Source organism: Melospiza georgiana, chromosome 2, assembly GCF_028018845.1.
Source record: "Melospiza georgiana isolate bMelGeo1 chromosome 2, bMelGeo1.pri, whole genome shotgun sequence".
Lineage (NCBI taxonomy): Eukaryota > Metazoa > Chordata > Aves > Passeriformes > Passerellidae > Melospiza > Melospiza georgiana.
Window position 1 is genome coordinate 82,486,512 of NC_080431.1, and position 548,664 is coordinate 83,035,175.

General features: G+C 45.1%; 11 protein-coding genes and 1 long non-coding RNA gene across 18 annotated transcripts; 8 read left to right on the top strand and 4 right to left on the bottom strand.

Moving 5' to 3' along the window:
* Positions 1 to 11,097: 11,097 nt before the first annotated feature.
* Positions 11,098 to 64,274, top strand: FSTL1 (follistatin like 1). Its single transcript, XM_058045175.1, has 11 exons — positions 11,098 to 11,177; positions 11,273 to 11,332; positions 49,327 to 49,431; positions 50,661 to 50,790; positions 52,459 to 52,491; positions 54,084 to 54,214; positions 57,150 to 57,268; positions 58,016 to 58,128; positions 58,913 to 59,023; positions 60,723 to 60,820; positions 61,096 to 64,274. Exons 1-11 carry the CDS (start codon positions 11,175 to 11,177, stop codon positions 61,138 to 61,140), a joined length of 948 nt encoding a protein of 315 aa, XP_057901158.1. The 5' UTR covers positions 11,098 to 11,174; the 3' UTR covers positions 61,141 to 64,274.
* Positions 64,275 to 66,891: 2,617 nt separating this feature from the next.
* Positions 66,892 to 83,999, top strand: LRRC58 (leucine rich repeat containing 58). Its single transcript, XM_058045155.1, has 4 exons — positions 66,892 to 67,403; positions 76,573 to 76,701; positions 78,004 to 78,281; positions 79,721 to 83,999. The coding sequence occupies exons 1-4, from the start codon at positions 66,892 to 66,894 to the stop codon at positions 79,927 to 79,929; spliced, it is 1,128 nt and encodes a 375-aa protein (XP_057901138.1). The 3' UTR covers positions 79,930 to 83,999.
* A 13,540-nt stretch (positions 84,000 to 97,539) lies between these two features.
* GPR156 (G protein-coupled receptor 156) lies at positions 97,540 to 121,295 on the top strand. 4 transcript variants are annotated; one of them, XM_058045723.1, is made up of 11 exons: positions 97,540 to 97,631; positions 105,340 to 105,497; positions 105,606 to 105,750; positions 108,331 to 108,467; positions 110,631 to 110,766; positions 111,595 to 111,705; positions 112,728 to 112,853; positions 113,281 to 113,376; positions 116,094 to 116,330; positions 118,439 to 118,597; positions 119,153 to 121,295. In XM_058045723.1, the coding sequence occupies exons 3-11, from the start codon at positions 105,646 to 105,648 to the stop codon at positions 120,350 to 120,352; spliced, it is 2,307 nt and encodes a 768-aa protein (XP_057901706.1). In that variant the 5' UTR covers positions 97,540 to 97,631; positions 105,340 to 105,497; positions 105,606 to 105,645; the 3' UTR covers positions 120,353 to 121,295. The 4 variants fall into 4 exon arrangements, with proteins under 4 accessions (XP_057901706.1, XP_057901705.1, XP_057901707.1 ...); XM_058045722.1 differs by having other exon boundaries at positions 105,354 to 105,497; XM_058045724.1 differs by having other exon boundaries at positions 105,354 to 105,497; positions 105,609 to 105,750.
* An 18,092-nt stretch (positions 121,296 to 139,387) lies between these two features.
* On the top strand, positions 139,388 to 288,230 carry GSK3B (glycogen synthase kinase 3 beta). Of its 2 annotated transcripts, XM_058045038.1 has the most exons (12): positions 139,388 to 139,576; positions 194,094 to 194,287; positions 219,098 to 219,181; positions 231,673 to 231,783; positions 234,685 to 234,815; positions 236,637 to 236,743; positions 245,944 to 246,041; positions 256,929 to 257,024; positions 267,230 to 267,268; positions 269,589 to 269,775; positions 275,397 to 275,495; positions 282,432 to 288,230. In XM_058045038.1, exons 1-12 carry the CDS (start codon positions 139,489 to 139,491, stop codon positions 282,497 to 282,499), a joined length of 1,302 nt encoding a protein of 433 aa, XP_057901021.1. In that variant the 5' UTR covers positions 139,388 to 139,488; the 3' UTR covers positions 282,500 to 288,230. The 2 variants fall into 2 exon arrangements, with proteins under 2 accessions (XP_057901021.1, XP_057901023.1); XM_058045040.1 differs by lacking the exon at positions 267,230 to 267,268.
* A 7,253-nt stretch (positions 288,231 to 295,483) lies between these two features.
* On the bottom strand, positions 295,484 to 325,334 carry CFAP91 (cilia and flagella associated protein 91). Its single transcript, XM_058019029.1, has 17 exons — positions 325,090 to 325,334; positions 322,877 to 323,028; positions 319,973 to 320,056; positions 318,612 to 318,677; positions 317,524 to 317,723; positions 316,643 to 316,820; positions 316,149 to 316,306; positions 315,724 to 315,906; positions 315,451 to 315,593; positions 309,139 to 309,252; positions 306,065 to 306,136; positions 304,636 to 304,782; positions 301,896 to 302,117; positions 300,493 to 300,641; positions 299,232 to 299,323; positions 295,801 to 296,047; positions 295,484 to 295,721 (listed from the first exon to the last, which is right to left on the bottom strand). Exons 2-16 carry the CDS (start codon positions 323,002 to 323,004, stop codon positions 295,818 to 295,820), a joined length of 2,166 nt encoding a protein of 721 aa, XP_057875012.1. The 5' UTR covers positions 323,005 to 323,028; positions 325,090 to 325,334; the 3' UTR covers positions 295,484 to 295,721; positions 295,801 to 295,817.
* LOC131080628 (uncharacterized) lies at positions 307,147 to 317,801 on the top strand. Its single transcript, XR_009114176.1, has 4 exons — positions 307,147 to 307,329; positions 316,194 to 316,323; positions 317,063 to 317,150; positions 317,642 to 317,801. It is a non-coding gene; the product is annotated as an uncharacterized LOC131080628 (long non-coding RNA).
* Positions 325,335 to 338,475: 13,141 nt separating the features above from the next.
* LOC131096984 (cytochrome c oxidase copper chaperone) lies at positions 338,476 to 340,848 on the top strand. Its single transcript, XM_058045627.1, has 3 exons — positions 338,476 to 338,679; positions 340,138 to 340,246; positions 340,642 to 340,848. Exons 1-2 carry the CDS (start codon positions 338,561 to 338,563, stop codon positions 340,220 to 340,222), a joined length of 204 nt encoding a protein of 67 aa, XP_057901610.1. The 5' UTR covers positions 338,476 to 338,560; the 3' UTR covers positions 340,223 to 340,246; positions 340,642 to 340,848.
* Positions 340,849 to 346,264: 5,416 nt separating this feature from the next.
* Positions 346,265 to 356,781, top strand: POPDC2 (popeye domain containing 2). 3 transcript variants are annotated; one of them, XM_058018384.1, is made up of 4 exons: positions 346,280 to 346,770; positions 349,080 to 349,188; positions 352,427 to 352,790; positions 356,386 to 356,781. In XM_058018384.1, the coding sequence occupies exons 1-4, from the start codon at positions 346,280 to 346,282 to the stop codon at positions 356,466 to 356,468; spliced, it is 1,047 nt and encodes a 348-aa protein (XP_057874367.1). In that variant the 3' UTR covers positions 356,469 to 356,781. The 3 variants fall into 3 exon arrangements, with proteins under 3 accessions (XP_057874365.1, XP_057874367.1, XP_057874366.1); XM_058018383.1 differs by having other exon boundaries at positions 352,427 to 352,878; positions 356,408 to 356,468; XM_058018382.1 differs by lacking the exon at positions 356,386 to 356,781 and having other exon boundaries at positions 346,265 to 346,770; positions 352,427 to 352,882.
* Positions 356,782 to 359,372: 2,591 nt separating this feature from the next.
* PLA1A (phospholipase A1 member A) lies at positions 359,373 to 374,565 on the bottom strand. Its single transcript, XM_058018455.1, has 11 exons — positions 374,493 to 374,565; positions 373,199 to 373,400; positions 371,465 to 371,642; positions 370,640 to 370,748; positions 367,759 to 367,860; positions 366,863 to 366,952; positions 365,985 to 366,152; positions 364,833 to 364,922; positions 364,284 to 364,392; positions 360,806 to 360,970; positions 359,373 to 359,457 (listed from the first exon to the last, which is right to left on the bottom strand). Exons 1-11 carry the CDS (start codon positions 374,563 to 374,565, stop codon positions 359,373 to 359,375), a joined length of 1,371 nt encoding a protein of 456 aa, XP_057874438.1.
* Positions 374,566 to 379,494: 4,929 nt separating this feature from the next.
* LOC131080186 (uncharacterized) lies at positions 379,495 to 404,629 on the top strand. Its single transcript, XM_058018320.1, has 10 exons — positions 379,495 to 379,569; positions 389,094 to 389,378; positions 390,083 to 390,337; positions 392,510 to 392,596; positions 394,869 to 394,925; positions 395,106 to 395,162; positions 397,889 to 397,960; positions 400,032 to 400,103; positions 401,046 to 401,114; positions 403,269 to 404,629. The coding sequence occupies exons 1-10, from the start codon at positions 379,527 to 379,529 to the stop codon at positions 403,280 to 403,282; spliced, it is 1,011 nt and encodes a 336-aa protein (XP_057874303.1). The 5' UTR covers positions 379,495 to 379,526; the 3' UTR covers positions 403,283 to 404,629.
* Positions 404,630 to 444,055: 39,426 nt separating this feature from the next.
* ATP1A1 (ATPase Na+/K+ transporting subunit alpha 1) lies at positions 444,056 to 470,951 on the bottom strand. The gene is made up of 23 exons (XM_058044333.1): positions 470,686 to 470,951; positions 463,114 to 463,215; positions 461,860 to 461,919; positions 460,659 to 460,862; positions 460,192 to 460,305; positions 459,560 to 459,694; positions 459,277 to 459,394; positions 458,576 to 458,844; positions 457,374 to 457,572; positions 455,876 to 455,985; positions 454,358 to 454,492; positions 453,639 to 453,831; positions 452,985 to 453,160; positions 452,317 to 452,453; positions 450,873 to 451,023; positions 450,164 to 450,332; positions 449,420 to 449,574; positions 448,953 to 449,076; positions 448,022 to 448,167; positions 447,765 to 447,895; positions 447,090 to 447,191; positions 445,919 to 446,010; positions 444,056 to 445,474 (listed from the first exon to the last, which is right to left on the bottom strand). The coding sequence occupies exons 1-23, from the start codon at positions 470,695 to 470,697 to the stop codon at positions 445,446 to 445,448; spliced, it is 3,063 nt and encodes a 1,020-aa protein (XP_057900316.1). The 5' UTR covers positions 470,698 to 470,951; the 3' UTR covers positions 444,056 to 445,445.
* A 53,322-nt stretch (positions 470,952 to 524,273) lies between these two features.
* Positions 524,274 to 541,012, bottom strand: MAB21L3 (mab-21 like 3). The gene is made up of 6 exons (XM_058018427.1): positions 540,952 to 541,012; positions 536,565 to 536,705; positions 531,734 to 532,025; positions 529,213 to 529,394; positions 528,243 to 528,437; positions 524,274 to 525,472 (listed from the first exon to the last, which is right to left on the bottom strand). The coding sequence occupies exons 1-6, from the start codon at positions 540,997 to 540,999 to the stop codon at positions 525,239 to 525,241; spliced, it is 1,092 nt and encodes a 363-aa protein (XP_057874410.1). The 5' UTR covers positions 541,000 to 541,012; the 3' UTR covers positions 524,274 to 525,238.
* Between the last annotated feature and the right edge of the window lie 7,652 nt (positions 541,013 to 548,664).

The following is a 548,664-nucleotide window of genomic DNA, read 5'->3' on the forward strand; positions in this document are numbered from 1 at the left end:
CTTGGCAGACAAGGAAAAGTCAGCATTGCTTTGGGGGAAATGTCTGATCTTTGCTCTGACCAAGCAATGTAACCAAGTTGGTTTTAAATTTGTTTACCTTACTGTTGCCATATAATGTATGCAAGAAAAAAAATTAATGAGGCATGACCCCCAAAGTGGAGAGAGAATCAGCTAGGTGAAACAGTATACCATTATTCTCAGCTAAATTGACCAGGTTTTCCTGCTGTTGCTGTATCTGTGCTCAAAAAACCAAAGGCCTTTTACCAGTCTTGTGACTGAGCAGAGTAGAACAGGATCAGAAGGTGGCTATGTGCAGTTGAATGCCTATTTACCCTCTACTAACAAAGAAAATGCAAGTGGAAGTGTTTGTAGAAAAGGATTCATGTAGATATGCATTTTCAGTCTGCATTTTACATTATTTTTAGGTTTGTAGTGAGTTTCCACTATTAATGTGTAGTAATAATTTTAATTACCATAATTCCTAATTTTTAGCCAGCCATAGCCTAAATTCAAACTAATTTCTGATGTCAAGTAGAGTGTAATGCCAGAGTGACTTCATCAGTGACTCAGGTTGTCTGTGGCCAAGATCTGTCCAGGTCCAGGAGATTTCTCAGAGCAGTCAACAGCTCCATTTCAGACCACTGATCTCCTACGTGTGGTGACCCCTACAGATGTTGAGGAACCCCATGTCTGGGGACATGAGAAGAGGTAAGAGTAAGTTTAGGGAGGATAAACACTTACAGGTTCCCAGTAGAGTGGTGTGTCACTGTAACAAATGCCCAGGGAGGTGATGGAGCCCCCATCTGCAGAGATCTTCAAGATTTGGTGAGACAGAGGCACAGCCAACCAAATGAGTGTTGGCCATAGCCCTGTTTCAGGCAGGAGGCTGAGCCACACAGCCACCAGGATCCCCTCCAGGCTGGCATTTCCACGATTCTGCAGGACTGCTCAACCTACATATAGTCCCAGCCTGGCAGAACTACTCACCTCATATCCCTTTCCCTTTGATAGTCAGTTCAACTCTGCAAACAGCTGCCAAGGAAACAGTTTCTCTCCATCTTTCACCATCTAACTAGGTGCTTTGAGCTTATATGGTGTTGGTGAGACATGCATCTAGGCTTAGAACGGCAAAAAGGGAGACACCAGAAGTATGCAACTCTGTTGAAGTCTTGGGGTTTCCAGGTGAGAAAAAGTCAAACTCATCAAGCCAGTTGAAATGAGATCTGGTCCAGAAGGTAGGGGTCATGAGCTCTGATCATGGTAGCCAGGCCTGCCTAATGTGTTTTTCTTCCCAGAACATCCTGATAAAAAGCAGAATATAGCCATTGGGAATACAATACTGCCACTCAGACCTCCCTTGTCCTAGGGCAGTCCCTGCTCATGAAGAGGCAGAATTCTTTCACATTGGGATGCTGACAGAGGAGTCCTGGAAAATCTTTCTGCAGCAATGTAAGCTGTGGTTGTGAGTACCTGTTTGACATTACTGCTGTAGGTTTATTTCACTGTCTAGAGTTGAGTTAGAGGGAAGGGGACATGTAGGGAGTCTAATTTCATTTCTGGATGGCTCTCATCAAGTGCCACTTTAACTTTCTTGCAAACATGAAATAAGGAATTAGAGATTTTCCTTCTCAAGGCAGATGAGATCATGATGGTTGGAGGAAAGAAAGGCCAGAATGGCAAAGTTATGTGAGGATGCAGAAAGGGGCTTTGTGGGTTCTTCAGACAGGTCCTTCCAGCTTGGTGACCTCCTCTGCAGCTGACCTCAATGGAAAAAGGAATCTGCAGAGCAGAGACGGATGCCATTCCAGTAGCTGGTTTCTGTTTGCAGGAAGGAAGCTGCTTGACTGTGTGCAGTAAGTAGGTGGCCCAGCTCCATACATGTGGGACCCTCAGCACAGGATGATGTTTTGGGAGGGGTGGGGGGGAGAAGAATCCAAACAGAAAACCTCCCTGAAGTTTCCCCTCCCTTCCTCTATCCTTATTTGGTAGTTTTCTGTAGCAGGGGCAATTTGACTCCCAAACAGAGGCAGCTCACAAAATATGAGTAAGTCTTGGGGAGGGGGGCAACACAAAGGCCCTTTGTACTGTATGCTGTGGAGTTAATCATCAGTCACTGTTGTCTACCACCAGTCTCTATAGTCAGTTCCACACAATGTGATTATACCTCATCAAAGTTAATTTGCCAAGTTGTTTAAATGCCTGTACAGTACATTGAGCCTCCTCCCACCATTAGCATCTTTTTCAGCTGCTCCCCTGCTGAGGATGCTTCAGTCTGGGTGGTCCCAGCAACACCCTAAAGCATTTTTCAGTCTTGTCAGCAGCCTGGAATAGGGTCCTTTCTTCTGAGCTTCTGGCTTCGTTTCCCAGCCCCAGTTACAGGAGTCCTGTGGAAAATGATTTGAAGGACAAGAGGCAGCTCTGATAATGGAAAACGTCTGTGAGGGATTGGAACATTGGCTTGTAATCCTTGGACAAAACTGCCTCATTCAGAAAAAGGGAAGGGGGGAGGGAAAGCATGCAGAACAAAGATCTTATTTCACTTCACGTGATGTTTTCTCTGGAATGCCTCACTGACAGACAGGCCCAAATTTTCCAGGGACCATGGCTTTTATTTAAGCTCAGACAAGGCCATAAATGGCTGTGAGAAGTATGTAAACTCACAGTTTATGTTAATTTGTCATTTCCAGGCTCCATGCTAACTCAGAGCCATGCCATTCCCAGGTTTACATTTCCTGGGGAGTGGGATGGTGGAGAAGGCCTCTAAAAACTCTGCCCCAGAGCATCTGGACAGATGTTGTGTGCATCACATACAGATTTGCATGGGCACAGAGTTACAAAACATGGCTCCATCCAGACCTGCCTGTGTTACCTGGCCATTAAGTTTCTCCCACCAAACTGGCATAGATACACACAAGAGCCAAAACTGCCAATTTTTTTTGCCAAAAAAGTTGTTTTTTTTGGAGCAGATGACCTCATACTTTGCTAAAGGAAGAAAGAGGCAAGCTTGTAAAAGATACTGGAGATCTGGGTTCAGTGGACAGATTTTATTCAGCATTTTGGTCTCTACCAATGCTATGTTAAACAGCTGTACCTCTTGCTGTGGGAAGTCATGGATATAGACATTTTTAAAAGTCTGAAGTTCAGATCCAGTGAACACATTCCTTTTCTAAAGGTAAGATTGTGCTACTGTAAAGTCAATGAACCTGGGAGTGTTGGATATGCAGATGAGATCTGGGAAGGTGTCACACTTCCACCATGAGTTTATCCCCTCCCTCAGCCTTTCAAAGCCAGGCAGGCCCCTCCAAATCTGTGCCATTCAGCTGGAACCTGTTCCTCTTTCCAAGCCCTCTAATGGTGCTTTCATCCTCTCTTTTTTGCCTATGGTTTGCTTTGTTCATCTCCTGTACTCTGTTGTTCTGCCAGAAAGGTGTCTCTCACCTCCCTTGCCTTGCTTCCCAATTGAGTTCAGTGCTCACTGCAGTGCTGCACTGGCCCAGAGGAGCATGTCATTTGAGCTTGCCCATCCAGCTCTCCCAGTTTTCATTCTCCTGGGACAACTCACTCAGTTTGTAATCACAACTTTTTATCCACTTTCCCTCCTATCACTAACATTTCCAATTCAAAAGCTTTCTCTCACACAGGTTGAAAGCAGTGACCTTTTCCTTTGGATTGGCTTTGTTTACAGCTATTTATCCTCTTCTTACACGTTAAAGGTCTCGCATAATCCTGACCCACTGGGTCATCTTGGCTGCCGCAATTAAAGGCAAACGTTGAAATATGGATGTCTAAGGTCAGACATTTTCTCTATGCTTACCACCTAAATGCGACAACCATATTTTCAGGTGCTCAGCAACTGCACTTGCCAGCCCCTGTAGTGGGGCTGAGAGTGCTTAGCATCTCCTAGGGAATGATAGCTCTGGTTAAAGACGGGCATTGCTCCTCTGTATGAAGGAAAACTAAAACCCCTTGGTTTCCACTGTCTAGCCCAGGGCTGGGAGGGGAATATATGATTTCATAGCATTGCTAAGCAATGACAAGAGCTAATCTCTAGGGTGAGCTGTGTTTACTAACACATTGCACATTTTCTTGCTTAGCAGCATAATTTCTCATTTTATAAGAGTCCCTGAACTCATGTTTATGTTTTAGGTCAGCTGTCCAAACTTACATGGCCAACTCCCAAGTTTTCTCATGTACACCGTTGGAACAGACATCCTGGATCTGTGTACAGAACATTGCAGCAGTCTGTACTTTTAAAAAGGCTGTGTTGACCTTTCCTTCAGGTCTCAGAGACCCCTGGTGACTCACAGAGCTGCTGCTCCACACCCAGTCCCCACTGACCCAGCCTCGACTCACATAGCTCAAATGCATTTTAGGCAAATTCCTGAATGCCTTCTAGCAAGTATCCCAGGCTCTGCCACGGGCTGGGACAGATAGCTGTGTGTGTGTGATCATGTTCTATGCTATCTCATCCTCAGAGGATGAGAATAGCAAAATTATTCAGAGTGGCTGGAAGGACCTGAGAACCCCTGTCCTCTGGACTATGGAAGTGACTGGCACCATCTGTGAGGTTTTTGTATATGTATAATGTAAGGAGAAGGTAGCTGCAAGACCTGAGTTTGAGATGTACTCTGACAGTCCTGTAGCATTGCTGAGAGACAGGATCTGCTGCTGTGGCAGTTGTTTGAATGGATTGGTGGCGTCTTGGTGTGCACTGAGTTTCTACTATTACACAGCCGTGGACAGATTATGCAGGTTAGGAGACAATCTTAGACAGAGCTGCTCAGTGGAGGGTCACCTTAGCGGTCTCTGTGGTCCCATACCATGTAGATGGATTATGTGGTGTTGAGGCACAGAAAAGCCTCTACACAAAATCTTCCCACACCTCAGTAGGCTCATTAGCTCTGTGTCCTTGCTCTTCCCCAGAAGGGGCTGGCTGCACACACCCCAGCACCTCCTGTGACTTTCATATTAACCCTTGAAATGCCCACTGGCTCTTCTTGCACTTGGCGCTCTGATTTGGCAGCCAGGATCTGTAGGTCCCACAGCTGAGCCACAAGTGATGAGCTTTGGCTGCTGAAGAGAGGGAGCCTGCTTCTTTTCAGCAGGATGGCAGGGGCTAGCTCACCTCCTGGAAGTTTTTCTGGATATTTCATTCAAATGTTAAGCTTCCCCCTGCATGACAGCAGCAACTGAGAGGTGAGACAAGTGAGCAGCATGTGGAAAACTTGTGTTTTGTTGGGATAAAATTAATAGATTATAACGGGCCTGTGCCTGAGCTCAAGACATCCTGGGTTGATTTCCTGCTACATTCATGAGCACAAACCCCCTACTGTTTCAGCTAATGGAGGAAGTGCTCTTAATTGTGTGAATCAGGATTTGCCGGTGCAGATAACTGCTCGCTCCACAGCAGCAGTATGTTGGGAATAGTGTGCCTGGGTTATTGTATGGAATATGGCAGGGCCGAGTACATCTTTGTAGCTCAATGATGCAGAAAGACAAAGTAGCTGAAATTTCATTCAGCCACAGAAGAGTCCTCGATGTGGCTCTGTGGTCTGACAGAAATGACCTTGGCAATTCCTCAGTGAAAGTGTCTGCAAAATGAGGGAAATAGTGGGGAAGGAAGTGGAAGGCAGTGATGTTCATTTCCTCACTTTCAAAGAATAGCATCGTATGTAATAGTTTGTGCTGTGAAGTGCATGTGACATTGGCAGGTGTGGAGTCAAGCTGGGACTCTGCCCTGCAGTGTTTCTTCCTGGCAGTGCGTACCTGCATCCTGCTTTGTGATGTGATTACACATGAGGCGATCCATATTATGAATTGGATGGGCCCATTCAGCTGCCTATACAACGGACAATTCACCTTACCTTGATACCAGAATTAATTAACTTACCCAAGACTTAATTTGCTAGGCTTCTAGCAACAAATTGCCTGTTGCATTATCAAACTGTCTCTGAGGGACTTTTGGGGTCAGACTCAAATCCAACAAACTGAGGCAGTAGCACGTTGGCTAGGACCTAATAATAATAACCTAATAATAATTGTGGGTACAGATATCTTGCTAGTGACTGCCTCATTTGGATGAAATAAGGGTTTTGCTCATCTAAGTGATAAGCCACGTCTCCTCTGCACCAGGTTAGATGTGGCAGACATTGACTATGAGCCAATCTCTGTTACCAGTCATCATCTACACAATGGTGGAAGCACACATCTGGCAGCTGGGATAGCTCTTACTCCCCATCAGGCTGGGGGGCAGCCTTGTAGATGATATTGGACTGCCTGGGAACACTGTTTCCTTCATGCCAGCTGCTGCTCTGAATGCATGAAACATGTTCTTTGTACATAAAGAATCACAGTAATTCTCACAGGCCCATATCTCCAGATCACAGCCAGTGAACTTACCCTTTCTGAGCTGTTTGGCCATGGACAAGCACCATCCTAGGGAGCACTTCCAGGGAATTGTATCAAACTGCTTTTGGATCAGTAGGACTTCTTTTGTGAGAGTGCTTTTACTTTAAAGGTTTTGCCAAACTTAAAGGACCAAACAAGTTCATTGAATAATTCAGGTTGGAAGAGACCTCAGTCTACCCTCCTGCTCCAAACCGGGTCACTTTTCCAGGCTGAGCAAGCCTTGTGCCCTCACCCTCTTTACAAAGGGCACGTGCAGGAGCAGAATCAAAACCAAGAGTATTTAATTTATCTGTGCTGCATCCTGGCCTGAGAGCAGGGGAGTGGACTGGCACGAGGAACATGCTGAGACAGAAGCATGACACACTACTGAGGACAGATGGACTGTTTCCACACTGAGGCTTTGAGACTGATTTTTCTTTCTTCTTTTCTTTTTCTGACTTGGATCCAAGTGTAGTTCAAGCCCATGAAGTACTGTGAACATCAAGTTAGCCTTGGCCAGGCTGTGGCAAATGCAGAGTGGATACGGTGACACTGTCTGGACATGGGTGCAGCTCTGTGCTCACTCCTGATGGGCATGGCCTACCTGGGTTATCACACCTGGCTGCAGGGGCTGGATGAATTCTGTGAGGAAATGCTGCCTTTGGGAGCTCGTCTGAAATTAGAAAAGCTTACCTTGAATAAGGGATACCAAGGATAAAGTTTAAGGGCTGAGTTGTCAAAGGATTTAGGCATTTTACTGCTCTAGCTGATGGAATATCCAAAAGTCTATCAAATGCATTAACCATTAGAGAAGGCATTTTAAACAAACCACATAGCCTGCTAGTGCCAGACTTGTGTGCCCTTTGGTCAGCAATGTCCCTAGCACTACCTGCAAAATAAAGACACCTACTAGGGGAGAAAAAGAGGGGAAGGTATAGCACTTTATTACATCAGGTCTGAAACAGAGCTTTAAAGAATAATTATTAGTACAAATACTGCAGCTGGAGCAGGAGCAAGAAACGAGGAAACCACAATGAGAAAGAAAATTACAAGAGCAAGGGAATAAAAAAAAAACCAAAGCCAGAAGAATAGAAAAAAAAATCTATATTTAACAAAGTGCAGTCTGCACAGTAACCAAACTCCTGAAAAGTAGTTACAGACTCAAGGCAGCACTGCCAGGTCAGGGGGACACCTGGAGAAGGCTGCTGAGTTCTCAAAGAAGGTGGTGAGGTGTCCATGTTATCCATGTGTTACAGCTCTGGGGACCCTCACGCCGGCCTTGCGGTCATCCTAGAGTTCATTTGTGTCTGATGCCCTCATCTTTGAGGGTATAACCCTGCTTCAGGCTTTCCCCTCATGTCTGGCAGTCTTGGCCTATGTCTGCTGGGGAAACCCAGGCATCCCTTGGCCCTTCCTCGGGTGCTGGCAGTCTGGTCCCTGAGGAGACGCTGCTCACATAGCTCCAGACAACACAGATGTCTCTGGTGCCACATGGGCTGAGCCTTCTCGGCAACAACTTAGGAGGTTTGCTACTCAAAAATAATTCCCTGCTTCTTAATTCCACCAAATAATGTTGCTGCAACTTTCCTACTCTTCAATGGGACAGACTGTTGTTCTGTCATGCAGGCAGCTATTGTCCTGTCACAAAGGCCACTTGCCAAACAGCTTGGTTGCTTGAATTGTAACTTAAAACACAGTGCAGGCTGAGCAATCACTGACTTCATCACAGCAGTGTGAGCACAACCCCATCCCTTAGGGCAGATGTTTCATATGGCAGGGGAAATGGGGAAACATGAAGGATGTGGGTGGTGGATAGGAGTGAGGTAATGTGGAGAGGGTGATATAATGGTACAGCCACAAGGGTTGGGTGAGGGCTTAAGAAATAATTTTTGGCTTGTTTAGCCTCATTTCCCTGGGAGACGAGGCTTACAGTATCATTTTGGGTGTATATGTGTGCACATGCTGTAATAAGGGAGAGGCTGAGCCTTCAGAGCAACCCTCATGAGGCACCAGAGATCCAGGGGAGTGATCTTGACAGTGCCCCAAGAATGGAGAAAGCCTTTGTTGAAGGCTGCATTTTATTAAACACAGGGGAATGTATCCACCCATGAGATGTACACTTGCATGTGTCCAGGCTTCCCTTGATCTGCTTCTCAGGCAACAACTTGTTACTGAATTTCAGTTGTGCAGCCACTTGGGGATAAGTATGTATCTCAAAATTTGCAATCCCATATGTGTAACAAAATGTTTGTTTTAGAAATACCAATGACTGGAAAGCAAGCATCAGCAGAAATGAAATACTGGTATATGTATTAGAACAACATCTTCTCTGTAGAGCAATGATTCCCAATTTCTTTAGCCCACCAGAGCATTGCAGCCTTCAAAATTTCAGGCAAACATCGTTCACCCTTATAATGAAGCTTTTAGCTGAAAGCATTTTTATGATACTTTGGTTGTGTAGCCAGAAATGATGAATTACCTCATCCATTATGGCCACAGCTTGAAAACACAACTATAAATGCATTTGCTTCCCCCTTATTCTAGTGCTTCTGATTCAAGCTGCGTGTTTTGGGTCCATCATGAAAGAGCAAAGAGTCCCATCAGATTTATTTGTCACACACTCAGGTTGTATAAACTGTTCCTTTGCAGTTTATGGTTTTAAATGGTGAAAGTTTGGGGGGAAAAAGTGAAAAGTTTGTTGGATATCATGTATTTGGTTATAAAATGTGTGCCTTTGTACACAGCAATAAGGCTCTAGTGTCTGCACTGAGATTGTTTTGTCTTGTGCTCACCCTTTCTGATGGTTGTATGAGAGATGATTTTTGGTTTTTACTTCTACCCATTTCCACATGATAGAAACTAACTTGAAGAAATATATTTTCGTGTACCTGAATGTCAACACAGAATGGGAGATTTAATCCTTTACTTTCTGTTCCATATTTAGTCCTTTGAGTACACAGAAGAAAAACCCATGCTCATGGTGACCTACATAATCCAGCAGAGTGCCCAATCACACCTACATGAGGAGGCTGCCTGTGGTGTCAGGGAGGGAATGTGGGCACTGGGAGACCCCTGCTAGTGCTCTGTTCTGAAGGCTGATATGAGTCACTTTTACTCTCTAGAAACAGAGAGCCTCCTCGTGTAACACAGCTCCCACAGAACTGAGTATCAAGGGCACAAAAATTGATTAATCTTTTAAAATGTGTTTATCATGGGCTATTTGTTTTTTTCTTATCGTGGCACTCACTTCAGGGTGACTCAGGGTGAGCTTCTGCAAACTAGAGGCCAGCTGATTTCAGCCATAACTATGTCTGTGCTGTATCATGAGGCAATCAATGACTCCAGAACAAAGAGCTACATCATGAAAGGTGAGTTTCAAAAAACCAAAACCAAGCAATGAAAATCACATTGCTCAGCATCAGCAGTGAAATAATTAGACATCTCCTGAGGATGGATTTATAGACTAGAACCATTCACAGGCAGAAGCAGAACTTGCTGGGGAGGATGATTTATAAATGCAAAATTAGTAACAGTAGTCCTAAAAACAAAACTGAGTAAGGAGGCAGAGACTGAGGAAGCACAGAAAAATGCACAGCTGCCATGAACAGACCAGATGTGGGCTGATCTAGGGTAACTCTTCCTAGAGTTTTCTCCTTGCAGCAGGATGCTGGAATACTCTTTGGTCTTTGTGAATGAGGGTATGCATGCCAGCATCTCCCTTGGTGCCTGCCTGCATTGAGGGCACAGAATAAAGCAGGAAAAGAAGACAGCTTATGGGCATGCTTGGTCAGAGTGAGATGGTATTTTAAAGCCAGGGGTGTCATTTTGGGTTACAACAAACCTCAAAACTCGAGAAAATGCCTTTGACAACCGGTGTCATAGTGTTGCTTGCTGTGAGAGAGGTTTCTGAATGTGCCCAAGGCAATGGGTCTCTTTGCATTGTCACCTCCTCTCTTCTGCCTACTGGAGGCTACTGAAATTCGGAGATAAAGAGCTAAAACAAGAGGATCACAAGTATTTATAGACAAATGAGCACCACCAGGCATTTCAGGTGGGATTTTGAGCCCCTGTGCCTGGCATGAAGCCCTGGCTGCCTGTTTTGCTCAGAGAACATTTGGCTTCTAACATATATGGTCTAAACCCTTATTTTTAAATCTGCCCACATCTCGACACGAGTGACACCCGTAGCTGTGGCCAGCACTTCAGCGGCCTCAGGGCTGGAGCGTGGGGGGACAGGGGGTTGAGTCGGTGAGTGAATCCCGCCCGTGGAAAAGCCACCTCGTGCCTCGGTTTCCCCATTTTTGTGACAGTGTGAGGGGGGGCTGCGGCCCCTCGGTGGGATGCTCTCGTCCCGGCGGGCGGGCATGTGTCCCGGCACGGCTGTCGCCGCTCCTCGGGACCCGCAGTGGGGCAGGGCTGCGGGAGCCTCCCCGGAGCCGCGTTCTGCCCGGCGGGATGTGTGAAGCCGGGCGTTGTGGGGCGGCAGCCGAGTCCCCTGGACGCCCCTCAGCCTCCTGCTGCCTTCAAAGGCCGCCGAGGTCGCCGTGGGGCGCCGAGGGGCCGGCGGCGGGAGGGACGGGGGCACCGCCGAGGGGCGGCGGGGAGCGGGCGGGGGCCGGGGAGGAGTCGGCCCCGGGGCGGGGGTCGGGCCGGGCCGGGGGTGGAGCCGCGGGCTGGCGGGTCGGGGCGAGGGGGAGCCCTCCCCTTCCCTTCAGCAGCGAGCCGGAGCCGGGGAAGGCGCCTCCGCAACTCGTCCTGCCCCGCCGGTGCCGCCCGCCGCCCGCAGCATGGTGAGAGGGGTCCAGGGCGGGAAGTTCGGCGGCGGCGGCCGCCCCGCCGGCCCCGGCCCGGCCCGCGCTCACCGCCTCCCTCTCCTTTCTTGCAGATGTGGAAAACTCTGCCGCTGCTCTGCGCCCTGCTGGCCGCCGCCCGCCTGCGAGCCGAGGTAGGCGCGGGGCCCCGGCGGCGGGACGGGACGGGACGGGACGGGACGGGGTGGGGACAGCGGGGGCGCCGCGGGGGAGCGGCCGGGAGCGGGCAAAGTGGCAGCCGGGGCGGAGAGGGAAGTTGCGGGGCCGGCGGGCGCCTCGGTGGGGCCAGGGGCTGTGTCCGCGCCGGGGCCGGATCCCTGCATCCCGCCAGCGGGACGGGCTCCCCGGGCAGCTCCCTCCCTCCTTTTCTCCATCCCTCCCTCCCTCTCTTCCGCGCGCTCTTTCCCTCGCTCTTCTTTTCTTCCTTTCTTTCATTGCAATGACATTGAAAACCTTTGAAAGCCCCCAGCTGCAACCCCCCCAGCTCTGTTGACAGAAAACAAACGGTGCCTGCATTCCCGGTTGCGGCGGCCTCCCTAAAAAGTGAAGTCAGAAACAAAATATTTGATAATTACGGCGGGGGAAATGTGGAAGTGATTTGAGGAAAATGAACTCAAGCTGGGCTGGGAAGGGAGGCCGAGCCTGCCTTCGGAGGAAAGCGGTCCCACTCGGGGGGCAGCTCGTCCTCCCTCCCTGCATTTTTCTCCCTACATGTTTCTCCCAGATGGCGAGACCCACGCTAGAGCATAGCAGTTTGGCTCCACGAAAAGAAAAAAAAAAGACATTAACACGTCTGGTTCCCTCTTTTTCTGCCTCCCACCCGTGGACTGTGCTGCCCGGGTTATGGTAAAGAATGGGATTTAGGATGGAGCCCATCTCTGTTGCTCTCTGTCCCTGAGCAAAGCTCTTTGTGAACTCCCTGCACCGGCCAGGTGAGGAGCAGAGATGATACAGGGGGGTTGTAGCCAGCACTGCTGGGCTCTGGTCGCTGCTGTCATGAAAACCAAGGGGAGTGGGAATGAGCTGTAGTATGGACCAGCATTTCACATCTGCCTGTACACGATAATATTGTAATACACATTGTTCCCAAAGCGTGACATACTTATGTAGTGAGTGTTTCCATGCATCCTCTCCAACACTGTCCTGAATAAGCTAAATCGTGTTTATTCATTTTCTTAGGAACCCTAAATAAATCTTAATCAGCTTGGGTCATTATACACCAACACCTCTGTAGGGAAAGAGGTGCATAGCATAAGAAAAATTGTAATAACAGTTAAATAATGATGACACTGGTCTGAGTAAAACCTTCTGGGACCAGTAACCCAGAGAAACAGCCAAAATATGTTTGGCCCTGCACTTGTGATTTCATTGGTGTCGCTAACATTGTCGAAGTGCTAAATCCTGCTTTTTGCCTGATGTTCTCTAATTTGTAGTACCTGGATAGCTTCCCAGATGTAAGTACTGTCATGTCTCTGTCTCACCTGCAAACTGAAAGTAAGAAAAAATGTACAGCCATCATGTTCAAAACTTGGTTTAAAAAGCCAGTTAATGCTTGAGTGAATAAATGAATTATTATGACTGGCTTCAGGGATAATGGTCCAAGTGGCAAACCATTGAATGTTTTGGTTTGATTCCAGCCTAAGTTCAAGAAAACTTGAGACTGATGACTGAGGTCTGGATCTGGTTTCAGGGAAAATGGACACTTGAGGCAACTTTTATTTTGGGGTTCAGTTTGATTCCTCTGTGCTAGTAGCTGCCAAGCAGTGAATATCAGTTCAGTCACAGGTAGCATCCCACCCTCTGGGATATTTAGGCCTTCTCATTTTCTAGGGAGTGGGCTGTGCTTGAAGGTGGGCTGCTTGTAATTCAGAGACAGCTTTGATGGTTACCCACTTCTAAATGTTTCTTGTTACTACTCTACTGCATCACTGGCATTCAGTAAGATTAGTGTGGCATTTTCCTGTGTGGTTTTCCCTTTCCAGATTTTGGAAGCGATAACCCTCTCTATGCCTTCTGTTTCTGCTGCAGCTTGCACTTTGTCCCTTTCAGTACATTCAGAATATTAACACTGAGCCTTAAGCTTCTAATCCTTTTGTTAGCAAAACTCTGAGTTGTACTGGGGTTCTTGTACAACATTCATCTCTACAACATTGTTAGGTGCATAATTAGAGTCTTTAAGGAAAGAAAGAAATTGCTTCAGTAAATGTTCCTGGCATAACTTCATGCAGACTGGAAAATCTGAGGCGTGCCAGAACTTTGGAGCTTTTCTTGGCCTGGTTCAGTAATAGTCACAAGAGCAATAGACGGTGAACTGTGCTCCTCGGATGGAGGCCAGCCACCAGCTTCAGACAGCCCCTTTTATCTCTCTCTTCCTGGGTCAGACTCAATGAGCTGGCTGTTCACTCATATTAACAGGGATACTGCAGATGTGAAGTTACTCATATTCTCAGCTGGGGCTCCCAAAGCATATGGAGTGATTTTTGGGAAGAATCCATCACAATAGAGGAAAAGGGAGAGGCTTGAAATGTCTGTTGAATGTATTTAAAGTCAATCAGTTGTTCACTTCCTGCTGGAGTAAGTTACCTAGTTAGCACTGGAGAGCAGTCCAGGTGCTATTTGGCTCTGCCCATTGAGGTCTGAAGGGTGGTGTGTGGGACCACTTCCACACCAGCATCATTCTGTGTCCCACCAGGTTACTTGTTTCACAATAAGAGTGAGGGGTTTTCTTGTTTTCATTTTCACTTAAACCTCATTCAGAATCTTTAAGAAAGTTATTTTCACCATGAATTTTAGATGTTAGCACAGTGGTTTATGCCAGCATGAGTATGTTGGTGTGAGCTGTGGATACAAGTCCTTTCTTGAATCCAGCCTTGCCAAGAGGAGAGGTCACTGACCTCGCCTGCCTTCTGCTCCTTGCAAGTTTTCTGGCCATTCAAAATAATCTCTGGGGCCTGTAGCTGTTCTTCTGAACTATCCTTAACCCATTTCTGGCCAAATGAGCCAGACTTTGGAAAGAGTTATGTGTAAATGGTTTGATCTGACTTGTCAAATTTTGGCTAAAAAGGGCAAGCAGAGGAAAACAAGTGACTCCCCTCTTGTGAGGAGATGTACAAACAGATCTGAGGCACTATAACCCCTGAGCAACACAGTGGTGACAAATATCTGGAGGCAAATTCACAACCTTTTCTAAAAGCATGGTGTTTGCAGTGTCTACATCTGTTGTAACCTTGTGATGATTTTTTTTCACCTGACCTCTGTTTCCCTAAATGTAATTTTTCGATATGAAAAGCTGAAAAGGGATGTTAAGGGGGAAAGAGAAGGCAGAGGTTTCTGTTTGCTTAACTCACCTAAGTGCTTCCTCTTGATCTGACTTGGCTGCTTTTTCATGTAAGGAGAGCAACTCTTCACCCTTTCCAAGACTTGTGCCCTTTGGCAGCAGAGTACTTGAGTGCACCAGGGGATTTGGAGCTGGGAATTCAGACAGTCTTCACAGGACTTGGTGTACTTCCTCTCACTGGGTTGTTCACACAGTGTAGCCAGCATCAGGAGCTTGCCTTGGTCAAACTTTTCCCACGTTTTTGAAATGGACAAAACCTAAAAACTGATATCTTAATAAATGAAACAGATTAAATTTAAATTGAAATTCCTATGTAATAACATAGTTGTATTTGGCTCTGAAGCCACAGTTTTAAGAAGTTTGCCTTTTGAAATTAAATGATAGAGACTTTATGAATAGTTCAGTCCTGCTTTCACTGATAATTTAGCCAGGACAGTGGACAGAAAAGGCAGCATGGTACCAATGATGTGGGTAACTCAGGCTGTTTTTAATAGGCACTGGCTTTGTGCAATACAACCCAGCAGTAACACATTCATAAAATAATTTAATAAAAGTGACTTCCCAGGTCTAGTCTAGCAATCGCATCTTCAGTGGAAGGAAAGATTGCATCCATTCTTTCTCCTTGAGCTGGTTTTGGAGTAATAGGTGTCTTCCTTCTTGAAATCCTTCCCTTGAGTGCCAGACCAGGCATTGCTGGAATTGCATCTCAAGACAATAAGAACCTTTGAAATGGGAAGGCAGGGAAGAAGTGATTCTTTCCTGGGAGCACAGCAAAGGCTCATGAGTGCAAAGCCTATTTTTTAAGGTGCGTGCTGTGCCACCAGGCAGCTGCTGTGCTGCAGATGTCCCAGGAGTTGGAGTGTGGGAGATGTCCAAGCTGTTCTGTCCGAGGCACCTCATTGTGCTGAAGCCACTGGCCAAGTGCCCGTGTCGGAGTGTTTGAACAACCTCCCCGGCCGTTCTGTAGGAGCTGTAACCTCTGAGCAGCAGCATGTGAGGCATGAGCTCTGCAGCAATGTCGTGTAGCACTCCCGTGTGCGTGGCACCCAAATGCTGCTTCTCAGCCGGAGCCGCTGTCAGAGCCGAGCTGCTTTGTGCGAGTGAATGCCTTTATCTGCCCGAGTGCAAATTCCTTGCCGGCAATTAACAGGGGGCTGCTGCTGGGGGCTGCCGAGGAGGCAGCTCTGCTCCCAGCACAGGAGGAAGGGACTGGCCGAGTCTCCTGTTGCATTTTCCAGCTGCTGTTATTGGTACAGCTGCTCACCCATCGGGAGGCTTCGGGACACCTTTGATCTTTCTTGTGTGGTGTTACATGAGCTGGGGAGTGTTTCTCTTTGTACAGAAGAGAGTTTGTCACGAATCTCAGCCAGATGTCTCTTCCCAGACTGATGAGACTCCCATTAACCAGGCTGTGTTTCCGCCACATATCCTGTGAGCTAGATGAGATTGGTTCTCAGAAATGCCTTGTTTACCTGGGTTGCATCAGTATTTGCAGGGAGATTGGCTTCTGCTCTACTGTGATAGCTATGCTAATCTGTGAATAACCAGCATTTCCTTGGAGATTTATCTCTCACAGCGTGGTCTCTGAGTTTAGCAAGCAAAAAGAGCAGCCTGCTGTTGTGCTGAGGAGTGTACTTCCTTCTACAGCTGCATCTGGGTGGTAGACAAGGGGTTATACACATCTGGGCTTTACCAGGAGTTGTAGGTTTTGCCACAGCTGTGTACTGTTAGGTGTGAGCTGGTTAGAGCAGGGGTGTATTTGCTCTCAGCTGTGGGGTTCTGATTGCAAATCCTTGGTAGTAAATAAACAAACAGCTGATAAGTCTGGAGGCTCCGATGCTCCGTTAAAGCACAGATAACTGTAGCACAAGCAGCAAGTCTGTGGCATTTTCTTGCTACTTTTTCTCAAATGTGTTTCAATATAGATCTGGGCAGAAGATGCCAGGCAGCAGTAATGAGTGGCTGTCCCTTCTCTGCCTTGCAAACTAGCTACCCCAAAGTGAAGCTCATATAAGCTGCTGTGAAATTTTGCCACTGTGCTGTAGTTTTGTCACTTATTACAGTGTACCTCTTGGGTTTGGTGTGGGCCCTGTGGTTGCTCGGGCAGTGGTTTAGATGAAGGTTACCTGTAAGAGTTGAAGAAAAGCAGATTCATGCTCCAGTCTGCAAATGAGGAATTTCTTGCAGACGTCTGCACCTTGTTTGGAGTGCATCAGGAGGCCTGTAAGCTAGAAACAAATTGGAGGCTTCTCTTGGACAAATACCTTGGAAAGAGCAAAGGATTTGGGGTGGATGACTGGAGAGGAGTTTAGTATCTTGTTAACTTAAGTTGGAAGTGAATCCCATATTTCCACTGTTTGACAGCTAAGCAGTGTTTTCCTTGGCTGTACTCTCTCAACTGCTGGCCCAGAGATGGACCTCTAACCACTTTCTCAAAATACCTTAAGGCAGTGTAATGGACCCCATAGAACCCAGCTTTTCTTGTTCCTTCTCCCTAGTCCTTCCCTTTTGCACTGCAAAGATCAGCAAACCAGCTTGAAGGAACAATGGAGAGAAACAAATAAAAACACCGAGACAGAGCCACTGTGTTTCATTTGCAGGAAGAGAGGATTTGCACACTTATGCTCCAAGCATAGAAGGGCTGTTTGGACAGCTATTTGTTATCCACTGCTGGTTGTCCCTAGCCAGTACATGTTCCTTCTGATCCCATTTCTGCTTCTTGCTTAGAGTCCTGAGACAGGATCAAGATACCTTGGGAATATGAATGCTGGTAGAGCTTCCAGCAGCTTCTTCCAGCAATGGAAATCTTCAAGAAACAGTGATCTGAAGATTGCTTCATAGCCAGAAACAAATTCTTTAGTTTTGTATCTGTGAGGAGACCTAGAGGAGTCATGGAAAGACTTGCTATGGAGGTACCCATGGCAGTAGTATGACTCAAACCTAAATGAGTCCTAAGTCTTACAAATCATGGGAGGGGAGCAGAGGATGTTCAAGTCTTTGATAAGAGGGAAGCAAGAGTGGAGCGACAGGAGTAGGTTGGCAAAGGTACCTGCTTCTGATGGAGAGATATACTGGTGAACCTTGTCCTAATGAAGGAGCCCAGAGCCTGGGTGTACTTCCTGCCATCAGAAATGCTATCCTTGCCTGCCTTTTCCTTGTCACCCTGCTGCAATGGTGAGATATTTTGGGGCTTGAGTGTCAGAGAGGCAGAACAAGGAATTTGTGCCCATCACCAGGATGGGCTTTGGCAGGCACTGGCCAGCTGATAAGTTGGCCTCCAGTGCTGTGTTGTCCAGGGATGGTTTTGACAGCAGAGCCTGCTGTTTTCCCAACAATGGATCAATCTGCAGGACTGTTCCTGGGAAGGTGCCCCTCCATGCTAGAGCAGCCCCTGCCATTTAAGCACTGGTAATTTTAGCCCGAAGCCAAGAGCTTTCGTTCTGCATGATGTAACTCCTTGCATATGTACTTCTTGCTGCTCTGGGACTTTCTTTCCCCTCCCGGTTTTGGCTGCATTTTCATGTTTATGTTCAAGGAAGCGTAAGTATGAGGGATTGGAATTGTTGTCTCATTTCCTATATGTAGGAGGAAGCGATTTCATTGGGGAATTTTTGCAATGTCTGGATCATTTAGTTGTCTGGGTGAGTAAAATTCCTCAGGGATAACTGTAAAGGTTGTGACCGAGCTCTGGTCTGCAGTTTGTGCATTCATACCCAGAGCTCTGGAAGATTAGGGTGGCAAGGGACCAAGCATTCATGTGGGAGGCATCGCCTTCAGCTTGGCAGCAAAGCTGCGGTGTTCCTGTGTGAGGACAGCGTGTTTGCTCCACCATGCAAGCTCTGGGGTATTCCAGTCCTAAGACAATGAATGCCACATGAGTGGTGTCAGCCTAATCTTCTGGCAATTCTCTCCCTCTCCAATTGCCCTCTGGATGGATCATGGAGAAGTCAGGTTGCAGCAGAGGCTCAGCTTCTCACAAGGCTCTTTTTCTGTCATCCCCAGGACTGGGGCTTGGACCCCTTTGTAGAGGATGATGTGTAAGGGTAAGGAGGAGCAGGTTAAGCAGGGAGTATTTCTATATTCTTTCCTTGTCCAGAAAAACAGACTGTTTTTTCTACAAGGTATCACTGCATGCCCTGGGATTAGAAGCTGCTTGTACAAACCATAGCCATAAGTGTCTTGTTAAATCCAGTTTCACACATCCCTGATAAGAGATGCCCCCCTCCTGTTCTTTGAAAAATGATACTACGCTCTGGAATATCTCAGAGTTAGTAAGTTTATCTTCACGGTCCTCTTCTGTGAGCAAGTAGACCATTAATTATTTAATTCTGTCCCAGTGTTCCTAATTACACCCCCCTGTTCAATGATAATCAGTGCCTCCCCTGTGCCATTATCTCCACCTTGTACACACAGCCGGTTTATGGGACCCCTCGGCTCAGTGCTCAGCATACATCTTTTCATCTCCTTGTAGCTCCCCTCCTCCTGTCAATGCAGGAAAGGAAACAGATGTATGTGATCTGATTCTCTGTTTGGTGTCCCCTTTGAACCTTCTCAAGCAATTTTTAAACTGAACGGCCAGTTTCAGTCATGTTTAGTGAAGCATGGTCATTTCCTACAGGATACAGTGTTGCTCTAAGCTTTGTAAAAGTAGGTGCGGTGCTACAGTGCTTACTGCCTTACCGGAGGGAAAAGCTTGAGTGTGAGATCAGCTTCTGCTGCAGGCCAGAGAAGAAATTTATGAGCATTCCCCAGTGACTGTAGTTCATACCTTCATAGGCACTAAATGCCATCAGCCTCAAGAAGGAATCTGTGGGAAGCAGTTTGTGGAACAACTTATTCTTGCTCAACTTTGAACTCGGTGCTTTGTCTTCTCCTCTTTGGCGCTCAGAGCTGTGTGCAGTCACCCAGGAGGGTGTCATGGAGGAAACTGAGCCTAAGCAGAGCTAATCAGGGGGCACAAAATGTGGTTTGTTGCACCTCGTGTGCACCCACACCCATGTGCACAGAGCCACTGTGCCCGGTCCTGTTACTTGCTGGTAACTCCTGCAAACCAGACCTGGGATGGGAGAATGGAGGATGTAGCAAAATTTGCAGTGGATATGGATTATTTGTGGATTTCCTGTCTTGCTGGGTGAGTATTAAATCTCACTGTGGTCTGTGAAAATCTTGAACTCGCACCGTGCCTAGGCTGCTCCTGGCTTTGTGCATGTGAAAACCAAAAGAGATGGGGGAACAGCTGGATGTTAACACCTCCTCATAAATCACTGCCAAGCTCTTCTGCAGTGCAGCAGCACACATCCAGATGCTGGGGTGAGTTAGGCCATCCTGGCTGCAGATGCAAGGTCAACAGTAAACCAGCATTAAACAGAGACAACTATTTGAGGTTTGGGTGTTTTGGTTTTGTTTCAGGCTAATATTTATTTGCTGTGGGGTTTTGGCAGGGTGGAGGGACTACAGCAGACTCTGAGCATCTGTGGTTCAAACACTGTCAGAGCCTGTGGGCATCAAGAAAATGCAAACAGACTCTTTGCAGACCAATTTGTCCTCACTCTTAGCATGATGCCATGATTTGTATTTAGGCTTGGGGCAAGGCATCCTATTCCTCTAAGATGTGGTGCTCACATCTGTAATACAAGAATAATGATGGTGCTGTGCCTCATAGCAGGGTTTATAAAGCTGAATGCATTCTTGTTAAGAAAAGTTTAAAAGCTCTCATGTAGAAGGTGCAGCAGGCATTGCTGAGCATAATTTTCCCTGCCAGCAACGATAACAACAGTAAGAAATAGGGAGAAAAAATGTAGACCAGAGTTACTGGTTGATACAGCAATTTCTTGCCAGCCAGGAAAGATGTGCAAAAAGGGCTTAATATGGGCCACCTTCAAGGTGTGAGCCAACCACAGAAGTGGTTGAATGTTTTGATGAAGCCAGAGAGAGAATGAAGTAGGTCATAAAGTGTGAGAGCTGGGGTCTCTCAGAGGGGATTGCACTTCTGGGGTACATTTGCTCTCACAGGAAAGCAGTAAGCACCTCTCCATCCCCTAATACCTCAGAGGAGAAACCCTAGAGCTGTGCTATAAGGGGAGCACTTGACATTATGACAATGTAGATTTCCTAGTGTTCTGGTTCACCAGAGAACCTTACACAGGGCATAGTCCCTTGCTTTCCCTGACAGGTCTGCCAGAGGTTGACAAGGGAGAGAAGATGGGTTAGTGATTTCCATTGGTTGTCATGGAAACTAATGGAAATTACTCCTTTCTTCTTTTTTTTTTTTTTTTTGGTCTGTCTGTCGTATATGAAAATTTTGTTAAAACAACTAGGAAGCATTCTTTCTTTTTCTCTCTCTCTTGTTTTTAACACTTTAATTGCTGTCTACTGCTCTTCAAAAGTATTTTGTTGGCAGAATTTTCCTAGGGAAGTTTATATATTGTTTTTGAATGTTCTAAAGTTTGTATTGGGGATGACCATCTGAAGTAAGGCAGCTGCTGGTCAGTTCTGTGTGCTGAGCTGCTTTCCACTCTGACAGCTTCCTCAATGTGACCATTTTCTCCCCAAAAGGCTTAAAAGTAAGATGGCAGGTAGCCTGAGTGTTCTGTTTCCCATGTTTATGGTAAGCAGATGATTAGCTACTCTGAAAAAGCACAAGCTGGATGAAAGGGGGATGATAATGCCAATTTATCAGCCAGTGAGTTGTCAGGCTTGCTGACATAGTGATGGTAAAGAGCTTAGAGAATTTCAGATTAGAGGTGTGGGTGTAACACAATGTATTATTATTGCTATTTCATGTAAACATCAGAATGTCTTGTTGCTAAAAATATGACTGTCTTCCAACTCCACTGACACTAAAAGGGGCAATTTTCCCCATAGATTAGTAGATGGTGAGACCAAAAGGAGCTATTGTGCTTTAGTTCTGCCCTCTTGCACAATGCAGCCCATATATCTAGGTTTTTTTAATTCATTCCATTTGCTCTGGACTCTACAATGTGTCTTAAAAACATCTAGTCTTGATGAAGTAATTACTACAAATGGAAAATACCACTGTGTTTGGTATGTTGCTGCAGTGGTTAATTACCCACATGCTGTTACACCTCATTTCTGGCTTGCATTTGTCTAGTCTTGATCTACAGATGCTGAATCTTCTGTTTAATCCACTAAACAGCAGAAGCCTTTAGTCCAGTGTGTCTCTTCCCTGCTGCTGTAACTGTGGCCTGTACAAGGACTGCTCCCAGTCTTGTCTTTGGCAAACTGAACAGTCTGAGCTCCTCAAGCCATCCCCTGGCAAGGTGAGTTTGCTGATCTCTTGCTCAGCACCAGGTCTCCATGCAGTGCACCCCTTTGCCAGCGTGTGCTCCCTCACTCTGTGATGACAGGGCACATTCCCGCTTGTTACTGGGAATCCATAAATACTGGGCAATGTAAATTGTGAAAAGAAGAAAGGCAAAAACACTACAAGCCCTGATTTACTACTAGGGAGTTTATACACATTAGCACACACACCATCAGGAGGCACAGCTGGTGAAGATTTCACAATGGGGGTGCTCCCTTAGCACACAAATGTGCTGTTGTTGTTTCCAGCTAAAGCCTTGGGTTTGAGTTTCCTAAAATACATGCTTAAGTTAAAGGTCAATATTTGGAGGCTTTCTGACCCTCTTAACTTCACAGGTGAGATTTGACTGGTCTGGGGGCCAGGAGGTGTGCCCAGCACAGCTTGTGTCCTGTAGGAGGCAAGCAGCCAGACTGCAGCACCTCAGCCAGCTGGAGCCTGTCCTCAGGCAGCCTCAGCTGAAGCTTGCTGGGGCTCCTGTGCTCCCCAGCCAGTGCCCTGAGCACGGTCTCTCTTTGTCTTTAACTTTTGTCCTTAAGTAGGGATGTTGGACTTTTTTCTTCTCTGAGAGAAAGTGGAAAGCTGGCTGTGTTTCTTGGCCTCAGGTCCCTTCTGGTTCACATCTTGGAAAGACTAAATGGGTGAGGCTGAAGGTTTGTGCTTTCATAGCTTTAAGGCATCTTCCTGCATGGCAGCCTTTACTGGGCAGCAGAGGCAGTCAGATAAAGAAAGTTCATGCACTTTTTCTGTGGGCAAGCTAGTTGGAAGTTGTTTTTGTCAGTGATGATAGTTCCCTTTCCTGAGGTGATGCTTTCACCCTGTGCTCTGCTGCAAGCTTGAAACTAATTTTTAATAAAAGTCTGGCAAGATGCAACAAAGCCCTGTTTCTCAGGGCTGTGATTTTTAGACTTGTAGCCACACTTCCTTCAGACATGCATCTAAAGATTTGGTTACAGAGTGTGTGAGTTGCTCTGCCTGTGAGCTGCCCTGAAGAAAGGTGAGCATCTCCTGTGCTGCTTTGTCTTTGTGCTCCCTTTTCTTTTTTCACTGCCCTTAGGCAGCTGAAAACTGAACTCTGCCCCCAGAATAACTCTGGATGTTGGGGAAAAGGGTGAGTATAGTTTTTAATTTTTTATCTTTACAGACATGAGAGAAAACATTGGACAATGGAGCACAGGGAGTGCAAAAGAGGTGCCCTCCCTCTCTGCCCCAACACATTCCCTACAGCCCCTGTGACAGAAGCCCTTTGCTGGCTGCTTTGTCTTTTGGATGGAGGAGAGCCTTAATGCTTTTTCAGACAAGCTGTGGTCTGTCCCCATGGTTCCTCTCACATAAAACCTCTCCTTCAGTGCCTCCAGCAGCATACAGGTGAGGGGGGATTTCCACCTCCCCACAGGACATTTGCCCATGGTCCCCTTCTGGAATGGGGAGCTTGTTAAGTGTTCATTTATTGCAGAGGCAAATTCCAGAGGACACTAGGTGATGTACTCAAGGACAAAGGTACCATGACTGAAGGGTGGATGCAGAAGCATTTATCAGCTTAATTCTGTGTGAGAAGGACTTTGTGTCCTTGCTCATGCAGTGCATGGCAGGATAGTGTCATGGAATACCTGCAGTCATGGAACAACTGCAGTTGGTGGAAGGTGAGGATGGGCTTACCTGGCAGGGCTTTCAAGGCTTCCCACAGACTTCCCATGTGGCATTGGATTAGTGCTGAAGACAGATAATGTATCTAACATTCGTGGGGAACAGGGGAGTTAGTTTCCTAAATGATGGTAGTGGCCTGAGCCTACTCAAGGTGGATGTTTTGGTAGAATTTTCCTCATCCTGTGTCAGCACGTAAAATTCTTAAGGAAGAGCTTGCTACCCCATGACCACATTTAGGTGATAATGCAGTGCAGTTCATGCCTGCTTTCAGGAAGCAGCTCTCTGATACAGTAGTGGAAAGTGCGCATACAGCTTTCTCAGCTTTCATACCTAGGCCTGTTTGTTTAGCCAGCAGGTGTTCACACAGTAAGTACCAGGAGTCCCAAATTAGTTCCTTTCAGTCTCTGTCCCTTCCAGCAGCATTATGTGTTCCTAAGAGGTTGTTGAGAGCATTAGGATGTCTTGGGGAGGAGTGCTCATATTTGCATCATTATTTTTTATAGGATTTAGCTGTTAAAAGCCAGGCACACTGCATACTGCTGGCTGGGGTCCCAGTGTTATTATAGTCTGATCTCTCTGCAGTTGAATGGTTTCCGACAGGGAACTGGGGAGGGAAGGAAGTAAAATGTCTTGGCTCAGATGAAGATTCAAAACTCAGGTAAGGTGAGGAAACATGGTGAAGTCCATGTATGGATTATGCAGAGGTATAAAGCATGTGTTTCACAAACTGTTGCTTGGTGTGTTTGATGACATATGAGAAGGTGAAGGAACAAGATTTAATGGAACATTGATGTGACTGGAAGAACAGCATCCCTTATAGCAGGGCTGTGTTGGCATCCTGGCATTTTGGAGATATGAGGCTCATGAAAATCAATTGTGTTTTGCTGTATCAAAGGACTTGGAGGCTTAGGCTTGGACAGCTGAAGTGCAGTGTGGCCATGGCGGCCTGCAGCAGCCTTTGGCTGAGATTGCCATCACACAGCAGAGATAACTGGACAGGTGGTGGAGTGTGTCCTGCAGTGCTTATGGCACAGTGTGCACTGTAACTGAACACGGGGCAGCTTTCCCATGGGACACGAAGCAGGGAGCTGCAGCACCTTGACAGGAACTGCTCCACAACCAGCTGGGATACCTTTGCTGTAGAGGTAAAGGGGAGAAGGAGGCAGCTGCAAACAGTGCCCCTTTGGAGACTTGATTTTCATCCACACCCTGGACTTTATGGTGCTGACTGAAACATTAAAGGCCTCTTGTATAAAGGTTCATTGCTGGGACTAGATTGTGTTTGGGTATGTGTTTCACAGTGTCAGGGCTGCCGAGGGCAAAAGCAAGTAAGACATGCGTGGGTAAGGGTTGTAGTTCACCCAATAAGTGAGAATTGGTGTCAAGGCCTCATGAGGGACAGGCTTTTAAAGACCAGCACCAATGTGGAAGACATTCATGTTCACAGTAAGATACTTGGCTTCTCTTTGGTGAGTTAATGCATTGAAGTGGCTCAGGAATTAGAAGTGCTGGAGTACTTAAAAACACAAGGAGGAACATAGAGCAGCAGCTGGACTTGCCAAGGCTGTGATAAAGTTATTGGGTGTTGTGATTGCAGTAAATCTTTCATTACAGGCTAAGGTTATTTACCATATCTTGCTTTTGCCATAGGCTAAAGGAGCACACACACACATCCCTTCAGCTTGGTGAGATGACTTTCCATGGCTAGTATCTTACCTGTGTCTGACCTGATGTGCCTACACCCTCACAGGGTCTGGGTGTTTGGCAGGGAAGGACAGGGGCAAGACTTTGGACTTGGCGAGTTTTATTCTAGGAGCGCTGTTAGACCTTCAGTAAGGAACTTTTGGGGCTTCTTTTGGTAGTGGGGTTTTGTCAGTGGGTATTTTTGGCTTTGTTTGTTTGGTTTTTGGTTATCTCAAACTGAGCTAACCCAACTTACTGGGGAGCTGAAAAGCAAGATTGGCTTTCTTTACAAAACAAACCAAGACCTCAAAATGTTCCTTGTTGAGTTCCTGAACCTTTCATTGCACAGTATTAGACTTTCAGTAATTGCAAAACTTCCAGATGGCCTGCAGCACCTTACATTGGTTAATTGTGGCTCAATACATTGCTACAGTATCACATGCTATTTCTAACATAATTTTGGGTGAAACTGATCATGTTATCTTATTAGATTTCCTACAGCCTGCACATTAGTACAGACGGTGTCTAGTGTAGCTTTGTTTAACAAAGCAAGTGGGACAATCCAGTACATGAGATTTACATCTACAATATACAATATGTACTTTTAAGGTTTTTTTCTTAGTATTCAAAGGTTACCAGTGATTTCCTGGCATGCTTAGTCAAAGCTGGCTCCAGGGATATATTTTAATAAATGCTTTGGGTGTGTGAATTTCCTGGGTTTTCTTAAATCTTTGTCAAAAAAGAAAACCTATTGTCCCTTCTAAATTTCCTATCTTAATTTCTTTCAACACATTGCATTTTACCTCTGAAATCTGCTCTGCATAGGAATAGAGGGTCTGGTTGCCCTGGGAATTGTAAAAATAGACTGCTTATACATTCAGGTGATGTCATTCCTGGAGGGGAGCCCTGGAAGGGGAGGGTGGTGTCAGTAGGGCAAGTATTAGGGTCAGGAGGGCTTCCTTGTACCCAGTTAGGTGGTGGAGGATGCTCCTGCTTTGACAGTGGGCTCTGAGCTGGTGGGGAGCATGAGCAGTGCTGACAACTCTGGCAGACCTGGCTTTATCTTTTGCACCTACAGCTCCCTGCCCCCATGGGGAGCAGTAGATAGCCCAACCAACCTTTTCAACAGCAAAGAATGCTGCATCAATTCTGTAGAATAAACATCTTTACTTCTTTAGCCCCTTTATTTGCCTCTTTTCTTTCAAGTCTCTTCTAAGCCCTTCATGACAAGGAAGACATTTTGTTCTGTTCTTATCTGTTCTTTCCCTCCTTCCATGTGCAGTCTGGGATCTCACCAATCATCAGCAAGGCAGTCTAATACACTGGGCTGCAAACTGTAGTGGCTGAGGCACAAGCATGTATTTCTTTCTGCTGACTTTATTAGAGGAGCAGTAAATTCTGGCTAGCCAACAAGGTGGACAGCCAAGGCTGGCAGACAGCTGTGCAAGCTAATGTCTTAAACTGCTGCAGTTGGATTTGCCAGAGGCTGCTTTCTCAAACCTTTAGTCTGCCTCTGGTTTGTGTCTATCTGAGTTTATTTTTTCCCCTCAGAAAGTAATGGCAAAAATTGGCTTGCCTTCACTTGGGTTCTGCAGGAGAACCTACCATCCTACAGGGATGTTTCCTCTCACTTCCCAGTGCAGTCCCAGTTGCAAATGAGCCACTTAATGTCATACATGGACTTTGCTGAAGTTGTGGCAGAAGCTGGGTCTGTCCCATGCTTAATGAAGACTGCAAGAATAGTGTGACCTTCTCTTTAGTTACTCACTGCATTCATTAAATGGGAAATTTTCTGTGGAATACCAAAATTGTTTATACTGCATTAAGCAAGGGAAGTTTGCCAAATATTTTATGCTTGTTTAACTTAAAATATGTCCAAACTAAGTGTGCTCCCCTGCCTTTGATTTGGTTTTGACATAAAGTATGAAAAACACCAAGTTTCAGCCTGCCGCATATGTTTCTCTGGTGTCTAGATGGCTCCACAAACAAGGAGGTTTGTGGAGAAAGATTAACTTGGCCATTTCTGCAGTGTTGCAAAGGGAGAGCGTGGACACTGCCCTCACTTTGTGGAGCTTAGCTTTTCAGATCAGAGAGGATATTTTCAGGCAGTGTTAGGCTGGTGCTGTGGGCTGGGTTTCCAGCGAGGCTGAAGGCTTTTGTTTCCTTTCTGTATCACTAAGCATTTCCAACATCTATGAATGTCAGACTGTTTGGAGGAATCTTCTCCCCTGGCAGAAGAACTGAAGCAGATTAGATGATTTTTCTCTTTGAGGGAGGAGGTTAAAGGGAGGCATGCAAGGCTGGATACAAAAGGTTAAAAGTGGAATGTCAATCTTCATATGGTTCCCAGGAGGATGAAAAGCCAAGCTCAGATCATCGGCGGTGTCATCTCTGATTCAAGGAGTAGCAGTTGGGAGCCTCAGTGGTCTAAAGCATGGTTAGGGTTGTGTTTCCAAGTTGCATCACAGACACTCCCTCTGGTTAGGGAGGCTACCAGAAATTCACTCTGTCTGGCTTCTTGCTGTTCTATGGGAAAACAGAGAAACATAAAAAATGTTACCACTAAATGAGCAAGCAAAAAACCCCCACAGAAATAACCTGTTGCAAAGCCAACTGACCTGGCTTTGGTAATTGGAGATCTGCTGTCTGTGCAGAGATTTTGGCTTCTGCTGCCACTATAGACTTCTAGGTTTCTGGGACATTTCCCAAAGTGTGGGCACAATCACCTTTGTTGCTCAGGGAGGAATTGCTGCTGTGCAGGTACCCGTCACATTTGTGGAGACCATTGCCTTGTCATGTATCTTTTTTACCACCTTTATTTTGCCTTTGATACCCCCCTATCCCATGTTCCTGAGCTCTAAGGTGTAAATCTGCTGAGCTGCAGCTCCAGCTGCTGTAAAAAATTATATTTTGAGGGGGAAGATATGTGCTGCTTGTGTGGCTGCTGTTTGTGTGATCAGGGCAAATGGCGCTTGAAGTTGGTGCCTTGTGTTGGCGAGACCTGGCTGCCCAGAAGGACTTTGGCCCTTCTTGGAGTGAATTCCTGTAGGTGAGTGCTATTCTGGTATTGGGGAAGAAGACACCTGGGACCTGTAGTGCTGAGCTCTGGCTGCAGTTGGTTTGTTATTCCTCATTCTTTTTTTCTTCTGTGGTACAGAGCATCTATAATTTTATTTTGCTGTCTGCTGCATCATCTATCTCAGCCCATTCGAACATTTAAAATCATAGAGTACCTTGAGCTGGAAGCGACCCACTAGGATCATGGAGTCCCACTCCTGGCCCTGGACAGGACACCCCAAGAGTCACACCATGTGCCCTAGTGTTGTCCCAACACTTTTTGAACTCTGTCAGGCTGGGTGCTGTGTCCACTTCCCTGGGGAGCCTGTTCCAGTGCCCAAACACCCTCTGGGTGAAGAACCTTTTCCAAATATCTAACCTTAACCTCCCTTGACAGGTTTTCATTCCATCCACTCACGTGCTATCACTAGTAACCAGACTTTTTGCTGCCTAATTTGCTGCTTAATTACTTGAGGAGCTGTCAAACCTCTGTAAGGTAGGCTGTTACTCCATCTCTCCTGCTTTAACCAAAGACAAGCAAATAAAGTCATCTCATTCTCTGTCTTAGAGATGTGGTGACAACTACTGACTGTACGGTGAGAGCACAGGGCTATGCTTCTCTTTTGAGAAACTAAAATAAGAAAAGATGAAATGTCAGACATGATCTGCGTGCTTGGCTCCACAGTACTTGCTTACCCAGTAACTGAGCAGGAATTTTCATGAGTGGAGCAGCAGTAGCTCAGCCATCTTCACAGACAAAGGGTTTGTGGTACCTGTGAATTCAGACTGCTGCTGTACTCATTCAGGCCCTGGGCTTCATCCCACTATGTGGTTGCCTGATGAGGGAGCATAAAGCACCCACTGGGATCAGCTGCCACACAATTCAGGTCCCAAGGGGACTCTAGCTCCAGGGGATGCTCATGCCCTACCTGCCAACCTCCTCTCTGTGCTCTCAGTCATGTCCTGAGCCTGCCTTTTCTATGAAAACCATCTGCTGATTCAGTTCTTCACCCTTGTACTATTTGTCCTGTTTGCTTCTGGCCTCAGCCTTGCTGGCTGTAATGATGGATGACCTGGAAGGGAGATGTAGCCCCCCTGCCTTTCATTTCATTGCTCCTTGCTGTACCCCAAGCAGCAGATGCCTGTGAAATCCTGCAATCCCAGAAGAGAGCTCATTTGGCATTCCTGTTTAGCTCATGTTTGAGCAATGTAATTTGGATCAGTGAGCTGTAAGGGGAAAGATTGCTCTCAGCAGTGACTGAAGTTTTAGAAGTAAAAAGGTGCTAGAATGGTCACTGTGTGTAAATTGGTGATTTCCACAAACACATACTAAATTGCTATGGTCCTTGAGAGATGTGGCTGTCTCCTCACAAGCAAGAGGCACCAGGCTGACTCTTCCACCAAATCCAGCCTCTTGCAGAGGTGCTGAGGTCTGCTCTGTGTTCTGAGCACAACTTTAACAATTCCTCAGATATGGACAAAACAACTTAATCTTGTTCTTAGAAACCATTGACCTTTTTCTGTTGACACTTTAAAAGGAAAAGTCACCCTAAGGCAAAATTCTGACATGGAAACATTTCAACCTGAGCAGTTCAGTGCTGGCAAAGTTCTCAGCAGTGGAAAAGATATTTTCATAAGAAAAAGTGTCAGGCTGCTTTTAAGCATTGGGTGCTACCTGTTACACCCATAACAGTGTGTGTTCATTCAACAACACCTTGAGTTCTGTGAATCTGCTGGCTCAGCTGCTCTCCATTCCCCAGAGGACCTTTAGAGGAGGTCAGGCTGTGAAGCACAAACCCAAGTAAAGTTGGAGGGGGATGAGAGCTGCTGTTTCATATACACAGCTTGGCATGTCTTTGTATTTTCCAGTCACGAGGATGTCTTGCAAATTCCAGATGTGTGGAAAATTGTGCCTTTACCTTGGCCTTTACTACATTTCCCATCATGGTCCTTGACTCCTTACAGGCTGTGGCTGAGATTCTGCCATGGCTTTGGCAATGTCTGCATGATTAAATTAAACATGCATGGGTTTGCCAACTTTGGGGCCAAGGGAGACCAAATGGCCAACATCTATGCTGCTGTTAGACTGTCTTAGCTCTTACTTAGAGGTGCTGCATGTGAATTACTTATTGGTTACTGGGAGTCTGTGCTAACCCCTGAAACATGTCTGAGAACTTGCAGACACCACTGTTCTCTGATTTTGGATGCCTGGGGTTTTGCTGTTAGTGCCTGGCTCTCTTGAATTTCCCAAGGTAAGCACAACCTCTGTGCCCATCCCAAAACCATGCAGCTCCTCAGTTTTTCCCTTTGTGGTGCTCAGGAGTGTATTGTGCTCTGTCAGCCCCTGGTGGCTTCTCCGGCTGCCTCGGGGTATTCCTGTCCACAGCTGAACTTCAAGGAGCTTTGCTGGGGTTAGCCTAGACATGGAAGGTTACTGAAATATCTGTGCTATCTGTTATGAATTCACCCCATTTGGTGCTCTGAACTCTTTCTCCTGGGTTATCAGCCATAGCTATTGCTAAGGAGTGTGTTAGGAACACCAGCAGGGAGATGAGCTGACACTGATGAGCTGACATCATTTATTGTGTGCTGTGGAGGAGTCTTCAGCTGGTTCCAATCTCTAATTCTGGTGACACAACTGCAAGTAGCATAGAGGCAAAATCTTGTGTACCACAGTTATCTGGCATATGGGCTGTGTCCCTGCTATGAAATCTAGTCTGTACTTCTCAGCCATGGAGAGCTATGCAGTAAAATGAATCTCCCATGAAGGATGGTCATTCTGCTATTTCTTCATGTAAAATTCCTTCACCAACAGCTTCAAGGACAATGCTGTATTGCTCAGGCACTTAATGCTGTAGAATTTGTCTTGGGAAATAATATAATTGCATTTTTTTCATAACAAAGCCATTACACTGTCAAAAGCCTAATTTTCTGTTGCATTAGCCGACAGCCAGCAGAGATTGCTGGGAAAAGAAAGTGCTTAGCTTAACCTAAATTTCTTGCTAGCAAGAAAAATGGAATGAAAACAAAATGAATTTATAATGAAATGGATTTGTTTCTGGGCTTTCCTATTGTGCTGTTGTTTGCTTTCTTTGAGGGCATTTAGAGCTGATTAGCAGCCCTGGAGACAGAAGTCCATTATTTACCCAAAGAGCAGCCAAAAATGGAGAGAGAACAATGCAGCTTTCCTCCCTCCCTTTTTCTCTATCCTCTGCATCCCAAAACAAGCCTCAAATTTGCCCAGAAGGGAGCATTCCTCATCGAAGAGAGGACAGCTAAGTCTGTGTGGTCTGCTGCTTTCTGTTGGAGATGCCAGCAGAGGATTTGCTGGAGGTCTCCAGTTCCTCGGGGTCAGGTCCCTGTGCTGGGGAGAAGCATGGAATGCCTGCCTGGACTGTGGGAGGCAAAGGGCTGGCAAGGGTGTCTGAATCCATCTGTGCTTAACCAGCCTTCTGGGAAGCAGGATCACAGGGGCTGTTCAAGGAACAAGGAGGACAAACATGTGGTCTTGCTGAAGAGATTTTGCAAAAGCCTGCACAAAAAATCTGTTTCTTTCCATGGGAATTAAAGCTAGAGGGGAAAAGTGGGAGAGTCAGATATGAGCTGGTCTGTGGCAGCATCTCTACCCTCTTCCTCCTCCCTGGGTCCTAGGAATTGTTCCTGGAATCTCTGCATGCTCTATCTGTGGTGCATGGGCACTTAGGTACGTGCAGAGATCCCAAGCACCCATGGCAATTGTTGCCTGTAGCATGGAATTTTTAATTGCAGGTTTAGAGGCAATTACAAATCATTTGAAACATAGCCCTGGTTTATTGGAGAAGGTTTACAATGTGGGGAAAATGCTGTCTTTTGTCTCTCAGCTGCCCACTGAGGTAACAGCATGGCCAATAATGGATATCAGCTCCAAAACAGTAGGGGATTCAGTTCTGGAGGTGGCTGTTCCCTCTCTGAAACAAAACTACAGCTGCCTCATGTTGTTCTGTTTGTTCCCAGACTATTGAAACCATGAGTAAATCCATTCTAATTTTTCTCCATCCCTAATCTCACATGTCACATCTTATACAGAGGATTCTTTTCCTCTGGAAGGAATGGGAATTTGATGATCATGGCTTACTGTCCTGATTAGAACCTTAGCTAAACTCGCACTGTAGTGAAAATATTAAATTCGGGTTTGTAACCTTTCTTTGCCCTCTTCTGACCATAAAATGGTGTTAAACTGCATATTTTCACCTCTGATTTGGCCTGTCCCCCAGATTTCCATGTAACAGGAGATTTTTGGATCTCATGTTTCTTTAAAAGTATTGTTGATAACAATCTAAACAGAAATTACTTTTATAAAAGAGCATTATTTATTAAGTCAGACATCTGGTTTTGCTTTCTCTTTTCCTCCCTTATGCTGAGCAAGACAACAGAACGAAATGCCAGAGAGGGAAATATGTTGTTTGAGTTAAAGTATAGAAGTCATATGCTTAGAGTAGCAAAAGCATAGAATTTATTCATTCCTATGCCAGTGTGAATAAATATGGATGAATCAGCCATGAACACAGTCAGCCTTGACGTTAGGGGAAGGTTTATAACTGCAAGACAGTTTTAAGACCAGGCTTTCTGTGGATGTGAGACAGGCAGAAATAGCAGCCTTAATCAGTGTCATGTAAATGGAGTTGCACAAAGAGGGAGCACAGGTAACATGGAGATGGACTTGGTGACTCACAAGGACTTGGTGACTCCCAGCCCCGTGTACATCCCAGCTGTGTGATCCCATTGAAGGCAAGAATTGGTGCTAGGGACTGGTGCTGGAGGGCAGGAGGAGCAGTGTGCTGGCAAAGTGGGCAAGGAAAGTCATTGGGCAGGCAGGGAGTGGGGAGCTGAAGTTCATCTTACTCCAAAGCATTAGAAAGATGGCAAAGACTGTGACTGCCCAAGCACCTTGAGGAAATGAAGTTTCCACAAGGACAAAGTTACAGGAGTAAAAATCAATCGTGAGAGGGAACGACACAGGACAGGAAGCAGACTACAGTTTGACAACACAGAGCAATGAGAGCTGCTGGCAACTGGAGGAAGTTCAGTGCTAATGAACAGAAAGTCTGGCACTTGAGAGAGAAATTAAACAGCCTGTGGACAGCAGAAAGGGTTGTGTAGCAGAGAGACACTCCAGGTGACTGAGTTTATTACCAGGAGCATCCTTGCTGAAAACCCCACACTGCACTGGTGGTGTGAAGCAAACAACACATTTCTGCTCTGGAATGGTACTTTTGCTCTTCCTGCCTGGGGTTCCCTTGTCCAGGGCTAGGCTGAGGGTGGAAAGGACAGTGCCAGGGGGCCAGAGGTTCAGCAGCACTGGGATGCAGGGACAGAGCTGTGCCAGATACAGCTCCTACAGCAGCCATGAATTAGTGATGAGTTGGATGGCACAAAGACACCTTTTCTTGCCTTGTGATTTCAGTAAGATGGTGTGGGAATGGGGCCATTTGACTGCCTGTGTGGCATGAAAAAAATAATCGTCTTGGGGAAGTATTAGGATCTCTGTGAAGAGGACACACAAAAAGCCACTTCTGGCTATAATCTGTCTTGTGTGCATATGGCAGTGGTGCAGTTTATACACTCACAGAAAAAGCACATGCAATTAATTCAGCTCACATCTGAGATATGACAGGGGAGGGAAATAGGGGAGCACTTGCCTCAAACAATATGATAAACTATATAGTACACAGCAACTGCAAGGACCTTGCTTTTCAGAGCATTCACAACAGGGACAGGCCAGCCCCTGACAGGGACTCCCTTGCACAAAGGAATGTGGCCAGCTAAGGGAATACCATGGATTTTTCTAAGAGATCTCTGCCCCTTGTCTGTTGGTGTGCCTCTGGTTTGCATGCACAGAGCTTGAGAGCATCAAGATCTCCCCAAGACATTGGATCCAGCTGATTTGATGGTTACTCTTCCACAGATTCTGGTGGGTTTGTGTTGGTTTGGTTGTTGGTTTTGTTGTTGGTTTTTTGGTTTTTTTTTGGACAGGGTTGTGTTTATAATTCCCTATCTTAGCTATATGAGAGAGAGAGGGCTACAGCTTCCACCCAGGCTCCGAGCTTATCTCTGCCAGCAGCTGGTGCCACAGGGTGGTGTGATCCTTGAGAGCTCCCATCTGATCTCCTGAGCTGTGCCAGCTTCATCCTGTCAGAACAAAGGGCTGGATTTGGAGTGGTTCAGAGGAGGCCATCATTCAGGGAGACACTTTTTCTTGCTGGCTGTGGAGGGTCAGGGCTGAGCTCCTGCACCAATGCTGAATTTAAGTGGGAACCACTGAGAGGGCAGTATGTTGGACTGAAATTCTGCCAGGCCACTGGCAGAGTCTCCCTGTAACATTGTGATGGGGCTGAGCTGCACACAGACACTATGAAAAAGCTTCCCTTCAGCATCTGGGGTTGGGAATTTGGTTTGGCTTGTGCTAGAGCTGGGCAGGGCAGATGGATGTATGCAGATGTCTGTATTGCAGCCCTCCAAGTGCCTGCCCTACTGACTGCTTTGGTGCTGCACAAACCCTGGATTTGCTGCCCAAGACCTCGAGTGCTCTTTGGGTTCCCTCCCTATAGCACACATTTCCCAGCTGTGGGCAGTGGTGCTTCACATGCTTGATCTGTGACGAGCTCTGGGAGCCATGAGGACAAAACAGATGAGAAACACATGTTTTATTGAGCAAGTTTGCGTGCTGATAGCATCATGGCCTCAACATTTTGCACCACGTCTCCTTAAGGCAGCTGTAACTCTCAGGGAAAGCAAGAAAGCTGCATTGGTCTCTGCTGGGCTAGCTGGGGGCCCGAGGGGGTCACAGCTGGTCCCAAAGCCAGAGGGGTCTGTGCTGGGCTCTCGCAGCATACCTGGCAAGCTGGGGTTTGCAGCTCTCTCTCTAGGCTGGGAGGCAGCTGCTCCTCCCTGGCAGTGCAGCTGCAGCTGCTTCGAGGAAAACTTTTGAGCCAGGAATGCGTAAGGATGCCGGCATCTGTGTGTGCTCCCAGCCTTTCATCTCTGAAATGCAGCCCAGCCAGGCCACAGGGCAGAAAGCAAAACGTCCTGGGAAGGGCTCAGGAAGTATTAGAGAATAGTTCATGCTGTTGGAGGTGATTCAAGCAGTGATCCCTCTTCTAGGAACGCAGGCTGCAGGAGGCATGGAGAGCCTTGGGGTCACTAGCAGGTCTTGGAGCCCTCTCCTTCTAGCCCAGGGCATGACTGAAGCTCATAGCAAGTCCCTGATGCCTCATCATTGTCTCTGGGGCAGGGAGAAAGGTGAGATGGGCAAGTGCTCAGATTCTTGTCATCACATGTGGCTGGCACTGATTGCTTACCTTTACTGGTTTGGGGCCAGACAGGCTGGTGGAGTTCAAAAACCCTGTGTTTAAGTGACTGCAGTGAGGTACTCAGGTCCTTTACGTCTCTGCAAGTTGAGCCACCTCTGGGTGTGTGTAGAGGTCATGGCAGTGTCTCTTGAAATTACCCATCAGGGGAGGAGAGCTGGGAAGACCCAGGCACCTGCCCTGCAGCTGGAGGCAGTGCTGTGTTGTCCCTGCACGAGTCCTGGGTGCACTCTGCTTCCCCAGGCACGTGTAATGCACATATCAGCCTCCCATTTAAGTTTCTGCATGCAAACCTCCTGATGGCCATCAGCTTGCCCAGCTGGGTTTGGATGGTGCCAGCAGGGCAATGATATCCTCCTCTGCTGACAGCTGCAGCACTCACTGTGTGTCTCAGGAGGCAGGCACGGGGCTCTGAAGGATGAGAAGCAGTGCAGCAGGACCGAGTGTTTGAGAGGGGAGCAGAGCAGAGCAGGGTTTGCAGCCCTGGTACAGTTTAGCTGGGAGCTGCCTCATTAAATCACTGCTTTGCTGGAGTGGCTCAGAGGAGGGGATGCCTTCCCTGAAGCAGCATCTCTCTGGGTTCTCATAACCACCAAATGGAGATGTGGCTTTATTTTTCTGTTTGTTTGTTTTTGAAAGTCGAGCCATGGGAGTCAGCATCCAAAGTCTTCCCAGCTAGACAGGAAAAAATTCCATGGTTGCAGAGAGAGGGAGAGCGATGTCTGCAACAGTTCTTCGCTATTTCCAGACACAGTTACAAAGAGCCAGATGGAAGGAGATGAAAGAATTAGAAGAATAGGTTGCTTTAGACACCAAATAACAATGTTAGAGGAATAAAGCCATTGGAATAACTTATTGGTTTTGTTTTTTTAATTTCCTAGCTGAATCACAGAGTCAACTCAAAAACTGCATTTTAGGTCAGTTGAAATTCATGTTTTATTTTCAGCAGTTGAAATTTTAGGTCAGTTTGAAATTCATGTTTTATTTCCAGCAGAAAAAAATTGCTGGGCAAACAAAGTTGCTAAGCTTACCAAAACATGTTTTTATTTTGCTTTCTTTGACCTTTAAGCTTACATACATAACCTCATGAAATATATTTAAAAATAAGAGAGGGAAAAGAGTTCACTTCATCTTAGAAATCATTTTGGAATCAAAGCTGTTCCCTGAACTAGGCACAAATTTCCAAATAGTTTTGGTCTACCTCAAATTGCATTTCCTAGTGAATTAGGTCTCTGTCTGAAAAATGTTACCCAGCCTTATTTAGGAGTTATAGGAAATCAATGGTCACTTCTCCTGTTTCTTAATCACAGAATTGCCTTTGGGCTGCAAATGCTGCCAAGTCTGTGCTGTCAGCCATGGGGACATAAGGGAAGCTCTGCTCTGGCAGAAGTGGTGGTGACTGAGCCTGGTTCCCCAAGACTATGCATGTAGGAATGGGGTGTGCCATTGCTAATGAGCACAGCAGAGGTTGTTTGCTTCATTTTCCCCTTCATTTTATATACTGCTCCTCTGCTGGCAGGGGGATTGTGGTTCTGACAGGTGTATCTTCCAAGCAACACTTCATAAGCTAACAGGTCAGGAGGGATGTTGGGGGAAATAGCACCCAGCTTCCTCACTGATTGTCCACACAACATAATTATCTCTTGTTCCCCTTCTGTTTAGGCTGTGTTAAATCAGAAATGAGGCAGGGGACCCACAAGGACACACCAGTGTAAGCACAAGCAGCTTGCCTAAGAAAAAGCCTCCGTGTTTGACCAATCTTCTTGGGTGATGTTGGGTCCAGCAAAAGCTGCAGGGAGCAGTGCAGGGGCTAAGGGGCCACTGTTGGCTGTGGTGCTGACAGCCTGGACAGACACCCATCCTTGGGGCATCCATGGGAAGGCTGGAAACCCTTGGACTTTAGAAAGTTTTTTTCTGTCCTTCCAACTGTGGCAGTTTCCATATTGACTCTATTTTGTAGTCTATTTCACAGTGATGCTGCCAGTTTTCTCATGGCCTTGTTGCTTATCAGAGTTTCCTCTTGGCTGTCTCAGTGAAGAGGTCAGTCATTAAGTCTAAGTCAGAGACTTACAGAGCTTTCCCTACCTCAGAGGGAAGTCTCTTGAGGATGGGCATGAAATGGTGTTAGCACTTCACAGGGATGGTTTCAGGTGCTGGTGACTTGACTGGAGGCTTTCTGAAGAATAATAGGGACAGCAGGAGTTGAAAAGAACGTGCTGCTCATAACTTGGGTCACAGTTCCCCTTGTGCTGGATCCCACATGGCCCAACATTGCTACTCCTTAATCTCAGTCTGGGGCTGTGGGGTGACTGCCCTTGCAGTTTAATAGGATTTGCTTGTTGCTGATGTGATGTTTCTGAGAGCAGTGAACACATGCACATGTGTCTCTCCCTGTGTACCTCTGCAGCCTTCCCAATGTCCCAGTTTCAGCAAGGATTTTCACTTAGTTTTTACAGCAGAGTTTTTTCTCTCCTCTTTCCAATACTAATCAGTAAATGCACACACCTGCCAGTTGTCAGGTAATCTCCTGAAATCCTAGTTTGCATTTTGCAGGCTGCAGTATGGTAGACCTTTGGCAGACTTGCCTTCAGCTCCCTCTGGCTACAGGGACACAGTTTAACCTTGGATGGAGCCATGCCTTTTTGGCAGATGCACCACTGATGAGCAGACTCCAGGTTCCTTCCACAGCCTACTCAAACTTTTCCTCTCTTCCATGTTCACTTCACTTCTAATTTCAGGCGTTCCTGTTAGTCTGATAACCATTCCTAGCTATATGATTTCAGGAAGGGGATGGATGGATGGATGCTCCCTCAATACCACAGACCAATAATAGTTGTCTACACAAAATAATGCCTAATAATGAGGAATTTTCTGAGCCTTCCTCACTGTTTTCATTGGGTAAAGGGGATTTCATGACTGCATGAAGTAGAGAAGCTTCAAAGAGAAATTACTGTGACAGAGCACTGTCCCCTGGGGATTTGCTCTTCCACAGCTGCCTCCAGCAGAGCCACTGGGTAGAGCAGACCCAAAGCTGCTCTGCATTAACAAGGAGCTGATCAAATCCTTGGGCCAGGCTAGAAAATGGGAAATACAGAACTGGCTTATTTCCAGCTCTGTTCTCACTCTCCCACACTGAGGCTGACTCAGTGTTTCCCCCCAGTCACACAGCAATTTCCATTGCTTTTTTGCAATGGGCTGTGGTGGAAGGAGAGTAAAGAAGGACTAAGGCACAGAGCTGGGAAGAGAGATCATCAAATCCATTGCAGTTGGATTCCCATCCCAGTGAGGGGAACAAAACCACTGAGGACTCTTGCACAAGAAGCTGGAGGCTGCTGGTAAACCTCAGCATTTCCTGCAATCTACATTCCCCCTGTGTATCCAGTTACTGGAAGTGGTGTGGATATGCCATAGGGTTGTAAATTCTAACTTGCCTCCCACTGCTTAGCTCACTCTTTCCTCCTCTCTGTTGGAGCCAGGTGATGGCTGAGAAATGTGCCAGATTTGGATTCCATTCAGAAATAAATCATCCCGGGTCAAAAAAAAGAGGCAACAAAACTTACTGGCAGGACCAGTAAAATTTGCAGGACTTCAGAGTGTGGGAAATTAGGGGAATGAAGGATGAAAAAAGAGGGCTGCCATGATACAGAATGAGCTGTGGATCAACACAGATTTAGGGCTGAAAAGGGAACATTTGAGGTTGTATATGGCACAAACTGCCCCAGATTGGGTAATGGGTGTGGGGGCAGGCAGCTGTGTCAGTGTACCTCAGAATGGGGCAGATGAAGGAAGAAACATACACCTTTGGGGAAATGCCATCTGTCAGAGAAACCTCCCTTTTACAGCTGAGCCTGGGTGTGCTTAGAGAGAGAGAGGTGATGACACCTATGTTTAGTTGCTAGCAATAGTTTGTGGTATGCAGATCTTCTCTGGTGTGGAGGCCCTGGGGCTGAAGTCTTCATCTTCCTCCTTCATCTTCCTGCTGCCAAAAGCTTCCTCTGACAACTCATAAGTGTTGTTGTGACATACAGAACATCACCCTCCTGTTGGAATTCAGAGGTCAGTGCTGGTCTTGTTCTTATTTTTGCTTTAAACAAAATAGGATGGAGAATTGTGATTCCTAGGAGCTCAGCCATGGCAAAATAGAGCCTGGCCCTGGGCACTCAGGATATGGGAAGAAGAATCATGCCTCAATGAGGAGTACAACTGGTGCATTCTCGGGACTCTAGCTGGTCAGAGTGACTCCGAGATGTGTTAGAAATTCTCTTTTCCCAGCCCGGGGGTTGAAGAAGGAGTCAGAGCTCTTCAGTTCTCGGTCTCAAGGTTGTTTATTGTATCCTGTCTATACATTTTTTTCTCCTATCCAGCTGAGGTCCCTTCAGCAAGACAGTCAGAGGCACTCTGCCTGCCCCCAGGGTGGTGTTATCTTTTTATACTAAAAACTACGCATACATTATTTACAGTAACTTTCCAATACCTATCACCTATGTTAGACAGTGAGCTTCTACTCTAAACAAATCTAAAAGTACCAACATCACAATAGAAGATGGAGGCCAAGAAGAAGAAGGAGAAAGGCTGAACACACTCAGATTCCTCCATCTTGCTCCGTGAACCCCGATTCTAAAAACCCAAAAAAAAAATCTATTTTTCACCCCGTGACAAACTAATTATTTTTCTACTTATACTTTTGTGGCTTGCAGATCCTCATCTAAGGTTGGTAACTTTTTCCATGGGTCATAATCAAAGTTACAGGTGTCTTGGGCTCTGTGCCAGGGTCTCTGAGCCCCCTGGCAGGGGTCCTGGCAATCCAGGACAGCCAGAGGGATGTCCTGAATTCCGACAGTGCGTCACTCAGTGAAGTGGTCCTGGCTTCCCAGAGAGCAGAGGGAGCTGAGCTGCTGTCTTCTGGTCATTCTTGAGCAAGTCTTGCACCTTGGGCCTTTCCTTTCCAGTCTTGTCACATGAGAGGGTGACACTGATCTCATCCCTAAGGCCCGGTAGGACTAACTTCAGTTAGGACCTTTCACATGCACTGAGATGCTTCCCTGTGCGTGAGGGCGACTTTTCTATCCAAATACAAAGTGATTAACTTGATTCCTCCCTCTGAGAACCATGGTGCAGCAGAGCATCACATCCTGTCCTCCTGTGGGACTGATTCTGCCCTGCTTACAGCTGAAGCCTCTTCAGCTGCTTTGGTATGCACAAATCAGTCACACTCTGAACTCCTGCCTCCATGCCTTGCTGGGAACAACACTAGTAAGAAAGATCCTGGTGGTTGTGGAAAAGCTGGCAATTTCACCACATGATGCAGCAGAAGGGAATCAAACTCCTCCTTCCTGAGGTGCTGTAGGGATAGGTGGAGGGAATAGTGCTGAGAGAAGTGCAGCTTTGGGACATGATACTTTGGAATCTGTGATTATAAGGAGTGTTTTTGCCTGAGCAGCAGAGAGGCTGCAGGAGTGAGAGTGCTGCCAGATGCAAGCTCCCTTCCTTCTAGCAGCCATTTTCCAGACTTGTTTGCAGGAGCGATTTCCTCTTCTCCAGACTCTCATGTCATTGTTCCCCTAATGGGGCCTCACTGGTCATTGCCTTGTGGTGGAAAATATGAGGCTGTGGGGGCCAGAGCACAGACATTCCTTCCAGCTTAAAAGGGAAAACAGAGTCCTTGAGCAGCGGAGTCCCCGAGAGGTGTGCCTGGCTCCGGAACTGTTTCACGCTGTAAGAGACATCAGCTGTTTGGCAGATACCTTTTTGCTCTTGATTAGGTTGTAGGGAGAAAACCTTCCTTCTTCTCAGTTCTTGCTTCCCTTTCTGTGCAGGCACCAACTTCTGCCTGCTCTCTGTGGGACATGAGAAAGCCATGGCTGGTGTGTGAGGGCTGCTGTCCCTGCCAGCAGTCCAGGCCATGTCTCCACAGGGCTCAGTGGGGAGGTAGAGCTCTGTATCTATCCTGCTAATGTCTGCAAGGCAATGCTGCCCAGGCAGGCTTTTTTAGTAACAGTACAAGCATCAGACACCTTCATCTCCATTTCCCTGACAGAGTCATGGATGAATTCCTACAAGCAGGTTTTCACAAGCTGTGTTGTTTTTCCACGGCTTCATGTAGAGGTCACTGACCTGATGGGCCCCCTTTATCACAGAGGTCACTCAGAGCCTCAGCCACTCTCCTGCTCAATGCTCATATAATGGTCACATCTGATTCATGGATCTTGGTCTGAGCAGCCAGCAAGTCAGGGAGGGTCTCACACAAATGGTTGAGGTACGGGTTTGCAGAGAGGGAACCTCCTATGAGCTCTGGGAGTTGCAGTTCCTTCCCTCTATTGCTTTCTTTTCTCTGCATCCAGATTTCTGGGAACACACCCTGATTTCCAGTATGTGCAGAGATGTATGGTCTGGCTTGTTTCCCATGAGCAAAGTCAGCTGCCATTAAATATTCATCTCACAAGCATTCAAAAGCCTTTAAGGGGTTGCACTTGACATTTTAAGAGAGCGAGTCCTAGATGTCAGTTGAAAATAGAAAAAGATAGGGGCAAAGTATTGGAAAGAGGGGTTGGCTGTTGTCTAGGTGTGTGGATTGTTGGATTGGGGCACATGCTGTCCTCCATGGCAGGCATCCCACAGGAAGGGCAGTAGCTCCTGGCACTGTGTCCAGATCTCTGTTCACAGCCCTCGGTTGAAGCTGGCTGAAATACCCTAGTGATGGAAGCTCTGAGGGGGCAGCAGTGAGATGGGGTCTGTCCTCCAACACAAAGGAAATGCTGTAAGGGAAGCACAAGGGTCAGTGGCAGGGAGACAGCAGGGGGCCTGGATTCAGGGCAGGGGGCTGGAGTGAGGATCTGTCCTCAGGACTGCAAGCAGCAGTGACGTTGAGTCTGTCAAGAGGAGAGGCTGAGCCAGAGAAATGTTGTGCGGGGCTCTGCAAAGGAATTCCTGCCTGGTTCCCTGTGGAAGCAAAGCAATGTCAGCAGGCTGTCTGTGCCTGCCTGCCTGCCTGTCTCTGGCCTCCAGCAAGCCTTGAATCCATGGGCCTGTTTCCGGCACAGCTGATAAAGCAGTGGAGGCCTCCGAGATAATGGGATCCAGCTGGTTTTGTGACTCTAGGTGACTGCCTTAATGAGAGGGGCCTGTGAAGACCTCCCCTGAGGAAGGAGTCCATGAGCTGCCCTGGAACTGGCTGACAGACAGGCCGTGCAGAGAGAGCTGTTGGAAACTGGCCTTCGTTAGTTCTGCCGCTGGCAGGATGGCTTTAGGAGCTGGGGGAGGGGGAGTCCTGCAGTTTAAATGGCATTGGACCCCTCTGCATCCAGCACGGACCCCATATTGACACCCTTCAAATAGGATATTGTTAGCACTGGGAATGTTGAGGGAACATTGTCAAATGCAGCTGGTCACACTCCCTTGGGGAACCCAGCCCTGGTCCAGACTTTGCCTGGCAAACATCTCTTCTTTTTTGACTCCCTAGCTCAGGGATAGCCTGGTTTTGAGCCTTTCCAGCTGCCTAGCAACACCTTCACTGGCGTGAGCAGCAGGACATGCACCATGTGTCTTCCAGAGGCAGGTGAGATCCCTGCAGCAGGGGAGGGAGGAGTTCCAGAGGGTGCCACTTTGAGTCCAGATAACACCAGACCAACAGAAGTGTTCAAGAGATGACCCTGCACCCGCGTGTACAGCAACCTCTGGCAGGAGGTTTCATTCCAAAGTAGAGTATGTTTTATTCCACAGCCTACTGTACCATTCCAATAGTGATGATGTCCTGGGATTGTCCTGATGATGTCTGTTTTTTTTGGAGAGCTGAATAGCATGATTCAATCCTCACTTGCTGGGCTTATCACAGTCTTATTTTTGCTAAATGAAACTCAAGCCTTCCAAGTAAGAATTTAAGATAATTTGTGTGGATTTTCTTCCAACCTGGGGCAGTAGCCCAAAGGAAGGAAAACTGTAATGGTCACCTTACCTATCTATTTATGGCAAGCCCAGTGTTAGGGATGCCTGCTTGTTTCACGCTAATCTGCTCAGTTTATGCTGCTGCCAAGTTTCCGCCCCATCACACCAGAGTGTTAGTGGATCCAGGGAGCTGCCACAGGAATTGGGTCAGGTTTGCAGGGAGGAACAAGTGCTTTGCTTGTTAGGTGCAAACCAAAACAACAGGACAAACATGCTGGCAGAGCAGGCTGCACAAATGACCAGAGGTGACAAGCTGGCTGCCCCTTGGTGCCCTCAGTGAACGTGGGATCTGGTCTCCCTGGACCTCTGCTGGAGGACACTGCTGCTGAAAGAACTGGAGAATCACTTGGGTAATGGGTTGAAACACATAAGCCAAATGCTTTCTCAGGGCCATCACTGTACAGGAGTTGCTAAATTTTCCTGGCTCCCCCCTGAGCTGCTCTGCTGCCCAGCTCTCTCTTTTTGAATGTTGCAGCACAATGCTTCTCCCTCCCAGTTCCACAACAGGAGAGGAGGGAAGTTTGGAAGTCAGGAGACATAGCTTAACTCAGCTTTCTGCATCATTAACATCTACTGCCTTGTGTTTCCAAATCTTTCTGCTTTCAGAAGCAAACATTGCCAAGACAACAGCTAGACAAGGTGCTAGATTTCATGGCTGGATGTTGAGTTGGTTTAGAAATTATACAGGCTATGCAGTTTATGGGTGCACCTTGGCATGTTCAGAGATCCCTTACATCCCTACTTCCCTGTTAGTTGTGGCAGGGAACAGGCAAAAGGGATGTGGATGTGAAGATGTAGGGATGACTGGCAGAAATAGGTAGCTGCACAGCTTATTTCTCTCTGCTGCATGGAGGGGAGTCTGTTGTGAATTGTACTGATTATATCTGAAAACTTGCAGCCAGCTTTTGCTGCTGCCTTCCCTGAGGCATGAGAATCTGTGTATGTCTTGCAACCCCAGACATCATTTTGGTGCCCTTTAGTTTTGCCTTCTCTGTGTAATACTCAAGTTTGTATAATACATGGGATTGCCTCCCATAGGAGTTTTCAGTGCTCCAGCTTTAGAGCACTTTGATTTCCGTGCTCATCACGCAAGGCAAAACCACAAAACCTTGATTTTACAGCAAAGAGCACAGAGCATTTTGTGAGGGTCAAGTAATTTTATGTATTTCCAGAAAGTGATGCCAAAAGAAGAAAGGACCTGCCCTCACTGCTGATACCAGAAAAGGTTGTTACTTGTATCAATAGGAGCAGGACAGTAGGTCCAATGCAGTATGGGCTGCTGAGAAAAAGATTTTTGAGGTCTCAAAGAGGAGATTTTATGTGGAAAGATATGCAGAAAACAAGCCAATATGAGGGGTTGTTGTGAAGCATATAAACTCCCCATCTTGTCTTTCTGCTTGTTTCCCAGAATGTGTGTAATGGCAGTAATTCCTGCTACTCTCTTCGGGCTGTAGGGCACTGTGGACATGGAGCTGCGTGCACAGCTCTTCTCTGCAGGTGGAATTTGTTCTTCCTTACAGAGGTGTTTTGTCATTGAATTGTTCATGGTTTCAACTTTCACAAGCTGGGAAAGTCCCAATTCCCATCAAGGGACACCAGACAGTCATGGTTCAGTAGGGGCCAGGGGAGGAGGCAGCCAAGGGAGAGCTGCAGTGGGCAGTACCCTTGCAAAGGCAAGGAGCCATGACACCTCTTTTCTGCCATTTCTACAATCACTGCAGACACTGCACTGTTTCCACGCAGTCCCACCAGTGCAGAGCAGGCACAGCACCTGGCAGGACCTTGGGATCCTGTGCAGACCTGGCACTGCCTTGGTGCATCAAGTCACACTCAGTCCTGGACAGCCGGGCGCAGGCAGGGACTCGGAAATGCTCCGGATGTCTGTGCTTACTCTGTGTTGGGGGTCCAACTTCTCAGCACCAGATGCTGCCAGAGATGAGAAACAGCCCTTTCCACTGCCTAATTTCCTAATTTTAGCTCTCCACCTTGAGGCCCTGCATTGCTGGTTGCCATGGCGATCCTTCACCACTGGCATTGCCTCTGGCTTTTGCCTGCGGGTGCCTTGGAAATGTCTTTTTCCTTCTTGCTGCTCAGGAGACAACAGCTGAGGCAGAGGCATTGCATGTGACTCTCTGCACTGTCAGCTCAGGTCTTCTGCTTAGTGTTTACCTGTTAACATGCACCTTCATCCACAGGGTTACACTTCCCAGCCCTCCAAAAGCATTGTGCATTCCCATCCCCATTCTGTGGACAAGCTGGGCTGTGCATACATGACGCTACCCAGCTGCCCTGAACTTCTGGCCCTTGAGCTGTTGAGAACAGCCTTCTCCATGGTCCTTGCCAGAGAAGATGGCTGGGAAGGTCGTGCCCCTGCAGGTGAAGGGTCAGAGTGCCCCTGTGCTGTGGCAGACATTCCAAAGGCACAGGCACTCCTGCCCTGGCTTCATCCTGGCAGCTTTTACACCTTCCCACTTGTTCTCTGGGCAGCAGAGGAGTACCTAAAAGAAAGAGAGAGAGCTTGGGCACCTCACTCGAGGCAGAAGAGAGGAAGTGCCTTGCCAAGGCTTGCAGTGGAAATGCCACTGTGCAGCAATTAATAACAACTCTCTGCCCTTTCCCTTCCGCCTGCCCGAGCGTGCTGTGGACTGGAACGGGTGACACTTGCCAAGCACAGGATGACAGAAAAGGCACGGGCAGCTCTCAGAGACAAAGCAGTGTAAAAGCTGTGATTCCAGTAAATCCTGATATTAATTAATTTAAGGGCAATGATGTTGAAACACTGTGGAGTCTTTTTTTTACATTTAAAATTTTTAAAATTTGTGGTTTATATTTTCAAGCTTTTACAAGGCAGGTGCAAGGATGGACTATTCAATAATTAAGTGGCAGCTGCCATCCTCACTCACACGACTCCAGCAGGTAAAGCTTTATAAAAACATATATTACAAGGTCCAAGGTAAGTATCTGTCACTATCAGAGTATCTGTCACAAGAAACCAGCTTGGCTGGTAGATTCTGGGAGATCACCAGAGAATCAGGAGATTATAAAGCCCCATTTGCACACCCCCACTGGGCTCATCCAGTCATGCACCTCTGTCCCTGTTACACTGTCATTTGTGCACAGGAGACTCCCACATTTGCTGGCAAGGCAGCCAGGAGCTGCTAGAAGAGCTCCCACCCTGTGGTATGCCACAGCTGGGTTTGAGAAACCCTGTGCCAGAGTGAGAGGGCAGGCAGGCAGAGCAGCTTGCTTCATTTCTTCCTCTGGCTGAATCCTGAGGTGGAGAAAGCCATGCTGGAATGTGGCAATGAGCCCCAAACCCCTGCCAGCCTAGGGCAACTTAAGGCAATAAGAAGAAGCAACCAGAAAATTGTATTGCTTTGATTAATAAGAAAAATCAGAGTAATGTGGCCTTCTAGCCTGGCAGGTGGCAGAGTGTCTTCAGAAGCTGTTCTGGTGATGTCACCCTGCCAGCATCCCCTGCCCAGGTTCCAATGGAAGAGCTGTGGGATGGTTCCTGGGCTTTAGCACTAGCAGGGAGGGAGCTGTGGATGGCCACATTGGAGACTGGGTTTCCAAGTGAGCTCCCTTGGGGAGAGGAGTCCAGCAATCTGAGCTCCAGCACTGCAGATGCTTGTTGAGGCCAGCTGCATTGTAGCAGTGCCCTAAGTCCCAGGCAGGAATCAAAAGCCAGGCTTGGCATTGGTGAGCATGGATGGGAGGTGGCTGCTGGCAGTCCTGCCTGTCCATGGGAGAGGCAGAATGCTGCCATCTATTGCAGGCACCTGGATTACAGACCTCACTGGGTGGCCATTCAAAGCTGTGCCCAGCTGGTTTTTCTGTCTTTGACGGCTTGAAAGGATTGACAAGTTGTTCAAAACCCCTTAAATGGATCAGCACTTTGGTAGCTACATGCATTTTAGGTGTGTGAGTGCCCAAAGTCAGACTCCAGCCTTGGACAATTAGAGTTTTTCTTTGTGCATTTTGCAAAATGAGCTGTTCTTCCTTCCCTGCGCTGAGCTGCACGAGGTTGCTTTGTGCAGTGAAGCACTCCTGTTGTTCCATCCCACCCCAGAAGTGCCTGGTTCATTTACCCCAGCCCTCCCCTGGAAGATGACTGAAAAGAGCTGGATGCAGGAGAAGAGGTAATGTGTCACTTGTAGCTCAGAAACAAAATGTGAAAGGAGATGAAGAGGCGGGAGGGTGATGCTGTCTTCATGGGGAGAACAGGTCTGGGACATGGAATACATTTCTCAGCTAAGACTGGCATGTCCAAACACTGTATTTGACAGAATAAGCAGCAAAATAGGAACTCCTGCAGAGAATCCAAGAGATGTTTGTCACTATGTGAACCTGGAGGGATTCCTGCAGTGATTTGAAAAGACCTTCTCAGGTTTGATGAATTGTGCAGTAGGCCAGCAAACAAACTATTCTGAAGACCAGGGCAAGGTTATTCAGAAAATGATCTGGCTGTCTCTGTGAGCTGTTCAGTAAAGACAGCACCTCTCTGAAACTGTGGTTTAAAATCAAAACAAACAAAAAACTAGAATAAAGAAGAAATAGGAGGAAAAAATGTGTTCATCATTTGTCAATAATGCTTGCTCTTCTGACAAATTCTGTTCCTTTTTCATCACCTATTTTCAAAAGTAAGTGATGGAGGTACAAAAATGCCACAAATGAGCAGAGTATAAGAATAATACTCTGATGAGAAGGTGAAAAAACATTTTTGTATTAGAGGGAAGAAACATAGCAGATGTGATTGACTTATCTCACTGATTAATTTTCATTCCTTAATCTTCTTTCTGATGCAAAACTGTTGCAGAAGCGAGTTGGCTGGCTTAAACCAGATACTCAACATACAATGGAAAATGTTAAGTGAAATGAGAGTCACAAAGGAAATTAATGACAAAGCAGGGAATTAAGCCAGGCTCTTCAAAGTCTGAACCCTGAAACTGCCTTCTCTTTTAAAAGTCTATTTTAAAAAAGCATTAAATGGATAAAAATAAGTGGTAGTTGTATCAAAACCATGATTCCACACTAGGTGTCACCAGTTTAGGAATGCTGTGGGACACCAAGAAAAAAAAAACAAAAATATTTGATGGTTATGTGAGCAACAATACTTGTGATGACTTTGGCTAGGAGAAAATTGTAAAGCATATCAATTGTGCTGCAGGACATAAGTCAACTGCAGGCTGTCAGGAACCAGGAAGGAATTTTCATTATGGGAGGATTACTGGATAATTATCTTATCCATGACAGTGTTCTTCCTTTAAAGTGTTTGATCTTGACTAGTGAAAGCAAGATAATGGGTCAGTTTTTTGTGACAGGGACATTATCTGGTGCCTGATGGCAATCTCTTCTGCCTGTTTGTGTTGTACCTTTCTCTAGGGATATGTTCACCTTCTTCCTAAGTGTCTCGAGCAAAGACATTTCTGCTCCCTACCCTCTGTGAAAAGAAATTTTAAAGACAGCAGTCATTGGCATGAGCAAATTATTCTTGCCATTCATGCTAGACTTCCTCTTGCTCATGTTTGCTCCACTTCTCCCAGGTGATTTTCCAGGAATGACCTGAAGAAAACCCTGTATTCCTGGGACTGCAGCCCTTGTTCTTGTGTCTGCTGCTTCTCATTGTCTGAGCTGTCCATCTATTGAAGTCATGTCTCTCTTGTTCTGTCACCCCCACCTTAACACCATGGTACCTTTTGGTCCTGATACCAGTTAAATGTGCTATTTTTTTAACTGTGTTGTTAGTCTTGTGGAGAATGATGTATTTTGTGTCTCTGACTTTGTGTCTTGCAGGAAGAGCCAAGGAGCAAATCTAAGATCTGTGCCAATGTTTTCTGTGGAGCTGGGCGTGAGTGTGCAGTGACAGAGAAGGGAGAGCCAACCTGCCTGTGCATTGAGGTATGGGAGCAGCACAGGTTCTGTATCTGGGACAGGTGGCACCACCATCACCCGTCAGATGGGTTTCTGTCACTGGAAGGATCCCCTGATGGAATAAGGCTATGGCTGTTTTGAAGCAGCTGCAAAGTCACAGTGGCTCTTCAAACAGCAGGACTGTTTCCAGTGTTGTGTGGGGGAAGAGCCCTGCAGGATTGATACAGTCTGGGACTCACAGCTGTGCTGCTTGCAGGACTGCCTAGGGTCTTTACACGCACAGGAGACTTTTGTTGGGAAAGCCCAGGGGGGTATGGATGTGCAGCTGGCTTTGAAAGGCACTCTAGGGAGTGGTCTGTGAGCTCCAAGACAGTCTGCCCTCACTGGCGCCTTGTTTGAGTAGGTTACAAGCACCCTACTAAAAATCAGCTTTTGTAAAATGGAAATAATTGTGGTAGAGTGCTGTAAGGATGAATAGCTGTATCCAGCAGGGAGTCAGAAATGATTAGAAGAGCCTTTCCCAGCTGTAGGGACACAATGTCTCCCTACTGTGCTCTGCTCTGTGCCTTCAAAACATTTCTGCCTGGCTCCTGGGAATGGCCATGTGGCTCTTTGTTCCCCCTTCCCTCAGAGCTTGCAGCTCTGGCATGACCAGCCTGGGCACTGGAGAGTGAAATGCTCTGTTAGTAGGAAGAGAGTCGGTCACTCTGGGTAGGCTTGGCCAGACCAAAAGGGACAGAAGAGAGAAGTTCATAGCCTGAACAGTGGCACTGGTGAACTCTCTTTGCTGTGGGCTGTGCTGTTTGTTCATGGCTGATGGCTTATTCTGCCATTTGGTAGCAGAAGGGTGGAGCAGAGTCTGCAGAGAGATGCAATGGAGCCAACCAAGCGCAGGCATAGAGACCAGAGGCACAGAAGCACCTCTGGGCAGGCATGGCCACAGCACATGGAGCAGCAGTTGCAGGATTATGCTCCATATTTCTGCTGAGCACTGATTTCTCTGCAGATGTGTGCTCTCAGAAAGACTCCTGTCATGCTGGTGGTGATGGAAACTGGATGAAGTGAGGCCTTTGAACTCACACCCACAGACTTCTCTGTGTGGGTTTTCCTGGGGTAATGATGGGTGAGTTAGCCTGTTCCAAACACAGGGCCAAGGGGACTATGCCAAGGACTTCTCCTGAGCTAGGCTATGGTTGGCCTCACCGAGCTGTCCCAAGGAGGCACGTGAAAGGCTGTGTTCTCTGGCTCTCCCACAGAAATGCAAACCTCACAAGAGGCCTGTGTGTGGGAGCAATGGCAAGACATACCTGAACCACTGTGAGCTGCACCGTGACGCCTGCCTCACTGGCTCCAAGATCCAGGTGGACTATGATGGCCACTGCAAAGGTAACCCTGGCAAGGAGGGCTGGATACACTCAGGGGCAAAGAGCTGGAAGGGAAGCATGGTATGATAACAAGGCAAGGCAGAGGCCTCACCAGCAAGACCTTGTCCCACAGTTGCTGAGTGGGGTAAACAAGGCAAGCCTCTGAACAGGAGCCAGATTCAAGCAAGAGTCCAGACGACCAGGCAAGCTGGCAGTGATGAAGTAGGCCTGAAATCAAGTTGTGAAGTCAGGGCTGGTGACTCTGGTAACCAGAATCAAGATAAGAGGCACACAAGCTCACAGTGATGCAGCCTGTGGCGTTAATTCAGCCTCCTGCTGGGTTCAGGGTGTCCCCAGCAGGCTGCATGGGTCCGGATAGCACAGTCCTATTGGGGACAGACTGTCTGATTCCCAGGCAGCTCTCAGCTGCAGGCAACCTTAGCAAGCTTAAGGGATATCAGCTCTTTAGTGATTATCAGCTCACTGTGATTTCAGCTCTCAGCTTGCTAGGTGCCTAGGCAGGCAGACACAGGGAGAGAGAGGAGAAGGCAGTTTAGAATTCCACAGTGATGTCTTAATTGAATCTTCTGTGAAGGGTTCCAGCAACAGCTCTTCTACCAGAACCAGCCTAAAACAGGGTACAGGGGGATCAGAAATGGTCCAATGGCAAGGGTTAGAGGAAAGTGACCTATGGGCTTCCAGAGAGATAAGCAGGGGTCCAAAGGCAGAACTGGGGCTTCTAGCCATTCACCATGACTTGGCATTTCCTATCTCTGGGCTTCTGCTCGCCACAGGGCCCTTGCAGGCCCTGTGCCTGCTACATAGCAGGGCTGAGATCAAGGTGGGAACACAGCCACCAGGACAGAGCCTGGATCAACAGTCTATGGAAGAGAGTGGTTGTAACAGAGCTGGAGACAGGCATGGCTACAACATGATAATTACAGGCAAGGACTAGGAGTTGAGGAATCAGATATGAAATGGAGCCTCATGGTTCACAGTTAGAGAGTTTGGATGGAGGCTCTAGGTGAGGCCAGCAGGGTCATTAAGGCCCTCATTAGTGCACTCAAAATCCTCACACCTTGACTGTGGGGGGACCTTGGAGCTATTGTCTCCCCAAGCTTCTGGGAGTGTGGGACTCAGGAGAGCAGGGCAACCTTTTGCTCCTGCTGCCTCACTCTAAGCTTTTGGATTCAGCCAGGTAAGTGTCCCAGTTTAACTGCTGAGGAAAAGTCATGCTCTGAGGATAAACTCCTAAAACCAATACTATCATCCATGTTCCTAAGGAACCTCAATAACTTTAGGAGCAAGGATTTTGCCTCATCAGTGGGCCTGTTTAACTCACACACACAGTAGCTGCATGATTTTCTTGTGTTCAGACAGAGTTTCATGTGTTTAAATGTGTGCCCACTGTCTCTTACCCTGTTACTGAATACCATGGATAAAAGTCTGGTGCAGTCTTCCTCATCTCCTTCCATCAGATTTATAAACATTGATGAGATTGTCCCTGAGCCTTCAATTCTTTGATCTAAACTGTCTTCAGTATTCCTCATGGTCCAGGGATTCCAGCCCCTCAATCATGTACGTGGCCCTCATATACCCAAAGACTCGTCTGCTTTTACCCATGGTGGGAAGAGATTTGTATTGCTTCACACTGCATCAGAAATGTCCTTTTCTGTCTTTCCATTAACAGAGAAGAAGTCTGAGAATCCAGCTGCGAGTCCAGGTAAGAAGCTGTATCCTGTTTGGCTGAGGCCTCTGTATGAATCTGTGTGCTCTGGGAGTTGGGCAGGGGGTGTGCTGGGGGGGTACAGAGCTCTGTGTAAAAAGCATACCCTGAATGGGCTGTACAAGAGTCTGAGTTGATAAATCAGCTGAAAGGTGATTGCCCGGCTCTTTACTCTTGGGTAACCTTTCAGAGCTCATACATCTCCTGGGCTTTTCACTGTGCTGGGATGTCTCAGGGACTCAGCATAGACTAGGTGCAATGAAACCCAGTTTGCCCCCAGGGACTCAAACTGTGTTCATCACCCAGACTGAGGGATGGAGCACTCTTTTAAAAGGAAACTTTGCTTTAGGAGTGATGAACCAATGGGTGCAGAGGCAGAGAGTCAGGTACAGCTGAACTGCCTGTACCATCAGCCAGCAAGATGATCTTGAGTCTCTTCTAACCTAAATGATTCTATGATCACCTAAATTTTAAGTCTCTTCGATTCCCTGTGCTTGGTTTCTCCCCTTATGTATTGATTGCCATGTGTACTTAACACTGGATTTTAGGGCCATGGCTTGTCATCAGGAGAGCCTTTTCCTATTCATGACCTCTAAATACTGGAGCTGTATAATCATCAACTTTAACAGATGAGAGCAAAGTCTCACACAAACTAAAGAGGAAGGACCATGTCAGAGCATGGCCACCACCCTAAAGCAGTTTTAAAGAAGTACAAAATGAAACATGCAGAATCCCTACAGAGCTGATTTTTTTAATCTCTCCATCTGCTTATGATAGTAGTCACTGGATTCAGAAGATCGTTAGTGTGTGCAAGTGACATGAATGCACACTGATTCCTTTTCTGGCTTTGCTGACCACTGGGCAGCAAAGGTGTGACAATTCCCAGCTAGGCTTTCAGTTTTGTTTCTAAATCACAGTTTGTATTAGCACACAAAGTGATAACTGCTCTGGAGAAACCTGTGACACTGGCAAGCACTGTGAATGAATAAACCCAGCCTGACCCCCTCTCATTTCCAGTCAGAGTGGACAAACCAGGGCTTTGAAGAAACTGTATTTCCTGAGATAATAGGCCCTAAAATTCAAGTCTTGGAGACAGAGTGGTAGAAAAGCTTGCTCAGTCTACTCTTCCCCCTTGCAGAGGATAGAGGTTTTGGTATTTTAGGGTTGACAGCTGAATGACAATTCTACGCAGTGTCGGGAAGCCTGGGGACATTGTCAGTCACCTTCCTCCCTCAGTCTGGGACTCTTCACACCAAGATGAGTCAGCTCCGGGTTGTTCTTCCACAAGCTTCAGGAATGGGAAGGAAGAGCTTTGGCAGGAGTGTTGTTTTCCAGCCGTGCCACATGGCAGGAGTGTTGTTTTCCAGCCGTGCCACATGGTGTCACCAACAGCCCATCCACTATTCAGCACATGTCAAATCTGCTTGGATCTGGCAGTGATGTAACCCCAAGGACTGGACTGAGGGGCTGCAAGCTGCCATCAGGGCGAGCTGGCTGCCTTTTATTTCCAGCCCTCTCTTTGTGATCCCCCTGCACCCTGATTTCTCTCACTCTTGTTTTTCCTTCTGCTGCACTGTCTCCCATCACAGTTGTCTGCTACCAGTCGGACAGGGACGAGCTTCGGCGCCGGGTGATCCAGTGGCTGGAAGCTGAGATTATCCCAGATGGGTGGTTCTCCAAGGGCAGTAACTACAGTGAAGTCCTGGACAAATATTTCAAGGCAAGTAGAGCAGCACCTGCCTCAAAGCCCAGAAAACATTTCTTGCCTTGCCACTGCATGACAGCTGCTGTGCCCCCAGCTGAGAGGCTCCAGTGTGTGATGTGCCTGTTGAGCTGGGGACCAGAGGGATCTGATAAGTCCTACAGCCTGATGTGTTATGGCCTGCCTGCAGCAGCCACTGACTGAGACATTGACACAGTTTGTGACAACCAGATGTGGAGCATCTCTGATTCCTGGTGTCTGATCTGCCCTGGGGAAAAGGAAGAGGACAAGCCTCGTGTGCCTGTAGCAGAGTAGAGAACTAATCTTGGATAAAATGCCAGAGGAAAAGAGGTGAAAGTGCTGGAAATGCAGGAAGCTGTGGCAGGGGCTGCTGATTTTTTGGTCTAGATAGTGCCAAGGCCATGCTGAGATGGGTATAAGGGACATTTGGGGGCTTCAAGGAATATGTCCCAGTTGTGGCTGAGAGCTGGCAGTTCCCTAGTACTCTGTAGAGTGAAAGCCACTTGAGTCTTGGGCCTTGCAATAATCCTGTTCCTCCCTCCTCCCTGTCAGTCTATCCCTCAGCCCATCTGCACCTCCTTCTGTAACCAGCAGATCCCAAGCTTCTCCCATGCTCCTGCCACATGCACTGCTGTGTCCCTCCCCCTCATGCCTGGCTCCTGACAGAGACTTCAAAGCATTCAGGATGGAGCTGGAGGAGCAGGTGGGGAAGAGGGGAGAGCATTTAAATCATGAGCTGTTGACAGCCTGAGATTAATGGTGCCTGACAGGAGTTAGCACTGCAAGCAAATTTGCCATGGCAATGGCACCCCCTGGTGAGACAGAGGAGCTGGTCCCCTCGCTCCACAGAACATCCTCACATTTGCAGTGGAAATCCACTGCCCTGGGCGCTCCTGTCAGTGCCTGCCAGCACCAAAAAGCAGCAGTGTCCTGTGTTAGTCCCACTGCCTGCAAATATGCTGTGCCCAGCCACTTTTGCAGGGTCTCCCCAGGTCATGGGCTTTGCTGAAATGCATGAGCCAGCCACGGGCTTGTTCCACTGTCACCACACACCCACTGTCCCCATGCCTGTCAGCATGCTGGTGACATCCTGAGGCTGAGCTCAGAGGCAGGCAGCCTCACGTTCTCTTTACTGTCCCACTTTTTCTGGAGCACTGATCCCAGCCACTGGGTGGGAGATGTTATGGCAATGAAATACCTCTGCTCGTTCCAAAGGGAGAATTTCCATGGGCAAGGTCAACAGTATGAGGTTCAGTAAGGGGAAGTGTCAGGTCCTGCATTTGGGTCACAACAACGCCAGGCAGAATTACAGGCTGGGGAAACAGTGGCTGCAAAGGGGGGTGGTGGAGTCACCATCCCTGGAAGGGTTCCAGAAACAACTGGATGTGGCACTTGCTGCTGTGGTTTAGTTGATAAGGTGATGTTCAATCAAAGGCTGATGATCTTGGAGGTCTTCTCCAACCTTAATGATTCCGTGATTCTCTATCAGGTGGTAATCCACCTTTTCAACTGCCTTATTCTTTAAGCTTTGAAACATTTTTAAAGCAGAATTCAGAGTTTGGAACAACTTGGGACAAATCAAGGCAAAGCAAACTAAATGGCTGCAAACACACAGAAATTTGTGTCAGCAACATATGTCTGCTGTTACTGGAGGAATTTTGTCCTGCCAAGCTGTGGGGCTCTTCATGCCCTGCATTCCTGCAAATGGCCTGATTCCTGTGCTGCATGTAGGAAACACTGGTGGCATAGTTGAAATTAAGCTTTTCCCTTTTCTCCTTGATGGGGAGGTTTGTAGATGTGGCATTAAGCTTTTCCCTCCTGGAAGCCTGACTTTGGGGCTCACTGGGATGTGCTTTGCTTGTCAGGCAGGTCATGACCTTGAAGGACATTATTTCAAGAGGAGCAAGACTGGTAGTAGGAAGCTGCTCCATTTTGGAGAATCTCTGTGGGAATGCCCTAATGTAGACCACAACTTTGAAAGGCAAGAAAACTCACTTAACAGTCTGGGTCATTAAGAGAACTGCAGTCATTTTCATAATAAAAAGCAGCTTCAAAGTCTAGTGGAAGTTACCATGTGGAGCAGTCACACAGGATTATTTCCCTAGTCCTAGATGTTTCTCCTGAAACACACAGAGGTAACAACAGGCAGTGTGTATTCCAGCATTCCTGAGAGCACTGCACAAGGAGCCACAGTGACCTGCCCCAGTCACACAGCAAAAATTAGGTGGCAGCAGTCTGTGTGCAGGATTAATTTTCCCTTCACAGCAATGCAGCTGTCTCTGAGGGGGCACAGACAGATCCTGCTGAGTGCCCAGCGCTGTGGTGTCACATCTCCAAACAGGAAAGCAAAATGCAATTACTTATTTGGGAGTACAGCCAGGATTTTGGGGCTAAAGCTGCTGCTCTTCAGTGCCAGGAGTCTTGTCAGGACCTTAAGAAGTTGATGGTGAGGTGTTGTGCTATTGCATTAAATTTTTTCCCTGGTATCAGCAGAAAATTGCTTCCTGTGATTTTTCCCTTTTGTCACTGTCAGAGTCCAGGCACAGCTTTGGATTTACCCATATTGGAAAGCTGACACCTCCTTGAATGCAGCTGGTCTGCTCTAAGGCAGGAGGTATATAAGAAAGCTAAGAGCTGGCTGAAACAAAGAGAAGAAATAGGGTTAGAGCCATAAATCAAGCAGCAGGAGGTGAATGAGAGGCAGTGTAGCTTATCTATGAGAACAAGGCTAGGATCATTTCTCTCTTATTCTGAGGCTAATGTGGATATGTTGCTGCTTTCCTCTGAGCCTCTTTCTTTGTGAAAAACAGGGATAATGGAACTTGTCTCACTAAAGCTTCAAAATGCTATGTAGGTATGGAAGTGGAAGAAGGAAGGGGTGCTTTGAACTGATAAATGAGAGCTTTTCACATCTTCCCATCTTCCCCTACAGAGCTTTGATGATGGTGATTCTCGCTTGGACTCCACTGAATTCTTGAAGTTTGTGGAGCAGAATGAGACTGCCATCAACATCACCACCTACATGGACCAGGAGACCAACAAGTTGCTCAGGTGGGCAGTGGACAGGATGCCAGAGGGAGGACCGGGGGGCAGATGTGGTAGAATGGAAGATGGAAATTCACTCATGGTAAATATCAGCTAGGGCTTGCACTGGCAGAGTTAACTGTGTAGGAAGTGGCTTCCACCTTAAATAGGTGTGAACACACAAGAGGAGCAGTCCTGTCTCTACCCTTCATGTTAGGCACGTATTCCAATCCTCTTTTGCCCTAAATGTAGCACTTGTGCAGCCAGAAGGGAGTTGGGTAACAGAAGATTTGTCATCTTCTTTCTATTTCCTAATAAATTAGCTTTCCTGGGGACTGCCCTCTCCTTTTGCCTAATAGCTACATCCAGTGCAAGGAAGATGGTGGGAAAACACCATTCATAGGCAGCTATGGTTTGAGAGGTTTCCCTCTTTCTTTGTCTGCCACTGTGTGAAAAAAAACGCTGCTTGTGGTTATGCTGTGCTTGCATCTCTACTTGTGTGACAGCATGCAGATGTCAACAAATGTGGATGTCCCATTCCTGCTGTTCTCAATATCCCCCCACTGCCCAGCCTGCTGCCAGACAGAGTATTTTGTGACTGTTCTTCTTTTCTCTGTATCCCATGAGGTTTCCTGAGAGAGAAGCCACTTGTGCCAGACATCCTGGAGTCTCCCTAGTTATTACTGGTTTTAGTCACCTGCACTCTGAAGACAGTGGAGCAGGCACTGGCCTAGCACAGCCCTGTGCAGAACAAGCCTCTGTGTTTCCTTTCAGGGGACTCTGCGTAGATGCCCTCATCGAGCTGTCAGATGAAAATGCTGACTGGAAGCTCAGCTTCAATGAATTTCTCAAGTGCCTCAGCCCATCCTTCAACCCACCAGAGAAAAGTAGGAACTCCTCACTTATCTTGGGGAACAAGAGGGGTCCTGGGAAGGGAGGAAAGAAAAGAGATCAGCTTCAGGCCAGACATCGGGTGCTGTAACTCCACAGCCAGAGATAATTTTAATATATGCCTGCCTCTTTTCCAACAGCACCCTTTGTCCCTGCATTGTTGAGAGTACTGCTTTTACTGTCCCAGAGCTCCTGCAGCTCTTGTAATAAGAAAGGTTTGGATTTTAGAAGCAAGGACATAGGTTGAATGGGTATGGTATGCTTGTAAGATCAAGGCATGTATTTAACAGTGCAGAGGTCAATCATGTGAGGAGTTCATGGCCAGATAACTTAGGAAAGTCAGACCAGACCAAAGTCCTGCTATGCTCTGCCTTTCACACAGAGAGCCTCCCTGATGACCATCTCAAAGTTCACTATCCTTCCAAATAATTTCCCCAACTTATCCTCACCTAGATCAGAATAACCCAAGCTTTCATTTCAGGAGTTCTTTTCTTTGTGTAACAAATAAGGAAATTCAAACAAATCCAACACTGAGATTTCATTTGGAATTGAGAAATTGAAACGTGTTCTTCTGATGAAGAAAAACAAAGGGTTTGACCTTCCCAAATTATATTTTGGCTGATTTTACTCACCAAATTCAGCATGAATATTTTAGTCATGAGGAAACTTCTGATGGTTGGGGGAAGAAGGCTTCCCCTTCAACCAAGGCATCTCCAAAGTATGTTTCCTTTAGCCTGCTCACTCTCTCACAAGCACTGCCTTTGTGTTGTGCCTCTTCAGAGTGTGCCCTGGAAGATGAGACCTATGAGGACGGAGCAGAGACCCAGGTGGAGTGCAACCGCTGCGTCTGCGCCTGTGGGAACTGGGTGTGCACCGCGATGACGTGCGAGGGTCCGTATCTCCCCAGAAAGTTACTGTGTGTGGGTCTGGACAGAAGAATTCTCACTCTGTGTCCTTCCAAAGGCACCAGCTATCCAGGGTTCTTCTCTCCAGCTTTTCCTCAGCTTCTCCATGGCTGGTTTCTGCATAACCCTCACTTGTTCCATGTTAGTCAAACCCAAGCTGGTACTGTTCCAGAGGTCAGAAATTATGTAACTGGGCTCAGGGCAATGCTGATGGGGTTTGTAGTTTGGATTTGGTGTCATGAAAATTCAGCACAAGTCTTCCAGACTAGAGCTACTCTGCATCCTGCTGGTGCAAACCAAATAGGTCACTGGCTGCTACTGTATGTGTAGGCGTGAGCAAGTCAGGATATGTGCCCATATCCTCACTGTATCTGTGTTTATGGAATTTGTAAAAGAGGATCTAGGATCCTGTCTTGATTAAGAGGGGATATAGGAACCTTCATCCAATGCCAAGAAAGCACTTTAGCTTCTTGCCGCAAAAACTGTAGAATAATGCTGATGAAGGGAGATGGTGCTATAGTAAGGGAGGGTTGTTTGTTCCTCTTTTGGAAGGCCCTTAAACTTGCACAGCCAGGTACAATTGTGAGAGGTCACGGTGCAGTTGTGAACAACAGCTCTCTGTTTCACCTTCTCACACATAGTTCAGGGCCAGTGGAATGCCACCTTTTCCCTGTGTTGGCAAATGTATGGGTCCTTCCCAAGGAGCCACAATTCATCCCAGCATCGTGCTGCATTTCTCTGACCTTCTCCCCTAGAAACTCAGTCCTTGCTGCATTTTTATATCCTTCTTCCCTAGAAACCAGGCCCTTGCAGGAGCTTTATTTCAGTGCTGTGTGGGACCTGCCAGGAGTATACTGGTTCAGATCTATAGCTTGGGCAGAGTAGGAGAGAGGGAAACAGCAGCAGTGTGTACAGAGCTTTTCATGTTTATCTGATCTTCTGCAGCAGAGGCTTCAGGATCACCTCAGCTCAGACTTAGCTGTAGCAGCAGGAACTCACCTGAGAAAAAACAACTGTAGTATTAATAGAGCTGCCAGAGGAGCTTCATGTAGGTGTCATAGATTAAGCAACAGAATGAGAGACTCTTTTTGTTGCCTCCCCAGAAACAACCTTCAAAGTTGCTATGCAACACCTGTTCTTGCTGCCTACTTTGTTCCCAGCATCCATGACAGAAGCATGCAATGGCATAACGATTCCTTGACTTTCTGCCCATGTCAGAGCAACAGAGGAGTTAGAGGCTATTGTTAGAGGAATAATGAAACTGAAGAATCAGATCAAACACATCAGCAAGTTACATCTTCATTGAGTAAAATTACCTCTTCATTAGATATCAGTTATTGTACTTAGGTTGCACTGAGCTTCCATTTATTCTCTTCAAGAGGCCAAGATGTTTGAGCTAATTATAGGTGTTTCTTTTCAATAATATGCAGCCTCTTCTACGTGGCTTTATTATCAGTCACATGGGAGGGAGAGACAGGGACAGATTGTACACTCAAATTGTGAAGTCCCAGGCAGCCACAAGGCCTGTTCTCTTTCTAAGTAGCCAACCCATACCACCCTCCAGCAAAGGCTTCCTAAGCTTGAGGGATGCTGTGCCTGACCTGCCTCTCTTTGTTCTTCATGGTTCAGCATCTGAAATTTGCATCCCCTATTTGTGAAACACTAAACTCCATTTCTGCTTCTAGGGAGGAATGAGAAGGTGCCTGCTCAGAGACACCGACCTGATCAAGATTTGACTGAGGAGGAGATGGCCAGATACGTTCAGGAACTGCAGAAGCATCAGGTCAGCATGAAGCTGGGAAGGTCTGCTTGCACTGAGCCTCCCCTTGCCAGATGGGTTCCTTCTGTTTCTGTCACTTGGAGACTTCTAGAAGTAGAAGGGAGTAAGAGGTAGAAGGAGGAGGAGAGTAAATCTCTTGCCTGTGGGGACAAGATCAGGTGTGGGGCTTTCAGCTGCAAGCCAGTGTTGGCACTGTCTGTGGAAGGATCAAAGACTTCAGAGCGCTACCAATTCCTGTGTCAATGCAGAGCTTCACTTCTGTGCTCTCTTTTCTCTAGGAGACGGCTGAGAAGACCAAGAGAATGAGCACCAAGGAGATGTAAGGGGCCTCCACAGCGGAGGAGCCCAGGAGGATGGGCCCAACCTGCCATCCTGTCCTCCAGTGCTGATCTCAGTATGCACAAGTGTCTGCTACAGTTGCCCAGTCACAGATATTTACATGTATAGCGATGGGTTATTTGTTTTGTAATACACAAAGAATGGGGCCAGGAAAGGAGAGCAGAGCCCACCTGTTCAGGGAGCTTCATTGCTGGGACCTTGGAAGGCTGGGAGGGACTTAGAGCAGCCTCTGGGGCCCATCCCCAGAGCAGAGAGCTGCTCCCTCCAAAAGCTAACAGGGATTTCTTGTTCCTCTGGATCTGGGGAAAGGATGGAGGTCAATGCTGGATAGAAAAGCTTTCAGTCAATACAATTGTCAGCACCACCCTTGGCTGCAGAGATACAGGCCTGGCAGTTTTGTGGCTGAACACGTGTGCTGCAGGGCACCACTATCCAAGGACCTTACCCTTTGCTTCAAGCTCCTCAAAGCTAGTCAGCCTGGTGTGACACCTGGGACTCGTGGTGCCATGCTGGCATAAGTCCAGCACATTCCTCCTTGCTTTCCACCAGACTGTCCCCAGCAGCTCCTCCAGTACACTGTGGGCTCCAACACGACATGGTTCCTTTTGACCTCATCTCACTCTTTCTCTCCCTGCCCCCTCCTTAGAGGTGCTATCATATTTTTTTCTTATCACATTCACATGCTGACTCCCCTTTTTTTTTTGTTTCGGGTTTTTTATTATTTTATTTCCTATGGTAGTGATTCAGCTTTTGTATGTTTTGTAGCTCTAGATCTTTCAAGAAAACCCAGCGTGTGGGTTTTTGTTGTTGACAGTGCTGTAATGCCCATGCACAGTTTGTATTGCACTGTGCGCAGCTGCCACAAACACCACAGGCAAATTGTGAGCCTTGCACTACAGGGTATTTCCCAGCTGGGGGACAGCAGTGTCCCTCGTGGGAAGGAGAGACAGGGTTGGATGTAATTAGTTTCACCAGACACAGATTGCCACTGCAGCTCTCTAGCTCTCACTCTTGTAGCTAGCATTGATCGTGTGCTCAAAGTCTGTGCTCGTGCCTCTCTAAATTGCTCAAAGCAGTCTAGAGACAGAGGGACCAGGCAATCCCATTAGTACAGTATCTTAAAGCTTAACTATGCAGAAAACTGTTTAGTTGTGCTGTTGGCATCATCTTGGGCTTTTCATCTTCCTCTGGAGTGAGGCAGCAGCGTTATTCTTTGATTCCAGGTATGAGTTTGGAGTCAGTGCTGGAAGCCTCATTACTGACACATTTCTCAATGTCATTATCAGACCACCTTTGAGCACTCTCACATTCCTTCATGGGTCAATTTCATCCCACATGTTTCTCAGAGCATTGATCCTACATGTAAATGAAATGCTCTTTTTTTGATAGTCACCTCTGTAGCCTGAAGCTCAGCTGATTTTCTTATGCAGCTGTCAAATGTACTTCATGCACACCTGAACATCCATGTTCCCTTCATGCCTGTGCTGTGCTTCCCAAGCAGTTGCATGTGCCCTGATCCACTACTTGTGACTTCCATCTTTCTGTTTGTGAGCAACTTCAGCAGTTGTTGCTGTGTATCTTGCAGCCCCTATTGCTTGCTCAAGCAAAATTCCACTTGCATCTGCAAAAGCATGTCCAGTTTGAGTGAAGATCAGCAGGACTTGAGTCCCAACCTCCCCTTCTTGCACAGTGCTTTCCTTAAAGAGGAGGAATGAATTGGTACCCAGAAGTACAGGAAAAGAAGAAAGCTTGGTCCCTCCTGTGCTCTTTCCCATGAGCCAGATGTGTTAAAGGCTGTCTGGTCTTTGAGCTGTTTTCCTGATGTGAAGCCAGAGGACTTGCATTAACTTTGACATCGTGCCACTTTTCCAGTGAGAGCTATAATGTACCCTGGCATTGGGGTTTTGGTATCATAATTACAGGAGACTGTTTTTTGGTTTTTTTTCTCATGAGGGCCTGGACTTGAGTAGCTGTCACCTGTGAAGGTGAGAGGAATGAGTCCATGTGAGCTGAGGGTAATGTGCACAATGCTACACTGGGACAGAATAATTGTGTTCTGGTGGCACTGGAAGAAGTGGTTGGTGAAATAGGAGCACCCATTAGGCATAGGCTTGCTCCTTCCCAAGACTATGAGTGAAAGGGCTTCATGTGCTGGATCTGGAGTCACAGGAACATTGTTAGTAATGTTTTGCTTTATTCCAGCCCTGCTCTAAAAGGTAGTTAGTGCCTCCCAGATCACTTCCTTCCAGCTTGGGTTGTTAAAGTGCCTTAGAGAAAACACAACAGCTTGCCTTAAAGGCTTTCCCTGGACAGGGATAACATCTTGTTCAGTCAGGAATATCTCCAACTGTGAAAACCAGAGCACGTGCAGGAAGGGGAGGCAAATGCATGGCTTCAGGGCTTCTGCAGGCTGCACTGTGCCGTGTTCTCTGTCCCCTCCTGCCTGCTGTGGCTGTGCAGCCGTGTGGATGGGGGTGGCTGCTGGGGCAGCCAGAGATGTGTGCTGGCAGCTGAGGTTTACAGAGCTTGCTCTTGCACTGAGGGCGGAGGGACGGGCTGCGGTCTCCGGCAAGCGGAGCTCTCCGAGAAGCCATACAACAGATCCCAGGGTAGCCTAGGGCAGCAGCTGGGAGTGCAGCAACAGTGCCTCTGCAAGGGGCTGCTGCTGCCTCTGAAGCCTTTCCTCCTTGTGCCCCCACAAAGGGACGTGGTGGAAAGTGGGGCCCCTTCTAAGGGCAGCAGTTCTCAAAGGGGACCAAAACATCTCGGCAGCCCAGACTGAGCAATGCTCAGGCTTCTGCAGGCTGGTCACTCACTAACTCCTGCAGGCTGCTGGGGAAGGAAGTGCTGAATTTCAGCCATTGCCCTCTGGGACGATAGCTGTACAGACTACAAGGGGCAGGGAAGGTGTTTTGTTTTGTTTTTCCCAAAAAACCAAATTTAAGCAACAAACAAAAAAAGTCCCACTCCTCCCTTTATATTCCCTCCTGTATGTGTGTGAAATTTATCAGTATTCCGTAGGTTTCCTTAGTGCACTTATTTTACTTGATTTTGTAATTTTTTTGAAGCAGGGGGGTTTGGATATTACTGCCAAATAAATGAAACAAAATTTCAAAAATAACACTTGTTTGGTTTATTTTTCACAAGCCACACAACTTGTTTTAAAAAAAAAAAAATCTGTCTTTGCACACTCATACACAGATCTCAGTGTGTTAAACAAATATAAGACATGACTGTTTCTGTTTTATAGAATCAGGGGAATCAGGTGGAAAGAACCCATAAGCAAGCAAAAACAATAACTAAGGGCCTTGAGAATGTGACTGAATAGTGAAATAGCCTTCAGTGGTGGTGAATGACAGGAGGAAGGGCCCTACTATTTATTCATCTCCCCAGCAATGCCACCGTGGTCAGTGCTTCTGTGCAGATAATGGTCTGACAGAAGAGAAAGCTGCCTTGCTTTGTTCCACTTGGTGTGCTCCTTCCAAAGCTGTTTACAAAAGAAAACCAAACAACTCACAAACATTGGCTCCTCCTGTTGTTTTTCACACCAAATGGCCTCTTTAGCATGGACCAGCTGCTGCACATGCAATTCTTCTGTGGCATTCCCTGCCCGTTCACTGCTCAGCTGCAAAGTGAGGCTGCTTTATTACTGCAATTTCTACTGTGAGGATTCCCCGGGATTTTAAGAAGAAATGAATGGAAGCAGCAGCCACAAATTTAGCTAGGTGGCACTACAAATATTTTGCCTTGTGCTCCATGTATATTTACTGAAGCAAAGTGGTTTTGAGGTGGGAGAGAGGAAAAGCAAAAATTCTGTTGCCCGCTGCTTGTAGAGGCCTGGGAAAAACTCTGACCTGTTTATGGAGTTGTGCATATCTGAGTATTAAATTACTGCACTATACCCTTAATCACAATTCTCCAGTGCTGTTAAGCTTCAGGTTGAGAAATAGGCTATTTAAGTGATAGATCAAGAGACTGAACTGCATTTGTAAGGTATTTATTAACTTTAGCTCTGAAGACAGGAGCAGACAGATCTATAATAAGACTCAGTCCTGAACCATGTTACAGGACACACCTTGAGGAGAGCCAGGCTTAAAGCACTACAAAAGACAAAAGCAAAATCCAGATGACCTTACTCTTGTGCTTACGTAAACTGTCCTAGAACAGCACAGTATTTGTAAAGTGGGGAAAATGATGTTGATAAGAAGTTAATAATACTGGTGAGCTGTCTGTTCTGCAGCTATCTCTGAGTTCACATCAGGGCTTATACTTGTGAATCCACAGACTCTTGGAAAACAAATGAAAGGAGTCCAATGGAAATTGACCTGTTCATTCCTATCCACTGTGGCACACTTTCTTGAAGGCTGGGCATAGACAACTTCCTCGTCTCAGCAACAGGAGCTGTCATGTCAAAATATTGTGGTGATAAAATCCAGAGTTCATAAGAGCACCAAAGGAAGGACAAGTGGTCTATGGGTTTTGTCCATAGTATTCCAGACACCTTTGAAATCAGCATTGTTGCTACTTTAAACGTTTTAAACTCTTGGCTGGTACCCACAAACTGTGATTTTGTTTGTGTTTCTTTCAGTCTAAGATGATGAAGATTTTTGTGTACATTAGGTGTTTTGAGTAGGTGGGAGATTGCTATTCCCTTCTTTTTGGCTTCTCTATGCATCACAAGGAAGCACGAATGCTTCTCTTAAGGCTGAACTTAGTCGAGGCAAAAGTTCCCTTGGGTTGTGAATCTTCTCATTGTTATCACACATGGCTGCTGCTTCATCTTCGGATTACTGACTACAGCGATGTCACCCTGCGTTCAAAGAGCAATGAACTGAAATCGCTGATCCTGACCTGCCTGTTTGCGTATTTTGGTACAACAGAGGTCAGCCCCGTGTCGATCAGTGACCAGCGTCAGACAGCTTCTCCTGGCAGACTCGTGTGTGACGGATTAACTCCAGCCAATGCCCCCGCTCAAGGCCAAAGCTGTCTTCTCACATCCAGGCAAGGACACGCACTGGGAGCGCCTCCCTTTTGGTGCTCCACGGCAGTTGCTCACAGAACTACAGAATGGTTTGGGTTGGAAGGGGCCTCAAAGATGCTCAGTTCCAACCTCCCTGTTCTGCAGGGACCAAAGCAGATCAACCCTTGGACAAAATACCCGCTGACCAGGGATGCTGGGCCTGGCTCCCCCACCAGCTGCACAAAGGAGAGGCCATGGAGCACACGGGCTGAGGCAGCGCCTCTCCTTCGGGCTCCCAGGATGACCAAAAGGGCCACAGCAAAGGCTATGGTTTAATTTTACACTTAGCAGCTCTGGTGTCCCGAGCTCGGAGTAAAACATTTGGCAGGGAGGAGGTGGCATTTCCAGCCGGCGGCTCGGCATCAGCCCGGCAGGCCAGGCCGGCCGGGCGCAGACCGCGGCCGCAGGCGGAGCGAGCAGCGGCACCCGAGCAGCCACGACCCCACGGCTGCCCCGCCATGGGGCCGCCTCGCGCCCCGCCTGCGCACCGCCCTTTCGCGCAGCGTGCTCGTTCCGGGGCCGCCGAACGCTCCCTATCCCTCCGCAGCCCACCCGCAGGTGCCCCGCAACCTGCATAACAGTGCTGGCCTCGCTGTGGCCTCGGCCGGCGGCGCGCCCGGGATCGAGCATGACGCTGGGGGGCGGCGGGGCTATGCAGGTTCCGGGGCGGGCCGGGGCGGCGTGACGCGCGGGGCCGTCGGTCAGTGCGGGCGGGATGGCGGCGGCTGGCGGGGACAGCTCCGAGCTGGAGCCGGGACCGGAGCTGGCGATGGAGCCGGAGCCGGAGTCGGAGCCCGAGCCAGAGCCCGAGGCCGAGCCGGCGCTGGCGGCGGAGCTGTCGGCGCGGCGCAGCGCGGAGGCGCGGCGGCTGGTGCTGTCGCCGCGGCGGCTGTCGGGCCCGCTGCCCGCCGGGCTGTCGCAGTGGTTCCCGGCGCTGGAGGTGCTGGACGTGAGCGGAACGGGGCTGACGGAGATGGGCACGGAGCTGCTGTCCCTGCCGTGCCTCCACACGTTGCTGGCCAAGAACAACCGGCTTGGCGGGCCCGGCTCGCTGCCCAAGGGGCTGGAGCAGGCGCCGCTCGCCCGCTCCCTCCGCGTCCTCAACCTCAGCGGGAACCGCTTCTCCGAGGTGCCGCCCGCGCTGCTGCAGCTCCGCGGGCTGCGCAGCCTCAGCCTCGGCGGCAACCGGCTCCACGGCATCCCCCCCGACATCCAGGAGCTCCACAGGTGAGGGACGGGCCCCGCGGGAACAGGGACGGCCTCGGCAAGCCCGGCCGGGGTTTCTGCCACCCTCTCCCTCAGAGGGTCGGTTCTCTCCAGCCTGAGGTGTCTCCAAGCACTGCAGCCGCTAACGTGGCTCTTCCTCTGCGTCATGTTGAGTTACCAAAACTCCAGGACGTTCTTCATCCACCTACATATATATTAAAGTATCTAAAGGGTGGGCATTGAGGATGGAAGGCACTCTTTTTGGTGGTGCCAAGCAGTAGGACAAGAGGCAGCAGGCAGAACAGGATGATGCACAGGAAGTTCCTCCTGAACATGAGGGAGACCTTTAATGTGGGGGTGGCCAACCACTGGAGCCAGAGTGGTTGTGGAGTCTCCCTCACTGAAGGTGTTCCAGCGGACACAGTTCTGTGCCGTGTGCTCTGGGGTGACCCTGCTTGAGTAGGGAGGCTGGAACAGATGACCTGCTGTGATCTCTTCCAACCCAGCCGATCCCGTGTATTCCTCGGGTGACTTTGGGCCTTCTGTGCGCACAAACTGGGTGCCTCTTGGCACTGCCCAGTCCCTGGGCTGCCCTGGTTCAGGGCCACTCTCCTGGTGATGGTGTGGTTGGTGTGGGTGTTGGCATGAGGAAGGCTGTCCGTGGTTTTCCTCTCCTTCACATCTGGGTGACAGCAAGATAAACCCCATGTGTCCTGCAGCTCATGGCTGCACGATGGGTTGCTCAGGAGGATAGAGATGTGTTTGTGGCTCATCAAACAACAGGGCCTTTCTGCCCATACAGCTGCAGTCCCACTGGGGGCTTGCTGTCATGGGTGGGGTTTTGTGATATTTCTCTCAACCCATTGGCTCATGTAGATCTGACAGAGCCGAGGCGTGGAGCCCTGGGCTGTGCTCTGGCTCTGGGGCTGCGTCCAGCCGCTGCAGGTCATACAGAAGCCTGTGGCTGAATCACAGCAATTGGAGCAGTGCTGGGGTGGGAACAGGCCTTTGACAGCACAGGGTGTTGGCTGCCTGCGTGGGCCTGGGCTGGCTACTCCTGAAGCCTGGTGTCCTCCTGGCCAAGCGGGATGCTTGTTCTGGCTTAAGTGACACAGGCACCTCAGTGTGTTCTGCCACATTCCCAAGCCCCAGGCTGGCCTCTGTGTGGGTCTCTGCTAAGACTTTGGATCTGACCTTTGTTTGTTCCAGCTCTCCAAGGGACTTGCTAGAAGCAGCCTCTCTTATGCAAATCCCAGCACCCTTGACCCTAAATACCTGGATTCACTCTGATGGCTCAGCAGAGCTGCATCCAGTGGAAGCACAGAATGTTTTGTGTGGAGTGACGTCTCCCATGTCGTAGGTGGGATGTACCTCAGCTGCTTCAGTGCCGTTGGGGAAAGGTTTTGTTTGCTGCAGTATAATATAATTGTAGCTTTTGTCCAGGTATCACAGCATGTGCCTGTTAAGGATTTGAAGTGATTCTGGATTAAGCTCTCTGGGCTGAGAGATGCTATGAGACATTTTGAGTGATGGAGAAAGCCCATATCCTTGGCAGAGTTATGATGCATCCTGGGCTGGGGTTGTCATGAGGAAGAGGAAACTCAGCTTTTTTCTGTCTGGGAACAGATGCTTGAGGGATGAAAAAGGAAATGAGGGAAGGGAGGGGAGGCCAATGGAAGAGGGCAGCATGAGGAAGATGATCCACATTGTCTCCATAGCATGTCTGATAGCATCTAGGATGTGGTTGGGATCTGATAGTTGCTCCCACCTCTGAGTCAGAGGCTCCCTGCTGCTGTTTCTATGGTCTCTGTGGGTTGTGGGATTTTCTCTCTCTTTCCTTTTTTCCCAAGAAAGCAAACCTCAGCCCTGCTGTTTTTCTATCCCCAGGAAGGTACTGGGCTGTGTAGCACCGCACAGGGTGCCCCGGCAGGCCGTGACCTGTGCTCCACACTGCACCTCTGTCACTCTGCTGTGTTCCTCTGACCTGCCCTGGAGCAGGGCTCCCTGTTGTCCTGTCCTGCAGCTTTTCTTGGACCAGTCATGCTGGAACCCCCAGCAGGAGAATTTGGAGAGAGCAAATGCAAACAAAGCTGTTGAACTGTCTGTTCATCATTGCAAAGTGACGTGTGGGCTTGACAAGTTACACGTAGACACAGCTTCTCTCTGCTGCCCACGTCACCACTGCTACCTCATTGAACTTCTGCTAACATGGCAACACAATGTAATTGAACTTTAGCTCAAGATAGCAAATCTGTGCCCCACCAGGACTGTAAGCTTCTTTAGCACTCTGCCATCAGTGACTTCTGTATCTGGGACTGTTTAAGTCATGAAAGGGAGCTGCCCATGGCTTTGCCAGCACCGGGAGAAAACAGCACTTTGTAATGTGTTGTTCCTCCAGAGGGCCTGCTGAATCTATTCATTGGGACCCAGATAACCAGTGACCCTTCCCAAAAACATAGAAAGTGCATTCTGGAGAGAAAGTGCTGCCAGACTCTGCTCCTACCTGCTGAAAAGAGAGGTGTCCTCAGTGTGAGTGTGCTTGTGGTGGAAGTGGGTGAAATGAGTCTGAGCAAGGACAGAGCAGAGCCAGCTGCTACAGCACAGCAACACAGAGACCTCTGTTAGTTTCTGAGCTCTAGAACTTGGAGGTGGGACGTGGGGTTGTGGCTTCTATTAACCTCACAGCCCCATCTGCAAATGCCAGTCTTGCTGACAAGCCAAGACCTTGACCCTTTTTCCATGTGCAGTATCTCATAAAAAGAAATTTTTCTTTTCTCTTAGGGGCTCTGAGATCACAGGGGGATGCAGGCAGCACTCTTACTGATCAAGTTCCTCCTGCTGCTACTAGAGTTCCTGAGATGGGCAGTTCTCCTCTTCCTGCGACCCTGGCAGCTTCCCATTTGCTCCAGTCACTGATTATAGAGCAGACTGGAGTTGCAGAAATCTAGAAATGATTCTTGGATTTCCAGGGAATGTCTGAGCTGTGATGAATTTTTTTTTTTAAATACTCTTGGTAACTAAGCTTCATGTCTTTCCTCTGCACCCCATATTTTCCTGTTTTAGTTTTTGAAGGGACAGCATGTCAGTTTTAGTGAAGGCCGGGAATATAGCAGGTAAGGAGTTTGTGTATGTGGTGAAGTTGAAAGTATAGAAAGCTGATGGGTCTGAGCTGCCAAAGGAGAAGGAACACGCTGGTGACCACGAATGCCAACGTCCTGCAACGGGAGGTGTGTGCCACGTGTTGTTGCACACCAGGGAGATAATAAATCCACCGTTTCACACAAGCTGTGTTTGGGTCATTGTGCAGAAACTTGCCTGGCATGTTCCTGGTGTCTTGGCAAGCTAATGAACTTGGTGGTAAGAACCACAGCCAGTCCTGCTGCTGTTGTGTCCTGCTCCTTCTGACTTCAGCCATCTGCCCATCCTTGCCCACACAAATGTTTTGTGTGCAGTGCAAGATCCTGCATGGAAAGTGAGTGCTGTGTTCCTGATTACTGGTTATCTCCTAGGCTGTTGTGGAAGGACCACCAATATGCTTGGAAGCTTCCTTTGCATGGCTTCATAAGTGTATGATCATGATTGCTCTGGTGATGGCAGTAGGATGATGCTATGATGCTGTGACCAGGATGATGCTGGTTATAGCAAGCTGACACCAGGGATGAATAACTTCTGCTTCATGTTTTCCTTTAGGAAAATTCAGTGCTCTTTCATCATAGTTTCACTGTAAGCATCGAGTGTGACCAGCAATAGCTTCATGTGTTCCTGAGAAATGTAGGTGTTGACCCTGCTGAGGGCTTTTCCTTGATCATGGTAAGGCCATGCCAGGTCCTTCTGTGTGCCCAGCATCCCCAGTTCCTGTCAGCTGGTGTGTCAGTACAGTGCAACACCTGAGTATTGGCTCTTGCTGTGAGTTTAGGGTGAGGACTGCACCAGACGTGTGAGAGCAGCCTCTTTGCATTGCATTCCTATTTGTTGCCAGATAAAATACAAGCTTAGCATAGGCAGCCACAAGTGTTATCTTCTCTGTAGTTCTCCCTGCTGACCTTGCTGTGTTCCCAGTGGGAGATGTTATGGTCAGTCACTCTCTCTCAGACTCAGGTCACAGCCCTCAGCAGCTCCTGAGCTGTGATCTGCAGAGAGAGCCCATTGCACATTGGTTCTGCATATCCTCCCTCTGCTGATCCAACTGGGGATGCACTGTGGGGCAAGGTGTATTACAGCTGCTGAGTCACAAATGTGGCCATCTACCTGTGCCCATCCTGGCACAAAATTTGTAGGGTACATCTGGTCAGACATAGCTCTGATCTTCATGGTGCAGCTGTGAGTTTTGGCTTAAAGCGTGCAAGATTTACCCTGATCAGCGTGCAGGCCTGGGGAAATGTCCTGCAAGTGTCCTGTAAAATGAATAATTCTCAAAGGCTTAGCAAAATGCAGCTGATACTTCAAGTCTCCCATGGGAATTTTGAGTTTAGTCATACTCTTCTGGTGTGTACTCTCATGCTCTGTAGAGCACTGGGAGCAGGCAGGGCATGGAAAACATCACTGCACGTTCCTTTCCCTCTTGCTGGTATTCCTCTAATAAAGCTTGGCTGTGCCAGGGCTGGGATCAAAGCCCTCAGACGCCCAACTGGATCCATGCAAGGTTTGTGTAAAGGCTTAGATGCATTGAAAACCAGAGCGTTTGCTTTCATTCGTGGGTAGCATTAAGCATGTTAGACAAGCATACGCTTAAAGGAGGGCTGTTAGTGTGGGAAAAAGGGCAAGCAGAGCTTTGATAAAGATACAGCATTAGGAAATCTGCTTGCTGTCTCCCTTCTTCTTCCCCTCTTCAAACGTTTTGCAAATAGTGTTCAGACGACCGTTTGATCTTAAATTTGCGTGTCAGCAAAGGCTGTGCAGTTCTCTCAGGAATTAGCAAATCGTAGAACAGGGTTAACAGGAGTGTGTTGTGGGCTGCTTTGAAATTCCTCCCTTGCATGAGCCTCAAAACTGCCCTGGAAATTTCTTGCTAAAAAGTTTATCTTAAAAAGACCTGGAGCTATTTCAGGCATCATTGTTGGTTTGGGTTTTTTTATATTACCTATTTAGATGCATCTGTTTGATGTCAGATGTTAAATTTTATCCGAAGAAGCATCTGTGGGGAAACAGGGTGGATTGAAAATTTGAGTATCTCCTATGCCTGAAGATATTATCCCCTTGAAATATGACTATGGGAGTGCTGTGTTAATTGATAGGGTATAAAAAAATACCTCTAGTGCTCAGAGTGGCTCTTCTTATTTACTGAATGTTTGGGGGCTTTTGGATTTGATTTGTGCTGTATGATGACCTGAAAACATCAAGGACATACTCAAGTGAGAAGGTACAGTCTCTTTGCATGTTAAACTTTCCTGCCACCCCCTGAATTGAGCATAGTTGTTTAAGCATTTCTCCACTCATTTCCTAGTAGGTAAAAGTAATTTCATTGCCACCCTACAGCCCAGTGGTGTGAAATATGCTGCTAGAGAGGAGCAGCACGTGATGGGCTCAGCGTGCTGGCTGTTCTTGGCAGCAATTAGGGTGGGTTGTGCTGAGCAGGGGGCTGCTGGGTGCGAGGCTGAAAGGGACTGTGGCCTTTTATTAGTGTATTTGTCAACATTGCTAAAAGGCAGGAGAGAAAGTGTCAACCCTCATTAGGAACTCTGTCACATCGTTGTTGGGGTTTTTTTCAGATTCTGTTGAGATTGGTTTTGTTAGTATTTGTCCCCTCTTGAAACTCATTCAGCCAAGCCTGTGTGGCAGGTTGGAAATAAATCACTCATTCTAGCTTCAAAAATTGGAGCTGAGCTTATGTCTGTTTGATACTAGTCGATCTCTGGCTTTCTGAAGATTCTGGAATTTTGAAAGTACAGAAAAAAATCCAGTTCCACCTCTGTGTACACAGCAGTTCACAAGACCTTAGCTGATCGATCAAAATGACTGTACAGATTAATGATTGTCAGGAGGACTAGGTCTGAGTGTGAAAGGTTAGTTAGAAGTATTCACCTAGCTCAGTGCCATCCCTGCTGTGGTCTCCTTGCAAAAACCTGCGCTAAATGTTGTGGATTGCCTTACTGCAGGCTCTTGTGTGAAGAGGGCAGAGCTGAGCAGTGCTTTGGCTTGTCTAACCGAGCAGCAAAGTCCCTGCCCTGAGCAGGACAGCTCGAGAGCCAGCATCACCTTTGCCTGCAGATACAGGCTCGGTGTGAGTGCCACATGAATCTCAGGCCGGGAGCAGATGGGCTGGAACAAACTGCATCCCGGTGCTATGGTCAGTGCTCTCCATAAAAGGGTCATGCCTCTTGAAAATCCTTTCCTGTGTCGTGGTTAGCTCTGCTCAGACAATTCTTGACACTTCAGTTTGATGCAGAAATGGCTGTTGTTGGTTCCTTCACCTTCATCAGCCTAGATCCTTCTTCCTAGCAAATGGTACTTAGAGGCATGGGAGTTAAGATTTTGTTTTCCCACTGAGCAGTATTTCTGTGGAAGCTATAAGAGTATCTTTCCTGTATTTTAAGTAAGTTTCTTTGTAGTTTCAAAACTTCCTCCCTGTGTTTTTTTTTTTTAATAAATTATTCATCTAATTAATACCATACCTTGATGTGGAAGTTATGAATTTGCTGTACTACACTGGGCCCCATGAGTTTTCAGTCTACTGACCCCAAAAAGGTGATTCAGAAGATGAGTAAAAAGAAAACATTTTTTAAGAAGCATTTTGTTGCCAGTGAAGGAATTACCTTATTTAGTGGGTTTTTTTAGAGACAGTTTGTATTCTGGTGTTAGGTCTTTATATCCTTCCTGGTATCACTGAGTGTTCTCATTTCAGACTTTACAAAGAACAGATTTGAAGCTGTAAGAAGTTTGTAGGCAGTGTTTTTGCACACTTAGTTTGTACAGTGTGGCTGCTCTTGAAACATATGCATTTTATACCTTGAAATGAATTCCCAAAACATTTTTACTGGGTAACTTGTGCCCTCTTCTCCTTCCCTGGTAGGAGGTGCCTACCTTTTTTTATGCCGTGTCACTTTACTGGCATTAGTGTCCTCAAACACAAAGGATGAGGAGTTAATTATTCACTTTTCCTAGGAAGTGCAAACTCATACACATCTAAGCTTTGTTTAAATATTGAACACCACATTGCTAGAATTCCCTTGCCCAACAGCTTTTGGTGTGAGCTCCAGCACTGTTATGGAGTTAGGAATTGTATGGAATTGTATACTCAGCAGTTAAGTCCCTAATGAGAGCCAAGCAGCCTAAATCCACTTCAGGAAATAATGGAGGTTTGAAGGAGGAATTTTGGTTAAAACTCAGGGCTTTGTTAGGGGATCAAAAGTTAATTAAAAATAATCTCTCCTTGACATGGTCTCTGCACAGCAGCCTTCCTCCTACCCCCTCAGCATAGAAGTTGTTGGAGTAGAAGAGAGGTTAAGGTTACTTTGAAGCAATGGCAGTTGGTGGTGGTTTTTCACTGTGCACTTCCTTGCACCTTCAGAGTAACCTCCAAATGTGCTGTCCCACTCGGTCTGTAGGTACTGCCTTCCATGTACTCAAATTCAGTTTAAGGCTTAATTTTCTGCCCACTTTGTCCAATTTCTATTATATAGCTTGCCTTTGACATACTTGAAAAATATAAGGGAATATCCAGGGAAAGCTGAGCCCTGCAAGCATCTCTTGGTGTGTTGCAAAGGTCTGTCATTCTGTCCTTCCTGCTGGGCAAGTGCATTTGTGCTGCAGCAGTGGCCTCTGTAGCCCAAGCAGATGCTGTCATTGGATATCTGGGGTTCAAGTTTCATGCAAGAACTGAGTGAAATAGACTCACCCTGCTGTTCTGCCCCATCCCAGGGGAAGTCTCCAGGGAGCTCCTCTGCGCTCCACATATGCTGTGGCACAGAGTTTCAGGGCTCAGACGTTCCTGGGTGGCCACCAGGTCCTTTGGGTGCTCTGTTCCTGTGTTTCTGTGCCACTTGTATCCATAGCATTTCTCAGTTGCTGGGGTGAGATGAAGGTGGCTCCCACTCCAAGGAAGTTGTAACCTATACTTAAAGACAGGCTGATGGAGCCTGGATGAGTTCACTTTCCCTGGCCTGTGGGCAATGCTTGCTGGATCAGAGAAGGCCAAGGTGCTTTGTAGTTAGGCAGCCTGAGTGTGTACTGGAGATACTGAACCAGGACTGTGGGATCCACCTTTTCAAACATGAGAAAAAATCTTAGCTGGACTGTGGTTAGCAAGGTGTACCCAAACTGAGCCTGCCTTTGCTCCTCTTCCAGACAACATCTGAGAACATGTAAAGAAAGCTGCTTGAGTCTGTGGTATGGGGACTTGAAGCTATTATATGAGAGAGGAATGCTTGCCTGTTTTTCTTCCTAGAAGGGCAGAGATGCACAGCACATACTGGCTACTCCTGGCAAAAGGGATTTAGTGCCTCTCTCTGTTCCTGTGTCCCATCCACTGAATTTTCACAGGACATCCAGTGATTCTTTTATTTGGGCCCAAACTGCAGTGAAGCCCAGCTATGGTTTCTGGTTTGGTCTTCATGACTTCAGAGTAGTGAAATCAATCTCTCTGAGAAATTGCATGTGTGTACTTGCATGACTTAGGTGCACTCCTGTGCTGTTGTGTGCTGTTGCAGCTGTGGTGTTGGTGTGTGAGTTGTATCTAAGGGGGGCTGGCTGCCTCTGAGTAATGGTTCCAGTTAGTCACCAAGGAGTCAGATGATTCCACACAGAGCAGCTAGTGCTGGTGCAGGGCCAGGATTTCCAGAGAGAGACATTGCACTCATACTTCACTCCTGCTGGAACTGAGAGCTCCCACTGGCTGCCACAGGATCTGTGGAGGTGCTGCAGACCCTGTGTTTGCAGGCTGCACATCCTTGGAAATAAGAGCAGGAGCTTTGCAGAAGGGGTTGGTATAGGAATCCACAGTTGTCTGGTGCCTACCTGCAGCTGTAATGGTGACTGCAGGAGTTTGGAGGTAAAAATCTCAACATTATTGTGAAACAGCAGCTCTGTTGTAATTTTGATGTGCAACTCAGCTTTTTTTCCTGCTCTCAGCAAATTATCTCATAGGTAGTCATCTGTCAGTTACCTTTAAAAAATGCAGTAGCTGTGAAAACCCAGGTGTTAAAGGAAACTTGAAATTAATGAAATAATGCACTCTTTCTCTTCTGTTTTTCAGTTTAGAGTTTCTGTACCTTGGAGGGAATTTCATTACGGCAATTCCACCTGAATTAGCAAAACTGCCTTCTTTGAGGTATCTAGTTCTGTGTGACAACAAGATCCAGAGCATTCCACCTCAGCTGGCACAGTGAGTATTTACTGTCATCAGCCACCATCTGTAATTAACTCTTTGAACTACTTCTTCTGTATGTGTAGATAAAGTACCTGGGAGGACCTATTTGTCCTTCAGTGTGTAAACGTGACTGGATTTGAAAAAGAACATCCTTGGCATGGTGCACTGCAGGCAGACCATGAATATATGATCTGGAAAACTCAATGAAAGGGTTATGTTAAACCATCACCGAGATTGCACCTTACAGTGAATTAATAGATTTGTATAGAGGACCCTGAAAAGTACCTGGGCAACTTGGAAAAGATAAATTACTACCTTAACAAGTGAGAATGGTACTTTTGTATTAGTAATGAATGCCAGGTGGGTTTTGCCTTTCACCCAAAACCTTTTTGTGTGTATTTTTGTCTTGTCTTGTCTTTGTATTTTTTGTCTCTGTGTTCCCTTGACATTCCTTACCTTAGGATGTCAGTGTGTTTGTGTAATCCTATAGCACTGTTCTAGTGGCTAGGTTACTGCTTTATCTGTTCATAAGGGAGGAAGAGGACACTGCAGTTCTGTATGTGTAGCCTGGGATGGGAGATGAAGATGGGAGGTGTAGCTGTAACTCTAAAAACAATTGAATGGCAGCATGGAGTTCTCCAAGTTGGAATTTGGTGGTGTCGTGGGATTATCATTAAAGTACAATGTCTTGTAACTTTTACAAGTTTGGGAGCAGCCCTGGATCCTGTGCTCAAGCATTGCTTTGTGCTTCCTGAGAGGGGAAAACTTCATCCAAAAGCAAAATAATTGCTTGTCCCCTGTGCTGCTGCTGGCCTGGCCTGACCTTGTTCGGATCTGGTGGTATCAGCGTGAGGTGGTGCAGCCACAAGCAATGAAAACATGGGGCTTTCCAGGGCTGGCTCCCTCCCAGCAGTCATCTTTAATGCATGAGACAGAGCAGGTGACTTATTCAGAGCACTGCATGGACTGTTCTTGATGCATGTGCTGGGTACAAGGAAACGTTATGTCCCCTGAAAGCACTCGGTTTGTGCACTTTTGTTCTACCTTTTTTGGGGTGTGTGGGGAATACTGAGAGGGATAGCAGCATGTTTAAGACTGTGTTTCTTTAGCAGGTATTCTGGTGCTGAGCTGAGTTTTCTAGTGCATTGTGTGTACTGGAGTAAGAACAGTTCTTTTAGCATGAATTTATGTTTTAAAGGGGGAGAAAACAAAGAAGAAGAAATTTGTGGGAGCTGGGAGAGTAATTAGGTCTGCTTAATGCAGCTGTGGGGCAATTCTGCTTGCACATCTTGACAGGGTATCCATCTCCATCCTTAGGCTGCATTCCCTGCGTTCCCTTAGCCTGCACAATAACCTGCTGACTTACCTTCCCCGAGAGATCCTTAACCTGGTTCACCTGGACGAGCTGAGCTTGCGTGGGAACCCGCTGGTGGTGCGCTTTGTGCGCGACCTGACCTACAACCCGCCGAGCCTGCAGGAGCTGGCTGGGCGCACCATTAAAACCCGCAACGTCCCCTACGCTCCCAGCGACCTCCCAGAGAGCCTGGTCCGCTACCTGAGCTTGGCCAGCAACTGCCCCAATCCTAAATGTGGGGGTAAGTTCACTTTGCAGCTCTGCTTCCTGCTCTTGCCTTATGGTTTCCTTTCCCTCTGACTTGCTGTGACTGTATAAGCTCACTCAGGTTCAAAGTATTACTCACTGCAGCCACATTCTGGCTGTATTTCCCTGGCTCCAGGTCTCCTGGAAACTTGTCGTTAAGGAGCTTTGTTCACTTAAAAACAGTATTCAGAGTTGCAGTGCTGGTTTACTGTATTTGCATGGGAATGTAAGACAGCACTTCTGTCAGAGTCTTTGTAGCTCATCCCAGCACTCCACTGTGGTTTTATGATTGGAAGTTTCCGATCCACTTGCCCTGAAATAGCTCAGAGCAAGTGATGGACAGCAGAACTTTTGCACACACTCTTACTGAATGGTGAGCATCATTCTGGGTGGAAAGAAGGAGAGTGCTCTAGTGCTTAGCACTTACTTGTTTAGCTCTGTCTTGGGACCACTGGCCTGCAGTTCTTGGAAGGAGAGGACTTCATAAAACAGCCTGGAATGCTTGGGCTTAATTTCGCTCAATCTTAATCTTTAACCAGAGAAAATGATCTGCACATTTAGCATGTAGAAGATTAAGGGGAAAAAATCATTAATTAGTATCTTACCCTGCAGTCATGATGCAAGCTGTTATCTTCTTACAGGACAGTATCAAAGCATGCTCTATAAGCAAAGATGGAAGGGCTGGGACTTATATTAGGAGAGAAAGAAAAGTTTGGTTTTTTAAGAGTTTTGCCCAGCTTGGAAAACAGTGCTTTTGTGCTTTTTCACTATACTATATGAACTTGCACAGTACTGCAGCATTGCTCTAGCACTGCAGGAGAAAAGTTTTCTCCTGACCAGCTAGGACTTTAAACACTGCTGGAAACTTCTGAAAATGTCAGCGTCTAAAATCACTTGCTGTGACAGGAAGAGAACCTAATTGTGTGTTACAGCAAGACTGTTGCCATGGAAAGTAGCATCCAAGCTCAGCATGGTGGCTTCACTCAAGCAGAAGAAAAGTAGAGCTGTGAAGGTCCATTTGTGAATGCATTTTTACTAGCTGGTAGAAGAGGTTTTACAAGTTTGAAAGTAGAGTGCATTAATTCACTTGACGTTTAAGAAGTGCGCAAGTTCCCAGCCTGAGTTTTCTCCCTAATGGTTAGAAGAAATTGTTGCATTATTTGGACGTAACTACCCTCTGTCTTTATGTGAATAGTGTGCTGTTCTGAGTCTCCTACCAAATACAGTTTTACAGGAATTTTTTATTAAGAAAAGAAATTTCACATTTTCAGAGATATCCTGGTCTGTTCTCTTCCAGCAGTATCCCTTGTACTCCTACATATAACGCAGTGCAGTGCCAGTGAAATCCAAACTGAAGGCATATGCTCCAGGCAGAAGAGCCCTGTGCAGTCTGAGCGCAGGGTCTCATGTCGTTCTGTTCCCTCTCCCGCACAGGTGTGTACTTCGACAGCTGCGTCAGACAGATCAAGTTCGTTGACTTCTGTGGGAAGTATCGGCTCCCGCTGATGCACTACCTGTGCTCCCCAGAGTGCTCCTCTCCCTACAGCTCTGCCTCCCAGAGCTCCACCTCCCAGAGCGAGTCTGACTCTGAGGATGAGGCCAGCGTCGCCGCGCACAGGATGCAGAAAGTCCTGCTGGGATAACGGGCAGCCGCAGGGGAAGACGGGAAGGAAAATGGATTTGAACGGCAATAATGGAACGGTGAAGCATGAGCCACCGGCCTGAAGGGCTCATGGGAAATTGTCCTCAAGTCCATGCAGGGACAGAACATCTTAGCAAGCCTGGACTTGCTTGGTGCAGTGCTGCTTAGGAGATCTAACTCAGTAGCATGCTGCCTGTAGGTTGCCTGGGGTTGTTAGAAATGTCTCCTGGCTGGGAGGCCCCCCTTCCTCACATGGGCTGGGAGAGGGATTTGTTCTCACTGGCGGATTCAGAAGGATTTTAATATATGAAACTTGACTGGACTTCAGTCATCCTGCAGAGCAAAGGAGACTGTCCAGATCCTTTAACACTGTGGTAAATCAGAAACAGGCTAATGATGCCATGTGAGTATGTATGGATCCCAGTGTTTTATATAGCAGTTTGATTCCTTTCTGTCTCCTTTGATCTCAGTTACAGATTTTACACTCATCCACTGAAAATGAAAGTTGAATTTTTTTTATTCAGGACTAGATTTTTCCAAACTCTGGTTACTCTTCCTTTGCCTAGAGGTGTAGGGTTTCTGTACTGTTACAGATGTTATAGCCATCATAGAACTGAGCCACCTTTTTTCTCCCTTTTGATACTGAGCTGCTCTTAAGTGTCTCCTTTTAACAATATTTGTTATTTTTCCTCCTTCTCCCTCTTCCCATTACACCTGAAGTGTTGCTGTCTTTATGGTACCTTCAGAAAACAGACAACTTGTTCTGTTATAATTGGTATTACTCCAGACTTGAGGCCTGTGCAAGGGACCAGATGTGATGCTCTGTATCATACTTTTGAGTCTCAGCTTACGGGAACAAATCTGCTTTTATAGCTGTGAACTGTAGGGAAGATCTCAATTGACATTTTTTGTTTATAAACAGCCACATTTCCCCACAGTTTGCTCTGCTGTGCTTGGTAGAGTTACTTTCCATCTTTAAGGTCATGGGCCTAAGGTACATAGCAGCTCAGTGAATTGAAACACCCAGAAGAGGGCTGTGGAGGATGTCTTTTTTTCCTGATTCCTAACAGGAGAGGAAAAACTGGTAGAGAGGCTAAGGCATGTTATCTGAGCTTCTTGCACAAGGTGCTTTTGAAATGTCTTCCTTATTTGTTTGCATTTGCTCTCGTGGCAATAGCTTTGGCAGTCCCTTGATGGTTCAAATAATACACTCAGTTATCTTAAACTATGTTTAAGGGAAAGCTGCAGAAAGTAGCTTAGAATTTTTAAGCATCAAGAAATATCTGATAAAATTATTATTACAAATTGACAGCTATCTGTAAATCTACTTTATGAGGCTGTTGTGTGATTCACTCAGTGAGAGTTGCCCCTTCATTAATATTTCATGGTAGACAGTCCTTTTGATGCAGTTTCTGATAGAGCAAATCCAACTGTGCCTTTGAATGCATGAAGAGAGCAAAACCATCATGTTAAGAAGCTGAAATGAACAAGAAAAACTTTCTAAACCCACTTTGGCCCTAAAGGATAATTTAAAAACCTGTGCTTCTCTCCTGCATTCAGAAAACACATGTATCTTTTGAACATCTTATGGCAGCTCTGTGTTAATGGTCCTGTTTAATTATGTTTGACACTTTATGTATTAAAGCACTTTGATAATTCTGCTCTTTATAACTAGCTTTAGTGAATTTTTTTTTAATTAGACTACAATTTTTGCTTTCATGTGACCTGAAGAACATGGTCTGTGAAACTTTGTATATTCCATTCCGTCTTGGTGTGCAAGTTAAATTTCTTGCCTTGCATTTCCTTGACAGAACTCTTTATTTCCCCAGTTTCCCTTGGAAAGAACTGGAATTTGAAATTATCTGATAGTAAAATAGTACCCTGTCCATTGTTAATCATTGCAACTTAGTTCCCTCACACACATGTGATTCCCTGTGTGCATTGATCTACAGGGGATTAATTCCATGTTCTCTGTGCCTTTCCAAGTATTTTTTTAAGTATATTTTTGAGACACAATGAGGTGTATGTGCCAAGCAACTGGATGTCACTTTAGATTCTATGAGGTTTGCTTGGGAAGAAGAACCTACAGATTTTGAAACAAAACCAATTGCATGCTGTTAGTGAAATTACAACCAGTGAGTGGCCTGTTTTATTCCTCTCCTCTTTTAGATACTTCTTGCTGTCCCAAGTGAACACAGGCACAGCAATGCTGATGACAGTAAGATGATTCCAGGGCCACAATTTTAACTTGCCTGCTGGTGTAACCATAGCAATCAACTCAGTGATCTAGAGCTTGACACTCCTGCCAGCAAAAGTGAGCCACACAAGTTGAGATCTCAAGATCTTTTGAGCTCAGGGCCATGAGGTACCACCTTCATTTCTTGTCTTTAGCAGCAGCTGCCTTGAAGTCATGCATTTTTTCACTTCACAGAACTAGATTTCATCTGAGTTCCTGCTTGCACAGTAGCACCTCTGTGTGTGATGAGTTCGGACCAGTGGTGGCTGGTTCCAACTTAGCTCAATCCTTAACTGCAGTGTCTTTCCTAACTGAACAGCCATCCCACTTCTGCCCAAATATCATATGGTCTGTTAGGGTAGTCTGTTTTTTCACAGATTCTTCACTGTAGCCAGGTCAAAACTTGACAGCTTTTGCAGTTGATATCTATGCATTTTTAGACTTGATAAATGTGTCTTAAAAATTTTATATATATATTCCTGAATATAGCTACCAAGTTTTCTTTTTGCTGCTGGGCTTTAAAGTGCAATTCAAGTCAGAATTTAAAACAATCAAGAACTTGTATGAAAAACAAATTGTTGGTTGGTTGGGTTTGAGGTTTTTTCCCTCAGAGGTACTTTTGAGAGGACTAGGGATGCAGATATATACTGTAGTGCCTAACACATCGAGCCCCTGTGAGTTGTTTTTCAGCAATTGTTCACCCCCAAAGACTTGAAAATGTACTGGGTAATAAAATAGGTGAGACACAACTTGAAAATACGCAGCATGACAGGCACCAGTTTCTACCATCCCCTTCTCAGGGGCCCTGAGAAGTAGGCAGTGTTTTTACCACTGTTTGTTTTCTGTCAGTTTTTAGCAGATTTCAGCTCCTGAAGATGCATCTTCAAGTGAAGTCTTCAGTCAGTGTTTTGGTATCAGTCCCCTTGTTGCTGCAGCAGCCCAGCATGACCAGCTTTGAAGCTGTTCTTAAGCTGGGACACAAGTGTGTAAAGCAAAGTTGCTCATTCCTTCTTCCATGTGGGGCCTGGGGCCCTGCCTGCATTCATCTGCTGCCCCACCAGGCCTGTGCCAGGGAGAGCTGCTGGTGTGGTTCTGAATGCAGGAACTTGATGGGAACAGTGGGGTCATGTTAAAAAGAGGCAAAATATCAATTCAATGGGAAGCAACTCAGACAGTTGCCAATTCTTTTATGTTTTTCTTTAATAAGAGGTGAGACCTGAGGAAGTCAGTAATGAATATTTAAACATACTCTGAAGTGGCCAGATGCACTGTTTCATGGGCTTCTGTCCTGGTCATTTTAAGTCTTTGAAATCTTGTGTTGAATTATAATGGGAGTGGGGGGGAGGGAAGGGAGAACCAACTCCTTTTTGTTCCTTACTCTTGTTGGCAATAATGAATGGAAGGAATTTAATCCAATGAAAGTAATGAAACTTAATCCTTGCAATGCATCTTTGTTGCCCAGTTCAAAGAACTATTTTAATGCATCTTATTCACACTATGCCCTCCCTCCCCAACTGAAGACACTTCAAATAGACTGCTCCAGAGTGCACACTAATACAGCAGTAACTCTGTCTTGGAAACCTTTCTACTGATTATTTCACTTGCTTGCCTGACTAGAGAATTGATCATGTACTGACCAGAACACTAAGGGTAGAAAGGGTTCTCATCCAGCCCTCTTGTTGAATTTTTATCTAAGCATTTGTTTTAGGACATCTTAAAGTGCCTTATGATTTTAAAACTGTATTTTGCCTGAAACATACGAATGTAGACTCTCTAACAGTATTTCATTATAAGCTGTAAAACAAATTGCAAACACTAAACCTACAAAAATGTTATTTCTGCTGTTGTCTGTCCATTATTTCCCAACATCTCAGTTCTGGTGTTTCTGCAAGCAGAACTCTTGTAGGATTGGGAGCATTAAAGTGTATGTGGTTGGGGAGTGGGTGGGATTTGACCTGTGCTGTGTAAAACCAAGAGTAGGTGAGACTTCCAAAAGGACTGCTGAAACTCCTGGCTCTTGGGGCCCACTTGTGACAGAGCAGTGTGTGTTACAGAACCAGACCCTGTTTTACTTCTGCCAGGGTGTTGCAGAGGTTTGCTCCACAGTTCAAAGGCAGAAGTAACTCACAGAAAGGATAAATACCCAAACAAGAACGTGTGACATCATGGTGAAGTTTTCCAACGATATGAAACAGTTCTAAACTTTTGAATTGTTACCCTCTTAATATGCTAACCTTGAAACCTGTAAATGATTTTTTGAATGCCAATTTTCTGATCGTGTTAACTGGCTAATGTGTTCCCATTTCTTGAGTAATCCCATGTTTCCTCCTACATCCTGAAGAGTTTTGTGATCTATTGCCAAAATGTTTTGGATCCTTCCATGCAATTACCAGTTGTCAGAGTAGAAATGTGGTGTATTGGAAAATGGGACAGTGGGAAACAAGAATGACTTGAGCAGGAACTATTTCAGAGATGGTTCAACTTCATATGTAAGGAAAATCCTCTCAAATGATGCAGCAGCTCCATTTTGAGTAACATAAAGTACAGAAGAGTGCAGTGACCTTGCAGGTCATAGCCAGGCTGAGAATATTCTTATTTCTTTCTGTTAACTAATTTAAGGATACACTTTCCTTTGCCTTCTTAATGCCTACCTTTTATATGGAAACAAAATCCTTGATGTGATGATTTGTGACATGAGTTGCCCATTTTTTAGTCTTTAGGAGCAAATCTTGGCTCTTAGACCCCCTCCTCTGCCTTCAGCACTAAAACAGCAGGAAGAGCGCAGAGGAGATGAGAGTGACTAGATGGCTGAACCAGATGCTCAGAATGTCACACTGACATTTTAGGCTCATGCAGTGGTACAGATCTAAAGGGAGGTGTTATGTTGATGCATTGGAAGTTTGTCATCATAAAGTAGAGCTGTACTTCTCTTACTCAGACGTGCTGCCTTAGGTGATCAAGACAGAGCTGAATGTATGCACCTTCTTCTCTGCACTGAGGTTGTGAGTTGCAGTTGCCTGCCTTAAAAAAAAAAATTTGGGAGAAAGTCCCAAGTGCTGCATTGAAGGAGGGCAGGGCCATCTCTTTGTCCTGGCCTGGGACTTACTGGGAGCAGCTCCAAGCTACTCTCAGAGTGGTAAAGGATCAATGTACCTTCAGAGTGTTGTCCAAGTGCCCCGCCTGTAACCCCTTTGTGACTCCATGGAAAAGCAGGACCCAAAATCAGTACTGGTAAGTGAGTTGCATATTTATCCTTATATTACCCTTTCACCAGAGTGTCAAGAGGCTGGCTACCATTTTACACAGCTCTGAAGACCATTGTGTTGGCAAATAAATTATTTGATTGAGCTCTGTCACTCCTTGTGTAAGGGAATGAGACGGACTGGAGTGTTACAGGGTCCTTGCTGGAGCTTGACTCGGGCACTGCTGAACAGGTGAGTGGGAGGGCAAACCAACCCTTCATCTGGGTGATGTGATAGCTTAGCAGGGGGCAGGGGGTCACAGAGTGAGCCCAGCAGCTCAGCATGTCACCCTTTGCATCTGCAAGGACACAGTTACTGCTGGTGAAAGGACATGGTCAAAAGGCACAGCATTGTTTAGTTTGGGGGTTGTCCCTGGAAGGGTAAATTTCAGACTAATGCCTTTGAAAATGGATAGGAAAATGCCATTGTGGAAAAATGTTTTTCAGTAATTCCTGGTGTTCCTGACGTCCCTAGTAAAAGTTGGCACAACAAACACGCACAATATTGAGCAATGTCCTTTTTGCCAGCCAGTGTTACGTGGTTGCTCTAAAGCTTTGCAAATGCAGTTTGTTGACTCAGAAGGGCAGCCTGTGGTTCCTCAGGAACGGCCCTGTGATGGGTGTAGGTGACCTAAGGGATTCTCCGTGTGAGCAGGGGAACACTGAACAAATCCTGACCAAACTGGCATTTCATGGGAATGGGGCAGAATGTGGATGGAGACCTGGATGCTAGAAATCAGAGACCTTGCATTTCCCTTAACAATAAACCTCTGCTTCAAACATGCTGGGTATTTCTTGAAGGCTGGGTGAATCTGTCCTTTGTATCAGGTTGATGGGTCACTGCAAGTTGTGTACTTTCTTGGCAGCAGATCCCCCTGGGCCACTCAGGACAGGGCTTTGTTTCCCTGTGGATTGTCCTGCTCACCCTCAGAGGGCCCTGAACTCAACCCCTGCTCATAAAACCTCCCCACAGGCACAGGGGGCCTGGTGAAAGCAATGGCTGAACCCAGAACTTTGTTTCTGTTGTGAGTAGCACTGCTGAAAGGGCCTTGCTGGAAGACTTTAAAACATCCCTTGCATTTTTATAACCAAACACCCTTTATAATCTAAATCAGACCTGAGTGGTTTGCAGCAGTGGTTTTTATCTTCATATAAACACTGCACTGTGTTTTCCAAAGCTGGGTTCCCTACTTACTCTCTTCAGGCATTTGCAGTTAAATTGCATCTTTTTGTTTGTTTTTCTTTCTTTAAAGCAGTCCTGAGTCTTTGACTGAGAGATATAATCATAAAAGGCCTTGCAGAAAACCCCATGCAACTGGGCTCGTCAAAACACATTTTGAAATGGTCCAGGAATGTCTGAAACTTTATGTTGGTCTTTCACAACTTGCAGCCCCATCTGGCTGCCTAGCATTTTGAAAACCTGTTCAGAGATGACCCTTTGCCATGGTTTGTAGGGAAAGCCCACACTGTGGTGCCTGGCCACGGCTCGTCCCTAGTCCCACGCACAGCCCTCCAAGAATCCTGCCTAGAAACACTTCGTGGTGCTTCTAGGAAAACAGATTTTGTCTGGTGTGTATGTGGAGGGGAGAAGATGGCCTTGGGAGGCAAAACCTGCCCTTGACTGAATGCTGACTGTTGTGGCAGCAGGTATTTTCAACCCTGTCCTCAGAGATCCCTACAACTGTGGGCCAGCTGAGGAAGAAAACCATTGTGCAGCATGTCCAGGAGCATCTTGTGTGCTTCCACACCTTTCACTAGAGAGCTGTGGGCATGTTATACTTCAACTCTGAGTGAATAAGGGATCAGCTTTGGTTTATTGCTATAAAGATGGTCTGCATTAATAGTGGCTGGCAAAGCCCTGCTGGGGTATATTCCTGCTCCTGTGATCTTCAAGCAGGGCATTGTGGCTGGTGAATTCCCCACAGGAAAGAGGGCAAAGGCAGAGCATCTCCCAGGGCCAGCGTGTTCCTGCGGCAAGGAGGAGCCTGAGCTTGTGCTCGTTTGCCTGCACCAGTTGCACATAAATGCCATTTGCACAGGAGGGGATTAGCAGGGCTTGTCTCCCACCAGCAGCCTGGAAAAGGGCATGTGCAAGGGCAGGAGGTGTTACTGTAATTGCTGCTGGTGCTGCCCCAAAACAAGTTCTAAGAGTTGCCCTAGCTGCTGGTTAGGATGTCAAAAGGGCCCATCCCTGCATGCTCCAAGGGAGCCTCATGTCAGGTGTCTCCTTAGGATTGGGAAATGGCCTTTGCCATTATCCAGTTGAGTTTTTGCATCCAAAAGGTCATTTCTTGTGGAGAAAGAGGTTCACCAGTGGCTACCTGCTTCTGCTCTGGCTGTCACAGGAGCTTTGCTCCCACAGTCACAGATGTGCCCCTCCAAGGTGGCTCCCTTTGAGAAGTGTATTGAAAATGGGTGGATAAAGTGCCACTTCTGTGTCACGCTGCCAGTTACCTAAGGTTTTTGGGGATTCACGTTATGAAATAATATTGACCCCAGGGTAATTCCTCAAAACCAACACCAGCTTCTGAACCAAGGGTGTCCCGGCAGAGAACACCTTCCAACACCATTTGTGGTCTCCTGGCAAAAGAAAAACACCAGGGGTGATCTGTGCCATCCATCATGGGCTCTGAAGGTGGCTTCTCTAGCAGGTGAGCGAGAAGGAAACATCCTCTTTAATGGCATTTTCTAAATGCCACTCCCTCTTCAGACAGCTTTTCAACAAAGATGCCTACTACACCATTCCACACATCACAAGTGTCTAGTGAGGGTGTCTCACATGCTTTTTAAACCATCATGGTGTTGTCCCCAGATTTCTGTGGCCAAAGGTGAAGCCTGATGATAATTTGACATGACAAAATGAGGCCTTGGTCTGACATGACTAAATAGCAACAGTGGTGTGACAAAGGGCCTTTGGATAGAGCACATATTTCATCATGTGTAAAGGTAATTGATGTTGCTTTTTCCATGGAAAGGGATGTAGGAATATGGAAATATGCCCCACAAATAATTCTTTCACATTCATTAATGCACCAACAGATGAATCCTCCAGTGAAACCTGGGATGGTTGAGGAGGTTCATGGATATCATGACCCAGCAAATCTTTAAGGTGATGGCTGGTTCATCACCAGCAATAAAGGTTTTTGTCCTTCCACAGGCTCTGCAGACAACTTTATGTTGGTTATAGTCTCAGTCCAGGCAACCACGGGAGTTGTGCATGGGTCTGCAGTAACTTTGCTCACTCAGTGCATTCATTTCTGGCAACAGAAAGGCGGGAATGACATTTGAAAAGGCTGTTCCAGTCATCTTTTGCTGCTGCTCCAGGTGCCAGCATAATGGATTTTCCCAAGCCTGCTTCCCAGAAGCCTGGTACCTCCTTGGGTTTAACTAACCATTGCAGAAGCTGAGTTGCTGTTTAGTGAGAAGACATCAATGCTGGCACTCCTGGCTACAGTGATAAAAACATCCTCCCTTGCCTGTGTGTTCTCCTTGTTGTAAGGTGCCTGAACGTCCCAGATCTGAGAGCTATTCCCTGTGACTGCTGAGTTGTGCATGGCAGCCCAGCCATTTCCTCCCTTCTCCTCTCTTTTTACAGTAACAAACCTTTCCGTACTTGCAAGTCCTGTTGCTTTTGTCACAAACTTTTCTTCAGTATTCTCCAGGGTGAATAAAGCTGAGAAATGTCTTGTCTTCACAATCTTTTATTCAGCAACAAGTGTCTTCTTCATGCAAATTTCATTGGCAAGCATCTAGTCAAACTTTTTCAAAGACATCCATTTTTTCTATTTCTTTTTAAGAAAAGAAAGGTGTGTTTCTTTTATTTTTAAAGCAGCTCATGATGAATGGGCTTTCAGAACCTTCAGAGAGACTGAGGAGTTCACAACTTCAAGGCTGGTGTGTGTTGTCCTATGAAGCCTGTGATTATAATCCCTTTAAAGGACAGTAAGCAGGAACTCTTGTGAGTTGTACAATATTTTCCCATCTCATATTCTAAATGTTGGGGTAAAGCAATCAGCAGTTGCTGCTTAGAATTTCATAGTGGCAACAAAGCAGTGAACTTATTGATCAAAGTGCTTCACTGCATAGTTAAAAATTCTGTACTAAAGGTCTGTGATTTTTCAGGTATGTGTCCTTGACTCAAAATAGCTTTAAAGGCCATGGAAAATCTATCATGTGACTTGTAAAATGTGGGCATATTTAGATCAGCATCCGCCAAGGTGGATGTTTAGTGGTTGTTAAATTGGGTGTTGCACATCCACAGAAAGCTGTATTGGAAACAATAGCTTTGTTTCTAAAATTTGTTTGTGCCAGCTTTTACAGAGAATAAGAAACAACTGTTTCCTTGCATGCCAGGCTTGCATTTGCCTTCTTTCTCAGTTGTCACCCCTCCTCTTCCTGCTCTACTTTCCTTGTTCACTTCAGCTGACGAGCTCCTGGCCTTTAACTTCCTATTTACGAAGTTATTCTTGGCATTATGGATGCCCAAGCATAGATGGTGGTAGCTTCCATTTCCTGGCTCTGTTTCCCATAACCCCTTCTGCCTTTGTCTCTGAAGTCAGCAGCGCTGTCCTTGGGAAAGCCAAGGCTTTGCACTGATTTAGCAGATTGACTCAGCTTTTCAGCATTACTGGCTTATCTTTACTCCCATTTGCCTCCACACAGCACCCCCTTCCTGTCTTCTTGTTCTTCCTTCTGCACAAGGATTTTTCCATGACCCCATGGTAACCCTTTTCCATTGCTCACACAGCAGCCCCTTCTCTGGCAGCCAGCATAGACATCCACTATGCCAAGGAGCCCACTCTCATGGGCGTGCTTTTCCACAGGGCTTGTTGGTGCAAGTTGTTTGTGGCCTTTCCTTCTGTCCTCACAACTTAGTGCCTCCTCTTCCTCCTCCTAGTGAGCCCAGAAACACCTTTCACACTGGCCCCCAGCGCTCCATAGCTGTCCCCACGGGGACAGATAAGGACACAGCAGGTCTCTGCTCCAGGATGGCCCATTCAGGATGGACATGGGATCCTTCTCATTCAACACATTCCCACCAGCATCAGGAACTAAGTTTGAGTGATAAACATCTCCCACCAATGCCCTCTGTGCCACATGGTTCTGTCTCAGCCTGAAGTCTTTGTTTCTAAGGACTGCCATGAGCAAGAGGGCATTGTCTGTGAGGATTTGGAAACAGGGATGTGCAGTCCTTACCTGGCAGCAGAGTGCTTAGCAACCAGGGAGACAAGTGCCAGGCCCCTGCTGTGACAAGGGAACACCTTCGAGGAAGGCAGTGGCCTGTCTTTCCTGTTCTTAGATGGAAAAATACTCAGATATGGCAGCTAGAGCCAGAAACAAGAGATACTTCTGTTGTGCACTGCATGTGCATTAGATCTGCATTAATGGGGATTTGGGTTTGGTTTTACTCTCTTCTGTTAGAAAGAAAAACATCTTCACTGTGTCAGGTAGAAGAAAGAACATGGTGACTAACTGAGCTGAGATCATTATATGACTTCATGAGTAGTCATGGACTGCTACAATTGAAGGAAACTATCATTTACCACTTGTTATTTAGCAGATGGGCACAGCTGAAACTCGGCTCCACTGCAAACTTTATTGTTTCCCTGTCAAATCCTGAGAGGCTGAGATACCTCCCAGGAGACCACTAATCACTGCTGGCACCGGGTGTTGCTGGCAGCACGAAGGGAACCTGAAAAGCTTTGGTGGTTCAGATTAGCATCCAAAAGGCTGAATGTTTCCTCTGGGTTCCAGGTCATGCTAAATGTTTAATAAAAATCCTACATTAAGACTCAGTATGAAAGGAAAGAGTGGGCAAGCTTACTGACTGCATCTGGCATCACCAGTCCCTTACCTAAAATTAGCTGAACTCCTTTTCTCCTGTGTCAGCATGCACTAGAGCTTGGGCAGAGCCTGGCTGGTCCTTCAGGAGCTCAGAGCTCTGCTGGCTTTTCTGCAGGGTGGTACCAGGCATGGCCTTTCACTGAAGCACCATCTGACCTTGGAGGGCATTTGTCATTCCCTCACTAAAACCAGGCACTGATGAAAACCAAGTCTCCAATGGAAAAGACAAGTGGGGGAAAAAACAACAAGAAAACTGTGTGATTCTTCTTCTGCTCCCCCCCACCCCACCTGCCCACCCTCCTGCACTATTTTTTATATTTTGGTAAATACAACATGTCAAGCTGTGGACAGCTCAGTCAAGGATGCCCTGTCCTCCCACTGGCAGAACCTGTGCTTCACCATAAAGTATGATTCTGCCTGATCCCATTCATGTGAGAGGGATTTGCTGATGTTTAATAAAAGCTGTGCATGTGCTCCAACCTCATGTGGGAGAGGGAATGATCCACCAAGTTTCTCTCTCCCCTTTGTGCTGGTTTTGGCTGGGGTAGAGTTAAGTTTCTTCACAGTGACTGGTATGGGTCTGCATTTTGAATATGTGCTGTCCACAGGGCTGATAATATGGAGATGTTCTTGTTATTGCTGAGCAGATCTCACACAGAGCCAAGGCCTTTTCTGCTTTTCAGGCTGCCAGGCTGGGGAGTGCTTGGGGCCTGGTCACAGCCAGGACAGGTGACCTCAACTGACCAAAGGAATATTCAACACCCTGTGACAGCATGCTCAGTAGGTAAAGTGGAGGGAAGAAAGAGGAATGGGGGGACATTTGGAGCCATGGTCCTAACTGTTTGGAAAGGATCTCATCAAAGATGAGGCCATTTGTCTCCGAGTCCCAGGACCAAATCTGTATGAACATCCTTGTTTGTCAGAGCCAGAGAGCTGCTTGGTGCCTCCTCCACCAGAAAGCTTGGTCACAGTCTCACTTGATTCCCACACACTGGCTACACTCTGCGGCGTAGGATCATCCTGCTGCTTTCTCAGAAGCTCTACCCTGGCTCCCTTTTCCTTGCCACAGGACCTAATTCATAACCTCGTGTTTTCCCCTTGATGCTATCCCCCAAAAAGGCAATAATTAGAAAGCATGTGGGAAACCAGCTTACAAAAGGTTGTCAGCCTCTCTCCCACATCCGACAGACTGACTATCCAGCTGGTCCCTATCCAGCAATGCCACTGGCAGGATGCAAAAAGCCTTCACACAGAGAGTTTCTAAAACACCACAGATTGGCTTCATGGATGGAGCAGAAAGGAGTAGGGGGAGTTGAAGCAGACCGCCTTTCTTCCAGTAGTGAGCACCAGCTCCACTTCTACAGGGAGCTGCCAAGCAGCAGCTTTGAAGGAGATCATGTCTCAGACCCAAGCCCTCTGTGACTTTCTGACCTGGCCCCCTGTCAGGTGACTCTGGGATGAGCCTTACTTTGCATAAGAGCCAGGCAGGATGAGCAGGGTGTTGCTAACAAACCAGTTTTCAGGGGTGGGAGTGAGCTGCAGTTCTAAGCATGGTGGAAACCACGCTGGAGCTGATCTTCCTGCCCCAGACAAGTTCAAAGTGCTGTAGCTTCTTCTGCAAGGGGATGTGGGTCACATGTCACTTTTCTTCACATGGTGTTATTCTTCCACCATATTCTTGATCCCTCTGGTTTTCCCCACTCTTTCCTACTTCTTTTTCCACCTGGGTCACTGCTAAGATCTTGGCTTGTCCATCTAGCAACAGTGGGGTCCACATCAACCATAGGAAGATCATCTTTCTGAGAGACTGATTCAAACCTGGGAAGATGCCGAGCCTTGTACTACAGAGGAAGGTTTTTTAACTTGCCCTCGATGGACAGGCACCAACTGGGCTCAAAACTTTCTGTGGCATGAATGAATTACAAAGTTACCTTAAAGCAGTTCACAGAGCCATGGAAAATGGGCTTCAAAGGGAATGTGACCTGGTTCTTTACTCATGTCCTCAGCTGCACCTAACTACTCCTGGCAGAGATTTCACCATCTGAATGGACAGTCTTCCAGGATGTACTGGGAGGAACGGATTGAGCAGTGGGAACCTCCCTGAGGGCAGTTCTTTGTGTAAGAATAGTCCACACATGTTCCCAGTTGCCTTATCAAGGTAAGTGGTTATAATGGGGAACTTCTGTCAGGGGGAACAAAGAGGAGTTGGGGTTGTTTGGAAAGTGTCAGAAAGCCAACAGGATGATGTGAGAACAGCAAAAGATTGGTCAAGCCTTCAGAAATCTCAGAAAAGTAGAAAAAAAGTCCAAGGTCCTGCTCGTGAGAGTTGGAGAAGAGAATAGAAACTCCTGAAGGCTGAAGAAGTGGCTGGTGTTTGCTGAGAGGCTTCACTGTGTGGGGCACAAGCCCTGGTTCTTGAAGATGGGTTCTCTGGATGGCTGCCTGTCCAAAGTCCAGTGCCCAACCTCATGGCCTGGAAATGGGCTGGGAAAGGCAGGATGGCTCCAATGAACTTTCAAATGGGTAAAACTTAAACGATTTACACCCAAGGAACCAGGGACTAGGTGGGTATGTGAAAAGAAAATGTTCAGTTGTTTAAACTCCCAAATAGGAAACTTTTTAAGAGGAAAACGTGAAAAAATTTCCCTTTTAGGAATGAATGGGACCAAACCAGTATTGCCTAAGTGTGGCTACATGCTTTTTTAAGGGGGATGTTTCAACTTCTGGCTGCCAGTTGTTGAGAAAGGAGAGAGTCCCTGCAGGAGAGAAGGGTGGTGCTCCATGCTAATGGCAACATTACCCGTTCTACAGCGGGGACTCGAGCAGACTATGCAGATCAGGACAGCCAAGAGGGAGCACGGTGTGCAAGCCTGTGTGTACCTGAGCGCCTCATCAAACAAGGCCCAGCACGGGTCTCTCTCTACAGGCTCATTTGCAACGTGTGAAAAGAAAACTGTATTTGCATAGATAATTTAATTCTGGGACACATCTGTGGAGATTGCCTGCAGGCCACAGTCAAGTCTCATGAGAGTTTCCAAGTGTGCTGGATGATAATTTCCCAGCAGAGGATGTGTCCATCCAGCACACCCTGTCTCCCTTTTAGATTCATCATGATGGGTAGAGACAGTGCAGCTGAGCAGTTGCAAAGTTAGGACAATCATAGGTAGTCATACATGAATTTGGCTTTTCCAAGGCATTCATTTTCCCCAAGATGAAGCAAAAAACAAATGCAATTCATCCTAAAGAAAACTCAGGCAAATGTAGTGAAATTTGACTGCAACGTGAGTTGCTTAAGAAGAGTTTAGCAGATGACCAAAAGCTGCAGTTAACGTAGAGGGTATTTTTTATGGTTCTCTGTGACACCCTGGTTGGGTGTGAATCCTTGAGGATGGACAAAGCATAAGTGTCAAATGGGCTAAAACCCTGAGCCAGACCCCAGAAGAGAAGTGTTATTGCTAATGACTGACAAGCAGGGAGCGGGTCTCAGTCCACAAAAATCAGCTCCAAGCCCCCTTTTTTCAACAGTAAACCTGAAACAAGGATCCAACTGTTGTATACATCTTGGAGCAAATGATGTGGGCCAGACCTCCAAAATGAGGTGCTGGGTCCTAGGTGATCCCAGCTCCCACAAGGGATCCAGCAGCTGTAATGTGTAAGTAGCTCCATGCAGGATGAACAAGGTGCTAAGGATGAAGAGCCAGAGCAGCAGTGAAGGGGCATGAGCAGGTGGTTTATCCTTCTTACCAGGCAATGTTGTGATGGATACTGAATCCCTCCAGGGAGCTCTGAATTCAACTCCTCAACAGGATGTTTAAAAAGAGCAAGGGCTGAGAAAAGACATGGAAGACAGATGGAGAAAATTACATCCTGCCTCCCCTGGCAGTTTCAAATGAGTTCAGCTTTTGCTTTCCCCTCCTAGGACCCAGCCTTGGGCTGAGCCATGCTGCTGCTGGGCTCCAGCTATTCTCTGGCACGGGGTGATGTGTTCCCAACACGGGGTCACTCACTGTGCTTTAAGCACAGCAGGACCCTCGTCCCTGCAGAGTTTGTAACACAACTCACCTTAACTATGGGCTATCTGCTCTCATTTGTGCCTTTCCAGACCTTCATTCCTTCCTGCTCAGCAGCACAAATCCTTCTTTGGTGCACACCTGCAGTGCAGCAGCACTTTCCTGCCTCCAGACAAAACACCCAGGCATTTTTCCTGGACTCCCCAACATCCTGGCTGCAACTGCATGTTCTCTGACAATGCCAAGTGACACCCAGAAGGATGTCTCAGCTCTTGTAGGGCTGCAAAGCCAGCTGGGATGAGGCTGTGGTCCCACTTCTGCTGGGTGAGGAATAAGAGGTGATGCACATCCATGTGTCTGTAGTAGTTGCCAAGGAACTGTCCATACCCCCAGAGGTTTTTTTTTGGTGGTTTTTTTTTTGGTTTGTTTGTTTTTTGGGGTTTTTTTTGAGAACAAAACTGAAGCCCGCACAAAGCGGCCATTTCTCATTATCACAGTTTACAAAGGGTTTAGTAACAAGCATGAGTCAGTGGGGCACCAGGAGTGAGTGCTCCCTGCTAGCTTTGGGAGGAACCAGAAATAAGTCACTTCACTCCTGCTCCTGTGAGAACAATCGGGGTCTCACTCCTCTCCCCTCACTTCCTGCTGGGAGATGTTTCTCCTCATGGTCCTGGTTTCATGGAGGCAGAGAGCAGATTGTTAAATTCAGCCTAAGAGCCCGCATGTTTTAAAAGAGACCAGATTTCCAGAGATACTGAAACATGGGGACCTTCATTATAGCCACTGTGAGCTGCAGATAATCTGCACCTCTTCAAACTGGAGGGCTGCTTTCAGTGCCAAAATTCAGAATAAATCCATGGGTCTCCATATTTCAAATTGCTGCACCTTCGTCGCCCAAGGCTTTCCAAGGGGCTTTTTCATTATGTGGCTCCTGCCTCCTTCACCTGCTCTGGATGTGACCCTTGGCCCCACTGAGCCTTCATCACCCATCACTGCCCAGGCTGGAAAACACTTTCTGGAGGGTGGTGTTAGACTCCCTGGGCAAGGTTTGTGCCTCTGTTTAGCCTCAGAGGAGGATGGGAAAAGGGAGTGGAGAGGTCCTGTGGCAGCTTCTCCTCTGGGACATCAGTGAAATCCAGTAAAGGGCAGTGGGAGCTGCTAGCAGAGCCAGAGGCTGCAGACTTGATGCTTTTACCAGGCTTGGGGAGTAACAGGTCATTGTTTATTTCTGAGGGTGCTGTGGGGCACAGCGTGACCGACAGTGCTGTGCAAACCTCTCCGCTCCCACTGAGACCACAGCTGCCCCTTGTCCACGGCTCTGCAGGTCTAGGAATGGGTAGGAGTGAAAAATGAGCACTGCTCACACCAAGGCCTAGCAGAGCTGGGTAAATGAGGTAAACAGAACGGTGTAAAGAGAGAAAACCTGCACGGCCCTACAGCTGTCTGCAAACAGCCCTTTTCAGCAGCACCCGGCACTTGGCTGCAGGCTGGGAGAGAAACTACGGTGCTGGAGTGAAGCTTTTGGCTTTCAGAGCCGGGGAAAAAATTCCAGTAAAATGGAGTGGGTGTCTTGAGAAGAGAGAGCACAAAGTTGATGTGAGCGAGCTGCAGGACCGTGGGAGGCGAGACAGGGAATGGTGAGCGCGGGGATGCTGCCAGTGGCGGTGGGTCTGTCCGCAGGACACCGAGCGCTGCTCACACACACATACCTATCGCAGTAGTCACGCTGGCCGCCACTAGCCATGGGGCGGCACAAGCAGGTCACGGAGCACGAGGTTGGCCGCCCTCGCCTTTACTCACCTTCTCGGGCCGGTTTTGCCACAGGCGCGGGGCTTTGTGCTGCCTCAGCCGCCGGGAGCAGCCGAGCGAGCGAGGCGGCCCGTTCCCAGCCGGGCGCATCCCGGGACAGGGCCCGGAGAGGAGCGAACGGGCTGCGGCGGGAACAGGTCAGCCGGGGCTGTGCCGGGGGCCGCTCTCCCGGCTCCGGGGCGTTCTGGGCAGGGCTCGATGCCGCTCTCGGCTGGAGGAGCCGCCGGCGTGAAACGGGGTCCAGCCCTGCCGGGACAGCCCCGGCCCCCGGGCATTTTCCCCGCTGCCGAAAAGTTTTGTCCCGCGTCAGACGGCAGCGGGGCCGGTGCCGCCGCCCCGGCGGGAGGAGCGCGGCCGCCCGGGCCCCTCCCGCCGCCCGCCCCCGCCGAGTCGGGCCGGGCCGGGCCGGGCGGAGCCGGGCGCTGAGGGGCGCTGAGGGGCCGAGCTCCGCATCCCGCGGCCCGCCGCGGCTGAGGGGCTGCTCCGGGCCGGGCGCGCCGCTCCCGCAGGTTCCCGGAGGTACCCACAGGTTGGCACCCCGGGTACGGGCGCTGTCCCCACAGGTGGGTCGGGGCTCCGCCGGCGCGGTGTGGGGAGAGAGGGGCCGGCAGCCGTGGCTGGGGCTGTGAGCGGGATGGATGGGTCGGGGCGCCCAGGTTACCTCCCGAGTCGCTTTCCTGCTTTGGTGGTTTTGCTGCCCTTTGTGCCCCGCTGCCCACAGCCGGCCGGAGCCCAGCGCGGCGGGCCCGGGGATGGGCCGGCAGCCCCCGAGCGCTCCCGCCCTGCGCGGAACCGTGCTCGGGCGCGATTCTGGGGATGCAGAGCTCCTCGTTCGCCCTTCGCTGGCTTGGCTCTGCCCGGAGTGCATCCCTGAGCTCGAAAGGGCGCGGGCTGGGGCCGGGGTTTTGTAGCTCCCCAGAAAACACCGTCCCAAAGATTCCAAGCAGCCCCCGGGAGGCGCCTGTGGGAGCGGGAACCTGCCAGCACCTGGCGATGGGAAAGGGCTGCCTTGCAGGGTGCAAAGATGTGAATCTGCAGTGCTAAGTCAATTTGTGCTAACCAAACTGCTATCACCTGGGCGAGCCATGTGCCTTTCGGAGTTCAAAATAGGGGGGAGAAAAGTTGCAACCAACTTCACAGTGCAGCAACCTGCTGGGCGGAGAGGGGGAGAAGGGACCCTGTGCCCTGGATTCACAGTGCTGCTAAGGGGTGAGACCTCCCCCAGGAAACACTCAGGACCCAGCTTGTTTGCTTCTCCTTGGCTGCCAGAGTTGGGCATGACACAACTCCAGGGACTTGGTCATTTCTCGGGGAAGGGCGGCTCATGCACCCAGGGCTGGATTTTCCGCTGCCCCACAGGTGCTCTGCATCCTCGGAGGGGCAGGAGGAGGCCAAGGGAACCAGATCCCAGTAACCGGGAGCTGCCAGTGTTGAGTTGCAGCTGGCATTTCCAATGCAGCCTTGGCAGAGCTGCCACATCCCCTCACCCACCTGCTGCTCTCGCTGCCGACCCTGTGGTGACACAGTTTACATGCAGCCCTTTCCACCCGGGTTTGGTGCTGCCTCCAGTCTCGGAGCTGCCCCTCTGCACCCCTGAGCAAGCCTCACTGCTGTCTGCAGGGAGCCGGGCTGGCAGACCTCGTGGAAACCTTGATGTGGCCCTGGCCCTTGGTGGGGGGCTTGTTTTGCCCAGCAAGGAGAGCAGAAGCCTGAGCAGGGCAGCGCTGGGTGCAGTTTGGCAGCCTATGTGCCCGGGAGGGGAGCCAGAGGAGCCGTGGACATCTCTGCCTTTCAGAGCCTTAAGTCAAGTCTGTCTCCTAGGGGAAAATATTCCCTGCTGCTTGGTCATCAGGGGTAAGGTGAAAGAGCTGTAGTGCTCTGTTTTCCTGCCTCTTTAAGGACTAAATGTGTCACTTGATTTCCAAAATCCTGCCAGATTAAAAAGAAAAAAAAAGTAAAATAGAGAAAAAAACCTGCTGACCTTGTTAGGGCTAGAAGCTGTCCCCATGCTTGGGGCTGTGTGGCTTTGCAGCCTGGCCATCCTAGCCCTGTTTGTGAAAACACAGGTGTGCTAGGGCTGTGAGGGGATGGTGTCTGATTGCATGAAGGAGCAGCTGCAGCTTTCTGCCAGCTTTGGAAAGGGAGAGCTCTTGAAGGCATATGCTTAATGTGAAACATAACTTAATGGAAATATTCCTTCTGAGGTCTCTTCCTCCTCTGCATTTGATAGCTCGGCAGCAAACAGCTTCAGTGGGAGTGAGCTTCTGCTTTTAATTAAGTCACACACACCTCAACCACAAGGTAGATCTCCCTTGTAAATCACAATTCTAAATCATCAGGCTTTTTTGCCTCTTATTCATGCTGGCTCTCTAAAGGTGGTACAGTTAAGGAGAAAAAAATCGCAGGCTACACCTCCCTGTAAGGCTGTTTAGCATGTTCCTGTTTGTTAGGCTGGTGCTGACACCCCGAAGGAGCTGGTGGAAGGAAGGGAGGGATGTTGGAGCCTGCAGCAGCAGTGCTTGGGGCTGAGCTGTGCCTCAGAGCAGCATATTGGGGCACATGCCCAAAGGAGAAGGGAGCAGCAGTTGATGGGAATGGCCTGGGAAAAGGCAGGTTTCTGAGGCAGGTGGATGCATGGGAGCAGCTAGAAAGGCAACAGAGGCACCAGGAATGGGCACAGAGCCCTGAGACCTGGCTGCACCAGTCACAGCACCTTGAATCAGCGTCCTGGTGGAAAAGTGTGAGTGTCACACAGCCACAGTGAGTCCTGCAGCCTCCTTGTCCTGTGACAGGGTGCCAGCCTCTCTGGGGCAGGGATGTGGGTGTGATCCCTGGCAGGGATTCAGGATTGACCGGCCTGGCAGACAGGGGGGCTCATGGTTTGACTGCAGCAACTACCAGGGCAAATTGTGAAGCAGATGCTTGGGGATATTTGCACTCCTCCAACATTGCTTCTCTTTGGCTGTGCCTGGCAGTGTGGCAGGCAGGCAGGAGCTGTGTTTCTGGGGGCATGGGGTGTGGTGGCCACACAGTTTGGCCCTGTAGCCAGCCCTGGCCACCTCTGCCTCTTTGTGGTGAAGGTGCAGTGCAACATGAAACTGGCTGTGTGTTTCTGGAGAGGTAACCCCTGCTATCCCACTTCCAGATCATCTGCCACATGCCCAGTGCTTGGGATGGAGACCTTCCTGACTCAGGGCTTGGGAATGAGCAGGGGGGTTGTCCATGGAGACAGAACAACACCTACAGGCGTGGTCTCCCACTAATAAATGAAATGGAGTGAAGAAAACCCAGGATTTTTCCCAAAGTGGTGAAAAGCCTCTGTGTGTCCTTCCTGTCCATGCAGCACAGCTGCTGTGGGCAGAGGTTTGGGCATGGGAGCAGCACTGCTCCTTCCTTCCTTCTCAGAGGGGTGCTTGGGGTATGCCCCCTGCCCATCTCTGTGCCCTCCTGGGCCCCAGGTGGTGAGGCTGCTGTCTGGCAGCAGAGATCCCACTGCCTCCCTCCCTGGCTGCAGGAAGGTGAGTCCACCTGGGGGTACCGTGCTGTCACTAAGACTCGGCTGGAAGGACTCTGCCGGCGTTTCTGCTGTGGCCTGGCGCTGTGTGAGGAGGTGCCCGGCCACCTGGCTGAGCAGGGATGAGCTCAGCATGAGGGGCAGGGGGTCCCCACCCCTGGGCTCCCAGCCCCTCTGGGGAGGCAGAAACCTGCAGGTTTCTGCTCATTTCATCCACGTGCCGCTCAGCAGCTGCTGCAGCTGGACACAAGGGAGGGCTCAGATCTTTGAGTTGCTCCTTGGCACCTCCAAGGATTTGGTTTACCTCCCCATCAGCTCTGGTCTTATTGGCCTTATCTGTGGCATGCTCCCTGTGCTTCTTGGTATTCCCTCCTAATTTTCCTTCCTTTGAGCATCTCCAATCTATTCTGTCTCTGTTTCTCACATGCCTGTCATTGCATAGCAATTATGGTTAGAGAGTTAAAAGCCTTATCAGCTCCTTAGTGGGAGAAGTGTGAGTCAGCTCCTTGCAGGACTGTGTGGTGGTTCAGAAGTTATTGCCTTCATGATATTGGGACATGCTTTCCAAAATGATAGGAGGCTTGAAAATCTCACCTAGCTTCAGTCAACACAAAATGTCAGGTTTCAGTCACACAGCGAGCTCCCCATGCACGCAGAGTCAGAAGCACCTTGTCCTGCATCTCCCTTCTTTGTGTGCAGAGGGTCCTGCAGCTCCTGGTGGTTATCCTCACTGGGCTTGCTGTCTGTCTTGAGTATGAAGATATCTGAAGGGCCTGGAAGTGACTCTGGAAATCCCAGGGACAGGAGCAGAATGAAGCACAAGCACAGGGCAGACCCTGAGAAGAAGGGTGACAGCTTTGTAACTCCCCAGTGTTCCTGGGGATTGAGCCTTTGTAACCCAGGTTTTAGGGTGATGTGATGAGTTTCTTGGTTTTCTTTCTTTTTCCTTTTGTGTTTGCAGGGAAAAGCATGAAAGTGTAGGTGCCAAAGTTTTAAATATAAATTAAAAATAATCTTCATATATGCTGTGTGTTTTAACTCACAGTTTTTAAATAGCTTCGTTGCGGGGGGTGTTGCAGTAAGTCGGGCTTGTGACTTTTTTTGATCACCTTGGGGATGGCAATATTGCAGGTTTCTCAGGCCAGACTAGAAGCGATCTTGTTGGACAAGAAGAGCAGAAGGAAAAAGCAGGAGCCTGTCTTGGGAGCACCAGATTTTGAATTGCAAAACCCCATCCCGTGGTGTTCACGCTGCCGGAACAGTTATCCGGCTGATTTCCCACTGCGCAGCCCGGTGTCCTGTCAGTCCTGGCTGCTCCACACCAGCAGAGCTCCATGTCCCACCAGCACTGGCAGCAGCAGCACAGACCCATCGTGGGTGAGCCGAGCTCCCTGCTCCCTCCTGAGGCAGCAGGGGTGGCTCTGCCCTTTGCACGTTGCTCCTTCTCCCCTGTTGTTCTGCTCTGCCTCTAGCCACACCGCCGCCTTCCCAAAAGTTCTTCTCAGCAGATGTTTCTCCAGATGTGCTCCCTGCAGAGGTGTGCATGTACCATTTCTCTGTCAGGGCTGGTGTGACCGGACAGGGTTGCAGAGCCCATGAAGACTGGCACATTTCTGAATGTGATTGTTCTGTTGTCTGTGATTTGACATCTTTGGTTTTGCACCTTTTGATTCACCGAGCAGCGATGTCACCCTTGGGAAGAAGCCTCTCTTTCAACACTACATCAAAATGAACCTGTTGGGGTGAAAAGTTCATTCTGCCTGCTCTGGGTTTATACGTGCTGCACCAATTTTTCATCTTCTTTAAAGGGTTTTTTCCCCTCTGTTTTTTTCTCCAAAAGAAATGTTTTGAAAGGGAAGAAACTTTGAGAGAGTCAAGATGTGCATTTAGATGATATCAACTGCATCTATTTTGAGGGCTATTTATGTGTTGGTCTACAGTTACTAAGCGTTGTTAGATACTGGACTCAGTGGTTTTTGAGGTGTTTTCCAACCTTAGTGATTCTATGATTCTGTGTCTGTCCCTTGAAGTGTTCAACAAACATGTGCTTAAGGACATGGTTTAGTGGAGGGGTTGGCAGTGCTGGGTTAATTGTTGGACTTGATGATCTAAGAGCTCTTTTCCAACCTAAGTGATTTTATGCTAAGTATTCCTCGGTCTCGACAGATCTAAGGAAACAGGTTTTCCAGGCCTGGAGATCCAACCATTGAGGTGACCACAAATTGCTTTTATCCAAATACTGTTTCTAGCAGTCAGTGCTTCCCTTTTATCTGAGAAGATGACAGTGCTAATATTTTTCATGTGGTCGGGTCACTTGTTTCCTGTTGACTTTTGTCTTTTTGGATCATGTCTGTGTGCAAGCCAGTGCTCCTCTGTGGCCAAACGCTCTGCACCATGTCCCAGACAGCTAGCAGGTGCAGGGCACAGGGACCAAGGGCAGAGCAAGGCAAGCAGAGCTCTGGGGTCCTTCCAACCCGAGCCATTCTGTGATTCTGCTCTGGAAGTGATCTGTCAGAATTGGTTGGCATTTTAAGTCTTAAAAACACCCCCAAAAAGCCCAACCCCATAAGTCTCTGCTCTCAACAGACCCTTTCATTTTAAGGATGTGGTGTTTTACCTGTGGTGTTGTCTGTCCTGACAAACATTGCCCAGCCTCACCCTGAGGTCAGTGACCCCCTAAATTGCTGATCCCCCTTGGATCCTCTCCAGGCTACAGAGAAGCATTCCTGCCAGCTCTCACAAGAGGCAGGAGCTGGGCTGGAAATGCCCGTTGCCTTTCAGCGACAACTGCACTGGTGCTTGCTTTGTTGCATACTAATGAACGCTAATTAGCCTTGGCTTGTTATCAACTTAGTGTGGGAGCCGTTTGCAGAATGCAGAGGTGGGGGCTGGGGAGACCCCAAGGGGCTTCTGCCCTCCTCCAAGGGGTGCCCTCCTGGGTGGATGAGGGCTCCTTGCGGTAACACCTCCGTTTGTGAGGCACAGGAAGGCTGTGCCTGCTGGCCTCATGCCAGCCTTGGTAGGGGTCCACCTGCCAGGAGTGTTCCCCCTCTGACGTGGCAGAAGGTTACAAGGAGTTATAGAGGTTTTTGTCTGTAAACCCACCAGGGCATGGGGAGGAGCTGAGCCCCTTGGAGGCTGGGCAGTGCTCACCTTCAGGTTTTCTCAGCATCAAAGCTTCTGTCCCCCTCTCCTACCCCCATCCCCACCCAGTCCCTCCACACTGTTCCATTGGTCTCTGAATTGTTCAGCTGGAGCCTGTCTCCTCCTCTCCACTGCACTTCCAGCATTGTAGCAATCCTGGCATTCAGTGCAGCAGCTGGATATCTCCTGCACCCATGGCTCTTGTCCAGTCACTCAGCCTGAGCTATGGAGGGCATGAAAACTCCCAGACGATGAGCCTGCTGCAGAGGGGAAACACCATCACAGTTTGCCACAAGCTAGAGAGAAGGAGGCTTGATGGAGCTGGGTGGCTTCAGCACTCTTGAAAAACACATCTTTACACACCGTGTGTGTAAACCCTTCAGTCTGGCTGATGTGTGATACTGTGTTTGTAGGACACAGTGAGCTGATCTCACGCTGGGGGAAGTTCTGGCAGGGGCAGGACGGTGCCAGGACCTGCAGTACCTGAAGGCTTCTGCCAGCAGGAGAGCTGGGGTTATTGCTTCAGAGCTGGGCCTGCTAATTTTGGACAAGTAGCCCACTTAGCTTCATGTGCTTGGGCTGGGACTTGTAAGCAACTACTCTGAAGCTGAAAAATCAGTCTACACTCGAGCTGAGAACAACACCTGTAGCTTTTCTGGCATTCGAATCCCAGTTATGCTCCGTGACAAACATCAAGTTTCAGACCAGGTCCTGGTGACCATGCTTCTTTTTAATTTACTCTTTCTTTGCTCACATAATGACAGGAGTTTTTCCAAAGAAAGGGCTTGGAAGGAGAGGGCATCAAAGTGTCAGGAGCAGTGACAGGGAATGTTGGCCAGGTACAGGGGATGCTCAGCCAGGGAGCAGCACCGAGGAGCTTCATAGGAGTAATTTTTTCCTCCCACCTGTTGTTAGGAGCAAGTAGGGAGTGAGCTGTTGTGCCTCCTCCCCAGCTGCTAACGACGAGAGACTCACTTATGGTCGTGTGCTGGAAGCTAATTAAACCTGGTGACAATGGTAATTGAGTAAGGATGCTTGAGGATAAGTATGACCTCATGTCTAAAATGGTAATGAGGCCTATTAAAATCCACACCAAAAAGAGAAATGAAAGGGGGAACAGAGGCAAAGGTGGTGCAAAGGGAGCAGGAGCAGGCAGGGACAATACCTGGCAGCCAGAGCACCGGGAGGGAGGGAGGGCGGGCATGGAGGTGTCAGGCTTCTCCATCTCCTTAATAAACAGCCAGCTCTGCAGGTAGCCAGGCTGCATCTGGGGCCAAGTCAGCCAAAACACAGCGTTAAGCACCTTCCCCTCTGCTCTCCCAGGCCTGGGTGTAGGTCCTGGTAAGCAATGGCAGCGCTTGTTGCTGTTTGTTGTCTTCACTGGCTGGTTCTCTGCTGGAAGAAAGGGATATTCCATGAAACCAGGAGTCACTGCCAGCACAAGGAGGGTGCTTGCAAAATGACCCTGAAATTGCTCCAGTGCAGGGAAATGCACTGGCAAAGGAAAGATGCAGTGGGTTCGGGGTGCCATGCTCCTTCTTGGACCAGCACAGCACCTCATTTCAGCTCCCAGCTGGGATACAGGGGCTGGGGGCCACTGTGACCCTCCACAGGTGTTGTTTTGCAGGGTGGTGTGGCTGTGCTGGGGGTGCCACCGTGCTCCGTGGGAGCCCTGGTCCTGAGCTGACTCTCCTTGCTGCAGAGGAACCCAAAGGACACTGGCTGGGGGCACTCCCTGTCCTGGCTCCGGACGTGCATCACATCAGTTTGGGTAAGCTCAGCCCCAGGCTGTCCACAGACCCTCTCCTGCTGGCAGGGGGGATGTGGTGTGTGCCAAAGGTGTCTTCTCACTGGAGAAAGCCAATGCTCATCCTCCCAGCAGGGCAAAGGTGTGGCTGGATGACGGCTGAGGATGTGCTATGGAGCCGGGACTCAACTGCTCTGAGCTCTGCGATGGCAGCTCCAGCTTTGGCAGCCAGGAGCAGCAGCAGCGGGCCCTGCAGGAGCTCTGCACTGTGACAGTGGTATGTATGGATGCAGTGGGATGTACGGGTGCAGGGGAGTGCTCTGGGACAGGAGATTTGCTCTGCAGTAGATTTGGGGGAGAGATGAAGAGGGGATTGCAGCTGCCAAGCGATCCCAGTCCAGCTGAAGGCAGCACACTGTCGCCTGGTTGATAGAAAGACAAGACACACCAGTCTAGGTGACACCCAGCAGTTATCCAAAGGGGAGAAAGCGTCCATGACAGCCAAGTCATGTCAAGCAGTCCTCCCATGTGTCAGCCAGCTGCTCAGGATTGGCCTGTGATGGCCCCATCTCCCCTTGACCTTTCCTGTCCCCTATAACTTCAAAGTGCTTTTCAAATATGAGTAGAGCAGGATTTAATTAAAAGTCATCCTCTGTAATAAACAGCACCTTCCCCCCTCCACCAGTAAGGCAGGGGTAGAAATGACACTGGGATGCACTCAGTGGCAGCTGGCACCACGTGGGGCTGCTGGATGGGGCAGTGAGCTTGGCCCGCTCGGCTCTCCATCACGTCCTGCACGGCCATGGGCCTTTAATTAAAAGACTGTAAGCTGCTTGGCTCCTCTGGCTCTGGCAGCCGGCTTACAATTAATATTCCCCCTGCCAGGACCAGGATTTACTGCGCTCAGCAGCCAGCAAAGCGCTCCATCAACTTCAAGTAGCATCAACATCCAGGGAAACAGCAGTCAGGTGGGAGGGTGTGTGGGAGAGAAAAATGGAGATCATAGGGGTGTTTCTGGTCCCTATGGGTTGCTGGGAATAGGGTGCAGCAATACTTTTGACAGCAGACAGAGGTGAAAAGATTTTGTTGGTGGGTGCATCTGGGGGTGAAGTGCAGAAGCCCCAGGATGCTGAGTTTGCCCTGCTCACCTCAGTGGCAAAAGCCAGGTGTTACCCTTGGGCTCGAGCAGGCAGGACACTGAAATAGAATGGCTTTACAGCCTTGCACCAGCCCTGTCAGCTCCAGCCCTCATCTGTGCTGAGTGATGGGCTTTTCACACAGAGAGTCCTGGTGTGAGCAGGGCACTGACCTGGCTGACCATCTTCACCATTTGGTGTGGTCTACATTTCCCAGAGAGGCAAAAGACTCCCCAGGGAATGGGAAGAGGAGGGTGGAAGCAGTTTTGAGGAGGGAAATGAGGATCCCCCCAGGGATCCCTCCACACTGCTGCAAAGGGAGGCTGGGATGTGCATGCAGCTGTATCCCAGCAGCAGCAGCAGCTCTCAGCTGGATGTCTCTCCCAGGCAGGGGTTTGCCTTTCCCAGTTGCCCTGTGACCAGCGTGGCTCCAGCATGTGAGCTGCCAGGAGCCTGCAGATCAGCTGTGCTCGTGTGGCAGTGACACGTTTTTGTGTCAAGAATTATGTGGTGGCTTTAATTCTGCAAGCTGTGCGTTGTTCTTGCTCGCCCAGAGGAGATGAAGCCTGGCTGGGGAAGAGGGACATGAGGCATTGGCTCTGAACAAATGCCTTTCTTCTGCCTGAAGATTTATTTCTAGCAAGGTTGGAAGCAGAAACAGCTCAGACCTTGAAGTAAAAATTGGGAGTTTGGGGCAGTGTTAACTGTCATGAAAAGTAGTCTTCTGCAATAGAAATTGGATGCAGGAATACCTGAGAGAGGACTCAGCACCAGAGAAGTTAGTGAGGAGGTGTGTGATCCCAGCTCAAACCCCATTCTCCTCCCTCCCCCCTTAAAGGGGATGTGCCAGCACTTTTATTGAAGTGATGCTTTTTTTAAGGAAAAAGAAGTTGGTAACCCACACATGCACACCCTGTTGAAAATGCTGGAGCATTTTAGATCAGCAGCGGAAGTGGTTTCTTGTTTCACATGGGATCATTTTATCCGTTTTATGTTAATAAGGAGATAGCAGAGATTATTTTAAATGGAGATTTAAACCCATAGGGTGGTTTGTGTGTAAGGGGAGAGGTGCCTGCATCATACCCACTTTGGGAGTGTCCCTCCAAAGCCAGTTCTCAGCTAATGCCTGCCTGGGACCAAGTTCGTTTCCATCCAGCAGGGAGACGGGTGGATTCCAGCTCAGTGTGTCACCGCCTCTGAAAAATGCTGTCACACTCCTTGTGCTGTGCTCCTGCCCCGACTGGCAGCTCTGCTGCTGGCTCCCAGACACGTCCTCCAGCTGATCAGTTGTCTGCTGCAGGGAGGGGTAAGGGGGAGCCAAGAGACATCTAAAGAAGCATGATAGCAACTGGGGCACCACGGGGTCTTCCTCCAAAGATTTCCTTCTAGAGGACAGTGGGGAACCAGTGTCCATGTTCCTGCTTGGGATTTATGAATCACTTGTAGAGCTTCATTATGGATTTGGCTAGTTGGCCTAAGAGGAGGGCTCTTGGACTGCCGTGTCCTCCTGAACACTCAGCAAGTGACAGAGCACATGTTCTGTCCACACACATCTCAGTGGCCCTACCTGCAGGACTTGGTCAGGTGCCAGAGTGTCTTCTTACTGGGAGCTGTGGGTTCTGGCTGAGCAGGATAACTGTGGATCATGCTGGAGTAGGGACCTTCTTTGCTAAGAGCCCCAGCAATGTCCTCTTCTTCCTTATCCCTTTTGCTTCCTGCAGACATCATTTGACCACAGTATGAAGAGCTCCCCATCCTTCTCTGCTGGTCTCCTGGGAGTTGTGTGGACATTCCTGACTGGAGGAGTCCTGCTAGCACTCTTCTTTTTCATCTTCACTATTCGCTTCAGGAAAAACAGGTAAGGATATCCCTCTCCTCCTGGGAGGTTTCCCCTGAGCTGGAGTAGCAGAGTCAGGCTCTTTCAGGAGCAAGCTGTGTGCTGATGACCAGCTAAGGATCAGGAGGGTGTAAGCCTGAAGGAGCAGCACAGGGCAAGAAAGGGCAGTGCCAGGGATGGTGCAGCTTCTTCCATCACACAGAGTTTTGATCACTGGTGGAGACAGTCCTGTTTGGACTGCTCCTTTCCTTCCCAAGGCAGGGAGCTGTAGACAGGATGAAAGGAAATGGCCTCAGGAAATTCATCAGGGGAGGTTCAGGTTGGGCACCAGCAATAATTTTTTCTCCAAAAAGGTTGTCAAGCATTGGAACAGACTGCCCAGGGAAGTGGTGGAATAACCATATATGGAAGTGTTCAAGACTGGATGTGGCACTTAGTGCTGTGGTTTAGTTCTCACAGTGGTGTTTGGTCAAAGGCTGCACTTGATGGTCTTGGAGGTCTTTTCCAACCTTAATGGAAAGTTCTATGACTGTATGGGTGCCCCCTGGCACAGACAGTGCTGCATGGTCTCATTCAGGTGCTACTCAATAAAACCATCAACAGGAGTGGGTAAAAGGAGAGCTCTATTCTACTCCATGTGCTTGAGAGCATCGCTCTGAGCAGCACAGCCCCACAGCAAGGCCATCATACTCCCCACAGTGAGCCATGTCCTCCCTGCTGTTGGGCCACTCATACTTTGAAGATATTGATAACCCTTTTTGCTCTTGGTGGTTGCTCATATTGGTGGAGAACATGATCTCCATTACTCAGAGAAGCTGGTGGTGAAGTGTAGACTCTTTTTGGTGCTGTTCAATCTGCACAGAGGAGATAAAAAGTCCTGCTCCTCTGAAGGCAGCATAAATCCAGCAGAAGGCTTGGCACTTCCTCATAGCTCAACCTGTCTCAGCCAGTGCTGATCCTTCCTCAGCAATTCTGGATGTCTCTGCTGCCTCTTTGCCACCTTCTCCTCAGCCTCATTGGCCCCTTGGTATTTCAGCTGCTTCCTCCTCCAGGGATATATCCCTCTCCCAGGCTTCACCAGGCGAAGCCTTTGCTCTCCGTGTGCCACTGTTTCACACAGAGGTACATCTGAGTGCAGCCTGCACTGATGTTGTTGGACTTCTCTGGTGGCTTTAAGGAATTTAATGCTCCTGACAGCCACGGTTGGGAGGGTCCTGCCCATAAGGGTTTGTGTTGAGAGTCCTGTGCCTGCTGCATGACCTGCATCCCAACTGCATCCCAGTCTGAAGCACTTCATTTACCGAGTGGTGTTGAGTTCAGTGGCCGCTTGAATTTATGTTCTCAGAACGTGCTGTAATGAATGTGTGTTATTTATTTACCCTGCGGTAAATAAATACTGGTCTGCCTCCTGAACCTGGCAAGGCAGAGGAGACCTTTCTCAGCTGCAGCTGACAGCATGAGCTGGTGAATATCTTTCTCCAAGGGCTGAGACATGGTGAGGAAGGCAGGGAGGGAGAACCCCAGGCTTTGTGGCTGGAAGACAGCAGGAAGGAGCTCAAGGAGAGAGAAAAGTAATGACTTGGCAGCAGGTCGAAGGGCCAGAGCTGTTGGGAAGGGTGGCAGGAGGTGCAGCTTTCACTCAGTAGGCTGGCTGGAGAAGGGTGACAGGTCATAAGAGATCAGTGGGTTGATTCTCCCCTCCCTGAATACAGTTACCGGATTATGAGTGATGAGGTGAAATTACAGAGGGGAGACTGTAACCTGAACATTGCTGGCAGCTTCCTATGCTGAGTGTGGAGATACCTCCTCAGAGGAAGGAGCAGTGGGAAGGGCCTGTTCTGGAGGCACACGTAGCTCTTGCACCTAGAGCTTACTGCTGGGGACTGTCACCCTGGGCTGTGTTGGTGTGGCTTTCCACCTCTGTCCCTCTGCAGCAGAAGTGTTGGCATAGGCTAAATGAATACTTGAAGGATTGTGAAGCACTCCAGCAAGAAAAGGGAGAGGGTGGGACCATGGAGTGATGGCTGAGCTTTTGGGGCAGTGGTGAACAGCACAGGCTGGGGGTGGACAGTGTGTCAGCATTCCTTGTGACCGTCATCATCCCTGTAAGGGGACCTCACCCCAGTGCTGCCAGGTCATGGTGCTCAGTAACTGTCACCAAATCCCCTGCTTTGTTTCCTGGAGGATTGTGAAGATGTCCAGCCCCAATCTCAACATTGTGACCCTGCTGGGCAGTGGCTTGACTTACACAAGTGCTTACCTCTTTGGGATTCAGGAGCAGAGCCTGCCATCTGGAGACTCAATGGAAAAACTAATTCAGGTGAGCCGGGGCTTGGCTGGGATGGGCACCTTGACACATGTACAGGCCTGTTTGTATGTGCTCTCTCCCAGCCAGCTGTCACCTGTACATGCTCTGTCCCAGCCACAGCCAGTCACCACCACGTTGCTCAGCTGGGCTGTGGTGAGGCAGCCAGACACTTTCTGTCTGAATGGGGCCTTTGCTGTTTTGCAAACCACATCTGCACCAAGGTCCCTGGGGACAGGTCCTGCAGGCAGGCAGGCTGCTGGGCTTGTACAAGTGCAGCAGGCAAAGGGCAGCACAAAGGGAGATGGGACCCTCCACACAGCCACCACTGCCTGACACAGCACAGGTGCTCTGGGTGAGTTTTTTGGCTGCAGAGCAGATCTTCATCAAAACACTTGCCTGTGTGATGAGCCCCCATGTGCTGGCCTGAGGCAGCCACCCTGCCAGACTGAGGAGTGGGCATGCACCCATGTGGGAGAGTGGGATGGAGCACACCCTGCATCCTGCTCAGCCACTGGCCTGAGGATAATTAACAGAGGTGTCAGCAAGTGATTTATGGGTGCTGGGACTTTCTGTGCCCCTGCTGCTCACAAGCTGCTTGTCTCTCCCTGCCTGCCCTTCCAGTGAGAGTCTCTAGGTAGGCAGCAGGCATGCCTCCAGAGGAGTGTTTGCCTTTGAATTTATTTCACCTTGTAGACAGCTTTCTAGTATCTGGTATCAACCTCCAGAAGTCAGAAGATTTCTGTCTTCTGCTGTCTCCTTCAGCCATCCTCGCTGCAGCCCAGGCTGGGAGGGCTGTGTGGTGTCCCTGAGCCCCTTTAGCCCCTTGCTGTGCCCCTGCAGGTGAGGCTGTGCCTGCTGTGTGTGGGGACCTCGCTGGTGTTCGGGCCTGTGCTGGGGAAGAGCTGGAGGCTCTACAAGGTGTTCACCCAGCGGGTGCCCGACAAGCGCGTGGTGAGTACCCGGCGCTGAGGCGGGAAGGGGAGGACAGACTTGCCATGGAGGGCAAACACCAGCAAGTCCCAAACCAGAGTGGGATAGCAGATGGAACTGGCACATGACAGGGATGGATGCCACAATCACAGGTCTGGTTTCACACCTGGCTGGGCATGGGCCCTTCATTTATTCCTGCACAGCGAGACAGGAGCTTTCCCACTCCACAGGCAAGTGGGTGCCCTGCCAGGCTGCCTCTTCCCTAGTGGAGTCCCAGCCCCATCACCAAGCAATGTTCTCATTTTACATTGGCCACATGCCTTTGTTACACTACGCACCAATGTTTGTGTTCAGGTCTATTTTCATCCCACAAAAACGATCAGCTGGTTTTGTGGGATGAAAATAAACCAGGTGTCCTTAAAAGCATCTGATCTAGGGCCATCCCCAGGTGGATCCATTCTGCTCTTGGAGGCAAGAAGGGAGTGCTGGGAGCTCCTCTGCAGCACTTAAGGATGGGGATTCAGAAACTGGGAGGGAAATGGAAAATTTGTGCACAAAACAGTGCATTTACAGCTTTCAGTGGTCACTTTCCAGCAGTGAAAAAAGTAGGTCTCAGATGAAAGATGGGACAAGAGGCTTTGCAGGGGAGCTGGGTATCACAAGGATTCCTGTTTCACACTGGGATCTGTGTTAAACTTGCGAAATGATGCTCGTACCAGGTGTTTTTGTCTGCCCTTTTTGTCTCTGCTGGTGATATGGTCATAAGGGATGATAGTCTTGTTTTGGAAGAACTGTTTTCTGTCACTTACCTGCTATCCACACCATCAGGCAGAGTTTAAGCCTGATTAGGTCTCCAAGAATTTGGGAGTTGAAGACAGAGATCTTGTGGCCAACTCAAATGTCGGTGCTAGACACCTCTCTGGGCAAAGTAGTAGGATAGGTGTGCCACTTGAAAGAAACAACAGAAAGGGACCCAAGGGGGATGGAGGTCATTGGTGACCATTCCTTCCCCATAGTAACTCTGACTTCTTGCATGTTTGCAGATTATCAAAGACCTGCAGCTGCTGGCCATGGTGGCAGCGCTGGTGCTGGCAGACACTGTCTTGCTCTTGACCTGGGTGTTCTCTGACCCAGTCCAGTGCTTCCGAAGCCTCAGCGTCTCCCTGCGGGTAAAAGGATGGGGAGGGCAGGGTGGGGTTTTGCTGTGTCGTACCTGAGCTCTGTGAACAGAGTTAGTGGGTGGCCCGGCATTTGGAGGTGGTCTTTGAGAAACAACAGAAAGAAAAACAAAGCAGAAAACCTTCTGGTCACTCTGGATTTGGTTTATGTCTGGTCTATTACAGAGGTGAGAGTCCACTGCAAAATTTCCAGGTCTGTGCAGATCACCTGCATGGCACAGGAGGGCTCCAAGGCATCTGCTTTAGACAAATGTTTAACCAGCCCTGTAGGCAGCAGAAGGCCAAAATCATCTTGCTTTAAGACTCTGCCCCTGGTAGCACCAGCTTTGGCCTCTCCTTTCAGAAATGTACATAGGAGACCAGCTTCTTCCCATTGGTCTGTGCCAGCCTTCACTTGTGCCTCTGCCTTGCCTTGTAGGCCACAGAGAAAGGCATGACGTGCTCCGTGAGCCGGGTGCAGTCCTGTGCATCGCTCTATTCCGACCTTTGGCTCGTTCTCATTTTAGGCTTTAAGGTATGTAGCCTCTTGAGTGCTTCTTGCATTGTATCTCACCTCCTCCCTGTCTTTCAGCCTAAACTGTCCCGCAGCATTTGTCATTTCGCTGCCCTCCCAAGCTACGTGCCCATTGCAGATCCCGGCTGCTCCTGTTCATCTCATAAGCCTTCCTATTTCCAGCCCTTCCCATCTTGGGAAGGGTGAAAGCCCTGCTAGCTGCGTTCTCCTTGCTTCACCATCTCCTCTATGTACACTGTGCACTTACAGTCTCTCAGGATCTCTCCCGGCACCCCTCTGAGCTTCATCTCACTTCTTGAAACTCAACATCTTCCTGGTCTTTATGTCAACACTCCTTCCCTAAAGACTCCAGTGAATGGCCACTGCCGAGGTGGCTCAGTCCCTGTGTCCTGTGACTTCAAACCAAGGAGGTGCTGATGACAAGTGCTTGGTCCCCACCTCTGCAGGATGCTTATCGGGTTAATTATACTTCTGAGGTGCACTTTCACTGGTGAATCTCTGCACATGGCCAGTCTTCTTCCAGCAGTGTTAGTTATACTGATGTAACTATGTTGTATAATTATCACTGTAATTATCTGTGGTCTCATGTGTCTCTGGTATGGCAGAGGCTGGACACATTTCAGAAAGCTGATGTTGATGAAGCTTGTGAGATCACAGCCTTTTTTTGGGAATGGCTTAATCTCTGCTTGCAGCACAGGCACTTTCTTTGTGATTCACTGTAATGTAATACTCACTGACCATCTACCCAGAATCATAGGAAAAAGAGCAGAAAGGGACCTCACAACACAGCCAAGTCCTTCTACACTTAATTTCAAAGTCCTTAAAAGTCCTCTGCTGTTAGGGAATGTAGGCATTACCTGGGCTTTCAGTGCTGTGTCTCCACCTCTGATTTTGTCTGCAGTTTGTGTTAGGGTTTAGAGAGGTAATGCCTCTGCCTACAGCCCTTACAAAATCCTTTTGGAAATAAAGCATCCCTATAATCAGTTCCAGGTAATCTTTGTAATGTTGTGTTGAATCTGGCCCTGTTCCTTCCTGCTTACTGGGGGTCATGGAGTATTTCCTTGGTGATTTCTCTGGAGTTAGCCTGGATTTACACTAATGTGGGTGTAGACTTTATCTCTGCATACATTGCACTTCTTAGCATCCACAGCATTAATGTGCTCAGCCCTTTGGGAAGACACTCAGTGTATTATCCTGGTTTTACTGGCACAGAGCAATGAACAGAAATGACTTGCCAAGGACATGCCTGGAATTGGAAGCAAAGTCCTCTGCTCAAGTTTAAAACAAACAAACAAACAAACCACTGAGAGTCCTAGTTTAGGAGACGCAGTGCTGTTGTCTGTGTCCCAGATAGACTGTATGAATTTAAATGGGACTTTGGTGCTGGTTTTTTCCTGCTCAGGGATTAGGGGTTGCCTTGCCTTTGGGCTGTTTGGAGGTGCCCCATGGTGGACACAGTTATGATCCAGTGCAGATTCCACAAAGCAGGGTCAGGCACCGGCCCAGTTCCCAGCAGTGCAGGTTTCACTCCTACAACCCCACCCTGAGACTTCTGCTGCTTTGAAGTTGGGAGTCTCACCAGAGATCTGGACATGAATGTCCCTTGCTTGTGTCCCTCCAGGCCTTAGGCCTGGCAGTGGCCATCACAGTCACCAACCAGGCAGAGCACAGAGGGGTTCACAAGGGTCTAAAAACCATCTGCATCTCGTGTCACAAAGCACTTCTTGATGCCCAAATAACAATGACTCTTAGTAAAAGGCTGACACTTCCTGGGTAGCACAGGAATAATATATGTCACATTCCCTGTATTCCAGGTCCTTGCAGGAGCTGGGACTTTGTTAGATGGTATTTCCAAATGATCCTGAAGGCAAACCATGCTCAGTTCTATGGAGGCAGGCAAAAAATACTTGGTGTTTCCTGCTAATGTCACCTAGGGAAGGAGATGCTTATCCTGCTGGGTAGTTTTATCCTGAGCACACTGGCAAAATGCATGCATGAGACCCTTGAGGAGGAGGGTGGTGAGACAGCCTTCTCTGAAACAGCTGCTCTACTCGGGGGGAGGGAGAGCCTCTGTAGAGGCACTTCTGTAGTGCCCTTCCCTGCTGCTGGAGTCAGGAAACAGCCAAGGGAAGGGAAAAGAATTGCACCTGGTAGTTTCCTGGATTATTGCTATTTAAAGAGGCACCAAGTACATCCTCTTCCCTCCAGTCTAAACCTCCATATCTCTTTGCCTTCTTTTTTGAATTCCTTCTGGATATCTTTGCTGCTCCTTCAGAGGTCTGCTATTGGTCCTTGATGGCACCCACTGCTGCATCCCTGCAGGGACCCCTGCTTCCTCTCTGTCTGCCTTTGCTTCTCCTGCTCCAGGCTGCCCAAGGGGTGGTTTTCACAATTTCTCCCAGCCATGCCCTGCTCTGTGGCAGCACCTGCTGACCTGTGACTCTTGGCTCTTCACACCCTTTGGTTGGGACCCCCCCCCTGCCCACAGTGCCCTCACTGCTGCCCTGTGTCCCCAGCCCCTCCTGCCTGCAGCAGCGTGCCGGGCGTTTGCCGCAGCGTCACCGCCGCACGCTGCAGGTCTGCATTACAGATCAAAGAGCATTAATTAGGATTGCGCTGAGCGCGATCTGAGCTCACCGGGCTTGGTGCGACACGGGGCTTGACACCATCAGCCTGTAATTTTCCACACTCTGGAAACCTCTTTTTTCTGTTTCCAGAGTATCCTCCTGCTGTATGGGACCTACTTGGCCGGTCTGACCGACAACGTCAGCTCCTCTCCAGTGAACCAGTCCTTGACACTCATCGTCGGGGTCAACCTGGTTTTCCTGGCTGCTGGTACCATCTGCTTAGTTCACCGTTTCTTCCGTGCTTGGCACAATCTGCTGTTTGGTTTTACCTCTGGAGGCATCTTTGTGTGTACAACCACCATCAACTGCTTCATCTTTGTCCCACAGGTATGCTGCCACCTCTGTCCTGTCACTTGGCTGGAAATAGGAGTTTGAGGAGTTTAGCAACAACAGCCGTGGGCGTCAATGCATTCACTTCCCTGCTTTTTTTCCCCAAATGTTTGGACTCACCTGTACAGCTCGTTCTCCAAGCCCCACCCCACCCTGGTGGTTCTGCTTCCCCAAGCAAGTTCCCTGAGTCTCAAAGAATCACAGAATTGTTTGTATTGGAAGAGACCTAAAGATCATCTGGTTCCAACACCCCTGGCGTGGGCAGAGAAGCTTCCACCAGACCAGGCTGCTCATAGTGCCATTCAGCCTGACCTTAAATGTTTCCAGGGATTGGGCTATCCACAACTTCCCTGGGCAAGCCTGATCAAGGGTCTCATCACTATCATAGTGAAGAATTTCTTTCTTGTATCTAATCTAAACTACTCTCTTTTCAGTTTAAAGGCATTCTCCTTTGTCCTATCACTGTGCTCTTCTAAAATGTCTAGCTCCAGCTTTCTTGTTCCTTGTCCCCTTTACGTCCTGGGCACTGCTGAGCACTGCTGCTCAGAAACCCTCCTGCAGGAACGTGCCCCAGGTGACAGCCACGCAGACAGCACACATGAGGCGAGGCAGCCACTGGCCTCCTCCTCCCGCTCCATGCAGGTGGTGGGATGTGTCCTTTGTGCACTTGTCCTTCCCTCATACCTCACATGCCCACTTGCACCAGGAGCTCCTGCTCCTGGCAGCGATGGAGCCGGGCACAGACCATCCAGATGGCCCAGCCACTCTCAGAGACTTCCCCAGGGGAGGCTATCCTCCTCTGCACTTTTGGAGAAGGAAGCTGGGCTTTTCCACAAGCCAGGAGGAGGAGGAGGTGTTTAAAGGAAGCCTTTTGTGGTGAGTTGAGGCACTTCTGCTTCCTGTGTCCTCCAGGAGCAGCCTGGTGTGCCTGGCCGCCACGTTAGTGGGAATAATGCTCCCATTGTTACAGGGAAGGGAAACAGTTATTTACTTAGTTGAATGTTTGGAGGGATGTTTGGGCTCAAGGACATGAGGTGAGAAAGGGAGGAAGAGGTGAAGCTGAGGAAGGCACATCTGTGCAAGGGAGGGCTCAGGGGATCTCAGCAATGTATATAAATATCCATGGGGGTGGAATAGGGAAGGGAGAGAAAGGCTCTTCTCACTGGTATCCACTGACAGGACAGGGGACAATGGGCACAAACTGAAACACAGGAAATTCTATTTAAACATGAGGAAAAGGCTGGATTTTTTTCTGTGAAAGTTGTAAAGCACTGGAGCAGAATGCCCAGAGAGGCTGTGGAGTCTTCATCCTTGGAGATACTCAAGGCCCAGTTGGACACAGTCATGAGCAGGCTGCTCCCTCTGACATTGCTTGAGCAGGGCACTTGGGATGATTTCCAGAGGTCCCCTCCTGCCTCTTGGGGCAGAGCAGCCTTTGGGAGCAAGGATCCAAACCCCCTCTGGTGAGCTGCAGGCCTGCTGGAACACCAGGTCCCTTGGACTGAGGGTAGAGAAGCTGATGAGCTGTACTTTCACTCTGCCTGTACCATTTTTCTTTGGGAGCCTGGGGCCATTGAACATTTTATTTAACTTGGATCTTTTAATTCATTACCTTGTTTTTCCTAATGGGTTTGCTTTTCTATAGCTCATCTGAGATCAATAAACAGCTGGAGCTGGGCTGCACAAGGCTTCCAGGCAGACACTAGATGAGAAAATAGATACTAAACATTGCTGGTTTTCAGCTTGTCACCAGTGATTCAGGGATAAGGGGGCAGGCATGACACTGTCTTTGTCTGTCATGGAGTCAGGGAGTGGGGAGAGGAGGGAGGGAGCTTTTACAGTGTGCTCAGCAGTCTCGGTGCAGCCAGGCACTGACCCTCTCCTGCATTAAAAGCTGGAGCCAGGAACAGGGTAGGGCTCAGATGGGTGGGAGGCTCCAAGTGACACTGCAGCCCCTCGCCCAGCCATCTCTGGCTGGCTGTGTCTGCTCCACCCTGCCTTTGTCTCCCCCTCTCCATCCCTTTGTCTCCTTCGCGCTTGAGCTGCGCCTGCCTCCCGCTGTGTCGGCCGGGGCTCTGTGGATAACACCCTCTTCTACTCCCCAGCTCAAGCAGTGGAAAGCCTTTGAAGAGGAAAGCCAAACCATGAGCCACATGGCAAAATATTTCACCAGCCCGAGCAGGAGCTGCCGCTCAGTGTACAGCGAGGAGCAGCTCTACCAGCTCATAGGGGAGAAAAACTCTATGAAGCGGCTGCTCACTGAGGTATGGGGCTCTGCCAGCCCCCCCTCCTCCAGCTTCCCCCCTTCCCTTTTGTGGGCTGAAGGCTTTGCAGGGTGGGAAGCTCTTTTTTACACCCCTGTCCACACTGGTGATCCCTCACCACCCTCTTCCTTTCTGAGGGGAAGAGCTGCTTTGTTTTGTTACGCTCCAAAGCACCACAATTTTGGCATAATTTGGAGGGCTTAAAAAAATTCTGTAGGGAGGAGCACAAGAGAGCCTGGTTCCCGCAGCCTTGTCAAACATGGTTAATTTAGAGGGGAGATGCTCTGTCTCAGAAAAGCCCCCAGACTCCTGCTCTGTCACCTGCACTGCATGGGCAGGAGCACTCCAGCCTGAAGAGCTGCCTGCCCAGTGAGCCCCTTCCCACACACACGTCTGGGGGGCTGCAGGGGAGGCTGACATCACACATGCTGCTGGTGTGGCTCTTGCCATGCAGAGAGGGGTGATTTGTTTTCTGGCAGTGCCTGCTTCCAAACTGGCAGCGTTTTCCTCCTCCCTGCCCGCCCCACACTTGACAGGCTTATTTGTTTGACACAGAAAAACGCCGTGATCGAAAGCCTGCAGGAGCAAGTGAGCAGCGCCAAGGAGAAGCTGATGAGGCTGATGTCTGCGGAGAGCGGCTGTGACCCCCGTGTGCTGCCAGCAGCCGCCTGCACCTGGAGCTCAGGGCAGCCTGGGGATGCACCAGGGGACTGCTGCCCCCCGGATCCAGGGAGGGATGGGTGGCAGCCCCCCTGCTTGCTGGGTACGTCACCTCCTGGCAGCAATGCTCAGGCCCTCCAGAAAGATGCAACCCAGGAGCCTGTTTGTACTCAGGTGCTGCTTTTTAATGGAGGGGATAGCATTGAACGTGGCCTGAAAGATCTCCAGGAGTGTGGGACACCTGCAGTGCAGGAGCAGCCTCCGGTGCAGCTGCCAGGCCAGGACAATTCAGCTGGTGTAGCCTGGGAGTCGTCCCCTAAAATCAGCTATGTAAACAGTGAGAAGCTGTGGGAAATCTTGCAAGAGTTAAGCCTGGATGGCAAAAACCACAGCCCAGCCTTATCTGCAGGATCCCCACTCGGCAACCGGGGCACCTCAGGCGAGCAGGGAGAAACACGGGCGGGCCAGGAGGGCTACCCAGGCATCCACACAGCCCTCAGCCCCTACCTGGCAAGGCTTCAACGGAGGATCCCACTGCCCCCTGCCTCCACACGCTTCCCTGGACACGTATCCCCTCGTGCCAGCTGCAGGCTGAAGGAGGTGGGCAGCTGGGGCCGTGGGGAGTCAGCACAAAACTCCCTGGGAAAGGGAGGGGACACGGCTGGCAGAGAGCTGCTTCACGGCCCAGCACCATCCCCTGCAGCCATCCCGAGGGGGGCCAGCCTCCAGCCAGAGGGGTGGCAGGGATGGCCCAGGGTGCCTCAGGGGTGCCAGCGTGCCTCACCGAGCATCCCGCAGGAGCGGCGGCGGCGGCAGGGCACGCCCAGGGGCCCCGCGGAGCCCTCCCTGCGCTCGCTGTACTATTACCCAGACTCTGACTCCAGCAGCAGCAGCAGCAGCTCTGAGGACGTGTTTCATGGCTGCCACCGACCCTGCTGCGAGGTTTGCTTCCAGAGCCCTCGTGGCTCCCTGGACAGCAGCAGCACGGACACGGACACAGAGCCCAGTGACTGTGAGGATCACCAGACAGAGCACCACGGCGGGCCCCAGCCTGTGGTGAATTTCAAAGAGGATCTGAAACCCACTTTCGTGTGACTGGGAGCACCCCTGCTCCAAAGGCAAGTGCCCTCCCAACCCCAAAACACTGCGTGTTCTCTGCAATGCTAAAGCCACACATCCCTCTGGGGAATGTGCCTTGTTCTGGAATGTGGGGATTTGCCCCATTCTGATCTGCAGTGTCGGCCGTGCCTGCAGCCTGAGTTTGGCTGAGAGGGGCTTGGCAGCACTCGGGGAGGTGGCAGTGGCCTTGTCCTGGCTGCTCTGGGCAGCAGCCTGTGTCCCACGTGTAGCAGCAGTTCTGTCCATCCTGGTGCAGCAGTGCAGAAACCGGGTCTGGGGGTGTGTGAGAGCCCAAACTTCATCTCCTCAGAGAGCTTTCCCTGTGAGACCTGCGTGATTTGCTCTGGCAGGGAGCAGCATCCTGCCTCAGAAACAACCATGGCTTCTTGCACACCTCTCCATATGGACCGACAGGAGACTCCTTCCCCTGAGGCTGCCCAGGCAGAGCATTCCCCTGGCATCACCCCAGCTGGGGATGGGAGACGGATGCCAAAAGCAGCTGCAGGCGGCCCTGCACCTGGGGTGTGCTGCTTCCAGGCAAAACAAGGACTTTGGAAGGGGGGGTGCACAGCAAACTTTTGGGTTTTGGTGGGGTTTTTTTTTTGTAGCATCTGAACAGGAAAATGGAGTCCAAAGGTGATGTCTGTGGAGGTGTCTTTGCATTTTGTGTTCTTCAGGTGCATCGTTGTAGGTGAGACTCAGGTCAGAGCTGAAGGGAAAGACAAGCTAGCCATTGTTAAGGATGATCTGAAAAGGGGTTTCTTTTTTTACCTTGATTTCTGGATCTTGTGCCCTTCTGTCTATCTTTGTATGGATGATATAGTCTGGAATAAGGTTTGTTTAAGTTAATATGCTCTGTTTAATTTTTATCTTAGAAACACCAAGAACAGTAAATCCAGTGTGTGTGCCTTTTTGGGATATTTATCGTGGCATTTGAGCTTATCGTTGCTTCCACAGGAGTTCAGGATGCTGAGATCTGATGCCCAGTGCAATATAAACCTTCTGGAGAAGGGCTTGATTTAAAAAGCAGGTGTCAAGAGGAATCCCAGAGCTGCTTTTGAACAAAGCATGTTAGCACTGCCCTCTCCATTACCCAAATGATGGTGAAATCCCTCACTTCTCTCTCTTCACTGGTGTCACCTTTTTTTCCCCTGTTGCCTCTGCAGTTTTCCAAGCTTGCATGTAGGGCAAATCATCAAACTCAGTAATCTTATGAGGAACAATATTCCCACAGGCCCTGTTTGCTTTTAAAATGGAAACACCCCAGACAGAGTGTAATCCTTTTTTTTTTTTTTTTATGGTCACTTTTTTGCTAATAGAAACCGTTCTCTTTCAGTTTTGTCTGAGCACTTGTGGCTCTGGCGTGGGAGAAGTGCACTGACTGGAGAGTCCCCTGCGTGTGCAGGGCGAACCCGGGGCCGGCGGCTCCCCGCAGTGGGACTCGGGATCTGCTCGGGATCTCTGTGCCCGTGCCCTGCAGCCGCCTGCAGTTCTGCAGCGCTCGCAGCAGGTGCTGCTGCTGCCACGCCGGGCGTGCCGGCAAACACCAAGGACATCCACGGCATCGCCGCGCTGGGACAAGGGGGGGAGACAAGCACGCTCCAGGGACCCTGTTAAATGTGGGTCAAAACCTCTCCCCACCCCCAAACGTGTTTAGAATAACACTTTGCTCTGGGGCTGGGAAACACTGCAGCGCAGTTAAAGGAAAAGATCAACCATGAACCCACCGGGAAGCGGCTGATATAAAAATTAACTTTAAATCCACTGGTGAATGCAGAAAAACTCTCCAGAGGACTTTGAACCTAGGGTTTGTTTGGAAACTCACTGCTGGAATTTTGAGGTCGTTGCTTTTCTGTGCAGTGACCAGCAGCCACCACCTGAAAACTGCATAGCCCGTGAATGCACCTACTCAGAAGGCCAAGAGCCCTGTGGTTTGTGTCATAAATAGTGTGCCCAGCAGGACCAGGCAGTGATCATCCCCCTGTATTCAGCACTGCTGAGGTCACAGCTCTAATCTTGTGTTCCCTTTTGGGCCCTTTTCTTGCTGACTGCTGTTTAGGGGAAGAGCCAGGATGAGATCTCTCTCCATGCCTGCTTGGTGGGCCTTGGCAAGAGGCAGGAAGGTAAGGAAGCCCTGAGGCTCTTGTGCCACAACCACCTGACATGGCTCAGTCTGCCTCTGTTACCCCCTCAGCTTGCCACTGCTTAGGAAATAAAAAAATTGATTGTGATTCAGCTGCCAATTAAAAAAAAATAATAAAAGAGAGGAAAAAATATGAAAAGAGCTTTGTTAGCTATGGCAGAGAGGGATTATGACAGGCTCTCTGGCATGGGAGTGCTCACCATTGGTGTGGAGGTTTCCCCACTGCCTCCTGTTGGCATTAGCAGCTGGGATCTCTGGGAACTTCTTGCTCTGATCTTTGATACTTAGTACAGTTATGAGAAATAATGAGTATCCTTTCCCTAGAGTAACCAGACCGTGCAATCCCTGGACACAGTGGTGCCACATCTGTGTGGAGACACTCCTGTGGCACAGTGGGGAGCAGAAGTCAGGGGCCCTACAACTCCAAGTAGCCTGTAATGCAGGTTTTGAGGAGGTGAGGGAGCACCCACATCTGTACATGACCTCCACAGGTCTGGAAGAAGTTCCAGAAAAGTTTTCCTTGAGTCTGGCAGCCATGAGGGCTGTGGAGAAGTGCTCTCCTCCTGAGCAGTTTGTTCTCCTGAGCCAAGAAACCAGGCCTATCTCTTCCCTTGTCTGGTTTTTCAGGGCTGTCCTCTTGGCCTCTGCCTCCAGCTCTGCACTGCTGAATTGCCAGCTGCTGCTGTTACCCCAAGGTCTGCGCTTGCAGCCACTTGAGAGGCACCAAACCCATCAGTGTAAGCTGCATCCTGATTGCTGGCCTTGTGCTCAGGCAGAAGTGCTTGGGGAACTCCATGGAGATGGAAAAAATACCATTGAAAGAATTGTGGATCCTGGCATGACAGGAGAACTGTGGATGGCTCAGTGGTTGGTGTTGACTGCAGGGACTTTCTGCTGCATGACACGGTCATGCCCTATGGGCCTGATCGATCCCTGCACACACCTGGCTTGGCAAGTGCAGGGGACACTGCCACATGCTCCCAAGAGTTTCTTTCCGTCATGGACACTGTGTATTGAAGCTGCTGGAGCACATTCACCTCTCAGTGTTTACAGTGGGGTTCTTTGCTTTCACACCCACACCACCACCTTTCCCCTGTGTAGAGGTGCATGAAGCTGAGCTGGTTTTCTTCTAACTCAGGCATCTGTAGCTGCGTGCTTTGTGCTGCCAGAGCACAACTATTTACGTAAGGTTTGTTGGGTTTTTTTTGTCCTGGAAATTCTTGCAGACAGGATGGGTACGAGGGACTTTGTCCTGCCAGGCAGCTAGATAAAGCACTCAGTGATTCAGCATTTATTGCACCCTACACAGATTCCTCTGTTATCATACCAGCAGGAATGTGGGGCTAGAAGGGATCTCCTAGTCATCATCATATTTCCCAGCAATGACAAACAGTGAGTCATAAAGTCCCTCTTGTTAATTTATCACAGTCCATCTTAAGTCATTGGGAATTTTCTTGGCAGGTTATTCAAGAACTTCATTTTGACAGAAGGAAACTTGTTTCTGATCTGCAGCCCACATTTTCTCATAGCCTATTTTTGTCTACTTGTTCTCATGCCAGTGCTATCTTCTAGCTAGTAGCTGTGCTTCCTTCCCTTCTCCAACCTACTCTCTTACATGCTGATGAAGAATGTGGCCTCTTCTTCCCAGGATCCCTGGTCTACTCAGAGAAGAGACTGTCTATTTTTAGTTCCCTCTAGCAGCTCATACTTACCCCTCTTTCAGTCTGCAGGAAGGCTTTGAGGAAAAGCCCTGGTTTTATTGCTACCAGGTCATACCCTTCCCTTGGCAGCCATGTGAGCATGGCTGTGCACGCTGTTCCCTGCCTCCAGCAGCACAGGAGGCCCAGGGTTCTGGGACAGAATCCTGCTCACCTTTGAAAAGAGAGAGGAAACACTCATTGGGAGTTAGGACCTCAGAAAGGCAGGCCAGAAGCAGGCAAAATTCCAGAGGGCCATCAGGAAGCTGACATTTTCTCTGCAATGGCCCTGGGGTTCCCAGCACCCATCGGGTCCTAGATTTACCACCAGTCTGTTAAAAATCTCACAGAAGGGCTGTTCATCCCTGTTTCCTTTCAACACACCTCCTGCAATTGCTGAGAGATGCACCTCTGTCTGGGAGTCCAGAAACCATGAAGAGCTTTTATTTCTTGGAGTTTCCCATGGCTTAGAAAATCCATAAGGACCTGAGTTCCTTAGAAAGCCCCTGGTACCTCTAAAGGGGTTCACAGAAGGGGAAAATGAAAGCACACCCCTGTGCAGTGTCCTGATGACATGATCCAACATAGGAATAGCATGGATGTTTTATTGGAAAAGGTGAATATAATGAGCAAGGCACCCTTCTGGAGTGTGCACAGGGTTCCAGGCAATTGCATCTCGTATCTAACCCAAATGAGTCGGGTGATATTTCAAACCAAAGAGAACAGCAGGAATAATATTAGCTGATGCAATCGCACCTTGAATTTACAGCAGTGCTAGGCTGCAAATGCTAGTGCTGGATCCATGAACAGTAGGGTACTCTGCACATGATTGCAGCAAATTCAAACCCTGTTTGAAAGCAGCTGGCTTTTGGTTGGGTATTTTTTAACTGTCCCCCAAACAGAGGTGGTGGATAAAGACTTCTTTTCCTCTGACAGGTGAATCTTATATTGATGGTGAACTACACTTTGGCAAGAATCAGTTAATTTCCTTGCTATTACAGCCTTTTTCATGCCAGTAACAAAAACACATTTAGAGCTCTCCTGCTTCTGCAGCCCATTTTTCACAGCCCTCCAATGGTGAGGCCTTTTTCCTAGCTCTGCAAATAAGTGATAGGAGCGTGCTGCAGTCAGTGGGGGAGCCAGGCTCTCCCTTCCCTGGAAGCCCAGCATTACTGGGTACCTGCTGTGCCTCAGTACACCACCTTTGGGCTAAATACTCACTGCCTTCTCCTGGAAAAAAGCTCCCAGCCCCCACTGCCTTCAGCCACAGCTGCCTGAGGGTGTCTGAATTAAGCCTTTAAAGCAGACAAACCCAATAACAACAACAAAGTGTATCCAAGGATGACATGGGGTCTAATTTACTCAAGGAGTCAACAGCCTTGTCTCCTACTGACTGTTATGTCCATCTCAGAGAGAAAAACCATGGTCTCTTCTGTCACTCACTGGCATTCAAGTGTCACCTACCTGAGCTGCATCAAGATTACTTCACTATATGTTTATAGAACTGGATCTGAGTGTTTCACCAGCAAGGCCTGAGTGACCAGTAGGACCCATGAAATAACAGGAAAACAGGAGCTGATGCTCCCAGGTGGGTCTTCCTTAAACAGCAGGTTTTGGATGGCAGTGAAAATCCCAAATGTCCTCTTGAAAAAGTGAGAGGCTAGAGGAGATGGAGAAGGAGTTCAGACAACAGTCTGGAGTATTAACAGGGGACACCAATGTTTTTGCTGTTGAGTAGTTGCTATATGTGAGTGGTTTGTTCACAACAGCTGGTTCTAGTGAATTGAATAATATTTCTGTGCATGCTCATGCATATATTTGTGTCTTTACACAGAAGAAAAACATCCCACTTTCTCAGGATCATCCCACCGTCTGGAAAAATTGGAATTTGACAATCATCAATTAGAAATAGAAAAGAACCCTGCTCCCCATCAGCAAGTATGCAATTTCTACCATGAGGCAAAGATTTTTCTAGATAATGACAGCATTAGAAACAACCCCACAAGCATGTGAGGTATGTCTGGTAAAGCATTTAAATAAAAAAATCATCCTGCAGCTTTCCACTGGGAAAAATGAGTGTCCTGCAACACAATCAGACCCTGGGCTGCAGGGAGGCCACACTCCTACAAGGAGAGATGACACCTCTATGCTGGACACAGCAGGGGACTATTTATTTTACAGAATTGGGCTATCCTCCCCCTGATCCAGACAGCATCAATCTTGCAGCAGCAGCAGCAGCAGGAGGTAGGGTAGGTTTTGCACTGACCACCTACCTCCCAGTACAGCTGGAAATCGAGGAACAATATCGTTTCCAACGTTATTCAGCGGATTTCCAGATCGGTGCCAAGCCCTGTGAGGCCAGCAGCTGAGCTACAGAGATTCTGTCTCTCCTTTTACAGGATTATTGTAAAATAATTTCTCTCTGTGACCAGTTTAGGCCGTTCTAATGCACAGTCATAAATGAGACATTGGCTTCTAAAGATCTTCCTTCCCTGAGGGTGGCAGATGAAAGAATGGGTCACAGCTTTGTTCTGCCACAACATGCCTGGAAGCGTTGAGAGACACGCTTCCCTCACAGGGAAATTTCCACTGTCTCGTTGAATTTGCAAGTTTGCAACCTACCTGTGGAGTATAAAGGAAATGCTGGGCTGACCAAAACAGATGTAAGAAATCGATTTGCTCATGCCATTCAAGCAGCAAGAGCTGTTCTGCTGATGTCTTTGTCTGCGGGAAAGTGCACAATGACTTCCACTTTTGACATAAATCTTGTGGCTTTTTTTTTTTCAACAACTTAGCAAGCAAATGCTCAAGACCAGGATAAGAGAAATACCTTTAATAAACCTGAATATCATCTTTGTTAAAAAAACCTGATCAGTGTAAGGGAAGTTCATGACACTGTGCTGAAAAGGATATTGCTCAGACTAATTCAGCTGCTCAAGCAGATTGTTCCTTTAACACTGCCTATGACTTAAGCCCTCAGTATAATACCACTATTTTTATGACTCAGCAGTCACCAAGTGAATACATTAATTCAGGGGATGTTCCAGCTAATGAGGAGTTTGTCCTGCAGCAAAAAGGCCTCCAATGAAGAATAAAATATTAGAGGCCCACAGTATGCAGCAATTAGCAGATTTTGATAATTGGTGAGAATGGAAATGAAAAAAACACAGGTGAAAAAAGGTGAAATACTTTATGATTGCATTATCTAACAATTAACATTCCTTTGCATAGGGGTGCATAATATCCCCTGCATATTAAGGCTGCACAGCATTTCCTGTAAAAATATCTTGGATTCACTCGTTTATAATTTTCAGAGTGATGAAAGGTTAAAATGAAAGTGATTCAGGACATTAGCAAGAAGAATGCTAAAAAAAATGCATTGGTCCCATTTCAAGCATGTCTTAGTTTTTTGTCAGAGACACTTACACCATACAAACTGGAAATTTAGCTTTTATGGATCTTGACAAAAGCTATCCAAACTGGACCACACTTTACGACTTTGAAAAATCATAGACCACATAGGTCTGTGGAGGCTTATTAGCACTTATAGGACAAAAAGTCATCCCTGGGAAGTCCTGGCTGAGGATATTCTGTGTCCTTGCAGCTGCTGGAGCACCTAGGCTGTGCACAGGTGGTGGCTGAGCCCACCCCACCTGCCTGGCACTGCAGTGGGAGGCTGCACTGAGCTGAGAGCAAAGTGGGGTTTATCTCATGAAGTGATGACCACCACCACACTGGCTGTGGAGCAGCATGGCAGGAGAAGTGGTTGTGATAGCCAGATATGGGAGGAGAGAGAGAAATCTGTTTGAAGTATCTGCTGTGACTGGGGCTGGAGTAGCTGGGGGAGGAGGTGGTGTAAGAGGGAAAGATGCTGTGACTGGGGCAGAGGCAGGAATGGGGGGAGGCTGATTTTCTGAATTAACAATGAACAGCAATGAGAACAGAGAGAAGGATTAAGCCACCAAGGATTCAGGGTTTGGGAGCAGCTGTTGGGCAAAAAAGAAGGTGAGGAAGTAGGGGAAATAGCACAAGTCAAAAAAAAAGTATGATGACAGGACAAGCCAGGGGACTGGGAGGGAGACAGAGTTAGGGTGTGGGCATGACTTGAGGTGGGATTTAATTAGTGGAGGCAAGGGTGGGAAGAGAAAAGACCATAACTTGACAGTGGTGGGAGAGGGAGCAGAAGAGGTAGCAAAGGAGCTGTTTGCTTTCAAGGGTCTGAAAAAAGAATAGGATGGGAGAGAACATGGATGGCTAGAAGCAAAAAGCTCCTGGCACATATCCTTCTCCAGAGTTTGGGATGGAACCAAAGCAACCTTAGATTTTCATCTTATCTGCTCCCATCATGTGGATCTGAAAGGCAAGTTTCTGGTGCTTCCCCTCCCACTGCCACCCTAACCTTTGTTAGCTGGAGAGGTCACAGTCACCTTCGTTTTCTCTGCCAGTCCCTGCAAGAGGTCTTTGTCAGGAGGCTCTTTCAAGGGCTGAATGTGCATATCATGGCATCCTTGCTAAGCTGGGTTGGCTTTAAAACAAACTGACCAGGATCCTAAAAAGCAGGACACTGTAGTCTGTGCCAAAGTGGCTCCAAAATCAAGCATTCAGAAGTTACAGAAAACTAGAATTAAAACAATGTGCACAAACCTAATTTGGCTTAATTTTGGCATGTATGACTGTGGAAAAGAGGCCTGGAAGGGACCTCAAGGAGCCATCTGGGGACTACAGTCCATCTCTTTCTTCCAAGGCAGGAACAATTATTCCTAGATGATTCTTGACAAATGTTTCTCTAATCTTCTTTTGTGAGACAGACATTAATTACAGGGTCACAAAATTTTTTCTTAATGGCATCCTGCCTTAGTGCATAAAATATACTGGGACCATGCTGTGAAGGAGACTGGGAACACAGCTGGAGAAAGGACAGGCTCATGGTTCAGCTTGTGGACTGCTGCCCTGGAGAAATGTCTGTGCTTCAGAGTTCCTGGGTGGTCATGTAAATCTGACTTCTCCCAGGCAGTCATTAATTGTGTTTTCTCCATTTTCTGGGTGCACGGTTTGAAAACACTGACTCTGATTTATTTGTCCATGCTTGGTGCCCTGTTTCCATACAGTCTTAGGGCTTTAATTTCACCACCACCACCCAGACTGCCCAGACCTTTAGGCATTGGTTCTCATAGACTGGGAAATAAAACCAAAGTTCTTGTGTGCCATACTCAGCGCTGACTGTCATATGTCACTCTTCTCCCACTTCTCATCTGACCCTGCCCTGTGCACTTTGTCAGCTTCCATCTCCCTGGACCTTCCTTACTCTGCTGAAATCTCACAGTCATGAAAGTGATTCCCAGATCCTCTATTTTTTTTTTTTTATGGACAATTCTTCTGAGTATTTTTTAAGTTCAAGTTTCTCCACAACCACCTCATTCTCAGAGGTACATGCATTCAGGGCAATTAATTACACCAATAATTAATTACCTCAGGGAAAAATCAGCAAAACACACAAGAACCAAGAGCATTCAGGACACCAGGAGCTACTGTAGTGGCTCACAGAAGTATCACAGGAATGTGGAGGATGGAAGTGACCTCTGGAGATCATCTGGTTCAACCCCCTCAACCCAGGTGGGTCAGCTACACCTGGTCATCCAGGACTGGGTCCAGTCAGGTTTTGTACATTTCCACAGATGGAATCATAGAATGGTTTGAATTGGAAGGAACCTTAAAGATCACCTCGTTCCAACCCCCTTGTTGTGGCAGGGACACCTTCCTCTAGACCAACATGCTCAATGCCCCATCCAACCTGGCTTTGAACACTTCCTCCACAGCTTCTCTGGGCAGCCTCTTTCAGTGCCTCAACGCCCTCACTGTAAGGAATTGGATACATGGTAAAAATGAGACTCCATGACCTCTCCAGATCTCTGATGACTGGCAGAGGAGGATGTTTTCTGGTGTTCCAGTGGAGTTTCATGTTTCAAATAATGCCTATTGCTTCTTGTCCTGTCAGCAGGCACCTATCTCCCTCTTCTTTATTCTCTCCCACTAGATATTTATACACATTGATGAGATTCCTGCTAAGCCTTTTGTTCTCTGGGATGAATAGGACGAACATTCCCAGCTCTCTGTCTTCCCTCACATGAGATGTGCTTCATTCCCTCAAGCATCTTTGTGCCCTTTGCTGGAGTCATTGCAGCAATCCCTGTCTTGTACTGAGGAGGCCAGAACTGGGCTCCAGGTGAGGCTGACTAGATTCTCATTCCCCAGATGCTTCTTCTTGTCCTGTTGAAGGCAGGAGTGGCCTTTGGCTTTCTTCCAGGCCTCAGGAACCTCTCCTGATCAGTGTGATCTTTTAAAGAGTGGCCTTTAAATTACATTATCCAATTTCCTCAGCACTTTTAGGCCCCTTGCTCAGGGGCCTGGGATTGCTAAAGGACACTGTCACCAGTAAGGCTTCCTCCTGGGCTACCTACCCCTGCTTCCACCTTTTGTGCATTTCCTTTTTTATGTCAGAGTTTAGGCATGACCTCTTTGCTCATCCACACATGCCTCCTGCCACCATTGCTTGATTTTCTTCTTGTCTGGATGAACCACTCTTGAGCTTTAAGGAGATGATTAAAAAGCTCAGTCCTTGGTTTCTAGTTCAAGGTCTTGATCCTTATTGTGGCCAGAGCAAGATGTTTCAGAGCATTTTATTTATGTTCCCACACATCCACACTTAGAGAGTGATTTGAACTCAGACAGCACGTTTCCAAACAGCACTCTTTACCAAAAAAAGGGAGCAGTGTTATCCAGGTTCTTGCCCATCAGTGATACTGTGCATCACTGGCTTTCAGAGTCCAGGTAGAAATGTAACTGTCTTCCTGTCACCTCGTGGGAGGCTTCTTACTCCAGAGGCCACTCACCAGGCAGGTCTTTCTAGAGTCCTTCCATGGGTGTAGAGGAGAGACAGGCTCCTCTAGGGCAGTTTAAAAGCAGCCAAACTTGAGAATTAGAATAATCTCCTGGAGAAGTGTCTCACCTTCCAGTGACTAGCACAAACTTCTACTTTAAGTGCCTGAAATATACAATAATTGCTTAATTTAAAAATATTCCCTTCTACTGCTTTTGAAAGTGCCGCCTTTCCTGTTAATTGCATTGTGCCCTTGTTCCTCTGCTATGAGGCAAAGAGAATATCCTTTTGAACTCAGAATGGCATCATCAGCTTGATATGGCTTAAATCCAGTCCAATTAAAAATACAGAAATGTGGCACTTCCCTTAAGTCAGATGTCCTGAAATGACTCCTTTATAAAAAGGCGTTGTTAATTCTGCCAGGCCTTTTCTGCTTGCAGACTCTTTTCTTAGGGGTCATTTGCAGTGTCTCCTGCTCCAATCACGATAACCTGCTTTAAGCTCACCCATTTCCTTTCTGTGTCCTTACATGCCTGCTCATTGTTGCCTGTTGAGTTCAACCTTGCTCAGGCTGCTGGCTTGCAGCCTCTGCAGGGTCTGAGAGGAGTGCTCATCCAAGTCTTGCAGAACAGCATGTGAGCAATAGCGCTGGGCTAGATCAGGAGATAAGCTTTGCTGACCATTAGCAAAACAATGGACTGTACGCTCAGTGCTGCTAAATACACAAAATAAACAGGCAGAGGAAAAAAATAGGTTCCTCGTAACAATCACGGTCACAAAATGTTCAGGAGGAAAGGAGATTCTGGAAAAGATTGGTTGGGCTTATTTTTTTAAGGAATGCAATTGTTTCCATTGATTTCTAGGGCTTTTTGGTGCTTTCATGCTACTGGTTTCTTGTTTCCAGCTGGTCAGATCTTGCTGCCTGATCCTGAATCCTGCCTTTTAAAAAGGCTTTTGAATTATGTCTATTAGGCTGAAGCAAAAGCAACATGGGTTGTTAGCCTGATCAAATTAGGTGTGCAGAGTGTAAAAGATTTTATGATGTCAAGCAGTCTACAGGGAATTAGGGGAAAGAGTCATGTTTTATGGGAAACACCCAGGACCTGTGTTTTAAAGACACAGCAGAGAGTGTTCTCTGTTCTGATTCCTGTGTCTCCTTTTAAGTTTTGTGTTTGCAGACCCTCTGGCCTGTCCACATATTTGCTAACTTTTTATATTTGATAGCTCAGTTTCAGTGCCATCTTTTCCCAGATGTTTTAGAGATTTGAGAGAGAGCTTTCCATTTAAAAACAGCTGTCTCTCCATCTCAGGGCAAGGACAGCTGTCAACACCAGATGTACAATGCAAGATGCAGCAACAATTAGTAACCATTTGCTAGCCAAAGATGAAGGAAGTAGCGTGCAATGGTGATTAGTGAGCAGCCAGGGACAGGGATCATTAAATCAATTAGACTGCTTGGCAAAACCTCAATGAACTAAATGAAAATACTCTTACATTTTTGGCCACTTCATAATTAGCTGTGCATTTTCTCCCAGATTCTGAAGAGAATCACCACTTTTAATGCAAGACTGCAAACCAGAGACCCCAGTTCACAGGCGAGATGTACAACAGTACAAGGTCACTGCTGTAGCTGATGTATGAGCAAGGTTTGATGGCTCTATTCAACCATTTTGCTATGTGTTGTCTTCTGCAGAGCAATCATTTCTCTCTGCAAACATTCTATAGCACGTCTTGCCTTGCGGATATCAAGAATAGCTCTAACCCACCAAGCACTATTGTCCTCTTTCTCCCTCACAGAGCTGGCTGTCCTGGGGAGACCTGTACCCATGCAGTTATTCTCAGCCAGGGTAAAAACAGCTGCAACAGCAAGAGCTGGATGAGCATTTCACTGCAGTTAAGGATGGTAATTTTGTTCTGCAGAGAGTCCTTCCAGCAAGGACGGCATCCCAGACAGGCTTCACCAGGCCTATTGCTGCTTTCTTTGCTTCTTTGGTGGTGCAAACACCTATTCTCAACAGCCTCTTCTCCTCTTGGCACCTTGCACTTGCATGTGCAATGCTTTCTTTCCAAAAACTATTTCAATAGGAACCAGCGAATCCTCTTCCTGTGTTTGTGAGAAGGCACAATAAACCTCATCACCCTGGTGCAACATCCCCCAGCTGTCTGAAGGAGGAAGTGGAGAAAAATCTCCTTTGTTGGCTGTTGCGCCTGGTTCCTGGTACAACTTCTAGGTCACTGTGATGACTTGGAAAGCCAGCCTGGCTCTTTTTCCCTGCTCATGCCTCTTCCATATGTCTACCAAGATCTAGCTAAAAGAGTAGTCTTAATCCTGGGGCTGTAGTTAGGGCTGTCTATCCCTCCAGGGTTTTCTCAAAAGAACTGAAGGCCTCAGGATCAGGCTGGCTTTAACTCTCTTTACTTAAAAAGTCTCCTCAACAGCCAGTTTGGAAGTTGATTGGGGAAGCAGGGAAATTGTGAGAATGGGATATTCACAGGGCCTTCCACCAAAACTGTAGTACACAGAGAGCAAAGGGACATCAGTGTTGGGCTGCTTGACTGAATCTAATGTGAGTGAGATGATACACACAGGAGAGACCAACATTTTTTCTAGATTCGAACCCTTTCAGATTCCTGAGGAAATAGGCATAAATGATGCTTTCCAGAAAACAAGAATCTGGAAGACTTGTCAAAAGCTCATTAGACTGGTAGAGCTTCTCTGGCTCTGGACACTGTTGTTTTCCAGGGTTATCTATGAAAACAGCGTGGTCAGACAAATTCTGGGGCAAAGGCAACTGTCCAACTGAACAAGATGTTCTTCTGGCATGATGGGAAACCTGATGCCTTTGTCAAGAGCTAGTGAATAAAACCAGCCTGAAACGTGTGCAGAACATCAGCAGGGAGAACTTAATTCCACAGAAGGATGCATTTGCCTGAGTCACTGACGTTTTCCACGTGTTGCAAGATTGCCGTGAACCTGTATTTGATGTCCCTGCTCATTCACCTCCCCTACAAATTGGAATACAGAAGTTGTCTGTAGCTCCTGTTACACTGAACTGTTTGGATCATTTGGCTTTATTGGTTCTGGCAAAGTTACCTGGATCTTGCAAGGACTAGGAGCGCCCACGCACATCCAGATCAGCACAACATCAGCTGTGCTCTGAAGCAACTGTTGGTGATGACATATTTTGTGACAGGAAGTGATTACAACATAGTGGGTTCTCATGATTAAAAATTTGTGTCCTGCTCAGAAACATACATGCAACTGGTATGTTCTAAACATGGATTCCTTTGGGTTTTGTTCTGGGAGAAAAATCAAAACCACTTTTCAGGATTTATTGTTTAATCATTAACGCCTGGGCAATCGGTAAATTTGTTACTGTTACAATAGCTGATTTTCCACTGGAAAAAAAAAGCAAAGTTAAAGTTCAACCATAACTATTGAGTTTGCCCATGCCAATCAAACAAGAGACAAGCCATTATAATGTCTCACTAAATTGTTCTCTGGATAATTGCCTTGGCAATATCGAAAAGTTAGACACAAGACTGGTAGATCCATTACTATAATTTAGATTCTCTAGCATAGCAAGGCTCAAAACAGCCTTGAATCATTTCATCCTTATCAGACTAGCAAGAGGTAGGCCTGTCACCATGCCTTTGTGATGGAATGACCCAGCAAGAGCTGGTAAGCAAACAGAAAATCTTCCTGCTGATCACTTGAAAAGGAAGCAATGGAGAAAGAAAATAGCAGGAGTTCCTGTGCAGGAACCGTCTCCCAGTTCCTGTTGGAGCAGGCCTATTCAGTGTCTGATTAAAATGATTGAAGTTTATGGCTGATATATGAAATGCAAACAAATGAAAACCCCTATAAAAGCAAACAAAACCCCTCCCCTACTCTTGTCCCGAGCTCCTTAGAGCTTTGTTCTGCCCAGAAGTTGTACCAATTTCCCAATTCACTGCCACCTTATGGCATTTCAGAGAGATAACACCTCAGTGATTTGTCTTGGACACCTCACGTATTCAGGCAACCTTCCTGGGCACTTGCACATCACAGAGACACAGCAGGTGTAAAACTGCCCCATGCAGCCAGACTTGGAACAATATTGATGCTCGGGTTGCTGGGTTACAATAGCTTGTGAAAACTCATCATTAAAACGTCAATTCTGTTTATATTTGCAGATTCTAAAGGGAGGTCATTTCATCAGCCAAGGGGCCAAAAATAAATATAGACTTTGCAATGTTGTCAAAAGAGAATCTTTCAGTCTAAAAAAGCAACTAGCTCACTCATGACTCTCACAAATGGTTTTAATTGTCAGTCCATTTTTGAAATTGAGGATGAAAGCTTAATAGATGCCCTTATTGTGTGTTTAGGGTTTTTCTGAGAGTAGTCTTAGTTAAGGAAAGAATCTATGAACAGACTAACAGAAATCGGAGGTGCTTTATGCTTTTTCATCCCCTCAAAGACATCATAATTTTACTTTAAAAGACGGTTGTGGTTTGCTGGTGGATGAGGAGATACTACAACTTGAATGGACAGGCTTTGGAGACTTGGTTGCTTAATTATGAAATGGAAATATGTGCAGGACTGCCAAATATGAAATACTGCAGCTGGGGTTTTTGTAATATGCATTCCCCCTGTGGATGAGTAGGCTTGGTATTCAGAAAAGTGTCAATAGTAGGAACCAAGTTGTGGTTTTGATACAGATTACTTTGGTATTGAGGAGGAAACAGGGTGATTTTAGAGAAGGGCTATACCAGGTAAAGGAGAACAAGCACAAACTTATTTTCTTGAAGTAGCTTGTTCTCTGTAAGGAAATGAAGTTGATTTCCTATTTTTACTATCAAGTTGCAGACTCATTACCAAGCTTTAAGGGACATTTTTCAAATGGGCACCATCAGTATAAATTATGCATTGGTCTGATTTTTATTTACCACTATCATGAGTAACAGCAAATGCTGAAAAGCAAAGAGCTCACCCTCCCCCACCTGCTGTTTTTCAGACTGCCAACTTTTTCAAGAAACAAAGCTTGGCTGTCTTTCCTAAGTCAGTTCTCCTGTTCATGTAGTAATTTGAAAGAACTTTGTCAGAAAATAAGAAAATGTGATTTGTGTTAGCATTTTGATGCCCAAAGCCAGAAAAAATAATGACTGGAATGCCTGGTGGTACATTTCAGGTACAAGAGAGCTGGCCACAGCCTGGTGGCATATGTACTTTGTTGTTTTATGTAAGAATGTTCTTCAGAGAGTTAACCCAATCTGTAACCCTAATTTTTAACAACTGCTCTGCAAACAGTAGAGACAATGTCATTTTCACTGTTGGCAGCTCATTGAAGCTGTGTCTGAGTAACATTTGACGCAGTGGTGCTTCAGAGGGGGTTGGAACAATGAGTAGGGTAGGGTGCCTTGGGGTGGCTGCAGTACCACTCCTGTGCTGTGACTTCAGTGTCTCTTAGCCCTGGCTAGGGCACAGCACTCTCACCTGTCAGGCTCCCAGCTGTACAGAGGTAGATCCTGAAGCATCAAACCTTAAACAGTCCCATGGCCTTTGCAGTAGGTAAAACCACTCATCATTTATCAGGCAAGAAAAAAGGCTTCCAGCAAGCCAACCACCCCAGGGCGAGCAAAATGCTGAACAGGACCATTTTGAGAGACTGGGTTTGTTTTTGGCTCTGGAAAACACCTCTTGTAAAGGATAAATTTCAGTTGCCTTTGGCCAGGTCTTTGTTTGGTCACACAGCAGTGGTGTTCAGAACAGGGCTGCAAAAAAAGTAAACCTGGCAATATTTTGCTGCCTTAAAAGAAAACAGCAGTCTTAGTCTCTAACACTGGCAAAATATGTTCCTGCTAGTCCAAGTTATTTTGTTTGTGGTATAAACTATTCTGGCAGGAGCACTTCTTGTTTTTTTTTAATGGCATAAGCAAGCGGTGCTCCATTTTTGCTGATGTCTGCCGAGTAATTTCACTGAGTTCACAGCAGGCAGCAGGGCTCCAGTGCTGCCTGTGCCAGAGCTGGGAGCTGCTGCCCCCAGGGATGCTCCAGAGCCCTGAAGAAGGACAAGTTCTTCCAGAACAGTGCCTGAAACTCTGGCCAGGGCCAAGCTCAATCTATGGTGGCAGTGGGACCTAACGATGAGGGTGCTGAGTGCCTCAATACAAGCTGTGTTTCCTGTGAGGAAATTCTGCTGTTAACAGCTGAACCGGGAGGACTTTCTATGAGCCTTCATCTTCTTTCCCCTGCTTGGCCCACTTTGTGCAGAACGGGCTCCATGAAGCACATCCATCACTGTTCAACCCCCCGTCTCCTGCTGGGAAGCTGCAGAGGGACTCTTCACAAGAACTTGTTGTGACCGGGCAAAGGGAATGGCTTCAAACTGGAACAGGGTAGGGTTACATTAGATACTTGGAAGAAATTCTTCACATGAGACACTGGAACAGGCTACACGGAGGAGTTATGAATGGCCCATCCCTGGAAATGTTCAAGGCCAGGTTGGATAGGCTTGGAGCAACCTGGTGTAGTGGAAGGTGTCCCTGCCTGTGGCAGAGGGGTGGGAACTGAAAGGTCTTGAACGAGCCGTTCCAACCCAAATCGTTCTGTGATCCTGTGGCAGCACTGCGCGCGTCAGCGCCATTTCCTTCACGGCTCACTGAAGCAGACCCTCTGTGCCTGCCGGGTTTTGGGCACAAACCCCACACTTTCGGGTTTCCTCTCGCGCTGCCCCTTAACACGCTCCCGTCGGGACGGGCCGCGGGGGCGCGCCGGAGGGGCGGTGCCCCGCCGCACTGCGCATGCGCGCTGCCCTCCCCCGGCCCCCACAGAGGTGAGCGACCGTGCCCCGTCGGGAGCGGGCGCGCCCGTGGCCCCGCGCCTCGCGATTGGCTCCCTGCAGGCAGCCTCATCGCCGCCAGCCAATCGCAGCCCGCGGCCGCTCTCCGCCTCGGGCTGCGGCTTGAAGACGTCCCAGGGCTGGGTGACGGAGGCAGCGCGCCTCCTGATTGGCTCTCCCTCCTCGCCTCCACTCGGGTTGGCCCGGCGATGGCCGGAAGAGAGCCCTCCTTTCCATTGGCCGCCCGCCCGCGCTGCTAGGGCGGCGGCGGCGTGCTCCGATTGGGTCTCCGCTTTACTTCGGGGAGAATCGGTCGCGCCCGCGGTGCTTCCGTGATTGGTCCCGGCCAGTTACAGGCATTCTTGTAACAGCCTCAGGATTGGCCCCGAAAAGGCTCGGGCATTTCCGTAAAGGCCTCGGGCCGGGGGCTCGCGGGCGCGCCGGGCTCTTCGGCCGGGTATTCACAGACGGCGCTTACGGCTGCTCCGCAGCGTGGGGCGGCGGCGGGCACGGGCGGCTGCGCGGCTTTGGCGCACGCACAGAGCGCAGCGGCGGGAGCCCGGCACGCAGCGGAGGGAGCAGCGGGGACAAAGGGACTGATCGGCAGGAACAGGGAGGGGGGCCCGGCGGGAGACTTCAGCCGGGCGTACGAGTCCTATGTGCCTTGGGCGCCTGGGGAAGCAGCAGCAAAAGCGGCGACCGCCGCCAGCACTCTGAAGCCGGGCTGAGGAGGAGCAGGGAAACTGCCGCCGTCATGGCCCGTGCAGTCGCCGCCGGCCGCCGCCCGCAGTGCAGCTTGCCCTGCCTGAGCCGCCGCCAGCTGCCCGTGCGGGCGCAATGAGCGCCGGAGCCGCCGCCGCCTCAGCGCCGCACTGAGCAGCAGCGTCAGCGAGCAGCGAGGCCGCCCGGCCGCCTCACCCCCCTCCGCGCGCCGCGGATCCCGCCGCCACCACCGGATCCTATTGCGACTCGTTGCCGCATCGCCTCCGCTCGGCGGTGCCCTGAATCCCTCCGCCAGGGAAAAAAATAGTCCCGTTGCCTGCCGCCTCCCTCAGAGGCGAGGGGGAAGGAGAGGAACGGGGAGGGGGGAAGGAAGAGAAGAAAGAAAAAGAAGAAAAGGGAAAAAAAAGAGATAAAGCAAATAAAAGGAGAGAAACGCGGCGGCGGCGGGATCGGAGGAGCCGGGCCGCGAGCCTCCGCCCCATGTGACTGGCGCCCGGGGTGGGGGCAGCGAGGCCCAGCGAACCCCCCTCGCTCGGGAGCGGCGCCGGGGGGAGGCGGCTCTCGGACCCACCGGCGCGGCCGGGAAGGATGATCGTGTGAGGAGCGGGCGGCGTGAGGAGGAGCAGCAGGAAGCAGAAGAAGAAGCAGCCGCCGGGCGACAGAGACCGAGAGGGGAGGGGGCTTCCCCGGGGGGGGAAGGGGGGTCCCGGCGTTTCATGTGGCGCGTCCCACCCGTCTCCTGCAGCTGAGCGAGCGAGGGAGCGGCAGGCGGGCCCGCCGGGGCGAGGCGGAGGGCGAAGGCAGGAAGAGGAGAGAGGTGATCGCCGTTGGGGCAGAGCGGGAGAGAGACCATGTCCGGGCGGCCCAGGACCACCTCCTTCGCGGAGAGCTGCAAGCCGGTGCAGCAGCCCTCGGCCTTCGGCAGCATGAAAGTCAGCCGTGAGTATCCTGCTCCCCTCGGGTGGGGGGGTGAGGGCCGGGGAGGCTGCCCCCGCCCTTCGCCCGGGCGGGGAGCGGCGAAGGGAGCCTGGCCCCAGCCCCGGCCTCGGCAGCTCCTTTCTCTCCCCTTCCCCCCCCATTAACCTTGAATAGGCGCACGCCGCCGCTCCGTTCGGGGCCTGCTGGACGGAAAATCCCGGTGGGTTTGTCCTCGTCCTTAGCTCCCGGTCGCTGCCAGCGGCCTCTGGCTCATTAAAAAGCCATTTTCCCCCCTTTGTGAAACGGATTGGGAGCTCCGTAGTCTATATTTCCTTTTCGTTCCCCCCCTCCTCCTACCGAAAGGAGGAAGCGAATTGCGGGCACGCAGGTATGACCGTGACATTCACGTTCATTATGGGTTTTTTTGAGGGTTTTTTTTAAAGCACTCCTGGCTGTTAGGGAGAGAGAGCATGGAAGGTTTTTCCATGCACCCGTAGATCGGGTGTGAGCACCTTTTAGTCCAGCCCATTAAAAAAAAAAGGAGGGGGAGGGGAGCTTACAAAAGGTGTCTCTAATATCCTCCAGGCTCTGGTAAAATGCTCAGAAAGAGGCATAAGAAAATGCTGATTTTGAAATAACTACTCCCTGGGCTCACATGTCAAGCTTGGCATTCTTTTCCCGATTTTCTGATCAGAGGAATATTTTTTTAAGAATGAGGCCTGTGCTTTATTCTGCACAGACATGTCAGAAATGCTTAATGTGTGCCCATTCTTCGTATTCTATCCGTCGGGGTTAGCTGGTTTATGTGAATTAAAAATATGAATTAAACCCGAACAAATGTACATTGCTGATACAAAAAGGCCCAGTTCTGAGTTGCTATAGATCAGCTATGTGCTTATCATATGGAATTTCTTTACTCCTGATTTGAATATGTTCACATTAAGACCTGAATTGTTCTTCCATATTCATATGAACAGTGTAGTTTTTAGAGATATTTTCTTTTTTCTTACGGAAATGCAGGATGACATTTTATGGGACCAGGAATGCTCGATATGCGTTCCCATTCCATTGATCTATTTGATATTCGTGTAAAGCCACACCTGACATGGCTCTGTGGGTACATGCCTGCATCCATCGCAGGGGCTTGTATGTTTCATGCCAGAGCGCTGACAGAGTGTGAGCTTTTTGACAGATGAGAAATATTGGTAATTTTTTTTGCACCGAAATGTCTTCCACTGTGGTTGAAGCCTTGAAGAGAGCATTTGGCTCAGGGGCTGTAGTCCCCTGCATGGTCAGTGTGCCGGCAGCCCTCCAAAAGCCATGGGTGCAGGTAACCCGTATTAGCAGCACGACAGCATAGGTTTGATCAGGTCCAGCGTTAGTATTTATTAGGGATTATTGATCTGTACGGAGGAGAACTGTGGGTGACTCCATTTTAATTTAATGGCTCACTTTATGTGCCTGTGGAATGGAAAGCAGGTCTTGTTGATCAGTATTTCTGCAGGTGGCTGTCTAAACCGAGCGAGACCTCAACCTGTCATACTCAGCAACTGAATCTGCCTTATTCAGGCTCTGCAGCTTGATTCTTGAAAGGTCATTGATGCTCCTTTCCCGTTTATTTGAGGTCAAAGACTAGACAGATGCTTGCCTGTGAAGGGGGTGCTAACTGATGCAGACTAACAAGTTTGCAAATACGATTCAATCCCAAGTGTACAACACTGAGGGAGAAACAAAGGCCGTAACAGAAAGCGCATGCACTTGTGATAACCCCCCCAGTCGCTCTAGTCATGTGCTCCTGGTCCTTCTGCTGTCTGGAAAAAAATGTCAGAACAAAGCAAGAGAACCACGTTCAAGGATTCTGTGGGAAGTGTAGTTTCTATTTGCAGTTAATCCAGCCATGTAAGACAGCCTGGGAAGTTAACTTTTTTTCTTTGCTTTTTAAGTGAGAAAAATTCCAGGGTGTCAAAAAAGGTTTTATTTTTCTGGTTAGCCGAGTCTTGATAACATCTTATCACATGATGTAGCAAGCTGTGTATTGCCAGTGTGGAGTGCTTGTGTGGTGAACAGAGTTAGGTCGGCTCTTTCTCGTTTTGATATATATTTATAGGGATGATACTTAGTTACCTTATGAGCCAGTTTGAGTTAAAGCCGGGACAAAAGAGTCCTTGTGAGGAAGGTGAAAATTGATGGATTGGTATCTTCTGAGTGTGTCGGACATCTTCATTGCTTCTGTCTTGGTGTGGGTCTTTTGGAAGCAAAACCCGACTTGTTTGATGTCAGCCTTTTTGCTGTCATTTGTAAGGAGGGGTGAAATCAGATGATGAAGTCACCCTTGCTCTGCTGTCTGTTGCAGCTATTGCTTCTCCTGGCTGAGCGCTGCAACTGTTACCTAGGAAGGATAGATCCAAGGGATGAGAAAAGGATTCATAAAATACTGGAGGAGGGTTCATTGTTCCTTGTGCTTCCTGGGAGGAGCAGAACTAGAACCCTGCTGTCATTGCATTTCTTCCCAAGGTATATGGGCAGGAAAGAGTGAGCAAGGATTTTTCACCTCTTTGCTGTGCAATTTGTTAGATTGAATATGTTCTCAGAAGTTGGTAACTGGGTGAAGCCTTGAATGGAAGGATGGGGGGCTACCAGCAGCTGCTTCTCCTTTGGCTGTTGGGAAAAATGACTTCTCATGCATGCTGCTCTCCTTGCTCTGTCAGGGATGTTACAAGGGTTTTAACATCTCTGCAACAGTAGGAACCCCGTGGCCTTCATGTATCTCTTTCAAACTGTACCTCTGTCTACTGAAATCTGACTTTTTTTATTTCTCTATTTATATTTTTGTGGTCGTGAAATCACTCAACCATATGGATTTCTACCTTGAAATAGTTCTCAAATAGGGTATTCTTTGTGTGGGTTTGTATTGCTGGGTTTGCAGGCTTTCCCTGAACAAAAAAAACCCATGTGTACTCCTTGTGTTAAGCCTGTCCCTCAAAAGGAGGGAGCTAAGCTTCCAGTTTTCCACTTGCTGATACTATCAACCTGCTCATTATAGTAGGAGAAGAGATAGGAGCTTGAAGTTTTCTTTTGTTCTTCACCTAGTTGCTCTTACACTGCTTACAGATGTACCTTGTTTCTCAAATGGGACAAAAATAATCCTGAAATACAAAGGGTAGTCATGCAACACATGACTAAAAATATCAGTATAAAAATAGAAGTCTCAAAGTTTGCAGTTTGAGAATTTTCATCTAATGACTGTAGAATTGATTTTTTTTTTTCCTTCTCTGAGCTTCTGGGAAGTAGAAGTGTTTCAAGTAACACCAAGTCCTTGCAGACAGCAGTACTTATTGTAACTCTAGCCAAATGTCTTGATGGTCTGCAGTAAATAATGGCTTGGCTAACACTTGCCATGAAGAGTTTTTGCTCCATGTGTGACTGTCATGGGTCTGTAATTGGTTAGGCAGGGTTTGTCAACTTGGAGGGTGAGGAAGGCAGTTTTATTTGCTTTAGCTAATTCTGATGTTGACCACATACTCTTGGTTGCAAAATCTAAAGGACAGTCTTGTAATAATTAATTTTGGACTCTGCAGAAGAATGTTTCAGTGGTGCCAGACTTGGGATTTGTTGAAGTTTTTCTTTTCTTCTTAGATTCACTGGATTTTTTCTGTATTGTAAAATCTCTTGAAAGCACAATAGCTTGGTAAGCCTATATTGCTGTGTATTGTTTGGACAGAGTGTGATGGCTCTTTAGAAATGGTTCATGGAGGAATAAAGTCTGTGAGTTTGTTGCTCTTTGGTGGTTATTCCACCAGCCACTACATAAAAGCGACTGTGTTTGAGGTAGCAGTGGTGTCTAGGTGGCAGTTGAGTTTAATGCTGTGTGGTGTCCAGGTGGGTGTGTGGGAAGAGCCTTGGATAAAGGGCACCCTGGGCGCCTTCAGCGAGCAGGAATGAGTGGGGCTGTTGAAACTGGCAAAGCCATTGAGATAAAACCACCTGGTGTTTCTCAACCCAGCTAGGGTAGGGCCCTCTCTTGCTTTGATAGCAGTTTCTGCCTAATTGGTTTCTGAAACTGAAAGCTGCCCATCCTGCTTTCCTTGCTGGAGAGAGGAAAATCACTCCCTTCCAGAAGCCTGCTGAGCGTTATGTGTCTGCCTGTCGCTCATCCTAGCCCTGTCCAGCTTTCTGACTGCTGCTGGCTGAGCAGCTTTCCTCATTCCTAGATTGGAAAGAAATGCACTGAGGGGGGCAGCTAATGAACATGTGTGCCTGAGTGGAAAGTGTTTCATGTTACAGTGCCCCAAAGTTGTGCCTTGCAGTCTGAAAAGGAATAGAACTGTCTGCTGTACATAATTCTGATGCTGACAGACTCTTTCCTCTTCATTCATACCATTAGCTAGTTGAGCATTCCGTTTTTGTTCTGCACCTTGCTCTTCCCTACACTGCTTCTTGGAGGTGATCCCCTCTTGTATTACTCCTTGATTCACCTTGTGTGTTTCCTAGCAATGTTGGAACTGTCTTGTTCACCTGTTGCCACAGCTATGGCTTTTGAGTGTGCTCCTTGCTGTATGCATCCTGGCTCTGGAGGCTGTTGTGTCACCTCATCTGTCAGCTTGATAGGGCCCTGTAGGTATCACAAGCAGTGCCAGGGAGATGAGAAAAGCAGAAGACCACCCCACAGCCTGAAGAGTTTCCCTGTATTGCCCCAAAAGAGTTCTTTCATTTTCTTGTGTTCTATCTTTAAGAGCTTGTTTAGATAAAATATAAAGGAATTTTCCAATACTGGTGTTCAGTTTACTCATCAGAGATCTTCACAGTGATATGAATCTGTGGGATATTGGCTGTTGCTGTTCCCTCTGCCCATGCTCTGTCTTAAACTGGATGGGTGGCTGAAGAAGATTCTGAAGGTATACGGGGTATCTGTGTGCAAAAAGCCTGCAGTTCAAGCTCAGTGCTGTAATCACCTGTAGCATTTTCTGAAATGAATTAATGCTAAACCCCTTGGTTATTTGAACACAGTAGCTAAACTGTGCCAGGTGCTTGTAGAACACTTGAAGCCTCTTGGTTCAAGCTGTTGGAGTGTTTTTGTTTTAAATGACTGAGTCCCATTTTAAATTGAAGTCTGTTACCTCTGAAAAGTCTGTTACCTCTGTTATCTACATTTCTGTAGATAACTCAAAACTTGAATATTTTTCTGAAGTTCTCTCTCTTTGGATTTTGTTAAAAAAATTTAAAAATCAACTTTACTCTGAGGACTTTTAGTCACCCATAGCTAGTGTGGGAAGTGCTAAAGTGGCTGTCTCCTGCAGCAACGATATGGCTGGTGGAGTTACTTGGCTGCTTTCTGAATTTAATGAGCATCAGCCTGCAGCAGCCTTGAAAGACAAACAAACTTTTAAAGTCAAGCAACTAGGAAATGGAAAATATTGAGAGTTTGATTGCTTCACAGAATATCCAAGTCCACTCAAAATTCAAAAATTTGTCTCTTCAGAACTTGTTTTAGAAAGCTGCACACATAGGTACTGTTTTATTTATGTATGTTGAAAATAAATGCCAATTACAACATTTACAATGTGATGAATAAAGATACTCTTTTAGCCATAAAGGCTCAAAACCCACAGTGTACAGGTCAGACCTCCTTTCTTCAACACCAGACACCCTCTTGTCACTTCCCATCCCACAGAGATTGTTTCCAAAGTGCTGCGTGCTGCCGTTGGGGGAGGTGGAAATTTGGAGGCATAATGGTCTGTGCCAGTTTATATTTTTTGAATTTATTTAAAATGTAACTGCTTGAGTGCACTGTAGCAGTCTGATCTTGAGGTGAGAAAGGTGTGAGATGTGGTAGCAAGATGCAAATCTGTGAGAAGTGGCTACAACATCATAGTTGTGCTCAGACAATGTTCTGGTCAGTGCTGCTGGATCTCATTAAACAGAAGCCTGGAATGAATCTCTACCTGAGGCTTTTATAAGCTTTTGGGTAATAACGATTTGCTTTCAGCACCTCTTCAGAATCCTTCCAGCCCCCATAGGTGATAGCTTACCATGCCACAGAGACAGGGTCATTATTTAGGTGTTTGTCATGAAAACAGTGCATGTTGGACTCAATCCTGTATCCTATAGGTGTTGCTGTTCTGTCAGGGTACTAGGGGAGGTGACATGATGGTATTTCAATAGAAATCCGTGTTGGAGACCTTTCTGAAAGCAGTCCTGTATCACTGTGAGAGCTGTCAGAAATGTGGATGCCCAGAAGTCATACTGCTGTGCTTCTACAAGAAGTGGACAGTTATTTTTCTTGTATGTTCAGTGCTATCACAGAATCTTTTCATTAGGTGCTCTTGCCACAGATGACTTGTCTGTTGTTCAGAAAAGGAAATAAAGCAAAGCAGTTCACTCTGTACTTTTATCTCTTGCAGACGGGAAGTAGATCTAAGCATTTAAGGCAATTTGTGTTCTCACCTAGTCTGTCTTATAATGGAAGAAAGGAAAGTGGTAAGATAGCTTGTCAATGTCAAGAACTCAGGGCTATTTTTTTTTTTTAACAAAAGCCATACAGCAGCAGCTCCTTCTGAAGGGTTGGCTCCAGTCCTTGCCAGGAGCTTTGCTGTGTCTCTGTGGCAGGGACTGTGTGTTTTCTGGCTGAGGGAGGGGCTGTGTACTGTGTATCAGTGCCAGTGCTTCCTGCACAGGTGAAAGGGGGCTGCCAGTTATTTTCTACGTTGGTTAATTTCTAGATGATTTCCAGGGTTTCTGTGTGAGTGATACAGTCAGGTCTCCTGAAGGATCAGCGATACAGGGCTGCAGTGGGCCTTGGTGCCTGCCATAGGAAATTCACTTCAGCTTGTGAATTTATCTCAGAAGTGAGAACACACAGCTAAGAAAAATACACCTTTTTAGCTTTGTAATATGTCTGAATAGGGCTGAGTTTCTCTTTCTTTGAAGGGTATAATGATCAATGTAGCATTGGTGAAAGTATATTTGTGTCTGAAAATGTCTCTTAGACTTGATATGTCACAAAAATATGTAGTGATATAGTTACATTGCTTGACATGTCTTTTCAGGCATTTGGACTGAGATGGAGAAATGTTTTAGTAGCCCAAGTGCCTGACAGTAGATGATCATAATAAGAGACCTGCTGATGAAAAGGGAAAGGGAGGATGCTGCTCATTGTTGCCACTGGATAGGCAATGCTGTGGTGGGTATATAGGACTTAGACATTCTGGCCCTGCACTGTGCTGTTGTACCTTCATGAGGGTAAATGTTGGAGTGCAGCTGCAAAAATTGCCAGTCTTGGGTCAGAGCACTTAGAAGGAGAAAAGTTGGGTGTTGGCTCTGAAGTTGTAACCAGAAGGGAAGCAGCAGCTGAATTTTTCCAACCAAGGCAGACTTCTTACAGCCATATCATCTCTTTTGACTTTTTTAGTAGGAATATAATTCTTGTCAGATACAAGCCCTGTAGCTCATAGTAATGTCTTTTGCCAGGAATGCAGGCAATTGTTTAATTTTCAGACAGGCCAAGAATATGTTTTGCAGAAAGATAAACTGTGACTGTTGCTGCAGAGAAGAATTTGGTTTTTCTTGCTGTGTAGAAGGAGGAAAACTATTTAGTCACAGTTGATAGTGTCAGTCTGGTTTTTTGATTCACACCCTCCTGTAAACATTAAACATGCAGCATACAATGCTATTTGCACCCCATCTCATCTGCTTAGTTGTTTTAAGTGTCTGTTTAAGAAAAGCAGCACAATGAATTGACCTGTGTGAGCAGGTTTCCTAGAGGGAGGAAGGGGGTCACAAATTCATCAGCCTAAATAAACTGAATATTTGGATGTTGACCAAGTAAATGTGAATAATTTGGCACGGATCTGTATCCCCATGAATGAAGCCCATAACCATAAATGTATTTCCTCAATTTATGGGGTTCAGTATCAGCATCAGAAAAATGTTTTGTGCCTCACTTAGAGAACAAAGCTTTCAGGCAGAGCAACCTCTGTGCAGGTGGGTAGATAAAATGTTTTATTTATATCCACAATTGCTCAGTTGAAACCTAAAGAAGCAGAAAATGCTGTTGTCCTTGAGAAGAATTAATCTGTTGGCCATTTCACTTCTAATCTTGCCATCTTACTCATGATTGTGTGTGCTGCCTTGGGAGCCACTGGTATGTATAGTCATGCACCATAGCAATTGCAAGTTAATTGTTTTTTCTGTCTTCCTCAGAGAATAGAACCTTCCTAATCAAATTCCAGTTCTGGAGACTTTGGAATAGATTTACCAATATGTTTTAGTAACCACAGTGGATTGCAGAGCTGATCTGAGTCTTGGGGAAATGTTTTAGAGGCCCGTGGAAAGCTAGGTGATATTTTTTCTCTTTGTCTGGGTTTTCTAGTGAAACATCTATTAAATGTACTGGAGACAAAAGCATGAGGTTTGTGTGGAGTGGGAGAACTTTACTATTCTGGAAATTGTGGGCCCAAACTTCAGATGATACTGGTCAGTGAGAGGGCAGGGAAAGCTTTAATTGCAGCTCCCAGAATAAGGTGCTGTCAATTTTAGATTGAGCTCAACTTTAAACTTGCTCTTCCTTGCTCAGTGCAGCCGGCATGGGTTGGTTTGGGATTGTGTATAGGTTCTTATTCAGGTGTTGTGGGGATGGCAGTTGGGTTTGATGGACTCTTGAAGCTCACCAGCAGGAATGTCTGGATGTCATTCAAGCAATCAGAGCATGTTTCAGAAATGTATTGGGCTTAATGGAGCATCCTAGGGGAATCAATGCTGCCAAATCTGCAAGTCTCTTCTGTTTTGGGATAGATTCAACTTCAGTGGACTGAAGTTCCCTTCAGCTGGAGTAGCTGGCTTTCAGTGTCCATGAAAGCTGACAAGGTTCAGGCATGACAAGTGACATGGGATCTCTGGCAGCAGAACAGCAGCTGTTTTCCCAGGTGGCACATTTGAAATGCCTGTGGGGTTTTGGAGACAGGTACAGAGATTCATGAAGCAGCGAGCAGCATTCTCTATTTGGTGTCAGTGCCTTGGCTTTAAGCAATAGTTTGTGGATTTATTTTTTATCTCTAATAACCCAGACTATTTTTTCAGTGGTAATGTTTGAGCAGTTAATGATTGACTGTAAATATTTATTACAGTGGGCCAACCCTAAAAGGAAGTAGTGCAGAAATGTTTATGCTGTGACTATAACTTTTAATAATTATGGTACTTCAGAAATATTTACTGAAACAATGACACTGTCTGCATTTCAGAATATCTGGTGAAAGCTTAACTTTTATTCTTGCATTGTGGCATAACTGCAAAACATAAATTTTTTCTAGCGTTAATTTAAAACATATAGTATCTACATATGCTTTTTAGGTTTAATTTATTCTGACATTGTAGGGTGGAATTTTTTGTTTATTTTGTCCTTTTTTCTTTTAAGTGATTTTTTTCTTAAAAGTGGATTTATGAAGGAGTTCCTGGCAGACTATTTCAAAATCAATAGATTCTAACTGAGAAAAGTCATGTTAAGTTGTCCTCTAGCAGCTCCTGTTGCTCTATTACTTTTTACGTGTATTTGATTATAGAGAGACACACACATATGCATGGTCAGAAATATGACATGAAGAGGAGGAGATGATCTAGAGTTTTGAGATCTGGAATTTAAACCTAGGCCACGTGTGAAGGCTTCTGCTTTAAATCAGACTGCTCTACGTGTATGATTGCAAAAGTTTATCTTTACATGCAAAGGTGCTCATGGTATTCTTGTCTGAGTATCTGGGAAGACTGCTAAGGTGTATGTTTTAACTTGCTTGCTCTGGGTACTTACATTTCATGTACAATCTTCTGTGCTGCTTTCACCTCTGCCAGTGTTGTTGTGCACTGCTGTGCTTCACTACAGTGGAGTTCTGAAGTTGTGGTGCCCTGGGCCTTGCTGCAGAAGTGAGCAGCCCTCAGCTAGTACTTTACAGGTACACCTTACACCCTTCAGAGTTAAGATATGCCAGTAAGGGGGAAAATGCCAAGGCTGCTAGGGGTGGCATCTGTGTCTGGTCTGCAAAATATTTTTCTGGGAAATATGAGGAAGAAGTGTATGGAAAATGTATCAGTAGCCAGTTAAATTGTAGAACTGATGGCAGGGTGTTCATGAAGTAAGGAGAACAAAAAGTTGATGGGAAGGACTTTGAGCTCTAGCTTTCTCAAAGACTGCTGTACACAGGCTATTCCAGTTTTGCTTTGAGACTATAGATGCAAGTTTTTATGACTGTATTTGAAAGTGCTGTGATTTCTAAGAATGGTAGAGAATAAAGGCAAGTATTTCCAAAAGTTCAGGTAATGTCCAGGATTTTGTCAGGAAAAGTGGTTAAGGAAGGGATTGGGCATTTGTCTGTAGATGAAGAGGAGTAATTGGCTTTCATCTGGCACTGAAGAGAGCAGATGTTCCTGAACTCCTGGAGGTTTGTTCGTTGAAATCCATTGGATTTCTCTGGACATCTCTTGTGCTTTTTACCTTTGATTTCTTGTTTTGTCTGTGTTAATATGAAACCATCTCATACTTAGGAAACCTTCAGTGAGTCAAATAATGGTAAATTGACCATTTTTGTTTTCTACAACTTCTTCAACCCAACTTGGAGTTATTCTGTGCACGGAAACTGCTTTTCCATATATATTGCTAGTATTTGTGCATAGGTGGAAAGTAAGTCATTAAACATTAAATATACAACTACCTCAAAATACCTTTCCCCCAGTCTAAAATGAAGATATAAAGAACTAGTGCAATAATTCTGACAGTCTACCAGATTTGTAAATTATATCTGGAATGTTCTCCCTTATGAAATGTACCTCTTTGGATGTCTGGGGGTAGACTTTGTAGAGTGTAACTCTTCAAATGTGAAAAATTGAGTGAAACTGTAGTGACATTATTGGAAGCTGGGCGGTCTGACTTGAGAGTTGGTGTCCCTACTGAAGGTTCAAGAGTGAATTTCTTCTCTAGGACACAGAAGAGTAGGCTGGTGCAGTTATGAATCACTTTTGCTTCAACTTGGCACAGATTTAAGAAAAAAAATACTTCTTTGTGTTACTAGCATAAATAGCTGCAAACCTCCAGAAGCTGTTAAAAAATGCCCTTTTAAAAAATTTGGTGCTCCTCAGATTCTTACAAAGTGACCCATCCCATGGCTGTTCTTTGAAGAAAAGGATATGTAGACCACATAAATGAAACCTCTTAAAAGGAGATCAGCCGTGGATTGTGCTGGTAAATGGAGTCAGCTATGTGGCATGAAAGTTCTTGTTTAAAAATGCATCATCAGCTAAAACCTTCAGATGTCTACTGTACAGAATACTGTGATTTTTTTTTTCCTCCAGTAATTTTGTCACTGCATCATTTTCATTTCTTTGGCTTTATGCAGCTGAGAGCTCTTAGTTCCCTTTAAGTTAAACTGATGTTGGCTATGGGTAACAACATGCAGTGCTGGAGGACTATTGTTAGGTAAAATTACTGAATGTGCTTAAAATAGGTGGCATTATATATATGTATAATTCAAGGCAAATGTCTGTATTCACACCTCCTGTTAATAGCTTGGATGTTATTCTTTTGGGTGTTTCCTTATGTCAGCTGTCAAAGACAGGAAAGTGGATTAGGCAATGCCTTGATCTGACCCAATATGTCTGTTCTTACAAATGACCTATCTTTATATTGTGTATGCTCACTTTCACAGTGTTAACTACTTTATATATCATGGCAGAAAATGACTTTTGTCTAAGAACAGGTCTGCAGCCATTATAAAATAAATGTTCTTTGAAGTCAGGATTCATGTCAAACCGGAAGGATGTGCAGAATCAGACCTTCTGCACTTTTGTTTAGTGTAGTAATGTTTTGTGTGTGAGTGATCTAAGTAAAATTTCTAGACTTATGGATTGCACTATCAGAGGTGCTCCTAGGAGTAAGAAGCACGTGTTCAAAATTATCTTAACCAAGTGGTACCCTAAGTAGGATGAAATGTAGGATGTCATCTGTTCTTCAGTCAGGTTTGACTGTGCTGATAACAGGTTTGGGGGTAACTGGGACAGTAGGAGATCTGCAGAGAAGAATCTGGGTTCAGGTATTTCCACAGTGGCCATGAGTCAGCCAATGCTGAGAACCAGCAAATCTTTTACTGGATGTATTGATGGCAATGTCATGTAAAAGACATGGAGTTAGCCTTCCCACTTCTTGGCATGCCAATGAGCCAAAGTACAGCATCTGGTTTTGGTATTGTACTGGGAGAAGAGTAGTTGCAGGCAAAGTAAAATGGTCAGAAGTCTAAAAAAAGTGCTTTAGAGGAACTTTGTTTCCCCTAAAGAAACTGAAGTGCTTTAGTGCTATTAGGGGAAAACTGAAAACCCTTTGGATGATAGTTTTTTTTGTTTTTTTTTTAGAGGAGGTGGAAGGGAGATTTCTTTTGATAATGTCCTTTCAGTACATAAAAGATAGCTGGAAAGAAAAGGCAAAACTTCCCAACTGGAGATGAAACTATTTGTAGGCTTAAATTGTAGCAAACACTTCACTAAGCTAGTTAAGTCAACTCTTAAGAACAGGAGCACTGGAATAGATTAGGGAAGGCTGTCAGATTCCCTGTAGTGCCTGTTTGAAAAATGAAGATGCTTGCCAGGTAGTTTATATATAGAAGTTTGGAGAGGTTTTAATTAAGACAGCCTGTAGTCCCTTATGGTATTACTTTATGTCATTCCAGTTATTTCTGTGTGGTCTTGGGAAGAATTTCAGTTACAGCACACTGATCCTCTTGCTTCTCCCCTTGGGATGAGGTAGCCTTGTGTTACTGGCAGCTTGCTGGCAGTGAGTGGATGTGGAGATAAGGATTTGTGAAACTGGTCACAGCTTTAACACTTAAAAGCAAGGTAGATTCTTGGAGAGCTCATCTAGTCCAGTCCCCCTGCAATGAGCAGGGGCATCTTCAGCCACATCAGATTGCTCAGAGTGCTGTCCAATCTGACTTCAGAAGTTTCTGGAAATGGGGTGCCCACCACCTTTCTGTTCCAGTGTTTCACCACCCTCATTGTTAAAAAAAAAAAACTCTTCCTAATATCTTTCTAATATCTAGACTCATAGAGCTTCCTTAGTGTTGGAGTTTAGGTAAATGTACTGTATTTGGAAAAGCAGTTGGGGAGTATTTTTAGTTAGAGGTTTAAATCTGCTCTGAATTTCATTTTTTTGTGCAAGCATTGTTGAAAGGAAAGCTTGCTCTTTGGTAGTCCTGTACTGCATTTGACAACCACAGCCTTTCTGTGGGAGATTTCTAGATCTTGCTTCATGTGGGTCCTGAGAAAGCAAGGCTTTCCTTCAGTTTTTCATCCTGTGGTTCTTGCTTCAACACAAAAGAATTTCGCACAAGTCAAGAACTGCTCAGAGCTTCAGGCAGAGACCAGGACCACACTGCACCAGCTGCATAGGTACCAAGCTTATGTTAGGGGTGTCTGTCTGCTCCAGACAGCTTGGAGTGTATTGCTGTGTGTGTAATGCCAGTGCAAGAAGAATATTCATCCATTGATCCATAACTGCTGGCTGTTCACAGCAGTTGCTTTAGCTTTAATGTAATAAAGGGACAAGTGTTGGAAGATTGCGTGTAGAAACCAGATGTTGCATAGAACACAAACTAAGAAAGAATACACATTCTTGGTCTTGTACATTTGTGGAGTGTAGATAGTTGTTACATTATTTTCATTTTATTATCTCAAAATTCAAAGATTCAAAGAGGATCTTCAAGTGTTGCCTTTTGTCACTTTATTATCTAAATTTTTTAGGGATTTTAATTGACTTATATGTAGCTTTCTGGCAAGTAAGATGGATGTGTGAAACTGTTAAGTCTAGAATTGTCACATGAGAATCTATAAAGATACTTAAGAGCTGAAATGATCATCTGTATTTTGGTAGATGGTTTCCCTTTTGATACAGAAGCTTTGACTAGAACTAAGGAAATGCTTTTTCTGTGCCTTGCAAAGCTATAGTCTTATTTTGTACACATGTGAAGTTACTGTGGAAGGTTGGAATCCTGAACTGTAAATACAACTGAATTGTAAAATTCTGTGGAGTCCTTGCGTCCACATTCCATATGATTTTGAATGTGAAAAAGTTAGTAGATGTCAAATAATGTTTTTTTTCCTTTTATTCTGCTAAAAAAAAAAAAAAGAAGAAATGATGACTCACTAAAGTCCTCCTAAGGTACAGTAGTAGTCCTAAATGCCTTCTATTTGTTCCATTTGAAATCTTTGGCTGATGGAAGGATTAGAAGGTTGGCTGTAAGCGAGGCTCTTGCTGTGGAGGGTCATGCTTCATTTCTAGGCAGTGCTTGGCTCAAGGCTGTGCTTTAGTGTTTGATCTGACTTCAACAGGCACAAAATAGTCCCATCTCTTAGATGGCTTAGACTGCCAGGGCGTACAGTTCTTTTTTTGTCTGCAGCTGTCATTATCTGAATGATGGAAGAGTTTACAACTTGTGTATTGTGGGAAGCTTGTTCCCCTTCCCTGTTGGTAGCTGTGAGAGACTGGGATGCTTCTGCTGACATTCTTCAGTGCTGTGACAGCAACAAGAAGTCAACAAAGTAACCTGGCATCAGAAGAGAGAGCAAGGAAAGAAGTAAGGTAGAGCCTAACCAAGTGGTCTTTTTGGGTTATGGGAACCATTCAGATTGAGGTTTCTGAAAATGAGGCTTCAAATTAAGTAACAACAACAAAATTAAATGCTTAAATCCCCTCTCTTCCCTGAACTTGGCTGTGGGCATTAGATGAGTTTGAGGCTGTTGGTGAGCTAACTGAAATTTTAAGTTAATGCAGTTCTTATTATTAAAGTGCCTTTCTCATGAAGAGGAAATGGAGAAAAGTACTCACTCCTTCCCTTCCATATTTGTAAAATACTAGTAACTTGTCTTCATGTTTAAAGTCTCCTTTGGTTTAAATGGTCACATGTCACTTTCTTGGTCCTTTACATTTCTTGCACTCAGTATCTGTTGAAAGTGCAGGCAACCAGAACTCTTGAATGGAGTTCTCTGGAAAATGTTGATTTTAATGTTTGCAATACCAGAGTTCAGCTGATGTTACATTCACAAGAAGGGTATTTTCTTGTGAGTTTCAGTTCTGTGCAAATCTGTTTTACAAATACAGTGGTGTTTCTTCGAGGGAAAAGAGTAAGTGGAACAGCAAGCTTGATAATAGGTCTGGTTTAAAGAATGCAGCAACACACCTTTGGTTTAAATAAAGAAAGCAGTGAGAATTTAAAGTTTCATATCCTACCAATGTTTTAAATACATTTTTTGAACAGAACTTTGTGGATACTGTCTTGGTGCCTTTTTAGAGATGGTGGTAGAAGCATATGTAAGTGGGCTAAGTTTCTAGATTTGGACTAAAATTCATGTGCAGATCAGTGGATCCAGCTGGGAAGTTTTTAATTAAGCATGCTAATTAAGTCATGTGGTGTACTCAAAAGCAGCACTTTATTACAGGGGAGAAGAACAGTTTTCTTGGAGGCGAATGAAGGAGAAACACTTCATTGAGACACTCTTCTAACTCCTGCCAGTGGGAAGAAAATATGGTGTCTAAAGTCACTCAAAAAAATCTGAGTACAGAAGCAAAATTTATACTCTTATTTTGCTGCATCTTGCCTTTTTCTGTTTTTAAACAGCCTTTAGTATGGGACAAATTCTTTACTTTCGGCAGTCCAGGTGCCTTAGCAATAGCGTGCTGTGGGGAGCCCGTGTGCTGAAAGCCTGGATAAGGTTGTGCACAAGGATGCTGGTGTGAGTGGGACAGGTGAGCAGCACAGCTGTCAGGGGGATAAGGGATTGTGGTGGGTGTTCTGCAGAGGAGACAGGGAGTGAGCAGAGTTGAGCTGCAGCTCAGGATACATGTGGAGAGCTAAACACCCACCTGATTACTTGGGCTTCACAAAAAGAGCAGTTCAGTCTGAAGCACGAGCTGGGATATCAGGAAAAGGCAAATTGGGAAGTGAAACTGATGATCTTTGTCTTAACTTTAGTAAAACAGTCAGATGTAAATGGTATTTTCTTCTCTGTAAGTACTATGGGGGCAGAGTGAGCAAACATTAATTGCTGCTTTTACTTCTCTCAAGTACACTGCTGTGTAAAAATAACAGCACTGAAGTTACCAAAGGATATATTTTCTACTGAAATGTCTCTATTTTCTGTTCTCCCCACCCAGTGGAAAAGGTTTTTTAGAATGTTTTTCCTCAAGAAAAAGTATGCATCTTAGACTTGTCTTGACTGAGTGCATACCCAGGGCTATACAATATAGCATCCTCCAGTAAGAAGTTGCTGGACTTGAGAACCTAAAAGATATTTTTTACTTTTCCAGTTATTGTAAGATATATGAGAAGTTAAAGCTGCTAAGTTTTCATGATTATATAACACTAGCAACATAAACTCAAAAAACCAACCCCAGACCTGCTCAGGGGATGTTCTGGTGTATATGGAGACATCCTTTGTTGTGGCTTGAAGAGAAAGCCTTGGTTGCTCTTGTTAAAGAACAATTGTGTGCCTTCATCCAGACCACTAAAGTGACTGAAATAAAGCTAAAGTGAATAAATAGAAACATTCTAATCTAGTTATTCATGAACATGTATGAAATGTTTCTTTGTGGCTAGTAGTAACTAGAGCAGCCATGAAGCTTTATCAGATGTTGAATTGTCTTGACTTGCATTGAGTTCAGAATTTTCTATACCAGCAGACTTATTTTCCAGTTTCCTGTTTAGGATTTGAGACCTCTACAAAAGCATTTTGTCTGTGGGATAGCATAAAATTTTCTCCTGAATTTTTTCCATTAGGAGGAAATAAATAAAATAAATTCTATCCTCTGTTGAATTTGTCTGACTTGTTCAACTTTTCTGCCATTCTTGAAGAGACATTAATATTTTTTGCCATTGCCTCTAGCATATTGGAAATGCTCACAGATAATTTAGGGGAATCTCCTTCTCATTTTCAAGTCCATAACTACCAATGTTCTGCTTGTAATCCAGGTTAGGGATGAATGAGTATTATGCAAGGAACATGTATCACTTGAAGTTTAAGTTGCTTTTCACTGTCACTGTCCCTGTTTGTGCAGCCTGGTTGGAACTTGGATTATTTGACATTTAGAGGGGAGTTGGAAGTAGTGTCTGACACGAGAGACTGTACTGACTGGTACTGCATGTTAAAATGTGGTGGAAACCAGTTTGATTTGAAAGTATTACAGGCATGTCTTACCCTCTGAATTTTAAAGTATTACAGTTATTTTTCTGTGGAATTCCTGAGATGAATGGGGTTATCCTGTTAGAACAGCCTTCTGTAAGCCATCAGTGTGACACCTTAGACTTTTAAATTCAGTGTTTAGAGTATTTATGTATGAATTCACTGTATTGGAGGAAAATGGGGGGCAACACTTAAAAGTCATAATGAAGTACTGATTTTTCATTGGTTTTTGGAAAGTACATGTCAGGCTTTCTGCAGAATATCTTTATCAAAATTGTAAGCCTTATAAATGAAGGCTGTTAGATAAATTTACTTGAGTTCTGTTTTAAACAAAATTTTATGTCTTAGTCTGATTTTTCCTTTAGTCGTTTTTTGTATGGTTTGTTTTGATTTTTTTTCTTCTTGTAAGTAATAAATTAAGTGTGCCTCTTGCTTTTAGCGAAACAATATATTCTAGGTGTGGATAGAAGAGTTCTTTCTCTGATCTTCTTGACGTGTTTTCTAAAAGAATTTCGTGAAGGGGAAAAGAATTGAAACCAAAACTGGTTTTGGTCAGAATGCCTCACTTATTTCCACTTACTGTTCTCACATCCCTGACCTACTAACAGCAACACCTTTTCTAGAAAGCTGATTTTCTCTCAAGGCATTAGGCAAAAATCTTGGACAAGTTAAGATTGTTAGTGTTCAATGTGGTTGATTATGAAAATGATCAACTACATTGAACCTGTTTTCTAATGCTTCTGCAGGTGAGGAGGTTCAGCATGATAAATGCCGAGACAAGAGCAACAGAAATTAATTTTGGCAGGGTCTTAACTCTAATCAAGTAGTAAAACATCAGTACAGTTTGTGCTGTTCCCAAGCATAGGTAGCCTTGATGAGCTTTTGTTTGGATCATGACTCACTACACTTTTCTTTATTTCAAGTTCTGTTGGATTTGGATAAAAGTGCATGCAAGTGTCTGCTTATCATGTTGTATTTATTTTTAATGCAGTGTTGAGATATGCCAGTTTGTGTTTTTATTAAGTATTTTTTTTTCTCTCTGACTCTTCCTACCATGGTTCTTTTATATGCAACATTTTGGCTTAACTCATGGTTGTTGGTTTTATTGTGATTTTTCTTTCTCCAAGTGGCATTTCTTAAATGGATAAGCACAGCTTCAGAGTAATCATTCCAAGGAATTTCTGCTGCCGTTCAGTTCCTTTGGTAACGTGGACGTGTTGTCCTTGGATGGTTGAGCTCAGTGCCTCAGCCAGTGTGGTGACAGCGTTGTTGTTGTGGGACAGACCCTGCCTCTGATCCTACAGGATGCTACCAGATATGTAGCACTGAGCTCTTGTTGTAAATCTCCCTGTTCCATGAAAATAACATGCTTTTTTGCTCCTATAAAGTAGTCCAGAGTTGTGTGCACTTTGTTTGTAGCTGATAAAAAGAAACTGGGATACATAAAAATGAAGCACCTCTTTAATATGCTCTTTGAGGTTATTTCTGGTCTCCTGGTTATTGTGAAGCTTCAAGACTGCAGGCAGTGAAATTAATTGTATTTACAAGGTAATCACCTGGCCATTTGAAGTAGCTTGATCACTGCAGGGTTGAGAAGAAGCTTGCTCAGCTCTGGGCAGAGCCCTTCAAAAACTTCTATGAAACCTGGCAGGTCATGTCTTCTGGTTATGAGGTGTCAACCTCTTCCAGTGCTGTCACATATGGTTTATAACTGCATGTAAACAGTCTTGAACTTCTGAATTCTGGCTTAAAGGCTTCTTGTTTGTTGTGGTTTTTCTTTTTTTTCCTTTTTTTTTGGTGAAAACCAAAATGCTTAGCCTTTTTGATGTAGCACCATCTGGTTTAGTTGACCAAAGTACACCTGCAGGTGTAATCTGAGGTGCTGAGGCATTTAAGTTGCTGCATATATCTGGGGGTGATGTTCCACCTTGTAGTAAGGCTATAAAATAACCACATTTACTATGAAGGTGAGAAATTTTGCATCTGAATTTTGTGTGTGGCCAACTGTGGCTCTCCTTGGTTTCCTCTTGGCTGCAAGTACATTTCCTGCTGGTGGCTCCAGAAAGAGGAATTGAGATCATTTTGCCTGTGTCTGTCTTTAAAATGTGAATTCAACTTAAATGATCATCTACACTCTAGGAATGGAACTGTTTATTTTGGTGTAATTTTGTAAGTATGCTTTGCTTTTTATTTGCTGACAAATGGGGCTCTCAATCTAATTTTTGTGTAAGAAAATTGTTGCCAGAGAAATAAAAACTCTAATCTTACTGGTTGATATTTGAAAATATATTATTTTAGATAAGCATTTTATTTTTTGAATAATTTCCACTAAGAGTTAGCTAGCTGCTTGATCTTAGTCAGAAGCAGACAGAACATGCAGGCTGTGTGTCCCTCTGCTCCCAAATCTTGGCCTTCGTGTTTCTTTGTGTGTTCAAACTCATTGTTTTGCCTCCATACTTCTTCAGTATGCACCCAAATTAGAGTTGTTGTTTTTGGCTGTGATTCAGGACTCAGAATTTACTGTTTTACAGAAAAAAATAACATGTTTCTACTCAGAATTCCTTGAAATATAATCTGGCTGCAGTCCATTGTTCTGAATATGAGGCTAAAACTGTACTTAAATAAAAATGCCTGCATTCAAAATCTCCTATTTTTCTCTCTTCCCAAAGGAAGTATAGTTAGATTGCTATAGCAAGCATTCTTCATTGTGGTACAGTATTACTAGAAAAAAACAGTGATTCTAAAAGTCAGTAATTATCTATAGGATAATAGATTTTTGTTTGATACATTGGTGTCTGAAGTGATGGCCACAGTTACTGTTCCAAGGGTTGAAGGGTTTCACGTCTTTCAGTGTCAACTCAAAGAATGCAAATATGTTTGAATTTTGTAAACTTTCTTAAACAACCATGCTACTGGGATCTCTGACTGATGTGGAATATTAGGCTTTTTGAGTCATCTCAGAGGACTCGATTACTTTAATATTTAAAATTTATATCCATTTATATCCAATTACTTTAATATTTGCAATTTAAAAATCTCAGGACATGTAGTGTGCTTAGGGAAAGCCACTAATTTGTTGGGACAAGACTAGATTATTTACACAGCAGAGTGTTTGAATCCTTGTTTTAATGGTAAAAATTGCCGTACACTTAAATATCTGAAATAAGAAATGTATTTTTGTTCAAACTTCAAAAATATATTCAGTGTATTTGTCTTGTCTTTAGGAAGCTTTATTCCAGCAAGAAGCATGGTGAGTTTCCCTTACTTTGGACTATTGAAATGGTGGTGCACTGAATTTTCTGCTGTGGAAAGAGTTGTGAAGAATGCATTTATTGCTTTTTAGGAGTTGTTTCTTGTGTTGTGGTAATAGCTCTAAAGATGGCACCTTTGGAGTTACCAGAGTGTAAAACCATTTTCTTTGAGCTTCTGTATGGCAACTACTTACCAAATCTAGTTGTTGATAAAAATCTTGACTTCCATTCAAGTTCCTGCTTTGTCAGCTCTGTCTCGTGATTTAGTTCCTTGTATGTGGAAGTCTGAGATCCAAAAAAGGTAAAATGCACTTTTTCTTCAGAGAGTTGTGCTATGACCGGATGAGTCTTCAGTGTAAAATTGTATTTTCATTTCTAGGATTGCTGTACTGTAGCTGCAAGCCTTTGCAGGGCACTTGAGTCAAATTGTTGCTCATTGCCATGGAGCAGGTGCAAATGTGCTCCTTTTTGGCAGAAGTTAATGTTGCTTCACTGTGGTAGTACATACTTTGAAGCTGAAGGAGTTTATAAAAGTTGGAAGCTGTGTAGACACCAAACACCTTATTCATAAGTTGTTGAAATTCCTTTGTTCTGAAGAAGCTCTGGTCTCATGATTTTATTTTTTTCATACAACTGTGCTTTACTTTAGCAGTGACAATGTTATTTCTTTGCTACAGGCAGAGGAAAAGTTGTTGGACTTAGAGATCTTTTGTCTAAACCAGCTGTTCCTGAATTTGGATCACCAAATGGATTGATCTGGGGTTGGCAGGGTGCTGTGTGCTGGGGAGGCTCCAGCTCCAGTAAATATCTGTATGGTTACAAACTTTTTTCCTTTGTGGTAATGGTGGGAACTACTATCCAGAGTTTTGCCTGAGTTTGTGGTAAAATCAGTTTGTGGTGTTGTGGTAGCTTTTTATATCTTCTAGCCTGATTTGATGTTATAGATGGGCAGTGTTGAAGTTTTCAGCTTCCCTGGCTGAGCATGTGCATTTCTGATGAGCAAGACACCAAGGTTTTCTGGGAGGCTGTGTTTTGTATGGCATTTCATCCTTCCATTCCATGTGGTGTACATTTTTATATTGGCTTTACAGAAATGGTGTAACAAATATGTGGGATGTATATGGGGTCTTATCCTAAACTCAAGGTATACCAAAGTTGTTAAAATGATAGTTTTTAGAATTTAAAAGATTAGGTGATATTCTCTTTTTTACTGCTTTAGTTGACTTAAAACTGCAGTGTTTGGTATAATGGCATTTTTATTTTAAAACAGGTGTTGGTTCCTCTTTTGGTTCATAATTTTTTTTGCTCCATGTGTTCACATGTGCATCTGTAAAACAGAAGATGCAAATTTGCCGTCTTTTGGTATGTTGAGGTTCCAAGTCACTTGTTACTACAATTCATGTTCTGCAGCCAGCAGTCCTGTACATTGTCTTCAGCTTATGGAAGAACCATATTGGTGGAGAAACCTACATCTGTTCTTTTGCTCAGATCCTTAATGATGTGGTGTGCCATGTATAGCAAGTTCTTTTGGTAGAAGTCTTAGATATGATATAGGTTGATGTCTGAATCAACAAAGACTGTGATTTGAAGAAGCAGTGAGGAGTTCTTTAATGAGTAGTTGTTCTGATTTGTTTAGACAACGTTCTACTCAACTATTAGCTTGTATCTTTTAGCTGTGATTATAAAGCCAACCTTTTCCTTGTTGTGGAGATAAAGCAGTTGCATTGACCTTGGCTGATCAGGTCAAGGTATATTTAAAGGTGAGTTGTGTATACATAATTTGAAGTGAGAATATCTGTGTATAATGTATCTTACTTTAATCTTACTTAATTTTCCTCAGCCCTGTGTAGATAAGACCTTGGGATGTTTTTTATATTATAATTTACTAGTTCAATCAGCTGGTTATGTTGTTAATACACACCAGGAAGCAAATACTGCATAGGTACCTCACAAGGTATTGTGAGGCAGAATTCAGGCATTCAGAGTAAATTATGCAATGTATACAGAGCTCTTCAAGTCATCAGGTTGGACAAAATGAGTGGGGTAAATCAAATTATTAGGCCTAATGAGATAAGACATCAGTGTTCAGTGCATGCTTTTACTATAAATTGAAGACCAGCAAAGAATCGAAGGTATTACCATGTGTTCTCATAACCTAATTTTCCCCCATAAACATTGATATATTTTTTCTCTTTTTTTCCCTGTTCTTTCTTTTTTTCTTCTGTCTTCGAATTACCACTGGAGGTGAGGACAGGGCACTTTGACATTAGTGAACTGACATTCAGCTGTAACCAAGTAAAGCTGTAGCTGCCTTGAATTGACCCTAACTGGTGACGTTATCATGTGTGAGTGAGCTCATAGGCACCACCACGCACTTCTAAGAATGTGCCACTGTGGAGTCATTCATAGTTCAGAGTCCTCTCTGTTGAATTTCACATCCTCCTACAAAATGTTTACAGGCAGAAGCAGCAGGGTAAGCAGACAGAAATAGAAAACCAAATTGTCAGTTCTGTAGATCTTGAACACTTTACTTGGAAACATGTTGGCTAAGCTTTTGTATGCCTACAGCAGCAGTCTGTTCTAACAATGTAAAGGTTAAGAAATTATTTGTTCTGCTTGCTGTCCTCCTGAGTAGGAGAAATTGACCTTTTTTTTTTTTTTTGAGATTTTTTTTTTTTTTTGCTAAAGATTCCCTTGTCTCACTTAGAGCTATTTCTCATTCAGTGATGTGTTCATCTAGAGCATGTGTGAATGCTAATTTCCCAGGCTGTGTGTAGGTTGGTTCCTGCCTGTCTCTGAAGTATTTCTCCCAGAAAACCTTGAGCACTTGTGGGTTGGTGGCTTTGCTGTTGAAATCTGTTAGGTGGCAGTAGCATTAAGAAAATGAAAGTAGTCAGTCCTTAGCAGTTTGGAATTCTCCATAGGGTGTAGAATTGAGGTAGATTGGTCAAGTATCTCTTTAATGTAGATGGGTCTGCCTGAAGTCTGTTTTACTTTGTTGCAAAAAAAAAAAAAAATTAAAGCCAAAGATTTCTACACCACTTAAGAGATTATGGTTTGGAAATAAGGTCTCATGCTAGATTACATTTATTTATAACCTCAGATGTAATATTTTTCTGTCACTACTTTCATTATGGCCTGTCATACTCAGATGTAGGTAGCAATTGGTGGCAGAGGTGTCCTCTGGTATAGAAAACCACATCTGGCTTGCAGTTATAATTCAGTTTGCAGTCTGAATGTCTACTTCATACACAAACAGGTGCAAACACGGAGTGACTGTACTGCCCAAGACATGGCTCTCACTATTACCAATTTCTTAAGGGTGTGTTGTCAAGATATAAAAACTTGTGATGTGAGACGGGACAGGTAAAGAAATTTAAATCAAGTGTCAGTGGAAATAGCCCTGCAGTCCTTCAAAGCATAGGTTCAGAAGTTTGTGGGCAGAAGTTTTGTATGAAATAGAGTTCTGAGCAGTTGTAGTGAGTTTGTGTGGATATGTTTTGGTAGCAGGGAGGCTGCAGGGGTGGCTTTGGTGAGAAGCTGCCAGAAGCTTCTCCCATATCCAATAGAGCCAATGCCAGCTGGCTCCAAAACAGGCCAGCTGCTGGCCAAGGCCATCGCTGACGGTGACAGCAGTGATGACATTTTTAAGAAGGGGAAAAATGCCTATGCAATAGAAATGGTAGAGTGGAGTGAGAATCAGCCCTGCAGATCAAGATCAGTGCAGAAGGAGAGGCAGGAGGTGCTCCAGATGCCAGAGCAGAGATTGGCCTGAAGCTGGGGATGAAGACCGTGGTGAGGCAGATTATGCTGATTGAGGTCCATGGGAGAGCAGAGATCCACCTGCAGCCCATGGAGGAATTCATGCTGGAAAAGTGGATGCCCAAAGGAGGCTGTGGCCCTGTGGGAGTCCTGCATTGGAGTTCCTGGCAGGACCTGTGGAGAGAGGAGCCCATGCTGGAGCAGGTTTGCTGGCAGGACTTGTGACCCGAGGGGCACCCACAGTGCAGCAGTTTGTGCAGAGCTGCAGCCTGTGAGCAGTAGTGGCATTGAAGAAGTTCATGGAGGACTGTTTCCAGTGAGAGGGAGACCATGCTGGAGCAGGGGAAGAGTGTGAGGCCTTCTTCCCTGAGGAGGAAGGAGCAGGCAGAGGCTACAGGTGATGAACCAACTGCAGCCACCATTTCCTGTCTCCCTGCACTGCTGTAGGGAAGGAAGTAGAGAACATCAGGATGAAAGTTAAGCCTGTAAAGAAGGGAGGGTAGGGAGAAAGCGTTCATGAGATTCATTTTTATTTCTCATTATCTTACTCTGGTTTGATTGGTAATAAATTAAACTGATTTTTTACCAAAATGAGTTTATTATATCTGTGACAGTAATGGGGGAGTAATCTCTCCTTGTCCTTATCTCAACCTGTCAGCTTTTAGTTACATTTTTCTCTTCCATGTCTAGCTGAGAAAGGGGAGTGATGGAGCAGCTTTTGTAGGCACCTGGTATCCAGCTGGAGTCAACCCACCACAGCATTGGAAGTAGTGATGCCCCTTTTATAAGGATTTGCCTGGTCTTATTTATGTGCTGCAGCTTGGTGACCTTGGTTTCATCCTCTCCCAGGCAGAGAAGGCACGGACCTTGACTTGTCTGGAGCAGAGCATGTTTTTGCTGGTGCCTGGTGTGTGTATGCTGATCACTTGGCTCCCTGCTGTCAACCAGGATGAAAGAGCTGGGGAGTATTCCTGGTTTGCTGATTGACAGGGGATCCGAAATCTCAGATTCTGAGATCCAGAAATCTCAGAGATTTCTGCTCTATCAGACTAGGCTGACAATGACCAGTGAGGTCCAGGTGTTTGTGTGGTGGGGAGGAAAAACCAGATGGGCAAACTAGTGACTAAATGAGCTTAATTAGCTCAGGAAACCAGTTTTAAGAGCAGTGGGGTAACCAAGATTCTGAAACTACAGAAAAAAACCACAGTAGAATTCAAAACGCAGAAAAGTAGAGAGCAACTTTGCTTATAATTTGTCCCTTAAGGCAAAAGTTTAATTTTTATATCCAACATATCAATTTGCAAGTAGTATTTTAATCCCTATCATTACACTGAGTGCCTTGCAAGCATTTCCTAATGAATCTAATGAATCTGTCATGGAACGTTGCCTCCTAAAGAAATTGTCAGCCAGAAAGACCGGCTCACTGTGTGAGGCTTTCAGTTCAGTCCTGAGGTCCTTCCCAGTTTTTACTTTTGCTATCTTTATCCCAGGTTTTTGTCTTGCTTTAAGTCACTGGACAGTTTTTCATTAATGGTGGAGAGACAAAAGTTGATTCATAGTACTTCTGTATGGCAATGCCTGTTGTGAGGTGAACTCTAAACAAGTGCTTGGTTGCAGAGCTTCTGCAAACTGTGGATCTTGTCATCCTGACAGGGAAGAAAATAATGAGAACAGGGTGAAGAGCATCAGCAATATTTTACAGGTGAATAAAACATGGAAGCTGGGAGGTCTGGGTTGATTTGCCACCTCCTGCTACTGCTGTCCTGGGACCCTGAGCAAACTGTGTGTGCCTGGCTGCCATCCTGCTAGCTCTGAGTTTTTAGGAAGTGGTGCCTATGCTGTGGAAAGCTCTGGTGTGGTCACTGTGCCAGTATAGAGAAACTTTATCTCACAAGCAGTTTCTTCTTCCATGTGAAACTGGCTCCACCCATGTAAAAATGCCTTTATCACCTTTTGATTTTATCCATGGTAGGGTTCTTACTGTTCAGGCAATGCTGCTGTCTGATGCAGGCAAACAGTGTTTTGTCCAGTGCCTCAACTCAAACAAGTGATTAATGGCCTTTTCCTATATTATCAGATATTCTGAGGCCAGTTACAGTTTATGAAGCCCTTGTGTATTACAGTGATAGGGACCCGAGGGTGTGGACACATGGGCAAGCCTTGCAGGTCAGCTGAGTGAAATGCTAAATTTCAGTAGCTGTGTGTGTTCATTCAGAGCCACAGCAAAAGAAAGTCAATAGAGAGTGAAACTATCTCAGGGCGTGATGGAAAGCTGTAGCACACTATTGTATAGTAAGTTCAGTCACATAATTTCTACATGGTGGGTTGTTTGCATGTCTATTTTCTGAAGGAGAGAGTCACAGTCCACCTGGGACTGTTCCTTCATAAGACTGGGAAGGAGTTGTAGCATGGATTGTAAGTGTTTTATATTTAGGACCCACTATCTGTGGTAACGTGTGGGGGGAGTAAGAAGTAAGACAGGAGGATGGTGCCAGAATATAATCCATCCTGAGTTCACACTCCAGTTCTTCCCCTTGAGCTCAGAGGTACAGATTGCAGTGTACATAGGACTTCTCTGTACAGCCAGGGGAATGGTACCAAGGACTGCTTAAGATTTGTACAAATCTGCTTTTTCCAAAGGTCATAACGTAGCTGGAAAATAGTTCGTAAGTAGTATATGATAAGTTATTTTTCTTTTTAGTTAAGTACTGAGGCACTGTAGTCCAGTATGCATTGTTCTATACAAGTTTGAAGTAATTTAGGTAGGAAGAGGTAGGGCAGCTTCATCTCAGTAGTTCTCAAAAGTAGTGACTAAACATCCTCTTCCTTTCTTTGCTCCTGAATCCCTGCTGAGTACAGTTACTTCATACTGTATGTCTGTGGTCTCCTCCCCTCTTCTCTTCCACATTTGTTAGTTTTAATCTGTTTATAGGAGAGAAGAAATCTTTTGGGTGTACTTCTGAGAAGTCTGGGTGATTTCCTTTCAAGCTAGAGGTCTTCCCTACTCAGATTTGCCAGTATAACTCAATCTGAACTGAATCAACAATCTGAGCTTGAAGCCTGACTGCTTTAGTCCCTTTCATCTATTCTGTGTTTCCAGTCTTGCCAAGCATGGCAGTTTTCCCTTTGTCTTCCTTGTCTAAATAACCATTTCTTGCCAGTTGATTGAAAGTAATTTCATTACTCTATTTTAAAACTTTAATAAGGGATGTGGCATTTTATTTTTCTCCTTTTTCTTTTGTAAGCATATTCTCATTTTCCTTCTTGGCATATTTGCTCTCTTAGTTGTCCTTCATTGTTCTCATTCTGCCTTCCACAAAACATGTTCCTTTTTCTCTCCAGGTATCACTCCTTCTGTGGCTACTGAGCTTTCCTTTGTTGACTTGGCATCTTGCACATCAACTCCTGTTGTTACTAATGAAATTTCCTTTCTTGTTTCTCTTTGTGGAGTGTGTGGGATGCCATTCTTTCAGTGCAGTCTGTTGTGTGATACATTGGCTGTAACTCTTGTTTTTGTCACTACTTGTTTACCACTTGCAGTAAAGATTGTGAGAAATGGTGTCTATCCTGACTTAAGGATGAGTCATACTCACACATAATAGAAGGCCGAACAAATGAATTTTGGTCACAGTATCTGTAACAAAACACCTGATGTGAAACTTCTGATAAAGTCAGTTTTGATGAGCCAGCTGCCACTGGAATCAGTGAATTATAATGAAATAAGTTACAACAACAAAATAATTAACTACTTCTCTATCAGCACCTTGCTCATGAGACAGGAGGGAGCCAGCACACTGTTCAGACTGTTCTTCTAAGCCTTTCTATTTTTCTGAGAAGTGGTGACCAAATAAGTTGATGCCCTCAAGAGGGCATTGAAATGACAAGCCTCTGTTGTAATGGTTTTTCTACTCACAGTGCACACCTCTGGTGTATTTTAGGCCTAGAAATTACTTTTCTTAGAGAACTACTCAGGTCAGAGCCTATTTGAGTTTACCCCGAAAGTCTTCTAAATCAATGACATTATGTAACAGATTCTGAGCCACCTTCCCTGTTTTCTGTGCAGTGATTTTTCAGGAACAACAGAAAGTAGCAGTAACTGGTATGGCAGGTCAAAAAATTCCCTTATTTATTTTAAAACCCTTTGAAGTAAATCATACATATTTATGTTTGAAGATTTTTCTCATGCTATCAAAATGGACTTCCACTAGTGGTCATATTCCTATTCCTTCTTATATGGTCTTCCTGGAGCTTAAATGACCTCACAGTGAGCTGGTTGAATTTGCTCATTTATCAGAAAGTTAATTCTGAGAGTAAACAGTTTTCTGCCGGGGTAGTGAGTTCAGTTGGCTTATTTTTGTAGCTGTGATGACAAGGGATGGGACAGACTGTATGGCTGGGGGGAGAGGGGGGGCAGAAGGGTGTGTCCCTTCTGATGACAGCAAAGTAATAAGTATTAGGTCACCTTAGCAGCCTTGTGTAACCACGCCCGTGACAGCGTAGTTAGAGACTAAAGGCACTTGCATGTTTGTCCTGGAGGGCTGGCAGGCATCCTTCCTTGAGTAGCACTTTCCTTCCTTAGATGGAAACCTGCAGTCAGATTCTCAGACACAGCTCTGTGTGCAGATCACTTGCCTCATATGATGGTGACAGTAGGTTAAAACTGCTTAGAGCTGGGCTTTATCAGGGCAGGGGCTGGAAAACACTACTGAAACAGTTTCTCATGTTGCAGTCATACTGATAGTTGATAAAACCAGAGACAGCAGAGAGTGGGGATTTTTTGCAAGTCAATGTCTATAGTTATGACTTGAAACAGCAAGGCCTCAGCTTCGTTCATTTACATAACACTTTCTTCTTAGTGATTTTCGATGTGTTCTTACCACCCCTCTCCTCAACCAACAAACAAATGAGGGTGAAGTGCATGCTTCAGGTACCAGTGAAGATTACACTTGGATTACAAATTGTGTCAACTATAAGGAAAGGAGGGGGATGGAAGATGGGTGCACTTGCCAAAGAAATCCTGGCAGTACCTACAGATCTCTGTTGGCATTACCATTGCTTTTTAAGATAATGGAATAGGTAAACAGGCTTCAGACAAGCCCTAGTATGTGGTGAGCTGTACTTGGCAGCTGGTTACTTGTACCTGGAGCTTTTCATGGAAGAGTAGCTTCTGGCATACCAGTTGACTTGCTGAGTGTAGAAACTTGTAGTCAGGTTTTATATTTAGGGATTGTCTTAAATACAGACATGATGCCTAGTCAGATACTGCTGTCTGTATATGACCTAATTAAACTATGTGGTTTGTGTTTTGTGTGTACTAGTCATATTTTGTGACTAGTTTAAAGGTGGAATTAACAGCATTTCAAAGTCTGACAGATTTTTGGTGCAGCAATATTAAGTTAATTTTTTTTATAACTGCAGATAATTCTTAGGAGTGATTTTTATGAAGGAAATGATTTTTGTGTTTAAGGGCATTCAGATCTTCAGCTCTTTGCTTTGCAAGGTGGATATCAAGCCTAACAGAGACCAGCTGGCATTTAAAATAATTCTATGCACATGAGGCATTCACCTCATGTGCTGAAACTTGTACTTCAGGGGAAGAATTGGAAAGCTCTTGCATAAAGCTTACATTCTTCAGCCTGTGCTAGTGGTGGTGTAGCATTCCTTCTAACTACACTCAGCTTGGAAAAATCAGTTGAAAGAAGCTGATTTCTGAAATTAAGCAAGCAGTTCCAGAAATGATGCTCAATCAGTTCTGCTGTTTGCCATCATGGAAGTAATCAGCTTCTCTCTTCCAGACTGGCATTTGGAGATGTGGCAATCCAGTGAGAAGTGCGAAGCTGTCGTAGTTTAGATGCATTCACAGAAGTTAAGTGTTGTCTGTAAGCAGTAGCACTTGTTCCATGCAAGTAGCTGGAGAGGTAGTGCAGGGTGGTCCTCTTTCCTACTTCATGCTTCATTCTCCGGATATTAAGTGTGAATATTTCATGTTTGTGTGCTTTACATGTTGTTTGTATGGTGTTGAATGCTGTGATAAGTGGAAGGCATATCTGCAGTTGTCATATGACACTCTTCTTCTGAAAACTTGTCTGTATTATAAAGACATTTTTAGCAGCTGTGTGAATTACAGGATGAAATGAAAAATGTGTGTTAGTGAAGGGATACTTTAAGAAATAGTTTTAGAATTTGGTATCCCTCTTGGGAGAAGATAATGTGTTTTGCTGTACAAGAAATAGAAATGCTTTGAGTTGCTTTGTTTCCTAAGTACAGAAATACAGTTTACTCAGTGCTTTCTAGTCCATCCTTTAAAAAGCATCTATGCCAAAGGCATTAAAAATGACACTCAAAAGCTGCTATAGTTGCTCCCATAAACTTGGATTAGGAGCTTTTAACTTCCCTATGAGTTCGGGAAACTTTACAAGCACTTGCTCAACTTTTGAAAGAAGAATATGTTGCAAAAAAGAGGTGTTCTCTTGAGGCATATACACATGCAAGTACCAAAGAGGTGCAGCGGGTGATGTACCTGGAGATCTCACCAAATGGAGAGGACACCAATCTTACCAACCTGAATGGGTTGTTGGCTGCCAGGTAGTTTGACTTCAGGGGTTGGAAGCACCTTTTAAAAGGTAGCCAGAGGCTAAAATTGACTTGGATTTTAATGTAATGACAGTCTAATAATTGACTTTGTGGAAGCAGTTTCCAGGTTGCTAGCTGGTGGCCTTCTGTCTGGTCCTGGCATCAGACTGGTTACTGCAGGTATGGTCTGTTAGCTCTGGCTGGTGTGCTTCAGGAGTGCCAGAGCTGGTGAGGGGACAGCAACTTTGTGTGCCTCTTGGTCTGTATTTCTTTACAGTTTGGGAACTGATTTTTTGCATCCTGGCATTTAGGTGGGAGGAGTTTAAATTCTGGGAGATTTTAAAGCGCAGAATGAACAATTATTGTCCCCATGCCACAGGATGTTTGTGATTGTTCAATGAAGTTGCAGTAAAGCAGGGTAGATGTTGAGTAACTCTGCTGGGAAGAAGATCATGCTGTTTGCACAGAAGTTAGGGAGTGTGAGTTGTGATGAGTTCTTTCCCAGGTGCAGGGTAGACACTCTGTAGACCAGCATTTGATTGTGCTCTTATCTGAGCAGCGGTGATTCGTACAAAAATTAGGATTTGCCTTTAGTCACAGGGAGGCTGTATAGCTGCAAAGAAGGCTGAAAGAAGGTCAGTGACTGTCACTCACCTCTTGAGATGGACCTGGAGTATGTGGCTGGGTATGAGGAGACATACACTTTCCCATTTGAGGGCATTGAAAGGAGCAAACTAGAGGCTGGCTGTAACTCTGGGCCACAGATGGGGATGAAGCAGGACAGGAGAACAGCTGAAAGGAGCAAAATAGGTCTGAAGAGCAGCTGGAATAAACGGAGAAAGGATATGGGAATACAAATCAGGCAAGACATATAATGAAACTGGGTAGAATAAGGTTTAGGTGGACATAACTAGTCTTGAACATTATGCAAGTTGGAAACATTCATTTTGGTTTAAGTTCAGTAAGCCCACCAGATTTGTGAAGCAAATATAGTGCAGTTTTATAGGAGTTTGAACTTGTGCTTGCCCTCTGAGTAAACCAAAATGTGCTGAGCTCTAGTTGGGCATGTTTTGCAGTGAAACAATCAGAAGCTGCCTGTTGTGCCTACTGTTGTAATTGTCAACTGTTCAGAATTGCAACACTCCGCAGGCTTGAGGGACAAGGAAATTTTTGTCTTTAAGGCTAAGCCTCTTTGTATTCCCCAGGGTTCTTGCTTAATTATGAATGTGGGTTGCTTTTAAGGGGAGCTGAGTTTATGGTATGATCAAGTAACTTCAGACTCTGTAAAAAGGAGTGCTGCCTATTCCAGGTGGTAGTAATAAACACAGGGCTTTGTAGCCTTTTTAACTTCAAGGGATTTTATCACTCTTTTTCTTATCTCTGTTAGTTAATTGACAGAATCCTAGTGTTTGTGTTAATTCCTGGGCTCCTTTGCTGTTATGTGTTGTTTCTACCCATTACAATAAGTAATTCTTGGTGTTTTCCTTTCTATTTTTGTTACTCTGATTTGTGTTTGGAAAAGCCCCCAGATTATCACTTAGAATATTTCTCCAAACAGTATGGTAAACTTACCTGAATAGAGGATTCTATAGATAGACTGCCATACAACTTAAACAACCATGGAAAGCCTTCCCAGTTCCTCCGGCTGAGTATGTTATGATAAAAATAGTGCAGAAATTGATCATCTTGCTGATTTCTGTTCGCTGGAAGAAGGCTGTTGGTCTTGTCATACAACAAAACTATGATTTCATTTGGACTTGTATTTTTTATATGACAAAGTTTTACACGACAAATATTTTTTATATTTTTTTATACTTACGTCACTTTATTTGAAAAAAAACATGATTTAAGTGTTGGAGTTAATTACAAAAGTTACCCTGTTAAACTGTTAAAGGGTATGTGGTCAGGCATAAGTAACACCAGAAAAATAAAATGAGCTGAAGGCACACAAGCAGAAGATGTAGGTGGCCTCTGGTAACAGGTTCAGTGACTTTCATACTGTGATATCATAAACACTATGTTCAGGAAACTGCTTGCATTTGAAGAATAAAAATGTGCAGTGTGTGTAGTAAAGCATTAACAAGTCAGCATTTAGTGTTAGTATATGGAAAATCCTGAGTTACATACTTAGAATGGCTTGGATATATTGCAAAACTCCACAATCTTAGCATTGTTCTCAACACCCATCCATCAAAACACTGAGGCTTTTAATGTCCTCTGAATTGGAAGAACTGTATATCTTGTGGAGTAAACAAAAATTCATAATTTCTTCAAGGAACTTTTATTGTGATCAGTGATAAGGATTTAAATTGTGTGCATGTAGTGATTACAAATGGGCTTTTGAACAGTGTTTTCTCTCCATCATGCCTTTGCAACATGGCAGTTCCATCTGTACCTTTATGAAGGAGTTGGGAAGGTTGCATCCTGCTCCACAGGACTCTTAATATGGCTGAACTTCTCTTTATGCTTGGACTTGAAATACTCTTTGTATTGTAAAAGTAAATATATTGTAAATTTGTGTTGTAAAGTTGTAAATCTAATTTTTGCAGCAGTGTTGGGGCAAAACAAATGAAATTGATACCCATTAGTGAATAATTTGGTGAATTTTAGTGTATTGTCATTTAGGAGTTTTCTTTTAAAGGTCAGGTTGACTTTTTCTTACTTTGGTTTGGTGTTTATTTTCCAACCCAAGGTGAGCAAAAACGTTAGAATGCATGGTTATCATAGTTATATGAAGTGTAATGTTTGAGAATTGTAGACCTCCAAGGTACCCTAGTTTAAATACATGGACAGAAACAGACTTATTTAAAAAAACCCACTTTTCCTAATTTAATTCTTTAGTAAAACAGAACTTGTTGCTTTTTTACCTACTTGTTGTTAAATGTGTGGATGTGTTGTTAGAATGACAGTTGAAGCATTTAAGTGGGGATGAAACCCTTGGTCTTTAGAACCTTTGTAGTGTTTGGGGATTCACAAGTGCTGGTATTCCAAAGCAAGTGGTTGTTCTTTGTGGTTATAGAGCTTCAGGCTGAATTCTCTGTGCTGCCACTTAAATGGGCAATTTCTTTCACTAGAATCTAAAGACATTTGGGGAAAATCCCCAAATAATTTTTCCTACAGTTTCTCAGTTGTTGCCATGGGTGCTTATTCCTCACAGCCTGCAAAAGGAGTGAGAGAGAGCATGGTCTGGTAGAAGATTCTGCTGGTGGATGGTTTGGTCTCCACAGCTTCCTAAGGCCCTGGAAGGTGCCACTGAAATCCATTTCCAGCAGGGCTCAGGGTGCTGACCCAAGGCAAGAACTGCAGTGGATTGCTTGGTCCTACAAGTGCAGCTGTTTTTGCATCCAGCATGGCTGATCAGAGCAGGTACTCATTCAAGGTGGGTCTGTGTTGCCAGGTCTCAGCTCAGTCCAGTGACTGATTGCTAGGTAAGAGTTTTAGTCTATGCAAGCTCTTGTCTCAGGGGAAGGAGAGGTTGTCTGCTCCAGACCTGTCTTCTATGTTATCCATCCCAGCATGGTGTGGTATTGAAAGCTGTTTTCAGACCATCTTGTAAAAATCAAGGTAAAAGTAATTTAAAAGTGCACTGGCTGTGTACTGCCCTGAAGCTCAGTCCAGAGGAGGAGACAGCTCTGCCCAGCTGCAAAGGACCCAGTAAATAAGGTTTGGGTCAGAAGAGCAGGCTGTAGATCTGTTCAGAAGCAGAAATGAGGATGAGAGCCTCCCTGTCACCCTGCTCTGTGACACTCATTTCCAAGGCAGAGGGGAATACTAGTGAGGCTGCTTTGTTTGTTAGTACTTGAAACCAACCATGTGCAGGTGCTTGAAGTGGCCATGTCTCTTTTGAAGAAACTTCTGTAGCTGAGATACTGGCCTGTGACTCAGTGTTTTAAGCTTGTTATTTCTGTTCCTCCTAATTTAAGATTGAACTGGAGAGGATGGGCATTCATGAAGAATCAGACAGCCATTTAAAGGTATGTTTTACTCTGGGTAGAATTCCCTTGAGATGATATCAAGGAGCAGTAACTGTGGTTGGTCACACAGCTGGGAGCAGGCAGCCCACTTCTAACCTGGGCTGCCTTTGACGGTGAAACTCTGAGATGGAGCCTGTGGCACAGACGTGTGTAGCTGTTTTGGAACCAAGCTTTTCTTGACTCTTAAGTATCCAGAGTAATGTGTAATTGAAATACCTAAGCTTTGTATCTTCCTTCTCATTCTCTATCCTGAAAACCAGGCTTCTCACCACACCTACTTTGGAATCTCTGCTTTTCTGAAGTCTGTCTCCTTGTAAGAATACAATGAAAATTAGATAATGAAATTGTATTTTAATGAGCTTTCCTGGTATATTAAGCCCATTTGAAATATTTCATTTTAACATTTTCTTTTCCAGTTTTGATTTAGAAGGTAAAAAGTACCATATGAGTCAGGTATTTGGTGTTTGTATGGCCAAAAATGCAGTCTTCAACTGTGACAGTCGCGTTGCTGTTTAGGGAGTACTAGTGAGCATGGCCATTCTGTGACTCACTATCCTCCCACTTTTCTAGGATCCAGCCATCAGACTGGGAACATCAGAGGCTGCATCCTTGTCTGCTCCCTTTAGTGTCTGCTCATAATCCTGAGAGAACAGATTTCCAATGTTCTTTACTAGCTATGTTGAGCTTACCTACTTCTATCAAATATTTACTGCCATTCAAATAAGTTTTGAATGTTACACCCTCCCACCCCCATCATCTTGCACTCATATTGAAGAGCCCCAGCCTCTTCAGTCTTTTCTTCCAAGGCAGCTGCTCTGTCTTTAATCCTTTAGTTGACCATTTCTTTACCTTTTAAAATTTTGCTTTGCCCTGATCATATGCTATTCTTGTCTCCACATCTTGGTTCTTAGGACTGCAGTGCACTAAATTTTTGCATAGCAGCACAATTACTTTCTGCCTTGTTCTGAGCTCTTCCAGAAGTGGTTATGTCCAATATCTAGGTGGCCTTTTAGTGCATGTTGCACAGTGAGCCTGTAATTTCAGGGCTGTCAGTCATGACTTCAGGATCACTTCTTTGAATTGTAAACTCCAGCTATAAATTCAGTATGGAAGCCTAATGTGTTTTTCCCCCCTTCTATTTATTTTCATAGATTTGTTTGCATTCTGCATTGAAGCTCATCTACCACACTTTACTTACTCAATTTAGTGAAGGCCTTCCAGAGTTCACAGTTAGTGCCATTGCAGCTGGCTGACCTGAAAAAGCTTAGCTTTATCTGCAGACTTGGAGGATTTCACTGTGCACTTCTATCTAGGTCAGTGAAGATGTTGAATAGGATGATTGCTAGCAATGCTGCCAGGTCAGTTCCACTATTGACTCTTCTCTGTAGTGGAAAGTTGACTATTAAGTCTCACCATGGCTTCCTAGTCTTTAGCCAGCTTTTTTGCCTATAATTGGATCTTTCCTCTATAGCCTTGACTTTTTGCCATAGGCTGTCAAAGGAGTAGTCTGAACTTTTTGGAAGTCCAAGTATGTGTTTTCCTTGGATTTCTTTTACCTGTTTGCTTGGAGTGCTGGCTGGTTTCCTCTTAGCCAAAGGCATATTCAACTTGTTTCAGCAGGTTGTTTGCTGTGCTCTTAATATTTGCAGTCTTGCCATGGATGGAGATTGCATTTACCCATCTGTACCCCTAGAGACTCTCACTGGAGAATTGTTTTGGAGAACCAGTTGTTGAAGAACTTCAGAAAAACTTGCAAGTAATGAGAAGTTTCCTCTCCTGACTCAGTGTGCCCAGAAGCATAGGTTTGGATAATATGAAGTGAAAACTCAGTTATAATTAGAGCTATCCTGCAGATTTTTAACTACACTGTGTTACAGGGCAGATTAGACCCAAACTGGGCAGATGGCTTCATGTAAATATGTATGTGACTTACAGTTCTAGTACATTAATTCTGGTGAAATTAAAAAAAAAAAAAAATTGACACAATTGCTGAGCCATTCCTAGCACTTGTGTTACAGGTTTCTGATAGTGACAAGAATTATCTGTGTTAAGACTAACAAACTCCTTACCTCTTGCTGCCTATTTTTTTTTTTTTTTTGTTACATTACATTCGTTTTCCTAGTGGGGAAGGCTGTCTGACCCTGACCTGTTCAATCCCCAATGCCAGTTTTTTTTTTTTTTCCCACAGCTGTGCTGTGAAACCAGATAGTGAGATGATCCAGACTTGCAAATGTATTTTTTGATTAAAAAACATAGGTTGCTTTCCTTTTCTTCATTGGTATTTATAGCATAGTCACACAGACATTTTCATCAGCATGGTTTAGTGTGTGCTGGATTATGACAGAGGGGAGAGCTGTCAGTGTGTGGGAGACTTTTTAATCTGAATTTTTAGCTACCAGACAAAAGCAACATGCAACTGCAATATCAACCAGTAAGTTTGTATGTAAAACCCATCAAGTTAGGAGTGCTAATCCTGTTCTTTGTAAAAAGTTGCTTTGCAGTTGTGGCTGCTGTGACAACTGTGACATTATTTTCATGAAGTTCACTGCTACCCTTTTCTGGCAAAGTGTCATTGTTTAAGTGCAAATGTGTAATATGCAGTAAATGTTGACTTGTGGCCATAGGCTATGGTAATAGAATATTGAACTCCTGTAGCATTGCTTTGATCTAGAAAGACTTGTGTTGGTGACAGTGAGTCATTATTGAATCCTGATAGGAAATATGGAAGACAGAAAATTGCTCTTCTGCTTGAATTAACCTTTATGTTACATTCAGATTGCTCTCATTGATGCTGAAATAATCGAATGTGCAAACTGCAATATATTGTACCAGTGTGTGATTACCTACTTGCAAGGGATGTTCTAGTGCCAAAGCTCAGCCATCATTTTGGAGGTGGGAATCATGGCTGTGAAACCCTGGAACTCAGCCTGTCTGTTGGAAGTTTACAGGTGTCTGTATATTCACTAATTTTTGTCATAACGGAAAAATCCTGTTAAATATTTTGTTTCTCATAATTGGACTGACTTCAGGTGATTTTTTGGAAGATGAATTGTCTGTGTTGTGTTGATCGTGGCCGCAGATTGAATGTGTTTTGTAGACAATGTTGCATTGATCTGTCCTGTGTGGGTTCTGTGGAGACTTCTGTATCTGGTGGGGTAAGTGGTAGGGGGATGGATTGTGAAATTTAAAGGAGTAATTTAGAACTATTAAAAACCAGTGTGTATCTGATCTGCTATGCTGAAAACCACTGCAGTGGTACTCTCAGGATGTTTTTCTAATTTTGTGGAAATCTGTGAATGCTATCCTTGTTGGTTCTGGTGACTGATTTGTTTTTAGTGATGTTTCTTACATGAGCATGAAGACCAAAGATACTTTATGATTTTGTTCACAGTTTTCAAAGCCTGTGTTTGGAGAACGTGTTCCTATCTTAGCTGTAGATCTTTCTGTTTTAATATATCAAGGAAATAAAGAACTTCTTGGTTTTAAGAAATGGCTCTGTAGTTAATTTGATAGAGCTTTCTTGCATAAGACGCATTGTGCTTCCAAGCCTTAAAGGCCACAGGTCTTATAATTACCAAGGGCATTTTCTCCTCTGGATACAATTTCTAATTCTGTGATAGAGTGCCCTGGCTTTCTACTCTGAAGGCCTCATTTTGTGTCTATATTCTTTAGTGGTGTAGGGACCTTCTGAAGTACTTTGGAATTGTGGAGAAAGCCAATCTTTATTAATCCTATACAAATATGATACCTCACGTCCATTTATTCATCTGATCCCAGTTTTCCGAGGAGTAATTCTGCTGCCCTGGCAAATGAGCTAATGGTAAAGGTTTATTGCCATCTGTCAATGGGATAGATGGCAATAAACTAAGAACCCCATCTTTGAGTAGTGTCAATACTGCCATAATCTTTGGTGTTGGAAACGGCGAGAATTTGGGCTTGAATATTTCCCACCCATCTACTTCTGATGAATGCACACATTAACCACCTCTGATAAGAGCAATACATATAAATATTGAAAGGTTTTCCTTTGTTGCTTTGTTTGTGATGCAGGCAGCAGGCACTACATCCAGTAGTTTGTATCTGCCATGTTAGCTGTCAGACTCTTGGGATGTGACAAACTAGAAGGAGCAGTATTTGGATTAAAAAGTAAACTGTATTTTCAGGTCCTCTTACAGAGAAAATAATTATTTTGCAAACATTTTCACTAATTACAAAATTATGTACCAACTCAATTACATGCTTCAAGGAAGATACTGGGAGAAGAGCTGGCTCTTTTAATTGCACACTGAATTGTAGGGCTGTTTGATTTTTATCAAGGATCCAAAAAGTGAAGTATTAGATGCTTCCTTAAATGCAAGTGTAAAGAAAAACAGAATCCTGGGTTCATTTCTTGGCAGATAAAGGACAATTACTGATTTGATTGTTACAAAAACATGTTTTTTCAGAAGAACGTTTCTACTAGAAGAAAAAAAAGAGTGTACTTTGTCATAACTTTATCTAAGCTGAAACACAAGCAATTTTTTCTGCTTTTTGTTGGGTTTTGACATAGCTTTTTAAGATGATGAGTCTCATCTTGCCTTAGCCAAAATCCTGCTCCCATAAGTTTGATTTATGCATTCGTTATCTCTCCTACAGTGCCAGGCTGTAATGTCTTAATGAAATTTCATTGTGGGTTTGTGGTTCAGTGGCTGCTACTGTGGAAAATAATTTCTGTTTGAGACTTCCTGTCTCAGCCAAAATGCAAGCATTCAAGCATATTCTATATGCTCCTTTTCAAGAATTACTTTCTTCTCAACTCTTGCTCACTGCTACTTGATCTTTATTTTATGTTGCTGTGACCCTCTCCTATTCCCAAATTCATGCTAAGTTTATTTAGTCTATTTAAAGACACCCATTTAGATTATATTGTTTCTGTCCCAAGATGAATTTATGAGCAAGATGAAGACTAATCCCATGTAATAAAAAATGCCTGGATGTTGAGTAATATGCCTTAGCTGGCACATGCCTTAGCCATCCTGATCTTTGAACAGAATTGTCACTACGTGCTACTAGATTTTGAGATAAAATTTCAGCTTTCTACTGGATAGTCTTGACACTGATATTATTTGGAGATGTCTCTTCTCCTTATGTCTATGTAGAAATGGTTGGTTGGCTCACTGTGTGTATTATCTTCAGATCCTGGGCTGGGTTTGCAAACTCAGGAAGAAAAATCCAGAGATGCTGCCTCTGGCTTAGGAAGTTCCCAAGCCACCTATAGCTGAGCTCTGGGAGAGTGCTGGGGTAGGTATCCCTGCAAGTTTGTCCTGTTTTATACTCTTCCTGAAATACTGTTTGCTGCTGTAAGACAAGGGAAAATGGAGTAGATGAAGCCATGTGCTTTCTTTTTCTTGATCAATATCATACTTGAGTATCTTTTTTTCTTTTTTTTTTTTAATATGAGTCCTTATAATAAAGGAATTGTGTTCCTCAAAGTGCTTTGTTACTGTCTTCTGAGGCAGGTAATGAAACCTTTGTCTGCAAGAACATTAGATTGTTCCTCTATGTTTACTCTCCTCTGAGACAGATGTCTGTTATTGTGTTGCAAGTAGCCTCCTTACCTGGACGAAGATAAAGCATTGCCATTATTCTCCAGCTGTAACAGCAGCAGAGAAATATTGGGCTCCATTTTTTCCTTCTAGAAAATGGAAATCTTTTGCATGCAGTCAGTCCTGGCTTCATAATACCTGGTTTATCTTGCCTGAGATTCCTAGGACGGTGTATGCAAGAAGAGAAGGAAAAGCTAGCTGTGTTAAGACCTGTTTTGTCTTCCCTCCAAGACAGTCAAGCTTGTAATTAAGAAAACTTGCTGTACTGCTGGCAAAAAAAGCCTAGGTGCCTTCAAAACCTATGTAGGTTTGGAACAGCAGCCCTTGAGAAACTGCCCCTTCTGGATAGGTATGACTTTTGCAGATAAATACACACACATATATATATATATATGGATAGATAGATAACAGAAATGTTCATTGCCTTAAAAACTGTTCATGTTTTTTCAGGCTTTTTACTTAGTAGAATTTATTTTCTGCTTTGTGATGTCTTCAAGTGTGATACTGCCTTTGTCCAGTATGGAAAGCGACAGTATTTGGGAAAGGTCTGATTTTGTTACTTATTTTTCCTCTTACTGGCAAGATTGAAAGGAATCTTTCCTTAAAAAAGTGGTGCTCTCTTCCCCCTGTTTCCAGATACCTGTCTCTATTTTAGGATCTCAAGCCTCAGCAGTCTTCCTTAACAAACAATTACAGGAACAGTTCAAAAATTTCAGCTGTATGTGTATTTTTCCCTGAAAGCCTGTATGCTCATATGCTGGCAGAAGGGAATTAAGTCCCCAGATGCCTGAGCTTGTTCTTAAGAGAAGTATTACTTTTGTTCATGTTTTTCTTTCTGGAGAAAACTTACTCCCATTTTAGAGGATTTTATTTTCCTAAAATCTGTGTATTGCAATCAAATATTTGGAGATGTCTTCTGTAGTTTGAATTATATTATTGTCCTTTCACTGGGGAAAAAAATTGTATTGAGATAGGTGTATTGTTTCTGAGAGAAAAAGAATAAACTTCTTAGTAGGTTTAAGAAACCATAGGAGAAAATGATACTTTTTATTGTCTAAAACATGCATTTTAAGGCAATATAGTTACTCTCCAGAGTAAAAGTCTGTGCCGGTGTAATGTAACTTGGTTGTTGAGGTTTTTTTAACCATAATAGAAATGTCCGTAGTTTGACAGTATGAGCTTGTGTTTTGCTTTGAGAGCGCAGGGGATGTGGTGCTCAGGTGCTTCCCCTTTGGTTCACCCAAGCCCAGAGCTTGGCTGATCCAGCGTGCCCTTGGCACAGGCTGTCATGGCAGGGAATTACTCGGGCTGCTTCCATCTCCTGGCTCTGCCAGCCATAGTGCTCACATGGCTTTGGGCAGGCCCTTGTGTTCCTCTGGAGGAGCTGGGATGCAGCTCTCCTTCAGAGAGCAGCCATTTGATACCTGGTGCCAGGGCAGTGTCAGGGCACGGGGATTGCCCCTCCTCCACAGCCTGCAGCTCTGCCGCGCCGCTGCTGAGGGTTTGTGTTACACTCGGCGTGGCTTTCCTGGGAGTACAGGCAGTGAGGAACATGCTTGTTCCCAGTCCTTCCTTTCCCCACATCTAGCAACTGCCTGTCCTCAGGATGAGTCAGTTCAGCTTGCTGATTTGAGGTTTGCTTTATTTTGGAGATGGATTAGTTTGTCAGATCAGTAGGCTAAACTGACTCATCCTCAGGCTACAAGATTGCCAGATTTGCTATGGCAGGAACATAAAAGTGGGAAGTAAGACCATCTTTTTTTGGCAGTGGCCCCCACTTTGATCAGATTACGTACAATGTGAAAATAAGCTGTAGTTTCTCTTGTTACCTTAAATAGCTTTAGAGATGTCCAACACTTAGTTCTCTTGCTCTTCGTGCTCTACTATTTTTATTACTTTAAAAAATAAATAAATTTCAAAAGCAGGACTTGCCAGTGGTGAATAGCTTATGCATCTGCCTTCTACAATGCTGCCTCATCTGTAATAATAGCTCCTTCACCAAGATAGCTACTCCTGCCATGGAAGATATCTGCATTGCACTGATGGCATGCCTGCAGTTTCTTAATGTTAATTGAGATAACATTTCTCCTTGAATTCAAAACCATCTTTAACCTAAATGGACTTGTTCCATTCCTGTGCTGCTCTGTGGCACAATCTGAAGCAGTAATTCAAGATGGGTGCAGAGGCTGTTGGAGTCTCTTAAAGATGGTCTGTGCTCTGCAGCATGGTTTGAACAGGGTAGCACAACTTGATTTTGCTTTCTGGAGAAGCAGTTGGCAATGGCCTCTTTCTGTCTTAGAATGGTGTTTAACCTCAGCTCACCATCATCCTAGGGATTCAGATTGGCTCCTACTAATTTTTGACTTTTTATTTACTGTATTTCCTATCCAAAGTGGATGTTGGTTCTCAGCAGCTGGCAGTTCTCTTACTCCTCCTCCAATCTTAAAAGGTAGTCACCAAATGCATTTTCATAACTAGCTTCATCTGTCTTTCTCTTTGGGATTTGGTTGCTGTCTCAGATTCCAAATAATCTGTTCCTCACTGTGATTTTGATCTGTCTCATTCTCTGTCTTGGACTCTGGGTCCAAGATGCTGTTTCTTGGTCATAGAGAGAATAGCATGACAAGTATGTGCTGTATTTTTGTGATGTGTTCAGTGAAGCAGAAGAGCAAGAAAACATGTCAGGTCCTAATTGGATGACATAATTATGGAGTACTTGACTGAAAGGAGGAATTGCAAAGGAAAGGAGAGTCCTCTAATATTCCAGAGAGCAGAAAAATATGTTAGAATCCATGGCTCTCACAAAGCAAGAGCTTCATCTTTTGCTCTGCCAGGAAAGCTTTGCAGGTTAAGTTGGCTGTTGCTGTTCACTGCCCCTGGATTTCCAAACCCACCTATGATACCCATTAATACAGAAATTACTCTTCATTTTTTAGACAAAAATTTCAAGGTTTAAGAATGCACCTTTGTGATAAGGATTGTCTTCACAGCGTGGCAGAAGGCACCTGCCAGGGAGACTCCAGCAGATGAGGAGCTGCTTGCTTTGTGCCCTCCTTTCTCCACAGTCTGGCAAGGCTTGCAGAGGCCACAGAACTACCCCGAGGCTCTGCTGGCCCGGGCTGCCTGCAGAAGTGGTGACAGCAAGTGTTTCACACCCCTGGAGAACTCACTTGTGGGTTCTCTCAGCTCAGTGTTAATATGCTTACAGTCGTGCTCCAAATTCTCTCCTGGATTCTCTGCTCTTGCTTCTGCTTCTCTGCACTTTTCAGTGCTAACATTTTGGAGGGTTGGGACATTTTGCATTTTTTTACCTGTGTTTTTGCTGTTGTTACCTTTGCTTTATTTTCTTCTTTCTTTGGCCTATTTCCTTTTTGGCCATCCCTCCCAGCAGGGGCAGGAGCTGTCTCTTATTCCTGGTGCTGTGCCTAGCGCAGTGGGGTCCTAGTCACACTTCATACTTAAGCACTGCTGTAATTACAGCTGAAAGACATTTTATTTAAACCTCCACTAGGAGAATTGAGACTCCCTTTAAGATGTATTAAGATGTTCTTAATTTGTGTGTGTGGTAGAGAGGGTCTTGGCAACTTGCAGCTACTGCAGGTGGCTTTCTGTGGGTTTTGCTTAATGGTGCGTTCTTTCGAATTGAAGCCTCTTGGTGGATGCAAAGACAGAATGAAAAGGAAAAAACAGTGGTGATGTCTGTTCTCAGGGGTCAGAGATGTGCTTGTCTCGGTGACATGTACATTTAACTGGATTGAAAAACTCAAACAAGTGCAGTTAGGGAGGTGTGCAGCAAGTAGACAGCCTCTCTACTTAAGCAGTTTGCAAGAAACTGCTTCAGTGAGAAGTTTGCAGGTCATACCGGATATTTTGATGGGAGGCTTGTAGGGAATTCCCCAGATGAGGTGTTTATTCTTTGGGGGGTGGGAGTTCTGGAGTCTCTGACAGTGGTGTTAAAGTAGGTGTGTCAGTAGCCTAACAATGGATTCACCCCTCAGCCCTGCTGGAAGACACCGACAGGCTCGTTCAGGGTCAGCTGTTGAATGGCACTAACAAGTGGATAAACACGATATGTTTGTAACTCGGGGTTCTGCGTGTCAGGGCTCAGTTACAGGGGTTTATAAGGTACTCTGTGTCAGCTGAACTGCTATAGCTGTCTTTGGCAAATATTTGCTAAATCATGTTCCTGATGATGTAAGAGGAAAGAATAACTAAAGGGAACTTCAAATAAGAAATCCTAGTACTGTATGGGTTGAATTTCTCAGCTAGCAATTAACTCAGAGCTAAAAAGCAAAAGAGAATACTACTGAGGCTGCAGTCTTATGCTAAAATGATGTCATTCTGTTTCTGTTCATTCCCTATCTCTGTTCTTGTCTCTTGTGCTGCATTTAACCTATAAGCTTTTTGGGGCTGAAATGACCAGAATCATAAAAACAAAATCTATTATGAATGCTTAGGTACTTGCTTCCTAATCTGTGGAATCACCTTATCTAAGTTTAAATTTTATTTATATAGCTAAATAGCTTTTGTGGGGTGGGTTCTTGTGCATGTGGGTGGAGAGAGAGGAGAACACAAAGAGTGCCTACTAAAAATAACTTGTTAACAAGCATGAGACTGCTTATGAAACCCCACTGGCAGCCAGTGTTTAGATTACCTTAATTGTATGTTTCTGTGTTTTTTTTCCAAAGCAGAAATATAAGTGTAAGCATTCTTGTGGATATTTTGTTTAGTCACAGAAAAAAATTTCTTTTTATGGTACTCCCCAAGGTAATTGTGCAGAATTTTTTCCCTACCTGAGTGTTAGGTGCTGCTCTCTTTAGAAATGTATGGTTTTGGTCTATGTTTGCCATAACCGAAAGCTTGAAGCAAGCTCTGTGTTAGAGATGGGTAGCACAGACCTTAAATGTGCCTCAGAAAGGTGTGGGCACCACATTACACATTGGTCAGAGGGACAGCATATAGCAAAATGAAGTTGTTTTTTTTCATGCACTGTGAGTAAACATCCCTTCTGGATTCAGCTGTTTGGTTTATAAATCAGTGGGGTGTTAACTTGCTGGGATTTCATGGTGGCCGATGTAAGCAGCTGATTGTTGGAATCCCATCTGCCACAGTTGGATCCAGGGAGGTCATCTGATGGCCAGTGTGATAGGCATCTGGGCTAGATCAACAGGGCTCTTCCCATCCTTTTTCCTCTTGGGTTTTTTGTTTTGTTTTTTACACTGTTCACTGTCAAGTTTATGCTGGAGTGGGGAAGCACAACTGCGTGGCCAATACCGTGCTGTGCTCACTTTGACTTCCGTGGTCAAGATACAAAAACCTGTAGAAAGTCAGTGCCTGAGAACTTCATGTGACCTTTCAGTGGACCTTTCAACAAGCTTATCATGTGAATGTTCTGGAACCTGCTCGCTGCTCTGCTTGTTCTTTAAATATTTGTCTGCAATCTTTAGCGTTAAGCTTTCAGAGAGAGTGAATTGAACACGCTCTCCAAAGTCTGTGATTACCTCTAAAGAAAGACTTGAAGCCCCAATGGCATTTTGAATGTCTGAACTGGGATGCAGTAAATGCAGATGCTGTTCCAGCTACTCATCTTGATGTAATTTTATGTGTTTATTACATCAAATCTAAGCATATGAGTCATTCCATTACTTGTCACAGTCTGCTGGAAATAACATTTAGTTTCTTTTTTTGTTTTTAGTGACACAATGACCTCAAAAATAGGTCAGTTGAGCTACTCAGTTTCATTTTTATAATAATGTTATATCACCTTTCTAAACAGTTGACTTTTTTTTTGTAGTGATAGGATAGTTTATTTCACTAGACAGAAGTCAGTTGCTGGTATTCTGTTTACTTTTTGATCAGTTTTTCAGTTCTTTCTTGCATAAACTTCACCCTTAGTGCTTTGAATTTGCCATTTTAGAAACTGTTGAGCAAAATGTAGAGCTATGGTGTTTTGAAGTTAAGGTTTGGCCTTCTGCAAGGTAAATTTTTTATAAAAAACCAAAATGACTTTTTCAAATGATTGACATGTAAAAAGCATTGTTACTTGGTACGAGTGGAATGAACAATTTTGCTTTTACTTCCTTCCTATGTGTCCAGCTAGAGGTGATGGCAGCTTTGATTTCAGGCTGTTTTAGAAGTCTTTTCACTTTGTGATCTTCGACTTGGTGGTTGGTGATGAAATTTGTCCAGATAATTTGTCTTGGGATTGAGCTGAATTGAATTGACACACAATTAACTGTGCCTATAATTTGATCGTTAGCAATAAAGCCAAAGAATGACCTGCCAGTCTTCACATTTCATTATTTATCACGTTATTGTGTTTTTGTTTAAACTGAATGCAGATTTTGGATTTTGACTGTTGTGGAAAGTGGAAGATTTAATATTGAGTTGTGATACCATTGCATTTGTGCTAAGTTGAAAGAAATTATTTCTGTGAGTTTTGAGCTTTTGTGACCTTCTTAAGGCCCTAAGAGACATCACGTTAATTGTATATATGCTTTCTTATTTTTGTATATATGCTTTCTTATTTCAAGCCTAGCAGTTGCAGTTCAGCAGTATTTTTTGTTTTAAAAAAAATTGTAGTCTAAAATAAAAATCTGTCTTGCAAAAATAATCCTATCTTTCAGAGCTTTTAGTAAGGAAATGATTTTTTAAAAATTTTTTCCACCTACAGTTCTGTCCCAAACTCTTGCAATTTCTGTTTCTAGTCATTATTTGCAGTATGTCCTCCACCTGCATATCAGAGCTCTCTCTGAAGTGTCTGTTCCTTCTTCCTTTTAGAGATAATCCTCCAGCTTTCTCTTTGACTTAAATTGTTTGCACTCTTAAGTCTCACTCAAAGTAATGCATTTTTGCTGACCTTATGATGTCTGAGGCTTCTTTGTGAATCTCTAGTGTTTTGAATCATCACTGCTGAATTTCAGCTATCAGGACTGAGCATGCTATTCCAGTAGCTGTTCAGTGAGTGTGAAATAGCAAAGAGTTTTGAGGTTTTGTTGTCTGTCTGATGTACTTCTGCTTATACATCTAAGGATTACTTTAGGTCTCAGTAACAGTGTGTGATTCTGTCTGTGTTGGGATGTCCTGCAAGTCAGAGTTGATGACTCTGCTCTGTGGATGACTTTATTTGACTTGGCTGCATGGCCTATGGTCTTGGGTTCTGGATCCCTCTGCCTAATTTGCTCCTGGGTTACTAAGGAAGGTTGGCTGCTTTTTCATGGATCTCTACCCTGTGCATAACTCAAATCTTGTGTCTTAGTACTTCATGGCTTTTCTTTCAGGTTGTCAATAAAAACAGTAAGTGTGAGGGCAAAAAGTAATGCTGGTGGCACCTCTTATTATATTTTATTTTGCAATTATGGGCTAGTGTATTATCATTTGATTAATAATATTTTTTCTTTCTGTATATGTGTTTCTTCATTAATTTGTGATGTGATGGCAAGTTAGAAACCCTACAGAAGTCAAAGTACTTGTGCATCACTGTGTTTATCTTTTTTTTCATTCTAAATGAACCTGTAGTCTCTAACAATATGGAATCCAGCAGCTGGGTCTCTGAAGTACCTTACTGCTTCTTTATTCATTATTAATGTAACTGATGTGGTCCTTAAGCCAAAATTGTTGTCAAAAGAACAGGATTGTATGAATCATCCCATCCATCTTAGAAGTTCTCTGAGTGTTCTGATTCCTTTCAAAAATGACTCCTTAGTTAGCTCTTCCAAAATCCTTGGGTACAAATCATGAGATTCTTCTGATCTTAAGTAATGTCTAATGGCCACTCTTTTATTGCAGTATTCAGTTACAGTCAGGAAGTCAAGTGATGTTTTCGGTGCTAAAACAAGTGTGTGGGTATATAAATATTCAGTGAATGCATCTGCCTTATCTGGGTGATGATTGGCACACTTACAGGTTTTTATTCAATGCTTGACCTGAACTATTTTTGGAATTCCAAGGACTCCTTTTGTTCAGTGTAAATTGAAAAACCAAATGACACTGTGTTTTGTAAGACTCCTTTCTTTGATTCCCTGAGTTTTTCTGATTTGGTCTATGAATGTTCATTTCAAGAAAGCTGGAAAGGGACTTTTTACGAGGGCTTATAGTGATAGGGCAAGGGGTAATGGACTCAAACTGAAGACTTGAGATTATACATAGAAATTCTTTCCTCTGAGTGTGGTGAGACACTAGAACAGGTTGCCTGGAGAAGCTGTGGATGCCCTGTCTATGAAAGTGTTCAAGGCCAGCCTGGATGGGACTTGGAATAGCTTGCTCAAGTGCCGATTCTCTGCTGATGCTTGCAGGGGTTGCAACTGTGTGAGCTTTGATGTCCCTTCAAACCATTCTGTGGTTCTGAATGGTTCTAGGTTTATCTTGTCTCCCACTAGGTAACATTCTTGCAGCTCCCTGATGAGGAAAGGAAGTTGTCTAGTAAAACAGTTCATAAATACCATTTTAATACTTTCTCCCCTATAATGACTCATAATAATTAGCTCTTCATGAAACTAACTTTTTAAAAAATGTAGTAGGAAAAATTATTTAGAAAAAGAAAATTAGTAGCGATTTCTGCTGCTGACACTGTTTCCTCAAGCATACAATGGCCACGTTAAAGACTTTCAGAGCACCTGCTGACCTCCTTCTTCCTTCACATGCCATGAACAATTATCTGAGAAGTCAGGTGTTTTATTCCATAGCCTTATGTGATGATGAGCACCAGATTCTAGCAGATAGCTCAAGAAAAGTTTTCTCTTAAAACATTTTTTTCACAAAGTAGTCAGATCTTTTGACTGTCCAGTTACCCACAACTGAGAAGAGCTACTGCAGTTCTGATAAACTTCCATCCCCCTCTGGTTGCTCATTTCTTTCTAGGTAGTTGTGTCAGCTCCTGGTTGTAACCTAATCCCATCAGCAGGAGCTGGATCCAGCCGTGTCAGATTTCTGTGGAAGTGACTCCTGACTGTTGAGCATTGAGCAAATTAAGATGAAGCAGTGCAGCTAAGCCTTATGAAGGGGAGAAATAGTCAAGTGACTTAATATTGAGCCATGTCTTAGTAGGGAGGTGACACTGAGATTTGAAACAAAAGTGAAGCTATTTAAATGAGCACAGTTATGTGACCTCAGACCTTGTACAGAGTGTGTTGTATGTCTGTAAAGTTTTCTTTCAGGACTTTAAAACAACCTAGGTAACATCTAATGGAAAAGTCTGTGAGCATGCTGGTGAGGAGGAATGCAGCAGGAGGAGGAGGGAAGCAAGAGGAAACAAGTAAAGTCAAAAGAGAGGAAAAGGTGGAGTTTGTAGACAGTGCAAAGGATCAAGGTTGCATTTGAAGTAGAAGTAAAGCTGCTGTGATCATTGTACTAATACATTGTTTCTTCAACTGTAAAACACATTGAAAAGGAGGAAGGGGGCACCCACATATAGAGTTGAGAGCTAAAAAAGCACTTTAGATCTCTGCATTAAAGTGTGGTTTCACTGCTCAGTCAGGCACTAAACAGCTAAAGGGATGTAGGGCAGACATAATTTTGGACTTTCTCCAGGCCCATTCAGTAGAAGGTGTGTGTGGATGATCAATAGCAAAGGATGCCTTTCATGGTCCCTGAGGACTGAAGTGAATTTTACTGTGACACCTCATTTGGCACAGGCCAAAGGCATACACGCAATGCACTTACAGGTGGTCACCTGTGAGCTTAGCAGAAGGAATCTGCAGCTGGTGGGGTATATGTGACAAAATGCTTCCCAGTAGCAGGATCCCCAGTCTCACATGAGTAAAAACAAAAACATATGCCACCATAGGTTTTCTTTTTTTTTTTTTTTTTTTTTTTTTTTTGAGATGCAAAATTAGGGTTGTAGCTTGCACTGATGGTCTGTGGTCTTCTAAGTGGAGTATGCTCATTTCTTCCTACAAGCTGATGAGTATTCTCTGCTTTCAACAGTGCTTTTATGTAATGCTTGTGATTTGTCCATGTGGTCATCATGTACTAAAGGTAGAAAGTGAGCTAGATTAATCAGAGCACTGGAAGTTGAAATGTCTACATTTTGTTTTCAGTTTCACATCAGAATTGTGGAAAAAGCTCTTAATCAAAAAAACCCAAATACAACATCATGTATGCTAAACATCAGTATTGTGTGGGGAAATGCTTTAAGAGTTTCCATGAAATACCAAATGCAAGTGTATTATAATGTGATAACTATTTATTTATCCTTTTGCTTCTACCCTGGCTGTTATAAAGGTGGTTAGCATAGATGATGATTTTATAGTCCCATGAATTTGCTTTTTGGTTAGAGTAAAGCAAGGTCATATTGCTGTTGGCCCTAGAAAACAGCAGCCTCTGGACATGTGCTAGTGATGCATTTCATGTGAAACTGTGCTGTAGGAGCTGTTCAGTATTTTGCTATTTAGTCCTTTCTTCCTCCTTTAGTTTTTCCATTTCATGTCCTAGTTCTGTTGTAGACCTTACAGTCAAAGGTGTGGAGAGTATTCAGTGTTTGGTGGTGCCTGCCTGTCCACTGGGGTCACAGAGTGTGACAGTCCTAAACAAAATAAGAGGTGAAGGGAATGAGATAAGAACTGTCTAGGCTTCTCTTTAAGACTTGCTGTGGTGTAATGCTGTTAGGAATCTGTTTGGAGGTACTGAAGATTGCTGGGCAGGGCTGTTTCCTCTCTACCATTTTCCATCATGCTGAGGCTAAACCCAGCATTTCTGAAAGCTGTTTAGTGAACTCCTTCCTGTGCTGTTTGGCTGGCAAGTCAGTGCTTGCTGTCCAGACAATTAGAACCGGGCTAACCATTCTGAACTGTGTATGATCTTGGGAGCAGTACCTACATCTGTCTTGTGGCAAGGAGTGGCGAAACAGGCTTGGATGCTGCTGCCATACAAACACATTATCTGTATACTTTGAGCAGCAGTGAGATGTTTTATTCTTGGAGATCAAAGCTGTGAAGGGTGCAAGGTGAATTTTACCCTATAGTCCCTCAGGTTCAACAATACTGAAATAGAATATAACTGAAACCCTAACAGCCTTAACTTTTAAAAGATTGGAGCCCTTATGGTGTGTTTTGTGGATGGTTTGCAAAACCTGTTGTTTCCTGAAAGCAGGAAGCTGGGAGAAGGCTCTGTGAGGCTTAATGCTCTCTAAATTCTGGTAAAGCAACAAAGTAATTCTTGGTGTAGTGTTTAAAGTGTCAGTGAATACACTTCTAAGCACTGATGATTTCAGCAAGTTCAGGTAGGAGCTGTTTTCCTGTGGAGTTAAAGGAAAGTGTCTAAAGCTGACTGGTTTTTCATTTGAGCTCTGGAAGAGTTGGCTGGATGGCTGCAGCCTGTGTGCTGCACGTTGGGATAAAACACTTGGCCTGAAATTCAGGGTTTGCTTTTGTGGACAAGGAGGTCCCTGAGAGAATTGCAGCTCTGAAGAAAGTCCTTAGAGCAGAGCTCTTGATATCAAGTACTTCAAATCTCAGCCAAGGGTGACAGGGGCAATTATTTTTATCTCTAAGAGTTCATTAGTCCTGATTTTTGGAAAAAAGGAGAATAAAACTCATTAACAACAATCTCAATACTCTAATCTAGTGAGCCCTGCCAAAAAGAAAAAAAAGATGCACCTCAAAATTGAGCAGGTAGGGGATTACCTTTTATTTGATGAGGATTGCTGCAGTACAGCAGATATAACTCATTTGTATATTTGGTAGGTTAGAATGATAATCACAGAATTATTGGACAAATAAAATGCATTGCTGCTATGAGAGTTACACTTTCAGTTTGTTAACAAAAACCGAAAAAAGGATTTCTATGTATTTGTGACTTCCTTCTTTTATTTGTTACAGTTATCAAAGAGGAGAATGAATTTTCCATGCAGCTAGTATGCTTTTATTTATGCTTCTCTTCCTCTCCCTGTAAGAAGATATTAATCTGTCTAGTGTTCCTTTCTACCCCCTACTCCATTTTCTCTCCAAATCTATAAATCTGCATTTCAGCTTCTTGTGACCATTGTGGGGAAAGTGTAGATCAACTCTGTATTGCTTGGCAAGTAATTGGCACCTTTAGCACTAATGTACTTAATTTATATTTGATTTGTTAATTTATTTCATGGAGCAGTTGTACTCATAAAAGGAAACAAGTTGTAAGAACCTAAGAGGCAGCATAGGAGATGAGTAGTAGTTATTGTGGACTTCTCAGGAGGAAATCGTGTCAAGCCACCTGCTTTTCTTCTGAGTTTTGTAGGTGCAGAAGAAGTAGTAGTAGATGTGAGTATCTTGACTCTGAAGTTTGCAAACTGATTTTCTCATGAGAAAATCTAGGAGAACAATGGACTACGGGAAATCCCATGAAAGACATACAAAATGATTATTTTGTTAGAGCATAACAGGAGGTCCAAGAAAAAAAAAAGAAGGATGAGATATTTTGTGGTTTTTTTGCAGGGCTTTTAGGCAGTCTTACAGGATTCACCAGTTTTCACCAATTTCATGTATCATTGGGAAAAAATCTCTGGATAGTGACTGATTAAAGGATTTAACAATCTGGCAAGAGAGCTCAGTAACCTTGGATGCAGTTCAGTCAGGACAAAATGCAGAATATTAGGCTTTGATAAGAGCAATCAGGTGTGTAAGTGGAGAGTGGATGAGGATTGGACAGGCAGCAGCTCCACAGAGGAGAGTTTGGTACACAAGCTGATCATGAGATTGCAGCATTGCACAAGCTGCAAACATTGTGCTGGGCTGTGCAAACAAGTGTGTTGTAAGTCAGACCCAAGAAGTCACCAGCATGCTGGGCTGAGCTGAGCTAAGCTTCCCTTGCAGAGCCTGGTTTTAGGTGCTGTACCTGAGTAGTTTTTAGCAGTGAGGGGAGAAGTTTCCTAAAGAGAAATAACTTCTCCATCATAATAACTTTCTTTGCAACAGCACTCATATTTGAAGCAGGCAGTGGGGGGAAAGAGAGTGAGCTGTGCCATTTTTTTCCATGCCCTTTTTGGAGCAGAACAAAGAGCATTTTGCTTGAACTACACTAGTGCTATTGATCAAGCTGTCTCTTGGAAAGATTTTTCTAAATGCATGAGAAGTGAAGAGAATTCCTGGAGAAAGTCATGGAGAGAAGGTTTGTTAATAGGCAGGTGTGATGGGCCTTTCTTGAGAACAGTTTCTGTAGAATTGTGGTGACTGCTATGCAACAGCAAGTTCTGGTTTTTCTTGCAGCCCTGTTTGGTTCTGTAACCCAAGCCTGAAGGGCTCTTTATTGCAACTAAATGGCAAGAAATGCCCAGACTGTGCTTGTACAGTGCCTAAAGCTAAAGCTTTCCTCCTATTATGAACAAAATCAGACTTGGAACAGGGTGAAGCACTATTGGTAGTAACAGTGGCTTGCACAGGGTCTTTTGATGGAAAGTGGCTGGAGCCCCAAGCTGCTGCATGTGTGCCACAGCACATTCACCTGTGCAGCTTCCACTGTGCTCTTGCATCCTGAGCACTGTCCCTGGCTGTGCTCTGGTTCCTGTTGAGACACCAGCTAAGTGCCTGCTGTTGGCATCCTTCTCCCCCTTCTTCCCCTGCCCCAGCAGGTGCTCCCTTCTGTGCAAGGAAGTCCAGACATGGAAGAAGGGAGGAACAAGAGTGTGCCATCTGATGCAGCCTAGGTTTGGCCTCAGGGGCACGCAGCCAGGTTTGACAAAGGTTATGCTTCCTAGTGCTGCAAGCTGAAGCTTTACATGTGGGTGGATTTGTAACAAACCTAAAGTGCTCCTGGTTTTTGTTGTTGCCACATAAATGCCTGTAAAGATCAGAGTGCGGATCTGAGCTCATACGGGCAGTTTGGTTTCCTCAGTTATAGGAAAAATATGGAAAAATGCTTCATTTTGGTAATGCAAACAGTGTGTTTAATATCACTTACTTGATAATCAGATGTAGGGATAAATACTTGGCTTCTTTGTGCATTACATTTTATTGCTCAATTATTTGCTTCTGGAGAGCAAATTTTTCTTAGCAATAATCTAAATGAAAAATTGTCATCACTTAATATATATATATATTGGTAAAATAAACATGCCCAGTGTTTTCTTTGCATTTTGTCAGAGGTTTTCTGGTTTTCTCTATAATATTGAAGTACATATGCTGATCTAAATCTTTGTCTTACCCTCCTCTGTTTTAGTGTTGTTGGTCATCTTGTTTACGCTTGTATTTTGATTATTTGTGTATCTCTTGCTTTGCAGGAGACAAAGATGGCAGCAAGGTGACTACAGTAGTTGCAACTCCTGGACAAGGTCCAGACCGACCACAAGAAGTCAGCTACACAGACACCAAGGTGATTGGAAATGGATCTTTTGGTGTTGTGTATCAAGCCAAACTCTGTGATTCAGGAGAGCTTGTGGCCATTAAGAAAGTCCTGCAGGATAAAAGATTTAAGGTGAGCCTATGCATAAGTTCATAGTATTTTCATGAATGTTATCTCCTTTTTCATGTCTTTGATGGCAGTGTTTTTGATTTTATTAATATATTTTCATTGGAGAGCATAAATATGCCTAAAATTTTTTGGGACTGAAAATTAAACAGATGGATTATGATAAAGCAGTAGTTAAACTTGAAAATCGGTGAGTCACTATGATTATTTGTATTAGTGCAAGTCAGGAAGCTAAAAATGCTGATTTGATGTGCTGTTTCCAGGTTGCTGGCCAAATTTCTCAGACAGTGAACTGTGGAAACAAAGGAAAAGCTTGTCTTAAGGGTTACTTTTTTCTAGCATAAACTCTTCTCCAGTCATTAATAATTAAACTGCTGGAAGGAACAGGAGCCTTTAGGCTTTGTTTTTGTTGCTGCACCTATAAAGTTGAAAGCTATATTTGAGTAAATCAGAAATTATAAAGGCCAAGCAACAAGATAACAAATACTGAGCCCAGGGCAGTTTGGGCTGAAGATCACTTATTTTTTTTTGTTATCTGATTTATAAATGTGTTCTTACCCTGGTGGTTTTAGTAGACTAGTGGTCCTTTATTCTAAACTGGTAGCCTTCCAAAGAGATTGTGTGATTTTTAAACCAAATAAATTTAAGAACCATAAGCCACCTCAACACTTCTGTTAGTCCACAGCTTGGTACTTAATGTACTTGACCTCTTTCCCTTATAGTCAGGTGGCCTGCAGATCAGCTTGTGCAAGCAGTACATGATTGCAGAGGTCCTGGTTTTAATATATCTTGTTTTCACAGCAAGACCTCATACACAGCTAGTTTCACTGGTAATATTTGTAGTTTGTGTCCTTTTTTGGTAGCAAAAACATTGTTTTGAAGTATTTCGAAGGAAAATGGGAAAGATGCATTTAAATTAATGTAATGCAGAATTGTGTACTTCCAGTTAAGGAGGATTTATAGAGTTCTTACATACTTCTTGCATCTGAGTTATTTCTGGACTGTATTATGGGTTGAAGGTAATTAGTACTTGGGAAGCATGCAATATGATTTAAGAGTGCCTTATTTTAGGAGAGGAAAGAAGAGGTAAAACAGAAAAGGAAAAGCAAATTCTAAACCTAGTACTTAAAAGGAGCTTTTTGGTCTCTTCTCATTGCATAGGGGGAAGGTCAGGATATTTCCTATACCCTGTCATGCTTGGTTGATGTCAGCTAGTGGTTTTGACAAGAGCCTTTGATTTCTTTAGTCTTGTAACTGGGGTTTTGCAGTGTGTCAAAATGAAAACTTGGCCAAGCATTTTAGTTCCTGACCATCAGATATTAATAATTTGTGACATCTTACTTTTTTTTTTTTTAATTAATCTCTCTTGGGCATCTAGAGTAAAATGTTGGTCTTTGATTGCTTTTTGTTTTGGTAGTTGGTTTAGTGACATTTTCTTACCTGACTATATATCTTTTTAGAGTGTTTCTTTAAATTATAGAAAAAATTGTTTCTTGAATATTAACCCTTTGTTAAAGCAAAACAGCTGAACTGAAAAGCTAAGTAGGGTGTTTCCAGTTTGGACTCTGAATATATTGTCTACATTTGATAATATGAGCTGAGAACATCCAATACCTGGAGACTTTAATATCCCTAAACTAGGTGTAATTAATGCTTAAGTCCGTGTATAGATTTGCAGAGAGACAGCATTAATTTAAAAATAGTTTTTTAAACTGCATAATTTGTATGGGTCACAACTGCAGTAATACCCAATTATGCGTTTTTTCATATTCTTATCCCAAACTTTTATCCCAACTACACATCATCATCTACCTTTGGTCTAAGTTCCTTAATTTTTCCCATCATTTGTCACTTCAGTCCTCTCATTTTTTTTTCCACATTCTGATCTAGAAGTGTATGTTATGTTGGCAGGAGGTGTAAATTCTTGCAGGCTGGATGGCAGCCTCTACCTGGGCAGATTTGGAAGATAGACAGATGTACATTACATTAAGAGCAGCATACAATTTCTCCAGGGAGTGCTACTCTTTGGGAATGCCTGATCTAGGTAGTAAATACTGGACCACATAATCTACAAGTTGCAGAGGGAGCTTGGAAAGTGTGTTGGCTGAATGGTTTTGAGTGCACTGTAGGAGCAGACCATCCCATGTGTTCAGAGAGCTGGGCTGTGGGTGCAGCTCTGCTGGGCTCTTGCAATCCCTGCTTGGCTGCCCAAGTCCACATCCAAGGCCTGCTCAGTGGAGTTCCCTGAAATCTGCCACTCCCCTCTCATTAATGAAGTCAGTCACTCTGACTTCAGCAGTGACTGAGGGGAAAAAAGCAACCTTACTGCAGGCAGCCCAATGTGGTGGCAGCTTGTTTGATTTATTATTACTTTGATAATGAATCAAACAAGGGAGGGAAGAGAGGAGGGGGCACTTCAGAAATACCAGTCTGCACTGATCCCAGTGGTGAACAAGCAACAAGAGGAAAGGGATGTATGGAAGTTGCTTCCTGAAATTTGAATCATGAACAACATTTTCAACTGTATGCTTCTGCCTGGTGCCTGCTTATCCCTTATCTACCTGGTGCTTGTCTATTGTGATATATTTCTCTTGGTACATACAGTATAATTCCTTAGTCATGATTTCTTCAAAAAGTGCTTTGAGAAGAGCTAGCGGATAGTCTTGAAATTGAAAATTCAGAAACTAAAGAAAGTCCCAAGAGAGTGTAACCTCTAGGCTCTTGCTGCATTTTGTGAATGTAGAGGGCCATCAATGTGTAGGTCTGGAATATGTGCCTCAGTTGCCAATTTTAGATCTCTGTCAGGAAGCTGAGATGCATTTGTCCAGGTTTGAAGCTAGCTTGAAAGCTAGAGGGGGGTCACCTATTTTTCTTTTTTCCTTTTCCATTACTATGACAAGTTCAGCCTCCCAGCACTGGTCCAGACCAGAAAGAAGTTGAGTGTTAAATCAGTGCTGAAGAGTTGAATCTTACAGTTTCTGTGATGGTAAAGATAGTTTGCAACGCTCCTTCTTCTTTCTACTCCCTCGTTGCAGTTCAGTGGTTCTTCAGTTTGACATTGCAGTTCCTGCATGACCGTGTTTTAAACAGGGCCTCTGAATCGCTCTGGATTTTAGAGTGTGTGTGTCTAGAGTTCAGTGTAATGTACAGCAATAGTATTGGTAGGAGTAAGTGCTAAGTCCCTGAAGGGAATAAATAAAATACCACCTAGAGATTTATGCTTAATTTCAGTTTGCAGTTCTGCCTTCAGTAAAGTAGTTCTCCATCCTAAGTGTGAGGAATTAAGTAATGTAATTTTGGGCAATTACCTGATACTTGAGTCAGTAGTTCACAAACTATGTGCTGTTTGTCAATAATCTGTGAAACAATTTAATTTGTTTACTTTAATTAACCAACTCTTAAGGAAAGTTATATTTTTGGGGTGGTGGGTTTTGGATTTTTTTTTCAGTTAAAAGTTTAACAGGTGTGAGAGGGATGTTTCTCTTTGAAAAACAGTATAAGGCAGCTGCTCACAAACTTTGGGGCCAAAGTGCTTTCAAATGGCAAAATTTCCAAAAGACAATGACCTGGCTTTCACAGATCTATACTAAATTTCTGCTTCTATTCCAAAAATGTGTAATAATAGGTTCTTATGCAAAGCATCAATAGGTGCAGTTAAAAGGTTCATAGTATTTTCAATTATTTTCATTTATGTGTCTGTGCAGGCCCTCAAGTGACACAGCATAATTGTGATTCTTGAAAAGAAAATACAGGTAGCATAAAAATTCTTGCACTGCTGTTGTTAGTATTTTCATTGGAATATTCTTCAGATTAAGAGTCTGTCATGTTGCTGTCTCATTGCTTATTATTGGTTTTTGCACAGAGGCATGTTAGCATAAATAGTTATTTTTTGTTATTTCTGCCATTTCATTAAGGTTTCTAAGAAATCCTAATGAAATGAATGTGTGAATTGCTAGAAGTATTTCACAGCTGACTGAGAATAAGCAGTTAAATTTCTTGCATCTGAATTGCATACTTGATGTTTCTGCTTTTAGCACTGGACTGCTGAAATGTAAGTGATGAAGAGAGTTTGTACTCCTCCTGCACCTTTTCAGTCTAGATTGGGCATCACATTTTTTGTTAATGGCTCACAGAGACATAAAGTGTGCAGCAAGAGAAAGCCAAATTCTGTAATGGGAACCATTCATGCCATCCAGTCTGTCAGATCATTCAGAGACTGCCGTGGTTTAACCATCCAACCGTGTGTGCCCTTGGCTTAGTTGTGTGAATTATTTAAATAGGCAGATCTTCTGGAGTGTGAGAGGATGTCAGACTAGGGCCCTAATGGTCCATAAATGTGAAGCACTGCATTGCTGAAGCTGAGGCCACTCGATTGTAGGCAGTGGTCTTTCCTGTTTTTAGTTAGGGAAGGAATAGGTGTTGTGAGTATTTACATGTTTATTGTTTCTTTGTCTTGGTTTACTGGTTTGGGGGTATTTTTTGTTGGTTTTTTGGGGGGAGGAGGTTTGGTTTGTTTTTGGTTTTTTGCTTTATTTTGTTTTGGGGTTTTTTTGGCTTTTTAATATGTAAAGTCTTAGTGTTAATTTGAGCCTTAAAGCTCAATAAAGCAGCAGAATGGAAAAATAAGTTTGTGTTGAAGTTCTGGTTTCTTTCTTTCTTTCTTTCTCTGCTGGTGTGTGTACTTTTGTGAACTGTTTGAAATGCTTCTCAAAGCAACAGCTTTCCTTCAGGTCCTGCCTCAGATATATCAAGCTGCTAAGTATAAAAAGATTCTTTTCAAAGTAGCCCATATCCGCTGTTTGTGTTACGTTATTTACTGCAACTTTGATCATAGCAACTCCCATGAAAAATGTAAAACCACAAGGAAGACTTTCCATTGAAAAATGACTAGGTGTTTAGGTTTTTAAGTTCTGCTAACTTTTCAAGAGAATTTTCTGTTTAAAGCATTCAGAAATCTAGAGCTGACCCAGTTTGTTTCTTAACAGGTTTTGTGTCTCTGCTTATGGTTGAAGGTATAATTCTGTAAATATGCATGTGAAAAAATGAACCTGTTGATTAATGATTTGTCTCTTTTGCTCTCAGAATCTCAGTGGTTAACAGACCACTGTAAGAATGACTTCAAATTGGGTTGAATTAGTTCCATTTTTTCTGACTTCCCCCAGCTTGTTTCTTAGCACTTGGTTATTGATGGCCAGTAAAGGTACAACAGATAGTAGCATTATACTGGGAAAAAAAGGCTTCATTTCAGGGCGCTTCAGTCTATTAAGGCCACTTTTGGTGTATCTGAGCTGTTTTGAGGAGAGAGGTACTCAAGTTACTTGGGTAATGTGACTGAAAGAAGATATAAAACAAGTTTTGTTTCGCAGTCTGTAAGCTTGGGCTGTGGGTAGTCATGTCTATATACTGACAAGCAGACAGGAGTTTGACACCCATCTTCTTGATATGTGTTGGGCAGCCCAGTTGTAAAGCTTTAAGGGAAGTGGTATCACTGTCTCTTCTGTGCAGGTTTGTTTTCCCTTTGCTGGGCTCAGACAGGATGTGTGCATCCTCTTGCTTTTTAATGTTTTAGCAGGTCCATCTTCCAGACTCCTATTTCTGTGTACCACAGCTTTTTCATGAGAATGTTAAAGGTACGGTTGAAGAGAAGCCATTGTTACTGCTGGATATCTCAAAGAAGCCTTGACTTCCTTTGTATGTGCCTGAGTTGTGGACCCTTTCTTTCAAGCACACAGGTGGATATTGAAGTCACAGAACAGACCTCCAAGATTGATTCCAACCTTGTACTGATGACCACCTTGTCAACTAGACCATGGCACCAAGTGCCACATCCAATTGTTCCGTGAACATCTCCAGGGGTGGTGACCCACTGCCCTCGGTAGTCCATTCCAAACTTTAATAACCATTCTTTGAAGGAATTTCTCCTGATGTCCAGCCTAAACCTCCCCTAGTTCAGCTGGAGACTGTGTCCTCTCATTGGGTTTGCTGGTTGCCTGAGAGCAGAGACCAACCCCACTTTGGGACAAACTCCTTTTTGTAGTAGTTATAGAGAGCAATAAGGTCACTCCAGATCTTCCTCTTCCCTCCTACTTGACTCCTTTCTAGAAGGGAATTGAAAGTTATTACAGAGGTTCAGAATGAATGCTACCTTCATCTAAGTCAGTGTTTAAAGTTTTGAATACAGTGTAGAGGTTGGATTTACTCTGATGTATTCGTGGTTATCTTTCACTGTGACCTCTTGTTATCTGCACAGGCTTCCTCTGAACTAAGGACTGAACTTCCTTTTTTAATTTAATCTGTGTGTGAGTTAGATGCGTTCTCTCATCTCATATCTCCATCTAAGGATCACTGAATATTCAAACATTAATCTCTCAGGCCTTCTCTTAGAAGAATCCCTTTATTTACTGCATCTCAGTTGAGTTGGAAGCACCCATGGGATAAAAAGTCACAAAGGAAAAACATGGTGATGAGAATTGGTAGCATTTAAGCACATTTCTTTCAAGTCTTTGAGGGCTTGCACATCATAGCTACTTTGAAGATCTGAGGAATAGTGAATCACTGTTCATAAGACTATCATGGAGGTTTTACTCTCTTAAGGCTGCCTTAATTTTATTGTTAAATAGCTAGAAAGTGCACTCAAAACAATAGATCTGTCTTCTGACTAATGAGATGTTTTGTGTTTGGATCAGAAGTGGGGATGGAAGGCTGAAAATATTTTTCAGTGACTTCAGCAAATATTGTGAACATTTGTTAAACCAGTAGTAGAAAGATAATTGAGCCTGATGAAGACTGCCTTTTACTCCTAGCTGTCCTCAGCTAAGGGAATACAGTCCCTCTTTAAGACTGGGGCTATCAGATAAGATTTCCAGAATGGGAGATGCCTGGGCATGTGTTCAGGTTGTTTTTCCATCTTCTAAACAGCTGGAGGGCTATGGTTGCTTTCAGAGAGGTTTTTTCTAATCTATGCTTTAACTCTTGTATAGAGGCCAGATTTGTAGCTCTGGCCCAACTTACTTTATCCAGATTATCAGAGACACTTACCAAGATAATAGCTTTTCTTACAGCAGTACTTGATCTGGCTGTCTCCTGGAAGCTTACTGGAGGAGCCAATCCTATCATTTAACTGTAATTGCAGTTGCAGTGCCTGTCTGTTCACAGCAACCAAAAAGGCTCAGTAGAGATCTGAATTTTCACTCACAACAATTTCATTCAATTTTCCAATTTTCTCAAACTTTCCTAATGGATAAAAAAACTGTTTACTCTTGCTTTTCTTTGAAGAAAGCAGTGCACTGTTCAGTGTATCAGCTGTAACCTTCCTGGGCATACTTCAGTGGCCTAGAACATCTAAGAATTCTAAGAATCATATTTCTAACTTTATTTTAAAGTCTGTACAATAAAATTATTTGTAGTTATGGCTACTCCTGCAGATGTTTTCAAATCTGACAGCTGAACTGGATGCATAATAGCTGTTAGTACAAAATAGATCTTCAGTTTGGCACATGAGATGACATGGAGTTTGTACTATGAGCATTGATTTCAGTTTTCTGCTTTTTAGCAGAAGAGTCTGGACTGATAATGAATGTCCAGGGAATGCAATGTCGTCCAGCCACAGCTGGCCTAGGATAGAGGAGGAAAAGCTCTTCATCTGCAGACGTGCTTTGTGCGTGTTTAGACATGTGTTTCCACGTGTTGCCATGTGGAAACCAACATGTCAGTAGGGAAACCAAACCAACATGTTAGTAGGGAAATAGGCCCTAGGAGTGTGTTCTTTGAAAAGGGAGGAGTCAAAAGAGGGCTTTTCTGCTCCTACCCCGTGGGTGTTTGCATGAGGCCTTTTATAGATCCACACCACAGTTTAAGTGGTGCATTTATTTTGGATTCTGAGCTTTTCTATTTCCGTGAGTTTTTCTGTGGTACTCCTTAAACTAGGACCAAGATGGGACTTTAAAACAAGATACCTGTTTTGTCAGTTTTCTCTGCTCTTGCTCACTTCTAGTGTATAACTTGAGACTTAACTTAAAATTAAATCTGTCTGTCCTATGTGAATTTACTGACGAACAAAAAGAACTGGAAGATACATTTATGAAAAGTCTTTTGTCCCACTAGTCCAGATAACTCATAGAGCTGCTCCAATAATGCTTTGGTTTACTTCCTCTTGTCTCTCAGGTCTTCTAAAGGAAGTGAGTTCCTATGTCTGGTTCACATAAAATACATATATATAGTGTGTGAAATATATATTCTGTGTATATACATTCCCAAATTAGCTATACTGTTTTGAGAGACACAGGTTAAATGGATGCTGAAATGACCTTTAGAGTGGAGAGTACAGTCTAAAAGAATTCCAAACCCATCAAGGTATGGAAATGCATAGTTCAAAGCACATGAATAGATGTAACTCAGCCACATGCTGTCAGCACATTATAACTGTAAGAGTGTACTTGGACATTGCAGAATTCGTGATTGTGGTCAAATTAAGTTCCGTTTTGAAAGATAATTTCCTTTCCTTTGACTTTTTAACATTGCTGCCTCTAAGTGCCTGAGAAGGACTGGGATAGAAAAACAGTAACCCTGCATGCAGTAGAAATAACCTCTCCATTTTATATTTATAAATCAGTTTTACATCTGGGTCACACCTGCTAATTAGAGGGAGCCTTGATTATGGCATGGATTTGTAGGTCTGTGTAACAAAGGCAAAAATTGATTTTAATGTTCTTCATTTTGTACTGTTTTATGGAGAGATCTTTGGTAGCCTCTCAGGATCACTACTCTAGGAGAGTATATAGGAGACTCTATATCTTTGCATTTTGAGACTGGCAGATCACAGGCTGGTGGAGCAGATTTGAGTTTTCTCATCTAAAAAGAAAATATTTAATGCTGACAGTCTTAGTGTGGCAGTGGAGTAGAGCTTTCTAAGTGTGCAGCCAATTCAAGTAGAGAATCGAGGGCAGTCTTTGTTTTGTGAATGGAGCCTGAACTTTGTCAATTAAAAAGTCACAGTACAATTTCTGAAGTCATTCTGAAGCTCAGTGATTTAGTGGTTGACTGTGTATGAGGCTGTATATAAATTCTAAGCTAGTTTGATCTTTTTTCTTCTTAGAGTAGATGCTGAGATGGTCAGGCAGAGAGCAGGCTCATCTAATGCTCTTGAGAGCTTGGTAATGCTGCTGCTGTAGGGAGCTGGGGCATGAATGCAGGTGTTGGGTGGAAATGGTGTCCCAGAAGGAACCTTCCACACCTGTCTCCTCATTAGGGAAGAATATTGTGGAGAGTATAAATAGAAGATTAGTTTGATGGGATCAAAATGGGGCTTTTGAGACTACTTGGATGTTTGGTGTGTGCAGATATTTCAAGGCTCTTGGTTGTACCATTATGTATTCTCTTTTGGAAATCCCACAGCATGAGATTGCCTGGCTACGGAAGATTTAGCTTAAATAGTCTTTGTATCTAGCAACATTACCTACCTGTGGCTCTCACTTGCTTATTAAATTCTTACTTGGTTAAATTATTTTTGGTGCAACGTTCCAGTCTTGGAGCATGATTGGAATATATCATTAAATAATTTATCTTCAGTTTTTGCCAGGGAACACTGGGGGGTTTTTTGTCTTTAAAATGCATGGCTGATAATCAGGCAGTGGCAAACTCTGTGTCCTTTTTGAACTCATTATTTGTTATTCAGATATCCTGCTGTGGCAGCTATTAAGCTTGAGGGGAAAGAAGGGATAACCTATAAAATGCTAGTCATAGAAGGGACAGAAGAGATCCACCTGCTGCTCAGGGGGGTCTTCCTGAAGCAAAGAAGAGGGACAGATCTTCTCATTTTTGTGTCACCAATACAGCTGTGCCGTCCCCTCCAGCACTGTGCTGTAGTTCAACCCTTTTGGCTTTGTTTAAAACCTTTTAATTGAGCTGTAATTGAGGGGTTTTTTGTCTCTTCCTTGAAGAGGATCAACTCAAAGTCAGCAAACAAAATGAGGAAGGTTTAAGTAAATGTAAAAATGGGAATAATTTTTGTTTTCCATTTGTTTTGTTGAGTAGACCCGAGTCTTTATAACCAAATGGCATGTTCCTTCTGGGAAGTGTTTGGAACTTGGAGAGCCATGGAATGGGTAATTGTTTTCTTTGCTGCTAAAGGCAATATTTGCACTGCCCATTGCTTCTTGGAAAAGTAGTACCGAGACATGGGAAAACAATAAAAGGAAGCTCTTCTAAGTGTTTTGTCAAGCATCTAAAGTACAGAGACAGTTCAGACTGTTGAACATATTCTAAAATAAGCAATGCTGCCTTTTTTTCCTGTGATTTGGATACTTCCTGGTCCCTGATGACTGAGAAGGTGAGATGTTTGTGACCAACAGAATTATTTTCAGCATACACAATACAAATAATTACTTTTCTACTACTTTACTTTGCATGTTGTTGAGGAAAACTTGTTTGGGCTTTTTGTTCCACTTTGTTTTTTTCCATCACATTTTCTGTCTGCATTATGCAGTGAAATATGATCCATTTTGAACATTGGAAGATTAAATTTGAAGGATAATGTAGACTGAGGTTTTGTTGGGTCACCTAGACTCACCTGTATGATTTACCACAGGAAATAAAAATGAATCTGATTTTTATTGGAGTGGTTTTGTAAGAGTTGTATCATGTAATAACCCAAAATAAGAAATGTTTCTGGAAAGGCAATGAGAAACTTATTCTATTAATGAATATTCTAATTACAGTCCATGATGCATGGTGTTGATACTCCTTTTAAAATACAGTGAGTGATGTCAAGGACGTGGTCGTTGAGCATTTGTAATGTTTTTCTGGCCAGGAGCAAAGAAGGGACTCACTCTTCTTCAAGGTGAAATGTGAGGCGTGATGTTTATCATATTTTAAATACATGTTACAGACTTTTAACTAAGGAGAAGGCAGTCTGCTTTCTTCAGGGTGGGTTTTTGTTTGTGTAGTGCTTAGTACAGTGAACTGAGATGAGTAATGGACGCTCTTATATGTGTCATGATGCAAATAAGCAGACTACAGACATCTGTATTCCCTAGTTCTTCTAAGATTTGAAGCCAGGTCTAATTGTTACAGGCCCAACAAAGGTGCTCGTTTCACATCTTCATTTGTGCTGTTCCTTTGAAAGCCCCAGCCATGGTGATTAGACTACTTAGGTCCTGAGCTAACTAGTCAAAATACAAACATCCAGTCTGAATCACTGAAGCATAACAATGCATATGGAAAACAACAGCTGGATCCAATTTCAGAGGTTTTTTAATTTCAAAAATCACTCTGTCACAAAAAGCGCCTTGTTTTCCCTCCTAAGTTTTATCAGATGATGAAGACAGAATCTATAACTTGATGTCTTTTAAAGATTCATCTTCTTTTTTTTCTTCATTCAAAGATATGTCTAAGGATCTGCTTATCAGACTGAGTTGGCAGGCCCTTTTGCATTCATCTTCATCTCAGCAGGCACATTGAGTCATGAAGGTTGTACCAAGTTTTTTGGGCTTGAACACAGGCATCTCATTTATACCAGATGAGTTTAACAGGGTAGGCATGTTGATTGATTGTAAATGAAGTAATTAGTTGCAGGCTGCTTAGTCCCTGAAGGAGGACATTGGAGCTTATAGGCGTGTTGCAGTGAGACATGAATACTGCTTGCAGAGCTGTCCACTGGTTGCACTGCTCTTCCTGCAAGTGGACAGAAGAGGGTTTTTAACTTTCTTTTATTTTTTTCCTTTTTAGAGTAAAACTTCATAGTGGATGTTGACATTTTCTGTGGGCACTTTAGTGGAAAATTCAGTTTTGCTGTTAAATAATAGAGGAACCTTTGAGAAGATGTGTTGCTGACTACCATGGGAATTAGTAGTAAGTGTGCAGGTGTGGAAATGAGGACATAGCAGTTTGCTACTCCAAGATGTAGTGCACGGGCTAGAGAACATTAGGAAGATTCAGTTCAGTATCTTATGTGGATGGACTTGCTTTGTTTTCTGATGCTGAGCAACTTTGTAAGCGCATTTCAGATGAAGTCTGGCAGGCGTAACAGGATGTAGAGCAGGAGAACTAAAGTGAGCACAGCTTTCTGAAGAACTCCTAAAAATAAGGATAATACTTCTTTACTTTGTAGTGCCCTGCTGAACATACTTTATAAATAATGAGCAATTCTGAATTATAAAATTAGAAGGTGGTAACAGCTTACAACAACAGATAATAGTCTTTAGTTGAGGCAATGGTATTAGAAGCTCTGTAGTTTTTTAAAAAGTACTTCTATATTTTTTCTAGGTTAGATTCTTCTGGTAGTGTATCACAGTAACCTGTACTAGAATTGCCTGTCTGTGAGACCTGGGGTTCCTTGATTACACTTGATTTATTAACCCTATCTCCTTGTCACTTAGATATCTGCAAAAGCAGGAGTATGAGAACATATGGAATGGAAATGTTCTTTCCCAGCGTGCAGGAAACCACAACAGGTTGATTGGAGTCAGCATTTGAAGAGCCACAGCAAATACTCAAGAACTTGGTGCTATCTATCTTTTTTTTTTCCCTTTTTTAATTAAGTCAACATAAGGGCAAGAAAGGACATGGTTTGTAGATAGTATGCTGGATTTCCTGGTAGGCAATGACTCTCTTTCTGTAACTGCATAACAGGCATAAAGGTTATCTGCTTTCATGCAGGGCTAACAGATCTAGTAGGACAAGAAAGTAGTATGAGACATAGGAGAAACTAGGGCATGTTGAGGGTTGCCTGGAGTGTTGGAGGCATAACAAAGTCAGTATATTCATTGAACAATTTCTGTGGCAGCATGAAGGCCATCAATTAGCAGGAAGGATAAACAGTGCAAGGACTCTTGTTTGGATTTAAACCGATGACTATCTCTTGGAAAGAATCCTCCTTGCTAGTGGGAACAGCCCGTACACAGTCCAAAAGCACAACGCTGTGTGCAGGTGGTAGTAGAAAGTCCCTTCCCGGTGGAACACTGAGCTGTGGCATGCTGTCCTACTGGCTTGTCTGCATAGATCTGCTTGTGGGTGATAATGCTGTAGCTGACTTCTTGAGTAGATAATGAACTTTCCAAGAGAAATACATGTGTCTGAGACCTTTCTGAATTCAGCTGTCCACTTAAACAATGTAGGAAGTTTTAACTTATTCACCTTTAAAATTCATTTGAGTTTTCCTGAATGTAAGTAGACAGTGAGCACAAGATGCAGTGACTCTTGTTTTAACCTAACCTTATGTGCAGAATGTGTAGGGAGTGATACTGTCTTGCTTACATAAGCAAGGCAGGCAGTATCACATCCTCAGCAGACAGTAATCTTCATTATTTCATACCATTGGGATTTTGAATACAAAAGGTTCTCAGCACCCTTTGTAGAAAGCTTGATTTCAATAAAATGGGAAAAAGATATTTTCGCTGGTTAGGTGTGGGGTAAGGAAATTAATTCACAGAATCACAAAATGGGCAGTATTGTAAGGGACTACAGTGGGTCATCTCTTCTTGTATCCCTGCTCAAGCAGTGTCATTCCAGACCACATGGCATAGGATTGCTTCCAAATGATTCTTGAGTATCTCCAGTTAGGGAGATTCCACCTCTCTGAGCAGCCTGTTCCAGTGCGTGGTTAACAGCACAGTAAAGAAATTCTTCCCTCATATTCAGGTGCAACTTCCTATGCATCAGTTTGTACTCATTGTCTCTTGTCTCATGGTTTGTACCACCAAGAAAAGCTTGGCTCCCTCCTCTCTATACCCTCCCTTCAGGTACTTAGCCTGGTGAGGTCCCCTCTTAGTTGTCTCTTCTCGAGGCTGAGCAGGCCCAGACCCCTCAGCCATTCCTCATGAGCGAGATGCTTCCGTACCTTCATCACTTTTGTTGCCCTCTGCTAAACCCACCCCAGGAGCAGCTCCTCTCCAGGAGCTCCATGGTTCTCTTAGACTGAGGAGCCCAGAACTGGACACAGCACTCCAGTGTGGCCCTAGTGAAGCTGAGTAGAGGGGCAGGATCATTACTCTACTCCTGGTCATGTCCACAGCGTGTCTGTTTTTCATGATGTGTGTAATGGGAGATCTTCTTAAGCCATGAAAGTAAGATCTTGTAGTGGGAAATATTTGGCAAGGTCAGTGAAGGTTTTGCCACTTGCATTATTATTAACAGTAGATGTTTTAATGAATTAGCTTATGAGAATGCTCTTTAGCACTATGTGTTAAATACAGAAGAATGCATAGTCCATTGGAAAGGTGGTGTAGGAAACAACTTCTGACGTAATTTGTGGTTGACTTGCATTGAGCTTCTTATCTCCTTCTACAATTGCATTTTTGGAAACAACTTACAGGTTCAGTAAAGAGAAGTTAAATGTCCATGTCTTCAGGTTTAGGGTTCCAGATGACTAGGAACTTCCTTGGAAGCATCTGATGATGGCTGCTGACAGACCTTTGGATGAGGTCATGCCAAGATGATTGGTCTGACCAAGTCATCTTTGTTCCCTCAGTCTCTTGTTTTCAGTGGTTCTCTTCTATTTACTTGCTACAGGGTTATGTGCAAGTTCTCATTTTATTCTGGAAGCGAGGTGGAAGTCAGGATGCTCACAAAGCTACCTGGAGCAGCTCTCCTATGAAAACAGGCTGAGAGGGTTGGGGCTGTTCAGCCTGTAGAAGGCTCCAGGGAGATCCTAGGGCAGCTTACCAGCACCTGAAGGAGGTTGTAATAGATCTGGAGAGGGACTTTTTGTAAGGGCATGTATGATAGGACAAGGGGGAATGGATTTAAGCTGAAAGAGGTTAGGTTTAGATTAGATGTTAAAAAGAAATTCTTCATTGTGCAATGGTTAGATACTTGAACAGGCTGCCCAGAGAAACTGGATGCCTCGTTCCTGGAAATGTCCAAGGCTGGGTTGGATGGGGCTCTGAGCAACCTGGTAATGGGAGATGCCCCTGCCCATGGCAGAGAAGTTGGACCCTCAAATGTCCCTGCTGACCCAAACCATTCCGTGATTCTGTGATTTTTGCACCTACTGGGGGAAGAAGGACTGGGCTTCGTGGTAATTAGGTTGTCCCTGCCCTGAATTTGTCCAGCTGGATCTGGTGCTTGGGAACTCTGAAACTGGATGCCCTTGAGGTGGTAGTGTAGCCTTTTGAAATTTGCTGAAAGTGTGCCATTTTAAATTCATGGCGTTCACCTGGCATATGAAATAATTTCTTTCTGCACCTTTCTTTTTTTGGAAATTTCTATTCCTTTTCAGTGTGACTAAGTTGTGAATCTAATCTTAGTGCTGTGTCTCTGCTTTTAAATATGTCATTAAAAACACACCTTGTTATGCAAATAGTTACTAAAACTTGCTTTTTTCTGTACTTTTTATTTTGGGGCAGTTTAGACTAGAAATGAATGTGAAGTTTTCCTAATCTTTTCATTTTAGTGCTCTGACACCATTTTGCTGAAGGTAATGGTTTCTTGAAAAATGGGACAATGTTTGAAAAGCACCAGTGCTGACTAAGGAAAAAACCCTCAAGCACAAAGTCCGATAGCCTGTTTTATCAAACTTGGAACACTAATTCTTCAACAGCTTATAGTAAATTTGTACTTTGGCATAGCTTGCTTTCCCTTTCCAAGTGTATGATAGGTTGTTTGTATCTAGCAAAGGTCAGCTGGTGAAATTATGCTGCAGCTTGGGGAAGAATGTGCTGTTGCCTTTTAATATGAAGATATATATTTGGGGAAGCTTGAATTGCTTTTATATATAAAATTATGAAGGAGCGTTGAAGCATTCTTAAATGTCAGGCTATCATCTGAAATTTGGTAGGGTATTTATTATTTTAGTTTTATTCTAGACCTGGTATTCACGTGTGATGGTTTCTTAGCTATAGCAATAGCTAATAAATTTTGTTATCTGCTCATGACAAACTTAGCATACCAGGGGATGGGGAACCCAACGTGGATATGGGGAGAAAAGCTTATTGTGTGTGCACAAGGTAAGGTGTGTAAGTTCCAATTTGAACTTCACTACTGGAGTGAATTTCCTCTCCCATTCCCCCAGCCCCAGAGGAGGAGCTGCCCAACCTCTGAATTCAGCAGGGGATGCTTATGCTTTTGAAAGCTTAGTTATTTGGGAGCTCACTATTAAGAAATTGTACTTCTTGAAAATTTAATTCTGCTGGCTAAATAATCATCTGCAGGCTAATTCCACTTGCCAGTTCCACTCTGCCTTTACTCCCTGATCAGTCTCCACCCATTATTTCCCTTTTTTGTCTCTTCTAATTTGAACCTTGTCTCTCAGGTCTGAGGGAGTAATTTGGATTGAAATAAAAGCCCCACACGACTTATAACATCAGGCTTTTTCATGTCATGTAGCAATAGGCCTGAGACAAAGAAAAAATAAACGTTGGAAGCAGTACTTACCTGTTCCCTAAATAAATAAAATTTTTTTGATGGTGAGGAGAAATTTTTGTTTTGCAAGTCCTTTGGAATCTGTTTGCATGAAACATCTGCTTCATCGTATGTAAGAAGAGAAGGCCAAGAGTAATAAAACATTTCATTAATGTTTAATAACATAGTGATTAGCAACTCAGCTTATGCCTGTGGGAGATTGGAACTTATTTGATTAGTAGATTAATCGCAACCTGTTGTGGTTACAATTGAAGGTGTAAGGTTCTGTGGATGTTGCAGACTCCCTGAGGACTGATGTTAAAAGCATTTTTATGCTTACTTTCTTTGTAGTTAAAGAGTTAAAAATCAAAACATGAGGAAAAATCTCACTGCTATTTCTATGAAAGAAAAAGCATTTTTACTATAAGAGTGTTTTAACAGAGATCCTCTGTGCTTCCACTGAAAAAGAATGGCTATTATCTCTGAAAGCATAGGGCTGCCTTTTACAGAATACTTTTCCTTTCAGTTCTTCTTCTACTACACTTTATTTCAATCTTATAATGGACTTGAGCAATGTCTCCAAATTTCAGACTTAGTTCTGGTTTTCTAACTTTTATCTTGGGTACACTACAATTCCTCCTGCATCTGGCCCTGCTGCTGGCAGAGCACAGCAGATGCTATAGAACAGAAGTGTAGAACTGAGCTGTTTATCAGGTCACAGTATTTGAAACAACCACTTAAAAATGATTCCGTTAATTTCAGGTTGTGGTCTAGAAGTGACACGATGCTGGAAATCAGTTTGTCTTCCAAGTTTAGTCTCAAGCTTCCCAAGCTGGAAGGAATTTAGAGATGGTATTAAGTCCCTGAGAGGCTCTTAAACTCCACTTCCATTCAAAGAGGCAATAGTGAGCTAATGAATTCATCTTCACTGTTCAATTAACTGCTGAGATACAGGAAAAAAATGAAAGAAAAGTCAGATTTTTTTTCTTCTCTTCTCCCAGGAGAGATCAAGGCTTGTTTTATCTCTTAAGAACACAAATAAGCCATTTCTGTTTCCAGTTATAGGAAACTATGTGTAATAGCTGTATGAAGATGAACTTGTCTGCTTAAGGACTGTGTTCTGTGTTGGAAAGAGCAGCCTGGTAATGACATAATATGGCACTTGCCATTACTGACTATCTAGGGGAAGAGTTAGGAACTGGGGAGCATGTGGTCTCTTCCTGAGAGGGATGTATTGCCTGAGCTTACTGGGAGCAGTAATAGAGTAGAAGGAATCAATAGGGTGAAAAGAAGGTGTGTGTTAGTAGCTCAGATTTTCATCTAGTACACCTGTCAGCTCACTCATTACTGCATGGTTGTGGCTCAGATCTGTCTAGTTCTGAAGGGGCTAATGAAAACTAGCCCACCTCTGTGGTAGCTGTGTGATTTTTTTTTTTGCTTCATTCATTACTCTAGATCTTTAGTTGAAAGCATATTTTTGACTCCTGCAGCCCCTGCCCACACTTTAATTTCAGTGGAGCTGTTAATAACCAGGCTTTGCAGGTTGGGAGTGTGCTGTTGGCCCCACCTATGCTTGCCTGGAGCCTGTGCCTTCAGCTTGCCCTGGCCTGGCTCCAGCTCAGCCCAGCACACTCTGCCCACTGGCTTCTTCAGGCCGGTCCTGCCTGCTGCTGCCGCATTCAGAGCTGACACTTTTGGCCCTGCTCTGCAGGCCTGCCAAGGCTGAAGGTCGCTGTGCTCAGTAATAAATTCTGGACAGAATACAGCTGACGCGGGCGTTCTGTGCCTGTGCCTGCTGCTGGGTGTTTGCAGGCCGGCGGATCAGGAACGCTTTGCGGTGCGGCCGTGCTGAGCGCCTCTGTCGTCTGCTGCTTCAGGATTTCATTAGCAGAGTTTAGGGGATGAAAAACAGCAAAAAGTGCAGCAGCGTTGTGGATCTTGATAGCAAGATGTAGCTGGGCTTGGAGCCTTTGGTTCCTTCTGGTTATGCAGCAAAACACAGCATGATGCAACCACAATGTGCCGAGTTGCACAGAAGTGCACACACAAGCATTTTGTATCTTGGACCCCCTGGCAGCTTCCTCTGCTCATGCCCCTTGTGTGGCACGGTGCGCATGCACTTGTTGTTCTCATATTGTATAGGTACTTGGGTTCTTCCTTTGGGATTCCTGTGAATGGCAAGCAGGAAGAGATGTAAGGAAGGGGTGGAGGGTGAGGGTATTTAAAGCAGCAATTCTATATTTGAACTGTAAACTGCTGATGGCTATCACCAATTTTTTGTTTGTTTTTCTTAGTTTTGTGTCTTTGTTTTTTGTTTTCCTTAGGGAATCTCAGAACGTCAGCAGTATATAAATTAGTATTTGATCTACATTTCTAGGACTTCCTGGGTCATAAATTTGAAGTGTTTCTACAATTGCTAACCCTCAAAACTGCTTCTGTGCATGTGTTACGCATTGGTAGAGGTTGCAGCAGGACAGGGTATGTGGACTTTCTGACCTGCTGGGCTCCAAGTATTTACCAGTCATTGATGCGACAGCAGGAGCTGGGTGGTGGGTGCTGTGTCATTACAGCTCTTGGTATGTCATAGATGCAGATATTTAATAGATAGTATTTGTTTGTTGGCATTGTCCCCTGTTTTTGGATTAAAGGTCATGATTGCGTGAGTTTGAGACTAATAGGTGTGCTAAAAATGGAGACCACCCCAAATTAGATCTGCTGGTGCTGTAAATATGCCATGACTGACAGGAGGGGTAGACTGAGGCTTTGTCCTCATCCACACCTCAAATGTAAATGAGGAAAACTGTGATCCCTGTTGACATTTATCTCTGCGTTCAGTTGCTTGCCTAAAAAATGGACTTAACGTGGGTGGGTAGCTATTGATGACCAGCATGGACACGTTCCCAGCCCAGGCTTCTGTAGTTACACTTTTGCACTACTTTTGCCTCCAAGTACTGATGTGTTTGTGCTATACTGGGGCAAGATGGATGTAGGCCTTTATTCTGTAAAAAAGCCTGATTTATCATATATCTGGTAAAGTCAGTTCCGTGAGAGTAGTTTCTATAATACTTGTGCTGACAGCAGGACAGTGTTAAAAGCACTTTGGTGATTGATGGAGTTTGAAATCCATCTTTGGAGGAATGGGTCAGGCAACTTCAGGAGGTTTTAGAGAACATGCAGTACAGCTTGTATTTTGTGGACTGACTACTAAGCTTAGGACAAACCACATACACTAGGATTGGAGCTTCAGTAACAATATTAGTGAAAATGTGCTAAATATGCTGGAGTTTGTGATCCCAGGTTACCCCTTGGTAACCTGCAAGGTGGTATTTAAATGGCATTCTCTGTGATCTTGAGTCTCTTTGATTCAGTAAGTTTTGCAAAGCTTCGTTTAGGAGGGGTGGCTTCATTGTTGTGCAAGCAGCTGTTTCTGCAAGGCATCAAGCAAAGTTGGCTAGGGTCACACTGAAAATCCTCTCAGGATATGTCTGCTTCCCTGTGCTTGGAGTCCAGCCTTTTTCTTGTGGTGGGAGGGGGTCAGAATAAAGAGGTTTTTTGCTGCTGGATAAAAAATGCTTCGAATCTCTCAATGTTTCGGCCTGAGCTTGTTGTCAGGGCAGGCTCAGCAGTGCAGCAGGTGAAGGTGAGTGGATGTGATGAGTCATTTGGGCTGTAGAAGTGGGAAGAAGCAAGCCCTGCTGGCTCATCACTGTCTTCATGCCTCCTGCTGGAAGCTGGTTTCTTCCCCGGTTTGCCCATGGGTTTCTTTTCGTGCTCTTCATTGTGGAAAAACCTTTATGAAGGATAAGAAATGTGGTTAAATGGAGAAGATTATGTTGGAAGCAGGGAAAAGGAGGAAACAGTAATCATGACCTATACAAGAGCAGGAATAGTGTGTATACTGTGAAATTTGTATCTACCTGTACTACTTCCATCTATCTGTAATGCCACAGTTCTTGCAGTTATGCTCCATTTTCTGTTTTTTCAATCTGATAGAACACAAGGTATTAAGCTTCATCATCTGAAGGTATTACACCAAGAATAAAAACAATTACTTTAAAAAGTACAAAAATAAGCATTAACCTTAGTTGCTGTTCCTATTTGATTTAAGCTGGAAGTCTGATGCTGAAGGTACTTGTTGAATTAGACTGGTAGCTTATCCTGCCTTTCCATCTAAAAGATATCTTCTTTTCAAAAGTTCAAGACTTACATAATTGCATCTGTTTAAAATAACCAGATCATGTCCTTGGTGTGACAGAAAGCAAAAGTATAAATTCCTAATTTCTCCCATTTCATCTGCTCTGAACATAGTCCCCAAAGAACCTTGCTGAGACTTTAAAAAGGTGATTCAGAAGGAAAACAAGAATCAAAACCCCTCATGTCCTTCAGCTAAGGAAATGGAGGCACTCTGTTCCAAACTGGATCCAGGTTATATTTCTCCACTTCATTGGGTGCATATTGACAATGTCATGCTGACATGAGCTGTACAAAACCTTTCACCATCATTTGCTCTAGTGCAGTTCAGGAACTTGCAAGTCCATAAAGCCTCATCTCTGATGAGCCAGTCATTTTATCCCCTGCTGTAAGAAGGGGAGGGAGAAGGAGATGGGGAGGGTGTGAGGCAGGGAGAAGCAAAGAATCAGACCAAGAGTCATGAATGCAAACTGGTTTAGCTCTGGAAATCCCTGGATGGGGAGGAAAGGGAGTGTATGTGGCCGGGAGTGACAGTTATCCTCTTTTGTAATAGCAGATTACAGTAGTAATACAGGCTGGAATGACCTTGCTTTGGTGGTATCACATGCAGCATTAGTACAGCTCTGAGGGATTGGGAATGTAACCTAGGAGAGAAGGCACGAATCTTCCTGCGTGAACTTTATTGCCTGTGCTTTGAAGTTATAAATCTGATGTCTTGGCAATCTTTAACCAAATCTTTAACCTTGATGACCAACCAGTTTTCTTCAATTTAATGAACAGATAAGAGGCAGTCTGGTTTAGGAAAGTTGTCTTCCTAAGTGATGAACAGGGTTTTGTCACATGGCATCTGTTTCAGTAGTTAGTGAAGGGCTTAAATGCACTGATCATAGAGCAGTCTACATCAGCAGCCTTTGCCTTCTGGATAAAGAAATCTATTTTAGATAAAGAAATTGAGCTGCAGAAACTTTGCTGAGTAATCCGTTCATAGTCCCATTGGTTTGCGGCTCCTCAAAGAACATGTGCCACAGCAGCACGTTTTGGTGGCAGCAGGTGTCTGCTGGGCCCTCTGCTGTGGCCAGGCTGGTGCTGAAGGGTATTGCTTTCTGCAGTGCTTAGCAGGCCTGGTGCACTCGTTCAGTTAGAAAACTCAACCCTTTCCTTCATGTTGAATGGCTGGGAGAACAGGCAAGTATAACAACTTCCTCCTCTTTGAGTCTTTGACTTTGCATCCATGTTTCTTGGAAAACAAAAATGATGAGCTAAGGATAAGCATGAGCCTTAGGTTTTAATCTACCCTGTATTTTGAATGTGCACTGTCAGCCTTTCTCATCAGCATGTTTTGAAATTATTTTAGTTTGCGTTATCTTTAGACGTGCATTTTGTCTCCTGCACTTGGTGCATGACATCTGTCACTGTTCATTTCACTAAAGGTTCCCTGGTTATAATCTGATATTTCCTCTCCATGCAATTCTGCACTGGTATTTTATAGCCCGCATCTTAATGTGAAAAGGTTGTTACTTATTTAAGATGTATACCGGGAAGTATACAGTAAAGTGAGACTACTTGAAACATTCATCTGAGAAAAAAGTAATTCTTGAACATGAACATCAGTAGCTGTTCCCCTGCCATATCCAATTTGAGCTTTGCAATTGTTCAAGTATTTCCAGTTTTAACTCCACCAGGGAGTGGTGATTAGAAATCAGTTTGGTTTTAAGATAGCTGAGGTGACTGTTTGGCTAAGATTGCAGTTTAGATATGTTTCCTTCTGCCTAGTCACAGGGTGCAAGATATAGGTTACTGTGTAACTGGTTTATGACTTATCCCTGATATTAGCACCTCTTGAAACACTCTTTGTGCAGCTGCAGCAGATGGTCAGGATGAGAGCCGAAGGAGAGGGATCAAAGTGGAAGGCATCACAGTAGGCAGAAACTGCGCTTGTACTCGGATGAGATACCAGAGTATAAATATAACTTCAGCCTAGCATTAGAATAACTTCTGCTGATTTCTTTTTTCCAGTGTATCCAATCAGCACGTACACCCTCTCTAAAGAACACGAAGCAATAACCCGACTTGGAGTATGTACGGGTATTTTAAGAAGCTAGTAGAGATATTACCAAAATAATATTTGCACATTAATGCTTAATGTATTTATGTTTCTTCCAGTAAATCCATGAGATAAAAGCTATTACTCCCATCTCACAGTCAGTTGGAGAAAGGGAAAAATAAATGACTTGCCATATGTTGGGCTGTGAAATGCTGGTGGAATTAGGTTGAAGTGAACCTGCAGTGTTAGGTTTAGTCCTATAGTAAAATGCTGTAAAAGGCAACATGAGAAATTGATTTTCTGTCATAATAGGTGATTCTGTAATCAGTGGGATCTCAACTCATCCTTGCTTTCACTCATTGATTGAAATCTGCCCCATGTTGTAAGGTCCAGGGAGATGGCCAGCAGTGGTTTGGACCAGAAAGAGGAGGGAATTCTGTTGATCTGAAGTTCAAATTATGCTATGCAGCACAGGAATCCCAGCCATGACTGCCAAAATTAACTTTTTAAAGATGGATTTAATAAAGAATGAGTAAGTGGAGAATATGTGAGCTCCTGTTCCTACCAGGATAATGCTTTACTCTGTGAGATGTGAGGCATATTGACAAGGTGATGTGGTGAAGCCTATACTCCTTTTTCACAGATTCACACCATAAGATTTCAGGAGCTACATGAAAACCTCTCTCCTTGCTTTCTCTTACTTTCTCTCCTCACCTTGCAGTATAGAACAGGCCTGTGGTGGTATGTACTGATTGGTCTTAGGCTTTAATCAGCTCAGAGGCCAGGCAGGCTCAGGGAGGGACTTGCTTTCTCCTTAACCACTGGCTGGGTAATTGCCACCTGATAACTGTGTGAGATGTCACTCGTGTTTGTAAAGAGCTGCCTAATTCTGAAGTATTTTTTCAGTCAGCGGGTGGCAGGGCTGATAGGATTAATGATGCTGCATCTTATGTAGCACCTCTTTTTTTAAGGCTACATGGCTTAGAGGAATTAAAAGCAGAGTTTGTAGGCATGTTCACATTAGAAGTTCTGAGTGGTTCTTGTGGAGTTCCTTAATAATTAATTGTAGTGACAGACACCGTATGTGACCCTCTGATAACACAGCATCTGAAATCATTGTTTTGACAGCAGCACTGCACAAAGTGGGTGTTAGCTTTGTGCATTTAAGTGTGAAAATGTGTGGTGGCTAGAGTTCTCTTCCCAAATATTTCTGAACTTGGCCAGAGTTAATGATGCCAGTAAGTGAATTAGTCTAGTGTATTAGTTCTTGCTCTTTTAGGATATATGATTAGCAATCCCACGGTCAAAGTCAGAAATGGAATGCCTTCTATTTTTGTAGCTGCAGATTGCATATTAATTGAGAAGGGAAAACCAGCGATGTGTAAATGTGACTAGAGGAAAGAAGTATTGTAGCAACAGCTGTGGAATGAAGTGCGACAAACATAGCTGTGCTAATTTTACTTGCTTGTTTTTACTCCTACCTGCAATTCAAAACTTCATTTGTTTTTTTCTGCTGGGCTGCAAGATCATTTATTTGTTCAGGCATTATTTATGCAATGGATATGGCAGTAAGTTTCCCAGTTTATCTTACGTGTCATGAACTGATTTTACTTTAACAGCTTTTTCAGGTTGATATAAAATAGGAAAATAATGCTATTATTCTGTTTGTCTAAACTGGTTTAAGCTTGGTTGAACAAAAGTGGAAATTGAGTTACCTCATCAATTTCAGGTGCTTTATGTGGTATTGCAAAAAGAATGGCAGAGGAAAGGATCTTTTATTACAAACCTCTCTTGCACTGTAGAGGCATATAGGTGAAAATGTTGTTTGCTTTGACAATGTCTGCATTGTTTTTACAGTATTCAAATGGGAAAGGCTTCCTATCCTTCTGGTTGATATATTGTAGTATCATAAGATCGGAGGAAAAAAAAGAAAAGTTAATGTCTTCTTGCCTTTTACCACTGAACCTTTGATAATGCAAATAGGTAATTCTTAGGAAAGCAAATAGGAGTTACTTGATGGATTTTTGGATGTTTATTTTAGAGAGAAAATGTAGTCAAAGGTGGCAATATTCTCAATAATAAAGCAATTGCAATAAATACTAATAAACATGTGAAAGCTGTTGCATTTCCAACTTACTTGTTCTTTGGTTTGTCATCTTCTGTATCTGTATGTTAAAATGTTCACGATGGTACCTTACCTTTTCCACAGAAAGATTTTCTAATTGTTTGCTTTTCTCTTGTTTCAGAACAGAGAGCTCCAGATTATGAGAAAGTTGGATCATTGTAACATTGTCCGATTGCGTTATTTCTTCTACTCTAGTGGAGAGAAGGTAAGAACAAAAATCAAAGGGATGCATCCTGGTAACTGTCTGGGGGTATAACTGGACTGTGTGAATGTATGGAGGCAGAAATGTGAAGATATCAGACATTTACTACTGAGCAAACTCTGAAATGGTGCCCAGCAGGTCATACTGGAGCAGATGTTTTTCAGTAGAGAAATGTGTGGTCCGTAAGGAGTAGTGTTACACTAAAAATACAGCAAGGCTGCCATAGATTTGCATGTGCACTGCCTCTTTCTTAATCTAGTGGATCGCAGCTGGGCTTTGTGTTCTAGCACTACCTTTCTATCTGTGCAGATATATGTGTTTTCTAGGATTCAGTGTTAAGCACTTTAGATTTAAAGGATTTATTGACTTTTCCCAGAACCAGTCTTTGTATGCTTCTGCCTCCCTTCCTTGTGCATCTGTTCCGGGTGCAGGCTGAGTTTCAGAGCCTGAGGAAGGAGGAATGTATGATCATGTGATTGTATCAATTGTCAGAATGTTTGCTCCAGAAGAAAGAGCAAATAGCTGGATTTAATAACTCTGAAGAAGTAGATACGGACATTTGTTTTCGTTCAGTCTAGGTTTAAAAGTTCCTGGGTTTTTTTAAGAAGGGGTTACAGGGTTTAGTTTTAATGTGAAATTATAATGTATTCCTTATCTAAGTATGTATCAGCATTTTACAAATCACAGGAGAATTCAGGATGAAATGGACTTCAGGATGGCATCTGATCCAACCTTATCCTTAAAGCAGGATCATCCACAGAGTAAAAGCAAAGTCATTGTGGTCTATGTGGGAGTTAATGAAAGCTGTGAGGTTGGGAAATGTGCTAGATGACCTTCTGAATTTTCTCTGATCTTTCTATATATCAAATATTTATGTAATTTATAGAAATGCTGCCATTTTTTTCATTTTTAAGGCAGATTGCATCCTTAGCTGTCTTCAGATGGTGATACACTTGTCCACAGAGCTATAAAGGGCTGTGTATGAGAGCTGATAGCTACTGGCAGGTTGTTAGCTGCAGGTTCATGAAGTGGGTCAGCAGACTGGGAGAGACAGCCCACCTCTTTCATGGTCTTTGGAGCCAGAAATGGAGCTGATGTCTCCAGGATAAGTTGCTTTTGTCTTGTGCTGTGCACAGGGGGATAATTGGAGGAGATCTGCTGTTACCTGAGAGGTGTTTTGTGGGGGACCTGGCCCTGTATCTTGCCTGTGCCTATAGAGAGCCTGCAAAACTACAGCATTCAAGAAGAAGTATAATTTAGGGGTTTAATTTTTTTTATCAACCTTCCCTTTCCTTCCTCACTCTTGGATGGTGCTAGCAAGCATTTTCAGCTATATATGTTTTGTTGGTGGTGCAGTGTTGTTTTTTTAAGCTGTATTTTGCTTGTAAACATAAATGCTTCAAGCAGCATGAGTACAAAAAGGAAAATGCTGTGAAGGAGGGCTTGGGTTTGGGATTTTTTGTTGGTGGTTTGGTTGTGATTTTTAAAACAACTTGTAACTTGAGTGAAGTAGCATTTCCTGGACAGATGAGACAGCTGCCTTATCTAATGGCTTTCAAAAACCTCCTGCAAACAGTGGATTGTTAAAACTGCTCAGAACACTGTCCCAGGAGCTTTTGTGTAACAGTAACTTGAGAAAAACTCTTGGAAATCTTTAAATGAAATTGAGCTTGAGACTGGATTTTCCATTCTGCTGTTTCAACTCCTTGTGGCTGATTTTTGGCAGCACTAATGTAGCTTTTAAAAATGTCTCTATCCATGGCCAATGAATCTTGATGCTTCAGTGAGAAGTTCTCTTTCATGTTACTTTCTGCTCCTTGGTCTTCATGCCTCTGCTCTGTGCCTTTGAGATCCCCACTGCTTCCCTGTTGCAAAATAGGGCAAATGGGAAGCAGTCTCTGGAGCCAGCACACGCCCAGCAGAACATCAGCAGTGTAATGCTGCAGTTCAGGTTGCAAGGTCTCTTGCAGTTCAGTACAAAATGACACATAATTGGTTGCAAGTATTTCCATGTAGGTGGCAGCATGTGAAGGTAACTCTGGGATGGCGTGCGTGACTCCTGCCCATTCTTGCAGCTCTCAGGAAACACCTGCAGGAGAAGCTGTAGCAAACACAAGCTGAGTGTTAGCACAGCAGCTTGCCACAGCTTTTCCTGCTTGGACTCTGGGGTATGACAGGTTGCTGTTCTTGCCTTGTAGCAGACTGGCTCTCTGCTAGGAGGAAAGGGGCTGGAGTTTGTTTGGGAAAAGCTCTAGACAGAAGCAGGTTGGTGTTCTCAAGCTGATGTGGGAAGGAAGGAGAACGTTTCTTATCATGCTTTTGTCAGTTTTGGGAAGCAATAGCATCTTTTCCTTCATATTTCCCTGATAATCACACTGTCTGTGGGGTGGAAAAGGAGAAAAGTGTAATGTCCCATCTGGTAACCAGGAAACATGTTTAGGAAGCAGTTGCAGATACAGATGGTATGTCCCTACAGGTTTATATAAACTGATTATTGAAGGCAAGTCCAATGGGAAGAGTAATAGAATTGTATAGCAGAAAATGTGGTGGTGTAGTGATGAGTTGGGCTTGCAATTGTTGACAGTCTTTGTGAAGAACTTGATGATCCTCTGCCATTAATTTGTGTTTGTGATAATTAACTCACGTCTAGCAGCAATGGGAAAGTCTCAGAGGTAACTCCTATACTGCTGCTGTCATTAATTAAATTTTGATACGTATATATATCAAGCATTCTTTTGCATAAATTTTTTATGCCACTGTATACTCCATCTGTTCATGTTGCTTGGACTTCTCCCTTCTTCCCTGCTGCTTGACACCAGCATCCCTAAGCCCAGAGACTTCTTTTTCTGGATGGGTTTGGGGTTTTTTTGTTTGCTGGTTTGGTTTTTCTGTTTGTTTTGTGAGGACTTTTTTTTTTGTTTTTGTTGTTATTGTTTTTCTTTGGTTGGGTTGAGTTTTTTGTTGTTGTTGGGGTTTTTTTGTGGGGGTGTTTTCAAGAAGCTTAAATCTGACTGAATTTAGATATACTTCAAAGGATTTCTCCAGATCTAGTCAGACTGACCCTCTTTGAAAGCCATGAGCCTAACAATCACTTTAGTTCATTTCAATTGCTAGGTATTTTTAGACACTGAGGAACCTTAAAACTGGCTTCATTCTAGCAAAACAGGAGGTTTCCTTCTTGATTGGAAAACTGGAAAAGTATCAAATTGAAAAGCAAGTCTAAAAAACACTTGCTGGTACAACCATTCTTTAGCTGTGTCCAAGTCGTAGCACTAGTTTGTAGAGATTTGGAGCTCTCCATTAGCTGTTTCTGCAGGCTGTGTGGAACTGGTTGAAGGGTTTGCGCTTCCTATCTTTTCTTTTTTCTTGTGATGAGCTCTCATTTTTATGTCTCCCATTTGCTTAAACTTCTTTCCTTCTTTTGACAAAAGCCATCAAGCCTTAGCACCATGAAAAATCGTGCATCAGACATGGCTTTGACTGATTTATTCTCTTTTCTTTTCAGTGACAGGGTGACTCCCTCTTGCCTGAGCATCTTTGAATTTATATTGCCTTTATATAGCAAAGTGTACGTGTGTATATATATATACACATGCACACATATTTATACCTTTATGTATATATATAGATATAAAAAGTTCTGAGTACTAAGTATTAATTATGTTTGACTAATAATTTCTAGCCTAAAAGCTCAGGGAAGGTACATAATTTATATTAAGATGACAGTTGACAGGCTTGGCATTCAAGTTGCCTCTATAAGCTCTTTCCTCCTCCATTCATTCTTTTTGAAAGTTTACAGACATTTGTCAGACCTGTTGGATAACCAGTTTTTTCAGAAGCCGTTTCCTTAATGAATTTGTCAGAGTAGATTCTGACTTTTTCTTCTTTTGAGGCTATATGAGATATCTGATAGCAGGGCACTGACTTCCATAGCTGCAATGTGCTTTTCAGTAATCTAAAATGTGTAATTATATCGGGTGGAATGAGCCAGAGGGAAAGAAAACACAACCAAGTAATGGGTTGAATGGTGTATGAAAGCGTCTTCTTCTGAAAGTAGTCACAAGACTTCCATGCTGTATTTCTGTGATTTATAGTTTTCTAGGTAATTCTTAGAGAAAATGAGCAGGATTTTAGGACTAGCCAGCTCCACTATTTGATAGCTTTGGTATTATGCCTTAGGATAAGATCTTGAACAAGATGCCTGGTTTTTCTGTCAGCTTTCCACTGCACATCAGACAGTATTAGGAAGGCATATATTTCAGGGTTGATTTTTGCTAAATTTCCTTAATTTCAGGAACTACTTTACATTTAGCATGACACAAAAATGTAGGTCTTGATTTACTTTTGTGGAGGGGCAAGTCTTGCCACTTGTTCTTTCTAGCCTAATTCTGCTTAGAACCTTTCAAGCCATATTCCAAGGCAGGGCAAGCATGAATATAGGAAATTATTCCTCTGACTCCTTTGCTAGGAGTATTCCCTGATGTTTTATAGAATGACCTAACTTCTTAAATCAGTTGCTGTCAAGTAAAATTACTCAGCTGTGTAAAACCTGAAATGAGTTCCTAATTCTGCCTTTTTTATCCCTCTCTATTTCTGGTTAGGTCTTTGTGGCATATCATAACTGTCAGTTTTTCTTGTATGGATACTTTAGAGTGTTGAATAGACTGATTGATCCATACCTTTGTCCAAAAGAGGATGAAAAGTTACTGAAGTGATTTGTTTCTGCATCAAATCAAAGTAAATACAATTTTTGTTGAGTAATTGCACCTGTGGTTGTGTCCTTTAGTTTTTCCTTCTTAAGGTGGCTTAGTATTCAGAGGAGTCAAAGCAAAAATGTAAGCACAGAGAGATCACAAACAGGCAATATGCTGACACTTTTTTGGAGACTGAGCTGGCCCTTCTGCATGCTCTAATTGATGTCAGGTCTTATTTAGCCTTAGCTATAAGGGCATGTAGCCAAAAGTCCATGAAGACTCAGGATGGAAATTTACTCCCATAGACTTAGGCTGAAGTTTAAAATAAACATGCAGGAGATACATGTTGAGCTGCATCTATAAGCTTCTGTGCACCATCTCATGGGCTTTGGCACTGGATTAAATGGCAATGAAGTCTGGAAGAAGGGGGCAACTGTCTGATTTGCAAGTTAAATCCCTGTCATATCCTCCCCCTTCAGAGAGGCATGAACATCACCATTATTTCTTGCAGGAGTGTTCTGATGAGTCCTCATGTAAGAACCATGCATTCTGTTCCTGTTAAAATGGGAACTATTTGGTTTCTTAATTGAACTTCAAAAATAAAAAGAAGTTACTGCATAAAAAGGGCAATTACCAGAGCCTTGAGCCAAATTTTGCTCTGATAGTCTATGTGGATGTTTTGCACCAGCCTAGTAATGTGCTGAAGGGCCATCACTAGAGATGAATTTACTAACTACCATTCATCCAGTCCCTGGCAGATCTTGTGTGTTGTCAACAAAGAAGCAATTAATGCCAATTATGAGGAGTTTTGTGATGTTGGTATCTCTGTAGTCCTTGCCTGAGGCCTGCCAAGCTCATTTCAAAAAGGGCACCAGTCACCGTATAATGATTATCAGTTACTGCCGTTGGGATTCACAACAGGCTGGGAATTTCCTTTGTTGTAGTTATGAGCAGTTTCTGGTTTTGAGTGGGTTTTGTTATTAGAAATAGCAGTTTTGTCTGCCTGTGGTAGGGCTTCACAAGAGTGGAGTAGGCAGCAGTGGCTAGATCCTTAGTGTGGGAGGTGCATGCAGTGAAAATAGGAAGCTCAGAGATTTCTCTCTAGGCCAGTGAGCCATCCATTGCATCTGGTTGGTCACTCTTCTGTCCTGGAGTCATTCCTCTGCCAGCTCTACCTCCTGCTCTCATCTTTCCAGTGTTGGATGGCCATTAGGAAGGCAACTTGTGGTGTTTGTCCTGAGGCAGACGTGTAGTTTGAACCATTATTGTATATTGTCTTGTCTAGCTTTTTGTCATGGATGTATCCTGATTCAGAAATTCATACTCGCTCTGGAAGGTAGTGAACAGTCAAGAAAACAGGTGGATCTCCAAAGGCTCTGCTTTTTGTTTCATCATGAGGTGTGCAGGACAGTCCAGTGATTCAAACATCATCTGTTCATTTTCATCTTCCAGCAGACCTATGGCAACAGTTTATGGCACAGTGAGCCCCTGTTTGGGAGCTGGGGTTCAAGCATCCCCAGATCACTTATATCAAAGAGGATAGCTCAGTCCTGCCTTTTAGATGTTGGGCAGATGTTTCCAACTTCATAGAAATTCTCCTTGGAAGTACGTCTGTAAGCTTAAGGAATTCACAGGGCATAAAATAAACAACAATCATCAGGGATTCCCAAATTATTTTAATGTGTCACCTTTTCCTTTACAGTAGCTGCTCTTTAGATGGGAAGACAGGTCAGAAAATGTCTTTTTTTTATTCTGATAAAGAATGTCTTAGTGCATCACCTAAGAACCTCTACTCTTTCAGTGATCAAATGTAGATAATATAAACCAGCTGGCTTCAAACAAGACCCTAGAAAGTTCTTAAATACCAATTTCTTAAATACTAATTTTATTGGGAGGGTTGACTTCTGGCCTTATGCTGCCATCACAGCTTACCCACTTGGCAGTTCATACCTACCTAACATGACTGTGTTTTGCTGAAGAGTAATGAGCATTACAGAGCAGTTTGCTAAGTTTTGACAAGTAGACATAGGAACAGAACTTTTGGTACAGATCTCAGTTCTCAAACTCAGTCATGAAGAGCGAGGGATTAGAAAAGAAGATACTTTGCCCAATATTTGCAGTAGTATTAGAAAATATTGTTATCTTTATGAACACTGAAGTTGAGTCTTCAACTGTTCTTACACCCCTGCATTTATCTGTGTGAAACTGCAACTGTATCTCTGGGTTTACACTCCCTTTTCTTTGGTGGCAGCCAAAGCTCTGGTTTGAAGTAGATGTGGTTGTAAATTGCAAGTAAAAAACAGGCACACGTGGCCACTGGATGTCACCATTCCTTCATACAAATAAGGTCAGCTAGCAAATATTTTGCGTTTTCAAATATTTCTTGAGTATCACGTCTACTCAGTAGTTAGAGTGTGAAGGCACCAAATTTTTGCTTTGTCTCTGAAAGTGTATCCTAAGTCTTTGTATCCTTAATGTACAATGTCAGCCTTCAAGATAAGGAGGGTGGGTCTCTCATGGTGCTTGATAAAGGAGTGTGAAGTGTGTGCTAGTTGTGGCTTTAAGAAAAGTAAAATAACATTTTTCTGAATCTAGGGCAAAAACTGTGACTTTTGTGTATAGTCTAAATCTAGATGCCTGCATCAGGGTGAAGGGCATATTTTACCTCATGTTGACACTCCAGTGTTCAAATAATGCCCTCTCAAAAAAGGCATAGTCTGCATGAAATGCTGAAAGGCATTTTCTTGCTTTCAACTCAAAGGTAAATCTCTCAGGTGCTTTCTGACAGAACCCTTGCATTGCTGCATCCTGTCACTAACTGCTCCGTGCAGCACCTACCTCTGAAACATCAGTGGGGTGCTGTCATATCCTAAATAAAAAATCCTCCTGGATAAGCTGATTGGTTTATTTACCACATACAGCCCTTATACTGAAGCCTTGGGGTAATTTTAATAATGAGAAGTACATTTTGGAGGCATATTACTTAATTTTAGGTGCATTGCTTGTCTGTGTGCATTTAGCCTGAGTAGGCATATGAAGTGAGTTTCCTCAGAGTGCAATTCCACATTTATTTCTCCTAATGCAAAGTTAGCTTAAGAAACTCCTGTGTTTTTCATGTCCTCTCAGTTATGCCCATACAGCTGATCAGGTGGAGTCCATCAAAAACAAGCAAAAACCCCTCCCAAACCACACCAGAACCACTGTCACACTGTTACTGATTTGCCAGGAGATGAAAACTGAATTGAGCATGTTCACCACTTTTCCCAAATGCTGAGCAGTAAATATGGTCACCCTAAAGAAAGGGCATCCAGAATAGTTTCTTAACCTTCTTACCCTATTACTTGATGTTCAGAGAAGTTTTCCTTCAATTCCACATAGGCCTTGACAGTTCAGGAGTACTTCCAATGTCTTACTAGATGCTGGCATATTATCAGAGTAAGAATTTTCCTTTTGCTGTTAGTTTGGTGTTTGGCATATATGACCTCCCTGGCTTCTATCATCATGGTGGTAAATAGGGGAAATAGTTGGACTGTGACTGGCTTAATGTTGGTTGCTACTTTATATGTGCATGTTGTAAATGTAGTGTGTCTGATAAATGAAAACAAAAGCTTGTAGGAACCACTTTGGATCAATTTGAGGTTTGTCAAGGTAGGAGATGATCACAGAGAAGCAATATTTTAACTATCACTGCAAGGAACAATCTAGAAAAGTGAATCTTTGAATTCAATAGCCATTGCTTTATTTTAATTCAATAGCTGTTTCTTTATATTGGCCTCAAGCACAACTGGAGGATGCTTTAAACAGATTACTTCTGTGGACTGAAAGGATGAGAGTTTTAAAATGGAGTTGGACACCTCCAGCCTTTCCTTTTTCAGTAAGGCAGTGTTTTCAATTTTACTCAGTCCTCAGCCACATTGTGTGTAATACCCATGTACTTTCATCCTGTTTTGTCTCCAATTTCTGACACAAGAAAAAGAATGAAGTTGCTAAAATGTTTTGGCTCTTGTGTCCTAGTCTTTCTCATGCCTCTTATTATGGTACAGGTTGCACGAGTATTTACTTGCATTAAGTATTTCCCACCAAAGTGAAGCAGTGCCTGAATTGGTGCTTCTTGAGAGGTGCAGAGCAATTTGATGGCAAAGCACTGATTATTTTGCTGTGGCTCATTTTGGAGCAGTGTTTGTCAACTGAGGATTCATCTGCCAAGTGACAAAAAGCAGCTTGTAGCACTTGATGCTGGTACATGAGCTGCATTGCTGAAGTCAAAATCCTAATGAAATACTTTTGATTCTGGGTTTCAGGATCTGCTATTCTGCTCTTCTCCTTTTTTATTTTTAACTGTACATGGTCATAATCTTAGCAGCAAGCCCAGGAGAATAAAAATACACTTGATCTGCAACAGAAGGCTAGTAAGCCCAAGGTCTTTAAGGAGAAGTGAGTTATTTAATGACATCTTGTGTTTGCTTTCTGTATTTCGTATGCTGCAGCTTCTCTGGTCTTTTCTGTTCTCTGTAGGTAATTTCAGACATGCTTGTGACAGTCAGGTTACCTTGTTTTGTTCCCAGACCAGCAGTTTTGAAACAGCAGTATGGAAACAAGTCACTTGTGGAATATGTGGTGAGGTTCCCTGTAATGGAAAGATAAGCCTTGATTGTCCCAGTTGATCCTCGAGCAGTTGCCCTCATTTGGCAAGCTCTTCAAGCTAACCCTGTTTCCTACTGCATTACATCTGGGTCACTGGAAAAATATGTGTTTAGGAGGAATGCATGAGGTAGGCAAACCAGGTTACATCATGCTCAGAGCTTGTCAGGCCATGACTGCTTCCTAGCTCGTCCTGAATCTTGTTCAGGGGAATCCAGGTAACTTGGATATTATTTTCATCCAGTTCATGCTCGCTGAGAAGGATCAGGGGTTGTGTAAAATCTTTCCTGTATGTTTATCAGACCAGTGCCAGATGACATCAGGAGGATGTCACTCAAAACACCTGAATAGTCTTTAATTCATTATAGCAGTCATTAAGAGAACCTCTGGAGTCGGTTGTGTGTGGCAGGGGTGGAACATGCCGGCACTTACATGGCCTATGGGATAAGTCTTGCATTTATAGCTGCATATTGGAGTTCTGGGTCCCTCAAGTGGTACATCAAAACTTGATAGTTGATGAGGGGGGGGGAAAGGTGTTCTTGTGCCTTTGTGTTCTGTGTGATACACATTTACACAGGAGCAGCACCACACAAAATCCACGCTGTTTGTTCCGGTACTGCAGGATGGCATCAAAACTCAGAAGTGAAGCCTTCGTCTCTAAAGATGCAAATGCCTCCAGGTTTTTTGTGCTTGTGTCATGATACTGAATTGGTCCCATTTTTAATAGCATGTAAAATTAGAAATAAAAATGGAGGCGCTGAAAGCAAAGCAAAGATGATATGAACTAGAGTGTAGTTCTAAAAACTCTCTGCTGTGAAGTAGTGTAGACAGGGTTTATTGATCATATGTTTTACTGTTTTACATGTGTCCTTTTGTTTGTATTATGAGAGGATTATAAAATCACTATAATTTAATTTTTACTCATTTTTTTCCTCTAATCTCTCATGTAAATCTTTTTGATACATGAAACATGAATACTTGGATCAAAGTCACCAACCTCAGTAACAGTACTCGGTGAAGTGATTTGTCACCAGTAAGACTTTCCCATCCTCTGAGAGGCAGACATTTAGCATATTCATCAGGTTGTACCTACACTGAAGCAAACAGCATTCATATTCATGTGACTGTTTTCTCTCATGGTTTACAGATTGCCTTACCAGCATAAGCTAACTTAGAATTTTTTAGGACATTTATTTTTGGTATTTTATAACTAAACCTTGAAAGCTCTGACCTAAGAAGAGGCAGTGGATGAATTTTATTGGCTTGAAGTGAGAGTCAGGGAAAGAAGAACTTTCCTTGCTGCAGGAAAAGTGCTAAAATACAAGTGGTTTTGGTTTTTTTTTCCCTTGCATATATTTGCACGTCTGTGGAGTTCCAGAGCTGTCTGGTATTTCCTCTGCACTGCTGGTAGTTGTCCCTTCTCATCCATTTCAAAAATTTTCTTCTCCCCAGGTTGGTCCCCAGAAGCCTTCCCATTGTTCCCAGTTCCTGGGATGGCACTGGGAGAAGCACCAGCATAGGCAGGGTCTTGGAGGCCGCTCCTTGTCTATGTTTGAGAAGTATGATAAGACCAGATAGATACAAGTTGGTGGGCCATTGTCATTTGCTTGATACTGTGCTATTGCCACTGTCATTTAAACAATGATATTAAGAAAAGAGCTTTTTTTGTAGGGAAAAACGACATAGGCAGGGCCATACAAGGTGACTTGGTCTATTAGGAGGTATTGGTAAGAGCTATTAAAATGTCCTGAAAATAAAGCCTTTATTGTCAAATAAGGGCAAGCAGAGATCTTGAATTCTGAGCCTTGAAAACACACAAAGCCAGCAGTTCTCTGCATATGTATTCAAGGTGTGTATTTCTCTGTGTGTTGGCATGTACCAGACTTCTGCTCTTTGCTGTGGCAGGACAGCTGAGCCCTGTGACAGAGGCACACCTCACTCTGTGCTCTAAGTGCTGGGTCAAGTTGCAGTAGAGTAGTATTAAATTGCTGTAGCTAGATGAGGTTTAGGTTCAGGTGTTAAGATGTAGATAGCCAGTGGATCTTCTGACAAGGGCCTCCAGTTGAAGACCTGGGAGCTCTGTGCTGTTTCCATCTGTATAAATTCTCTATGTATTATCTTTCTCTATAGAAAGTTCTAGGTGATAAAATAACAGGTACAGGAGAGATTACTTCTGGTTACTTCACTAGCTCTCAAAATCATTTTTTATGCTGAATTAATGGATTTTACCCACTCCCCAACATTAGATGTATTCACAATTCTGGTAGGATTTGCACTGAAGACTGCATTAAAATATCAGAAGTCTCTTTAAGACCTGTTTCACTGCTGAAAATTCTCAGTTTTGCAGTTAGGCACTATATGATTATAGTACTTTGTCATTTAAGTCCTCTTTGGTCCTTCTTTCCTTTGCTAATGTATAATAAGGTACTTTATTATGTAACAAAGTACCTTATTATAAGGCTACTTTTGTTGTTTCTCTGTGTTATGTTCACATGAACTTCTAACTTAATCCTAGATATTAAAAATTATACTTGAGACTTTGGGTTTGGCTTGTTCTCTTTTGTAATGAATAAGTTCATATGTTAAAGTTGGAAATAACTGGGACATAGAAATACCTGCAAACAGAATGATTATAAATTTTAACACTGGCTTACTGTATACAAATGGTTAATGTGTGTTAATGTCTTAATAGCTGGGAATTCAGTAAGATCAAAGTAACATTTCTAAAAGATGAAGGTTGTTTGAACTTTTTTTCATGTGTTGTTGTTGGGGGCTGAATTTTGAGCTTTTAAATTTGCACTTCTTGGGTTTTGGCAGGTAAGGGACTAATGAGTTAATAGGCTGTTTTAACTTATTATGCAGATGTTACCTTGAAATACTCTCCTAATGAAAATATTGACTGGGCAGAACAATTATATCCTTGTCTCCATTTATAATCAGAAAATATCTTACATAGGAGACCAGAACAATAACATGACCTTAAACATAAGTTTGACAAAAGTATGAATGCACAAGTACAAAGCCTAAATAGTTCCATGGTAAAGATGGGACTTTAAATGTCCACAGCTTTCTCATCTTTTAGGTTGCTTTTAACACTTTGATTGTACTTTATGCCTCAAATCTAGTGCTGATTTGTTTTTCTTCTTTATTCTCTTCCAGAAAGATGAGGTGTACCTCAACTTGGTGCTGGACTATGTTCCTGAAACAGTATACAGAGTTGCCAGACATTATAGTCGGGCCAAACAGACACTCCCTATGATTTATGTCAAGGTAGGTAACTGACAGATGTGGTTAGGTGAAGCAAGATAGTACAGAAATACACTGTGGATACTCTTTTCTGACATAACAGTAAATTTTCAGAAATTTTTAGAAGCAAATAGATCTTGAGGTAAGGAAAAAATTTAGAATTACTTGTTGTTATTGTGACGGAAGAATAGAGGGTTGAGACTTAAACACTCCCAATTTCTGACCTTACAGAAATCTTGGACTGGGTTGGGGATACAGAGTGTGGGGGGAGTGTTTTGTTTTTGATGCAGCTTGGACGGAGGCTGAGACCGGCCAGATTAGTGGCTTTCAGTTTCCTGAGATGGTGAAGACATAATAGAACAAAGGTCAGGAACTGAAAGAGGATGTCAGGAGGATGTTCTCTAATCTGTTATCTTCCCCTTTTCCTGGCATATGAGTAAGAGTTCATGTGCTTTTGTTGTGGTCATGAAAGGCACATTTTTGTTTCTACTTGAAGCTCATTGGCTTATGCCTTCAAAAGCTACATGGGGTAAGGTGCTTGTATGCACACTGTAGTTTCAAAAACTTATTCAAGTTGTATGCATCTTTTACACAGGAGTTAAAGTAAATAAAATTTCTCATTTGCTGTCCAACATGGCACCCATCTGCGGCCTCATAGTTCTGTTTCCTATATTGTGGTGAGCACAATCCACACACTAGTAAATGATGTTTTCACATGGCATTAACTTGTTAACATGGCACACAGGTAATATTTAATGGAAATTACCAACAAAATTTCCTGATGCATATTGATTTCTCCAGATACCTCCTTAAACGTGTAATGCTTAATGTAAGGGCTGGCTTAAGAAAAAGCTTCATTTTGGTGGAAATAAGATGAAAGTTTCAAAGGTGAAAGCTACAAATAGTAATTATTTCAATAATGAAGTTTTGTGCCATAACTACATGCATAAATTGTAAATGGCATGTCTCTGCAATAGGCATTATGTTTACCTGATTTTTAAGAAAGGACAGAAATTTATCATCCAGCAGACTTCAAGGTCTCACTTTGGTCTGTTGGTGGAACATCATGTCCTCAGATTATATGCTCCCTGAAATCTGTAGGCTTGGCTTTTGATATCTTGTTTATTTGTTTATATATCTTTTGTTAGTGTTCTTGCCCTAATTGTTCTCGTTGTGGGAACTTGAGAAAATTGTTCTTCCTTACACTTTCAGAGAAAAATCTGCTTCAACTCTTTCATCTTGCAGGATGCCTGGGACTTCCTGTTCCAGGTAGTCTGGAAAGCTATTCTTATTTTTCTGGCAAGGCTTTTATATAATCCTGTATTTAAAAAGATCATGTTGCCTTAATGTCATTAAAGATTTTGCAATTTTCCAGGCATCTTGGCTACACAAAGGTCAGATCATACCTATTTGTTCACTTCTAATGGATAACTAGGCAGGCAGAGAGCTGCTTTTCCCTGAGTAACAAAGAAACTTAAAGCTGCACAGAAGCTGCTCTAGTAATCTTCTGGTTAATTTTTATGTGTAATTTCTAACCTGCTGTAAGGAGTCCTTGGAAATTTTGGGTTTGCTTTGTGGAGATGAAAGGCATGCTTTATAAATCCCACATGTGTTAACTTGACCCCTCAAGTTAGAGCAGTCTTTTGCATTATTTTGCAATACACTTGCACAATACATACTTGAGGGACTAGAACAGGCAATTCGGAAAAAATGTTTGTTCGCTTTTCTTTGTGCAGAGTTGTGGTTTTCAGAAACAAGTATGAAAACCAGAGGCCTAGAGCCAAAATTCAAGCAATTCTCTTCCCTCTCCTACTTTCCTGCCAAATAAACAACAAAAAACAAGGGGGAGAGAAAGTGTGACGACCAAGATAATAGTGAAAGAGAGGCAAACATGACCTGATATCAATATCAAGTAATTGCACCTGGTTATATAGACCATTAAAGGTGAACTGTGGAAAAATGTGCTTGTGAAAGAAAAGTGTGGAGTTGCATCCCTGGTATAGTGTCCTGCCTGTAGCTTGATTTTTGTTTGTGGGGACACAACAAAAATAAAAAATAATCTGGCAGCCTTTCGTCAACCTTAAAACAGGGCTTTCTATGCCTTTATGACTGTAAACATCCTTAATTGTATCCAGCAGCTTTTCATTAGCCATAGCAAAAAGTGTGTATCTCCAGAAGCTGGACATCCTCCCCCTGCCCTGTAAGCTTCCTGTGAAGTTCTTGGCTTCATAATACCTCCTCTTGCTGTGTTCTTCCTTGCTAAGGGGTTAGCCAGCCCTGGAAAGTAGGCAGACAAAACTCTCCCTCAGCATACTTGTTTGTTGTGCCTTGCATAAACTTATTTTGAACAGTTGGTTTTATTTGCCTTCTGTTTTCATCCAGAGATTTGAAATTAAAATGACTCTGTCCCCTCAGCAAGAAACACTAGGAGATTCACTTCAGTGACAGGCTGAGACACTGCCCTTGTCTTTGGGCTATATTTAATATAGCTTCACTAACTAAAAGGTTTTCTTTTGCATTTTGTGGGGTGGTTTTTTTGGTTGTTTGTTTGTTTGGGGTTTTTTTAATAACCTGGAATACTTCACTGCTGTGAAGAGGCTTATTTGTAGAACAAACTGAAACTTTTTTGTGTATGCTTTTTATGATTGCCATTATTTACAAATGTTTGAAAACTGGCACAATTATTTCTTTGGAATTGTGCTAATTATGCTATCTGAAAGGACACATGAAAAGATTTGAACCACATGTGTGTGTATGTAGCAAAGGGCGTGTGGGGAAGGTATGCAAATACCTGGCCCACATTCCTAGCTCTAATAGGCATTCAGTATGGTCTTTTTCTCAGTGATTTTGTTTTTCTTCTAATAAGGGTTTGTGCTAAACTGATTGATTGTTTACCCTGATTTGACTGCTGTTTCTGTGTTCCAGTTGTACATGTATCAGCTGTTCCGGAGTTTAGCCTATATCCATTCCTTTGGGATCTGCCACCGGGATATAAAACCACAGAACCTCTTGCTGGACCCTGATACAGCTGTTCTAAAACTCTGTGACTTTGGAAGGTAAGTGCATTTGTGGCCTGAAATCTGGTGAAGAGGTCTTCCTTCAAAGTGAACCTTGATGCAACTTTGCCAAGAAATTCTCAGTGTCCCTTAGAAGGTTTTTATTTGTTGCTTAAAAGAGGAATTACTGCTATTCTATTTGCCCCCAAAGTGAGTTCAAAGGAGTGGCAGGGAAGAGCTGGAAAAGGGTATTAAGAGAGAGGGAATTAAACTTCACGCCTCTTGTTTTTGTAGGTATTAGAAAATGAAATAAATATACCATGACATAGGGAAAATACTGCAGCATGGAAAACCAGAACCAGTTATTGCAGTGAAGTGTGTTTGGGCAAGCAAGGACAGACGTGGTGGCATTGTAACTTAAAAAGGATGATGTTACACTAGTCAGTCTACTTGCACTTAAACAATTCACTTAATGTTGCTAATATCATAGAGGCTCAAAATCAGAAGCAGCACTTGCAGTTGAAGCTCTTGGATAGTGGATATCTATGTTCTAGTTTCCAAAGGCACATTTATTTCCAATATCCACTCAGAATCACCTTTAGAGTCCAGCCTCTACCTTAGAACTGATACAGAAATTGTTGCAATCTGCAGTGAGGCAGAACATAGATTTCTCTCTGAGAAAGTTCAGTCTTTAGATTGTGCTGTAACTTTGCAGACTAAAATAGTTAGGGTATATGTGTGAGAGGTTACAGAGGCTGCTGTTGCTAAATTTGCTTGGCCATAGTGAGTGGGAATGTCAGATGGGGGTTATTCATGCAGTGCATTGTCGTGGCCGTGCCTTGGGATCTCCTCAGCTCTACCTCACCAGCATTGGGGCAAAGTAGGAATCGTGCTGAAGCTCAAAACTGACAATGCATAAAGGGAATACATTTTTTTTTATCAGTGGGAATTTGTTAACTGTAGTTTCTATATAGAAACCTGAGACTTTTTAAAATGGGTGATGGAAGTTCTTCACTGAAGGCTGAGAGGAGTGTCTGGAGAGCTGAGCAGTGGATTTGACTGGCTTGCCACTCTGCAGTGTTTGGTGCTATTTAGGTGAATGTCATATTTCCAAAAGGACAGTAAGGAAGTTTTGTCTTCCAGCTCCTTTTTGTCTTGCACTTGTTAATTAAGAAAGAAGTGTAATATGCCCATAAACTCATGTTCCTAAAGCAGTGGGATCTTGTGGCCCATTCTTTTCTTGGATTCTTTTAAAGAGAAGTATTGAGGCAATACTGTAGGTTAAACCCTCTGTGGCTGATTGATTACAGTATAAGAGAAACCTTCATGTTAATTGTGGACCATGAATATGTGAATACAATGGCAAAGGTTTTTTTTTTCCCTTTGTCACCTCATACCAAGCTCCCTTAAGTAGCAAAGGAGCAGAATATTGTGATGGAAATTAAAACCAAACAAACAAAAAAGCAAACCAACAAACAAAAACCCCAAACAGACAAAAATACCCCCCTCAGTCCTTGTGAGTATCCAGAGCTTTTAAACCTTGAACGGTGACTACATTTGACCAAACTGTTTTCTGTCCTCCTTCCCACTGTAAACAAGCCTTTGTATCTTTCAAATGACAACTGGCAGCCAATAATTTGACCCTGTTTTTCACCTAGATTGTACGTGGAATTTCCTTTGCTGTCCCCAGTACAAAGTAGATGCTTGATGGATTGGACTGATTTCACAGTTAATCAAGGAGTCTGTTTGAATCAGCTTAAAAGAATATTATACCTCAACATTTGAGAATGGGGAGTGGGTGAAGAGTGACAAAGCTTCATGTTGGTGTGCACAGCAATATTGCAGGTGTTCATTACTGAAATACTGTTGTTTTCTTTGCAGTGCAAAACAGCTGGTTCGTGGAGAACCCAACGTGTCGTACATCTGCTCTCGGTACTACAGGGCACCAGAGTTGATCTTTGGGGCCACCGATTATACCTCCAGTATAGGTACGTGTGTGCATTTCATTGGCATCTGTACCAGATTTTATCCTCTGCCTCAGTTTTTATCCTCCATTGAAGTGTAAAGGTTTCCAGAGATCTCAAACATAATCCCTGGGGACTGAATTTGGTTGTAAATTATTAGATACCACTTTTTAAAGAAATACAAATGGTTTGTAGATGGCTGCTGTGCTTTCTACACCTTTTGAGATTTCAGCATTAATTACACTAGGAAAGGGGCTTTTTCAATGTAGAGGGGGGAAATCTGATTACAAATGAAAAAAAATTCCATGTAATGTTGCTATTTAGTTTAAAAGTAGGTATGAGATCTCAAGCCAGAAAAGCATTTTTAATAACTTGAAATAACTGTAAAGAATGTCTGCAGAAAACCAGCTACTGCTTCTGATGTGATGTGGTTTAGACATAAATCTGTAATTTATTTACTTGGCTTTTAGTAAAGAGTTTATAGGGGGAGGTAAGTGTGGCCTAATGATTGACTTTAAATTCTCTTTACAACTTTAATATATTGTGTACAGCAGTCCTTCTAATTCTGCTAGCTCTTACTGTCCTTTGGTCATTAATTTTGAACACAAAGAACTCTTTCTACATACCTGTCACATGGCTGTGTCATGGAGATACTAGGGAAGCTGGATGTTTGATGGAGATCAGGGAATAGCCAAGTTTTCTTACAGTAGAGAACCAAAAATGAACAGCAAAATGAAAAATCTTGGAAATGAACAACTGTGTGTTGGCTGGTTGTGGGTAACTACTTCAGATTTTCAGTCAAGATACTGCCTAGGCTCCTTCTGAGTTGTAGTGCAAAAGAGAGCAGCTTTGCCTCTCTGCACAATATTGGGGAACCTTTTACTTTGCTTATGGCCTTGAGTCATTTAGGCAAGGTTTAATGTTTTCAAAAGGATTTTGAGATCATGATCAACTCTTGGCAGACTGTGTTTATAACCAGTATATTTAAACTCACTATGTTTGAACTAGAGTGAAACTCAGTGGCTGGCTGACCTGTTTTAACTCTGCAGTTCTTAAAGAGGAACAAAAAGCCCCACTCAGTATGTTCCTGAAGACTTCCCTGCTCTCATAAATTTTTTTCACATTAGTTACTGTTCAGTATGTATTGTAGCAACTCTTGCATATTTTCCTGGTAGGAAAAAGAGGCAGAACCAAGAGTAGTCTAGGGCAAGTATGGCACAATAAATATAGAAGGGCAGAACTTACTGTTGGCTGCTGCCAGAAGTGGCAGCCCCACCCCTGCACTTGTCCCTGGATACCCTGGCTCTCACAGTTTACTGTTTAATTTGCTGATTCAGCATCAACTGACAAGAGATTTTGGCAGGTTAACTTCCTGCTGTGTGAGTGAGTGCAATCAGCAGTATTGTGCAGTCCAGTAAGCAGCAGAGCTCAGGTAAAAGCAAAGTGTTGTGAGCTCGTGAGGGGAAGGTGGCTGATCCCATTTGACATCTTTTTGCCAGCTGAGAGCTAATAGATTGGCTCAGCTGCATTATCAGAGTGCACTGAGACCTCTTGTTTCAGAGGATAGCTGCATAAAATGTGTATTTTATGTGTCAGCAGGAGAAACTGCTTTTCAGATAAGCCTGTGAAGTGTCTCTTGCTCCAACTGCAGACCCTTGTTCAATTTGTGCTTTCCATTTTTGTTGTTTTACCTGCTGGTCTCTAAAATGGTTCTAATAAAAATTGCATTCTGAAGTGCAATTTTTCACTTGCCTTCAAAAATATCTTGAATTTCAGTCATTGTTATGACTGTCTTGTGCCAAAAACCCCACCTGTCCCCCCAAATTCTTTCTTTGAAATTTGCACTGAATTGCTTGAAAATTAAGTTAATGGTCCTTCACTCCTTCCTGTCCTATCCACCTTCCTCTTCTTTCTTAGCAGTCTTTGGATTTGAGAGATGAGGAGGAATAAAATGCTTTTACAAGCTCTGCAGTTTTCCAGTGTTCTGCGGTACGCTAATTTCTAAGGGTTAAGAAATTCTAAGGGTTAATTTTGTGGGGCTGCTGTTTGTACATATCCCTTAGTTCTTGCTGGTAGGCAGCAATTGTGCATAGTGAGAACTCTTCCTTATTTCACATGGGATTGTTCATCCAAACTCATCCAGCTTGTTGGAATACCAATCAACAAGCATATAGAGATTTACTAAAAGAAGGAAAAGAGCATGTAATTCTTAGGGCTTTATCCATAGCTCAGAGTGTAGGGAACTGTGAAATGCTTCAGTATTGTAATGCTGCCTTTTAAACTTATATGTTGGCATGCTTAGTTTTTTTAGTTCTTGTTTTTCTTGTGAGTTGTTAGCATAACAACCTTTTCCCACTGTCGTCTTTATCACCCTGTAACAAAAAGTGAGCTTTACATGTAAGGCAGGGATCTTTATTCCCCCAGTTAAATATCCTCTAGTAAAACTGTGGTGAAAGTAAAATCAATGAAGAATACAAAGCCAAAAAGTGTTGTAAGTAGAAATTTTCCTGCATTATCTGCAAGGCTTCCAACTGTTTTTGTGAAGGTTTTTGTTGTATGTTAATGTTACTGCAGGGCTTATGATTATAATGCGCTGCAACAGGATAATGACTGGAAGGATTTCTGAGCAAGAAGTCCTTTTTAAGACTAGGCAGTGGCACTGGTGGCCCAATACTTGACTGCACAGCCAGCTGCATTATGGCAATGTCAGTTGTTAGTCATCTTGTTTGGCATTGCAACTAGGAGTTGCATTAGGCTGTCTGACTTCATCCACGTTGTCTTTAAACACATTAATTTGTCCTCATGACATTACTTGCTCTTCAGTGTAGCAGTTCATTCCAGGATGTGTCTCTTCATCCTGGATGTCACAACAAACTGTAAACTGGCATTTAACTTCCAGGATCTTGATTGTTTCATTGAAGTGCATTACTTCAATTCTAACCCAAGAGATCCCTTTAAAAAATAACTGAGCCAGGGGTGTGATGTTTGTCACACTTCTGTAAAGTACCACATTAGTGCTGCATTTAAATATATGCCATAGTAAGAGCAGCATCAAATCACATTTACTGCAGTTAGTGCCTCCAGCAGACCTGGGACTCTATTTTTAAAATAACGACCTGGGAAATGACCTATTAGAGTTCTTAAATAGTCACTGTTGCCAAATAGCTACAAGTCCCTACCCATAATAGCTGTTATGTGACTGCATTAGAACTTTACAGGATTTTTCAGTGGTTAGGCACAAGTATTCATGTCAATTGGGTGCCTTCATAGCTTGAACAGATTGGGCCTTTGTGCACCTTTGGCTATGAATTCTGCAAGTGTTTGTGTTTGTCTCTAAAGCTTGCTGGGAATGGACATAGTTTACTTCCTGCAGCTGATTTGCAGGAGTTTGTTGGTGGTTGTTTGGAATTTTTTGAGGGAGGTGAAGAGAGGGAAGTGGGGGGCTGGTTTGTTGGTTTTTTCCAAACCAAGCCCTTCAGCTGTGCCTTGACAGCGTTTTGGCTGGGGTTTCTTCTTTGCCGGTCTGTGTGTGTTATAGCATCCCAGAGTATGTTGATGGCATGGTTCTGGCTGTGCTGGTCATATGGGTGATGCTGCTGCTGAAAAACTCTGGAATGGATGCCCATGTTCCCCTGCATTGTCCAGGGACAGGCACTGGAGTAGGGCTAGATGCAGATGTTTTTGTTGCCTTGAGCTCCTTTTTTATGGAAAGAAGCTGTGCAGCTGACCTTTGCCTCCATCTCATGTGGTTTTTTCCTCAGGTGAGGTGGCAGGGCAGGGGAGGACTCAGCAGATCCTGGTGGTGCTTCTGCACAACGAGGGACTGCTGCTCTCAGTGCTTTTGTTCCACCACTGCGCTGGCAGGAGTTGGGAGTGTTCCAGAGGGAACATTTATAGCCACTGGCAGGGAAAGATTGATCTGCATGACCATTGCTGGCTTCTCTTGGGGTGTCTGAAAATAAGTATCATCAAGTCGTTCATTCACTTTCCTAGCAAGCATGAGTGTTTCACCTCAGCAGTTTGGAGCAGAAGCTCTTCTGCAGGTATGTGTAGTTGGCCAGTCTCAGAGTTTCTTGAGGAAGAACCACCACAAGGTGTGTCCCTGAACAGTTGCCAAACAGTCAGAAGGATTTGCTTCTTTCTCAGATGGCAACTTCCAGTGCTGAAAGGAAGCAGGTGTGTTAATTTACTGAAGTACTCTGCCACCTGTCATTGTAGTTTCATCTCTTCATTGCAAGAGAATAGAGATACCTCTGATTAGTTTTTGTTCCAAATACTGGAACAAGCATGTCTTTCAAGCATTTTCATGTTTCAGCCTTACTTCTTCTCATCAGTCCATGGATCTGTGGTGGCTTGATAACTTCTACCAACATAGCACACCTGCCTGTAATCCTGAATTTTGCTCTTTTTCTGACATCCCAAATATTGTTTCAAACAAGCAGGAGTGAAAAGCACTTTGGGTCTGGCATTTGGCAACTAGAAGCTGTTGATTTTATGACTTCCCAGGGCTGCTTTTCTGACTCTTGGTTTGTCTCCACAGTTTCCAGAGCAGCAGCTTTGAGTCACCTCCAAGATGGAGGAAGTCCATCAAGATGAAGGAATAGTGAGGCAGAGATGAATAGATGTGGGTAATAAAAAAGTAGGAAGGTAAATAAGCCCCATAAAGCATCAGATAAATGGAAGTTCTTTATTTGTACTAAGTGGATTAGAGAAACTGTCTTTTTTTCCCCCTTCCTCCTCCATGTGCTCCAAATAATGAGTAAGAGGATGTAGAGTGTAATTCAATGAATAGTGCTTCTGCTGTGAAGAATGGGGCCAGCTTTTCAGCTTGGAAAGACAGAGTTTGAGATCAGAAAAAGTGACATTTGTGGACAGGGTGTTAATTTCCAACTCCAAATGGCTATTGCACGCTTACAGAATTAAAGCTAAGGAGTGTATTTTGCACTGTTTCTCCCAAATGCCTCTTCCTGATTTAAAGATAAATACTTGTTTTCTTGCCTTCTGTAATGCTAGAATGCATTCAAAAGCAAGGGCATTATGAAGATTATATTATTAGCCATTGTCCATCTAACAGCTCTGAAGATCAATAAAGTAGTAGAGACTTAATTTAAGAAAAGTTTTGTAGTACAAGAGGCTGTATGAATTTTTGTGTGTTTAAATTAATGGAGGTAGGCTAGGTGATAATGGTATTTGTCTGTGTTCTTTAGTCTAGGAAAGATATGGCATTAGCTACCATTGTAATGTGTGACTACTATCTAAAATAAGCTTATTTGAGAGTTGCTGTTGCCTGGCAGTTGTATTTATTCTCTGTATTGTTTAGACTACATTTCACTGAAGGTATGAAGAAAGTACCCTTGCCTGCTATCTTAATATGAATAGTTTTCAGCATTTTCTCCTAAAATTTCACATTGTCCCAACTAGTTTGGTGTAAGGACCATTTGTTGATGTATTTTCTTTTAAGATTCTCTCTTGTTTATTAGCTAATTTAAAGTATGTGAATGAGAGTCCTAGATGGCTTTAATTAACTTGCACATACTGAAAAGAAGTAGTTTAGAAAATGCTTCTTCTCCCATGGGAGCAGGTAGTTACACCACATATTAATCTGTAGCATTTAGCTCTGACTGTACAAAGACATAAAAGTCTCTGGGAAGGAACTACTGTAAGCTGATCACTTCCTTTAAGTAACATGTCTTCAAATACATAAATTAGTACTTGTTTACTTCAGGCTTGAGGAAGAATTTTACCATCCTGATGTGGTAGATATATTTTAAAATGCAAGATATAAAGGGTGTGGGGGAAAAAAGAGCAAACTATCCTGGAACCAAATTTTAGTCAATGGCATAAATTCCATCAAGTTTCAGCAGAGATGAAATTTCTTAGTTTGTTCCTTATTGTACATTGCTTATCAAGAGTTGTATAAATACCTGTGTATATTGTGTTTTGTTTCTGTCCCTCCTTGGAGCTGCTCGAGTTAGCCTCCACTCTCTGGATTTTGTTGAGGTTGCTTCAAGGATTTGTTCCCTTCCTTGTCCAGGGAACATTGCCCAAGTCCTAATTCGGAAGTTGGTGAAATTACATGCCTGGAAAAAAGATGGAGATTTTGAAATGCCTGTGTTTTGCTACACTGTGTATTTAAAGTGTTAGCAGGCAAAATAAAGGAAAAGTCAATAGACTTTAAACAAGACATTAGATTGCCTAGTTTGGAAGATTTCAGTGCATAAGGAGCAATAGGTTTCTGATGGATTTTGATGTATGTTAGGGGGATTAAACCCAGCATGAATGCAGCAAGTATTCCTCAGCCATTGCCACCTATTTCCTCATGACCTACATCCTTGCTTTTTTTCCTCTGTTCCCATGTGACGCCCTCAGCTTTCTCGTGTGCCCTCTGCTGTTCGTGCTTGGCTTTCTTGAACAAGGACCTGCACGTTGTTCGACTGGTTTGCAGTTGCAGTTTGGCAGGGCTGGGGAATCCCAGAACTTCCCCAAGGACTGAACCCTCCTCACCTTGGCACCAACACTGATGATCCCTGCTGTTTTTGTAAAATTTTTGTATTGCATTTGAGACTTCTGCCCTACAGACTTGCCTGAAATAGACTGGTGGAGTGCAAAAGCATTTAGGGAAACTAGGAAAAGCAAAAACAGCTCAAAGCCAACCTAATGGAACAGTCAGACCAGAAGGCTATTTAAAACAGTTTTTAAAAGCCACAGTCTAATCTGAAAAAAGTAATGCTAGCATGGTTTCAAAATCTTAAAAGGAAGTGAATTGTGATTAAAGACTTACTCTCCTGACAGCTCTGTGTTTGTATATATTCTGTCAAATATTTGTCCTAGCCATATATAACATTTTCAGTGCAAAATAAGGATTTGAGTTGTAAATAATGATTACAAATTTGGTGTAACTATTTCTTTTGTAAAGGGCAGTCTAAAGGACTTGGCTTATTTAAAACCCTTTAAAGGTATCTTTAAATAGAATTTTAAGTTACAACACTCTGACTGCTGAGTACATTTAATCTATCTCTTCAGTACCTCTGGAGAAATCTATCTGTTGAACAGTTATGTAATTCCTCTAAACCTAATATACATGGGAGACACCAAAAGTGATGCTTTGCCGTCATGATTTTGCAGGATGTGTTGGTCCAGCAGCAGGAGCTATCAGAGAGAGACATTGATTAGCAGTTAGATGCAATTAAACATTCTTTACAGGATTCCTTCTTAGTTTGTTGTCCAAAAGAGATCTTAGCACCTCAGTGGCCATATCAGCTTTTATTAAATGTGACTAAAACATTAAAAAGCATCAACTTGTATGTTTGCTTGCTAAAATTCAAGACTCAAACGTCAAATAATTTCTGGTACTCTTTACATTGTAAGTAGTTACTTTTTAGGATAAACCCTGATGCAATGTTTTTTCCAAGACCTTAGGTAGAAGTGCATCCATTTGATTTGGAAGTGAATAATTTCAAAAGCTGAAGTAACGATAGTGGTGTTAGTTTACTGTATGTTCCAATTGAACCATATTCTGGACAAGGGGAAGTATTTTTGCATAGCCTTCTCACTCTTTCCTTTAGAAATGGGGGAAGGAAAACTGTGTTTTAACTTGCTGATTATTTTGATATAAATCTTAAACTCCTGAAATCTTTATTTGATTTTATTTTGCACCACTCTGTGGTGGTTGTGATAAAGTGATAAGAGATGGCTTGGAGAACTGTCAGAGGTGTTTTCCTTAGTTAGACCTTTAGCCATAACTGGCAGGGTTGTGTATATCCTGCTTTACAGTACCATGGATCATAGAATGGCTTAGGTTGGAACAGACCTTAAAGACCACCTTGTTCCAACCCCTTGCCATGGGCGGGGACACCTTCCACTAGACCAGGTTGCTCAGAGCTCCATCCAGGCCTCAAACACTTCCAGAGATGGGACATAGTTTAAATAGATGAGGGAGTAAGGATTTCTGTCATAGCATAGATTATCTCAGTGGAACAGGTCTCAGGAGATAAATTCTCCTGGGGAACAAGGCTAGCTCATAAAAGTAGGTGAGAGTTTAAAGACATATGGGTGGAAGGGGAAGGGGACTGGTTTTCCTTTTTGGGGTGTTTGTTTATATTCTAGGCTTTATGGCTCTTCTGTTGCTGATCACCTGTTTGAGATTGGACTTTAGTGTAAGGTTTCAGGTATTCATTCAACAATTGAAAACTTTCTAAAAACCTTTACAGTGAATCTGTTTTTGGGGAGAAGCAGTTTTCTGCATTCAAGTACAATACTTCTACTGTGTTGAGCAGCTTAAAATCCCATTTATTTGCTGTGCAATTGCATTAGATTCTCACAAGAACTGATAAAGTGTTTATTGCATTTGCTTTGTTAGATTTTTCTCTTTGGTTAATTACATTCCAAAAATAAAATACTGTATTCTGTAGTACACTTAGATACATTCCTAAGTTGCTGCTGTAATATTTAATCGCCTAATTATTTAAGAACATATACCTGCAATAGATTATGAAAATTATCTTAATGTAGGAGGAATAGCTCCTAAGGACTTCTTGAGGTTTTTGGTATACATACAAAAATTAGATAAAGGCTTCTTCTGTAGATGCTGTTGACATGTGATCTGTGACTTGCAGTTCTGTTACTCATCCAAGTTGGCAAATGGAATTGGGATAAAGATTAGATCTTGAAGTGACTGGGTAGAGAGGCTGCCTCCCAGATCCCTTAATCATCATGTACTTCAGGATACCAGTAGTACTTGCAGTACTGGTTCATCTGTCAGTGCATGTATGCTTTCAATATATGTATGAAAAACTGAGTCTATTCAACACTCAGAAACAATAAAAACATCAGCCACTGTGTTGCATGCTACCTATGCACAGTTCATAATCAATGTGATTTATACCAACACAGGGAAATTCTCAATTTACAAATGGCAAGCATTCTCTGTTCTTTCACCTGCATGTGTAAGTTTTAATGTCAATATATTATGGCATTTAACATGATTTTCCAGTTCTCATTATCTCACAGTTTGATTTCTAAGACTGTCTGCACACTGTTGTTTTATACCAGGTATCTGGTAACGTTAGTATAGGAATGGTTTTTATTTTTAGCTGTGTTGCATACACAATCAAACATGGCAAAGGATAAAGTAAGTAGCTTAAAATGGCTGGGTTTTTTATGAAAGAGCTTAATATGTATATTTTACTGATACCTTTCCCTGTCCTCCACCTTTCCCTTTTTAGATGTGTGGTCAGCAGGCTGTGTATTGGCTGAACTGTTGCTAGGACAACCGATCTTTCCAGGTGACAGTGGTGTGGATCAGTTGGTGGAAATAATCAAGGTATGGAATCTTAAGTGTTGTTTTGACTGCATTATTCCTTGGGAATCAGTATGAAAACATGCACTGTTACAAACTGGTGAACATAGATATCTTCTGACATGGTTGTACAGGTTTTTGCATGTAAACTGTGTTTGAAAACACTTCTGCTATTTTGAGAACCTGATGATCCTTACTTTCTCTTCTTGCAGTAATGCATAATGATATATATTGGGGCTTTTTCCCTCATAAAGGATTGTGCTCCAGTGTGCTTAGATACTGGGCCAATATTTATTAATGTATGATTTTCATTCTTTAGGAGTCTGCCTTTTTTTCCTTTGTTGCACACAATTAATACTTGCCTTTGCAAGTATTTTTAAATTCCTTATGCCAGATTCTTCACATATGTAGTTGGCTTCTCTTCTTCCTTCCTCCTAACTCTTTTAAAATTAAAGGTGGGAAAGGGCACTTGTTTTTGTAGATGAAGAATCAGGACATGTAGGACCAAAGGTACCTTTCACCTGAAGAGTCTTGTTTTTAAAGGTAAAATAACTAATGTGTCAAAATGTGTAACACTTATATATCACTGATGTCCAAGCACATCTTGATGAATTTCATTTGGAAAGCAGTGAATATTCTGAGGTTCTCAAATTGAAGGCATGGAAGAATAGTTTATAGACAGGTGTCTGACTTCCCAGCGCCCTTGTCTACCTTTTTCAACTTCTGCAGCGAAGGAAACAAGATTTCCAGAGAGAACAGCATGATTTTCCTCTGAATATATACTATGCACATAATAAGATGGCATTATTACAGAGGACAAGATGTGTACACATGCTGTTCAGCTTTTTTGATTTCATCACCATGAGGGCACTGTAGTAAGAGAATTTCCTCCTTGATTTTGCCATTTCCTTAATGCATAAATATTTGTGTGGCATGCATGTGAAAAGCCCCTCAAACCCCAGATTTGTAGATGGAGAACTTCCTACTTGTCTGTGTCATTGACTAGAAGAGCTGCTGGTGTCTTTGTCCCTGTCCTAGGAGAGTGTATGACATGAACCAACACTGACTGGTCATTCTCCTGCCTGAAGGACATGGGCTGAGGCTCAGGGGTGTGCTGTGACATTTCCAGACTGTCACCCTATCTCTTCCAGGTTTTGACCACATAAACCTGGCTTCTGTTACAGTGAGTTTGTCCTGCTGGACATCCTTCAGTCAGCAGCTTGCCTCTGGAGACTCCATGTCTTACACATACTTCTCCTGTGACTTTCTTGATGTCTTTTATTGCATTTCTGCCCAGTGTATTTCAAACTCCGTGTATCCAAGTTGGGTCAGTTTGCTTAGGAAACACAAAAAAAAAACTAGAGTTGCTTTCAGATGTAGAGCTCATGATGGTACAAGTGACAATATTTTTGACTTTTGAGAAATGTCTTGGAGTGGTGTGCTGCTTTTTCCTGCATTGCTTTTGTGACATGCAAAGGGGTCCACGTCAGATGAGCAGACCTCCTCAGGATTCTGTGTGATAATGTGTGGTATTTGCTTTTGGACATTTCTGAAAAGTCCTGGTTTGTTTTTTAATGAATGTCTAAAATCCTGAAAAACTAAAGCTAATCAAAGAATCAGCAAGATTGGTTGGACTTGATCTCAGAGGTCTTTTTCAATGACCCAACTCTGCCATGTCAGCTATACCATGGTGCTAAATGACACATCCAGTCTTTCCTTAAACCCTTCCAGGGACAGTGACTTCACTACCTCCCTGGGCAGTCTTTTGCAATATCTAATCACCCTTCATGTGAAGAAATGCCTGCTGATGTCCAGCCTAAACTTTCCCTGCTGTCCACAAGAAAAGCCCAACCTCCACCTGAATTTTTGTAAATAGAACTTTATATCATGGTGACTGTCCATGGCTTGATCAGAAATCTGAGTGTAGAGAGACCTTATTGGCAAAACTGTCGTGCTCTGCCCTACTATTGCTTTGATTTCACTATGTGAAACTGAAATAATGAGGAGATAGATGGTCTCTTATTATTGACATGCTTGGCAAGCAGAAATTTGTTGTTTGGTTGAAAGTTTGCTGAGAAGCTGTTAACATCAGTTCTGCACTCCTGAAGAAAATATCAATGAGCCAGTAATTTCACAGCACATATATTCTCCAATTGTGGCACTTTTGTTTGCACTTCAGTTGTATTGAGGCAGAGGAGTACTTCAGTAAAATTGCTGAAATAAAATTTCAGTAGAATTGTACCATCTGTGGTGGTAAATTTCTTGACTAACTCATAGTAGTGATGATGTATAGTACTGGCAAACTGATGATATTTCTCAAGGACACTGAAGGAGTACCCAGTGTAAAGGGTATTTCAGTAAATTGCAATTTGAAATTATGATACTCACCCTCACAGAAACAAACTTCTGACAAATTTCTTTAAATATAGAAATGGGGATATTTAGTGACCATTCACACCTATGTCGAGCTGGTATTTTCTCATCTTCTGTTACATATGTAGTCTGCTACAGACAGAAGTGAAGTGAAACAAAATGTACTGAGGCAGTATGTTTTAGGAAAATCTGGGGGGAAAATACTGTAAATCTCAACAGTAATAACAAAAAAGGATGTTCACTAAAACTTGAAGTGTATTGTAGAATGTGAGCCTGAATGGTGGGTACTGTGTTCTTCTGTCAGTATTTGTTACCAATGCAGCATATATTCTGAAAGCAAGACTGGAAGAGAAGTTGAGTGCAAACTGGAGAAATAGGTTGCTTTTCAGTGCCCTTTTCCCCCTAATCTTCTGTTGTGAAGTTTTTACAATAGTATTCAGAAAAGCCCTAGCAGACGGTGAAGGTGGGAATGCAGAGAAAAGTTATAATTGAGACTGTAGTGTTCAAGATCAACAGCTGTGAGAAATTGTCTAGGAAGGGGATGGCAAGGTGGTTCCCTTGTAACACTGTATCCATCTACAAGTATTTCTCGTAGTGGAAGTAGAGGGGAAAAGTGTGTTTACCTAAAATTTTCCTCACCTTTTGAAAATGGGGGAAAAGTAGACAGTAAGGTCAATTTTTTTCCATTCTGACAGCTGTTGGGATGTATCTGTCCCATCTACTGTGTATCTTTTAAAAATGACCAATAATCGAATTAAGAAGATTGAAGCATTCTGCTCTTAGCACTTCCAGAATGGTGCTTGAACTCAACTCAGATTTGAAAGGATGGTATAAGAAGCAACCACGTGAGTGCGTTTAAGTTTCATAGCCTCAGAATGGTTGAGGACATGCAATTCTGCAGCATAAAAATTATCAGAAATGCTAAATCTTGGCACAATGTGTAAAACGTGATGTTGTATAAAGTTTCCTTTAGGGTGGGATTCATTAAAAAAATCTGACAGATGGCATCCACCTCTTCCATTTGCTGCCATAGAAAATTAGTATTTCAAGCTTTCATTGTAACACAGACTTATTTTAATGCTAGCTGGCTGTGGGAGGAGCAGAGCTGTGGGATCTGAAAGTTGTAGAATAACAGTGAGCTTGGTAGAAGCTTGCAGGTTGGGACCTGGGAGCTGCTCTTTGACTATCTGGGTCCTGCTTTTCAGATAGCTTCATTGGAACTGTGTGTCTGAAAGTTAGGGGCAGGGAAGATGGTGTATTTTAAACTTCCAAAAATGGGCCATAGCAAGAAAATACTTGCTCACACATTGGGAAATACATCAGACTTTCATCCTTTCTATTTGGTTGATTCCACTGCAGGAAGAGGTCAGCTTAGAAGCTTTACTGCTGGTTCTTATCAATTCAAGATGATTGAATCACAGTTACACTTGAGGAGGTTTTTTGTAAGCCAAGATAAACTTTCCAGTTTTCTCTTCAGTTGCTTACTCAGCTATGGTTATTCAGAGTTTATTTCACAACACAGCAAGTGAATGCTACACCTGGCTGTGAAGTTTTTTGCATTAGACTGGATAATGACTTCAAAATGCCATCACACTAAATTAGTTCTCCTTTCTCATGCAGTTCTTGATGACATCCTCTCTTTAGCTGTTCATGGTGATATATCAGTTGGCAGAGTTTGCCCTTCCTGCAGGCCATATGCTCAACATCCTCAGTCCCTTGCTGCATCACAAGCATTTTTGGCTTTTGACAGATTTTGAGACACTTTCAATAGGCTTAATGTAGTTTCATTTCAAGCAGTCTTGCAAGATCTTCTCTATATAATTGCACCTGGAGGTTTTCCAGACCTACTGTGTATTTGCAAACTGCTCTGAAAAACTGTGTGCCTCTAGAACCACAGCATCACAAACGTTGAATTGCATCAAAAGACAGTCCTCTTTTAAATTTTTTCCACTTGTTCCTATTTCTTTAAATATGGTCTTTCCACATGTTCTTAGTCTGACTGGGAGAGATTTTTCACCACTTAGCCCTGACAAAATGATATTTGATATAGGTGAGTACTGTCTTGGAGCTCCACCTGAAGAAGTGGTTTAACCCAAGTACACTCTCCTTGAATACTTATGCTATTACAGGAGAGAAATAATGTTCTTTTTCCAAATTTTGATCTTGAATGGTGACTCTTACTTTCTTTTTTTTTAGCTCTTGCTTGCTGTCCCAGATGTTAGGTTGTCCCATGTGGGGAATATCTCAAGTGGGTAACCAAATATACTCATTAAAATTCATGCCCCTAGTGGCTTTCAAGTGACATCTCCTTCAGAAATGTGCTCAGTTTCTGAAACAGTCACAGTGGCGGTAGTGTGGATTTCATCAGTGATCCCATAAAGAAGTTATGTACAATTAAACACTATGCCTCAGAGCAGTCTTGTAGCCTGATGGATTCTTCCAGCCGCCCAGGAAGGTGGCAGTTGCCATTTCACTATTTAAAATCCAGTGTGCAAGTGGGACCCTGCTGAATACAGTTTGAAAGAAGGAGCACTTAGACCACAAGAGTGATTTTTCTTTGAGATGCAGTCAGGGCAGACTCCTTCGTAGACCTCCAGTCTCTTGTGGATGGGATCTCCAGCAGTGGTGGATGGGAGGACTGCTCCCTGTAAAAGCTTGGGAGTTTGTTGGCATTCCTGGCCTCACAAGCTCTACAGCATCCCAGAACCATCAAGGTAAAACTGGCTGGCATGTGCTTTCCAAACTTCAAACCTCTTCAAGTACAGTTCCTGCAGACAGTGGTTACTCTGTATTCCTCTTGCAGGAAGTGAATCTCAGAAGGGTAATTTGGTTTGTTTCTAAGATGATAATCTTCTCAAAGTTTATGTTTGGTACCTTCCCCATACTCCTCTCAAAAAAAAAAAAGAATCTGTCAAAAGAATGAAGCAGCAGTAATTATCGGAGCAGCCCTGGGACATGGGGAGGACAGCATCAGCCAATCTGCCTGGTGTTTTCTTTACCGGAAATATTTTTTCCGTATGCTGCTATTTAGAGTATGAGATGAATCAACCAACTTGTGAAAACTGCAGGAAAGAAGTGGGGGTTACGTGGTGGGGGTGGTGTTTGCTTTGAGTTTTTTGGTTGCTACTGCACTGTGATTATTCCTTGCACCAAAACTGACATTTCATGGTAATTTAAGAGGAATAATAAAATCTTCTTCTCATAGTTCCCTGGGTTAGGGGGAGCTAGGGGGAAAGAAATGTATGAAAAAGCAAGTTCAATAGTATCAGGAATCCTATTCATGTGTAACTTTTAGGGCTCTTGACAGTTTTACTGCGCCTAATGCTAAGTATAGACTGCAATTATAATATATGGCTCATGCTCAAATGTCAAGGTACTATTTTGGGCTCAGTTTTTGAAATAAAATAAATCCAGTCAGAGTAGTTAATGGGCAGAGAGGAGCCTTCTCTTCCGGGAGAGTAAGCCATAGGAGAGTATTTAATTTTATTGGATGTGGTCCTGTGCTGACGACCTGCATGGGCTTTCACATGGATTCTGTCCTCAGCCCTAAGGGAAGGCTCCTGGCATTTTTTTCCCTGATGTCCCCCCCACATCACAACTTGGCTGTTCCTGTGCCTCACTTAATTCATCACTTCCAGTGCTTGCAGGCAGGCAGTATAAAAAGTTGATGGGCAATTATATTCATGTCAGCGGTGACAATCAGTTTCTTCCTATTCTTGGTGTATAGCTCCTTTGGTGTTATGAATAGAAAAAATATCTATATTTAGTTGGCTTTCGTTGTTTGGCAAGAAAGTGTTTTTGAAAGGAAGTGTATATAAAGTGGGTAAGTTTATTTTACTTTCTACCACAGACCTCTTGAAGTATTGTCTCAAGCTGTGTTAGCTGCTTGAGATGCTACAGTGTGAGTTTTTAAAATAACTATTGGCACACCTCTCACAACTTTCTGAAGAGGTGCAGTCATGTTTGCAGAAGTATTAATTATGCCATCTGGTAAGCCATAAACATCAGACTTTAAGGAATACATTTCCTCATAAACTTGCACAGTTTTCCCAGGGAGGACCACTATACTACTGCAACCATGGCTTTCTAGAGGTTTCTGATTTAAATTATCACATTCTCCCCTCTCTAGTTCAGTTACTGCCACCTGGAGCTTCTGCACCCTTGGTTCTAACCAAGGTCCCTCTGCTTCTAACTGATTACATTTTGGCAAATGTTCAGCAGTAACAATGGTTGTCATAAAGGGCCTTTATTCCACTGGGATTTGTTGAAACTCTTGCAGTTTTCCTTTTCCTCTGCTGTTGCAACAGTGTGGGTTTGGTCATAAATGAGTCAGCGCAGTTTTGCATAGTGAAGCAGGTGTGGGCAGCAGCTGTCTTGGTACTGAGGTGTAACTGAAGTGTCGTTTGGAGCTGAATAATCCATCTTTTCCTCCTAAAAAAGCTGATTGTAAGAACATAAACTGAGAATCTTTATTCAGGTTCAGGGCTTATTCCAGGTTCATAAATCCCCCTTCTTGTTTGGTAAGGATGACATTCTTGTGAGCCTTTCTTTATTGTGGCTTTTCTTTAACTGCAGGGGATACATACCATTACCCTACCTTCATGAACCCTGTTTGTGGAATAAAAATGTTTTGGGGACCTTCATCCATTCCAGACTGATGTCAAGGAAAAAATTTGACAGAATATGCTGTGAAACCTGTTGTGTTCAATTTTTGTCCTCGGAGAATCAAAGCAGTGTCCACTTCTCAGCAAGTGTATTCTTTAGTTAATCTTAGAAGATAATGCTTCTTTATTTTTATTTAAGAGATGATGATAATGACAATTGGTAATGAAGAGAAAAACTAATTGACCTGGCATCTTGACGTGCAGGAAGATGCTTTGTATTCTCACATCGACCTCCCCTTCATTCATTTGAAAGTTGACTCTTCATTCTAGTTATAGTTGATTCCATCAGGCAACTGCACTTTTATTATTATACTACTTATTTTGATTCTCTTTTTGTTTTTCAAGTGTTAAATAGAAAAAAACTTTTCTCAAACTTCAATTTTTTCCTTGATAAAATTACTTTTCATAAGATTCCCTGGGAATTAGAATAGTATGTGCCAATCTGCATTGACCTGAATCATTCAGTATTGGACCCTGTATTTCTCTGACTTTTCAAGATTGGTGGGGATTTTACCAGTGTACAGTATGTGAAGGAAGGGTTCAAAGAGGGAGCCAGCCTCTTTTTTTTGGCATCCTATTACAGGACAAGAAGAATGGGCACAAATTAAAACACATGAAATTCAATCTGAACGCAAACCAGCTGTTTCATGAAGTAATTCTGCCAAAAATGAGCACAGTAATTCATGCTTCTTTCTCAAAAGAAGAAATTTGACCAATTTTTGCAGCAGCTTAAGTGATTGCTGTTACCAATGTTACTTGAAAGTATTCCTAATATACTGAAAATTCGGTCTAAATCAATGAGGTACAGTTTCAAATCATGTAGCAAACCGAATTGGTATGTTGAGGGGTGAGGAGAGATCCACTGCAGGACCTCTTCAAGATAAGTTAGGTACTGGTACAGTTTTACATGTTATCACTTTATTTATCCCACTGTTCTAATCTGTAACTTGAATTTGACACAATCTTCAAAACTTCTGTTCTTCCTTCCAAACTACTTCTCTTTTCAGTTTTTCGTTGGATTTTGGGGCGTGTTGTTTTGTGGCTGGGTTTTCTTTTCCTTTAATCCACTATCAGTACAAATTGGAAGCACAGTCTGCTTTTACAGTCTCGAGAGAACAGAGTAAATATAAATACACTATGTAGCTGCTAGTAGTCACTTTTCCTTTTGTACAGTTATTTTATGTGTCAAAGGCTGCTTGCTATGTTGCTGAAAGGTCAGACAGTCCCTTCTTTTAGCTACCATGATCCCTCTTCAGTACCTTTTCTAAGCATTTGTGAAACCTGAAGTGCTATTGCTTAGATGCCTGTGCTTGAGTTTAGGAGTTGCCCTGTACCATCATCTGGAGTTACAGCTGTGCTTTTAGTGAAATGCTTGAATAGACATTGTCTGTGGGTTCTTCCATGAAATTGGCCTTGCTTATCTAATCCGAGTTATCTGATGCTATAGGTGGTCTTTAAATATACTTGCACTGTGTAGGCTCCTGTTCTGAGCAGCCTTGGCAACCAAGTGAGTTTGATAAATTTGGGCTAAATTTAAAAGAAATCTACTTGCTGCTTCTTAGAAAAGCTATTGAAGGAATTTTTTGAGGAGAAAAAGGGTAAAGAAGGTAAACATGCCTTTAAAAAGTATTGTTTATACTAGGGAGGCATGAAAACTTAGCTTTTAGAAAACATGAGAGAGCAATAGAAGGTGCCCATCATTTTTCAGAAAGTTAATTTAAGTAACCTCCAAGGTTCTAAAAATCACTTTTATCCCAAAATCAGATGAAAATAATATTTAGGGGTGGGAAATCCCCTCATCTTTTAGAATCGGAAAGGTTTGAGAGTGATGGTCATGAAAGCTTTGAGAGCAGCACCATCCTGGCAGGGCTGGCAGGTGGGTGGCTGATGCTCTTGTGGATGCCAGACAGAAAACCAGCAGGGAAAGGGCACATTTTCCTTTAAATTCTTTTTTCCTTTGAAACTTGAGCAGAATATATGGAATCTGTAGACATTCTCTTTTTTTATCCCCTAAGCAAAACCAGTGTTTTCAGACACACCCAAAAAAATCTGCTGACATTTCTGAGAGTAACACTTGGCTTTTAGAATTAGCTGGGTTTTAAATCCTCATGAGCGATGTGATCTACAAAACATTATTGTTCATTTTATACAACTTGTCAGTCAAATTTGTTATCCAAGGAGCAACTATCTGAACAAGTTGCAGAGTTTATTTCCTCTGCTGCTGCTCTTTATTTAAAAGCTTGCTTTGTGGATAGTATATTTTTGTGTGGTGCGACTCTTATTTTAAATAGCAAAGAGATACCAAGTTTTGTTCATAATACCTGATGATAGTTTCTCTGTTCCACACATTACTCAAACAGCAGTTATCTTGCTCTTTTACCTCCTTACCTGACTTTCTGGAGTGCATTTTTGTAGTTTCCATTCTTCTAACAGAATGAAAATGTACACAGATATCAGATATTTCTTTATCAAGCAGCAAGGTAGAGTGCCAGCATTATGTGATCATTTGTTGCCTGATGGTGACAGTGCAGTCTGATGAGATGAGGTGATAACATTAGGCTAAGCTGTGTGGAGGGATTTGTCATGGGGCCAAAATTGTGCCTCTACAGGTTTCATATAGATGAGCCTGAGCCCAGCACAGGGGAGCCACTCCTGCTTTCTGCCATCTCCTCTTCTCTCAGCAGAGCAAAGAGGTGCCCAGAACTGGGTGGAAGCAGAAAACAATGGGATTTCTTGCAGACACTTTGCAATTTTCACATATAGCTAGAAGACAATGGCTCTCTCACACTTGGTGCTAATTGAAAAGAAAGCACTAATGCCATATTGTCAGGCTTATTCCCTCAAGACATTTCTGAAATCCTTTCAAAATGTACCCACCCCTTCAAAGAGAAGTGCAATTGTTTGTTATTTCTCGTAAAACTAATTTGCATCCATAAATAACATTGTGCAGATTCTGGGAATGTGAAACACAGCTTGGTGAAGGTAAACCACAGGTGGTATGCCTTTCAGATACTTCCAAGTTAGAATTAAACTAAGTCTGTCCTCCATGTGGAAATATTGAGATGAGGAAGCACCTCCCAAACCCACATGGTTTTGTTTGTGGGGAGAGCAGGACATGCTCAGCAGTAACTGGCTGATCTTTTAAGCTTGTCAGAGGACTGCTGTTTGTGACTTGTAAAATGCAGTCTGTGCTACTTGTCTAATCCTGAACCATATGCAGTGAACTGCAATCCCTGAATCTGTTTGGTAGTACTGTTTTATATAAACCTAATGAGAGTTAATTCTCTACCCCCCCCAAAATATTGCTAAGTTTGAGAGAGATGCTTTAATTTTGTGAAAAACTCTTATAAGATGTGGACAAATTTTTGACACTGAGGTTGGAGCATGAACTGAATTGCCCACAAGAGACCACTGATGTTGGAGTAAGGGCCACAAAGGTGATTAAGGCACTGGAGCATCTGTCATATGAGGAGAGATTGCAAGAGCTGGAGCCTGAAGCAGGGAAGGCTTGGCTGGGGATGAGGGATCTCGTCAGTGTGTGTAAAAGCCTTGTGGTGTGAGGGAATGAAGAGACAACCAGGCTCTTCTTAGTGTTGCCCACTGGCTGAGCAAGTGGCAGCAGCACAGAGTGCAACACATTTTTTACTCTGGACAGTGGTCAAAGACTGGAGAAGGGTGCCCAGAGAGAGAACTTCCCTCTCCTGGGTGCAAAAGTTTTGTTGTCTTGCTCTCCACACTCTATTAACTTACTAGTTACATAGATTGACTTCAGTTGTCTCAACTGAAGTTGATGCCTGATAGGTTATACTTCAGTCCTAATTCCATATGAAGCATATCTAAACAATTTGTTTTTTTTTTTTTTTCTCTTGTATAGGTTCTGGGAACGCCTACAAGGGAGCAAATTAGAGAAATGAATCCAAACTATACTGAATTCAAATTTCCTCAGATTAAGGCACATCCATGGACTAAGGTGAGTCTATATGATCTGAATAATAAAGACATGGGCTGAAAATAAAAATTCAAGTTGTTCAGTTTCTTCAGTGATTTGGTGGCTTTCAGTCTAAACTGGGTGCCTTTAACTAAGCTGGGGACCTGCAAACTTTTTATGTAGCTGAGGAGAAGGAGATATTGAAGCAGTACATTGTAATATCTGTTGGTCTGGGGGTTGCCTATACGTGGGGTTTTTTTGTTTTGTTTTTTTGATCATGGTGTGTGTGTTAGTAGCCGATTGCAGTATTCTGCATGCTATTATGGTATCAGCTGATATGTGCAAAAGTCCATAGAAATGAGGAAAGTGTTCCAATATGTTCCAGCACTTTTGTAGTGCTGTTATATAGCATGATGAGGGCTGAGAGTCACTTTCTTAAATGCTTCTCTCATAGATAATATTCTGTTAGTACTTCTGTAGGTGTACTGTTGAGTGGAGATGTTTTTTCTTGGAGTTACTTCTTAAGATTTCTTGTTATCTAGCTTTCATAGGGAGACACCAATGCAATACACACAGGCAATAAATACTATGACCTCCATGACCAAAGAGGAAACTGCTAGCAATGAAATAAATACATTGCTGCATAATTAATTGGTCTTCCACATATCAAGCAATGATGAATATTTGACTTCAGACAGAGTAACGATCATTTAGTCAAACTCTTGGGTGTGGAATAAGTTAATACTGAGTCTCAAACAATTGAAGCCTGGGTAGTTAACATTTCCTCTGGCTGCTTGAGAAACATCTGTTGTAGTCACAGTGTATTTCCATCCTGTCTCAGCACTCTGGTGTCCTTCTGCTAAGAAAGTAATATCTGTGTGTGGAAGGGTTGCACGCCTAGCTAAGCACATGTTCAGGGCAGATTTTTTTCAAATACTCTATAGCAGTAGAAACATTGAATAAACTAATTAGAGGTACTTGATGGCAGGCCATATATCAGACAGGTACATGGCAGGGCAGTACTATACATCACTGTTCTTGTGATAGATTCTCCAATGAGTTATTTACCTTTTCCCCACTAATCCATGGTTTGTGTTTCCATCTCAGAGTCACTTTCTGTGTATTAGTTAAGTGATGTATAATAGTATGGGAGGTTAGTAAATCCAGCAAGGCTTTTTAGTACCTTATGTGACTGAGGGAAAAAATTAGAGCAGATGAAGTCCCTGGGAATGATTTCTTCAGTTGTGAATTGTATCCTGGCAAAAGTCACATGAATAAGACCAAAAACCTTGTAGCACTGAGTATTAGGTTCTCATCTGGATTCTTGCATTGAAGGCATTCAGATTAGGGCAGGTTAAATTAATGTACAGTGGAGAAGTGCAGAGCTGTACTGTAGGACATGGAGTTGAGTTTCATAGTTAGTTGAAATGCTTATCTTAGCTTGAACAGTCTTATAAATCATCTCTTAGAACACAGCTTTTAACAAATGGAAGCTTCACGAAAAGACTGAACTTCCTTCTATTTATAAAGAATGGGTTTTTTTTTTTTGTTGTAGTAGAGGATCACAGATGAAATTAAGTAGTGAGATAAGCTTGCCAGAAGATCAAATTTGCATTCTCCATTAGGTCGTAATTAGTTTTGGAGAGTTGTGCTTGCAGTGTAGCTTCTCATTCTCAAATCATTCTGCGCACAGCCCTTGCTGATGTCAGCTGGGTGTAGAATAGCATTTAAACCAGTTTGTTGCAATTGGGTTACATGAGACTTCATTTGTGAGATCTGTTCTTATTATACAAAGGCTAAATTTAAAAAATGGATTACCCAGCTTGATGCTGGTAATGATGCTTATCTTCTTATCTTCTCGGTGTATTACTTCTCAAGTTCCTTTCCTTTCAACGATTTGAGCATGTTGAGCCATGACAGATTTAAGTAGTAGTATTACATAGCATTGGTTCTTCTTACCCAATTGTATTGATATAAGGTCTGACAACATGTCAGTGGGCATAGCCAATCCTCTCAGAGCTTCTCTATCTTAGTCTTGAATAGTGACAGAAACCTCCTCAGAGCTTTGGCTTTGCAAAAACAGGAGTGTCTGAAGAAGTGAAAGTGATGATGTTGTTGGTTGTTTTTGTTCTTTTGTTACAACTGTATATATAACTAGACTGCTGCAGCTAGTTGCCAACAGGACTTGAACTTGCAGCTTCAGAAGCACAAATCTTTGCCATCTAAGCTGAAGAAATGTTGAAGATGACAATAGGCAGAAGGTGGCTATTTTTGTTGAGTAGTTATGACCAGAGGACTCAGCAGACAGAAGGATTTTTTCTATGTGTGAAATTACTTCCAGGCAGCTACTTTCAGCATGTTTGAAAGAGAACTACTGAGAATATGGTTAGTCCCTGCTGTAAGCTCTTAGACACAAGACCATTCTCCTTGTTTTGTGCTGTGTAATAGAACGTGGGTATTTGTCAAAGTTGGGTTTGTAGGCCCTGCCTGGAGTTAGTTTCATGCATTCAAGGTGCCCAGTGCATGTTTCTATGCAGTCCTGAACTGGTTGTTTCCAGTGTCTATACAGAAATAAGGTCTTGTTTTCAGGGGACCTCCTTGGTCTGCAAAAGTGTGCACAGATGGTAATTAAGAATTTTCTTTGGAAGCCGTAGTAGCTGTAGGTTGCACCTCAAATTCTGTGGTGCTGACTTGAATAGGATGTATCTGGTTCTGGTCTGCTGTCAGGCATTTCTTGGAGGCACAGATAACTCAGTATTGCTGTGATGATGTGTAATCTAATTACAATTGCTGTTACGTACTTGTGAAGAAGAATGGTGGCTGGTGCTATAGTGCAATGTAAAATATTCTGGGTTTTTTAAAGAGACAGAGAAGCTGTTTAACTCTGAAGACAGACAAATCTATGAAGGAATATTATTTTTCAGATTCAGTATATTTTGGGCTAAAATTGGAATTTTGAGCACAAGTTTTACAGATGTTTGAATCCTAACTTCACAGATGAATCTTAGGCTTTTTAGTAGAAATGGATTGATATTATCCTAACACAGTATTGATACCTTCCTTCTTCAATTATGAGAGAAGTCTAACACTCTAAAAAGTACTTTTCTATGCTGCAGCAATAGTATGAGTTTGCAGTGCACACTGTTCTCACACTGATTGTTCAATTTGTTGATAATTTGAGATTGAAGTAAATTTGTATCTTAGGTGTTGGACTCTCCCCTTATAAAACTTACAGAGGCCTCTCTCTTGTCTCCACTATAGTTTTGTGTTGGCCAAGCATGTGTGTGTTTTTATATCAGTTTACATACATGAGGCACCAAATGATGGAAGTTCAACACGTCTTTGGCTAGCCAAAGAAAAGAGAATCTGAACTTTCCAGGAATCTCTCAAACCATTCTTCAGAAACAGGGCTTCCCTCTTCTTCTCCTCTGTCACCAATCCCTACAAGCCCAGCCTCAACAGGAGGAATCTAATATATTTTGGATTATATTTAGCAGGGGGGTCCTTTTCAGAATACCAGTGTGTTTAGTAACTTAAGTGTTCTTTTCATCCAAACCTCCCTTTATTTTCACTTTGTATAGAATATTTTGTATTCATGAAGGTGCATCCTACAGCCTTTCTGCTTTGGTCTGTGAAGTAAGTGGCATCCTGTTAAAAGAGAAGCAGTGTTTTGCAGGGGTGTGAATATGGCTGACTTACAACAGTCAGAAAATAATAGGTAGGCTTTTAAGCACACAGTCATGTCTTCAGGTGTATCTAGGGTTGGAAAACCAGTCCATTTTTTCCAATGATGTCAGCTCATAAATTAAAAGTTACTACCCTTTCTGGAGATTTGCTGCTATTGTTTTTACTGGGTCATATTTTTGCTTCTGTGTCTTTGAGCCACCTCTATCCCTTGAGCCTTCTTTCTTCTCAGAAGTGCAGTCTGATCTGTGCTACTAATCTTTATACTTGTTTCTGTTCTTCTGACTAAGCTTCATCTACACCATATAACTGTGACTGGAAAGCCAAGGAGGAAATCCAGGATCACGTGCAAGACTGTAAATCACAGGGTTGTTGAAGTTCAGCTCTGGTGATTAGTTTTCTGTGGATCTTTTGGAAGGGGGCAGGGACAGTGGGACAGCCAACAAAAGGTGTAAAGGCATTCTTCATAAGCTGGTGGTAGATTGGTGTTACTTACCGTGCTGCGCTTTATCCTGGCATTACTCAGATGCTGCCTTTAGGTCTCAGATCCCTGCAGGAATGATAAACAAAGGCAGTGCTGTGATAACTTCCAGAAATATATAAAATGTCCAACTGTGACAACCTGCCTTTCCTCTTGCATCTAGGCAGTAAAGGATCTTACTAAGATTGTAGTAAATGTAATAGAATTATGTAGTTTAGACCCTTTCTGTGTAGGGAAAATGACTCTCTTGGATTTTTTCTTTTCTCCACCCAAGGATACTGCCACATGTTTGCAAATATAATGTCAGGATAATGAAAGATATGTATGCATATATATGCCCATGTTTCATGATGGCAGAACAATACAAGTTGTAACAGCAAAGGCAGTTTTCTTTACTTAATCATAACCTCTGCCTTGTCTCCATTGTATAGACATGGAAACAGTTCCTTCTGCAGGCAGCTCTTAAAAATGGAAAGTGAATTTCTTCAGTCTGCTGTGGTTTGGTTGCCTTTGTTTCTCCTGTTCTGAAAGTACTTGCATGATTTCTCAAACATGCAGGCATTTTTAAAGTATACTTTTGGTGAGATAAATTCAAGTGTACTCAAGAGAATGGCTTTATTCACCATCCCCAAATCTATACTTAGCTGGTGTCTGAGTAATAATTTCCAAGTAAGTGTTGAGTTGGAAAAAGAGAAGAATCATTTGCCTCACAGGGAAAGAGACAGAGAGAAAAACTGTCATGTTTAGATTACTTTTGAGCATCTCTGCCCCTCTGTTGTGCACTCTTGTGGATAAATACATGAGGACTTTTCTCTACGTTACTTTGCCTTCACAATAAACTTGTGGGAGATTTGGGCAGGATCCCTCCCAACTTTGTAAGCACTTCCTTTTTGTTTTAGGGGCTTTTTCATTGTTTGTACTGTTCAGGGTGGGTTTTGTTTTTTGGGGGTTTTTTTGTCTGTGAATTCAAGCCAAATGGTTATAGCATAGGAAAACAGTGCCTAAGATGAGACTTCAGACTCGAGCTCATCCCTTCTGGCACTTCTCCAAAACTATTGGCCAATTCTGGCTGCAGCTGAAGTTGTGCAGAACCACAGTTGGGTTGTGTTAAAGAGTAGTTTCGGATAGTGACTTTAGAATTCATATTTCTGCCATATTATGAAGTAATTTCTGCTAATACTGTAAATTACTAGCCTAATATTTTAGTCTTGATATCCTCTTGTATACATGTGTGTTCTCTATGTGTGTTTTTCCAATACTACTCATGGAACCTTGAATGTTGAATAATTCTGTGCTTGTAGCAGACAGTCCTGTTGTCTTCCCCACACTCTGGGACTGGGATGTAGACCCTGGTCTCTCTCATGAACATGTTTTTCCACCCTTCAGAATTGGTTTCATGTCTTCATCCTGTCCTACTCCTGCTCTCCTTGTTCTTGTCTAGTTTTTAAGCAGATTGTTTTGCTTGTAATGTTTCCAAAGTGACTGCTCATACTGTAGATTCAAGGAAGAATACCAAACAGTCAAATGGATAAACAGACAGCTCATTTTGTCACTTCTAATTATAACTGATGACAAAAGAAAGCAAAAACTCTTTTGTCAGAAATCTTGTAAGTGGACTTGGATTTGGATTAAAGATGAAAATTCAAATTCTTCTTTCTGAGATTTAGTCTGCTCTTTTGTAGAGGAACAAAGATACAGTGAGGATGAGATGTTTCTTTGGTTGCACTTCCACAATTGGCATTAAGTTCATCATGGAGTGGGTCAGTTCTCCACCTCCCACCTGCATATTCCTGAAATGCATTATGTTTTGCAGGGTGGTAAAAACCTCTTGAGAAAAATGTGTTCAGGATTTTGGATCAATTTCTTTTATCAGACTGACCATTCTGCCCAGACTGCAGATTTTGGGACAAGGGACCAGGGCAGACCTGCATGACCAAAAAGGCAAAACTCTCATTTCCAGCATGAACTGGACTTAATTTATGCCTGTTGTGAAACAGTGCCCTGACCTTCCTCTAAAGAGTACAGCTCTGTTTTTTGCTTTATGTTTAATGACTTACAAGCAAAGAGTGAAAGCAGCTTTTCTGGAGACTAACTTAAAAGAAGAAAAAAGTTTTTCTGGCAAGCTCATATTTGCCAGCTCCTTTTGCACCAGCAATGATTTTTGACAGTGCAAATCTCCTATTTTACATGGCTGAGAAAAGAAGCCAGGTTTGCTGGGTGGTAAATTGCCCTGCCTCTGCCCAATTCGTATGCAGTAAAGAAAGTACTGCTTAACAGTAAATGAGTGAGCACTAATGCAACATTAAGAAAGGATTTCCATCAGTGACTACGGAAATCAAATGCTGAATTTAACATGTCTTCTGCAATATACCAGCTGTTTAGCCATGCCACTGCAACACATCTGTTTAGGCTATTCATAGCAGCTGTCCCAGCAAGGTTGAGAGCACTGAGATACATTTTTGGGGATTCTCTTTCAAGAGAAGGAGAGCTGTTTTGTTCCTCTTAGCTTTGTTGCTTTCCTTTGGAGCTCGATAGAAGCAGAGCACATGCACTGGGTAATAAACGCGAGCTCGTTCTGTCTCCACAGGGTCCTCAATGGAAGGAGCCCAGTAAAAAGTGTGTGGTCTCAACAAGAAGTAGCTTTGAAGACAGGTTCCTGGTCCTGTTCCCAGTTCTGTGTTGGCTCATTTGTTAGCCACTTAACCCTTCTGTCTTTACTTCATTTTCCCCTGCCTAAGTGCTATCAGACAGGAATTCTTGACTAATCAGGCATTTACTATTTCTGAGGTGCTTCAAAAAGAAAAAAAAAAGGGATTTAATCAGAGAAGGAAGTTGGGGGGCTTATATATATTTTAAAATATCTGCCAACACCAGTGCCTCTTTTGTGGACATCTTTTAACCTCTGTTTTTTATCATGTGAGTTTTACACACTTCAAAATAGCCAAATGGCGTATATCAGAAATCCCATGCTGAAATTCTCAGGCATTTGGAACAAGACTAATCCCAAGAGCTTCGGGTGCTGCCTTGGGGTTTTTTGGGTTTTTTTTTTTTGTGCCAGGTAGAGCTCTGTGCGTACATTCCTGTCTTGTGTGTGTCTCTTCCCTCTTCTTTTGTTTGTGAATGTGTTGTGTTTCTCATGAGCCTTATTGTGTTAAACTTGGGTGATCAAAATGCTGCTTCACAGTAATTGTATTGTATGATAGCATTTTTTAAAAGTTGATTTGAGGGTTGTGTTCTACATTGATGACTTGGCTTGTAAACAGTACAAGCTTTTGGTTGAAGGGAGGAGCTTTCTCTCTTACCTAATGTTCATGTGCAATAAAAAATGTGCTTATAAGCCGAAAGGATGTGCACAGACTGTCAGCCTTGAATCGGTGGTGTGGGTGGTTCTTGGCAAAGCGTGTGAGTCTGAGGCTGGTGAGGAAATTTTTAACCATGGTGTCACAAACTTGATGTGTTAGCAACAGATGTCATTTTCCTAAGCCTCTGCTCTCTTAGGTAGCACAGCATGCGGGCAGCATTCACAATCTGCATGCAAGACACACAGTGGTTGATGGCATGAAATCATGTCTTTTAATACACACTGGCTAGAAGAGCACCTTGGTGTCACATTGTGAAGCTTTGGCTTTGGGGCTTAATTACGCCAAGATGATGGAGCTCGTGTTGGAAAGCTTGTGCATGGAAAGTTTGTTTGAGGAATGTCAATGAATTGAAAGTCAGAGCGACCATTCTGTTAAAACAATACTTAGCTCTTGCCCCATGTGGTTTTATTTGAGAGTGGAATGCTGATGTGAGTGAAGTGAAATAGGAGAATTCTGTGCTTTCCATCCTTTTTGTTTCATCTTTCCATATGTGCAGAAAAATAAAATTCGGAAGGGGCGTAAACTCCACTGCACTGATAGGAACTATTTCCAATTAGTAAGATAAACTGTGACTGCTCTGCTAGTGCACAAAGCCTTCATCTGAATTGAAGTCTCTTGGGAATGAGGGCTGTGTAGTGAACTAGAGACACTTAAGCTGAAATGTTGAAGAAGGTGATAGTTCCAGAAAAATTAAGGGGGGGAGTGACATAAAAAAAAATTGCGTTGATAGCAGTTCAGCTTAAGAAGGAGAGAGGAGTGTGTCAGGCCTCGCTGGCTCGCTTGTATGGTCTCTCAGTGTTTGAGCATCACCAGCATGCCTGAACAAAGAAACAACTCACACTGGTCCCTCAGCTTTTTGGTGAGGTATAGATTTATTGGCATCTGAAGGGGGGAGGGAAAAACCAACAAAAGCACCAAAAGTTGTGGCTTTGGATGAGTCAGCATTTCCATTTGACATGATCATCCAGAGATTTTTGTAACTCATCCAAAAAAACCCAAAGAAAAAACAGCAACCTGGGTCTCAGCCTGAAATTCATTTGCTTTGCAGAAACAAGAGGTTTTGAGTTATTCAAGTGCAAATTTTTCTTGAAGAATATTGTATGTAAAGCCTTTTTTTTGCATTTGTTTATCTCCAAAACAGGTTCATTTTTTAAAATGAAAACTTGAGCCTTCGGTCCCTCCTGTGGACAAATAGCCTTACACAAGGTCTTGTTTCATTTTAGAAAAATGAATTGCTGCGCCGGTGGGGTAGTATTTGATTGCTTTAAAAGTTCCTGTCAGTGTTTTATTTTTGGTTTTGATTTTGTTTGTGGACTTGCTGTGCCTTTTGCCCGGCCGTATTTAGTCTGCATACTAAATGTTAGTCTACCCAAACACTTTGTGCACTTAGCTTTTATTCTTTTTTTTTTTCCTTTCTCTTTTTTCTTTCCTTTTTTTTTCTTTTCTTTTTTTTTTTTTTTTTCTTTTGCTTTCACCCAAATGTATTTTAGACCGAGACAGACTTTGCTCCGATGGGCCGGATTTTAGTCCGTGCACTAAATTTTAGTCCGCAGACTAAAAATAATCCGCGGATTATTTACTAAATTGATTCCCTCACTGAGAACTACAGAGACTTTAAACTCCTGCTGAGACGTACGTGCAAGGGGCTTCACGGCTCACAGGTCCCACTGTCTGTCCATCCTCCCGCCCCTTCCCACCATGGAGCATCAGCCCAGCGTTGCCTTGGCGTCGGTGCCCCGTGGCAGGGAAGTGCTGGCGTAGCCATTGCCGTGGGCGGCAGCTGCTCGTGTAGTTCTCGGTGGGTGAATTTGGGCAGCTTTCCCGGGGGAACTTTGCTGAATGGGAAGAGCTAAAAGACCATAGAGGGCTTTGCTTTTATTTCTTAGGGTGTTATTCAAAAGGGAGGCGGGAGGGGACAAAATTGAGGAGAAAAAAATTTCTTAAGTAACGGGTGCGACGGGTATGAGGGGGAATAAACCCGCAGTAGAGAGAAATTTAGTCCATACCCGCACTCCTGAGGTGGTACGTGCAGTTCCTGAAGAATCCTAAAGAGATAATGCCAGCCAACAAAATCCAGTGGAGGGGGAAGTCAATCCAAAATGGAGAATAATCCGCGGCGGCCTGAGGTACTCGTAGTGCACACAAATTAAAAATATCCAAATTTAAAGTATAGATCTCAGATTTTTACCTCGTCTTCAGCAGAAATTACAAATTGCTAGGGATTTGGGGTTTTTTGAGAAAAACCCAAAACCAACCAAAAGTTTACATTGTGTGTCTGGGACAGATTTACAAGTGGGGTGCATCTTTGGAGACATACTAATCTGGCCACTTGGTTCTGTGGACATTTATATCCAGGACCGAGGACTGAAAATTCCTTATTATGGCAATTTCAATTACCCTTTTAGTTCAAGTTAGAGTTTTGATTTCAATTTTTTTTATTTTTTTAGTAAATGCACTGGCATTGGAACATAAATTTCATATAGAAATGTTTCTATACTATGCCTCACCATTGCACAATCGATTTTTTTGGCATACACTGTGGTGAAGTTGGACTTGCTGCTATGGAGACTGATGTTTAAAGTTTCTAATTGTATAAACATTTACTATGTCCCCCACACCATGGATTTCTTATAATATTGGCTATATTTTTCCTTGCTGGACTATTCTCTTTTGGATTGACTCCCCCTGTTTGGATTATTTCACTGCATTATCATCTTTAGGACTCGTCAGGAACAGGACATTTCACCTCAGGAGTACGGGTATGTACTTAAATATTTTTTCAAATTACTAGGCCTAGCCTTGAAAAAAAAGGAGACAAATGCTAGAAGTGGAATAATTGAGTTCAAGCTACATCACTGAGGCAGCAGCCAGGCAAATGTAACACAAGCTGATAGAGATGAGATGGGCACACACCTGTAACTTGCTTCCTGTTAGTCACCACTTGTTGCAGGGGAAGGCTGTGTGAGCCCTCCTAATGTATATTTCTTCCCCCCTTCCTGGTTTGAAGCAGTTAGGGCAGACTTTGGGAACTACCCCAAATGACTAATTCCAGATCCAAAAGCAGGCTGACTAGTTCATAACAGGGTTTAGGAAACATGTTAGGGTTTCAAGGACTTGAAAATTAAGAGTTTGGGTGGACAAGCAAGTACTCCTTTTACATATGTCAGATTTGTGACTGTCTGCCTACTAATTTTCTCAGTATAAGGCTTGTCATCTTTGCCTTAAGGAAATAAAATTGTTTTCTTTTTAAAATCTCTATAGTGGCTTATATGTGAGCTGTACTGAGGAGAAAAACACAGTTAAGAGTGAAGTATTAAAGTTTCAAGCTGTGATAAATCAAACTTGTTAAAATATTACTGTGAAGGTGCATGAGGGTGACCTCAGTAATTGTACCTCTCGTTAAATACAGAACAACTTCACTTCTGTGGGTTTACCTCAAGACATACACATTTGTGCTACTTACCATGTGGAGGTGGGGGGAAGCCAGAAGGCTTTTTTTTTTTTTTTAACTGGAGACAGTCTTGGATTTTGTTCTGGTCAGGCTGTGACTTGGGAGTAATAATTGCATCCTCTGTGTGCTGTGGTCACAAGCTCTGCAGGCAGCAGGCAGAAAGCAGCTTCTGCTGCCTTTTCAGTAGCACAGTGGTCAGTACAGGCTCTCTGCCAGCAGGGTTAAGCCTTTCTTTCTGTCATCATAGGCCTCGTGTGAAAACTTTTGCAGTTTGTTTTGCAATAACCTGGTAATAGGAATAAAGTCAGGTCTTCCTGTACGTGGCTTCCTGACATCGCTAGTCAGGATTCTTTGCCACTCAGTTAGCACAGGACACACTGCAGCAAACCAATGCTGCTGGCCCAGCTGGCTACCAGGGTACCAGGGGCAGGAAACTTCAGTCCCTGCAGAACTTGGCTTTTGTGTTTGATTCTCATTCAAGAGAGCATATATGCCTGGTTTAAAACCTCTTGAAGAAGTGCCTGTGCAAGTTTTTCATCTGTGATTAACTAGCATGTCATGCACTGATTTTTTTTTTTTCTTTCTCTCCTTGGTGCTGTGTGGCTTGAGTTCACACTGCACTGGTGCAAAGGCATTTTGCATTATCTCAATTTTTACCAAAAATGATAGCATGAAAACTTAACACTTGTGCCCACCCTACTCCCTTTACCCTAGACTGCATTTTACCTGCAACATAGCAAGAGACAACTGCTTGAGGAGGCCATCCAGGTCATGTACATGATTAACTCCTATTTTACTTATAATGGATTGAGAAAGGAGTATAAGAGAGTGTGGTTAGCAGTGGGTAGAACCATTCTTAGAGGCTTAAAACAAAACTGCAGTGTAGAACTGCTTTTTGTAATCACTCTAAGTGAAAATCTGTTAGACTAAAATAGTTGGTTTTCTTGACACAATTTTCAGCTGTCCTTATAAATACCAAATGCGCAGGAATTATCCCTATAAACTTACGGAGTAGCTTGCCAGAATAAGGTCACAGAAGGAGTAACTTGCAAATTGGAGCTAGACATTTCCTGCACCCCACCCGTGCTTTCCTTGTTGTTCTCCAAAGCTGAACAGCAGCCTCCATAGCAACAGTCTGACCTGCCTGCCTGCAAAAGTCCATGTTAGAAAGACTTCCTTCACTAGCCAGAGAAACCCCAACCCAAAACCGTAGTGGGGCTGTATTATATTTTTATATTCAGTGAATCCTGCTCATTTTGAACCTTCTTCCCCACCTTCACTCCACCCCATATGCATGGCTGGTAGCACCTGTGTGTGTTTGTCATGATTTTTTGAATGAGTTTCCCCTTCATTCTCAAAGTTGTTTTTCCGAGTGCGCTCTCATGAAGTCTCTTGCTGGCATTGCACCTTCACTCTAGTGCAAGGCGTTGCAATTAACCCTTTCTCAACCCCAGGAATGGATTTTCCCACACTTACTGCAGGACTTTGATTAGCACAAACTGCAAGTTTGTTCCAGCTTGCTGGGCAGTGAGAGGTTTAATTGCTCTGACTTGCTTCTGGTCAACAAAGAGACGAGACCCAGCCAGACAACGTGTTTCTCCTTGCTTGTTTCCTCGCTGTCCCCGCAGGTCTTCCGGCCCCGCACTCCGCCCGAAGCGATTGCGCTGTGCAGCCGCCTGCTGGAGTACACCCCCACGGCCCGCCTGACTCCCCTGGAGGCCTGCGCGCACTCGTTCTTCGATGAACTACGGGACCCAAACGTCAAGCTACCCAACGGGCGAGATAAACCTGCACTCTTCAATTTCACCACTCAAGGTAGCCTGAGAGCCTTGAAGGATCCCTTCTCTAGGAGGACGTGGTGGGATAAATGTTGGTAGTAGTGCAGATGTTACTCCCTTGGAAGTAAACATCTCTGAGTGGTACTAAGTTTATTAAGTAATTGGATAACCAGCTGTACTTTTCAAAAGAGGAGGAAAGGGTCTTGGAGTTACAGAATTTTCAGAGTCTTTGTTCTTCCAATTTAGTTTTGCTGAGGTCCTGAGGGTGGTTGTTACTGGATTGCATCAGGAAGGATTACGTGCTTATAGCATGTGTCTGCAGAGTGTGAATATGAATAGCTCAGACTCTGCAGCTGGGCTGATGGCTTTGTGTGCAATATCACAGTCAGTGGAGCATGCAGGTTAGAATATCATTTGGAGATGGACCTGCTTCTTCATACCTGAAACACCATAGCCAAGTAGTCATGCGTATTAGGTTTGGCAGGGAGGTTTGTAGTGTTGCTGCCCATTTTAATTCTGGATGCAAGATAAATACAGATGCTTTACTGTCCAGATTTTATATGCTGTACAGTTCATCTGGCGTTACACTGACTCAGTCATTTAGAAACTGTAAAAATAAATGTACAACTAACTTTCTTATTTGAAGCCAGGCTGGTATCAGATTTTAAAACCATTAATCTGTTTTTTTCTACAGAAGTCAGAAATGTAAAACTGATACCCCCCAGAATAGTTTTGCCTGCCAGGACAGAACATGTGAGAAGTATGGCATACAAATATGCTTGTAATTAATTTTGGAGCACTTTTTCTGTTGTTTTTCTTTAAGTGATTAGCTGCCAACTCTCACCCTTTGAGCAAGAATAGTTCTGTATGCATTTTCGGTTGAAAGTTTAAAAAACACCTTTTGGCCCATTTAGCATCAATATAATTTTTCAAACTCTTCAGTGCATGCTGTGCCCTTCTGCCAAAATGTGAAACTGCTCTCTCCTTCCACTTGTGGAGCCCTTTTATTAAAAAAAAAAAGGCATTTATGAAACATAAACACATTAAAGTGGTCAAGTAAATAGCTTGTGCTTCCAGGTCACTGTCCTCTGTACTGATTTCTACATCTGTTGTTAGAAATTTAGTAGTTATGTTACAAGTGCTTCCTTGTACTCATGGATTGCCTTTTGTTTTGCCCTTCTAAGGCCATCTTCAGCAGCTAAAATACTTTCAATCTCAGTATCTTAAATACAGATTTACTGCTGTTCTTTTTGAAAGTATTGATTGTTTCATGATGACATAAAGATTGAACTTACCTACTACACAAAAACAAGATTTTTAAAAAGAGTTGGAAGGCTCTATAGTGAGTCAATTCAAACTAGTTTTTCTTATGGGAAAAACAGATATCTGTATTGGGAGTGTGTCCCTGGTTCCCCTCGGATAGTGTAGAAGCTGCTGGATAAGCTACCCTAATGCTCAAGCAAGTTTTTTGCCATCCTAAGGAGCTCATGTGCCCTCCCTCACAAAGCAACTCCTGGGAATGGTAAGAGAAAACAGTTCCTGTGGAGCAATTTCCTTAAGATAAAAAAGCAAATTTCTGTCATCTACAGGTGCCGGTTTTGCCATCTGTAAGGGGAAGGCAGGACACAGGCTGATCATTAATGCATTGCCAAACAAGCTCTGTTACAGGTGACCAGTCAAACTCAAAAAAACCCCCCAAATCAGAGTTATTTTTAAATACCTCAGTACATTGCTTTGCACAGTGATTAGAAGAACTTTGTAGTTGATAAATGTACAGCAGTCCTGACTATGAACCCAAGATACACAAGAAGCTTTTGCTCCTTCTGTGACTACTGTTCAGTCCTTGTTCTCTGGTCTTTACTGTGCAAGGTTCCATCAACTTGGCTGCTCTAGAGCAGAAATCCCAACTGGGAAACAGATTGTTACATGGATAATGAGTCATGTTAAGTCACCTGTGGTAATTTTAAAAGTAATGAAAGACAATTTTGTTTTAAATAGCATTTGTTTTCAACAGGCAATATTAAGTTCTAGAATGTTTGATTTGGCTGTATCCAGTTGCCTGAAACCCATGAAGTGGGAGGTGACTGCAGAGGGCTTGAAGGCAAAACTGTTAAAAATGACAAGATAAATCTGACCATTAAGGCATTGGACTGATTTTCAAAAAGAAGTTAAACTTCATACCAAATCTGCTGACCTGAGCACTGATGCTGCTCAGATAGTCTAGAAAAAGAGCAGTGAGGATACATGGAAGATCAAGATCATGGTCTTTGGCAGCCAGCTGTGGTTGTGGGTCATGTGGGTGTTTATCTTAGAGATTAGTTCTGTTGAAGAGACCATTGTCATTTGTAATGTCTTGCCTGTAAGTTTCTCTTAATTTGTTTAAATTAGCATTATATGCTAATTGGGTTTTGGAAAAGTTATTTTGGCTAAGGAAGTATCTCTACTAGCCACAGAGCTGCAATTCAGTTAGGCTTTTAGATCTGCAAGACAAAAAGCATTTTTTCTCTTAGAAGCCACATTTTCAAATAGTCTGTGAAATGACTGCCATTTGCTAAACTACTTGTAACATATCAGCAATTTTGCTACATTCCAAAAGTTAATGTCCATGTTGGCCACTGAAGTCTGTAAAATTATTTCAGTGATTCAGCACTTAGGAATGGTTATCATGCTTCTCAAAGATAAATTACTTTTTTATTGAAGGGGGAGTGCTTTGGGATTTTTGTTTATATTTTTAAGCACCCTAGCCTGTGACCCTTATTTATTTTTTTATTTAGAGAGATATATATGTATGTGTTTATGTGTATATATAATGGAAAGTTAGTTGTTGTGACCAAAAAAAAAAACATGGTAGAAGAATAATTTTTTCTAGGGAATTCTTGGAGTGTTGATATATCAAGTAAAAAAATACTGAAAAAGAACACTGTGCTATTTCCCAATACCAGGCATTTTCTTGTGTTTGGGGAATGAAGGTGATCTGGTCTTCTAGTAAAACTGGACATTTTCATTCCTGCTCCTTCTTGGAGATGTTAAGTGGCTGTAAATGGTATGATTTGATCAGCAGAAAGGCAGTTATTCTTCCAGGTGATGTGAATGGGAGTTGGGTCTCATAAATGAATTGTGATAGCTGCTCTGTTCACATCATGATATTGGAAACTTCTGTCTGGATTGCCTTGACCACAGTAGCTTCTTGCAGCTGTACTGGTTGTAATTAACCCAGCCTTGAGTTGCACATTTGGTTTCCATAACCAGGCTACAGTTGAACACCCTGCCCAAATACTGTGGGGGAAATCACTGAGGACAAAGATTCTCAGTATTTTGTAGACTGCAGATAATCACAGGTCAAGCTTTCTCCTCAGTACTGCCATGTTTCATCCTTAGACATGGAATAGGTGCAAAAATATATTATGGCAAAAATTCAAACAAGTTCTCAAGCAAAGCTGCTATTAAACTGTAACCAAAAGAGTCCACTTTGTTTATATCTCCTCTGAATTGGCCTGCTCCTCTTAAGTTCAAGACATTCAGAGTATGCTGAATTGAAGAAACTTCATATCAAGAAAGATAATGTGAGGTTTGAGAAGGGAACAGGATCAGTCTTCTACTCTTCATGGAAGTTCCTTAAGGTAGCTTCAGAGAAGTGGTTGCACTTGCATTAAACACAACAAAAAGCAATTATTATTGCCATAATACAAAAGGAGGTGTTCTGACAACATAAGATGAAGAAGGAATTGGAAGGGGGTCAAAGTGTCCTTGCAAGGGTGGTGTTCTGTCTGATCACCTGGTTCTTGGGCTACAGCAACACCGACAGTCTGTAGCTGCACCTCGAGGCACCGTGCAGCGCCAGAAGGTAGCAAGTGTCATGGGGCTTCCTTGTTTTAGTTCTCCTTTTGTTTGGATCACAGCCCCATATTGTTTTGAGTGATGAGCAGAAAATAATGCAGAGGTGATAGAAACTTTCAATAGAGCAATGTAAAGAGTAGGTTCCCAGTAATAACAGATTTGGAAAAAAATACTAAGGGAGCAACATTTTCTAGCACAAAGCAGCTAATACCCAAGATAATATTGAAGTATAGGTTTATAACTGGTCTTGCACTTTGACATGTAAGGATTCATGTTTCTTCAGTTTATTTTTCCATTTAAAATGGAGATTGACAAATTCTTCATAACATTATATGAATTCTGAATTACTCCCACATGACTTGAGGATTTTGTATTTGTACAAGTGCTGTGACTACTGAGGCTTTCTAAAAGGACTGGCTAGGTCTGCTTAGACCTGAATGGAGTATTACAAGATAGAGTAGATAGGTTGCAGGTAGTGTAGCAACCTGCTTGCATTCATAAGTCTGAAATACCATCTTAAAATGTGTAGTAATAAGAAGCTTGTAATCAGGGGAGTCTTCTGCCTCTTGCCCTCCCAGCAGTAATGAAACTTAAATAACAGCAGAGAAAAAAAGATGATCAAGTGGACTACTGCTCTCTGTAGGCCCTGAGTTTAAAGCTAGCATTAAAAAATAGCAATAGCCTCTTAAAAATGAGCCCAAATAATCTGAGACTTTTCAAAAGTGCCTTACTGAACCGATGCCACGATTTGGCCCGGCTTCTGTACAGCCTGTGCTATCTGGAGGTCTTGCGTAAAAAGCTGTCTGTTCTCCTGTTCTCAGCTCTCCTCCAGATGACCTCCTGGAGCTCCAAAAGTCATCAGCCTCCTTCCGTGAGGTGACTGTTCACATCCTTTTTACCGGATGTTGCTTTCTCAGGAGACAGCCAGTCACTCCTGTTTCTGAAACAAACAGGACCTGTCTTGTCTCGGCTCAGTCCCACCTTCTGTAAGCACAAGATTCTCTTGAAAGGGTGCCAGAAGATTGTCATTTGTTGGCAATGTGTTGCCCTTAATCCTCCCACAGTTGTGCCTGTAAGATGCCTATTTCTCATTCTGATACACACTGAAGCTATAATAGATTTGGAGCCTAAAAGACATGACTATTTTTTCCCTGGTTAATGTCTTCAGACAGAATGATTGCATCATTTTGTTTTCCATTTAAATTGCCCAGCTGACCAATTCCCTTTGCCTTTCCCTGTCCTTTTAAAGGATACGTTACCTCTTTTTGGCCTGGCTCAAGGAGACTGCTGTGAGAGATTGGTCTTGGGTTCCTGGGTCCTTGAGAAAAATTGATGCTTGAGTGAGCCAAAGAACTAATCCCTGAAGCTCTTGGAGCACCTGTTGCAGCTGCTTGCTTGCTGAACCAGTGCCCAAAGCAGCAGCACTGTTATCAGCCTTCTCCCTGGGACTGATTGCAGGTGGGCTTGTGAAGAAGGGGATCCTTCTCCAGTGCTCAGAAGGAAACAGCATTATCAGGCCATTGACAAGGTACAGGCTTGGCTGGTTCTTTGCTCACTCCCAAGCCACTGTCTTTCTCTAGGAAATTACTCCTGTGCACCACTCTCTGTAGTTTTGGCAGTCTTGCTCTGGAGACTGCCTCGCTAAATACTGCTGTGGTTTCCTCTCACTGGTTGGCAAAGAAAAAATGTAACGTGACCTTGGGCTGTAAGGGCACGTGTTTGACCTGAGGTGCCGTTACAGCGGGAAACCCTAGGAGCTGATCCTGCATGTGGAGCACTTTGTGGATGATGAGCTAACTGTTTGTTCCACCTCCCCTCCAGAACTGTCAAGTAACCCATCTCTGGCTTCGGTCCTCATCCCTGCTCATGCCCGGAACCAAGCAGCTGCTTCAACCCCTACAAATGCTACAGCGGCCTCAGGTGAGAACGTGCAACTGCCTGCCTCCCTCCCTCCCTCCTCATCCTCCCCCTTGCTGCCCAGGCACCTTCCCTCTGCTGAGGCCCACGAGCCACCTCAGCCCACAGAGTGAACTGGGAGGAAGAGATTGGTTTAGTATCACCTGAACCTTGGTCGTGGTAGGTGGTCATTTGTGTGCTAGCTGTGGTCACCAGCCCAAATCTCAACCCAAGCCACTCAAACTTGCATTTGATTGTGTAATTTGTTGGTCCTTCTCGTGATTGGTTTGCACCTAATTTCTGTGCTCTGAGCCATCCTGAAATTAACTCTGAGTTGGTGAATGAGTTGTGATGCCTAGAAAGAAAAGAAGCAGCTAGCTCAGAGCATGTGGCCTCCGTGTTGTGTGGATGAAGAGGATTTTTCCCTAAGGGCGTTGGCATCTGAAAGTCTAGTTAGGGAGTTCAGTCAGCGTGCTCACTGCCTCATCTTTGTAGTTGCAGTTGCTTCCTACTGAGTTGGCTTGTGTCATCTTCAGGCACAAGGCAAATATTTTTGGGTTTTGGCCAGCACGGAGTGAATTTTTTGTTTGCCTCATGCTCGCTCTGGTTTCTCTCAGAAACCTTTTAAAAAGCTCACTGTTGGCCTTTAGCCACTCCATATTGTATTCTGTTTCCAGTGAAAGTTTTAACACCTGGTAATACCAGTTGGGAGACTCCCAAAGAAACTCCCAGGTGCTGCAGGATGTGGCAGAGGTGATTCAGTACATGGCATTCTTCCTCTGAGTCAGCCCTGATTCAGCACACCAGAGGCTTTCTTGGGGCTTGGGCAACCAAAGGCAGGCTGCAAAACAGGTGTGCTTGCACATGTCCTGCCTGCACATCAGCCCCAGCCCACAAGGGCTGTCAGCCCTTTTGCAGTGCAGGACACTTCCTTAGCATAGGATAGCTGAGGAGAAGGCCTGCTTCAAAAGCTGCTCTTGAAATGTGCAGGAAAGCATTTGCTGGTTGATGTGCTGGACAGTTACCTGATATTAGATGCACTTGGTCCAGCCAGTGCTGTACAGAGAGAATTTTCATACTCTGGGACAGATGCAGCCAGGTTTGAAAGATGAGATTTCTCTCTGAAATTGCAGTAGCAGTAGATTAAAGGCACAACTTGTACCATTTATGTACTCTGAATTTAGGAGAAAGCAAAACTGCTATTTTCAAATTTACTGTTTGTTTCATACACTTGGCAGTGTTTTGCAAATAGTCATGTTCTCTGTTTGCCTCTTATGTGCATCTGTTGCTCAACAAGTGAGAAAACAGAAAGTAGTAAAAGTGATTTAAAAGTATAAAATACAAATGTGGAGAATTATTTTAAGCCTTTCTGAAAAATATTGTTTCACTTAATATCCCTTTCATGCCTTTTAAGGAGTTCTCTCCACCAAGACCCAAGTCTTGAGAAATTGTTTTCATTCAGCTTTCACTCAGCCCTTTTCAAGGGCTTGTATAGGGAGAAAAGGCATTAGTCCAAGTCCTAAATGGGAAGTATTAAAAAAAACGCAAAGCGAAAAAACCCCAACCCATCCCATATTATTGACGTCAACATTTTTAAAGCTTCTGTTTGCAAGCACTGCACTGAGTTGGGATATGTCCTCCTATTTGTGGTTCAAAACCAAAAATAATATCCTTGCTGATTGGAAAGAAATTGTGAAATTAAGTTTAGTATTGCACAGCTCTGGCTTTCTACAGTTGGTTGTTTCTTACTGACATGGGTTTCTCACAGCAGGTGGTGGGAATGTCATCAGAGTTAGGATGTTTAGGATTAGGTCCTGTTGAGGTTCTTTTATTCTGTTTTGCTTTGCATGCTGATGCCACACTTACAAAGAGATTTTCATACAAGGAGTCCCATCTTTCTCTATACCCCCTGCACCTCCCAGAGCAGTAAATGTTAAGTAACTGCTAAAGCAGTGTGGGAACAAGTCTCCCACCTAACCCAGGGCATCCTGATAGGCCAGGAAACTTCTCTGCAAAATGTTTGTGTGAGCAAGCAGTACAGGTTCAGAAACTGCTTTTCTGAGTGACGATGATGCAGCAAAATGTAGCTCTCAAAGCAATAAAGGGAAGAGCAAATATATCTGCAATTTTGCATTACTAGTGCATAACGTGTGCCTCTCTCTGGCAAGCACTGTTAAAAAGCCACATTTGTTGTCAATTTCCTCTTCTCTTGAGGCAAAGCTGTAATTGCTCTAGTAATGGAACTGGCTTTGCAGTGGGAGTGTGTAGCCTTGCTGCTCTGGCATTAGTAAATTCTCCTAAACATTTATGAGAAGCACTCTGACATAGTGGCACGTCTAAAGCAAAGTGCAGGGGAAAAAAAAGATGAGATTTATTGGCCCCTGCTTGAAATGATGTGCTAGCTTTCTGTGAATTATGCTGGCCATGGATGAAAAATGCCAGTGCAGTCGTATTCCCAGGGATGGCTAGAGGAGGAAGAGGATGCTCTCATAACTGTGCAGCCACAGCATCTGAGAGGGGAGCCTGCAGACCAAGCTGAATGCAATGCATATCTGCTTGTGTGACTCTTTTTCTTCTGGATCAGCCAGCAGTAGTAGCTACCTCTCTTTAGTCAGCATTAAGATGGGAAGAGCATAATTACCATCTGCAGGGAAGTTGTGCCAGCAGGGATTCTGGGGTCATCATCTTAGGCATCCCGCTGCGTTGATCCCATGTAATCCCAAATGCAATGGTGTGACTGAACTTTCAGCAACAAAACAGATTAGAGCTGGTGTTACCTGCCAGTGTCTCGTAGTTGAAAAACACCACAGTGCTCCATGAAATGAGATTTAGTGCATTTGTGGTATTCACATTGAAGGAATTTTGAAAAACTTGAATTCCTTAACCAGGAGAAGATGGGCAAGCAATTCTCTCAGAGATCTACAAGCTCAGAACAGGGATGAATCCATTACTAGAGAAGTAAAACTTGCACATTTTACCAGGTTTGCTCAGTCTGGACTTCTACATCCATAGTTAGGCACAGTATGAAAACCAGGCTATCCTCCTCCTTCCACTTGTCTCTTCAGCTGCCCTGTGAGGATTCCCAGGCTGGTGGTGGCTTTGTTTCTGTATCTTTGCAGATGAGCAGCACGGGCTGTCAGCATCACAAATGCACCCAGCTAATGCTGTCAGCAGTGCTAATGGGCTTTCTCAGTCTGAGCTGGCGTCTCTGTCGCTCTCTGAACTGTAGCCCTGGCTTTCCCTTTCAGGAGGTTTTTAAGGAGTGTCACATACCTTCCAAGAAAGATGAGGCACTCCTTAGAGGGAAAAACTGAATTGGAAGAAGTTCTCTATAATGATGAGAGCAGCTTTTGCCCTCTGTTTGAAAGAACTTTTGGAAGCAGCTAGCATTTAATGACACTTCTTTGCCTGCACAGGCAGAGGGGTCCAGGACAAAGAAGCTGCCCTGACCTTGAGCTGGGCACTCGTCTGTCCTGTGCCACAAAGCTGCGTGCCAGCTCCTAGCTGTGCTCCCTAGCAGGGCTTTGCTGTCCTCTGTCAGCATTGCTGAGATCCTAGATTTCCTTCTCTTAGGCCCAAATGCAGATTTTTCATGGTGAGAAATGAATGTCCAGAGAACCTCATACTCCAGTTGTGCTCTTTTTCTGGTGCTTCAGCAAAGCAATGCTGGAGTAAGCCCCCCTTTGTTCCTCATGCCCTGTTGAAGCAGAGTCAACAAATGAGCTGAAATGTTAAAATACTGCATTTTCTTGCAGGCTAGGAGCCAGGGCAGCCTTGAGCTCGTTCGGCATTCTGTCTCAGCCTTCTGTATATAAGTATATATTGTTGTAAGAAGCCCCAAGAAAATCTTCTTGGCCTGCATCACCTGATTTATTTTAACCTGTGGCATATATATTTCTCAGGAACTGCCCTGTTACAGCGATGACAGAAAAGGAGCCTATGTTACACGAAATACCTCCATCCCCTCCTCGTTTTTTTTTTAATCTCTATGTAGTAGCAATGCAATGATAACAATTTCAACCTCTACTGTCTTCAGGAAATTGAGATCAAAAGACATGTTTTATTTCAGCAAATGAAATACGAGTACTTTTTGTAGACATACAGAGAAATCCTCTGCCAACAGTCCAGACTCCAGCTGGACTGCTCGCATCAGGCACTGCCAGCAGATGTTGCATTACCTGCATTTTATCCAGACTTGAAAATTAATCTAGAACAGACATAGTGAGAGTTTGAAGTGTAGAAACTATTATCTGGCTAGCTGAGTCACATCTGTTTTCTGTGGTCATTTTTTGTCTGCCTGCATGTGGGATTTGGGAATTGCTCCTTCAGGGGAATTCTCCACATAGGAGGGCGTCTCTCTCCTGCAAGACCAGCTTCCCACGTAACACTGGTACTGTCAGGATGCTGCCTTGGTGCTTTAACTGCATGAGCTTGCTTTTTGTCATGGTGGTCATTCCTTTTTAAAGGAGGGGATGCAATTAATTTGGGGTGGGATGAAAGGGAATCAGAAACTCCCAGGGCAGTCATCTGGCATCCTCTGCCCACAGGACGATTTGTCTTTCTTCCCACACATTCCTTGCAGCATTTCCTTTTCAAATAGGCATCACCCTCTCTTCCCACTTGTCAGTTGTGTTTCTGGATGCTGCTGATTGTTTGATTTCCTATTTTTGTCGCTGTTGTCGATGTTACTTAAATTTGTGACTCAGCAAGTGCTGCCCATTTCTGGCTGGCCTGTTGGCAGACTGGAGGGGAAGGGATGTCATCCAGAGGGACCTTGGAAGGCTTGGGGTGGGGGGGGGCTGTGTGAAACTCCCAGAGTTCAACAGGACCAAGACCTGCCCCTGGGTCAGGGCACCCCAGGCACAAACACAGGCCAGGCAAGGAATGGATTGAGAGCAGCTGTGAGGAGGAGGATTTGGAGGTGTTGGTTGATGAGAGGTTGGACATGAGTTGACAACATGCACTTCTAGCCCAGAAAGCCAGATGTATCCCATGCTGCATCAAAAGCAGCTTGGGCAGCAGGTCAGCAGTGGTGATTCTGCCCCTCAACTCTGGTCTGTGACACCCAGCTGAAGGGCTGTGCCCGGCTCTCTGGCCACCAGCATAAGGATGGGAACCTGCTGGAGCAAGTCCAGAGGAAGGTGATGAGATCATCAGGGTCTGGAGCACCTCTCTCTTGAGAGAGTTGCGACTGTTCAACCCAGAGAAGAGAAGACTCTGGGAAAACCATATAGCAAACTTCCAGGACCTAAAGGGGGCCTACAAGAGAGCCAAAAACGGTCTTTTTACAAGGGCATGAAGTGTTAGGACAAGGGGAAATGGGTTCACACTGAAACAGAGTAGGTTTAGATGAGGAAGAATTTTTTTAATGCGAGACTGGTGAGGCACTGGCACAGGTTGCTCAGAAAAGCTATGGCTGCCCCTGGAACTGTTCAAGGCCAGGATGCTTGGGACTTTGGGAAACCTGCTCTAGTGGGAGGTGTCCCTGGCCTTGGCCAGGAAGTTGGAACTGGATGTTCTTTAAGGTCCCTTCCAACCCAAAGCAGTCCATGCTTCAGTTCCTTGCCTTTGTTCGTGGCTGTGGTCAGGTAAGTGTGGCTGAAGAGGAGGATTTGATCACAGGTGACTGCAGAGCATTGCCCAGCTCGTCTGTGATGGAGAAATGTTACTGCACACCCAGCACCCACCGGTGTGTTTTGCCATGTCTGGTATTCCTGCTAGACACACAGCCCTTCAGGCTGAGGTCACCCAAACTATTCTTTCTTTTTAGAAACCCTTTCCTTGTGTTTTTTCAAATACATGGTTTGCCCAGTCTGCCCTCTTCTGTACCAAGATAATAAGTCTTTCTGATGTTCTTTGCTGCTGCAGTATCAATAGCTTTGCAGTTAATCTTAGTCTCTTGGAGAAAACCTCATTTAATACCTCTTTCCCATCTGTATTTTACACATTTAGGTGGTTGCCCACTTATCTATAAGTATCTTACAGTCTTTCTGACTTGGCTAATTAGATACTATATAGAATGGTTCCAAGTGAAATTGGTGCATTTTTTTCCCTTACCTATTCTTCTAATACTAAGAATATATATTTTTAGAGGAAATACCTGATGCATTCAGCCTATGGAAACACAGTTGCAATTAATTTCTTTTTGGTATTTCTTTGCAAACCCTGCATTTTCTTGAAATGTCCTTTGACATGTGCCCTTGATCCTGTGACCTGTCTCTCTGTGAAGCACTGTCCCTCCCTGAGAAGGTGTTGGAGGCATTTACTGCAGAGATCCAGTCCTCTAACATATCATGTGCTTGCATAAGCCTCATTACTGGCTTCAGGCCTTGATGTTAATCTGCTTCAGCAGTTCAGAGGGTGGCAGATCCAACTTGGGTTGAGCAACTGCAGCAGACTTGAAAGACTTTCTCAGGCAACAAGTGCATGAATTGCACATTGGCACACCAGTTGTTTCTGCCAGGAGAGCAGGCTTGTCACATTCCTCATCTGTGCTCATTCACACAGCTAACAGGCAGACTTATTATAAGAAGGACTAACTAACAATGTGAAACTTTCACATTCACCAATGTGAAACCTCATAGTGACCACAGACACCGGTGTTGGCTTTAGCAATGCCAGTGTGTTTGTCCTGCAGCTGTGGGATGTAACACGGGTGACTTTGCACTGCACAGCCAGTGTTACAAACTGCAGAACTGGCTGGAGCCCAGCCTGCAGCCCTCAGCCCTCCAGGTTGCTTTTTCTCTGCCTAAAGACCATCTTCCATCTTTCCCCAGATTGCATTGTTCCATCTGCATGTTCTGAAGTCAGGGCAGTCATCCTAAGCAAACACCACCTTGGTGGGAGCTGTGGGTTTCCCCTTGTGCACAATGTCATAGCTGTTGTTTCCAATGTGTCTCTGGTTTGGAGGTAATGCTGGTTGTTTTTTCTCTCTCTCCCCTTGTTGTCTGTTGTTTGCAGATGTTAACGCAGGAGAACGAGTTCAGACCAATAGTGTAGCTACAGCATCAGCCTCCAACTCCACCTGAACCAGTACCAAGCAGCCAGCTGCACAGGAAAAATCACCAGTAATTTGAGTCTTGCTCAGCAACACTGGTCACATTTGGAAAGAAAATTAAAAAGAGGAAAAAAAAATCCAACAAAACAACAAACCAACCAACCTGTTCATTTTAGTGTTCAATTTTTTATTATTATTATTGTTGTTCTTATTTAACCTTGTAAAATATCTATAAATACAAACCAGTTTCATTGTATTCTCACTCTGCAGGGTGTCCGGGGCAGGGGACTAGGTGGGGGGAGGAGGGAAAGCGGAGCAATACAACACACCAATGTCTCCCCTCGACAATCTCTTCATGTTGGAAGTTTGCTGTTGTGTACTTCAGAACCAGGACTCTTGCCTCATATCCCCTTCCCACGACAGAAAGAAGGAAAAAAACTAAACAAACAAATCCCAAACCTCATTCTCTGCTGAAGTTCTTCTTTTTTTTTTACCCTCTTTTTTTATTTTCTTTTTAAGTGGAGTTTCGGACTTTGATGTAGTGCACAGCTTGAATTTGGTCGGGAGCTTAGCAGGGGTCATTCAACAGAGCTCAGCGTTTCTTGTCAGCAAATCCATATCCCAGGTTTTCTGAAGAACTGCCCTGGCTCGGCACGGGGAGCGAGCGACGTGGTAGGAAAATAGGTTGCCATGGGGTGGGGGGGAGGGTTTGCCATGTGTCTAAGGCTTGAACCGCTAGCGGAAGCCTTTCATTTAAAAATCAGTGCTAGTGATGAGGAAATCTGCAGCTTCATGTGGGAAAGTCTTGCCCAAGTGGGTGATATATAATATAATACACACACATGCACGGAGGGCAGCGGTCGGCTCTGCCGAGGCGTCCCCTCTGCCCAGCCGGAGCTCCTGCTTTCCGTGCCTCGGGCCGGCTCCCAGCTTCAGCAGAGAAGAGCGGACGAACAAAATCCTTGGCAGGGGCAGGGGCCCAGCTGGTGGATGGATGTTAAGGGTCTTTTTGGGAAGTGGCCACTGTGAAAGTGTGTTTGGTTGGGTTTTTTCTCTCCCCACCCCTCTTTGGCTCTTGATTTGAACAGGCTTCCCTTTCCTAAGGTGTATACAGGAAAAGGACACCAGGGTTTATAATGTGAACTGTAACAGGCTACTGGTTTATTTTGTAATACTTTTTTTTTTAACTGCAGTTTTAACTTGCAGGATGCCACATTCTCCGATAGTTCTGATTTTAAATCCACAGGTAGAATCTGTATTTAATTTTCATCTTTTTTAACCTCTTGCTTTTTCTTTTTTTTTTTTTTTGTTTTTGATCTCTATTTATTGATGCGTGTTGCCACGTCGCCATTATGTTTTTACATTGGTAGAATATTAAAATACACATCCGAATGCTCTTGATGGTAATTTGTACCTGCTGACTTGTAGGAAAGCTGGCTCTATATGAGTGTGTGTGTATATATATTATATAAATATATACATGTATACATAGATACAATACTGCTTTTTTTATTTTGTCGACGATCTCGAATCAGTCTGACTGAAGCGTGAGGTGAATGCTTGTTCTAGTCCATCAGTTCAGGGTCCAGGTTTCCTCCCTGCGACGGCGTGCGGTGCGAGCATCCACGTCTCTCTTCCTGAAGTCAAAGCAATATTCCTTGCGAAAGGGTCAGGTGAGCGGCCGGACGCAGCCCCGGCGCGGAATCGAGACTTTGGGAGGCCTGATCTTGTGCTAGGCTTGCGGTGGGTGTCCGCTCCAGCCTTATCCTTCTTCAGAGAAACTGTAGTCGCCTTTGGTGCTTACCGAGCCGTCCCTCGAGCTGCGGATCTCTAAGGCAAGCAGTTGCTTTTCGGGAGCACGTGGAACCTCGTGTGGCCCGGGGGGAACCGGCAGTAGCGGCTTTGGAAGCTCGGCCGTGGCAGGGGCTTGGTCACGTGCTCGGTGTGTTTCTTCTTGTACCTTTTATGCTGTTGACGTGGGATTTTTTGGAAACTGTCTCTTAGCAGCCCCGAAACTGTTAAAAGCTCTGCCCTCTCCCTCCTGCCTGGCACGCGGTGGGTTTGGGGACGCAGGAGCTGATTGAAGAGGTGAGTGACCACCTACGGTGAAACCGATAAACCCTCAAGTTATACCCCTCGGCGATTTGCTGTTGGGCACACACACAAAAAAAAGGTTTTAAAGCTTTTTTGCATTCTGGCTGGCTGCAAAGGAAAGCACACCCACGTTGAGAAACAAGGCTTTCCAAATCCCTACCTGCAACTTAATAGATAAGGGCTGAAGAGCGTCTTAATGCATGCGCTCGGCTAGTCAGTGTCCTGAAAGGTAAGTGAAGGGGCTTGGTTGACCCAGTGATCCAAATTCATGCAGGAGACTCAAAAAGTAGGACAGTGGCAGGGTATGGATCTGCTGTATAGACAAGACTGCTGAAGCATTGGCCACAGGTGCTGTTATTTGGAGGCAGTAAATTACAGAGTCTTTAAAAAAAAAGTAATAAAAATATATCAAAGAAAAATGCTGCTTGTGCCAGGACATGTGGCTTTTCTTTTTCATTTTTTTGTTAAAGACTGGCGGGGGGGAGTCAGAGCGTTTCTCTCTGGTTTTGTGGCTGTGCCGGCGTCTGTGTGTGTCTCGTGTGTGTGTTAGGCTGGGGGGAGGGTCAGGGGTGCCCCTCTGGTTTTATTTCTGTTTTCAAGGATCATAGCAGGATCACACACTCTTTTATACAAGTTAGATCCAGGTCTTTGAACAACCTTTTTTTGTAAATAAGAAAAAAAAAGAAAAAAAAAAACACAGAAAAATAACAACAAAAAACAAAGCTCCTCACCAAATTCAAGCTTGTACATTATTATTTTGGTTGTTTTTGAATTTTGAGTTTTATTGTTTTGTATGTAAATATGTGGACCCAGGAACTGTTATTAATGAGCAAAAAGTTACCGTTCAGGGCAGTGATTCTGTTTAATAATCAGACAAAATGTAGACGAGCTTTTTAAAGCCATATAGTTTTAACTCTGTACAGTAGGTACCGGCCTGTATTATTGTAACAATAACTCTAGCGATGTATAGTGTATCTATATAGTTTGGAGTGCCTTCGCTTCCATGATTTTTTGAATTTTATTTCCCTTTTATTTTTTTCTCCTCCTTCTTTATTAACAATGTCTCCCACCCCAAACCCACATCTTTGCTCCCCCCTCCCCACCCCGCTTTCTAACTCTTTGAGTGCTGTAAGGTTTCGGTGATACCCTGATCGGTAGCGGAACGAAAAGAAACAGTCTCCATTGTCATTCTCTTCATTGGAGCCGTGGCTTTGTTCTGGGAGTCTCCAAGGTGCCCACCCTGCCCTCCTCCTCCCGCTAGCAGCAGCTGGTTTCATTCGGACCCTTGCCCTAGCAGCCCATTTAGATTTTGCGTGTCTCTCCCCTCAACCCTGTACCCAGGAGCATCTGGGCAGCAGCAGCCGCTTCCAGGAGGCTCAGCCTTCCCACCCTCCCTGCGGCTGTGCCGGGGGCAGCGGCGAGCGGAAAGGGCCCCCAGGGAGGGAAATCCCCACATCCTGCAGGGCTGCTGCGCTCGGAGCCATTTGGCATTTGGGCATCGCTGTAGGAGATTGCTGCGGTGGTTCTTTCTGCCGGAAGGACTTTCTGTTCCCTTTCTTCTCCCTGTTTTTCCCCCACATCCTTCCCCAAGTCACTTTTGTTTTCTTGAGATAAGTTTAACATGACTCTTGATTTCTTGTGCCCAGCACGAAGGCCTTGTTTCTAAAACTAGTTTGCTTGTGTTTTACTACCTTGTTAGTATTCCACATAAGATTGTCTTGAATGGGAAAACACGTAACTCTTTACCAAACCAAAGGTTGCTGTTTTATTTCGAAGCATCTCGTGTTCATTCCAGTGAAGCAGAGGCTGCACTTTCTTTCTGGTGACACGAAGGTCAGTGATGCCAAGCTGTTGGCGACAGTCTGCTCAGAGCTGTCCCTCTCTTCTTTTACACTCTTTCGGGCTTCTTTTTTAACCCAGTGTGGTCTTGATGTGTCCTTTACGTCAGCCCTGCCGTAGTGGGTCCCTGAGCCGGGCTGGATCGCAGTCTGTCTCCCTGATGGACGCTCCATCAAGACACTGGTGTTCTTTACTATTAAACTTATCTACCTTGCTAGCGAAAAAGAAAAAAATTACCTGAAAAAAGAAAATTGACTGGTAGAAGACCCCTGAACACTCTGTCCCCTTATTTCGAAGCCAAGCTTTACCTAAAATAATGGCAGGTGCCTGCGACTTGCAACCTAAAATTCCCCCCCAGTTTTCAGTACTTGGAAAAGCAGAAGTCAAGCAGCCTGTCAGACTCGTACTCCTGTACTAGGAACCTCAGCCACCGCGGAGCAAAAGGAAAAGCCGATGAGGAAAAGCACAGTAGGGTATTCGGTCCGGGCTCTGCCTTCCGGAGACTGCCAGCCGGTACCCCTGGGGTGGCAGCTGATTTCCACGGGGCTCTCGGCCGGTTCTGGTCGTAGTTGGCTTCGTTTTGCAACACTGCAATAATGGCAAAACGACAGGAAAGGAAAACAGTACCTAAGGGGTTAGCTCGAGAAAAGTAGCTTCCTTGTGTTGGTCTTTCTCAATTTATTTTTAATATATATATATAAAATATATTTATATATATATAATTTGCTTGCCTGTAAAATTTGCGTTCATTAATGTGTTGCTGATGGATCACTTGGGCCTGTACACACCAATTAGCGTGACCACTTCCATCTTAAAAACAGAAATCTAAATATATATATATTAAGGACTGTGGGTTGTATACAAACTATTGCATACACTTGTGCAAATCTGTCTTGATTTAAAGGAAAAGCAAAACCTGTATAACATTATTACTACTTGAATGCCTCTGTGACTGATTTTTTTTTCATTTTAAATATAAACTTTTTTTGTGGAAAGTATGCTTAATGTTTTATTATTTCCCCCGCCCCATTCCCCTTGTAAATACGTTTTGTTCTGTGTGACTCGGTTCGGAAATAGTTAACTGGTACTGTAATTTGCATTAAATAAAAAGTAGGTTAGCCTGGAAATTAAATTTAAAAAATACCAAGTGTGTGGTCTTTATTTCAAAAAATTGCCCTGTTCTTCCCTCCTCCTCTCTCCCTTCTCTGACCCTTGTTCCTCACCCTCATGCCTCTTTCCACTCTGCGAGAATAGGTGGACGTGAATCTTTGTAATAATAAAGAAAAACCTCAAGAAATGAGCATGTTTTCTTAAATGAGCTGTGTTATTCCATGCTATTTTTAAAGAGATGCCAGCTTGTCTATGATACCGTTTGATTTGATGGAGAGAGGAACCCTGGGACATAAATATTTCAAATTGAAACCAACCAATCTTCCTTTACCGTCCACCTATAGATACAAACTTAAGAACCTGTGTAAACTGCTGGCTTTGAATCCTGCACTCATGGTTGTTTGGGTTGTTTTTTTAAATCATTGGATCCCATTAGTAATGTTATTTGGTGGTGATCTGTAAAGTTTGTCGAGACCACGTCCAGTGGACCGTTCCTCCAGCAAATCAGCACATAGCTATCTCTGAGTTGGGTTTCCGGTACTGGATAATGTATGTATTAAACATGACATGTCTATTAGCGCAAAAAGAAAAAAGAAAAAAAAAATAAAAATCCTTTTTTGGGCTGGCTGACCTGGCCGAATCCATTCTGTCGCTATCCTAAAGGCTAGATGCGAGGTCATGTGACTGCTGCTTCAATAAAAACAAATTTATATTGCAAAGAGACTCCTCTTGCTTTGTTTGTGTGCCACGAGCCGCGGGTGTTCCCATGAAACCTCTGCTGGGCTCCGGGCCAGAGCATCTACTCCAGAGGCCCTCCAGGACAAGTGGGAGCAGGGTGGGAAGGGACCCTTGCTGGTCCACACCGTGAGTGCTGAGTCAGGATGCCCTTTCTCCTCTCCTGATTGCCAAATGTGTGTCTGGGAGCTGCTCTGGCCCCCCTGGGTGCTGGAGCTGGGCCCCTTGGAGCAGGTGCTGGCATTCCCTGGCTCCCTGAGTGGGATCGGGGTTTGGGTTGTGCAGGCACTGGGGTGACAGGGCTAGGCAGCCACCCACAGCCTGGCTGCTCCAGAAGCAGCACTGTGAGTAGAGGGTCCCTTCACTTACTCTGTCCCACAAGGTCACCAGGGTTCTGGATGCATCCACCTTGTGCTGAGACCAGGACTGCTCTCCTCAGCCAGTCTGATGGTGGCCACTTGCACCTGCAAACACGTTGCTGCCGAAATTACAGCGCCTCTCTGAGTGAGTTTATCTGTTTAAAGCTTGCCTCTGGTGGGAGCTCATCACAATCCCTGATGATTTGGGGTGGTGGTCAGTCATCCTTGGGCACTTCTCTGGCTGGGCATGCACTGGGACCTCCTGCCTCTTCTGACCTTCCCTCACCTGGAATGCAAGTTGTGGGCTCTCTTTATGTGTTGTCTTTGCACAGGAACTCTCAGCTGCAGTCTCAGGTCTCACTTCTGAATGTCAGAGCCAAATGAACAGAACTCAAGCACCTCATAACTTCTTGCTAAGCTGACTGGAAGGGGATCTTCAACTCCTTCATATCTTTGTGATGTTTCCAATTTGATCCTCTCCTCTGCAGTTGTTTTGAACACCCTCCTTAAGCTGTAGTACCAAAAGCAGGCAGTGGTTCCCCACAGTGCTCTCCCCCGTGTCAGTGAAGGCACTGGAAAGCATCTGGTAGCTGCTGTCTGTCTGTCTGTCTGTCTGTCTATCTCCTTACCTGAGGATTGCATTCACTCTCCTGCACGGAGGCTGCAGCTGTCCAGTTTATCCAGCTTGCCCTCCCACTGTAACTCCTGCAAGCATTGCCAGTGGGACTGTTGCAGTTTCATATCGTGTTTATATTCCAACCACCCTTCTAAAACACGTAACACCTTAGTATCAAGAGCCAGTCCTTGCACAACCTTCCAGGGAACATCATTCTGTCACTCTGTGGGAAAACACTTTTTGAGACCCATCTGCGAACCAGGGTCAAATCCACTTAGCTGTCGGTCACCAACGCTTTGGGATGATTTAAAATGCTAATCCAAGAGAAAAGCAGAATGAACTGCTGAATGCACTACCAGAGTCTGCTCCACGGATGTGCTTTGTCCTTATCGAGCGAGCTGCCAGCCATCTGCGTTGGAATTAAAAGTCAGTGTCAAGGCTACTGGCACCATTTGTTATCTGGAAGGTGGCAGCTTTTGGGCTGCTGGTGGGAAGGTCCAAGTGGCTTTCTGTGTGAGAAGAAGAGCCACAAAGAAGGAGGAGGAGGAGGAGGGAAGCGAGCCACAGAGGGGAGAGAAGAGCACTGCAGTTTGTCTGAGGCACCACGGCCAGTTGCTTGGAGACGGCGAGCCCAGCAGATGGTACCCAGCAACCTCAGCAGCCAGCCTGGAACCTCCTTCCCTCCCTGGGCTCGGGAAGGGCTTGGCTGGGCCCTGTCCTGTCATCCCTTGCTCGTCTTGAAGGGGGACGTTCCTGGCAAAGGACTGGCTTTGCTAAACCAGCTGAGCACGAAGGCTGCAAGACCCAACTGCTGCCAAATCAAAGCTCTGCTAGGAAAGGAAAGTGTGTAGTAGGTGTCAATGCCCCACAGGGCACGGCAGAAAAGCCAGGCTCTGTCTGGGTGTGAGTGTTGTACAGTGCGAGGCTTTGGAGCAGAGAACAGACCCCCAAAACAAACTCCTGCTGGAACTCATCTCAGGTGAGAGCACAGGTGAGTGCTCAGGGCTGTTAGGGAGAACTGGACCTTACAGCAAACACCTGCCTTTGGCCAGGGCAGGAATGCAGCCCTGGATCTTGCTGCACACCCAGCTAATCCCTGATGCCCTGGCACAGATATTTCTAGGGGTGTGCGATTGCTCCCTGAGTCTGCATGCAGTTGGGTAGTGTCCCATGCAGTCAGTAGAGTTAATGCCTCCTCTTCCAGGAATTCTCTGCATCACCCCTCTCTGCTCACATACTCCAGAGCTAGGGCTGGATCCTCCAGGACAGCCTCTTCCCTTGTGGAAGCTTGCAAGGCTGCAGCAGGGTGTTTCTGACCAGGGTGCCGTGCCCCAGCCCAGGGCTGTCTGCAGAGCCCCCTCACTTGCTGCAGAGTGAGAAACTCTGGCTGAGGGCAAACAAGCCCTGTCCCCAGCAGAGCTGCCTGGCAGAGCACAGGCACCTGTCCCAGCAGAGGAGCCACAGGCCCTGTGTATGGTGGCAGGCTCAGGGAACTGGGAATGAAATGCATTGAAAGGTTTGGGGGTTTTGGCTGGTATGTTTTTTTCCCTAAGCAAAGTTTCTAAAAACTGGTGGAAGGCAGGAGTTGGAGCAGGACTGTTCATTGTCCTGACCTCCCTGTGCTTTACCTCAGCTCCAAGCACTGAGCAGTCCCAGGGTCCAGCACCTGCTGCTGACAGAGGGACAGGGGTGTGGCAGGTCCTGGCAGAGGGACACGGGGGCTGCAGGAGCGAGGCAGGGTCAGGTGTGTGGCGGGAGCAGCACGGGAGCTTGAGAGGAAGCAAAGGGCATTCCCACCCCTCTCAGCAGATCCCATTATCACTCTCCACCACTTCCCAAGGGCAGGCTGCAGCCACGTGGGGGTTGGTCTCTGCTCCCAGGTAACAAGTGAGAGGACAAGAGGAAATGGCCTCAAGTTCCACCAGGAAAGGTTTACATTGGATATTAGAGAGAAAAAATTTTCATGGAAAGGGTTGTCAAGCCCTGGAGCAGTCTGCCCAGGGAAGTGGTGAAGTCACCCACTGTCCCTAGAGATACTTAAAAGATGTGGCACTTGGGGACATGTTTAGTGGTGGATTGGCAGTGCTGGGTCAGTGGTTGGACTTGGTGACTTTAGAGATCCTCTATATCCTAAATAATTCTATGATTGTTTCCTCTGGCATAACAGCAGCTGTGCCCTCCTTCTCCCTTCTGCCGCTCATTCCTGTGACCAAATCCTTTGCCAAGCCAGAGTGCTCAGGAGGAAGATGGTGCTTACTGGAAAAACCCAGGTGGTTTGAGAGTGTTTTTACTCAAGGAGATCATTGATGTTGTTTGGAATGCTACCATAAGTTAGCAGTCTTGGGAAAAGGGACCGCCCAGCTGGGGATCCTTTGGACCATCTCAGTTACACCTCCTTTAAGATTTTAGTTTCACAGCATCAGGCCTAGGAAGAGGTTGGTCAATGAAAGCTGTTTCTGCTGGAGACAACACACTTGGGGCCCACACAGCAATGAAAAAATGGTTTGCATTTGGCTGGAGATGTAAGAATTATGTTGGCAGGCAGAGAGAGGCTTCAATTCAACAGGTAAGGAAACAGCAGGGTGATTGCAAGCGGCTGTCACTGGCTCAGTAACAAACAAAAGGGAGATTCTTAGGATCAATCCTGAGCAGCAACCCATGGAGAGAGCAGCAAACGCAGCTTTCAAGTCTCTGCCCCCTTTATCTCACTGCAGTTGGCACCACAGACCCTCCCCGAGGACAAGGACCAACATCCCCAGCACTGACTGAGGAGCTCCAGCGTGGCCAGCAGTGCAGGCTGCCATGCCAGCTCCCCACTGGGAGCACTGGATGGGATAAATCTCATCTGGCCAGGCTCTGCAGTGGGTCCAAACTGTTCTAGAGCAGTTGGCAGCTGCAACAGTGGGTGCTGGCAGGAGCAGCCACAGCTCTCTGGTCCATTGGGGATGGTGTGCTGAGCTGAGTGCATGTGGATACAGGTAAGCAGCCCTGCAGGAAGGGCAATAGGACATCACTTCCAAGTGCTATGTGAAGGATTGGGATGAGGCACATGGGAGGAGGCCAAGAGAAGTGGCCTTGACTCCAGCCAGAAGTGGAGGGAAAGGTGTGTGGGGCTCTGCAGCGTGTGGGAGAAAAAGAGGAATGAGAGGAATGAATGATAGGATCAGAGCAGAGATGGAGCTGCCCTGCTCCATGGGTTTCAGCACACACCCTTGCCCTTGGCCTGCTGCTGTTTTCTGTCTCGTGCAAACAGTGGCTGCTGAGGTGCTTTCCTTGCCAGTTCTGCTCCAGGCAGTGTCTGGGAGGAGAGGTGGGAGCCTTGGTCCAGGGTGGTCCCGGGAAAATTGAATTTACTAATCCAGGTGTACACATTCTGTCTCGGGGAATTGGCAGTTCTGGCAGGTGTTCAAACCAATTCCCGCTCTCTGGTGGGCTGGGAGGCAGGCACAGGAAACAACAGCTCCCCATCCAAGCCCAGGCCCGATTCTGGAGGGCACTGTGTGAGCAGGCTGGATGCCAGCACAGTACTGAATCACCAATCATTGAAACACAGGAAAAGCTGCATGGGCAGGACTTTGGTGAAAGCAGGGAAACAGGACATGGAGGAGATCATCAGCAATAATGCAATTGGGCCTTGTTAAAGCATTGAACATGTGAGGACCACACTTGTAGGGTTAATCCCACCCTCCTAAAAAAAAATGGTGTGAGGGCTGAATTGAGCCCAATGAAGTATCAGGCAAATCCCGCACACTTGCAGGAGCAGAGGGAACAGCTGTGCTCAGAAAGTGGCAGGAACTCTTTTAACAGCACCACACCCACGTCTGTGGCTGCAGCTTTTGTGATGGTCATGTTGCTTTTAAGGGAGGCAGGAGAGAAGGGTGAGTGTGGGTTTGGTGTGGTTTTCTGCTGACAGAAATGCAGACACTGTACATTTCCAGAAAAGAAGGACCCCAAGTCCTTTTTGCTGAACTGGATTTTCTCCTTCCACACCCCCAGAGCCGTACCGGCAGGGAAGCCCTGGGACAATTTGCATTCATTCATTTACTGCAGAGACCAATTTTTCACCATTCTCAGGGCACAGTGACCCCAGAGGCCCGTCTGGCTCAGCCTTGTCTCCCCCACCTGCCAGGAGACAGGAGCCGGCAGAGCAGCACAGCCAGGCTCCCTCCCTGTGGGCAGCTGCTGAAAGAAAAGGGACAAGCTGAATTTTCCCCGTGTTTGCACTGTATTGGTGCAGCCCTGGAGGCATCTGCTGTGTTTGTTTCAGGTACGGGCTCCTCCCCAGGGCTGTTCTGTCTCCTGCTAGGAGAGGGAATGGTGCATTCTTATGCTGTTGATTTATGATCCCAATTCCCTCTCACTGTCCTCATTTTCTTTCTCAAAGCACATTCTGCAAAGCTTGAGAAAAAAACCACACATGACAATTGAAAGCAGTTTCTACAGAAGAGTTCCCTGCAGGAATCCTGCCGTGGCCTTCAGTTTGCCTGCTAGGCAATGTCATGTGGAAAAGATGGCTTTACCCTGATGGTGTCCCTTAGATCGTGATAGAAGCTGAGACATGTATAGCTCAGCCTGTGCACAGCATCTGGAGTCCCCTGCCCCCTCGTTGTCATGCAGAGCTGTGTCCCTACAGAAGACCAAAGTGCTGCAACCTCTGTCCATTCCCACACCTGTTGGAATACTTATCTTTCTAAAACCCCACCAAATTGTACAATGAGCCACATGCAGAACATTTATTTTGACAGACTATCCTCAGAAATACAGCAAATTCTTCAATGGATGGGTCTTCCTGTTCCACTGTTCTGCTGCATCAAGTTTTCCATGTCTCTCCTATTACACTGGATCCTGTGATTCATGTTATCCCCCCTCCTTTTACCCAAGCTAAATTTGTCCAAGGTGGCCTGAGGCTACAGAGCCGATGCCTGCACAGCTTCTCCTCCCACACTGTGGAGAGTGTTTTGTTCTGTATTTTTGTATTTCCTACCTTCCCTTTCACTGACTAGCTATGAATGCCATGAGAATTGCTCCAAATCCCCAGTCCCTCATGGGATCATCCTCACAGAGTCCTAACCAGAAGTGGTCACCCCTCTCTGACTCCTACCAGATTTACAGAGGCTGCCTGACCCCAGCAGTCCCCTGGTGCCCCTGGTTCAGCAACCTGGAGACCAGCAGTGGTTTGGTGCAGCTCTTTTTCCTCTCTCCAGCTGCTATTCACTCCCCAGTGGAATACAGGGGTATCCAGATTCCATTCTCCTCCCTCTTCCCTTCCTGTAAATTCCTTTTCCTTTACCCTGCCCCAGCCTAACCCACAAAACCAAAAGACCCAATGCAGAATTTTACAGGAATGCATTAATGAGCACCATTTCTGACCAGCTGCTGGTTTGTGTTATGTAGGAGAGGCACCGTGGCTGGGATGAGCCGAAGCACACCTGAGCTTTACAGACCCGGCACAAGGAAAAGATGATCCAAGGAAAAGATGATGGCATCAGCCACTGTAGCACTGAGGGCCAGTTCTGCTGCTGGCTGTGGAAGCTGCAGCTATCAATGAATGAGCATTGTGGGTGTGGCGGTGAGGCTGTGCCCGCCCCTCCAAACTGCGGTGCTTGCTGTAAATGTCCCTTGATGCGCTAAGGCCGCAGCCCTCGGGAATTCTGACACGTGAGTGCTGGGGAGCTGAGCAAGCCTTGAGCTCTGTGACACCGCGCTGCTTCCCGACATTGGAGCCGGAGCAACCCCGTGCCTGCAAACGCGGCAGAGCCGGCACACGGCAGAGCCAGCATCCCTTCCGTGCAGCCCTCGGAGCTGGAGAGCCACAGGGACTCGCACTGTTCCAAGCAAAATCAGATTCTTTCCAGAAGTGCTCTTTGCAGTGATAAAAGCAAGAAGCAGTCAGCCCAAAGAGGAACACTTCTGGAAAATGCATCAGCCCCGCCATGCCTGTGTCATCCTGCTATCACCTAGGTTTGTGCCAGACACTGCCTTCTTGTCAGAAACCACCCTGATGAGGTCAGGGGCACCTTTTGTTTCTTCAAGGACTAATGATGTGAAAAGATGATACAAAATCTGACTGGTTTTGTTCAGCTCCTGTGCTTTATTAATAGCAGTGCTAATGCAGGAAGCCCCTGGGCCTTAAACCAGTAAGGAAATCAGTGAGACACGCTTGACTGTGAACGGTCGCAACTCAAAATTTCCCACTTATGGACTATTTTTTCATTTAATGTTATTGAAGCAAGGAAATACCACCAAAAGCCCAGGTGCAGATTTTTATTCATCTGTGCCAGGAAAACAAACAAGGAATGCTAACACTGCTTTGTCACTCAAGCTTCTCTAAATAATCAGAACAGAAAAATTACCTAATGAAGTCCAAAGCAAGTTGGGGAGGGACAACTGGAGGGAGCTGCCACACCAAAATGCATACAGAATGATTCCAGGACAACACTGCTGGCAGGCAACAGGAGGGACAGCCCAAGGAAGAGAGACAGTTTTCCATTCAGGGTGCCCTGAAAAAGCAAATATAATGTGCTTCCCTTTCCCTCACCATGCTCCAAACTCAAATCACAGAGGGGAAGGGAAACCCACCTCACTCATCTTCTCTCCTATGAGGCTGTGGGATCCTTCTGGAAGTCTTGTCCAAGTTCACGTGCAACTGTGGCAGGGTGAGTGCTGTCAGCTGCACTTGGTCCAGCACCTGTCCCAGCAGGAGAATCCTCCTCTCTCTCGGTGGCAGATGTCTCCTGATGCAGTGCCAGATGAGCCAGAGCCCTCTCTGTGCCCCTGTGGATGATCTGATGAGCAGCATAGATGTGTTTTCTTTGGGACTGCCTCACTGCATAAAAAGAGGTAAGGCTTTTACTTGGACATGTACAGCAAAGTGTTCTCTGTAGGGGAGAAGGGAGGAGTAGCTTTTAGCAATCCTGCAACTGTGGAAAAGTCTGTCTCAGGGAAAAAAATCATGCCCTTCTAACTTTGGCTGAAAGCATTCTACTGCCACCTAATAGCAGCAACCAACTTTGCATTTCACTTTGAAGACTGGCCCCCACAGTGGGAAGCACAGCCAAAGTGTTCTCCTTTCTGGCTTTGGGAACAACTGGCCAGGATAAATTACCAGGCTTTAAAATAACTTCTCCTTTACTGTCTGTTAATTGCAGCAAGCCTCTGGAAGAACCCAGCTGAAATCTGCCATCTCCTGTGCCAAGATTTGACCTGCACTGGGAAACCCTTACTGAGTTCAAAGTAAGACTCAGAGCCACAACTGACATGTGAAGTCACCTGCCTACCTTATCACCTCCCCTCAGCTACTGCAGGATTGCCTCCTTTCATCCAAAGTCATTTGTATGTATTCCCAACCCACCTCCTGGGAAATAATTAGCCAAGCCTAAGTGTTCACCCTACAGCTCTCCTTATTGCTCCTCACTGTTCTTTGTTCACTCTTTCCCTCTCTATTTCAGTCACAGGGACTGAGGTACCGTGTGCCTTACAGAGGGGGTGAGGAATGATACAGAACAAGGGGTGGCTCTCATCCTGTCACTTCCCTACAGAAGTCCAAGGCTTACTTTGGCCTGTTCCAAGGCTGAGCTGCACTGAGACTGTGAATCTGGAGCACTGGTGTCCTGCATGCTGGCACACAGTCCTGCTGTCCCTGTCTCAGTCACTCAGCATTACCAACCCACCCTGTCTATGTTTATCCATCTCCCAGGCCCACTTTGTCGACAATGGATGCAACTGGATCTCACTTGCACTTGAAAAGCTGAGTTTCACCAGCCCTCATTCCCAGGAGAGGTTTCTCTACCCAAGGCATTTTGGCTTCAATCATGTTTGCATCAACTGCATCAGCTATACTGGGAATACTCCCCTGGAATTGCTGCAGTCCCTTTCTCCATCCACAGTGAATTCCATCTAAAGGACAGTGTGCTGAAATTGGTGAGCGACTGTCCCTTTCCAAGTGAGGTTTTTCATATCAGCACAGTGACTTCTACTTCCACTGAGGCAGGGCTCAGAATTTAGGTGCAGAGGTTTTTCAGGGTGAGCCAGCATTGGATGGATAATCCCTGCTTTTATGCATCAAAATGCAACAAAATGAGGAGGGAAAAAAATCCCAAACTAGGTAATGGCAAAACAGGTGTTTAAGGGGAAGCTAAAGTGTAGGCAAAGACTGAACCTGCAGCCCTCAAATCTTTGTTCTACAAATGGATTTGCTCCTTTGACAGGCCAGATAACTGCTCTTAGATAATTTCCTGATAGTTTCAAGGAAGGTCAATGCTCAAGCATGGGTTAGGTTGCTAAAACACAGTTTCATAATGAAAAATTTGGCTCACTGTAGGGAAGGCTTTAAAAGCCACCACAGAAATGCAATACACTAATGTGCTTATGAGATCTAATGCCATTCTTTGATACTATTTCCTTTGGATTTCCATGGAATAGTTAATGATTCTGCTTCCCTGAAAGTATCACTCTGCAGCAGGTTTACAGCAGGGTGTGCTCCTCAGAGTTTACATCAGGTAGAATTAAACTGTCTTAAGTGAATGGAGCCCCCTCCACCCCATGCAGCAATAGCAGAAGAGACTATGAGCCAGGTCTCTTTCTGACATTTGATGTCTGCTGTCACAAGAATATTGTGACAAATTTCTCCTGATCACATTAGAAGGAGCTGTCTTAATTGCCTGCTGCTCTATTCCACCAGCATCCACTTTAATTTTTAATTGGGTCTAGCTCTGCTTTCCAGGCAAACTCACTGTAGCTATCACAGATTCTGAAGATTTTTTTCTTCTGTTGTTTGAGGGTGCATCTGAGCTGCTTTGTTCATTAGCTGCTGCTGCATTTAAGCCCAGTATGTATTTTGAGCCTTGATGTATGTCCTCAGTATGTCCAGAATCCTAAGCCATCTCCAGGTCTTCCTTCTGCTGTCCTTCCTGAGACAGCCTAACCTGTGTGTGTCAGTGCCTGAGCTGCAGGCTTCACTGACTGCCATTACATCACCTGCTCTGGAAGGCTGGCAGAAGCAGCGCAGGAGTGAAGGGAGCTGATTTAAGCTTGTGCAGAAATGCCAGCTGCAGAACAGGTCCTGTTCTTGTGGCAATACACAAGCCAGGAAGAAGAAAGTTTGCACAATTCAGAGACCACAAAATGCGTACTCAGGACTTGTGTTCTCATCCACAAAGCAATAAAAGAGGCAATGAACTAAGTGCCTTTGTTCTCAAGGCAGAGAAGTGCACTGCAGCAAGGACCCCTTCAAGCTCTTTTGTGATGCACTTGCTTTGCTTAGGTCATATTCACCACCTGTGCTGGTCAGTGGAAACATCCCAGTTAGGAACAGCCACTTACTCATGACATTACTTATTGTAATACACATTATTCTCCTCTGTATTTTGACAGATGCCATTCCATTTTTGTTAAACAGAAACATCCTTTACAACTGCAAGGTTATCTCCTTACAACATGATGCCACTACAGCCAACCTTAGAACTTTACCTCTTGCTCTCAGCCCACGGGGGAGGAAAGGGAAGCATAGGAAAGTGCATAACCTTCCTCCCAAATATGACATATATTTAAGTAATTTGCTTGTTAAAGTCTTCTGCGGTTTTATAAATTGCCATATAATAACACAATTCACAGCTGTGCTGCTTAAGGATTTTTACCAGTTTGTTTCTGAATGTGCAATGGGCTGCTTCTTTTCAGGCAGTTTTATTGTTGCAGATACACCAAATTTATCATAGCAAGCTAGGTTGGAAGGTACCTCAAGGATTATTTGATCCAAACTTTCAAAAGCACAGCCCAGATCTTACAGCAGGTCTGAATTTCAGCTACCATTTAAAAAGACTAAAGCTCATAAGATAAAAGGGTGAAAGCTCAGGGAGAAAAAAGGGTGAAAGAGCTTAACTTTCTACCTGCAGAGTGCCAAACAGGAATCTCAGGGGACTGAGACAACTCTTGGCTGCATCATTTTTTTCAGGGAGCTAGAAAAAGGAGAGTGAACCAGTTCACAAAGAAAATAAAGTTACTGGACTCCTTACCTCTTTCTCTCATAAAGTTTTTCTCAGCTTCTGGGATCAGGAAATTATAAACCAGCTCTGCTACAATCTCTTCTGACTGTAGGCGAGTTCGACTACAGGACAGATGCACAGTGGTATTAGTATTTTAATTTTCTCTCCAGACCACCTCTGCAAAAACAGGTCTCCCTTGTAAATACTCTTTCCAAGGGTAGCAGTTGTCAGTGGGGTCTCTCTTTATCCTACAAACAGGTGACAGTGTGACTGTTCCCCTGTGCATTGCAGTGTGTTCACAGTGCACTGGAAAGCAGGAGCACCTTACATTCCTTATGCTCAAAGGTACTGAGAAGCTCAGTTCCCTCTGATGACAAACTGAATTAGGCACACAGAAATCGCTGAGGGTTCGTGTCTTTGTCCATTTAGTCTTTGGTCCATTGCTGAGTTTGCTAAATTCTTCCCTTTTGTGACTCTGCACTTGGCTGGCCCCGTGCTCTGTTCCATGCCAGTGTTTGGTGGGTTCCCAGCTGGCTCAGGGGCTGCATGCATTATCCACGCTTCATTCCCCCAAGGATTCCAGCATTCTGCTTGTATTCATCTAGGTACAAAATACACAGCTGCTCTGCCATAGGAGAGTCACTGTGTCATTGGGATTTTTATGGCTCAATACCAAAAACAGAGCATAGAAACTGAACTGGGGGTTTGGCAGGTCCTAAGAAGTATTCACTGCTGATGCCCCAGCCAAACACAGACTGGGGTGTTCTCAACAACTTACTTTACTCAAAGTGCCTTGTCAGGCAGCCAGCAATATGAGTGACCTCCATGGAAATTGGCAGTTCCTTAAAGAACAACCACCCCAGAATGAAAGGCTGTGTATAGCTGTATCTTTTAGGATCTCTTTCAAATGGATTTTCTGTAGTAGTGTAAATAAATGAAAAGATCGGTATGAATGGGTATTGCTTTAGGCAGTTCCCAGATTCACTTAAAGCTCAGTCACAGCCTCACACTCGTGTGGAGAAATCTAAAAAGGGTGATTCACAGATCACACAAGTGATTTGCAAAGGGAACCTGGCACACACTGTATGGAAATAAGGCTCTGATGGATTTATATGTGTGTAGCAGGTAGGAGCAGCGTGGTTCCCATACAGCAGCCACACAAATGAAGTGACCACGAGCAGCACTCCTCTGCCCTGCCCATAGCTTGGGTGATGCACACAGACACATGCACATGGTCAGGCAGGCTCTAAGCGGCTGTGAACAGCCCCTCATGTGCTGTTTAATCACCTACCGACTCTCCATTTCGTAAGCAATGTCATTGATTTCTACAGCCCTTTTCTGAACCTCTTCCCTGGCTTGCTCTTCAGCTGTCCTCTCCATGCTACTCAGGATAACATCTTCCAAGTAGGTGTCAATAGTTCTCTCCTGAACATCCACCACCTAGAACAAAACACCAAGATATTGTTCCTCTGCCTATTGCTGTGCCAGGAACACAGTGGAAGATTTCCAGAGCAGCTGTGAACAACAGATTTTCACAAGACTCTTTGTTTTGGGCAGGCCAACCTGAGATTTGTTTTCAGAGATGCTTTCTGTAAAAATTTATTATCTAGTAATTCTTTCTGAAAACTGATTGAACGAGTTCAGGTGAAAGAAAACCAATTCACAGATCCAATTCTGGTGCAGCAGGTTAGTCCTGTGAATGCAATGGCAGTTGCTCCCTCAGTTCTCACGGTCCCCTGAGCAACAATTGCCAAGTAATAATCATGGATATCGACTTCAGTAAATAAATTATCTTTCATTCAAGCAAACCCTGAAGGAGAAAATTCCATCAAGCCAGTCAAAAACCAAGATAAAATTATTGGTTTCTTTATAATGGATGTAGAGCTGAGATTCTAGAAATGGGTGTTTTCCATCTGCTAATCTGCAGGGCATAAGATTATGGCACCTTGGCCTTACCTGCTTACCACTCAGAAATACTTAAAAGATGAGAAGCTAAAATTAAAAAAAAATAAACATGGTGCCAGACCCTTTTGGTATTAACCACCTCCCACAAGGTTTGAAAATTATTGGTTTAGTCAATTAGACTCCCACTCATGTCTTTCAACAGGGAGAAATATGCTTCGTGCAGTCAAAAGCTAGGAAAAGGAACAAGACTATAGAATAGTTACGGAATATGGTAAACCAGTATTTTTTTTCTTGATTTCAAGGTTACTTTATCTATTATTGTTACTTCAAAATAAGTGTTGTACCTCTTGTTATTTGCAGTCCACTTTGGCCGAGGCAGGGAGGAGCAAAATCTTTCCAAACCCTTGCTTAAAGGCATCCTTCCTGGCAAAGCACATACCAGTTCTGATGGGCAGAACAAGTGCTGACAAAACTCCCTAGAGATGTTATCCCTAGAGATGATCTAGGTACATCTGTTCTCCATTGGTGTTTACTGGAGAAATTCAGAAACCTACACCTATTCATGACAGGCCTAACAGGACTGTCTGTAGGGGTATTCAGATCATCCTCAGTTTAATGGGCAGGACTCTCTCAGGAAGGGTTCACCCTCTCTTCACTAAGTTTCCCCCTCAATTTTAGAACTAGCCACCACCAAAGTCAGCCCTGAAGCAGCTCCCATCCATCTGGGCCTTCCCACAAGGAGGCAGCTCCTACAAACTGCCTCCAGTCCCAGCAGTGTCCCTCTCTTGCCTGTCTGAAAAGCTCATCTTCCTCGTGCCGCCGGCTCTCCTCCAGCTGCCGCCGGCCGCTCTCCTCGGCTTCCCGCATCCTCCTCTGCCTCTCAGCCAGCATGAGCAGAGCATGGATCTTCTGCTCCTCTTGCAGCCTCACCAGCTCTTTGGCCAGAAAATCAAGCATGTTCGCCAGTGCCCTTCCTTCTACTGTGGCCAAGTCTCTTTCCAGTGCTGACAGCTTTCAAAAGAAAAATGCAAAGAATTGTGTTACAAACCGCAGGAATGTTGTACAAAGTCCCAGGACTACCACAGACATGTGAGGCAGCTCTGCAGCATCCACGCAGACCAGCCACGGGACAGTCCCAGGAGTCTGGCACTCTTCATGTGCTACATGCCCTGACTGGTTTCTGCACAGTGCAACCATGAGTACCTGCAGCTTCAGGCATTGAACCTAAAACTGTTCAAGTTACTAACTGCTGACAAATTCAAATTGACAGTAATTACATGAAGTTTGCAGAAGTGCAAATGAGACCTCAAAATTCCGGGTAATGGAAAATCAGAAAGTCTGTGACAGAGTTGAGACAAAATTCCAGGTGTTCAGCATTACTGTGCCATTCACTCCTTGCTCCAGGCACATCCTGTTCTATGGGCTGGGTATGTGTGATTGCACTACAGAAAGAGACAAGATCTATGGGGAGTTCATTAGCTCCAGAATGGACTCTGAAGCCACAGGCCTTGGCAGGAGGGAATGTCTGGAACTGGCTGGGATGCTGTGTTCTCTTGAAATAAACAGGCAATTACAGAATAGACCTAAACACAAAAGTTGAAGTGGAGCTGAAATATCCCAGACAAGTAATAATAAATCAGCTTTGCTATACAGCTGATTTATTTGGTGCCCAGGCAGTGTTTCAAAGGAAGTGGGACTGTCAATGTTGCACAGATCTAGAAGTGACAGCACTTAGCCCACAGGTGTTTCAGATGGAAGATGGTGATGCAGTAACTGCACCACCCCACAGGGAGGGATAACATGGAACTAAAGTGCTCCCTCCTCTTCATTGCTCCAGGTGCTGTATATAAAACAGGTGTAAAATGGAGGAAAACAACTCAGGAACACTCTTGTGTTAGATTTTTGTTGTATATGAGTCCAAAATTTTCAGCTCCTCATCTTTGACTGTTTTATGTGGCGTTTCCATCCTCTTAAGGCAGGAAGCATTTATTTTACACTAAAATGGTCAAAAATGTGAAAAAACCTGTGACCACCAAACCCTATAGAACTGAGAGTCATCAGTGACTTTCCGAAATAGCCACACACGTAGAAAACTTCTGCACATGCATTCCAGAGAGTTTTGAAGTTCACAATATTTGAAAACCTGAGCCCTGGACTGTGAACCTACAGAGATAGTTAAAAAAAAAGTGAGAGGAGGCCAATACCAGCAGAGGGGGATAGTGGCACTCCAAAAGGGAAATTCTGAGATCAGAGGTCAGTATCTTTACCATTTGCTCGCTCTCCTTCTCTAAGAATGTCATTATGATGTTTGAACTGCTTTCTCCTTCACTCTCACTCTCACCTGGGCTTCCAGAAGAAATGGAGCACTGCAAATTTCTAATACCCAAGGCTTTTATTTTTCTCTTAACTCCTGAGCAGAAATATTCTGTATTCCTGCATTCCACACCTGGACTTGCTGTGCATGAGGGAATATCTAGAAATGCTACATGATAAATGATAAAACTCAATCCCTGTTCAATTTTTACTGGGATCTAAGGGGAAATTTTGTTGCTGCCCAACCAGCAGGAAACAGTGGTCTGGCTTCATCTCCACCAGGTCAACTTGCCAGTGCATGCTGTTATTGTAAAATGGAAGCTGCCAAATTACCTCACAGCTGGTCATTAAAAATCAGCAGAGTAGTAAAAATTACAAGAAAGCTTGCAGGAATGTGATAGATACTGCATTCTCTGAATTGTAGTGAATTCTGGCAAAATTTCTTTATGATCTACTCCTGACCAGCATCTGCCATTTCATTCACTTTCCTCTGGAAGGTTGTGACACTGTAAGGAAACAGGATGGAAATTTGCATCCCTGGATCTCACCAGATCCTTGGCAGAGAATGGAGCCCAAAATTTCTTTGCTCTGCATACAGTGGTAGGTACCTCAATGGTGACCTTAGTCACCATTGCTAAGGTTCTAGAAGTCTTGAGCCCAACAGGATTTACAAAATAAGTTGGCTTTGGCTGCCTTTGTGAGGTTTTATGTGTGAGGAGGAGCCTGAGAGGGTGCCAAGCCAGAAAAGGGACAGGAAAATGACAGAGCAGTAACAAACACTCAGGAAAACATCCAACAGATGTGAGTGACAAGCATGTATTGTGATACCAGGTCATAGTACCCGTCAAATGGATTGAAATGTGGGAAAACTGAGGGTCATCTGACACTGCTGTTTGTTCAAAGCCCTGTAAATATAAATAAGTGCTCTGTCTGCAAACAAAGCAAACACAGGCTGCATAGCAGCTGTGGTCAGGGTGCCTCAGTCTGTTTCTGAGATTCCCCAGAGCCTCCAGAGCAGCGAGAGAGCAATTTTAGCCCCTCAGGCATTCAGTGCTTGGCCTGCGCTAGGAGAGCTTTATTGCTATTGGGATGCCTTCTGTGCTGTGGATAATAGAAAACATAAAAAATTAAATGTGAGAGTGTTGTAGTGCTGCAAGCACAGGGTGTCTGGTCAGGACAGAGCTGTGAATCAACCTTCCCATCTATGCAAGCAAACCTGCTTCATTTGTGAGTCATGCTGTCGCTGTAAGGACAGTGTCATTTGCTTCTGTGCCTTCACGAGCAGCTGTCCATCCTCCTGGAGCGCGTGAGTGGTGCGCAGCTCTTGGATCAGATCCAGGTTCCTCTCCTTCCCTTCAAATATCTTTAAAACAAAGGTGAACAACTGAGCATATCAAAAGGAGAATAAAGAGCAACATGTTTTTGCCAGTAACACACACCCTTTTTCTCCAAGTTGCAAGGCCAGCTGTTACCAAGACCTCTCTATAACAAATTTGTGGTTGCATTTAGGCAAACCCTACAGCTGTCAGGCAAAGCTGCTACTTTTATTTTTTTAATTTTAATTTTTTTTATTTTTAATTTTTATTATTATTATTCTGTTTGGTTTTACCCAAACTCAAACCACTGGAATGGGCAACAACACTACCTATGTCAAAAGGGTAATAGTCTTCTGCACAACCTGCTATATCAGCCTCAATGTCAAAGCTTCACAGTGTTTCAACACCTCATGTCCTCTGACCTTCATTCTGAGGGAGCCCAAAGCCATAAACTGGTGGGGAGTTTGCTGAAACTGCTGCCATCCCTGTTATGGGGTTATGTGGCCCAGCCCTCCCTGACACTGTGTTACTCTCAATCCCACTCTCCTCCAACAGGACTTCCAAGAGCAACAAAAGATCACTCAACCCTGCTTGGTCATTCTCCAACTCAGTAATGTACTTCTGATCCAGCAGTAGCTGGAAGAAGATTCCTTAAATGGTGGGACATTTCACGGTCTGAAAGTCAACAATCCTTCAGTGGCCTCAACCATCCTTCTCACAGATCATCACACAACTGGAGAACACTTGGGAACTCTATATTCCACCTCAAGCCACTTCCACAATACTGTATTGTTTGCTAAAGCTCAGGGTCCTGCATGAGAACACTAAAAACCATTAAATAGTTACTTTAAGAGAGAGCATCAACTCTACTTTTTGGGGACACAAAAACAACCCTTCAGGACTGGTCTGATCACAAGTGACAGACTTGCTTAACAGAAAGCCCACAAGGCATGGCTACTGAATTAATTTTTAGTTAGATCCCCTTCTGTTCCCCTGAAAGCAGAATGATGGGTCCTGCACATCACGGTGGTAGGCTTCAGTTGCTCCTCATCTGGGGCCAAGCTCACCACCAGTGGAAACCAGAAAGATGGTATGAAATACAAGTGCCTCGCTGGGATGTGGGAGGTTTCTTGTGCCTAGAACCTTGGCATAATCATGGCAGAATGTACTCATGGTCCAGATCCAGTCTAGAATTTGCCATTTGAGTAACTCTGCTGTGAAGAGCCTCACTACCCCTGCTTAGTGCTGTGGAAGAAAGATTTGCACCCTTTGCAATCAGTCATTCCCACCATCATTCTGAAGACTGACATAAACAAAGAGACACAATACCATGTTCTGAAGAGCCCTGCCTCGGAGCAACTTCTGCAGACAGATCACTGCCAGGTCTATTTCCTCTTCCTCCTGTCAAAACATGACAAATATCCACACAATAATCAGCTATTTCTTTGGAGACTGGGATTTCTGTGGATTATCTGTTTAACTGTTAAACAGTCTAACTCATATCCTGTCTTTCCTTGCTTGTTTCTGAACACCATTCTTTTAATTTCCAGAGAAAGGAAGGTGAGTCAGAATAACATGTACTTTCATGTTTTACAAGGGATGGAGAAGAAAGATTGTATAATTAGATTCTATTTGAAATTTTAGAGTGTCTTTAGAGATGAGAACCTAATGATAAGGAGATGTTGATGGAGAAAATTACTGTATGCATTTTAAGTACTATTTGTAGCTTGACTGAATCTAAGTTTGCAAAAAAAGCATCAGCTACCTTAATTTAACAAGTCGAGACACTAAGAGGACAGAATATGTCCAAGAGAGCTGTTAACCATAAAAAAGGATTTCAAATTAAAAGGGAACATTTACAATTTTTCTTTTGATATTTATTCCAGTGGTGATATTTATCAGAGTACCTCAGTAAATTTAAGACTCAGAAAGTGATAGTTTGGAAGCAAAATTAACCACAGTCCATTGTGATTTGTCTCTTTAAGAGCTTTCCTGGCCTAGCGTTGTGTGATTGATAACAACTTGGAAGAATGATGGAGCATGGTGGAAAGGGAACATGACCCCTGAAGGTAAAAAAGGGGGCTTATTTTTAATAGAGGAAGTAGACAAAGCACAGATAGCAGCACTTTTTCTAGGTGAGGGGTTTTCTAGTGGAGTTGACAGTAGGAAAAGGAAAAAGTTCATTGGGCGCCTCGGAAAAATAAAAAGAAATCTTAAAACTGGAAGCACGTTTTTTTTAAATAAAGAACCTATGAGGTCTGCATTGACATGTGGTATTTAAGAAGTGCTGGAAAAACAGGGAAGAGTGTGGGATGAGAGAAGTTGTGTGGGCTTGAATCTTAGTTGTCTGTTTTTTCTTAGGTGTTGAAGATTAAGTTTTCCAAATGCAAAAGGAATCATTCCTGCCTTTCCACACCAGCACTCAGGAGGAGGAAAGCAGAACTAGTGAGAGGACTTGTGATTTGGTATGTTCTTCTTCTCTGGAAAGAAGGAATGAATTTCCAGTCCTAGAGAGCTAAACTCTACCACATCACCTGGCTACAGTGTGAAATCCCTTCAGGACAGTTTTGGAGATGGTGATGGCACACATACTGGTAAGCCAAACTGCTTGGTGTGATACTAACTAAGATTAGGTTTGGATTTTTATGAGGAGCATTTTTCTGTACTTCTGTTTTTGAATGCTGCAAATGATGCCTTAGCAAGTGTAATCATCAGCTTGTCCATCTGCCTGCTACAGACCAGCAGGAAAGAATGAGGGGAGATGAAAAGCTATCATGCCCTGCAGAAAAAAAGGAAAAATTAAGGATATAGAAGAATCTAGGAGATGGCTGCAAACTAGAGGAGGCTGGAAGAAAGTTTTAAAGTAATGAAGGAATTGAGAGGTGCTCTGTGAGCTTGTTGTGGCTATTAAGTCCATTAGAAATGACCAGGGGAGAGAAGCTGTGGATGCCTGCAGCCTCCATTCTCTCCACTTCATCCTGGCACAGTTTCTTTCCAAGATCCTCAGTTCCAGTGGGAAGCATTTAGCAGTTGGTACTTGTATGGGTGTGTGGCAGGAAGAGAAGCATTAACAACACAGAAGAGCCTTGTTTGTAGTGCTCCTCACAGCCACCTGGTAGGAGAAACCTTACTTGGATTTGGCAATGCATGAGATGTTAGTGCTGCTCTTCAGTGGCTCAAGTGGCCTGATTTTACAGAGGGAGTTTCACTGGAGAGCTCCATCTTTTATGTGTTCACACATAAAAATTCTTGAAAATAAACCAAATGTTGACAAAATTAATGAAGATGGAATTCTATTGTATTGGAATTTAAAAAAACCCCACCCAACTATAATCTGTGACCACACTCAAGAATGACTACAAGTGGTAGAAAAATTTTTCTGATTTCTTTACATGTTACCTCAAAGTACTTAAAATCTGCCAAACTGGTAAGCCTAAACAGTGTAAACCCACCACTGCAATACAGTATCTAATGCTTAGAAGTTGGTAAAGCTGTGAAAAGCTCTCCCCAAGGAGATAAAAAATTCTTGTTCCAGTCATCTTAAAATAGACTGCATAAAACATAGAATATCATACTGCACAAAGGAACACAGCAGCATGGATGATTTAATAAGACTTTCTTCACTTTCATGGTTGTGTGACTCTTAAATTCACAAGTTTAAATAGTAATTCTGTCTGATTCTTAGTACATCATGAAAATGGTGTTAGTTAGAAGACAAAACAGTCCACTGGGGCAACCAGCTCTTAAGTACCTTACTTTAACAAATGAAAGGAAGTTGCAGCTCCCCTAAAAAGTAATTTTTTCCTACAGCATATCACAGCCCCCATGACACATTATTACTGCTGTTTCAATCTCTGCAGGAGAATCATTATCTGTGAACTAGTGCATGTTCATCAAACACTGCATCCTGCATGATGACAAGAGCTCCACTCCAGAAAATTAATGAAGTGCATGCTCAGTGCTAAGCAGCCAATGTCTCTCTGACTTCAGTAAGTCTAAACTTAATTGCCTCACTGGATTATGGTAGTGTTGTCAGATCAGAAGGTTGGAAATTACTGAATAATAATGATAATAATAATGATGATGAAGATGATGATGATGCCTTTTTGTCCCCCAAGAACAAGGAAATAACATGTCTACTAATTTTTGTCTTTTTAAAATAAAATTTACTTCAGGATTTGGCCAACAGATACTGTAAATTATTTTCAAATCTTTGGCTGCCAGTATCCTTATAGAATAGAGACCAAGAGAGTCTTAAGAAACAATGATGGCTATTTTTAACAGGGATGCACACAAAAAAAGATAAAACTACCTTCTTTCATTCCCTGGGCATTCCTTTAACAACTGTGTAGGAAACAATCAGGGATCAAAAGGGAAAAAAGCGCTAAAACCAGCTCACTTACAATTGATGGTTTTTCCAGGATTAGAGTGGGTGGTTTAGGAACAGGGCTTTCTACTTTTTCACAGACAGGGGGAGGCTTCTTTGGCTCCTTGGCTTTTTTCTTCTCCAGAAGTTCCTGCAAAAGACATCCAATTTAATATGAATGTGGGTAGATAGAACAACATAACAAGGCCAGTCCTCTAGATGCTGACTACACTGACTACAGGGAGCTGAAAGCTTTGCAGGCTTGTGGCTTCTCCTTCTCAGATCAACTGAAAAACTGACCATAGTCAGTAGATGAGGTTATTGGTTGGTCAGAAGCCATTGATGGGAATGTCAAAAATCGTATGTAAGAAGGAAGCAGGAGTTATTTTACTGTATTTACCAATAAGTCATCAGCACTTGTGAGTCACCTAAAATTAATCTAAAATGGGTATGAACTTCATCTCTAATTCTCAAATAATTAATTTTCTAGGAATGCTATAACTATTTTCCTTTAATAATAGGTAATGCTTTTTACTGTGGTTTAGAAATGTTGTGCATTTGGGAAGTTTTATGAAGGGGTCACTTGAAGAGGGTATTGTCACTGTTCTGTGGCAGTGAAATGTCTTTGTATGATAAGCTATTACTGCACAAGATTGAACCAAATGACCCCTTCCTAGCAAAATATGTTTTGGAACTCTGCTCTGCTCATTTACAACTGCCCAGCAGCCCCATGGCACACACAGCAACTGCACAGGTGGACTGGGGGCAAAAGAGAAACTGTCCTGTCCAAAAATTTCCTTCTACCAAGAAAATGCAAAAGCCCATTAAGTGTGGGTTTATCTTGCTTGCAGCAGATGCCACACTTTGTCAGCAGACTAGACTGGAAGTGCCACCACATGCTCAGCTCTTTCAAGACCTCTTCAAACTGTTTAAAAAGCCCAAGTCCTGCCAATTTCCCACCACCAGCCCCTTAGAACTAGATATTCAGATAAGCATTTCCAACTGCATGACTGCTGCAGAACATGACACTTTGGCTTGCACAGAAAGGCAAGGGAGTATGTCCATTTAAAGTTCCTTCAAAACTATAATCCTGCTACTGTATGGTTGGATCTTTAGCCTTATTATTGAAAGTTCATATTTTGGCAAGGGAAAGTGTGCCTTTTCCTTTTTTCACTCTCTCTCTTTCAAAGGTTCAAATACAGTATTGCACCAGGGAGGGAAATCAAAAGAAAAACTTAAGAAAAAAGTTCAATTCTGAATTTAGTTCTCCAGTAACAGGAAAATGATGGCATTTGCACAGAATTTAATTGTGAAATTAATGAAGTTTTGAAACTCCAGCAGTCATTGTACAAAAAACCTTCTTGCATGTAGGATCTGATCTTTCAGGTCAGGATAATGAATTGCTCCAGAAAAGAGGTTTCTAGGTGGAGGGGACAAAATACTTTACTATTGCAAGCCTCTTAAATAGTCTGTGTTAATAATGGAAGAATCAGAGCCTATAAACTGCTTTACAGCCATGTGAAATGGTTATTGCTCAAAAATGTTGAGAGATTTTCTGAACTGTGTTTTGTATGTAGAGACCTTAGAGCTCCCTAGCATGAAGATTATAACAGAGATTTATAAGGAGATTTGCATGGCAGGGCAAGGGAAGCAGAAAGAAAAAGCTACTGAAGTTGTGACTCTCTTGAAAACAATGGCTACTATGTTTATTAGTACAATCTTGCATTCATAAGAATTTTCCTAATAAAACTGTGGCCTCCAAAAATGTTTTCTGCTAACCAGAATAACAAAATATAACCAGACTAACAACTTTTAAAGATAGAAAAATCTATGATTAATTTGGACAAGAGGGAATCCTTACTAATACAGACTTGAGATATAGTGCAGTTCTTAGAAGTGGCTTTATGTTTTCATGTCAACAGTATCTAGTGCCTGCTTGACTATCTTTACTAAGTAAAAAAAAAAGCTTACCATTTACTTTCTCTAATCTGATGCTCTGAATGATTTTAAGATTTAACAAAAGAAAAAGAAAATATAGGGGATTTGCCTAAACTGGTTCTGCCCAACTTAACAAGTTCTCATTTTTGGAAACAGAGACACCAGGACTCAAGAATCACTACACAAATACTTGATTTTAAAAGCTAAAAGTGCTAAATTTCTGAGCAACATACACCAAATGTTACTGTCTACATTTCATACTCCAATTTTCCTGATACAGACTACATTCCTTTATTCAGGTAGCAGCTTCAGAGTCAAGGTAGGATCTGACTGGACTGGACAGTGGAAGAACAAAAGTCATCTCTTTTCCATTCTCCTGGCAAACGCAGTGAACAGCAAATGGCACCCATGCTTTTCACCATACACCTTGGCTTCTCAGACAGCTCCTGAGAGAAGCAGAACTCTTCTGTTCTGAACAGGGTAACAGCTTAAGAAGCAAGTCTCCATTCAAAGAAATCATTCAATCCATTCTTTAGATTCCTCCATTATCTTCTCTGTGATCCTCTCCATTCCACAAGATCCTAGGTATATTTGATTTTTGTGTACAGCACAAAGTATGGAGTCATGGTTCTCCTTCTTCCTCTTTGCTCACAAATGAAAATTGTGGGATTACAGAATTACAGAATCAATGAGGTTGGAAAAGATCTCTGAGATCATTGAGTTGAACCTATGAACACCACCATGGCAAGCAGATCATGGCACTGAGTGTGTCTTTTTTTTCATGTCCAGTCTTTCTTTGAACACTGCCAGGGACCATGACCACCACCTCCCTGAGCAGCCCATTCCAATGTCTAATCTGTGAAGAAATTCCTCCTAATTCCAATCTAAACCACCCCTGGTGCAGTTTAAGACTGTGCCCTCTTGTCCTGTCACTGGTTGCCTGGGAGAAGAGGCCAACCTCCCCCTGGCTGCAGCCTCCTTTCAGGTAGGATCCCTGAGGACAGGCTGCCAACCTGCTCAGCAATGCAGCCTGGCTGCTGCATCTTGGCTGATCAAGACTGACATAAAAGCTCTCAGAGCCTGTCTGAGCATGAGCCAACCAACCCTGTGTGGAGATCTGTTCTTGTAGAAAGAACTGCTTAAACAGCCTTTCCTATGCTTTGAAGTTGGCAGGGATTTTCTCCAGAGACATTCTTGGCCCCTCTACTTCTCTACCTCGTTCCAGCAACTGGATGAAGGAAAACAGACATGGTGAGAATTGCACTTAATGCTGAGGTGAGAAGTTTCTGGTTCTGACCTCATCTTGATACAACACTTTGGAACCACCTGATGCTTCATTTCTCTTGAGTCACCAGAGCACAGAGGGTCTGCCTGAAGTCATGTATTGTTCTGCACTGAGATGTCTTCTGCCACCTCCTCCACTCCTTGGTGTATTCACTACACCTAGCTGCATTTACTCCCTGCAGTAGTTATCTGTATTGGGATGTTATGTCCTTAATGTCTTGGATTTTCATACTAGGCTGTCTATATAATGGCTCACTTGCACTCTTACAGCACTGTTAGCTGTGCTAGCTAGGAACTACCCTTCTCAATCCTTTTACTGATCTGGCTTAAAATAAAGATTTTTGTTTTTACTGTAAATTTTGGGTCACTTCTGTTTCTGCCATGTTCTCTTATTTTACAGGATTATTCAAAGATTACTGAGTGTACATAATACTTCTGCAAAAGGTTTCAGGATGGTCCTAAAATAAGTTTGCTTCTAAAATCCCTCCTTTTGGCTTAGTTTCATGTCTGAAAGAAGCAGCTCTCATTCTTAAAAGGACACAGATCCTTTTTGTAGTTACCTGGATTATTGCTTATCCCTTCTAAAAACCATTAAGCCTAGGAATACCCTCCATATGGCAAACAAAAAGGAATATAATGAGGAGAACTCATCCATCTTTCCTCATGTTTGGCCAGAGAAGCAAGCCTTGACAACTTCCTTTATTAAAACTAATTACTTCTGAGGTCAGTATCTAGCATTTCTCCTATATTTGTCACTTGCTTCTAGATAATTCAGGAAAAAAATTAAAAACTCATTGTAGAGCTAGATCTCCATGTACTCTGAATTTTTTAGGATTCCACTTTATTTCTAGGGTTATGGGAGAGAATTTATGGATTAAGTGTGCTAGGAGAGCATTAAAATAAAGCTTTAGAATAGAAAACTGATCTGGCTACTCAGCTGTAGAAATAAAGCAAAGCAACACAGTGCCCTTGTAAGATGATCCCCAATTACCTGCTTTAAACTTCTTTTCTGCTGTGGGATGGGAGGTTTGTTGGCACAATTGGGACTGCTTATTCCAAGTGGTCAGAGAGTTCCTCTCAGGGAGGATTGCCCTAAATTCTGTTAATGCAAGTACTCCGCATGCTTTACTGCTCTGTTTTTGACAGCTCCAGCAGCATTTGAGCTGGCTCTGTCAGCAAGGCTCTGCTAAGCCAGAACATGCTATAGTCATTGAACTTCAGAAACAAAAGTCTCTGATGGGAGAAGTGACCAGGAACAGCAGCATAGAGCTCAACAGCTAATTGGGGCAGTCATTTCCTGATTCTCTGAACAGAAAGTTTGTTTAAATGTAACAGTGGAGGCAGTCTGGGTGTTTCACAATGTCAGTACTTTCTGCTTGTCTGGACCAACCAGTCTGGTGTCTTTTTCTGTATATCTAAAAGCAGCAGTTAAATTTTGCATAATGGATTTATTTTATAATTTTTGTCTGCAAAGGAAACAGTTTGTGATTTTAAAAGAATATACATTTGGCTTTTTTGTGGTGGGGAAATGAGTATTACTTATGTTAGCCTCTCAGTTGCTATAACTCAATGCAGACCAAGGGATCTACACCAATTTGAGAAAAAAAATGTGCAGAATTGTCTGCATTTGTTCTGCATTCCATCTTCCTTTGTCCACCAGTTTTTCTTTGAAGAGACATTATTGTGTGAGCAGCCAGCATTTGGCTGCTCACACTTCTCTGTGGCTATAGTTTAGACACTTCACCACAGTCTTTCAAACAATGAGGAGTATTTTATAGAGACAGAATACAAGTGCTGTAACTGGAATTCAGCTCCAAAAGCTTGGACTAACATTCTGCTGACAATGAGAACGGTGTTATGATGCATATTACACAATTACTTCTTGAATTTAATGCATACCCACCCAAACTCAAATCTCTTCAACACTTCTGTATCTTTAAAACTATGAGTTTTGTCCTTACTCTTGAACAATTCCTGTGGCACTCAAGATTTTTTTTTTTTTGAAAGTTTCTTTCTGGATAATAATGAAATGCAATACTCCATCTTTACAAGATCCAGCAGAATTTAAATTTGAGACAATATGACTGATTTTTCAGACCAAGATTTCAATTTAAAATTCAGCAATAGCAGATTACTGTCTGCTTTGACATTACCATTGCATTACACTAAAACAAAAGAAGTGTGTATATAAATATAAATATAAATATAAATATAAATATAAATATAAATATAAATATAAATATAAATATAAATATAAATATAAATATAAATATAAATATAAATATATATAAATATAAATATATATATATATAAATGTGAAACTTGCCAAACTTTACAAATGAGAGTCACTATTTTCCAAAGACACAGAAGCCAGCCAAGAATATTCCTGATTTTACATGAAGGTAACCCTCAACAGCATCACAAGAAGTGTACTTAAAAGTACATGTAATTTACAAATATTATGATTGCAGATGCAAATGAGACACTTCTTTCTTTGGTGGTTAATTGCATAAATGGACACCTCATCTGCATGAACAGTTGTGATAAATTAAGATATGCAAAATGCCATTAGCATGTTTGCAAATCAGATGCTGTTCTTAGGGAACAGTGATATACATCCACCATAGTGACCTGATTTTATGAGTGGGGTCATTTTAATCTTGCTTTGCTACAGATGCTTTTACAATATGTACTTAAAATGTACTTTTAAAATAATGTACAACATTTTTGGAATATGAATCCAGATTTGCTTTCTTTAATTATTGGAAGCTCGACAGTGTAGGCAGTATTGTATTATAAAATGGAGAAATGAGAATGAGAAAAGGGTGAGAATTTCAAATTGACATAACATATTCCAATCCAAATACCTGATCTGTAGGAAGACAGATTTGTTTATGCTTGTTGACTATAGGATTGGAGCAGAAGCACGAGTGAGAGTACTGATGGGCTGAGTATCAGAGCAGCACTGGTCAAGCCTGAAATAGTCTGCATGTTTGATTCATTTCTGTCCTAGAAGCTGTTTTACAGAATAAGAATTCAGTACAGAAAAATGGGAAGAAGCTTACACATCTTTCCAATTGCATTTATGAGCGGTTCAAATCTAAGAGGAACTGACATGTGTTCATACCTCGTGAACTTGTTTCAGGACTACCTCTAGTCTTCCTGACCTTTTAATATAGCCAGTCTTAGTGATATGGCATTTAGGTTTTGGAGCTTTAATCTTGATCGGGAAGAAAGAAGGCGGGGCAGATTTTTCCAGTTCACACAATCCTAAGATTATAATATGAAGAAAGATTATGATATATACAAGGATTTTAATACAAACAGTGGTTAAGTAGTGGAGTGATGGGGAGGAAAACTTGAATTTTGGCAGTATCTCAAGTCTTCCAAAACGCCTTACCTGCAAAGGTGTTAAGATAGTAGTTTTTTACCGCATAGTAGTCAGAATTGTTGTCTGGGAAAAAGCCAATTCGAGACAAAGGAGCATATGTTTGTGATCCAAAGTCTTTATACTCTCTGATGATATCTCGTCTCTCCAGCTTTCCCATCCAATTCTTCCTCTTAGCTATCAGTTTCCTGAGCACTGAAAAGGAAATACAAATGTGAGACAGTTCACATAAATAGTTCTGTAAAAGCCGTGTCTTTGTAAATTCACAAGAGCTTTTGCTAGATAAAATAAAAACATGACAAACCAAATGCTGGCCATGCACATTGATATTGTGGATACAACCTATTTCATTTTGAATAGATGGTAACCTTGTGAAAATGGAAATGGCTTGTCTGAAAACTGTCTCATACCCTTCTCTTCCTGTCTTTCAGACTTACTCAATGCACAGTCATGCTGAATCTTTCTCATTTTCTCTCTTTTAGCCTTCTGATGATTTTCCCAGTGGTCGTTCAAGCGCATGGCATTCAGCTCATTCTGATTCTCCTCTCGCCTCTGCAGCAGCTTCTTAAACGCTTCCATTTGAACCTTCTGCAACCTGCAAGGAAAGAAAAGGTCAGGCAGTATTGAGTGTACTCTGCAGTGTTCTATGCAATGCTGTCACCACCAAATCCTACATACCTTTACAAATAGCTCATATTGCATTTCTCATATTCAGTCTTCCATTTTAAAAAGGGAATTAAGCACTGGTAAAATATATTGTGGTAGCAGACCTGGAGACTAAATTTAAGAAAAATATCCCTTCCCAAAATCAGGGTATTTTCACAGAATTAGAAGGCTTGTTGTACCCTTCAGCCAATCCCCTAAACCTTCTTGCTCCTCCTCTACTCAGCAAATAATTAAAAGAAATAAAAGAGCATGAGTGGACTCCTACTTATCTATTTCCGCTTCTCTATAGGCCCACTCCTTCCTTTCCATAGCCTCCATCATCTTCAACCTCTTGGCGATGTTTGAGGGACTGTCCATGGGTGGCAGGGCTGCTTCCCAAGCGCGTTTTTCCCGGATGCGGTCAATAATCTCCATCTCAGCTTGTCCTGCTGGCAGCCCCCGACCTTACAGGGACAAGAAGCATTACCTCTTTGGGAAATTGGCAAATCCTACAAATAGCCACCACCAAAAAGTGTGAGAGGGCTGTATGGGTACAGGACCATGTAGTAAACACAAGCAGAACTGTCAAAAGCCAGAAGTAAATACTTCTAAGGCCAGCGAGATTCTACAGTACGAGGCGTGGTAAGAGCTGCAGTTGCTACAGTTCAGTGCACACTAACACTGGCACTTCATTCCTCTACTGCAGGCTGCAAAGGGAGAAAAGCTTTTCTGGGAAGATACTTCCTGAGAATGAACAATTTCTTTGGCATATGCCGTGTCCATCATTGTTACAGGTGAGACACTGGGAGATGAGGATCACAGGTATGTTCTGGGGCAGCAGTCTTCATACTGTTTTTTTTGCAATGATGTTCAAAACTCAGAGCAGCTGAAGAACAGTGGGTTAATGGAAAAACTGCTCCTAGTTCCCATTTGTGAAACATGACCTTTTTATATTGAATGGTCTTCAAAACCCTTCATGAAATGCCCCAGAACCATTAAGTAGTGAAATACCATACTTATTTTAGAAACAAACAAAATAATTGCCCCAAATTTGCACACAAAATAAAAGACCACCAAAACTGGCAACAGCCTGACATTGAAAAGAAAAGAACTTCCTGCTAAAGAGGCGACATGACTATTTTAATTCATCTTAATTTCACAACTCACCCCAAGTGAGTGTAGCAAGTGCCAGAATTTCAGGGACTGAGCCACTGCGGACTATATATTCAGGGGAATAGGGATCTGTCTGTGCTTCACCATCCCTGTAATCTGTCTGTGTCCCCAGGGTTCGGAACAAGAGGCTGAGGACCTGGCTGTCCCCTGCATCCCTTGCATCCTTTGCGGCTGACAGGGTACGCGACTCTCTCCTAGAAAGAGGTGCAAGATGGAAGATTGGTCACATTCATTAAAAAAACCTCCAAGCAAACAAACCAGAAACATGTCAGTCAAAGTTGGGAGTCTTAAACGTGTTTCCGTTTATTTTAACATTATTCCCGTTGATGGTAACTCCATTATCTTTGGTAAAAGCAGACTGAGGCTACACTGAGTCTGAAATACCCTTCTTAGGTAAATAATCCAGAAATCTTCTAGTTTCAGCTCTCATGATTATTACATACAAATCTTCCCTACCAATCAATTCTAAAGCATTGCATTTAATGGACACAAAATTGTTGAAGTAACATGAAGTAGGACTGCTTCAATGTAGTTTACATGTTTCTCTTCCCAACAATTAAATAAAAATTTAATTCTGATATAAGCATGTGCAATTTGCATCAACTCTACCAGGAAGTGAATTTTTTTATGTGACCTCAAAATTTGATGCTCTCTGAAAACCACATTAGACTACATTACTGATGCTCTACATCTCTGAGCAGCACTGCATCTATCAGAGATTGTAATAAAATATCAGAAGACTTTCCAACAATATTGCTCTACTAGAGAATCTTTGCAATGGTATCTCTTCTAGAATTCAGAGACACCAAGATTTCTATTTCAAGCCTCACAGTCTTAACACACTAGAGGCACATCCTTTATTCACAAAGCACTACTTATATACTGCAAGCAAATTCTGAAACAGTCCATCATCTATTTCCTCTAGAATTCTCAATTATGAGAGCAGCACCTTACCTCTTAACAAGCTTTTCCTGTTGGTTCATTATGAAAAATAGTGGTCACCAGCTAAATCATTTCCTGATCTTTTTCTGGTGAGATGTTACCCATTACAACAGTAATTTTCTAAAAGTCTTACTACTTACCCTTTCTTTGTATCAGCAACAGCTTCTGGAACACCTGCTGGAAGCAGCTTAGAAAAGCTGAGAGGTCTGAAGAGAGAGAATGAAAGTAAGACAACAAGGAGGAGCCTAAAAGATCATTATGGTTCAGAAAAAACGCAGTCCACTAAATTCAGTGGAGTTAATACTGATTTTCCACGACTGTGGTTCTCTTAGTTGCATGTTTAAGAATTGTGCCTAAATATTAAAGAACTCTTTCATAGCCAAGGAGGAACAGAGTTTACAGTTTCACCAATAAACACCAGAACTGAGTGTTATTCTTGTAAGTCAAAGCAGAAATTGGAGTTGCAAAACAAGACAATTACTAAAGTTAGTTTTGAGTGTGTTCCCAATATTTTGTGTATGTTTCACTAAGTATCTTACATTTTTTACTTCAATTTCACTTTTTTGAAAGAGTAGTGTTTTTTTTTTAATAACTGCTTGAAATCCTGAAATTCATTCCTACAATTAGCTGATAAGATGGTTTGGACTTATCTAATTTTATTGTTTCATTTTTTGCAATACTTTATGAGGTATCTTGAAAGTGATTTGGGCTCAACTACATATTAATAATTCCTTCCTAGGCATTCTTATAGTTTGCATATTGCAGTTCTCTGTCGATTTCCCTTAGCCTTTGGGAGACTTTGAAGCTTAATTTCACATTGCAGAAGATAACATCATCTTTGTTCTTTTAAAACTGTTAATAAAGGAGCAATAATAAACTTCAACTTATTAAACTTTGCGATTTTTTTTATATTTAAAGTGGATATAGCAGCCAATAGCTGCTGAGCAAAATAGTGAATGCAATTCAAAGTGTATGTGACTAAGCCAAGAATGCTTATATGGTAGCTGTTGGTTCAGATCTTGAGTCCATTGCTGACCTGCAATGTCCTTGTGGAAGGAGCAGAGCAGTCCTGCAAGAGGGGACATGGATGAAAAGTTAATCAAGGCTTCCCTTTGCTCCCTTTCTGCTCCTGGAAGAAACTGGAAGTTAAAGGGTTCCTTCTTAAGAAAACACCTTTCTAGGATCTGGAGAACCACACTGCCTTTGTAAATATCTTCCTCCTCTGCAAGATGATCTACAGCCCAAGCTTTCTTATTAAGTACAGAATGTCTGATATATTTGCTTATATGGTAACTCAGAACTGAAAATTCTGTCATTAGTGTGAATTTAGAAAGATCTTGTTTTAAGACCTGGTTGCTATTAAAATCTGCTATTTTATCAAAGAACTGATCAAAGTACTGACAGAAAATATAGAAAAAATAATGCTCCGGCCTTTACTTAGGTGCTCTTGAAAATGCACAGAAAGAAGCTGAACCCTGTTTCAAATCAGTTCATTCCTTACCGTGTAAAATATTTGTAGCGATTCCTTCCATTAACTTCAGGATCTTCATACACAACCTGAGGCAGATGAGGAGAAGACTGACCTCTGAAAGCCAAAATACAGGACATCATTTAGAAAGTATGTTCAGAGCACTTATCTTTCTTCCTTATGCCTTTTCTTTCTCTCTCTCCCCTCTGGTTGCACTATCCAACATGCACACTAGAAATTCCCCCCAGGCCTCACACTTATACAAGCAATTTTATTTTGGTTTCTTCACATTTACCTATGTAGCAAAACAGTTTGACACTTTGTTTCCCACTAAGTGTGGTCAGGAAATGATCTTTACTGCCTTTATTAAAACTTTTGAGCTTGTTATGAAAAGCGTTAACCACTTGTACATGCTTTACTTTGTAAAGGAAACCACTTTTATTGGAAGTGGGGGGAACAGGCTTATTGTCTTAAGAGTGAAACAGTTTCCAAATACATGTAAAGACAGAATGAGCAAAGGAGAATACACTTTCTACCTTTGAAAAGTAGGTAAAGAGATTTTTGAGCAAATGTTTAAAAATTTAGAATCAGCAATTTCAATTTGAGTTCTCCAGTAAAGGAGAAAAATTAGGACAATCATTGGAATGTTTCAAAATCTATGCTGGAACAACCATATCTTTTGCAAGAACACTTCTTTTTTTTCCCCATTTTGAATTTAAATTTTGCAGATGGTTTAAATTTTTCACTGTAATATCTTGAAGAGTCTTCTTTAAGGCTTTGGAAGATTATATGGAAAACCTCATTAAGGCAGTCAGTGAGATAATGGTACAACTGAGAAATTTGAAAGTTATTAATCAGGATTGCTATTTAACAACTGCTTTATACTCCATTCTTACTCTTCTCAACCTGCACAGTTGTTAAAGACAAAAAATAGAAGTTCTTCCTAGAGAAGTTGTGGATGCTCCCTCCCAGGAAGTGTTTGAGACCACACTGGAGAGATACCTTTCACCTGAGTGAAAGGTATCCCTGCCCATGGCAAGGGGGTTGGAACTACATGATCTTTAAGGTCCCTTCCAGCCCAGGCCATTCTATGATGATTTTATTTCTTTGAGCTATGTACAAGCCAAGTCCTGAAGGCCAGGTTTTCTATAAAACCATTTTTGGCAACTTGTATGAATTCTGACCTCAAGATGTACGGTCTTGTGGGTACTGTGGTTGGTTACTGATGCCTGATTTTAATTACAAAGGAATATTTACAGAGATACAATTAACAATACTTAACATTGCTTGACAGGTGAGATCAAAACAGAGGGTTACATGCTGAGACCTGTTGTCTTCCAAACCCTCATCTAATTCCTGCAAACTGTGCTGTGGAATCTGGGGAGGCCACAGGAAATCTTCGAGATGCTTCATTAACCTCCTGTGACACACAATTTACTGCCAAGGTAAGTTTAAAGTCATCTCTTCCCAAGGCTTTCAGTCACATCACATAAGAAAAGAGAAGGGAATATTTTGAGATGCAGTGTTGTAACCTGATATACTTGCTCAGCACTAATCAACCTATTATTGTGAGGTTGTGTTTGTAATTCAAATGAGTTAATTGAGCTGATGGCTAGTTCCATTAGCTGACTCTTTACATATCAGACTGTTGCTCCATCCAGATGGATTTGTGGCTCATTCAGCACAGGTGGGCACTTATTCTTATGATCTAACTTTATTAGCATAAACCGTTCATCCTGTTATGGTATAGTTACAGGCACAATGGGAACCCAGGGAAATAGCCCTTTTTATTCCACAGATCCTGCCTCTTGCATGTCCTTGACTTATATCTGCTGACTTTGCTGAAATAAATGAGCATTTATTCCCAGTAACCTTGCAGAGGCAATGCAACTACTGAGAAGACAGCTGGGAAATATTCTGTCTTCCATATCAGCAGCACTGTCAATCAGTGCAGGTTGAAACATAGGGGATGTATTTCTCATTTTTTGTTAATTGCAAGACATTTTGCAAATACATGTTGTTGAAATGTAAATTAACTTTAAAGCAGTGCAGGTGTCAAGCTGTTACAGAATTGCAGTGACTGAGGTACTCATGCACTGGGACAGTCTGAAACACTGAAAATAGTATTAAGAAAAAAATACTCCAAATTTTATATTTTTATTATGGTAATGAGAAGAATATGTCTTTAAAACTGAACAAAACCAGGTATGAAATCCACTGTATCACTCTTGATCATCTTTGATTATTATCTGGCATATGGCAGAACTCAGTTACCAGCAACCCCAGAGTAAGCACCATCTGAAAAGCCCATGGTCTAAAGTCAGTTGTTTAAAGCAGAAAGAACCTTTGAAGACAAAAACCTAGGCTGATGCCCGCAGTCTTGAATACAGCTACAAGAGGAGTTAAAAAACCTGTGGTGTGGCAAAACACATAAACTTTTTTTTTTTTTTTAATATCTGCTGAATCAGAACCCAAATCAAAATCAAAACCCAGACACCAGGAGATAGCTCGCTCAACTAAGAAACCCCTGCAGTAAAAATGTGGCGTCCTGGTTCAGGCCCCACGGACTCTGGAAGGAACAGCAAAAGCAACCTAACCAGCTGCAATTGCACGGGACTAAAATCAAAGAGCTCCCACTGAAATAACACACATGAGTCACTGAAGTCTTCATAACTCCTCTGATCTGTAAGAGATTGAAATAACTCTTCTTTTTCATGGCAACCGCTGCAAAGCAGATAGCTCAGGGATGAAGGAATGTGCAACATCCACCCTGTAAGAAACAGATGGGTAACCATACTCCACAACAGCTGCAATCTCTTAATTTCAAGGGAGATATAAGTAGGAGCAAATTGCAGTCATCTCCACTTCAGTGTGCATGGCTTTTTGTTGGTTTTGTTTGTGTGTTTGTTTTAAATTGTCCAACCATAAAACACTTACACAGCAAGGCGCTGAAGAGCCTCCAGGCGCTGCTGAGCCCTCCATTGTCGACCAATATATGCAGGCACTGGATCTTCACTCTTTAAACACAAACTGCAGGCTGGAAAATGAATCACTCCGGTAGCCATGCTTCAGAATATCGGTGCCTTCACCTAGCATTTGTGTGGACACAAAGAAGAGAGGCTGCAATTTAGCCCCTTCAAACAGCACTAAAGAGAGCAGAATTCCAGCCTGCTGTGATTTACAGGACTGCACATTTGGGATGGGGAAAGAAGGCGGCATACGTATGCTAATGATGTCAGCTAGTTAGATGCTTCTTCTCAAGATGTGGAGCATACCAGACTAGCAGCAGATGCACAGATTTGTCTTCTGGCTGTTTTCCAGTGCTAAACTTGTACTGAAAACCAAAAGGTCTAACGGTTTGTTACATAAAGAAGTTAGTGTGCAGTAACTGTGAATGTGCAGCAATGTGAACTTCTAGCACATTACCCCATGTAACTCCCTCCTATTTCTAGCGCTCTAGAAATTAAGTAACATATTCCACTTGCAGGGTAAAGTTACATTATTTTATACTGGAACAATTTTAGCATTTGTTAAAAATAACTCAGGGAGCTAGCATACAAAAATGATCACATTAAACATCTACACCCTTCCTTTTAAGGACTAATTTCCCTGGGTAGATATGCCTTAAATTGCTAAATTTATGGTTGCCAATAAATCTTTGCAATCATAAGTGATGTAGCTCTATTGGCTTGAGCTTCTGTACAGACTAAAATCAGAATTGAGTTGTGAATTGCCCCTTTCATTTCAGCAGGTGCTAACTCAAATGCATACAGGTGACATTTCAGAAATACTCACCAGAATGTAAGACAGTGTCAGTTGATGAAGATCTAGGCACCCTACCATGAGTAGCTGCTTGCTGTGCACAAAATTGCATTTTTGTTCCATTTGTCTTCAAAAGGAGTTCAACTTTTGAGCATTTGGAATACCCTATGAACTAATACTATCACAACCTCTGTCCATCCCAAATCGTGAAGGTACAGATTAAGAATTCAAGGATGTAGTGTTTTGAATTGTACATTATACACTTGCTGATTGATTCTAAAATGTTTCATGCAACAGTCTGCCACCACACCCATCTACACCATTGACATGGCAACACACCTGTGACATGGCAACTTTAGTGACAGGATGCCTGTTTACTTCATCTGGCCTGAACTGTTGGCACAGCCATATTGTTGCAAGGGTCTCACTGATGACAGGCAATGTTCCCAGCTCTATCTCTCTAGGGACAGGCAGACAAACACTTGTTTGTTTTCGTGTAGATATAAGAAATATTCTGAGATAATGTAATAAGAGATATCCAGCAACATTCTTAAAAAAAAAAATGCTCCTTGACTCCATTGTTGGAAAGCTGCTCACGGCTTTTCTCCTTGCTGTACAGCAATGAAGTCTGAGTTCAGAATATCTGTCTTGCAGCCCCAGTCACATGCATAGCTTCAGGAGGACTCTGTGTAAAATCCAATTCATTGTGCAGTTGCACCAAGTCTGTTTTCCTCTGGCATTCTACCTGTATGCATCCTGTGCAACTATCAATCACTGCTGTCTGAAGGTGTGACTGCAACCTCCACAGACATGCCCTAGCTGCTTTTAAACTAGCTAAGGGGAACACTGACAGCTAAGCATGGGCTAGCTAGGTAAGGATTAGCTAGGAAGTTAAACTCTGCTAATTCTGTATGAAGAACTAGCATGGATTTGCAGTCTTTATTGGCTGCTTAGATGTTGCTGGATATTTCATTTTAGTCTAAGTAGGCTACATGGATCTGTAGTGTAAGTATCTCCCAAGGTTAAGTAAGGAACTGACAGCTCTGCTTGAACAACAGCCCAGCAGATGCCCACTGATTTTATTAGATCTAAGTAACATATACAAGCTATAATTAAGAGTATTTGAAGATAGACAATTAAAAATACTGACACACAGCTTAGGAAATGACTCAGAACATGAAGCTGGGTATTTCTAGGTATTTATAGAGTCACTATAGGCCAGCAATCATGGCTACTCCCTGTGTTGTCTTGTTTTAGATAAAACTTCTTTCTCTGCTTTGTATTTTGCTGTTCTAAGAGAGCAGCTTAGGACTGAGACAGAGTTTCCACCCATGTGTATGCAGAAATAGACAAGGTGAACATGTGAGCTGTCTTTGGCCAACACTTACCAGTCGATCACCAAGCTGGGCATGGACATTTCACTTAGGAGGGTCCTTCTCACTTCACAGTGTGTACAGAGGGCCTGAAAGACAATTGAACAAACATAACTAGTTACATATTTGAGGAATCAGCATGAATCATCAGGCTCCACTTCCTTCTTTAAAAGTGTCTATAAGAGAGAGAATGAAACAAACTAGGAAGAAAGAACTGATATATATGTCTCTGTATCAAACAGATGTCACCATCATGCAAATGAGCCTCAGAACTGAAATCCTACTGCTCTGTGGAAGATACAGGTGAAAGATCTAGTAGAAAAATCGGCTTTCTTTGGAGGCACCATCAACTTAAAGAGAAACTGTGATGACATGAAACATTAAAAGGAAGGCATGGTGGAATGGTAATCAGTGGAAATTCCATACTGTACATGATGCTTCCCTCTGGGACACAGAGCTGGCTTTGCTCCAGCTAATGTTTCACGGTCCCAGCCTCGCCGGAGCCACCAGCCCTATCGCTTGCCCACTGCTCGGGCGGCACCCACCTCGTGCCGAGCTCGGCGAGGGGCCCGGGGCCCTGGGGCGGGGGTCCCTGGGGCGGGGGAGGCCTCACGTCCCGTCCCGCCCAACTCCCAGCCCCCGGCCGCCCAAGGGCTCGGCTTGGCCCTACCGGGGCTGCAGCGGGGCCGGGCCGCGGGCGGGGCGCCGCCGTCTCGGCCGGGCCCGGTACCGAAGGAGCAGCCGAAGGTCCGGCCGGGAGCCCGTCCCCACCGAGCGGCTCCGGCCCGCTTGCCGTTCCCATGGCCACGGCGGGCGGGCGGGGCCGGCAATGTCCCGCCCCTGCGGCCGGGCGTTGCTGCGGGCCGGACCCTGCCCTGCCCTGCCTGGCCCTGGGGGCTGCTGATCATGACCCTGCCCTGCCCTGCCCTGCCCTGCCCGGCCTGGCCTGGCCTTGGGGGGCTGATCGCGACTCTACCGGGGACAAACGCGCCCCTCGGGGTTTTTCCCGGCCGCTCCCGGCGTGGTGCTGCTTGTGCTCCAGCTCCGTCCAGCAGCCCGCGGCCGCTCTCCGCAGTTCCTAAGGCTTCGCCCTGCCGCCTCCATCTTGTGCCGCCTCCCGAGAGCGGCGCCGGCGTGGGGATGTGGCTGGACTCTGAGGAGGACAGGGCACCGGCGAGGCCGGGAAAGGAAGGACACGTGTATTTCTGCTTTTCAGCAGCTGCTGCTCGAGTTGATTCATGTGATGCTCCCAGGACCCTTTCTTAGTGCTTAGGAAATCTGGTTTAGCAGTTACACTTAGGGACAGGATTCAAGGCTGCATATTCTTATTCTTGGCTTTGCTTGTTGTCACCTAGGATTTCTGCAGCTGTATAAGTGCTGAAAGTGAGTCCAGAGAAGGGCAAGGGAGCTGATGAAGGGTCTGGAGCACAAGTCCTGCGAGGAGTGGCTGAGGGAGCTGGGCTTGTTTAGCCTGGGGAAAAGGAGCCTCACTGACCTTATTTCTCCCTAGAATTCCTTGAAAGGAAGGTGTAGCCAGATGGAGATTGGCCCCTTCTCCCAGGCACCAGTGACAAAACAAGAGCACACAGCCTTAAGATGTGCCAGAGGAGGTTTAGATTGGACATCAGGAGGAATTGGACATTGGGATGGACTGCCCGGGGAGGTGGTGGCGTCACCCTCGGTGGAGGTGTCCAAGGAAAGACTGGACATGGCTCAGTGCCATGGTCTGTTTCACACGGTGGTGTCTGGTCACAGGTTGAACTCAGTGATCTCAGAGGTCTTTTCCAACCTAATTGCTTCTCTGGTTTTGTGAAAATAGTCTTGGTACCTAATGCCCACAGAGGCTGCAGGGCTTTTTTATCTGTAGAGCATCTCAAGAGGCCTGTAAAAAGCCTTACAAGCATCATGCTTTACAAAACATTGTTATTTCCTCAAGGAGGGGACCATCCTTTTCTATAAGAAACAAAGTTGGAAGCTTCTTCATGCTAAATGTTAAAACCAGAAAAGGCTAATGCTTTTGTGAACATAAGGAGATTTGCAGGCAATGCTGCCTAGGAATAGGACACAAAAACCAAAGAAATTGAAAATGGGCCTTCTCCTCTGTCTATAATCTTGAAGCAAGTCCCTTATGTTAGTTATTGTGTGTATAAAACTGTATATCAAAGGGTTTTTCACAGCTTGTCATGTCTGACATAAAATGCTGACCCCTCAGTACCTCATTACAGGAAAGCAACTTTAGGACTGTAGTTCCAAATTCCTTGGCTCTGTGAATTTACTTGTAGACAATTTAACTTTGAATGCTAGCTTACTTTCTTAAAGGCCCATCCCTTGCCTGAAGCAACAATATTTTTAGGTTAGTAGGTCAACTGAAGATGTGTCTAAACTAAGAAATGCTGCCACAGCTTTGTTTCTGACGGACATCATCTACATCGGTACATCTGTAGGATGTGACTTCCCACAATGGATTGATCCATGTTCTGAAGATACCCAGCAGGCTGTAAAGACTCTCTTTTTACTAAAGAGCTTTACAATGTGATACCTTATTATAATTTTTGATGTGGCAACAAAAGCCACTTTTCAATAGAGTTCCCTGGCATTTCTCATTATCAAGTTCAGTTTTCCTTCCTTGTATCATGATTTCCAAGCTGAAATTTTTCCATGCTCAACATCTGCCTTAGGGTAATGAGGTGTGTAAACTGTACTTTGGCCAAGAAATTATTCTTTGTTGGCTCCACCCTCTGATATTTTTCCATTTTAAGGTTTTCAGAGATGACTAAATACAGGCAGCCTGGACTTCTTTTTTTCTGATGTGGAATGGATGAGATGGAAACCAAGTTGAGAAGGAACAATGGAATAACTGAATGGGTTTTTGAGAATCCTACAAGACACCAGGGCACAGATAAGTATTCTCTGGAGTCATGTACAACCAAAAAGGTGCAATCCCATTATTAACTTTTACTGCATTAAATTGGACTAAATGTGAGATGTTGCCACATTTTTTTGTTCATCATGAGCTGCCTGGCCCTGCTGCCTCTGATCTGTTGAGTGCTGGCACCTGAAAGACTATGTAGGGAACCAGCTCTGGAGACTGATGTGGCTGAAAACTAGCTTGTCAAAAATAAAAGATAAAAGTTTTTAGGTCACTGCATAGCTCCCTGAAGAGCAGTACTTATTCATGGGAGGTGACAGGTATATGTAGCTGAATGATAAAGCTCAAGGTTAAGGTTCATGGAACTTGCTTTGATTAGAATGTATGTGTGAGTAAAGTATTGGCTAATATTTAACTATACTTCTAAGAAATCTCTGTGAACTGCAGGTATAAACAGTGGACAGCCTTACAAGGGTTAAAAGTTATGTTGATTATTACTATATCAAGTGTTCTTTGCCTGAAATCTCCATATTCTTCTGGACCTGAAGCTGTGTGAGACCTGACCAGGGCCCCTAGCACACTGCTGTGTGCTGTGGAATGCACTGCGAGGGCTGAGTGCTGAGGTTTGGTCTGAATGGATCTTGTTTATTTATTTATTTGTTTGTTTTTAATATAAACCACACATTTCTGAAGAAAAATATTCCAAAATACACAAGGCTCTGAGGAAATATTTGATCCCAGGCATTAAACTTGGCAATCTTCTTAATGATCAGTACCTTTTGGAAAAGTGCTCAAAGCTTATCTGGTAGCTTGATCTGTATATGTCAGGAACATATCCTGTTGCTCTGGTGAAAGGGAGCTGCAGTCAGCTGAACTGTAAGCAATCAAAAAAGATTCCTATTTCCTAAAAAAAAAAAAACCAAACTTGACTGATGAGCTTTCTGCTTAGATCTGTGGGCCATAGGGTTGGGGTTTAGTTTTTTGGTTGTTTTTTTTCATTAATAACTTTTCCAGAACAAGACTGTGTTGGTGAGGTGAGGTGTTGTCTATCTGGATATTTTTTTTATACCCACTTGGCTGCAGGGCACACCAGGTGCTCTGATGTATGAGTAAACTGTCCACACCCTTGAGAGTTACTGCACAAAGTCTGAGTGGATTAACTTTGCATGTTGCAAAATGGCAGAAAAGTGCACTAGTTTAGCTGCCTGTGACAAAGGCTGAGCCAAATTAATTTTACCTCACATTAACCTTGAGATAAGATGGTGTAATTTGCTGCAAAATGAATTACTGCTGCTCTGTTGATGGACTTGTTATGCTGTGATGACTTGCTGATGTGTTTGAACTGTAAAATCAGACAGGGGGAAGTAGAAAATTTAGCAGTGTAGGATTAGGCACTAGATGGGAGCAGAGCAGTAGCTGAACAAAGACAAGATGGATTGGACATGAATGCATGATTTTAGAGGAGAAACTTGGCTGGCTGAGCAAAGAAAAAATAGTGGGAGAGTGGGGTGGTAGAGAACCAGTATGGCACAGGGAGGAGGGAGAGACAGGGTGAGCAGCCAGTAGAGCAGAACTGAAGACGTTTGGACAAGAAAATGGGAGACATAGGTGAGGAGCTGAAAAAGTGAGGAAGGGTGTGGAAAGGGCAGGATTAGGGAGGATAAGGCAAAGAAGTTGAGCTAAACAGATGATGAATCTCTTGTCTGTTTTCCTTCTGTCCTCCAAAGCCTGGGAGAGAACTGGGTTTCTTGAATGTGACTTTTATCCTGCAATCCATGACAATCTGTGAAATCCCTGGCAAGATGTCATCCATCTGGCTTTAAGTTTCATTCCGTAGATGGACATCTTCTGTTCTTAAGCAGGGGTCAAATGACAGCACTGTCATGGTGTTGGATGACTGTGATGCTTCGTGGAGACCTTTTCTACTTATTAAAAAAAAAAAAATCTAAGCTACAGGCAATAAAGTTGTAGCCTCAAAAGCACTGTTGAGGCTTTGCTATCGGGAAGTTCCAAAATAATCTATTTAAAATAGGTAACCGTTTGTGTGCCATTTCCCTTTTTTGCCACAGGATGTCACAATTCGTCCATGTATGGTCCTGCCCATCACGGGCTCTAACCTGGGTGCCACCAGTTCAGCTGTTGTATCCAAATGTGAATTGATGTAAAATAGATTTGGACCCATCCACAGTAATCCCTGGGATTCCTGTTTGTTCCCTCTCCGTTCCACACAATTGACTCTCTGAGTATAATAAACATCTTTTCCGGGTGTGTTTTTCAAAAGGAAAGGAGCAGCACAAGGCTGCAGTCCATGTGATTGCTAAATTTTTAATCCAGAACGGAGCCTTCCTTCCAGCCAGCAAAAAGGAGGAGGCAGATGTGGTCACTATTTCCATCAGAAAGCAGAGGTAAGTGCCAAAAAGATGTGAGGAGACAGATGCTGTGACATCTACTGCTTTGTGGATTGAGGCCTTGTCTCTGTGTTGACCACTGTGGCATACCTCACTCGTAACTTGTGACATCTCTTGTAAAAATGGCCTTGGAGTACTGATCATGGTAAATGGAGCTTCACCAAGGTGAAGTCTGTGGTTAATTTGTGCTGTTTTTACTAAGAGCCGTACTAAGAGAGGCATCTTCTCACACAACAGCTGAAATGAAAAAAAAAAAAAAATAGATGAAAGTGTTTATAGGAGACCTGTTCTCTCTTGCCATCTTTTTCTCAGTATGACTGTAGGCACATTTCCTGTAATAAAAGCAATACACAGATGAGAATAGCCTAAAAAGTCCAAGTTCAAAGGAAATGAAGTAGTAGTACTTTGTGATCACAGTTAAAGAATTCACTTCAAAGCCTGCTAAAAGACTTTTGTATTGATTTTGATTAGCACTTAAAAAAATTAAGAAAAAGAAGGCAGAATTAAGGACATTTTCAGCCTATGGTTCAAATTGTGACAAAATCAAAATTTTACCAATATTTCAGGCATCCTCTGGAGGACACTTATATGCTTAATTTCACTTGGATTGGGTCATCTTCTTAAATGATTATTCTTAAAGAATAGAGCTAACATTTGGATGATTTGCAGGGCTGCAGTCAGGCATGTTGTCTTGCCTCAGGAGGAAAAGGATCTTGGATTGAACTCCTTAGGGAACTAGAGAATTTCTAATGTTCTCACTCCTCTCATGTAATATTCAGAGGATTAAATGACAATACCATTGTGTTAGCTTGCAGGTTCAGTTCTCAGTGTATTAAGACACTTTTCTGGGGACTGAATTTTTTTGCTTGCCTGATCTCAACCAAGCATTAGAAACTCTCGATCTTCTGGGACTATTTTATCCACTCCTTTTGCAGAAATATCTGGACAGAAGTGCTGCAGACATTAATTTCAGTTTATTATGACACAGTATAACTCTTCCATATATTATACTCTTATTTACTCTTAAACAATTAGTGCAATATAATCTTAATACAATCTACTAAAGCTTTCAGCATTTTCTTATCATCTTTCATCTTTAATAAAGCTTTCAGTATTTTCCTATCAACTCTCAGCTTTAATTGAAGTCCACCAGATGAAGGTCAGGTGAGGGCTAGCACACATCCAGGGGCCCAGGAGTTCAGGCCTACCAGAGACAAAAAGGTGAGGGAGCAGTGACAGGACACTGGGGCCATTGACAGAAAAAAGCTAGAATTGGATGGGGTGTCCACAGAGCCCTTTCAAGGACTGGGGAAGGATGTAGAAGTATCACTTCCCTCATGTAAGAGAACACAGCCTGCACTCTTCAGTCTTGAAAATTCCTCTATCTTTCCCCTCTGTCTTTGTCTGCATGCACACAGTCCTTCCCTCATCACTTCCCAGTCCCTCATGGTGGAGACTGAACCAAACAGGATCTAGAGCACATCATCGTTGTCTTGACATACCAACTCTGAGAATATGATAAGAGTTCAGCTTCTAGCATGCTGATCTGGAAACATCCTCTCTTTGATACAAAGTTTTTGTATGCATGGACCCCTAGGAGAGAACCAGACTTTGAAGAATCCATTCTCATTTGAAATAAAGGACTTGAACAGTTAATGCCAGACCATACAGGAAGCATTGATTAAAATGTAGAGTTACACAGAGTAAGTACTAACCTAAGACAGTGCTTGGATAAAATACTGTGCAACATGTTGAAAGTCAGGGCAAAACAGTCAGGATGTGGGCTTGAGCTGGGTGTTTAGATGAAATTTTCTGCCATGTAGATGACATATGTTCCCATGTCACTTAAAAAAAATTAATTGTACTCCAGATAAGCAATGTATTAAGAGAGACGTCAGTGTAAATAGACTTTCTTGACAATCTCTTTACCTGCATATGGAGATGTCCTAGTGCTTGTTAAAATCTGACCATTAAGCACTTGATAGTCAAGTCCCATTGATTTTGGTGGGAACCAGGATTCTAAAGATCCTTGAAAAAAAGATCAGCAAGAAGAAAAGCAGAAGTAAACAAGTGTAAATGAATGAGGTGCTCAAAGTTGAAATCTAGAATGACCACTGATGTGAAAGAAACAGCTTCAGAGTGACAGAACTTTCTACATTATCTAGTAACTTTGTGAAAAACAGCTGTAGGAATTCTGAATGGATTCAGAAGATATTGCAGGCTCTTTAGAAGCAGCTTGCAGCACTGCACAGCATATGTCTTGGTGCAACATTTAAAAGAAGTGAGATGCTGGAATGTGAGTACATAGAAGCATGCAGCTGCAGACAGTGACATCTCAAATATGGAATGACTTGTGTATTTGTAAATACTAATGATTCCTTCCAGGCTTCCAGTTAGGTCCTGCAGTTCATTGAGCATGTTAAACTGTTTTCTGTAGTGGAGCTTCACATTTCATAAAATATGATCATGAGAGACTTGAATAGATTCAAACAAACCAGGTTTGCCACTGGCACAGGCATCAAAATGGCCTGCCATCAAGCAGAATAAAATTGTTAATAGCAGCAACACTTACAGGAAAAAAAGGACAAAAGGGACGTGTGCAGTGGAAAAGAAGTGGACCTACAGTTTTGTTGCTTCTCAATTGACTGACAGCTTAACACCATTCACTAGAGTTGCAGAAACACTGCCTGGTTTGCAGCAGAACTGATCAAGGTTATAAGTTTGTATTATGGAGGATTTTATGGAACTACAGTGAGATCTTTTTTCTTTAGTACACAGGCTCCTGGATGCGGTTTGGGCTCTGAATGCGGTTTGCTGTGACGTACAAGAACAGACCTTAGGCAGCATTTGCTTTTTGTGGGGTGACTAACTGGAGATGCATGCATGTTATGTTTATAATAACAGTGGCTCAGCTGTCTGATTCTGGTCAGTTCTGCCAATTCATATAGGTCTTTTTGCAGAAGTTTGAAAATCCTGCTCTTTCAAGTAATGAGAACTGAGAATGGAAGAGATTTCCTCTTTGGAAAGATCTTTATACGCCACTGTCTTGGGTAACTCTGCAATATTGGGGGGAAAAAAATCCCCATGTGTGACTATTGCATATCTGGTTCATGCATAAGTGCTTTTAAACCTAGGCTATTTTTTTCTGATTTTTAACGGAAAATAGTGAGCCTGATTGCAGTATAGGGACAGTCCTTTGCAGATTCATGCCCTTTGGAGGACTAGTGATGTTATTTCCCAAAAGCAGATTAAAATTTTCTAAAGTTGCTATGTGTAGAGACTATCAGAAAACAGACAGTTGTCTTCTATTATGCTATTTTGGTGTGTTGGTAACACATGCAGCCATTTGAGTGCAAACACCTGTCCTTCCCATGAGTGCAATAAGATTTATTCCAAAATGCTTAGATTTTCATGGGTGTTCCCTCCACAAAAGGGAACAGCTGATCAGTCACCCCAGCAAGACTGAAATAAGCCTGACTGGCCTTTAAATGCACATTGAACATCAGCTGCTGCATATCTGCATTGTGGAAAAGCTGCCACATGTCGTGTGCCTAAAGGCTCATAGTTCCTGCTTCTAACATATGTGGGGCAGGCAGGTTATTTTGTGGCACAGAACAAAACACCAGCTTCCTTCTTTTGCCTTATTACCAGGGAGACTGCACACTGAACCCACTGATCCAGATTTTGCAGTGTTGCATGCATGGCAAATTCCTAATCTTTACTAATATGTTTGGATATGCTTTCAATGGACAGTGACAAGAAGGGGCATAATATGAAAGTGATGATAGTCCCAATCCTAGCACAAACTGGTGAGAGATGTGCAGAAAACAATGTAAGGAAGGCATTAATATCTTCTAAGTTTATACCAAAGCTTGTAGGAAGGTCACTGTCTTCTTTACTGGGGAGGGTGGGGCCAGAGTCCAAGTCCCAGAATGAGGCCCCAGAATATCTGTGGGCTGAGTCTTGCTGTTAGAGACAGCAGTTCTTGCTTTTAAACTGGAAAGTGACTTCATCCTTTCAAACTGCCTTCGACCTCCAGGCTGATGCTCTGAAGATGTGGCTGTTTTTCTGGCAAGAGATGATCTGTTGCTGGCTTTGTAGAGCATTCAAGATACACAAAAGCTTTTAAAGTAATCTTGATTCTGCTCTTGTGTTTTTAAGGGCTTGTTTGCCAGTATGCAAGGAGACTTCCTCCACTAACTTCCAAGGTGGTCTCCCAGGTTGGGGATGGTTCAGTCCTATGGTAGAGAATCCTTGTGTCCAGAATTCATGCTGTAGTCCTTAAACATGAGGATTTGCTTCTTCAGTCTGGGAAAGGACTGGTGCACTGCTTCTTGAGGTGATATCAGTCCAGTGTTTGAACCCCTTGCGTTCACCTAAAGGTGGAGTCTGAAGCTTCAAGGGGGTGTAAATAATGACCTTAGAGTCTCTTCCATGGTACTAGATTGGAGCACTTCTATCACAGCATTCATTTTCTCTCTGGTCCCACTGCTGAGTGATAGCAGTTGGTAGTTGCAGGTCTGCAGCTCTGATCAGAAAGAGAAACTCTGCCCTGTCCTGTTCTGCCTAAGAGGCAGCAGGGTCCTGATAAGACATCTTGCTCAGAGCTTTGAAATCCTTTATTTTCATGTTATCTAAGCATTGACGCAAAACACAAACAACGTCTTTGACAGTAAAACACAGCATATGGTTGACTGGGCTGCTGGAGCATTGGCTGTCTTATGTTTATACTCAGTCAAAACCAAAAATACTTCTTGAACAGGTTTCTTTTTTCAAGATGATGAAGTGGTTCCCAGAATAGGCACTACATGGAAAATATCAAAATACCTTCAGCTCAGTTTCATCACACAAAATTTCCACAGCTTAATGTACCTTCTATCATATATATTAGAAGTGAAAAAAATCTGGAAAACCCCAGACTACCCCAGACTGTTACTTCCAACTGACATTGATAGGGGCTTTCTCAACCTAACAGTAACAATGAATGTAAATACATTTTTGAGGTTCCTTGAAAAATCTGTCTACTGGAGACAAGTAGATATTTATTTGAGTAACCATTCTTTTAGTGGGTGAAAGTGAAGGCACAGGAAGCCAACGGCAATGACTGCAGTGCTGCTGTGATGTTCACACATCATGAGCCACTGCTGTATGTTCTTCAATTCTGATAAAAGGCTATACAGGAGAAATAATTTGCAAACCCATGACAGCTGGGTAGTCTCTCCTTATTTCACCCATTAGTCCTCTAAGTCAAGAGCTGTAAATGTTCAGTGCTAGCTGGAGTCCTTGTACTCTCACATGTGGCACCAGGCTGCCAAATGATATGGCAGCTTGAGGAAGGGTCTTTTCTCATTATCTCTTTCAGAGACTGATATTTTTGCTGGATTTTTTCCCCTGGGTACTTGTTCTGACAGTTTTCATCTCAGTAGCCTGCCCTTAGCTATTCCTTCGTGACTGCTAGATAAATCTGTTCATTCTCACACATAGCTCTCTAACAGAATTCTTCTGCCACTGTCAGCAGGCAGAGGAGAAATAGAAAACAAAAATCACTGAGTTAACAATCAGTTCTTATGCACAAAGCAATGTCAGAAGAGAAATGGCTGTGGTCTCACCTCTGCATTGTACTCCAAATTGGTGCAATCAGTATCACAATGTGTTAACCATGCTTTAATGGGTATTCTCTTCCTTCTCCTCCCTTCCAGCCTCTTTCCTTTTATCCCACCAAGAAATTATTCCTTCTTATGGGGCAATTCTGTTACAAACTGTTACCCTGCAGGGAGCATGGCCAGAATAGCAGTGCTCCTCCTTAATCTAGTTGGAAGGCTACTTCCAGAGATGTTTAGTCTTCAGAGGCCATACCTTTGTGCAGACCCATCTCAAGTCATCTCTCAAGATGACTAAATTTTAACCTCCCTCTGCCCTTGGCATTCTAGAACTTGGGCCAGAATACAAAATGTATTTTATATACAGAGTATAAAATGTATTTTGTTTCGTGTCTTTCTGGTTTCTACAGGCCAAATCAATGTCTTTCAAACTTTCTTTTTAATATTAAAGAAGCTAAAAAAAGATACCATTCAACCACAAACTTGAGAAATCCTCTTGGAGGTTTTATGACAGTCCTTCTCTCAGAGTTTGTGTTAGACAGAGCTACCTAGTTCTGTCTAGGCCTTTGGAAAGTGGCCAGCAGATAAAGCTTTCAGAAGGAAAGACAAAGCTATTTAATTTTAAAGGAAAACATGCTTAGTATGTTTAACAAACTAGGAACAAGGCACTGCTTTGGAGAATGGATGTGTGCTTTTGATAGATGTTTCAATCTCGGCTTTTATCTTGCAGGGTGTTTGTGTGAATTTGGGAAAATCATATTTTGGTCAACAAATGCAACCTGTGTATGTTCAGCTCATCACACTTGGCTGCACGGCCTCACAATGCACGTGTGCTGTACCAGGAGGCTGCATGGGTGCCAGTCACCTGAACAGCCTTGCCAGAGATATGGCATGGTGGGGAACAGAGATCCATGGATAATTCAGTGGTGATTAGGTGAGTGAGTGTGTGTTACATGACACTTTCTGTTCCTCCTTCTTCTTGTCAGTGTTCCTACAATTCTGGATCCCCTTAGTACACAACAGAAATTGCCGGTTCTTTTTTGACTCTTGCAACACCCCACTAAAAGGCACAGTAGCTGCATCCTGATGGGCATATTAATCTTTTCCCTTTGCAAGGTCTCAGCAGTGTCCCATCCACTGCTGTCCTGCCCTTCCCCACATTACCTGTGTGGGTCATTCCTTTGGATGTGGGCTTGTGTAAGTATCACACTGGAGTGGTCAGGACTGGTAGCAAACACAAATTAGCACTGGGAGGTGACAGACTGTGGCCTAAGAGTTAAGCTGTGGCTTGTATGTGGCAGATATCTGAAATGCAAGAGTGGCTACTGATTACATGGTTTGGGACAGACTACAAAGGAAAAGCAGCTCTGTATCTTCTCCCTTACTACCCATGCTGTTGTCCACAAAAGTCAGATTCATTACCTGGTGTGCAACAACCCAGTAATTACACAATCAAGAGAGACATTATTTATTTATTTTAGAGTTGTGCAAGCCTGGGTATTCTGTGGTATTCCACAGATCAAGCACACCAACTACCAAAGCTTTTTACTACTTACACGTTTTAGCAAACAAAAGAATTTGTGTTCATTGGCTAGAAGTTACATAGTTCTTGTATAAATTAGTATTCTGTCTTCTATTGGTTGATTTTCTCACTTTTCAAGACTGCATGCTCAGTCTTCTACTTGAGTCAGTGGGTTTCTGGGTTCAGTGGTACCTGACTTGGTGGTCACCGTCTCCCCCTACCAAAATTAACTTTTACCCTGTTGGAGCTATTTTAACACAATTGCTGACTTGGCTTTATTATGTTCTTCCTTATCTTGGCAGTTCTGCCAGATGTCCTTGTGGCCTGTAAATTCTGCATTCTTTGTGTCCAGTATCAGTGCACATTCTTCTTTCCAAGACTTGTTACTACCCCATCAGGTCTGAGACCACTGAAGCATGTCAAGCATGGACAACACTTGGAGCTCGTTAGTCGCTCTCTGTTTCACAAACTAAATACCCCTTCTTGTTGCTTAGGCTTGAAAGCATGAAAGATCAAGCATCAGAGCACATCTTTTTGCAGCAATGCCAAGGGCCGGCCCTGCTGGGCCGCGGCCATGAAACCGTGACATTAATGATCCCAGTGATGGTGACTGTGCTGTGTCCGTGTAGCCACAGCCACAATGAACTGATTCACTGTTTTCCCCACTGGCTGAGTAGGAAGAACGAGGTTTATGTGCCGGCCAGCACTTTCAGGGTGGAGCCCGGCGCTGGCAGGGCCGAGGGCGTCACTCGCTGCTCCTGCTGACCGCGGCGGGAGCCGGCTGCTCTCGCCTCACGACGCCATTTTTCCTCCCCGCTGCCAGCTCCCTCCTTCCCCTTGGGGCTCGTTCAGTACCGAGTGTCCCTGGAAAATGTCACTTTCGCCTCACCACAGTGTGACAGCCACACCCGCCCTGGGGTGAGGGCCAGGAAGAGGCGGGGCAGGCGGAGGCAGCAGGCCCCCTCCATCCGTCCCGGCAGGCCGCGGGCCGGGAAGGGGCGGGCGAGCATTCCCGGAACCAGCCGCGCTCGCACCGCCGCCGCCGGCCCGTTCTCCCCGCGGCTGAGGGAGCCGGGAACTGCCCGCCATGTCCTCGATGGCCGCCGCCAGCTGCGACGGCAAGGGCGCGGGGGAGGCGCAGGAAGGGAAGAAGCCGCTGAAGGCCTGCTGCGCCTGCCCCGAGACCAAGAAGGCGAGGGACGCCTGGTAGGGACCCGGCCCCGAGCCCCCGTGGCCCCTCCGCGCCCGGGCGTTCCACCCTCCTGCCCCGCCGGCATCGCCTCCCTTCCCGGGGTTTGTGCCACCGTGCGCCGGGCATGCTGGGGGCGCTCCCCATCCCGGACGGGGGTGCTGGAGCGTCCGAGGGAGGAGGGAGAGTGTGGAGAAGGAGAGGAAACTGTCTTTAAAGGATTACTTAGAAATTAGGAGTTTAAAACCTCATAGCCCGTGTTTAAAACAGGTTTCAAAGATCAGCTTTTAATGCTGCTTGTAAATCTTCACTATTGTTGATTGAAGCAACACGTACCAGCCGGTGATAACTTCTTTATTGTTCACCTGAGTATAATTACATTCTCTTTTATAAAGAAAAATACTCCGGTTTTTTTTGAGTCTCAGAGGATGACATTTCCCAGAGAAGTTCAAAATTCGACAGTGACCTATATAGCTGCATTGGTAATTATAGGCTTAGTCATGATCATAAGACCTATAAAATGGTATGAAATGCACCCTCCAAATGGAGCTCCTTTGTCTTTGACAGTCAATCTTTAAAGTTTAAAAAACTTTAATCCGATGACCAAGTTGTCTTTTTTTTTTTTTTTTACTTTGCTGGTGGTATGGATGGTGTTTGGCAGGTGGCATAATACTGAACAGTGGTTTTGCTAAATTTAGGGGAGCATGTCTAATTACACAGTAGAGTGAGGGTGACTCCAGGGCACCCTAAGAAGAGGGTGGTAGGATGGATGTTACTGCTCAGATGGAGTTGCCCTGGGCAGCCAGGGGATGTGTCCATGCTCTTTGTAATAAAACCCAAGAAGAAAACTAAACAGCTCTGTCATTCAGTCAAAAGAAAGTCTGAACTGCTTTTGTGGTATACATGATATACCAACAATGAGAGGCTCTTACTCGGATAGATGAGTTACATCAAAAGTTACCATATATTCTGAATATTTTTTTCGACGATAGCTGGACAGGTGTTGTGTTTTGTTTTGCTTTTTGCTTCAGGGTCCTTAAATTGCAACTGAAGTTTGATTAAATTATCATTTACTGGTTAACCTGTTCTGTATTGTTCTCTTACTGGGGAAATTTTGTTGCTTCCCTACTGAACAATTTGAATCTGGCCAGCTCAGCTACTTGATGGTGTGACAGCCTTGTGTTGTATAACCAATCCCCATCCAGACATGCCCAGAATAGACCCTGGCCTGTTAACAGGAAGTTCTGTTCTGCCTGCTGTCAGAGTTTTAGGTGCACAGCTCCAGACTTGGGTAACTTTTTTTGGGATAGTTTTATATTGTCCAAAACAGCACTACCCTGGACAGGATAGGAAAAAAAAAATCTCTGGATCCTAATAGGGATTTTTAATTGTCCCCAACAGTTTGTTAGTTCTGTTTCTTTACTAAAAGTAAATGAACATTTTATTGCTGAACCCTGGAAATCTTTGTTTTGCAGCATTATTGAGAAGGGAGAAGAAAATTGTGGGCACCTAATTGAAGCTCACAAAGAGTGTATGAGAGCTCTGGGCTTCAAGATATGAGTGAGATGAGCAGGACTGAGTGGGGTGAGTACAGCCTTCAGCACCTCTGCCTCTGAAGTGCCCTGCCTTCAGCTGGTGCCCCTGGAAGGCCCAGAGTAGTGTTTGTGATGGTGTTGCCCTTATGAGAGAAAAGGCAGAGCAATTCTCATTGACACTACAGCCAGCATTGCTGTCCTGTGAGGGTGGTGAAGCCCTTGGCAGCACACAGCCTCTGTGAGTCACCCTTCAGCAGTAGAGAATGGTGCTGCCTCTGTTGTCTGCTAAGAGATCCAAACCTCAGTTTAGATTTCTGGTGCTAGGACACGTGGGAGTTGGTTTTTGTGGGTTTGGGCTGGGGTTTTTTTGTTGATTGTTGAACTGTTGCTCAATATCCAGTGGAAATCCATGTTTTGTGAAGCTGTGTTTCCTTTCTCTTCTAGATGATGTCTTTGGTGTGACTGTGTTCTGGAAAGCTGCAAAATAAATTATTTCTGCAAGTTAATTGAAAGAACAAATACAAACAAAGAGTCTATTTATGAAGAGTCTTTAATGATAGAGTATGCATCACATCTGTAGCTTTTCCACTGTTTGCTCTTGACCACTGCTATAGAAAATATATTTTTTCCTCTCAATAAAAGCCTGAAAATGACGTATGTTTCTGACTTCTGTTTCTTTTTAAGTGAAGAAATGACAGCGCCCTCTTTACTGAAAAGAGCGTGCTGCAGGAATGAGAGAATGAGAAAAGCCTGCTTAATCATTAACATAGGAACTCTTTCTTCCTAATGGTTACTGTGGTGGTTTGGTTGAACAGAGAGGGCTTTGCTGGGTTTTCCACTGATGCAAATTGTGAAATCATGCTAGTAGTATTGCACACTTGCAGTTTTCAGCAATTGTGCTGAAGTTTGCAGTGCTGTTTGTGACAGTAGCTGTAACTATGTTTGTGCAAAGGTGACCACAGACTTATGAAATGAACTTCCTTAGAGTCAAAACTGTATTTGATTTCCCCGTGTTTTAATTATTCTGTGATGTGTGAATACCATTACCCAAGCTTCATTCTTTGTAATGAAAAATTAGGTACTTCCCATCTCAAACTCGCTTGAGCTCGTAGTTCTTCAACAGAAAGGGAGCAGAGGACTGCTCCCTGTCACTGCAAGTGACTTGTATGTACAGGTTACTTGCCTGAAAGTAGAGCTTTTTCTTATGCTCAGTTTTTGTTGGGTTGGTCTTGTGCTATGCATGCATGGACTTATGTTTTCTGGCTTCTTTCACTTCAATGAGATTATAGTGTTGTATGAGATGGTAGTTGTTGCTTTTGATTCCTTCTTACAACCTGGAGAAACATCAGGTCCAATTTCTGGGTTGTTACAGGTGGGGCTTTTCTGGCTTCATCGTATGTAATTGTGCAACCCTAATGTTACTCCTCCTGTGGTGAGTTGACTTTACTGAATATGGTATTGCTAATTACTTTTTCTCCTGATGAGTTTTCTCTTCAGAAACTGAAGAGACAAAATCTGTGCTTTGTCTTGATTTTTCTACTGGCTTTGGTCTGCTGCAGGGATGAGTCCAGTCATGATTGTTTCTCTACCTGCTGGGTCCCATGTATCCTGAGATAGCAGTGGTTTTTGGCTGTGAACATTTAGTATGTAACACTTGGTGCTGCCCCTGCTGAGACTCACAAGTCGCATGAGGAGCGTTTAGATTCTTGCTCTGGGAATGTTTTCTGAAGGTCCTGTCTTGAGGCAAGAGTTGTGTCCACGCTGGCTTTCAGCCTCAGAGTAGGGATGCAGGTGTGGCTCTGGCAGAAAGCCTTTGGCACTGTAGCTGTTTGAGGAGCAGGACCTGGTGCTCTTTTTGGTGTTTATTATTGTCTTGAGGTAGGAACCTGAATAAGGTCATTCCTTGTTGAACCATTGTGTGTCAGAGCATGAACTGAGGAGAATGCTAAAAGGTGGATGAGCACCAGCTTTGTGGTAGCATGGTCTGGGTAAACTGTGAAAATGGTGCCACAGAATAGAGCAGGGCAGGAAGTGGCCAAGTGAAAGTGGAGAGCTGCTTATATCAGGTCAAGAAAAGAAAAAAACACATTCCTGCACTATTTTACACAAATTCTATTCACTTAAAAATTTGGATCCTTAGACCTCCATGAGGGTAAAAGCTAGGCAAGTACTTCAGAAAGTTTGTGGAAATGAGTGGCATGCTGATGTACCTGTGTGCAACAGGTACAGAAAGGATACTGGACAACTCTACACTTGAAGCAACAATGGAAGAACCTTGTAGTCAAATCAAATTCCTTGCTGAGTGGCTTCATTTCTTACTATGGTTTTCCTGTGGAGTGGATTCAGGGCTCCATTCAGGGAGTGGGAGTTCCTGTGTTAATAGTTACTGACAGTGTTGGTGACAGACATGGCCCTGCACAGGGTGGTGGGTACCTTGAGGGTATAGCACACACAGCAGTAGCAGGAAACTTGACTAAACTATAGGGTAGCACAACTAGATACAGTGCATGCCATCTTTGAACCTTTGTAATTCACTGTGAGCTAGTCTGGAGTAGGCTTGAGACCTTTCCCAGCAGTTGTAAATCAAATGTGTATATTTTGGAGCTACAGTGTTTATTCATGTGTAAGTAACAGTTCTGCAGACTAATTCCAGCAATGCACTGTATAATAAATCAGGAGGTGTTTGATTATGCCCTCTCTGACTTCAAGCTACCAAGGTCTTAGTGTCCTCAACACAGGTGATTGAGCTAGTTTTCAGCTTATGGGATCAGTAGTGAACCTGTTGACTTCCTAAAGGATGGGCAAAATAACCAGTCATGCAGCTGCTGTGAGATTTGGGACTGATAATCTCTGTGTTGTGTGGCTCTCAAGGACAGAGGATTTATTTGCCAAACATAGTGCAGGCTGTACCTGTGTTGCATCATCACATGCAGCTAAATATTAAGTGCTACTGGTTGAGTCCATTTTAAGTGGGGAAATAGTGAAGTACCTGTTTCCACACTGCCTGTTTCAGTGCTGAAAAGCTTGACGTGTCTGTTTTTCACAAACACATTTTGTAGTAATGCTTACGTGTGTACTTCCAGGGAAGGGTGTTAATGTTGCTCAGGTGTTTTCTATGAACTTGCCATCTTCATTCCAAATTGTTTTCAGCTTTGTTATTTGATTCAGTCCCTTTCCTATTGAATCAGTATTGGCTTTTGAACGCTTGTCTTGGATGAACCAGTATCCCTGGCTGAAGGGCATTTAATCCAGAGCAAGGCATGAAAATAAAATGTTTCTTTGGTAATAAGAGGGTTTTTTACTTTTGCTGAGTAGAAAACTGAAAGTGCTGTGAAGATGATCTGTATGGCCATGGTACTGTCGAGGGAGAAAGGAAGATTTAGTCTTTGCGGTTCAATCACTTTACAAATCTTTCTTTTAGAAATTTGAGTCTGAAAACACTAAGTTAATCTCTAGTGTGTGCTCTGAGATCTACCTTTTAAAGTGCTGTATCATTCTCTCTACAATGTCACATTGAGACCCAGCAGAAAAGTTATGTCGTTTCTAATGAGAGCTTTGTGCTGCTATTGCCGTGGCTTGAAAGCTTCCTGTCTGCCTTTCACAGAGAAATCACAACAGGTCATCCTCACCCACGGTGCTGGCTTCAGCATCACTGCAACACGGCTATTTATGTCCTAGAAGATGTCAGATGAAGGCCTTTCTTGTCCTAATGAGTCATTAACAGTTATTTTTTACTCAGGAATTTACCTAACAGAAGAATGAAATTACTAACTTCCTTTTTTTCCACTTTCTTTGATGCGCCTGCAAAAGGGTTTTGGTAGTATGAAAAGGTAGGAGAAAATGCAATGGTGCTTCTCAGGATGCTTCCTCTAATGTAGTTCTACATTTCTTCTCGTAGCAGTTCAGTTTTGTCTCACAGATCTTATGCAAAGTATCTTTCTCCTAAGTGTTCACACTCTTGATATCCCAACTCCCCATTTTATCAGATGTCAGCCTGTCTTGGAGAGAAGGCTCCTTACAGATTTTTTGCAGAGGCCTAAAGGTACACAAGTTGTTGTCAGGATCATATAGCGAGTATATGGCAATGGTATGAAAAACAGAGCCTGGATCCCAAGATTTTTTTATTGTGGTGCTTTAGCTATAAGATCATCTGTCCTGCTTTGGAGAGAAGGTTGAGAGAAAGTTCTTCATTTCCCCATAACTCTTGCAGATGGGTGTTTTTCTGCTTCAGTAGCTAGGATTTATTTCTTCATTTAGTTAAGGGGCCTCTGAAGACCAGGTTCACTGTTTTTTTCACTTTGTCCTTAACAGAAAGCACCTTTCTGAATGGACTGTGCTCACCCTGTGCAAAGCTTAATTTGTCTTCTTTCCTTCCCACGTGTCAGCCTGCCAGGATGGCTCTTAGGAACCATGCAGCTCTGTATTGCACGTGGCCTCATCATTGCAGAAATAAGATTGTGCTGTCCAAAACCACGATGGATTCTTGAAGGTTGTCATAAAGCATTACTGCAGCCTTGCCTGGGAGACAGCGTTATTCCAGAGCACTGTTAGTTAGGAGAGGCAATCAGTGTGTCTTTAACTGAATGGTGCCAATGGGAATGGCATGTTAGGCAGGGCAGCTGCAAGCTCGGCCTGAAACACGACCACCCTTGAAACCCTATCTCTACCCCATTGACCTGTGCAGGCTGACTTCACACTGGGATGGGAGACCACGTGGGTTGCGTCAGTGCCTGAAATGTAATTGCATCCTGGCAGTGGGGCAGATCCTGCCTGTGTGACTGATAATGTGTTACTTGAAGCAGGGGAGGAATTGCATTTACGCATGTTTTGTGTAGCTGACCATGGAGGATTGACCTCAAAGGCTCCCTCTTGTGCCTCTGTCCTGGGTTACCTGAGTGGGAAGTGTTGGCTGTCCTCATCGGGCTAAATGAAGGTCTAGGGCAGGTTCTAAGTAGCTATTAGAAAAATGAGAATGTGAGATGATGTTTCTCAAGGGTGCTTCCCAACAGAGCCTGTAATCCCTCAACTAGGATTTCCCCACAAAATGTGCTTCCAAGTGTTACACGCTCACAAAGCTTTTGGCAGGCTGGATAGTGTCATCTTCATGATAGATGAAACTGGGTGCCAGAGGTTTGTTTGCTCTAGTTTTATCCCTTGCATTCACAGTTCTCTGGCTGTGCAAAGCTTTTCCTTATGCCCGTTGATCTAAAACACCCCATGAGAGGAAGCTCGCTGGAGTAAGGGGAGGCTGTAATGGACCTGGAGAGTATGAATTGAGAGCCAGCCTCTCTTCTTTTGCCAAGTCCCTGCTACGGTTACGAACCACAGTGGGAAAAGGGGGTGACCTTTTTCCTTTTTTGTGCTGGGTGAAAGTCACTCTCTTGCAGGAGTGCAGAGCAGTGGAGAGCCTGATGTGTGACTGGAGCTCGCCACGATAAGCTGGTTGTTTTCCCTTCTCCTTTCCCCTCCTCGCGCTGTGCTGGGCTTATCTGGCTGCCTGAGTTATGTTAAGTAGCGGGTGCATGCTTGCTCTCTGTTCTCCTCGCTGCTTTTGCTCCTTGGATTTCAATTCCAAACATGGTTATCCATTTGGGGTCCCTCTCCGTTCCACTGCCAAGAGATACACATTCCACACTCATCACCAGCTCCCTCTGCTGCTCTCTCACGGTCGCTATTCCATTTGCTGCAGCGCAGGCGAGACAGGCAGTGCAAGGAGATCTCTGTCCCGTCAGTGAGTTTTCTAGCTAATGGCCTCGACTCTTTTTCTGACTGAGCTCTTTTGGCCTCACATTTGCCAGCTTCTTTTCTCACTGTTGTGGCTAAGAAGGGGGCCAGCCGACGCTTTGTGAGCCACAAAGAAGAGAAGCGAACGCTTTTGGAATTTTTCGGGTGCAAAAACATTCAGCAGCTCTTTTTTAGCATGTTACTTTGAAACGCTGCTGTGGGACCAGACGGTGCACAAAAGGAAGAGGAGGAGGAACAGCTACCCAGCAGCTCTGCTTTCCAACCTCTGCAGCACCCTTTGTGTATGACAATTCATTTTGAGCGCAGGACGGCTGGGGAGGGTGGGGAGTGGGGCAGGATGAGCGCAAACAGCCCCTCCTGGGACCAAGCTGTTCTCCAGCCTCCGGTGTGTGATGCTTGGAAGGAGATTACAGAGGAAGCAGCCTACCAGCTGGCCAGCTGCATTGTCCTCCTGGGTTACATGGGGGGAAGCGGCATCTTTGGGTCCCTCTATATCTTTGGCCTCCTGGCCCCAGGCTACTTCTGCTATGCTCTGTGGGGCTGGCTGAGTGCTTGCGGGCTGGACATCTTCATCTGGAACATGCTGCTGGTCCTCGCCTGCTTGCTTCAGCTGGCTCACCTGGCGTACCGGCTCCGCAGAAACACCATCCCAGAAGAGTTTGACCTCCTCTACAAGACCATGTACCTGCCCTTGCAGGTGCCCCTGGAAGTCTACAAAGAAATTGTGAAGTGCTGTGAGGAGCAGGTGCAGTCGCTAGTCAGAGACCAGAATTATGCAGTGGAGGGCAAGACACCCATTGACCGCCTCTCGCTGCTGCTGTCTGGCAGGTAAAGGCTCCCCCATCTCTGAACAAAGTCTGACAGCAAACTGCTGTGGCTTTTTGTTGTATTATCACCCTCTGTAGAAACTGGGGTGAGGATTGTTTCCTTCCTCTGATAAGGATCTCGGATATGCATCAGTTTGTTGGGGAAGGGGGAAATTTGCTTTTTGGGGTGTTAGTTTTGTTTTGTTTTTCTAACAAGGGTATTTCAGGGAATGGTTTGCAGACTCAAGCTGTGGGCAATGAAGTGGAGCTCAACCTTACCTGTGATACTTTTCATGAATCCTTACCCCTTTGTCTGTCATTTTGAAGTGATCTTAATTCTGATGGGAGCAGACTGGCTCTGAGAATGTGTTTCTCAAGGCAGGAGAGCAGTGTGTCTGGACCTGGGGGTACCAGGCACACCTTTGTGATGTGAAGAGCTGTGTACTGAGTGTGCTGAGGCCTCAGTTCACCTGCTCTCCCTGGCCAGCAGTGTTCAGGGAGAAGTTCCTGTTCCCAACACCCCAACACTCAGGGCTTTGACATTTTTCACTTTGAGCACCATTTCCTCAAGAGAGAGAGTATTTTCCTGTGGTGGATCCTGCCTAATCAGGTGTCTTTCTTTCCCTGTGCTGTCAAGCATTTATGATACTCCTTCTTCTGGACCACCAAGGAGAACCTCAGGGACCTCTAGAGAGTGACCCTGGAGATTTGATTGAGTGATCAAGTACTGGCATTTGTTCACCTGAGATCTGCTGCCTTTAGCAGCATATCCACTTAACAATTTGCAAAATCCAGATGCATACAAATAGCAATAGTGTTGGCTTCCAGTCTGCTGCCAAAAACTTGGCACTAATGTTACATAAGAATGGGAAAGGAAGATGATCTCTAAATAGTAGCAGTGCTGAGCTGCAGGAGGTGTGTCCCACAAGGATTTTCCTTTGGGAATACAAAGCATCACCTGGGGCTCCTGTTTTACTGCAGTGGCCAATCCTCTCTGGTGAGGGAGTCTGCAAAGAAGAATGGCTGACCTTCCTTTTTTTGGTGTTGATCCCTTTTCTAAGATGTGTTAAGAGCACCCTGGGTCCACCAGGATAATGAAGGGCAAAGCACTGGAGGTAAATTTGGTATGTGTGTTTCCAGTAGTGCTTCACCTTACCAAACATGTCTGGTGAGCAGCTGGCTCTGAGGTTTACTGAATCAGTAAATAATATTTCTGGGGAAGAGTCTGTGCTGTCTTGACCTGCACTGGATAATGTGATGCTACCTCTGTGGGCATGAGAGTGCTGCAACAGACAATGTAAGATGGTGGTGGTGGGTAGTTGTTGGGCTATCTTTTGCAGTGGGAAGTATGCATCTTGGCTGGTAAAGGGTGCTCCATGGAGGTGGGAATGGATTTACTTTTCCTAGTACCCACTCTATTGCCTTGTGAGGTCCTTGCTGACCCTGCAGAGAATTGCTGTTATGGTGCTCTTTCTTAAACTGAGCAAGTGGGGTCTTGGAAATGCAGAATATGCCCAGATTGGGAAATGTGCTTTACAATCCATGACCCTTGCAGGCAGCACTGCCAGGTGATTAGAAGCCAGAGGTGAACAGTCTTTTAACTCCTGAAGGCAAGAATTGCCTTTGTGCATCATACAGCAGGGGTACACAGTGACAGGAAAGCAAGAGGCCCCAAGTCTGGTGATGCAGAGCTATGAAAAGAACTCCAGAGTGCCCTGGCATTGTCCTTGCTTCAGGCCCATGCAGGTCCTTCTCTGTTCCCACAGCAGAGCTCAGTGCACGTTTGACCTTGACCCTGGCAGGAAATTGTAGCAAAAGTAGGCAAAGGGATACTCAGAAGGCCAAGAGAAAGTGAGCGTTAGTGTGCAGCAAACTATGAGCTCTTGGGGTGATCTGTGAGGAACCATGGGCAGTGGGATTTTGGGGGATCCTGAATGCAGTGACTTCCCAGTACCAAGACTGGGAATGCCCTCATGCAATCCTGGAGACAGGAGGAAGGTACAAGTACCAAGAGCCACAGGCTGGCTTAGAAGTACCTAGAAAGCAGCAGTCCTGTGGGCTGAGAAGTCCTGGGTTAGCATTGCACCTGTGAGGGCTGTCTTTGTAGCAAGGAACAGAACGCAGATGGAATATGGGGAAGTGGCAGCAAATCCCACAGAGAAAGGAGGGATAGCTCATCACTAAAGCACCTGCAGCTGTCCCAAGAGGGTATGAGACATCTGTGAGACAAGTATTTCTTTCCTCCCTGGTGGGACACACTGTTTGAGCTATCAGATTTATGTGACATCTGTTTTGTGGCCTAATCCTGTCTGCCTCACCTGTCCTCTGCAGGATCCGAGTGTGCCAGGACGGACAATTCCTTCACTACGTCTTTCCATACCAGTTCCTGGACTCTCCAGAATGGGAGTCGCTGCGACCTTCTGAGGAAGGAACTTTCCAGGTAACCACAGCTCAGCTTCACTCCTTGGTGCTTTGCTGCACGTCTGAGAAGGAGGTAGAGAGGCCCCATTGTGCCATTCAAAGCTGACCAGGAATACTTTCCTCCCCTTCCTGGTGGTTTAGCCAGCATAGGATTGTGATTTAACCGTTTTTTCCTACCTTGTTCTGAAGACCTCAGGGCATGCTCCTACTATCTGCTGATAGCAAGGAGGGTGGAGCACGGTGCTCCTTCCTGTTTATCAGGGAATGGAGGTGTCAGACTGCTGGCTCTCTTCCCTTAGAGTGTTCTCCAGTACCTGTACTGATGCATTTGCCCTGCATGCTGCTAGCAGGGAGCATTGTCCTAGCATCAGGATGGCAGCCCTGGCAATGTGCAGCAGTGATGTAAATCCACAAACATCCTGTCCCTCACAGAAGTTTCTGATGGTCATGTGTTTTGGGTGGAGAAGCACAAAGGATGATTCACACCCGAATATGGTTCTTTCTGAGCAGAAAGATCCCCTGCTGAGAGGCCAGACCAATTCTCATTTGCAGTAACTGAAAGGATTTTGGCCTTGCTGTCAACACCCCACAGTGTATCTTGGCTTTCTTTCTGGAAAAGATTACTTATGCCTACATCTCCCTGTCTTTAATGCACATCTCAGGATGGCCTGATACCTGTCAGGATGTCAATCCTCATTATGTCAATTAGGGCATATGAGGAGGGATCTTGCTAATCCCTTGGGAGCATGGGAGGGTCATGAGGGAATGATGCTTTCTCATGAGGGTAGGTAGCCCCAAGCAAACTTGGTTAAACAAGGGCAGCTCTCCAAATCTGTTTTCCTAGGGTCTGAATTTGGCTCATGTGTGAAAGGTTCATGGTGATTGCTCCTGAAAACAGTGCCATCACCAGTGATTATGGTTGTAGGAGATAGCTGGCTATGTGACTGTGGCACAGGGCTACAGATAGTGAGCAGAAATAGGGATGTTGGAGCAAGGTAATGAAGTAGAAAAGGCAACAACACCATGGCTGTGCTAGGGCTGGTGTATCTCATGTTTTGCACAGGTCTTCAGTGTGGCAGCAGACTGCTGCTAGCTCCTGGGCTGTATTTGCCCAAGAATCCAGCAGAGAGAGTGATGGGCTATGGGCGGGGAAATGGCTGACTGCAGGCATGCAACCTGCAAAGACATCCACAGCATTTTCTGAGCTGATTTCTGTGGAGATGAATGTTCCCAGACCTCCTGAGGCTCTTCACCTGTGGTGCATGAGACAGCCTGGGAGCAGGCTGGGGCCAGGCTGCACCAGCCCTGCCAGCACCACGCTGTGGCACATCTCCTGCTTTGCAGGACAGGGCTGGCCAGGGAGGTCAGCCGTGCCTGGCATCAGGATGGGGAGGTAGAGCCCTAGGTAGGGAAGGCCATATGCTGGAAATGCCTAAACCCCAGTGTGCTTACGGAGGAGCATGAAGAAGTAGCAGCTGTGTGAGACCAGCAGTCACCAGGTGTCACTTGACCAGTCCATGTACCTGGAAGGACCTTACTCTTGGTGGCCATGCTGATCATGGTGATGTGCTGCTTTTGGCAGCTGTTTAACACACTAGTCCCTCTCACACAAGTAGCTAATAAAACTCTGTAACTTCTCTCAACCTTGTCTTAGCAACACAATAATTTGGTTTAAAAAGTGCATGTTGGACTCTGGGTCTTTGCTGGAGGAAGGTGTGGAAGGTTTTTCTTGCCTGAAGTTTTTCTTGCCCCATTGCTCTCTGGATTAAACAAATTCAATTCTGAGCCCACTGAAAAATGGCAGAAGCATGACTTAGACTACAAGAATAGCTGCCTTCCTTGAGCTTCTGCTTTGGCTGATTGCTTCCCACAGGACTGTTGGGTCCCAGTGCCTGAAGGAGTTTGGTTTCAGGGCTGGCACTTTCCCCCAGAAGGCTGAATTACAGGCTCTTGCTGATGCCGGAGCACTTGTGTCAGGGGGGATTCAGGACAAATCTGTCTTGCTGTCCTGGTTTGGTGGCAGGTTTGCTTATTGCATCTCAATCCCTCACAAGAAGGGATCACTTTTGATCCCTGCACCAGAGGTTGGTTAGGAAAATGAGATTCCGGTCATTTCAATTTCTGCGTGACCCTTCCTTTTGCTTGCCTGGCCTGGGAAAGTTCTCAGGTTTTATCTCCTATATTTCTTTCATCAGACAGCTGTTTGCAGGGCAATGGCATCAAATATCAAACCCAAGGACACACACACGCAGCCAAGCCATGTTCAGCTTCCCAGTGGCCCTCTGCCATGGCGGCTGACCAAGGAGACCCCTGGGCACAGAGTGAAAGGGAGCCCCCGGGATATTTTGGTTCCGGCACTTGTTCACATGCCAGTGTCTCCATTACACTCGGATGTTCTTCTTTGGCCCAGGGCAGCTTGACCCTTCCTGCATTTCTTGTCTTTATTATTATTTGTTATAATACACACTTACATACTACATAATGTTTTTGACTGAAATTGTTCTTGTCCTACACTCAGGGGGGAAAAGGTCTCTCTTTACATTGGCAAAACCAGAAGGAAAATGAAATGTTCTCTAAAATCAAACCAAAAAATCCTTGTGAGTTTTCTACATATACATGAACACAATAAAACCTTTCATTTCCTTTCTCACTGAGCTGTGCTGCAATGTCCTTCAGGGCCATTTCGGCCCTACAGAGTCTAGCAGAACTGCTGAGACAGGATGACCAGGGAAGCTTTTCAGGTGGCTCTTCCAACACTCGGGGCCTTCTTGGAGCAGGGCCTGTGGGGCTCTGCAATCCAGCAGCACATTGGGTCAGCAGCCTCCCCCAGGGCTCCTTGCTGGCAACTCAGGCTGGCTGGGCATGCAAAAATAGCCCCCTCTGTAGCATTTCTGAGGGATAGGGATGTCTGTGCTGCCCTGTTCATTTCAGCTCCATCCCTCAGATATCGATAGGGAGCATCATCTGAAAGCAAGAGGGTGAATCATAGCCATCCATGTGGCTGGGTTAAATGAGGACGTGCTACTAATTGCATAGGAAAATGGGGTCTTTGCCTTCTTAGGAGAGGAGACAGCATCAGGTAAGGATTTATTCAGTCATTCAATCAGGAAAATCTGGCTCTCCAGCCCCACCATCTCCAAGGGGAGTAGGATTCAAAGGGGCTGAGGGCACTCCCTGTGTGAGTGAAGCCCATGGCTCCAAGGTGGGTGACCCCGCGCAGGCACTGGAACTTACTCCACTCACTCCCTGCCCCACAGGTGACGCTGACAGCCGAGACCGACTGCAGCTACATCACCTGGCCGAGGAAGAAGCTGTATCTCCTCCTGAGGAAGGACCGCTACATCGCCCGCCTCTTCTCCTCCCATCTGGGCTATGACATCTCGGAGAAGCTCTACTCCCTCAACGAGAAGCTCTTCGCCAAGTTTGGCCTTCGCTTCGACATCCGCCTGCCCAGCCTCTACCACGTCCTTGGGCCGGCCTCCTCGGAGGGGGAGTCGGAGGACTGTGAGGAGCTGCTGCCGGGCCCTGGCCAGGCCGGCGTCTCTGAGGCGCCGCCGCAGCCGCCACCGCCGCCGCCGGCTCCGCGCCCCCGGGCGTCCCGGCCCGACAGTGATCTGCTGGGTGAGGACTCCACCAGTCTTGTCTTGGAAGATTTTGCTGAGTTGCCGGGGTCTTTTATGGACTATGTGAGCGAAGGGGAGTATATGAAGTGAGGGCACTCCTGGCACGGGCACACCTCACCCTGTGTGGGACCCTCGCGTAAGTACCCACTTGCAGAGCAAGTCTTTCCCGTGGTGCATCTGCCTGGACAGAGCGCTGGACCCCCTTTGCCGTGGGTTTGCACCTCTGCAGTGGTTTTTGGCCTGCTGCCCCAAAGAATCCCAGAATCCCAGAAGGTGGGCTCAAGCTAGGTGGTTTTGCTAAGGAAAAGCAGCAGGGCAGAGGCTTGACTCCAGGCACCAGCTGTGCTGTGGGGTAGAAGGGTCAGTAACCTGGCCATAGAAAGCTCTTCCCTGCCCAGTTCTCTCCCCATCCCTGAAGAGAGGCAGAAACACTGAAATGGTGTCTAGGCTTATACCAGTGGTCACAGAGACAATGAGGTAGAGCTATAGCAGGAGATACTCCAGTATATATTGAGCTGAGCAAGAGCTCTGCAGGTGAGAAAGCCCACATCCTAGGTGATGCCAACAGGACTAGAAACAGCTCCAGGGTTTATAGCAGATTGGTAGCAAGGAATTGCTATAAACCCTGCGAGTATTCAGTCCGGGCAAGGGGACAAAGCTCAGAGTCCTTCCTCTCCCTGCCCACCACAGTTCATCCCAGCATTAGATCTTTCCTCCTTGTTTCTGCTGAGATTCTGATCTCTGCCAGATCAGTAAGATGTTGAAAAGTCTGCCCTGGGTGGTATAGGTCTTTCCTCCAGTCACCCTAGGTGGACTGACAGGCTAAGCATTGTTTTAAGATGCCCCAAACTCTGCTTTGCAGTGAGTGGGAATGAGATGCTCTCTTCCAAAATACCAGCTCCTTACTCTACAAGGGAAAAGCATTTTCGTGCCTGGTGGCTGTTGGGGCAGAAGAACAATGCAGGCAAACAGAAATAGATGGGAGAGTGGCTTGTGCTTGAAATTCAAATCCAAGTGGCCAAGAGAGAAATTCCAGCCTGAGCTACTTTGAGCCAGCCACTGCATGCCAGCTGCTACACACCAGCTGCAGACCCCAAAATGTGCATTCCTGCTGCCACCCACAGTAATCCAGCTGCCAGGCCCCAAGCTTGGGACTGGGATTTCTGTCCTAGAAGTGACCCCTGCATGTATCTCAGTTGGGTCTGCACAGCAGGAAGGAAGTTGCAGGGCTGGGCTGCAGCTGGGGTGGCTGCCTTCCATCAGGCAGCCTTGAACACAGCAACATTGCACCCTGCTCTTCTCTGTGCCTGCTTGGGTCTACTTCTACGTCTGCTGTGACTGGGAGCATTGGCTCCTGGCATGAGCCCTGACAAGTCTGCAGTATTCTTCATATTACCTGGGATAGGAAGAAAGTGACCAGGGAAAGAACAAGTGTATTTGTTTGTGGCTGGATCAGATAAAGAGTTAGCAAGAGCTTTGATTAGGGTTTTGTTGTTGGGGTTGTTTGGTTTTGTGTAGTTGGTTGTTGTTTCCTTTTTTAGGAAGCAGAGAGAGGAAAAAAAAATCCACATTTGTTCTAGGAATGTGAAGCCCCTGGTTTTGCTGGGGATACGAAATTGCAGCTTTTTAAATCCTTACTTGGGGAGGCAGGAACACTGAATCACTTATGAGGCATCCTTCATCCTTGCTGTCAGAGTGTCTGTGAAAACTGCGATCACAAGTGAATGCAAGTAGTGTTGTGAACACAGCAAAGTCACTTTGCCTGTGCTTTGATTCTATTTTGCCTTCTCGGAGGATATCCATTCTCAGATCACTGGTAGAATTCTCCTGGTTGATCAAGCTCAATAAAACCAGAATTTCAAATGCAATAAAAAAGGAAGGAGGCAAGTAACACTTAGCTTTTTTGAAAAATTTCCACCCATTTTTGGCAGTGAGGCAATACTGTGAACATACACACAAGGGTGTGTGTGTGTGTTGGGCAAAACTTTGCTACACAGCAAAAGGCTATTCTTTCTTTCACACAGTCCTGTTGTGAGCTGGAAGCTCTTGTTTTTCTAGATCTTGTGACAGAGACAAGAGTGCTGCTATTGGCAGCAGAGACCTGCAGTAAAAGCCAGGTCTGGCTTGTATTTGAGGTGGGAGAGGAAGATGATCTTCCATGTCCGTCAGTCAGGAGACAATAGACAGTGTGGTATTTGAATTTTTAAGGTAATTAGACAAGGAATCCAAAACTCTGTTTAGTGTGCTCATAGTGGTGGAATGAGAACTTCCCTGTTACCTTACTTGGCACTTGTGTGTCCTAACCACATCACATCCCAGCACATCCTATCACATCCCAGTGGCGCAGCAGCAGTTGTCACATCTGGACAATATTCCACAGTGACTTGAGTGCCTCACCACAAAAACTAGTGACACAGGGGGGCTGCAGGTTTTCACTCTGTCTAAAAACTTTTCACAGCTCAGTAAATAATCTGAGCAGGTCTGCCAAGGCTCAGGTAAAGCACTTCCCTAACTTTTTTATACATCTGTAATCAACAGGGAAATCCCCTGCAGTGTCATTCTTCGTCCCTGAGGTCAGAGCTCCCCTGGGGCTTTCCCCTGGTCTGTGCTCTCATCTCCTTTCCCACTAACTCCCAATGTGGGTAATCACCTTGCAGCTCTCTAAATTCCCCCTGCTGAAATGCTTCTGTGGGTGATGTTCTTTTTCCTTTTCTGTCACTACAGCAGCCACCTTGCAACACTGCAGTTCAGGAGGGCAATTCTTGAATGCCCAAAGTGCTACAAAGGTCATGCACAAGAAAACATTCATGGAAGATATATTGGCCTACTATTCATGTCAGCTAGTTCCTTGAAAGCGTTTCTAGTCTGCTTATGAGTAAGGTGGACAGTGATATCCACTGATGAGCACATTCATTCTCTAAGGAGGATGCTGCCTGTTCAAAGGAGGCAGGTTCAAAGGTTCTGTTCACTGCTTGCTTTAACAGTATAGTATAGCTCAGTGCTCCAGAGGAAGCTAAGCTTTATTCCTTGCCAGGAAGTTTAAACAACCAAGAGCCACCTGCTTTTTCTCCTGTTCATACTACATTTTTTCTAGTTTGTTGCTATCAAGTGCTTGCAGGATGTGTAGCTGTTGTTACCTTTTTTTTTACAATTACATCTTGGGGCTGCCTTTCTATTTGGTGGGTGAGGTGGGTGGATGGATGCTTGATGGTCTGCAACTTGGTATCTAAGTTAGTAGTTAACGTTTTGTACATGCTTTGAGAGCAAAAGCAAAGTAGCTGTGGGCTTTGTTTAACCCATATCACAGAAGCTTTGTGGAAGGGTTTGTTTTTGTCATCTCAGAAGGAGTGCATAACCCTGTTTCCTGATTTATCAGTTGTTGAGGAATTACACAGTTTTGCACTTTTGCACTGTCATTTAGGAGAGGAGGGGAGAAGAACAGGTAATGGTGGGCTCCATGAGGTTTGTGTCTTGGAAAAGTTTGAAAGTATGGTAGTAATGGTGTGCTCTCTTTCTCTCTCTCCCTCTCTCCCCCTCCCCCCTCTGTTCCCTGTTCCCCTTTTCCTCCCTCCTCCACTGCATTCCTTCTGCAGCCTCTGAAAACCATCTCCAGAGCTCTCACCCTCTCTGCAAAGGACGAGCCCCTCTGGCTCCCACTCAGACCCCCGAACTCTAGGGAACAACAGGCTGCTTTCATCCCGGAGCCCCTCCAAGGGAGCAGATGCTCACACAGGTTTTTGACCAGAGACACTCTTTAGCATGCAGAGACGTCTGCCAGCAGATATCTACACTCAGGAGCACATGAAGCACATGCTTAGGACTGCAGTGTGACACTCCAGCACCTCCCACCCCATGGCTGTTCACCAGACCTGCCTTCCCCAGCGTGCTTCCACGGTCTGTTTTCTAGTCCTGCCTCTCTGAGGTTGTCAGCAGCTCTGTCACCAAAGTGCACCAAAATCCTGCAAGCAATACCAGCCTGCTTGCAGAATCTGTGTTCCTTTTGATTCAATGATTCCCATTAAAGTCAGAGATGAAACTACTGGTGTTTGAGGATTTGAAGAGGGAGAAAACAGCTGGAGGGAGGGAGGGAGGGAGGATTTGAAGAGGGAGATCACTTGAGGTGATCTCAAGGCACAGAGTGGATAGGGCAAGGGGAAATGGGCCTGACAGCTTTGGTAAAAGGCTTGCAATGGAGAGTTTGATGATATGCATCTCGCTGAGCATCCACTCTAGTAAGACCAGAAATTACTTTTCCAGGAGTTAGGATTTCTCATTTATGACATGCACAACTTCTCAAAGAAGCTGGTGAAAAAAGACTTCTGGTTGGTTGTTTGCATTGATTCTTGAAATAAGAAAGAGGAGGAATTGAGACTGGGAACAGGTGTAGGAAAGAACCCTTTTTTAATGTGCTCAAGGTGAGTGTGACCTCAGAGTGCACAAATATCAAATTAAGAAAGTAATGGATAAAAACATCTGTGAGGAGTGCAGCCATTGGTAGGAAGGACAATGCCTTAATGAAAATAGTGTAGAGATGGAAGGCCTCTTCCAAGCTCAGCTGCAACAGCATTTGTCTCCTGAGCTTCCCCAGCCATTTTCTCAGTCAGAGAATTAGAGGTACCTGTGCAAGAATCCTCTGTCTCACAGAGCCTTGTGCGATCAAGTTGAGTTGGTGCAATCAAGTTGAGCAGTGGAGAGCCTCTCCAGGGCAGGTATTCAGGGAAAGAGCAAGGAATGTTGGTCCTTCCCTCAGCACAGGGAAGGGTGTCCTTCAGTGCCTCTTGGCACAGCCATGCTGGGGCACAGCCATTCTGCCTGTGGAGCTGGCTTTGTGCAAGCCCTGGGCTGGTGGAGGCAGCCCCACCTGCCCTGCCCTGCCCTCCTCACACAGGGGCTGTGGCACAGCCTCTGGTTTGGCCTGTCTCACAAGTCTCAGCTGGGCAAAACCTGTGCCCTTGGGATCTGGCACTCTTGCCAAGGGCCTCTGGAATGGTGGGTATGTGGGATCTGTACTCAGCTCCTTGCACTGCTCGCCTTTGCTGCCACACCAGGGCAGGAGAATGGGGCTGCCCCAGGCCTGGGAATCACCCTGCTCATGGTTGCTACCATGCTCTGTCAATACATTGGTGCTTCAGCCTGACCCCACTGCTGTTCACAGCTCAGAAATGTCTGCAGCAGATTGACATGGGAGCTGTCAGGGTCTCTTCTGCAAAGGAGCTGAAATGTGCAGTGGAACTGGGTCCATCTGTCGAGGTGCTTTATGCACCTGCCTGAAGCAGTGGACCAGGCTGGGCTGAATTACACACTGCCCCTTCACAGGTGTCTGCTGAGCTTATAGTCCAGTCTTCAACAAGAAGATCTCAGGAAACTCTTCAATCATGGTGCCAGCTAACCTGGATCTCTCTCAGGTTGTCAGAGTCCAGCTCTATCCCCCTCCCAAGTGTGTGGTGGAAATGGTGTTTGTTAGCTGTCCTTCCAAACAGTCATAAGGCAGGGCCCAAAATCTTGGATGTGAACTGAAAGCAGGAGCTAATCCTGCTGTGACACTGTCTAGTGGAGCAGGAGTGACAGCTCATGGCAAATGACTTGAGACAATTCTTCAATGCTTTTAGCATGTCTCTCATCCCTGATCATGGAATTCCTGGTGCACTTTTCTGTCTCTCAGTGAAGCCAGTACAGGGAACCAGAGAAAATGGTCAACAGAAGATGTGATTTGTGGTCAGAAATGATGAAAGACTTGTCACCTCTTTAATTTGCATATGTATTGTGGTGTGGAAAAGGTGTGGGTGTGTTGTTTCTGTGGCCATGCATCTCACTGTAATCTTTCACCACTTATTTCCAGACTTCGACTACTTTTTCAGGTCTGAATGGCTGTGCTGAGCTCTTGGGATTCATTTGTGGTAGGTGGCCCTATTGCTACAGCACTCCATTCTCCTACTACCTTCTATTCTGGGCAGATGGTGAAAGCAGTGCAAAATGGGATGTGAGAGCTCTGTGCTGCTCCTGGTGCCTGCTTCACTTCATGTGAACTTCAGAGAGATTTATGTGCTGTGAAATCAATAGGGTCTCCCTCTGAAAGCAGCTTGTGGATGGGACTAGTGAGTTTCCCATTGGAGCTCTGGCTAAGAATGACTCCTTCATGTGCCAAAATTGGACCACAGTTTCCTCTTGCTGAAGAAAAATAACAGCTCTCACCTTTAATATGAAGATTACAGAACAGTTTATATATAAACCACTAATGAATTATACTAATACTCCCACTATAAAAAGAATTATATTATCCACCCCTTCTTTCATACAGATTCAAGCCTTGAGATTAAATGACTTTCCTGTCTCACTTTGAGAGCTGGATACAGAACCTGTGAGACAAAAGCATCAATCCAGTCTTTTAACTGGAAGATTTTGCTGTAACAAGTTAACCTTGTACTTGTCAATCTGCCATGCACTTCTTTTCCTTGACATCTTGTCTCTAATGCAGGGAGTAAAAATCCCATCCAGTTTTATGGTGAAAGTATCATCTGGGAGAAGAGAGCAGCAATAGGTTTAGGACTCTTTTCTGGTTCTGTGTGTCCTGAAGGCAGAACTAGGCACAAGCAGCAGGCAGGTCATAGGAGGTGTCTGTTTTGCTGGGGAGGGTGAGGCTCCAGGGCAGACATGACATTGTCCTGCTGTGGGAAGAGCACAGAGAGGTCAGGCTGGGCATTGGCAGGTGCAGGTTGCTATCCTAACACAGAAGCAAGAAAAGTGCTGGACTCTGAACTGCTTTGCCAAGGATAGGGAATGGGGTGCTATGCTCTGGCTGGGATGAACTGGCAGGAAGGGTGTGCATGGACTTGTGTCCTTCACCTTTCCCTTGACCTGAGCAGCACCACTGCTGCTCTGAGTGCTCCCAGCATAGTGACAGGAGCACAGTTGTGAGACTGTGCAACTCTACAGATTTCTGTCTGTACCAAAGCCAAGTCCAGTGCTTCCAGGGGTGCAGGTTAGCACCTCTTTCAGGCAATGTCCCTTGCTGTCCCATTCATAAGGGATAAAAACTCCCATCCCAACTCTGGAGTGCAAAACATGCCGGTAAGGAATAGTCCTTATACTCAAGGGAGTACTTGGTATTTATATAGCATTGCCTTTTTTCTTCCCCTGTCTGAGCCTACTGGAGATAGATAGATAGATAGATAGATAGATAGATAGATAGATAGATAGATAGATAGATAGATAGATAGATAGATAGTAGAACTTCAGCCTCCTTACTGTCCATCAAAACAGAATTTGAACCTACTTTGAAGTATCCACTAGCTTGCCGCAGCCTTGAGCCAGCATTTCAGCAACAATGTGGATGGACAATTCAATGTGTATAAAATAAACCCAGCTGTTTTGTCCTGCCTGCAAGAACTTTGGATCTGCAAAACTCCTGTCAAGAATGTTGCATTATGGAGAAGACAATTATCTCTCTCAGGATGAGAAGGACTTGGCTGCTTTTACTCTGGGAAAGGTAACTATGGCTGAAGGCATATACTCTACCATGTCTGACCTAGAAAATGCCAAAATGGTTGTCTATAGCCTTAGAGCTTTATAATCCTTGTTGTATAAGACACAGAAATATACTATTGTTCTTCTGTTGTCTCACACTGAAAAATGTTTACCTGTCATGTTTTACATGGGGGCCCATTTTAGACAGGGGAAGATGGAGAGGACAAACAAGGACAAAAGAATAAATTCTAGTTAGTACAAGCTTTTGCCATGATTTGTGACTTAAGTATCTTCAAGGTGATGTGAGTTGCAGCCCTATTCCTTCCATGGCACAACATTTTATCCTGGGGGAAGAATTTTAAAAAACTCCCAGACAACTACCTTTGCAGCTTTTCTCTTTCACAAGTACAAAATGAGTTACATGGGGACACAGAGGTGATGCAAAAACCTCTTCAAGTGTTTCCCTAAACAGGAAGAAAAAATGCAAAACAAACCACAGGCTGCATCCATAGGCTCAGTGCATCCCTGTATGAGATTCCTGAGGCTTACCTGCTATTGAGAGGCAGTGGTGCTACACAGAACTTGCCAACAATGGATGGCTCATCCTTGCTCCAAAAATGATTCCTGGGGATATACTTGAGGGTCACAGTGTTTATCTGGCAGAGGGGAACTCGGTGTACCAGCAGCCGTTTGCCTGTGTCCTGGCCCTTGGGTCTGCAAGGCAGGATGAGAGATGTGAGGGATGTGTTCAGCCAGCCTGCAGATACAGTGCACATCCATGGAAACACTGGAGGAATCTGCAGTGTTTTTGTGAAGCCCTCGCATAACAAAATGGAGTGACAAGACTCGTCTGTCAAAATAAGACACTGCATGAGTGTTTTACAGGCTGTCTCTCCATGTTTTATCTCTGTATTCAGGAATATTGCTGTATAAATAGCCTTCCATCGCCAACTCTTCTTACTGTTGCATATTGACTGAGACACTGCTCAGCTTGCCACAGAGAGGTAAGCAGTAGACAAGTCAACATCTATGAAATGGTGAATGGCATGGATAGGGATCAGTGGGGATCAGTACACAAGCTGGGGTCCTCAAAGAAAGCTAAGAGGTGTCAGGCTCAAAAAGAATGCCCACTGCACAGAGTACCACTCCTTTCCAGCTGTTATAATCCTTGCTTTGGGATGTTGTGAATGCCAGGAAGTTCATATGGCTGTCCAAGTCAAGGGAGGGAGACTGGACAGATTTGTGGAATAGAGAAGCTAGTAAGGATAATGATCTCATCTTTGGCTCTGAAAGTCCCTGAGATGTAACTAGACACAGGGAAACTCTTTGGGGAAGTATTGCTACATGCTTGCTAAGAGATATTTTTTATACTCTTCTGTAGCTAATTGTTTTTGATCATGTTGAAGGTGGGATGCTTGGATAGATAGACCTATGTCCATCCCTATGCTCTTACCCAGGCAATGTGAACTGAGAAGTGACAGAGGTTTGGTAATGAGCCAGTGACCAGAGCCCAGTGAGTTGTGTGCCAGAGATCTGTGCTGCCCAGGTATTCTAAGTCCCTTCTATGGAGTCCATCCGGGGGGGCTTGCACTTGATCTGTTTGGCACCTCCTAGAGCATGGAGATCATTGATTTCCTTGTGCTCATGAAGAATGACGTGTGCAGCTGGCTTGGCACGGTCCCAGAACCACCTGGGTGACTGTCTGATCAGAAACATGATGGCAGGGAAAGGAGAGAGGTGACAAAAGGGTCAGGAAGAGCCTACAATTCTGCTAACCAAAGTAACTCTCAGGCACAGGCTTACAGCAGCACTCACAGCAGCCAACCCACAGCAGCACACCCAGTCCCTCCCTTAGACTGCAGCAGTAGTTGCTGGGTTTTGTGTGTCTGTGTCTGGCTTGAAGCTGCTAAAAATAAGAAACATGGCAAAATTGTGGTTATAAAAGTGAATAATGGATAGCAAATGGAGGCCATCTCTCTATGGCACGTTGTCCATGGACAAAGGAATGCTGTACAGTTAACCATGTTGGAAGAGCCACTGCTGGGACTGACACTTGGTCCAATCCTGCACAACGTTTGGATGGATATATGAGACTTGGCTGGCTTCAGAGGTATGTTTTCTTGGATATGGGGGATGATGTCATGTGATGTGTAAGCACACAGTGGTGCAGCTGGGAAGTGTCCTGTGTAACAAACTCCTCACTCATCAGGCCCATCCATGTCAGCTACTGAAGCCTGGGGACATGTCTCTTGGGACATTCTGAGCAACATGTGGGGAGAAGTAAGATTGGAGTGGATATTTGGAAGAGGAGACGAGAAGGGCAGTTTGAGGCAAGACACAACCATGTGAGTTCTTTAGCTGAACGCCACCAAGTAAGTCCCTCTGCACTTCTGGGAAACTGCAGCATGATATACATGACAGATCATCTGAGATAAGTCACTGATCGATCAGTGTCTCAACTGTGATGTGAGGATCTATGTTTAGATGCCCATTTGATACTCTGAGCTTGACTGCACTGGAAGGCTGAGCTTTGCCTACAGCAGGGAAATTTGCCCTTTGCTACGAGTGGGAAATAAAATGGGTATCTTCAATTTTATACTCTCAAATCTGTAGGTTTATAGCTGTAAGCAAATTTTTCAGTTTAGCCTTGTGTTTCTAAGAAAGGCATTTAAGAGAAACACAGCTGCTGCTCCCCCCCGCAGGGCATCTCTGGCTCGGTTACCCTGCTCTAACTCCACTGTCTCATTAAACCGGAGGGTACAGCAAAGCCTCGGGATTGCCTGCCTGGCTCACTTCCTTTCCCTCCAGTGCTCACATGCCTCCTGCTGGACTCCCACCAAACCTGGTGTCCGACAGCTGCCAGTGGGAGCGCTGCACAGCTTCTGCTCTGACCTGGGCACCACTATTTCTTCCCTCCTGCATCTGTGGAAAAGGCAGATTTGGCTTCCAAACCAGGAGGAGTTGAACAGACTGAGCTCCACCAGGCTGGAGTACAAACCCAAATTCTGGTGCCTGGCTGGAAATCTGTGACCAAGCATCTGCGTCACTCTGGAAAGTACCCTGGAATGTGGCTTCCCCTTCCCCATTTCTCCCCCTGCCTCCTGGTGCCCACTGAATCAGCAACACAGTTAGCTTCAGGTCACAATATTTTGGCTTAGCAGTAAGGACTGTGTGGGAGCCAGCACTGGAACCCCTGAGATGCTGGGAGAGCCGGCTGGGACTCTTTATCAGGCTGCTGTCCTGCTTCCTGAGGCAGCCAGCAGCATGGGTTAGCTGCATTGTGGTTCCCAGTCCAGAGCAATGGGCCAGGAGTAGGAAGAAGTGAGGAAGACTCTGGGGATTTTGTTGTGGTGGGGAGATCCCCTGGTGGCAAGAGCTGTGGAAGCTGTGGAGTCTGATCTTTTAATTCAGACTCAGTCTGGTGGAGTGTGGTGCTTTCAAGAGGCATCTTTCTGTCCACACCAGGTCCCCTGCCCCTTGCTTTTGCCTGCAATGGGAGTGAGAGCATTGCTCCCTTACTGCAGAGGCAACAAGTCCTGACACATTTCTGACTGTGCTGAGGTGCACTTGACTCCTCTTTGCAACTGCTGCCCTCTTGGGCATCCAGAGAAATGTCTAAGCCACCACGTCCATCCCTCTGGAGCCTCTGGTGGATTGGGGCCCTGCTGTAAGCCACCCCTGTCTGCCAGAGCAGGGCTAATAACTGTTTGACAGTGATTGAAGTGGAGCCAGGTCAGGGTATGGTGTGGAAAAGGAACCAGTGTAGCCACACAAAAGGATCCAAATCTGGGGCTCCCAGATTTGTGCACTTGGAGAAGACATGGACCCAGTCAGGGTTACTGAGTAATGGTAGCACATGCCTGATTCTTCAAGGCATTTAAGGAAAATGGGGTGGGACTCAAGAAACAAGGTTGTGGTTCATCACTTAAGGAAATACACTGTTGTTGTGCTTTTCCTGGACTAGGATAAAACATCCTTACTCATGGAGATGGGAAAAAACAGGCCAGAAGCAAGCACTGTCACTCACATGGTGATCTTTGTTGTGTCCTTGGTGCTGTTGCTGCTGAAACTGATCTCAATGATGGTGACTCTGTTTCTTTTCTTCTGCAGCTGGAACTCAACCAGGCTGTGGTGGACTGAGCAAGAAGAAAAGAATGTGAATGTGAGAACACGTACTATCTGTAGGACCTGCCCATGATAGAAGAAGGGCTCTAGCACTCATTCCCTGGCCCCACCAGCAGAAAAGATTGAACAGACATAAGAAAGAATCAAGTCTCTGTGCTGTGTGAGGCACAGGGGACATGTCTGTATAGCCCAGTGTGAACAGACAGGCATTTTCAATGCCTTGTACTTCAGCCCTGAAACACACATGGCTGTGTTAGTTCAGGGCTGTGCCCACACTGACAAATCTGTTTATGGAGGAGATGTGCAGGGTTATTTCTCTTCAGTGGTGTCTCAGGCCCCATTGCCCACAGCAGCTGACTATGATGGGGCAGTGTGCTGTAACTACCTATCCTCAGAGGATCTGCTCCATTGGCCAAAATCCTCTGGCTCCTTTTTCTCTCATGCTACTTACCACAGAATGGGGCTGAAGGACTGGTCATTAAAAAAACTTTCACTTCCTGGGGCAGCCTGCTCATGTTGACACCTGCCTGCTCCAGCAGGCCTGCAGGGGGAAATAAAGTCAGTGCAGGGAAAGCCATGAATGACAGAACAGAAATATAAGTAAGAAATATAACAGAAATATAATATGTATCAGTCACCTCCTTTTCACCCTGCCTGACTCCCCTGTCTTGGAGAACAGGTCCCTTTCTTAGACCAGTGCAAATCAGACCAAGTACATGTTTGTGGTGTCTGACAGGTTAACATTCCCTCAGAAAACCTCCACTGGCTACCCCAGGTAACCATCCCCAGAGAACCTCTTGGTGGCTTTCTTTTCATTCCTCTGCCAACAAAGTGTGCTGTCAGAGGCATTTGTGCAAAATGAGCAAGACCAAGGACTACCAAGTCAGGAAACTTGGTGCAGATGTAAATGACAGTGCAAACACAAGGGAAATGGAATTCCTTGGTCAGATGAGGAAACCACCATAACTTGTGGCTTGCATCATTGAATAGCTGGCAAAATGGTTTGGTGAGAGAGCCATTTTGCTGATCTGAGAGAACCTATACAAAAAAAGGCCTCTCTTTATGTTCCTCTGGTACCATACTGCAAATAGCAGCAGAGGACACTTGGATGCCACAGCCCAGCTTCAGAAGCCTAAAAGAGGCACCTGCTACCTTCTACCAGTCCAAAGAGTTCATCTTTGGGGTGACCATGGCAGAAATTTATGAAAAGGAGGTGACTCAGCAACACTGAGTGGTGTAGAAGGCTGGGACTTCAGGCTTGAACTAAAATTTCCAGCTGCTTCGCTACACAAGACATTTTTTTTTTTTGAGCTGATTGCTTACTGATTCTGGATGGCAATTCTGGAAACTCTCTTTCAACACATATCTAGGAAATGTTTAACGATCAGAAATGTTCAAGATTTTGCTGTTCTACCGTGGTTAATATATGAGTTTTCATATTGTACCTACAGAAGCCTGAAAACGAAACAGCTTGTCACTCTTCCCGAACAGATCCAAAGCAAATCCTGCTCAGAGAAATCTGGACTACATGCTGTGCTCTGCACTGACACCATCAGGAAAGTATTGCCATCTGCTCTGGGCAGGTCTCATGCTGATACTGTACCTATTCTGGGACAGGAGGACAGGAAGGGTTTTGCACAGTCCAGGCAATGACCATTTAGAAAATCTTGATGACTTGCACAGGGGAAGCCCACGATGGGACAGGGGTGGCTCAGGGCACTGATGTAGAGATGCACAGCCCGCATGTGATCGCAGATCAGGAAGTTGTAGCCTGCAGGGAAAACACCAACCAGAGAAAAGCAGCCACGAGTCTTCCTGTCAGCTTCAGGCTTTTTGCTCATTCCCAAGGAGCTGGGAGTGAAGGAACACTGTTACTGCAGTGATGACCTTCCCATTAGCAACATTTTGCAGGGCATTTCTGTGGCTACAAGCCCAGATCCCACTGCAAGAAAAGTTCTACAGGAAGTTAGAAGAGTAGCTAATGAGGAAATGAGGTAACAGGTGTCTCAGGAAAGCTGACCCTCAATGCAGCTGACTCATACAGAACATATTTGAATGTTAATGAGTTCACACTGTTTACTGTGGAAAGTCCTCTTCTCTAGAAGAAAAGGACAGTAATTGTACAAACTGTCTCTCTAAGTAGACACAACTTCCAGCATGAAAGCAAAAAGCAGCTTTTGTTAGTGCTACCTAAGAGCCTTTCTAGCAAAGTGTCATCTCTACTGAAGCTAGGGTTTTGTGTCACAGAGAAGCATCACCAAAATCACATCTCCTGACAGTGGTGCTGCCAAGACACTTGATCTGTATGTGATTTTAATGTCACCTGCTTCTTGTACTGCTGAGAAGAGGTGTGGGCTGTGAATATGTTTGTCTCGCTTTGCTGACTGCCCTGGCTGTAGCAAGAGCTGCTTGCCAAACAGCATTTTCAGAGTCTGCTTAATGGCCATGAAAGCTCTCTGCTTGGCCAGAGGGTGTTCTTACCTGCAGAGATGAACCTGGGGCATCCTGGCTGATCTTTGCCTCCATTGACAAAGTAATCGATGTGGCCGACAGGAATCCGGATCCCAAAATCTGAAAGGAGGTGAAATGCCACTTCATTCTCAGCCTTGGCTCTTCTGTAGGCTTTACCCTACATGTTGATGACAGGTCCCAATAACTAACTTAGTAGTACTGAAGCCAGCCCTAATGCTGGAGACATAAAGGCCAGGTATCCTGCTTCTACATGTGCAGGTTTGATGCATGGAGCAGAAAATGCTTCAGCCCCTGCCATCAGAATGACTGGAAACTGTCTTAACCACCAGCTCAGCAACTCTAGGTCTTGATTCTATGTAAAGGAGAACTAAACTGACCCCAGCCTTAATGTGGGATTGTGAAGGATAATTGAGAGTTGTGTTGGTAGAGGTTTTCATGGTCTTCAGGCAAAAGGTGTCACTCAAAGGCACCCAAAGGCACATTCTTTAGCACATGTTCTGCCTATGCAGATCCTCAGTGCTTTAGAGAAGTTTCTCTGTTGTTGTGCCAGCTTTTGATTTGACTCTGTTACTTTCCAACAGCACCCTGGGTGGCACCTTTCTTACATCAGGCAGGAAAAACAAAGTGAGGCTAGACCTATAAATTCTCTTCAGGCAGTAAAAGTCATGCTGAGGTGGTTCTGCATAAAATCACTCTGCTGTAGCAAACTCTCCCTGTCTGTTGTTTGAAGTGCTCCGGGGTACGAATTCATCATCAAAACCTTTCTTAACAAGAATCTTCCTCAAGAGTGAACTTGAACTCATATCAGTTTGGCAAAAAGAGGGACAATGGCCTACAGACTCCTTAGCAATAATGCTGTCAGGAGGAACAGGAGGCCAGGCTGAGGAAGAGAGAAGCCAGCTTACAGTCAGCATCAGTGTGAATGGCTTCCACGAAGAGGGCATCCCCAGGATCCAGGCGTTCCTCGGGGCTGGCTCTGGTGTACTTGGGGCCTGCAGGATCCAGGGCTGGAATAAAATCAAACACCTCAACAAGTACTCTTCAGCCCCTCTCTTTCTTATTTCTGGACCAGTTATTTTATCTAAAACTTGAAAAATAGTGCTAGGCAGATATAATAAATTATTCCCAGTTCTCAGCGATTAAGCTCCAGAATAGTTTCTGCTAGAAGCAACCTCCACTACAGCTTCCTTGTATTGTTCCCACTGTTCCACACCCTTTGGCAGTCTTTTATCTAAAAGTTTTATGCTGTAAAGCCATGACTGAGCCTTAAATAGCACTAACAGAGTGGGTGCATAGTGGCTCTTGGAGTTTTGGTGAAAGAGAATCAAACTTTTCAATGCCTTTCCAAATTGTGCTGCTGTATGTATTATGACTACAGCCTGAGAAATGTCACTGCAGATCAGCAGTGAATTCAGCACCCCAGGCATTAACCAACTCAGGAATTACACAAGTTTCATACTACCTAACAATTTTAAACCAAAGAGGCTTCTGAACCCTTTCCCCACAAATAAAACTGAGTCTTTAGCAATCATCTACATTTTTGCCTAAAACTTTCTCCTAGAGTAACTTCTGTGGACTCAAAGGAACACAGAAAAGTATCCTTGGCAATACCAAGAAGCAGATTTTGTTTGTTTGGTTTCTTTTTCCTGAGGTTTATCCTGTTCTCATTTTATAGAAAAGTAACCTCACAAGACTTTTTGTCATTCCCCAGGCAACAATAGTTTAGGAAGCAGGTCTGCTCCTTGTGCCATTAACCTTGGAGGTGGCTGGGTTCACAGCTTTGGACTCAGTCTCATTAATTCTCTGTGGAGAAGGCAGTATCAACAATATACAAATGGGCATGTCTGCATTTGTGAGGGGAGAGGGAAGGAGAAAAAGAAGGAAAAAACCTTCTTTTCTGTTATTTCTGTAAATAAAAGCTAAAAATAAGACTTTAATGCTCTTTAATCTTGAAATGCACAAAAAGCTGAGAGGTTCCCCACCCACTTCTACAGACCAAGTTGTAGTTAAAAGCTTTAAAAGATACTGAAAATTGTAATTTAGCATGGCATAAAATTCTTAGTGAGGAGGCAGAAACCTTATATGAACATACACTCCAGCAAATTGTTGCTCTGGGGTCAAATTCCTGTGTGAGGAATTTGTGAGGAGGCAGGACTTGAGATCAGGTATATCTTGGGTCTAAGCCAACCTGTCTTCAGGATCCTAAATCTGAACTGGAATCTGCAATGCCCAGTGTGCCTATGAAATCACAGGATAAACAAGAATGTGGAAAAGGGATTGTATTCAAGCAGAGTTAAAAATGGAATAAATAAATCTGAAAAGCTGTGGACATGTGGACAACATATAGGGGAAGAGTGCTTGACTCTGAAGTTAATTACTGTGGTTTCATGGAATTGTGTCTGTTCTGCTCATCTGAAGACATCACTGATCATAAAATTCTAGTGCAGGACAGAGGCAACTCTAAATTTCTCCTAATGTTAACTTTGATTCACAGCTTTAACCAGGGCTCAACATGAAATTCATTTCCTGTAAAGAAATGCCCATATTTCATGCAGCATAGGTATCTGAGAAAACAGGACCAACATTTCTCTGGACTGCCCAGCCAAGAGTGGAGTGAGACCCTTCCTGAGGATACCTCTGTGAGACAGACCAGCATGGGCTGAGGCAGCAGGAGTTTAGGCCACACTGCTGGAGACTTTGTCTGTTCCTTCGTAGTGGCATCCTATCAAAATGAATCTCTGTTGGTCATTCCCAGAATTTAGTAAGACCCTTGACAATCTGATATGACATACAATGCAGCCCCACTTTGAGAAGGGGTGGTGGTGGTAGTGTGTGGACTAGAGAGACCTTCCAAAGTTTCTTCTTACCTAAATGATTCTGTGACTTTATCCGTGCTTCACACCTAAAGGCTGAACAGGTCCTCAGTGCACCAAAACCTCTAAGTGACAGGATCAGCCTATAACCATTTTGCTCTGCAATTCCTCCAGTGGAGTCTCTTCCTCACACCTCTGGCTGTGTTTAAGGTCAGCTCTGTTTGGTACACACTCTGTTTGGGTGGCATTAGCCCAGCCTACTGTGAAAACAGCCAGCTCGTGGGGGAGAACAGCAAGGAGCCTCATCTGGGTCCTCCCAATGTTGGCTCAGGCTCTTCTTGCATTTGTTCCATGTCTGAGCTGTGTGGTAGGGATGCCATGCCCTAGCCTTTGCCTTGTTGGTCAGCCTTGGTCCTGACTTGACTTCCCAGCTTGGTCTTGGGCTTGCCTTATCACTACAAAATAGACTGTGCATGACCCTGGTTCCTGTCACTGCACCTGCTCTGCTCTCCTGCCCAGACACAGTAGGACTGCATCCCTTGTCTGTGAGGCCACTGCCCACCTTACTGTCCCCTTGGCTCTCAGCTCATGTTTTCTTGCAGAGCAGCTCACTCCTGCTGCTCCCCCCAAAACTGCATTGCGGGCTTTAATTCTAAGAACCTCATGTGCATGCTATAATTTGGAAGCAAAGCTTCTGGGTTTTTGTGGGCTTTCACTGGTAATGAGGGCTCGTACCAATGCTAAGCTGGCACCAATTTGATGAGTGTAGCAGAGGTGGAAGCACCTTTCTGCAAATGCTTGTGTTCTTTTGGCAGCATGGAGCGGACTGATGCTGGAAAGGCGCTGTCAGAACCTAGGGAGAAGCCCATAAGCCTTATGAAATGAAAAGACCATTCTGAATGACTCCCCTTTATTGCTCTTTCATTCTCTCTCCCGAAGGACAGGTGAGGACCCCAGACTCAGAATGTGATACCTGTTATCCGTCCCAGGCGGCCGCCGTGGAAGTGCCCCACCAGGCCCCCGACGTGGGCTCCCAGGCTCACCCCAATGATGTGGATAGATGTCCCTGAGACTCCCAGGGCCTGCAGGGTGACAATAATACAACTTACTCTTTCTGGAGCAGAAAGGTGAAATACCCTGTGCCAGCCCACACAGCAACTCTATAACTCTCCTAAGGTAGGATTGCTTTTGAGGTGTACAGTGGGAAACCAAATACTCAAGGAAATGATGGGTTGCACTTCCTGTTTTTCAGGGCCTTTCTTCAGGTCCACAGATGCAAACCCAGCTCTAAACAGATTGGTCAGCACAGCAAACACTTAATGGAGAGTTTACATGTAGCTGGTTAACACAAGGATTCATCCCCCTGATTGCAGAAGTCTTGTTCAGCTGTGCTTGGCATGAAGAGAATGGGGCACATCTAGGTACTTCCACATACTGGGAAGTCTATCTGAAGCCCAGAGCAAATATATTATAGCCTCAAATCTCACTCCATCTAGCTTCCTGGACAAAATTTCTCAGCAGAAGAAGAAGACTGTCCAGTGAATATGGATCTGAGACGACCCAAGGCAGACTATAGGTTTGTTCTGAACTAGAGAGGCAGCTGACAACTGGGGTTTTTTCCAGAAAATGTCAAAACTCGAAGGGAAGAAGAAAAATGGTGGCATGCTCAAGCCTGGATTGAAAGAAGGGTAAAAGGAAAAATCTGGAATAAAAAATCCACGTGTCCAACTCCTGGGTAGAGCAGGTTGGGAGCAGCTCCCTGGCCATTCCCCTGCACTGGAAATGCACAGTGGCTTACCAGGAGCTTGCTGATGAACTGTGAGATGGCGAGGGCCAGCTGTGTGACATTCTCCACTGCAGAGGGATAGTCTCCTGTAGACCCATAGACCCAGTCCACTGCAATCACATTCACCTGGCTGGTGTGTAGTATGGCCTGGACAAGCCCTTCAATCCAGGAAGGTTTGGTACCCAAAGCCCTGAGGAGTCACCAGAGACAAGGATGTTAGCTGTCCCCCAGGCAGGGCCTGTGCCACTGTGTTGTTCTCTGGTGCTGTGGCTTCACATGTCTCAGAGGAGGCTGCCAGACAGTGGCTAGAAGTTATTTTTGGTGCTAGACACCCACATCTCGATTTTGTTTTGGTTTTTTTGTGGTGGTGTAATAACACTTTCCAGAATGCTCTGATTTTGGAGGGAACCCAGATGTTTTAATGAATGAGATAACATTTGCAGGGCACAGGCTGAGATCTCACTGTGTCTGTGGTTCATTCAGCTACCAGAGAGCCCACCTGGAGTAAGTGAGGTGACTGGGAACACCTGGATCCTTCTCTGCTGCCACTGGCAGGAAGTCCTTGCCCAGATCACCTGGTTTTCATTGCTACATTTTCTCATCTCTAGACAATCAAAAATAAGAATCTATACCAAAGAATTCCAGGAAAACCAAGGAGGCTGTGTTCTGCCCAGTTCCCCTAATGTCATCTGGTGAAGAATGTGCTGTCTCTCTTGAAGGCAACAGCTGGTTTTCTGAGAAGACCCTGCAGTATCTGCTGTGGTTTCATCCTGGTTTTCTATGCACTTTCTATTCAGGCTTCTGCACTTCAAAACAAATAATATTATATGGTCACACCTGACTGAAAAATGGCACAGAATCCTACAGAATGATGGCAGTTAAAAAGAAAAACCCAGCTCCAATCCCAACACTTTCAAGAACAGAAGGATGATCTGTCTGCTTGGGGTTCTAAATGTCTCACTCACCCAGGCTATTTGGCATGAAATCCAAGAAGACAATTTAAAGGGACAAGAATCTTAAAGAAAAGACTTCGTAACTAACAATGTTGAAAAAAGGAAAGAAAGAGAAAGATGTGGGAAGAGAGGGAAAGAAACAGAGAGATAGAAGAAAGGAAAGGAAAAGGAAAAAGAAAAAGGGGAAGGAAGGAAGGAAGGAAGGAAGGAAGGAAGGAAGGAAGGAAGGAAGGAAGGAAGGAAGGAAGGAAGGAAGGAAGGAAGGAAGGAAGGAAGGAAGGAAGGAAGGAAGGAAGGAAGGAAGGAAGGAAGGAAGGAAGGAAGGAAGGAAGGAAGGAAGGAAGGAAGGAAGGAAGGAAGGAAGGAAGGAAGGAAGGAAGGAAGGAAGGAAGGAAGGAAGGAAGGAAGGAAGGAAGGAAGGAAGGAAGGAAGGAAGGAAGGAAAAAGAAAGAAGAAATTTATACTAATTTCTAACTTTTTTTAGGCTCCAAAGGCTGTGAAGCACACACAAGAAAAGGCAACTAGTCACAAACTAAAGGACTTCAAGTTGTGCTGTAATGTGGGGTATCAGCAGCATTTTCCACCAACAGCCTCCTATAAAATTCCTGGGTCCAGTTTGGGGGTGAGAATCCCAGTCTCTGCTCTTAGGAGTTGTTTTTCATGCAGCCACTCTACTGGGGAGACAAGAAGGTGACACAAGCAGGACATGCCAGCCCACCCAGTGTTTGGGAGAGCTCAGGCAGTATTTAATTCACCAGTGAAAACCTAGTCACAGTGCTCTTCTGTCTCTCACCTGAAGCCATGGATGATGATTTTGGTGTCCAGGCTGCTGTTGAAGCTGCGGTTCTTGATGCCATCATCAGCTGAAATCAGCTCTCCACAGCTGGGGCTCGAGGAAGTGAACAGCAGAAACTGGACCTTGAGTTTGCTGCCCCGTAGGAGGTTGGCTCTCTGGAAGTCCACACAGTGATGCTCTGAGAGCCTGTCTGTATTCCCTGCACAGGAGGGAGGGAGTGGCACATTTAATCTGGGTCTGTGCAATGGGACAAAACCACCCCTCATTCTAATTCATCAGGAAAATGAAAGTAGCAGTTTCACCAGGCAGAAAAAAATAAACATCTGATCTGCAGCTATGAGCTACACCTGAGCAAATGTAGGCTGGAAAGCAAGCACGAAAGTTCAGCAGTGTGTGTCACTAGCAGTACCACTTGAAGAGCTGGTGTAGAGCATCCTGCTGCAATGACAATACATGCACCTTCCCTTTCTGGACTGGAGGAGGTGAAGCAGCCTTGAATCTGACATATGATAAAATAATCATTCATTTATCTATTTTTAAATCAAACAACGAGCTTCCCAATTTCCCTCAGAAGGTACTTTACACCAGCTAGACAAAACACAGCCTACAGGTCAGCACAAAGGGGCGAGATTCAATATTCAGATTCCCCTAAAAGGATGTGACTATTCCTTACTCTTGTTTATTTCTGTCTTCCTGAGCACTGACAAGGAAGAAAGAGATATTTTTAGAGATCAGCTTGGAGAAAATATAGGTCATGAGCCAGTCTAAGTAGCAAAAGTGGGTCCAGTGCCAGCACGGTGTCAGAAATGGCATAAGATGAGGGGGATCATCAGTAAAGGTAAGGCAGGAGGTGCACTGCAGTGAAGCTGCAGGTGATGTGTGACTGTAGATGTGATCACTAAGGCAGTCTCATTGACAGTACAATTAAAGAAAGAAGTGGAATTGTGGCATTTGTTTATTTTTCCCTCAGCTAATGCAGATCACACTCACTGACCTTTTGAAGCAATGTGGCAAAGATGCCATTGCCAGAGTCCAAGTGGTCCCTTTTCCTTACACTTCAGGGCAAACCTGGATCATTCTTGTAAATCAGGTTAATGGAATTCAATCACTGAGAGTGATTGAATCAAAGCATAAGAGAAGAAAGGACCATTCTTGCACTACTTTTTGTCCCCGGCACCTAACAAGGTTATTGCCAGGACCTCTTGACATACAGCTTGTTTAGGGAGAACTGAATTCAGATCCTTCTCTGTATAACCTTCAATCCCTTGCCAGGCACTCATGTTTTTCTTACCTGTTTGTGCTGAGCTGGGCAGCAAGAGGAGAGCAAGAACCATGAGCAGTTTTCTCTTCGGATCTTCAACCATCTTCCTGTTCATCCAATACAAGTATAAGGATTGTACAGGGGAAAACCAGCTGTGGTTAATGATCAGCTTGAGTCTGTAATGATCAATCAGCCTGTGCACTTTTGGGAAAATGACCTAATTTGGATTTTGAGAAATTACCTCTGCTCTTATTAAACGATTAGTCAAAATTTGAAGCAGAGACTTCACTGACTTTTTGTTTAAAGGAGATGTTGGCCTTCCTTTCCTCCCTACCTCCCTTTCCTCAAGGGAAACTTCTCACTTCAGAAATCAGGCAGCGAAACCAGTCCCAGCAAGCGATAGAGTTACAGTGCTTTATCCTTGCTACTGAGACCTTTCTGCCAAATTCTGACTAGGGATGCTGGTTTATCACAAGGCTTCACAGTGAGTCCACGCCAGGACTTCATATCAGCCTTGCATTGTATTTTCCTACTGCATTGCTGTCTTTCCTGTATTTCTGCTTTTGGTCAGATACCTGTAACAGTCTAAATAAGGCAAAACAGTGGATTACACCTGAAAAGTGTGGGAAAGGCAGGCTAAAATGTAACTGCTGGTCATATCACCATAACAAGCCCACACTACGTCTTTTAGGGTGGGGACACCCTTCAGTAATGCACCAGCATCATAAGCATGCAAATACTTCAAAAAGACCTTTGAATAAAAAACTTTTCCACTTTGGTGTATACAGATGGAGGAGCATAAGTGCACCCCCAGACGTGTAACATGGCATTGGTGATGGCTGAGATGGGCTTCAGGTAAGGACACACCTGTAGCCTCTGTGTTGGTCTGTGGTGCTGGACAAGGCAGCTTTGGCCCTGGCTGTGCGAAATGGCAGGGAGGGTGATGAGCAAAGTTCCCTGTCCAGGTACTAATCTACAGTGGCTTAGCTGAACAACCTAATGAAGAAATTTCTTCAGTCTGACCAGAAAGATGACCAAAGACATTTCAAAAAGCATCAGACACTACTTTTCTTTAGAGCTAATGGTGATAGCAATGATTTCCTTACCCCAGTTTGTTCCAGCTGAAGGCTTTGGGGCTCTTTTAGGCAGAAGTTCATTGTATTTCCAAATCTTCTGAGATAAAATTCTGCAGTTTTCACTGAAAGTTAGGCAGCCTCAGCTGCCTGGCCTGGAGGACTATTGAATCCCACCCCAACTGCATCCTCCCAGAGATACATACAGAGATACCTTCTGACCCTGAAGTACTTGCCTCCAGGATCAAGCTGGCTTATTGTCAGAGGATATTGTCAGTGTCTCACAAATATGTGCCTGAGTTTGTCAACCCAATCAATTTTCCAAGACTGAAAACTGCAATGCCAATAGCCATCTCCTGGCTTCCAGCCCACGCTTCATCTTTCCATCCCCAGCATCAGATTAATCTTATTTTATCTTACAATTCTCAGATTGTAAGTTAAAGCCTGTGCACTCCAATGGGCCCATTCCTTCATTGCCAAGTCCTATGGAAATTTTGAAATTCCATGCAATATAAAGCAGGCACCAGTATGACAGCCTTAGAGTTAAACATGGCTTTGGCCAAGATTTGCAGATCTGGTTTTATTTTGTGAATTTGCAGAGCTCTTAAACAACATCTTGGTGCTTAACAATTCTGCAAATGCAAAAAACTGGTGTTTTTTTAAAAAGAAATGTCTTAATGAAATTGAAAATTCTGTTTCCTGAGCAGTATTTTTTTCTGAATTCTCAGATTTAGTAATTCCTGGATTTTTTTTTTATTATAGCAGCACACTGTGGCAATTTCATATGCAAACAGCAAAAGCCACTCAAGTTACTCTGTGCTTTAAATGCTCTTATTAGTAAAGCTATTTTAGTATAAATTGTTTTCTGTTTATTGCTTGTGAACTTAATTACAGAGTAATTACAGTTACATTAATTCAGGAACATAATGCCACTGATTTTGCTTCCCAATGGGAGTGATTATAATGGCAATGGGAGCACTATTGCAAAGACTTTCAAATCACTTTATACTTCTTTTTAAAGTCCCTTACAGCACACAGTCGTGAAGCACAGTGTGATTTGCTTGTGAGTGTCAGGGATAGTGAAAGCAAACAAACCTGATTTTATACACAGATTCTTTTAATTAAAAAGAAAATTTTAAAAATGTACTGTCTGCACATTCAAAATGCTGAAAGTGCCCAACTCAGCTGAAAGTGCTGAACCCCCACCCACAAAGCAACAGCTGGCAGAGGCATGTAAGCACTGCCAATACCCAATGGTCAAATGGAAATCTGATCACAGGAAAATTCACTCAGCCTGGAAAACTAATTTTTGATACTGAATCAATGCAGTCGGGAAGCAGCACCAGACCTTGGGGGAAGCCAAGTGTGAGCTAAGCAAATGACTATTTAAAGCCTCTCCCTGTGGCCTTTGCATCTGAAGAAGGGCATGAAATACACCCTGAGCTTAGCTCAGTGCTCTTTAAGTTCTGGATCCCCCCTACTGCTGGAATGCTTGGTCTCAGAGCTCCTGTATTTTCTGTCTTTTGTCTGTGAAGTGGAAACCATGGCTCTGGTTTAAGCATGCAGACTCCTGTGTATTGTTCCCAGGATTGACAGAGGAACCAGGATTAGTCCTCATCTCAAAGCAAGTTGACCTCCCTGCTTCCAGAAGTGTGTCCCAGCAATGACAGAGCAGGAAGTAAACATCAAAGATGTTTTGGCAACCGAGGAAGGGAAAACATGGGCAAGTCTGCTTGGGTACTCTGTCAGGAAAGGAGGAAAAACAGCCACCTGAGCCTTTTTTGAGTACTTTATGGATCTTCCACCTGGTATGCTTAAGGGAGAATGCATCCTTACCATGTATCACCAAGTAGAAGAGCCTGGGTGAGGGCAACAGCCTCCAGATTCAAGTTTTTCTCTCAGTTTCTCTGCCCTGTGAAGCCCTAATAATCTTGTACAATGTGGAGCAGTTCGGTAGGAAGAACACAGGCCTGCCTTAAGTGCATGTGGATGACCTTCTGTATTTCCTTCCACAGGAAGGAACTATATAACCTGTTTCAAAGTCAAACTGTCTGCTTCAAATTTCTCTCTCCTAACCTCAAAGATTTAGTTGAACAACCTAATTAAGAATTTCTTCAGTCTGATCAGGAAGATGACCAAAGACATTTCAAAAAGCACCAGACACCACTTTTTCTTTAGGGGGAATTGAATTCAGATTAGGGAACCTACAGGAAAGCTGTATTGTGCAAGCATCCTCCCAGCAACAAGGTTCAATCCAAAGACTCTGACATCTTGGGAGGACATTTTACCTGACAAGAGGATGAGTAAGCAGCAGAGAACGTGTGCTTCTGCCATGAGAGTGCTGCAGGAAGATGGCCATGTTACATTCCTGGCATAAACACTGTGACTTGGAGCCTTTACAGGGTAGGGGGGCTCCCTTTGACACTTGTCAGAGATTAAGAACAGAAGGGAAAAGGTAACCAAGGGACAGATGTATTCATGTCACTGAGCAGAAGGAATTTATGGGATGGGCCTGTCTCCATTTGTAAGTGAGCTACACGTCATGGCATTCCAATGCAGCTGTGGAGAAAGGATCAGTATTATCCTGTTTCTGTAAGAACTGAATGAGACAGCATTGCTCAGCTCAAGATGCAGTGTCACTCCAGCTCATGATGCAGCCTTCAGCAGTGAGTCAAAGGAGCTTACAGTAACTTCTAGATGAAGGTGGGAAAAATCCCTCAGAGCTGGGATTACTTCAGTGTTTACTCTGGTAGGACCTCTGCTTGGAGATACCCATGGCTGCCAATTTCTTTTTCTGATTGTGATGTGTGGAGTGCAAAGCTGAGGTCTCTCAAAGGGGCAGTGAACAGTCCAACACAGCAGCTCGTCAGTGAGTGTGGGGGCTGAGTGTGCTGAGAGAAATCTGAGAGAGAAACCTGTGGTGAGAGCCTCCCTCCCAGCACTGTGCTGTGCTGGTGTTCCCCAGGACAGACAGACACAAGCTGCTGGGAGCTGAGCATGCTTAGGGGCTCTGGAATCTTCTCAGGGTAATGCGCTGGGAGCGGAATGAGGCGAAGGAGGCTGAAGCATCCACCCACAGCAACTCACTGCCCTGAGACGGAAGCCGACTCCCAGCTGCCTCCGAAACACCAACAGAGCAGGGATTTTTCAGTAGCTGCTGAGTACTCATGTTTTCCAAACTGTTGTGGTTTTCCATTTCTTTCTCGAAAACACTCAGTAGTGTCAAGAGGCCAGTCATCCATTCATGAAAGGGAATCTAAGTGTGTTTGAGTTTTGTGAATGGGCTGCTGAGCAGCTGGTGTCAAAGAAAACCCCTAGAAGTCAGAGTTGGTTTCTGTTCTATTTAGTTTCCTTCACTCACCTCCCCCAGAGATCAACCACACCTTGTGTGGAACAGGAGAGCATGGCCAGGCTTAGCCTTGAGCCCACCCCTCAAAACGAGATGTTACCAGGTGTCCCTCGAAGAGAGCAGGGGACATTTTTGGGAGCACGAGGGCGGTCAAACACCCGGCTTCAGGAAGTGTTAGGAGCCGGAGCTGTGCCTGCCCATGGCAGAGGGGCTGGAACTGACCCATCTATGCCGCGATCATTTGCTGAGGCGGCGGAGCTGCGTGCCGCCTGCTGAAATTCGTTCCTCACCTAATCTGCGTGGCTCCCATCCACACTAAATCGATTTACTCTCAGGTTTTCAATTATCAGAGCTGAACCTCCCTGAGGCAAGAGCATCACGACAACTTCTGTGGCCAGCGCTTCCCGGAGCCGGCCCCACAGGCCCTTCGCGGGCAGTGCGAGGCCACGCGAGGCACCCGCCCCCGCACAGGCCGCACGGGCGGTGAGGCCGGTGCTGCCCCCGGCCCCGGAGCTGCCAGCCGGATCCCTCGGGCCCTCCCAGCGGAAGCGGCTGTCGGCGCTGCGGGGCCGGGCTGGGGCGGGACGGGCGTGGCCGCTGCCGGCTTCGGGTGCTGCCGGGGCAGTCACGGTGCGGGCACTCATGTGGCTGCTGACCTCGCTCCTGTGCCTCTCGCTCCTCCTGGGTAAGCGGTGGGGACCCTTCCCGACTCCTTCGCTTTCTTTCCTCCCTGTCTCCGTGCCCCCGGGGCAGCGGGAGCGGGGCACCCTCGGCCGCCGCTCCCGGGCGTTCGGGCGGGCGTGTTCCGGAGCCGGGCGCGGCGGGGATTTGGGAGAGCCGGGAGCCCCGCGGTGCCCGGGGAGCTGCCCCCGGCGCCGCCAGCCCCCCACGATCCCTGTGACAGTGGCTCCCGGCGGGACGGGCGTCCCGGCCGCTCCTGCCCTGCCCAGGGCGGCGGGCACCACCCGGCGGCGGCTTCCGACCCGCGCCTAAAACCAGAGCTGTGTATCGCCCTGTGCATCGGCCATCCGCGCGTTCGGGAACTCCCCGCCCTGTTGTGGGCACGTTCCTGTGCCCCGTTTGTTTCAAACTTGAGTAAACGGGAAGCTTGGGGTGGGGATATGTGTGATTTTTGTGGTACAAGTAAATGGTTACCATTAACTGCTGCTGAAATACTAGTCTAAGGGCTTCTTAATCCAAATGCCACCGCTGTGCCTTAGGAGCATAATCCTTACACGCATAGCCCTTGCACTGGGCTGTGAATGTGAGGAGGATAAACAAAATCTGTTCATTTTTGAAATTGAATTTTGTTCATTTGAACAAAATCTGTTCATTTTTGAAGATGGATGTACAAATGTTCTTGTTATCAGAGCAAGTTGCTATTGCTAGATGGAGCAAAAAGCATGATTTAATCTATGAAGACCTTATCATTCCTGTAGTCTAAGGGATTTCTTCTGACTTTGGGTTTTCGATTTTTGTTTTGGTTTTCATTTTCTTTTTTTTTTCTTTTTTTTTTTTTTTCTTTTTTTTTTTTGCTTTGGGGGTTTCATGAATGTGCCTAAAATAGGAGCTGTTGTATTCCCCTGTTTAAAAAGGAACTTCTCTGTTGCTGAGAGCTCGGAGCACCTCCCAGTGATTTCCCCCTCATGCTATTCCTGAGGTCTTCAATTTGCTTTATTTAATTGATATGGAGAGGCCCTGTTCTGTAAGAGAGCATTGGGGGTCCCGGTGTGCAGGGAGGGCCAGGGGAGAAGCCAGGACACTGCACGCTGCATGAGTCTGCCCATGTTAAGCCTTACCTGCAATTTTTTATCTCATCTGCAGCGCTTTTGCTGAGTTCTAAATGAGTGTGACTGAGTCATGATTAACTGAGTACCTTGTGGTAACTTTCTCTGTGAGTCAAGGCACTTTGTTACCTTGCATTATGTAAATTGGCGTGCCGTTGCTACCCTGAGCACTCAGTCCATGTGCTATAGGTTTGCCTAGAGAAAAAAAAATTCCAGGTTCCAAAGAACTTACAACTGAAAGGAGGAGGTGATGGTGCTTGGATATCTAGAGAGGGTAATTGTGGCTGCAGGTATCATAATGTCCTCCTTTGATGAAAAACTTAGCTAGTTCTGTTGCCTTCTCTGTAAAACTTTGATTCTAAAGTGGTTGATCAGGGTGGGAGATCTGGAACGCAAACACTTTACTGTTGTTCACTAAACTAAATAGCCACGGTTTCACACCATGTTCTTGTTTGTATGCTTGCATTATTGCTGTTATGTATGTGTTGACTAGGTGTAAATATTTCATGTTAATTTTAACAAGGTAAAATAATCCATCATCTCTCCATGTGAAAATCAAGGCCCTGAATCTAGTTAATGACGCAAATCAGTAGCAGTTCAACTTGGCCTGCAAGTTTCTAGCCTTATAAACACCTGTTCTAAACACCAGGATGCTGTTGTTAGATCCTCATCCTTTGTCAGCTTATCAGCTTTCCCCTCCAGAATCCTTTCTCCATCCAAATTCAAAGCCCTGCACTTATCCCAGTCACGCTGCTGAATGTCTAGTGTAGGGGAGAAGAGGTCCTTCTTCATTCCCCTGTGGAAGTCAGAAGTTGCAGTGTAGCTTTGGTGTCTTCAGAATTCCTGCTCACCACATAGGGATTCCTGCTTTTCACAATGCCAGGCTAAGTCAGTTTTTTATCTGGTGAAACCTCAGACTTGTCAATTACAGCAAAAAACCTCGTCTCAAGGCTATGGAAGGACTTTGATATTAGACCTACCAAGAACATGCTCATTCAGTTCTTGGAAGTTCAAGACAAAACTCCGTTCAGATCCGGGATCCTGGATGTTGTCTGTGGGTGGAAAGAAAGTCAGTGTGGTATCTGTGGCCTAGTTTGGTGAAGGAACCACAGGGTCTTGGGACTTCTGCTGGTCAGAGTGATCCTGAGATACGTACAAGCTTCTTTTTTCCCAGCCCGGTCATTGAAGAAGGAGTCAGGATTTTTCTGTTCTCCTTCTCAAGGTTGTTTATTGTTTCTTATCTATAACATTGTTTCTCCAACCCACCGAGCTCTGTCTAGCAGGCAGGGTTGAGGCCCTGTGCCTGCCCCTGGGGCGGTGTTATCTTTTTATACTAAAAACGACTTGTACACTATTTACAATAACTTTCCAATACCTATCACCTATGTTAGACAGTGAGCTTCTACTCCAAACCAATCTAGAAGTGCCAACATCACCCAGAACATGGAGGCTAGGAAGAAGAAAGAAGGACAGGGCACGCCCAAATTCCTCCATCTTGGGACCCTGAGCCCTCATTCTAAAAACCCCAAAAATCTATTTTTCACCCTGTGATAAAGTGACTGTCATTCTACTTAAACTTTCTTGACTTGTAATTCTTCATATAAAGGTGGTAATTGGTTTTTCCAAGGGCTAAATCAAAGGCACAGGGGTCTTGGGCTCTGTGCCAAGGTCTCTGAGCCCCCTAGGCAGGGGCTCGAGTCCTCCAGACAGCCAGAGGAATTTCCTCCGTTCCAACAACAGAACAGAGGAACAGAACAACAACAGAACAGAGAGATCTTTTTGTCCTTCCTGAGGAGGAAGTGAATTAGCAGTATCATGCCAAGAGGGGCATCACAGTGCAAGCCACACTTGTGAGGATGTTCTGTTGCACTGTCGGCGCAACCAAACTTGCTTTAGCTGCATCAAGATCCTGCCCCAAAAGCAGAGGGGATATGGGAAGTAAGCTGGGTATGTGAACTAGAGACTGGAGCATCTAGAAGCATTCTGCATCTCTAGTAATGCTCATCTGAAAGCCACACAACTTTTTCAGTGTTCTGAGCATCAACTCTTTTTTGTGCAGTATTTGTTCTTGCCTTCTAGTTGTTGCATATTTAGATGTATTCCTGAATGCCATTTTCATTGTATGATTGCATTAATGGTTGCTTTGTTTCTCAATTTAACTTCTTTATAAAAATTGAGTTAAACTGAGAAAACATGGTTCACCTAAAAGCAGAAGTTGCCATCTCCAGTCCTGAGCACACATTAACAACCTGAGAGCTGATAAAAAAGATTTTTCTTTCAGACTTCTTCTGAGAGTGACCAGCATAGAAAGCAAACTTCCCTCAATGTGGATTTTTGTGTCTATGTCATTAGGCAGTTCAACAAGTTTGGGCTTGCTTTGTTTATTACTATTTTCAAATTTCCTGTCTTTCTTTTTTTTTTCTCTGTACACACAAATATATCTTCCTTTCTAAATTTTTAAAAATTAGAAAAACACTGGGGTTGCTCAGTGTTTCTTCTGTGTCTCTCCACTCCATGAGGGGTGTCGTTTGTGGGAAAATCTGGACTCCTAACAAATTCAGGTTGTTTGTGGAATGTGGTTATTTTGTGTGTTGCTAATAGAAATGTCAAACACAATATTAAATAGTATAAATGAAAAAATCAGTTATCAGCACTGTGAAGCTGACACCTACTTGTGTTGTTCTGTCCCCTTACCCTTGAATCTTCCTGAACAAACAGAGGAATTATAATCAGTTATAAATTCCACACATAGAGGGGAAAAAAAGTCAAACTAAACCTTTGCTCTCTGCTTAAAAACTCTTGACAAGAGCTGAGGTTATTATGTCATATTTAAACAAAAATGAAACAATATTTTTGCCATTGCTATTCAACACTACAGGATGAACAGAGTGAAAATTTTTTCAGATAGTTTCTTGCCTTAATGTAATTAATGGTCTTAGACTTTAGAAAGTGAGGATCATCTCTGGATTGCATACACTGACTCATTTGTTCTTGGGTTTGTTAAAGGTGTCCATAAAAATGGGTGTAGCTTTGTTTATTTTTGGGGTTTTTCTGTTTTTTTTTTTTTTCTTTTGTTTTTTCCTTACTAGTCCTCCTATCTGTTTTCAGCCTCAGGGGAGCTTTTGGGCCTGTTCAGGGTAGTGTGACAGTGGGCTGGCTGGGTGATACAGGGTTTGTAAGGGACAGAGGTTGTAATTTGGAGTCTTTTTAAGCTGATGTTGCCACAGGTTCGGAACAGTTCCTGCCTGTGGCATCAGTTTGTGCCATCCTTTATAAGTATAACTGCAAAGATGATCTGGCTGAAAATGAACCTGATTAAAGGAAAGAGTTACCAAGACAGATTATTTTCCCAGTGCCATTGATTTCAGAGCCTACATGAAGATGTACTTGTACAGTACAGGAAGTGCTGCTGTCTGGATGCTGGGAATAAGTGACCAAAGGACTTGGAATCATGGAATGGTTTGGGTTGGAGGAGACCTTAATGATCATCCAGTTCCAACCCTCTGCCATGGGCAGGGACACTTTCCACTGGACCAGATTGCTCAGAGTGCCATCCAGACTGGCCTTAAACACTGCCAGGGATGGGGCATCCATTCTGTGGGCAACGTGGTCCAGTGTCTCTGGACTGCTCTCAATCAGCTGCTTTTTTCATAGTTCAAGGCAGGCATAAATGCAAGTCAGTTCTGTCCCTAAGCAAAGCCCAGACACTGTAAATAATCAATAATCTGCAGGACTCAATTATCCTTTGTAATAGTTTACCAGTGCTGAAAGTGGTGATTCCCAGTCCTCTCCCTCCTGGCCTGTTCCAGTGCCCAACCACCCTCTGGGTGAAGAACCTTTTTCTAATATCCCACCTAAACCTCCTCTGACACAACTTCAGGCCATTCTCTTGGTTTATGTCACTGGTCACTGCAGAGAAGGGATCAGTGCTCTCTGATACTTGTTCAGAGTATCACTGATGCTCTCACTCTTGTTCTTCCACATGTCACCACATCCTCTGCATTCCATGCATGAGCACTGGTGTTCCCACAGTGAGTCACATCCGGGAGTTACAGTCCTTCTGTGGGTATTTTTGTTGTTTCTTTAGTTGGAGTGGGGATGTGTGTGAAGTATGGTCTGTCAGCAGATTGTGCTCTCTGCATGCCTATTCCACTGCAGGAACAGGCAGACAAAAAAAGGGAGAAGGAGGACTGGGTAGCCTCTACATGGGAATGCTGCCTGTTGTTGGGCCCTTGCTGAGGATATGACTGAAGGTATGGATTTTGTGGTAGGGAGGGACCCAGGGCTGGTGGTAGGTGCCACCCTTAGGTCTGCTTTTGTCCAGGAGAACAACACACACATCTCTGAACGTGCTGCAGTGTGCAGGAGAACACCTCTGATTTGGATGTTACATGTAGGATTAGCATTCATTCCTGCACAAATCTGATTTTATCTTGCAACAGCCTGGGCTGCTGCTACAGCTTATGGTCACCTGTGCTCTCTCTCCCCTGGCTGTAGCTTTTGTCTATGCTTTTACACCATGGCTCTAAGTGCTTTCTTTCTGGAGTTTGGGAAGTGGGTTGTGTTTGTGGCCTGGGGGGAATTCAGAGGACTATGGTTGGTGAATGTTCTCATAGTCCTTCTGGCCTGAACATTTATTTCAGGGTTTTCTGCCCCTGGTGGTTTTCAGAGCTAGGAGGGAGCATAATTGTCTGTGGTTACAGTTGCTGGGGGGATTTCAAAATTCTAAAAACGCTGAAGAGAGGGGGTTAGTTGGGAAGTTACAACAATTAAAAGAAAAATGTACTCTTTAGAAAGTTCTACTCTTGAAGCAAATAAACTGCTTATAAAGGCTTTTCCACCCATTTTCAGCAGGTGGAATGTTGGTGTCTTAATAGGAGTAATAGGATAATAGGGGTAATAGGAAAACCTATCTGCTGCCTGTATGGACCTAATGTATACCTATATGCATATCAAATAGGTATTTGAGACCAGAAATATTAATGATAGCATTAAAGATAAAAAGGGCTTAGCTTACAGATGTTCTCCAGAATAACTAGGCTTTATGTCAGCTCCAAGAAAAATAGTGAAGCAAGTCAAACCAGGTAGACAAATATGGTAATGAAGCATTTATTGCTGGTAAATGGAGAATCAAGTTCTACTTAGTTTGAACTGAATATTAGTCTGAACCGAATCTTTCAGCATTTTAGCAGCCTGATAAAATGCTGAAAGAGTCAGAATTAGTCTGGGGAGTGTTAAAACTCAAGTACAGCACTGGGGTGTGTGGGTCTGGCTGCTGAAGAAGTGAGAACAGAAGATGATGTAGACAAGGTGAGATGGTGGGTTTGCAGAAGAGGCTTTGCCCACACATACCCACACAATGTTAGCTCCTCTTTGTCTGTGCCACTTTGAGCATGTGATTTGACTGGAAGGAAGGAACACAAAGACTTGACATAAGAAGGAATTTGAAGAGGGTTTTAGGAGACACAGGAGCTGGTAGTCTGATGGTTTCTGTAGAGGCTACTGGAGGCCTTTGTGCAGCACTATTTTGTTGTGTGAACTTTATCTCAGAATAATAGGCTACAGCAAGAAGAGAGGGAGAAGGCAAAGAAATTAAAGAAAAGGCAGTTCTAGCCTTCCAAAAAGAGTGTGTGAGAGAGTGTTTGGTTGTCACTTCTCCCTCTTTGCTCACCCCTGTGGAATAGGAAATATATATGTGTCCATATAAAATGAAGTAGAAAACATGGGGAAGGGTTTCTCAGGAATTTAGAAAACATGATGACACATGCTTTCCCAGAAGCTCAAAGATGTGTGGTTATGAGCTTATGCAATATTTCTGTATGATTTCCTTGAAAAAAGGAAGCTGACAGTGCTGAGTGGGAGACTTCACATTTTCACTAGAACAGTGAAACACGGAAATAAACCCAGAGACTGGAGTTCTAAGGTGGGAGGAGATTACTGTTATCCTTGAGGAATAACCTTTTCCTTGTCCTGCTGCTGGGAGCCCTGAATGCCCTTGGGAGGAGCTCATCAGCTCCTTGCTGCCAAGCCTTTGTTCCACCAGCCAGCAAGAAGAGAGTGTGCTGAAGACAGCACGTCCCCCTGTGCCATGCAGAACCTGTGCAGAGAAAACGTGGGTTTTTTTCAGCTCTGCTTTCCTTCAGTTTCACTCCTGGGCTTGAAGAAGGAAGAACTTTGCTCTCATAACTCCAGCCTAGCACTTAGGCCTAACTGAAAGAGAGTGAAGACATGGAGCGTTTACCCGGATCAGCACCCAGATGTAGGAAGTTTTAAGCAGTTGGCTGAGCAGTGGTGGCTGTCCTTGCTTGTGTTCTCAGGGCCCAGCAAGCAGCTGCTGTCCTTTCTGGAGGCTCTTGTCAACAGCCACTGTGGTTTGGCTTATGCTGATGTCAAGCCACCACAGCCTGGTTGTGTCTGTGAGCCAAAGCTACCTAGAGGTAGAATTTCACAGTGGGAAGAGCAGGGAGGATTTCTCCATACCAGGAATACCAAAGGTCCTTAGGCAGTGAGGGATGACTTCTTGAGGAATATGCGCTCCTGGAATTTGTCTTTATGAGACAAAGGTCTCTAACAAGACTCCAGGCTTTGTCAGATCGAAATAGTGTTCACCCTACCCAGTCTCTTGCAATCTTGTGGTCTCCAGACACAAAGTCTGGAGTTCCTGAGTTCTTTTTTCGTCTGGAAATCATTAATTGAGATAGGTGGAAAGAGATGCTCGAGTAAAATGTTTAAATCCACCTGAACAGGGGAGAATACAAAGAATATAGGTAGTGTTATACAAAGACAGGTAGTGTTGACAAGATGTGGGTGTTGATAGCTTTACCCTGATTACTTCTACAATCCTTGTGCCTGGAAAAGGTGTAGGTGCCGACAAGAAGAAGTTGCAAACTCCAGTGGTGTGAGAAGAGTGCTTCCATGGGTAAATTGCAAACAAATTGGATATCCCATAGAAAGTAAGGCATGGAGGAGACGTGTATGCAGTTCTCTAGCCAAGCACACAGAAGTGTGTTTGTATTGCTTGTGTTCATTGTGCTGTTAGAGAAAGTCTGTGTTTCTATGGGGTGGCAGAAGAGCTGATGGGCACTGTCCTTTGCCAGTGGGAAAGGAAGGCCTAGCTGATGTTCTCTCTGCCAGGATATAGGAATTGGTGTGTCCTTAAACTGATGCAATTTAGGAATTAATTTTAAAAAAATATAAAACCCAGAATACTAGCTGTCACTGGGAACCAGTTGGCTTGAGGAGTAGACATCTGAAATATTTGTTTCGCCATGTATAGCAGCTGTTTAAAGGGAAGTTTTACATGCTGCAGATTGGGAATCCTGCCTTAGTGTGAGACCTCATTTGCAGCTTAACCATGCCCTTCCTCCAACATAGAAGTAAAAACCAGCTACTGTGGACCAAAATAGATTCCTAAATGCAAGTGTGTAACTGGAACTCAATACCAGAGTGTTTTTGTCTATGTTCCTGTCTGCCATGGCAGTGATCTTGCAATTGTTCTAGAGCCATTTGGAGCTATTTAGAAGCGGGAGGTGATTGCTGAAGACTGAAGCAGAGACACAGAGATGTTGTTGGTTTTAAGGTTGTGGTCCTTTCCCCACAGCATGATTTTGTCTGTTACATCAGTGTGAGTGGTTTTTTTTTCTCTATGTAAATGTAGCTGTTTTCAATGAAAATTAAGGAAAAATCTCTTATCTCTCTTCTGTTGTGGTTTATTTATTTATATTGAATGCCTGGGCATTTTAGCAGAATGTAATTGATTCGAAGCTGAGAGCAGTGGAGATTTCTGAACAGCTTCATTCTTGCTGACAGCTCTGCAAGATCTCAGAGGATGGGATGCTCTTTCACACATACTGGCTGTGAAATAAACTTGGTTAAGTGACATTTCAAGGGAAATCCCTAATACCCCCATGACTTCAGAGCAAGTGCTTTGAACTCAGTAACAGTTTTGCGTCAGAAGTGTGCTTTTTACTAACTGTGAATATTTTCATACTGGAAAAATTACAGTTTATATGATCAGCAGGAACTTCAGTGTGGGTGTTCTGCAACAAGATCCTCAAAGAGATTTTGGTGGTGACAATTCTTCATTTAATATTTTTCACCAGATCATGGGCAGGAAGCCTAATTCAAGTGCACAGAGGGAAAGTACTGAAGATAGAAGGGCTTAGGATAGGGAAGATCATTGGGGCAATTGTTCTGCCTGGGACCAGAATGTGGAAACTGGATTCCTTTGCCATTCTTGTCATACAATTGTGCTGTCAGCCTGGGTTTGGGTAGTTCTTACCTGATGTGTACCTTAGTTTGCAACTTTGTGATGTGCTTCTAACCTAAATTTGAATGTATCTGATATTGAATAGGGCATTAGTCAAGCAGTGTTTTATAAAACAATTGTTGAAGTAACTTTTTCTCCTTTCCCCCCCTATAGCACATGGCTACCAAAAAGAAATAATTGGCATCATGGGAGAAAATTTTACTTTTCCAGTACAAATAGACCAAAAAATAGTGGAAATTGTCTGGAAGAAAAACAAGCATAAAGTGGCTGAATGGGAAGATGAAAACAAAACAACATATTATGGCAGTAGGAATGTACTTATGAAGAATGGATCCTTGACTATAGTTAACTTGGAGAAGGATGACGCTGGCACATATGAGTTAGTGTACTGGAATTCTGTGGAAGAACACAGCTTAAACTTTGAACTTGTTGTGTTAGGTAAGTACTGGAAGAACTGCATAAAGAATGTGAAGCAATATTCACTTTAAAATGTCTAGAAAGGGCATTGTTTATTTGTTAAGGAAGCAAACAGAAACAGAGGGGGCTGTTCTTTGTCTCTATTTTTAAATGGCTTAACCACTTTGAACAAGTTTTCAAAGGTGGCATCTCATTTGTGTGCCCATCATTACTTACCTTGGGATGACTTCTAGAACGTGTGTAGATGGCACACTGCACTTTCAGGTAGACAATGAAACTTTTTGAGCAAGCTGACCAGGTAATCCCAGGCATTATGTATCTATTAAAGCTATTCCTGCAGGCATATTACGCATGCCTGAACACCTGTGGCATCATCCTGTACAGATCTACTCAGCCTCCCTTGTAGTCTTGGGGAAATGTGTGTGACCAGTGTGTCTGTTAGCCCTGTGGATGGTGAACCACAAGGACTCTTGGACTAGGAATGGGAGAACCACAAACAGGAGGTTTACAGGTCACTTTCAGAAACACATTTCTCAGGCATATGTGCACATACCCCCACACTTTTGTCTGTGCACTCTCCTGCTGCTTTTGTTGCTCCAGCCCTTGTCCTGTGCTGAAATTCTATATAGTTTATAAAGTAATAACTAAAGTAATTAGAATGTTTTAGAAACTAGTAAAAGAAATGTAGAAACTAAAGTAATATAGAATGCTTTCTCTCTATCTAGATTCTCTTCCAAAACCTGAAATAAATTGCAGCACCAGTGATGATGAACTTGTATTAAACTGTACAGCAAATTTTCAGGCATCTCTGAATTACACTTGGGAGCTCAGTAACAATCCACACAGATATCGGAACCAGGAGCTTTCTGTCCCTTTGAAGAATGTTGATATTACCTCCAATGCTAAATGTATCATTAAATATTCACAAACAGAAAGGAGCTCTGAAATCTCTTTGATTCAATGCCTTCCAGAAGAAAAAGGTAATAAATGTGTCATGTTGCAAACATAGGTCTGAGGGGTTTGTTTGGGAAGCAGCATGGCCTTTGTAAGGTTTCTCCTGACTTCCCAGGAAGTTGAATTTCAAGAGTAAAATGCACCAGAAGTGATTTGTTGGCTAAAAGTGTGTATAAAATTTGTGAAAAGTATGAGGATGACAGGTTGATCCCCCTGGAAAGATACTTTTTGCAGGGATCTCTACAGAATAAAACCTTTAGCTGTGACTTGATTTGAGTAATAATAAAGATTAGAAGGTCTTAGAAGATCTGTTCTGAACCTTCTGGTCTTATGTAGTTAATGCTAGGAACTTGTCCTCTTTGTACTGCTCTCCATGAATTGGAGTGAAACTATTCAGCCATTTCAAGTGAGTCATCTAGCAGCCATAAGATAAAATAATAAATAAAATAAGATAAAATATTTTCTCATCTAGCATGTGTGTGAGTCAATGAGCATAGTTCCTTCCTCCTTCATGGAGAGGTATAAGATAGAAAAGAGAATGTTCCTCCTGTTGCTTATTGCTTTGGGACAGCCCTCAGCTTGAGGCTTGAATTTTTAGGGTTTCTTTAAGCACAGACTGAGAATATGCTTGGAACCATCTGGTTTGTAGGGTGCCTAAGGCAGTCCCTAATGACAAAAGTTCTCATTTCTGTGCAAAAGTAGTTGTCATGGTTTACTAGTACAGACTTCTTCCTTTACTGGATAAACTCGTCAGATGTGAGGCATATGGTAGGTTGACCTGGCTGGCTGCCAGGTGCCTTTCAGGCTAATCTGTCACTCCCCCTCCTCTGTGGGGCAGGAAGGAGAAAATATGATAAAACCTTGCCTCATAGGTTGAGGCAAGGACAGAGAGAGGTCATTTGGCCATTACTGTCACAGGCAAAACAGACTCAACTTTGGGAAAATGAGTTTAATTTATTGCCAGTCAAAATCAGAACAGGATAATGAGAAACAAGAGCAAATCTAAAACACCTCCCTGAAACCTCTCCTTTTTTCCCAGCCTCAACTTTGCTCCCAATATCATTACCTGAGCACGTCTCCCTGAGCAGCACAGGGGGATGGGGATGGGGCTTGAGTCAGCTCATTACACATTGCCCTTCCTCCTCAGGGGCAGGCCTCCTCACACTCCCCATGAAACAATGTGGGCTCCCTCCCACAGGAGACAGTCTCCATGAACTTCTCCAACATGAGTCGTTCCCACAGTTCTTCATGAACTGCTCCAGTGTGGCTTCCCCACAGAGTCACAAGCCCTGCCAGCAAAGCTGCTCCAGCGTGGGCTAATCTCTCCAAGGGGTCACAGGTCCTGCCAGGTGGCTGCTCCAGCGTGGGCTTCCCAAGGGGTCACAGGTCCTGCCAGGAGCCTGCTGCAGTGTGGGCTTCCCATGGGGTCACAGGTCCTGGCAGGAGGCTGCTGCAGCGTGGGCTTCCCAAGGGGTCACAGGTCCTGGCAGGAGGCTGCTGCAGCGTGGGCTTCCCAAGGGGTCACAGGTCCTGGCAGGAGGCTGCTGCAGCGTGGGCTTCCCAAGGGGTCACAGCCTCCTTTGGGCACCACCTGTTCTGATGTGGGAACCTCCATGGGCTGCAGGGGAATCGCTGCTCCAGCACCTGCACGTCCTTCTGCACTGACCTTGGTTGTCTGTCTGTTGGGCAGATTCCCTCACATATTGTCACTCCCCTCTCCCCCTTGCTGTTGTTGTCCAGCAGTTTTTCCCTTTCCTTAGAAGTGTTATCCCAGAGACACTGCCACAGTCTCTGATAGGCTCTGCCTTGGCCAGCAGCACATATCCAGCTTGGCATTAGTGCTATCTGACATGGGGACAGCTTCTGGCATCTTCTCACAGAAACCATCAAAACCTTGCTGTGGAAACCCAATACAAGATATTTGCTGAAATTTCATTTGTTTGAAATCTGGCTCAGCCTTTCATAGGAGTAGCCATTGCCTTTCAAGGGGTAATGTGCCTTCACTGAAATGAGATGTTTAACATGTAACTGTCCTGGAGATGACTCAGGGTTTTGCTAATAACTGACTCTGGTGCATTAATTTATTGAGGTTACTCTTTAAAAATAGCTATAAAACATATTTGGGGTTGTAGCTCTACTGAACTAGTGTATCATACAGTTACTTTCTAACTAACCAGTATGATTTCCTTTTTAAACAGGTGCTGAACATGGAAATAGTCTTATTTTCCTCCTTTTTGTACCTATTATCCTAATTGTTGTAATCCCAGGATTCCTGTGGTGGAAAGGTATGCATAACACTTCCTAACTGAGCTTTATGTGCTTCCAGATTATACTTATTTAAGATTCTGTAGAATGTGTGAAAATTTCTGACCAGCAAGTGTTTTGTAAAATCAGTAGAAGAAACAAATCCAACTTAGGCACGAATGAATAGATTTGAAGGAGATAATGTACTGGACTTTCTTGCATTCTGACACTGGGCTCTGAGTCCTAGGAAACACTGCAGTTAGCATTTGCATAGTTCTCCTTCAGACTGGGTGCTTAATTTACAGTGTGTTTCTACTTACCAAGTATGTGTAGCCTCTCCTGTTCTTACCTGAGTGTGTTTTCACAGCCTGATTTTTAAAAGCATTATAAAGCTGCCTTCAAGATCCCATTTACTGTTGGGACAGGCTTGTACCAGATCTGAATATCATATGTTGAGTCCAATCTGACAACTCAGTGTGGTCAACTGATAAATGGGACCTTCTGTGCCTCCTGACAGCTTGTGTTTCCATCATATTGGAGTTCTGAATTTGTTTTTTGATCCATCCCTACATGGAGTTCAAGTATCTTTTTTGTAAATCTGACCATTTAATCAGAAATAGTAATTACAGGCTATCACTCTGTATCTTTTTCTGCCACGTTTTTGGATTTCTGTGTTGTCTTCTGACTTGAAAAAGAGGGGCACACCATATTTTCTCCTTGTATTGGAGAGAGTCCCAAACAGGAATATATTTCTTCATCCTATGCTGCTTTGCATGGAAGATTCAAGTTGACTTCCAGATGGGGCCACCACTTGGAGGTGGCTGCAGGGTGAAGAGTACTGGAGGCATCTCCCATCTGGGAAGAACTAATTGATGATATTCTGATCAGGACATAAATAGATATATATTGCATGTGGACCTTTTCCTGTTTATTGTCCATTGAGTTTCTGTTGGCATAGAATCATAAAATAAACTAGGTGGAACGATATCTCTGGAAGTTTCATCCAACTTCCTGCTCAAAGGGTGATCAACTTCAAAGCTAGATCAAGTTGCTTAAGGCCTTGTCCAGTCAAACTTTGAATAGTTCCAAGGGTGGGAATTTCCCCAGCCTCTTTTAGCACGTGTTGAAGTGCTGAATCACTCTTGTAGGGAAGGATATTGTCCTTATTTCTGTTAGGGATTGCCCTTTGGCAACTGGTAGCCATTGCCTCCTGTTTTTTTCTGAGGGGGGTTTCCTTTGTTTTCTGTCATTAGTTGTAGACTGCAGTGAGCCATCATCCTGTTATCCTTGTTCTTGAGGCTGAACAAACCCAGTTCTCTCAGCACCTCCTTGCACAGCTCCTGAACCTAGACATCTTGGTGGACATTTGCTGGACTAACTTAGAAACATGGTGTTTTTGCATTAATTGGGAGACTAAAACTAGAGAGAGTACTCCACATGTGGTGTCCCAAATATTGAATAGAGAGGAGGAATTATTTGTGTTGATGGGCTGACTGTGCTTCTGCTAACACAGCCCAGCATTTGGAAGCCTTCTACTGCAAGGGCACATTTTTCTGTGTAATGTCGAGCTTGTTCATGCTTTCAGGTCTTTTCCTGCAGAGCTGTTTCCTAGCCAGGCAGGTCCATGGGCTGACTTAAGAGATTCCGGTCTTTGTTTGCCTTTGAATGGCACACCTTTTCTGCCAGCGTGTTTCTCCAGGTTGTTGAAGTCAGTTTGAGTGGCAAGCCTGCTTTCCAGCATGTCCCCTGCTCTCCCCGGTTTGATGTCATCTGCAAGCTTTCTGAAAGTGCCTTCTGTGTCCTTATTCATGTTGGTGGTGTTAAACAAACTGCTCTTGGTGTTATCACACAAAGAATGTCACTTAAAACTAACCATCAGTTAGAAATAAAACAACTCAGTTAATTCCCTTGAAACAATAAGGGCTTGAACATGCAAGAAAATAAACCTGTTACACCTTGGTAGGATAAGCATTGCTTATACAAGGTATAATCAAACAGCAGAAGTTTGCTGTTTAAAGTACAAGATATATAATCAGAAATTGTTAAGCTCCACCTTAGATTTGATTCGATGTGTTCTGACTTGCTGTGGCAGGAGACCCATTCTGTTGATCTCTCACTGACTGTCTTTCCCTCAAAACACTATTTCATTTTTTGTTCTTCCTCCAAGTCAAGTGTTCAGTTTCATGTTTTCAGTGAAATGTATTATTTTTTGGTTCGGGGGTGGGAGAGGGGGATGGAATGGATGGGGGCTATCAGCAAGCTTCCAAAGGAGCAAAACTTTGTAATTTCTCCAAATATTCTATTTGTGTGCAGGTAAAATTAAACTTGGAAGAAGGACTGCTCAGAATAATAGTCCAGTGAATGGCTCAGGTAAGATAGTGTCACAAATGTGTGGAAATCAGACTGATGCTTGGTCTGGGCTTGTCAGTTTTTGTTGTGTCAGTGTAGTCTTTCATTAGAGAGGTAAAGGAGTAAGTTTTCTTTGAGTGTAGTTATTTTGTTTCCAGGTCATTAATACATACTTTCTAAAACAAATAAATTTCTTTATAGGAATGCATGAGCAATTTAACCCTTGTAACCGTCAACAACAATCTAACTCAGAGAGAGGTAAGAAACCTGTCTTGGGGTATTAATGTTTCTAAACAGCTGCTCTTGGTTGGAGCAGGGATTCTGATTTGCTATTTCCTTTTTTGCAGGGTCTGAGCTTTTGAATTGGTTTTCAAAGTGGGCGCATGCAGAGTCAAAATCTCACTTGAGATCCAATATTGGATGATTATAGGGACCTGCACCTAGTGAATGTGTTAGTGGGGCTGGCAAAGGTACTGACAGTGAATGGCCTGAGATTTTCCTGGTCAGCAGCTGTCTTTGGAGGTGAATTACCTTTCTAACAATAGAGAATTGGGGCTGGCCTCAGGTTGAGGGCTGGAAAAGTGCACACTGTAGGGCAATCTGTCATTCCTCTCTTCCTGTCCAGATCTTTGCCTCGGCTTCTGTCGTCAATTCTAATCTGCATTGAGTTGTTTGGTTTTTTTTATTTGGAGGATTTTTGTTTGGTTGGTTATGAATTTTTGTTTTGTTTTTTTCTTAGTGGTTTATTTAAGTGTTTTGTTGGTTTTTTTTACTTCCTTAATTTGCAGCAAGATCGTGCTGTTTTCTGGCTTCTTGTGTGTTGGGGTGTGTAAATCACTTTATACAGTGAGCAGCTAGGGAAGGAGACAACTCCTTTAGTCTGTGCCCCTTTATTAGGAGTGAATTTGGCTATCATATTCTAGCTTGTTGAAAGGACTGTAGTCTGTTATAGGAACCAAACAAAATTAACCCCGAAGACAGTCAAGCAGATGAGGGAAACCAGGGGAAGATTCTTAAGAAATGTTCTGTTCCCAGCCCAAACAATGTTTAAGTGGGGAATGGCCAGAGCTCCTGCCATCAGGTGCAGGCTCAGTGGCCTCTTGGACTGTTCTGGTGTTGAGCTCACAGTGCCTTCATGTAGGTGTCCAGTCTGGTACCTTACATTTGTTAAAGCTGTGGTTCTAGCCCATGGTTCAGAGCCCGCTGAGGTCGAGATTATGGATGAATCCGAAAGAGAAAATGAGGAGGATGGGTAGGAAAAAAACCCCAGTAAACCCCCCAAAAACCCTCATTTTGGTACTGCACTTAAATTTGTTTTATAATGTTTCTATTAAAGATTCTTTAAGGTCTGCAAAGAGCAAGGGTTTAAAGTTACAGTGTTAGTGCAGCACAGATGAAGCAAAAAAAATATATGCTGATTCTCAGCTGTCTCGGGCTCTTTTTGGCAGATCTATGCAGCTTTACCAATAAATCTACGTGGACAAGACTTTTGTAAAGTTGTAGGCACAAATATAAACAATGTTGGTCATAGTCTGGGGACCTTAAGTGGTTGCTGGAGGGAAGCTGCATTTGAAATTACTTGTGAGTCCTTAAAGTGGCATAGCATAGTGGTTCTCAGGAATATCTTTAAAAGGTGTTATAGTGAAGTTGTCACTTTAGGGCTGAGTTGCATATTTTGCAGACTATTGTGGCAGAGTTTTCCATTCCCCTGTTGGCCTAGAAGAACCTGTTGCCTTAGGAACAGTAAATGTTGATGGGTAGATCAGTGGAGGAGAAACAAGAAAGACCTGGAGGCTGGGTTTGGTAAACAGCACAGAGCAAACACCTTGTTGGGGCTTCACCTTCCCTTTTGATATGATGAGAATGATGCTGCTTTTGCCATCTGTGGGGAGAAGAGCTAAGCATGGAGGAAAGATAAGAGCCTCAGCACACCAATCTAGAGATGGGATGCTTAGCAGCTTGCAAAATTCATATTTGGGAGATACTTCATCCAGAAATGTGGTTCTCTAAGGAACAAAGCCTGCTACTGTATCTTCCTCTTGCTTTATGCTTTAGGAAAGTCTTTTGACTGCATTCATCAGGCAGTTAAGCAAAGCCCCAGTTTTGTTTTCTTAATCCAATCACTGTAAATTTCAAGGAAGTTCTGGGACCTGTATTTTTTCTAGAAGTTCTTTTAATGCCAAAGGGCTAGTGAAATTGAACATTATTGTTCAACTTGAGAAAAAATGTCAGTTTTTCCCCAATCTTTTGCACTAGTGATTCATTCACTCATTAACTCTTCCACCATTTCCACAAGTGGCTGATAATAAGGGGTTGGGGAAAGTAGAAGTATTTCCTATAAAGGAAAAATAATCACCAATAATGACAATAAGGAAAAAGAAACTCAAAAAAATTCAGAAGTCCCTGGAGTTTGCTGTTTATTCATCCTGCATGTATTGTAGTGGGTATGGAAGAGCTTTCTTTCATCTGAAGAAACAGGGATTGTGTTGTTGATCGTGGTTATGGTGCACTGCAGGATTGTGTTATCACTGGTGTAACTGTTTCCATATACATGGGTATAGGAAAAGGAGGTTTATTTTACACCTGAATTACAGTAGAAAGGAGAGAAACACACAGTTCAGGCAAGAGAAATCAGGTCCATAGATAAATGTTGTCCGTTTGGACATGAGATGCAGAAAATAAAATGCTTTATTTTGTTGTGGATAGAATGGGAACATCAGGCAGGGGAGTCAGAGCACCTCTGTGCAGTGCAGCCAGCAGCACCTGGGGAACAGGCAGTCACTGCTCCAGGGGTGGGAAATAGCAGGCAAGGCTATGATGTCCTCTGAACAAAGCAATTTCAAGCAGGGCTTTTGCTGATAGCACAGCAGTACTGAAGGTGCAGAGGGAAGGTGAGGCCTGTGCTGGGGAGGGCCAGAATCCATGGCCTGTGCTCCTGAGGGGCTGCAGTTCCCTGACCTCTTTTTGTTCTCTGATCTCTTCAGACAGAGCATTGGATGGGAATGAGGAGGGCCTGAAAGACAAGCTGATAGTTGAGAATGGTGTAAATCAGGAAGGTAAGTGTCTGTTCTGTGGAGCAGTGAGTACTACTGGCCCAGCAGTTGAACTGGCCGTGATCCCTTCATAGAATCCTAGAATCTGGTGACTTGGAAGGGACACATCAGGATTGACTCCAGCTCCTGCCCTGCCAATGACACCCCAAAACTCACACCATATTCCTGAGAGTGTTTTTCAAACACTTCTCGAACTCTGTCAGGCTGGGTGCTGTGACCACTTCCCTGGGGAGCCTGTTCCAGTTCCCAGCCACCCTCTGGGTGAGAAACCCTTTCTTGATATCTGGCCTAAACTTCCCCTGACTCAGCTTAAACTTCCCCTGACTCAGCTTCATGCTGTTTTCTTGAGTCCTGCCACTGGTCATGAGAGTGAGGAAATTGTACCTGTCTCTCCTCTTCCCCACATGAGGAAGTTATAGACTGTGGTGAGGTTTCTCTTCAGTCTCCTCCAGGCTGAACAGACCAAGTGACCTCAGCCACTCCTCATAAGGCTTCCTCTCCAGACCCTTCACCATCCTCATGGCCCCTTCACCATCCTCATGGCCCTCTCCAGGAGCCTTTTTATATTGTGTATGCACACAGTAACCGTGCAGATGGCCATGATATGAATGAAGGAGGCAGTGCCTGGACTATGGAGCAGTCTTTGTTCAGTGTGACTTTTGCCTCATGCCACCTAATGGGTGGCACCACAGGCACTGAGCATTTCCTGTGCTTGGTCTGTTATAGGAACCAAACAAAATTAACCCCCAAGACAGTCAAGAAGATGAGAGAAACCAGGGGAAGATTCTTAAGAAATGTTATCTTCCCAGCCCAAACAATGTTTAAGTGTGGAATGGCCAGAGCTCCTGCCATAGGTGCAGGCTCAGTGGCCTCTTGGACTGTTCTGGTGTTGAGCTCACAGTGCCTTCATGTAGGTGTCCAGTCTGGTACCTTACATTTGTTAAAGCTGTGGTTCTAGCCCATGGTTCAGAGCCTGCTGAGGTCGAGATTATGGATGAATCTGAAAGAGAAAATGAGGAGGATGGGTAGGAAAAAAAACCCAATTAACCCCCCAAAAACCCTCATTTTGGTACTGCACTTAAATTTGCTTTATAATGTTTCTATTAAAGATTCTTTAAGGTCTGAAAAGAGCAGGGATTTAAAGTTACAGTGTTAGTGCAACACAGAGGAAGTAAGAAAAAGTAGATGCTGATTCTCAGCTGTCTCTGGCTCTTTTTGGCAGATCTGTGCAGCTTTACCAATAAATCTACATGGGCAAGACTTTTGTAAAGTTGTAGGCACAAATATAAACAATGTTGGTCATAGTCTGGGGACCTTAAGTGGTTGCTGGAGGGAAGCTGCATTTGAAATTACTTGTGAGTCCTTAAAGTGGCATAACATAGTGGTTCTCAGGAATATCTTTAAAAGGTGTTATAGTGAAGTTGTCACTTTAGGGCTGAGTTGCATATTTTGCAGACTATTGTGGCAGAGTTTTCCATTCCCCTGTTGGCCTAGAAGAACCTGTTGCCTTAGGAACAGTAAATGTTGATGGGTAGATCAGTGGAGGAGAAACAAGAAAGACCTGGAGGCTGGGTTTGGTAAACAGCACAGAGCAAACACCTTGTTGGGGCTTCACCTTCCCTTTTGATATGATGAGAATGATGCTGCTTTTGCCATCTGTGGGGAGAAGAGCTAAGCATGGAGGAAAGATAAGAGCCTCAGCACACCAATCTAGAGATGGGATGCTTAGCAGCTTGCAAAATTCATATTTGGGAGGGAGATGCAGAAAATAAAATGCTTTATTTTGTTGTGGATAGAATGGGAACATCAGGCAGGGGAGTCAGAGCACCTCTGTGCAGTGCAGCCAGCAGCACCTGGGGAACAGGCAGTCACTGCTCCAGGGGTGGGAAATAGCAGGCAAGGCTTTGATGTCCTCTGAACAAAGCAATTTCAAGCAGGGCTTTTGCTGATAGCACAGCAGTACTGAAGGTGCAGAGGGAAGGTGAGGCCTGTGCTGGGGAGGGCCAGAAGCCATGGCCTGTGCTCCTGAGGGGCTGCAGTTTCCTGACCTCTTTTTGTTCTCTGATCTCTTCAGACAGAGCATTGGATGGGAATGAGGAGGGCCTGAAAGACAAGCTGATAGTTGAGAATGGTGTAAATCAGGAAGGTAAGTGTCTGTTCTGTGGAGCAGTGAGTACTACTGGCCCAGCAGTTGAACTGGCCGTGATCCCTTCATAGAATCCTAGAATCTGGTGACTTGGAAGGGACACATCAGGATTGACTCCAGCTCCTGCCCTGCCAATGACACCCCAAAACTCACACCATATTCCTGAGAGTGTTTTTCAAACACTTCTTGAACTCTGTCAGGCTGGGTGCTGTGACCACTTCCCTGGGGAGCCTGTTCCAGTTCCCAGCCACCCTCTGGGTGAGAAACCCTTTCTTGATATCTGGCCTAAACTTCCCCTGACTCAGCTTAAACTTCCCCTGACTCAGCTTCATGCTGTTTTCTTGAGTCCTGCCACCGGTCATGAGAGTGAGGAGATTGTACCTGTCTCTCCTCTTCCCCACATGAGGAAGTTATAGACTGTGGTGAGGTTTCTCTTCAGTCTCCTCCAGGCTGAACAGACCAAGTGACCTCAGCCACTCCTCATAAGGCTTCCTCTCCAGACCCTTCACCATCCTCATGGCCCCTTCACCATCCTCATGGCCCTCTCCAGGAGCCTTTTTATATTGTGTATGCACACAGTAACCGTGCAGATGGCCATGATATGAATGAAGGAAGTAGTGCCTGGACTATGGAGCAGTCTTTGTTCAGTGTGACTTTTGCCTCATGCCACCTAATGGGTGGCACCACAGGCACTGAGCATTTCCTGTGCTTGGCTTTTACAAGGTGGGTGAGGGATTGTGAAGCCAGTGTAGATTCAGGAACGGTGGAGAGAAGGAAGGTATTGGATGGTGATCCCATGGGAGTAAGGCATGTTGGTCAGGGTTGCTATTGTTGCCAAACAAATGGTCCAAATCCCAATCATATTGTTCTTGACCAACTGGGGCAGATAGGCAGAGTGCTGTGAGGTCCAGGATTGTCTGAGTGTTGCCTTTGTCCTTGCAGAAGTGCCCCAGGATGCAGAAGGTGAAAATGGGGGGCACCCAGACAACTCCTCCAGCTGCACTAAAGGAGGTATGTGGGGGTGAAGCTCTCTGTCTTGGGAGAGTATGCTGACTGACACTGAGAATAATTTTCCTTTTTTGAAAAAAAAAAAGAAAAATGTCATTTTGTCTGTTGTACAGTGCTTACTTGAGTGGTGTAACTGTGGCCCTCTTATACTAATTTCTGATTTTTGTATTGTAGGTGAGTGGTCACCAATCCTTTTGTGATTGTCTACCAAATCAGTAAAATTTTTTGAACACGCACACCCAATTTATGTGTATTTATAAGTTGTATACAATTATTACCATACTAAAGTATGACATACATTATAAAACATGCACAAAATAAAAGTTTAAGAATTATAATGATGAAATAAATAGTACTTATGTTTTTAAAATTTTATTATTGGTGCAAAAATGCTTTTTTCCTGCACCACAATGGATTGCCCTGTGCACACCCACTTTGGAGTCTGCTGGTGCAGGCAATCCATTCAAACATTCTCAAAATGCACAACAGTGTGAAAGCAAGTGGCACCTTACTGCTGCAGGGTTTTTTGTTCTGCCAAGTTAGACACTTCTGTTGAATTGCCAGCCAAGCGATCACATCTATAAATTCTGATATTTGCTGAAGACAATGTTAAAGAGGGGTGAAAAAATCTCTGAATGTAAGAAAACATAGATGAATGGGAGGCTGGGAGAGAGTTAGGACTGAGTGTAAAAAACCTGACTCTGTGATGCAGACAAAAGTGCTGATGAACTTGTCATGAAACCAGGAAATGGGCTTGGAACAGTCTGCGTAGCTGCAGAGGAAGGTGTGGTGTGTTGTAATAACTAAGATCCTGTTAGTTGACAGTGAGTTGTACTGAAAGCCAAATGAAGCATCTCAGTATATTATTCCTGGTCCATGTGACATGCTGCTTTGCTGGGCTAAACAACTGTGCTCCTGAGTCACCCTTAAAGGTTTAGCATCTGGAACTGCTCTGTTATGTCATGCTGAGGCACCAGATGCAGCTGTGCTTGCTTCGGTTCTGTTTGCAAACTGTGTGAGAACAGAGCATTTTGTGTGTTCTGAGGGTAGGGAGTGCGTATGAAACCTGATGCTTATCCTTGAAGTTGTAAAGTGACAGAACCCTATTTCATATTCAGATTCTCTCACTGCACAAGGAAATAGCACACACACACACAACTGGCTTTTTGGTTATGTTCTTCAGTATCATCACTAAGGTAAAGCAGTAAATCTGCTTGGATTTTAAACACACAAATCATGAAAATACTTCAAGTCTATCCAGGGACCTTGTGAGAACCAGACTAGGGACAGCTTTCTTTTTGTCATCATCTACAGAGTTGTATACCATATGTCACCATCCTCTGTCCTCCTACACTGTCTCCTGACATCTTATCCTGGAGTGATGCTGAGCTGGAGATTAGTGGAAGGGACAGGTAGTGCTGTCAAAATGGGAGCAAAGACCAAAGGATGTGTCCTGGCACATCCAGGGCTCCCCAGAGTTGCTATGTGTGTAACAAGGTGGAAACAGTGATGTAAGTGGGCTGGTGGGTGCTTTTTTGGAAACCAGCCTGGTTAGAGGCTGATGCATGTTTCATGTGGTGAGGTAGGCTGGGCATGTAGTTTTGAACTTCCTGCGCTGTAATTTCCTTTGGCCTTCAGTCTCCTTGTCAAATAAGAGCTGTATTTTCAATCCTCAAGAGAGGAAACTCCAAAAGCACCTGGCATTATTGTGTGGAAGAAATAGCAGCAGCAACACAAGCATGTGTGATGCACAGCTGATATTGAGATCATGGACATAAAACATTTGAATAGAAGTGGTGTCTTAATTGCCTGATTATGTGATCCAAAGTCACAAAGTCAGAACAACTTCACAGGTTACCAGCTGCTTAGCTGGTGGCTGGCAGTAAGTAATAAATGTTCTAAATGTGATCCAGTTGCAGAGGAATGTGCTTAATCATAAACAGAAAATTTGGGTAAAATGTTTAGAGGCTATCAGCTACCATTGGTCATGTACCTGCTCTGACTGGATTGTTAACAAGTCATGGGACAGTGTCTTGGTGCATCTTCACAACCCTCATTAGTATCTAAAGCCTGCAGTATTCTCATGTACTGAGTTCAATTTCTAGAAGAAAAGACATAGTAATTTACCTGTATGCTTTTGTTATTCTTTTGTTTCAGATCTTGAAGCATAAGGAAATAATTGATTTGTTGCCCAAACAAACATGGAAGACAAGCAGTAGAATTCAGTGATGAAGGAGGTGCTACCTTTTCCCTTCCACAAGCAATGAAGTTGTCAGACCTTCATCAAGAAGCCCTTTGAAGACAGGCTGAACTGTTTCCAGTGCCTATTTTTCTTTCCTCAGGAAAAACAGCCTCCTTTTCTAGTGTTACTATGTGAAGACAAATAGGCCAAATCATGTACAAAATCTTTTTTAATTGTTTTGTATATGGTTTTTTTGTATATGGGGTTTTTTTTACTAACACACTAAAGCCTCTTTGTCATTAATATTTAGAGATTTACAAAGTTTTATATGTGTGCATGAATGCGAACAAATCAAAAACTGATCAGCTTTCACTTTTTTATCAGTACCTTTTTACAGTCAGAAGAAAAACTTCATCCTTCAGCAGGCCCACATGGTGGAAGTTTGCATTTTCTAGTCTTGGTTCTAGACAAAGCTATGTCCTAGATTTGCCAGATGCCTGGCAAATGGATCATCTCCTGACAGTGGTTCATTCTGGGATAAAACCACATTTCAGCTTGTTTTTGCACTGTAACAAAGCTGTTATTAACAGGAGGTTTGGTCTTTTTCTAAAGCTTTTTATATTTTTTGAACTTTTAGGACTTTTTAAGCCTTTGCTCTTCATATTTTTTGAAGAATGTCATCTCACTTCTACTCATTCCTAGGAAATAATAGTATGTTTTAAAGTTGCTTGAGACTAGAACAAAAACTTGAAAACTGAGGTAGTGTATATAATGAAATTTAAAAAGAATCAAAAAGAAAACCACCATGCATTAATGCTTTCAGAACATCAAGCTATGGAGTGCTTTTCATTATGTTTACATGCTGACTGTTTATGAAAGTTGAAAGCCAGTTCAGTTCATTTTGAACATGGCATGTGTGAAGAATCATGAAGGTTTGACACTGGTAACCAAAGATCAGAAGACACTGGTAACATTCAGCTTTCCCCTTGTTTTGACTTTTGCCCTTTCCACTCCCACAATTTTTTCTTCTATTTGCAGCTGCATGAGTGTACAGCTTGTATACTGTACACTGTGCAAACACTCAAAAGTCACTTTTGGTAGAACCTTCTCATCTACTCCCTGTAAATATTTGTAATTTATTAAAAAAAATATTCAAGATGTAAAAACTTTGTCATGTCTTTTTGTAAATGTACATACATTTTTTATTTAACCTTAGAAATTACTAACTGATCCCCAAAATAATCTTAACCAAAGTGATGTATTTTATACAGGTTTTTTATTTGATTGTTTGGTGCTGTGCTTTGGGGGGGTCAGTATTCCTGACCCAAGTGTCCTTCTCTGTTCCACTTTCAATAAATTTATCAGGATAATGCTGTCTGCATGTTAATAATTTTTTAACAAGTCTCCACACAAAGATATCCTTTGTTGTGGTTATCATGTTAAAAGTAAACCTGTAGCTTGTTTGCCTGCTTAGGCAAAGTCTTTTCTGTTATTAATGTGAGAAATAATAGTAAAAAATTATTGGTGAAACTGGCTGAAACTACTCCCAGAAACTATACCACTTTGTGTTATGGTCTCCATTCATCTCGTGCAATTTCATACTAAACAACACAGAAAGGTCTCATATTGTGTGGTTTTGAAAATTCTTTGACTCCTGGTATAACTGACATTGTTTCCAAAGCGAGAGGCAACAGCCTTCAAAAATAGTAAGCAGCTGTGGTTAATTAACCTCAGTTGCTGGAAGTCTTCAGAATAGTTTGTGGAATTTTGGAGCTTGATCAGAAGTAGAAAAACCCATTTACATGGGAGGCTGACATAAAAGCAAGAACTACAAGCTCGACAGTCTCTCGCTGCCAGCTTTCACCCTTTTACCTTGCACAGGTTCTTCTGTGCATGAGGAACTTCTGGCAGAACTGCAAACCACAGTTTTCAAAGCAACGGTGAAGCTTTTTTTTATTTTTATTTTTTTTTTAATTGGTACTGTTGTTTCTTTGGGTTTTATGAGGGGTAGATTTTGGGGTTTTTTTTTCCTATAAGGATGTGAAGTCAGACATTTGGGAGAATAAATTCACCTCACTTCCTGCTGGTTTTGGTGACAGTATTTACAGTGCCATTCCCTGTGTCGTTCTCTTCAAATGTTCCCTCAATAACTAAAGAAGAATAAACTTTGTTTTTTGTGAAAAGCTTGTGTCCGATCTTACTTTGCAGTGAATGGAAAACCAGACAGTTTTCAATAGCAGAGAGTAGAAGCTCCCTCAAAATGCAGCTATTTTTGGCCTGTGAGCAACTTGAACCCAGGAAATGCTGGTTGTATTCCAGGAAGTGAGCCTGCCCTCTGACATCCCTGATGCTAGGGTAAGACCTGTTTCTGTTAATAAGCAAGCTCACAGTGAGTAGAAGCTGCTGCTAAGTAGTTGTACTCACAGTCTGATTGATTCCTTGGTCCTGACTCTCCTTGCTTTATACTAGCTTTAGCCTATGAAAGCAGTGCCTACAGGAGATGTTGCTCCTAATTAATCCCAGAATAAATGAGATCAGAGCTCAAAATCTGCTGCAGAGCTGAAAGTGTGAATTTTGGTCACAAAACCAAAATGTGGCAGCTTTGTGTTGTGCTGACATGCCCAGCTTTCAGTTGTTTGCAAACACACTGTGCTGGATCTCTCTGTGCTGGTTGAAAAGTTGCATTTTCCATACATTAGCATTGGCTGCACAACTGTTGGGAACAATCTCTTACAGATTGCAGTGTGAAAGCAGTCCTGTGAGTTGAGACAGCCTTCATCAGTGCCTAAGAGATAGCTTCATATGGAGCTGCACAAGCAGAGATGGGAGGATTGGCTTCCAGCAGCAGGACTGCAGCTAAAGCTCGGGGCAGCAGGAGCACCAGCAGGCGGTGTGGTTGCCCTGTGAGCTGACTTGTATCTGTGCCTTAAAACCAGGGACTGATTATGCCTGCCAGACTGCAAGGAGGTGGCACACACCGTGTGTGGCATCCTGCTGCTGGAACACAGGTTTGCAATCCTCTTCAAGCAGCATCAGTGTAGTTTAGGGACACCCAAAGCAAAAGGGCGAGGTGAGCGTGTCTGCTCGACCATCTCTGGGTGCAGTTTGAACTGTGGGGCAGGTACAAGGGCATGAAACATTTCTAGGAACCCTAAGGAGCATGTAGCAAAATTCTGAGGAACTTTGCCTTAGGCATGACCTCAAGGGAATTTTTCTCCTTAAAAGGTGGAGAATAGGGTTAATTGTGGGGCATCATGTTGGCCAGTGTGGCTTAACAAGTGCAGTCATGGGAGAAATCAGTGTGCTCAAGGGCACATTTAAATTTCTAATCAGTGTGCTCAAGGGCACATTTAAATTTCTAATCTATGAAGTTTTATATGAAAAATGCAGCTGCTTCTTTATCCCTGTTGGATGTCTGAAGAGATGCTTGTGGGTCACAAAGCTTACCAATTTTTTCCATCAGCTATGCCTCTCTACCTAGAAAAAAAAAATTTCCTAGCTTTGTAAGTTGCAAGTTTCTTTCCAATTTAGAACATGTTTTCCTCTTCTATCATACCCAGTTATATTTGTTTACCATTGCTTTTCACTGGGGAGTATCAGTGAACTTCAAGTAAGCAGTTTGGATCCTCTTTTGCTTCCTGGGGAAGAGAGGGAAGAAGAGAGTGGAGTTGGAGCAGGAAGATGGAATGGAAGTGAACAGAACAATCAGTGATTGGTGGGGGTAAGTGCAAAGAAGATGCAGAAATTCTATGCAAAGTACTGCAAACCAGACAATTTTAGGGCTACAAAGATAAATTAATTCCAGAATAATCTTTTTTAATGCTGACTTTAAACTGCAATAAGCTGTCTTGCAGTCCTGACAACAGTTATTGGCATTTTCCATTGATATCAGTGTTTTCCTCTAGGTCTGCTGAGAATTACGTTTTCAGATGTTTTACTTCCTGTTGCAAATTCTCAGTTTTAAGTGAATATTAAGCTAAACTAAACTAATTTAACTATACCAATCTCCTTGATGTTGGTGGTGGTGTCTCTCATTTAAGCCAGAGGATTGTCTCAGAGAGACAACGCTTGAAAAAGAGGCAGGAAGCTTTAAGTTCCCCAATGGCAGCCTGAAGCTCTGTGTGTCTGGGTGACACTGCTCTGCTGGGGCAGGACTTAGACACAGCAGTGCAGGAAATTATTCCCAGCTTCCCTCTGCTGTGTGGAGTGTGAAGCTTCCCAAGGAAGGCCATTGATTCAGAGGGAGAGAAAAAGGCTCCTTGAGATTAATCACCTATGGATTAGGTGTTCTGCATTAAGAGCTGCAGGAGGCAGGTTGCTGCCCACTTACTCAATGGGCATTTGGGGAGTGTGAGGGTGATTTGCCATGTGGGATGGTTGGTTGTAGATGTTTTCAAGGGCCAATAGAGTTGGTTTTTTCCTAGAGAAATTAGAAATTGGTGAAGATATTCAATATTTTAACTTATCTTTAGGACATCTGAAAGAGGAGCCTGTACCCTTGGGGAATTGATCTCACCAATGTCATCAGGACTCAGGGTAATGCAAAGCCAGCAGGTAGGATGAGCCAAAGCTTGGATTTAATAAGAAAACTATGAGGAACTGCCTGTGGGACTTTGAGGTTGAGAGCCAGCCCACAGGGATGGGGGACTTGTTCCCTGTGAAAAGATGTGACTCAGGGATGCTGCAGATGACATCTCCCTTTACATCTACTCCGAAGTGTGCCAGGGTCCTGGGAAAAGCTGCACTGGCTTCCAGAGGTGTGGACCTGGTTGGTTCCTGTGGCCAACCTAGCAGGCAAAAAGGTCATGGGAAACAATACTTAATTTGGGACACTATTAGATGATCTCCAAGTAAATAACTCTATGGAATGCAGTCAGACTGCAGTTCTCGAGCTCCATCATGGCTCTGAACCATGAGTTTTGCTGAACAGCACTGACTACAGATGAAAGTCCTCTGGTCAACTCTGGAGTATATTAACCAGAACCCATAATATGCTTTTTCTAATCACTACAGTGTCACAGTAGTAACATGCATATGTTGATTTGGAGCACTGTAATCATTAGTAATGCGCTCCACATTAATAATTATTTATCATCTGGTTGTTTTCCAGTTCTGTCTTTCTGAAGCCAAATAAATTAGGACAGAAGTTCATTGCAGCAGCAAAGTCAAACACAGAAAGACTAAAGATTGCTGAATTCAGTATTTTCTGCAGTCTTCCCTTACTCCCCCAGTTCTGAAAATAGACTTTTATTTTCAGCAGATTCCTGTTGTGGGTAGAAAAATGATCTGCTTCAACATTTATTTTGATTTTTTGCATTAACTTTGTGTAACCCACAGGCTTTTGGAGATGTACTTTTAAGTAATTCACTTTCTCTCAAATGTTTTTGAGTTATAATGTTCACATCATCGCATCTGACCATTTCCCAAGCTGGAGTGGATGTGGGGAAAAGGTCCGGTCATCTTCTGAGATAGTAGGACAGCTAAAATTTGTGTAGTTGCCAGTTCAACACAGACATTTGGCCAGTGTTTACCTTAAATACATATTCAGCTGAATGTTTCGGTTTATGTACAGCATGGGGGAGCTCAAACAAATATAGGTATACATCCAGTTCTCCAGAAAGGCATTTAGTGGCCTTCCTGTTATTTTTGTCTGCCTGCCCACCTCCCACCTATATCTGCCCTGCTCATGTTGAGGATGTAAAATGTCACGCTGACAGTTCAAGTGCAGCAAAACAGCAAACAAATGTGAGTAATGAGAAATCTCTATCTGAGGCTGCCCCACCTGCCATCAGTGGGAAAACATGGTCCAAGAGAGAGTTTGCTGTACTGTCTCTGCCCCTGGAAGACCCATGAAGATGGATGCAACCCTCTGCCATTACCAATCTTAGCCATTTTAAACTCCTGCCTTAGGAGTAGAGCTCTGTGCATATGGACAGGTGTGTGCCATTACCGGGAAGAACTGTGGGCTTGGGGGGACATAATTCCAATCTTCTGATGGAACTCTATTTTCCCTCATAATATAAGTTCAGGAATCACAGGATACACTACTTGTTTTCTTTTGCTCATATCTAAATTTTCTCCAGATCCTCAGGCTGAGGATGAATTCCAGTTTAATACCTTGTTATACATATGTGACAGTGGCATAAGAGTGCTACATTATATCTCTGGACATAATTACTTTCTAATTTCGGCTTTTTTGTATTTTTCTATTTGTAAGCATGCAAGACACCACCTCTGTGGTCAGAGCTGTTTCACCCACAATATCATTTCTTTGACCAGCATGTCATAAGGACAGTAAAAGAACAGTGGCTTTGGCAGCTGTTTCACACAGCAAGTGGCATTGTTGCTGTTTTGAGCATGTTTCTGTAGGGCAAAGGTATGTAAAATGTCAGAATTTTCAAAAGGTCTAAGTGATGTGAAGTGCCCTATGTTCTCAGCACCCAACACCAAACAGGTTAAGGATCTTGTTGAGGTGACACTGTTGAGAAGCTGAACTTTTACAGGGAATTGCATTATCAAGATAACATCAGTTATACAAAAATAATAGTCATCAATTATGTTGTCATTGGCTTGACCATCATAAAACCTTAATTAGTAAAGACAAGAAACAGTGTGGGGCTGGAGATCTGATAGAAGCAAATACCAGACTGATTCACAAAATTAGGACAGCTTGTTTGCAGCAGGTGCGAACTTGGATGGCAGAAGCACAGCGAGCAGGACACGCACCTCTTCCCTAGAAATGTTTTCCCGAACTTGACTGCAACTTCGTCCACTGTGGAAATATTTCCAAGTGCTTCTGATATGACTGGCCAGCAGGCACCGCTCTAGGATCAGCAATTGCTTGGCTGCTGTGGCATTTGACAAAGAGCTCGTCTCAATCCCTTCCAGTTTCCTTTTATGGGGGAATGGTGTCCTTATGGCTCAAGGCACCAGTCTGGAGTGTATTCACCTGCTCCCTGACATAGGGAAGGGGTTGCCACAAGATTTACACTTGGTTACTGCAGGCAATTCTTGGACTTCTGGATTTCAGGATACATAGAGATAGCCAGGAAGCATTGCTGGCAGGTAATGGACAGGAGGGAGGTAATTTTAACAGATGATTATTTAATGTTCTGTGCTTGGAGGTTTCTGGAGGAGCTACCTGCAAAGAACTAGAAAAACAGATTTCCTGGGGAAAGGCTTCTGCTTCCTGAATGGGATTTTAGCCCCTGAAGTACTCAGTGACTTGCAACAAAATGCCCTTGTGCAAACAAACGTAGTCTGTGTACTCCTCAGCCACATCTAGACAGGACCTGTTCAACTGCACTTCTTTCAATACAGCGGCAACACCCCCTGCCCCCCTGCCCTTCCCTCCATCCTCTGGTCACACAGGTTTTGATCCCAGGCTATTAAAGCAGTGCAAAGGCTGAATTTTGCAGACTAGCTCTAATTAAACCTCCCATCTGCAGGGGTAGTTTAAACAGGTACAGCTCGAATGGACTGAATGTTTTCTTTACTGCCTTCTGGGCTTAGACCAGAGCAGGGATCCTACTGCCTCCTTGGAACAGGTAGGGGAGGGAGCTGTAGGGAGAGGGCAGAGAAGAGACAGCTTTGTCACCATTTGAGTGACCTTTCTGCTTTTTGGACTGAAGTGGGACCATTTCCTCTGTGTGCTGACATTTGCTCCAGCCCTGTCCTTCTGTCGCTTTCTTCATCTCCGCTTCACTTTGTAATTGCCTTTTGTTTTACTGGTTTACTCCACCCATCCCCATGCTCCTTCCCTTCAACTTCTCCTCGCCAGGGATTCCTCTGCATGAATCTGGCCAACACAGCAGGCAGAGAAAGGACATCCATTGATCTGCTTTTATTACCCAGTTCTCCTCCTTCCTGTATGTTGGGTCTGTCTTTGAGATCTCAGGCCACTTAAGGTCTCTGAAGGAAAGAGAAGGAAAAAAAAAAAAGAAGGAAAAAAAGAGGTATGAGGATCTCTTTATTTTTTTTCCTCTTCTTCTTGCTCTGCAGATCTCCTGGGGTACTCAGAGTTTGACCTCTGTGGATTCTCACACCCTGTCTGGAGCTGCAGGAAAATCAACTCTTGAATAGCACATAATTTCTTACTGATATTTTGTGCGTCATTTTGTTACTGTGTTTATGCAGTTGTTGCTTGCAAACAGCACGTTGTGAGTTTGGCTCCATCTCCTCTCCCCTCTCCTCTTATCCACCCTGTTCTTGCCCTCTTGTCTTTGTTTGGCCCCAGTTTTGTCATGATCTAGACAGACAGGAGACTTCTAGGCTCCAGAAGACCTGCATTGCTAATGTAAGAAAACAAGTGGAAAAACGCTTAATCTTTTTCCATTGGACTGAAATCCTACAGGCTCCTTAATCTATTGCAAAGTCACATAAAGGGCATAGGCAGCAATTTTTTCTTTGGCAGTCTTCTTTAAGGGGGGCTGGGGTGGAGCAGAGACAATTCAGTTGGTAAATCAAGAAACCAAGAGGTAGGATTCCTGATTTCTGCTCTTGGAAATCTTTTGCCACTTGTTGGCTGTCTCACTCAGAGCTTGTAATTTTTTTTTTTTTTTGTCAAAGTTTACCTAGCTGTTAAAGAATAGCTGTTGCACTTGCCTGCAGGAGGTGATTATGGAAAAGGTAACATTTCCCTTAATGGCCCAGCTGCGGTCAATTTAATTTGCAGTTTGTTACGAAATGGTAGGTATTGTTTTACCTCTCTGCATCCCCAGGCTGGGAGAACAGGCACAGAGAGTTCCAGAGATAAATGGTGAGCTAAATAATTACAGGCCTGGCTCCCAGGGATGGTTTGAGGATTAATGGTGTTTGTACAGCACTTCAAGATCCTTAGCTGAAATCTGCTTTGAACTCTGGGGCATTTCAGGCTGCAGGTGATGGGTACCCCCAGGCTCTGGCAGAGGCCAGTGCTCAGAGTCTATCACATCTTTTGAAGCAGACAGGCAGCTCCAGGGATGTGGCTGGCCAGGCTCGTAAGGGACATTTATTGTAAATCTGAAGAGTGCTCCTATGTAGAATGGGAAGGTGACAGGGAGGACCTGTCCCTTCAGGCTCATTTCTTTTAAGGAGATGAGGCTGCTTGAAAGAGGGACTTGAGGACAAACACATCCAGTGAAGGTTTCTCTAACCATCTTTCTGGTTTTTCTGCTGATTAGCAGTGTCCCAGCTGGTAAGAAGAAGTCAGCTGTCAGGGATATAAGAAGCAAACAGCTTGAGCTGCCTTCTGATGCCAGCCAGAGCTTCCTTGGTCTTTTCTCCTCAGGACCCCATGGGTTTGCATTAAGCCAGAACACTGCATTTCAAGTCTTTGGGGCTAATATTCCATGAATAACCATAACTTCTCTAGGCTGGGACATTTTCTGTCATTATCACAAATGAGGAAACTTTTCTGTCAGATGTCTGCAAAGTGCCAGTCTGGCTTTTACAGCCCTAGAAGGAAGCGCTGAGAGCATTGCTTTCTAATCTTGCAGCAGAGGTTTTCAAAGGGGAGGCTGTACGGTGAGAAGCAGTGGAAGATTAAAATGGATCCAGCCAGTTTGCACTTGTTTGACTACGGAAGCAGCCATCAAGGGCCAGGCACTTGGGGAAAGTTCTCCCTATTCTGTGGGAGGAGCACATGCATTTGGGAAGGTCCTTGAGTGCAGCAGCCACCGAAGGTGCTTTCCAATCTTTCCCTGCGTGTCAGGAGTCCCTCAGGGTGGTGCAGGCAGTTCAGTGCTGCCAGCACGGTCCTTAGCAGCAGCTGGTGGTGCTGTGTGACAGGGCTCTTGTGGCACTGAGGTACAGGGACTGCCAGGGGACTGACTGTGTCCCGGCAGTGACCGTGGGGAAATGGGACAGGACATGTCATGGCTGGGGAGTCTGCACTGAACAGATGCAGTGAGTCCATCCCAAATCCTTTTCTACTTATCTCATAATGAGAAAGAGGGGAGAACAGCTCATCTTTTGCAGTCAGGGACCTCACCAGTGTTATTATTGTCCATCTAGTTGTGGAGAATATGGTGGGGAACAGATATGTCATCTGATCTTTGTCAACCCTTTTGTTTTTCTTCTCTTATAAAGTTTTGAGTCCTGGTTACAGGCAATGCAAATAAAGGTATCAGTTCCCACCACCCTGCCTCCAGAGAGCAGCACACTGGAGAGGAATGAAGGGCCATGGGAATACTAAGCATTATTTTATTATGGAGACAGAGTGGGGACAGAGGAGGAACACAAAGAAAACACTGTGATAAGGCCACACACACGGTGCTTATGTTGGGGAGAACAAACCCAGAGAGACTTCAAGAGACAAAGAGATAGGAGAAGAGGAAGAAACATGGAAACAGGATACTGAGCAAGACAGGCAAAGAATGACAGAGCCACCTTCTTCCAGTTTATCCAGAGAGTGGCAGGAGCAGACTTGGGGCTCTTCATCTGTGAAAAAAACAGTATTCTGCACACCATTCTCCCATTTTCCTGAAATCTCTGCTTTTGCTCCTCCAGGCAACCATTAATCTAATATTAAGCCCCTTAACCTCTCTAATTGTTCCCTTTCAGTGTCAGCTGGTTTCCTATTAACCTTTCAATCTCTCAGTAATGCAGTTACTTCTGACTCCAGCCAGACCCAGCTCTAAAGCTTTACCTCCGGCAGTGAATTTTCCAAGCTTTCACTTTTTTTTTTTCCTCTTTCTTTTTGGTAATGATTATTACTGCTGTTAAGAAGCCAGTTTGAACCAGCCTCTAAGTGCACGAGGCTGAACCAGTTGGAGTCTATAAATAGCCCTTCACTAACCTTGTACCTTATTTCATTAGGTTGATTGGCTTCCCTCTCTCCACTTCATTGCACTTCTATCTCTCTCCCCTCTCCATTATTGATGCTGGCTCTTTTGTTACTGAGACACCTGCTTGCTGGTAGCAGGGTGGATCAGCCCTAGGTTTTTCCCTCCTGAACAAAATATTGTTGTCACTGGAGAAGCATCTTTGGAGTTTTGTGGCAGAGGGAAGGCAGAGGGTGAGGCAGGTCTGAGACAGCAAGTCAGAAAGTGTCTGTGCTGTGCAATAGGAAAATTGTGTGCCTGAGCACCAGGGAGAGAGTTTGCCACCCACAGGCTGCTGGGTTTCTCCCGTGACACACAACGTGATTATACTTGAGTGCAGCCTCCTGTGTGAACCCCACTGCACTCTGTCAAAGCCAAGGCATGTGCCCAAGGACAAATGGTGCTGCAGTTCAAATCAAGCAGATGTACAGATCCCAGAACTGTCTGCTGTTCCTGAGACCAGTCCTTTGGCCATTTTGACATCATTAGTCAATTTACTACTGCTGCTTGACCCTGCAACCTGGCAGAGCATAGTTTGCTTCTTTGCTTCATGTCTCAGCTCAAAAGCATTTCCATGCTGTGCCTCCATAATTCACCTGCTTCTTCTAGTGCTAATAAAGTTCCTGGGCTCTGCTCAAACATGGTGCTTCTCCCTAAAAACTACTCTTTTCTGTTTTTTGTTTTTTTTTTTTTTTTTTTTTTTTTAAAATACATTGAATGTTTGCACCAAAGATGAATTAAGCAATTGCATAAGCTGACCTGGAATGTCTGGGGCCAGTGTAAATCACAGCTCAACTTCACAAGTCTGTGTCTGAGTGGAACTTGCAAACTGCTCGTGTGCAGCAATGCAGTGGGGCAGAGCATCTGCCAATGCTTCACAAGTTCTGGGGGTGCTGCTGCAGTAGCGTAACAGGTTTTGTTTGGTGGATTCAGCAACAGTCATGGTTTCTACAGGTGGGGAAGCACCATCCCAATGCAGAAGAGCTGGGATGGAGGATCCAGTCCATTTTGCTCCCTGAAGAAAGGCAAGTTCTTTCCCTGTGAAGCCTCCTTTTTCCCCAAAGAGAGAGACTAAGAGGAAACTTTTCCAATCTGTGCTTAGGCTGACGTTTGCAACCTTTTGCTTCAGCTCAGAGGAAGGATTTGTGCGTCTAAAAGCTCTTCTGTTTTTTCTAGCTGTATCATTTGTCTAACACCAGCTGTTACCTTTCCCTGAGAGTCCTGCCTCAAAGTCAACAGCAACTTACCAAAATAATGGGACCCATTCTCTTCTGCTCTCTGTACAGCTCTGTGTGTTCCTACTTGCTCACTTACTGCTATTCCTTGTTGTTGGAAGGGCAGATTCTGGCAGCAACAAGCCTTTGTCTTATTTTCTGGCAAACAACCTCGGTCTGCAACAAGGCAGGAAAGGCAAACAGTGAAGAAATGAGAGCTGGTAAAACTAGGGTTAGAGGAGAAGGATAACTTCTGGCAGCTTCATTTTTTAAGTTTGATGGGGGAAAGGTTTCGTAAAAGCACCACATGTATGGAAAAAACATGCCCTCCATCCCCTCCAGAGCAGCTGGCATTCACACCTGTTTAATAATACAGGTTCTCCAGGATGGCTGTGTGCTCACTTTCCATTGCCCACAACCTCCTTGTCTTCATGTTTATCCTTCTAAACTCCTGTGTCTTGGTTTTTCTCCTGTGTTTTTTAGGTACCCAGGTTTCAGCAGGACAAAGGAGCCTCCCTGGGGCTGCAGCAGGGCCCTGAGGTGGTCACTGGGGCAGGGCCTCCCTCCCTCCTGTCTTTCAGCCCTCCTGGTGACAATTTTGGTTGCTGTGAGTTATGGAGGGAGCTTGGGAAACTCTTCATGTCAGGGCTCTGAGTGCCTCATGGTGAGAGGGTTTATGGCTGAGTCAGACCCTGGCTGTGCTTATGGAGGCCTGGGCTCAGGCCAGGATGTTGCCCAGGACTGATGGCAGAAAGAGGGTCCCAGAGGCCTCTGTGGTCCCTGAGGGCAGTGAGCTCCCTCCTAACAGGCCCAGCACAACAAGGGGCACAACCTGGCCCTAGAGGAGAACCAGGGGCTCAGTCGAGCTGGGTTCCACTCTGCCCCACATACTGCTCACATACTGCCATGGTCTGGGGGCTGTCAGAGCCCCTTTGAGATGTCCTGGCCCACCTGCCCTTCATGGAGGGCCCCTTGCTGCCTTTGGGAAGCTCAGAGCCCATGGAAAGGCTGCTTGCTCTGCTGCTGGTGAGCACATAGCAGGCACTGGGCTGTGCCTGGCTGTGGGGAAAGGGGAGCACGAGTGACCTGAGCCAGCAGAGCCTGGCAGGATGGGACTGTGTGCTGCAGGGACATCTCTCTGTCCCACCTGCTGGAAAAGCTGCCTGTCAGTGAAGGTGATGCAGAGTCCTGTGGAGCAGAACATGTGTTCAAAGGAGAAGCTGATGGCAGAGGTAATGCCCGTGGCAGAGCTACCCCTGCTTTTTTATCTGTATTATGACAGGTGAATGGTATCAGACCCATCGTTAGCTACAATCCAATTGCCCATTTTGCCTGGTCTCTATGGCCAGTCCCATCTATTCCCCTTCCCTTGGGAAGCTTCCTAAATATTTATCCCAGTGATCAATCATATGACCCCACTGTAGCAATGTGATACGGCTTTAGCTGTGCTAATCAGCTTAGCTTGGGCCCCTGACCCCTGTCATCTTATTTTAGGAAAAAACTTTACACAGTGCCTGGTAAGGGCTGTTCAGTCCAGAGGATTTAAATCCAAAGTGAGAAATAGCAACACAGACTTTTGCTTTTTTGTTTTGTAGCCAGAACTCCATTTACCATTATTCTGATTTGTCATTTCTCTAGGAGGAGCTGAGCTTTGAATAATACACAAAGACTGCAATTTCTTGATAAAATACATGACTCTTGACTGTTAACAAAAAAGCTCCCCAAATAGTAAAGGCTGAGTGCTTTGGCTGAAGCATTTAAGAGATGTTCAGCCATCCAAATGGAGTAGGACACTGAATCCATTTCCTCCTTTCTCCTTCCAACTTTAAATGAGGCCCTTTAAAGCAAAATGGGCTCTAGAGAGTAGTGTCTGGAGTAGGGGACTGAAAATATGTGCCCTGAACCTCAGGGGGTTTTGGGAGGAATACATCAGAGGACAGATGGACCCAAAGATAAATATATTCTTGAAGTGTTTTTTTTCTCCACAGGGATGTCTCAACTCCAAAAGCAGCAGCAGCAGCAACCAGAGGTGAATTAGCAGCCAAAAGCAGCCAAGATCTCAGCTCATCAACTGCTCATCCTGGTGGGAGAAAGGGTGCTGAAAGCTAAGCCTCTTTCCAATGCTCCAGGAGTGTAGCACAAGCCCTACAGACATTATATGAAAATATGAGCTACATCATATCTGTAGAAACTTGTTTTATTAGAGACATGACTACTAACAACCTTCTCTGCATAATCTCTGGAGGAAACAGACTGGCTTTGTAAGGCAGAGACAGATGAGAACAAACTATACTTGGATAAAAGAACAACTGGAAATATGTTGTGTAAGAGGAGGGTCTGGCAGAAACGGAGCACTTTCCAAAGCCTGAGAACTCCTACCAGTGGTAACTCCTGTCATTTCTGATGGCAAACATCCCATGGGCTGCCAGGGCAGGGAATGTCTCCAGACCCGCCTGAGGGCTTTCCCAGTCCAGCTGCTGCAGCAGCCTCCTCTCCCAGGCTTCTGAAACACCATCTGGATGCAACAAGAGGATCTTCAAACTCCTGTTTGCCACATCTTCAGCCCTTCCCCCACCCTATGAGGCATGTCTTTGAGTGAGTTCATCATCCTGCTTTCTCAGCAGGTGAAAATATCCTCCTTTTTAGCATCCCAAGGAAGACAAGGCAACTCCTGAGGTGTAATAGCAGACTTTGAACATCCTCAAGGCTTTTGAACCTGTATTGTCCTCTTGACACCCATGACTTGAACATATTCTGGAACTGATTAACTTGACTGCTTCAGTCTCTGGAAGGCAATGTTCTTTCTGCAGTTAAATATTTACTTATCATTGCACATGGACCAGGCATTACAGGAGCCTGAGCAACATTTGCATTTTCTCCCCATAAACTGAAAAAGCAGCATCCTCCATTATTTCAGTGCTGCCACTCCCATCCATCATGGTAGTCCAGTTATGTCCTGTTCAACCTAGCCACCTTCTTAGCTTCAGCAACATTCTTAAACCATGAGATTTGTAGCCCACACCATGGGGAGGCCACATTGCACATCCAAAATATTCCTTGGTTCCAAAATACATCCTCAGACAACAACATGAATCCTATTTCTGAAAATCATGTGTTTGTAGCACTTGCAAGCACCTTTGCATAACATTGCTTGGGGAGAAGTTCAGCTCTCCCCTACCCAGTCGTCCACTGGCAGAAGGACTTTTACAATAGAAATAATTTCTATCTTAGAAATAATTTCTATCTTTACCACAGTAAAGTGGTAAAAATGAAAAAACTTGAAGCATTGGTAGGGGCTTTTAGAAATACTGGGGTGTTCCCATCTTCCTTCCAGTTCCTACTGCTGTAAATGCCGGGGTGGGTACCTCTGACATGCCAATATACCCAAGAGGAACATATCACCCCTCTCTGCTGCTCCATTCTGACCACAGCAGCCAGGGAGAGCTGTTTGCCAGCCCCAGGACTGGATCTGGCCCCCAGGACACCAGCAGGCTGGCACTTTGGTGCCAGGTTGGCTGGATCTTTGCAGGGAGTGAGGAGCAGCTGGGAGGTGTTTTGGCTCTGCTCAGGGCTGAGTAAACAGAGCAGCTTTTGCCTGGGAATAGGCGCCGTCCCTGAGCACACTGGTGATGCAATGACGTCCCTGTTGCTCCTCCTGGCAGGGGGAGTCTCCTGTTTCCTCTGGTTCAGGCAGAGACTCCTTTTTTTTTTGTTTTCCCACCCCCTTGGCACCTGACAGTTAGCTTACCATTTCAGTCACCAATGACAGCAACCAAAAAATAATACTACTGTACTCAGTTAATCCATAGGAAAATCCCACATCGGCACACAAAAGGTGGAGACAGCGCTCACGCATTTTCCCCTAAGGGCCTTAGGCAATGGAAATTTTCTCAAGCTCCATTCATTAACGGAATAGATGAACAGTTATGTAAGGTCACATGAGGGAAGTGGTTGGTCTTTGGTCAATGAAAGAGTTAGTCACACATCATTGAGCTGGATGGCCCTGGGAGGAATTGTGGAGCCACCCTTTGCATGTTCAAGGACTGAAGAGGGAGAACTTTAGCTATAATTCTTCACTATGCCCTGGGCTTGGGCACCACCTTTACAGACCTGGCATTGCAGGAGGCATGTGGTGCTGCTGAGCAAAAAAGAAGGGATTTGAGGTCTCTTGAGATCCTCCACACTTTCCTCCTCCCAGATCACTCAATCATCCTCTGAAGGAATTAAGAAACTACCTGATGATCTGGGGGTGCCAGTGTGCAGTTGTGCATCCTCCCAGCCAGTCAGTTCTTGACTGGGTACTCAGAGGGTAAAGAACATGATACAATTCAGCAGTCACAGGGCAGACAGAATCTGTATGAGGGCTCTCAGGAACCACTAGAACATTACCAGGACATTCAGCTGGGGGAGGATTTTCAAGGATGTCCTCTGGAACTTGTCCATTACTGAAGTGGTCTGGACTTTCTCTCTCCCTCTTTGAACCAACGATGATGCCATCATACAGAATTTCCGTGGGATTGACTGTAGGAGAGAAGATAGGGCACTGACTGGCATCCAGACTTCAGTACTCAGTTAAACAGGGTCTGAAATAATATTCTTCCACTTCTCACCAGCTCTCAACCTTGTCCTAGGCAGTCCAGTCAAGAGTCCTTCAGACCTCTGAATTTGGGTCATCTTGGCCCTTGGCTCTTCTGCTTTGGGTCTTGCAGCTCTGACTTTTAGACAAGGATGTCTTGCAGACAAGACAAACCAGCTTTGTTTGCTCATTTGCTCTAATCCCTGGATGTTGAGTGACCAGCTTCAACCTGCTAGTGTACTTTCACCTTGCAGCCAATCTCTTGAAGGTCATTTCAGACCACTGGAGAGGCAGAGGGACAAAGCTTGGCTGGCAGCCTCCACAGGCCATGGAGCAGCAGTCACCTGGCACCAGCCATCAGCAGGACTCACAGCCTGATGAGTGCAGAGGGCGGAGGAAACTCGTGTCGGGCAGGTGGGGAGAATGTGGGTGCCAGGTTGTGCCTGTACCGTGATCCCATCCCTGAGGGCTGGTAACGAGCTGTAACTGTGTAAACCAAAGTGCCTCCCACATTTGCTGAGTGCTGAGGCTGTGAAGCGCTGCCAGGAGGACACCTTAACCCACCCGGGAGGGGCTGCGGCGTAGATCCGGCCCTCAGGAGAAGCCCAGCTGTCTCCCTGAGCAGGTGGCTTCCAGGAAGAGCCACATTCTTGACTGTGAGGAGCTGATAGGACCGTGTATGGGATATGCCTTAAAATAGACAGAGATAGAGGAGCAGAATTCGGGTCCCAGGCAATGTGGACTCGACGGCATCTCAGGCGCTTGGTCAGGAAGGGAAGTGCTGCTGAAACTGCAGCCGCCTCAGCCTTGGCTGCAAGTGTGTCTGATAACCTTAGGGCTGCTTTCACTCAAGGAAAGGATTCTGGTTGAGATTTTTGGGGTTTTCCAGCCTAATTCCATCCTACTTTATTGTTTTCTGGTTTTCTAAAAGCCAAGCTGAGCTGAAACAGATTTCCCTTTTCCCAAATGTTTGAGATATTGTGGAAAGAGGTCTACCTTATATTTAGAGAAAAGGTTTAAATCTCTAACATTTAAAATAATTGCTAATTTTCTAGGGGAAAGGAAGCCCTTTTTGAAATATTTCATTTCAGTAACCTTAAAATGGTCTTTTTAGAACCATCTTACTATATCTAGCCTTCTGGCTTTTAACAAATATATATTATATTAACAACTAAATATTGTACATCTGTAGTAATTTTCTTAAAAAATATCTAAATGTTTTAATACCTAGAAAAGGGATTCCCTCAGCAGTATTTCAAGCTGACACATTCTTTGAAAACATCTTTTCTCCAAAAATTATCTGGTTCTGAGGAACCAGCAGTACATTGAGAAAAGTTTGGTGAAAAGTTTCCAGCAAATTCTCCTGAAGCATGTATCTTTTCACTGTAAAGCATTTCCTGGCCATTTGCAAGCCAAGCAGTGATGGCTTGAAAGACAGAGCTTCTTGATGGCAGCTGGAAAATGCAATGAGATGAATTTTGGCTTCCGTTCACTCTTGCTGCATAGTTTGGCTTTGCTCTTTGAAATAGCTGCTGTATGTTCCCCTTTGAAAAAAATCACCACAGTAGCAGATGTTTTGGTAAAATTCTCTGAGCCTGCAGAGTTCTGAGAGCTGTTGGGACAGCACACTTCAGGTAACAGGACCCCAGAACTGCTCAGGGCACAACATCAGTGAGCAGGAGGAGAAATGGGTTTTTCCTTATTGCCCACCTGCTGCTTGGCTCTCTCCCTGGCACAGCCTTGCAGCGTCTGCTGGAACGTGTGGCACCCGGAGACCATGTGAGTTAATTATTAAACAAAATGGAATCATTATGCCCTGTGCCACTGCTGTTCCTCCCATAAATCTGCTGCACAGTAGAAAAACGATCCCGTGCAATGAGAACAAAGAAACCTTTTCAGGATGAGCACATTTTCCTCTGCTGGAGAGCTGCTCTCCCTTCACCTCCCTGGAAGAGTGATGCATTTGGTCTCTATAAAGGTGGGGGATTTTGGAAAGACAGATGAAAGTGACACAGAGCCTCAGGGTACTGATTTCCATTAACAATCTCCCCAGCTGTTAGCCTAGGTCTGGAGCCATTTCCTTTCAGAAAATACATTTCTACTAGCAACATTTCAGGAAGGAAAGGAAGGAAATCTTTACGAGTTACCTTTGGCATTTCAAGGCTAGCACAATTTCCACTGAGCTTCCCTTGAACTTCTAGATGAAATATTGACTCCTGGACACAGTGCAGAGGCCCTGGCAGGCTGTCAACCAGGAACACAATTAAGAAGACAGTCTCTGGTGAGATAGCATCCAGTACTTTAAAAAGCATCTGTGAATAGTTTCACTTGACTGACATACAGGAAAAAATGAAGACTTACAGGTGAGATCCCCAGATGCCAGCCACCCAGGGAAGGGTCCCCTTAGCTGAAATAGCCAGTCATCTCAGCCCTGGGAGGGGACAGAAGAGAGCCAGTCTGGCTTCTCTGCTGTGAAGCCTTTCTGAAGCTTTTTCTCTTACACAGAGGTGAAAGGGTCTCTCCTCTGTGGCTGCTCAGCCTGGCAGACGTGGGAGGCCCATGAAGGGCATGTGCTGTGGTAAAAAGGGTGCATGGGCTGAGACCCCAGCAGATGGGGGTTCACCAGCTGCAGAAGTGCCCTGCCTGAGGGGTAGAAGCTGAGATACTGACAGAGGGTGGGTCAGGCCACGGGCCTCAGGGTATCTTAAATATTTGTCTTGTGTCCATCATGTCCAGCTACCATGTGGAGACAGATGCTCAAGTCTCTGCCTTTCACCACTCAGCATAGTGGCCCTGTGGCTGGAAGTAAATAGATGGGCAACAGTGGCTGTTTCCCTGGGGATTTAATTCCTGAGGATCTGTGCTCCAAGCACTTCTGCAGGCAGCCTGAGTACTTGACACTGGTGTTTTGTTGCCCCTGACTTTGCTGGCCAGTGCCAAGCTGAGTTGGTTCTTTGCTGCCCTCTCAAAGGGGGCAAAGGTTTTGGAAGGAGTCCCTCCGCTTTGCCACATGCTATAATAGCAGAGAAAGAGAACATAGAGGTCATGTGGCCTAGGCAAAGCCCAAAAGCAAAGGGACTGGCAAGGCTGGCCATGGCAGCCAGGACTCCTGCCTCCTGGGAGGCAGCCACTGGCTTGTAACACTACTTCTCTGAATGTTGTTTAAAAGGACAACAGAGAGCACACGCCTGCTCCTGCTGGGCTCAGTCAGTTATGTTTGTGGTGGCTTTTGCTTTTCTTCAAGAGTTTACCTTGGCTCTTTCCCTACTGCTTCACTGGCACCCTGTGAAAGCACTGCAGTGACCCTTGTCCCCTGGATGCAGAAGGAGTGCCTGGAATGGACTGAGGAGTCAAGAAATGTGCATGCTCCATGCTGGCTAGCTGTGTTTTGCAGGCCTGCTGATGCCCAACCACAGCTGGATGTGAGATGTGTGATGAGTGTGTCTCACTCCCTGTCATGTACCACACACCACAGCAGTGCTGTGCTGTGGTCACCTCCTGTGGTGACCCCAGGGGCTGCACACAGCTGCCCAGCCTGCCCTGTAACCTCTTGGCTGTGATGTTGGGCTTCCCCCCCTGTGTGGTGCTGGGTATCTCTGCATTCCTGATGTATCCCTTTGAGGAGGCACCTGCTCACACCTCCAGAGTCACGCAGCAAACACTGCCTTTGCTTCTGGGGTGCAGTGCTGTGTCAGAGGCCTGTGGTATCCTGCCAAGATCGAAGTTCAGCAGGCTGCTAAGGGAAAGGAAAGCTTGTGAGTAAAGGGCACCAGGCACTCCAGCTCTCCTTCACTCTGCTCCCTGTCCCCTCCTCCAGACAGTATCACAGGGAAATGGTATGAAGGCACCCATTTCTGCAAAGACTGGGGAAAGCCTTGACATGAATAAAAGGCACAGCTGAAAGCCTGAACTGCTTCATTCGTTCCTTCCTGAAGCAAGCAAGGGCACATCCTTCCACAGGGAGTGGGGGCAAAGCCCACCTCCTTTCCCGTGCTCTGAGTTAGCTGGATGGGAAATAGGTGCAGTTCAGGGGAGACATAGGTGCAAAAGACCAGAGACTGATTTGAAACCTATCTCTTGGTATCTGTAGTCCACTTTAGTGGTTAGGTTCTTGGTATCTTTCCACTTCTGTATGTTTACTGCTGGCATGAGCCATACAGGAACTTTCTTCTCTTTTTCCTCTCTGCCTCTCTGAGCAGTTCAGAGGCTGTGTGTCATCAACTGGTTCTGGACAAGAGCTAACTGCAAAATGTGTTAAATGAATGTTAGTCCTCTATTTCCACAATTGGCTGACTCAGGGAGCTGCAATCACACTAGAGCAAAATCTTCTCTAGTGCCGTTCTCCATTGGGGTTTCATGAGAGCTCACATGGTTGAAGATATGAGGGCACTCTGGTCATCCCTCAGGTCATTCTGAACTAGTCCCCAGTGACCCCCCGAGCTGTGCCTCTCTCCTGCCTCCCTGCTTGTTAGAGTCTTGGTCTAATCTTGCAGAGGAACAGACACCCCTCTGTAACCAGGCATCCTGTTTTACCTGCCTGGAACCAGGACCTTGCAGCTCAGTGCTTTGTGGACTCTCAGCATCTCCACTGCATCATGGCTAATAGACATGCAAGCAGCTTCCCAGAACTGCTCTGTGTAAAATATGCAGCATCCTAGCAGGAACAGGGTGTCTCTAGTACGTGTCACATCACTTAGGTTCAGCTTAGCTCTAAGTCAGTGTTTACAGGTGGGTTCGTTTTAAGTAGAATTTTAAGTGCATCTAGTTCATGGGTAGGTTCAAGTTATAAAGAAAATACACAATGGTCATGCAGAATTAGGATTACTCTGTGCAGAAAGAAGTATCTTTGCTAACTCATGAGGTTGATTTGTCTGTGCCCTAAATCAGGACTAAAGTGCTGAGAAAAGTCCTAGAATTTAATCTTTCCTGTTTCTGGTGATAATGGCGACTGAGGAGATAGGATATGGAATCTGGGCAGTCAGCACCTTCTTTCTCCTAAAAAGGACTGGACCAGCCTTCTTCACTTGCCCTCTGTAAACCTTAGCCTCCTTAGCCATTGTGGTGGGAAAACACACAGAATTAAGTAATTTTGTCTTCCCTCCTTCCCAAAGAACCCTTATTTATTGTTTCTACTGCACACCTTGATTTCAGGATGTTATCTTGGATTCGGATGTTTAAGTGTTTTCCCATGCCTGCAGCCTCCCTGTAACCATACAAGCCAGAGATTAGGAGATAGATATCACAGCAGGGGATCTGGCACAGCATCCGTCTTTTTTCCTCTACTTGGAAAGAACAGGGACAAATATTACTTTGAGATGAAAGAGAATGTCTTCACTTTGTTAGGAGCAGGGCACTGATAATGGCTCTGCCTCACATGCTTGGCTAGCTTTGTGCCATACGCTGGGAGGCTGCCAGGCTCGAGTTCAGCTGATCCCTTGCTATCTGCAAGGGGAGGCAGAGCCAATGCCCGCTCAACGGGACTTTGTCCTCCCGATGGCAGGCGGCTTATGAAACGTCAGCCTTTGCCTGGCATGACAGCAGGGCTCTGGCCCTCACAATAGCAGTGTTCTCTGTGGGCTCAGCTGGAAGAGGCTCACACAGAGTTAAACCTGTGCTTAGAGCACTTTTCAGCAAGATCCCATCAGTTATTGGCAGAGCCTGAGGCAGTGGCTTTGGGCTGGATGCACTTTCCACAACAGGAGTATGTGAACAATGGTGTGTGTGTGTGGGTGTGTGTGTGTGTGGGTGTGTGTGTGGTTGTGTGTGTGTGCATGCACATATATGAGTCTATATTGCATGTGTGCTCTGCACATGCAGGCTGAAACCCACGGGCTTTCAGAGCTGTTATTAATCATCCAGCGCATTTCATACATTCTGTGGATGGGGCACAGTGGCCTTGTCTGACCACTCCATCCAGACACTGTGCCTTAGGCTCCTTCTATCGCAGCACTCTGTGCTTCTGCCACAGACCTGTTTGCATGGAGCACCTCTTGGCCAATGCCATTAATTCTTTCCTGTTCAGAGATGTTTTCAAACATTGAGAAAATACTGTTCTGGCTTCTGTGGTCCTTTCAAAGGGTGAGTTAACTGTTCCGTTGGTGCCTTCATGTTTGGATCTGCTGCTGGCAGGATTGGAAGCATCTTCTGAGCACAAGTTGGCCCTATGGCTATTTATAAGTTAAGGGTTAATAAGGAGGTGGGGCTCTGAAGAGTTTTGTCTTGTTCCTTACAAGGTCTGAGCTGGGACACCTTCTTCTAAGCGTCATTTGCACTAGCTGCTTGCAGAGGGAGCTCTGCCTTCAACCTGATTTGAGAGAGCCGGGCAGGGTGCTTGAGAGAACTCTCTCTGGCTTGTAGGAAAGTAATTCATTGGCGTAACTGCGGTTTCCCAAGCAATCTGCTCTTTTGTTGGAAATCAAACTAGCTGACACAGGCAAGGGGAAATGTTTGTTCAGTTTGAGATCAGAGGCTCTTGTTTTGAAAGCTCAGTTTTATCCTCAGTCCCAACTTCTCTCCATACACCATTAATCACTTGCCTGGGAACAGAGAGTTTGAACTGTCTCCAGGGCTATACAAGCAGATTTGGTGGCTGTCAGTAGTACTCTGTAAATAAGTACCAGCAGGCAACTGTGTAAGTAAACAGCTTCTTTGGGAGCACCAGTGCCTTTCTCCACAGTTTACGTAGTGCAGCGGAAGGGCTCTGTCAGCTTTTGCAGGGACAGCCCAAGCACCACACACCAGGCAGGGACAAGCTGCAGCTCCCAATTGACAGTTTTCCCACCCGCTTCGCTGCAGCTCAGAAAGAGCAGGATTTGTATGGGGAAGCTGGGAAACCAGCTGTGTCGCAGAAACAGCTGTGCCATGACATCATCTTTGTCCCTTGGTGTATATGTGTTTCAACATAGGCTTTAGTTACACAAGTGTAAACTCACCTTACCTACGGGGCCAGCATTCTTACAAAATGGGTTGTGCCTGCCAGAAGAAAGGCATGGTTTTAGGATGGATGAGTGAGGGACAAATTCTATTATAGTAGAATGGATAGGCTTCTATAGAAAGGCATTCTGGTGCAACTGAGAGTAATACATATCCTGAGATCTTGACAACTCTTTTAAGTATTCCCCCCAGAAAATATTTTTATGACCATTTACATGGAATATTTGGAATATTTCAGAATTTCTTTTGTACGTACGTGTGTGGTTGAAATGTAGAGAAAAGGAATGTATTTCCCCTTAAAAGTGTTCATTTGCATTAAAAGGCTATTTTTCTGCTAAGTAATACCTGTTGTGTTGTGGTTTTTTTTCCAGCTGGACAATATTACCCAGCCCTCAGGGGCCTGATGCTATTGGGCAAGACTCAAATTATTGAACCACCAAGGATATAAATAAATGCTGCTAAATGGCTTAGCTCAATGGCCTTTGCCCTTCCTGGGGGATGGAGCTCATCTTCCATCAATATGATTAGCGGAGGAGATTGTGTATTGATTAATTGTCCAGACTCATTTCTCATTAGCTGGCAGTAGCCTGTGATGCTTGACCTTTTCCACCGAAGTCAAAGCAGCACATTTTACTCCCTAGTGTTTGGGTGCCCAAATCCCTCAGGTTCGCCAAGGTCCATGCTAACAGATTGGATAGCTCTCATTGAGGGCGAACAACCCCACATCCTCCTCCAGGAGGCCTTTGGGGCAGAGCTGAAGCTGCCTGGTGGGCAATGGGGTAGCACACTCTGCTACTCCCTTGCCTCTCTAGGAAAAAGCATCCCTAACACACAGAACTTAGTGAAAAAGAAACACAAAAAACATTCTGGAGTGCAGGTGTGCACCGAGGTGTGCACACTACTCACCCGTGGGACCATGATTGCTGAGCAGCCCTCATCACCCCAGCTGGGCACTGTCCATAAAATCAGCATTTTCCTGCCAGGGCTGGAGTGCAGGCAGCTGGGCGTTGCTGCTTTCCCAGGGAGGAACTCGCAGTCCCACGGGCGAGGGAGTGCTGGTGCAGCTGGATGGGGCCCCAGCGCTTCCAGCACAGCGTGTCCCCAGGTCTCCAGCTTGCAGAGCTGGCACCTCTCACTGCCTATTGTGTGCACGGCGGGGGTTTCAGCACGAGTGTTAACCTGTTCCCGAGCTGCACAACAACACCCGGGCACTGCCGCCGCTGCGGAGCTTGGACGGATATTGCTTTTTCCCAGCTGAGCCTGGCTCTGGGTCAAGCAGGATAAGGAGTTAGAATTCACAAGCTCTATTCCTGTTGCTGCCATGCAGCATGACCTTGAGCAAGGCTGATGGGAGGTGAGGGGAGATGGGCTCGTGACAAGAATGTCCTTTGCTGGGCTGTGACAATTTGCTCCTCAGCCTATCATGTCACTGACCTTGGACAACATAACCCTATCTATCTGGGATGGAAACTTTGTGGAGGAAACACACATTTTTCACCTAAGGAATGCTATCCAATGGTGCTGTGCCAAACTGTGCTGTACCCAAGCTGTGGGCAGGACTGTGGTGCTGATGGGAGGCTCAAACACTTGGATGACAGTGCTGAAGTTATGTCCATCATTTCTGCCTCCACCTGTGTTGTCTAAGGCAGCACAGTTAGGCTGACATATCTGCAAAGGAGGCACATTGACTGCACTCCCCACCTTCCTGGCAGCTCTCAGTTGGTGCCAAGGGGCAGACAACAGAGTTGTCTGGAGCTGGCTTCTGTCAACAGCAACATGCAGGTGTTTTAACCTCTGTCACCATGATGTAGTAGTAGTTGCCCACCTCCTGGAGAAGTGAGATTCTCCATTCAAACTTGTAATTGCTGCCTTGAAGCAAAGGCTGTTGTATGTTCTGGCCTTGTGCTGCTACAGCCTGCTTTTCTGCTTTAAATCAGCAGGCCACTTCAGAGCTAGGGTCTGGGTAAATCTGAATTAGGTTTGTAACTTCTGTGCTGCCGAAATCTGAGATCTCTTTTCGAGATCTCAGGTTTTCAGTGTAGACAGGAATGCACTCAGGTCATCTCTACAATACCTTCTGAGCAAACAGAGCAGAGTTTATCAGGCACATGCAAGTTCTTCCCTGCAGCTTCTTCATTTGGAGTTCAAGAAAAGGCTTTTGGAATAGCAACAAGAAGGAGAGAAAAACTGAACCTAGAAGAAAATGAAAAGAAGAGATAGGGATGGCTTGATGTCAGATGCCAGGGGAGCATGAGTCCATAAACCTGGAAAGAAGAGGCTGCAGGAAGCACTGCAAAGGGCAAGGGGAAGAGACAAAACAAAACTACAGAGAACAGGAGGAGCACCAGGAAAAACAGGTCTATGTGAGTGGGAACATTTTAAGACAAATCCTGTAACAAAGGGGATCTGGAATTGAAAAGGGGCTTGTCAGGAAAAAGAATATGTGATTCCTTTCATGTTGAGACAAATGAGGGAGCTAGATTCCCACTGAAATGGAAGAAGGATGACTGCAGATCCTGCTCAAGGCATTTTACATACCTCAGTAAACCATGTCCTAAGAGAAGAAGGGCAAATCCATGGCCCAGACATCACAGATTTTTTGGGAACTCCTGCCAGCAGTTTGTTTTCTCTTTGAAGTCACCCAGAGAAAGAGGACCCTCCTTGGCAGCTCGAGTGTGCATGTGGAAGAGCACAGCCTGGCGGGAGCGAGACACCCGAGACAGGCTTTGGGCTAACACATAAGGAGGAGGGCTTGGGATTTTGTCTGGGATTTTTAGGTGAGACATGTGTGGTTTCCATCCTAGCTTTTCATGTTTAGTTGAAGGAAGAGCATAGATATTAAGATACAATGATGACTAAAGGAACATATGAGAGCAGGAGTGTAATACTAATTTGAGCAGGAAACCAATACTCAATCCAAGATTATATAACCAATGTATATGGTAAACCAAGAGAAACAATGGAAGTACCTGACTGCTAAGACAAGGACCTCATGAGCAATATGCAGACTGTGTATGCCAGGACTTTCAGAGGCTGGATAGACAATTGGCATGGCTGCACCTCTGAGACTGAAAGATTTGTGTTGCTCAGAGGAGCAAAGACCCGTGGAGCGTGTGGTAGTATTCCCTATGTATGATATTGTTGAGTGTGAAGGCAAAAGCAGGAACAGTGGTGATAAAACAGACTTTGTTTGGGTTCAAATCACCTTGAGGAAAGACAGCTGTAGTTCTGCTGCTGTTATCCAAGGTTGTGTCTGGATAATGATGATGGTCCCTTATGTTTTTAGGATGATATGCAGAACCAGGGATTGCCATTACTACAAGTTTTAACTTTATACATGGAGAAAATTTGCCACTAACACTGGCTGGGCCTTGAATTTCTAGGATGCACTGCCTAACATTCCTTCACTAAAGAGGCAGCAAACAAACCACAGCTGCTGTTGTGTTTGACCTGGTCTTGACAGCCAGTGAGACATTGCAGAACAATGTGCAGAAGATAACTTTTAACCTTGACTGTGCACAGGCTGATTCGGTTTCAATTAAATGGAAGAGTAAATATCGTGGGGCCACAGCTAAGGTTTTTCAGCCTCCAAACATTAATGGTCAGACAACTTATAAGACTGAAGTGATGAAGGAATTTGAGTTAAAATTCTTAAGTATTTGTATGTGGAAGGCATTCAGGCTTACGATGGGAATAGCTAACTTACTTTCCCAAACAAAGACCAGGAGGAGACTGTATAGAAAATGTGGCTGACTGGCGAAAAAAAATTCCTCAGTGAAAAATGGGAGTGGTCAGCAAAGAAATCTATGTTGCAGAGGTCACAAAGTTCAGAGAAAGAGACACGTCAGTCAGCAGAAATCCAGGTGAGATATAGCTGGCAGAGTTGCTGAATTAAGTTCTTTGTAGAGGTAAAAAGAGCAGGGAAGGCATCAGAGCTCTGTGCAGCACAGATAAGATCAAGGCATGTTTCAGAAGCCAGAAGTTTTGCTTAATTTTGCTGGAAAGATGGTGCAGAAGAAGGGGATTCCAAGTTGATGGTTAAAAGTTTCTGGACACACAAAAATCTAATCAGTGGTCAAGGCAAAATTTGCAAGGTTTGTTCAGATCAGAGGTTGCTGGAGACAGATCAAGTGGTAAATCCAATAGCACTGATGTACAATCAGCCTGTGCAGATGGAGGTTGGATGGGGACCAGACTGTTGCCCTAGTATCAACAATTTTACCTGAATTTAATTAAGGAACTAAAAAAGGGAGGTAGTTACTTACAGACCCAAGAGCTTAGAACAGCTTTTCTTTTTCTCCTAGAACAAAATAGGAATAATTAAAGATATGGTAGTGCACAGACAATCAGACAAAAATTGATGTGGTTGTATGAAAGGTATTTTTTATTATTTTTATATTTGAATAGGAGAATAAATAATTTTAAAGCACTGGTTATGTGGTATATGAAAGATATCTGGGTTTCACAGAGGGGGGCTGGAAAGTTGTGAAGGCAGGGGAGTGCAGGGATTCACACTTTAACTCAAAAGAGAGTAACAAATTGCTTAATGAAGAGATCCTGAAACATGAAATTGTGGGCTCGTGAAATTCCTTAGGGACTGGTTTTGGCATGAGCTAATTTCATATCTTCACTGATGACCTTGGAGAAGAAATGTAAATATTAGCTGAAGAGACAAAACAAAGAAGTATCGCTGATACAGAGAAAGGGAAAATGCCTTCAAAAAAAGTTGGAAAAGGACAGAGAAATTTCTGACAAGTGGAAAGAATGGCACTAGAGTGTTCTGGACAAAAAGAGAGGTGATGGTAGGAGTCTAAACAGTCTTTTCCTTTTTTAGCCTAGCAAAAGGAATGTTAAGAGGGCATATGATTTCTGCCTATTAATACATCAGATGGGTAAATCCCAATGAAGGGGAGCTGCTATTTCAGCTAAAAGGCTGAAGAGTACTGGCATGAGAACACACACACATCACCTGCTTAAAATAGAGGCTAGATACTAGGAGGTCATTTGAGCCACAATAACAAAGAAGCTTCCTTCTAGCCACATGTAAACTGTTTTCATACGCATGCCATTAAAAACAGCTCTGGAGACAAGCTCTCTCCCCCCCTCAAAAAATCTCAAACAAGTTCAAGCCCTTCCCTTTGCTCTGTTGTGGGAAATGTTAGCTAAGCCAAGCTGTAGTCACCTCATAATTCCTGCTGCAGGTCAATCCCCACCTCCTCTTTAAACATTACAGATTCAAGGTCACAGTTTTTTGCCCAGCTTTACATGAGCTATGCATTACAATTCCTGGTGTCATTGCTCCTGGGATTTGAATGCTTAGGTGGCTCCTGTTAGCATACAGAAGAAGCTTCTGTGCTGGCCTTCCCAAAAATGTGCATATTTGGCACAGCTTTCAGAACTGAGCAGTCCCTGACACAAGTGGGGATGTTACCACAGCTCCTCCAGACAGTGTTACACGGGGTAAGGGAAATAAACACATATGGGCTAAGCAGGATGTCTTGCACCCCTAAACAACTTTTATCTTGCCTTTCATTTTTCTTCTGAACTTACACTACTTATATACGGAGTCACCTGGCTCATCCCTGCTGTCAAAAATCAGCACTCCTTGATCCAAACCCCAGAGGAGAGTCTGAGCTGTGTTTCTGGGCTGCCTGTGGAGGCCTCGTGACAGAGTTGTGTTGGTTGGCATCAGACAAAGCCCTAAGGGGAAAAATAATCTCCCAGGAAGCATAAGGATAGAGGAGAACATTGGTCACAAACCCCTGGAACCCGTGACTGATGTGGTCAACTCCACCTGTTCAGCTGCCACTCAGAAATGTTCTTCTTTTGTTCAAGGAACTGCTCCTTGTGGTTGTGCTAGCTTGTACAAACATGACCTGGAAACACAACTTCCAAAAAAAGATTTGGAATCACTTGACTGCAGGCATCTCCCAGTGGTGGGACCTGCGTGCAGGCACGGTGGCCAGCATGTGGTGTTCCTGCTGAGGCCTTTTCTTGCACCAGATCTCCTGCTGAAGCAGTGGCTCCTCTGTTGACTTCTCCATAGGCTTCTGTTTGACGCTCTCAGAAGTTTAAAATTATTTCCCTGTTTTCTGAAAGGAAGACACTGAAATATCAGCTTCTAAACTAATGCACTACACCACCTTTTCTGGGTTCCCTTAGGGGACAATGACCCTTCTGATTTCTTGTAGAGCACTAGAAGATGTCTGCCTGTGTCATGATCTTCCTGTACTATTCTGCATGTCCATGCAAGATCACAGAATCACTTTGCAAGGGGGTGTCTGAGTATCAGCCTCTAAATATGTCTTTTTGCATGTCAGGACCTGAGTGCATCAGGGCATGGGTCCTATTTTGTATCTTGTATCTCCGTGTGTCTCTGTGCAGGTTCGACCCTCTGTACCAAGGACCTGAGAAAGGTAATGTGGGCAAAATCCTTATGCTGTCAAGTTAAAGAGCACTGGAAATGTGACTAATAATAATAATAATAATAATAGTAATAATAATCCTGCTGTTCTAATAGCCCAGACTAGAGCTGCTCAGAGTGCACAGATGAGGAATGCAGGGATCACATCAAATGGTCTTGCAAGTGCAGTATCACATCTCAGGTCTTCAGGTACTGCAGCACTGTGCATGCTCTCCCTTTGCAACAGGGAAATGCTGGGAGGGGAGACCTTCACACCCTGGCAGTGAGGTGACAGAGAGCCCACCAGTCAGAGGATGACTGATGGTGGGAAGTGTGTTTTCCAGCTGAGTTCCTTGTCGGGAGAGCTCTGCCACCCAGCACAATGCCTTGCATCCTTCCTTTCTGCCAGATGTTGGGCACGGTCACTTGCCAAAAAACCACTGGCTGAGAGGCTACCTCTTCTAGAAAAAGGAGGCACCACAGGCTGGGGCTACCCTAACAGCAAGAATTTATCCCTTTTCAGGCACTGGCCAAACCTTCTAAAGTCTCTTCTTCCAGGTGGAGGGAGAGGAGGTCACCCTGATGAACATCAGCTAAGACTCACCAACACCAGCTCCCTTTCCCCAGTGCTCATCTGCCAAGAAAAATGGGGGAGCAGAGCGCCCAAGGGACAAGTCTGGAAGTGCTGAGGTTAACCAGAGAGGTCAGCAAAGAAATGATAGGAGCACTGTGTGTGCTCCTGGTATTCTGTGGACCTGCTGGCTCAGGGCTTGTGGTCATGTTTAGTACCAACAGACTCTTGGGAACACACAGCTCCACCAGGTGATAAGGAAATCACCTTTGGCTGCACCCTCCATGGAGGGCTCCAGTGCACGAGAGGGACACCTCCCACGGGGCAGGGGTGGCCGAGGTCCTGATGGGAGCTGGCCAAGGCATGTCAGCCGTAGCTGATACACTTTAAAGCATGCCCTGTTCCAACATGCCCATGAACAACTTGGGGAGGTGAAGGAAAGAAGGGAGCCCTTTGTCACCACCCAGAACAAAGGCTGTTCTGTGAGCCCCGGGGCAATGCTGACCCAACCAGCATCAGCTGCCGCTGTTTCTTCCGTCACACTGACAATGCACAGTTGCAGGGTTTCTCTCCCTGTGAGGAGAATGGGATTTAGTGATACCATAAGTTAGTCAAACAGCAGCCAAGATACCAATTCAAGTCCCGTTCAATGGATGCAACGTTTGCTTTGTGCTGTTTTTCTTCCACTTCCTGTATTTTGCACTAAGCCTCATTTCCTCTCCCTTTTTCTCTGTAAGCACAAGCACCGCAAATGCACACACACACACTTTCACTCCTCTCCCTTCTATTTAGCTCCTATTTTGGAGGAAACAGCTGCGTATTTATCTTGCTAGAGAGATCAAATGTTTTTCCGACACAGCTCTCGGAGAAACAAACAATGTTAACCACTGAAACCACCACTGGTGTGCATCAGCTGTGTTGCGTCCGCCCAAATGAGTGGGACAGCGCACCTCGCTCCTTCAGGCTGCCAGGATCTTGGCTAGACACTGGATCAGGGTCTTCCAGTAAGTTTCCTCTGGGGTTGGGAGTGAGGCCACAGCCAGTCCCTGCTGGGGGCTGGCCTTGGCAGGGAGCACAAGCAAGGAAGCCAGGCTGTGGAGTGACGCTTGGTTGCTGGCTGGTGACCTTGTGTTGCCATTAGATAACCCCTGGAACAAGAGCCAGCCAGGAGCTCCATGTGCAGGAGCTAGCTGAGGTGAGCTGTCCCTGCCCTTGCCACTCCATCCATGCTGGACAAAAGGGTACTTTCCCCTGCCTGCTGAAAAATGCAGTCCTGATTCTGTGGCTCCCACTCGCAGGGCCCCAGGCAGCTGGTGGAGGGAGGGAGGGAGGGAGGGAGGGAGGGAGAGGGGACAGGTGACAGGGTCAGGGGACTGCCAGTGTCCTTGTGGCACCTGTAGCAGTGCACACTTGGTGCACAGAAGCCAGTGCCAAGCTACAGCTTCCCTTTTCTCTTGAACAGCTATCCAGGTGTGAAGATCACTCTCTGAAGTTTCCTCTCCATCACAGATGTGCCTGCTGTCTGCACGCTCCAGAGGAAGGCATGCTGTTGGCCTAGATTTTGTCTGTACACCACTTGCTTAACACCTTCCCATTGGTGACTATTCCTGTAAAATCAGGGCAGTTCTGGCTGACTCTCTGCAGTTCTAGGGATTGGCCACAGATAGAGAGATGAGCTGAGATGTGTACAGCTTGAGCTGGGAAACCTCTCAAGGATGTCTCTTGTTCATGAGTTCAAGAGTAAACCAGAATACAGACTGAAGACAGGGAAAAAAATCTTTGTTCTGGTTGGGTAGGGAAGAATTGTGCGAATGTGACTTGGTTGCCCAGGTTTTCATCTGGCAGATATAGTCCTGCTATTGCAAGGAGCTGGGAACTGGCACTCCTGTGCTTACAGGCTTTTGTTTGGAAAAGTTCCCATCAGTTAGAGGTGCTGGGAAGGATTTCTTGGGATAGAGAACGGGCAGAGTTTGCGTGTAATAAACACAAAGGTGCCTCCTTATTGACCACAGGCAAGCCTCTGTCCTGCAAATTAATAACTGAATTATTGAGTAATCTCTGATGGTCACACAGTGCCAGACATGCCAAGAAAACATCAGAGCAGAAGGTTGGAGGTCTTAAAGCTCCAGAGGAGTTCTGGGGCTATGGGAAGCAGCAGAGGAAGGTCAAGGACTGCTTTAGTCAGTGCCTGCATGAAATGTGAGCAAATAAAAAGATCTCCAGAAATAGTCCTATTTCTTACACTAGCTGGCTCTGATGTGCTTGTTAGTTTGGTAGTTTTAGGGGAGGAGAAAGGAAAAGAGGAGCATAGCCAGCTCCCTTAGAAGAGACCAGCCCATGGCTGGAACTGAAAACAAGGACTGCTGGAGAGCCAGAACTAACCCTGGCTGTGCCAAGCAACACAGTGCATCCCCCCTAAAAACATGGCTGTGCCTGGGTGAATCGTGTCCTGAAACTGTTTGCAGAGCTGGGAATCCACAGCACTGCAAGAAAGGGAGCTAGGACCTGCAGAGCAGAGTGTGTGGACAAAGGATGACTGCACACAGACCTGTGGGCCCTGCCCAAGCCACGCAAGCCACAAAAATCTGAACGTGGCTGGATACAGCTGCTGCCGTAATATGATGGTGCATGAGACTGGCTCCAGTTCAGTGGGGCTCTGGTAGAGCACGCAGCATAGAAGAGATTCAGTTTGATGGCTGCTGATGCCTATAATTGCCAGTAAAATGAAGGAATGGACAAAATGGGAAATTATCCTGCTTATTCTGAAAAAGACCCCAAAAAACTGGCTCAGAAACTTGCTACACAGCTCATGTCCCAGAAACGGTGCTATCACAGTGTCACAAAGCTTTCCAGTGCAGGGCAACTGTGATGCAACAGAGTAATGTCATGTGTGTAAATACAGACACATTACAGAGATATATGTATGCCTGTACAAATGTGTATGTTTGCATGTGTGTATGGGACACAGAAATCTCTTTCAAAGAGCTTTGGGCTCTGAACAGCCCCAGAATCACTGGCAGCCCCAGTGGGGTGTGCTCTGTGCCCTGGCAGTGAGGGCACTGCAAAAGGGGAGCCCCTGGGGCGCATAGCCAAGGGCAGAGCAGCCCAGGGTAAGCTGAAGCCAGCACTTCCTGGCCAAAATTAACATACTCCTTGTTGCCTAATCTGTAGGACTCATCCCAGGGAGTTCTGAAAGAGACTCGAGCTGCGGTATGCACATGTGGAGGGCAGAGCAGTACCTTGCTTGGGTTAACTGTACCATCACGTGTTAACCTGGGCAGGAGTGTGCTTCTGTCACTGTTATCACCAGGGTGTGAGTGCTTACTGCAAAGCTTCCTTACCCTGGAGTGCAGAATCTAAAGGGAAGCAGTTGGATTGCATCCTCAGCTCCCCTGGCTTTGGCACACATAACTGAGCTCCCCAAATATTGCTCTAGCAGAGAGTTGGACACAGAGCAGAACAAGCTTGGTGTCTCTTGCATGGTGCGGTGACACCGAGCCCAGCTTCACGAGGTTCAGCATAAAGGAAGAATAGCAGCAAAAGCATCCTTGAGCCTTGGCCAAAATCCACCCCAGAGGGAACTTCAGGTGCCACTGCTGCTGGGAGGTCAGGCCAGCCTGCTCAAGGTCAGATTCCTGTCAGAGGCGGCTCTGCTGCCTGCAAGATGATCTCCACACTGCGTCTGAAATGCTGGCTACTTCCACCAGCACGGCCAAGAGTGTGGAATTTTTTCTCATGGAAACTATCAAGCTGGGAGCACCTTTGAGCATGGAGATAGCTTTCCTCACTAGAGAGGGTGGATGGAGGCGTTCTTTTGCTGTGGAGAGTTGGGGAGTCAGGCGGAAAACATGGCCTCTCCTGTGGCCATGCTGGTCACTGATGGCAGCCTTCTCTGGCTGTGCCCTTCTGCCCCAGCTCCAAGTCTGCATGCTGGCTGTGCTGTCCCTGCAATTTAAGGTTTGTTTGACCAGCAGGGAACCACCAAAGAGTGTGTTCAAAATAAAGACAGGACTGTGTTGTTTGTGGAAGAGGAGATCAGGCTGGATCCAAGGAGTGGAGGAAAGATCTCGTCTGAAGTTCATTACCGTCATGTAACTCAGGGTGTGGGTCAGAGCCTTGAATGTGCAGGGCAGGAAAGAGATTAGGTGAGAAGAGTGGAAAAGGTAAAGCCACAAATATTTGAAGGCCAGGAAGGGAACATTCTGCTCCGATGCCTGGACAGAGGTTTATGATTATTTTCCATGCAGCTCAGTTGTATTATCCACTATGAAAAATCATTGGCCGTGGAGATATCTGATAAGAACTGGGCTGGCATCAGCTGGGAGAACAAAATGTCAAGAATGTATTGCACTGCACCCCCACTTTTACCAGCAGGCAGGACATTGGTCTGGGAACAGTGTATTGCTTACCCTTATCTCTAATTGCCCTGCTTGCCTAGCTTCTTTACTGCCTCCTAATGAATGCAAATATGGTGTTCTGAGATTTGATCTTCTTCTAAGAACCCCTTCCCCTCCTGCCTCTCACCTCCTGACCTGTGTTCCCTAATGCATGGCCTTGGCTGGTGATGGGAGGTCGGGGAGCTGGGAATGATGTGAGTACAGAGGAATACCTCTAATTTGGCTAGCTCTGTACTCCTGTGCCAAACTTTCCCCACAGAGCAGAAAAAAGTTGCCATTTATGGCAAAATCTGTCTGCTCCCAAATGCTTCGCAGTGAAACAAAGCAAAAATCCCCTTCCTCACTTATTTTGGCAAGAAAGAGGATATGAGCTGTGGGTTGCTGAACAGCCTCAGCCTACACCATGACTGTCCAGGGTACACAGGAGATGTCAGAAGAGGCACCAGGGAGAGGAACAATTTCAAGGAGAACCAATGGACTGAGGTGAGACACACTGCACAGGAGCTCAAGGGCTTTTCTTCTCCCGCCCATGCTACATCTCCTTCCATCAAACCTACCCCTTAGCCCTGCAGGACTGGAGAGCTGTGTCACCAGCACACCCAGTGGGTGCAGAAGCTCATCCCACAGATGTGTGAAGAGCTGTTTTTCTAACAGTAGCACACACATGGCATCTGAAGACACTTTTGTTCCTTGGTAAGGTGGGACAGGCCTTGTTAGGGTGGAATCACTGTTAGCCTGAAATTCAGAGAGGGATGGACCTCCCTTTTCGCACCTGAGATTGGATAGGCATGAAGCTGTGAAAGAAAAGGCTTTTATTTACTCCTTGCTTTCTCAAGCTTGACTGTAGCAGGGTGTCTTCCTCAAGACTGGCTTGGGAAGCTTTGCTTCTCCACCCTTTGTGATCCATCACATACAACGAGGCATGTCCTAAACTGCTGCTCAGATCTGCTGGCAATTCAGTCAGTTTCCGTGGAACCCTGAGTAGAATACATCTCTCCCTGTGTTGTTGGACATACAATGCCATTCCTGTCCCTGGGGACTGCTGCACCCTTCCCAGACTGCTGCTGGAGGGTATCCAGAGCCAGCTCCCTGCTCCCCTTAGGGCACAGCTGGGATGCTGAGCTGATGGGGCTCAAGCCCCAGTGACACCCTGGGAGCAATAGCATTGCTGAGCTCTCCCTAGACAGCAGGACAAGGCTATTCAAGCCTGAAAGGTGGTCAGGCAAAAGAGTATTTGTGTAGCTGTATTTATACAGCTGTAGCTGTAAGACACCTGTGGGCATGTATTTAAGCAGCTAGATCTTGCCTGAGTGTTCAGGTGTTAATATTCCACTGATATGAGTGGACAGGACAGTCCTTCAGGACAACACGAACAGAAAACTCCTGACATGGTTGTTACACACCATGTGTGTGTTCTGGGGAGGAGGGCTTATGGATGTTGGCTGAGAATCCAACAACCACGTGCATACAGCACTGGGTGGAGAGCTTCATGTGGGAGGTATCTCGTGGATAAAGCACCAAGGGCAGGAAGAGGTTCTGGGTGCTTCTTCTAAATTTGGTTGTAATTTGGGGATCTCACCCGTGGCATGACCCTGCTGACACCAGTGCAAGTTCCTTGATTCCAGTAATGATGCATGGATGACTTCAGGCAGCTGGTTACAAAAAGCACACTGAAATCCAGATTGAAAAAGAGGAAGGCTCAGCAAGCTGTAGCTATGTGACTGCTTCCAGAGGAGGTAGTGAGGACTCTGCCCTGACTGCTCTGCCTGTGACCAAAATAGACCTTCCCCAGCAGATCCTGAGGGTGGTCATCTCAGTATTAAGTTTTCTTTCCTATCATACCTTCATTATTTCCAGGTGATCACACTGTTCCCAGCAGCTTGCTCCAACTGCCAGCAGTGCAGCTGAGCTGTTCCTGACCCCTGGCCTATGGTAATTAGAAGGCTTTGCAGGAAGCCTTCAAGTGGTATCTGTTGCTTTGGGAGTGATTTGTCCAAGATGGTCAATTTTCACTGTGGAGGAGAAGGAAGGTCACTCAGAAATGTTTGCTCCAAGGAAAAACTCCCTTCATTTCTATTTTAATCTCTCTGGGGATTAATTTCCTCCTAAAAAAAAAACCTGGAAGAGCAGAGAAGAGCATGCAGGCAAGCATGTGTGATAAGGATAGGCTGGGGACAGCCATGTTTCAGACTGGCTGTTGTACAGACTTGCTTTTAGAAAGTATTTTGTAAAAGGGAAAAAAACATTAAAAAAGAACAGAAAAATGTTCCTGCATGATTAGCTGTAGATATAACTTTTAAAAATAGCAGAAAATTAACTGGAAAGAAAGAGTCCAGCTGTATGCTGAGCACTCTCTTTCCCTTCTTCTCGGCCCGTGGGCCCAGCTTTGTCTGCTGGGGCAGCACGGAGCTGTGGGAAGACCATTCTCAGCCATTTCAGCTTGTAGCTTGATGATGTGGTAAACCTCCTGCCATCAGATCAAACACACCCCAGCCAGGCCATACACAGGGCAGATAAGTATAAACTTGTTGGTTCAAAATACTTCCTGAGTTTTTGAGACAATAGTTCTTGCACAGCCAAGCTTCATGCCTGTGCTGCTCTATTTTTTCACTGGGTCAGGTGCTGCTCATTCTCCCACACATGGGATGAAGCTGTGAGAGCACCACAATGTTTACTCAACAGAAAGGAGCCCTGTCACCATGCCTCAGCCAGACCAGATTTATAGGGATGGGTAGTGCAGGGCATTGGCTGGATGAAAACTATCAGATTGTCACCACAGAATACCTGTCACCAAAGATATGTGTGGATAGCCTGGCAGGTGTTGTATGAATGAAGCGTTTCAGGAGGTTGTGTGAGAGCCAAGTCACCAAGGGGAGTCACAGCTGACCTGGGTCACTTTGTCTGGGCAAGGGTCACCACCAGAACTCCTTTGGCCATGTTGCTGAGTTGTGTGGAGCTGCATCCTCCACAGCAGTGCTCCTGTTGGTTTCTTGGCTGTCTCCCCATCAGCCCTGCTCCGTTTAGTTGTGAAACCTGACCCTCGTATCCCATGTCCAGCAGGTATGAAGCCCAAAGTAAATAAACCTCAATAGAATCCACACTTGTTAAGGACAGAACGTGTGTTAGGTTTCATAATTCACCTTGGGACTCATTTGCCAAAGGCTGCTCCGAGCCCATTAGCACTGATGCCTATTTTTAGCCCTGGTTCCTGTCAGCTGTGGGTCCCAGTCCATGAACGTGACACACTGTCAAGAATCTCTTTTTTTACCCTTTAACATTTAAAAAACAGCTGTGGGGTTTTCTGCTGGCTGTTCAGCGTCCTCTGCCACAGTAGAGGGAAAAGCTGAGCTGCTGTGCCTGTGGAGAGGTTTCCCATTCCTCATGGGTGACAATTTTCTTGCCATCCCTGACTTTCTGGCTTATTCCAGCACATCAGGGATGCAGTTAAGTGAGCATATAGGACATGGGGGTGCTGGCTAGGCAAACCTCTGGGAGGTGACACCAACCTTCCCAGGCATGCCTAGGAAGAACAGCTGTTTTCCAGCTATAGTTGGAAAGTTCTGGTGGCATTTCACTGGAGGGTTTTCAGTATCTCCTTCCTGATCAGATCTCCCCGCTGTGCTGTTTGAACTGGCTCCTTGCCAGACAGCAGCATAAGCCTCCCAGAGGCAGAGGGAAAGTTTTGTGTACCATGCAGGACAGTGTGGGGCCTCCTAAAGTGAAAGGAAGCACATAAATGCAAGATTGTGCAGCTGCTGTTATCAGAGCTGGGCAAATCAGCCATATTTTCTTTCCAACCTTCTGAAGAGTCAGAGAGCTTAAAGATTCATGCAAGTGAAGAAGTTACTGCACTTGGAAAGCCAAATGGAAGAAGCAGGGAGATAGATGATCTCATGGGAGCAAAGATGAGAGTGATGAGAGAGATTTCTATCCTTCCATATAGGGAGTAAAAACTTTCCACAGACACAGAGTTTCTGCCATACTTTTCATCAGCAAAGCCCACGAGACCAGAGGCCCTTGGGATGGCACATGGAGTGATGGGGAAAGAGAAGAAGGGCTGCAGAGACTGGAGGAGAGGAGAGATAGAGGAACAAAGCAACATGTTGAAGCAAGTGCAGGCAGGATCTGGGCAAGCCTGCAGCAGTGAGCTGTGGGAGAGCACAGAAGGGGCTCTAAGCATTGGTACAATTTAGGAGGTGATGGAGTAAGAAGCTGTGAGTGTAAGCTATGGAAGGTCCCTGGGATGCATGTTCAAAGCCAGACTCCTGGGAAGCCCATCCACACAGCTTTACTGAATATAATTGTTTATACATTTTCACCTAATTGGGGTTAATCTGCTTTCTACTTTGGCTAATCAGCTGATTCAGAGGTCTAATAGGTTGGAGGGGGATGTTTTGCTCTCCTCCTGTTTTCAAGGCCATGGAGTCAGGGGCAAGCGAGCACCGTGGAGGGGCTCAGAGCTGCCTGCTGTCAAGTCTGGTAGAAAAGTGGTTTATCCCTCGAGGAATGGTGCTGGGGAGCAGGTCCCCAGGAGGGACTAGTGCCTTTCTTCTTGCTAATTGGCAGATCTTGTGAAAACGAAGGATTACTAAGGAAAAAAACTCCTGTGCAAGAGCCCAGCACTGAGCAAGGTAACTGCCCGGCTGAGGTCTGCTGAGGCTCCCACATCCTGGGGGATGCCATTCCCAGCTGGCCCCATGCCCTGCCCTCACCCTTCTGCCTCAGACCCCCACCTCAGCAAAGGATATGCATGATTCTGGCACAGACATCTGGGGTCCATCCACACAGGATGCTATTTCAGGTTCCTTTGCTGGGTGGTGAGTCATGGGCATCGCCTGCAATACCTTCCATGTCACTTCAGGCTAAAGGAGATGGTGTTGCCACCATAGGCACATCTTGCCCTTTGAGGGTGGGAAAAAAGTCAGGGTGAGCTCAGCCATGTGATGGGAGCTCACTGTGCTAAAGGGAAGCTGCTGTAAATGCTGTCTCTAATTGCTGCTCATTACTTAGCTTGTGAATGCTGACCAGCACCTAGAGCCAGTACAGAACATCCTCCATTGCCTTCTCTACCACACCCTGGTCCTGGTTACCTGCTCCCTTCCCCAGGCATTGGAGCCCCATCCACCCCAGTCACAGCTCCCTCAGCCCCTTACCCAGGAAAGGACGTCAGGGCACAGTGGGGTGAAGCTTTCCTCTAACATGAGTCACTGCTTGTCCAGACTCGGCTTCAGAGTAGTTTTCTTTTGGAAGATGGCAACTAAACTGGTGAGTCACAGCATGAAGTGCAAGAAATGCTCCTGGACTAGTGTGAGATGTCCAGGTGAGCTGGAACTCCTGAGCAGCAACTGTAGCCAAAAAAGCGTTCCTGCAAGATGTGGTTGGATGTGTCTGGAAAGGAGCCTCAACTACAGTGCAGCACAAGGACAGCCCAACAAGGAGCCCTGGGGCCACTGGGGAGGGGGTCAGCTCTGGCCAGGATGCTCTGAGCAGGGGTCCCTCCTCACCCACACCTTTGAGTCTTAGTGAGAAGCCCAGTGCTAAGGCTGTTTAAAGCTGAAATGTCAGGGAGAGTAACAGGACTTTTCTTTGTTTTGCCAGCATCTGAAAACCAACACTGATTTTGCAACTTCACTGCAGCGGGCCTCAGGCACGGACCATAACATTTAAGGAAGTGTAATGCCCGAGTCAAGGAAGTGTCACGCCTGGGTGGACTGAGTGTCATTTCTGCATCGCCCCTCAGTCATCATCAGACCCAGTAACACACATCCCACCTTTTTTAGTTCCTCCCTTAGTACAACTCATCATCTCCCCTTCCCAGCTGGGATCACCGCACGCTCAGTTGCATCAATTCAACTGTTAGCATGGGCAGACTCCAACAATTGGAAGACTTTATTATTATTTTTAATCATCTCCAACTGAGGGTTCCACAGTAGAGTGTCCAAGACAAAGTGAAACAGTTGCCACCCTCAACTTCTGATTTTTTCCCTCCCTAGTGCTTTCTGAGTTTATATTGCTCAGTACATGAGGTAAGCAACCCAGCTTTAAAACACCACCTTAAAAAACCAAAAATTTATGAGGAAAGAGGGATGACAACATGGAGTTTTAATTGCAGAGCCTTTCAGTGCTGTGGTTTAGTGATCCTTTGCAGAGATAGACACATATCTAAGAGGGGCTTGAAGCATCTCCAGCTTCCTTTAGCATAACAGCACGAGGAGCAATGAATAGTTAGGACTTCATGGTGACTGCCCACATGCAAAAGGCCAACTCTCGGACAGAGTTCTCACAAAAGAGAGCCATACAGGCATTAACAGTAAATCAAAGCATACAGGAAAAAGGTTAGATACTCAGAGGGAAGCAGCATGACTCACTTCAGCTCACAGAGGCAGCTCAGACTCCAGACAACAGCAATGCCTTCCTCAAAAGTGGAGGATGCAGAATCCATGATCAGCCCCTGCCCTCATTCCACAGGAGGCATGAGCCAGTATGAGGACAGGGCATGTGCCAGGCACAGAGGTCACCAGGAAACACTATCCCTTGCTTGGCTAAGCAAGCAAGAAAATCAGTGTTGATTTTGAGAACAAGGCTGCTTGGATCCAAGTGCCAGTCAGTGGAAGCCTGCTCTCAGTCAGAACCCAGCATAGAGTCCCTTAAGGCAGGCCAGCTCTTCTCTCCACTCAATGCTCCATTTGCTCAGAGAAGCCAAGATGCACAGCCAAGGAAGCTTCCTGAGCTATGAGATCCAAGTGCTGGCAGCAGTTTGTCACTTTAAGCAATGAGCTTTTACACATGCTGTTGTCTGTGGGTCAAGCAGCTCTGCTTCCCTATTACAAAAACAGGAAGCCAGGGACTAACCCTTGCACTCACCACCACACCCTACGCCAGGGTGGAGAGGCTGCCCTGAACCAGTTTTTGCCTCGAGAAAAACATCCACCTAAGACCATGTGGGGGCATCCTCTTATAATCCATCTTTATTTGTAAAAATCCACATATAAAATCTTCGGTTTCCTTTTACAAAAACATAAAGGCACATAAAACTACTCAAACTCTCATCCCCCTGGACTGATGGTCGGACACTTCCCCCCCACCCCAACCTCCCCCTTGCTTTCTCCTCCAGTCCATGTTTCTTCATGTTTCCTTTAGTTTTCAGCTCACTCCTGCTCAGACACAGTACTGCTCTTGCAAAGATGAAGTATGCACACAGGGGAGATGGTGGAGAGGTGGCATGGGCTGTGCGTGGAATGTTTTACAGGTACTTTTTAGTAGTAGGTCTCTCTTTCCACCCAGCCTGAAGGAAAAGGAGGGAGAAAGTAGAGTTAGTCTCAAGGCAAACCAAGTATGAGGCTCATGAGAGCTCCTTCTAGGTTCTTGAAAACTTGTACTGTAGCACCTGAGCTAATAAGTGACCTGCCACAATGGGGAAATCTTGCCAAATTTATATTCTCCAGCTTTCAGGAACTCTTCCAGCTTTCTAGAGCTATCCAAGCATTAATCACTCTTTTCCATCTACTTCAGTGCATCTATACTTTTATATAATGGGAAAGAATGTAGAGATAGCAAGAAGGCCTTAATTTGAACTAACTGCACAATTAATGTTGAGGAAGGGGAAAACACAGCAAAATACAGCCCCAAATAGTGTTCAGGGGTCCCCAAGCTTTGCTGGGGTTTCTGGAGAACTCAGCAGCATGAAGAGGTGGGGAAGGGAACACAGAGATGAGCAGCAGATTCTTACCGCCAGGGTTGCGCCTGATAATGAGCTTTCTGACTTCATCATACACGAAGATGAGGAGGGAGTATGGGAAAGCACAGAACCACCAGGTCGGCCTGTTTGGGAGAGGAGACAGTGAGAACACGGGCTATGGAGATGCTCTTGGCCTGGCACAGCTGTGACTGGATGGCACACTCGAGGGCAAGAAGGCTGGCATGACCCAGCTTGCCAGTTCAGTCAAGAATCCTCCAAGCCAAGAATTACTACCAGGTTTTCTGCTGCAATAGATTAATTCACTTTTGGATAATAATTCCAACACAAGGTGTGTCATGGCACCTTTGCTCATCTCTGTACCAGCACCTCCCCACCTACCAATCAAGCAATACTTCCCCTAAGTACACAACCTTTGTGCCCAGAGCCTTGCTGGCTGGAACTGTACTGTTTCCCCTCATGATTTACACATACTAATATCCAGCTGCTGCAGGCACTGGGCAGAGGCCAGCTTTCCTGTTAGGAAACGCTCACACTTCAGCACCCAACTCTTGGAATGCAAGATGTACCAGGATTTATTTTTTTTCCATGAAGATTTCATGACACTTAAACTTTGAACAGTCCTCTGGCTTAAGACTAAACTCTGCCATGAAGTGTTGCAATGCTGTTGAGCAACACTTGAAATATTGGCACCTTCCCAACCATTAGGAAAGTTAGTGTGCATCAACTGGTCATCTGCATCTACGCAGCAGCTTTTAAAAGACTTTACTACTTGTTCTCTTCCCAAGGGATGTAGGAAAAAAGCACAAGACGTCATCAGCAGTTCTTCAGTACCCAGGAGTCATCTGGCCTATGAATCACACAATGCCACTGGCTTTCTTTGGAGGTGCAGTACCCTTCCCATAAAAATACTCCAGGAAATAAGTGCAAGAGGCAGCTGCACTAGAGCACACTGGTACTGAAGTTCTATCACTGATTTTTAGTGAGGCACTCAACAGGAGGCTCCTCATAAACATTCCACACACAGTGAAAAAAAACCCTGAGTGCCACAGGACAGCAAAGGATCACAGACACCCTCTAACCTGAACTCTTTAAGACTAGGTTTGATGCTCCACTAGTTCACAACTACTTTTATCCATCTCCCCACACAAGCACTACTGTTCTGTGGTACAATCTGTTACACAAAAAGCATGATGCAACTTACTTCAGAGGATACATCCTTAGAGCAACATCCATCCCAGGGCAGTAGGACAGGAAGGCAGCCAGAGCAGTCTCCTCAAAGAGACCAAATATTAAGATCTTGTTCCTAGAAGAGACAGGAAAGAAGTCAAGAACAAAGTACTTTCAGAGATTACCTCCTAAAAAACAACCTAGCTGCCACATGGGAGTGAATGGAAACAGACATTCCAGTCCAGCCCAGAAGGTGGGGACCACCAGGCCATCCATCCAAGCCAACTGCAGAGTTACCATGATGGTATTTTAAGTCTTTTCAGAGACAGCTCATTATCAAATCAACCAGCAATTACTTTCATCACAAATTCAGGAGGCAGCTGGAGTTTATGCCATGAGATCTCTTGATGTACAAGATCAGGAGATCAAGGCTGTGTGCTGGAGTGTCTGTGGGCTAGTGAGGTGGGCTAGCTTCCACAGACAATGCCAACAGACAATGCCAACAGCAGCCACCATTTCTTTGTCTCAGTGTCTCAGCCTGACAAGTGCCATAAGAGAGCACCCAGTCTTTTACCTACTACCAAGGCAGTCTTGGTCAAGACTTCTGCCAAAACACCCAGACCCTGCTGGGATGAAGAACTAGAGTGCTGTGCGCTGGAGAACACACAGAGCTCAATTCTAAATCTTCTCCATGGACAGGCTGACTTACTTCATCCCCTGCTGGAAGACAGAGTTTCTCCGGGTCTTGCAAATGATCAAGTCTGCCCACTGCACGACCACGATGCTGACAAAGAAGGCTGTGTGGCAAGTGAACTCCACTATTTTCCTCTGCTCATAGGTCTAGGAAGAAGACAAAGCAGAGAACATTTGTTCAGACACGCTGCCTTTGCTCTCTGGTGCTCACATCAGGTTCAGCAGGCGTTAATATTCTGGCTGGCAGCCTCTAGGCTGTGCCTCAAAACTCACCCATTGCTGCCCATAGCTGTCTTCCACATCGTTAATCCACTTGTCATCCCACTGAACTCTGAGCCCTAGCAAGCCAGAAGGCCAGAACCCATTCTCTGCCATGATTACAAAATAGGTGAAGAAACCTCCAAGGGCCTGGATCATACCTAAACAGGTAAGAAAGGATGATAAAACTGATGAGGCTACTGTGCAGAACAATTATAACAGAACAACAGTTTGTAGGCAACCCTAACCACCTTAAAAATTACTCCTTGCAGTGCTCTATGTCCCAAGCAGCAGCTGTAGAAATAGTTCACACTAACATCAAACTCAGCTGTAATCCTTTTGCTGAGCAGCTTCTGCCCCCAACTTTGTACAGAGTTACTTCTGTTCTGGCCCTTTGCTGTGATGGCACCATACTCAAGGACACAAGATAAAACTCCCTTTGTATTCTTATTATGCCTTGCCCACCCCCAACCCTTGCAAAATACAGTCAAGAAGGTTCCCAAGGTCTGCTGCAATTAAGCCTGAGCTCCCATCCTGTGAACTGGGCACATCTCTGTAGCTGCCTTTAATCAAAGCTCCTAATGCTGTGTGTTTAGGGATATGCTGGAGAGAATCCTTTACTTCTAATTAAACTAACAATGGGATCTATGTTCTTGCTGAACAAGTCTGAACCAGAGGAGAGCTGGTTGCCAGCCAGTTCCTTTACAGCGCTGTGCAATTAAACAAAATTACTGTGAAAGCGATTCAATGGATCAAGCTGCACAAGCCACCGCTATAAGCCATGGGGGAAGAATCATTGCAAGTTCTTTACAGCCTGAGGTTCTGGTTTACACACCCCAAACCTCAACCCTACCAAAATAAGCAGAGCAGTCACTGACTCAAGAGTGTGTACAACCCCTGCTACCACCAAGTTCAAACTGGTGCCAGAGAAAACAGAGCAGCTTACCAATCTGCCCATAGGCCATGCTGATCAGCCGTTCATTCACCAGCTTGTCTGTTTTGGGATTTCTGGGCTGCCTCTTCATGATGTCACTCTCTGCTTGCTCGTATGCCAGGGAGATAGCAGGGACCTGAGGGTGGCAGACTGCTCTTAGAAGAGTTTCAACTCTCCACTGTATTGAGTTTTCCCTGTCCCATGTACTCAGTGCCAGAAACAGCACTCCCCAACAAAAGGGATATTCCAAAAGGACCTTACCCCCTTCCCTTTCCCCAGTTTGTCCTTACAAGGAGCTGAAAGATCCTCAGACTCAAGAGCCATGAGATGAATGTGAATAAAAGGAGTATCAGATGGTCCCTTACTTTAAATCAGAACACTAGAGGAAATTATTTAAGCATTTTCCTTCCACCTGTCCTTTCTTTAGGGTACCTAAGAACATGCACATTTTTTTCTTGAGACAAAAAAACCACATTCACCATGTCAGTGCCCAAGTCAATGCAGAGGATGGTGACTGTTCCCAGAGGAAGGGGTATGTTTGCAATGATGAAGATCAGGAACGGCGTGATTTCAGGAATGTTACTGGTCAAGGTGTAGGCAATAGACTTCTTCAGGTTATCAAAGATCAGACGACCTGGGGCAAGGAAGAGAGAGCAGGGTAACTCTCACTTGTCAGCAGAAGGCAGCCAAGCAGCTCACAGGCAGCCTCAGTGCTAACACCAAATGGCAAAATGCTACTGCAGCAAATTAAAGGGTTCTCTCGTATGTAAGGGTGAGACTGCTCCACGCACCGCAACACCTGTGGACAGTGACACACTTTGGTCACAGCAGTCAGGGCTCACTGCATACAGCCTTGGTTTCTGGACATCATCAAGAGCCCCTGGAGGGACCCTCTGTTCTGCTCCTGTTTGAGAGCTACTTCTCCATCAGGGAGGAAAACGTCACACTCAGCTGGCAGAGATGACTGTAAGATCACGTGTTAGGCAACAGCACAAAGTGCTTTTGTTACGCAGCTGCTTCCTACTCTTACCCATCCCCAAAGGGTCATGCAGAACACCCATGGAAAGAAATAAAACTTTGAAGGGAGAAGGAAAAGTGCTCCTCTCCTTGAAAACTCTTGTCATGGAAGCAAGCTCAAAGACCCCCCCCCCAGGTGCCTCTATTTCAGAGGGGATGCTGAAGCATGTTACTTTACCAGCACTGCACACAAGTTATAGACTCACCTTCTTCAACCCCAGTGACAATGGAGGCAAAGTTGTCATCCAGGAGAATCATGTCAGCTGCCTGCTTGGAGACATCTGAGCCAGCAATACCCATAGCAACACCAATGTCAGCCTTCTTCAGAGCTGGGGAATCATTCACACCATCACCTGTGACTGCTACAATGGCACCCTAGTCACAAAGAGAGGAACAGCAAGACTGAAATCATCATGTAAGACATGTTTTTGGCAGAAAAGTGTTCTCCTACCTTACAGATGAAGCACAAAAAACTATTTCACCTTGCTGTAAAGAGACCTCAGTTCCTCCTTGCCCTCCCCTCACCCTTTCCCTGTTCTGATCAGGCTCATCAAGGGAACCATGCTGCTCTCTTGAAAGGAGATACTGGACAACACATGAGCATGTTGGATCCTCCTCTCCCAAGCACATCCAGAGAATTTAGGAATTAAGTTTACTAATGAACATCCTAGGATCAGAAGAAAGCCTCAGTACAAACTGAAGATATTTTCCTGTCAGACCCTTTTATTTATGTATTGTAGAGCAGTCTGACATCAGCAGCTGAAGGCTGCTGACAGACAGATTTAATCTGGCTCTTTACATGAGGGCACTGAGGAGACTTGGCCCTAGCACTTAAACAGCAGAACAGTCTGGTAGTTTACATATAAATGTCTGGGCACTTCTCTACTATGACATCCTTACTCTCCCTCTCTTTACCTGTCGCTGGCAGCCTTCCACAATGATAAGCTTCTGCTGAGGAGATGTCCTGGCAAAGACAATTTCTGTGTGGTGAAGCAGGATGTCATCCAATTGCTCGCTAGTCATGTCCTTCAAATCTGAGCCATGAATCACACAAGCTTTGGCATCCCTGAAAACAAGATAAGGTATGTTTTACTTTGCAGTAAGTTTCTCATTAGCTGAACTTGCCCCATAAAAATAAGGTTCTTCAGTGCTCTGAGAAAGACCAACTTCTGCTATGACTAAATACTAATCCAGGCAGCCTCTGCACAGAGGTTGGATGCTCAAAATTTTGAGAGGCAGATGAGGAACACCAAGAAAAAGACAACAAAACAGAACCAAGCAACAGACAAAAACCCTCATGAGCAAATTAATTCTTTCCATAGCTTTCTAAAAGGCATCAAAGCAAAGACTAGTTGTTCCCACAAATCTCAGCCTCTCTCAAAAAAAGGAACTCCTGGCTCAGGTAGTTAGCTTCCAAGGTTTCAAGAGATGCTGCTGTCTGCAGCAGGCAATCTTTTTTGCAATAGACTGATGACCATGTGACTGGTGACACATGGTACCTCACAGAGTGTTCACACCATGCAAGTTCCAACTAATTTACACCCTTTGGCCACAAAAGCATGCAATGTTATATTTAGACTGGTTTGGTACCCTACATGCTGCAGCAAAATACCATCTCTCTCCAGCCCAGCATACCATCCCTTATAGGTCTAGGAGACTGTCCACACAGCTCTTGACATCACCCAGTTTAGACAGGGAAATTCCTTCCCCACCCTTAGAGCCAGCTGCTGACCTGCTCAGTCACAGAGCCCGGCCAACCCCAGCCTGCACTGCTGGGTTTTGAAGTTACCCTCAAAATCTAAAAAGAAAAAGAACCAACCAAAAAAAAAAGCCCAAGCAATTTAATTTCACAGGGTGTCTCTATTCACAGTTCATAAGCTACATGGCTGTCCTCCAGCCCAAACACAGGCTGGGTCAAGCTAAGCAATGCAGACAGCCCAGCCATTCTGCAAACAGCCTACTTATGCCAAAGCACATTTTCTGAGGATGCCTCAGTCCCAGCTAGGCTATGAAGGCAAGCATTAACCCTTAAGAGGAAGGAGTTCCCTTCTTACATTTATTCTGCTTGTAGCTACACACTAGTGTCAACTCCTCTACCTGGCATAAATCCTGCTCCCTTTGCTCGCCTACAGTCTTACTCTTAAGCCTTTCCCACACACAAGACACGCACATTTAATGCAATCTTTTGTGCATTCTTCACATAACTCATGATACACATTGCAGAGCAACAATATGCTGAGCTAAGCAAACACCAATCTTTTCGTGTACAGAGGGGAGATGCTGAGGGATTATCCAAGGCAAGGAGAGAGGCAAATGCAGAATTCTTTGAACAGGTCTGGCCTTTCCCAGCAGACATTACCTAGGGTTGACCTGGCTGACAGGAATGTTGAGTCGAGCAGCAATATCTTCTACTGTTTCATTGCCCTCGGAGATGATGCCGACACCCTTGGCAATGGCTTTGGCTGTGATTGGGTGGTCTCCAGTAACCATGATAACCTGAAATGCAAACAGACTGCCATGGAAGCCTTGCCTGCCCTGCAGAACAGCACTGCCCAAAAGGCAGAGTCCCTTGCACTGGAAAGGCCACACGTCTTTTGTTCTACTTGCGAGCCCTAGTGCAGAGCAAGTCTGAGGTACAGCCTGTAACCTGCTACCACTATGCAAGGGATTGAGGTGGATAGAAGACGAGAAATTGTCCATGTTGAGCTAATGGAGCTAGTTCTGTCTCCAGCCTGTGCTTCCTTCTCATTTTAGTCAGTACTGTGGCGCTCTAAGCCAAATCATGTGCTTTGGGACACCATGCTCTCAGCACCTGCCAGGGCCCTAGCAGTTTGGAGTTTCACTCATTTTTCAGTTCATGAACACACAACCATTTGTATTTAACTTGGAAATTAAGCCTGAAGTAGCAGTAGTTAAATCCTGATCAATTCCTTCATCCACTCACATTACAGTAATACAAGAGGTCAAGGAAGCCCTTTATTTCCCCAGGTATGAAGTGAGGTGATTTTCAACTCAGGAATAAATTACCTTGATCCCAGCACTTCTGCATTTGCCAACAGCATCCGGCACAGCAGCACGAGGTGGGTCAATCATAGACATCAGTCCTACAAAGCAGAGTTTGTCTACAGGGAAGTTCAGGTCGTCCGTATCAAACTGGAAGCCTTCAGGGAACTGACCATCAGGCAGAGCCAAGTGGCAGAATCCTGTAACACATCAAACCCACATTTACTTTGTTCCTACACATCAGGAAGCAGAGAGTGAACACTTACTGCTTCTGCAAACAGCTGTGCAAGAATAACAGGGCAGCTTAGGCAGAGGTTTAGCCAGGGCTGTTGAGACAGGAGTCACGCTCCTATCCTGATAGCTACCAGCTGTGGCTAGGTGCCCAGACACAGCCTGGTACCTATGCAGTGGAATAAACCCAACACTGTGTGGTCCCATGGAAGGTCCCAGATGCTTTGCTGCATTTTGATCTACGTGACTTTGCTGCTGACTTTGCAGACCAGACCCTGCAGGTTGACTTTTAGATTAAAGGCAAGACTGTCCCTACATGGATTGCTGAAGTGACCTTAATTCTATGGTTACACTGCAGGAACAGTGACCCTTCACTTAATCTGTGAGGACTGCACAGGAACATGAAGGACAAATCTTTTCCAAAGTAATCAGTCTGTTTTTCCTTACCTAACACTCTCTCCCCGAGGCCTCCCAACTCAAGGTAGGCATTCTGAAAAGCATCTTTCATTTCCTCATCCAGTGGTTGCTCTTTGCCATGGATAAGAATAGTGCTGCAGCGATCCAAGATCCTCTCTGGAGCTCCCTTCATCACCAGCAAGTAACGGGATTCTGATGGATTAGCGTTTTTGTGGATAGACAGCTATGGGTGGAAGAAATGAATGTGTTCTATAAACATGTACTGTGAAGGACGCAGTAATCAACATCAGTGTTCTGCAACTATGGCAGCTCAGGGCCATTCATGATACTCTGCTCTAGTTTTCATTTACCCACACTTTAAAGAGGTTCACAAACTAAGGAATCTGAGCATTCTTTGGCATTAATATGTAACTGCAGGTGTTGTAATGACCTGTTCTGCATTCAAGTGTTACCTGTTAAGGTCACTTCCCAGCAGTTCACTCCTATTCCCAGATCTGAGTTACTCCATGCTCTGTGCACTACTGCTACAAAGGTTGAAAGCATGCCTGATCCTTTGTTAGCAGCTAACACCTTAGTGTCAGTGCAGCTCCCACACGTGCAAATATGGTAAACTTAGATTTGTAGAACAGTCTTCAAGCAAGTAATGGCTAGACAAGATTTGGGTGCCAGAACAAGTTTTCAGGCAAACTGTACAAATTCACACAAGTACTTCACACAGCAGCTCTCCTTGCAAGAGCACACCTGCTTACCTGGTACTTGTTGGTAGAGTTAAATGGTATTTCCACCACTTTGGGATACCTTTCTCTCATCTGCTTGACAGAACCACAGCACAATTCAATGCATTTCAGAAGTGCAGACTCAGAGGCATCTCCTGCCACAGCTCGCTGAGGAAAAAAGACAACTATCAAAACATACAACCACAGAAGACTGGATATTTAAAACAGATTTTAAGTGTAAATTCACCACAGTCCAGTCCTAGCTTCTACATAAGATTATATGAAAGCAAAGAATAAATAATTATATTATCTAGTACCAACAAGTACTGCATTTCAGAAAGCCAGGCCTCCCATCTTTAGAGAGCAGCAGTCTTCTTGTGACAAAGTCAAGAAGCCCTTTAAAAGGGTTAGAGAAAGTCACATAACCACGTACAGTCAGTCCAAGTGAGGCCAAATCTGAGAACTACTGTAAGCTGCTTGCCATGAAGAACAGCTAATGTGAGATGAAGACTGACTACATACACACAGAAACTTCCATGTGCCCCCTCACTCCAAGATAACATCAGCTTATCAAGGCACTGGGAGAAATTTGATCTGTCCCTTCCCCATAAAGGTTAGCACTGGTAGGGATGGGGGTTCCCAGCCCAGGAGATCTGTATGTGCTCAATGTCCTGGTGGAGCTGTCTTTGCTGCAATTGAAACCAAGTGTTTCTTGCCCTTCTGGACTCTCCTTATCTGTGAGCTATTTTTTTTTCCCCATTTCTTTACTATTTTTTGGTATCTAAAGACTTCTCAAAACTTCCCTGTCCCAAGCCTTCCTTAAACAGGAAGAACTCCAGCTCTTTAACTTCAGGTCACATTTTGTAGATTTAAGATACGGTCAGAGGAGTGCTGGGGAAAAATAGTTTGTTCCATCATCTCTACTACCACTGCATCAGAACACCCCTGGGAATAAGTTTACTAAGCAACATGACTAATACTTGACAGATTATAAGCACTGTACGGTTAATTTCAGCCTTGGCTGGGTCACAGTTCAGAAGGAGGAATGTGAACTGGTGCTATGCCAGCATTTGCACCAGCACTGAACCAGTGAAAGCTCAAGGAGATTTGCCAGTGAGAGCAGACTGTCTCTAGCCAGTCTCCCACAAGCACTGCTCCCCCTGCTCTGATGTTTACTTCTCCCAGCACCAGGTGTTTGTAGCTTTGAAGTGTACAAATGCCAGAGATAGCAATTCCTGGAACAACCAGATACTGGGAAATGCCTAGGAAAGCTTTCTGTTATTTTCCAGCCCTATGTGAAATACCTGGCCTCCCAAACCGAGTGTAGATGGCAGTGGATGGCAGGGATTCTGCTGTGGGAAAAATGCCTTTTCAATCCCATCTTCCCTGCCCACAGCACACCTCCTCTAAGAGTGCTAGACTCCAGAAAAGGTTAAGAGTGGCAGCTACCTCCACTTTGCAGGTTCATGTGACCCACAGGATGTAATCTCACCTCCACTATGAGAGGATGGTGGTGAGGAACAAGACCAACATTTTTTTGGGGGAACTCACCTTGAGAATTGGTACATTTTCCTGGCCAGCCTGAAACACAGCACGGTTACAGAGACCTGCAATTCTGGACAAAGCAGTCCAAGTGGCTGAGCTCTTGTCAAAGGAAGCACCTGGAAGCAGAGGAAGAGTGTCAAAAAGCCACCCCTCAAGAAAGTCACATAAGCTGAAAAATCCCACAGGTTTAAGACCAAGAAACCTTTATCTCAAACAGGAAACACTCAGAGCATCACTGCATCTCTTTCATTCCTTCTCCCTTCCCAGATGCTTGATGAAGAACTGATTATTTTAAGATAGCATCAGTGTAAGAGAACACCTCTGCTTTCAAGATTCCAGTAATGGCCATATCCAGCAGCAACAGAGGGACACACTGACAAAGCCAAGGAATTCTGGACAGATAACACTCATTCAGAGGGCTTGAGAAAAGGATGCTGGGTTCTACCTCCAGCTTGTCTCACTTTATCTGTCAACCCAGGAACTGGATGAAATAGCTCCCAAAGGAACAATGCTTAAATAAAGAAACTCTCTCATTCTGGCTATTAAGCTGGCTTTAAATGAGATGAAGAGACAGTTAACCGATAACCTAACATACTTTCCATTAAGTGAAATCTTCTAGGTTTACTTTCACTGCAGCCAAGCCAACCACTGCCAGGCCTAGGGCTTCCAAAAGATCTATTTATAGCTCATTACTTTGCATTAGTGTTAAATAATGTGGCTTTTTAAAGCAGTGCAGACAAGCACAACGTTTTGGACTGGTTCAGGGCAGGGTGCAGCAGCACCACTGGAAAATGTTTATGCTAATAATGTGTTGCAAACACAGCATTTCACAAGGTAGACAACAGCTAGGAAACTCCTGAGTTTCATGGTTGTACTGAACAGTTTGGAGAGATAAGCATTTCACTCAGTTGTACAGTGCACAGATTTCAGATTCTTATCAACTAGGAGAAACTTCCTGCTAAAGTCTTACATGCATAGCTGGCACTATGTAAACACAACCTGGATGTTCTGGGAAAACCCCTGTCCAAAGACAACCATCTAGCTCCACATGGGAACTTGCCATCTATGTCCAGCCTCAAGTCATTATTATCAGGCCCAACACTTCTGCTGTCCATACTTTCAACAGACTTAAGATTGAGCAATTTCATCAAGATATATTTTAGCAAAGATAATCAGGTACTTTGTGAATGTTTCTATGTACAGGGCAAACATATGGTGCTGAATATTCAAGAGGCTCAAATTCCAGTGGAGTAATTCTGCACAAAAGGCAGGCTAAACAGAGTTTAAGGAATAAACAGAATCATGGTTCAGTGCCAAAGCTTTCTATGTGTCATTTTAATTTTTTTATGCTCATTCTAGACTGTACATTAGAAATCCATGCATTGTGAACATCACTTGGACTGAAGAGCCACAAACACAGGTTCTTAGAAGTACCAGTGTCCAGGCAGGCGCAGAAACAGCCATTTTTTAATGAAATGCCTCAAGCACAGCAAGGCTGTCTTACCACTCTGGTTCTCTGTAGTGTCAGCCTCATGGATCTGATTGTCAAACCACATGTGAGCAACTGTCATACGATTCTGTGTCAGAGTGCCTGTTTTGTCAGAACAGATGGTGGACGTGGAACCCAGGGTCTCCACGGCCTCGAGGTTCTTCACCAAGCAGTTCTTACGAGCCATACGCTTGGCTGTTAGTGTCAGACATACCTGGGGACAACAAAGAAGATGTCAGGCTAGATGCACTAGTGCAGTAATAACACTGCTATCCAACTCAATGTGCACATGGAATAACTACCAGCTCCCAGGCCCTGCAGTGATTGCCTAACTCCTTGCTCACCCTGACAGTGCAAAATAAACAGCAACACTTCAGCTCAGGTGCTAGGTTTAAATGACATTTTCCTCATTACAAAACCTCCAGAACAGGCTTCAGCCTCCTACTCCTCAGTGTATTAGGAAGGAAACATGCCTCAGACTAACATTTCAGTCAAAGTTGCCACCTCCTAACGATAAGAGTTCTCAAAATAGGTGAAGGCAAGCCACATATGAGCAGGCCTAAATTAGCTGTGGTGATAAGGCTTGCAAGTTGCTAGGGTAGAAAGAAAGCAACTCCAGCTAACTTTCTTGCTGGAGGCTGTTATCTGGTTCCAGTTCCCAACCGTTCACTTCCTGGCTTGGTTGCTACTCTGCCTCCTAAGGCAGCAGGGAAGCATTTTCTTCTGTCTATCACCACTCTCCATACACCTAGAACACCTAGATACTCTCATGACCTCTCTTAGGGACACCAAACTTCCAGAAACCTGTGACAGATCCCAGACCAAAAGCTGGGGGCTGGAGTGAAGCCTGCTGGATCCTCTGGCAGCCCTTAAGGACTGGAAGGGTTGATGTGCATGTGGGTTTCTGTTGGATGTAGCAGGAAAACCCCATATTGCCACTGAAAAAGGCAGGACTTAGAACTCCTAGTCTTGCTCACTTCAGCTGTATGGTGCCAAGCTTCTGGGCAGGTATAACTTAGGGACCCCATCCTTATGAGAAATTGCTGCAGAACTTGATGTTGATTCATGAAATTAGTTAAAATACACTGAACTTATAAAGCCCAACCCTACACGCTCACCTTCCTTTACTTCAGTGTTCACCTCTCTGAATGCACACTGAGATAAAGCACTCCACTTCCTTAAGGACCAAATTCACTCTTTTTCCCAACTTCACTCACCGTAACCGTTGCAAGCAGCCCTTCAGGGACATTGGCAACAATGATCCCAATGAGGAAGATAACAGCCTCCAGCCATGTGTAGTCAAGGATGAGGGACAGGACGAAGAAGGAGACACCCAGGAACACAGCCACTCCAGTGATGAGATGGATAAAGTGCTCGATCTCCATGGCAATTGGAGTTTTCCCCCCTTCCAGTCCAGAAGCCAAACTGGCAATTCGGCCCATCACAGTGCGATCCCCAGTGCTAATGACAATGCCACGGGCAGTGCCTGGAGGAGGGATGGGTTTGAGAAAACAAAAACAACACAGCTTAATATCCTGTAGGTGGGGAAGAGATGTCCTGGGTGGGCTTCAGCATAAAGACCCCCATATTCAGAGGTGCAGCAGAAGTCCTGCCAGACACGTCTGACATTCCTGCTTCTTGCAGCTGCAGTACTTCATACAGATCTACCTCATGGTTCACGCTACGTTATCTGCACTTCAACATTTTTTACTTGTAATAAAACAGGCTGGAAGACACACCACACAGCTGCTCCTCTGAAAGAAGCAAGAACAAAACACCCAGCAGTGCTGTGGAGTCTTTACCCACTCTAGAGTAGTGCAGTTGGAATGGGCAAGGACTTTGATGGAACTTCCACCCTGCTTATCTGTACAGCTCAGTATCATTGCTCATACCTCAGGGCAGTAGGAGACACACATACCTTCCACACAGTTGGTGGAAAAGAAGGCAATGTTCCTGGTCTCCAGTGGGTTCTCATGGGAGAAGTCTGGAGACCTGGTTTGAGGCTCTGATTCACCAGTAAGTGAGGAGTTATCCACCTACATACAAAGAAAGTACTTTGTCATACGTGAGCAGAGAGATGCCTACTAAGTACTTTCCCCATACTTCTCCTCCACTCCAGCCCCAATTCACAGCATAGAAGACTAATTCATCCTCCTTCAGAATGAAGTTTCCCAACAGCCTGTCACTTGTCACTACTGTACCTTGCAACCATGTGCAGATATGATCCGAAGGTCAGCTGGAATTCTGTCTCCTCCTTTTACCTCCACTAGATCTCCAACTACAACACCTTCAGCATTTATGCTCATCTTCTCACCATTTCTGACTACAAGGGCTTGCTGAAAGGCAGTGAAGAAACAATCTGTGTCAAAAGCAATTCTTAGGAAAAGGCTCTAAAGATCTGACAATCTTTTATGCTGTGCTTCTACAAGGTTTTTACTAAGGTGTTTATATCTGATATATATGTTATTTAAGAAAAATAAGTTGGTTTTTTTTCCTTGATATTAAAGCTCCTTGTTAGCAACATGACAGTGTGATAGTTATGATCCAGATTGTCCATGAAGGAATTCAAACTTTAGTGCTTATCACACCAGTTATAGAACTCACCAAACTACAGAGAAAGTGTCCTATGATAGTTAACAAGCTGGTGGAACCCAGAGGTTTTCAGGAACTACCTTGGCCTATTAGCATAGCTACTTGGAGCAGTCTCTCAGATCCCTCAAAATTAAGAGCTAGTAACCCACATTAACAGCCAGGCCCTTGCAATTGGAGATGATGTTTAAAACAATTCATACTTTTAAACAAGCTATGGCTTGGGAAATTATTTATTCCATACCTGAGGCACCAAGTTCTTGAAGGACTCCATGATCTTGGAACTTTTTGCTTCTTGGTAATAAGAGAAACAGCCAGTAACGATAACCACAGCTGACAACACAATACCCAGGTACAGCTGCAAAGAGCAGAGAAAGTGAGTCAGAGGGCAATCTGCCCGAAAGGCTTCCAGTTTGTCCAAATTAATTACCTGGCATTTGAGTGCCCCATCACAAACATGAAGGTACTTGCAGTCTCTGAACATTTTGAACACAAAGGCTGTCCATAAGATAGTGTTGTTAACACAACACAAAGGAAGTTGCCTGTTCATTTCATTATGTGGAAGCACTCCAAAGCACGTTAAGCTCACACATTGAATTTCCCATGCTTATGAGAAAAGCTTCTGGACTGAATGCTTAAAGGAAGTTAATCTGCCTTGAGCCCAAAAGGCTGCTCAGCCTGCCTTGGAGGTAAACAGACATTTTTACTTACGTTGTCGTTGTTGGGCTCCAACCCCATCAAGCTCTCTATGCCGTAAGCCAGAAAACACAGAATAGCACCAATCCAGAGCAGGAGCGAGAATCCTCCGAAGAGCTGCTTACAGAACTTGACCCATTCAGGAGTGGTGGGCGGGGGGGTGAGGGCATTTGGGCCATCACGAGCCAGGATCTCCTCTGCACGTGCAGTAGTCAAACCCTACAAGAGAGGTTTCTTTTTAGGCATTGTGCAAAGACCAACTGCACAAGGTAGGTCTGAATTTGCTCAAGTTCTACCACAGCAACAAGGAGCTGCAAACAGAAAACAGAGATGTCCAAAGCTGCCAGGGTTCCACAACACAAGTGCAGGATGTGAGAGCTGAATGCCAGAACAGGAGCTAGAGGATGCTGAATGCTACTTGAGGAGCCTGCAGGCCATGTGCCTACAAGCACAGAAGAAGGGCAGGACAAGAAGCTTACAGCCACAGACTTTGGAACAGCACAGCGCCATCCACCCTCATCAAATTACGGAACAAGTGAAAGCTGGAGGCCATAAAAGTGATGACATGTTGGAACAACTTTCCAGGAAGTTCAGCTTTCAGAAGCCAAGATTTTGGACACAAAAATGCAAATCGCTGTACTGTTTTAAAGAGCAGACTTGATGCTAAATGCAATCATGCACAAGAAATGCATTAAGCAAAGCAAACAACAGCAGAGGTGTAAAACCACTGCAGTGCTTCTGCACTGGACTCTAAGGTAGCCTAGGACATTTGCACACCTCTTAGCGCAGAAAGGCAGAATTTTAACTGGTACTAGCCATCATTAAGTCTCTGGGCATATGCTAGCTCTCTAGACTATATTTGCAACATAACAAACACTTGTCCTCATTACATGCTCCTCCGGAAAAAAATAACACCAAGAATCAACTTGACCTTGAACGACTCAAGAGGCAGATAACAGTGACTTTGTTAGAAGCAAAGTTGCTAAAGTATTGCAGTCAAGTTGTTCAGTGGGAAGATAAAGAGAAGTATTTGTGAATTCAACAATTCTCCCAAAGCCCAAGAAACTTAACTGGAGGAGGGGAGATTAAACACAGAAAGAAAAAAAACACCATACCAAAATCTGACCACCCAGATCTCCCTTTGTGAAATGCTCTGAGCTGTGGCTGTTTCTTTTCAGATCAGGGCAAAGAAGGAAGGAATACAATGTTTACCTACCCGATTCAAATCTGTGCCATATTTACGATGAAGTTCATCAAGGCTCAGCTTGTGGTCATCCTGAAAGACAAATGGTTGGAAGAGAAAAGAATGTGAGAAAAGTGCTCAGCAATTCCACCTCCCACCCCAGGTTTCCTATCTGTAATGGTGTGATAGCAGGACTCTAGCTCATCCTTTCTGTGAAGAGAAATCTCAAACTCATTCTGGAATTCAGCATAGTCTAATCTTTAGCATTCTTGTGACTATTTGGATACTTGAAAACTTATTTGAAAAAGTATGACTTTCAGTACAGTCCCTACACCCTCAGCAGATTCTGTTAAACCTCAGTGGGTGGTATTTTTGGGAGGTTGAGAGAGGAATGGGAAAAAAAGGAGTTGGGAAGGTAGGAATGCACTGAAGATTAAACCTGTAATTTCACACATTTTTAAGTAGTGCTGCCATATTAAGCACTACTTTGGGGGAAGTGTTTCTTTCCCTAAAGAGGCTTCTTTTCACAGCCTGGCTATTTTTCAGTTGGATTAAGTTGGTTCAGAGCAGTGCCTCACTTAAAAACTTGCACTGGAGGAGCAGATGCTTAAAGTACACATGTCTACTGAACACGGAATGTAATCTTTGAGCAATATTTAGAATCCCCTCTTCCTAACAGAGGGGCCAAAAATGTTAAAGCGCAGTCTCAAACCCATGGAGCAGAACCAAAATCTGCATCACCTTTAAGGACAGCAGATCTAAGCCAGATGATGCTCACAGACAGATACAGCATCATCCAGCTTTCACAGATGGAGATGGGAGAGACTCCCCACAGCCTCAAACATGATTAGAAGGAGTAACACTGAGGTCAGTCTGAGCAGAGGCCAGCAGCAAATGGAGCTGTACAGCCTCCACTCCTCAGCTGGAGTGAAAACAGCAGTCCCACTCACATGACAGCACAATAAAGCCTGCAATGCTGCTATGCAGAGCTGAGGAAATACATCCATACTGTGCTATGGGTAATGCAGGCAAGCACAGACTTAGGTTCTGTGTCAAGTGCCTTTTGAGAATTGATGTTGCCAGGGTCTACTGTGTGCTCATCTTGATGCTGAAACACTCACAGCACATCTGACTTGGGGACAGAGGGGATGAGAAGGGAGATCAGCACCTTCAGTCACACCATACTGTCAGCACACCAGCTCGTTTCTCTTTTAGTCAGATTAGGGACAGGGCTTCAGGCATTGCAAACATCCTTAGAGCTGCTCTTTCTGTGCCCTGCACTCTTACCATCGCAACTTCCTTTTTAAGTTCGTCCAAGTCCCTCTCCTTCTTCCCCTTCTTTCCGCCATGCTCTGATGTAGCAGTGGGCTCATACTTGTCTCTTCCAGCCTGCAAGGGAAGATTCAGCATTATTAGAAACATCTTACAGTCAAATTCCACAGCAGCAGACATGAACTATACACACACAAGACTGCCAGGCAGACAAAATTATTACAGTTTATTAAAGCTGTCTACCTAAACTTCAGCAAAGCCTTTGACACTGTTTCCTACAGCATTCTCTTGGACAAACAGGCTGCTTGGACAAGCCTGTGGCTTGGACAGGTGCACTGAGTGCTGGGTATAAAAACAGCTAGAGGGTTGAAACAAGAAAGTGGTGGTGAACAGAGTTACATCCAGCTGGCATCTGGCCACGAGTGGGGTTCTCCAGGCCTCAGTACTGAGGCCAGTCCTGTTCAATATCTTTATCAGTAATCCAGACAAGCAGATCGAGCGCATCCTTAGTCAGTTTGCAGATAATACTAAGTGGGGCAGGAGGGTTGATCTGCTGGAGGGCAGGAAGGCTCTGCACAGGGATCTGGACAGGCTGGACTGATGGGCTGAGACAAACAACACAAGGTTTAACACAAGGTTAAATAAGGCAATGTGCTGAGTCCTGCCTTGGCATCGCAACAACCCCAGGCAGAGCTACAGGTGGGGACAAGAGCAGCTGGAAAGCTGCCCAGTGGAAAAGAACCTGGGGGTCAACAGTGGCTCCATATGAGCCAACATGTGCCCAAGAAAGCCAATGGCATCCTGGCCTGTGTCAGCAACAGCGTGGCCAGCAGGACCAGGGCAGTGACTATACCCCTGTGCCTGGCACTGGTGATGCTGCACCTTGAGCTGTGCCCAGTTCTGGGCCCCTGACTGCAAGGAGGACATTGAGGTGCTGGGGAGTGCCCACAGAAGGGCAACAGAGCTGGGGAAGGGTCTGGAGGAGCTAAGGTTGTTGAGCCTGAAGAAAAGGAGGCTCAGGGGAGACCTTACTGCTCTCTGCAACTCCCTGAAAGGAGGCTGTAGCCAAGTGGGTGCTGGTTTACTCTCCCAAGAAACAACAGGCCAAGAGCAAATTACCTCTAGTTGTGCCAGGAGAGGTTTAGATTGGCTATTTGGAAAAATTTCTTCACAGAAAAGGCTGTCAAGCCCTGGAACAGGATACCCAGGAAACTGGTTGAGTCACCAGCAGTATTTAAAAGATGTGTAGATGTGGCACTTGGAGAGATGATGTAGTGGTGGACTTGGCAATGCTGGGTTAGCGGTTGGACTCAATTACTCTAATGGTCTCTTCCAACCTACATGATTCTACAACAGTCATGCCACTACATTAAATAAAAACGAGCTAGTGAACAGAGAAGTCTGCTTGGCATCATGCCCAATACACAGACTAGACTCAGACATTGTACAAGCCTAGCAAGGAGGTAAGCAAGCTATACACTGCTCAGGCAGTCTTGACGTGTGAGCCCTGGCTCAAGCTGGAAAAGTGACGAAGAGCAGAAGAAACCAATTCCTGAGAGCAAACGTATGTTTCCTTCAGCACATTAACTCCTCCTCCTCCTCCCTCCCAGCCTTCCACATCCTCTGGTGAGGAGGAGAAGCCTAACAACTGTAGATAAATAAGAGGTGGTACCTCTGCTGGTCTATTCTGGGGGCTACGTTCCAACACTTTGATTCTCAGTTTGGCAAACTAGCTGGCCAGTTTACACAACAGGAATCTGCTTTCAATTTATGGCAGTTTGAGCAGCAAGAATGGTATACAAAGCAGCAGTACACTTCTGCAGATTCAATCTGTGCTTAGTCCTGCTTACACTTCACAGAGCAGATGATTTGCTTAAAGCTTCTTTATTCAGTAGGATTTTTATTCACTTTTATTATGGTGAATTCTACATGAAATCATGCAAAGATTTAGATCTAGTCATAACGGGGTAAACAAGCATCCAAGGACAAACAAATTATGACTTAGTGCACATAAACATCATTTAATCTTCTGTTCCCTTCTGTGTGGGACCAATTACATCCCCACACTCTGCCAAGTTTTATGTGATGAGATTTTCACCTAATAAGATCTCTGAGAAGAACTTTAAGATGAAACAGCACTTAGTGGCACCAGAGTCAAATCTTTAATGAGATTAAGAAAAGGTTTCAAAGGCACTGCCTCGCTTGTTCTTTGCATGAACACCTCAAACCACGAACTGGATGCCTGAGAGCTGGATTCCTGAGTGACCTGGACACAGGAACTACTGTTTGCATCCAAGACCTGTCCTGATGAGCAGCTAGCACAGGAAATTATTATCTGTTTTGAGAGAAGTACAAACCAAAACCAAAAGTGAAACTGCACCAAAAAAAAGAAGGATGACCATTACTTTTCTGAAAGAACCCGTCAGTCACATCTAGACAAGGAGTTTTTCTTACTGTGCTGAGAAAGCTCTGTGTGCAACATTCTGCAGCCACAGTCACACACATAGCCACAGTCACATGCACAGAAGTCTCCCCTTGCCCTGCTCAGTAAAGGCAAGCTTTGCATGCCACTGCGGAGCTGTGCAATGGAAACAGTTTTTAGTAAGTACAGCAGAGCAAAGCTATTTGCCTCCACTGATCCAGGAAAAGGACACAGAACTCCAGACTGTCAGCATTCCTGACATTCTCTTCCCTGCACCTAAACTCTCATTTCCCTTCTTTAAAAAAGTGAAAGCCACGGTGCTTAAACCAGCAAGGTCCTCACATTCCTGCATCACAGGAATTTGCCACAGGGCAATTCACAAAAAGCCACCATCAAATATCTCTCTCCTTCAGTCTCTGAAGGAAACAACTTTGACTTCTGCTGGAACTATGGCAGACAAGTCCAAACACGGCCCTGCACAAAACACATGCCTCTTGATTGCTGCTTGAGATGAGAAATGATTCCTAATGAAGGTGAAGGAGCTAGTGCCTTGTCTGACCACTCCATCACCTCCAGCTTCACCCCTTCTCCCCAAGAAGAGCTTGGCAACTGCTTGCAAGTGATCTAAAAACCTCCTGGTTTTTTGAAACTACTGTGAGAAACCCATTTTCTCATTGGGGGCAGTGAATAACCCAGGAATATAGGAGAGCTTAGGCTTTTTCAGCTGCAGCCGAATCAATCTACAAGTGGGCAAACATGAAAAGGCTCATTGCCCTTGTTCAAGCATGATTTGCTTTAAAAAAAAACAGCAACCAAAAACAACAAACCCAAAAACCCCAGTGATCAGCTCCAGTCAGAACAAAGAGTGGATAGAGTTACTTGTTGCTTTAAGCACCCAAGTATTTGGGTCTTAGTGGAGTCTATCTTACAGAGGAGCTCAGCAATTCCCCAGCTTGGGGAAAAAAAAAAAAAAAAGCACAATACTTTCAGTATTTCCCTCTGTTGCTTTATTACTACATCCCACCCTTACTGAAAAGGTAAGTAGGTAAGTCAGGAGAATCAGCTTCAGCTCCTGTTACAGGATCATTTAATGCAGAATCTGAACTTCCTGCTCAATCATTCAAATCTGAACTTGACACATGCTTCAGAGTCCAAGTCCTGCCCCTGTTCTGTGCCTCCGGGGCCATTGCCTCCCTTCCTGCAAGATGAGCCCAATCAGTTCAACAAAGGCTTGTGCTGGCTGGGCTGCCAGGGGAAGAGGTTTTCATCCCACCTCGGCGCTGTAGGATTTCCCTGCTCTCCCCTTCTTTTCCTGTTATACAAAGAGAAGAAGGCCTGTGGTACTCCACATCCACATCTTATCACGATTTAATCACATGGCCTGAACACAAAGGAAGGTCTGTCTCATCAGAAATGTCACCCCTGTTCCTTGACTTAGCCCAAGAACTGACTCATCAAAACTGCCTCAGAAAAAAAACAATGCAGCTTCTTTTTTTTCCATGCAAGATTTATTTTTTTTCCACTGGCTTAAGCACAACATTTGTACACACCAGTGTAAGAAGTTTTATACATCCCCCAGAAAATCCTATTGTCTTTCAGCTACAGCTGATGATTTTCCGCTCTGGACTAATTGAGCCATTCAAGGCTGATGTTCTCAATACAAGCCATGATTGACCAGGAAACAGGAGGGGTACAAATCAGCAGACAAGCTCAGAAGTACCCTGTTCTAAGATCACCTAATCCAACAAGAAATGTCAAGTAAGAGCCAAAACAAATTATGCAGTCTCTGGAGGCCTGGTCTGTTTTAGTGCTTATGTCATTATAATCAATTGTGCAGAGAAAACAGAAAAGTTACTGTCCTGCTGCCTTATGAGACAGTAAATATATTAACCAGATGAGTCATAAAACTAACTCTGCCTATTGGACTGGAAACTCTGTTCCATGACCCTATGTAATCCTAGCAAGAAATGGAACAGCTTCTTTGGATCCTTCTTACTCCCTCCCAAGAGCTGTCTTCAATCTCCTATCTCGAATCAAAAATTTAAACTGCATCAATTGATCAGACTCTCAGCATCCAGGACAGTACAAGGCAGTTTTTACTCAATAGCTAGTAATTGCTAATTGTGCACTGTCTGCTGCTTCCCAAATTATGAAAGGGCAAGCTCCTCTCCCATGAGAAGAGATGTAAACCTAATCAAGTTTTTAATAATCAGGATGAAACAAGGACCACCCACACACCTTAAACCCTGTCTGGGTATTAGGACAAACAACTCTACTGCTCTGGAGTTGTGTGAAGACCCAAGAGCAGAGAGGGCTTTCCAAAAGTCATCACTGCACAGCTGAGTAGCCCAGCCTGGGTTTTTTGGTGCTGTGCCAACTACAAAGAGTCACCTTCCTCACTTCTTTGCCCGTAATAAATGGTTACCACAACTCCAGACATCTCTAGTAGCTGAAAACACATCAAGAGGAGTGGACTGGACACAGGTTTCCCCTAGACAAGCTGGTGAAGGCCGCCCCTTGGACAGGCCTGGGTGAAGGATGAGCTGCAGCTCTCAGCAGGTGAGGACTGGAGAGGGTTGCACAGCTCACATCACTTGGCAGAGGGCCCTGCCTGTGTTCCCATTTTTCCAGAAACATGCGCTGACTAAGTCCATTTTCCAAAGAAAACCCTGGGCTATCTCTAGCTGCAGTAATAAAAAGTGAACTGTCATAAAATAGCCATAGTAATAAAGGAATGAATAAGATGGGGGAAGGGGAAGGTAATATATAAGATTTTCTTTAATTGCACCAGATAAGGATTGCTTTGATTTGCATTATTTCCCTTCAACTGGTTCCATTATGCAATAAACCTTCCTAGTTTCTGACAGGGGGAAAAGGCCCTTAACTGGGGTTCAAGGAAATCTGAGCTACCTGAGAGGTTTTTCTGCTCCTCACAAGTGTGCTTGATCACAGCATCCAGCTTCAAAAAGTCTTCACTACTGTTCCCAACAGGCTTCAGGCACACTTTGCTTTAGTTAGAATAATCGATCTAAATGAAGGACATCTCCTCCTCACGGCCTTTAAGGCAAAGCTGACCTCCAGAAATGTCCCCAAGCACACACCACCAACTCCACGCAATGCCTGTGCAGTGAGGGAGATGGAGCGAAACACGCTGCTGTCTACCACCAGCTTCCATTCGGCTCTGAACAGGAATGAAATCCAGAGTGCTTTCCTCCGCTCCACACCCCCCCCTCGTTGGATAATCTGCTTTCTGGGCTGCGGAGCAGCAGCTGGCCCTCCCCTTGCCCCATTACCATTTAAAGTAAAACAGACTCAGCTTCTCCTCACAGCCACAGAGAGAAGAAGCTTGTTTTCTCACACTTAGGCTCTTTTTTCCTCTTCCATCCCATCATGCACCCATGGGGAAGAAGTTTCCCTTTTGGGCACCCTAACTCAGGGCAGGCACATGCTGCTCAGTGTTGCATCCACACTCCGCCTTTCCCACTGCCTCGCTCTCCCACATGCCCGTTTTCCAGGGGGTCCCCAGTCACACACACATTCTCAGCGCCGAAGGAGCAAATCTTGTGACTTGCTACCAGAAAGCATGAGGCAGCCGTATTATCCCCGCTGAATTAGCTCTTGCGGCGGCGCTTCACTTTCAGGCTAATTGCTTTATTATCCATGCAACCTCCGAAATCTGAAGTGGAGCGAGACAGCTTTCTACAATGGAAGGCGTTTGTACCTTTCCTTAGTCCCACCAAGGCAGGCGAAGGCCCTGAAGCCTTTTGTGCTGCAGTCCTGCATAGACACACAACTCAAAGGCTGCTCTGATCATTTAAAAAAGATTCAGAATACTGCCCACACTGCCAGATCTCTCCTCAGTGTTTAATCTCCTAGATGAATTTTACTGTCCATACACCCTGTTGTCTACTGGACTTAAATACAACAGGCTGGGCTGCCAAGCAACAACAGAAGAACTTCCTTAGGAAAAGGAATCCCATACACAGAACAAGTGCTGAAATCCCACCCCACACAGCCCGTTTTCCAAGCAACCCTCCATTCAGGCACGGTCTTGCAGCTCTCCCTACTACTCACGCAATTATGTCAACACTGCTGCTGCTGTACTGCACCGATGAGGACAATACAAAGTCAAGTCAATGTTTGAACAGCGCTCGGGAAGCACAGAACACCTGTTGGCAGGGAGCAGGCTAACACCGCTGCCATGGCCCTGCACGGCCAGCCTCTCCTCAGGAAGCAGAGAAATCGGGGAATTTTACAGGAATGCGGCTAAACCAAAAGTAAACACGAACCTACACACCTCCAACTACGCAAGACATACCGGGAAAGATTCGAAGTTTTTGGAAAAGACAAATACCCAAGCAACAAACCCCAGAAACTAGTCTCTAGTTTTCTGACATAAAATGAAATCAGAACAAGCCAAGAGCTGCTTCTGCTCCACACACGGGTGCTGGAGCACAACATCCCCCAACAGTATCACATGCACTTTTCTTTAGTTAGAACTAAAGACTTCTCCTCCCTATATGAGAAGAAACAATGCTGATCCAGGGGTAAAAATCGCTGCAGGAACCGCACAGCCTTCTGCACCAAGTTATCGCCCCAGAGAACAGGAGACCTCAGCCGGGTCCGCCTCTCTTCTGCCACCATCTCCCATCACACCCTCACCGCTACCAACAGGCAAATTAGCCCTAACAACGCTGAGGGCTCCCCTTCTCCCGCCCCCGCCATGCCGGGCCTCGTGTCTCAAGGAAAGTCTAAAGTACTCTCAGGAGCCCCGGGAGCAGCCGCGCTCCCTCCCCAGCTCCGCAAGGCCACCAGATAACACCAGCCCCGGAGGCTGCGGGCGAACGAGAGGCCCCTCGTCGGGGAGACACGGCCTCCAGGAGGAGCCGGGGGCTTTGGGACGCCGGCTCCTCGCCCCGGGCTCCGCCACGCCCTCGGCCGGCTCTTCCTTCCCGCGGGCGGCGGCGGCGGCCCTCGCACGTTGCTGGGGCTGGCGGCACCGGCGCCGCTCGCCAACGGCCGCGGCCGCCCTCGCACCCGGCCCGACGTGGCCGCCCCGGCCCGGCACTCACAAAGCGCAGCCTCGCCAAAGGGAAAGGGGTACCGGCCACCGTCCGGTTCCTCGAACTTCCCACTTCCCGCCCCGGCCCGGCCCCGCCGCTCACCCCCTTGCCCATGGTGCCGGGCGACTGCGTGCGGGTCAAGTGACGGGGGGCGAGGAGCGGGGCTCAGCGGCGCCACGTGTCCCGGCCGGCGCAGGTGCGGAACAATAGGAGCACCCCGGCCGGCGCGCTCCTTCCTCTTCTTTCTCCTCCTCCTCCTCGGCTCCTCGCCTTCGCCGCGCCCCCCTCTGCCCCCGCCCGGGTCGTTCCTCTCCGACGCCGCAACCGCGCGCAGCTCCGGCCGCCGCCGGGTTCCCGCCGCATAAAGAGCCTCGCTCGTCCGCCACGCCCAGCCCGTTGTGGCACCACCCCCGTGCGCTGAAAGGGCGTGAACGGGGCGGTGCTGGGGGAGGGGACAGCGCCCGCGGGCCTTTCCGCCCTCCCGGGTGCATCTCGGGACGGGGCGCTCGCTTTCAGGTTCGCCCGGGTAGCCCCGGCCGCGCCTCGCCGGAGTGGGCGCCCGTTCCGCGGCGGCGCCGCCAGGCCGGGGCTCCCCGGGCCCCTTTCCCGCTGGCCCTGCGGGGGCTCGGCCCTGCGGCCGCCCGGAGCCCCCAGGCGCTGGTGCCCCGCGGGTGGTGTTGCCGCCGCTCGCTGAGAGGCTCAGGCGCCCCGGTGCTCCCCGTCCACTCACGCTCCTCGTGCTGGGCATGGTCCCTGCCGGGCTGCCAGCCTGCCCGAGCCGCAGCGCGCTCCGCTCCCGTCCCGCGGGAGATGCCCTTGCCGGAAACCTCTTCTGTGGTTCAGGACTCGGTGAAGAGTTTGGGGGCAGCCTTCTGTGCCCTCTGCTGCTCAGCAAGCCCGGCTAGGGGACCAAGTTTGGCTATGGTCATCCTTCCCTTACCTTTCAAATTCTGGGAGAGACAGATGCAGAAATTAGGACTTTGTGTCTGTTCACTTTGTTTGGTTTTGGGGTTTTCTTGCAGAAGTTCGTCGACTTTGCTTTTGCTTCTGTCTAGATTTTCTGGCAAAGAAAATGAGCTGATGCTCTTTTTTACTCTCGATGGCTTAGTAGAAGCCCTGGAACCCTGTATAAACTTGGAAATGAGAAAGTGTTTCAGGAGGCTTCACCTGCTGAGGGTCCCAAAAATAACTGTGAACTTTCTTGGGAAAGAGGAACATAGTTAGAGCACTTCCCTGCTCAGCATGGCTAGAAACCCTTCCACAGGAGAAGAGAACTGAATTCAAGCCTTAAACATCCTGCACAAAGAGCTTGCTCATCAAACTGTCCATGGAACCATGGACTCTTAGGGGAATATCTGCCACTGCAATCATCATGTTTATTTAAACAATCGTGTGTAGAGGCACCACACTGGTGGTGGGCTTGGCCCTATCACTACTCCCTAGACCAGCTTTTAGAGCTTCTGATGGATCTGCTGTTTGCAGATGTGGGACTTGCTCCATCGTTGTGACTCCAGCTGGACTTGGAAGCATCTTGATCGCTCAGTTCTGAGGTGCCTCTGCAACAGAACACACTGAACATGAAAGCAAAAACCAGCAGTGAGATCAGATGCAATTCTAGACAGCAGGCCAACATTTCAGAGACACTTTTTAGTTGTCTGCATAAGCTCCATATTGGAGCCTCTCATGGTCATTATTACATCTGGCACTGTGTTGACAGCCTCCTCAATTGGGAAGCTGAAGCTTTTGGTTTATTTACCTAGAGAACACCTGGACAGCTGTCTCCGTACCAAACTGCACCAACCCAACCCTGAGGCAAAGATAGCTTTCATTACTTACCGTTGATATTTTCTTCTTCCCAGGAAAGGCTTGGCTCTTGCCTGTGGGTGGGGAGAAGGGGATAAGCATTAGGAAGTGGGTCAATATTCCAGTGCCTGAAATCACCTATTAGTTTCGTTTTCACTCCTTAACAGCATTTTACTCCTGAACAGCAATGCACCATACCAAACTTGGCCTTCTTTCTATGTGGCAGTGAAGAAGCATCATCAATAGGATGCTCAAAGAAGACCTCCAGACCACTTCTGCACTACATTGCCCCTTGAAGTGCCACCTAACCAGTGTAGCTGATTTGGCACACTATCGATTTGACCCATCTTTTCCTTGGGATAGTTGATGCATTGTCATTTCTGCATCATATGAAACTGTAGCATGCAGCTGTGGTGCTGGAAACCTGGATTAATGTCTCAGTGTCACGGTCAGTGTTTTAAACAGAGAACAAATCCATACAGATCAAAAGAAATTTTATTACATCAAACCAGGCAGGGATTGTAATGTTCTGTATTGGAAATGCTTGCGTTCTCTTTCCGTAATAGGTATCAGTGAGATTAGCTTAAGAAAAATCAGGAGAGCTCTGTTTTCAGTATCTACAGGCAATTACAAACCCTTTGAGACCTTGGCAGGGTGACTGAGAAGCAGAGATAACATACAGGGACCTTCACTCCTGCCAGCAGGTGAAATCCTGGGCAGGCTTTGATACCTTAAAATTCCTGCTCTTTGGCTTTCGTGTTCCACTCCAGGTCATCCCAGGACTAATCTAGAGTTGTTACTTTGCAGATCTGCAGCCATACATTGTTTTTTCCTCAGACAGCAGCTGTGGTGTGGCTGTGGGCTGCTGCACAGCAGTCGAATTCCAAGGGGAGGTAGCATGGGATGCATTGAAAGGAGAGGGATGATCCTTAGCTGAGCAGTGCAGGGCATTGCCTGCTGCTGTGGACATCCCAAGGCCCTCCTGCCACATTTTCTACTTTGAGAAGCAGGGATTGATTTACAGCAGGGAGTTTTATTATGGCCATTTTCAGAACAGGAGAACAGTCACAGTGAGGGAAGGCCAGCATGCAGGAAAGCTTTAGCGGCTTCCAGTTGAGAGTCCAAGGGTCTGAAAGCCCTTTGCTCCTGCTGCTAGATATGAAGCTTGCTCTCAAACATATTCCTTCTTCCAGTAATGGACTCTGTGTATCTTGACACAGAGAAGCAACTCCTCTTTACCCCTTCACACCTGCCGCAGCTTGGGGCTGCATTTGCTGGGAAAACTAGGATCCCACCAGTGGATAGTCCCCAGAATAGGAAAAACTGCCATCTCTCATTTGTTTTTTCTTTGTGTGACATCTCCACCACGAGTTCAGGGTGGTTCAGAGAAGTGGTCAAAAGGGCTTCATGCTTTTTTGAAGACCACCTCCCCTTAGAGGGGAAACAGAGATGAGAAGGTTTATGAAGCAGTATTTCTATCGACCTTCCATCTGTAATTACAGGCCTCCTACCCTCTGCTGTCTTGTCCCCTGCTTTAATGAGATCATTTTAAGAGATATGGCAGTGATTCCATTAAAGGGGGGGCAGGGGGAACAATATCTAACTATTGGGTGAGCAAAGATCAAGATCCACTATGCCCTGTCAGGCTTGGCTAAGCTTCCGGCATGTTATTTCCCTCCCCCTGGCTGAGGGATACAAACATTTTGCATTTTTGACAGTATTTCCTATTTTTCTGAAGCCTTCCAAGCCATTCAAGAATTGTTTTGTCGCAAAAACATGCCAAAGGCTCCTCAAAGGCCCGGAGAAAATGAGGGCTCCAGCCTCTAGCACTGCATATAAATAGATTCACCTTGCTGGTGTCAGGACTGCAGAGGCAAAGGGCACAAATACACAGCATTCCCGTCATTGCAAGTGGCTCAGTGCTGTGCCTGCACAGATTCCTGGGCACTTGGCACTTCCGTAAGCGGGAACTCTGGCTGCTCAGCCTTTCTCTGCACTAAGCTCAAAGTCCCGCAGCCCGAGGACTTTAAGACTGTGGATCTTTTGTGCTTTCCCAGAGAGGAGGTGGATGGAGGCTTACAAGAGTCATGCAGTGAATCAGATCCATGTGTGGGGTTTAGGGGAATGTGGTTCCTGTCTGACTGCTAGGAGATGGGGTTTTACTTCTGGTTCACAGATCCCCAAAGACTACTTGGAGGGGGGCGATGCTTGAGAGCACAGGGAAAAAAGCCATTGCCAGTAGATTGAAATACACAATTCAAGGATTTGTGCTTCTCCAAGAAAAATGCTTAGGAATCCACAAATCCAAAAAATAAAATAAAGGATTAATATCTTGCTCCGAACAAATCTGTAACATGCATTTAACTGACACTTCTTTTTTAAAGCCCATACTCATAATCTGTCATTCCAGTTTTAGTCACCAACACTGTTATTATTTCACCCTTCTTTGCCAGTGAGTTATCTGGGAGATAAAGCACCTTTGAAATCCCTAGACTCCCTGGAACCACAGTGTATATCTGGTTGTGCACTTTGCCATTCCAGAGCAGATAAACTGAGTGCCATGTAACTTATGCCTGCTCTGGAAATCATTTGAGCACTAGTAGCTGTATGGGAATAAATCAAAGAGAGCATAAGGTTTAGCCAAAAATGTCTGCATGTACTCTTTTTAAATTTTTTTTTCTCATTTTCTTCCCATTTGCATCTCCCTGTATTCCATGACAGGGAGGTGGTTGCATCTAAGTATAGACAAGCTGGTGAAAAATGCCAGATTTTCTTTTCAATCCATACTTTGACTGTTTTCTGCCTAACTGTGAGGACAAGTGGGTGTGTTATAAGTAAAAGGGAGTTGAAGATTCTTGCTGTAGGGTGGACAAGGAGAAGAAAATAAAGTATGTGTTGCCATACTAGAAGCAGCTCTCTTTGGCATTTCACTATCTATGGAAATATTTTCAAATATACAAAAGACATAGATAATGTTCTACTGAAAATTTTCATTAGAAAAAGATGATGTTTCTAAGGAGAAACACCCTGAAGCCAGGATGTGCCCAAGTCCAAGCTCTTCTCTCTCCACCTGCCTGTGGTGCAGCCTTCAGCCACAATATGCTGCTGCATCCAGCATTTCAGGTGAAACACTGCTCAGCAAAAGCTTTCACAGGCTGAGGTTTGTGTTCACCTGCCATAATGCTTCATTTTCCAAGGCTGGTGCTCTCTGGGTTGGGGAGACCCTTTCAGCAGGAGAGCCCGAGGTGTTGGAGTGAGGAGAGCAGCCTGACAGAGACCCTTGCTGGCTGCAGCTTCAGGGGTCAGCACGGAGCTCGCTGCCTTGTCTGGGGACTGATGGCCAAGTAAGGGTGATGGCACAATAACTAAGACCCTTCTAATACCTGATCTCGCCTACTGGAGGCTGTGCCTTGCTTGCCCACGCCTTATGCAGCCAATAAGGGTACTAAAGCCTGGTGTTCCTGGTAGGAAAAGAGGATGCTGGCTGGAACTTGTTGATCTGAAATAGCCTGAATGTGACAAGTTTCTAAGCAAGCTACATAAGCCATCAAATTGACAGGGTGCTGGGGGAGAACTGAGAATATTCTTCCCAGCATGACAGGGATGGATTTTCTGGAGGTGGCTGCTTCTTTTCCCGTACAAATGATTACTTTAAGATAATAAAAAATGAACAATATGAGTTTGGGCACCTAAGGCCTTAAATAGCCATGTCTTTAATTTTCATTTAAGTCTGCATTCATGAATAAAATATTTGATATTGTTCACTAGACAACCGAGTTCTGCACAAGATGTTCAGTTTGGCCCCAGTTCATCAAAACACTTAAGTGCTTTGCTGAATCAGGGACCTGCCTCTCATTAGAGCAGGCACTTTTTATTCAAGGAAGGAGAGAGAGCATGGTGCAACCTTACCTCACTGTGTGGGCTCTCTGGACAAGTGTTGCACACAGTAATTTGTTATGGATTAGGACCCTGTTTTTAAGGCCCGGACTCCCACTCTGGATCTTCCACCAGACACATTTTTCAGCTGGTTATCAAACTGTCATGGCAGTTCTTGAGCTTTGGGAAGGCACTGATTGTTGAACACTGATTTGTTGCAGGTTTTCTTTCCCTGAACCAGGGAAATTCTTCTGTACAGCCTCAGGATAAGAGAGAAAAGTTTGATAGTATTGGGCTCTGAAATGGAGCCACTTGTTATGCAGGTTCACTTGTACAAGAATCCAGCCCCCATTAAGATTTTTGCAGGAGTAACAAAGTCAAGTGTTGTGATTAGGCATATACTGCAGAGCAGATATTTCAGTAGAAGTGTAATTGTCTACAAAGCACCATGTGGTAAGAAGAAACCGAAGTGCTAAAAAGTGTATCTCCCAGGTACATGCCTCAATGAGAAAGAGGGAAGGTAATCTCATCATTCAGGAGCCTGAAACTGCATGGATGTCCCCAAAACATCCATCAGCATTCTCAGGGCAAAATCTTTGTCTCACTACCACAATCCCCTGGCTTTTCCTGCTGCTGCTTTGGCACTTCCCATCTCTCCCAGCAGCTAAGTGGGCTCAAGTGCTATGGACAAACACTGAAACAGGTTGGAGAACCGGTCCCACTCGAAACAAACACGCAGAAACCATCCCCCCCCTTTTTTTTTTCCATGGAGTCTTTTATTTGGAGCTCTGCTCTTACACCAGACCCACACAAACAGCACAAGGCAGCATTGTCACAGACTGGTGTTGCCACCACAGTGAGGGATGCAGGAGGCCCCAGGTTTGCTGGTGATCAGCTGTAGTTCCTATAGCTTATAATGGCCAAGTCTTTCACTATTAGAAAAAGCATCCTGCCCACCTGGACTTACTAAGGAAACGCTCTTGTCTTCCTGAGGAACAGAGGCAGGGCCTCAAGTAGGATCCCCCTGGGGTCCTGCAGAAGTGACAGAGTTGGGGAAGGGGCTGTGAAACACACAATTCTTACCCCACATTGGGTTTGAGACATTCTGGGTATGGTCCTAATCCCTGACACTCAGAAGTACCCCTTACTCCTGGAATTTATGTGCAGATAAATTGGTTGTCATCTTAGCTGAGACGCACTAGAATCCAGGAAAGAGCAAGAATGTCACCTACACCAGGCAGAGCCAGCCAGGCTGGTGGTTAGAGGGTGCAGGTTCACAGTAGTTCTCCTACACTGTGCTTGCAGAGGGAGTTTAGTACCCTGGGAAACTCGAAACCCATTTGCATGATTGATGTTTAAATATACAGGGCTACTTCAGGACAATGTAACTTGGGGAAAAGGATGCTTTTAAAAAGGCTTTGAAATGGACAAGATAGCTCCATAAAATCTTCCACAGCATGAGATGGAAAGCCAGCAAAAATAAACTTCACCAAAAAATACATTTAATTCCAGCTCTTGTGGTGGGAAAGTAAAACAAGAGAACTGCCAGAACAGTAGGTTGCAGTCCATGGCATGAGTGCATTGGTATCATTATAGTCTTGACATGAGCAGTTATCCTTATTAAGAAGTGCATATTCAGCAGCAAAATTGTTCTGTCAAGATGGGCTGTAGCCCAAGGATGTGTTACATTCCCAGTACTTACTGCTCAGAGCAACTCAAATAGCATGAGCAAGCAAAACACTGACCAGCTATAGATTTTTTGCTTCAAGTCTTCTTTAGAATTTCAATGCCGTAACAATTTAATTATGTAATAAGTCCTGTTTGCAGAAAATCTTTTTCCTCAAGGTTTTTTAAATCTCCCTGTTTGCACTCATCACTGTTCTGGGGCAAAAGAAAAGAGCTGCTTATCAACACAATGTAATATTACCCCATGGAAAAAAGTAAGAAAATTAATTAGAAGAAGAGAATTGCTGAGTGAGAGAGAGAACTCAGATGACAGGCACAGTTGACAAGGTCACTGGCTTTTACAACGGCGTCATTTTAAAAAATTTGTGCCTACATGTTCAGAATCCAAACAAGAGACCTTAAAAAGTAGCCTCAACTAGAAGTAATTGAGAAAGAACCTGCAAAAACCTGCAGTTTCACCTGTGCTGTGGATGAAGTTCACTAAATCTGTAAAAATTAGAGCAAAGTCCTTGCAAGTGTTGTCTCTATTGCTGCTTACTCTGCGTAAGGACCAGAGGACACAGAGGCTCTCACGCTTTAATCAGCTTCAGCAAGTGTTGCGAAGAGAGGGTTTGATGGGCCGTGGGCACTGGTGTGTGACACCCCCCAGGAGCAGGGCTGGACACTGCCAACCCAGCACCCCTTCGTGGCCAGGGTGAGCACAGCCATGGCCCAACTGCAGGGCAGAGCAGAGCTCACTGCCTTTCCAAAAGTTCCTGCACAGCAGTGATGGCCCGAGCTAAAGCCAGAGAAGGCCCTGCATTGTCTCCTCGGGTGTGCAGGTCACACAGTCCGTGTTGGCAGGGCAGAGCCAGTGCCAAGGGCGAGCTCTGGGGAGGATGCTGCTCCATGGCTTCCTCCACCCTCTCTAGCCTTGGGGGTCTTTGCAGGCCAAGGGGATTTACAGCCCTGTGCTGAGATGGCTACAAGCCACTCCAAGTGACATATCCTGATGGGCTGGTGAGTTATAACTTTCAGGCTGCTCCAGGCACTCCCCTGCACCATGAAGGCACCTCAGCTGTCCCTCTGTGCATCTGAGGGCAACAGGGTGGCAAGGCCCTTCTTGTGGGGACACCCATTGTGCCAGGCAGACTATCATGCAGCTGTCACACTCTTCTGGCCGCCCTAGATAAGAGTTGCACATAGACCAGAGGCAGTGATAGCTCTGTCTGAGGGATTACACCCAGATTAGGAGAAATTGGTCCTGTGTTTGATCAAATTAGCAGAAGTACAAGCTGGCAGCTGATCGAGGCACATACCACACACATGGGAACAAATTACTGCCAGGGAAGAGCATGTAGGTTATAAAGCATCTGTTCCTGTGGCTGCCCAAGGCTGAGGACAGGATGCTGCCCATTTGCTATGAGTTAGAAGAAGTGCCCATGGTACACCCTTCTGAGAGCTCTCTTGTGCTCTCCTAGCTGCTCTGATGCACTGCATTAGCCACTCGTGGATTTACCCAGCTGGCAAACTGACTCTCCAGGTGGAGTCCCATGCTAAAAGCCCCATCATGTAATTGTCTACCTAGCACAGGAGGGAGAGAGAAACGCAGCACAAAGGGGCCAGAGTTGAATGTGTGCTATTTCCAAACTCACTCGAGAGCCCCTCTCCAAGAGCAACTCATTCTGCTGATATCCACCAGTGACCCCAGAGTGAGGTGTCACTCTGGAAGACCCCATGTTTCCCCACTAGCTTGGGCCCTGTTCAAAGACTTAAACTTTTCAATAAGCTAAAGTTAGGGGCAGTGAATTGCACAAAACCCTGTCTTGGCTCAGCTGTTTGGAAAGTTCACGGGAAGATCTACCCATGCTTTGATTAGGATCACACGGCTCCAGGCAAACCTGAAAGCGCAGCCTCTGTTTAGCGGGATATCATCAGCTCTTCACCAGAATGCTAATGCTTCTTTTCGACGTCCTTCTGGCACTGGCTGCTTTTGGGCAGTGCAGATTTCCTTTCACGATACACATACGTGTACCAGGACCTTAACTGTTATGTTAAGAGCACCTGAAATCGTGGTAAATCTGCTGACTTGGAGCTTGGGTTTTCCCCTGATGAGGAGCGAGATGTCTACCCCCGTGCTTTGCTCCAGGCGCTCTCTTGCTGTCCGCTTTGTTCTTTCCCACAGGCCGCTGGAAAAGCAGCATTCCCTGGGGCCGCAGCGTTAGCATCCAGCACTCCAGGAGGCAATTACAGCGGAGACGGCGGAGCGGGGAGCAGCTCTGGGCAGAGCAGGCCCCAGGAGGACGCGCTTTGCTCCCCCGACCCTGCTCTGCTCGGGGCACAGGTATCTGCCAAGTACAGGCAGTACAGCAGCCCCGCTCCCCGTGCCCCGGTGTGGTTTCTTTAATGATTATTGTGGTATTTAGATACATTTAGACCTTGGCTTGCCGGCACACAGCTATTGTCTGCATGGGCATGTCCTCAAGAAACGATGCAAAAAGCCCATTATGGTTAGCGATAGACCTGGGCTGGATAATTGAGATCCACCCTTAAGCCTCAAGATCTAGCGCTAAGCCTCTAAGATCTAAGCCTCTTCTGATCTAGCGCTCAAATCCAGCAGATTCCTCTCTTGCAGATAAAAGAAAAAAAAGAAAAAAAGAAAAAAAAAAACCAACCCCAAGAAATCCAAACAACCCAAAACCCCAACCAAACCCAACATTTTCAAAGCTGAATTTTCTCACTTCTGAAAAGCTTGAGAAATTTATTTTGGTTTGAGGGCTGTGTCAGAGTTCAGATCTTGTTCTCATATATATATGAATGTTCAGATGGACTGCTGGATGCATTATCTTGTTTCAAGCCTGGTCTCCACTTAAATTGGAAATGTTTAGTGGGAGAGGATAATCATGAGTTCAGTGAATATCTGGGAAAATTAATTTTAAGGCATGTCTGTGACAGGCTTTTTGGTGCCAAAATAACAATATTGTTAAGGAACAGCTCTTTTTTTACTTCATTTTTTTTCCCCTTGGCAGAGAAGTTGAAATTTCCATAATGACAAGAACCTTAGTGCAATGCAGTTGAATCCACTTAAAAGTCTTTTTCCCAATATGTAATCATTTTTGTTTCACTTATCAAAATCAGCTAAACCAAGAGAACTCTTGTGACAGCAAAAGCAATACTCCCACAAGGAAGGTTTGCTTGGATCGCTCTTCCAGAATACCTGCACCTGGAAATTTTAAGACTAAGACATCACTGAAGTAAATACATAGAAAAATATATATATTGCAAAGATTTGGTGAAGAACACAGCCTGAGTAATCTCCAGTAATCTATCCCAATGGACAGATGAGAAAGCTTCCAGTTCCTACATAAACAGAGGGAGCTTCCTGTCTCTTATTTATGCCCCAATGAGTAGGAAGACAACAGTAACAAACGCTGCCAGCCTTGCCTTCATTCTTTGAAGCTTATTTCCTTACAGTGTGCACACAAACCTCTCCAAGGGTATTGCCTAACTCACCAGACAGCCTCCCCGAGGTATGTTCTTAAGAGCTAATGCATGTCACACCCATGCAAGCCTCTTTTCCTGCATCTCCAGGCAAGGGCCATAAAAATATGCAAATCATTCGCTGAGTGTTGTAACCAAAGCATAAAAGAAAGTATTTCAGTGCCCCGAGGAAGTCAACAGCAATAAAGAGATGGAAAAGACTGGGGAAGATCTAGAGGGGGTCAGCTCTTCTCTAGCTGAAATAACAGGGGTCTAACCTGGAGTATTGGGTGGTTTTGGTCGCTGCAATAAAGGAACACTGATCTCTGTGGTGGGAGTGACAGGGCCCGAGGGAATGGCCTGAGACTGAGTCAGGGAAGGTTTAGGTTGGGTATTTGGAAAAGGTTCTTCACCCTGAAGGTGACTGGGCACTGGAACAGGCTCCCCAGGGAAGCAATCAGAGCACCAAACCTGATGGAGTTCAAGAAGCGTTTGGACAATGCTCTTGGGCATTTGGTGTGACTCTTGGGGATGGTCCTGTGCAGGGCCAGGACTCCATGATCCTTGCTGGGTCCCTTCCCACTCAGCATATCCTGTGATTCCATGCAGTAATGGAGTGATGGAGAAGCCAAAACTCCACACTGGCCAGCAGGAGTGGGCAATGGGGCAGAGGGTTCCCCTCCCTGGTGGCTGAGTGCACCCCGAGCTGAGCAGCTGTGGTGGCTCCTCCCTGGCAGGAGCTCTTGGTGGCCCTTGGCTGCTGCTGGGCTGCCTCAGGCACTGCACCTGCCCAGCTTCTGTCCCCCAGCTTGAGCTTGTCTGGCTCTCCTGGCCATCAGGGAGGGAGCTTAGAGAAATCTGTGGCTTCTGGTGGCTGATGTAGTGCCCTGGGCACTGCGGAAAAACATTGATTCTGCTGACTGACCAAAGGAGCTGTGGTGGGCAGGGAGGGGATTGCTTGCAAGTGCTCTGCTGCTGGCCTTTATGGCTGGACCTATTACAGAAAGGGCCTTTCAGATGTTACAGATACTTTTAAAATCTTGCTTAGAAGCTTGAAGAAATAGCCTTTATCCTCTTCCTTAACTTTTGGGGACACATTTTCCTGGTATACTTACAAACTCAAAATGTAGGCTTCCTGACGTAGGCTGAATGCACAGAGGAAGAAGCTGGCATTAAAAATATTGGAGCAGCACCACCTCCCAGAGAACCACACTGGAGAAGCTTTTGCAAACCTAATCACCTACCCCTAATGGAAGTCACTCAACCAGCTCCTCTCAAGCCAAAGCACTGAACGCTTAAACAACAAATTGAGATGTTGGCTGAAATAGGAAAAGCCCTTTAAATCTATATCGATGCAGTTCAAAAGGGAGGTTTATTGTTGCAAGTGTATATACTATAAATAAGGGGGTTATTTGGTGTTCTGAGAGTTGCGTAACAGATTGTTTTATGTGATCTTTCAAGCAATGATTTTAGCATGAGTGAGGTGGGTGGTTCTCTGAGGTATAGGATTTCACCAGTGTGCTAAGGTTTTTGGATGAGCTTCCACCCCAAGAAAAACAGATTTGTCATGCTGAGGTTTCTACCTCTCCCAGGAGACAGAGAACAGACATGGTGATAAAAAGGCATAACCCCCTGAGAAGCAGGGAGGGGGTGTGGGGAAGAAAAGAAAAAATTGTGAGGGTAAAAGAGGGCTGAGATTTTTTTTATTGCTCTTCCAATCAGGGAGTTGGCTCTTCACTTCAGTTTTGGAAATAACTTTCTGTTAATATTGCCAACACAGGCAGCAGTGGGGGAGTCAGCTAGATTCTAGCAGCGTTTCCAGAGTCCTTGACAGCAAAACACAGGTGCCTTTGTGCTCTGTGGACATCCAGCAATCCTGAAATCACCCCTATAATATGGCAAGGAAGAAAAAAAGATCACAGGACAAGGAAGGGTGTGTGATCAGATATGGGGAGGGTGCCACCAGGCAGGGTGCCATGAGGCAGGCGTGGCAAGGTGGAATACAGGGAAAAGATGGCAGCTCCATTTCTTCACCTGAAGGTCCTCAGGACTGCAGAGGGACCTGGCCATGACTGGTATTCAGTCTTGTGCTGTTAACTCTTTAAATTTCCACTCCTGTTATGCCATGTGGAGCCTCATTTCTCTGCTCAGAAACAGGGCAGTAGATTGCAAAACGTCTCTTGCGGATGCAATGCCATTGGGAAATGTAATGGCGAGGGAAGGCTGGGATGGAAAACAGCCATGGAAGTGGATGCAGGTTACACCTCTGGTTCCTGTTGGCATGCAATGCTTGTATCTCTGTTGATGCAGGATTATTTTTTGTTTGTCTGATGTGGTTGGGACAGGAAAGCCAAGCTCCTTGCTGTCAGTCCATTTGAGTTAATGAGTATGGACTGGGTTTGCCTCTATAAAACAGAATGCCTTGAAGGAACACTGCAGTGTAATAAAAAAAGGTAATCCAAGTACAGCACCTAATTTTGCGCTTAGCACTGTGTAGCTGCAGTGTTACTCATTCTTACTAGACCTTTACACCAGCTGGATTGCAAGACTAGATTTCTACCCAGCATCTGAAAGAGAAAGAAAAGTTTGATTCAAAGGGTAGGGTTTGGGCCTGAGATGTGAAGGAGATCAAGCTGTAAACTTCACAGGCATTGCCCTGCTTCCAGCCATACTGAAGTCTCAAACACCATGTACTAATTGATGAGGATTCATCACAGAACCTAGGAAACTCCAGCTATATCCTAAGTGGAAAACTGTAGTTCCCCACTGCACCACGGGCTCGCTCCTATACAAGGTGCCCTCCACATTTTCTCTTGCAGTTTAGCCCTGAGAACTCTGGCTGCTGTTGCCCAGCCCCTCCCAGCTGAATGAAGGGGATGCTGATTGAATGCATTCCTAAAAGCCTTCTTCCAAAAAGGCCATGGGCCATGCCCAATTGCCTCACCGATTAGCTCATGGTGATCTAAGCCTCCCGTTGCTCTGAGGCAGGATCCAGGATACCTCACCCTCCCCCGACTGAGTGTGGAGACAGGTTTTAAAGAGACATGGGTGGTAGCCCAGCAACACTGTCTGTGGGTACTTACTGGAAGACGAGCAATCCTTAAAAACTTGAAAATATTGCCCCTATGCCTACCATAAATCACCTTTATTGTAAATCAAGTCAGGCCTGCCTTGCATCCATGGACATGGAGAAAAATGCATCACAACTTTTACAGCTGCCTAGAGGTAAAAACATGACCGAGTCTGTAACATCTTCCTCGGAGATCATGTTTTCTGAGCCCTCTGCCCAGCTTGCTCATTTCTCTTAAAATTTTTGCTCACCTCTCCAAGGCTTTATCCTGATATAGTGCAAACAGAAGTCTGAATGCTGGCCCCCACATAAGACTCGCTGTGGCCCCAAGTGAACAATTTCTCTGGTGAGAGAATAGAAACCAAATCAAAGAGGATACTTGTCACTGGGTCATTACTTCCTAGAGTCTTTTTCTAAAAAAGACTGAGCCAAAATCCTGCCTTTGTCCATGTCTGAACTCTGGATAAACTTACACTTGAAATGCACACATGGGCCCATAAGCAGAGCCTGACCCACATTAATTCCTGAGCAAGACATTAATAATGCACAAGAATTAGAAACTTGGGACACTCATCTTGCTTTACCAAAAGGTCATGTCCACAGATTGAGTTGCAGGTCTCAGCACCGAGGCCTGCGTGACTTCTCTATGGCAGCAGAGGTGGAGGAGCCTTTCCAGGTGGCATTCCTTCTCCCTGTCCCACCAGCAAGGACAGCAGAAGGCTTGGTGTGCATTACTGCTCAGGGTTTCAGCACACCTACCTGTGGTAACCGGAGAAGCCGTGGCAGAGCATGGAGAAGGCAAGCTGAAATTGATCCAATAAACGTGCAGGCCACCAGCCTATCCTGTTGCAAATCCCCCTGAGAGGATGTCAGTGCTGCTGTGCCAGAGATTATGGAAGAATGGGCCTTTCACGTTTTATAATTATAAATACAAAAATAAATGCAAATGAAAGAAGCTTCCATATTATGTGTCCCTGTCATAGTAACTGAGAACCATGTGTAAGAAAGTGACAGCAAGAGCTGAATCTCACAGGTAGCAGCTTGACCTCTGAAGTTTAGCAACCAGGAGGAAGACTCACACATCTGGAATGCCAGGTAATTCACAGAGGAGGCCACTCCTGTCAGGCAGCCAGTGTGGATCTCAGCTGCCAGGAGGCTTTGCCTGGCTCAATGCATCTGTGCCTTTATCTCTTGGGACAGGGAGGAGGGAGTTAACAGTCTTGTAGCTTCCTACCCCTGCCTGAAGGCACAGGGCAGAGAGGAGGAGGCTGCATACAGAAAGGGAGGCTTGCAGGGTGACCTGTGGAAGCAAAGGGCTCTCAGGCTGCACACAGCAGCACTGGTGCAGCTGCATTTTGTACCACAGCCATAAAAGCCGCCCCAGGTACGCAGGCAAAGCAGACTGGGATGGTGATGTTTGGAGAAAGGAATATCTGCAAGGCATCCTGCTTGTCTGAGCTCTGTGTCCTTCCACCCCTGGCTGAGCTGGCAAAGGCATGGAGCCACCAGGAACACGTGGTACCTTGCAAGTGTGCCCCTGCTCCAGGCGTGGGGCACTTGGTGCTGCACTCAGTGGGCAGGTGTCTGCACCAGCACCTTCCTCAGAGGGCTTCTGGCTTGCCTGCCACATCCCCCAGCTCAGGGCTCAACTCCATCCTCCAGAGCTGGGTGTGCCTCAAGCCTTGCACAGGGCTTGTGAAATCCACATCTCTGCACTGCTCTGTCCCTGCAGCTGTGCCACAGGGCTGTCAGAAGTGCTCCCAGTGCTGGAGCTTATCTCAAATTCTCAGTGCCTCATAGCTCTGTGCCCCTTAATCAGAAAAAGCCACAGGTGTTCAGAAGGAGTCTGCCGCCAGGGCTGACCTGGGCCCATCCCACAGTGAACTCCCTGGAGGAGAGGGAAGGGTGACCTGACACGGGGTGATGGAGTGAGGGGCTGCCCCTCATGCTTGCTGGCACTGGGGCTTCCCTGAGGGGCTGCTCTGTTTGTGTAACCAATCACTGGCAGAGCTGCTCTGGGAGCTGTGGTTCTCCCATTGCCCATCATATGGGCTGCATCCTCTCAAAATGTGCCTCCTGCCCCCTTCACAACACACCAAAGCAATGAGGTGAGAAGCAGATAAGGCTGAGACTCCTAAAGTCCCTCACCTGGGGTGCCTGGAAAGCAGGACCTAGATGGCAACTCCTGCTGCTGAAATGGGAGTTTTGTCTGATTTCTGTATTTGTTCCTGTTCTCCTGTACTTTACCTGTTCTCCGCCTCTTCAAATGACAAGGGTCAGTCTCCTTATTCTCCCTAAGTAGGGCAAATGTCCAGCTGAGCATGGAGAGTGAGAAAGGAAAAGAGATTGTTAGCCGCCTTGGAATGGCATATAAATCATGGGCTGGATCCATTGCTCAGCTCCACCACGGGGATTTGGAATGGATTGACATTGTTTTCCTGCTCATAAAAGAGAGATAATCAGTCTTCCTAAAACTGTTGCTGGGAGAAAGTTTGGCTTTGCTCCTTACACTCTTTGAGGTTGTTAAAGAGCAGGCTAGCTGGTCTATCACCCGGCTGGAAGGCACTCTGTGACTTGAAATACAACAGCTCCTTGCAGGGGGGAGGATCATAAATTCCACAGGGCACCAGATAAACTGGAGGAGGTGAAAACACAAAGGGGCAGTTGAAGTTTCAAATCCCTTCCCCCCCCCCCCCCCCCACTCCATCCTCTGCCTCCTTCCTCCCACCTTTGCCAGGCCAACACAACAATAATGTTGACAGCCCTCTCCATCACTGCTGGGGGGTAAAGGAGCTCTGCTGCTCCAGGACCTGCTGCCCACGGCCCTGTCTCTCCTTAATCCCTGTTGCTCCCCCTTGGTCAGCAGGTGCACAGCTTGAGCAGCCTCTCACCTGGGAAAAACACAGAGGGATGGTGACAGAGGGAAGGACAAGGCTGGAGGGAGGCAGGGGGAATGGAGGGTTGCAGCAGGGGGTGGGATGGAAAATTTGGAGCTGAACAGAAGGAAAAAATGGAGGTGCTGAGGTAAAAGCTGGCAGGGGAGAAAGGAGCACACAGACATGCTTGCAAAAGAAAGGCAGCAGGTGGAAGCATGGAGGAGGGCCTGCCAATTGGAGCTGGTGTTGCACACATTTCCTGGCCAGTGAGAAAAGATGAGAGGTCACACAGAGGCTCTTTGCCTGCACACACAGCTCCAGGCAGGTGTCTGGTAGCACTGATGCACTCAGTTAGCAAACAGCTTCACCTGGCACTGCTGGAACAGTTCTGGGACCAGGCCAAAGTTCCACAGAAGTAACATCCCCTTCATTTGGTGCAAACAGTGCCCACTTTGCCCAGCTCCTGACTGTCTTCCCCATGGGAGGGTGATGATCAGTCACACAGGGGTCACCCAACTTGTTCTGCTGCTTTGGTTGGACAACACGGAACAATTACAGGACAGTTCCCATGAGGATGAAGACAAGGAAAACAAGGCTGTATTTAAAAGTGTTACCAGTGTAATCATTTTGGAAGGGGGTTGGGAAGGGGAGGGAAGACAGCACTCAGTCAGAGCAGCAACAACCCAAGTATGGGTACAGTTCTACTGCAAAAGAGTACTTTTAATAGGAAAAGTCATTTCATTTTTTCAAGGAAAGCCTATTTCACTTGGAAATTCCCTAGAAATGCTCTATTTCAGGTCACTGTGGTATGGCAAACTGCTGCTCATCAGCTGCATGCTGCCTGGGGTGGCACATCTGGGTTCACAGCACATGTGGGGTCATTGCAGATGGACAAACAAGCTGCAATCGCTATTTATTGGTAGTTTGTTACCACACCTAGACAGTGTCTCTGAGCCTTGAAATGTGGTAAGGAAAATGAGGGGGGAGGCTAAATGCAGCTTTGGGAATAGCATGCCACTGACAGACCTCTTTGGGGAAGACAGAATCTTCACTGGTTGTTTTACATTGCACAGAGGAATGACTGCAGTAGCCATGCAGCAAAGGACATGTCCACATGGCTTCCCACTGCTGGGACACTGCTCTGCCTGAGATTCCCAGGGCAGGTACAGCCTCAGAAAGGGGACAAAGTCACAGAGGCTACAACAGCAAGATTGACTGACTTCAGCCTGGCTCCTTATGCTCTTGGACTAACCTCCAAATTCTCCTTCATCCAGAAACATTAACCCCAAGCCCTCGCTGACTGCATCTATTTTTCAGCAGCGATGCATGCTCAGGCTTGGAAAAACACCGGTCATTAATGGATCCTGCCCAGAAAGGATCACAGGCTACTTGCAGCCCTTGGGCTGAAAAACACATTCCCCCAAATAAAGGGTAAAAGAATTTGCCTCTTTGTTTTAAGGATTGTTCTCCCCAACCCTAAGCACAAGCTGAATATTCATGAACCTCCTATATGAATTGGTTATCTTCTAAAAGCAAATACAAAGTGCCCATTCTGCATGAGGTGCCCAGGCACCGGACAAAGCCAAGTGTCTGCTCTAGCCGTGGGTTTCCCAGGGACTCTCTGTGCTGCTTTAAACCAGTCACTCTCGCCTATTAAAACAGGATCAAATGAACAAAGAGGAAAAGATCTTTCCAGAGCTGTTTGAGGCAGCTGCAGCTAGTTCAGACTTCTACATCTCTTGACCTAACATGACTCCCAGGCTGCCACATTGTCTGCATGGGAAGCCAGAAGGGAAGGTAACGTGATTTTTATTGTAAGAGCTGCTCACCAGTGCAGCCAGCCTGATTTATGTTAAGAGTTCATGTTGCTAAATAGCTTGCCAGCACAGAGGTCCAGCCTCATGTCGGAGCTGTATTTGTGGTAGGAACAAAGGGGTGTGCATGAGCACAGAACTGTGTCTGGCCCATTTGCAGGTGTTTGTGGTAACTGCACAGGGGAAATGGGCATTTGTGGGTGGGAGCACTCCCGAGGTTGCTGAGGATATCTGAGGATGGTTCATTCCTTGTATAGATGATGGAGCTGACATGATGGCATTTAAGAACTGGGTATCACTTGGGAGACAGACCCGGGTCCAAGTGAAATGGCAGGAATGTGAAAAATAAAAATAAAAAGGTGAGCACTTGCAAGTGTGTACACAAAATACACAAGACATGTCTACTGTCTGTGCTGGGTCTGTCAGGAATGGAGTTAGGAAGTTAACTTTTTCACAGCAGCCTGTGTGGTGCATCTGCTTCCCAAAGGGAAGTGGTGAATTAATTTCTTGTTTTGCTTTGCTTCCATGTGCAGCTTTTGCTTTTCTTTTTAAACTGTAATGATCTTGACCACAAAGGGAGTTTTTCTCCCCCTGACCTATTGAGGTGAGGGGAATGAGAGTGGCTGAGTGGGCAGCTGGTCGTGGTCAGACCACCGCTGTCCTGTCATTCAGATGCCCTGCCTCCTTCCCAAGGCCCTGTGTGCAGACAGTGGAGGTTTTTAGGGACTTGTTAGGGATTTTTTAGATTCTTTGGAGGTTGGTAAGCAATTCAGAGCGCCTGTGTGGGGAACTGCCTGAGGCTGGGCAATAGGAAGGAGTATCAGGGTCAGACTGACCTTGTGTCTGAATGCCTGGGAACACAGCTGCCATTGCCCCTGAAAATATCACCCAGTACTGGTGCTTTATCCCAGTACAGCAAGTGCCTCTGGCTGGCCTTGCCAGAGTGGGATTTCTCAATTGCCAGGGACCACTGCCTCTCTGTGCAGTGAGGAGAGGGGGCTGCTCCCAGCATGTGCTGAGCAGCAGACCTGAGGCTGTGGAGACCTCCCTTGCCCACATCAGTGCAGCTCAGAGCACCAGCCACATGTGTCCCTTTGCCTATGCCCTGTGCTGTCCCAGGACACCAGGGTGCCCAGGACTGTCTCTGCTACTGATTTCTTTCCAGCTCAGAGCAGCCAGGTCTCCTGCAACCACCAAGGGACAGAGGGGAAATGCCCTTGATCAGTCTCCATTTTATATCTTCCACATCTTCTGTGCAAGTGGCAGAGAAACCCAAGTTCTCCAGAGAACAGTCCTGGCAGGTGTCACCAACATTGGCACTTTTCTGAACTACAAGTGCTTAGTCTCCACTCGCTTCCTTTTTCCAGCACCCTCAGAAGATGTTGAAGGACACCAGTGGGACTGATCATTCCATGGGCCAGCTGCACACCCTGCAGAAGCAGCAGGCACAGGCACGGTCACAGCACGGTTTTTTGGGTTCCTGGACACAAATCCCTTCTGCAGCATGAGACAGAACTTGGCATGCCCCAGCGCCCCTCCCATCTTCCCCAAGGGCTGTGTGTTTTTCTCACTGCCTTTGTGCCAGCACCTTCTCCACCTCCAGGCCCACTGTGCCACAAGACCTTGGCAGCCTCCTCTTTGCCCTGGTGAGACTGACCACCTGCAGCCCCAGGAGAGGGAGGATGAAGAGAGGAGACCACAGCTTTTTTAGACCACAGGCTATTTTCTCCCTGCACTTTGTATGCTTGCAGGGAGAGGTGGGCAGAAATGGTGGTGTTCTGCTCCATGTCCCCTCCTGGCTCCCTATTCTTGCACTTTTAACCTCTGACCTTCATCCTCTTTCTCCCATCAATTGTTTCCCTATCTGTTGTTTTCCTTTATGCCCTCTCCCCCCTCCAAGAGCCATATGTTTTAGTTAGGATCAGCTGACACCCAAAGTCCGGGGTAGGGTTTTCCCCAGCAGTCCTTGGCTGGTGGCCACATAATTAAAAGCAGCAGGGGAGCGGCGGCAGGAACCCAATCTGGCATTAATGAGAGCAGAGGTTGTTGTGTGACCAGCTGAGCTGCAGGAGCCCGGCCAAACAGCAGCTCAGCAAATGGCACCGTGAGTGCAGGGCTCTGTGTTAGCATAACGTGCATCTCCATTTCACCTGGGCTGCTCAGCCTCCCAGCTTGGCCCTGTCCTCATCATCCCCCTTGCATAAGCAAATGGTAAGGACTGGATTCTGCTGTTTGCTGCAGAAATTAAAAGAAAAGAGATGTGTGACTTTCTACTTTGGTAGAATTTTGGGGTTTCTGTCTTGCCCATCTCCAGAGCTATTGGGATCCTGATGGGGCTGGTCAGGCTGAGTGATGTGGCACTGGGCAGGGTGGAAGAGGACTATCTCCATGCTCTGTGCTGAGAGCCTGCTTCCCCAGCAGGCAGTGAAGCTAGCAAGGTGTCCATAGGCAGAGAAGACCAGGCAGGGTACAAAGAGTTGTTAGGCTTTGCTGTCATCACTGCATGGATCTGACCACTGCTTGGATTTGTGGGATGCAGTTGCTTTGGGCCTGACTGCCCTTCAGACCCCCAAACCCTTGTCCTTTCTTTATGCAGACTGATCACTGCCTGCCTGCTTCAAAATTCTCTTGGCTGGCCACTCTCTCTCAAAGTCTGTATTAAGAAACTCCTTCTCAACATAGCTCAGTGCTTTGTTGTACAGCAAAACATGAGGGGCTTTACAGCAGCTACCAGTTGCAGTTTATTTCAGCTCCTCCATGTACAGCACAGCAGGGGCTTGCTGACACAGCTCAGAAAGCCAAAGATCTGCTTTTGCACAGCCTAACGGGTAGCAGATGTGGCAGAGGTCCTGAAGTCCCTCATGTGAATGCGATCAGATATAATTATATAGTGTAGCTAATACTATACCCCTGCACACAGCAGTGGTCTCAAACTGGGAGTTTGGAGGCAGTCCATAACCTTTGTGCAATCTTGGGAGTTGATTGCAGTCTTGAGGAAGCTACAGCTGATGCAGGCCAGAGACATCAAAACAGGGTATTGCCCACAAGGAGCAATCTTTGCGCAGTATTAGCTAAGGAGTGACATGTCATGGGTAGTCATATTTATCATCTGTTTTGCTACACCAAATAAGTCACACAGTCACAGAAGTCACATCCCTAAAATTTCCCAAGTGGACAATCCTCATCATGGTTTTCTGACATCCACATAATTCAACATTTTCACGCTGCTCAAAGCAGCTAAGCAAGCACCAAACTTTCAGTGTAAGAAACCCTTTGAACAAAAGCAGCACCTTAAAGGCTAGGTCACCATCCAAGAGTTTCTCAGCCTTTTCTGGAATAAGGGGATGCATGAGCAGTTTCTGCTTTTAGAATATCAATTCAGAATAAATTCTGCCAGGAGCTTCAAAATTCATCATTTGGAGCTGGAAACCTAACAAGACAGGCAGTGTTTGGTCAGTGTACATCAGGAGAGTTTGTAGCAGCATCTGCATTTCTGCAATAGAAGTGTGAGTCACAAAAACACTCATACTTTTTGCACCCCATGTAGAAAGCAAATCCATCACAGGTGTTTCCACAGACCCTTTGCACAGATCACTAATGAAAAACTCTCATCTCAGGGCAGGAATTCTGAGTTGTGCCCTCAACAAAAGGGATATATGAGCATTTATGATTTTGAGGATGTTTCCTTTGCATGGAGCCTGAGTGGGGACCTGTGAGGTTGACCTGACCACATCTCCAGGGTCGGTGACAGAGCTGCTCTGGGGATGGAGGTGAAGCTGTTCAGTGCTGAGCACAGTAATGCTGAGCTGCCAGAGGCACTGCTGTGCTGCTTGGTGAGGACTGAGTGTGGCTCCCACATCAGTGAACAACCAAAAACTCATTGGGAGATGGCACCCAGCCACCACCATGAAGGGCACCCTGGTCCACAGCACACACTTGCTGTGGTTGTGAAAACTGCTCACCTGCTCCCAAAAGCCTCTGTGAGCCCATTCACTGGGGTGAATGACAAACTTCTCCTGTGCAATGACAACTGCATCCCAATGCAGAGGCCTCATACTGGCTTTGTAGAGCCTTCCACAGGCAGAACCTCCCCACACCTAAAAAATGCCCCAGGCTTCAGCTCTAAGGAGAGCTGTTGAAATGTTACCTGTAAACATGATTTTGTCTTGCTGAATATAGCAAGTCAATATTGCACTCCACTGCAATATTGTTGGGGTGACCTGGGTGCAAGAGGGTTAGACAATAACACTAAAGATAGGAAGTGTGCCTGTGCAATAGGTTAGATACAGAACAATGTCCTGTCATAAACAGTTTGGCCTCATCTACACAGAAAGAATCAGCCTAAGTTTACCATAATACAGCCTTGCAGAAAGCATGGATCAAATCCTGACATTTCACTAGCTTCAAGAGTGGTGCTAACTCAGAAAATAGTTAAATGCAGTTCTAGTTCTCTGTGGATGAAAAGGATTGATTTTCCAGTTCCATGAGGGGAATACTGTTCCTGGCTGCTTCAGGGCTGTGGTAATTGCAACAGGGATGGGACTTTGGCAGGCCAAGGAGTAGGAGGCAAGAACAAGCCATGAACTGTGTATGTGAGGCCACAACAACAAATGGGGCTGGAGGGAAACCATCCAAATGAAAATTGTCCATGAGTGAAGCAAAGACTGGCTTGCAAAAACCTGTCTCTGAACGTGCCCACACAGAATGGGTGTTTGGGTCTCAGTCCAAGCCTTCCTGGAAGCTCAGTGGTGTAAGAGGTTAAGAGTCAGAGCAGAAGAGATCTCAGGGTTCATATCAGCAGAGGGCTCAAAGCAGGTATCAGAGTCCAAATCCAGCAGCTCCTTTGTCCAGTGACTCATGATGATGAGGGCAGTTTTGCAGAATCACAGCTTCAGGCCTTTGGATGTTTTGAAGAAGGCACCTCAGTGCTGATGCATGTGAGCTGCTCTCAGCCGAGCTCTGGGAGTATGGTATTTGACCAGTTCTGGTTTTATCCACTCCCCCTGTATCACCACCATCACAGACAGTGAAGGAATTGCACAAAGGTGTGCTCAGCTGCCTCCCCCACTCCGACTGGTGGGAGGTGAAAGCACGGGCTGTGTTTTCATCCTACCTGGAGGAGACTGTGAGGAGCCACTGCAACAGGCTTCAGTCAGGTGAAAGGTCACTGCTAAAGGCAAGGGGGAAAAGGAACCTGTTCTCTTTTCCCACGGGGAAAAACCAAACTCGGGTGCCTTAAGCACTCTAAGAGACCAACATCAATACCATTAACACATGAGTCACTTCCTGAGTAGGCTGGACGGAGTAGGGCTGTTAAATACATGTCAAAAAGCATCTGGCATGAGCTAGGTTTAGTTAATCCTGCCTTGGAGAGGAGGATGAGTTAGCTGATCCCAAAGTATTATTCTTTGTTCAGTGATTTCCCCATTCCTCATGGTACTAAGGAACCAAATACAGCTATTAAAAGCTTTGTAAGTTCCCTATTGGCTTGTGTTTCTTCCATTAAAAAACCCAACAACAACAACAAAACAAAAACTCAAAAAACCCAAACAGACTCACCCATGGTTTATTTAGGAAGGAAATAGATATTCAGGGAAGGAAAACATCCTCTATTTATTCCGTAGTCAATGCTTAAGGGAGGACTGTGAGAGGAACCAAGTCCTGCAGTGCTTTCTAAATGGAGGCAAAACTTGTCCTGTGGGAACAAAAAGATAAACCACAGCTAGCACAGCAATCTCTCCTGTAAGTGCCTTCAGTTTCTTGGACTGGTAGCTTTCAACTTCTCTGATTATAGACCTTCCCATGATTTTCTCCCTTTGAAGACACAGGCCCCATACAGTGAATTTAAAGTGGCCAGCCAAAGGCTTGCTCTCCTTAATTACCTCTCAGAGCAGAGCGTCTGCAGGCCACAGGTCAAAGGGCTCTTGGCTGAAGAGAATTCAGAGTTAGGCTCTTCAAAGCCAAGTGCAAGGGATCAGGCATTTGAACATGGTATTGCCTGGGGCTCTGCCTTGGATTACGCTCCCATGGAGCATTTTTATTTTGGAGCCCTTCTTTGGGACAGACCTGAAAACAAACAGTGCAGTGTAAAGGGAGCTGTGCACAGGCAGAGGGGTAAAAAAAGTATTTCTGATTATCAGTGACAGACTGGTCTGTAACCCTCTGGGGCTTGTCAGCAGCCTCATCACAGGCTGCTCTGCCATGGCTCACATTCTCGGGGAAGGAGCCGGCCCTTGCTCAGACACAGGCATGGTGTCTTCTAGGCGGCTTGCAACCCACACAAAGCGCCCTGACACACACATCGCAGGACAGTGACACTGCACAGCTTTTGTGGCAGCGTAGGAGCCTTGTGGAAGTTATGTGAGTTCCTCTCTGCTGCACTTCCTGGGGGCTGCCAGGAGTTTCTCTTTCAGTTCATGCCCCGGAGGGATGGAACACCCCATCCTGCAGCACGGAGCATTGTCAGCAGAGACTGAAATGGGTTGTGCTTGGCAAGCACAGTGGAAAGGAAAAAGAGGGTGACCTGGGAGGATTGCTGTTCTCACTTCATTTTTCCATTGCATCTGCTGGCTTGTTTTTTTTTTGGGTTTTTTTTTTTTTTTTTTTTTAATTTTTTTTCTATCAAGCCTGAAGAAAGAAACAGAACAGAAACAAAATATAAATGGGTTCTCTCTCTGTAAGTGCTACAGCAGGGGAGCATTTTTGAAAAAATGAAAGCAAGGTCTGGGTTATAGTCTCCATCTTTACACTCACCTCCTTCTCTGTCTTTTCCCTCCCTGTCTTGCTTTCTCTCCAGCCTCCCACCACTGCCTCTCAGGGTGCTGAGCTGATGCTTGTGCTGGTGCTTTGACAGGTTACCAAGGAATTGTATCACTCACAGGCTGGGCCTGAAGAGACATTTTGGAAAGCGCCTCAGCTCTCCCCACAGCCTATTGTCAACAGATGCCATAGCTCAAATAGGACAGCAATTGAAGGTGACAAGAATGTCATTGTCATCTGAGCTGCTGGGAGCAGCCTCTGGCTGCTCAGAGGGGCAGAATGTCCTGGTGAAGTACTGACCTCAAAGCTCAAACTGTATAGAGGGTGCTGGCCTCCTGCAGCACCACCTGCAAACCACCTCTGGCAGAAGATGAATCCCACTGGCATCTCCCTCCCTTAAAGAAACCTGGCCCTTGCCACCCGGTCCAACACAGTCCCTCTCCTGGCTGGCTCGGCTGAAGGTCCAAGGAGTGAGCGGTCCAGGCAGGTCCTGGCATGGGGAAGGGTCATTCTGCCACCCTCTGGGCTGCACCCTACCTCCCCAAGGCAAAGCATGCAGTGTTGGGCTCAGGCACACCATGTGTCCCTCAGGAAATCTGCTTCACCCCTCCCTGCTGGCATGTCTCCTGCACCACCTGCCCCCATCCATCTCTGGGCAGCAGCAGAGCCAGAGGACAGGGGTTATCCGTGCTCCACACCAACAGCCTGGCAACTTCAGTTGCCCATTTCCATGACAGCGTCACGGGCTGCAGAGAAAGGTTTACAGAGGGCACAGTGCCAGGAAAGTCCCTGGAGAAGATCTACCTAGAGAAGATTCCCTTTTAAACCACAATCAGCACCCATGACAACTGATCTCTCCTAGAACTGAATACAGGGAAAAGGTATTTCTTTTTATGCCTTTGACTGGCAATGAGCACAAGGTAGAGCCCTGGACTTGGGTCTTCATTCACTGGCAGAACTGCAGTGGCTGAGGGAATCGCAGCTCCCAAAGCCCCAGAGCAATCATGTGCTTGCTTGAAAGAAAAGTTTTGAAGCTGGATGACCCTTTACTCAGACCTGGAAACAAAAAAGCCAACATTTCTTCATTCCATAGCATGCCTCTGAGAACCATAGGTACCATGAAATACCTTGAAGCCAGACAGCAGCCAAAAGCAGGCTCCCAAAGTTAGGACATTCTTCTGAATGCCAGGGAAGAGGCTGTGTGTACGCCCTGCCTCTGAGTGTAGCCTCAGGCAAGGCACTGCCTTGGTTGCCTACACCTCAAACCTGCTAAAAGTAACCTTTCCTGGTCTTGCTTTAACTCTCCAAGAACATGAGTTCCTCTGCAAGCCCAGCACATACCACTCTCCACATTTAGCTGGCCAAGTAGACCCTCTGGAGCTGCGGCCTGGGCCCTTTAATTGCTGCTCCTGTATTTCAGATGGCTCTTGCAAACCTCCTGTAACCTGAGCAGACAAAATTGGTGCTGGCACTGGAAAGCAGTTATGCAATATGCAGGAAGTAAAACCCTCCTGGCAGGGGCATGTGAAAGGAGATACAAGTGGGAGGCTCCAGTTGCTGAGGTGAACACCATGTCCCACGAGGAGATTGGGAGAGAGGAGATATACATGTCATAGAATCATAGAATGGTTTGGACTGGAGGGGACCTCAAAGATCATCTGGTTCCAGCCCCCACTCCAGTGACTGTCTCCCTCCTTGCTGTTGTTCTCCCAGCCCATCTCTGCCGTGAAGGGTGGACAGACCTGGGCATGGTGAAGACGCTGCTGGAAAAAGCAGCAGTCTGAATCTGAAACTCCAACAGACAGGAGGCCTGCGCAGAGGCTGTTCACCCTTGTGAACATGTTTCAAGCATCACCTTTTTGTGTTCAAAGCCATCAAGTCAGCCACATGTTCACTGAGTTGTATTCTGTCTCCCCTCTCCCAGTGCTGCCCTGGGGCATGCAAACACAGGAGGCTCCTGAGGCAGAGCTGGGAAGGTGCTGGGCACCCCCACAGGGTGCAGCCTGCCACCTGTTGCCCTGGTAAGCATGCCGTGCCATGCCATGCCATGCGTGGCTCCTCTGCCAGCTGGGCCCCGCTGCTCCCAAGGGCAGGGTTTGGCTCTGGCACGTGTGAGCAGCAGGGCACGGATCCTGTTTCCTTGCACTGGCATGTGCTGCGCTCTGTGGTGGGGCTGTACAGGCTTGAGCAGTCCTGTCTCCTCAGGTGAAGTGTGAGGCTGATCCCACCCCTGCTGCCAGGGCAGCTGCTCCAACCTGTAAAGGCAGGATTTTGCCCACAGCATGTTTTTCTCCAGCCATGCAAATTAATGTGGAATTAACCAAGAAGTGGGATCTCGCCAGTGCTCTGCACCACCTGCCTGAGTTGGAGTTGCTGGTACTCCTCTCCGTTTCTCCCTGCTGAAAGCCCCCAAGTTGCCAGCTCCATGGAGCTGTCCTCTCGCCCTCAGCCAGAGAGACCTGGCTCCCAACGCTGCTGGTTCAGCTGTGAACAAATGTCCACCAGCTTCTTGCTGCATTCTCCTGCATAAGCCATGCAAAATATTTGGATTTTGGCTGCAGAAGGTCTTGCACCCTGCTCCTTTCTAAGCCTTGTGAGAAGCTGCCTTGCTTTCCCCTGCCTGATTAAGCACATTCCTTTCTCTCTCTCTCTCTCTCTCTTCTTTGCTCTGCCCTGCAGCAATTTCCAAAGCATTTTTGTGGCAGCCAAGACCCGGAGACAAATTCATGAGCTGTGGAGATGTGGTTTCTGCCATGTGCTCTCAGCTCTGAGTCCTGGCTAGTGCAGGGGAGGTGGGTCCACAAGCATGAGGGCACTGTGCTCCTTTCCTGAGGGTCAAGGAAGGGGTACTCTTCCACATCTGTGTCTTTCTGAGTGAAATAAAATTTCTCACTGTGAGCTGATTGGGGAAATACTGTCTATGCATTCTCTTCCACGTTCCTGACTCTCAAAATAATAATAATTATGTGGCCTGGAAAAAATTATTGTTAACCATAAGCCTGGGAAGTGCTTCTATTATTCAGCTTTATGGGAATCCATACAGCTCCCATGGAAGGGGATTATTTACCTAGGCCCTGAGAAAAAGTGGAGGAGCCTGCATGCTCCTTCTGGCTATTGTGCTGCCAAATCCCACGGCAAGGCGGCCGGAGGAGAGCGGTTTCCTCTGGCTGTCATTAATCCTTGTGGGCTTGGCGGCCTCAGCGCACGGCATCCTTGGGTCACCGGCTGCTGGGGAGCCAGGCTATTGTTTGAGGGCTTTTGTCCCAGACAGAGGAGCTGGGGAGCCAGGCTTTTCAGGTGTCCCCACCACACAGTGACTGGTTTGCAGCCTGACACTGGCTCAGGCCTTTCCTGGCTGTGCTGCTGGGATTGGACCCGTTCCGATGAGGCCGAAGGAAGGGGTGGCCCAGGGATGTCCCAGTATGAGCTGTGCTCACCCTGCATCAGGGAGCTTCCCCACATACCTGTGGCTGCAAGGAGAGGGCTCCACCACAGCCCCCATGGATAGGATGGAATGCCCAGGACCCCCAACTTTCTCCGGTCCCGAACTCTCAGACTGATCTTCTAATCCCTGCAGGGCACAAGCAGGAAGGCCCAGTTTCAATTCAGGGCATGAACTGGAGCAAAGGAAATGTGCTCTTTCTCTAAGAGCTGAAAGAAGTCTTGCAGAGAGGCTTTCTAACAGGGATGTTGCCCATGGCATGTATGTGCATAAATGTGCATGGAAGGAATTGTGGCATGGAGGGAAACCCAAACAGGCCATTCACTCTTGCCATGGGCTTGCAGAGCCCTTTCTGGTTCTTTTAATGGTGACAACCTTAGAGGAAGAAACAGAAATATGTGTTTTCCAAGCCAGGGTTCAAAGGGGGTTTATAGCACTGATGGGAAAGTCTCTGTTCAAGGTTGCATCTGTCTCAGCACAAACTGCACTTTAGAGACAGCTCAGAAGGAAGCTGTGATTTCTTCCCCACTGATGCTGGCAGGCAGCGCACTGGTAAGTTGCCTTTTCTTTCTCTAGGTGAGGCATACAGCAATGCCTTCATGTGGGCATTTCTCCCCACTCCTGTCCCTCTCAGGGCTTTAGGAAGGCCCCAGAGCAAAGCAGCCAGCCCCTACAGCCACCACATTGTGACTGGAAGCTTTCCTCTCTGGCTTGCAGCTGGAGCTCCCTGTTCCTGCCCTCTTCAGAGGTGTTTCGTGCTACCACAGCTTTGCCAGTGGCAGCAATATTATTTTGACGCTGCAGTCACTCCTTTTTGGTAACTCATTGCTTTGAGAGGTGCTGCTGATGGACTGGAATGACAAAGTCACTTTTTACAGCAGCCCAGCAGTGACACCAGAAGAGCATCCAGGATCTGAAGAAGGTCTGTCTGATGGCCCCCATAAACAGAGCTGTGCTATTGTCCCCCCCAGTGCCACCTGGGCAAGCGACACAGGGAGAGTCTGTGGGTTTTCCAAACCCACACAGTGTGGGGCTGCCTCAGAGACCCCATAGCTGGTGCACCCCATGGCCCTGTGTGCAGTGCTGGGCTGGGGCTAGGGGCACACTGGTGGGGCTCCATACCTGGGCTCCCAGCCCACACCTCCAGTGCAGAGGTGCAGGGACCCAGCTGTGCAGCTGGCCAGGCAGCCTCCATGCCTTGCAGGGATCACAAAACACCAGCGTGGCCCAAGGGACCCCTGGGAATCTGCAGCAGAGCAAAGGTCCAAGCTCTGTGTGACCCAGCCAGTGCCTGGTGGAAGCAGAGCCACCCTACATCAGTGCGTGGGGGAACGGGGTGATGCTGCTCTCAGGCATCAATCCCTCCATCTTCTCCCTGACTTTGCCCAGTGAGGGGCATGCAGGGGTGCAGAGGGACACCCTTCCCCTGCCCTGTGCTCAGCGGATGAGCACCGCAGTGGCAGCCAGACAGAGCTGCTTTCTGCAGCACAGTGCTGCCATTGTCCAGCTGGGCTCTGGGCTCTCTCATCCCCACCAGGATGCAGGCACAGCCTGGAGCTCTGCAGCCCAGCAGCACAGACAAAATGAAGGGGATGGGTGGAAGCCTCTGGAGCAGGCAGCCCACCTTTGTGTCTCCACAGTGCAGCCCCACTGCTTTTTGGACTTCTGTGCAAAAGATGATACAAGGGAGCACAGTAAGGTGGTGGCTAAAAAAAGGAAAATCTGAATGAATAGGAGGGGGAAGGGAGAGCAGATGACGCTGAGATGTGAGGGGCAAGAGAGAGCCAGTGAGAGAGAGCTGGGCTGCGAGCCGGAGAGGAAAAGCCGTGAGCCCCGTGGGAGCTGGGCTGTGGGAAGAGACAATGCGATGGAGGGGAAGGAGCCAGCTCCCACTCTGGGACAGGCACAAGCTGCAATTAGAGAGAGGAGACAGCGTGTCTGCCCAGCCTGGGAAGGCTCTGCCATGGACTCAGGGTCGTGCAGGGGCTGGGGCAGAAAGCCCCTGCCTGCTCTGTGCCCCTGCACACAGCTCCCCTTTGAGCGGCACCCGAGGGGGCAGAGACCCCGAGGGCAGACACTGGCAGTGCCTGAGGCTCCAAGGCGCAGGGGCTTTGCTCCCCAGCGCTGCCACAAGATGTCTGGGTTGCTTTGTGCTTGCCCTGCAGTGGCACAGTCATACCAGGCCCCCTTCCCTGGGTCAGCCCTCCTTCCCTGGCTGCCCTGGGCAGCTCCCTCCTGCCTCCTAAACCAACTGATCAAATACCAATGTCCTCCAGGCAAGCAGGTTGCTTGACTGTTCACCCTTCACAGCTAGCACCCTTCAGCAGGTTTTTGGAATTTTCCTGGATGAAGGATGCTATGGAAATATGCAACTCCAGAGCACACACTCTGGTTTTAGTGTCCTCCTCTGCACTGCGATTATCTAGCTCTCAATGGAAAATTTAAGTTTGTTTGGAAACAGTCTCTGGGTTTGGCTTGAAAAGACTCAGAAAATGCCATGCAAGGGTCACAAACTTTTAGCACAAGCCATGTTTGGCTGGGACTGTAAAAGAGGAGGGAGGTGGAGGAAGAATATGAGCACACACCATTTTTGCTACCACAGACTTGGCTGGGAAACTCTGCGCTTCACTCCCTCTGGACATAAAGGTCCAAGAAAGGAGTTTGGTGCTTTTAAAAGAAAACAACATGCAGCCAGAGGAACTGATTTCCACATTTGCTTTTTACGGCTCATTTTCACCACCCAGCCAAGAGGCAGATGAAGCAGAGCTCCTGCAAACTTCTGCTGAAGTGACAGCAAAGGGAGATGCTTGAAAAAAGCCATCAACTCGTGGCAGGGACGGAAAAAAGAGGAGAGCCCTGGTGAACCAACAGTGGTTTTTTAAAATATAAAATAATATACTTCAGACTTGCAGTGGTTTTTGCTTCCTGATCAACAGTTTTAAGCCAACCCAACTGCTTTCCTCTTTTTCTGGGCATTTTAAGATCTTTTCACCGAGGTGAAATTAAATACGAGGCGCCGGAGGAGACCTGCCGGTTTTCCTGCCATTCTCACCTGCGTGGGAGCAGCAGGAGCTGGGAGTTAAGGCAGCGCCGTGTATTCACTGACCAGGCAGGCACAGAGAAGTGTGGAAGATCACCACAGTGTATTTAAAGCTGTGCAGCAATAGCGGCTAATTTGTTTTTGCCTAAAGAGCAGTTAGGGTTGGTTTTGTTTCATTTTAAATAAAGACATTTTGACTCCAAAGGTCATTTCCGTGGAATAACAATGCTCCTTTCAGAAAGGGGCACCGGCAGGGTCTCCGTTACTCCCAGTGCTCCCAGTCTGGTTTGAAAGCCCAGCTGCAGCTCAGCCGGGTGAGCATCCCCTGGGCTGCCCTCTACATGTTGCAGCCACGGGAAGTGCCAGAGCTCAGGAAGAACTGTTGGCTCCTTTGCTGGGGTGTTCATATAGGCACCATCCTCTCCTGGTGCCTATTTGACAGTAAAGTGAGGATGGTGTCCAGTCCGTTTCACCCCTCACCCCAACCTCAGCAGCACCCCTGTGCCTTCTGGGAGTGCTGGAAGAGGATGGCGCATCCCCAGCAGGCAACATACAGCCATAGGTTCTCCTCATCCTCAACAGGTATGGCATGAGGAGCAGATATGATCAAAAATTCTGATTCTAAAGTAGGTCATTTGCAGTGTGGAAAGGTTTTCCATGAGCTGCTGCCTTTAAATGGTAGGTGAATGTGCTTCACTGACTTCAGTGAAATTGGTACCATGATCTGTATCCATGCAAGCACATCGATGCTAGGCAACACAGGAAGCATTCAGCAGAGCTGGGTGAAAAAGCAGGCACCTTAGTGCCCAGATCCAGTTACATACTTATTTTCCTACATGCTTCCTAAACAGCTACTCTCTCAGGCTTTATGCAGGCAGAAAGCATTGGAGCTGTGAAAAAGTAAACCTGAGGCTCAGGCTATTCTCTGTCTTGCAGGCATGTATTTGCCAAAAACTTCCTCTCTGCTCCAGTGCAGCCCCCAGCATCACTTCCTATCAGTCAGTCTTTAAGTTACAGGGCACTTTGCTTGAAAAGTACTTTATCTTTTATTCTATGTGGGGAAAGGATCTTCAGAAAGAAAAAAAGCCTTTGAGTTAAAAAGAGTTCTCCTCCTTAGCAAGCACTGCTGTTTGTCACCATCTCGGAAATTTGTAAACCCTTTTCTCTGTATTTATCTAACTCTGCTATTTTGGGATTTGCCGTAACTGTCTGCACCAATGAGGTGTGTGTGGAAGGGAGAGTGTCTGTGCTGCTTGGCTGATATTTTTGGCCAGTGCAGAGCTCATTTCTGGGAACCTGGGTACCATGGGAAGATGCAGTTCTGATCCCCTCATCTCTCTGCCTCCTCTTCCCCTTCTGAGAGCATTGATACCCACAGAGGCTCAGGACTCCCCAGAATAGATTCCTCTGGGTGTGCTGAGGGATCGAGGAGACAGGAGGACACTGGGATGGATGGCAGTGGGACCTGGCTGCAGTGGGACCTCTTCTCCCATGCCAGCACTCTTGTAGCTCCAGGAAAATTCATCATGACAGCTGAAGGAGGTTTGCACAATTTTGCCTCCCAGGGGCATGGTGGGACTGTGATGCTCCATAAGAAAAGGCAGTTTACTTCCTCTGCTCTTCCCAAAACTGCCCTGGCAACTCCCAGTCAGCCAGCTCCTGTGTAGGAAAGAGCAGCACGGGCCAAACGTGGCCAGCCAGGAACAGAAAGGAAAGGGCTTCATGAGCTCACAGTGCTCCCCAGGGAGGTGTGAGTGCATGCATATTGTATGCATACATGTGTGTATGTACCTTAATACCCTACAGCTTACAAGATACTCGTAATTTTAATTTTCTTGACTGACAAGGGTCTTTCCAAACCTTTTCCAGACGCAGTTAACCCTGTCTGCCCTATTCCGCTCTCTTGTGCTGTCAGTGGAGAGACATGTCCTCGCCTGACCAAAGTTGTGTTCAGCGCCATTGCACATCTACTGATCACACACAAAGGTCTTCCAGATTTCTTGGAAGCTTGCAGGAAAAATTTTTTTCAGTTCCAGAGTTTTGATTAGGGCTTGTCTTCCAGTAGCCAGGAGGTCACAGTGTCTGCACAGATCACAACCTGAACATCTGCATCCTATTACACAGCGTGGTGATTATTTTTCAACATTCCCCACGTCTTCTAGCAGTGACAGTGGTGATTAAAGCCTGGAGTGGATTCCTGAGTAGCATTTCAGCTTCCTTTACTTTCGCATCCTGACCGTAAACAGAAGAAGAGGGTTTTCCTTGGGCACTAGGTCAGGAAACCCGTGTGCCTTAGGGTGATGCTGACGCACTGATGAAAGCCTGGAGATGTCAACTGGTACAAAGCAGCTGAACAAACCTGCCAAGGGATGCCAACAATAGCAGGATGTCACTGCGGCTCGCAGGGAGGAGATTTCCATTCACTGATTTGGCTCCCCTGCCAAAAGCCGTCCAGTGGTCCAAGGAATAAAGCCATTGTCTCCAGGAAGTGACCTGCAGCAGACTGTGGTGGCTCAGAGAGAGTGACGGGGATTTGGTTTCCCATCTGCAGTGCCAGAGCAGCAAGAGGAGGAGGAGGAGGAGGAGGAGGTGTGTGAGGCAGGATCTGGGCAGGGCACCTCTGGGCAGCCCCCCTTGCTCCTCTCACATGGTTTGAAGGCCCTGCTACAAGAGCTCCATAAACCGTCTTGTAGAAGACTGGGACTTTATTGTTCTCCTTGGTGGAGGGAGGGGAGACAGGTCAGGGAGATCAAGGAGCCAAGAGGAAAAGGATTATTCATGGCAAGTCTATAGCAAGAGGCTGGAGCTGCCAAGCAAGTATTCCAGCCAGGAGACAGTCTCAAAATTTCCTGACCAAGAAAGGATTTTACTTTCTCTGCTCATTATGCATGGTGGCATTAATGAGCCCACATTTCTGGGCTGCTGGGTTTGGCCTTGTGCAGGTCAGCATTCAACATTCAAGAAACTTCCTTCACCGTATTTTTCCCTACAAGTCTGTGAGGCAGCCAAGGGCAGGAAACTGTCTATAAATGAGGGCAACTGCTCTGGGTGGGGTCCCAGCACTGAAAGCAGCTGATGTCTATGGTCTGGGTCCAGCCAGACGGGAGAGAGGAGAGAGAAGGCCAGAGCCCTTCTCCTGGGAAGAGGGGGTGTGGCACACACCAGGGCACACGCCCTGCACAGCAGCTCCTGCTGCTTCCCCTCACCACAGCCCTCTGCAGCTCCTCCTGTCCTGTCCCTCATTACCTGCCTGGCATTTTTCTGCTTGCCTGCTCATCTGTCTCCTCCTCGGTGTGCCAGAGTGCTGTCCCCATGTGCCTGCCTGCACGTGCAGCCCTGTCTGTGTGTCTTGCTCTTAGTGAAGGCTCAGGTTGCCCGGGGCTGCCTGCACATCCTCGTCCATCTGTGTTTCTCTGCTCAGTGACGCTCGTGTGCCTCTCGCTGGGTCCGCCTTCCAGCGCCTGCCTGTGTCTCTGCTTGCATCTCCCTGCACTGGCCCTTTTCATCCCGGTAAACAGGACAGGCACGTGCATCCAAACCCCGTGTGCCCAAGCTGGCTGGAGCTGCCCCGGCTCAGAGCCAAGACAAAGGACAGGGAAGAGGAGGAGGGACGGGGAAGTGGAGGGGAGCAAAAGGGCTATTGGAAAAGGCCTGGGGGACAACCCAGCTTCTTGCTGCCTTTGCATTGCTCTCATGGAAAAGATCCTCAGATAAGCTGCTCACTATGATAATGACCTAGTGCCTGCAGCCACCAAGGTGGAGGTGAAGAGAAACTCTCCTTCATCCTCCAAGACAAGAAAGGACGAGTATGAACCAAGGCAGCTGCCTCTTGGGCTAATGGGGGTCAAGGGTGGGGGGCACAGATGCACATCAGAGCTCAGGCAAAAGGGGAGGGCTGCAAGACATTTGGAAAAGGCAGACTCAAGGCAAAAATCCTCCAATTTCAGAAAAATGCAGGTTGTGCAATTAAGGCTGTTAAGGAGTAACAATGCACCCCTCCCTCAGAGAAAGGGCAGCTGGCCTTGCACGACATAGCTTGGAAATACCTGCTCAGAGCCTTGCTTAAAAATTTGTTCCCTACACACTGGCAACCACATCACACACCAGATGAACTGCCACCTGCATGACGAGCTTCTGTGCTGTGCCCACAGGTGTGGTGGTGCAGGGGGAGGATGCTGCAGCAAGGGCATGTTGAGACTTTCCAGAAAAGTTTGCAAAGGGCAGGAGAACTGTGACTGCTATGGGCTTTGAAGAGTGCAGAGAACCCTGATGGGCCAAATTACAAGAAGCAGAGAGGTCAGGTGAGAAATCCTGGAAGAGGAAGGACTGGCAAGGTTTCTGGAGACATAGCTGGGAGGAGGGATGGAGCAAGCTGGCTCTTGCTTCTTGCATGGCACGTGCCACACAAGTGGTCAGAGGCACCCTGGAGCACCGGCAGTGCCGGCAGTGTACACATGTGCAGGGAGACAGATGCAGGGGTGGGGAGACAGGAAGAGGCACAGAGGCAGGCACAAGATGAGTCAGCCGTACCAGCTGATGACTAGGGGGGGTCCTGGAAGCTGTCAACATTTCTGTCTCACTTTCTGGAAAATACCCAGCCTCAATGGAAAACTACTGCAGCAGAAGTTACCGGCACAAATCCTGCTTTGAATACTGGGCCAAAACCAACACAGCAGTGCTTGCTTTCCCAAATTTTAATATGACTCCTTTAGTCCTATATGGAACCAAAGAAACCTTAATGAAGCAGTTGACACGATGGAAGAAAGGGATGCCATCCAGACAACCTGGACAATCTTAAGATCTGGGCGCTTCCAAGGTCAAGTTGTTGCGTCTTATGCCCTTGCGGTCATAAACACTTAATCCAATTTCAATCTCAGCAATCTCTTCTGGGAGATCAGGACAGAAGACTCTAATGTTTTGAGGAGACGCCTGACGCTTCCTTTTTTGCCTGGCCAGCCAGCAGATGACAGCAAGCAGGACCAGGCCAACTGCTGCAGTCCAAAACAGCCACCCAGAAAAGAACCGGCCTTCCTCTGCAATCGTGCTATTCTCAATCTCCTGCAGCAAATGAATCAACTCCTGGTGCAGATGCACCTCACGCTCCAGCATCTGTTTGGCCGTGGCTCTGCTGATGTGCTGATACTTCTTCTGGCCAGGCTGGATCATCTCTCTGGCCATCGAAGCTAGGAGGAGAGAATTTGCTGCAGCCATGGCCTGGAGGAGGAGGGAGGAAAGGGGGCTCATCAGGTCTGCGTGGGAGAGAGAAGGGAGCTGGGGCCACCCAGAACATTCCCAAAGCCTCTCCAGGCACCTGCCATCTCTGGGAGCCCTGAGCCACTCTGCCCCCAGACCCAAGGGTGGCAGTGCTCTGTCCTGAGGGGCTCAGCTCTCTCTCTCTGTTTCAGAACCCCCTGGCATCTGCCCTATCCGCCATCCAGCCCAGCTTTCTCCCTGCACGAGCACTCACCAACACCTAAGTCCTACATGGGTGCAGCTGTGGTGGAGCTGGGGCTGCCTACTGATGCTCCTGGTGACTTCTCCCACTGAGGGACATCCTCCATGATGTCACAGCCACCAGAGCCGCATCACCCGGTCACCAAGCCCAGGCTCTGTCCCCACCACCCAGCTCAGCAAGGCCTGGCCACCACACCAAGAGCAAACCCCACCTGCAGAGGAGAGCTCCCAGGAATGCTCTTGGCAAAGGGACTCCCCTCCAAAACTGCAATTGAAATGAAAATGGGGACTGCAGGTGGATGTCCCTGGTGGTCTGACTCCAAGTTACCTTGCAAAGAAGAGCTATGAGCCCTTGGGCAGAGACCACTCTACTCCCTCCCATTCTCTTGGCTTCCTTCTGCTGGGGCAGGGCATGTGGATAGCAGTTAATTTAAGAGAAATTTTTAAAAAATCATGGCAGCCACAGCTAAAGATCTAGCAAGGAGTGCCTGCAGCTACCAGTGCTCTCAGGTACAGCAGCAGGAGGAGACATCTTCACTGCCCAGGGGAGAAAGCTAAAAAAAACCCAAATAAATCTCATTACTTTTCTTTCCTTCAACTACCCATTTAACTCCCCGTGCCTTCCGCTTGTTCCTTGCTATCTAATTAGATTTCCTCAGATGACCATGTTTCAGGGCAGAAGGCCGGGGGGGGGGGTGTGCAGGTCTCCCAGGCCTTGGCCAGCTGCAGGGAAGCAGCTGGAATGTGTGCCCCCCCATTCTCCCTGTGTCCAGGCTCTGTTCCTGGCTGCTTTGTGATGGAGATGTAACAAAGGGAACGCTGCAATCGCCACAGCAGGTTAGCAGATAAGCAGCTCTCCCTTAATGAGGACATGATATACCTGGCAAGATTGTACCCCTCGTGGGGAACAACAGGCTCTTTCACCGCAGGCCTGGCACAGCCAGGAGCAGCTGAGGGACAGAGGGAACAACAGCTGATAAATCAGCTCAGCAGCACCAGCCTTAGCAAGCCCCACATCAGCTGTTGTTGGGAAGCCCTGGGATGTCCCACATTGGATTCCACCAACAATCACAGCAGGACAGCAATTTTGAAGGGCTACAGCTTTTCTAAATTTGGCTTTTCCAGGAAGGCAGATGGGCATGGCAGCTCTCCAGCACCAAGGGAAAGCTGCATTTCTGCCGCCAGTATCTGCTGGGGGAAGCCAATCCCGGAGGGAAAAGGGCAGCATTACCACACTGAGAGACCTCTGCTTGCTGCTTGGGAGGTAAAATCCCCACTGAAAGGAGCCAAATTGTTACTGTGTGTATCTAAAGGCCCTGAATTATTAAGGAGATCTCTTAAGGCTGCAGGTGAAGTAGAAAGCTTTATGGATGATATTAAATGTAATGGACTTCTAATGGGAAACCACCTGATTGCCACAGAATGTTTCTCAGCTGTGGAGCAAACCCAAGCAGCTGGAGTGAGTGTGGTACAGACCATTATTGCCCCGGGGAATGACTGGGTTTAGCAGTCCTTTGCAGCATTTTGGAGTGTTACAGTGAGCCTGTGATGGAGAGGTACTCCCTCCCACCCCATCCTCTGAGAATATTCACAATCCAGCCTTTGCTTTTTCTGGATGAGCTCAGAACAGCCTTTCCCTGTCTCACCAGTGCACACTTACACGCGATTAAGGTCATATAAGAGCTGGCTGTTGTTTCCAAGCGTCTTGAATTTGCCAAAATTAGGCTGGACTTGTGGAAACTGGGTTCCCGAGACCTCGGGCACTCCCTGCTTTGAATAGCAGGCCAAACACAACACAGCAATGCTTGCTGTCCCAAATTTCAATATCACTCTTTTAAAAAGTCTCACATGGAGCCACAAATTACAAAATTCATTTATGAGAGAGAGGACCCATGAAACACCAATACTTTAGGAAGCAGCAGGGAAATTCCTGTCAATGATCCCAAAGGAGTTAGGGTTCTTCCCAAAAGGTAAGGAGGGTGATAGCCCAGCTGAAGTGTCTCTACACCAATGCACACAGCATGGCAAACAAGCAAGAGGAGCTGGAAACCATGGTGCAATTAGAAAACTATTACCTGATTGCTGCCCCAGAAACACGGTGGGATGAGTAGCACAACTGGAACACTGCAATTGAGGGCTATAAGTTTTCCAGAAGAGACAGGATGGGAAGGAGGGAGGGTTCCTGTGCTGTAGGTTAAGGAATGGATGGATTGTGGAAAATTGCCTCCGAGAAACAGCCACAGACAGGGTGAGAACTTGTGGATGAAAATCGAGGATGGGACCACCAAAGGACAGCTTGTGGGTGGGGTCTGCTCCAGGTACCTGACTGGTTGATAACACTTCTTGCTTCAGCTGCAGAAGCATCACACCCACACATTTTCATCCAGATGGAGGCTTTCAACCATCCAGACATCTCCTGGGAAAGCAGTACAGCTGGCTGAGAGCAATCCAGGAGACTCCTGGAGTGCCTAGAGGACAACCTACTGGTCCAGACATTGGACAAACCTGCCAGAGAAGTGTTGCTGGACCTGGTGCTCACATGTGCTGATGAGCCCATCACAGAAGTTTAGTGGAGGCTGTCCTGACTCTAGCAGCCAGGCCCTGGATGAGTCCATGATCTTGAGGAAGATGGGTCTCGTGGGGAGCAGAGTGAACTTCTGTTAAAAAAATTAGAGGATGAGATCCCCTGAGAAGATGTCCTTAGGGACAGAAGAGCTGACCAGAGCTTTCAGGACACTGTTCTTAGCTCCCCATCCATGTGAGTCGGGAATCAAGCAATGAGTAATTCTTTAGGTGACTTGAGGGGTAGAAAAGGCCATTACAGCTGACTACTCTGCTGTGACAAAGAAGCCCTTGCTCCAAGACCTCATAATCAAATATAAGACAAACAAGAAAGGTGGAATAACCAGGGTGGAGAGGAAGTCAAGGGCTAGAGGAAAGAGTGATGTGTACCAGAGCTGCAGGGACTGAGGCTTTCTATTCCTAATTAACAGGCTCACTTGTCTTATTTTCTGCTCTGACCACCATATGAGCCTTTTAAATATAGAAGGCTCCTCCCTGTCTATGTACACAGCCAGCCAGGCACCACCATCCCTCTCAGCTACATGGCCACAGGTCACATTTTCAGAACCACTTGATGGGTGGATTAATGGCTGCCTTTTTATTGCCAGCTCTCCAGCTTTCAGGGTGGGGTGGAGGTGGGAAGGAGAAAAATAACTAATAAAATACCCCATATGTGAAGTTTTGAAGTGTCATGAAGGTGGATTTAAAAAAAAAGCTGAGATTTTATTTTAAAATTAATCTGTAGGGGGTTTATTTGCTGCTTAGTATGAAAAATGTGAGGCTTGTAGGCTCATTTTTCACACTTTCCCCCACACACAGCCCAGGCCTGGAAAGTTACTTTATTATTTTTAAATGAAAATATGGAGCTTTGCTGGAATAACTAGTAACTGTGGGTGTTCTTTAGTGCTGCCCAGTGTAGCCACCCGCACAGAAAAATCAAGGTTTCTATTACATTTAAGGAGAAGAGCAGGGTCTCTTGCCCTCTCTTTCAGGCTTTGAGAGGTGATATTTCTAGGAAAACCCTAGAAATTATTTACCATAATTGATACCAGTTTTATGAACTAAACAGCTGAAATTGAAGGGTTTAGGGTTGTTTTTTCTTTTTATTACTATCAAGAGGGAAACTGCTCAGATTTAAATGCTGTGCTGTATGCAATGCAAATCAAACCCCAGCAGGATGCAGAAGGAGGTCTGGGTGCAGAGTAAGGGAAGTCAGCAAGTGGCATGCACAGAGCCTGGGCTCAGAAGGGGGCTAGGAAATGAATCCTCCATCGCCTGTGGAACTGCGGCGGAGCAGCGCTTCGGTCAGAAATCTCCTGCCCAAATCTCCTGCCCAAGCCAGCGTGTCTCACAGTGGAAATCCAACCCCCCCCCGAAGGCCAGGGCGGGATTGTTTTAACCTCTCGGGCAGAGCCAAGTCTCCAGCCGCGCTGCAACAGGCAGCACGCCGCTCTGATGCTGTTCCTGCTGCGGCACAGCTCCAGCCCTGCTCCTGCTCCAGCCCTGCTCCTGCTCCTGCTCCTGCTCCTGCTCCTGCTCCTGCTCCTGCTCCTGCTCCTGCTCCTGCTCCTGCTCCAGCCCTGCTCCTGCTCCTGCTCCTGCTCCTGCTCCTGCTCCTGCTCCAGCCCTGCTCCTGCTCCTGCTCCAGCCCTGCTCCTGCTCCTGCTCCTGCTCCTGCTCCTGCTCCAGCCCTGCTCCTGCTCCAGCCCTGCTCCTGCTCCTGCTCCTGCTCCAGCCCTGCTCCTGCTCCTGCTCCTGCTCCTGCTCCTGCTCCTGCTCCTGCTCCAGCCCTGCTCCTGCTACAGCCCTGCTCCTGCTCCTGCTCCAGCCCTGCTCCTGCTCCTGCCCTGCTCCATCCCTGCTCCTGCTCCTGCTCCTGCTCCTGCTCCTGCCCTGCTCCTGCTCCTGCTCCTGCTCCAGCCCTGCTCCTGCTCCAGCCCTGCTCCTGCTCCAGCCCTGCTCCTGCTCCTGCTCCTGCTCCTGCTCCTGCTCCTGCTCCTGCTCCAGCCCTGCTCCTGCTACAGCCCTGCTCCTGCTCCTGCTCCAGCCCTGCTCCTGCTCCTGCCCTGCTCCATCCCTGCTCCTGCTCCTGCTCCTGCTCCTGCTCCTGCCCTGCTCCTGCTCCTGCTCCTGCTCCTGCTCCAGCCCTGCTCCTGCTCCAGCCAGCCCGCGGCCAGCCAGAGGGATTTGACTGCAGCAGTGCTCCTGCTGCCAGTGGGCCCGAGATGCCTGCTGCACTTTGCATGCAGCTGCTCTGCCCACAGTGCCTCACCCTGGCTGCCCAGTGCTGCCTGTTTTCTTCAGAAAACCAGGATGATGTGAGTCATCTGGTCACACCAGGGCTCGCCACATCTGGCTCAGCTGCAGGACCATCCTCAGCCCTCTGGCTGCAGTGGGCTGTGCTTATCGTCTGCGGTCCTCAGGGCTGCAGCCAAAAGCACCTGTCCATGACATGGGAACACATAGAATCATAGAATGGTTCAGGCTGGAAGGCACCCTGGAGGTCCTTATCTTATCCCTGCCATGGCCAAGGACACCTTCCACACCTCCCACTAGTTTACTCAAAACCCTGTCCAGCCTTGAACATTTCCAGGGATGGAGCATCCACAATTTTTCTGGGCAACCTGTTCCAATGGCCCACCACCATCAGAGTAAAGAATTTCTTCTAATATCTAATCTCAACCTACCCTGCTTCAGGTCGAAGCCCTTCCCCCTTGTCCTATCGCTAGGTTCCCTTGCAAATAGTTCTCTTCCTCTTTCCTGTAGGCTCCCTTTAGGTACTGGAAATCTGCCTCATGGGGCAGAAGACACATGTCTTCTTACCAGGGGCACGCTGTCAAGCTCACAAGAGGTCCTGTCCAGAGCAGGGGAGCATGATTTTTGGTGTGACTCCTGTCTGGGAGGCACATGGAGGGGCCAGGTCCCCTTGGCATCCTATTTCCCACATCCCATGCCCTTACACACTGGGCAGGGCTGGCTGCTGCGCTACGAGGGTGCACAGGAGGAGACCTGGGGCCAGCCCTTTCCAGCTGCACCCAGGCGCTCCTGCAGGTTTGGGGATGGTGGCAGGGAGGGAGAGTGCTGACAGGGCACAGGTGCTGTCCCCAGGGCTGAGCCAAGCTGTGCTGAGTGCCAGGAAGGTGTCACACCTACAGGTCTATGCTCTTTGTGCCCTGGCTGCCTGTCCCAGGAAGCGCTGTCTTGAAAAACCACATAACCCGGGGTAGGGCTGACTTGCTGACACAGGGCATGCCCTTGCCCAGCAATTCATTGGGATGCAAATAGTATTTGCATGATAACTACTCTGCCTAAATAACACCATGTGTGGTATGGAGTGTGAGTGCTTTTCCTCTACTCTGAAATAACTTAATCTAGAGACAAGCTTTTTGAGATGCATGAAGCTCAGAGCAGATCCAAGGTACTGCCTACAGTTTCCACACAGCATCATCCTGACTTTCTTGTGCTACTATGTGTGACCAGGGGAGCCATGAGGTGCCTCACATCATAGCAGGAGGGTAGAATCATCATGATAAGCAATTAAAGGACACCCCCATCCCCCCACACCAGCTACCCACATGCCTGGGCTTTCCTTCAGGCTGGCACAGCACCCACTGCCTTCCTGAGCTGGCATCTCAGCGGGTGGGAAGGAATTTGGACCCAGTGGATCTGATTGCCAGTACTGTTAAGGAGGCAGCTGCCGTCTTCACAGGCTGAAAGTCTGGCTTTAGGACCAGCCACTGCATCCCAAGTGCCTGGCTGCATCTGGACCCCATGCTGCCTGAGGGCACCTCGATGCCAGTAAGGGGGGCTGCTGTGCCCAGCAGCCTGGAGTCTGCACCGTGGTCTGGTGCAGCAGCGGGCAGTGAGTGGTCTCAGCTCATCTATGGCTTTAAAAGCCCTTCCAGAGAGAAGGAGCATGAGGGAGCTGTGTAGCTGTGTAAAGGGCTGATGAGAAATATTTAAATATTTCAGTTCCCAGTGTAACTTGAGTCATTTGGAATGGGAAGTTTCCATTACCCAATAAATCTAGTGCATTCATTTAAAAGGAAAAAAAAAAAAAAGAAAATGGACAACTTTTGGTGTTGGCTTGGGGAACATAACAGTGCAGCAGAGTCACAGACAAGCACCACCCACCAGCAGGTACATAATGTTCTTGGCCCACGCTAAGGCCAAGGAGGGACACGGGGTAGGCATGGAGCAGTGGGCACATTTGCTGCCCAGGGAAGGCCTGCTCAGTCATGCTGGCATAGATAATGCAGAGAAAAAGTTAGGCTTGGATCAGAGCAGGTGAAAACAAAAACCCCAAACCTGTGCACCTTCAAATGAAATTAAATTGCATGAAAAACTTTTTAGGAAAATTTATAAGGAGGTGCCCATGTGCGAAGCAATGCTCTGCACTACCTGACTGTGAGAACAAACTCTGTCCAGGGATCAGACATGGTCACCCCTGGCTTCTGCCTAGGAAGGACAAGTACCTACTGCCTTGCAGGGATGGCTCTGGCGCTGGCCTCTCCCAAATCCAGGAGCCCCGTGCTTACATTGGCTTGGAGGATGAGCTCTCCCTGCCCCAGCTCCTCCTGCCACCATCAGTGGCGCTTGTTCCTGAGGCGTGCCTCACAGAGCGCCACGCTCCCCACATCAGGATTTGGGGGGAGGGAGGAGGCTCGCATGTGCCCGGACTGCTGTTGTCAAGCAGCCCTCGGCCACCTCGATGGCTTCAGAGCGGGGACCCGGCCGGGAGCGGGCGGTGCCGGCTGGCGGGGCTGCGCTGCGCTCCAGCGGCCGCCGAGCTCCCTCCCGGCAGCAGAATGCCTGGCGGCGAAAGGCATCCCTCGGGCTCCCCCTGCACCCTCAGACCGTCCTCACTGCGACAGCTCCCAGCCCTCCCCAGCGCTCTCCGGCTCAAGGACGATTTTAGTATCACAGCAACTCTGGTGCCTCCCGTTATCCTGCTTTCCCCTCGCTCCCAGTCTTCCTGCAGCAACAGTGCAGGCAGAGAAGCTCGCACAAGGACTGTGGCACGGGGTTTGGGGAGCTGGGGGCTGCTTGCAGCAGAGACAGGAACACACGAGTAAAATGAGTAAACAGAGCAGCACCTTCTTCCCTAACACACCAAAGGGCTCTCCTAGACTGCCTTAGGCTGTATTTCAACAACTACTGAGTATTGCCAAGACTTCTATTTGTTTTCTAATATGTTCCCTGTTTAGAAAAACACCCCAAGCCCCCAGTGCCCTCCTGTTCACTAACCAGGTGCTACACAGAGCTCTGGAAACAAGCACTGGGTTTGGATGCTAGCATGTTTTTAATAAATTACATATATTTTGGATGTAAACAGTGACTATTCGTTGAAATGTCATTTTCTATTCTCTTGTTTTGACTGTGGGTTGAAGGTTCAAAGAGATTAAATTTTAGAACACCAAAAGTAGCCCTTGCTGTAGTTTCCTAGGCAAAAGGGGAATGTTAAGTACTGGAACACAAATAGGGAAATGGTCCTCCACTTTGAACAGAAGAGCTTTCCTCTTGTTAAATCCTAGCAGGTGAGAGCAACCAGCTGCTACAGCCTCTCTGTGTTGGGATTGCAATAAGGGGCTTTGCCCAGGCTGCATGATGAGGCTGCTGCCACCTCCAAATCCCAGCCATCCCCACATCCTGACCTCTATCACATCCCAACCTCCATCAGTTCAGTTTGCCATGTGGCTATTTCACATGTAGCAGGAAGAACAGTGATCATCTTAGGTTTTTGATCATGTTTTGAGGTTTCTTTAACAGCCCTTGAAGTATTCCATTTTGCCAGAGGTACATGGTACCCATGTTTTCAGGTGTTCCCTTGCTATAGGACCCAAATCCATGTGTATCACGTGGTTTGACTTTGTCAGCTCTGATGTCTCACCATCCTGCTCCAGATTCCCCTCTCTCAGTGCCTGGAGGAACCTCACTGAAAACACTTCCAAACCAGTTCTTATCTTACAGCAGCTCCAAGAGGCACAATAAGGACCAGGGCCTTCCAGCATGGGGCTCGAGCAGGATTTCTGCATTTAGGAGCCTTGAGCACAAGGACAGTGCCTGAGCACAGGCTGCCTTGGCTGGCAGAGTCACCAGGGTGACAGGAGGACAACATTTGACCAGTCTGCTCCTCTGGGCAGCTTCTTTTGCACTGTACTTACCGAGGCAGCTGCCTTCAGTTCCAGCTGGAGGCACAGAGCTTGGGCTCTGCCCCAAACTGATGGTGCCCATGCACCTCTGGAGAGTGATGAAGGAAAGCACAGCCCAGGTCTGGCTCGATTGGTGCATACATTATAGAATATCTGTTGTATGCATATTGCATATGATCATCACCACTTATTAAAAATCTTCATCAAGACTCGAGGTGCCATTGCTGGAAGCAGCCTTTGTCATCATCAGGGATGCTTTTGGGATTGTGTGGAGCCAGAGGGGGAGCAGCAGCAGCTTCTGGGGGCACACAGCTGCTGCCATCCTGTACAACACTGTCTCAAGCTGCCACTACACCCAAGGTGGGCTTGGCCAGCCAGGGTAGGATTTCTGCCCCTGCCCCACTCCCACCATGGCTGTAGGCTGAGCAGAAATCCTCCAAGTGTTGTCAAAAGGCTCTGCCTCCTGAGCAGCTTCCCTGGCTCCTCATGGGTCCAGGCACTTGTCCAAAGTCACCATGCTGTGCAGAAGTCCCGGGAACAGCCCAGGGCTATGTCTGGCTCAGAGGAAGCAGAGAGAGTCACTCCACCCTGCTGCAAGGCTGAGGGGTGCTTTCCCTCTGTGTGAGTGCCCTTCTGCAGCCTCTGCCAGGCTCCAGGAGGGGAGACAGTCTGCTGCAGTCTTTTTTTGGTTGTTAATATCGGGTGTGAGTTGCCCGAAGCCATACACCGAGCATCTGGCACTGCCATCCCCTGAATGCTGCCACTTCATCATCCTAAACCAGGGATGTCATTAGTGATCTGCATGGCTGTGGCACTGCAAGGAGTGCTCATCCATCTGCTCCTCCCCAAGTAACCCCTTATCACTCCAGGAGTTCTCTTGGGTGGCTGGAAAGGCTCTGTTGTCTTTCCAACTGTTCAGATCAGCATCTCCTTTGTTACTCTGAGGTTTCGCTAAGGGTTTGCATTGTGCTAAGTTTCAGAAAGCTCAAAGAAACCAAAGATCTTTGTATGCCAGGCTCCTGCCCTAAAGTACTTAAGTCTCCAGGGACTAGAGGGCAGACAAAAGAGAAGAAAGTGCAATATCAGAGCAACAGATCAAGCCAGTGAGAGAATATATTATTCATTAAGTATATCTCAGAACAAGTAACAGAGGGAGTGCAAGAACAGAACTTACAATTGTCTTAGGTACAGTTATAAAAAATTTATACACCCATTTTTATCTCCTCTTTTTTAACATCTGTTTACTTCATTTGGGATAGGACTAGGCCTAGCCACCATTTTTGAAAATGAGTGTATTTATATGTTCCCACTGTTTTCACTGTTCATGATGGGGTGGGGTGTACATGTGATCATGTGAGTAGATAATGTCCACAGAGAGAGCTGCAGAGGTCTGAGTTTGATTCTAAAGCTGGTGGTAGCTGGAGTCTTTCCTGAGACTTGTCTATTAAATGGGCTCACAACAGAGACTGAGCTGCTCTGACCTGTGGTCATGTCTGTCTGGTGGCACAGATGCCAGAAATGCATCTGTATGCTGCCTTTCTCAATGTGCCAACCTTACTCTATGCTACTTCTAATGCCAGCCAAACCAGTTCAGAGGTGATCACAAGAAGACCTCCTAGATGTGTATTCTCACTGTGGGGCTCCTGCTGACTTTTGGAGGGTGTCTCCTGTCCCCAGATTGCTGGAGGACTCATTGGATGCTGTGCTAAATGCACTGGAACAGGAAGGACCCAGGGAACAGCTGTTCAAGTCAAGGACCTGGGCCTCCAGCACAGAGATGATGATAACTAAGTGGCCATTGCCCAGGGCAAGCCCCTCCCAGAAGTACCACATTCAGTGCATGTGCAGCTTTGGCTTCTGGCATCCTTTACACCTGCTGAGCTTTCCTTTCCCATGCAAGCCCCCTCTTCAGGCCCTCACTTGGGAATAGAGGGAAGCAGTGAGGGGCTGGTGGCTGCAGAGCTACTCCCTATTTCAAAGTGGATGCTTAAACCTTTCTGCTCAAAACTGAGCAGGGACACAGACAAAACAAATACCCTCAGCTGGAGCCTCCACAATCACTTTTAACTCTCCTTACCACCTCAAGCAGAGGCAACTCTGCACTGTCATACAAAATTAAACTACCTCTTCATTCTCCATCTAATCTCTGTCTCCACAATATGATCCTGAGGTATAATCTGATTATGAACCTTCATATTACACTCTAACAAATGGCCCCAGCTGCCAGGCTAAGTGGTTTAATGAGATACTGTGTCAGTTATCAAACCAAAGGCAGAAGAGACACTGCAGACAAAGGCATTGCTTGCTCAGTCCCATCCCCAGGATGGGACATGAAACTAATGTTGTGTCTCTTCTGTAAGAGGAGCAGACCTGCCCTTCTGCAAGAGTTTTGATGGAGAACTGTGCTCTGTCAGGCAGGGTGGCAGATGCTCCATGACTGGCAGCTGTGAGATGTGACCACAGTGTTGTCTGGCCATGAGGGTCTGAATACAAGACAGAGAAAACACAGTTTGTCTTTAGTCAGATGTTATTACATCTGATCCAAAAATAAAAGCCCAAGATGTATCACATGGCAAATCAATATAGTTGTTTGTTAATCCAAATGCAATCAGACACTTTTTTTTCTTCCTGTCTACATAAGACCCACGCTTCCCCCTCAAAAGTGCAGCCAAAACATAATTCCCTCTCAGTGGCTAATGGCATTCATAAATTACGCTCAAGATCCATTGTTCATTTAATCCTTTTTGCTGCTATTACGTCTGGTCACTGATTTGTTACCTCTCCAGTCTATGGCATTTTAATGACACAGCTAAAAAACAGCCAAACTCTTCGGCTTAGTGATAAAAGCTGGATATGTGCAACAAGGAGGAATGGTGTCTACCACTAACTCAAGGGGAAGAAGTGTGGGAGAACTACAGGCCAGAGCTGGTTGTTGTCTGGGGAAGGCAGAGAGGAACAGGCTGGAGCAAACTCATTGATTCTGGCCTGAGCTCAAGTCTTATGGAGATGATGGAGCTGTTGGCCCATGGCCTCGGGAACATGGTTCACTTCCAAGACAACCAGACCACAGCAAGCCTCTTAACCAGCCTAACCTGGTTTGCCAAGGAAATCATTGATGATAGTCACTCTTTCTTTGAAGTTGCAGTTGTTTTTTAAGTTGTTGAACTTGACCTCTGTGTGTTGTTTCCTCCTCAGCACAGGGGTTATACTGCATGGATTAGTATATCAATGTGGCATTCCATTGCAGGAGATACTGATGAGACTCCATCTGGAAGGTTGCAAACCAGCCTGGTCATCTGTGCAGAGATGAATTACCCTCAGTGTAGAGCGAGAGTGGAATTACACTCAGTGTAGAGCAAGACTGGAACAGATGTTTTATCAGAGAGAAAGAGACCACAGAGTCTGGCTCATCTAGTCATGCTCAGCTGAAGGTAAGGGAGCTTATGATTACCCTTGTGATGGTTGCACAGAGAGCAAACCCCATGGAGGGTGAGCAGCAGCTTGATCTGTACTGGTACAAACCAGACTGCACTGGCTGTGAGCACATCTAGGCTGAAAGTTCAAAGAAAGCTCCTAATGATCTGTGTGGGTCTGAAATAATCTGCCTGCCTTGGGAGCCAGGGGCAAAGTATCCACCCAGCTTTGAAAGTATCTACCTACCTTTGCTCTCGGTTAATCTGAGGGAAAGGACCAGGAAGAGCAGCAGATGGATTTGGTGGCTGATGGCATTCCTCCCAGTCCTCACCCCTTTAAAATGGGATCCTAGGAATTCAACATTGATATTCATTTCCTTAGTAAATTTTACAGTGGATTTTTAAAATGTCCTCTGAGCTGCATTTTTGTTTTAGTTCACTACTAGCTTGAAACTGGACTTTCTTTCAGCTGTCCTGAATTAACCAGACTTTTTCCCTGGAATGCATTAGCTAGCCTCCTGGAGCTGCAGTGCATGCAGCCTTCCCCCATCTGTGTGGGTGACAATGCTGTCACCAGAAGGGCTATGGCCTGCCCTCTGCTGCTGGGATGTGCTGCAGAAGCAGATGGGTGTAAGGTGCCTGCAGCTGTGGCACAAGAGGTTTGGCTGTTCAAGTTGCTGGATAACAAATGGTGCCCATCTCCTCCAAGGCAACATGAAAAATGTGGTGGGCCAGATGCAACTGAGCCATGGCTTGGGATCAGGCTCTGGACCACCCTGCCCATAAAGTGGTGCCCTCCCAGGCTGAAGCAGGCTCAGTTCATGCTTCTTGGAGCTGCTGGCTTGTGTTGCTGCCTGATTCCAAGAGTGGCTTTTCTAAGAATGGAAACAAAAAGGTATTAAGATTTTTAGTCCAGAAATCTTTAAGTAGCATAAGCCACAGTTGTGCAGCTGGTAATTACCACCACCCAGGGGAGTCTAGGAAGATGCCATTCTTTTTTTTAATTACTACAAAGCCTTTCAACTTGATTAATTCTTTCCTTAATGCATTTCCTTGTAATTTGTATTTGTGAAGATGCTAACGGTAAATTAGACAATCTTTCCTATGAAAAATACATTCTGTACTCTCCATAAGCTTGGTTACTGGTGGCATCTGTGCATTCTTCATCACCCATCCAGGAGATGCCTTCAAAGTCAGGTGCTGATCCTTTCCTTTCTTTCAGTTCAAAGATGTTGCTTGAAGCAGAACTGACAAGGTACAACTAACACAGGTACAAATAATGAAAGCATCGTCCTTTTCTCTGTGCTGCAATGGTTTGGGTCAGAACAGACTAAAACACATTTGCTACCTGGAGCTGTTTAATTTCCTTTGAAATTGTGTATATTACTCCAGCCAGAGAAGTCAGATGCCAAGGAGGTCAAGGGCACCACAGCCTTCTACAGTAATGGCACAGGTTGGCCTGAAAGGGTGAGTGGGACCTCTTGCCATGATTTGAGCACTGGCTGCTGTGTCACTATCTCACATGACATTGCAAGGCCCTCAGATGAGTTTTGGGGCTGGGATATAATAATAAAAAATATGTTTCTCCTCAAAACCAGAAATCCTAGAATTGGTAAGCAGAAAAATATTTAGAGTGAAGGCAAAATTATCCTGCCTATCATTGTCCATGTTCCAGCTTTGCTCAGAGAGGGCAGGCTGCTCCCCTGGGAACATAGTTTGCAAGGTGATCTAACTTCATTGCTGGGCACCATTTCAAACTGAAGATGGAGTGTAAGTGAGGGTGAGTAGATGGTCTGTAATGGCCTCTGTGCACACCTGGGTCCCACGAACTAAAAGAGCTTTGATGTGCACTGAAAAATAACTATTCCCACCAGAGCCAAAGGGGTGGCATCAGAAAACTTGTTCCGAGAATTTTTTTTTTTTTTTCCTGGAGGAGGGAGAAAACAAGAGGGAGGCAGAGGAGCCTAAGGCACACATGGGAGTCATGGCCTAGTCCCATGGAGAGAGGTAAGGACCCTAATGGAGCAGGGCAGTGGCTATTCCTGCAAGTTCCCTCCTTCCCAGAAGCCTGCCTGCACTTTGCTTGTTGGTGCTTTCCCAATCGAAGGCTGTTGGGAATTACTGCAAGCCTATCAGAAGGCTCTTAGAGCTTCCAGAATTTAGAGACTTTTTACTCAAGTCTTGCTATTTATTAGAAAGCTCCCCCATGGTCTCTTCTCTCCTTTTTGGCAACAGAATTCAGCATTAAATCAATCGAGCTCATTTGTCTCAGGTCGATGATAATAACAAGATACTGATTTTAAGAGCAAGATCCTGGATTGGTGTTTGTGCTTCAGAGAGACATTGCCCTCTAGTGACTAGAAGGCAGGCTGTGTAAAAAGACAAAACATCACGAATTTTGCACAGTTTTATATGTCAGAGCAACACATTCAATTGAAATTTCTGACAGATGGAGCAATGCTGACTGTGGCAAGGGCTGAAAATGCAGCAAATACTCATGAAAGCAGTGAAAAAGAGAGGGAGAGAAAATGGTCATCACATTCCTTCCAGACATTCTGAACAAAGAACTTTTGATTAAACTTATTTCAAGAAAGTTTGTATTTGTCCAGATGCTCACTTTTTAAAAAGAAAAATTATAAATATGAAAAACATAAAACTTATTCTGTAGCCAAAACACAATGTGGTATCTCTTTTTGGAGGAAAATTTTGGGATGAGGCCATGATTTTGCAGTCAGGCTTGGTGTATAAGTGAAAAGCTATTTGCAGAATGTTTACTATGGTAAGAAATGTCATAAATATATTTGGCAAGTTTGGTTTTTTTAATAAGAGACCTCCTGCACAACTCTCCCACAACCACAAAAAACTGCCTCACAACAAAATCCCACACACCCAAGCAGACCTGCATGAGATGATGTAAGATAGTAGCTCAAAAATGTCTCTGAAAGGAATTAATTCTTGTATTCAACTGCTTCCATGAACACTTTAGTCCTTTCCTCAAAGCCTTTTCCCTTTGCCAGTGGCCACCTGTATCACATCTTGCTGTTCTGGAGAAAAAGCTGCAGGATTGTTCCTGTGTCTTTGTGGTCAGTAGTAATGTACCTTGCATGTTTCAGTGGTGACAAGGATATTTTCTGCCCCAGCCTATGCTAGCTGCTGCATTTGCTTGTGTAAACAAGAAGAAAACAGAAGAAAAACTGATCAGACTTGCCTCAGAGCGGGGGTCCATCGTTCTGTGGTTACTTCCTGGCTTTGCTGAGTCATTGCTGGCTGTAAGAGGCTGCCTCTGTGGCAGAGCAGTGGAGCATTCCATGTCATGGCTGTGCAGCACACAGTGCATGCCCGTGGTTTTGCGTCACAGCAGGCTGTGACCCCAGCAGCTGAGGACTCTGATACACAGCTGCATCCAAGTTAAGGTATCACCACTGAAACATTTTTTTTCACACAGCTATAAAGGGAGATAAATTCTTCAACAGCCACAACGAAATCCCACAAGAACCATACATCAGAGCAGTAAAATATTAAATTTGGGATTAACAGGTCTGAATGTTTTGCACTGTTTTCAAACAGTCTGAATTGTTTTTGCCCTCCTCTAACTTCAGAAGCCAGCCCTTCAACCACAAGACAAAATCAAGATGAGACAGGAGACATGACTTCATTGCCACAGCTGTCTGACTCTGCCTGGCAGATCGGCATCTCCTTGCGCGTTACGGGAACAGCTCAGCTCACAGGAAACAGGAAAGCCACACTTGAACTGGAGGTGTCATCATGAAACTGACACTTGTGTCCCATTCAGGGGGCCTGGAGAACAAAGGTCTAGCAAGAGAAGTTAACTGTTGGAAACAGTTCCACACAATGCAGTTACCCATGTGGAAAGGTGGCTTGGAGCATATTCGAGGTTCGGAGCAACGCTGCTGACGGTTTACGTGGTGGGATCAGGTCTATACGTGGTGAGATCTGGTGCAGGAGACACAGGACCACGACCAGGCCAGGACCACACAGCTGGGATCCTTCCTGCCCCGTATCTGCCCTGCTCAGAAAACTAGGTGACAGCCTGCTCCAGAGGCAGAGACTGTGCTGGAGACACGTGGCTGTACCAGAGTCTGCCACGATGGGGAGATGCCGTGCCACGGATGCACCTCATGCAGCTCCCTGGAGTGCAGGATGCAAATCCCACCTCTGCCAGCCCCCTTGGCAAAGGACTTGTTTACTTTCCTGCACAGATGTGACAAAAAGCCCCACCAAACCAAGCCCAAAATCCCCTCTATCTTTGTTTAGTTTCAGCAATTTAATAACATTAAATCCAGCATTCTTTATATTAATTCTAAAGCTCTGTTCTTTTGAAATACTAAAATCCATGTTGTTTTGAAACTTCCTCAAAATTAAAAGCACTGAGAGTCTTGGAGTTAAGAGCCTTTGAAAAAAACTCTCTTCTGCACTGCACCCAAAAATACATAGGTGTTAAGAAGTAGGGAAAGACCTGCTCCTTGTCCAGCCTGCTTGGTAGAGCCAGGGATGGGAGTGAAATCTGCCCTGCCAAAGCCCCCTAAATGTATGGCACTAACACAACTGGCAAAGGCAAACATGAAAAAGACATATTTGAAGAAATTGGAAGAAAAACATAAGTGGAGGAGAGAAAAATGAAGAGGCAAACCCCACTGTTCCTCTTCTTGCTTCCATTGACCTCTTCAACACTAGCAGCATGTTTAAATCCCTACTGGATTCCTAGTGGAGCAGGATCTCCCTGAATTGAATTTCCTCTGAGAAAGCTTCCAGAACACCTCAGAAATGTTCCTCTGCCTCTCTGCAGAGCTGGCCTGTGAGGTAAGCAGGCAATTAAACCTGCTGTCCTTGTGAGAAAGGCGAGTGCAGCAACAATACAAGTGCTGGGTTACAGAGGCAGCAGAGCGAGACTCCTTTGCGCTGCCTTTCAGCTTAGGTGCCACAAGACTGGAGACACAGAACAAGGCAGTTGCCTGCTCTGACTGACACACAAAGTTGGGTTTCACTGGCTGTAGCTTCCAGGCAGGCTGTCACTGTTGAAAGCAAATTAGATCAGCTGGGCATCAAGTGATACCTCCCATCAGTTTTCACCGCCCACCGCTGCCAGCTCCACACTTCTCTTTAGCGCTGCATGTGCCAACTGTCTCACAGAGCCAGCTGCAACATCGACTGGAAGGACACAGGGAGCAACCACAGGTGGGGAGAGGAGCTGGGGATCCACTCAGGGTTGGGACATGACTTTGCCTGCCTTAGTCCAGGCAGAAAACAGGGTTCTCCAAGAAGACTGCCAGCTTGCTGGCCACCAGGTCCAGGTCACTGGTGTTGGCATATTTGAGCAGATTGGTGTTCTTGAGAAAGTAATGCTTGAGGAAGTGCTGGCTTACACACTTGTGCAGCTTCTGTACCAGCCTCAGAAAGGCTTCAGGGAAGCAGCGCCAATCCTTGGTGCGTGGGTATTTTTCACACGTCCAGAATAGCACTGTCTGCAAGAAGCAGATGGGAGAGAAGATGTGTTAGAGGTTCTGTCGAGGGCTCACACAGCTTACTAAGGCACTTTTAGTGCTGGTAAGTGGCTGACAGCCTTGGAAATCACAGAGACTCACGCTGCTACCTCCCTGTGTTAACGTTTCTGCAGTGGAGGGATCCCAAGTGACCAGGAGGAGCAGCTTGGAGGTGCCTGGTGAGGATCTCTCCCCAGAGGAGCCACTCTCCACTGACTGAGCCAGGAGCCCAAGGAAAATGATCTCACTAAAATAATCTTGGCCTATTTGCCATCCTCCAGAAGGAGGCTCTGTAGAAATGCCAGGCATTTTAAGCTGTAGAAAATGGCCTATTATGCAAGGGTAGAAGCCAGTAGATGCAAGGAGGGACAGAGCATAATGAGATCAACATAATTATTTGTTAGCTTCAGCTGTATTTGTGCTGAAGATACATGAAGATCTGCATCCTAAACAGACTGAGATTCCAAGAAGCCATTGCAGGTGCAAGGCTTGCTTTCTGGTCAAATGCTGCCTGTTTTTTTCTGACATGTGATATTTCATGTCTTATGTTCTATTCCCCTAAAATTATTTTATACAATTTAACATTTGAGAAATACATAGTTAAAATAACAGAATGCATACGATTATTGCTCTTATAGTATTATTTTTACACTGTCTATGTTGCATTTTCTCAGACTTTCCCATGACTGAGAAAAATTTTCTCAAGGAACTTAGACTTACAGTACTAAAAAAGCCATACTAACTGCCTTGGTCAGCCTGAAATAACTTTTTAAAGTTCAAAATCACCTATTCTGTGTTCAATAATTCTGCTAAGTCCCTTAACTATCCTCTGAATCCCAATTTTATTTTGCAAATTCAGCTACCCAAAAAGAGACTCAGACATTTTGAGAGGTGGCAGAACTACAGCCTTCAACTTGTCTCTTTCTACAGAGGTAGAATTTCACCTGTAGTTGTACTGCAGACAAATTTCTTCTCAAACAGTTTTTCAAATGTGAAAAATTTTTTGTTCACAGCTGCAATAACCACAAAGCCTTTTCTTGAATGTCACCAGGGAATAAAGACATAGTGAGGAATTCAAGCTATAAGTCTTTGAGAGCTGCTCCTTGCAGAAGACTTGCAGAGCAGTTGCCTTCTGACACACTAAAACTACTTCAGCAGGCAGCAGTTGCAATGGAAGGAAAAGGAAAACAGTGCTGCTTTTCCAGTCATGAGCCCAAACAAGTGATTTATCCCCAGCATTTATGTCCCTAGCTGCCAGCTCTCTATCTACAGCATAGAGTTGGCTTTCAGAATGTACCTAGATATTTTTGAAATTCCAGATCTCAAACTCAATTTCTATGCAGGTAAGCAAAAGAAGGGCAATTATGTGGTCCTCTCTGGCTTTCAGAGCTTCTGGGATACAGATTTCCTCTGTCAGAGAGGATCTTGTTTAATCCTAATTGCTGGATACCTCTGACAGGGGGAACCTGAGGATGCGAAGAAACCTAACACTAAGCCTCTGCTCAACTGCTGGTTTAACCACTGACTGTTTCTCTCATTTTTCTTTTTTTTTTTTTTTCTCCTGTTTTTCTTTTTAATGTGAGTAATTTTGAAAAATCCTTTCTGTCTGGTAAACCAATCCTCTCTTGCCGTAAAAGCTGGAACTATAGTTACAGTAAAGAACTGAAGAGCTTCTGAATAGTTTCCTACTTTAATCAAGAGTCCATACAACAGCACTTCCTGCACATCTGCTCCTTTAGCCAGGGAAAAACATTGTTCCCAAGGGTTAAATAGTTTTCCACTTTGTCTTACATATGACAGTTTCCCCACCAGGTTGTTCTTACAGGCACTGAGGAGGAGTTTTGCATTCAGCTAAGCTATAATCAGCCTCATCAAATATTTTTTTACTCCATTTTGACTTAGAGTAGTGCCATGACTGTAACAGCATTTTATGGTTTTTCCAGCTTTTTCTTTAGGAAGAATCTTAGCATTGCATTTAGTTTTGGACACCAAGAGATCAGTAACTACTGTAGGAACCTAATGGCTTGAGGCTTCAAGGTGGGAAAAGTACAGCCTCTCCCTGGCAACTCCCGGAGGAAGAAGTCCCAGAAAACAGGATTTTAAATCTATAATCTAACAAATGGTGCTGCCTGTGGCCCATTGGTGTCTGCAGCTGTCAGATGTGGGGACACAGTCATAGCAGAGTCTTCTCTCTCTTCTTCACAAATCTTGTTTGAAGTCATCTTGAACCCTGAAATACTTGCAGGGAAGATGCCACCACCCCTTTAACTCTTTCTTCCCTTCCTACCCCAAGTGAAACACCACCAGAACTGTAGTTTGCATCTAATTCATTAATAATGCTTACCTAAGACAGTTTTGTTTGGTGCATATCCATAAAGAAAAAAATCACTATCTTTAACCAGAGAGAGAGGGATGGATATAGATGGCTGGGATAGTCAAGAAGCAGGAACTAAGTGTGTAATTACAGACAACAGTATAATGTGAAGTCAGAACAGAGCAGGGGCCTCGACTCCATTTATGTTGCTGCAATCATAATGTTCCTACAGGCCTTAGTTTCTTATTGAAGTTTGGAACACATATTTAGTGAACTCCTTGCCACCACAAAGCAGTGAAAAGGTAAAGCAGTTTTGACAGTTACCTTAGAAGTTACACAGGTGCTACACTGATTTACACCACAACATTCTGGCATTACTGGATGGAAGCCCCTGCAACAGATCCCATGACTGTAGGTAGGTATCAGGGTGATGCCTACCTGAAGGTGATAAGCTGTGATGACAGGCTTATTGCCAGCACACCAGACATCTTCCTTCATCTGCCTCATGACCCTGAAGCACTTCCTGCGACAGCCACCATCTTCGTCAAGTCCCTCCATGAGGATGTGCTCAGCACGGGAGAAGCACAGCTGCCAGTGATAATTAGAGCGGGCTAGGAGGTCGAAACCCAGCGACTGTGGAACAACAGGGGAAGTGGGACAGCAGATCAGAGGCAAACTTCTCCCAGCAATGCAGGTTACAAAAGCATGTGTGACACCTCACAAAGCCTATTCTAAACAGGGTTAGCAGAGGCAGCAAACATGAGGCGTGCTCCCATCTTAATTCTTAGTTGAATAAACGTGCATTTTGCATTGTTTCCTTGTGTGCTGGTATCACTTACTGCAGGGAGATCCTGTTCCAGAACCATCATGCACATTACCAGCAGTGCCACTAAAGCAGAGGTGCAGCTCTGCAGGCACTTTGCTGTGGAGCAGGAGCTTGTGCATAAGAGGGGAGCAGGACTGGAAGGTGGAATGGGACCTGCAGGAACTTGGCAGCTGGGGCTGGACTGAAGTGCCAGAATCCAGCCATGAGTGTTGTAGGGAAAGATGGGATTGAGCTGGAAGGAAAATTGCAAGACACCAGCCCATTTGCTGAAGTCTTACAGGAGGCAGAGCAAGATTAATGCATGTCAGAGCTGTGTGATGCAGGCTGAACTGTTTGCCAGAGACTCACACAATAAAAAGCTAACTCAGATTTTTTTTCTATAGAATTCACCACTGTAAGGGGGCAGAAACAAAATCCAAATAAATTCTGACAGAATATTTTGAAACATTGCCTCTCTCTTTAGAGAATACATCTTCTAACCCTACTGCCATCACCATGCAGTTCTTCCTTTGGTAAAACACTGTCAGACACCTGAGAGGTAAGTTCCATCCCAGAGTTAAGGGTGTTTTTTACAGTGTTTACCTTGATGCATTGCACTTTTTCCTGAGAAGGCCAACGCTTAAGGCAACGAGGCCACCGGGCTTTCTCAGGCCAGCACGTTGGAATCTCCACAGCAGGGACCAGCTCCACCTCAACCTGGGATTCTGACGTCTCCACAGCCACACGGACCACTGAGCTGAAGCTCTCCAGCACTGTCACTTTACCTGTGAAAGGACAACAAGAGAAGAAAATATAGATAAAAAGGTCCTTTTTTACAAGCCAAGCAAGAGGCTGTCTAGGACCTTGCAGTTCTATTGGTCTGTCTTAACATTTTATCTTCAATAATATGAAGAATACAAGAAAAACCTAAATCTATGCAAGTCTATCCTGGGGAATGAGAACAGGAAGATGAAAGAACAAAGTTCTTAACTTTACACTCAATTATAATGCTTTTTTTTTTTTCCTTTGTAGGTCCTCTTAAACCCTAGGATCGGGTTCTTAAAAATAAAGCTAGACAAGTGATGCAACCTAACATTTCTAATGGTACACTACAAGGAGATCACTGTAGATTGGAGAGGACCAGATTAACACTTCCTATCTAAAGATGTTCTTCCTTCAGAGAACATGAGATCAGGCCCTTGCCAGATCACACTTAGCACTGCCAGTCATTCAGAATGTTTTGTGGGGTATCTGTAAAGTTTGTTTCTGGAGATGCACTTGCACAGAAGACACTACCAGAATTTATGGTCTGTTTTGCAGAGCAGTCACCCAGAAAAGGCTAACTTATACATCACTGCGAGTGCTGAGTGTTAAGAAAAGTTAGTTCCAAGGTGATTTGGAGGAAAGAAGTTTCCTCAGTGTGAAAGAAGAGTGCCTCATCTCCAGGAACAGCACAATCTAAGAGTACAGAAAGGAAAGCAAGCTGCAACTAATGGACTTTGTGGGATGTTTCCTGTTGGTCCAGTTGAGTTCATGGATGAAATTTCTGTCCCAGTCACTGAGGGAGGATCATTGTCCCTTCAGCTCTGCCATCTGAGCCAATTGCATGTTCATCCTCTAATCCACTGAAGTGAAAGCCTGAGCAGATGAACATAAGCAGTTTAAAAAGCAGAGTGTTATCCCACGTCATTTTGAGTGGCATGGGCTAAGGAGCAATTCATGGAGTGAATTACCTTGCAAAGAGTAGAGTCCATCCCAAACAGAACTTCATAAACCTCAGAAAATCTATGTGCTATTTCCTTGCTGAGCCAAGCCTGGCATCAAAACAGGAACTGTTCTGTTCCCAAGCTCCCAACAAGGATTTCTAGCAGCTGAAAAGTGTTAGAGCAACCACTGTGTCAGCATGTAAATATGTTCATGGCTTTTCCAAAAGCATTGCAATGCTTATACCTATTTTTCCACTAATGAAAAGTGAGGCACCTCAAAAACTGATTTTGCTAGTGCTGAAAGAATTAAAAAACAGGGAAGCAAAGATATCAGTGAAGTTTTTCTGTAACTTTAGCCATACTGTGGGATGAAGGAAGTCCATTCTTCACAGAGACAAACAAAAATGGTAATTGCTTCTCCTGACTTCATCTTAGCCCATCTCCTCCCAGCGGACCTTACAAAAAAGGCATCAGAATAATCAACCTAAACTCCACTCTCTGGGGTCCTTGCAAGTACCTTTCCTGCAACACTCAACTTTCACTCAAGAACTTGATGTGACTGTGAATGTGACTGCTACCCAACACAAAAACTTTCACATAAGTGAAGCCTCAGAAGCAAGCCTGTTCCAGCTGGTCTTTCCAGCCTCAATGGTGAAATTTCACTCCTATCCACCTTTCCATTCCAATGAGAACAAGTATTTCCTGAAAAAAATGCCATTATCTAGCAGAGCTTCACTTTAACATTTTTTTTCCTGTGACTACAATTCAGAGTGCGATCAGATGAGTGGAAATAGCTTCTATTGCTCTGAAATACAGAAGACTCATTAGGCTACCGATGAATAATATCATTTTGGAAACATGCCATGGGAAGAGGCACCACAGGAGTAGCTTGGACACTGGGGAAAAGAGCACTTGTCCAACATACTTTGCTTCAGTAGAAGTCCCTCTACTTAGTTCCCACCATCCCATGCTGGAAAGCTGTGGGCAGCTAAGGTTTCCCCAGAGCATTATCTGCCCTATAAATATCTTCAAACATATTCTTCTCAGATGTACACATCTTTCCAGTATCCAATTTTCCTATACTACCTTCTGTAATAATTTAAATATATTGCAGGGGCTGTAGTAGAGAAAGATTTTTTCCCCAAACTCCTAAATGTTCTAAAAATCAGGGCTGCCTCTTAGTTGAAGAGGGTGATGTGGCTGGAGACTCTACCCAAATTCCTAAGAAAGGAGTAACATCTTGCTACAAAGAGCCCAAGAACTACTGAATTCTATCTTCAGTGCAGGTCTGTGTCTGTCAATGCAATCGCTTGAAGTTTTCCTGGTTTGGGAGAGTTTTGCTCAGCTTCTGACCACACAAAGCAAACACTGTGTGTGTGTGTGATGGATTCCCTCACACCTGTCCCCACCAAACTCACTGGAGAGGTTACAGGAGACAATCGACTTCTCCACCAGCTCCCGGAAGACGATAAGGACCTTGGCTGGAACCAGATCACCCTCGATGTTCACATCCTCTTCATGCCACTGCTGGAGGCTTTTTGAGAACTGCTCCACCTCCAGCCACTGGTGCAGTTCCTCAGGGTCTCGCACGGAGGAGAGGAGCTTGGCTCCATGCACGGTGTAATAGCGCCAGTGCCGTACCTGGCACTCCCTGTAACCCGTCAGGCCACGCAGAGGAACTGTGATGAGGAACTGGCTGGGTGCTAACACCTGGGAGAGTTCAGAGACATTGAGAGAGGAGACAAGGGCAGATCCATGAGCTAAAGGAAAACAGGGTTGAGGAAGTACTAGGTCAAAGTGGGGGCTTGGAAAAGAAGGACAAACCATGGTATGATGGGACTAACTGAACACAGCCAGGACCAGTCTAAGGGTTACCTTGGAGGCATGCAGACTAAAAGGAAATTGTCTTAGAAGGCATTTGATGTGAAGCCCTTAGAAGATAAGAGCTCACTGGCTGATTTGCCACCGCACCTGCCATGTTTTCCCCCTTCTCTTGCTATTTCTAGTCTGCAGTTGCATGAGATGTAATAACCAGCAGCTTCCAAGAAGCAGAAAGGCATGAATATGTTTTGAGATCCAGCCAAGGGAAACCCAAATAGTGCTAGTTATTATTTCAGAATTGTTACTTGAGATAAGCCCAGAGTCCAATACTAGTAATAACTATGGCAAAAAGTGCACCTTTCTGATCTCTTTCAAAGTCCACTACAGACAATAGCAAAATAAGGCTATGGCACATTAATTTTACAAGTGTTTCACTCTGTTTGACTGACACTTCAAGGGACAGAGACATAAGGCAAGTGACATGCCTGAGCCTACAGACGCTCAGAGAAACTCCCAGAAACAAGTCCAGATCCTGGCCTGCTATAATAATGGAACTGCATCTCCTGATGAGCATGACAGAAACAGTGTAAGGATGGAGGCAGAAACCAATGGACAAGGAAGCCTTAAACAGGCTTGTTTGCAAGCCAGTTCATTTGCCTTACTTGGGGAAACCCATTTTCCAATAAAATCCAGTTCTGAGACACTATTTGCAAGGAAAGAATGAGGTGACTCAAATACCACAAAACATCATTTGTCTGGCCCAGGGCATAGCCAGACATGTCCAAGAGCTACTTTGGAAGCATCTGGCAGTTGTGGTTCCAGAAAGGGTGTTCAAATTCCTTCAGATTTTTACCATGTTGGCTTAGGAGCTTTTCAAGTACACTTGCTACCAAGCCTAACTTACACTGGCATAAGTAAAGTGAAGCTGCTGCATGAGCAGGATGTGAAGTGACAGCCACTGGTGTGAGGTGGTTACACCCACGGTGAATGAAACATGCTTGTCACTCTCCTGTAACAATCCAAAACACTCTGGTAGCCTTCCTCAGCTCAGATCAGCTGATTTAAAGTATTACCACAGAAGTACCAGGCCCCTGAGGGCAGTAACAAGCTTCATTGTCCCTAAGCAGCCTTTCTGGGACTTCTATCCACACCTTCTGCCCATGGGTCTGGGCAGAACCCCAGGTTAATAACCCATTTCAGGTTAGCCCTGGGCTCCAGTGAGTGGGGCAGTGGCTTGACCTCAGACCTGACTTACCAGCAGACTTTCCTGATGATCCAGACTCTTGGCTGGCCCAGCTGCCCTCCTTGTGTGTGTCACACTCAGGGACCACAGGGCAGGGGCTGCCTTGCTATGCTCCTGCCTATCTCTCTCTCTATCACAGGGAGCAGCTGGTCTTCTCTGCTCCTTGGCAAGAGATTTGGAAAATAAAAGATGGCCAGCCATAAGCACAGAAATAGCAAGGAAAACACCAGGATGCTGCTCTTTTGTCAAATATAAACCATAAAGGCAGGAGGACGCTGAAAGAATGACATCGAGGATCAAGCTAATCTGCACACATCAGGTCTGGAGGGGCTGAGAAATCCTGTGGGCAGCTCAGAAACAGAGCAGTAGGAAAAAATACAATGGCTGTCATGCAGTTACTGCTCCTCTCACTGCCTCAGCCACATTTGCAGGTAAACAACCATACCCCCCAACCAAAATGCTGTCTTGTATGCACTGGCACCCAATAGAGTGCAAAGGGAAGAGCTGCACATGTTATGTGAGTGCCTACAAATGCAAGGGTTCTCCACCTGGGGCTTACCAGAAAACAACAGAATGCACAAGGCTGGGATTAGCACTGTAAAGCTGGGCAGCTGGTGTCTTCTTGGCCTGAACAAATCCCAGTCCCACACCTATGCTCTGTCACACAATGGTCTCACACACCATGTGCAGGCCACGGGCCCCAGAAAGTCACAGGTTCGAGCAAGAGTCTCCAGTTCTGGTGTATGTAACTTGTGGCCAATTCTGCTGTATTAAAATCCTGTCTAGAGCATGCTGGGCAAATTAAATACAACCTCATTCTTGTGAACCTGGCCATGCTGTTCCAGGGAGACAGAAAGAGTAGGTTAGAAAGAAAATAATTATGCTTTGAGGGGAAAAAAAGCAAGCTCTTGTGCAAAAGACAAAACAGTCATGGAAGGATCAGTTTGGGGGGTGCAGTTGTCTGGAGAAGAGGGTGTGTGAGGAGGAAGCAAGCACAGGGATTGTCAGGTACCAGGAAGGCTTTGTACCTGGATGGATGGGTGGAATGGGCGCTTCCTCCGAAGCATAGCTGACCACTTGGCCAGTAAAGCTGGCTGATCCTGAGAGAAGCAGAAAGGAAGACAAGTACACAGAACAGAAAGAAAGCATGTGCTAGGTCACTCATTCACAGAGCAAAGCTGCAAGCTTCCCTGGGTGCTTGGAGTTTGTTAAAGGAAAATCCCCCCATTGCCCCCATCTTGATTAAACACTTGGCTATGCCACTGGGCAGTGCAGTACCAGTGATCAGTCTGGACCTCTTCATTATAACTTTACTGAAGCCTCCGCAGCTTTTGCATCAGCCCTGCACAGTTGACAGCTCCAAAAATGGTGGGCCACAACAAAAACAAACACTTAGAACTTTTAAAAATTAAATAATCTGTTTTGTTCTTCTGAATTTTAAATCAGGTTTTTCATTAAAGCACGACTTCTTGTTACATGGGTCACAGGAAAACACTGAATACCTAGAGACTTTTCGTAACCATTCTCCACTCAGCCCTTCATATTTACAAGGGAGCTTGAGGCTTCTCAACAAATCTAGATGTCTCACCATGTTAAATTGATTCCTTTTAGCCAGAAGCTGAAAGTTCTGAAAAATCCTATAGATTCAGCCAACAGAAAAAAAAGATGTTGCAAAATGAAACATGGAATAATGAATATATGAATTCATTGACTTTCCCTGGACACAAATCTCCTCTATGCTGAAGTATGTCAGCAACAGTATTAAAGTTTCCAATTTTTGGAGGGAGACAGCCCAAACCAAAATAATTTCTCATCAACTTGTTCTTTGCTTCCCCATACATACAGGACAGTTAGTCAGGTCCTCTGAGTGTAACCTGCACAGATTTGTAACACTGGGTTCAGTTAAGCATGAACAACAGATCTGCCACCTTTAAAGGAACAGATTTTGAGGATTTCTTTCAAGCAGAATTTGTTCAGATCTTCATACTATGATACCAAGTTACTGCTCATAATAGATTGCCTTGGTGGTTTTGTTCTGCTTTGCTTTCCAGAACAACAGTTTTACCCTGACCCTGGCCCTGTCGGACCTCATTAGCCAAGCAGGTTTGTTCCAGCAGAAGAGGTGGCTGGCAGAGCCTGGCAGTCAGGAACTCGTGGACCAGGATGTGGCACTGTTTTACGTCACTGTGGCCATACCTACAGACAAGACCACATGCTCTGGAATACACAAAATCCCAGCAAAGCTAGGAATCTCAGTGTCTGTGTCCCAGGGCATTATATTTTGCCTCCACCTCCATACCCTTCCAGCAGCTTCACACAAAGACTTCTTCCCTTTCAGTCCCAGAGAGCTGCAAAAAAGCAGCTCTCTGCTTTTGTGTTGCCTCATGCTTTTGTGTATTTGCTGTGTTTTGATCTGTAAATGGCTGTGGTTCAGTATAATGGTTGACATTAATATTTCAACTAGTTCAGATGAAAAAAGTTGTTTTCATCTGAAGTTGTCATTGTTGTGATTGTTTCTTGTGTCTTTACTAGTTACTTTTGTGTAATGGAGTCACAAGAAAAAAGCAGCCTTCTTCTGTCACAGCTGGGACAGAGCATTATTATTTTCATGTCTGAAGGTCTAAAACAGGGAGATATTTCACTTCTCCCACTAATAACCTTTTTTTTTCCCCAATAAAAAGAAATTCCGATTCATGACAAGGAAAAAACATATTTTTCAGAAGAAGCTTTCTAATGTTCATAGCAGAAGAAGGACTTCTAATTTTTCTTTCTTTTGTTTTAGTGAGTTGACAGCTTTTCCACCTGTGAAAAATACAGGTCATAGCTCATGAAGACATGAGCATTTTTTCTTATGTTACTGCTGTGTAACTTTCTTTCTGTCTCCCAAAGAGCTTTGGCTTCTGTTTATGGATTGACAGCTCTGGCAATAGATGCTGTTTGTAAACACAGCAGCTCTAAGAGGCTCTGCTTGATTTACCCATCTCTCTTGAATGCTCCTCTGGCTGTGAGATGTCCATGAGTGAGTGCCAATGACCCAGTCACTAGAATGCCACAGTGAAGTGTCAGCACATTGTCTGTGGTGTTTTGGGTGAGGCACCTGCCCATACAAACACTTACATAATGGAGAAATCACTTTCTGGTTGCCTACAGGCTGCCAGAGAGTGCATTAGAGCTCTTGTTCATACCTTAATGTTCTCATTGTGGATGCCAGAGTTGGAGATGGCCTGGAATCGCACGGCCTTGTAGCTGATTTCTGCAGTCAGCTGCTGGATGATTTTCTGCACCTCCTCCACTGCTTTGGAAACCAGGTAATGCCGCCTTTCCACCTGTCAGTTCCAGGAAAGACACTTCATGTTGCAGGTAATTGCAGTCTTTGTCTCCAGTGGGAAGCAGACAAATCAGCTTAAAGCATCCTGAAACATTTGTGCTTGTGCTGCACTGAGATTAGAAATTGTTTCCCTGTGTATTGGAACCAATTTACCATGAGACAGAGCTGCGAACAGCAAAGGGTCAATATTCAAGACTATTGAGCATTAATTGATATTTCCATGCCAACACCATTGGATGGAAGGAAAGGAGTTCATTACACAGATAAATTTGTTTTCAACTACAGCTACAGTCTCAATTCTTTATCCATTTGATGCAGAATACCAGTTACTCCCCTGCATATGGCAACCATTCTCAAAGTCAGGACATGTTCCATTCCAAGAGCTGACAGGACATCAAGAGTTACAGATCTGTCCATTAGTCAGGGGGCAGATGTATCTGGTATCATTTAGATGCCTACCTTATACACTGAAAGTATCCACACTGTCTTTATGGCTGAAGTACAAATGAGACTCTACTCCTAGATAGTGTGAAAGCATCTTTCCAAATCTGGTCCCATTGGGAACTAGGTGTTTGTGTGACTTAAAGGGTAATTCTTCAAGAAGTAGTAGCATAATGAATTATTGGAAATTATTTCAGTGAAATGTCTGAGTCTTGGGAAAACTGAGGTGAGGGGTGGACAACTCAGCAAAATATAAGATGAACCTGAACCTTCACTTTTGACTAAAAATGAAGCACCATAGGGGGGACTGTCACAATCTGAACAAGGAGATTCAACAGGAGGAATGTGAAGGAACCATGTTAGTAAAGGGCATTTAATATTTTCCAAATATCCTTACACATGTAGCAAAGTGAGGAGATTCAGCTACTGTTAATGAAGTTCATTAACATATTTGTCATTACTTATGCAACCAGAATTACTTATGCAGAGTGAAATATTAAGAGTGTTTACTGTCTTTTTGCATCCTACACTTCATCTCATTTGGTTGCAGCTTTTGCTTTCTTCTTGATTCTTCTTTTTCTTCACTATATTCTACTAAACCTTATTGTCTGCAGGCAAGAAAGAAAAATCAGAAACAGAGTCCATCACCTGACTAAAGTGAATGATAAAGTGTAATTGCCAGTCAACATAATTGCTACAGTCTTTTGTTATTATCAAAGACCACAAGGAAGCAAAAGCATAAGTTAAAAATTCTGTACTGTGAGGGTGGTGAGGCCTTGGCACAGGCTGCCTACAGTACAGAAGAAGCTGTGGGTGCTCCATCCCTGGAAGTGTTCAAGGCCAGGCTGGACAGGGCTTTGAGCCCTGGTCCAGTGGAAGGTATCACAGTCCACAGCAGGGAAATTGCACTGTATGATCTTTAAAGGTGCCCTCCAACCCAAACCAACCTATGGCTTTCCAAAATTCCTTTGTCTCTTCACTCAACATCTTCTTCAGCACCTAAACAACTCTCTTTTCTCTTTTAAAAATATCACTGACAAGTACTTCTTTAGAAGTCCTTTTGGACACCTTTATGTCAAATGTTGAACTATCAGCAAAAAACACTCAAGTGTGTTGAAATGTGTCCCCAGGGCCTGGAAGGGGACAACAAAGAGATTCACTTCTTCACAAAAAGGGACCATTCAATGGGCTAAAGCAGGCCAGTGCTTGCCTCACATCCATTAACCATGAACAGCAACTGACTTATACTGAACTTGAAGACAAGCAGAGTTTGAATACCTTCCTCCCTCAGACAACAAAGTTAAAGGTATTTTTACTAAGCTGAACAGCTTTTGTAAGTGGGAAATACATCAGACAACAGCATCATACTCCCTTGACTGAGCTCTCATCCACTCTTGACATCCTGCTTCTTTGCTATCTTAACACCATGTAGTCCTTTATGTTTATATAATGCCCTTTAATTTCCCTAGTAGTTCACCCTCCCCCTCATTCCAATTCATCCTTTTCTCTAAGAGCAGTTTTAGCTACTTACATGTACTTTAAAAAAACCCCACTGAAATATTTTAGCCCATATTCATTTTCACCTCTTCATCTCAGATATCATTTATGGCACTTCTCCATCTGTATCTATACTGTATCTATTTTCTCCACCTTATTTTTGTTCATCCAGAACAACTCCTTAGAAGAGTCCAATAAACTTGACAAGATACCTAATGGTTTCTCCAGGAAGTGAATGGTGAGTGCCAGAGAAAGTTGTCCATGTCTAAGAGCTTTTAGACAAAAACCAGACTTTTTTTAAACTGAAGAGTATAAAAAGTATACACTGTGGGTCAGCTCAAAAGACCTAGAGTGCCCTCTGTATGCATTGCTCATGCTCTGTTCTCTCTAAGGGGCACCTGCTGGGAACATTTCTTGCCACCTCCAATATCCAGGGACAATCCATTCAACCCAGCCTGGCCTCATTTAATTCTGCCTTCATCACCTACTGGCTAGGCTACAACAGTGGTCATGAATTCTTTATAAGAGTATACACTCAAAATAACAGTTGAGGGAGTACCACTAAAGTCCACTTTCAATGTGTACTCCCCATCACTGGAGCAGGGATAAAAGAACAATAGGCATGTGACTGACAGAGGCTGCTCACTATAATTAGCTAACTATAATTAGCTCCCTAATCATCCTGTTGGAAAATATAACCTTCCTACAGAAGGGAGGGCAGAAAATCAGAAAAGAGAATGTGAGTCTGAAGAGCCAAGGCATTTATCTCAGATACTTTTGGTACCAGCACAGACGCATTGGGAGAAGAGACATTGTAAGGTCTTTGTTGGACAGTCACTTCTGTGACTTACTGGTATTCCCCTTACCAGGTCTTAACTCAGGGAATTGTGTTAAAACAAATGTACAAAACCTGAATAATTAAGGTTTTATTAAGGGGGAAGGAAGCAGGATTGGGATTTATTATAAATTGTTAAGAACATTTGGATTTTCTCTTATTTACCCAGCCACATCCACTCCATATGCATTTGAATTTTTCCCTTGATGAGTGGCGTAAGGATGAAATCTATGGTATTATAGAGATTCATTGCACCAGGTGGTTGACCTGTTTCCAAAAACAGGCAGAATTTGACAAGCTGAACTGCCTGAAGTTGGACAAGAGACTCTGGAGCAGGCAGAAATAAGAATCTATCAGAGCTGGAGGGCTGCTAGAAAACAGACTTCCAGTATAACCTAAAATATTGGCAACTATGAGCCTCACTGAACTACAGTCTGCTTCTGTTCCTTGTACTTATGGCTGTCATATGAGCATTTTCCTGTGCATGGCTTCCCTCTGTTCCCTCCTTTGTAGCTCTTCTTTTTAAATCTTCAGAGAAGCATTCACTGTTATAGCTCACTGAACAGATTCTCATGGAATGATTTTCCTATGCACAACACCCCATGCCTGAAGAAGGTATATTTCTGGGAGAACCTTCATACTTGCCACTAAAACATTTCCATAGAGAAAACAAACCTTTCTTACCAGCCCCTTCATTGTACCAGAATAGGCTATCCTTTACAGAAAATAAAACCTTATACTTTCTGATTTTGAAATTATTTGTCACTTTGATGTCTTGCGTTTTGTTGGGAAAAGCAGACTATAAAACAGGATCTAGCTAAGTACTACCATGAAATATGTCAGCTTTAAAAAATGTTATGGCTCACTTAGAGCTTTTATTAATTGTTTCACTGAAGATTTTATTCTGTTTTATTTCATTTCATAATGGGGGAAAAATTGAGGGCTGGAATATCTTAGAAAATGAGATTCCAGTCTTCATGTGCTAATGAGACATGATATTTTAATCATGGTATATAGAGAAGTATCCTAAGCTGAGGTGACAGACTGATGACTGAATTCTAACAATATTGGTCTGTCTCTGCAGTTCCTACATGAATCTTTCTTAGAGGCAACGCCTGGTGTTGGTCTTGTTTCAGTCAAGCCAAGACCGCCAGACAGGGAGAGAGGCAAGGACACTTCCTTAGATTTAAATGCTGGCAATTACAGCTCACATCTGGAATTCCAGATCAGGAACAAAAATTCAGGATACCTAGAAGAAGAGGACAAGCACCTTGAAAAATTAGGCTACCAGCAGATAAGATTCGGCAACAGAAACCTAGAAATCTCATTAGAAATACAGTTCTCATGAAACTTCACCCAATCCTGTCTCAGAAATGAAGACAGCAGGCGAGCAACTAACTGTCAAATTTGGCACCCTTCAGAATCAACACCTAGTGTGGGAGACAGAAAATCTGGTCAGATAAAGTCTTACCTTGCTCTGGATGTAGATTTCTACATCTTCATCTGTGAAGGGTTTCATGGCAAGATGGTCTTCGCTGCTCTTTAAAGTGTGAATTCAGTCTTCACTTGTTCACCTGCCTCTGGAAGTAGAGGAACACTCAGAGAGAGCTGCTCAGAGCCTTCTTGCCCTGTGAAGCTCAAGTCACCTACTATCTCTGTGCTGGGGATGAGTAAGAGAAGAGAGAAGGAAGGAAGCATGCCTATTTTTAATAATTTTCTTTTTCTGGTCTGAGCTATGATGGTGACATCCAGCTCATTCAGAAAACTATCTCCAAGTATTATTCTCTAAGTTCAATTGTTATTATTCATCGTATTACTTTTAAATGGTGGATCTTGCATGCAGGCAAACACAAAAATACCCCAGCAACTGCTCTGTCTCAGGGCAGATCTGGAAGTGCTTTTCAGATTGCAGTGCAGCTTCAGTACATTTATGCACAGCATTATTACTCTGCATGCCACTAGTTCATCCCTGCCTTGCTAGACCTTCACTACATCCTTTCTTAAATGCTCTCGGTTATTCCTTGTTGACTAATCACTCTCCATCTGAAAATGCATGGGTATTTTTACACTCAGATCACTCACTGGGGTTGCAATCTGCAACCCCTGCTCCCCTCTCCTCCCCTCTCCTTATATCTCCTCTCTCTCTCTGGCTGTATTGACAGTAAATACTGTGCAGCCTGTCGCCTCCTGTAGCTTGCTTCGCTTTCTTTACAGTAAACAGACAGAAAGCTGCCTCTCGTTTTCTGCCAGCAGCTCAGCTAACAACCCCATATGGATGATTCAGAGGCAAAAACAATTGATCAGGCCTCATTGATCCAGTGAAGCTTGCTGGCTTTTAGAAAGAAGGGTACATCAGCACATGGAAGGGAGTGATAGAGTATAGAGATGAGATCCCATGCTGCTAAGCATTCCTTATTAAGGAAGGCACACTCCACTTTTGGGTAAGATCACTATTTCCCCCTGGAAAATGATCTTTGACATCCATTGACCAATTTACTGCCTCTGCAGCAGCTGGCAAAGGCAGCACCTGGGTGTGCACTGGGTGCTACCTCAGGAGAGGCACTGTTGTTGCTAGTTATCCTTCATTATGTCCTTCATTAAGTCAAATACGAAGTACATTAATTTAAGTGATTGATTGGAGCACAAATACCTGCAGGACATATGTTTCTCCAGCACCTACAAAGCAAACCTTCCTATGCCAGACAGCTGCCACTGTCTTTTTCCTGAGGGACTTGAGGACTCCTTCACAAAGACATGTAGCCATTTACTTCCCAAACCAGCTTCCACTAGAGTTGGGCACTAACAAAGATTTTCTTGGTTCCTCAATGTTTAGTGACTCATGCCACATTCTTGCTCACTTCAAAACTTACTGGCTACCTTTCCTCTGAGGAGCCAGCAGTTTATGTGAGTTCTGCTAGGGAAACCAGATAAAAGGCAGGGTCTGAAAGAGGGTAAGTGAAAATTACAGGTTGGAGCAGAACTTGTAGAGGCAGGTTGGATGGGATTATATCCAAGTAGAGTGTACAAGAGAGAAGAATTAGCCTTTTAAATGGCATTATAAGCATGCTCCTAAAACATTAAGTCCCTTGTGCCCTCTCAGATAGTCAGCTGCATATACAGCAGACAACTTCCTTTACACTCTTGACACCACCACACATTAATACTCAGAACCTTGAATATGTATTATGAAGGAAGAAGAGATTCAAGGGTCTCTCTTTCTTGCACCTGTAAGGTCTCTTCTCATGACAGCTGTCCAGAGACATGGTGCTGGCAGAGAGATGAAGTGGGTTTGGTAATTTTTCCTTTATATAATAACATACCTTATACTCATAATCATTATTATTATAATGCATCCATTATTTCCATCCTGTCAGTAGCACATATTATGCTACTATTTGGCTGACAGTAAATACCACAACTGATAAAGGCCTTTACACCACCAGCAAAAATACGTTGGAGTGGTATGGGAGGCAGCAGCCAGTCTTAACCTCACAAGAACTTGTGTTAGTCACATGAGGACCAGATAGCACAGAATGCAGCAGAAAAGTAGAGGCAGATGGCCATGTGTGAAGAGAGAATGTTACTGTGGGAAAAGCCTTCATCAGAAGGAAAGAGTGAAGAGAAAGGACAGAGCAGAAATCAGAACATCTGCAGAGATAAAAGAGGATGTAGATACAAAGTGGGAAGAATCCAGGCTTCTCCAGTGAGGTCTACTGAGCTGATGTAGTGGTACTGCAGAGAAACCTCCATTAGATGCATCTTTCTCAGGACCTTCTACCACGACAGTGCTTGAATAAAGTAAGACTAAGGTGGAGAAAATCTGAGATGGATCCAAGCTCCAAAAGCTAATAAACAAAATCTCCTGAGAAAATATTTTCTCTGAGCCTACAACAACTTAATTCCCCAGGCACACCAGCAAGAGGGAGTGAAGAATGGCTATTTCTTTTTCCTCGCTCTTCAAGAAGCACAGAAGGAAAGAAGGAGACCATGAAGAGGATGAGGCCGGGCTCTTCTCAGTGGTTTCAAACATCAGGACAAGAGACAATGGGCAGAAACTGATGCACAGGAAGTTCCACCTGAATATGAGAAAGAACCTCTTGAATGTGGGGCTGATTGAGCACTGGAACAGGTTGCCCAGAGAGGTTGTGGAGTCTCCCTCACTGGAAATATTCCAGAACTGTCTGTATGCAACCCTGTGCCATGTGCTCTGGGATGACCCTGCTTGAGCAGGGAGGTTGGACCAGATGACCATTCTTTTGTGAAAAGCTCACAGCAGCTTCATGGAGATAAAAAGCACTCTGCTGAAGCCAGGCAACCATGTGAAGATCAAACCACAAAAGGTCTCTTCAGTTCCAATTAGCTCACAATCCATCAGATATCATGGACATGAACACTGTTGAGAGCTTTTGAACTTGATTAATTTGGCAAATTAAACTTCCAAGTATACTTGTTTCTAAGGAGATTCCCATCCACACTGAGAATGGCTATCTTTTTGACACCTCCGAATCCCTTTCTTTTCTAGTGATTGTTAGAAGTGTCTTAAGTCCCCGCTAGGGTCTGGGCATATTTTTGAGAGAGTTTCTCCAGACAGATCTTGCTGAAGCACTGCAACCTTCCTTCCCTCTTCGGTGGTGTCTCTGAGGAGGTTTTCAGCATCACATATCTAATTAGCCAACCACAGACACCCAAATTCTGCTTGATGACCATCCATTGATTTATACAGCTTCTCTCAAATATTTTCAAGCCACACTTCAATACTTTGGTTTTCTCAAGTCACAGTTCCCTGCCTGCTGATCTGCATAAGATCATATGGAATGACTCAGGTGTATTACATCACCCCATTTATATTATTTCAGTTCCCATTTCATAGTACCTTGTAATGGAGTTCAGATGGTGGCTAATTTCCTTTCTACCTGCATCTTCATTTACTTAGCAGTACTCTTTTAAGAGGACTTGGAAATTTCCTAGTATCTGCAAAAACACTGAATCTGTGGTATATAATTTTCATTCATGCTGTTGGCAATGTGCAGGACTGAATATGATTTTGGATCTGTGAAACCCTTGTGAAAGTATTCTGTGAATATATGCCTTGAATGGTATTAGATTGGCTCTTGTACGTTCTGAAGATGCCAATTACTGATGCTTTCCATCCTTGCTTGGCTTTCCTTTCTTCACTCTTCAGTTTCACAGATATGACAAAGACATTTCAAACCTACAATCAAAAGTAATACGAACTGTGAACTGCACAAAAATAAAGAAATCACCAACATCTTGTAAATAAGAGCAGCAGTATTAACTGCACAGGGTTGTCCAATGTTGTGCCTTTTTCTGTTGGGCAACTATTTAGAAAAACTATTCATACGGAACAGTGAGCATGTATTAAAAAGCCTCTGCTAAATCACACAAATGAGTCAGACCACTGTACCACTTGTGACTCACAGATGATCTGCAGTGGCAACAAATAAGCCCTGCTGAAGATGCTGCCTTCCAGATGAAATACAACCCTGAATTTCTAGTTGCTAATGATGACCCATCTCTTCTTGCTCTAATTACCGGAGGCATTAAGTCTGTTGCATTAGCTGAAGCATGTACTTGGGTCAAGACAGACTACTAGACCAAATGATCCCAACAGATTTAATAATCTCTGACAGTTCTCTTGCCTTCTTAAACTGTTGTCCCATTTCTCCCCATTAGTGGATTAAGTGACTGTGCAAAATGAGTAATTGTAGCTCGAATCCCCTATACCATTTATGCTGTGATAGTCATTAGAACTGCTCAGCCTCCATTCAGAGGATAGCAGCATAACATAATCAGGCTTTTTGGGGGCAAAAGTTCTGGGAATTTATTTGGGTTTTTTTCCACTTTGTCTTTTAACAAGTTGATAAGAGCAAAGGGGATACTTCAATGACAAAAGCCTGGGATGGACTAGAGGGAAAAGAAAGTCCTGCTAATTCACTGTGACAGCACCAGAATCACATGTGGGTGCCAAATTGAAATGCTTCTCCACTCATTCCCTCCCATTACCAATCAATACTTGGCAGGCTCAAAAAAGCTCCAAATGCTTATGCTGCTTGTTCTCACTGCCACACGTTCTCACATTAGCCTTGGGCCTGCACTTCATATCATGCAAGCTAAAGGTTTATATCCTTTCCAAACTAAGTACAGGATTGGATCAGGTCCAGTCATTTATAAAACCAGGTACCTTTTTTCCATTTGTGGTCATACCAGACTCGTCAGAAAAAGGCAGACAGCTTTTGCTAGAAATGAGTTCTCTTAATCTGGGAAGAGATTTTAAACCCCAAATTGTTTACAACCTGAATGTTTTCGGGCTGCAGTCTAATATTTCCAAAGAAAGTGATCACTCCAGGATCGCCAGCTGAGGATGTGGGAAATTCTGAAAAATGCTGAGATTATAATGCTGCTACCCACCACTGACCAGCCTCAACTAGGAAATTCATCAGAATCCAGTCCATTTTGCAGCTGCTGTTAAGCATTAAGCCACTGGGCAACAAATATAAATCACACAGCAGTGCTTCTAGTATTGCCAACATCACTGGGACCAAGTGTGGTGATGTGCCCAGGGTCTGGAAATTTCCAAGTTTAAAATGGTCAGCTCAGAAGATGGCACAAGAGATAGGAAGCTGGGAGTCCTGGCTGCATCAGCTCTGAGGCTTCCAGGAGAGTTCACTGAGATGTGGGACAGGAAGACTGGCATCTTGTGTTCTGAATCCATGTTCTGTCCTCTGAAAGTTCACTGAAATAGTGTAATTTCAGTGCATCATAATATAAACATAAAATATTCCACTAGACCATTTCCAAGGATATTTTTCTTCTGTGTTTTATCCATCACTAAACTACAACTAGTGTTCTACTGTTTCAATCAGGATGTCCCACCATCTTGAAAACCTACCTGCAGCCAACATCCACAAAAATGAGAGACTTCCAGCACTTTTATTTATATGCCTACATAAACAGCCTGCATGCCAAAAAGGAAATACTTGATACCACTGATTTAAACACATGGTTAGAAAAACAGCATCTGGAAAAAACATGTTTGGCAGAGCACAGTGCAACTGGGAAAACTTTTACCACTGGAAGTCTTTTCAGGTGAGAAAAAGCTGCCTCACTTTTGATGTCAGCATAGGGTTGCTGGTTATTTTCAGGTGTCAAAAAAAGGATTTCAAATTTAGGGGCACAGTAACTTGGGACAGAGAGACCAAGTCCAAGATTTGAAAGAGCCAAACCAAGAAGCATGCTTGCAATGATGCTCTTTCAACAAGAGGGGCTGAATGAGACTGGATCACTGCATTTCCAGGAGCTGGTATTTTTTTTCATGACTGCTCTCAGAGCACAATGTTAGTCTGTATTATTTTTACACTTTGCTGTTGTGTCCAAATTGACCTGATTCAGAACTTATTGCTCGAGTCCACAGCAGTTTGAAGTAAATTGCGTAAATTACCAGTGCTAAGTGAGAACAGTCACTCCAACACAAACTCACTTGGGAAAGAGAAGACTCAGACTGGCATCCCTGTTTCTGTGCTTCACCCAGTCACTGACTAATAAAAAATGTACAAGAGTTCACTGGAGCCAGAGCTAGAAACTAGGTCTCATATATCACAGACCAACAACAGCTACACAGCCATTAAGATCTATTGCCTTCTCTTGATCAAAATACAATTACTGCAGAACAAACAGGTCAGCTTGAGCAAGGAAACTGAGAAGGGTCTCCAGGCCCAAAAAAAGCCTGGTCCCTGGGAGCTATTTTAGAGTGCTGGAAAAAATACTTGCGTGGGAGGAGAGTGAGATTAAATAAAAAGCTAAACCAAACAAATAAAACAACAAAAAAACCCCCTGACAACAATGAAGCAAACTCCCCCCATCCTCTCCCACCCAAAACAAACAAAAACCCACAAAAAGCCCCCAGGAGAGTGAAGACAGCTGACAACCACATTCTGTCTGAACCACATGAAAAGCAGATGTGTTTTTGTATGATCTTGGTTAACAGTATTGCCAATCTACTGTAAAAGCTGTCTGATCAAAGTCCTCAGCTTGCCACCCTAAACACAAGGTCAAAGATACCAAACTTCCCAGGTGATCCTTAGGATATGTCAACTTGGACACTGTGTTGTGTCCTGGGGCTAATGTGGCACTGTGGAGAGGACACAAAGGAGAAGCTGAAGAAGCAGTCAGGATTAAAGGAAGAGTTTGCCAATATTCCTGTAGAAGTGTCTCAAGAGAAGCACAGGGGAAGGCCCAGACAATTATATGCTTTGTGTGGGAAGAAAGCAGAGGAAGAGAGTCACTGGGACTCTGCCATGCATGGGCCCAGAGAGTAACAATTGCCATGCAGGAACAATTACTGTACAATAAGAGCACCAGCAGAAGTGAGGAATAATTTGCTTTTTATTGGAAGCATGATGTATGTACCATAAAGCAGACCAAGATAATCAGCAAACTAGTGAGAACAACCCTTGTCAGAATCTCTACAGAGGCTTCAGTCAGGTATTTTCAGAGAATTTCTAGACAGATCAGATAATGACCTCCATAGATACACACTCGAGCTTCGCTGGAAGATGAGCTAACACAGCCTCAAGTCCAAGCTAAGTCTGGCTAATACATATGCTATTCTTTTAGTCTATAACTTCTGAAAATTTGTCATCTGAAGAGCAGGTAGCAGGAGAAAGCAAGCAAGCAAGCAATTTAATTCTCAAGCAAACAATTCCTCCTTCATCTCAGACCAATAAAACTATACAGCATCAAGCTAATTCCCATCAGCTGCCCAGCCCTTTCCCCTTTATTGGCTGTTTGTGCAGTCAAAGCCAAACTGCCTAAGGGAGAGGGTCAATCGTTTGTGCTGTATCTGCTCCAGGCAGTGACAGGCCACGGGACTGATATTCAGGGCTAGAACTAGTTAAATGCAGATTAAGGGCACTGAAAACAGGAGTGGGGGAGGAGAAACCATAGTGGAATAAAACCAGAGCAAGTTGCTTGGCCAGGCTAGTGCAGAAAGGAGCAAGCCATCTCTGCTCCTTGGGTTTTCATGGAGGGAAGGAAACAAGCAGATGTGCTTCAAATGGGAAATGGGGTGAATAATGCTACCAGTCATCTGGTGGGACAGGGACAGTTTGGGGCAGGAGGGAAGAACCACATTCACAGGAGCACAGAGCTATTCAGTTTCTGCTAC

Excerpts from the sequence above, each read along its gene's own strand:
- LRRC58 (XM_058045155.1), top strand. The coding sequence starts at position 66,892 with ATGGCGGCGGCTGGCGGGGACAGCTCCGAGCTGGAGCCGGGACCGGAG. Across the intron at positions 67,404-76,572 it reads GACATCCAGGAGCTCCACAG|TTTAGAGTTTCTGTACCTTG; the intron begins GTGAGGGACGGG and ends TCTGTTTTTCAG. Across the intron at positions 78,282-79,720 it reads CCCCAATCCTAAATGTGGGG|GTGTGTACTTCGACAGCTGC; the intron begins GTAAGTTCACTT and ends TCTCCCGCACAG.
- ATP1A1 (XM_058044333.1), bottom strand. Across the intron at positions 459,695-460,191 it reads TCAAGAACTTGGTGCCTCAG|CAAGCCCTTGTAGTCAGAAA; the intron begins GTATGGAATAAA and ends ACTGCCTTTCAG. Across the intron at positions 446,011-447,089 it reads CTAAGGATGTATCCTCTGAA|GCCGACCTGGTGGTTCTGTG; the intron begins GTAAGTTGCATC and ends TCTCCCAAACAG.
- LOC131080186 (XM_058018320.1), top strand. The coding sequence starts at position 379,527 with ATGTGGCTGCTGACCTCGCTCCTGTGCCTCTCGCTCCTCCTGG. Across the intron at positions 392,597-394,868 it reads AGGATTCCTGTGGTGGAAAG|GTAAAATTAAACTTGGAAGA; the intron begins GTATGCATAACA and ends ATTTGTGTGCAG. Across the intron at positions 395,163-397,888 it reads ACAATCTAACTCAGAGAGAG|ACAGAGCATTGGATGGGAAT; the intron begins GTAAGAAACCTG and ends TGATCTCTTCAG.
- MAB21L3 (XM_058018427.1), bottom strand. The coding sequence starts at position 540,999 with ATGAAACCCTTCACAGATGAAGATGTAGAAATCTACATCCAGAGCAAG. Across the intron at positions 529,395-531,733 it reads TGTCTCCTGTAACCTCTCCA|GTAAAGTGACAGTGCTGGAG; the intron begins GTGAGTTTGGTG and ends GTCCTTTCACAG. Across the intron at positions 525,473-528,242 it reads TCACAGCTTATCACCTTCAG|ACAGTGCTATTCTGGACGTG; the intron begins GTAGGCATCACC and ends TGCTTCTTGCAG.
- GSK3B (XM_058045038.1), top strand. The coding sequence starts at position 139,489 with ATGTCCGGGCGGCCCAGGACCACCTCCTTCGCGGAGAGCTGCAAGCCG. Across the intron at positions 194,288-219,097 it reads TGCAGGATAAAAGATTTAAG|AACAGAGAGCTCCAGATTAT; the intron begins GTGAGCCTATGC and ends CTCTTGTTTCAG. Across the intron at positions 246,042-256,928 it reads AGTTGGTGGAAATAATCAAG|GTTCTGGGAACGCCTACAAG; the intron begins GTATGGAATCTT and ends TCTCTTGTATAG.
- FSTL1 (XM_058045175.1), top strand. Across the intron at positions 11,333-49,326 it reads CCGCCCGCCTGCGAGCCGAG|GAAGAGCCAAGGAGCAAATC; the intron begins GTAGGCGCGGGG and ends TGTGTCTTGCAG. Across the intron at positions 50,791-52,458 it reads CTATGATGGCCACTGCAAAG|AGAAGAAGTCTGAGAATCCA; the intron begins GTAACCCTGGCA and ends TTCCATTAACAG.
- GPR156 (XM_058045723.1), top strand. The coding sequence starts at position 105,646 with ATGGAGCCGGGACTCAACTGCTCTGAGCTCTGCGATGGCAGCTCCAGC. Across the intron at positions 108,468-110,630 it reads ATTCGCTTCAGGAAAAACAG|GATTGTGAAGATGTCCAGCC; the intron begins GTAAGGATATCC and ends TGTTTCCTGGAG. Across the intron at positions 113,377-116,093 it reads TTCTCATTTTAGGCTTTAAG|AGTATCCTCCTGCTGTATGG; the intron begins GTATGTAGCCTC and ends TTCTGTTTCCAG.
- LOC131096984 (XM_058045627.1), top strand. The coding sequence starts at position 338,561 with ATGTCCTCGATGGCCGCCGCCAGCTGCGACGGCAAGGGCGCGGGGGAG. Across the intron at positions 338,680-340,137 it reads AAGAAGGCGAGGGACGCCTG|CATTATTGAGAAGGGAGAAG; the intron begins GTAGGGACCCGG and ends TTTGTTTTGCAG.
- POPDC2 (XM_058018383.1), top strand. The coding sequence starts at position 346,280 with ATGAGCGCAAACAGCCCCTCCTGGGACCAAGCTGTTCTCCAGCCTCCG. Across the intron at positions 346,771-349,079 it reads TCGCTGCTGCTGTCTGGCAG|GATCCGAGTGTGCCAGGACG; the intron begins GTAAAGGCTCCC and ends TGTCCTCTGCAG. Across the intron at positions 349,189-352,426 it reads CTGAGGAAGGAACTTTCCAG|GTGACGCTGACAGCCGAGAC; the intron begins GTAACCACAGCT and ends CCTGCCCCACAG.
- CFAP91 (XM_058019029.1), bottom strand. The coding sequence starts at position 323,004 with ATGGCTACCGGAGTGATTCATTTTCCAGCCTGCAGTTTGTGTTTAAAG. Across the intron at positions 320,057-322,876 it reads GCTCTTCAGCGCCTTGCTGT|AGGTCAGTCTTCTCCTCATC; the intron begins GTAAGTGTTTTA and ends TTTGGCTTTCAG. Across the intron at positions 309,253-315,450 it reads TCCTGAAACAAGTTCACGAG|GAACTTCTGGAGAAGAAAAA; the intron begins GTATGAACACAT and ends TGTCTTTTGCAG.
- PLA1A (XM_058018455.1), bottom strand. The coding sequence starts at position 374,565 with ATGGTTGAAGATCCGAAGAGAAAACTGCTCATGGTTCTTGCTCTCCTC. Across the intron at positions 371,643-373,198 it reads ATCATCATCCATGGCTTCAG|GGCTTTGGGTACCAAACCTT; the intron begins GTGAGAGACAGA and ends GTGACTCCTCAG. Across the intron at positions 367,861-370,639 it reads CCGCCTGGGACGGATAACAG|CCCTGGATCCTGCAGGCCCC; the intron begins GTATCACATTCT and ends ATTTTATTCCAG.